Genomic DNA, 576,716 nt, shown 5'->3' on the forward strand with positions numbered 1-576,716 from the left:
TTTTGAAGGTTACAAAAGGATTTTTGGTCTCTGGTTCCAGTTGCAAAGATAGAGGGCAAGTTTTCAGGGTTTGGTTCCCACAGAGGTAGGGTTAGGGTTTCACAATGCACTAATCCAAATCTTTTGTGACTCTATAGCCCAACAGATGCATAAGGTCACTGGTCACACACATAGCTGGCTTGCGTCCCCTTCGAGTTACCAAAAATGTTACCTATTTTGTCCCCTGCCAAAATTTGAATTTAAATACTTAGCCCACCCAATGGCTACTTCCCATATTTTATATTATTTTAATGCTTGGGAAATATCAAAAAATAAACAAGCAAAAAACTTTATGATATTTCCTATTTCCCTAGGTTTATTTCTGCTGGCCAGTCATAATATCGCAAAAGTAAAGATTCGAGTCTACAATCTTATGATAGCGGCGTAAGATTGTAAGGTGATTTTTGAGACCTTGCAATGCTATGACACCCCCCTTTTCCATGAGATCATAAATCAAGTTCCTGAGCTCTTTGATGTTATGATGAGGCCCCTCCTTATCATGAGATCAGGAGGAGAATTTTAAAGGGTTACAATGACACGATTTTGTGTTATCGTAGCATCGCAAAGAGCATAAAGGTGAACAAAGGGATGAGTTGTCAAACACATAGCAGTCTCCTGATTGGACACTGTGTTTGTAGAGGCTAGGTCAGATGATGTTAGAATTTGTGGGCCCAGAAGAATTAAAAGACACGGTGGCATCCTACTTAGCATTTCTAGGCCAGAAGTTTTTACTTTCTCAGAGCTCGCTATGTTGCTATCAAGAAGTTTGTAATTTTTGTTGATAGCGAGATAGCAACATGCTTGAAAATTAAAAAAATAGGGCAGGGTCAAATGATGTCATTAATGTGTGCCAACATGTTAAGCTAGCTCAGCAACAACAGTACCTAGACCCATGTCCCTTTCATAAAATACATGAGGAATTCTGACTGTCGGATCAAGCTAGAATCTACGATCGTTGCTATCTCACTATTGTGAGTTGCATGAAGGTTACGAATAGCAACATAGTGAGTATGGGACCCTTGATTTGATCTCAGATCAATGGCCATCGCTATCTCACCATGAAGAGTTACTAAGAGGATATGCATAGTGAGGTAGCGACCTATTGACACGTATCCTTAATCGCCAGTGGGCCCAAATGGAAATACCATCAAGGAAGGAGTTGTGTAGGTGGGCAGTTTTCATTGGATTGACTGGCCAGCTTGTCAAGAGGAATGCTAGGTTGTTTTCCTCTGTGTCCCATGATCATAGGATTTTTATCAATCAATGATACTCACTAACTCGCTATGGAAAGGTGCTCACTTTTTATGTATAGAGAGATAGTGATTCAATGACACGTGTCCTTGTGGGCTCGAGGAGATAACACTATAGTTAGCGTTGGCAATGAAGACTGGCAGTTATGTGACATCATGGTCAGGGAGTTGTAAGGTGGCTCAGTTAGTTGGTCAATCATGTGGAGACCTGGCGAGGTGGCAAAAAATAAAAGGGTTATTAGCCCACGTGGCCCATTCTGGTTGCAGTGTTCAGTTGACTTGCTGACTTTGCTGATTCACAAGCCAAGAATAAAGGAGAATCAAGTTTTATTGCATGATCTGATCCCTATGATCAATGCCAACCACTCTCGAATGAATGTTGAACTCAGTGAATGAAGGAGAACACTCCACCACCCCAGTTTATCCATCTACTTGGTCAGAATGGTTAATGGCGTCGTTCTTGTTAGGGCCTCGTTCTTGTTAGGGCCCTGTTTCAACAAATATCAAGTTTCATCATATCTTAATCTGTACCTAGATTAGATTTTCTCCAAGTATTTATTAGGACTTAATGATGGTGGTTGTGGAGTAACTTTAGTTAGAAAATATCTCAATTATGCCTGAGCTATAAAGACAATTTTTGTAGATTTTGTACCTGTCGACTCTTCTCTGACTTCTCTGATATTGCTCTATAATTTCATGTGTAAATTCCCTTTGCCTCTGAACTGCATGACATTCTACCTTATCTCCTCCAGCCATTGATGTAAAGTGCAAGAACTATTTGCCTCTCATTGGTGTATTGTAGAGAACTGCAATCTTGCATGATTGTATCTCTTTTTGCCTATGAATGGTAAATAAGTGAATCCTCTCTTTCCTTGTGCCATTCATTTGGGTTTTCTAATCTGCATGCTATTGTTAGACTAAAGCAAGTCTGGATGTGTATATCTCTTAGTGTCGTGATGGTTCAATAGTGCATGTATGGGTAGAGATTGGTTTGAACACTCTATTTTGGTGCATCACCTCCCTAGTTTAGAGTAGGTAGATTTTCTTTCATGCATTCCTTCTCCCTTTTCCTCTCCAGGAGTAGTTAGGTACATCCTAATAGTAAAGGAAGCCAACCTTCTCCAGAGACTCAACCTCACAGTTCAAGTCCCACAGCTTGGAGGTTGTTTCCATGTTTCACAAGGTTGTCCTTAAGTAAAATCTTTGGACAAGGGTGCAAACCGTTGTGACAACAAAAACATAATTTCCATGTGGTAGAGCATGGTAATTGTGGTTTTTATGAAATGTGAGTATGCGAACTTGTATGTGATATTCACTGAACTTGATATTGAATATATTTTAATTAGAGAAGTGTTTAGTGCAATCAAGACAAGATTGAAAAACATGAGAGTGTATTTGGAAAAGAAGTTATTGTGGAAAATTGTATACTTGTATTAATCTAAGATGGATAATACTAAGGCTAGTTGGATAGTGTTTTTGGTGGTCATTCCCTAAAGCTATTTGGACAGTGGGTCCTTCTGTCTTCCACAACTCCTGATAGGGTTGGAATCTCCTAATAGGGATTCAAAGTCTCATAACAAGGAAAAATATGTACTAAATGTATTTTATTGACTCCTAATAGGGTCCATCCTCTTACAAGGAACTTATATATTAGTACATCATTTTGTGGGTACCATCCCCACTGGGGTTTTCCCTTTGATCAAGGGTTTTCTTAGTTAAAAAAATCTAGTGTTATTGTGTCTGTAAATCCTTCTATGGTTGTTCCATAAATTGTTTACATGTTTTGAATTTAATAAGGATTCTAAGAGTTTTTTTAATTTGATAATTGATTCACCCCTCCCCATAGTTATCTTGGTGGACTTTACTTTCTAACAATTGGTATTAGAGAATCAGGTCCTTGAAGGAAAAGCTTAACAACTTACAGATATCTATGGAAAAGAATCAATTTAGGAAAGAAAGACTGAAGTTTGATGGAATTAACTATGACAGTTGAAAGGAGAAAATGAAGATACATTTGCTATGCATGGGTTTGGGATATTGGTTGATCACTAAGAGAAATAAGGATGTGGTTGATTAAGATAAGCTTGAGTTTTATATTGAACCTTAGAGAGACATATTATGTGCAAATGCTTGTTGTAGAATTACTCTTAACAACTCTCCCTGAAAATGAGCATAGTCAGGTAAAATCATTGAAATTAGCTCATGAAATTTGGAGACCTTTGGAATCTACATTTGAAGGTGCTCAGCATGCTAGACAGGTTAGACTATAGAATTGGATATGTTTACTTCAAGATGATAAGATGGCAGATGAATCTATAAGAAGTTATTTTGGAAGAATATCATATATTGTTGCAAGAATTAAGGCTTATTATGGAACAAAGGATGATGATGAAGTTATATGGAAAATATTGAAGACTTTGACACCTAAATACAAATAGACAACACAAATGATTGAGAAAATGATTTCGTACACGCCTAATTTCTCAAGAGAGACTCTTCTTGGGAGATTTGAATCAAATAAGATGTGGATGAGACAAAGTGGTGAAATTCCTAGAGCTGAGACTACTTTCACTATGTTAAGTGTTCAACCTACATTGATAAGAAGTGCTAGTACAAGTGGAGATTATGCTAGTAGTGGTTGAGGAAAAATAGAAGAAGACAAGAAGATTGAAGAAGGTATTTCCTTGCTTATCTAGAGAGAACCTAAAGGAAAAAAATATTTAATTATTAGACATGTAATGAGTATGGTCATTTTTCTTCTAAGTGCCCTAAAAGAGAAAGAAAGTTTAAGAAGAAGCCTTATAAGCCAAGGACATATCTTTTTGCTAATGATGAGGAATTAGATGCTTGTGTGGAAATTTTTATGAGTGAAAGTGGTGATGAAAATGATGAGATAGAAAGTGTTTCTATTAAGGAAGAAAGTCCTGAAAAAGAAGAAGTTAGTGAAGAAACAACATTAGTATCACAAGTTGAAAAGAAGAAATCTGATTGGATTATTGATAGTGATTATTCTCATCACATGACTAGAGATATGACTTTTTTATTGAATTCAACATATATGATGGTTGAATTGTAAGGAAATAATACAACCTTTCATATTAAGGGAAAAGGAACTATTACACTTGATGGAAAGATGAACACTGATAACATTTACATTGTTTATGGTTTGAAACACAATATTATGAGTGTTGGACAACTAGTGGACAAAGAATATTAGTTGCAATTCACAAACAAGACATGCATTATCAAGGGTAAATATGGTAAGTTGATTGGTACTAGTACAAGGACAAGAGGTAACATTTTTTATTTAAATCATATTGAGATGACATGCTTAGTTGGTAAGGTGGATGACAGTTGGTTGTGGCATAAAAGGTTTTTTCATATAAAGTTTGATAACATTGTGAAGGTTAGTATTACATTTGTTTTTAGACATTTTCCTAAAATTGTGAAGCCTACTAACATGGTATGTAAAGAATGTGTTATGGAAAAGCAAAAGAAAAGTTTTATTGGGTGGATATTTTGCAATCGATAGTTTTGGGTAAAAATCCAATCGCAAAATAGGATGACCAACCATAGCATGTGAGACAGAGTCTCTCCTACCTTAAAGGGAAGGCTTCACCTTATCACTATTCCTTGGATCAACTCAAGGTAAGCAAGAAGTTAACAAATTTTATAAAATGGGTGTTCTTAGGATTAACCTCAGACAGAAATAACAATTACATGCAAATATAACCAATACTAGAAAATAATAGATCGCATAAAAGAGAACACAAGACACCAAGATTTAATGTGGTTCACCCAATTCCTGGGCTATGTCCACCAATGGCAAGTCCAATATTATTATGATCCAGTGATTACAACCTAATTACAATATGTAATCCCTTACAACTCAATACTGTCGTAAGAAGCTACAATATCACCATTACATTATGAAATCCCTAACCTTAAGCCTTTTTAAACAAGCTTTTTTCCACTTACAAAATTAGGGCTAGAATAACAGAAAAATACTAGCCGACACCTTTTATAATATAAGAAATTTTTTGCTTCATGAGAACCCCCATAGGGGTGTTGCCCCTCGACCCCACCTTGTACTACGACAGGGAGTGCACCTGGGGTGCTGCCCCTTGACCCTATCTTGGGGGCACTACCCCCAAACCCCCATAGAAATAATATGGGGAGAAAATCACGTTGAATAAACATCCAAGTCAGATTGTGATCCATATCACAACAATATCCCACTTAGAGACTGATCAGACTCCACAATAATAACCTCCCACTTAGAGACTAATCATAGCACTACTAAACCTGTAGCTCCCACTGGAATATCAAACCACCCTGGACTCTGTTATTCTTTTATTCTGTTCAGTCTAGAAGACCAACTGAAGCTAAAGAGGAATTAAACTTCTCCCTTGTTACTACCTTTGTAAATATATCCACTAGATTTTCATCTATATGTATCTTATCTAGCTTTAACTTTCCATCATGCAAAATTGATCGAATGAAATGGCACCACAACTGAATGTATTTTGTGTTTGAATGTAGATCTGAATTTCTTGCAAGATGAATGGTAGTCTAACTATTTGTAAACAAATAATTATCCCTTTGAGGGTGTCCCAATTCTTTCAAGAAGAACTAAAGCCATATCATCTCCTAAGTTGCCTCTATAGTAGCAACATACTCTACCTCTGTAGTGGATAAATCACTAACCTTCTGTAACCTAGAAATCCAACTCATAGCTGCCCCACCAAAAGTAAATACACAACCTATAGTACTCCACCTAGTATCAATATCCCCTTCCAAATCTGAGTCAACATAGCCTTGTAAGTCTGTAGTAGAGCCCCCAAAGTGTAACCACTTACTGGATGTTCCTCTCAAATATTTGAGAATCCATTTGACTGCATTCCAATGCTCGATTCCTAGATGTCTCATATGCCTGCTAACAACTCCCACTACATGTGCAAGATTTGGCCTAGTACATACCATAACATACATCAAGCTTCCTATAGCTAAAGCATAAGGTACGTTAGACATCTTGTCCTCCTCTTCTTGTGTCTTGGGACACATCTCCTTAGTCAACTTCAAATGACCAAGTAAAGGTGTACTGCCAACTTTAGCATTCTCCATAGAGAAATGTTGCAACACCTTCTCCACATAATCAACCTGAGATAATGTCAGTTTCTTATTCTTCCTATCTCTACAAATCGTCATACCAAGGATTTGTTTTGCTGCCCCCAAATCCTTCATAGAAAATGCATGTTCTAACTGGCATTTTAGCCCCTTAATATGAGCCATGTTAGACCCAGCTACAAGCATATCATCAATATATAAACACAAAATAATGTAGTTATCATCATCCAACCTCTTAAAATAAACACAATGATCTGAATGACACCTACTATATCCATTCTCATGCATAAACCTATCAAATTTCAAATACCATTACCGAGGTGTTTGCTTCAAGCCATATAAACTTTTCTTCAATCTACACACTAAGTTCTCCTTACCTTTGACCTCAAATCCCTATGGCTAAGCCATATATATATCTTCATCCAAATCACCATGAAGAAAGGTTGTTTTAACATCAAGCTACTCCAAATTCAAATCTTCAGTAGCCACAATACTTAAAACAGTACTGGTAGAAGTCATTTTAACAACAAGAGAAAATATCTCATCAAAATCAATGCCCTTTTTCTGTGCAAATTCTTTTACAACTAACCTGGCTTTAAATCGTTTCTTACCTCCATCCTCTTCTTTCAACCTGTAAACCCATTTATTCTATAAAGCTTTTTTACCTGCAAGCAACTTGCATAAATCTCATGTCTTATTTTTCAGCAAAGATTCCATTTCTTCTTTCATTGTAGACTCCCACTAAATCTTTGTATCCACCTGCACAACTTCATCATAACATTTAGGTTCACTGGCATTAGTAAGTAAAATAGAATACAAAGAGGGAGAAAATCTTTCTAGAGGTCTAATTTTCCTTGTTGACCATCTAACATTCACTAGTGTGTGTGGTATTTGTTGTTGTGGTTGTTGCACATCATGAGGAATGGCTAGAACATCATCTTTTGGAGTATCATCCAACACTACATAATCATTTTCTTTCTTCTCATGTTGTTGTAACAGATCTTTGTACAATACTTTCTCACTGAATATGACATCCCTACTTCTTACAATTTTAAGATTTTTAAAATCCTAAAGCCTATAACAAATTCATTAATTCCATATCCAAAAAATACACATTTCTTTGAATTAGCTTCCAGTTTGGTTCTATTTTCAGAATCTATATGAGCAAATGCTTCACAACCAATGGTTCTGATAAAAGAATAACTCATCTTCTTACCAGTCCATGCTTCCTCTAGAATACCACAACCCAAAGGAGTAGAGGGACCTCTATTAATCAAATATACAACAATATTAATAGCCTCCACCCACATGTGTAAGTGCAACTCTGCATGCAACCTCATGCTCCTTGCATGCTCCATTATAGTCCTATTCATGCATTCAGCCACTCCATTTTCCTATGGAGTCCTTGGAATAGTTTTTTATCTATGAATACCATTAGTGGAGCAATAATCTTCAAATTCATGACTACAATACTCAACACCATTATTAGATCTAAGACATTTTAATTTCTTACCAATCTCATTTTCAACCAAGCATTTCCATTTCTTAAAAGTTTGAAATACATTAGATTCTTGTTTAAGGAAATAAACCCATACTTTTTTAGTTGCATCATCAATAAATGTAACATAATAATGAGAGCCACCGAAGGAAGATACCTGAGCTAGTCCCCATACATCTGTATGCATAAGCTCTAATTTTTGCCTTTTATTTTCCTTCCCAGTCTTCACAAAACTCACTATCTTTTGTTTTTCATACACACAACTTTCACAGAATAAATATTGACACATTTTAGACTTGGTAAAACTTTCTTTGAATGAATTACTTTCATACCTTTCTCACTCATGTGCCCAAGTCTGTTGTACCACAACGCTGTATCAAAATCTATAGCAACTATTTGTTCTCCCTGCTCAACTACATCAATTGTTCTTGAACATTTATTTTTCTCTGAAACAATTAAAGTAGAAGGAACAATATAATCTGTACAAAGATATAAGGTGCCTACTTTCACACCTTTTGCTACTACAAGGAAACCTTTTGAAACTTTCTATATTTTATCATTAAAAGTAACTACACAACTCTCATCACTAAGCTATCTTGCTAAAATTAAATTCTTACTTAGCCTTGGAACATGTCTTACCTCATGTAGTAGCCAATGATTCTCATTCTACAACTTAATCTTAACTTTTCCTTTTCCAACAATCTAACAGGGTTCATTATCCCCCAAATAAACAAGCCCAAAATCCCCTTGGACATAATCAATGAAATAACCTCTATGAGGTGTGGCATGAAATGAAGCACCAGATCTAAAACCCATGAATCATCAACACTTTCTAAAGATAGAAGAAAAGCATCCTCTTTGGATTTTTTACTTACCACATTTTCCTCCTTGTCTCCATCTTTCTTTTCTCCTTCATTTTTATTTTGAGTCTCGTAATCTTTCTTTTTATGCCCTGGTTTACTACAATACCAGTAATCATTTGGTCCTCTCAATTGAGACCTCCTCCCCTTTGACTTTCCTCTTGATTTCCCATGATTTTTGAAATTATTTCCTCTTTCAGTCATTCTGCCTCTGCTTTGTGCGTTCAAAGCACTTCCTAATGTAGATCCACCTAAGGATTTCCTATGAGTTTCCTTGCTCAAAACAACACTGATCACATCATCAAATTTTAGGGTACTAGATCTAGGAACAAAATTACTCATTGCCATTACCAAGCCATTCCAAATTTCAAGCAAAGAACACAAAATCAAGAGAGCCCTAATTTCTTCATCAAAATTAATACCCACAGAAGATAACTGACTAGTAATAGTATTAAACTCATTTAAAAGATCCACAATAGATCCACCTTCTATCATTTTCATATTAAATAAATGTTTCATGAGAAATACCTTGTTTGAAGTGGAGGGCTTTTCATACAATTTCTTTAGGGTTTGCATCAACTCTTTCGTCGTCTTTTCTTTTGTAATATTAAATTCCACCGATGGTGCTAGGCATAATCGAATATTTTCAAGTGCCTTTCTTTCTAAAAGATCCCAGTCGTCATTTGACATAGATCCCTAATTCTTGGTTTTGCCTTCCAATGGCTTCCATCAATCCTTCTGATAAAGATAGTCTTCCATTTGCATATTCCATAAATGAAAGCTCTGCCCATTAAACTTGTCCACATTTAGCTTACCCTCATTTTCTATTGCTCCCACTCAATCGTGAGACCTTCCTACAAAGGATCGCTAAAAAAAAAAAATGCCAACTGTCTGGCTCTGATACCACTTGTTAGGATTAGCCTCAAGCAAAAATAATAGTTACATACAAATATAACCATTGCTAAAAAAATAATAGATCGCATAAAAGAGAACACAAGACAGCAAGATTTAACGTGGTTCACCCAATCCCTGGGCTACATCCACCAATAGCAAGTCCAATATTATTATGATCCAGTGATTACAACCTAATTACAAACTGTAATCCCTTACAGCTCAATACCATCGCAAGAAGCTACAATATCACCATTACATTATGAAATCCCTAACCCTAAGCCATCATTTTATACAAGTTTTTTGCCACTTACAAAATTATGACTAGAATTATAGAAAAATAGTAGCCGATGTCTTTTACAATATAAGGGCATTTTTGGCTTCAGGGGTGCTGCCCCCAAACCCCTGTAAAAATAATATAGGTAGAAAATCACGTCGAATAAACCTCTAAGTCTGATTAGGCTCCATATTACAATAGGTATTACCAATATCCTTTCTTCTTATCTTTCAAGAAAGAATCCACTTACTCATAGAGTGAGTAATGGGTAGGGTGATTCTCTAACTACACTTCTATCAAGAGCTGGAAATAGTGATACCGATAAACCTTCACTAACTTAAAGGCTAGCTGAAAATATACCAGTTTGGCTCTAATGCAAATCATACTTTAATATGGAAAATCTTTACAATTAGGGCACAAAGACTCTTAAAAACAAAAATAACTTAACTATTTTGTGAATTAAGAAAGAAGTATAAGCTATAGATAAAGCTTCTAGCTATATATTCCACAACCACTCCTAGTCAAAGCTTCAGCTCTAATTGCTTCTTAAATCACTATGCTCTTTTACTGAACAAACATTAATAATATGAATCAAGAAAATAAACACAAATTGTAGTCAAAGCTTCTAATTTTCTCTATCACAATTGCTTCTAGTCAAAGCTTCGAATCCAATTACTTTTTTTATTCACTTTTCTTCCAAATTTGTACTATACAATCAAAGTTATGCTTGCACAAATGTGGCAAAGCTTTCTTTCATGAATTCTCCTTTGTAGATTGACACATTATGATTCTTTGACACTTTGAAAACTTTCTTGACGATTTTCAAATGTAAACTCGAAAAAACTTTCCATTAGCACTTTTAACTCTCTTTTTTGAAGCAAAATGCTTGGCGCATGGGAATGCATGCAAATGAGAAATTTTGATTTTTTAAAAGTGACTTAGGCTTTTAAGATGTCATTGCATGAAAAATGGATTACATGTAAATGTAGCATGTAATGAGGAATGAAAATTGATGATGCTTTCACAAGAAGTGAAACAAGAACAAGTTCTTGGGAAAGAACTTGCAACTTCTCCAAAGTGGAGAAAACTGGAAAGCAAACACAAAACACAAAAACTCAAAAGAAAAATGTACCTTTGGAAAGTGACTCAAACATGTCAAGATGCAAAGCACTTCAACACACAAATTCAAATTTAGATTTTGGGAAAATTCCAAAAGTGTGAAAATGAGAGTTTTCATCATTTTTAAAGGTAAAATGTACTTTTCATGGCATATAAATGGACAAGTGTGCAATTTCAAGCTAAAATATGCATGGAAATAGTAATATAAACATGAATTGATGAAAAAGTTTGAAAATGTCCACTTACTTGGAGGTCAAAGAGCCAAAATAGAAAGTTTTATAGACTTGAAGACCAATTCTCCCTCAAATTCAAATTTTCAAACAACTTTTTGACTTTTCTTGTACTTGCATGTGATGGACATTCAATGGCCGAATTTGACACGAGAAGGACAGAAACATGGCCTCCAAAGACAAGAGAACATATTAAAACTCAAAAATGACCCCTCTTGATCCAAATGTATGGGTTGAAATGCCATTTTTTGAGTTTTTTGAACAAATACATGACTTTTTAATGCAAAAATCTAGGCCATTTTTGCAAAAATGTGGCCAAAAAATGCATGTTTTTGAGTCATTTTTGACTTGTGAATGCGAAAATGACTTCCCCAAATGCATATGCATGGATCCAAATTTTAAAAAATGGCTTCAAAACGCATAAAAGTGGATAAAATCCTCAATTTTCAGGGCATTTTAAGCAAAAATGTGATTCATAAAAGGCATGAAACAAAAATGTTTTGGCTTTTAAACACTAAAACATGAGTCACAATGTAATGTAAAACACTTAAAAATCCAAATTGATTCCTCTTTGGGCCAAAACTTGAGGCAAAAATGATATTTTTTGAAGATTTTTCCAAAAAATGTGCCCTTGGAAGGAGTTTGCAAAAACATTTTTAAGCAAGATAAATTTATTTTCAATGTTAGAAAATCAATTGCCAAGCAAAAACGACCCTAATGGAAAAGATTTTATGCAAACCCACCAAGTAAATCTCTCACAATGAGAAAAATCAAGTTCTTGGAGAGCAAATGCATGTGTTCTTCCAAAATTGGACCTTTTGGAGTGATATGCATGTTTTAAAATATGCTTTTGATTAAAATCGGACCTTTTGGGGTGACATGCATATTTTAAAAACTCTTAACAAAAAAAAAATCACACCTTTTGGAGTGAATAACACATTTTAAAACATGCATATGGTCAAAATCAAACCTTTTGGAGTGCAATGCATATTTTAAGTTGTATCTCACTTTTTTGATGCAATGACACAAAAACCCACCTTTTGATGTAATGACACCAAAAAGGTCCACTTTTGATAGTGTTATGCATGTTAAGTTAAACTTTATATGCAATGACATGTAAACTATTCACTTTTGATGGATTTTACATGTAGTTGCATATAAAATGTCCATTTTATGACTTAAAGTCATTTAATTTCATTAAAATGTTACTTTAATAGGACATAAACAATATTTATATATCATATTAAAAATATAACACATAAATATCGTTTAAAAAGTAACATTTAAATGAACATTTGATTTAAAAATTAAAAATTAAACTGTAACTATATAGTTTATATAGTGACTTTAAGTGAAAAATCAAAAAGTAACTCAACTTAAAATTATAACATAAAGTGCACTATAGTTACTTAAAGTGAAAAATTTAATCATAAAGTAACTTAAAAACATAACATAAAGTAAATTTAAGTTATATTTTTTAAAAAGTGAATATCAAATTGAAAATATAATATGATATTTTTAATTTGTTTTGTTGCACAAAAAAGATCCACTTTTGAGGCACTAAAATGACCATATCTCTTGACGGGCAACTCCGATTGAGCTCTAAGTTAGATCAAATTGAAGGGGAAAGTGAAAGGCATGAAATGAGCAAAACCAAAGGATTAAAAACCAACAAACACACACTCAAAATAAAGAAAAGGACAATGAAGGCCTAAAAAATCAGGCAAAGGTTTGACAATTAGAGAAATGAAAAAGACTTGACAAAAGCCTTAAGTAAAATAATTTGATATATGAATTGGAGTTGATTGATTGATCAATATTAAACAATTGAATATCAAATTCAAACTTAGAGATACACAAAACTAGCTTGAAAAAGTTTCATGTTGTTACCAACAGTTTGTGGTGACAAAATGCAGGACAACAAGTTCATTCCCAAGTAAGAAGTTTACTACATCTATGAAGTTGGAGCTACTACACACATATTTGAGTGGTAATAAAAAGACAAGATCTTTCTATGGTGAAAGGTATTTCAAGATTCTTGTCGATGATTTCACTATAATGACATGGGCAGCATTTCTTAGAGAAAAAATTGAAGCATTTGAGAAGTTTAAGATATTTGAGAATATAGTTGAAAATGAATGTGGATTAAAGATTAAATGTTTGAGATCTAATGGAGGAAAAGAGTTTACTTCAAATGAGTTTAACAAATTTTGTGAAGTAAATGACATTAAGAGACAACTTTCAACCCTTAAGACACCTAGATATAATAGTATAGCAGAAAGGAGAAACAAATATGTGATTGAAGAAGCAAGAGTTATGATGTTTGAGAATAATGTGGCAAAGATATTTTGGAGAGTAGTAAATATAGTAGTATACACTATGAATAGAGTACAAATCAGGCAAGGCATTGGTATAAACTTTGGTTTGGACCAGCACCATTAGTTAAATATTTCAGAATCTTTGGAAATAAGTTTTGGACATTGGAAAGTTTGATTCAAGGAGTGATGAAGGTATGTTTATTGGTTATTCATTGAAAATAAAGGCTTATATATGTCTTAATCAAAGAACTAAGACTATTGTTGAGAGTGCAAATGTTACAGTGGATGAAAACTTTAGAATCCAAGAAAGAATACTTGATTATAATTTTGATGAAGAGATTAATCCAAGAACTAACAAAGAAAATGTTGAAGTGTTTTATGAGATTGATACTAACTTATAAAATGAAGTACAAGTAGTGGAATAGAGAGAGGAACCTAGGAGTGAACCTAGAGAAAAAATCATAGTTAAACTAGTGACACCTAACAAGAATTTGATAAAGAATCACCTTGTTGATCAAATTATTGGAGGAAGAGACAAAGGAGTTATGACAAGGAATAAGGTAAATGAAGAATTACATTTAATTTCTAGAGTTGAACCTAAAAGTGTTGATGAAGCTAGTAAAGATGACTTTTGGATTAAAGCTATGAGAGAAGAACTAGATCATATTGAAAAGAATAAAACATGAGAATTGGTTCCTAAACCTAAGGATAGAAATGTTATAGGAACTAAGTGGCTATTTAGAAATAAGATGAATGAACAAGGTGAGGTTGTGATAAACAAAGCAAGACTGGTCTATAAAGGTTATTCACAATAAGAAGGTATTGATTATCAGGAAATATTTTCACATGTTGCTAAAATAGTAGTTAGAATGTTTTTGGCATATGCAACCAACAATAAATTCAATGTATAACAGATGGATGTCAAATTAGCATTTCTGAATGGTGAACTAGAATAAGAGGTATACATTGAGCAGTCTGAAGGTTTTCCTTTGACTGAAGAAGGAGACATGGTTTGTAAGTTGAAGAAATCATGGTATGGATTGAAATAAGCACCAATAGCATGGTATGCAAGATATGATAAGTATTTTTCAAAATTGGGATTTGCTAAAGGCAATGTTGATAGTAATTTGTATTTGAAGGGGATTGACAATGGCTTACTACTTGTTGAAGTGTTTGTGGATGGCATAATCTTTGGAGGTGACGATGAAGCAAGTGAAACATTTGCAACAGAGATGAAGAAAGAAACTGAGATGAGTACGATTGGTGAGATGAAGTATTTCTTGAGATTGCAGATTGTTCAGAACAAAGATGGTATTTTCATATCAGAAACTAAGTATTTGAAAGATTTGTTGAAAATATTTATTTTAGAAGTTGCAAATTTTTTGGAACACCTATGTAACTGGTCACAAGTTATCTAGCAATGATGAAGCCCTACTATTGAACATAAAAAGTATAGGTCTATGATTGGAGGACTAAAATCCTTGACACACACTAGATCTAATATACTAATGCAGTTGGTATTGTGGTGAGAATTCAAGTTGATCCTATAGAGTTACATTATGCAACAATGAAAAGGATTTTCAAATATTTGAAGGGTATGCTTGATTTTGGATTATGGTATGATAGATCAAATGACTTTACCTTATGTGAATACATTGATGTAGACTGGGAAGGTAGTGTGGATGATAGAAAAAGTGCAAGTGGTGGAGCATTCTTCTTGTGAAGAAGATTGGTTTCTTGGCTAAGTAAGAAAAATGACTTTATTTTACAAAGCACAATAAAAGCAGAGTATGTAGCAACAAAAAATAATTGTAATCAGATCATTTGGATGAAATAAATGTTGGAAGACATTGGAATTGAGGTTATAGAGCCTATTATCATACATTTGTGGTAACACAAGTACAATGAGTATGTCAAAGAATCTTGTTTTACATTCAAAGAAAAAACATATATCTATTAAGTATCATATTTTGAGAGAGAAAGTTGCAGAGAAGGAGATTAGATTAGAGTATGTAAGTACAAAGGAGTAGATAGAAGACATATTTACAAAACCTTTGCCAAAGGATATATTTGAGTACTTGAGAAGTATGCTTGGGGTTATGCCCCAACCTACTTTTGAGTAGTTAATACAGATATCACATCAATCTAGTAGTATTATAGTAGTATTATTTATTTGGACTAGATGCTTAATGCTTCCTTTATGGGGGAGTATTTGTGTTTGAGCTGAGTCATGAAGGATTCTTAGTAACTTGTACTTAACAATGTCTTTGGACACTTGAGCTTATTAAAGATCTTATGCAACAAGTTGACATAATGATGCCTTTGTCATTGATGTCAATGAGGGAGAGTAACACATGAAAAACATCTTTTGGCATGAAATGTTTGTAGATATCTTATGGAGAGATACACATAAAAAATATTTTGATATGTATATTGATGTCAATGGGGAGAAATGTGCATGAAGGAGAGATTTGATTGATGAAGAGTATTTGAAAAGTATTGATGACAAAGATTTGAAAAGATGCAGATGTATGGGGGAGATTAACACCTTTCTTATGAATATTGGTTATAGTACAATGGACATTCATGGTCAACATGAATGGAGGAGCACATGCAATAGGGACATTTGGTATTCATGGAACTTAGATGTTTTTCATCTATGTTGTCATCAATGCTAAAGGAGGAGATTGTTAGCATGAATATTGTTGGTATTCATATGGGGGAGTATCATAGCATTGATGGAGACATGATTTAGAAGGTGTGTGTTGTATTCATGGTAGAGTATGTCATTGATGTCAACATACTGGTTATTTTGTGAAGACTAGTAGAGTAGCATATATAGTTTGGTTTTGCAAGGATCAAGGAATGAAGTTGAGCCTATGTGGACTTGGGATAATGTTCTATAGAGTTTCTTGATTCTATGGTTAATATTGCTTGCAAAAATATGAATATAGTGAAGAGTAATTTGAGATTTATTGAAGACAATGTTCAGAGAAAGTTTTTGTGTAGTGGTTATTATTGTTTGGATTGTATCTCTTAATAGAAATAGAATCTAGTCATTTAGACGTGGATAGAGGTAGAAGACATGCTAAGGATGTTGTGGTCAAACATGTACATCCAATGAGAATCAAGTGAAGAGTTATGAAGACTGTGAACTAACAGTTGTGTCTAATTGTAAAAAGATGTAAAAATGTATTGTAACATGTAAATGTAATATCTTAAGATGGTCCTATATTGTAATTGTAAATTGAGAAAGCCTCAAGGCTGACTCAATAATTTGTTTTAGGACTTGGTATAAAGGAAAAATTATTTCCTTGTGGTAGAGCGTGGTAATTGTGGTTTTTATGAAATGTGAGTATGTGAACTTGTATGTAAGATCCAGTAAACATGATACTGAATATCTTTTGATCAAAAAATTGTTTGTGTAGTTCAAACACAATGAGTGAACAAGAGACTATATTTGGATAAGAAGTTGTTATGGACAGTTGTATACTTATATTATTCTTAGAAGGATAATACTAAGGCTAGTTGGACAATGAGTTCAATGGTCTTTCCCTGAAGCTGTTTGGACAGTGGGTCCTTCTGTCTTCCACAGCTCCTAACAAGGTTGGAATCTCCTAAGAGGGATTAAAAGTCTACTAACAAGGATTGATATGTACTAAATATATTTCATTGATTCCTAATAGGGTCCACCCTCTTATATATATATATATATATATATATATATATATATATATATATATATATATATAGTTAAAATATTCAAATAGGAATAATACTTCTGAGAGGGGGGGTGAATCAGAAGTACTGTGCTTTGAGCATTAAATTTTTTTCTTCACTGAAAGTAAATTGCATGCATATAAACATATCAAACAGTTATGAAAAACACATAAACATCACCACATAACACTTGAGATTTTGGTAACCCAGAAACCCTCCAGGAATAAGAAAGTAAAACTGGGGTGGGGATGATACCCACAAAAATTACTACAGCAATAAGGTTTAACCACTTCTGATGGTCTACCTTGTTAAAGGCCTGCCCTGTTAAAAGCTTTACACTGTATCAGTAGTGACCTGGTTAAAGGATTTCAAACACTTTACAAGAAGTGCTACCCTGCTAAAGAATTTCGTCACCTATTTATAGGATTTACAAAATAGCTGCTAAGCTAACCTGTTACCATAGGATTTTCTTTCTAATACAATTGCTGGAGAGTATTAGGTATAATAAACCTGATAACTTACAATCCTTCGATTGCTGAATACAGGCACTTGATCTGCTTTTTCTGATCTTGATCCTCTGTGATCTGATACTCTTCACTCTGAGAATTAGTTTTCCTTGCACACCCTCATCCATCCACCATAGGGTTCAATGTGATTTTGTCTTCCTTATAAAGACATTCGAAGACTTAGGGTTAGGTATGGATCTACAATCCATATTGAATCTCTACTTCCCGCTTATTCCTTGCACATTTACAATTGGTTGCATGCCTTCTCCATTTTTCTTATTGGCTGCATGTTGATTGCATGGAAAATACAAAAGATTTGATCTTATCTTTTAATCCTTCGAGATTCATCACATGTTGGCCATAAAAATGATTTACATATGAATTTGTAATGTTACAAACTCATATGTGCATTCTATGTTGCTCGGCACTTACTGATCTCTGATGCTCGGCACTTATTGATCTTTGATGCTCGGCACTTATATTAAACTAGCTTACTCGACACTTGTTGTATTTCTATATTGCTCGGCATCGTCTATGACTCATCACTCAAATGTCACTTGGCACTTGTATCATGCTCGGCACCTGATCTTCACTCGACACTTGAAGACTACTCGGCACCTGAAGATCACTCGGCATCTGAAAGCTTCCCTGACTCGGCTCATGTTGTGGCTCGGCATACATGGTGTACTCGGCTCCAATGTAGAAAGTGATTAAGTGTGTTGGCACTCAAGTGTCAAAAACCATTTTGAGACTATATATATATATATATATTTATTTATTTATTTTTAAATTTATTTATTTATTTATTTTTTATTTTTTGTGGGTACCATCCCCTCTAGATTTTTCCCTCTAATCAAGGGTTTCCCTAGTTAACAAATATGGTGTTATTATATATGGTAATCTTTCTATGGTTGTTGCATCTACTATTTACATGTTTTGGATTTAGTATGGATATTGAGAGTTGTTTTAATTTGATAACTTATCCCCCCTCCCTAGTTATCTTGGTGGAATTTTCTTTCTAACATATATTTTGAGAGATAAAGTTGCAGAGAAGGAGATTAGATTGGAGTATGTAAGTACAAAGGAGCAGATAGTAGACATATTTACAAAACCTTTGTCGAAGAATACATTTGAGTACTTGAGAAGTATGCTTGGGGTTATGCCCCAACCTACTTTTGAGTAGTTAATACAAATATTGCATCAGTCTAGTAGTAATATAGTAGTATTATTTATTTGTACTAGATGCTTAATGCTTCCTTTCTGGGGGAGTATTTGTGTTTGAGCTGAGTCATGAAGGATTCTTAGTAACTTGTACTTAACAATGTCTTTGGACACTTGAGCTTATTAAAGATCTTATGCAACAAATTGACATAATGATGCCTTTGTCATTGATGTCAATGAGGGAGAGTAACACATGAAAAACATCTTTTGACATGAATGTTTGTAGATATCTTATGGAGAGATACACATAAAAAATACTTTGATATGAATATTGATGTCAATGGGGAGAAATGTGCATGAAGGAGAGATTTGATTGATGAAGAGTATTTCAAAAGTATTGATGACAAAGATTTGAAAAGATACTAATGTATGCGAGAGATTAACACCTTCCTTATACATATTAGTTATAATACAATGGACATTCATGGTCAACATGAATGGAGGAGCACATGCAGTAGGGACATTTGGTATTCATGGAACTTAAATGTTTTTCATCTATGTTGTCATCAATGCCAAAGGGGGAGATTTTTAGCATGAATATTGTTGGTATTCATATGGGGGAGTATCATAGAATTGATGGAGACATGATTTAGAAGTTGTGTGTTGCATTCATGATAGAGTATGTCATTGATGTCAACATATTGAGTATTCTGTGAAGACTGGTAGAGTAGCATATACAATTTGGTTTTGAGAGGATCAAGGAATGAAGTTGAGCTTATGTGGACTTGGGAGAATGTTCTACAGAGTTTCTTGATTCTATGGTTAAGATTGCATGCAAAAATATGAAGACAGTGAAGAGTAATTTGAGATTTATTGAAGGCAGTGTTCAAACAAAGTTTTTGTGCAGTGGTTACTATTGTTTGGATTGTATCTCTCAATAGAGATAGAATCTGGTCATTTAGATGTGGATAGAGGTAGAAGACATGCTAAGGATTTTGTGGTCAAACATGTACATCCAATGAGCATCAAGTGAAGAGTTATGAAGACTATGAGTTGATAGTTGTGTATAATTGTAAAAAGATGTAAAAATGTATTGTAACATGTAAATGTAATATCTTAAGATAGTCCTATATTTTAATTGTAAATTTAGAAATCCTCAAGGCCAACTTAATAATTTTTCTTAGGACTTGGTATAAAGGAAAAATTATTTCCTTGTGGTTGAGTGTGGTAATTGTGGTTTTTATGAAATGTGAGTATGCAAACTTGTATGTGAGATCCAGTGAACATGATATTGAATATCTGTTGATCAAAAAAGTGTTTGGTGCAGTTTAGACACAAAGAGTGAACAAGAGACTATATTTGGAAAATAAGTTGTTATGGACAGTTGTATACTTATATTATTCTTAGAAGGATAATACTAAGGCTAGTTGGACAATGAGTTCAATGGTCTTTCCCTGAAGCTATTTGGACAATGGGTCCTTCTGTCTTCCACAACTCCTAACAAGGTTGGAATCACCTAATAAGGATTCAAAGTCTCCTAACAAGGATTGATATGTACGAAATGTATTTCATTGACTCCTAATAGGGTCCACCCTCTTATAAGGAGCTTATAAATATATATTAGTGCATCATTTTGTGGGTACCATCCCCTCTAGGGTTTCCCCTCTAATCAAGGGTTTCCCTAGTTAACAAATATGGTGTTATTATGTATGGTAATCCTTCTATGGTTGTTGCATCTACTATTTACATGTTTTGGATTTAATACACATATTGAGGAGTTGTTTTAATCTGATAACTGATCCACCCTCCCCACCCCCCCAGTTATCTTGGTGGACTTTACTTTCTAACATAAACTAGTACAACCCCCCCTTTGCCCCCCCACCCCCCAACCTCTTTCATGATTAAAACATAAGGCAGTAGCTTGATCCCATAGCATTTTCAAAATAGTATGAGCCTGGAATCCAACAACTTTAATCTCTTGAAGCCATAAGAGATCCTTTTGTTTAACTTTATTACACCATCTCCTTACAATGGATTTCCTTTTAGCCATCTCCAGTCCTCTAACATTCCATCTATGGATGTTGATCACGTTCATAGTTTTTAGAGATGTTTTTACCATTATTAAACAATCTATTAAAACAATTAGAGATATCTCCCTATTTATTCGTAAAACAATTAGAGCTAATTAAGCTATGATTATCATTTCCTTTCCTTTTCTTACTTCATTTATTAGTGACTTTAACAAAAGGAGACTCTTTCTTCTTCTTAGGAGATATCTTCATCCCTACAGGCTTTGACCATCCAAATGCATATTCTTCCCAGTCAGTGACTGGTTGGTAATCTTGACCATCTCTACCCTCTCATCCAAAATATTAAGGGCTAGTTGTTGGGCATTAAGTTTGGTAGGGGTTTCAACCAAAGACACTAGTTCAACATTTTCTTTTTAAGAAATGATAGATTGTAATTGGTTAGGAATAGTTGGGATGACCTTAGATCCATGAATGACACTATTGAGAGGAGGAATTAATTCTGAATCATACGTAGGGTTGACAACTTTAACATATTCTTCTTCAAGGGGAGGAGGTACACCCTTATTAGTTCATACACATATGGCTTAGGCACTGTATTAGATTTAGTTAATAGAAAGTGCATCTATAATTTTTTTCTTTTACAAAATAGGTACTTTACTAACATTACCCTTTGAAACATCAAAGTTAGTCGTTAGTATTCTAATTAGATCCATACAATCTTTCCTGACATGCCCATTTCTTTTGCAACGAAAACAAGCACCTAAATTACCAAGTTGAGATATATTCCATGAGAATACTTCAGAATCAATGGTAAGAGATATAACATGTGGAAATAAAATTCCTGGTTCCAGTGCTAACGAAACCCTAGCATTCAAAAAAGGAAGGGTAGTTTTAGACTATTCAATCTACAAAATAAAGTCAACAGGCTTCAACAATTGATGAATAAAAGGCCAAATTCTACATTCAAAATTTTAATTTCAACCTAGTTAGGTGAAGCCCTAGCAAAGTCTTCCTCAACATTCCAATAGGAGACCACGGCAAGGCTCAAAAGAGGGATTTACCCACATTCTAATTTTATTATTATTAAGGATTATTTCCTGCATATTGTAGGTTTTAACAAAATGAACAAAGAAACCTTTTTGAATCATTCTGCAGAATGAACCATAAATTCCAAGTTTCTGTCCCCAAACATTAGCTATCCATTCATTAAAAAATTTATAGGAAGGTAAAAAGTCCTTATCCACATAATTTCTCTGCCAAAATGGCTCTTACCATATCCTCATTCGACGAGAGAGAAAGGGTCTTCAATTCATGGGACGAAGACTTACCTTCCTCCTCTCCTCCATCTTCACCAGTCGCAACATGTCCTCCACCTCTAAGTCCACTTCCATTAGTTGGGAGTCCATCGTTTTAGCTTCCATTTGCGATAAAATTTGCACACTTTCCTAGAAAACCAAGTAGAAGGTAGAAAAGAAGTCGTTAACTCCTCAGTAACAATGACCTTATAGGATCGCTTAACACTTTCAGTCGATGCCTTAATCTATGAAATGTCTTAACCACTGACAGTCTTTAAATTCCCATCCTCATTCATCATTTCAATAGAACTCTCTCCTCTTCTGCTATCATTCATGATTTCAACCATTGAATCTCCCACAAGTGATCTAGGGTGGGAGAATAATGGCAAGGTAAGGGTTTACAAAGATGCAGAAAGGAGACCAAAAATCCAAGAAAGCACACCAATGCACAAAGATAAACAATAAAAATAAGCCCATAATAAATTAAAAAGTTAAACCAAGACCAAAAAAAAGCACTAAAAAAATGATATGGATGTGTTGGTGCTCAAAATTGTAGCCTTGATTTTGAGTACCATTGAAGAAATTAAGCCCATTAAGTGCTTTTAAATGCATGTGTACCTGGCTGTCTGTTTGAGGCCTAAGAGGTGTTTAATGTTTCTAAAACCTTGCATTCAGTACATCTATGTGTTTTATGAAGATAAATTTTCATTTTGAATCATTTTGTGAAGTCCTATTTTGAGCAATTGTCAAATCTGCATTTTCACCTAAGTGTTAAATAGCGACAGGAGACTGTGTTTACAATTGAATATCTCGCACCCAGTAATGTTTCATGACTCACTACTTTGGGAGTGTCTATTTTCCATACCAGAGAGCCTATGTTTCATATTTCAAGTTATTTTGAATATGTTTGACTAGATTTTGAATCCCTCAAAGTTGGTAATTTGTTGATATCATGCGAATGCAATTTGTTCTGAATTCTAGGAAGCCCTGCTTGACTTGTTATAGCATTGACCCAGTTGACCAAAATGAGAAAATTCCTTTTACATTGCATTTTAGAGGTCAGATACATGCTATGTTTCAAGTATGAACTTATGATGAATCTATTTGATTAGTTTTCAAACACACTTCTGAATGCAATTTCTAGCTTTTTATTGGTGTCAGTAAAGTGTAGATTTGTCGGAACCCCTGTTCATGATGTTATAACTTGAAATCTATAATAGGTGAGATCAAATGGATTGTACCACTATGTTGTACTCCAAAAATATTTTTAGTGTGCCAATTTCCAAATTTTGATGAATTTGTCTGCACACTTTCCCAGGTCAATTCCATTTGCAAAAAATGTTTTTCTATCAGTGCTTTCAATCTGCAAATTCTGTGTAGCCCACTTTGATTGCTTGCCAAAAGCATCCTATTATTCGTCATAAGCCCACATCCCAAATTTATACTCTCCTCATGATAGTGAAAAAAACCCTAGTTTTCATTTCCCCAAGTGTCCATTTGCCCAGTTTTCAAAGCCAAGTCTGATTGCGATTTAGTGTTTTTTGACATGTTTATGTGCAGGTGATTTTAAGTAAGCAACTTTGATAGTCAATATCTTTTGACTAAGAATTCATCATGAGATGAGATTTGATGGGGTAAAAGTGTGTGGAACAGAGAATTAGTGTGCCAATTTTTAGAGCTCGATCAAGTGTTTTGGTCAGTTTTTAAGGCCAGTCAAGGGACCTCTTGACACAAAAATCATAGTCACAGAAAGAGGTGAAACAAGTTTTAAAAGGTTAAAAAAGTGATGCAAATTAATTGATTCTTCATCAAATTAGTATCAAATGATTAGTAGTTTACTTTGAGGTGTCAGTTGCCCGAAAATAATTTTTTTTTTAGTCGAACCCACTTTGGGGTCCGACTGACTTCACCAAGCTGATAGGGTATGTCAAGAATTTTGTTGTTTGCTTGCATGTTCTCAAGGCATCCAAATCTCCATCAAAAATAGTTGCCAAAAAGTACTTCAAACGTAAAAAGGGTGATGAAGAATGTCAGGGCAACCATTGACGATTAAAAGACAATTGACTCGAAGTTATGCCAACTTGAAGATGGAGATATTATTTGTTACCAAAAGGTCATTTCAAAGGAAGATAAAGAATGCTATTGGTTTCCAGATGTTCCATCTTTTCTTGAATATGTGCACAACAGACAGATGGTTCATTTTCAAAGCTTGGATAAGCCAAAGGAAGATGACTTTTATCTTGAGCTATCAAAACTCTACACTTATGATGATGTTGTAGATAGGGTTGCACATAAACCTGGTCTAGATGATCCTTCCAAAATCAGACTCACATCGCACAATTGTTACTCTCAACAACAAAAGCCCCAACCTATTAAGTATCATGGCGTGGATCACTTATCTGATATGCTGGTTCATTACAATTAGACTTCTGATATCTTGTACTATGAAGTTCTAGATATACCACTCCCAGAGTTGCAAGGGCAAAAGATCACAATCCACAAACTCAAGAGGAGAAGACACCATAAGAAAATGGAGGAGCTCTATGTGAAAGGGGGATCTTGGAAGAAAACACATGCAAGGAGCCGGCTAGGACAAACCATTGGAGAATTCACGCCAGTCAAAAGAAGTCCCAAGCAACAAAAAATAGAGCCTCCCACCAATGAACAGGATGCAAACCATGTAAAGGAAAAGCCAAAGAGTTTGGGGGAACTGTTTCATGTTTAGGGCAGTTAGTGGTAGTTGGAGAGTAGGGGACAAATGATGAGGAATTCACAGACAATAAAGAGAACACCCAGTGGATTGTTTATGTGACAAATGTGGGCCAATCATTGTATTTTGAGATGGTCTTTAGCACCAAGAAGCGGGCTAGATGGCTTCCTATCACCAATGATGTTCCATATCCAAAGGCAAGACATGTTGGATTTGGCTTGGTTCTTGGTGCAGATGGGAAACATTTCTAGACACGTAGCACTGGAGTTGTTCGTCTTGTTGATTTTCTTGATGAGGCCAAGCACCAAAATGCAAAGGAACTCATCAAGCATAGAAAGGAAGGCATGGCATATGAAATGGAGCACTCATGCCGAACCAAGAATGAAAGCAAGAAGAGGTGACGTAGAAAGATGAAAGCACAGGTGAAAGTCAATTTGTAGGATATATCCCACATTCACTGTGGGTTGAAGTTTTTAATCCTTAAATACTACTCCACTATAATAGCATGGTGTCTTAAGGCAATGCCTTTTGGAAAGGCAGGGCTCGTGTGTGGGGCCCGACCTAGACAACTAATTGGTGTGCAAATTGAGGAACTTTTAGCAAAGAAGATAGACAGTGATTACATGGCACCAAAAACCTAGATGCACCCAGAAGCTGACACGTATCCAAATCAAATGCTAGGCACATTCCCGCTTTGAGAAGTTGCAAGGTAGTTAAATAATGCAGGCAAGTGCCATGTGGCAGTAGGCCTAGCTAGTGATGGTGTGGTGATCAACAATAGATTCATACTAGAGGCTTAAGATCACACCACATGGCAAAACGGATGGTGAGCGCTTCCCAGCAATAAGAAGTTGCTCGACGGATAAGCAAAGTGGGGAAATGGGGAAGCACCACATGGCAGCGGGCCCTCCTAGTGATGATGTGGTGGTGACATGTAGGTGCTGACTAAGGATGAGGTGGCAATTGATTGGATAGATAGACGGGCCAATCAGAGGTTGCCACATGGCAAACAATTCAAGCCACGGTTGACCCAAAGTTGTAGGGTGAGGCCAAAAAATGAAATATTTTAAAATGTCAGTTTCAAATTTTTTTTAAGAAAGGGTATGTGCATATTTTTAAATGCAAAAATGGTCATTTTCTAAAGTTTGAACTTTAGAATTTTTTAAATTTTTGAAAATTCAGTTGTAGACTAGATAGTTATAACAGGGGGGCATATTTTTCAAATTGAGATTCTAGAGGTTCCCGGTAGGCAAATTTAGTCATATTATATATTAGCAAAATCGGGAGAAGACAAACTTTCCGATTATGAGGTTAGTTTTTGCACAGATGCTCACTGGTTCAAGTTATAGGAAGAAATGCAAAATTTGGGGCCTTCTCAGTGGAATTGGTAAAAATTGAAAATCCAATTAGAAGCTTGGTAAAACATGGTAAGAATGTAGTTGGGGTCAAATTTGGTCACTTTCAAACTAATTAAACCTCAATTCCTTCAACATCTCATGAGGATTTTCAGATATTTTGGTTGCAGAATGGTTTTCATCATTGAGCAGAGATATTTACAAGTTAGTTATAGAATAATGATAAAAACCATATTAGATCAAATGGGTAGAAAGAGGAAAGAGGTTTTACAACTACAAAGGATGGAATTCCAAATGGACACATGTCATTCTGAGATCAGATCCAAGAATTCACTCCTTGTCTATATCTTTCTTTCTTTCATCCATTGTAAGGGTTCCAATTTTTGAGAAATTTCTCACTGCTATGGTACCAGGTTGGCAGTTTTCTCTGTAATACCAGCAGGGTTCCAGTTTTCACTGTGAAATCAAGGTTGTTGTTGGTTTTGCTTCATGTCTATTGAGTTGAGCTCTAGCAGTGAAGGCCACACATCCACTCTTGTGCATAATTTCATTTTATTTCATGTATTGTTTTTTAGATAATGGTAATTGATGCTAGATCATGTGAGGTATCTTGAGTTGCATTCAGTATTACCAGTTTAATGTATTTGGTCTTTCCAAAGATAAACACAAAAGGGGATTTACAATGAATCATATGGGTTTTCCTATTCCGTCTCCTGATTTCTTCATATGCTATTGACTTTGTAATTAAATGAATAAGGTTTATTTGATTTAAGGCAGCTTGGATGAGTTGTATGTCAGATCTGTTGTTGCTTTTGATTCAAGTAGTCAAGTAAATGCTTCAATGTTCTGATAGGGTTTTTGGGTGTATGGAGGGGATATTTCATAAGAATGGAATTTAGGGATTTCAGTTGACAAACTTAATTGTAAGGTAATTAAGTTAGGTCATCCTACTGGTAATGACTCTATATTGCAATGGATAAGGCACTGATCACTAAATCAGATGCAAGCTGATATGAAGGTTATTTGCACAAATCATTTTAATCAAATAAATGCAGTATTCCATGTTTTGTAGTGGGCTAAAAAGAATTAACCCTCTCTTAGCTTATGGTTTCATAGGTTATGATCTATCGCTATTTCATTCCTATGTCATTACATAAGTATTAGAAGATAATAAGGTTTTCATCTGTTGTAACTAGGTTTAGATTTATGTTTAATTACACTACTACCATATATTAGAACCTCGAGGTTAACCCGCCTAGGTCTTGTAGAGCCTGAAGTGAAGGAGGAGTTATGCCTTATAGTTGGCCCAAGATTGTAGTTGAGTGTATCCATCATAGGAATTTTCTAGCCTTAGATGCATTGGTCTAGTTTCTTGGTTAATTTCAAAACTGTTAAATCAGGAGCCAACAAAATCATGACTTTGCTAGGGAATTTATGAAGGAATTAATTGATAAGGAGCTAGAAACCTTTGATATATATTTTGCATATTCACTTTTTTATGCAAGGTTTTGTGTCCCCCAATATCCTTATTCATTGACAACAATAGTTTGATTGAATTGAATAATTTGTAATATCAAAGTCATTTGGAATTTTGATAAGTTGTCAGAATTCAGAGTTAATGTCATGTTCTTTCACTTTTTCAAGAGTGTGAAATTCCTATATTGTTGAATAAAGTTTTCGAATAGCTGTTGTAATTTTTGGACCAGCTTGTTATGTTTTGCAAGTTTGGTAAATATTTTCTCACTAAGTGAGTGGCGACTCAAGGTTATATCTCTACACTAGTGCTTCTTGAATGTGAAGGTATTTTGAAGGATGCAACAATCGAAAAGTAGATTTGAAGAATTCATCTCAAGTTCTTGATAATGGGTGAAAGAATTAGGTGAGATGCAGTGCAAATGTTACTAAATCTACATAAGATTTGAATCTACTGTTATTTGCAGTATTGAAGTATTTGCAGGCATCCATATTGAAAGGTATTTTCCACTTTCATGTAATTTCATTTCCATGAAAGTAAGCTTTACAAACAATTCTCCATCAAGTGGTCTTTCTAGCACTAAGTAGGAGATTGGTTTGATTTATCTTGGCATCCTTTATGAAGAATAGATTCAACAAGTGTTTTGTATTTTGAAGTATGTTCGAAGTTGAAATTGGTAGAAAGAATTTCAAATCTACTGCAAGTAATGAATTTTGAAAGTAATTATGGTGAATGAGTTTTAAACTTGTTAGAAATGTCAAATTCCCCTTCACCTAATATGCAGTCCATGGATAAAGATTGTAGATCTATTTCTACCAAGAGATACATGCCATTGAATTTTGATGGAATTCTTGGTTTCCCAAACCCTATGCCATATAATCTCATAAAGTATTTGCCTTAGTTTAGTGGGAACCATGAAAATTCAGCTAATCATCATGTTCAGATATTTAGTGACTTGGTTGGTGATTTTGAAATTGCTCATGAAGATGTTCTTATGAAGTTGTTTATTCAAACTTTAGAAGGTGATGCTAGGGATTGGTTTTCCTTTCTACCAGCATGTTCTATTCCATCTTGGAATGAATTACTTTTAGCCTTTATGAAGCAGTTTGGGGAAAGAGTAAGCATCTTCGATTATTTTGATAAGTTCTTGAAGATCCAAATAAGGAATGGTGAATTAGTTCCTAAATTCAATATCAAATTTGCAAAAGTTGTAAATGAGATTCCTGAAAGTTATAAGCCAGACGATCAAATGTGTTTAGTGGTTTATCTTGATGCATTTGATAAGAAGATGAGTTATCTAATTAGAGCTAAAGAGACTAAGACTTTGCATCAGGCATTCATGATAGTGATAGAGATTGAAAATAACATAAAGTATTGATTGACTAGGAGTCATTTCTCTAGAAATGTTTGCCGACAAGATGAGGTTCAAAGGAAAAATCAATGTCATGGAGAGTGTGTAAGTTCAGATCAGCAAGTAGGTACCCCTACTATGGTTGATGATGTTGTTGAAAATTCAAAATTAAAGATATGTGCAGTGAAGTTTCTTGGTTTCAAGGAAGAGATGACTATTATTGATGAGCAAAGTGCACATGTTTGTGATATCACAACAACAGATGATAAGGTGGATTCATTTGATCAGTTAGATATGCAAGAAATGATTTCTCTTATTGATAGATTGTATTATGTTGAGAATGTTATAAAATTTGAAGTTGCAAAATGTTCATCTCAGTATGAGGATGAAGAAGCTGGAAGTGATGTGTCAAGTGATGAAGGTGAAGTTGCTGATCTGACATATTGTGAAGAAGCATCATGCGAAGATAATGAGAAGAGTTGTTGCTCGAGTCAAGAAGAGGACAATGCTAGTATATGTTTGTCTTCATGTGAATTAGATGCAAATTGGCAAGAAGAAAGCAATGACATAAGTGAGTAATCCTATGCTAGTAAAGGTATGAGTTCTTTTAAATCTGAAAGTGAAGTTCCATTTCAAAATTGCATAAATCAATTTGAGGTTGAAAGTTGTGAAGAAGATTTGTTTACACCATATGAGGAAAAAGGGATTATCTATAAGGATGAATTACCTAATTGTGTAGATGAATGTCTTGAAGATGCAAGTAGTGGTAATTAACAATATCAACTGATTTTGAGGTTAATGCATCAACACTTAAAGATAATTGGTTTGCAAGACATTTGAATCACCTTCATGAAGACAATGCAACTAATATTGATCTATTTTCTACATGCTTTGTTGATGGAGCAGATGGTGTGTCTTCTTGTGATGATTTTGATTTTTCTTCTTCATATGCTGAAGTTGTCCATGAAAATGATGTTAGAAATGGTTTTAAAGTTTTCACCAATCCATTATATGGTGAGGAGTTTGATGTTGATCAACACATTACTTGTCATAATGTTTACAAAGGCGCTTTGCATGAAATTATCAACCCTCTTTTTGAAGAGCACATGGAAGGTTCAGATTTAGTTGAGGATGATCTTAATGATGATACTTTATCCTACTGCTATGAGAGATCAGATTGTTCTTCTTCCGAGTTTGACAGTGACTATGAGGATGATGTTCCATCTTATGAGATTGATAATGAGGTGTTTGACAAAGTTGTTGAAAATCAACATGCACCTTGTAATGAGTTTTATGATGGATATTCTAATATGATGGCTGATCCATTTGCTGATTATGAAGAATCATTAAAGGACTTCAGATTAGTTTTAGATTCTGACATTGATGATTTATGTGAGTACAAATCTGATTGCTCATTTGAGTACCATCCAATTATGCACAAGGATATACAATTTCAAGGTATGTGTGATCTTTTTCCCCTTGTTGAATATGAAGCTTTCATATTCAAGACTGATAGCATGCATGTTTCATTAAATGAAGAAGATTTTCAGTTTGAGTTTGATATTTTTCAGCATGCTGATCATAACTTTCATAATGAGCAAATGGTTGAAAGTGAAGCTAGTTTTTGTATGCTTTATGAAAATGAGCATGTAGATTCAGTTTGGCCAAGAGAGTTGTTTCAAGATGCTAATATGATTGGTGAGACTGATATGAATAATACTTCTAGCTTGCCTCATGAGAGTGTAGATGAAAATCAGATTTATGATAGAGGTAAGAAGTTTTGTTGAAGTTCAATGGGCCGAGGTCATCACTTGTACATAGTAGCAGTAGTTTCCTTGTTTTCAATAAAGCTATTCAAGAGAAATGTTTTTTCTGTCAGAGGTGTGTGGTCTACTTCTTCCAAAGATCTAAATCCTTGCCATGCCCACAAGGGACATGCATCCCCAGACAAAGCCATTATTGGCACTCAAAATTGTAGCCTTGATTTTGAGTACCATTGAAGAAATTAAGCCCTATAAGCGCTTTTAAATGTATATGTACCTAGCTGTCCATTTGAGGCCTAAGAGGAGTTTAATTTGTCATTCTGAATCATTTTGTGAAGTCCTGTTTTGAGCAATTGTCAAATCTGCATTTTCACCCAAGTATCAAATAGTGATAGGAGGTTGTGTTTGCAATTGAATATCTCACACCCAGTAATGTTTCATGACTCACCACTTTGGGAGTGTCTAGTGTCCATACCAGAGAGCCTATGTTTCAGATTTTGAGTTGTTTTGAATTTGTTTGAATAGGTTTTGAATCCCTCAAAGTTGGTCATTTGTTGATGTCATGTTGATGCAATTTGTTCTAAATGCTGGGAAGCCCTGTTTGACTTGTTATAACTTTGACCCAGTTGACCAAAATGAGAAAATTCCTTTTGCATTACATTTTTTAGGTCAAAGACATGCTATGTTTCAAGTCTAAACTTATGAAAAATCCATTTGATTAGTTTTGAAATGCAATTTCAAGCATTTTACTAGTGTCAGTAAAGTATAGATTTGTCAAAACCCCTATTCGTGATATTATAACTTGAAATCCATGATAGGTGAGATTAAATGGATCTTACCACTATGTTGTACTCCAAAAATACTTTAAGTGTGCCAATTTTCAAGTCTTGACGAATTCATCTGCACACTTTCCTAGGTCAATTCTGTTTGAAGAAAATGTTTTTTTGTCAGTGCTTTCAATCTGCAAATTCTAAGTAGCCCACTTTGATTGCTTGCCAAATGCGTCCTATTATTCGTCATAAGCTCAAATCCCAAATTTATACTCTCCTCATGACACTGAACACATGCCCCAATTTTTGTTTCCCCAAGTGTCCATTTGCCCAGTTTTCAAAGCCAAGTCCGATTGTGATATAGTGTTTTCTGACATGCTTATGTGTAGGTGATTTTAAGTAACTTTGACAATCAATATCTTTTGACTAAGAATTCATCATGAGATGAGATTTGACGGGGTAAAAGTGTGTAGAAAAAAGAATCAGTGTGCTAGTTTTCAGAGCCTAATCAGGTGTTCTGGTCAGTTTTTAAGGCCAGCCAAGGGATCTCCTGATGCAAAAATCACAGTTGCAAAAAGAGGTGAAATAAGTTTTAAAAGGTTAAAAAAGTGATGCAAAGTGATTGATTCTTCATCAAATCAACATCAAATGATTAGTAGATCATTTTGAGGTGTCAATTGCCCAAAAATGAATTTTTTTAAAGCCGAACCCACTTTGGGGTCCGACTGACTTCAACAAGCTGAGAGGGTATGTCAAGAATTTTGTTGTTTGCTTGCATGTTCTCAAGGCAACTAGATCTCCATCAAAAATAGTTGCCAAAAAGTACTTCAAATGTAAAAAGTGTGATGAAGAATGTCAGGGCAACCATTGATGATTAAAAGACAATTGACTCAAAGTTATGCCAACTTGAAGATGGAGATATTATTTGTTACCAAAAGGTCATTTCAAAGGAAGATGAAGAATGCTACCGGTTTTTGGATGTTCCATCTTTTCTTGAATATGTGCACAACTGACAAATTTTTCATTTTCAAAGCTTGGATAAGCCAAAGGAAGATGACTTTTGTCTTGAGCTATCAAAACTCTACACTTATGATGATGTTTTAGATAGGGTTGCACATAAACTTGGTCTAGACGATCCTTCCAAAATCAGACTCACATTGCACAATTGTTACTCTCAACAACCAAAGCCCCAACCTATTAAGTATCACAACGTGGATCACTTATTTGATATGTTGGTTCATTACAATTAGACTTCTGATATCTTGTACTATGAAGTTCTGGATATACCAGTTGCAAGGGCAAAATACCACAATCCATAGACTCAAGAGGAGAAGACACCAATAAGAAAATGGAGGAGCTCCATGTGAAAGGGGGATCTTGGAAGAAAATGCATGCAGGAAGCCAGCTAAGGAAAACCATTGGAGAATTCATGCCAATCAAAAGAAGTCCCATGCAACAAAAAATAGAGCCTCCCACGCATGAACATGATGCAAACCATGCAAAGGAAAAGCCAAAGAGTTTGGAGGAATCGTTTCATGTTTAGGGCAGTTAGCGATAGTTGGAGAGTAGGGGGTGAATGATGAGGAATCCATAGACAATGAAGAGAATGCCCAGTGGATTGTTTATGTGACAAATGTGGTCCAAATATTACATTTTGAGATGGTCTTTAGCACTGAGAAGCAGGATGGATGGCTTCCTATTACCAATGATGTTCCATATCCAAAGGCAAGACATGTTGGATTTGGCTTGGTTCTTGGTGTAGATGGGAAATGTTTCTGGACACGTAGTACTAAAGTTGTTCATCTTGTTGATTTGCTTGATGAGGCCAAGCACTAAAACACAAAGGAACTCATCAAGCATAGAAAGGAAGGCATGACACATGAAATGGAGCACTCACACCAAACCAAGAATGAAAGCAAGAAGAGGCGACGTATAAAGATAAAAGCACAGGTGAAAGTCAATTTGTAGGATATATCCCACATTCATTGTGGGTTGAAGTTTTTAATCCTTAAATACCTCTCCACTCTAATAGCATGGTCTCTTAAGGAAACGCCTTTTGGAAAGGTAGGGCTCATGTGTTGGACCCAACTTGGATGGCCTACTGGCGTGCAAATCATGGAACTTTTAGCAAAGAACATAGATAGTGATGACATGGCACCAAAAACCTAGATGCACCCAAAAGTTGACACATGTCCAAATCGAACGATAGGTGCATTCTCGCTTCAAGAAGTTGCAAGGTAGTTAAATAATGTGGGCAAGCAGGGAACCACCACATGGTAGTGGGCCCAACTAGTGATGATGTGGTGATCAAAGAAAGATTCAAAATGGAGGCTTAAGATCGTGCCATGTGGTGAAATGGATGGTGAGCGCTTCCCCGCAATAAGAAGTTGCTTGACAGATAAGCGAAGTGGGGAAATGGGGAAGCACCACGTGGTAGTAGGCCCTCCTAGTGATGACGTGGTGGTGATATGCAGGTGCTGACTGAGGATGAGGTGGCAGTTGACTGGATAGACAGATGAGCCAATCAGAGGCTGACACATGGCAAAAAATTCAAGCCACAATTGACCCAAAGTTGTAGGGTGAGGCCAAAAAATGAAATATTTTAAAATTCCAGTTTCAAATGTTTTTTCAAGAAAGGGTATGTGCATATTTTTAAATGCAAAAATGGTCATTTTAAATTTTTGAAAATTCAGTTGCAGATCAAATAGTTATAACAGGGGGACATATTTTTCAAATTGAGATTCTAGATGTTTCTCGGTAGGCAAATATAGTCATATTATATATCGCTGAAATCAGGAGAAGAAAAACTTTCTGATTATGAGGTTAGTTTTTGCACAAGTCTCACTAGTTCAAGTTATCGGCAGAAATGCAAAATTTGGGGCCTTCTCAGTGGAATTGGTAAAAATTGAAAAACCAGTTAGAAGCTTGGTAAAACATGGTAAGAATGCTGTTGGGGTCAAATTTGGTCACTTTCAAACTTGTTAAACCTCAATTCCTTCAACATCTCTTGAGGATTTTCAGATATTTTGGTTGCAGAATGATTTTCATCATTGAGCTGAGATGTTTACAAGTCAATTACAGAATAATGATGAAAAGCATATCAGATCAAATGGGTAGAAAGAGGAAAGAATTTTTGCAACTACAAAGGATGGAATTCCAAATGGACACATGTCATTCTGAGATCAGATCCAAGAATTCACTCCTTGTCTATATCTTTCTTTCTTTCATCCATTGTAAGGGTTACAATTTTTGAGAAGTTTCTCACTATTGTGGTACCAGGTTGACAGTTTTCTTTGTGATACTAGCAGGGTTCCAATTTTCATTGTGAAACCAAGGTTGTTGTTGGTTTTGCTTCCTGTCTATTGAGCTGAGCTCTAGCAATGAAGGCCACACATCCACTCTTGTGCAAATTTCATTTTATTTCATGTATTGTTTTTGAGATAATGGTAATTGATGCTAGATCATGTGAGGTATCTTGAGTTGCATTCAGTATTACCAGTTTAATGTATTTGGTCTTTCCAAGGATAAATACAAAAGGGAATTTACAATGAATTATCTGGGTTTTCTTATTCTGTCTCCTAATTTCTTCATATGCTATTGACTTTGTAATTAAATGAATAAAGTTCATTTGATTTAAGGCAACTTGGATAAGTTGTATGTCAGATCTGTTGTTTCTTTTGATTCAAGGAGTCAAGTAAATGCTTCAATGTTCTGATAGGGTTTCTGGGTGTATGGAGGGGATATTTCGTAAGAATGGAATTTGGGGATTTCAGTTGACAAACTTAATTGTAAGGTAATTAAGTTAGGTCATCTGGTTGGTAATGACTCTATGTTGCAATGGATAAGGCACTGATCACTAAATCAGATGCAAGCTAATATGAAGGTTATTTGGACAAATCATTTTAATCAAATAAATGCAGTATTCCATGTTTTGTAGTGGGTTGAAAAGAATTAACCCTCTCTTAGCTTATGGGTTCATAGGTTATGATCTGTAGCTATTTCATTCCTATGTCATTACATAAGTATTAGAAGATAAAAGGGTTTTCATCTATTGTAATTAGGTTCATAATTATGTTTAATTGCACTAGTACCATATATCAGAACCTCAAGGTTAACCTGCCTAGGTCTTACAGAGCCTGAAGTGAAGGAGTTATGCCTTATAGTTGGCCCAAGATTGCAATCGAGTGTATCCATCATAGGAATTTGCTAGCCTTAGATGCATTGGTTTGGTTTCTTGGTTAATTTCAAAACTGTTAAATCAGGAGCCAATAGGAGGGACACCAAGTTGCACAGTACGAGAGCCGAGTCACTTAGGTGTCTGACTTTCGTACTTAGTTGTAGAGCGATTTGTTCTCCAAACCTAAATTTTCAACTTTTAAATTCAATTTAGTCATTATAATTCTAGAGATATGAATTTTGTTCACGAATCTACTATCTAAGCTACTAAGTTGATGTGTCATAACTTACCTATCAATTAAAGGAAAAATAAGTATGTTGAATTCATTAGTCATGTAAGCTCACAACTATATATTCAATGATTATTATTGTTATTTTTGCATGGGATGTATCCTAGGTCCATGATAGATTTGAACCTAAGACCACAAGAAACTTTCCACAAAGATAAAAAAAAATATTATTAAAGATATAAATAGACCAAACAATTACTTATTAAACAAGAGACGCAATGCATCATAGTTCCTGCCTAATGCATAATGGTTGTAGAGGTGTAGATGAGTGAGAATCTAAATTAACATTATGAATGCATTAATTTTTGCCTAGAAATACACTTGTGATCTAATGGGATTGCTCATATTTTGTTGTTAAATTCTTGTCTTAGAAATGCGCTTGTGATATGATAGGATGGCTCATATTTTGTTGTTAAGTTCTCATGCTATATTATTATATCTTTGGACATTTAAGCCCAAGAATAAGAGGCCAAAGTCCCCAATATGGCACTAAGTACTTAATATCATACCATGATCAATACATATGCTTTAGACAAATTTGCACCTTCTACATTGACAACTTAAATTATGTGCAATGAGGAAAGATATCCATACCAATATTTGAATTATAGAACTTGAAGAAGTGATGAAGCATTTGGAGTATCACATTATATGTTTAAGCATACCATGCATGCTACTAGACAACCATAAGTAGTTGGAATAACTCCCCCAACTATGTATTATTCTCATCTTGATTATCAAATGGAACTCACACTATTTTTATTTAATCATTAGCATTAGACAAAAACTAGGATATAGATATAGATATAGATAAATAGCAGTATACAACAATAACAACATAAATATATATGCAGAGGAAAAAATGATAGATAATATAGAGGAAGAGGAAGAGAGATAAAATAGTAAGATAGAGTGATACCAACACAAGTTGTGTGTGAGAGAGAAAGAATTAAATATAATTATTTTTCTTAATAAAATAAATAGTCAAAATAAAATCATGGTTATAATAAAAAATTAAAATATATTATATTTTAATTAATAAAATTAAGAATTTAATTTTTATATTAAAACTCACATTTCTATAAGAAAAAATGAAATGTATTGGATTATAAAAATATTTTATAAGTAAAACTAATTGTTTAATTTTAAACAATTAGAGAAGGTTTACTATTTAATGTTTTGTATTTCCAAATTTTTCATAAAATTAAGTAATTTTTAATTATGAAATAATATCTATATAATTTAATATGTACATTTGTAAATAATAAATAGATGTAATACATATAAATTTGATGTTGATGAATAAATATGATATAATAAATAAGAAATAAAATATAACTATTTTATTTTAATACATAGTTTATAAAAAACCCAATAATAATTTATATATATTTTAGAATTGAATTATTTCTATTCTATGGTTATTTCTTTAGTATATTTTTTGATATAAAATATAATTAGTAATTTAATATTAAAATATGTATTTAAATTTTAAATATATTTAGACTAAATGATAAATTGTTTAAATAAAAAATATTAATAATAATAAATAATATAATTAAAAAATTGTAACACTGAACACTATTATAAAATATAATTAAAAAATAATATAGTTTAATTTATTTTTATAAAAGTAAAATAATAGTAATAATTTAACTACTTTTAATAAAAAAGAAAAGTTTTAAAAAAATAAAACATTCAAATACAAAGATATAACATATTGAAAATATATTAAAAATATATATATATATATATATATATATATATATATATATATATATATATATATATATATATATATATATGTAATTTGAACTTATGCATTACATGAAATTTTAGGAACAAGTTATATCAAATAGTCAAAAATAAATATCAATGTAAAACTAATAATAAATATATTAAAAAAAAAAAAAAATTAATAAATTGTGATAATTAATATTGATTAGACATGTTGTGTGAGGTGAAAGATAAAATAATTGAAAAAATAAAATCTTATCAATCTAAAACTAATAATAAATATATTTAAAATAAAAAATAAAAAATATATAATAAATTGTAATAATTAATATTGATTAGACATATTGTGTGAGGTGAAAGATAAAATAATTGAAAAAATAAAATCTTATCAACTTGTGACAAATGTGGAAAAGATAAAGTTATAATTAATACATTCATTCATTAATTTCATTAATTCAATATGAAGTTGTTAAAAAATATTTGTATTTTTTGTTAAAGAAAATTAATAGGAACTAAAATGACCATAAATATATTCCGGTGCTAATGGTTTGATATTTTGGGAGACGTACGGGAAAAAACCAACGGATCCACAAGAATCTGAAAATTAAAACAGTGGGCTACAATGCTCAAAGGAGCACCCTCGACAGACATTCATCCCCTCCTACAACTCTTAAAGGTGACATTTCTAAACGTTCCGCATAGCGTGCACACCAAGCATTTCATTTCCAGTTCATTGAAAGTAGACACACCATCCTACGTGAGATTTTGCCGGTCCTGTGCTCACCTGACGTGCATTGATAGAATAATGGTGACATTGGTGGTAGCAACAACATGTGATCCAGCTTCCATAGGACCTGCTTCAGCTCTTCTCCAAATGTCTTCCGAATGGCGCCCTGGCCCTCTCTTGCAGGTTATTATATCTGAAAAAAGACTAAAATGTTCTTTCTACTTTCGGAATTCTACACTTTTTATTTAACTGTTACTTTAAATTCTAAATTTAATCCATATTTAATTTGGGACTATCCACTAACACTGATACGTGAGTATCTCAATCAAGTTAGGATGTCGTAGTTTACCCAATTTTAACGCTTATCGTAGAATCCATTGGCAATTAGAACTCTTTATCATGTCTCCAAACATCGGAATTGAGGCTTCAAAATGGAAGATTATACCCTTTTAATGCCATGGTAAATTCTTCCCGTGAGGTAGGTGATCTTGGGATTAGTTGCCACATGCAGATGGGTTCTTTCATACCGTGGGGTATACACTGGTTTTGATATTTCACCCAGTAGCATAATTTGTAATGTTTCCTGTTAGATTCTCATAACCCAGCTACAGAATAATCACACTATAAGTTTGCAGAAATAAACTCTATCTGATTTATAACAATTAATATTCTGGGTTAATTAACTGAAACTAAATAGCAGAAGCAAAAAAACAGAAGCCAATCACAGATAAACAATAGCGTAGATATACCCAGGAAATCTCTTCCTTTCAGTATATCAAGAAAATATCTTCCTCAATGTCTCCATGCAACTCATCCTTGCTCCTTGGATATGCACCATGCAAACCCTACACCAGAGGATGATCACCATAGCTACCCTGCAACCTATCCTTACTCGAATACTGGTTGTCATAGCCACAAATGAAACCAGAGACAAATTTTTTCTTCTTCTTCTGTAATCTATGTCATAGATCTTGGCTCTGTATGCAGAGTTCAGTCAACCTCGCTCTGATACAATGTTAATTTCTTATAGCTCTGATACCATTATGATTTCTTATAGTTATAAACCAACTACAAATTAATTGCACAATAAATGAACAGAAGGAAACTCATCTGATTTATTACAATCAATACTCTGGGTTAATTGACTGAAACTAAATAGCGTAAACAAAATAACAGAAGCCAACCACACATAGACAATAACACAGATATACCCAGGAAACTCCAGTTTGGGGAAAACCTGCAATTGTTGGATCTTCTATTCAGCCTAACAACAGACTTCCTTTCAAAGTCTAATAGAATCCAATTACAAGTTTGCTCTTGCAATCTTACATATATAGAGCCCAACTGCTTTACTTAGCTTGCAAGAAAAGAACGTTTTCTTGCTTTCTTTGGCTTTAAATCATATATAAAATCACTTCTTGTTTTTCTTAAACTTAGAAAATTCTCTTAAAGAACAAAAATAAACCTGTTGCTAACTATTCAACTCAAGTTGCTTTAAAGCAACTTAACTCCACCTTTCGAGGTAAACAACAAAAAACTAACATTTCCCAGGGATTTAAATTCAGGATTCCTCTTTGGAATTCCCATGCTTTTACCATTTGAGCTCATTTCATTTGAATGCAATTCAAATTACTTCTACTAGTTCGACTATCAACACGTTTCATTTGAAAATTCATGTTATAGTCAAATAGAATTTAAAACATAAAAACTGTGGGCTATGCAAAATATAAGGATTTTACGAAGCCCATCTTTTTATTAACTTGTTCATCTATAATTGACTCAATTGGAGAAACCATTACAAACTATTTGCAGCTATAAATCTATACATTAAACTAGAAATCAAGGCAATCACTTAATTGCAGAGGATTTATCATGCAGTATAAAGACTTTAGAACCGATTTCCTTTCTAGATTTGAATAGGCGTGAAGGGGTTTAAAAGTGGTGGGGCAGAAACCATCAACCTTTGAGAGAAAATAAAAAAAACTCTAAGTTGCTGGTTCGGGTTCGGTTCCAAGTTTGAAGTTCGAGAACTAGTTCGCAAGTTCGACAAAATTTTGGAAAGGGTTTGGGTTCGTTGTACAAAAACATATAAAAATTATTAAAATACACACACACACACATACATTTTACATGAAGCATGAGTTAAAATAAGAATGTAGCATGAATTAAAATTAGAATGTAGCTTTATTTTGCCATCCAGTTCCCTTTGCCTCTCCTCCTTCATCTTCACTGATCCCTATCCTGCTGCATCCGGTCCCATATATCATATAGTTATTGGAAATGATATATGTAAAATTATACCTTTACAGCAATAGCATTTACACAACCGAGTGACAAGAAAATTCAAACAATCCTGTGAATTGGACTAATAGCAGCATCAAAAGAATGATATATCATGTAAATTAAAAACAAAAACAGAAAAAACAATTCTTAAGATTCAAAGTAGTGTTAGTTAATTATAAAATTTTCTACTAGTGATCTTTGTTCCATAAGCTATTATAAAAATCAAATCTACACTTGCTGCATTACATATAATATTGAAGCAAGCTGTGTACTATGAAGTATAAAACAAATAGCAGAATGTGAAGAAACCCAAGGTGTTAAGCAATAATTGAGAGTCTTGATATACAAATCTCATAAGTAAACCTTCATCACAATAATAATAGAATCTCATAAAAATGATTTAAAATATCTGTTAATATATATTCTGTGCACAGTTTAGAACAGGGTGAAACTTGAGAAAATTTGTTTAAAGCCATCCAAGTTTTAAAAGCCATTTAAGCTTTGTCAACATCGTTGTTTGATTGGATTTTAGGCAAGTTATCTTACCTTCAACTATGTAATATACCTTCCAATTCAAGCTGACCTTATTGGCCAAGGACTTCATATAGCTTATAAAGGTAGAGCCTCCAATTTCTTGATGAATTCATTACATAATTCCACAAGGCCCATGCAACATATCTCTTGAACTACTCAACTAGTGTGCTTGCAAAAAAAAGAAGCCATGTGTCACACAGGAATGCAAGCTTATATTTTGTGGGTTGACTTTGCTTATATGTCAGTTGACAGTCCTGTTTATAACTAGAAGAGATAGCAAATTCAAAGGACAAGATCAGTTTTTGGGAATGCTATAGAATGAGACTTCAAACCTTGGGGTGTCCTTGGATATGGATTACCATGAAATGTGTTTATAATGGAGTATTTAATATTGAAAAAAATGATAAATAGTTGCTTAGCTATAGGTTCAAACTGGGTTCGAAAATTTCAAGGTGGTTCCCTCGAGTTCAAACCCAATTTGAACCAGATCGAATTAGGAGTGCAAAAATCGCACCCTGGTTGAAACAAGTTCAAACCGGACTCGAACTTCAAACTTTCTTGGGTCTAGAGGCGCGGGGGGGAGGTACCCGTGCAACTTAGAAAAAACTTCTGAAATTGAATTCTAGGTATTGTTAAGTGAAAGGATTTTTGCAAATGTACTAAGCACTACCGTTTATTTTTGTGTTCCAAATGCAGATTTGAAGGATATATAAATATCCATTGAAGAGACAATAAACTAATCAATTATTAATTAGACAATATTAATATCAATATATTATATATAATAATAATAATAATAATATATAACGTATATAATAAATATATGAATAGACATAAGAGGGTTTGTCTAATTGATGATTGGCCATTAACCATAAAAGAATTGTCTCTACGTTAATTCAATTCGATTGAAGCTACATCATTAACACTCCCTCTTAGCTAAGGAGGATTGTTATAGAACATATCACACTCTCAAGTATATGAAAAGATATCATCTCAGTATGATATTCCTGGAATGACATATTTAAGGATGTCAACATACATCCATTGTCTTTCAATATAATATGAAGTATGATTCAACAAGAAATATCAATCATATGATATTCATCATACTTATATTCTTTTGGTATATGCACTGCCATCAAAAAATCCTTGATGCCTACCAAAAGAATATATTATATCCTAGTAGGATATGAGTTATCTGATTTTTGGCATTCCGGGACAACTTAATGAAGTCGATCAGATAACTAGTAATCAACATGTCATGAACTCTATCATGACAATTATCATGATCTTTGGCACTCCAAGACAACAAGTTAATGTAGTATGATCATGATACGTTTGTTATCATGACTACTGGCACTCCGGGACAACAACTTAATGTAGTCTGTCATGATAACATGTCAAACTATTGATAAGATCATCACCTTTACAATAGCAACCCTCCATATATATATATATATATATTATCAATGAAAGATCGTCACCTTTCATGACATAATCCACATATGCAAAATAGTAACCACCATGAACCAAGTCGGAGGGTGGAAAAATGGCTTTCACTTCAACTTCTCTCTCACAGAGAAGAATGCATTACAAGGAATTTCACTTAGAACTTATCCCTCATAGAGAAGATATCATTCATAAGGGATTGCACCTTAAAATTCTCCCTCTAAACAATGATCGTGGGAAGTTAGGGCATTTAGTTACTCCCTTAGAGGCTCTCTTCACCCAAGGGTGTTTGTTGGACTCCCTCTGAATCTGATATTGATCTTTCGACTTTTTGCTGATAATTCATTACTTCCTCATTATGTACACAGGAGTGGGCCCATCAAATCATGCAGTCATACACATGTATTTTTGGACTCCTTTTGAGTATCAATCTTCTAAGCTCCTACGTTGGCTTGAAGAAGTGTCAAACTCCCTCTTAATGGAAGAATACTCATAATCTCGATCATCAAGGATATTCGCTTCAAGAGCCTCACTTTATCCAGCCTGATCATCAGATGGCTAATGAATTCTAATCACAACTTCTTTATCATAAGATTGAGTTCTGCACAATATTTAGTAGCATGTATAAGGTGCCAACCTTCTTTTCCTTGAAGAACATCTCCAGACACAAAGGAAAAGATCAAGGCAAATAATTCTTTGGTCATATGTATAGAATTTCAAAATACGAGAGAAACTACAATAAGTGGATAAATGTAATACTTAAGGATAAGAATACTTATCTGCACAAGTTACTCAAATGCAGGTCCATATGCATCAAATAAAGGATGATTTGAACTTGAAACTCTGATGATGTTCTGTCCTTGACATCTCGCCTCACAAGATGGTTCAAATGGGAATGGAACATTGATTATTATTTCTCCCCACATTGTAAAATTCCCATTTATTCATTATTGTTTTAATTGGTCAGCTTTACGCATATATTGCTCACATGATCCCAAACATGGAAGATATTTTGCTTCACAAGGTATAATTTCACATATGATTAAAATGATAGGTTTGAATTTTGACTCCCAATGTTACATGGAGCAGTACCTTGACTGATACATTCCTAGTCACACAACAATACGTATGCACCATAGCATGAATCTATTGTTCTTGTACTTCTGTATAAAAATAAGATTTGGTGATTCTCTTTTCATTTGATAAAAAAACTAGAATTTTTTTATTTAGTAAAATGAGGATTCTTCCTTAGATTGAAGAATGTAGTTATGTATTGCTTTGCCATCATTGAATGTGAAGTATTGGTTGGTGAGTAGGATGAAGGAAATGCTGAAGTGAATGTGATTGTTTAATCCACCACTGCTATTCTTATCAATATCTCTCTATACAGAAATTGTCCAATTAGAAGCACAGATGTTGAATTTGACAAATAATATCATTTTCGAGTAGGTACTGGTTAAATACACTGAATATGCTATGAATATTATCGTATCACTTGTAGTGATAAGAAGATGTTGCTATATCTGATATAGTTGATAAGTTTGTTCAACTAATTATTTTGCTTTCACCAATTGGTTTGTAATATCTGATATGACAAGTTGATTTTGCAAATGTATGTATGTATATGGCTTGAAGCGATATGTTGATGCTTTAGATTATTACTGAAATGCTTGCAACTGATAATGCCAATGACACTTTCTCTTAACGAAGCAGATTCAATATGGATTAATGTATAAAAGAGAAATGGCCAATGGTGTCGGTTGAAGTGATATCAAATGCCTCGATATTTCTTGCCAAAAGAATGAGGAGTTGTGCTCCGAGAGTCCTGACTCATATTTCTTCCTTTACTAATCAATGTTTGCTGATAACTGGTTGATCACAAGATTCATAACATTATATATTATCTGTCCCTCAAACCTCTGGTGCGTAGTGATTAATAGTGTGAATGACAAATCCTTGGGTTGGTCAATTCCTTCTTAAAATTCAATAGTCTTTATAGCTTAATCAACCGATGCCTTTGTTTTTACACATCTTAGCATTATGCACCTGTTAATATCATAGTTGCTACCATAATAGCAATACCCTTATAACCATCAATTTTGATAATAATATTGACATTTATTATGTCAAGACAAATTATCTTAAGGGTTGTCGTTAATGCTTTTGTAATATGTATTTGATATTGATTACTATATAATCCCCGTCAATTTTTCTGGTGTGATGATGCACAATACTCAGCTTGTGTTATATGACCTTCATCCACAGGATTATAGTTTCTCAATGCTCGGTTTGAACAACATATTTAATCTCTCTGAAATATAAAGGTTTGTATATGAGAGATGTATTTCAATCTACAACTGTGGTATTGTGGATTGCATATCTGAGAACTATTGCACGTTTTTCCTATTTGTCTTTACTGTTTCTAGGGAGACATTGTTTGTGCCTTAAGTTGGTATTTGGTGTTCATGCCAGTGATTGCATTTTGCATCTGTGATAGTGGAGAGTGTTATTTCAATAATCCAACGCCAAAACTTCTGTTTTTGGGCGTTAATATATACTGCTGCACATTTTGCTATTGGAAATTCCCAATGCCACAAATTGGTTTGATGTGGCTTTTTCGAGGTTAGTAGAACTTGCCATTACCTTGTAAGGCAACCATTAGCAATTAAAGAGGATGGTGTTTTGATTTGGTGGACTTGTGAATGTTTTGGAAGCCTGCGTTCATCAATCATTACCTGCAATTCATCCCCGGGACCTGCGATCATTGTCTGGTGACCTGTGGACACAAATGTGAGGTTTACGTTTTCACTTTGGAGGCCTGCACATCATTTATAGCAACCTGCGATCTCAAATATAATGATTCATATAAACTTGCGGCCTGTATTTCTGTTCTGTTGCCATCAGTAAGGGTAGGCTTCATGAATTTGGGGACTTGTAGTTACAAACTTACAATTAGCTGCCTGCAATCAATAATTGAAGACTTGCAAGTGGGATAGGAGCTCTGCAATTTCAATTCTGAAGGTTGTGATTAAGTTTGGAACCCCTGCGTCAAGAGCAGCACAATAAATAGGTTCTTTGCATTCAATTTGATTTTGAATTATTTTCCCTTCATTGACTTAGATGTTGACTGAGATTCCTTTTCATGTCTGCCCTGCTTATCGTTTTCTCTTTTCCTACTTTCTTATCATTTCATACATTTACAGCTAAGTTGCACGGGTACCTCCCCCCCCCTCTGGACCACGTACCAGTTTGAACTGGTTTGTGGTTCTGGTCCAGTTCGACCTGGGTTCGTTTTTGGAGGCCCGGTTCGATCTGGTTCGAACCCAAGAGAACCACATGTAAAATTTCGGACCAAGGTTCGAACTCAGGAGAACCACATATAAATTTTCCACATTACAGCATGTTTTAATTTAATTTATGTTGATACATCTTGGGTTTGGGTTGGTAGGCATTACAATGCCACAGTTTTTTAGTGTTGAGTAATCCCTAGCTGTAAAACACTTTCTATTTGAATCAAAATGCTACTAAATTTGAGACACCCACAAGAGAAGATGCTCAACATGTGGTGACCACCATGATCAATTTCGAGGAATTTCAAGGCCTATATGAGTAGCAATATGAATTTTTCAAACACTAAACAATAAACAACGTTTTATTGGGAAATGTTGCCTTGCAAAAGAAAGTTATGGTCACATGAATATGGTCAGGTGGGGCAGCTACTTACCACATTGTCTATCACTGTTTGGCTGATTATTTCTCCTCTAGGTATATTAAAAATTGTATTAAAGAATATTGAATTTGGGACATCAGACTGTGTTATCCAAAGGCCTCCATGAATGGTCTTTTTCCAGTTTACTGTTGTTGATCAGTGCTTGGGAGATTGTGCCCAGAGAGATTGAAGAATATTCAGCTGGTCAAAGGGATTTACCTTCTGCAAGCTAGATCTAATTAGTTTTTAACCATGTTCAATCGATTATGTTAATCATAATAAGAGTTTGGTAAATAAATTTATGAAAAGAAGAAATTTTTATTAAAACTTACTGTTGATCTGCATAAACTAATCAGATATAGTTATGAATTTTTTAAATGAAAGGGAAGAGATCTAGTCGCTAGGGGTTCCAATGATCGCTGTTGTTTGCTACTATATTGTTTATGCTGTTTTAAAGTTTTTTGTTGTTCAAATGTGTTTATGCTACTATGCTACATTCTAATTCTAACTCATGCTTCGTAAAGATGTGTATATATATATATAAAATAAATTTTTTTTTACATGTTTTTGTACTAACGAACCCAAACGAACCCAAACCCCTTTTCAAAATTTTGTCGAACCAGCGAACCGGTTCTCGAACCCGAACCCGGAACCGAACCGCGAACCGGCAACTTAGATTTACAGTATGGCTTTGATACCATGTTAAGTGAAAGGATCTCTACAAATGTACTAAGCACTACCGTTTATTGCTATGTATGTTCCAGATGCAAATTTGAAGGATATATAAATATCCATAGAAGAAACATGTCTCTTTGGTAATAAACTAATCAATCATTAATTAGACAACATCAATATTAATAAATTATATATAATAATGTATAACATATATAATAAATATATAAGTAGACATAAGAGGGTTTGTCTAATTGATAATTGACCATTAACCATAAAAGAATTGTCTCTACTTTAATTCAATCCGACTGAAGCTACAACATTAACAGGTATGAAACTACAAATTTTAAAAAATTGTCAAAAAACTGACCTATGGGCTCAGATACCATGAAATGATAATTGATAGTTTGATATTGATTGATTACAGGGGATATACAAGTTCTTTAAATATGCAATTACAATAAGATCTTTCCATAATGGAAACAATCGAGAACTACATACAAATAGAAAGTTACTAACTAATTGTCAGAGATAAAAAGACAAAATGGAAACTTCCTAAAACTATCTAAAGATGAAAGACATAAAAGAAAGTTGCTAAAAACGATCTAAGATGACCATTATATCAAAATTGTAATATTATATTAATAAAGCCCATATTGAACATGATCCATATATTGACATGGATAGTCCTTTTTAATAGAAAATTCTTCAAACAACTACACAAAATCATTAAAGAGATATAAGACAAAATCACCACTCTAATTTTTCTTGCCTTTGCATTATGTCCCAAATTTTATAGTGCACAACTCCTTTCCCTGGCAGCAAGAGTTGCAGCATATGGAGATGTTGAACTCTACAAGGGTACAAGGCAATTCTTTGTAGACTTTCCAGTGATTGTGAAATATAGGATGCAATGAGGTTGTCGTGAATTTTGAATGCTCAAAAGGACTGCGATCTTGATGCTCTTTGGGACAAGTATATGGTTGATGCTCATAGTTGCTGGTACATCCATAGCCAATCATTACAACTACAACTTCTTGCAATCAAAATTTTTGTCACAAGTTTTATTAATTTTTCTTTTATCTTTTAAATTTTATTTAAATTTATATTTTGTAATTAAAATTTTTAGATCCTCTAACTCTCAACTCTCTAATTCTTTCTAAATGTGTTGCTAGTTCACTTGCACCTGACAGGTAACAGATCATGTACTCCATCCACTCAATAAAGACCAATTGACTATACTCAAAAGGTAGAGGACTTGTTGTATGTGCATTCAAACTTGCATCTTCTTTAATAGAAACAAAGTGGCTATAAAGAAGGGAACACAAGGAAATGGGATACAGAGCCAAAGTATATTAACTTGGATGCTTCAACTGCCCACTTGCTGCAGTTGATGTTGACAAATACTATGAGCCAATTAGTGAGCATGAGAGTGCTACTGTCACTGTCAATGCTTGACAATATTTTTGATGACCCATATGATATTTGATCAATGATGGTTGATTGTTGACACTTGACATTATTACCTTTAACTTCAATATATATCATGTTGTTGTAGTTTGACTAATAGTTGCCTATTAATATGATGGTGTATTTTGCTATGTTATTTGACTATTAATGTGGCAGTGTATTTTGGAGTTGATTACAGCTGCAAATATGCATACTTTTTATTTTTATATGGACAAACCCAAGATGAACTTAACCCCAATTTGTTTTTTGACCGAACCTGCAAAACAAACCTGAAGCAGTACTAGGATGGGTAACTTGGTAAACTGAACTATCATTAATAAAGGCCATCCCTTCAAGCAAGCTATGTTTCCTTTTTGTAAGTATCTCTGCTATTGATATGTAGTAACCCACTTTGAGCATAATACTGTACATCCACTTTGAGCATAATATTGTGCAGTGTCCTCAAAGAAGAGGGATGTAGTTATGGAAATAAATAGAATGGTGTTATAATTTGAATAAAGAAAAGAGCACACCATGACTTTTATGTTGGTTTGAGTTAACATTTTCTTGCAATTCTGGTGCAAGAGCACCTTTGGTGACATTTGATCCTACACAAGGGAATCAAATAGATTAAGTGTCATGTTGTCTTCATTTTTACTCAAGTTGTAATAAGGCCTCATTAGGCCATTTGTGTTTGTAACAAGGTCTTTTGGGTCAGTTTTGGTAAAAGGTCCTGAAAAGGCCATTGTTGGTCAACATTGGTTAAACCTTGCAAAATTGTGTGTTTGGGGATCTTACTGGTCCAATTGTAATGATTGTAAGGTGATTTGATCACCATAATGCAACAAATGCAAAAAATGCCCAAAATGTTGTCATCACAAAGTTGCTTAGCAACATTGACAACATTTTGTCAATTGAAACTCCAACGGCCAAATGGTTTGAATTTCGGTTTGAGCTGGTTGGATGGGAGTTAAACAGTTGGTCTGTGGCCTTTATGGTCGATTTCTGATGTAAGATGAAGTTGTTGTTGGCAATTGGAAAGAAATAGTGTTTGGTCCCTTATATTCTCACAGGTTATTTCTTGTTTCAGAGTTTCATATGTTTGAATCTTGATTGGAAGGCAATTTAAATTGATTGTAGATAGAGCATTGAATCACCTTTCTATTGAACTTGGTCTCGTTGATTTAGTGAACATAGGAGGGAGTTCCAATCAGATTTGTGTTTAGAGGTTTGAAACCTTGATCAACTAGGGTTTTGAGGAAGAATGAGTCATAACTCTTCATTCCACTGTTAGAAAATTCCCATTCTCAGTGGAATGAAGAATCGACATGTACCAATAGTATCGCAGGAGGTTTGCGACCGAACACACTTTGCCATTGTGAGGAGTGAAGCAAATTAAGGCTAGGCATCTCTCATGTGACTAGCCTGGTGACTGTAAACAAGTGAGTGCAGATTGGTAGGGTGATGTGGCAATTAAATCAATTGTAGATTTGTTGTTCATTTAGGTATACAAAACTTTCTATAATGGAATTTGGCCTAGAATCATCAAACTATTAGGGGTTGTTTTGTAAATGTGCTAATCAGGTCTACTAGGGCTTGTAGATGAGGGTTTTGTTGTTCAGAGGTCAGGAGGACGAACCCAGATCCAAAAGTTTGGAATCTGGTAGAACTCTGGAAACAGAATCTGGAAATGACATTTGTTTGGGGGCATGTGTAGGAAGATTTTAAATGAATTGCAAAATACCCAATTTGGAGGCCTAATTCCTATTAGGTCTTCTACTAGGCCAAATAGAAAAAAGTGAGTGTTGAGTTGTTGGGAGTGGATCCAAGGGGCCCAAATGATAAAGTTGGATTGGGGAAAGAGTCCATGGCTTCATGACTTGATGTCATTGGAGAGAACAGATCCTGAAATGCAAGGGTGGAACACTTGGATGAACCTAGGCTTGTGAAGAAGTTTGATTGTGAGCAATGACACTCACTTGTAGAGTTGAATTCTCCTGTTGGAGGATCACAAGGAGGTGGATTAGGACAAGTCCTGTCTACTTGGAAACATGTCGGGAAGGTTTGTTTGGCAGGAGCCATTGGAGGGTTCCTAGGAGGAGACAAAACCTAGGTTTTACAAAGGTGATTGGTTAAGTGTTCAGACCCCTCTGCATCAAATACTAGCTTGGTATAGCCTTTTTGAGTTCTTTTCATTACACAAACAAAGGTCCCAGCCATAAATCAATTTGTTCTTTTAAGTCCCATTGAATCCCAGATGTGATTTCCAGCTTCTCTTCAGGAGGAAAAACTTTGCATTTATCTACGATGTAGAGGTTTCAGTTAGCTTGTAAAGTAGGACCTATTTGTTAGGAATACTAATGCAATATGGTGATGGTGCTTTTTCTGTAGCTAATGTGAAGTTTGTATCTGACATCCAACAGTATATGTCTACATCTTTGATATATCTTTTGGAAAAGAACTTTGGATTCACAAGATTAGTTGAGTGATGGCTTGCATCTCACGATTCTTAATGCTTCAGGATATCCCATCCTTCATCAATGGAAGAGTTCGTCTATTGAAGCATGATCAGAGCATTGTAAAGGAGGATGACTTGGATATGCGTTGGGAGGAGTTGACTGGGGAGACTGTAGATGAAATAATATTCCTCAGCAAACATACAGCTGTTTCAAACCGTCCTGCTCTTACAGTTCATCCAATAGGTAAACAAAGTTATTCATTAGAATTTCCTGCCAATTTACCTCTTTCATATGTTCTGCTGTACAGATTTTATTGAACATATGGTATTGTTCTTTTTCAAATGATTCTTAATATTTGAATGAACTTGCCAGAAATTATTATTTTTTGATTGATACTTGTGGCTACATAATGGTTTTTGCACATTCAAAGTTATAGGCATCATAGTACTAAGTTTGTTTAGTAGGCATTTATTTTCAGTGCATGGGTACTACAGGATATTGATAATTTTAGTAGCTGTGGTATTATATGCTACTATTTGTGAGACAAAACAATTTTTGTACAAGAATGAAGTATTCAACATACATTGTGAAAACTTAGAACTCAAAGAGCTATGTGACAGAAGTGATATACACTGTTTACAAAATTTTAAGTTGTGTCTAACCTGCTATTCTGTTTTGATCACATTTTGTATACTGTGTGTAGGCGTACCACATTTACAATCATATGAAGAGTGTGTTGCTGGAGGAAAGCCTGGTTGGGCGGGTTTGCCTTGTCCTCGAATAGGTGCTTGGTATAGGCTCTTGCAAGCTGTTGCTGAAAAGCAAGCCCTCACACCAGAGTTTGAGGTTCTTTCTCTTCTGGGCTGATACTATAATTTTGTAATGTTGATAATATCTACAGTTTTCTGTAGTGAGAATAATCAAATTTTTTGTAATAAATAATGCAAATGATATCTCCTTTTAACAAAGTTATAGCTTTTATTTAGTTTTGTAAATTTTACCTAGTTTCTTATCCCTAGGTTTGTATTGCTTCACAAGGCTGGTTACTACACATATTTGGCTTTGGAAACACGAAGCTTTTTGTTGAAAGAAGTCCAAATTTAGTGAAGGTCTTTATTGCTTAGGGATTGTTTTATATCCATTGTGTCTCACCCAAGCTGCCTTAGCAGAGTTATTTTTTATCTAATGATTGATAAAAACACTGAAAATGTCACAACAAAGAGGTATTATCAAGTTATCACTTGTTTCATCAAGATGGAAAAAAAAAAACTGTGGTGCCATATTGTAGATAGAGAATAAGAGAGATTTGTTTAGTAGTGTCATTCATGGATTGTAAAAGAGTCTTAACATAGTGATTAGCCTTGCCCATTGATAATCACTCCGATCTGGCATCTGAAGATCATTTGACTCATCACATCCTACAAATGGAGACTATAAAAGATACCATATGATTACAAATGGAGACTAGAAATGGAGACTATAAATGTGAGAGTAAAAAGGTGCATGTGTGTGTGTGTGAGAGAGAGAGAGAGAGAGAGAGAGAGAGAGTCATGACTCCATTCTGAAAGATCCCAAAAGGATCCTTTCACTGAACTTCTGTAAATTTTAATTAAAATAATAGATCTTCCTGTGCTTTCTTTGTGGTCTTAGAGAATTAGACAGAGGATGTAGACAAGATTGTTTTTTTTTTTTTTGTATTTTCCAGATATAAGTAAAACAATAATTAACAACAGCAACAAATAATATAATATTTAGTCAACCAGAATAGCTACAAACCGTACCAGGCAAGATATATAATCAATATGCCAGCAAAGGTGTTTACAAACAAGGAATGAAGATGCCAATTGCAAGAATGGACCAGCCACGCACCAAAAGGGTAGAGATGGCTGACGTAAGCCAACCAACAAATCATGTGCCAGCTGAAAGGCAATTGTACAGCTGCTATAGTCACTCCAAGGCAGCAAGAAGATCCCAACGTGCCAAACAAGACCCTCAACGTGCAATGCACAAGCACCCCCAAATGCTGAACTGAACAATCTTTGTCAACTATTGAAACAATATTGTAGAATGCTGCTGAAACCATCTATTGGGGTTTGCGTCCCAATAGCTAGGCTCTAGGGTTTGTGTCCCAGTCCTTTAGAATTGCTCCTCAGAGAAAAATCGCAAATACCAAGAATGAAGATGTAAAAGATATTGAAAGAATGAGCCAACATCTCCTTTTATCACCCTCTCAAAGCCAATCAAATCCTAAAGGGAGAATATGCCTTTCCCTTTATTATAAAATGACATCGTCTCAATTAAAAGGCCTTTATGTATAGGAAAAACACCGCTTTCCTCAAATAACATAACTCTAGGTGCTCGAAGGTCTCCAGAAGATGAAAATAAGGTATAATAATTCAAGACCTTTCCAACGAGCTATAACACATAGGCCTACTTGACTAAATGAAGCCAAAATCCCCTTATTACTCCAATTAGCTATATAAATAGCTTTATTTTAATTTATTTAAACGCAAACTTAGGAAGTATTAAAAGCCAAACTGAAACACAAACTTAGAAAATATTTCCTTTTATTCAACTGGAAAGCCAAACCAACCAAATAATTAGTGAATGTGTCCTGTCACTTGCCTGTGACTGATGTCGGACAATGTGGGCCAATTGACAGTCTCATCCCTTAAAACTAGGGATGCTCCTAGAAACTAGGGAATATACCCTGTCACCTTGAAATTGAGACTGTATACTGGTCCTAGGGAGCCTCAAATCTGATCACTGCCACAACCTTTTAAATTATAGAAAAATCCCTAAAATTAAGGAACTACCTTGACGGGCTCTCAAATTGACTATATAACCAACTTTGGTCACTAAGTATCTAGTATGAGTCTTTATCAACCACTGCTAGCTTACGAGACTCCAATAATAGGCCAACTCTCATGACTCTGCTAGTCAGACTAGAGAGGAGACATGACACACTCTCTTGGGTTCCATTGCTAATTCATTCTGCTCAAGGGTGTTAAGTTTATGGATCTCTGATAGATAAAACAATTACAATAAATATAAGAACATTATGTACTATTACTTGTACTGTTCTTATATTTATTGTAATTGTTTTATCTATTAGAGATCCATAAACTTAACATGGAATTAGAGCCATTCTGATAAGAAAAACATTACACAAAAATAAAATCTAAAATCTTAGATTTTTAGAAGAAAAAGGGGCTAAAACTTTAATCATTAAAATGGTGAATCATGTGAGACTAGAAGATAGGCTTGAGGGTGCATCTAATTTCTCTTCATGGAAAATTAGAGTAATGATAATATTAAGGGAAATGGAATTAAAAGAATATATTGAATCAAACATGGGCCACCGAAAGTAACATGGAAAAGACATAATAACAAAGCAATGAAGATCATTATAGATTCTGTAAAAGATCATATCCTACCATCCATATCTACTCTCAAGATTGCATTTGAAATGTTCTCCACAGTTCAAGATACATTTGAAATCAACAATACTAGTATATTATTAACTCTAAAACAAGATCTACTATACATAAAGATGAAAAATGGAGAATCTATCACCTCATACTTTTTAAGAATTTTTGAATTAAAGATCAACTTGCAACAATGGAAAGTTGAGTTGATGACAAAGAACTCAGCATTATAGCACTGAGAGGTCTTCCACTATCATGGGAAACATTTATTCAAGGATTAAGCTCTTGACCCGAACTTCCAAAATTTAATATATTAAAAAAATGAATGCACTCAAGAAGAATCTAGACTAGTCTCAAGAGGACTAAGCACAAATCAAGAGGGAGAAATTCAAACACTTCATGTAAAATCAAATAAGAAAAGAAAATTCAAATACAACAAAAATGAATGTAACAAATCTTACAAGCAACGTGATTGGTCAAAAGTTAGATGTTTTAAATGTGACAAAATTGGTCACTCCCACAAATTCTGTCCTGAAAAGAAGAGAATTCAAGCAGCCTTAGCAGAAATCAAAGAAGACGATGAAGAGAAAGAAGAGAAAACTATGCTTTTTACTTAGCCCTTTTAAGTGAATTAAACTCTAATAACAATACTTGGATCATCAACAGTAGAGCATCTCGACACATCACTGGTTTTAAAGACAAATTTGAAACCTTCTGTGAACAAGTCTCAGAAGAAGTTACAATTGGAGATAACTCTACTCATCCTATAAAAGGAATTGGTTCCTGTTCAATTCAACTAAACTCAGAAATTACATTACAACTCAAAAATGTTTTATATGTGCCAGGAATAAAGAGAAATCTAGTATCTATTTCTGGTCTTGTTGATCAAGGTTTCATAATCACATTTCAAGATGACAAAGTTCTATCTTGGCCCAAGAACTCTAATATTAAGAAAGCCATTTCCATCAGATTTAGAAATGGAACTCTTTATAAACTTTGTAATAATCAAAACTTAAACCTAGCTTGTAGTCATGAAACTTCAAATTCCACCAAAATTTGGCATAGGAGGCTAGGTCACCTTCACTACCGGGCATTATCATCCATAGGAAAAATTGTAAAAGGTTTACTTGGCCTAAAAATTGATCATTTAAGTATTTGCAAAGGATGTGCTTTAGGTAAAAATTCTAAACAATCATTTCCTAAAAGTGTTCACAAATCAAAATCCATCCTTGAATTGATCCATACTGATCTTTGCGGTCCTATGTCTGTACCTTCTCTTAATGGATGCTTCTTCTATATAATTTTTATTGATGATTACTCTAGAAGAACCTGGATCTAATTTTTGAAACAAAAGGAATCAACTGAAGTCTTAGCAAAATTCAAAGAATTCAAAGCCTTAGTTGAAAATCAGTTAGGACATAAAATAAAAATTCTAAGATCAGACAATGGAGGTGAATATATCTCTGATATTTTTAAGAATTTTTGTATTGCTATTGGGATTAAGAGGGAGTTTTCTGTACCTTATAATCCTCAACAGAATGGAATTGCGGAACGTAAAAACAGATCAATTGTTGAATCAGCTAGAGCAATGATGTACAATCAAAACCTTCATACTTCCTTCTAGGCCGAAGCATCTAACACTGTGGTCTACATTCAAAATAGATGTCCACACTCAGTTTTAGAGAACACCACTTCAGAAGAAGTATTCATTGGCATTAAACCTAATCTAAGTCATTTAAGAATATTTGGATATCTAGTTTATATTCACATACCTAAAGAGAAAAGAACAAAACTAGAACCTTCTGGGAAGAAGGGAATATTTATTGGATATAATGAAACAACAAAAAGATACAAGATCTTCATTCAAGGTCAAAGAACAATTGAGATTAGTAGAGATGTGAAATTTGAAGAAGATACTGCCTTTAAAGTCTTCAGAAAAAGTGATGAATCTATTACTGAGTCTATTCCTGAAGAAGATGAAAATCAACAAACAGAAATTGAGAGGGAGAGTGATTTTGAACCTTCCTCTTCCACTATGTCTAATCATGAAAATTCTGAAAATATCAATAATAAAAAAGGCCACTCTGGGCTCGGAAAATGATAGAAGAAAATCATGTTGAACCTAATGAAGTAATGCGAGAGAGCAAAAGAACAAGAAATCAATCATGTTATGTTGCATTGTTAACTAAATTTATAAAAACGGAACCTTCTAGTGTTAAAGAAGCACTTTCAAATCAGTCTTGGAAAGAAGCAATGATTGAAGAATATAACTCTATTAAAAAATGATGTATGGGATGTTGTACCAAGACCTAAGAACAAATCAGTTGTTTCTTCCAAATACCTGTTTAAAATTAAACATGCATCTGATGCAAGCATTGAAAAATACAAAGCCAGATTTATAGCACGAGGTTTCTCACAAAAAGAAGGCATCGATTATGAAGAAACAATTGCTCTAGTTGCTAGATATACTTAAGTCAAAACCATCTTGGCTATTGTAGCATCCAAGGGATGGAAGACACATCAAATGGATGTCAAAACAACATTCCTTAATGCCAAGATTGAAGAAGAAGTCTATATCGAGCAACCAGAAAGATTCAGTTCTCATGACAGCAAAACTCATGTCTGTAAGTTAAAGAAAGCACTTTATGGTCTCAAACAGGCTCCCAGAGCTTGGTATGAAAGGATAGACAACTACCTACTGAAGTTAGGACATTCCAAAAATGAAGCTGATCCCAACTTATATTTCAAAATAGATGGTGATGATATGATTATCCTTGTGTTATATGTTGATGATTTTTTGATAACAGCTGAGGAACATCTCATAAAGAAATGCAAACAAGAACTCACAGCAGAGTTTGAAATGAAATACTTAGGTCTACTTCACTACTTTCTTGGATTAGAAGTTTGGCAATAGGATAACTGCATTATTCTGAATCAGGAAAAATATACAATCGACATCTTAACAAAATTTGGAATGATGGAATGTAAACCAACGACTACTATGGAAGTAAATCTACAGAAGTTGAAAGATGATATGATCAAATCAGAACCTACAGATTCTACTTACTACAGACAAATTATTGGATTTTTAATGTATTTGGTTAATACTCGTCTTGACATATGCTATGCTACTCACACTTTGAGTCGATTTATGTGTGCACCAAAGAAGATACATCTACATGTAGCTAAATACATTTTGAGATACTTAAAGGGTACTATTGGAATGAGAATCAAATATGATAAAGTCAACATCGAACTTCATGGATATTCAGATTCTTATTGGGCAGGCAGTCCTATTGAACGTAAAAGTACTTCTAGATATTGCTTCAGTCTAGGATTTGGTATGGTTTCTTGGTGCAACAAAAAATAGACTTTAGTTGCATTAGGTTCCACCGAAGCATAATACATCGCATCTTCTTTGGGTGCTAGAGAAGCGGTATGGCTACGGAAGTTGTTAGCAAATTTGTTTAAAAAACCTTTGAAGCCCACTATGATTCATTGTGATAATCAAAGTTGCATCAAGCTTTCAACCAATCTGGTATTCCACAATCGCTCCAAACATATTGATCCTTTCCATCACATTCGAGATATGGTGAATCGAGGAATCATTCAATTAGAGTATATCTGTACTAATGAGCAAACAACTGATATCTTTACCAAGCCTCTTGCTAAAGTGAAGTTGAAATACTTCAGAGAAAAACTTGGTATGATTAATTTGTAATATTGAATATTTAATTAAATTTTAATTCATGTGAGTTTATGCTTCTATTGTTGGTTAGTAGCATCATGTGTAGTAAAAGGTGACGATCTTTTATGGACATTTATTCAGAAGATAATTATTTACAAGGTGACGATCTTGTAAATAATAGGTCTGTTATCATGGACATCTCTAGACATTGCTTCAGGCAATTAGAGATCATAGATAACAAACTCATGTTATTATCATGGACATCTCTAGACATTGCTTCGAGCAATTAGAGATCATGAGTAACAAATTTTCATGGACATCTCTAGACATTGCTTTGGGCAATTAGAGATCATGAAATCTTATGTTATTACTATGGACATCTCTAGACATTGTTTCGAGCAATTAGAGATCATAGGTAACATTTTCATTGTGTTTATTCTAGATATTGTTTTAGACAATTAGAGATTATAATATACATTATGATAGTGTTCATAACTTGGTGATTTTTGTTATTTGACTTATAATTGTTTCATTGTGTGAAGATCAGATAAAACAATCAGGTATTCTATACTGAAATTCTAATGGTGTTTTACTTCTCCCTTGCTAAAGAGGGAGTGTTAATGTTTTAGCATCAATAGAAGTAAATGATGCTTATTTGATATACTAATTAGTGGTTATGTTTTCAGATAAACTGTTATTGTTGCTTATTAAACATATATATGTGTGTGTGTGTGTGTGTGTGTGTTTGGATTAATATATACTTGCAACACAATGCCTATCGGTAGTATGATCAACTGCATATTAAAGCAGTAAGGCAGTCACTATTTGTATTGGCATATTACTAATGAATGTATCGGTAGCACTACTTATTTGTTAGCCATGCCACCGAAGAGGCATGACTCTATGGTGGTCGTGACTCTCCTTCTCCCTACAAAAGGCAAGGCCGATCGTTTTGGAATGACATCGATATATGACATCTTAGACCCAACTATCTGCAAATAATACATTATTATTATTTTCATTTATCTTCCTCTAAAGTCTAACTTGCAGAAGCATACAGCATACAGTGCATATTCAGCATATAGTTTAGATTATCAGTGAATCACAAAAGGGAGATACTGAATCTGATCAGTTAAAGGTCACCATTATTTGAAGACATACTCTGCACTTCTATAGTACAAGTACGAGTACATTCTGTTTTTATATTTATTGTAATTGTTTTATCTATCAGAGATCCATAAACTTAACAAAGGGAATCCCAACTGATTCTTGCTATTTATCTACACCCATTTCATCAATCTATATGACATCTTTAGGATGAACATCCTAAAGTATGTTAGGTTGCTGTAATTGTTGAAGTTTTTAGCTGTGATAGAGATCTTCATCTCTGATTTTTATGAGATAGAATATGTTTCTTATGACCGTTATGGTTGTCTTCAGCTGAAAGAGATATTTGTGATTATATTTAAGTTAATATTATGCAAAAAAATGTGTCATACATCATGCGAAGAGGCATTCATATGGAAATGTGAAGTGTTTCATATGTGGAAATATAAAAGGTCTTATTTTTGGGACTCAAAGAGACCTTCGTGTGAAAGATGAAGAGTCTTATGCAATCTATTTATATGATTGCTTGGAATATTGTAAATCAATCAAGTGAAAGCCTTATACTATATAGCATAAACATTTCTTGATCAATAAAAGAGACATTTGTTGGTGTGGCTGGGTCTTTCCCTTTAATTGGAAGGTTTTTCCTAGGATAAATGTTTTGTATTCTTTGTGTATTGTTTATGCTTTGTTATTGTTGTTTATCTATTTTTGGGTCAAAAACATTAACATGTTATCAGAGCCAGGTTAGATAACAACATAGAGTTTGTGCATTTGTTTTATATTGCTTTGAATATTTTGTCTGCAATTTTGTTGTTTGGAATGTCACAAGGATTCTTTGTTAAGGCAGTTGTGAAAGGTCATCGAGTAGAGGATTTTTGACTACTGGTGTTTGAGTATATACCAAGAGAGAGTGGTCGATCATTACAACAATTCCATGGATCATGGGCTTTTTCGATTAATCAATCCAGACATAGGCTTAGACTTGGTGGGTATGTCTTGAAATTGTAGATTAAAGTGATAAAAGAAAATTCATCGGTGAAGAATCGGTCAATTGGAGTAAGGAAATCTTTTGAGCATCATGAGTTGGTAGTTTTACTACAAAATGGATTGCAGAGTATTGTTGATGCGAGTTTTGTGTCACTACATAACATATTAGTAATTGGATGCTTGATACAGAATATCAAATACACAATTCCTCTCTTGAAAAGTTATCTCTCATGGGACATGAGTATAACTCCAATGTTCCTTACACCGTTGAATACTCGCTTAGTTTTATCAATGTGATTTGCTGGTAATCACGTAGGCGGCCTTACGTTTTCTTGTTTGAGAAAAATTTGGATCTTGGTGAGAAAATGGAGATGGTGGTTCGGTGTGAATGCTAGATGATGTTGATGGCGCGATGATGGCAATATAGGGTGAATGGCGATGGAAGGTGAGAATGCCGATGTTTTGGTTTACTTCTCTAACTAACCTCTTCTAAGCATGAAATTTGGCTGCTCAACTACTCCTACTCCTAAGAATGGAAGGTTAGCAGATGGACGGGGATCGAATCTAATGAAGGCTAACCAGCGGCCCTACCTCCATAGATGCAACGCTTCAAAGGAAAGTAAACTAGATCACCACACAAAGACTCCCAACCAGCCGCTAGGATGCTAGTGGCCTAGTGTTGACCCCTATCAAACATCTACCTAAGCTACCATGCAACTATCCATTTTATTTTACTCTTACTCTAACAACTTGAAATGAAATTGCTCCAACTTGAAAAGAAAATTTAACTATGTGGAAGTAGAAAACATGCAATAACACCCAATGTTCTTAGTCAACATGCAATGAAAAAGAGAGCACTTTGGTATTATTTTCGCAACAATTTCTCCAACCTCTCCTCCTTTACAAATGAGAGCCAATGGCCTTATATAGAGGTCCAAAATACAATGGACGGTAGAGATCAAAACAAGATCGACGATCCAGATTGGATCCAAAAACCCTAATTAGGGTTGCCACCCCATCGGCCAATGAGAAGATGCCACCTCATCAATGGACCAATGAAAAAAGTGCAAAAGTGGCAACCAATGAGAAGGCACCAAAATGGTGGCCAATCAGAAACAAACACTTGTCCTATTCTAGAAGAAAGAGAAAGTTGCCACTTGGGCTTACATAAGATGATCTTCTAATATAATTCTTCCTTTTTCTTTTGTTCTTTTAGCTAAGGCAATGAACTTAGCTAGCCTTTCGTTAACTTCTTCCATAAGAGGACAAGGTGTATGCTTCGCTCGGAGTTCTGCTGACTTTGCCACGCTGTTTGCTGCTTGTAGTATCTTTTCGTGATCCTTCTCATATTCCTTTGCAAACCCAATAAAAGCATTGAGTGAGGAAAGGGTGTTCAGATGTTTCCTTTTGATGGCAGCCTTTCCTAACTCATCCAATCTCGATCCAAATCCTGTCTCACTGACATCCTCCTCTCTAATACCCTCAAAATCAAGCGCCACCCCAGCGTCGCTCATCATGGTCGAAATGGAAGTGTCGACGCTTGGGCCGTGTTGTGCAATCTCATCATGAATTTCTTCAAGTGTTCTGAATCTGGTAGTCAATGCGACATACCAAGATTCAACTATGCTCAATCCTCTCTCATCAACCAACCGGGCTCTTTCCAAATATGCCTCCGGTAGCCTAATGAACGCCTGCAGCCTAGGAATAACCAAATCCTTGATGGGAAGAAAATTCTTCCATTCCTCTTCAAATAATCTGAATTTGTTTCTAACAGTCACCAATGACTGGAATGTTGAGATGAAGGAGGGCAAGAAATTTCGCCCATCTTGGATTGTATCATAGATCTTACTTCATGTAACTGAGCTGATACCTCTTCTGAATTGCTCCCGCTGTCTTGAGGAAGGGCTGCCTGATGCAGCTGTTGGATTGGCTGGCAATCTCTCCAATATTTGTTTTCGGCCTCCAACTTTACTATCTTTTCGTTTGCCTTCCTCAATCTCTCTCTGGTTGATGCTATGCCTTCCTGAACCTCCTCACATTCCATATCATCTGTATTTCTTCCCAAATTATGTTCTACTATTTCGTACTCCTGGGCTGCAATCTCATCCGCTGCCTTATTGACTGTTGGTATAGCAATCTGAACCCTTCGGTGACCATCACTGTCGCTTCTAATTACCCTTCCCACCGTATTTGCCATCTGTTTTTGGTTCTCGCTATCATCCTTTTCTATTAGTCCTTGGATATCATCAACTGCGTGAGCCATTACCACCTCGCCTCTCGGCATAAGCATTTGCCTTAACCATAGTGGTGCAGTGCATCTCCCCAAATCCGGATTCGGTTCGACCAACAAAGCATCACCAACGGCCTTAGACGCCTGACTTATCTCTTCAATATCAATCGGCCCATCTTCTTCTCTACTAGTTTCTGCCATATTTCCTTGCTGGTTCTCCGAGAGAGGGGAGTACTCCGTACTTTCACTGTAGCCACTTGATTCCGAATCAGAGCTCACCTCCACTGCGGCCCCTTTATCACTCGAATTGACCTCTTGGCTTCTAGCCTTAGTTATACTCTCCCTTGACGGCGCTGCCCGTTGTCTCTTGGCTGGAGGTTCCGAACGTTCTTGGCTTTTGTCTACCTCCAAAGCCCTCTTCTTGCTATTTCTCACTGTCTCCGATTGCCGGCCACTTCCTTCACCCTTCTGTCCGATTGATTCTACTAGACCTTCCTTCGGTTTCATCATCTCATAAGTAAGGAGAACCTTTTGTCTTTGTAGCTTTCTCATCTTGGCATTATACCACGACTCGGTATGCAAATCTACTGTCCTTGTGACTGCCTCCAAGGAAGGATCCTGATGATCGTCCCAATCCACTGGATTCAACTCTGTTCCAACTACTGTCTCATAGTCTTCTCTCAACACACTACGATCATCCTCCAATTGATCGGGAATATCAAGGCCTCTCCATCTGATATCTCTCATCATGTTCACCGACAATCTCGAGAAAGCTAGCTTTCTCACGTGAAAATCATCCTTTGCATTGGCCCAAAAGTCCTCTATAGTGGGAACATGCTTAAATTCGCTTCCATGAGATGCCTTGATAAGACCAACAGGGTCGAATCCTTGCCTTGCTCTGTACCATCTTAGATGATACCACTCCAATTCCTTTTCCGCAGCCTCAAAGGTGGCCCGATTTGGGCAACTATCATTGCCAATTATAATTGAGAAGGAAACGCCTGTTTTCCCCTCATTCCTCATTACTCTATCATAGTGCTCAAGCTGCCTAGCCAATTCCATCAAAACTACCTTGTCGGGTGGGTATCTTGGAAGCCTCTTGGGACAAACTGTACTTCCTGCCACTCTAATGTATGTGAATTGCGGGAATTGGATGAACCAACTCCCAAACTTCTTAATCCTTGCTTCTGCTTCCGATGAAAGTCTCTTAGCAGGCGCCCCTTGTAATACCCTTACTGTCTTCATGGTGAATGCATCGCAAAACATCTTGTAATCCTTGTTATTGTGCAAATGAAGCTACGGATAGCATTCATGCACCAAATATTGCCCCGGCCCATTACCAATCTCTCCTAAGGCCCTAAGTCCCGGACTCTCATACAATCTAGCAATTAAGTAAAACAGATAGGATCCCATGTAGAATTGCCTTTGGTTTTGAACTGTTCTAAGTTGCAACTCTAAATTTTCACTTATGATCCTAGCCCAATCAAATTTTCCTTTTCCCCTTTCAATTTCATCAATGAAGAAGTACATCCAGTTTTCGAATTGCATAGCTTGAGCTAGGCCCATGATCCGGCTGAGAAGAACAATGAGATCGCCATATTCCGGCTTGAAATCTGCCACTGTAAGCCTTGTTGATTTGTTAACTCCTTTCCTTCCTTCGTGTATCCAATTCCGCTTAGATGTGAGAAGTAGGCCTCTTGGTTACCTTGAAATGATTTGGCCGCCTGATCCACCATTACAACTGTCATGCCCTTGCTCTGGGGAATATTAAATGTCTCTTCAATTGCTTGTTCGCCAATGTTGGCCAACACTCTCTTCCCTTCGCCAAAAATGATGGATTTACTGTCTAGATCAAATCTGGATGCACACTCCATAATCAATTCCGGACAAGGCAAAGTAGGAGGAAAAGCTGCTGCATGTACAATTCCGTTCTTGTATATCCTCTTTGCCAAGGGGGATTGTCCCTCCTTTAGTCTGTCCCTCATCCGTATCATGTCCACTGTAGCGATATTAGTATCGGTTATTTTCTTCATTTTCGAGAAGAAGGAAGTTTTGGGCGTCATATACTCTTTGTCTTTCTTAGCGTTTGCCCGCTTGGGATTCTTACTTGCACTATCATCCTCCATGCTCGTCGCCCTATTACGGGATGGTAGAGTGGTGGACCAAAAGGCAAGAAGAACCAAGTAGTGCAATTCTTAGAAAAGAGCGAAAGAATGGATGTCAGCTTAAGCACTCCTTGCAACTCTAGATGATGACTTTCACCTTAACTAATAATCTTACAGCAACTTTTCGGAACCCGGGATATGACATCAAAGAATTACAAATCCCTTTGCAAATTAGAAAACAAAGCCTCTAAGCTTATCCAACACTTGCCTTCTATGCAAAAATCAAACTTTCATATGTATCTCTTCTCCCAACAAAATTGCCCAAATCTGATATAAAAATTGCAGCCCCTCTAGAAAATCAGAATTTTGTCTTCCACAAATTTCGGCCCCCACAAAATTCGGCTCCCACAAAATTCGGCTAAGCATGAAAAAAATCTGCCCTTCCACAAAATTCGCCCAAGCAAAGGAGGAGCAAAATCTGTAAAATCTGCCACCTAGGGCACAAATCGCAGCCCACAAAGTGGAGCAAAAATCCCCAAAAACGCAAAAAATCTGGCCCTTAGACAAATCGCCCAATCAATGGCAATGGAGAAATTACCCAAAAATCGCCAAAAAACTGCCTTCCACCAATTTCGGCCAAGTCTGGAAATCTGCCCTTGCTTCAAATTCGCCCAAGCATGAGGAGCAAATGAATTGATGAAAATGAAATGGGAGGGGACTCCCTTTATAGCAGCTTTCACCTTCCTCACAGGCTGGCCGACTTGGTCCTATAGAGGAAAAAAAAACCAAAATTAAAGCTAAGTTAGTGGCCCACTTTAAATACTTTGCCAAAATTTTAATTTTCTAAAATGAAAACTGCACTTTTAATTTACTAATTAACCACAAATTGCAAAACGAAATTAAATGGTGCCTTGGGGATGCTAAAAATTTCTATTTAATGATGGTTTGCTAATTAATACATCCTTGAAGTTGAATTTTGGCTAACCAAAAGCCATTTCTTAATATTAATTTACCAATTTCATTAAATACCAAAAGCTTTCAAGGCAAATTGAATCTATTAAAGCCAATTTTTGCAATTTTCCTCTAAATCGATTTTGCTAAATAATTAAAATTTTATGACAAAAAAAATAAAATTGCCTCTAGAGTAAAAATCGATTTTGCAATTTAACTTCATCTTACAAAATTAAATTCTATTTCACCAAAAAAAAAAAGATTTTCCAAGAACCTAAGTCTAACGAAAAATTTCCTTATTTGAAAATCATTCAAATTTACAATTAAATCCAAATTTTCAAAAGAAATCGTCTAAGTACAAAATTCACAATCTTATCCTGCCAAGTTGAAATCAATTTTGAACTTATTCGGCCTAAGGATAGAACTGATAGCTCTGGAAAATCAAGTTGAAACCGGGTGAAAAATACATCTAACCTTCTCCACTGGCCCTAAAGGCGATTGAAAAGGGGGTCCCCAAGATTTTGGGGCGATGTGTGAAAACCTCACAACATCTGGCAACTCCACGGGTGAAATGTTCCTGAACATTTCGAGAAACAAGTAACTTAGAACAAAATCTCAGGATGGCCTATCCGCAAATCACTTAAGGACGAGCACTCAACAAGGGAAAGGACTCTCAAGTTGAACCTAAGCACTCTGACCATAAGTTACTCACGTGTGTGCAAATGATTTATTCCCCGCTCGACAAGAAGTTGATAGTCTCTCAGATCCATTAAACTTAGCTATTATAAATATCCTTACTTCAAAAGCAACCCGGATAGAGCTCCGCTGCCAGTCAGGCGTCTATAGCCCCGACGGAGTTATCGCTGTGGCACCACAATCACGGTTCTGCCTTTAGTGATTATCTTTATAGCACCGGCAGAGATGACTGCACACCCTTTAACCAAATTTTATCTTTATTTTCACTTTAATATTGCCTTTTCTCTTTTCTCCTGATATTTTCTCTTTTTCTTCTCTCTTTTCAATCTTTTGTTTGGTTTGCAGGCAATGAAGCTTGCGGAGGGTTTGGAATACCACAGTGGCGCTGAAGCAGGTGTATGATTTTTACCAAGTCCAACTTCACTTTAAAACACCAAGAACTCAGAGCAATTAAGTGTGAGTAGAATGTTGTAACCATGTCAAAAGATAACTTAAGAACCTCTATAGAGTCTAACCCAAATTTAGTACAAGTCCTACCATAGACCAACGACTAAACACATCCTTTAATCTCTGAACCTTGTTAAATGCATTCGAGAAATGAACAAGACAGACTCCGTTTTGTCCCAATATAATATAAAATCTACACACCTCGCCCATGAGTGATAACATGGAACCCTCCTTTGCACTTGCAAAGGTCCAAAACCAAAACTACTCTCCGACTGAGGGAAGCAAAAAGATCTCAAGTCAAATGACTTGATGCAAATCAAAATTCAAGCTCCCTCAAAAGACCTAAACTAAGCAACTAAAAGAAAACTACTCTAAACAATTGAAAGGGAAACTACTCTAACCCTTGGGCCAAATGGTCCAAGATAAACTCTATTCTAAAGAACTGAAAGCAAACCTAAACTAACAACTGAAAGCAAACCTAAACTAACTATGTACAAAGGGCTCCGGACAGAGTCCTAGGCTTGGAAATAATGCTTGAGGAATTGCCCATTGACGGGCAATGGGACACCTCCTCCAGTGAGTGTCTTGAGTCTAAATGCATTATCTCCGATGATCTCAGCAATCTGGAAAGGACCTTTCCAAAGTTTGTCGAATTTATTATGTTGTCCTTTCTTTTCATGGGCTTTGTCCCAATATAAGACCAAGTCAGAAATCCTGAAGGCCTTGTTTTGTGCTTTTCTGTCAAACCAACGTTTTACTACCCCTTGATGTTTTGCAAATTTTTTTAGGGCTTCGTCTCTTTTCTCATCTCACTGCATCAGTTGAGTCAACCTAACTTGGACTCTGTCTTCGTTCTCATCATAGTATTTCTGTATGAACCTTAAAGTTGGAATTTTCAATTGAATTGGGAATACAGGGTCTTGTCCATAAACCATATGAAAAGGAGTGATCCCTATGGACTCTTTAACTCTTGTTCTATCTGCCCACAAAGCGTATCTCAGTTGTGTGTGCCAATCTTTTGGGTTCCTGTCTAAAAGTTTTCCAATCACAGTCAAAAGGTTCTTGTTTGTGGATTCTGCTAGGCCATTTCCCTGGGGATAGTAACCTGATGAAAATTTTAAAATAATCCCGTGATCAAATGCCCATGTATGAAATTTCAAAGAAGTGAAAGCAGAACCATTATCACAAACAAAAGCAGAAGGACACCCAAACCTGGTAGTGATTCTTTCCTCTAAAAATTTGATAACAATCTCAGCAGTGCAATTCTTGAAAGCTTGGGCTTCTGACCACCGAGTACAGTAGTCAGTTGCGGTTAGAATATACCTGTGTTGTGCTGAGGAAGGTGGATTGATAGGACCGATGAAGTCAAGTCCCCACATCGCGAAAGGTCTCACCTCGATGATTGGCCGCAGAGGCATTGCCGGATTCCTTTGTCGTTTTGCCGAAGTTTGGCAAACATGACAAATCTTTACGTGCTCGTGAGTATCCTTGAACAAAGTTGGCCAATAATATCCTGCTCTTAGTATCCAATGTGCTGTGGCCAAGTCTGATCCGTGTCCTGTTCCCCATTTATCATGAAAATGTTCCAAAATATTTCTGGCTTCTTCCTTTCCGACACATCTCAAATATATCCCTTCATGATTTTGCTTGTATAATACTGCTCCTTGTAACATATATCTTCTGCTCTTGAATCTCAATGCTCGCTTCTGTACTGGATTCAAATGTGAAGGGCACACCGATGATTTAACAAATAGTTGGTTATGTCCTGGTACCATTCATCGGGATGTACATCCTCCAATTCATAAACTTGTTGCACAAGTCCAGGCCCCTCTGATGCCATGGTCTGTGCCAATTGTTGTCCTCTAACCAATTTCATTGGTAGGATTTCTATGTCATATTCTTGGATAGTGGCGACCCACTTGCCTCTTCTTTCTCCAAGCTCACTCTGCATCAGTAGCGCCTTCACTGCTATATCAGGTACAATTGCACGTACTTTACTTCTCAAGATGTAGTGCCTGAATTTCTTCATTGCCTTCACCAAGGCATAAGCTTGCTTCTCCACATTTGGATAATTCAATTCAGCTTCTCTGAAAGGTGCACTCATGAAGGCTATCGAGTGCTCTTCATCTTCTTCATTCTTCTGTGTTAAAATAGCTGCGCATGCATGATCAGAGGCGAAAGAATATATATTGAATGGCCTCTCATAATCTGGACTCACTAGAACTGGTGCATTGATGATAGCATGTTTTATCTCTTCAAATGCCTTCTTAGCTACTGGAGTCCAATCCACTTTTGCATCCTTTTTCAACATGTCATTCATTGGCTTCACGATCTTAGCAAATGCAAATATGAACTTTCTCACAAAGTTGATCTTTCCAAAGAACGATTTGAGCTCCTTCTTACTTCCTGGCATGCCAAGTTTGGAAATTGCTTCCACCCTCTCTGGATCTATCATGATACCTCTTTCTGAAATTATATGTCCTAGCAATTTACCCTCGGTGACTCCAAACATACATTTCTTCGGGTTCAGAGAAATTCCATACCTACTACATTTCCTGAAAACTTTCCTCAAATCCAGAATGTGATCTTCTCTGTTCTTTGAAAATACGGTTATGTCATCCATGTAGATTATAATGCACTTGTCTTTTAAGTCCTTGAAAGCATAATCCATGGCTCTTTGAAATGTTGCTCCTGCATTGATCAAGCCAAAAGGCATCCTTCTGTATGCAAATGTTCCCCACTTCGTGGTGAAAGCCGTTTTTAACCTATCTTCTTCTTCGACTATCACTTGATTGTATCCCGAGTATCCATCCATTAATGACATCATTTGGGCTCCATTTACAATTTGCAAAACCTCGTCTAGTGATGGCAATGGATAATTGTCTTTTTCTGAGGCTCTGTTCAAATTTCTGAAATCTACACATAGTCTTATCTCTCCGTTCTTCTTCCTTACTGGGACAAGATTGGCGACCCACGTTGAATGTCTCACTGGGAAAATGATCCGCGCATCTAGCAACTTCTTTACTTCTTGATATATCAATGGTTCTAACAAAGGATTGACTGGCCTCTGCCGCTGCCTGAATGGCTTACTCCCTTCCTTCAGTGGAATTGTATGTGTGATGATAGAAGGATCATATGTTTTCAAATCTCCATATCCCCAAGCAATTACATCTGGGAATTCCTTCATCAAACTCAATATATCTGCCTTCTCCTTAGGTGTGCAAACTTTCCCAATGTGAACTATTTTGGGACAATCTTCTGTCCCCAAATTAACCTTTTCACACTCATCGCCCCCTGTGGGTTGATACTGCATTTTGTGGAACTGGTCCATGTCAAATATCCTTTCTAACTCAATAATCCCCTTTGGAATAGTATTTTCTTTTAAGCTCATAATTCCTTCTGCATCAATCTCTGCTTCTTCATCCACTTCACCATCTATGATTTGCGCTGTGAAAACATCTGAATTGGTCAAGAATTTGAGGATATGTCTATCATCTTCAAACACTTGGAAATTCTTGACATTGTCTGGTACTGATGGAACCGATGCCAACTCAACTCTGAATTTCTTCAAACCATCCAACTTAATTGGTGCCAGCGAGCTTGCAGTCTGTGCGAGGGCATTTGCCACCTGATTGTTCGCTCTATAGCTAAACTTGATATTGAAGGCATCGAAGTCCTCTATCAAATCCCAAACCCTGTTTCTATATCTCTTCAATCTCTTGTCATAGCAGGCGAACTTCTGTTTTATCTGCTCAGTTATCAAATATGAGTCCCCAAGAACATGTAGTATTTTGGCACCTTTCTTGATAGCGCATAACAATCCTAAAATCAAAGCTTCATATTCTGCCACATTGTTAGTGCATGAGAATTGCAATCTATGTGCCTCTAAATATGTTGTCCCTGTTGGGCTGACTAACTCAAATCCGGCTCCAGCTCCTTGTTTGGTTCTGGAACCATCGAATCTTAGAGTCCATACTCCATTTCTTTCTAGATGCTTCTCCTTTTGGAGACTCTCCGACTCGTCTATTTCATCATCTTCTTTTATTTCCGCACTGGGTGGTGTAATTTGGTTCTTTGTTTCACCCATCATGTTGCTTTCTGCTTCATCAACTTGTTGAATCTCAACCTTCTGTTTACCATGTTGATCTTCTCGTTTTAGAGCCCCTGGTATTCTCTTTTCCACTTGTTCTAAGGCTACTGTACACAGAGAGCAAGATAACTCCGAGTGGAATGCATTGTGAATTTTGCACCAATTGGGTAATAATAAGTCTCTTACTGGTGTTCGGTTACCCAACTCCATTCCTTGTTGCACGGTCCTAGTCACGAAATTCTTGAAATTTTCAAACATGCCTTCACCCTCATCGGACGAAGCATCTGGATCTGACTCAATCAGGATCTCAATGGAATCCCTTCCTTTGCTTATGATATTCATTGTCAATACTTCTACTTTCTTTGGTCTGTAGGTGCTCATATTTGTCTCCACAAACAATATTTCGTTTGACTCCCCATTTTCGGTCACTGTCAATCTCAACCTTGGGGTGCTATCAATTCTAATTTGATTCGCCAAACCTTTCCATGGGAGCCACATGTGGGAGAAGTCAGTAGCCATATATCCATTCAATTTTCTAGCCCAATCTCTCCCTAGGATCAATCCGTAGGTATCGGCTACATCCACTACTGAAATGTCTACCATGTGTTCCATCCTCGGATCAGATGCCAACTGCATATGTATATTGTGTAATTCTCCTACCACTGGCACTTCCGTTTTATCCAATTGAGTAACTCTTCTGTTGGAGTCCAAAGGCGTGATTCCTAACCTTCTGCAAATGTTCAAAGGCATGACGTTGCTTGATGCTCCTGAATCTATCAAACAATTGTGAAGCAACTTCTCGAACATCCTTACTGACAACAAGAATGGGGCTGGTTCCTCTTTCCCTTGATAATATACCACAGGTGTCTTATGTGCTTGCTTTGGCTTCACTCCGAAATCTATTGTTTGAGTAATCTCTTCCTTCTTCACCTTTTCTTTATTGTTCACCGGATTTTGACTCTTTTGAGTTTGTTGTTCTATAGGCGTCGATCCTTGAGCCACATAAATTGGTTGAGGCCCTAACTGGCCATTGAAACTGCTAATGTCGCCATATGCAACCTCTTGTGTAGGGTTCTCCCCTTCACCATACGAAATTTCTTGAGATGAATTTGTCATATTCGCTCCTAGAGCGTCTTGGATTACATGCACCGAATTAGGAGACCTCCCTTGAGTATGTGTTACTGTACTTTGAGTTTGAGATCCTTGTGGTTTGTTATCCTTCAAATTGTTAAGGAACGTATCCCTAACCTCTGCTATCTTCAGTAATTCGAACAAAGGGAGACTGATCTTGATCTTCCTCATCTCCTCTGTCACACTTTGTCCCAACTTCTTCAATTCTTCGTTATTGACAGTGTTGTTTCCCGTTCTTCCTCTATTTGTTTCTTGTGTCGACTGGACATTCTGTGATCTTTGAACATCTTGATTGTTCTTTTGTATACCCTGTTGAAAATTCTGTTGTCCATTCCCACTACTATGGTTACTATGTCTGTATTCAGGGGCATCCCTTGAAGCATTTGGTACATTGCTCGCATTGGGGTGTGGAGGTGTATTGAAATTATTCGGGGGAATGGAGGATGTGAAGGGTCCGTCATTCCTCCTGTTGTTTCTCTGATAAAATCTTGCGTTGCTAGCCGGTTGTTGAAATGTTTGATTCCCACCTGTTCCTTGAACTAGAACAGTATCCTCCAAAGGTGGGAAAGAAAAATCCGACTCATTGTTATATTCATTTTGATTTATCACCTCGCTAACTGGCCCATTGGCTGATTCGGGTGGAAATCTTCCTTGGTGCTCTTTATATGCTTCAAATTCTGGCGGGAATGAAAACTCCTCAAAAGTCAAACACTGATCATATCCCGGGGATGGAACAATCTCATACCCCGTGACCTTCACATCTTCCTAACTATTTGACTCATCTGTTATGTTTTGAAACAGGTTAGATGCCCTCTTGAACTCAGCACATCCTAACTCCGAATGTAAATCAGTCTCATGAAATCTGCAATATTTGGACATAGCGGACTCAGCTAGAAATATTCTATCTACCGGTCTACTATCCGTTGAGGCCTGATTATCAAGTTGCGACACCACGTTTCCATTGTTTGGGCCTGTGTTCCAAGTCTTCCTTTGGTTAGACTGATTGCTATATCCTTGGTCTTGTGACTGATTGTTACCTTGATAGTTGTTGTTTTGATAGTTCCTTTGATAACCACCACCTTGATTGTTTCTTTGGTAGTCTCTATCCTGATAATTTCTTTGGTATCCCCCTTCTTGATGGTTTCTTTGATACCCTCCTTGATAACTTCCACCTTGATTCTGGTAATTATTCCCTTGGTTCTGATAATTGCTTCCTTGGTTGTTTCTATGGGAACTTTGGAGTTGATTGTTCTGATTTCTCAAATAGGTGACTTCCGTGGATAGCTTCTTGACTTGGTCAATCAACTCTTTCATCTCATCCTTCTCTTCTTGTGTCCTCGTGGAGGAACCTGCACCTTGTAGATAAACTGGTACTGAGGGTGGTGCTTGAGATAATGGAGGTCCCGGGTGTACCACCAATTGATTTGTAGGAGCTTGGTAAGCAAGTTGTGGAACTGGATTGTTCGGATACCTTACACCTTGAGGTTCTATTCCTTGTTGGCCTAATTGCCTCCCAATCTTAATTGCTTTAGTGTAAGCCTCAGTTAGTGTCGCAGGAGCAGGATTCGCCATCCTTGTGAACATAGCCGTCTGGCTGTCTAAGGCACTGTAGTATGCTTCCAATGCACCCGCCTCTGTTATTGTGTAAGGAGCTTGCAATCTCGTGTAAGCCTTATGGAAACGATCATTGAAGGAACTTATTGACTCTTTATCACGTCTCCTGATGTCCACAAACATTCTATGTAACTCCAGTAGTGTGGTGGGCATACCAAACTTTGCAATAAAGGCTTCCCTGAGTTGAACCCATTCCGTTATTGATGATGCTGGCAAATTGACAAACCAGTAATATGGTTCCTCACTCAATGAATAGGGGAAAAGCCTACATGCAACATCTTCTTCTTGAATTCTTCTGTTGCATAATGCCTCTTGAAACACTTTGATATGCTCTTCTGCTGTGCGGTTAGGGTTATTGACAAAAAACTTGGAGCAAAAAACCTCAGGATTCTTAGGTAGATCATGGTACTGTTGGAATGAAATGGGTGAAGCATTGTTTTGAATCCATGGTGGTTGAGCCATTGTTGGTTGATTGGCTTGAACTTGAACTTGAACTTGAGCTGGCGAATTAACCAAAGCTTGGATTGTTTGACCACTTGAGGAGCTAGCTAAGTTTGAGATATCAGCTACTTGACGATTCCTTGACCTTTTGGGAGATTCTAACACAAGTAAGTCTTCTTCTTGGTGTGGTGTATTTCTCAATATCCTCTATCTCTTATCCGATATCAATCTCTCAAATCTTTCAGGGGAAAAAGATCCAATCTTTCTATCCAGCTTGAATATAGTTCAGACCCGACTCAAGTGATTCTCTAATTCGAGTCTTCTTTGATAATAGCTTGAGCTTGTCTTTGCGCCTTTCTTTCCCTCTCAAGCTTCCTTTCCAATTCTCTTTGGCGTTCCAACTTCCTTTGAATTCTCCTTTCAATAGCTCTTGCTTTCCTTTCTTCTTGATTCAATACTTCAATGGTGTCCAAATACTCTCTGGTGTTTTCACTTTCCTCCCAAGCAATTGAGCCCAAACTGGCTACAAGGTGATCCTGAAGTGTTCTCCAAGTTGCTCTAGGTTGATTTGATCTAGGAAGCACCATTCTTCTTCACACTTATCTTGAAAGTTTCTCAAAAGGGAAAATTTCTTGCCCTCCTTCTAGCGCCAGATAATGTTGATGCGAGTTTTGTGTCACTACATAACATATTAGTAATTGGATGCTTGATACAGAATATCAAATACACAATTCCTCTCTTGAAAAGTTATCTCTCATGGGACATGAGTATAACTCCAATGTTCCTTACACCGTTGGATACTCGCTCAATTTTATCAATGTGATTTGTTGGTAATCACGTAGGCGACCTTACGTTTTCTTGTTTGAGAAAAATTTGGATCTTGGTGAGAAAATGGAGATGGTGGTTCGGTGTGAATGCTAGATGATGTTGATGGCGCGATGATGGCAATGTAGGGTGAATGGCGATGGAAGGTGAGAATGCCGATGTTTTGGTTTACTTCTCTAACTAACCTCTTCTAAGCATGAAATTTGGCTGCTCAACTACTCCTACTCCTAAGAATGGAAGGTTAGCAGATGGACGGGGATCGAATCTAATGAAGGCTAACCAGCGGCCCTACCTCCATAGATGCAACGCTTCAAAGGAAAGTAAACTAGATCACCACACAAAGCCTCCCAACCAGCCGCTAGGATGCTAGTGGCCTAGTGTTGACCCCTATCAAACATCTACCAAAGCTACCATGCAACTATCCATTTTATTTTACTCTTACTCTAACAACTTGAAATGAAATTGCTCCAACTTGAAAAGAAAATTTAACTATGTGGAAGTAGAAAACATGCAATAACACCCAATGTTCTTAGTCAACATGCAATGAAAAAGAGAGCACTTTGGTATTATTTTCGCAACAATTTCTCCAACCCCTCCTCCTTTACAAATGAGAGCCAATGGCCTTATATAGAGGTCCAAAATACAATGGACGGTAGAGATCAAAACAAGATCGACGATCCAGATTGGATCCAAAAACCCTAATTAGGGTTGCCACCCCATCGACCAATGAGAAGATGCCACCTCATCAATGGACCAATGAAAAAAGTGCAAAAGTGGCAACCAATGAGAAGGCACCAAAATGGTGGCCAATCAGAAACAAACACTTGTCCTATTCTAGAAGAAAGAGAAAGTTGCCACTTGGGCTTACATAAGATGATCTTCTAATATAATTCTTCCTTTTTCTTTTGTTCTTTTAGCTAAGGCAATGAACTTAGCTAGCCTTTCGTTAACTTCTTCCATAAGAGAACAAGGTGTATGCTTCGCTCGGAGTTCTGCTGACTTTGCCACGCTGTTTGCTGCTTGTAGTATCCTTTCGTGATCCTTCTCATATTCCTTTGCAAACCCAATAAAAGCATTGAGTGAGGAAAGGGTGTTCAGATGTTTCCTTTTGACGGCAGCCTTTCCTAACTCATCCAATCTCGATCCAAATCCTGTCTCACTGACATCCTCCTCTCTAATACCCTCAAAATCAAGCGCCACCCCAGCGTCGCTCATCATGGTCGAAATGGAAGTGTCGACGCTTGGGCTGTGTTGTGCAATCTCATCATGAATTTCTTCAAGTGTTCTGAATCTGGTAGTCAATGCGACATACCAAGATTCAACTATGCTCAATCCTCTCTCATCAACCAACCGGGCTCTTTCCAAATATGCCTCCGGTAGCCTAATGAACGCCTGCAGCCTAGGAATAACCAAATCCTTGATGGGAAGAAAATTCTTCCATTCCTCTTCAAATAATCTGAATTTGTTTCTAACAGTCACCAATGACTGGAATGTTGAGATGAAGGAGGGCAAGAAATTTCGCCCATCTTGGATTGTATCATAGATCTTACTTCATGTAACTGAGCTGATACCTCTTCTGAATTGCTCCCGCTGTCTTGAGGAAGGGCTGCCTGATGCAGCTGTTGGATTGGCTGGCAATCTCTCCAATATTTGTTTTCGGCCTCCAACTTTACTATCTTTTCGTTTGCCTTCCTCAATCTCTCTCTGATTGATGCTATGCCTTCCTGAACCTCCTCACATTCCATATCATCTGTATTTCTTCCCAAATTATGTTCTACTATTTCGTACTCCTGGGCTGCAATCTCATCCGCTGCCTTATTGACTGTTGGTATAGCAATATGAACCCTTCGGTGACCATCACTGTCGCTTCTAATTACCCTTCCCACCGTATTTGCCATCTGTTTTTGGTTCTCGCTATCATCCTTTTCTATTAGTCCTTGGATATCATCAACTGCGTGAGCCATTACCACCTCGCCTCTCGGCATAAGCATTTGCCTTAACCATAGTGGTGCAGTGCATCTCCCCAAATCCGGATTCGGTTCGACCAACAAAGCATCACCAACAGCCTTAGACGCCTGACTTTTCTCTTCAATATCAATCGGCCCATCTTCTTCTCTACTAGTTTCTGCCATATTTCCTTGCTGGTTCTCCGAGAGAGGGGAGTACTCCGTACTTTCACTGTAGCCACTTGATTCCGAATCAGAGCTCACCTCCACTGCGGCCCCTTTATCACTCGAATTGACCTCTTGGCTTCTAGCCTTAGTTATACTCTCCCTTGACGGCGCTGCCCGTTGTCTCTTGGCTGGAGGTTCCGAACGTTCTTGGCTTTTGTCTACCTCCAAAGCCCTCTTCTTGCTATTTCTCACTGTCTCCAATTGCCGGCCACTTCCTTCACCCTTCTGTCCGATTGATTCTACTAGACCTTCCTTCGGTTTCATCATCTCATAAGTAAGGAGAACCTTTTGTCTTTGTAGCTTTCTCATCTTGGCATTATACCACGACTCGGTATGCAAATCTACTGTCCTTGTGACTGCCTCCAAGGAAGGATCCTGATGATCGTCCCAATCCACTGGATTCAACTCTGTTCCAACTACTGTCTCATAGTCTTCTCTCAACACACTACGATCATCCTCCAATTGATCGGGAATATCAAGGCCTCTCCATCTGATATCTCTCATCATGTTCACCGACAATCTCGAGAAAGCTAGCTTTCTCACGTGAAAATCATCCTTTGCATTGGCCCAAAAGTCCTCTATAGTGGGAACATGCTTAAATTCGCTTCCATGAGATGCCTTGATAAGACCAACAGGGTCGAATCCTTGCCTTGCTCTGTACCATCCTAGATGATACCACTCCAATTCCTTTTCCGCAGCCTCAAAGGTGGCCCGATTTGGGCAACTATCATTGCCAATTATAATTGAGAAGGAAACGCCTGTTTTCCCCTCATTCCTCATTACTCTATCATAGTGCTCAAGCTGCCTAGCCAATTCCATCAAAACTACCTTGTCGGGCGGGTATCTTGGAAGCCTCTTGGGACAAACTGTACTTCCTGCCACTCTAATGTATGTGAATTGCGGGAATTGGATGAACCAACTCCCAAACTTCTTAATCCTTGCTTCTGCTTCCGATGAAAGTCTCTTAGCAGGCGCCCCTTGTAATACCCTTACTGTCTTCATGGCGAATGCATCGCAAAACATCTTGTAATCCTTGTTATTGTGCAAATGAAGCTACGGATAGCATTCATGCACCAAATATTGCCCCGGCCCATTACCAATCTCTCCTAAGGCCCTAAGTCCCGGACTCTCATACAATCTAGCAATTAAGTAAAACAGATAGGATCCCATGTAGAATTGCCTTTGGTTTTGAACTGTTCTAAGTTGCAACTCTAAATTTTCACTTATGATCCTAGCCCAATCAAATTTTCCTTTTCCCCTTTCAATTTCATCAATGAAGAAGTACATCCAGTTTTCGAATTGCATAGCTTGAGCTAGGCCCATGATCCGGCTGAGAAGAACAATGAGATCGCCATATTCCGGCTTGAAATCTGCCACTGTAAGCCTTGTTGATTTGTTAACTCCTTTCCTTCCTTCGTGTATCCAATTCCGCTTTAGATGTGAGAAGTAGGCCTCTTGGTTACCTTGAAATGATTTGGCCGCCTGATCCACCATTACAACTGTCATGCCCTTGCTCTGGGGAATATTAAATGTCTCTTCAATTGCTTGTTCGCCAATGTTGGCCAACACTCTCTTCCCTTCGCCAAAAATGATGGATTTACTGTCTAGATCAAATCTGGATGCACACTCCATAATCAATTCCGGACAAGGCAAAGTAGGAGGAAAAGCTGCTGCATGTACAATTCCGTTCTTGTATATCCTCTTTGCCAAGGGGGATTGTCCTTCCTTTAGTCTGTCCCTCATCCGTATCATGTCCACTGTAGCGATATTAGTATCGGTTACTTTCTTCATTTTCGAGAAGAAGGAAGTTTTAGGCGTCATATCCTCTTTGTCTTTCTTAGCGTTTGCCCGCTTGGGATTTTTACTTGCACTATCATCCTCCATGCTCGTCGCCCTATTACGGGATGGTAGCGTGGTGGACCAAAAGGCAAGAAGAACCAAGTAGTGCAATTCTTAGAAAAGAGCGAAAGAATGGATGTCAGCTTAAGCACTCCTTGCAACTCTAGATGATGACTTTCACCTTAACTAATAATCTTACAGCAACTTTTCGGAACTCGGGATATGACATCAAAGAATTACAAATCCCTTTGCAAATTAGAAAACAAAGCCTCTAAGCTTATCCAACACTTGCCTTCTATGCAAAAATCAAACTTTCATATGTATCTCTTCTCCCAACAAAATTGCCCAAATCTGATATAAAAATTGCAGCCACTCTAGAAAATCAGAATTTTGTCTTCCACAAATTTCGGCCCCCACAAAATTTGGCTCCCACAAAATTCGGCTAAGCATGAAAAAAAATCTGCCCTTCGACAAAATTCGCCCAAGCAAAGGAGGAGCAAAATCTGTAAAATCTGCCACCTAGGGCACAAATCGCAGCCCACAAAGTGGAGCAAAAATCCCCAAAAACGCAAAAAATCTGGCCCTTAGACAAATCGCCCAATCAATGGCAATGGAGAAATTACCCAAAAATCGCCAAAAAACTGCCTTCCACCAATTTCGGCCAAGTCTGGAAATCTGCCCTTGCTTCAAATTCGCCCAAGCATGAGGAGCAAATGAATTGATGAAAATGAAATGGGAGGGGACTCCCTTTATAGCAGCTTTCACCTTCCTCACAGGCTGGCCGACTTGGTCCTATAGAGGAAAAAAAAACCAAAATTAAAGCTAAATTAGTGGCCCACTTTAAATACTTTGCCAAAATTTTAATTTTCTAAAATGAAAACTGCACTTTTAATTTACTAATTAACCACAAATTGCAAAACGAAATTAAATGGTGCCTTGGGGATGCTAAAAATTTCTATTTAATGATGGTTTGCTAATTAATACATCCTTGAAGTTGAATTTTGGCTAACCAAAAGCCATTTCTTAATATGAATTTACCAATTTCATTAAATACCAAAAGCTTTCAAGGCAAATTGAATCTATTAAAGCCAATTTTTGCAATTTTCCTCTAAATCGATTTTGCTAAATAATTAAAATTTTATGACAAAAAAAATAAAATTGCCTCTAGAGTAAAAATCGATTTTGCAATTTAACTTCATCTTACAAAATTAAATTCTATTTCACCAAAAAAAAAAAGATTTTCCAAGAACCTAAGTCTAACGAAAAATTTCCTTATTTGAAAATCATTCAAATTTACAATTAAATCCAAATTTTCAAAAGAAATCGTCTAAGTACAAAATTCACAATCTTATCCTGCCAAGTTGAAATCAATTTTGAACTTATTCGGCCTAAGGATAGAACTGATAGCTCTGGAAAATCAAGTTGAAACCGGGTGAAAAATACATCTAACCTTCTCCATTGGCCCTAAAGGCGATTAAAAAGGGGGTCCCCAAGATTTTGGGGCGATGTGTGAAAACCTCACAACAAGTATTGCATTGTGTTTTACTCACGGTGATGCATATTGGCATGGCCAATATATATATATATATATATATATATATATATATATATATATATATATATATATATATATTCAATGATGATGTTCTAACAGATCTTGGAATAGTTGAAACACCAACATTTTGAAATGTCGTTACAACATCTGCATTTAGTCGAATGAAGAAACTTTTAGACGGTTTCAATTTCTTTCATTTGATGCCTTTACGTTTTATCGAGAGTGAAGGACAATGGGCATTGCAGGCCAACAACGAAGATATATCGTTGAAGAACTTGTACCTCGAGGCAAATCTTAGAGGTTGTATAGGAAAAGGAGGAAGTATATGGTGTGAAATAGGGAATCATTTAAGTGAGCAATTAATGATGGAAGGGTGCAAGGAAAAGGTCGTACTTGTTACTGTACCAGCAAAGGCAGATCATCATTCGGATTTTTTATGGGTTCATTGAGAGGTGGTCACTTGCGTAGAATGCTTTGCTCAGAGTTCATACCAAGATTGCAGAAGCTGAAAAAGATTGCAGAGGCTCTATTCAATGCGATATCTCACATGGAGGTATTTTTGTGGATAAGAATCATCTTCAACATGGAGGTAAGAATGTTCATGCTAGGCTCTTGCTATCTTTTATGCGTTTGCATAGAAAGAATTCAAATTGTCGTTGATTCATATCCTCTTCAAGTTTTCTTTAGTAAGTTTTATTTTCTTTCTCTAGCTTGTGGTTTATTATCCACACTAGCAGTATCTTTCTAGTAGCTTATCCTCCCATAGGCCTAACATTTTTTTGAAAAAAACAAGTATCCATGCTTGGAGTTTTTGGCGAGTAAGAGGATATATGTATCGAATACAACTATCATTTTTCTCTTTTTATTTTTGCGTACTGTTGAGATGCTCTTGTCGCTAAATAAATAAAACTCTCTGCGATCATTAATTCATTCTCTTGTTAAGAGCAGAAAACAACACAGGTATTGGTTTTGACGATAAATTTGAGAGCATTTGGTGATCATGAAAAGTATTCTATGTGTCGAAGTATCTCTTGATGAAAATTAGTTAGGTTGGTGTGAGAGTGTCTTTCCACTATCTTTTAGATATATTGAGGGAAGCAATACTATGCACAGTAAAACATTGATGAGATTTCATAACTTCTTGTCATGTCAATGTCTTTGGTGTCTGGAAACTCAATGGATAGATAAGTTTGTTTTTACACTATTTGAATATTGCAGTGTATTAAAGATTGCAAGGATATGTATTTTGTTTTTTTCTTCATATAAAACGTTTCTTCTTATAATCTTGTGGCTTTATGTTTTGCTAAAAGTTGGGCATTTATCCTCATCCTTGAATGGACAGATAAAAAATCGTAGGCACTTAGTAAAGATTAAATGCAGAGGAAATTCGAAGCATGTCATGTACTAAAAGCATAATTGTAGATCATGCATCATGCGAAGAAGGTCTCCATGGAGCATGTGTACAGGAGTTGATTTTGTTGAAGTATGGGGAAAGCCACACAAGTGGTTGTGATGGTTCACGTCCCTCTCTTTGGAACTGGTAGATGAACAGTCAAATTCACAATGAGAATGTAACAAATTAGATAATGTTGTGTGACTAATATTTCTTATGCATCTCGAGGGACATAGTTCATAATATTATTTTTTATTTTTAGGGTGTGTGCATATTTATGTGTATCTCAACTCTAATGCTTGAGGAGTTCATTGTAGACTTTGTATGCATTGTTTATCTTTTATAGATGCTATTGCTCTACAACTAGTAGAAGCATTTTATCTGTGTGAACATTCTTAAGCTTTTAGTGGAGCAATGCACAATTGCAAGAACATCAAATGTGTAGAAAGATAGATTAGATGACAAAGAAATAAGTATTATGAAGTTTTTTTATATATCTGAGAATAGTGTATGCTATATACCTCTTCATACTTGTTAAAGATAAAGGATTGCTGCAAATGAAATAATACTGCCTGTGATTTCTATATATTTCAAATGCAGCAATCTCTTTTGCATTTAAATTGGGAATAAGGTTATGAAGAGACATGTCTCTTCAAGGGACATGTCTATTCATTAATTACACAATATATATATATATATATATATATATATATATATATATATATATAATAACCCTATATATAATGAACAAATTATATCACATATATAATTATTCATAGGTTTATCCGACTAAAGCTACAAAACATTAAGACTCCCTCTTAGCTAGGTAGGATAAACAAAGGATAAATAGAACACCATTGGTAATATTTAGAAATAATACAACAAAGGAAGTCTTTGATCAGAAGACTTCCAATATATGATATCATATATGTATTGGTCTATGAGAATATCGACATAGGATATTCACCAAGTATGATTTGATATCATGTCAAGTAGCATGAGCAGTGACCTATTAGAACATCAATATAATGATATCCACCAATGACTCTGAGTAATGGCCTATCAGAACATCAAATTAATGATATCCACCAAGTACTCAATACAATAATGGCCTATCAAAATATCAAGGCAAGATATTCGCCAAATACTTATCATATATCTATACAAACAACTTATAGACCGTCAATTTAATGACATCTAACACTTAGTTGTTGATTTACAAGATAAAGCATCACGATCTATTTCAACATTTACATAAAATGTATATCATGATTTAAGTTATTCTAAGATTGTCACCTTTCAATGAATTCTACAAGTACAAGTGATAATCATTTGGAAGTCGTCACTTCCTCATGATGTACACAAGAGGTAGGCCTATACACACATGACGTCACCACAGATACTATGATGTGGTGTTGTCATGACATCCACCTTGGATCATATCAAGGAATAAGGTTTTCACCTCAAACTTATCTCTAATAGACAAGAATGTATTACAAGGGATTTCACTTGGAACTTCTTTATGAAGAAACGCTAACCTTTTAACCTCCTTGTCAAGGTTATTTCCAATAAGGTGTCAAGATTCCCTTTGAATCTGAAACATATCCTTCACGATACACAAAGTGCCCAATCTCATTGGTGTCATTTGTCGTGATTGAGTCGGAGCCGTGTGCTTTCTTCCTGCAACGATCTCAATGTCATCTAAGCATAACATCTCATGTTCTACCACCAAGTCTGACCATCTATGCACGAACTCAAAAGAGAGTAGCTCGGCCAACTTCGAGAGTCTACCTCCCCACGGATCCAAAATTGTTTGACCATCCCAATTTCAACGATCAAATGCCTTAGTACAATTCCTCAAAAGTGTTAAGGCTCTATCGCACTTCTCAATCTGCACATCCATGCTATTTTCGAGTATCATCATGTCCCTCAACGAAACCGTACCCCACCGTTCCCAGTGATCTAAAATGGCATTGTCTGAATAGATGTCAGTTGAATCAGATAGATGATGCCCGATTTTGAAATCAATACACAAATGGACTGAACCTGCTTTCGCCGTCTGAAAGTGATGCAAGTAGAATGGATTCCGGACTCGTATTTACCAAATTATTCTCCATCAAAACTACTCACATTTGATCAGATATCAATTCTGTCCAAGTCTTCCCACTGACTTGTTCCTTCAATCTGCTTGATTAACTTGGTAGCTTCATCAAGGTTCATATCACTTGTCTCCTCATACAATCTACCAATTCTCGACATCGCTGAAACCATTTCCTCAATCAACTTTTCCCTCAAGAAATCAAATGCAATTTGCTGCCTGTTGCCCCATTTCCAACCTCTGTCCTCCTTCAATAAATTGGTCAATGGGCTCGCGATCCTGGAGTAGCCTTCTACGAACTTTTGATAGTAGTTGGCTAAGCCGAGGAATTGCCTCACCTCGTGAACATTGTGCAAGGGTTCCCAGTCTCGAATAGATTTTAACTTTTTTAGATCTGGCTTAATCTACCCACGCCCAACAATGCTTCCCAAAAATGGTACCTCCTCTTATGCAAACATGCACTTCTCCTTTTTCGCATACAGATCATGCATCTTAAGCAACCTAAACACCTCCTGTAGATGTTCCTTGTGCTCGACCAAGTCTTTGCTGTAAATCAAAATGTCATCCAGGTAGGCAACCGCACACTTATCCAACAAACGCCTGAAAACATTGTTCATCAATGTACTGAATGTCGTAGGGGTGTTGGTTAGACCAAAAGGCATCACCAAGAACTCATAACTCCCATACCTAGTTGTTATGGCCGTTTTCTCTTCATCGCCCGGTGCAATCCTGATTTGATAATAACCTTGCCTCAAATCCAACTTGCTAAACACCCTTGCGTCCACTAAGTGGTCGAAACTATCTGCTATCAAGGGGAGTGGATACTTATTCTTTATCGTCAGTTTGTTCAACACTCTGTACTCCACACAAAGTTGAAGTGCCCCTTCTTCCGTTGAAACAAGACTGGTGCTTCATGGGGAGATCTGGACAGGTGGAGATAACTGGGCTCGACAAGATCCATCAAATGCTTCTTTAGCTCGACCATCACTGGTTCTGAAAGGCGTTACGGTGTTTTCGTGGGTGGTCTAGCTCTTTCCTCCAGCTCTATCCCATGATCAACATGTCTCCGAGGTGGCAAAACTGATGGCACAACACTTGGTGAAGGTTTTGCAAATGGGGTTGCAAGCAGAATGGATTTAACCATGGAGGAAACTTCATAGTAAGTGCACTCAAGATGGAGTAGTATTGGGATGGGTGACCTCCCGAGAAGTCTCAATGCTTCACCTCTGTGAGCATCGCCTAGATCCAATGAGTGCTAAGTGTTCCATTTGTTCTCATGAGAGATGGATTCATGTCGAATCACTACTTATGAACTATGGGTCAATGAGTTTTACTCAAAAACTATAGAGTTAAATCCTAATAGCAATATCACAATTTGACCTGCTATGGAAATCATCTCTTACTTATATATACTAACCATGTTTACATGCTCGTAAATTTTAGGTGCCGAAGAAGTTGGATTAGTTTTGCAATTAGAAGAATGAGAAGGAAAATGATTTGTATAAAATTGTAGTTGCCGATTTAGCTTAGAAATCGATTTGCTTGTGTTTTGTTTCTAATTATTGAAAAGGATGGTATTCTTGTCTATGTGGTTTTGGATAACATGCCTAAGATACATACAATGTTTGTTGTCATGACCAAACATAATGATATTGACAAAACTTTTGCGTATCATACTAGCTAGGGTATAGCTTGAAATCGTATTTTTGGAAGGGTGATTAAATTATCTTTTAATTGCAGTTTAAAACATAGTAATAAGTACCATATTACTTAATGAAGTTTTTGGTTAGCTAAGATCTTAATGTATCCCTCTTAGGAGCTTGAGGTGTTGTTCTGATATCTATTTGACAAGGGCTTTATTTTTCTTAGACCTTCAAGAAGAAGATGCAAAACAATGACTATAAGGACGATAGGACAAGGAGGGCCCCCTAGATTGCATCATATTCTATTGATGGTCTTGCAACGTAATTCACAAATGTGTGATAGAGTTGTGCTTCATCAAGGGAATCTTTTCCCACAGTGTTCGCTGCAAATTGTCAATAAACACTTGTTGAATATTAGAATTTGGGAGTATGAGATTGGGAAAAACCATGATTGGTAGCTAAAGATAAAATTAGTGAATTTTTCATGTGGTCCTTGCTAACTATGGAGCAAGTCAGTAAAAGTAAAATCTGCAGTCCAATGTTTGCATTGAAATGTTGAAGAAACTAATCCACCAGTTGGTCGAAAGAAACTATAGAGTTGTCAGGAGGTGAGAAAAACAAATCCAATGCAGTGTCCTTGAGAGATTGTGAGAAAATTTTAGTTGACAAACTACCTTGAAAAAGTAAATTGCTAGAAAGAGAAGTGAAGGTTGTGTGTTTTTGAAGATCTCCTTTTCCACTATCCTTTTCAAAATTTGGTATCTCAAAGCCTTAAAGATGTGTTAGGGATGGTCAAAGACAAAAGGCTGCAACAATAATAAGGCTGCATGACTAGTTGAGAGGGAAAATTTTGAGATTTGCTAATTGAGATTGCATTTGATCCATATTTTGCAACAAGATACTGATTACTTGATTGAGCGAAGGAGGATTAGGCATAGAGGCAGAAGTATAGACCATGGTAGCTAGTATATTGGATATGAGTTGATTAGGGATTTGATTACCTAGAAAGGATTGAGAGACAATAAGAGGAGCATTAGAAACAAGAGCAAAAACACCAATAAAAGGAACAAGGGTTGTAATGTCCCCTTTTTAGCATTCATAGCATGATGTTGTCGTTAGCCTATTTCCGCATGGTCCCGTAGGCTAACCAGGACATTAAAGGGACTTAGAGGCCATTTGGCCTAGATAGTTTCAGTTGTAGGTCTTTCTGAGGGGTTTTGAGGCAACTTTGGGCATACTTACTATTTATAGTAAGTCATCTTGGATATGGTCGGACATCTAGTGGCAGCGGAATGTCGATGGTAATTGTTTAAAATCGGCAAGAAGACTTGTTTATCATTGATAAGATTTGTTATGCATTGATAAAGCTATTTTATAAAGTTAAATTTAAATATTTAACTTTATTAATGCATAGACTATAGTTTGTGGGAAATATTTAAATTAAAAGAGTCCTCTTTATTTTATAACACATTGGAGACATAAGTTACATAAAAGGGAGTGATGTTTTATCCCACACTGAGAAAATGAAGGATGGAGCCCTTCTGAGAACACTATAAAAGAAATTTGGGGAATTTTCTGGAGATTATTTCTCAATAGTTTGAAGGACGAAATCCCTTCAAGCTGAAAATCTTGACGCCATTGAAAGATATGGTCTTGAGATTCAACATAGTAGCAATCCGAAAAAGCAGATACGAAAAAGCAGTCTGAAAAAGCGGAACCGAAAAAGCAGGCTGAAAAAGCGGGTACGAAAAAGTAGTCCGAAAAAGCAGAACCGAAAAAAGTAAGCCGAAAAAGCAGTTCGAAAAAAGCAAAACAGAAGGGGCAACATTGAAGGAAATTATTACAGCCATCTACAACCAGGTTCTTTTGTTAGTATTGCTTTTTAGGGTGTTATAAGCTTTTAGCTGTAGGTGTGCATTATACCAGCATTATCATTTTTTGTAATCCATGTAAATGCCAAAAAAGTCTTGGCCATATTTCATGAGCATTGGAAATTTCATTGCAATTAAGGAGATAATAGTTGCTGGTGTCATTTGAGCAATTCACGATTATTATTTATCAGCTAGTTAGTTTGTATACCAACTATTTGTAGAAATGCCAGTTGGCTGTAGGTGTTCATTTCATTCATGATCAACTTATTAGTTTGCATGCCAATTGTTTGACAAAATGTCAATTGGCTGTAGTTTCTCTTATTGGCATAAATAATGTTATAATTTTACATCCCAAGTGTTCGTCAAAAATACTAGTTGCTGTAGCTGCATATTGCAAGTAGTTTCAGTCACATATATGCATTGAATATTGTCAGAATAAGTTGCACATTCATGTTAGGTCATTGTGTAGTCCATTTTGAGTCTTCTAGCACAAGATTCTCAGTGATGCAAATTAAAAAAAGAGTCATTTAAAGCAAGCTGAAAAACTATATCAGTCATATGTCCCTTGCATGTGAATTGTTTGACAAAATTCTTTGAGCCTTCAATCAGCATTTTTGAGAGTAGATTTGAGGAGGGTTATTACAGTGGTATCAGAGCTTGCTTGCAAAGTGTTTGACGAAATGTCAAACAACCAAAGTATAAAGAATTTGGGTGTTCGAAGATGTTATAACCTGTCGGAGTTATTACAAGGGTTGTTATTGGAGAAGCACCAACTATATGAAGAAAAACTTTTGGCATTGACAAATTTAAATGTTGGTAGTAACATATGAATGAGAATTAGTAGGTTGTGTTAGTACAATTGTATATAAAGGCACATGGCTCTTAACTTAATGTGATAATTCTTGTAAGACTTTCAGGACCTTGTGATCCAAGAATCTCTTAGATTTTCAATAACGTGAGCTTCTTGAGTATAGAAAGATTCTCGTGATAAGAATTCTTGGAAGTCCTTAGTGTTCTTGTCTAAGGTTTGGACTTTCTATAGGGGGACCTTAAGAGTAGCCTTATGATCAACAAGAGGAGAAGATCCACGTGGCTTAGGAGAATTGGGTCTAGAATGTGGCGATCTAGGAACTTGAAGAGGTAGGATCACATGTGAACATAGGTCTTGGTCTAGGAGGATTGGCAGAATGCTTAAATTCTAACACATTAAGTTATGCAAACTCTTTCTACCTATATTCTTAGATGCAATGGATTGGGTTGTCGAGCTCATAAGGAGACTCAAAACATAGTTTAACATACTTAAAGGAAGAAGAAAGTGAGAGGTGGTTGTAGTTCTAATAAAGATATTTTTGGGTTTTGAAATTGTGCACAAAGGAGTATTTCACATTAGGCTCTATAGAATGTAGATTAGGACAAATAAACTTATACAAAGGGATAACAATCCTTTGAGATTTCAATCTTCTACCATACAATGAGGTAAAATAGAGGTCTTAATACCTTCTAGTCTATCTTATTTCGGTAAATTGGAATTTAAAAGGAAGTCTTAGAAAACAATATACAATTGTGCTTACAAAACTAATTAAAAATGACTTTAATGAACAGAATGGACTTCTAATAGAGAACTCTCAAGAACTTGGAAATCTCTTTGCTTGTGCAAACTACAACGTAGTATGTTGTCGTCCCATACGGATAAAAAAATTGTACCTCCAAAAAAAACAATTTATATCTTGCATGATTTTCAAGATAATGACAATGTAGAGGAAGATGAAATGAAGGACAATTACAACTATATTTCCAAAATAACAAGTTAAATGCACAATAGAAAAAGAGTAAAAGCGATTGCCCAAATGTTCAAATACTCACAAGAGTCTTCACAAGAAGGGTTATCACGGAACTTGCACACAAGAAACAAAGGGGAAGGTTGGCAATGTCTATTTAGGGGCTTGACTATATGGAAAAAGAGTAAAAGCGATTGCCCAAATGTTCAAATACTCGCAAGAGTCTTCACAAGAAGGGTTATCACGGAACTTGCACACAAGAAACAAAGGGGAAGGTTAGCAGTGTCTGTTTAGGGGCTTGCCTTAGTCAAGCCCCTATTTTGGTGTTTTTAACTCCAAGGGCAACCGAGACAGATAAATATAATAATTACATGAAAGGATAAAAGAGAGATACATGCTATCAAAGATGATGCGATAAACAGTGTAGAGTGCTCTAAAGACAATATTACCAATCCCCCTTAATAGACGAGGACATTCCAACCAAGGACAAGGTTATCTCCATATTGATATCACTAGAAAGAGGGAGATGTGCTTCAAAGCTTTAAAGATTTATCAAAACTACTCATGGAGATTATCTTGAATACTTCAAGGAAAATACTATTTGTTGTGTATGTATGAGAAAATTGGGAGAGTGAATGAATCACTAGAGACAGGGCTTCCAATCGTTCTTTATTGGCCACAACGAGAATTCAGGGCCAAAACAAAAAGTTTGAATTCACATTGGTGGCACCTGATCTGGTTGACATGGGTGTTACATTGGTGAAAACTAGGAAACATAATGCTCCAATGTTCAACTAAGTCTTGCATTTTTGTGTGACATAGCTTGCATTGTAGACATTCAATATAATGCTATTGTCTAGGAAGAATTGGACTTAGGGATTGGGGACAATCCAATCTTTGCTCAAAAGATTTTGAATTTTTTCTTGGACAAAGGGGAGGTTTATGTAATGTAAAATTGCAAGGTATGCAATTTTTATTACACTTTCAATGTTGGCTTTTGGATCTCACTTTAGGTGTCAATTTGCAAGAATAATCCTTCAAGAATGTTTATTATAAGGTGTTAGCTTCAGTGAGAATATTTAAGTTACCAAATTGGCTAACATAAGTAAATCCAATTTCTGGTCACACCTTACTAATTAGAAGGCTTTTAGTTGCCAAAATCCTTGGAACTCACTATATGAGAAACACTTTTCACCTTATCTCCTAGATACCATTTTGGCTTGCATGGCTTAAACTCATCATACCAACTTGATCTTGAAACCACAACTATTTTGTTTGCTTTTTGGGTCTGATTAGTAGCAGCACTAAAAGAAAATTTATTATTATGCGCACTTGGTTTGTCCAAGAACAGAAGAGAAGAAATCTTGCTGCTAGCATAAATCACCCTTTCTGCTCTTTGTGCACTTACCAAAGACATCTTTAAGCCACTTTAAAAGGCATGAATGGTGAAGTTCTTATCATCTTTCTTTCATGTTTCCTTTCCCTCCTAGAATAGAGTGCATCTGTTAGATACCATACACTTCTAGAGGAACCATATGTGCAATAGCTTCATTAAAAATGTTGACTAAATGAAACTTAAGATTGTATTCTATGGCTATAGGGATGTTGATATGTTTCCAATCCAAGTTTCTCTACTAATTCCTTAGAAAGCAAATTAGCTCAAGGACAATTGTCAAAAAGACCACTTGCCTATGTTTTTTTGATTTTAAACTTTATGGGAAAAAGGTTTGGTGTGTTCACCTTTGTCTTGCCATTCGTTTTCACTCAAGCAAGCCTTTTTATTTTGGGATTTGCAAAAAATTCTCTTGTTTATGTTGGAACTACCTTCGTACTTCGTGTTTTTGAAAGAAGTCATTGTATTTTTGCTTGTTTTCCATGTGTACAGCTCCTAGTGTAGTATCAAACATATTTCATCTGTATGATCTTTTGCATCATAATGTATTCAATGTTTACTGATCTTTCTTTCTCCCTTTCCCTTATCTATTTGCCTTTGAGTCTGCTTTTTCTCCTTGTGTCTTAGAGAACGGGATGGGTTCTTTTCCTTGCATATTTAAATATAATAAGTATCAAAATATGCTCCATCTATATCTTCAAGCTTGAAGACCAATATAGGCCTCCCTAGATGGCTAAGAGGGCCATCAATGTATCTCATTAAGCTTTCATCTTTTGTACATCCTTGTCCATTTGTATAGCCTTTCTACAAAATTCACTAGTGTACTTGTAGATGCAATCTACTGCAATAAAGTTTGAAAGCCTAAGTGAGCACATTTCTTTTAAGATTTAGTCTTTATTCTTTAAAGCCTTTCCGGCTTTATTCTTTTAGGCCTTAATGCCTTGGCAAGCCATGATATTCTTTATTCGTTATCTCTAAAACAAAGTAGATGGCCCCATGTGGTACAATGGTGCAATTTCTCAAAGGTCTGTGGGTCCTGAGGGTAATGTTCCTTAGCATAGTGGGCCCAATTTCTTTTCCTTTAAGTAGTCTACATGCTGGCCACGTGATGGCCTGATGCATATCCGTGGATCGTCCTATACAAAAACTTTATGCTGATGTGCCAATATCTTGTGTCAACTCTTCTTTGATGAGAACAAGACAATGGAGTTTTCATTTTTCAAAGTGGAGGAGACTGCAAAGATGACACATGGTTTCATTGCACATGCCAAAACTCTTTAGAAGCCTAATTGCTTTAAAATGTGTGCATGTGGTTCATTTTAAAGGTGGAGGTATTCTTTGTGCATTACATGTGTCCAACTTAGAAAATAAAGGCAACACAATTACAAGCTTGTTCAAAAGCAATTTCTGTGGAGGGAGTGGATTGTATAAGTGACAACAATGCCTTGTGAGGAGGAACAAAATGATGATGAAGAGATGATTAACCTATAAGTGGATTTAATGACCTCCATCATGGTGATGGTGTGAAAGAGTGTGGAATCTTTTCTAATAGGTCTGCTTCTTCAAGGAAAAGTTGAAAGGCATTGTATATTAGGAAAACTTTTATCTATCTTGAGGGGTTCACCATTTTTCAATTTTCAGAATTACTTAGAAGAATTAACAGTAACAACCCCATTTCAGATCTTAGTGTTGAAATTGAGTTCTTAACAAAAACCAAATATAACAAGAGGTTCATCACACTGTGTGATGGTTAAGTGGTTGCATTGTTAATGGTGCAACCTAGGTTCAAATCCTTGCAAGGCTCGCATGGTGTTCATGCCGTGACTAGTCTCTCTTGGTGGATGTGTCATTGGTGGGGAGAGGAGTGATAAGGAGATAAGTGTTGGGAGGAGGGTTTCCCCGTTTAATCAAGGTGGTGTTAATGCTTTAGTGTGTTCCTAGGGATGAGTCCCCTGTTGTAATCCCACTGGTTCAAAGCTCTAGTCAAAAGCTATCATCTCCAGTCAAAATAAATAAATAAGTAAAATATAACAGATTGTGTTGAGCCCACTTTTACTATTTGATCATTTCTATTGTGTATCTAGATCAAATTGCTTGGCTCTTTATCATTTGATGAATGTGTCTATCTATTGCTTGGATTTCCAGCTTTTGTGGTTTCAACATATGTATATAGGTAAAGGAATCATGTCTCATACTCTTTTCGTTGTTTGTGATGTATATGATATGAAAATGCATTATGTTCCGAAGTACTTGTTGTTTGTAATGCTAATCAAATAGAAAAAACACACTAGTAGTCAAAGTAATGAATCCATTGTAATTAGAGAGTTATTTATTGTCAAAGTCAAGTAATGAATCCTGAAGATGGAAAATTGGAGTTTCGCATGGAACTTGAAGATTGAAAGATTAACCTAGATGTGATCGAATCTGTGTGAATGGCGGAAAAAATGATGAAGCGTAACTGGTAATTATAGAGGATTTTCTAGCAGAGTTCTATGTAATGGCCCCCTTTGTACAAAATTTAATAATAAACAATTATAATAAAATTAAAATATCAAAGAATAAGAATAAAATTAAAATCATAAAAGGATAAAAATCAATTATAACATAATTAAAATTTAGTTTAATGAATGGTCAAGAGGCATGAGATATGCAAGGGAGAAGATAACGTTTTTTGAAGGGAGGAAAGAAGAAGGAACAAAAAGGGGAAGTTGTGGATCAAGAAACAATAAATGAAGGCGAAAATACAGAAGTGATTCCTTCAAAAGGAAAAGGTTATGAAGGTTTGTGCTCTTTCTGATGCAAAAGCATCTTGGTGTCAGGGCAATGTTGCATCACCCAAAAATATTTTTGTTTTGTCTTTTTCAATAAGGCCCATCTCAGTGCAGTGTTGCTATTTTTGGAAGCTTACAATATTTAGTAAGTTGGTCATTTGAGCTTAGAATGTTCCAATTTCTTCCTTGGAGGTTCATTTTAGATATATAAGCCTACCAATAAAGTTTCATTGCAAGAACAAGTCTATTTGTGAAGTTATTGAAAATTTTTGGTATTGGCAGTAGGGTACAAAAACTTTGAACTCGGTTTTGAAGGCTTTAGAGGCTCTGAAAAGGGGTCAAATCTCAACTGATTGGAGTTTGCTCAAATCAGTAGCTAAAGAGCACTTTGCGGCATTTTTGAAATGGGTCATAATAGCCAATCGAAGCGACTGCCGATGAGTTATGGTCTCTAGAAATTGTGCTACCTAAAATCAAAGAAAATGAAATTCCCTCAAAATTTCTTTTGAGTTCTAAAAGTTGTCAGGGCCTATTCTAATGTAATAAAATATAAATAATAATATCTTATGGTTGGTTGGCCTCAAAGTTTAGGGTTAAAATTTCTATAATCTTCTTAGGCAATGGAAAATTGCCTATATAATGAATGCCTGTAGGGTTGTCTAGGACAGTTTTGGATATAGAGATATAGTGGCTTTGGCCTAGAAAATATTGTAAGGAAAATGCCCATGTGGCTTTGCATGTTCCATTTCTAAATATTGTAATTCCATTTTATTGGAGATGATAAAAAGCCCATTTTCTATTCTTGGAAATTGATGTTATTTCTCTATTATGGTGTGTGTGCTTGTGTTAATAAGGGGAGTACCCTTCATTCATCACTTTCAAAGGGTGGTAGTTGTGAATGCCTGTAACTCTTTCAAGGGGCAGACTGATGAATGGTTGTGTTTGGGGCAGACATGATAAAGAGGTGTCACTTCACCCTCACATTGGAAGGTATAAATGGGAGGATTGAAGGGAGATCAATTTGGGGTTATATAATATATTTAAAGACAACAAAAAGGTGGTGACTCAATTCTTATAAAATGTCGTGTTTCATCAATAGAGGAGAAATCATTCCAAGCATTCAAGGATCACTTATCTATTATCATTGACCAATACATCAAGTCAGCACTCAGTCAATCATCACTCATCACTCTATGGAATCCACTTTCATGCAATCATTACTCACTATTCATCAAATCCAAGGAAATCATTCAATTGTCCATCAAATATTAATTAGGAATCAAGAAAACAGACCAGCAATCAATTCTTCCACCAATTCAAACAGTCTATATTAATCATTCAAAAATCAATCAATGAATCGAATCAAATCAGCATCTGCACTTATCAAACAAAGGCAGAAGTCAACATTCAACAAGGGCATCACATCAGATTGGGTCTACTTAATTTACAGCATCAGACTAAATAACCTCAAATAATTTTGTATTCTACAATTGTTGAGGTATGTAATGGAATAATAGAATTTTATAACTCATATATTTTGTACCTGTGATATGAAATGCTATTCTTAATTATCAAACTTCTTATAACTCGACAAGCAATCATGTAGAGAAGTGAAGGGATACAAGAAGGCAGAGCAGATACAAGATTGCTGTCTAAGAAGGTGTGATGTCCTCATTTCTGAGGTTAAGTTTAACGAACATTATTATAATAAGAATAATATTAAAATAAATACAATATTAGAATAATAAGATAATAATAATTAAAATAATAAATAACAAGAAAAGAGAAATAAATAAATAATCAAATATAATATGTAAAGAGGAAAACACCTTAAATATTATTCTCCCTTCAACAATATGGTGTTTCCATAAAAAAGAGGGTACGGAATAGTATGTAATCAACTTCATAAAATATCGACATATGCTGATTTATATATGAGCATATAATAGTAATATAAACAATAACCATAAGCTCTATTTATAAATAGTAACAAGCCAAAACCCTGAGGAATTAAATAATTAATGTAGAATTAATGAAAGAACTAAGGCAAGTTGTATGTGGATATTAGCGAGCCAAATGATTATGGGCATTGATAATAGTCTGAAGCCTTGGTATATCAATTAAAGCGATTAACTCAACGATTTTTGGTGATATTAATGTTAATTCTTTCTGCATTGAAATTTACCAGCGTGGGCCACTTTGGCCTCACTTGGGTGCTGCATTCTTCATTAATATATAAAGATTATCTATGTTAGCTTATTGAAAGATCAATTCCCCAATTAGCTAACTTGTCTGCCCTCTTATTCCCTTCACAATATATATGGTTGATTAAAAGTTTGTCAAAATAATTACAAAGGACCAGGGCTTTGGATAATTGGGCATCTAATCTCCTATTAGTGAGGGAGCCTTTCCTGAGGGCATTGATTATTATGGATGAATTTTAATAAGAGTAAGGATAATTTTTTTTTTTTATCTGTGGATAAAAGTTAGAATTGCACACACACACACACACACACACACATAAATCTTTGAAGGACTTAGTCATATATTGGAAGTATATGTCTAAGTTATCTATAGGAGTGATCCACGAGCAGAAATGAATATATAAAAATTTACATTACTGAGGGGATTGGTTGTAGATCATACGAGGAGTTGTTAAGAGTTTCATAAGCAGATATAAGGGTAGAACCATATACAATATAATATTATCTGTATAAGATTCAAATAATAGACAATTGTGTTTATCCATCTTTCCTTTTCTAATTTATTAAATAATGATATTGATAATATACACGATTTGAAAATTATATTCTGTTTATTCATTGTGACAAATTAAAGAGTTGATTACAAATACAGATTTAGCTTATGCTCCACAGAGTTTCCGGGACATGGATGTGTTTCCAGTATGGGTATGGGTCGAAACCAAAATTTAGGGGACGGGACCTTAGGGGACGATGATTAAAAACATAGGGTATTTTTTATAAATAGAGACATGACTCAAATATGCATAGCATAACATTGATAAACCATTCATCATAGACATTTAAAAAGCTCAATACAATTTACAGGTAACATGACAAATTGAAACTAACAAAATTAAAATACTAAGTACTTTCTTTATTCATTGCAATATATATGGCGTACATGTAGCAAAACTTCCTGAAGGCTCCAAGTATCATGCATGAAATCAAATGACATAAATAGTAGTCCAACTAAAATACTAATAAGATATCTCATGTCCATAAGAATCATGATTCAAAATCAATAATGTATCTACAAATGTCAAATAATATATGCCAAATATATATCTATCCTTTTTCAAATCTAAATCTAAGTCTAAATTTAAATTAGCATCATCATCCTTTGAGTCAGTAATAGCTATAGGCAGAGGGTCCTCATCCAATAGAACCCCAACCGATCTTGGAGGTTTCTCATCCTCCTCAACCTGCATAGCGTGCTCAGGATTAACATCCCTATGTAATGCTAGAGTCTGACGATATTGAGGAGTCTACTGATCCTGTAGGCGCAATATATTGTGGATAGCCACTAACTTCTCCGATCGTTTAGATGTAAGGTTGTTCCTCTTAACTGATTGGATGAAGCTATATGTGGGCCAATTCCTCCCTACATTAGAGGAACTCGCAACCCATGAAAGGAGACGAAAGACAAAAAATCTTAGCTTAGGTTCATCTCTACCATGCCATGTCCACCATCCAATAGGATCTCTTTGAGCTAATGTAGCTCTATCTTTCTTGGCCTCAAGCCTACCAAATGGTGGACCATGAAATTAGCAAAGTCAAGCCATTGCTCCCGAATAATACCAGTATTGCTATCGTTATACATTTTTGTAAGGGCCTGAAAGAATCCCTCCTTCACCTATGTTGAACAAATAAAAAACATATTGAATTCCCAAATGTCAACTAAATTAATAATGAATAATGATTAATGAAGCAATAACATTTAAACATGAAAACCTAAAGCTTGCTGCCATATAACAGCAATAGCATTTAAAAATTAAAATTAAATTTGAAAAGTAAATGCTAAAACTTAAGGTTTTAGAATTGAGACTCACCTCCTCATCCCTAGATGGAGGCACTCTCTAAGGCCTTGATGCATACCATTTAGGATTGATAGCATAGACTGCCATATGAAGTGGAGTATTTTTTTATGTTCCACCTTCGCATTATAATGGGCTTAATATGCTCCTCAGAAAACATCAAGTTGGAGTCTTTGGCATGAATAACATGCTTGATCTGCCCAAGCATGCTATAACAAGTCTCATAAACCTCTCCAAGGCGAGGAGAGTCAATATCAACATTTCTAATGACCGCCACAATAGGCTGAATGAAGGAGCAAATGTAACTAAAAATGCAAGCAATTGGTAATTAGACGTGAGAAACATCACAAATAATAGAATCAGTAAATGCCAAAATCAGAAATAATTTTATCAAATCAGAAATAACAATTATTTAAGCTTCTTATATTATTGTGGTCCACCAATTTTCATCCAAGATTTTATGTTTTACACTTCTTCCATTCGGGGTGCTTGATTCATGCCATCTATTCCACTCTGCATTGACCACCATGGATTGTAAGGTCTCTTGGACCTCAAGCATCCTCTCCAACAAAATGAAGTAGCTAGCATATCTAATCTCCACGGGCTTGAGGAAATCTTTCTTTGAAAATGTCCTAAATAATGCAAGAGATGTGTGATGATTGAAAATAAACATAGGCACATCTCTAGCCTCATACCAGAGCCTTTATCCAATCAAATTTCTCAATGTCCTTCAAGGTGTTATTCAATGCATGTACACAACATGGGCTCCAAAACATTTGCGAATAAGTACTCTCTACCATCATTTTGGCTGACTCACCTGGGTTGAATCAGTGACTACTCACACAACATTTGAAGGTCCAACCTCTTCTATAACATCCTTCAAAATCTGAAATTGGAAAGATGTATCCTTCCTTTTCCCTGTACAATCAATAGCTCTAAGAAAATAAGAGCCCACTATGCTAGTGACAAAAATATTGATGAGTGGCCGATATTTGATATTGGTATACCAATCCATGATGATAGAGCATCTATCAATCATCCATGTTTGTCTCATATCCTCCATTAAAATACTTACTTTTGAAACTCTTTATTAAGGATAGTGGTGCGTTGTTTTGTTTCTCCAGCTGGTACAAATGATGGACCAACAACATATATATCTTTGCACATTTGCCTATAAAATGAGGAATGAGACACATGGAATAGTATACAATGAACAATAAGGAACCCACCAATAGATTCTTCAGCCTTCTCTTTTGCAACCACGTTAAACAAATCAGCAACATTAGTTTCTCTTTTGGTCTTTTTTCCCTTTCCTCTACTAATAGTGGTTGTATTTGTGGGGGTTGTGCTACTCATAGGCATAGAGGATTGCACATTCTCTCTTGGACTCCCCATTTTTGACCCCTCCCCTTCCATTTGCAATCTAGTGGCCTCATTTTTCCCTCTTGTGAGATCGATTTGTATCCTTTGACCCCTTCTCCACCTATCCATAAAAGATGGTAACACAATCTAGTGTAGCTCCCTAAATAATGTTTGAGACATATTGCACTCCCATTCCCTACTACCCCCCGATTTTTTTATTCTTATTCTTGTCCACTTTTGAGGCTAATTGTAGGAGTGATTTCTTTGGGTCGAATGGGCCTTTGGCATATTTTTTGAAGATTTGGGAAAGGCACTCAAATGAATTTGAGGTTGCTGCATCTTCTCTATGTGTATCCACATTGATTGAAGCCCCTATGACTGCCCTTGAAATAGGAGTAGGTCTTTTTCTTTGTGATGTATGATTTTCTTCCATAGCAACTTCCATGCTATGACTACCACTACTTCCCTCATAGTCACTCTCACTACTGTTGCTCATGTTTTCAGATTTTGCAATGTGATATAGTGCTGCAAGTTATTGAAAAAAAATGATATTTTAATGTTTTCTTCACAATGCTCTCTCTATGTGATGAAAGATTTGAAAAATGACAACAAATAGCTACAAATTTTGAAAGAAACAAAAGAAAATGAAATACATATCTGGAATGAAGAAGATATGAATGCAAAACCTCCCTTTGCAACTCCAAAATGCAATCTTAACTCACTATTGTGGCTTCTCTATGCTTCCCTCTTCCTCTTAGCAAGTTTAACAAAACTACAAATGAGAAGAAAAACCTGTAATATTAGTGTTTTGATGCTCAAAATAGGGTTTCACATATTTTTGAAAACACTAGAAGCCCCGTGGGGCCCATGTTGCAAACAAAAAAAAACAAAACAAACATCAATGGACATTTTTAATGCCGTCCTGCCCCTTGGGAAATAGGGGATGGTAATCCATGCCAAGGACGGGAGAGATACGACCACGTCCATAAGACGGATTACCATCCCCAAGTTTCTTGCCCTTCCAAAAATGACATTTCAGGTACTGTCCCTGATTTGACTTGGTTGGGGATGGCAAGGGGGATGGGGAAAATTTGTCCCAGCCTCCCTATTCTATTCTCGGAATTGGTACGAGTAAAAAAAGGCTGGGGATGCATCCTCGTGGAGCATTGAGATTTAGTGCAAAACTTTGAGTGATCGACCAAGGGAACATTATAGTAGGCCACCCCATGATGGATGATTGACGTGTCTACTATATGTGGGCCAAGGGGTATTGCATTTCGCCCTCCGGCTTAGATAGGAGGATACCTGGGCAACTTATTGCAATTTTCACTCTAATGTCTATGATGTTTGATTGTTGGAGAAGTCACAATCATAGGTGGGTGAATAAGGTGACACAAGTGGGAAGGGCAGAGACAAGCATCCCCATTTGGTAGGCCATCCCATGATGGATAATTGACATGTCCTGTACACATGGCCCAAAGGGGTATTAAGTCTGCTCTAGGGCTCTGTGTGCGGGTTTCTTTGGGTGCCCTATCATGCTCCCTTCTTCAACCCGCATTTGCTCCCTTCTTCAACCCTATTATTTTTTAATTCCAAAAATAAATATAGATATTGCATGACATATATCTTTATATATGTACTTGTACTTATATGTTTGATCCTCAACCCTTGAGGAGATAATTGATGTGATAAATTGATAAAAAAGATCTTACATTGATTGATAATAAGCATATTTTAAAATTCTGTAATCTATGCCACCCGTTTTCATATATCTACAGCTACAAAACGACAGTCCAGCCCAGCACAAACTGAGTTGAGATAAACAAAATCTCAGCAAGAATTACAGAACGCCAACCCTACCTAGCAAGATTCGAATCCCTTTACAAATATGTCCAATATTGTATAATGTGATTGCAAGACCAAAATCAGTTTTATCTTGCTTTCATTTCATTTTGTAAAGTTATAACTCTTGACTGTTTTACATTTCATATTTATTGGAATTTATGATTTTAGGTTACGATTTAGGGCAAATTCAAAAGAGGCCATTACATTATAGAAGACTGAAGTCGCTTTGCCATTTTCCCTCTAAAGTTAGGGTCTCCTTTTTCAAGTGTCTTGGTGCTGATTTTTGTGTACCTTTTGGCAATTCCACGGTGCCATTGTCCCATGGGTTTGCACTATAGAATTCTTTTATGAAGTTGTAGAGATCCAAACTTTACCTTTGATTAGAAAAATTAGAGTAGCTTGAAGAAAGTCGTGGCTTTTTCATGTTGGCATTGCAAACCACCATTTGGGTTTTGGAGTTCTTTTTCTCATGTAAATGTAGGCTTCTCAACAACTGGGTCCTTAATTCTGTAATTTTCACATGGAACTTCACATGATGTATTTTTGGGAGGGATCCCAAATTTAATTTTTTTGTGAAACAATTATATGGAATTTTTTGCAAAGATCCTAGGGTTTTCTAATAGCCCCCATTAGTTGTCTCTTCCATTTCCTTTAAGTTGCCTCCAAAAGGTTGATATGTACTTTTTGAGCCTAATTCACTTAGCTGATGAGGTGCTTAATACATAAACATGTTCATGGAATTCAATCTCTTTCTTTTCAGCTTTATAATTGGCCAATGGACAGATCTTTCTTTGGCATCTCTGTGTTATTCTTTGCATTCATCCATGAGCCACTTCCATGCTTTCTTTCCTTGCATGCATTGTGTAATGTTCCCAATTTTGCCAGCATTAGAGTTTGAGAGATTATCCTATTATTGTGATCCTCGTAGGTTAATTATTGTGGATAGAGGGTCTTTTGAGGCAGTGGCTTGGCTTGGGAGGGTCTTGTCTTCTCCACAATTCAATAAGCCACAGGTTGGTTTTCGTTTGGCTCAGATTGGACTTCATTTGGGCTTAGTTTTGTGTACTTACTATTGTGGCAAGTCAGGTGTTGATTGAGATGGACCCTTTCTATTTTTGGAAAGTGCATTTGGTCACATGGAAAAATAATAGGTGTGACCTTGTAATAATGTGACGCTAAATTTTAGTGTCTAGTGCTGATGGATAGCTGAGGTACAAATTTCGTCAAACAGTTGTCTTGAACCAAGTTCATATAAGAGAAATCTGCTGTGGTTAAACTACTGCAAGAACTGATGGAAATGTTTGACGGAACACTCAATAACCATTCAACAAACTGAGTTCTTCATTGCAAATATTCAAATGGACATTATAGGAACAATACAGCAGCAGATGAGTGTTATATACACATGAACAAACCAACGTTTCAGTATTCCTAATCATAACACTATAACACCACTGTACTAATTTGTACTCAACACTTAGCCTGAATTACTGAAGATATACTTTGGCCATTAATTCAAACAGTTCGTAGGCAGTCTAAAACAAGGTCTACACCCCATATGTAAGGAGCTCAAATCTTTAAAAGGATATGTTAATGATTTTCCTGAGGTATTTTAACAAACAGATCATAGACAGTCCAGATGCAGACTGGTTCTTAAGCCAAGTACCCTGAATGTTTATGTTGACTGAACCCAGTACACTGATTACAATATTCGAAAGTGCATTTGTCATCCAACAAGATACTTAAGACAGTGGCAACCAGTAGATTTAAAGACATTAATCAGTTCCTTCATTCATAACTTCAGGTTATAATATGCAATCAAATTTAATGAGTTTCTTGCTGAGAATGACTAGAAAGAGCGGTAACATAGCCAGTCGATTTACTCCAGTCTAAGTAATGCTTGTGATGGCTGGAGATGCCCAGACGGCTGATTCAGCATGAAAACTTGTGGTGACAATCCGTCAATACAAACATTTTCCCCGACTAGTGTTATACTGTACTGTGCATAACCTTCTACAACTGACGTAAATGCCAATAACTAATATTATGTGACAGTCGTGACTCCTTGAATGCCACTGAGAAATGTCAACCAGGTCTTCTAATCAATGCCAACCCATCTTAAATATTACTACTCGACTGGAGATTTAACTCACGTCACTGAGGAAACCTGACTGTTGTTTGGACTCACATCATTGAGGAAACCCGACAAGCAATGACGTTCCTGAATGTAACCTACCGTGAAGAGCCCTTGTCCAACTCAAAATATTAATCACCTGTATTACATGGGTTTGATAGATTTGTCTGTCTTCTGTGCAAAATAAATCACCTTCTGAACGTAAAGGAGAACCTCACCCAAAGAGTTCAGTCCTGTAGAAATTCTAGGAAACTTCCCACTGAATTCTACTCCTGCTGTAATAACGTATCTGGGAACTATTGCAACCAACCCAGCTAGAATGCAAATAAAATCCTGCGTATAATGATCTCTCCCAGAAATATTAATGAATTGAACTTACCCATTTTTCCCATGCCATTGCCGACTTCTGCCCAATTCTATTGCAAGTACTGAAGAAAGGAGGTTGGGGTAACATCTGACTCCTTAGGAAATTTCCAGACCTAGAGGGTTTTCGTCCTCCCAGTCTAAAACCTAGTCACAGATAGTAACTAAAATTCAAGAGCTTTCTTTATAAATTCTTCTTGTGTGATAATCCCAATGCAAACACCTGCATATATAGCCTCGGAATGAGGGAAAGTACCAAGTACAAGGAATGTGGGATTATAAGACATTTTTGTCTTGTAGTTACTTAAAGCTGTTTATAAAGTAAATAACTTTAAAACATTAAAGTGACTTAGCTCTGTACCTTTTAATAAAGTTCTGGAATAAATTAAATTAAATACCCTGTTGTGACTGGAGAGCATCCTGCCTGAAATCAATATTAATCTATCTGGATGTGGAGATAGATTAATTTAGTCGCCCGGAACTAAAATTGAGAAGGGGACATGACAAATCCCTATTTCATACGACATATTTAAATGATGAGTATTTTGGGAGTTATTATATTTAACTTTATAATTTCACTTGAGGATTGAGTCATCATTAGAAGGGGCCATTTATTTAATTCATTATATGCGGAAGCCAAGTATTAACTGTTACTAAGAGTTGTGTTGGAAAGTTTCAAGAGCTGAGTTCTTTTGACAAATTTTGGCAAACTCTCGTAGTTTATGAAGTTGAGTGATGTAACTATGTAATGTTCCCGAATGGTTTTGGTAATGTTCCCGAAAGTTTCGAAAATTTCCCGAACGGTTTCAGAGATGCTCCCGTGTTATGCGGCCTTAGTTGCCCGTGTTGCGCGGCGACTACCCGTGTTGCGCGATCACTTTCCCAAATGGTTTCGGAGATGCTCCCGTGTTGTGCAGCCTCAGTTGCCCATGCTGCGCGACCACTGCCCGTGCTACAGTGGCCTCAGTTGCCCATGCTACACGGCTACTAATCGTGCTACGTGGCCACTTTCCGGAATGGTTTCGGAGACGCTCCCGTTCTACGCGGCCTCAACCCATGTTGCACAACCTTAGTTGCCCATGTTGTGCGGTTACTAGTTGTGTTGCGCGACCACTTTCCCAAACTGTTTTAGAGATGCTCCCAACAGTTTCTACTCTGATACCATTGTTATGTTCCCAAGTATAGAGGACTGGGTAACTGGCAGAGATGAAGCTTGAATAATCCATACGCAAATGAAAAGATCAGCTGTATGATGCAATGGGTCCGTACGGTGGAGGAAAGTGGATAAAGTACAGAGTTGCTGTCAAGAAGTCCGTACGGTGTTGGAGCAAAGCATAGGAGAGGCCGTACGGTATCCACAAGAGGGCCATAAGGTGAAGAAGTAGTAGTACGGTGGGTATGTCAAGTGACTCCCGTACAGTAGAAATCAAAAGGCCGTATAGTGAAGGTGTTTCAGGCTGTACGGTGATGGTATGTTTTAGGCCGTATGGTGGAATTAGCAGGCCGTACGGTGCAAATGAAGGGCAGTATGGAAGTTTGGAGGAGGGACAATTGTCAGTGAGTATTCGTGTTGGAAGTGATACAACTACAACAATGATGGCGATTTTGCTCATACAAAAATAACAACAAATTTAGATGAACTCCAGACAATAATAGAGACTTGAATACAAATAATCCTTCAATCAATATTTGCCAAAGATGATGCTCTGATTTGCCAAATCCAAGTGAAGTCATACATGCAACAACAGAATAGGGTGAGGGTTGAATCCCACCAAAACTGCATGAGCCAAATGGGGAAGATCTTTCACTTCCGAAATGGCGAACGATCCAGAACTCCAACAAGAATTCGCGGTACATAGAAAATAATCCAAAAGCATACCCAAAGACTACCTACAAGTCGTGCTTAAATACCTATCAGGAAACTTTCTGAGGGTGTACAAAGATAGCTGATAGTGACACAAACTACGGAAACAAAATAAAAATGGGTCCGAGATATATTAAATCAATCAGAACCACAAATACAAATATTAACGTGGGCCCCATCTTAATTAATTAAAGTAACTAATTAAAGATCCTTATATTATTTAAATTCTGGGACTAATTAATTAATTAAATTTAATTATTACATTAAAATTTGGGGACATGACAAATCCTCACTGCCCAAAGATTGCTTGCCCTCAAGCAATCCGTCATTTGACAAAACATCAACAGCTCCAGGGTCCCAAATCAAACACATGGGCGAAATGAGTGAATTGTTATCAAACCTCCCTTGCACCACACTGTCATTAAGCATCTATTGCGCCACTCTGATATAAACATTGTCGAAGCCTTCACCAGGATCCCACTGACACAAATTGATGAAATCTTTCTTGTCATTATGTTAAAAAATCTCTTTGGGTATGGTCATGCACACAGACATTGATGCTGGCACAAACTTACTCATTGACACAACCACAATGATCACTATTATATTCCTGACGGATGAAACCTTGACGAAAAGAGCTTCAGTGTTGAGAATGTTGACGAAGGGGGCCTCGACTGTGAGGACCTTGGCGATAGGTGCTTCGGCGAAGGGTGCCACGATGATGGAAGCCTTAGCAAAGAGTACCTCAGTAAAGGGCACCTTCGCAGAAAAAACCTCAACAGAGAGTACCTCAGCAACAAACAAAATTTTAGCTGCAGATAAAACCTCAATGACACACAGAACCTCAGTTGAAGCCTCGATGATGGATAGAGCCTCGACAGCGAGCAATGTCTTAATAGTGGCAAACATAGCTATTGCGATCGATGCAGCCACAATGACAGACACAATGATGTCGTTGATGGATACAACTATAGCGACGAAAACATCCTTGACGATGGATATAGACTTGACGTTGGTGATGGACACAACGACATTGACAGATGCAACAAGGTGACGAACATGATGATGGACTTGGCAATAGACATAGCTACAGTGACGACAATGGACACAGTGAAGATGACATACATGACAACGACGGCGGTGTTGGACATGGCAACAAACAAGGCGGCAGTGATGACAACGGACACAATGATGATGATGGATATGGTGACGGTGACAACAAAGGACACAATGATGGTGACGGACATGAACTCGACGACGAACACGGACTTGGTGTCGGTGATGGACACAACGGTGACAAATACGAACTCGATGTCGGTAATGGACACAGCGGTAATGGGCACGAACTTGACGTTGGTGATGGACATGATGGTGACATACACAACAACGGTGATGAACATGAACTCGATGATGGACACAGACTCGACGTCGGTGATGGACATGATGGCGTCAGACACAAACTCGACGACAAACACAAACTTGGCATCGATGATGGACATGATGGTGACAGACACAACAACGGTGACGGACACCAACTTGATGACGAACACGAACACAGACACGGACTTGGTGTCGGTGATGGACACGACGGTGTCGAACACAAACTCGATGATAGACATGGACGTGGCTTCAGTGATGGACACAACGGTGTCAGACAAACTCGACGATGGACATGGACTCGGCGTCAGTGATGGACACGACGGTGTCAGACACAAACTCGACGATGGACATGGACTCGGCGTCGGTGATGAATACGAACTCGATGACGGACACAAACTCTATGTCGGTGACGGACATAATGGTGATGGACACGATGGTGACAAACACAATGATAGCGACGGACACGAGCTTGACGACGAACACGGACACGGACTTTGCGTCAGTGACAGACATGACGGTGATGGACACGATGGTGATAGACACAATGATGGCGACGGACATGAACTCGACGATGAACACGGACACGGACTCGGTGTCAGTGATGGACACGACGATGTCGGACACAAACTCGATAACGGGCATGGACCTTAGCAACAAACACCGCTTCTATGATGGACACAACTTTGGTAACCCTCAACGGGTAGTGCATTGATGACGGGCACAACCACGGGCACAACATGATCCGTCCATGTCTTCACAAGATCCATGCAAGCAACCTCTTCATTTTTTTGGTGTTCACCCCATGTTGGTGTAGTAGAAAGATTTAGCAAACCCTCCTGGAGGTAATCATGTCTTCATTCTCCTCATGTAAAGCATCACCCTTATCGTTGTCATCCATTTTTTTCCCACTTGTGCAAATGAGATATTAGTTTTTCTTCACAATGCTTGAAGACATTAGTGACCAATCTATATGCTGCTATAGAGGGGATACAATCTAGATTGCGAACAACTCATAACATAGATGTGATGGGTTGGGATATCTCATCCATCTCTTCAATGCACGAAATCATAAGACTCTCCATAACAACTGGAATCTTAGTATCATGATCTTCCTTGATGGTGACCAAGAAGTGATGAAACATATCGTGGACCAAATTTTGCAATTTGAGATCTAAGAGAAGATTACTTTGACATTTGCACAATTCTCCAATATTGTAGATCTCCTACCAAAAGGGTCACTATTGATGTCATCAAGACTTTGAAAGTTGTCAACTATCAATTGCAATATCTCTATTTTGGTGTTATCGTCATACAGTGCTTTAGGAGCCGAAATTCTCAAGACCTCGCTGAGACAAGCTGCAATTGCCAATCTTTTATCCTTGTCATGGGGTCTCAAAAGCTTGGGTTGACTTAAGGCATCCTTAATCGGCGAGAGGATTCTCTGTATAAATCTTGAAGGTAATTGGTCCACCTGACATAAACATACTTCCAATATATCTAATGGAAGATCAACACCCTCATTGAGCTCTTTGCCAATCCTTTGTAGTGCCTTCAACTACCACTCTCCATCGCTGTTTGGGGCCATAGTGTGATCCAAGTACCAAAATCTCTCAATCATCCCAACAAGCTAGCAAGATCACAAGCTCTGCTACCATTGTAATATTACGGTTTTGGCAATGTAACCGAAAGTTTTGAAAAATTTTCAAATGGTTTCGGAGATGCTCTCGTACTGCGCAGTCACAGCCCGTGTTGTGCAGCCTCAGTTGCCCGTGCTGCGCGACCACTTTCCCAAACGGTTTCGGAGATGCTCCCGTGTTGCGTAGCCTCAGTTGCCCATGTTGTGCGGCCACTTTCCCGAACAGTTTCGGAGATGCTCTCGTTCTGCACGGCCTCAATTGCCCATGTTATGCGGCCACTGCCCATGTTGCATGACCATTTTCCAAAATGGTTTCGGAGATGCTCTTGACAGTTTCTGCTCTGATACCACTGTTATGTTCCCAAGTAAAGAGGACTGGGTAACTGGCGGAGATGAAGCTTGAATAATTTGTATGCGAATGAAAAGATTAGCCGCACGATGCAATGGGGTCCATACAGTGGAGGAAAGTGGAGAAAGTATCGAGTTGCTGTCAAGACGTTTGTACGGTGCTGGAGCAAAGCACAGGAGAGGCCGTACAGTATCCACAGGAGGGTCGTACTTTGAAGGGGCTGTACGGTGGGTGTGTCAAGTGACTCCCATACGGTAGAAATCAAAAGGTCTAGTGTAGGTGTTTCAGGCCGTATGATGATGGTATGTTTCAGGTTGTATGGTGGAATTAGCAGGTCGTACGATGCAAATGAAGGCAATACGGAAGTTTGGAGGAGGGACAATCGTCAGTGAGTATTCGTGTTGGAAGTGATACAACTACAAAAATGACGGCAATTTTGCTCATACAAAAATAACAACAAATTTAGATGAACTCCAGACAATAATAGAGACTTGAATACAAATAATCCTTCAATTAATATTTGCCAAAGATGATGCTCCGATTTGCCAGATCCAAGTGAAGTCATACATGCAACAACGGAATAAGGTGAGGGTTGAATCCCACCGAAACCACACGAGCTAAATAGGGAAGATCTTTCACTTCCGAAATGGCGAACTATCCAGAACTCCAATAGGAATTCGCAGTACATAGAAAATAATCCAAAAGCATACCCAAAGACTAACTACAAGCTGTGCTTAAATAACCGTCAGGAAACTTTCTGAGGGTGTACAAAGATAGCTGACGGCAACATAAGGGTCCGAGATATATTAAATCAATCGGAACCACAAATACAAATATTAACTTGGGCCCCATCTTAATTAATTAAAGTAACTAATTAAAGGTCCTTATATTATTTAAATTCTGGGACCAATTAATTAATTAATTAAATTTAATTATCACATTAAAATTTGGGGACATGACAAACTAGGTCCACACTCTTAGGTTAGGTCTACGTTACCCAACCTTCCAAGGCTTCTCCTAAGCCTATAGTGCTATCCAATGTCCCTATTCTCGAGGTGATTCCTCTCTCCTATCCCCTTCTACAAGACCTAATTCATCAATTTGATGTTCCACTTCTACTCCTCAAGTCCAACCGAGTCTTCATGCTAGGTAATTCTTGCCTTGTTTGCAAGAATGGGGTCAACTACCAAGTTAGTACTTCCACACCTCCAATCAGGCTTCTACACACTGGCTATACACTTCTTGAGTGATCTTGGGCTTTGTCCCACAAACCCACTTCACTAATCTATCAATCTCCCTTTCTGGGCTTAGTAGCCCTAGAGCCCCCAATTAGGCCTCCTATCTAGGTTTTTTTGTATGAATTGTGAAAACTTGTAAACAACTCGCAAATATGATTGATGATCCTAATACCCTTTTCAGAGACCTTTAAGATTTTGTAGGTTTTAGGTCTTTAAGTTATCCGTACACCTCTGTAACAAAATACCCTACTTTTAAGGGTTTTGGAGACTTGATTGCAACATTTCGCACTTGGTCTTCAAATACCAAGCAAATGGATTCACCCACTCATCCAAATTGACACAAGGCTACATCATACCTTGCTCCACACGTCCAACACCTGAACTGGCACACACCAATCCAACTCACCTTCTTACAAGTACTACAGCAACATGAATCACCTAGCCGAGTATGGTAAAATTGGCCTAGGGCATGGTTGTAAAAATAGCAAAGCTGATTAGTAGCACTCCAAATTGCATATGTGTAGTATATACAGGATGCTCTTCTTGATTCCAAAGGACCATGACGATTTGACCAGTTGAATTCAAGAAAGAGCCATTCTTTCTACTTCACCTCAAAAGTGGACAGTGACTTACCAAAAACAAAATGAATTTCAAAATCCTATCTACAATGTACTTCAAGAATCCAGATCAACAGTGAACCATAAGCATCCAACTATCTATCCAACCATGAAGAAAACTCAGACAAATCAATCCATTCACATTGGATTGAATGGCGAAGTCAATTGATTGTGAGGAAAATACAACAAAACTTGTTCCTTCTCAACTTGAAATCGTACAATAAGCACACCAACCCTTCTCCTAGGTGTGTGTGGATGTTAAATAGCCATCTTGCACGTTTGTCCACCTTCTAGACGGATCGCATAACTGAAAATGATCAGTTTGTTCAATTAAAGACAAAGTTGCAAAGTTGTCACAATGCAACTTTTGCAAAATGCAAAGTTGATTGAGCAACTTTTGCAACTTTGTATACAAATTTTCATTTCTCCTACTGTATTAATGGTTGCTAAGGAGAAGTTTAATTTTTTCTTGTTGTTGGATTTTGTTCTGGAATTTATGAAGGGATTCATGGGAATTGTTATATCAAATTATGTGCTGGTTAATTTGGGGTTGGCTGAGCACCCATTTATATTTGCTGCTAGGCGTTATTTTCTTCCTGCACTTTGGGAGCAACATTTTCCATATCTGCAGTTGCATTTGTTGGTTGAAGAAATAATTTTCTGCAACTAGTCTTCATTTCAGAGGGTTTCAAGGCATGCCTTACATGTAAGTTCGTGGATTGTAACTTCTAATTTTTTTTTAGTATTGTTGATTTAGATAATAGGGGATATTTTATCAACTGGGTTGTAGGTATTTTGTGAAAATACTCAGAATTTAAGTTGGTATTAAAATCTAGAATTTTCAGCTGTATATTCCCTATGTAATATCCAAATATTTGAGTTGAAATTATTATTGCAATATCTTCTATTTTGCTGCTATATTGTCGTATCAAAAATTGCAAAACTTCAAAAACAAAAAAAAATCAATTCTTCAACACAGATTGTTTGAGAGCCAGTAGGGCTCATTACAATAATGCACTTCTATGTCATAATCATTTTGTCTTCGACTAATTCATCAAGTTTAGTCACACAGGTTGTGATGTAGGAATGTTGTGTATAATTTCAGCTGTATGAGCAACACATTGGCATGGTATGCATCAATCACATGCACAAAGCATTAGCTGGTCATATGACTTGTAAACTTATGCACAAATGTGCTTCAGTCAAATGTTTTTTATAGAAATGTTCAGCATAAGAAATTCAATGATCTTAATTCACTGGAGATGTTTCTTACCCTTTATTTTTTCTTACAATTAATGTTGAATATTTCTTCTTGTAGATCACACTTGAGGCCACTCATCATGGACCTGTAGTCAGTAAGCCAACAATGTTTGTAGAGATTGGTGAGTTTGTCATTTATCATTTGCATATGAATATTGTTCCTGAACATTTACATTGTGTACTATGCAATAATTCTGTGCCTTCGAACCTTGATGATAATGCCGTATTTTTGTTTGGAAAATTTTCTAAATATTTAGGTAGGAAATTACCAGTAATTTGTCTTTGAACTAGGATTGCATATAATTTTAGGAAATATGCCCATTTCCACTTAATTTTATCTAATTTAGGAGCAAAAAAGTAGAGTAAAGATGAATGAAACTATAGGTCACACTCTGTTATTTTATTTTTCTTTTAAAAAAATGAAATCTCTACTTTTCTATGTACTGTGGATCTAACATAGATGTGACTCTTTCTTGGAAATTTTGCATTCCATAAAAGTTTTTTTATATATTTCAGCTGTTTGAGTTTAGTGGAAGAATTCAGTAGTGAAAGAGGAAGATAGGCATTCTTGACAAAGATTGACCTATGAAGATTGTAATCAGTTTTGATGAATGATGCAATCATATCATATGAAACATACAAACATGCAACATGAATAGGAAAAACAGTTAGGATGAATGAAGGTTTATGTTTTACATTATTCCTGTAAGGAATGGAATATATGCTAATGTGATAGGGGAAGTTGGGGTGATAGTTATTGATATACTTAATTCATTGCGATTGGGTCATTGATCATCATTATCAAAAGACATGATCAATCAGCTAGGTGGCATATGTCCTATTTAACTTTCCCTTTGATCAACACATAAATAATTTATTCATTGATTCATTTTTAATTTTAACTATCAGATTATATATTCTATTTTCTTTTAACTATGGTGCAAGTGGTATTAAAGTTAACTACCTTGTGATTTGTGTTTGTAGGACTGTTGTTGGCCAATGGTGCTGGTTTGGATTTGGCAGTTTGCCAATAATTTAATATATAAATATAAGGTTTATTAGCAATACATAAATAATGAATGCTGTGAATACTAAAGAAATAAGAATGAGAAAATTAGCTGCGATTATTGAAGATGGTTTAAGAATATGAAGCAGTTGCACATTTATAAAAGAGTTGATGGTTACAAAAGATTTCAAGTATAACAAATGGTGGTTAAACGCTTATTAAAGAGATCATTTACCATAGCAATAACTAATAATAGCCTAATATACTTCAATATCCTCTTCAATGATATTATCAGAAACAACATCAAGTTTCTCATAATTTGAGAGTATCAAGAGTTGAAGTTGTTAAATTAATAGATTGCTTCTAAGATGCCAAGAATGTAGAGAAATATTTGAACAAGCAACTTTCAAGTCAGTTGTGACTTGAATAAGATTTGAAAAAAGAGAATAAACTGCTTGGCTACTGAATTATTACTTTGTTTTTTTGTCTTTTGAGGCATTAAAATAATATTGTGTGAATACAAAATTCGTATTGTTGTGGAGTTCAAGCTTCTTACTATCGCTTCCTTCTTTTCTTTCTGCAACATTTTATTTTGAAGCAGCATGCTTTGGCCATCTATTGGCACGATGTGTGTTTTGGCTGCAACGTTTCTTTTTGTTCAACATAATCCCCACTTGAGTGCCACATGCCCTTTGCATGCTAACCACTATTTCCTGTTATTGAGGGGCCCAAAAATCTCTTAAGTAGGACACGTGGGTGCTTTGCAGACATTTGAAGGAGTTCAATTTTCTATGGGGAGCAAAGCCCTACTTGAGTGTCATGTGTCCCTTCTTTTGCTAAATAAAGTTCTTCTACCGGTGGGCCCTAATGCTTTTCGAACATAACACTCAGATGTCTTGCAGGCATTTGTGGAGCTCCAATTTTGGTTCGATGGAAGCTTCCGCGCTAGTGTGCCACATGTTCTTGTTGCAACCGCATGCTTCCATGCATCCACCCCCACAGGCTTGTTGCTTCTTTCAATTTAGTGCAGTTCTCTTAAAACTGTTGCATTGTTTGCAGAAGGGTGGTAGTTGAGCATAATGATAGAGGATTCAAATTTGTAACAGAGCAAGGGCTAGTTGCTTTGCAGAGCCAGTCATGGAGATCTCAACTCCTCAAGCCGTGCAGAAATGAACACGTGGCACACTATCTGATTTGTTTTTTGTTAGGGTTTTTAGGTCATTGCTTTCTAGCTGCTATATATTGTTGAGTCTTTTTAATTTGAGAGGATATACTCTGTTGATATAGGATTATTGAAGGACTTTCGGCTCTTATGTAGAGAAATGTTTTTTGCAAGCCTCAAAATTGTAATGGTTATTTGAAACAAAAAAATATATAATCGTGCTACTAGCCCTTTGTTCTTTCAAGATTCATTGCTTCATGAATGTTTTTTGTGCTATTTTCTGACTTCAGCATGCATATTTGATTCTTGCTGGATAGTTTATGCTATGAGCTTCTCCGTTTTGTGATTATCATTGTGTGGTTTCGCTTTATGTCTCATGCCGGAATGGTTATTTGTAGATTTGTGGTTGTTTCCTAGTCCGTATTTGATCTAGGGGTTGCCCTGATATTTTATTTTGTGAAATAGCTTGTGCATTTTAAAGTGTTCCAAAAGCTTGGTGTTTCCCCTTAAGTAGTACATTGGCATACTTCTTTCCCTTTTCCCTCTATCGAATGAAGAGCCAGTTTCTAAAACCCTAAAGGTTGCTTAATGAAAATCCCATAAGGTCTCACATTCATTAAGCTTCCCATAGTCTATTTACCTTAAAGCAATTTCAGGTGTCAACAATAATATTTCGTTATAATGGTCAAATAAGTTGTTCTGACAGGCTTTGGGAATATTTTTAGACTTTAAGTTGCCATATGCTTTTCATAGTTCTTTATCTTATGCTCTTATCGAATAAATTTCTTTATCTTATGCTCTTAGCGAATAAATTGTTTGTAACTCTTTTTTAAGGATGTTTTCATTCCTTTGTCAATATCAAATATGCTATTATTTTTGGTAGCTTCTGTAAAATAAACCTAGGAGTCTAAACAATTGAAGATATATATATATAATTAATATCATGTTAGATATAATAAACAAATATATATGTGTGTGTTGGGAGAAATTAATATAATAATGGTTCATGGAAAATATATATATATATATATAAATTATAATTGCCATTATATTAATTACATTATAATGAATAGACATGTCTTATGAAGGGACATGCCTCTTCTTGGCTCATTTTCAATATAAATACAAGAGATCGCTGCCTTTGGAAAACACATACTTTATAGGCAGTGTTATTACATCAGCAGCAATCCTAAACTAAACATGGTATCAGAGCCAGGGTGCAAATGTAAGAAAATGTTCAAATACATTGTATAAGAAACAACAACTATTGAAGCTTTCATATTTTTGCATTCAATGTTGTGGGAGTTGGTGGTGATGTTTTATCAAATGTGAAGTTGTTGGGTTTCTTGAACGCATAATATCGCACTTGGAGGGGACTACAATTTATGCTATTGGCTGGGATTGAGCAAAGTTTTTATTACATTCAAACTTGGTTGCACTGTGGGAAAGGTAGCCACAATGCTGCAATGTCATATTTTTTTCCATGAGTAGGTACTGCATGGGTATTCTAGATAGTTGGGTTTGAGAGACAATTGTCTTTTCTTAGATGTATCCACATTTGGGAAGCATAAACACTTCCTTGTGCTTGGTGTTGATATTACAGGGAAACATGGGTGAAGTTGTTGGTATCATTCAGTATCAATGTTGCATTCTACTCCAAAGTGGTCGTTGAAGATCCATAGTCAGGTTTGTTGAAGTTGATGAAAGCTCAACCCCACAGCTCCCAAGAATCACCTACATGCAAACACCTGTCACAAAAGAAAAAGATGAGAGGAGGCAAGTGTTTGCTCTGAAAACATGCAAATTGTATTCGCAGATAAAGAAAAGATAATGAATTACAAAGAGATCAATTCTTATAAAAGGAGATCAAAACCCAAAAAGGGTAACCTAATAAGTTACAAAGGGTAACCTAAAAGGTAAAAGCTATTTAATAATTACTAATTAATTATTAAGTAGAGAATGCAAAAAGCTCATAAAGCGAAATCTTAAGAAGGGAGAAAAAGGTAATTTAATTAATGAAATTAAATTAACTTTTTTCTCTAACACTCCCCCTTAAGATGAGCAGCAATGCAGTTACAAACAATGCAGAAGGAGCAAGGAAACTACAATGCAATGCTGAAAGCAAACTTGGGTCTTGGCAACAAGCCTTGATGAGGTATCCAATCACAACAAAATCTCTATGAAATGGAGAAATAGAGAAAACCCAATGGGAAAAACTCTACTCTAAAAAGAGATAGCTGAAAACCTAGAGAAGGACTGCAAGAATTGTTCTAGAAGATAGGAACAAGAGGAATCATGAAGAAAACCACTGAAGCATGTAGAAGCTGCAAACTTTGTCAAAAAGAAACTGTTGATCTGTAGAACTTCCTTTGAAATAGAACCTGACCAGGTAGAGAAGATTGTAATCTGCATCGAATCAGGAGCCAAACAAAGGCAAACAATTGAACTCAAAAATATAGATGACATGAAACACCAAAACTTGAAGAGCTGATCAATCGAACCAAGGAAGCATGAGAAACAACAGAAGAAACACCCTAATGCAGACAAGGGTGAAGTGACAGGCAACTGTGAAAGTGGGCCAATATCTCCTGCAAAATAGAAAGAACTAAGAACATTGAGAGTGAGGAAGAGGTACAGACACCTATAAAGGCACGCGTCATCGACACATTGTGGGGCTAATGTCGTGGAAGGGACAGTCACTTGAAAAAGGAAGAGGGCACTAAAAGGCAAACAACTATCTCCCAATAGCACTTTATAATGTAGTGCGAGTACAATAAGTCACAATGATGAAAAAATCCCAAAAATGCAAGGAGAGACACTTTATCTCAATGCGTTTGCATAAATATGCTTACAAATGATATTAGCAATGATCAGAAAGGGCAAAGAGCTAATACAACAGATAGTACAACCCAAAAGAAGAGATCCCATGCTATGAAAACGATCCCCGGACCTGAAACATCCGACATATCCACCATAGTGCAATAAAGCAAAAAAAAATGATAGAAAGAGCATGGAGCAGAATCTGGAAGAAAAATCAGCATTTCTAAAAAGAGGATTGAACCAGCTTTCCAAAAATATAACGTTTTCGGAAAACGGAGGTGGATCACTCAAGATATGCCCTCCGGAGTGAAAACTAAGCACCCGGCTTTGACTGCCCAAACAAGAAACCAAACTACATCAAAACCAAAAAAAATCCCGATCCATTGTCTTTGTCTTGAAACCAGCTTTCTGATGCTTCTTTTGGATTGAAAAAATACGTCCGTATGCTCAAGTTACGGGAAAAAAACTGACAGGGACCCCGTATGAGCAAGAAAAAGATTTAATTAAAAAAAAGAAAAAAAGTTGAAGTTAATGAAAGCTCAACCCCACAACTCCCAAGAATCACTTGCATGCAAACACTTGTCACAGAAGAAAAAGACGAGAGGAGGCAAGTGTTTGCTCTGAAAACATGCAAATTGTATTCTCATGTAAAGAAAAGATAATGAATTACAAAGAGATCAATCCTTATAAAAGGGGATCGAAACTTGAAAAGGGTAACCTAATAAGTTACAAAGGGTAACCTAAAAGGTAAAATCTATTTAATAATTACTAATTAATTATTAAATAGAGAATGGAAAAAGTGCATAAAGAGAAATCTTAAGAAGCGAGAAAAGGTAATTTAACTAATGAAATTAAATTAACCTTTTTTTCTAACAGGGTTATTACAAATAGTCTCCACATTATATCAACTCCAAATCAGCATAATGATGTGCGACATAATACAATGAAGGACTTTGACTGTGTGGAGGTGGATAGCTATTAGTAGTTGGGAATCTCTACTTTATACTTGTTGATATGTCTTTCTCTATTCCTCCAATATTGGGTGATGAAATGCTGAGTTGACAATAATTTGTTGAGCCCTACTTATTCCTTTGCTATTGAATAGTGTGCACTATGTCTTAATGTGCATGTTGACTGGTCCAAATGGTTTAAGATTAATTGTCTAAAAAAGGTTTTTTTTTGTCATGAATGACTCTTCCGTTTGACAACTGAACAAGGGTTGAAAACCATTATTTTTGTGCTGTGTATGCCACCATGGTTCTATAAAAGATGTGAATGACATCAAATTCTAGGAGAAGAAGCCAAATAGTGCGTTTCAAATGCGTGAGAGGTGGGGGCAAAGAAAATTCTTAGTACAAGGGAAGAAATGTTCATGCTAATGAACATGGACTTATGAAGGAAAATCTATTTGGTTCTATTGCGAGGACAAAGTTAGGAAGTTGTCCTAACTTCAATCCTTATCTAAAATTGTACGTGGATCCACCAGGGTCATTGAAGGATGTCTAGGAGTTGAATATAACAATCTAAGAAGGCATTTTTGATTTAATGTATATGGATCTTCATTGAAGCAATAAGGATGTGCAGATAAGTATTCATTATCTTAGAGTATTTCATTTGTCTACTCGCTCTAGTCTCTCTCTTATTTTCATTTCTATACATACTATAGGAGCTATTTGCCTTGATCTTTCCTTTCTCTCTAAGAATGTTTTGCAGGAAAAGGATTATTGATATAAGATTTAGAGGGAGTTTGACACTTCATCAAATGCAACATTGGACAAGGAGCTCAAAAGATTGATATTTAGAGGGAGTCTGACAATCCATGTGCGTGATTGCATGATTTTTAATGGGCTTGCCCCTTGTGTACATCATGAGGAAGTGGTGACTTCCAAATGATTATCACTTGTATTTGTTAAAGTTATTCGAAGGTGATGATCTTACAATAACTTAATTTTCTATTAATGGATATCTTCTGATGTCTAAGCAGATCATGATAGATTATATCTTGCACGGTCGATTAAGTTCCTTAAACAAACCATGAATGTTTCTATGATAAGTATCATTGAGGATACGTGTACACATACCTTATGAACATTTTTTGAGTACTTGGTGAATGTCATGCAACTTGATGTCCAGGAGGCCATTACTCAAAGTACTTGGTGAATATCATGTGAATTGATATTGAGGAGGCCATTACTTAGAGTACTTGGTGAATATCTTGCAACTTGATGTTCAAAAGGCCATTACTTAGATATTTGGTGAATATCATGCGACTTTATATTCTCAGGTCATTGCTCGAAGTACTTGGTGAACATCATGCGACTTGATATTCTAAGGCCACTACTCCTAATATCATGAGATGATATCTAATTGTATCTTCTGATCAAAGATATTCTTAAACATGCCATACTTGATATTACACTGAGGTAATATCAAATTTATGTGTTTATCCACTCTAGGGAAGAGGGAGTGTTATAGCTTTAGTTGGATAAACCTGTGTCTAAACTATTGAAGATATATATATATATATATATATAATTTATATCATGTGAGATATAATAAACAAATATATATATTGAGAGAAATTAATATAATAATGGTTCATGGAAATTACATATATATATAATTATAAAGTTATAATTGTCATTATATTAATCACATAATAATGAATACGCATGTCCTACAAGGGGACATGTCTGTTGGCTCATTTTCAATATAAATACAAGAGATCGTTGCCTTTGGAAAACAAACTCTTTATAGGTAGTGCTATTACATTTGCAGTGATCCTAAACTCAATATCTTGCTAATCATTCTCTGTGTCATTACTTTTCGAAATTTGTGGTTGTGCTTTTGATTGTGGAAGTTCATCGTTGCATACACCTAAAATGAAATAATATTTCTCGTGTCTTTGATGCACCATAAATGAACGGTGTGAAGTTAAAGTGACTCAACCCCTGGTTGGAGAGACCTCAAAGAGATCAATCCAGTTGTGCAACAAGAGTAAACACAACAAAAACAACAAGTATTTTGGAGGGAACAAAGTGAGATCAACATTCATTCACAAAAAATCAGATGTACAAAGGTTCGGCAATTGGCTTTCTGTAATGTCCCCTTTTTTAGCCATTTACCTCTAATGCGTCATTAGCCTTTTCCATCATGGTCTCATGGGCGAACTATGTCTTGCTGGGGGTAAGTATGAGTTTTGACATGGACATCTTCACTTTTAGGCAGGTTAGAGTCAAGGTAGCAAGGATTTTTGATACTTACTCTTTATAGTAAGTCAACTTGGGTCTGTATTTCTAGGTTTGTAGTAATGGACTTTGAATGTATTGTCGAGGTCTTTCCGGCAAGCTATTATACACGGCTTTCTAAGTTTGACAAGATATTTATTTTAATGTTTGAAGATGAAATTGTTTTAATAAATTCACTTTATCTTAGAAAGTTATATAATTCTATAAGTGGAAAAAGGACAATTAAAAGGGTAAAGAGCATAAAAATGAAGAGACAAGCAAGGGAATATGAAGAGTCATCTTGTTGTGCTTAAATGGAGAATAGGGAGCTCATTTTCAATTGGCTTGGTATATTATTTTGGTTCTGGTTTCTGAGTTTCTCTTGGAGAAACATTGGGAGAGCTTACAAGTTTCTATTCAGACCCGAGGACAAATTTTTTTAGGTCATTTCTAGTGGATTGGATGCATACCCAATTCATCATTGCAGTGGATTTGAAACGAAGTTCACGTTGAGCTTCTTACAGGTTCTTTCTTAGTGTATCCAGTCTGACTGTAATACTGTATTTAAGATTGGATTTTGGATATCTGGTTATTGTATCTATGATTATTATAATAGAATAACTTGGGCATTTAAATCTGGAAATTTTGTGGTTATTTTCTGTTTTAAATCTGAGAATTGTTGCATGAAATCTTTTGTTTAAATATTAGAAATTGTGTTGAAGAATTTGGTTAAATATTCCAGCGGGGAGGGGGGGATATTCTAGTGGTATCAGCAATTAAACCTACTATCCTATTGGGTTGATTCAGTGTTTTGGATTTGTGAACAAATGGGCAAGAGTATTGCAAACTCTGAAATATTCAACATTGTTACTCATACTTTATTTGGGGTTTGATTAATATAACTATTTTGAAATCATCAAACATAGTATTCAGGAGCAGACTATTGCCGTGAATGTTATTGTTTCAGGAGTTTGACATTCTTTGAATATAAACAAAAGACTTTGGCTTTAATATATCGAGCCTTTGTTTGTTTGCACTAGGTTTTAATCAACACAGGGTGAATATTAAGTCTTGATTTTGTTTTGCTGTCGAATTATTGCAGGAATTATATAATTAATTCACTTGCCATGAATAAATATCGGGCTACCAAATATTAATATCACTTGGCTATCGGGCTTTAATAATATTTTGGGGCTTTCATTATTTTTGCCTAGTGACTAAATATATTTTGGGCTTTGTGGAATATAAGATTGCAGATAAATGTTGCAAGGAATATTAATATAGAGGCATTATGGAACTTATGAAGTTTGGAAATAAATAAGCATGTCTATGAAATATTGTCTAAGGCTTAACAATGTCAAAAGGGGCGAGTATTATATTAGCCTAATGTTTGATATATTGTGATGCAAATATTCATTGGTGGACAATATTCTACTTATATTAGCAGATGATTGAATTTTGGCGTGCCTAAAAGTTTATCTGAAAGGCTATATTAAGTGCAGAGGAGATTATCAGAGTTATGCCATGGAAGTGTGTGTTGGCAAAAACATTTAAAAAAAAAAAAATGCAGTCCTTAAGTTTGGTGAGGAAATATTTGTAAAACCAAATATTTGCTGGTAAACATTAAATTTTGATGTATCCCTTGAGTGGAAATTGCCATGGATACTATAGCTGGGAACATATTTGATTTTGTTGTGTGGAGTCAGATGATTGCTGAGCTTTATTAGTTGAAATGAGAATGTTGAGTATATCTTTCAAAGTGCATTCGGGTTGAACAGATGGCCTTCAATTGTAACATGGAAGCTGGAAATAACACATCAACAGTTAAATCGATTCTTTCTAAGCAACACTGTGGGCAGACTTAGGTTCTGGACCAAGTTTGATTACTGTGCATGCTCAATAATAATTGTGGACTGTGTATTCATATTTGCAGAATTACATCCAGGGGGACCTGTTAGTTCTTTGTATTTGCCCAGAATTACTGCCTAATTTTTCTAAGGCTTCAATCTAGTTGTGAATTAATATATGATGATTTGGGCGTTCTATTGGCAAGTATTGTGATTTTTGGTCCATGTGATAAATTTGAACATTTTGTGACAAAAGCTACATGCGATACCTCTTCTTGGAATTATTTTGCAGTTGTCATTTTTGTTACTCAATTGGGAAGAAGTGTTTGTGTCGGGAATATTTCTGACACCTTCCAGGTAGCGGTTAGAGCAAAAAGGATACCCAGTATTGTTGATTTGTGAGGGGGAATAATTCACATGGAAATTATCATGCAGTTGACTAAAGTTAGTATGGAAAACTGATAATGCAAACTGAATTCATCCCTACTAGGTATGCGTGAGTTTAAGGAAGCAATGATTCTTTTGTGTGATTGTTGCATGAAGGGTATTCCTAGCTATGTATGAGAGTCCATGCTGAGGGTTACTGAAGAATAATGCTCTTCTACCTCATTTTCCAAACTAATGATCAATTGATACTATGCACTTTAGACTGTGAATCATTACATGGAATGCTGGAATATGCTAAATCTAAACAATAACCATACAAGTTCAAGAAATTTGTAGCAGTACAAGGGGGGTTTCTGAGTTTAAATGAAGGCTGGAATGTTAACCGGAACTTTATGGTTGGATATCATGAGTCTATATGCTGAAACTTAATTGTCAATAGAAAATTGCATCTTGATTTGAGTATTGTTACTAAATTCTTACATTTGAAAATTTAGTCCTAAAAGATTGCAAAAATGTATTCACACAAGGTACATATTCCTTATTTCTACATTTAGTTATCTACTGCAAATTATGTTTCATTATGTGCAAAAATATAAAACCAAAATATCCTTTGTATTAATCATTAATGAGATGTACAATTGATTTTTACAACTGATGAGGCAAATGAACATGCTGAATGTAGACATTCTCCCACACAAGGCTGTGAAAGTAACCTACTGCTGATACAGCCTAGTTCATGCAAGTGTAAAACAGCATAAAAGAAGAAATAGAATAAGGTTCATAGGTAACCAGTCATTTCGTGGTAATGACTGGTTATGTTGCTTTGGCTCCGTTGTGTCGTCCTGTCAGCTGCTTCCAGTTCTCCAGTTGTGTCTTGCAGGAAGAAAGAGAGATGTATTAGATCCAATGGATCTAAGCAATGTCAGTATTTGCCTCATCTCAAACATACAGGTCTTATTCCATGATCATGTTTCACACTTGCATAAAATGGAAGAAATAACAGCAGGGGAGATTTGTGCTGAAACTACAATGATTAGCATCAATATTGATAAGAAATCAATGCACAAGGGAATGTCTTCAGAACAACAATATTCACCAAATGAGTTTCTTAAGAATAGTAAAATGCATAAAGAAGGCTATTTTGCTGTATAGTAAAGAGATTGGGAATCATGTGAGTACAGATGCAATATATGTAAGCTTTCTGAGCATCAAGGAGAAAAGCATCAAGTAATGCTTTTCCATTTGAAATAAAGAGAATGAAATTATCATCTTTTTCAAGCAGAGGAGCAATTATCAAAGCATGATCTCTTTAGAATTATCTTCATTAGGAGCATTGTGAAAATGGAACAGAGAATGTAAGAAAATGAAGCTTTGGATTCACCTCAAAGTTTGATAAAAGGAGATCCAATGAAGAATGTACAAGCAAACATAGCAGTTCAGCATACACTCAGTTTTGAAATAAAAACTTGCAAAAGGAAAGAATAGAAAACAAATGATCTCCTACCTAGGTTTCATGAACAAATTGATCAATGGTTAAGGAAATGGAAGGCTTTTGAACATGTCAATGACACAGAATGTGATAAGAGTGTTACAGATATGATAGTGGACAAACTAGTAGAGTACATACAATACAGTAATATTTTGACAAGCAATGAAGACATTGAGACTCTACTTTCCAAATTGGTGATGCTAAAGAACATGGATGAGAAATCTATTGAGGAAACTTGAAAGATCCCTGATGGATCTCTGCTGCAAATCTGCTGTAGATTTATTTTATTTTTGTTTTTTCCTGTTTATTAATGTTTTCTTGTAGAACTAGACGGAAATGTAGAAGAGTTTGTTTGTTTTTGTGTTTTTGATGATTATTCCACGTAGAAATGAGAAGTAGCAAATGGCAAGAAAAGAGTCTGAAAATAAATAACAATATGCAGTAAAGTCAGAGTTGATACAAATCGTACTAGGCAGATCTCTGAATTATAGAGCCAAATAAAAGATCCAGTACATTTCCTCTAACAATGACGCCACAACTGGCTGATGAAAATGGGCTGATAAGATGCAAGAATCTGCTGCTGAGTAACCGATTTTTCTATGTATCCAAGTGCTGCAAATGACAGAGTATGACTGCAAGTACGGCTGCAAGAAATGGCAGTGTACGGCTGCTAGAATTCACCTCCCATACGCCAAAGAACATGCCCAACAAAACAAACTGTAGGCCCAAGCTGAAGTGGCGTCTACCTTCCTCCTGAATACTGTTGAAACTACTGACAAACCAATACCCAATGCTGCTGAGGGTTACGTCCCAGCCAGCAATTACCCTGGGGTTTGTGTCCCAGAATGCAAATCGCTCGAGCAGAGAAAATTTGAAAAGAAGTGTTTGAAAAATATGCATAATCATGAGAAACGGCGCCCATCTCCTTATAACCCCTTGCAAAGCAATTCGAACCCTAAAGTGACCCCCAATTAGCGTGGGCTATAAAAATGAATTAAATCTTATTTTAAAGTGACCATGTCACTAGAAAATGAACTTTTCCACCATAGTAATAAATCCGCTCACCGAATTGCCCTGAGACCAAAGAGGAAGATTTAGAGAATTTCAAGACCTTTCCAACGAGCTATCATAACATGGGATACACATCTAGATGAGGCCAAAATTCCCTTATTACTCCAAAATGGCTATTAACTTAGCCTTATTTAAATATTAAACGCTAACTTAGGAAATATTAAAAATATAACCCAAATAGCCACAAACTGCCCAACTGACATCAGAAACCATAAAATCATCCTGTCACCTGTCTGTGACTGAAGTCGGAAATCAAGGATCCACTGGCAGTCTCATCCCTAAAATCTAGGGATGCTCCTAAAATTTAGGAAACAAGCCATATCCCTCTGAAACTGAACCCAAAGGGTCATCTCATGGAAACCTAGCCCCGGGCATGATTATTCCTCCTAAAAAGTAGGAATGAACCCCATAAATGTAGGAACTGCCTCCTAAAAACAAGGAACGTCATCCAACTGATCAATACCCACCAGAAAACCAAGTCCCCAACACTGAATAACCATACTGTGTCTCTATCTAGCCCTGTCAGCCTACAAGACCCCATAATAAGCTGACTCACATGTCTCTGTTAGACTGAGCTAGAGTGGGGACATGACAGTCCTCCCCTCTCGGAGATGCTTGCCCACAAGCAACTGTAATGTAGGATGCTGTAAAATGCTCTCACCCTCCCAGGTGGCATCCTCTATGGGAAGATCTCTCTGTCGAACCAAATACTCTCGAATCACCCGGCTTCTCAGCCGCTGTTCCCTCACCTCAAGAATCTCATCAGGGACCAAAATAAATTTACCTTCCTCATCCATAGGAGGTAATTCGGGTGAAACTATAATATGCTGTCCAAGGGCCTTTTTCAGGCAAGATACATGAAATACATTATGAACTTTGCTGCCATGTGGTAACTCAACCTCATATGCAACCTCTCCCACTCGCCTGAGTATCCTGTATGGACCATAAAAACGTGGTTTGAGCTTCTCAGCTCCCCCCCTTTTTAGGGTGTTCTGCCGATATGGTTGTAAACACAGAAAGACCATATCATCCACCTCAAATGCCCTCTCAATCCTGTGCCTGTCAGCGTACATCTTTTGCTGATTTTGGGCCTACTGCAAATTCTCCTTAAGAGATCTTATGACATCCTGGTTCTCTTGTAACCAATCCTGAGCCAAGGGAACTCTACTGTCACCAAATTCCAAATCAGTGAAAGATAATGCCTCATATCCATAGAGAGCTTTGAAAGGCGTCATGCCAATGGACATATGATGCGTAGTATTATAACAATACTCGCCCAAATGCAGCCAACGCACCCATGCTTTTTGCTGCCCTGACACATAGTTACGCAAATATCCCTCAACCCATTTGTTAACTATTTCTGTTTGCCCATCCGTTTGAGGGTGGTAACTAGTACTAGGTGTTAACAGAGTACCAGCTAGTGTAAAAAGTTCCTGCCAGAAGGAACTCATGAATCTGCTGTCCCTATCACTCACAATGGTCTTGGGAAGACCATGAAGTCTAAACACCTCCCTGAAGAACAACTCAGCCACTTGCGATGCTGTAAAATCTAATGCAATGGGAAAAAAGTGGGCATACTTCGTTAGCCTATCCACAACAACATAGATGCAATCTTTCCCCTGAACCCGAGGAAGACTTGTAATGAAATCTATGGAGATCCCTGTCCACTTCTGTTCCGGTATAGGCAAGGGTTGCAATAATCCCGCTGGGTAGGTATGCTCTGACTTGTTCTGCTGACAAGTCATACACTCACGGACATGGCGTAAAACATCATCTTTGAGACCCTTCCAAGAGAATCTCTCACGTACCGCCCTGTAAGTCTAACCATATCCTGGGTGTCCGGCTGTAGGAATATCATGGAGAGCATGCAAAATTTGTTCCTTCAACTGAGAACCCGGAACAAGGTAAACCCTGTCTTTATAGTAGATAATATCATCTACCACACTGTATCTGTCATCCACTATCAATCCCTCCATAATCTCACAAGCATGTTGATCTTTGGAGTATTCAACTAAAAGTTGAGCCTTCTAATCTGCTGAAATCTCGCTCAATGAACATAGGGCAGCCAATGAAGGTTTCCTAGAGAGTGCATCAGCCACAGTATTATTCTTCCCCTTTATGAATTCGATATCAAAGTTATAAGCCTGAATTTTGCTAACCCATTTTTGTTGTCGATCATTGAGCTCTGTTTGATTGAGGAAATACTTCAGATTGTTATGGTCTGTTCTCACCACAAATTTACTGCCAACAAGATACTGTCTGAACTTGGCTAACGCATGCATAATAGCCAACATTTCCTTATCATAGGTAGAGTACAACTTTTCATTGTTTTGCAACTTCTAGCTCTCATAGGCAATGGGGTGTCTATTCTGCATCAACACCGCTCCTATACCCAAGCCCGACGCATCACACTCCAGGACAAATGGCTGCGAGAAATCAGGTAGTGCCAAAACGAGGCAAGTACTCATAACCTCCTTGAGTCTATCAAAGACCCCCTGTGCTTGTTCTGTCCATCTGAACGATCCTTTCTTTGTGAGATCTATCAAAGGTGCTACCAGTTGTGAGAAACCCTTCACAAATCTTCTATAATAAGCACACAATCCAAGGAACCCTCGTAACTCAGTAATGTTCCGAGGGACAGGCCAATTCTGAATCGTCTGAATCTTCTCTTCATGCACCTTCACCCCCTCAGCACTGATCACATGACCCAAATATAACACCTCCCCCAATCCAAACTCACATTTGGAAAGCTTAGCAAATAGAGACTGACTCTCCATTATGCTAAGTACCTCCCTGGGTCCACCATCTGACGCTGCCCTCAAAATCACCTTCTGCCCGCCAGAAAGAAACTCTAACTACATACAGTGGTGATCAATAATGTAACACCCAATACCCTGTAACCACTACATGCCCAAAACCACATCATAATCTTCTATGGGAAGCACATAGAAGTCATCAGTCAAAGTATAATCTCCCATCTGAATACTAAGCTGTGGAATCCGCTTGGTACAACCCAAAATGGCACCATCAGCCACCTTCACTCCAAAACCACCAAACTCCTCATACTGTAAGCCACGCCTCTCAACTAATTTTTTATCAATAAAGTTATGCGTAGCACCTGTGTCTACCAAACTGGTGATCCGCTTACCCTTAAGTGTACCTTTCAACTGAAAGGCATGAAACTTAGGATAACTGGAGAGGGTAGCCATAGCTACTTTAGCTGATGCCACAGGCTCAGCGGTGTCTAACTCCAACTGTGTCGGAAAATGCTCAACATCCTCTGTATTATCCTCAATATCAGTATCAGGAACCTCCTCATCTCCTAACTCAAAAGTCACCTCAATCAAATGAACCTTTCCTTTACCCATGCAACGGTGTCCTGGTTCCCATGGTTCTTTGCAGGAAAAACACAACTTTTTCCTCCTCAATTCATTCCTCGTCTCCTGATTCATCCAAGGAGTTTAAGATGAGGTTCCTCCTTTGTTCTGTGTTGTATTGGCCTTCTGTGCAGGCCTTGAATCTCTAAATGGTTTCTTATCTGCCTGATAAGAAGTGGGAATAGTATCCAATCTCAATGTCACATCAATAGCCTCCTTAAGAGTAGCTGGTTGGAAAGCACGTACCAATCCTTTTAGTCTATCCTGCAAACGCTCAATGAACAACATCACACTACGTTTCTGGGGCATATCCGGTACCATAACTGCAATATGCTGGAACTCATTAATATAGGCTTCTACATGACCAGTTTGTTTAAGGTGAGCCAACTCCCTGTAATAAAGTTTTGTATCCTTACGGTCAAATCGTGCAATGAGTCGCTCGGTGAACTCAGCATAGGAGTGAACTAAGGCGTGATCCTAGGTGACCAATCCATGGTGCCACCAATCATAGGCAATCCCCTCTAAATGCAATACAACAAACTGAATAGCCTCACGCTCAGGCATGGGCCTCAATGAAAGGTATATGTCCAGCTTGTGGACCCAAGCTCGTGCACTAGTGTCTCTTGAGCCATTATATGGGACCAATGTAATCTTCCCAGTAGCTCTATTGAGGTCATAATTCTGCTGCTGTTGTGGTAGTCTATTACCACGATCTCCCCTGAACCTGGTTGTATCTCTACGCTGTGCACAATACTGGGAAGAGGGAAGACATCCCTAACCTCAGGAGGTAGAGCTCTCCACTCAGCTGTGGCCGTCAAAACTGACTCCTGAAACCCCACTTCTGGTGGTTCCACCTGCGCTGGCCATTCACCTGGTATGAATTGGGGAAGCAATGGCCTATTCGTAGTAGGTGTATAATGCCGATGCCTCCTACTGGAATGAAGGGAGCTCCCAACTGAAGAATGGGACTGATGGCTGCACTGACTACCAGCCACTGAAACTGATCTACTTTGCCTGCCTCTGTGTCCACCCATCTCCAAACACTCCAAGGTATCCTGTAACCTGTCTAGAGCCTGAGCGATCCTGGGCTGAGTAGTGAATAGGGTCTGCACCATCTCTCTTTCTTCTGCCTCTGTAGGCATGCCGTCGCCAGCAACACCCTGTGCCTCACCCATAGCTGGTATCTGTGCGTCTCTGGCGGCCTCTGCTTGCCACTGGTTTCTCCTGCGCTCGTAGAATCTGTGTATTTCTCCACTAGGATGCATAGATTTGTATTCAATCCACCAACTAGTGACTACCCAGATGCGGAAATGATTTATCAAAAACTTTTATCCAATACCCAGATGCCAAAATTTGTTGTGACAATTTCTCACAAACCCTACAGGCTGGCAGGATGTAAGCTCTGATACCACTGAAAGATCCCTGATGGATATCTGCTGCAAATCTGCTGTAGATTTATTTTAATTTTTGTTTTTTCCTGTTTATTAATGTTTTCTTGTAGAACTAGACGGAAATGCAGAAGAGTTTGTTTGTTTTTGTGTTTTTGATGATTATTCCACGTAGAAATGAGAAGTAGCAAATGGCAAGAAAAGAGTCTGAAAATAAATAACAATATGCAGTAAAGTTAGAGTTGATACAAATCATACCAAGCAGATCTCTGAATTATAGAGCCAAATAAAAGATCCAGTACATTTCCTCTAAAAATGATGCCACAAGTGGCTGATGAAAACGGGCTAATAAGATGCAAGAATCTGCTGCTGAGTAACCGATTTTTCTATGTATCCAAGTGCTGCAAATGACAGAGTACGGCTGCAAGAAATGGCAGTGTACGGCTGCTAGAATTCACCTCCCATACACCAAAGAACATGCCCAACAAAACAAACTGTAGGCCCAAGCTGAAGTGGCGTCTACCTTCCTCCTGAATACTGTTGAAACTACTGACAAACCAATACCCAATGCTGCTGAGGGTTACGTCCCAGCCAGCAATTACCCTGGGGTTTGCGTCCCAGAATGCAAATCGCTCAAGCAGAGCAAATCTGAAAAGTAGTGTTTGAAAAATATGCATAATCATGAGAAATGGCGCCCATCTCCTTATAACCCCTTGCAAAGCAATTCGAACCCTAAAGTGACCCCCAATTAGCGTGGGCTATAAAAATGAATTAAATCTTATTTTAAAGTGACCATGTCACTAGAAAATGACCTTTTCCACCATAGTAATAAATCCGCTCACCGAATTGTCCTGAGACCAAAGAGGAAGATTTAGAGAATTTCAAGACCTTTCCAACGAGCTATCATAACATGGGATACGCATCCAAATGAGGCCAAAATTCCCTTATTACTCCAAAATGGCTATTAACTTAGCCTTATTTAAATATTAAACGCTAACTTAGGAAATATTAAAAATATAACCCAAATAGCCACAAACTACCCAATTGACATCACAAACCATAAAATCATCTTGTCACCTGTCTGTGACTCAAGTCGGAAATCAAGGATCCACTTGTAGTCTCATCCCTAAAATCTAGCGATGCTCCTAAAATTTAGGAAACAAGCCCTATCCCTTTAAAACTGAACCGAAAGGGTCATCTCATGGAAACCTAGCCCTGGGCATGATCATACCTCCTAAAAAGTAGGAATGAACCCCATAAATGTAGGAACTGCCTCCTAAAAACAAGGAACGTTACCCAACTGATCAATACCCACCAGAAAACCAAGTCCCCAACATTGAATAACCATACTGGGTCTCTATCTAGCCCTGTCAGCCTACAAGACCCCATAATAAGCTGACTCACATGTCTCTGTTAGACTGAGCTAGAGTGGGGACATGACAAAACTATGAGCATGGTGCAACAACCATTTCAATTGCAAGCTACAGTGTTCCAATTTTAAAAGGTGGAGGGAGGAAGCTTGTATTTTTGTGGAAAATAATGCTTTATTTCTAAAAGACCTAATCTGTAGATCTACTTCGGCATAGAAACCATCTTCATCAAGTGATCATACAGAAAAGCAAAATGATGTTTGAACTGCAGGAATATAATCAAGATTGTAAAGCAACAAACATATTCCAGCTTCAAGATGATAGCAATAGATGCAAGGGAAAGAAAGGTCATTTCTGCAAGAAAGTAACAAATACATAAGATACACATCAGATTTCATGTTCAAACAACAAAAGTTCACCAATGAGGGCATGTGAATAACAAATGAGCAGATTTATTCCACGTAAATGCCAAAAATGCTGTGGAAAAGATTCTAGATTCAAGTAAATCAAATGACCCATTGCATAAAATGAATGATTCATGTATTAAAAGAAAAGGAGCTATGTAATAAATAGAGGAGCACGTTCCATCAGGAGGAAAATAAACCTGTAGGTTCATCAATGAAAGCAACTTACAACTAAAGCTCAAAAACCTATGTCTTTTCCAGATTGGTGGCCAAAATAGCAGTATAAACCCAGTTTGGTTTCACAGGTTTCAGGTTGTGTAGAGAATATGTAATGTGTTCTTTATTGTGAAAGATTCATTTTCCTTTTTTGAACAAATAGGCATTTCAACCTTTCTTCAAAATACTTATGTGAATGCATGTGAAAGGCAAGTTGTATGAGTTTAATCATTGTTTTGTGGTTTTCAAGTGTTAAAAGTCTTTTTGAAAATCGCAGATTCGAACTTTAGGTGCATCACCATAGGTTTACTTTTGTTTTCCGTTATCTTTTTATCCCTTTCCCTCATAGGTTTTCAAGTTTTAAGTGAAACATCTTATAGGAACTGACCTAGAAACTAGAGTTCTCACTTCAATTGCATGTCCCATGTTGAAGTGATTCCCATGTTATACTAGAATTACTTAACCTTTTCAGTTCAGTATTAGGTGCAAATTCTAGTACTTAACAAGTATTAAACAGACTATTGCCTGGGAAGTATGCTAGTGTTAACAATTGCTCATAAAGTTAATTATTGAAGCATCATTCACAGAATGTAGGAATAAGTCAGTCTTAAGGTTCTTGCAGGATAAATATTTTAAAGATATCATTTTCTGCACATCTTACTCTTGGTTTTCACTTTTCTCCATAGGGGTGTTCAATCGAGATAAAATTGGCAAACAATATTTTAGGACAGCAAACATGTTTAAACAACTACCAAAATTTATTGTTGAGGACAAGCAACAAGTCCTTGAAGAAAAGCTCTACAACGTAGAAAGGAAACTTGCAGAATTGCCTTAATCAACGTATGAGTTGCTTCGCAATTTGAGAGCCATAGAGAGTTGTTTGTCCACAATAGAACAACTGGGTTTTGAAAGTAAGCAAGTGAACATTCTTCTTGCTGTAATTCCTTTGGTCAAACCAGTGTTGTTGAGACATCCTAATAGAGAGGTAAGACTTGCAGTTAGTGTATTGTTCATATTATGAGGACGCTACGTGATCCGTACAACTGGGAAGTGATGAAATAGGTATTCTAATTGATTGTAGAAAGTTTTCAAGGATTGAGTGATATCCATAATCCATCATTTGGTAAGGTAGTCCAAATTTTAGAACCAGTTGCAAGACTTAGAGCTGGTGTGATTATGTTAGACCTTGATTTCGAAGACTTAATTTTTGGGATGTTCCATCAGTTTTTGATTGCCATTAAAAGGGAGCACAAGAGGAAAGTTCTAACTTTTATGCAGTCTATTATGTCTTTGATCATTGAAGAAAGTATTGATTCACAACATTTCTTATCCACAATACTGGCTGATTGAAACAAAAACATTTTACCTCTTTTGATGCTTGCAGCTTGGTTACCAATGTCATCAAACAATGTGAGCAAAAATTGAAACCATTTTTAACAAGGGACAAGATTGAGGGAGGAAGGACAGAAGATTTGTTTTATCCTATATAGGGATATGAAAAGAAAGTCAAAACTTGGTCATATGGGCAGCTTAGCAAGGATGAAGCTGATGGTATTCTAAGGAACTACAAGGCTGAAAAATACACAACTATGGATCAACTACTTGGGGATTCAAAGGAGTTTCCATGCATTATGACATCACATCTGTTGGTTGATGACTATAGGATTGATGAAGCATCTTTCTGATCAGCTATTTGTGTAGCAACAATAGACAGTAAGCATAAGGATATTCACTCTTATAATGGTAATACTTTGAGCCAACATAATGTTAATTGGATGAAGCATAATAACTTACTTTTTGAGATGGAAGTTGATTGGATATTTGAGAATCCCATATTTGAGTTGGATGATGGAACACCTCTTAAATTTGATCAAGAGTCCTAGGTTGATACTGATTGCAACCACGAGGTGGTAGCTTTCTTACATTTGATTGAGGGACATAATGATAATTATAAATCAGCCTTGGATAGAGAGTTGGCTAACAATATGTCCAAGGAGCATCTACGGAGAAATGATAGTGCATATGAGTACGCATTGTTTTGTTCTTCTCCTCATTTATTTAGTGCCTATGGCTACTCTACCATCACATATGTTGAGCAAGATGATAGCACTGGGGTGGAGTCTACTCAATGTGGGATGGTTGAGTTTGGTATACGTGATGGCAATATTTTTTCACACAAGTAGGTGCATTGTATGACTCCTTGTGTAGGGAGACAGTTACAAAATCCGAGTGTTGATTCGGGATTCCCAAAGAAGTTGATTAGTGCATCATTTTACAACCGCATTGTATGAGATGCATTTGGTTCTCCATTCATCCCACTTACAAAGTACTTTCTTTTCCGATTATTGCATAGGTGTGGGATGGGTGGTAGGTTTGTCACACTTCCCTTCATGAAGGATGAAGCCACATCCAGTTTGCTTCTTCAATATAGTTATAGGTTCAAGATACAGTATTGTGGTAGTTGGATAGTTTAGACATTCTACCTTTTTTTGAGGTATGAAGTGGCAAGATATTCCAGACAACTGGGAAGGTGGATGACCTATTTGTGTATGGGACCCTAGAGGATCAATCATATTGTTAGTATGTTTTAGGGAGCTAGTTGGCGTAGTATTGAGCTCCCACCTTTATTTGACTCTAGCGGTGCTTGTGATCTTAGTTGGAGTGAGATTCTCAGTTGGATTGAGGAGTTTTCCATATATGATAGCAACACTTGGTAGTTTGAGAGGATAGATTATGCACATGGAATGATCTAAGGATCCTGGTACTAGTATGGTTGGTGCATTGTTGTGGGGAATTACCAAGCAACTTCACAATTCTAGACATGTTATTAGAGTGGTGCAACGGTTTGGTGGAGCAACTTACTTGAGATTGATATGGGATCTAGGCATTTTGGTTACAGTATGCGGATATCGATTGTTTGAGGGCAAGCAATCTTTGGGAAGGGAGGATTGTAATGTCCCCTTTTTCTAGTCATTTACTTCTGGTGCGTCGTTAGCCTTTTCCATCATGGTCTTGTGGGCTAACCAAATATTGTTGGGGGTCAGTATGAGTTTTGACATTGGCATCTTTAACTTCAGGTAACTCGGAGTCGAGATAGCAGGGGTTCTTAATACTTACTCTTTATAGTAAGCCAACTAGGGTATGTATTTCCAAGTTTGCAGGATTGGACTTTGAGCATCTTGCTAAGAGCTTTCCGGCAAGCTATTATACATGACATTCTGAGTTCGGCATGATTTTATTTTAATGTCTAAAGATTAAATTGTTTTTAAAAATTTAATAGAGGAATTCATAAGTCACTTTATCTTATAAAGTTATATTATTCTCTAATGTGAGAAAAGGACAATTAAAAGAGAAAAGACAATAAAAATGAAGAGACAAGCAAGGGAATATGAAAGAGTCATCTTGTTGTACTTAAAAGGAGAATAGGGAGCTCATTTATAGTAGGCTTGGTTTATTATTTTTGTTTTGTTTTTTGAGTTTCTCTTGGAGAAACATTGGGAGAGCTTATAGCTTTCTATTCAAACTTGAGGATGGTAACTTTCAGGCCATTCCTAGTGGATTGGACGTAAACCTGATCCATCATTGAAGTGGACTCAAAATGGAGTTCACGCTGAGCTTCTTGCAGGTTCTTTCTTAGTGTTTCCAATCTGAGTGTAATATTGTATATAAAATTGGATTTTGGATATATGGTTATTGTATTGCTTTTTATTATAAGATAATAACTTGAGCATTTAAATCTGAAAATTTTGGGGTTATTTGCTAATTTACATATTAGAATTGTTGCATGAAATCTTTTGTTTAAATTTTGGAAATTGTGTTGAAGCATTTGATTAAATATTCCCAGTGGGGATATTTTACCTTCTTAAATGCCAGACTCATACATGCCTGCTTTCTTACAATCTTTGGTTGGACAGCTTAGATCCAATTCTAGAAAAATGATTTTTTTTATTCAGGAATCGGTCACCCTCAAGATACATTACTTTACAATATATAGGCACTACAACATGCAAGTCAGCCTCAAGATCCAAAACATTCCCCAAGAACAAGAAACGTGTTACAACGAATAGGCCTGGTTTCAAATAATAAGGAACACGTTACATAAACCGTTTGAAAGCTTGTGGTTCTAGATTTAGGTCCTCACATAATCCAAGAATATTGTTGAATGTGTCATTGAAGATCATTGATTGTAGATTTCCATTGCAAGTTCAAAATCCACCAATGGTTTTGAAAACTAGCAAGAACACGCTATCCGAGAGAGAATGAACCATAACTCGAACAACAAAGATCCAAACAAGTTGTGAACTTTGGAATAGGAACCAGGCTAGGTCTAGATCATACGTCAAACATCGCAAGTGCTAACTCAAACAAAACAATGATCACTGAAACGATGAATAGACTGAAATAAATTGTCAAACTAGAAACAAAATATTTTTGGTTCATGCAATATTGCTCTGAACCCAAGATGGTCTTGCACCAGACACCTGGGGTTATTGAGAAAGTGAGTCTCTTACTTCCATGTCTGAGAAGAGTTAAGATGATCCAACTCACCCTGAGAAATCCAAGAAGAATCTGTAATTGGTCTATCCTTCCACTTGATCAGGTACTCTTTATATTCCTTACCTCTTGTATTCCTTCCAACTCTGCTCTTTAATACCTTCTCTATACTATCCAACTTCGTCTTAGGATACTGCTGCTTCATATCTGCTTCATCATCTGAGCTTCCTTTAGCCTCATGATACTCATACAAGATGCAATGTTGAATATAGGTGAAATATCCATGTCCTCAAGTAACTCTATAAGCATTTCTGGAATCAATTTCTTTAAAATCTTACAAGTTCCAAACTTCCTCATCTTCAGTTTGTTATAAGCCCCAACTAGAAATCTTCCTTTCTTCAAATGAACCATTACTTCATCTCCTTATGAGAAATTTTTATGTCTTCTAGTTCTATTCCCCTTCTCCTTATACTTCTGATTCATACCTTCCAAATGATGTTGAACTTCTTATACTTGAACATTACTGCTGCTTCATATCTGCTTCATCATTTGAGCTTCCTTTAGCCTCATGATACTCATACAAGATGCAATGTTGAATATAGGTGAAATATCCATGTCCTCAAGTAACTCTATAAGCATTTCTGCAATCAATTTCTTTAAAATCTTACAAGGTCCAAACTTCCTCATCTTCAGTTTGTTATAAGCCCCAACTAGAAATCTTCCTTTCTTCAAATGAACCATTACTTCATCTCCTTATGAGAAATCTTTATGTCCTCTAGTTCTATTCCCCTTCTCCTTATACTTCTGATTCATACCTTCCAAATGATGTTGAACCTCTTCATGCAATGACTTGATGTAGTTCACAAATTCTTATACTTGAACACTTTTTTTATCCTCTTGCTTAAGATCCCTTAACTTTGGAATTCCCTTAGGACTCGTGCCAATAACTACTTCAATGTTGTTTTCCTCATGCTCCTATGCAAACTCTGCTTGTGCCAAAACCAAATCCCAATTACCAGGATTATCTGCAATCAAACTCCTCTACAAATTATCTAAACTTCTGTTAAGCACCTCTGTTTGTCCATTAGTTTGTGGATGAAAAGTAAAACTAAACTTCAAACCAGATATCCAGCTTCCTCCAAAGTGTCCTCCAAGAATACATAAAAATTTAAAATGTCTTCTTGAAAAGAATGAAATGTGACATTTTTGAAAATTTATCCACCACCACAAATATAGAATCATAACCTCTTTGTGTCTTCAGTAATCCCCAAACAAAATCCATGCTAATATCCTCCCAAGGTCTACTAGGTACAGGAAAAGGTGTATGCAATGCCACATTCTGACTGTTACCCTTAGCAACTTGACAAATTGCGCAACTCTGAACAAATTTCTTGACATCCTTATAAATTTGCGGCCAAAAATACCTTTCACTTACCAAACTTACTGTCTTGTCAATACCAAAGTGTTCAACAAGTCCTCCACTATGCTTCTCCTTAATTGGATTATCCTCATTGATCCTCTAGGTATGTATAACTGAATTCCTTTAGACAATATATCATCTTGAATAAAATAATCCAACCATTTGCTTCGGTGAACTGTTACTGGTTCCTTACTGTGAATGTAAATTAAACTTCTAAACAGACTGGTATAGTTTTATTATTTTTGGATTCGAATGCACTGATTTTCTTTGTTGCAGGTAAATGATCAGACTTTATACTCTTGAAGGAATCGATTTAGTATATTATATGAAACACTGATGCAAATGAGAGAAAGCAATTTTATCTGCAGGTCTGTAGATACCGAACTTCCAATGAGAGAGTATTGATTGATTTCTATATCTCTCTTGGTCTAATTGACTAGGTATAAGTAATGCCTTCAAGAGACATGTGGTCAAAGGACATGTCTCATGTCTGCTCATGACATGACTGTCCACATTAACAAATATGACATTATACCGATCTGATTTGTTAGTGTTTAAACAAACAATATTTATATCAAGTCGCCGATCTGTACTTGCATTAATGGATATCCTCAAACAGGTTTATTATTTACATGTTAGATCATTCCTTGACCTGTCTAATAAGACCATTTCTCGATCTTTATTAAGAGAGAATAATTATGATTAGAATCTGATAATATAGATTTCAGTATACTTGTTTCTGCATAGAGTTTTGAATTAGATATAGGGTTGATTGTTTTATCTTTTAAGGTTTAAGCATAGCAATTGTGTATATATGTCAGTTCACTATGTGAACTGTCATACATGCATGCACATATCTGTGTAACCAATTCATCACCCTAATATCCAATGGAAGCTACTATGAATCAACACTCCCTCTTAGCTAGGTAAGATAACAAGTATATATCAATTTTGATATCACCTAGCTTGTGATATCAAGGAGCATAGAGAACATCAAGTCACATAACATTCTTATATCCCAGTTCAGTTATGTGCACTGACATCATGTCTCATGCTGTCTACCATAACGTATCATGGCATTTCCATAGATATTACGTCACATAATATCCACCATGATTATCTCATAAAGAACATAATGATAAAACATATGTCATGTCTCATGATATATATCAAAATGTCCAAGAGATACTATCATGACATGTATACAAATATCAAGCCACGTGATATTCATCATGATAGTGAACATCGTAAAGTCATCACCTTACAATGTTAGATACAATTGTATATCATCAGAAAGATCATCAACTTTGAGTAATGTACGCAGGGGGCCCATAAAGTCATATATATATATTAGTACAAAAACAGTTATTAGACTTAGTCTCAATAACTTACATTTCAACCCTACCAAGTTTCTTTTTGAAGTGTTCAACTTTAACTCTGGAGAGAAGCTTGGTGAGAATGTCTATTTTTTTATTACTTGTACTAATATACTCCAACTAGATCGCATTACTTTCTCCCATATCTCTCACATAGTGGTAAGGAATTTCCATGTGCTTAGATCGATCATGGAACGTTGAATTCACTGAGAGCTTAATACAACTTTGATTATCACAATGGATGGTAGTAGGTTTCAGGGGCTCACCAAATAGTCCCACAATCAACTTCCGAAGCCATATTGCTTCTCTGGAACCCATAGACGCTGTAATGTATTCGGCTTTTATAGAACTTTGTGTTACCGAAGACATGTTTCCTATTTATATCGGTGATTTTCTTGAGCATGCCTTCATAGCTAAATCATCTTCTATCAGTAGTTTTTGGCATCAGTGATATGGTCACTTGAACATTCACTATCTTGCTTAGCTTGTTCGGGATGATCTAGTACTTGGCCTACCTCAAGTTCAAACTCAAAATCAATGAGTTTGTTGAGCTTGTCAAGCTGGAAAGCAACACAAGATGCCATTCAAGGATGGTGACTCATGGCGAGCCTCTAAGGTACTACAGTTGGTCCATGCTGATGAATGTGGTCCTATGACTACTCTTACTGGGTGTAGGTATTTCTTACTTCTTGTTGATAATTTCAGTAAAAAATGGGTGTACTTTCTTAAACAGAAATTAGAAGTGTCTAGTGTATTTTAAAAATTTAAGGCCTTAATAGATAAAGAGTATGGTTGTTCCATTATATCTCATAGGTCTGATAATGGGGTGGACATTTTTTTTTACAACTTTCTCTAATTTCTATGATACACATGACATAAAACGTCAATTAACCACACCATACACCCTCAACAAAATGATGTTGTAGAGCGTCGTAACCACACCATTACAAAAATGGCTTGTCTATGATGGAATAGAGGAATGCTCCTAAGAAATATTGGACAGAAGCAATGTTTATTGCGGTGTATCTCCTTAATAGGTCTTCCACACTTGCTGTTAAGGAGAAGACTCCTGAGGAAGCTTGGACTGGTTGCAAACCTAGGATCAACCATCTCATAGTTTTGGCTCTTTAGCATATGTTTGGATTCCAAATGCCAATGCTCCAAGTTGGATTGCAAGAGTTAGAAGCTCATGTTTATAGGTTACAGTGACAACCATAAGGCTTACCGACTAATTGATGTAGACAACGATTGTCTTATTTTCAGTCGTGATGTTGTCGTTGATAAAGAACAAGAACCATTTCTTTCTTCCTCATCTGAGTAGAATTCTGAGGATCAGCTTTTGGAGGCCTCTGATTTGGGTGCCCATCTTCCATTAGGTCCCCCTGATGGGAGGGATGATGCAAAACCTGAATTTGATGATGCACTACTTGACTTTCCTTCAGATGATGCTTATCTTCCACCTATTGCAAAACCTATTCCACCTCCAATTACTCTAGCTCCAGTTATTCCCCCTCCTGATGTTGGCACATCTATACTCTGGCCTAAATGATGGGCTAAAACTATTAGTGATCTTCGTAATGATGAGCTCATTGAGGGTAGATCTTCTAGAAATAAGACAAGCAACTAGATATAGTTAACTTTGCTCATGGCCAACCTTCATAGTATTTATGAGCCTTGGACATTTAAAGAGGCCAAAGGGATTCTAGAGTGGGGACAAGCTATGGGTGCGGTATATCAAAGTATTTTGAAGAAAAAACTTGGGTTCTCTTTCACCTTCCTCCAGGGAATAAACCCATTAGCTACAAATGGGTCTATAAGGTCAAGTATTATATAGATCATTATATAAATACAAGGCTAGATTAGTTTCTCGGGGATTCACACAATGGGAGGGCATTGATTATGAATAGACTTTTGATCTTACTACCAAGATGAGTACAATTTGTCTTCTTCTCGTCATTGCAGCTCAATTTAGATGGAAAGATCAATCAAATAGATGTTAAGAGTGCCTTCCTCATTTGTGAGTTGTAGGAAGAAAACTAAATGACATAGCCTTCTGGTTTCAGGGTTGCCAGTAAAGAGCACTAGGTTTGTAAACTCAAGAAAGCACTTGATGGACTCAAACAGGCCCCTTGAGTGTGGTACATCAAAATTGATTAGTATTTGGTTGCTTGTGGTTTTCAGGGTTGCCCTTCAGACAACAATTTGTATATCAAAGACTCTAGTGATGATATTCTCTTTCTTGGTGTCTATGTGGATGACTTTATCATTACTAGTAGTTTAACACATTTGATTGCAAAAATCAAACAAGATTTGTGCAAGGATTTTGATTTGATAGATTTGGGGCTTCTCCATAATTATCAAGGTATTGAGGCTTTGTAGACTAATGGTAGTATGTATCTTTTTCAGTCTAAGTATATCATGAACTTGCTTGATAGGTTTCATATGCAGGATTGAAAACTTGCTTCCACACCTATGGAGAAAGGACTAATGTTGTTAGCCAATTCTGATTCTCCTCTTGTTGATGAAACCACTTACAAGCAACTAGTGAGCAGTCTCATCTACCTCACTACCACTAGACTTAATCTCAGTTTTGCAGTGAGCTACATTCCACGCTTAGTAAAATCCCCCAAGGCTGATCATTGGGTAGTAGCAAAGTGTGGGGTGCGTAATGTGAAGGGTGCATTTGATTACGGACTTCTTTGCACTTGGACTCATGATAGCAGATTCAGTGGGTTCATAGATTCAAATTGGGCAGGTTCGGTTGCTAATAAGACATCAACTTCTAGATATTTGTTTAGTTTGGGATATGGTGCAGTCACTTGGACTAGTAAGAAACAACATGCAACCTTACTTTCCTCCAAAAAAGAAGAGTACCAAGGGAGTTGCTAAGGTAGCTTGTGAGGCAGTTTGGCATTTGTCAAATTCTTGCGGATATGCATTTATCTCAAGTAGCCTGACTCCTTTTCTCTGTGATAATCAGTGAGTGCTCAAACATGTCAAGAACTTGGTCCTTCATGAAAGAACCAAACATGTGGACATTTATTATCATTACATATGGTAGTTGGTTGAAGATGGGACTGTTCACTTGTATGTTCCAATAGCGGATTAGATTGCAGACATTCTCACCAAGCCTCTTGGTCTAGATAAGTTTGTTTGAGTCAGGAGACAACTTGGTGTCGTGGAGAGATTGACCATTAAGGGAGGGTATTAGAATATTATTATGTTATTACTTTAATGGACAATTATGTATTATATTTAATTAATTGTAGATAAAATCGTCCTTACGATCTTCCGAAGTTTCTTATTAAAAACTTTCTATTTTGTACATTTGGAAATTCTTTATAATGATCTCTTTGATCATTTGTTAATACGTCAAATATTTTACCAATTGCTTTGTGTAACATATCTAGTTTCTTTCATTGTTAGTTAATGCTTGATATAGAAGGTTGAAGATGGTCTAAGATCATCGAACACGATTCCTCCCCTTGCGAAGAAATAAAGCCAAAAATGTATGCTAGATAACTTGCCATTCCTCAAAAGGAAAATGAGGGAAGAAAACTCAAAATATATGGTGTCCTTTAAAGTTGCTCAAAGGTTGCCATTGTTGGAAATATAAGAGGAGTAACTGAGAGGGGAGGGGTGAATCAGTTACTACAAAAATATTTCTCAGATCCCTTAGATGTCAATCAAAACTGAATTGTCATTGTTGTAACTCGGTAAGCACACAAAAAAATCTTGTAACTCGGTAAATGCTTAACATGACAATCTTGAGATATTATCTGTGATTGATCTTACTTTAACTTAGTTGCAAACACATAAAAGAAATAACATGAACACAAGATTTTAACGTAGAAACCCAATTTGGGAAAAACCACCAATTGCAACTAGTTACTAATTTTCACTCTTCTGAAGTGAGCCCTGTTAGGAGCCAACCCTGTTAAAAGTTACAAAACTCACTGTTAGGTGTGACCCTGTTAGAGAATTTAATCATGCTGTTAGGAGTGGCTTTGTTAGAGGTCTTTAGACAATTCAATAGAAATGCTACCTTGTTAGAGGATTTACAAATAGATGTTAAGCCAACTCTGTTAAGAGATTTAAATCACTGCTATAATGGCTAGAGAATAACAATGAGATGACCTGATTTAATGATGCAACTGATTTGCTAATTACAAATCTCAATTCTGGCTTGTATACTTGATCCTTCTTAATCGAATGTATCTTTGCATCTCATCAAGGTATTTTGCTTATCCTTCTAGTTCGCTTCCTCTAAGCATCATTAAATCTTCAGTTATGTTCCACTTATGCTTCTTATTCTAATCCTCTACTTGACCTTATATTTATATTTTACACATTGCCATGTCAGCTTGAATACAACTTAGAATAATTAATATTCATCTTCTCAATCGGCTAGAACCAACAAACAATTTAATTGAACTCAATATGCTGAAACAAGAAAATCCTTCGTTAGCTGGCCCTGCTCGGTAGATACTAACTCAAAGCGATTTTTCTATGTTAACCAAACGAACTCGGTTAACACTGCATATTCACAAAGTTCCTTTGGTAACCAAGAGAGCTCAGTTAACACTGGTTCCATCCAACATTTCCTTCATTAACTGAGTGAGCTCAGTTAACACTCAACTTCTGCAAACTTTTCTTTGTCGCCCGAGTGAACTCGGTAGACACTGTCTTCTGAACTAGGCAAACTCTGGAATGCTCGGCAGACACACGAAACTATCTTCAATGCTCGAGTGAACTCGACATACATTGACTAGCAATGATATGACATTTTGTGTAACATCAGAGACAATACACAATTAATCAATTGTTTCCAACAATCTCCCTCTTTGACATTGATGGCAACACATGTCATAACACAATGAAATTTTAGAGCAAGAATAAAATAAGGAACATATCCTTAGCTTCATTCTAATTCTCATCCATGAGAACTCCCTCTATCAATGTGAACTCCTTTTGCCTTCAGTTTCTCCCTCTGTCAGTAAAACTCTGTCTTTGATATCAGACCAAGTTCATTCTCTCTTTTTGACATCTCTTTTTCTTTATCTTTATAAAATTTCTATGAGATATGACAGTAAACTTCTCCCTCTTTGACATCTCATGCCAAAGATAATAGTCAGTGAATATCAATTTACCTCATGTACTGATTCATTTGCAATGTGCCCTTGTCTATACTGCGTCAACTGATTGATCTTTAACATGCTCTAGTTGATGCATCACTAAACTTCATTTAGTGAGCTTCAGATAGGGGAATGACACCTAACTTATCTCTTAGATACAAAAATGCATCCTTAGGTAATGTCTTAGTGAATATGTCGGCAATTTGTTCTTTACTATTCACATATTCCAATTTTACGTGTTTATCTTGTACCAATTCTCTCAAAAAATGATATTTTATAGCAATGTGTTTTGTTTTGGTATGCATCACTGGATTCTTTGATATATTAATTGCACTAGTGTTATCACAATATATAACCATTGGATCCTTGATCTCTATCTTCATACTTGCCAACAGTTTTTTGAACCAAACAATATTAGAACAATTAACTGCTGCTGCCACATATTCTGCCTCTGTTGTGGACTGAGAAATACAATTTTGTTTCTTGCTTGTCCAGAACACTAGTCTTTTACCAAGAAAGAATGCTCCTCCACTGGTGCTCCTTTTGTCATCATCACTTTCTGCCCAATCAACATCTGTGAATGCTTTCAAATCCAAAGTGCCTCATTTTTTGTATCATAAACCATAGTCTTAAGTACCTTTCAAATATTTCATGATTCTTTTGATTGCTATCATGTGATTTTCTTTGGGATTTGCTGAGAATCTTGCCACCATACCAACTGCTAATGCAATGTTAGGCTTTGCATGCACTGCATACTCCAATCATTGATTTGTATGTGGTCTGATCTACCTCCTCGGAATCATAATTTTTGGAAAGTTTATGTCCAATAGACATATGAGTTCCAACTAGTCTTGAATCTTCCATTCCAAATTTCTTTAGTATCTCCTTGATATATTTAGATTGAGTAATGTAGATACCATCTTTCTTCTATTGGATCTGCAATCCAACAAAGAATTTTATCTTTCCAAACATAGACATCTCAAATTCTTTACTCATTTCTTCTGAATTTTTTTTTGGACAAGTCGTCATTTCCTGTAAATAGCGTGTCATCCACAAATATTTCTGCCAACACAATCTTCTTGTCTGGTCCTTTGATATACAGATTGCTGTTATCATTTGTTCTTTGAAAACCAATCTTTATCAAGTAGTTATGATGTCTTTCATACTAAGCTCTAGGAGCTTGCTTGAGACAATACAATGCTTTGTGTAATTTGCAGACTATATCTCTTTTGCTGGGATCTACAAAACCTTCAAGTTGTTTTATGTAGACTTCCTCATCAAGGATTCCATTCAAGAATGCAGATTTTACATCCATTTGATAAACTTTAAATCCTCTGTGAGATGCATATGCTAGTAAAGTTCTAACACTTTCTAATCTTGCAACAAGAGCAAAAGTTTCACCATAATCAATACCTTCTTCTTGAGAATAACCTTTACATACTAACCTTGCTTTGTTTCTGAAAACTTCTCCATCTTCATTTAATTTATTTCTAAATACCCACTTTGTGCCAATTACATTTTTATCTTTGGGTCTAGGAACAAGAGTCCAAGTCTTATTCTTCTCTATCTGTTCCATTTTGTCATTCATAGCTTCAATCCAACTTTCATTATCCAAAGCATCTTTAACGTTTCTAGATTCAAATTCAGAAAGCAAACATGTACCTTTCAGTTTGTTTCTTATCATTGTTCCATCTGACTTGTCTCCAATGATCTGATCAGGTGCATTTTGCCTTCTGACATATCTTGCTAACACAGGTACTTTGGATTTGGAGTTTGTTTCATTGAGTTCTTCATGATCTTCTGCATTAAGCTCGGGTCTCACTATTTGTGACTTAGGTCCATCATACTTGGTTTGCTCTAGCAATAGCTCGGTAGCGTCTAACTGCGACTCAAGTCCTTTAGATTGTGACTCGGTTTGCACTAGATGCAACTCGGTAGCTTTTGGAGATTTTGGGAACTCGAGAGGTGAAGCTTTTTGACTTCCAGATAGATTTGACAATGTATCAGGTTCATAGTGAACAAATTTTCTGTAATCCTCAGGTTCTTTGTTGCTTTCTTCTTCACTCTTTTATGCAAACTCATCAATTCTCACATGTGCACTTTCTATGATAATATGAGTAGACAAATTCAAATATTTGTATGCTTTACTTCTACAGGAGTATCCTAGGAATATGCCTTCATCACCTTTGACATCAAATTTACCTTTCTTGGATTCTTTCAAGATATAACATTTGCTACCAAATACTTTCAAGTAACTTACATTAGGTTTGTAGCCATACCATAGTTCATAAAGAGTTTGATTTGAGTCTTACTTCAGCTGTACGGTGTTCAAGGTATGCACTGCAGTAATGATTGCTTTCTTCCAGTATTTGATTGCAATATTCTTGTTTATCATCAATGTTCTTGCACAATCCATGAGGATCTATGCCTTCTTTCAGTTATACCATTCTGCTGAGGTATACTAGGGGCTGATTCTTGTCTCTTAATTCTTTTTTTAATGCAAAATTCATTGAACTCATTGGAAATGAATTCACCACCTTTGTCTGATCTCAAACATTTCATTTTCTTTCTAGTTTCTTTTTCTACTCTTGCTAGATACCACTTAATTTTTGAAATGCTTCAGATTTTTCTTTTAGATACATAATAGTCATCATTCTAGAATAATCATCAACAGAAAGAATGAAAAACTTATCTCCACTATAACTCTCTATTCCAATAGCTCCACATAAGTCTGTATGTACAAGCTCTAAGACTTTTTTAGAATGATAGTTCTTGCTTTTGAAACTAGTTTTTCTCATCTTACCAATTTGACAATTTATGCATAGACCCATATCAGGTTTTCTCAAGCTAAGAATACTGCTTACTTTTATGTTTTTGCTTATCTTAATTAGATTGTCGAAGTTTACATGACATAATCTTTTGTGCCATAACCAGTTTTCTTCTACTTGAGCAATAAAACAAGAACTTTCACTGAGATCTAGATAGAATAGATTACTTTTTATTTGTTTGCCAGATCTAAACAGATTTTGTTTTCCATCCAGTAGTTTGGCCATCCCATTCATAAATTCTACTTGGAATCCAATCTTATTCAACTGTGCCACACTTAGTAGATTATGTTTTAGTCTTTCAACCCAATAAGCATTGTCACATCTAAGTTCATTGGTTAATGAATACATCATTTTCCCTTTATTCAACAAGGTTCATTGTTTCCAAATTTCACATTACCACCATCATAATGTTCCATGTGTTCAAACTTTGTTTTGTCTCCAATCATATGATGTGAGCAACCATTATCAATAATCCATGTATCATTTTTGCTAATATGAGAGATAACTGCCATTTTATCTCCTTCATCATCAGATTCATCTTTTGCAACAATATATACTATTTCATCTTCATTGTTATTCGAATCTTTAGCTATAAAACAAGATTTCTTACCTTTGTCCTTGTAGTCTTTGAAGTTTTTGAATTACTTCTTGCCTTTGAACTTATTGTTGTTCTTTTCATCCTTGTCTTCTCCATTTGGGCATCTTGCAGCAATGTGACCAACTTTTTCACAAGAAAAATAGATTAGAGGAATCTTACCTTTGTACTTTCCTCTGCCTTTGGAATATGTCCTTGCAAGTAGGGCTTCAACAACTTCAAGATCACTGTTTGGACTTCCTTCTTCTTCTTCATTTTTTAATTGATTGGCTTTTGATTTCTTACCCTTTTTCTTGAGTGAAAGCTTGGTTTCAAATGCAAACTCAATACCTTTGGAACTAGGGACGTAGTTATCATAGTTATCCAACTCAAAAGCTGTCAATCTTCCAACTAGAGCATCCAAACTTATATTTTTATTTGGATTACATCTCATTTCCTGAATAACAAACACTCTAATTGCATAGATAGGAAGAAGGGTTCTGAGTACCTTGCTTCCAACTATTTTGTTATCAATGTCTCCTCCAGATGCTTTAATTCGCTCAACATATTTTGCAATGTTTTCATCTTCTCTCATCTTCATTTGATCAAATTGTTCTCTGAGACTTTCGGCTTTAGCTCTTCTAACATTGTCATCTCCTCCATAGATGGCTTTTAGTTTGATCCACATATCATAAGCTGTAGTGCAACTTTTGGCTTCATCAAATCCAACATAATTAAGAGCAGAAGCAATGTCAATCATCATGATGTTATGATTTTTATTTTTTAGCAATTTGTTCTACTGATAATGTTCCAGTAGGAGTGTTTTTATGTCCTTGGTTCCTCCATTTAGGAAATAGGAACATTATTCCCAAAACCTTAATAATATTCATCATTTCCCAGAGTTGCTATATATTTTCCATTATATTTCCTGATGCCCTTCCCTTTTAAAATCGAATCTCCTTATATACCAAGTCCATATTATGCTCAAAAGACATGACCGATCATGAGTAATTAATAAGATTAGTTTAATGATTATTCAACTATAATTATATTTATAATTATTAATATTTATAATCATATTTTACCTTTGATTAATAAGGTTAAACATTATCTTATATCACCTTTTTAATTTTATTATAATCATCTTTTATTAAGATATTCTTTGTTATATTGTAATATTATTATAATATATTTAATAATAATATTATTATCATATTATGTTTTCTTGTTAATTATTTCTTCTTGTTACTATCATATTATAATATTATGTCCTCTTTTAAGATTATAAAATTATTTATTTATTTAACTCATTATATTATTGAATTTTATTAGAAAAATAGGGGACATGACAGTCCACCCTTCCCAAAATTGCTTATCCTCAAGCAATTCACTATTCTCTACTTGTGATTTGATCGATGCAACCTGAAACAGTAATTTCACTTTGATTAGAACGATAATATTTCCAAAAACTTATTAGAATAAATTTATAACTATAAACATGTCAAAGCTATAAGAAAATAAAAAATTGAATACTAAATTAAAATACTCGAAACAATTCAATGACACTTATTTGGATGGGTTGCAACATATTTGTACTCCCAATTGTATATTAACTTGATCCATGATGAGTGTTGATAATCCTTAGGAGAGACTTTATCTTGTCCTAAGCCCTTGTGGATATTCCTTTAGAATTATCCCTCTTTATAGTCCATAGGAGAGACTTTATCTCTTCTTAAGTCCTTATGGATATCCGTTTAGGAGTATCCATCTCTATTTAATCCTTAGGAGAGACTTTATCTCGTCTTAGGCCTCTACGAGTATCCCTTTAGGATGTACTCATCTCTATGATCCTTGGGAGAGACTTTATTCCATCCTAGGCGTATATGGATGTCCCTTTAGGACTATCCCTCTTTATTTAATCCTTAGGAGAGACTTTATCTCACCCTAAGGCCTCTAAGGATCTCTGATTAATCACTCGGTAATGATCCCTCCTTTACCAAGGCCCTATGACATATGCATATATTTAATCCTTACAATATATATTGTCTCCTATAGTTTCTCTCTAAAGAAACTACTCTAAAGAAACTAGTAGTTTCTCTCTAAAGAAACCTACCAAAGAATTTAGTCATATTGTATTCTGAGTTTCTCTCTAAAGAAACCAGATATTTCATAAGTTCTTGTTCAAACTCTCAATGGATATTTGACCTTGAGTTTCTTTCTAAAGAAACCAAGCATTCAAATATTGTCACAATATCGAGTGCCTCTGTTTCATTTGTCCTAGTCGGTTGGTACATTAAGTGTCTCTACAATATACTTGTCTTCCCCCAAGTCAGCCTCTATTCTTGCAAACATTTGTATTTCTATTCTTTATTCACATCACATTCTCCCAAGAGATTTTGAACTATATATATATATATCCTTCTTTTTCCCTCCTTTCACACTCCTCTTATCACTGACTTATTTTCTTCTTACTATTTATTCTCCACAAAGCTTCTTTACATTTATACAATATGCTTTGTTTACTTCCCGCACCTTCATACCCTCTTTGATAAATATATATAAATCAGATTAAAAACTGATTATACGTTTCCTTGTTTTGCTCTGCACTCACTCTATATTCCGTTTCATATATTCTTCTTCACATCACCACTCTTTTCAAATGAAACATCCCTTATTTATATTGGATAGTATAAAAGAACGTAACCTTTCAAGATATAGAGTTATGCCCCTTTTTAAGCAATACTTCATCCTTTACTCAAATGCACTTCTTGACTTCTTAACAAATAAACTATAATCTCTTACTTTATTATTTTATGGTTTTACTTTAATCTTTATACTTATTGAATATATAACATTTTAATCCATTATATATTGCTGAAGATGCAAATATTAACATCATTGTGGTTGCCATAACTCTATCATTCTCTTAAATAATTCTGTGTCTTTAGTGATTTAAATCAGTCATCGTATATGATATATTTTGCCAATATTGAATCTCCTGATGACATTATTTCGTCTCATAAACATTGCTTCTAGTGACAGCATCTCTGCATGGCTGCTGAAATTGATTTGTATTTGTTTGCACAATGATATTCTTGTATTGCCAGTGATGTGGCACATGAGCTATTTTGTTTTAACCATAGATTCTTCATCGATAGTCCAGGTCTCTTTCCTTGCTATTCATTGATAGAATACCATCACATCATTATAGTTTACTATTCCATTATTATTTCTTTGAACGCTGTCATAGATTTGTTCGTCCATATTTTTAATGATGTTTTTTTGTACACTTATCGCTGCTAGGTCTATAATGCTGCATATTATTTTGGACCACATGGCAAGCAACTAATTTATTCCTTCATTATCGGCATCCTTTAATGAGCTAATAATTTAGTTGCCATCTTCTCCAATTTCCACTAACTCAGTAATTTGTTAATGGTCTTTACTCTGACATATCTCCTGCATTTTTTGACGACTTGTTCTTATTGTGTGGCTTTGTATTCTTCTTCATATGTATAAGGAATGTACGTGTTCGATATATATATGTTTGATAGCTTGTCATCTTCCCATTCTCTGACTTCAATCGCTGCGTTGGCATATTCTATTTTTGTCCACACTTCAGCGTAATAGTCTTTCTTTGATATGCGAAGGCTTTTCAATAAACTCCAGTGGCATATAATCTTCTTGCAGCATATGAAATATAATTCCTTTGTTAATCTTTAGATATTGCAGCTGTATTTAAAAATATGTTTCTTATAAAAGTTCAGCTTTATTTCTTGAGTCCTTATCATGGTGGTTCTTCTAGATCAGGTCTGTGATCGCGAACTTCTCTACTTTCCACCAACCAGGTTTCCTACCTTCTCGCAACCAAATTGTTTATGTTAGGATTGCAAATAATTTTGTAATTCATGAAATCTCTGACTAGACCCAACAGGATGACAGGGTCAATGCTTTGATACCACTATAATGTCCCTGGTTCCTCCATTTAGGAAATAGGAACATTATTCTCAAAACCTTAATAATATTCATCATTTCCCAGAGTTGCTATATATTTTCTATTATATTTTCTGATGCCCTTCCCTTTTAAAATTGAATCTCCTTATATACCAAGTCCATATTATGCTCAAAAGACATGACCAATCATGAGTAATTAATAAGATTAGTTTAATGATTATTCAACTATAATTATATTTATAATTATTAATATTTATAATCATATTTTACCTTTGATTAATAAGGTTTAACATTATCTTATATCACCTTTTTAATTTTATTATAATCATCTTTTATTAAGATATTCCTTCTTGTTATATTATAATATTATTATAATATATTTAATAATAACAATATTATTATCATATTATGTTTTCTTGTTAATTATTCCTTCTTGTTACTATCATATTATAATATTATGATCAACATAATTATTATAATATTATGTTCTCTTTTAAGATTATAAAATTAATTATTTCTTTAACTAATTATATTATTGAATTTTATTAGAAAAATAGGGGACATGACAAGTATTGTATTCATTATCAAGATATTTACAACCTGAATCATTGATAGTTGCCAAATGTAACCTCATAAGTCCTTGCCACGCTACCAAGTTGTCTCGGTTCAACTTGGGAATCTCTCTTCTATAAGAGATCCTAATATTTAGGTTTGGTCCTTAAAACCTTCTCTGCAAGTACCAAACGCTCTGATACCAATTGTTGGAAATATAAGAGGAGTAACTGAGAGGGGAGGGGTGAATCAATTACCACAAAAAATATTTCCTAGATCCCTTAGATGTCAATAAAAACTGAATTGTCTCTGTTGCAACTCTGTAAGCACACAAAAAAATTTGTAACTCGGTAAATGCTTAATATGAAAATCTTAAGATATTATCTGTGATTGATCTTATATTAACTTAGTTGCAAACACATAAAAGAAATAACATGAACACAACATTTTAATGTGGAAACCCAATTTAGGAAAAACTACCAATTGCAACTAGTTACTGATTTTCACTCTTCTGATGTGAGCCCTGTTAGGAGCCAACCCTGTTAAAGGTTACAAAACTCACTGTTAGGTGTGACTCTGTTAGAGGATTTAATCACCCTACTAGGAGTGGCCTTGTTAGAGGTCTTTAGACAATTTGATAGAAATGCCACCTTGTTAGAGGATTTACAAATAGCTGTTAAGCCAACTTTGTTAACAGATTTAGATCATTGCTACAATGGTTAGAAAGTAACAATGAGATGATCTGATTTTTGATGCAACTGAATTGCTGATTATAGATCTCAATTCTGGCTTGTATACTTGATTCTTCCTGATTGAATGTATCTTTGCATCTCATCAAAGATATTATGCTTATCCTTCTAGTTCGCTTCCTCTAAGCATCATTAAATCTTCAATTATGTTCCACTTATGCTTCTTATTCTAATCCTCAACTTGACTTTATATTTATATCTTACACATTGTCAAGTCGGCTTGAATACAACTTAGAATAATTAATATTCATCTTCTCAGTCGGCTAGAACCAACAAACAATTTAATTGAACTCAATATGCCGAAACAAGAAAATCCTTCGATAGCTGACCCTGCTCGGTAGATACTAACTCAAAGCAATTTTCTTGTGTTAACCAAGTGAACTCGGTTAACACTGTATATTAACAAAGTTCCTTTGGTAACCGAGAGAGCTCGATTAACACTCAACTTCTGCAAACTTTCCTTCATTGCTTGAGTGAACTCAGTAGACACTGTCTTCTAAACTAGGCAAACTCTGGAATGCTCGGCAGACACAGGAAACTATCTTCAATGCTCGAGTGAGCTCGGCATACATTGACTAGCAATGACATGACATTTTGTGTAACATCAAAGACAATACACAATTAATCAACTGTTTCCAATAGCGATGTGGGTGCCAAGAGGTGTCAAAGAGTCCCATGCCTAACTAAAAAATGTGTCAGATTAGAGCATTGTGAAAATAGATGTAGAACAAGATCCATAGATGAAGTTGATTTCTTTGTTTGTTGCTCAATTATCTCTAAGCAATGCTATGCTATTAAAGATACCAAAAAGAAGAAGCATGCACGATATAATATTTAGGTACAATATCCATAAACATGCGGTGCTCACCATAGGCAAGACAATTGGATTTATGAGAATCTAATTCTCATGTGTAATAACCTCAACAGGTTATAACTTCTTCAAACACCAAAAATCTTTATATTTCAGTTATTTGACATTTCGTCAAACACTTTGCAAGCAAGCTCTGATACCACTGTCATAACCCTGCTCAAATCTGACCTTAAAATGCTGATTGAAGGCTCGAAGAATTTTTTCAAACACTTTGCATACAAGAGGTCATATGACTGATATAACTTTTCAGATTGCTGCAATGACTCTTGTTTTGATTTGCATCAAAGAGAATGCTTACAAAAAGACTCCAGATTGTCTAAATAATGACCTAACATGAATGTGCAACTAATTTTGGCAATATGCAATACAAATATGTGACTTAAACAACTTGCAATATGCAGCTACAACAACTAGTGATTATGACAAATACTTTGGATGCAACCTAAGATGGCATTAATGCACTTACAACCAAGTGTCATTAATTTAAACACTTAGTATGCAAAATTATAACATTATTTATGCCAAAAAAAGAGCTTACAGCCAATTGATATTTTGTCAAACAATTGAAATGCAAACTAATAAGCTGATCATCAACTCTAGGGTTGCAATATAGATAGTCTAAAAATTACAACGCTCTTTCAATTGCAAAATCCTAGCCTTCCTTTGATACCAATAATGCCAAATGGCAAACAAAGACAAGTACAAGGTGAAATAATGAAGTGCTGAAGCTATATTTTGTACTCAGCTGAAAACCTACATTTCTCAGAAAATATGCCAAATGAGAAGTGAAGAACCTGATTGTGGATGGCTGTAATATTTTCCTTCAATGCTGCCTCTTCTGCTTGCTTTTTTTCCAATCTGCTTTTTCCACTTGCTTTTTTCCAAATTTGCTTTTTTTGTTTTGCTTTTTCGAACTGCTTTTTTGGATTGCTTTTGTCGGCTTGCTTTTTTTTCGGTTTTGCTTTTTCGGCTTGCTTTTTTCGGACTGCTTTTTTTCGGTTTTGCTTTTTCGGCCTGCTTTTTTTCGGACTTCTTTTTCAGCCTGCAGACTTGCTAGAAATGACCTCCAATAAGTTTGGCTCTGCTAAAAAAAACCTCCTGAAATGCTGAAAATGGCCTTAGGCCCAATGATGCCCTAGCTGAAGTGACTGAAGTATCACCTCCAAATGTGCAACCCTTCAGAAGATATTTCACTTCCTTAGTTATGCTAATCCAAGGGAGTTTTCGTTCCCAAAGATCAACTGACTATCTGAAACCACTTGGCTCCACAATAGACTATGTGACTGAATCACAATTTGATGTCAAGAGAGAAATAAACCAACTGGATGATTAGAATGAAGCCCGGGGTGCCTATTTATTCTTTTTTTTCCACTTTCTCCAGAAGCTTCTAGAACATTATTTTATTTTATCTATTAAGTGACTTTATAAAATATTTTATAATTCAAGTCACTTTATTAAATTAATTAAATATAAAATTACCTTTTAATATTTATTTATTTGATAACTTTATAAATAATTAACTTAATATCACTTATTTATTTAATTAAAATAATTAATTAGTCATCCTCATAAAATATTCATTATTTTGGACAACCCAATTAATTAAATTAATTAAATCAAATTGCCTCCCAAATGGGGACATGACATCATGGAAAAGGTGTCATCATTAGTGATTATGAGTTTGGAGGCTGGTTTTATGATTATGAGTTTTTGTCTCAGGTTGTATTGGTGCCATTCTTCTTTGTGCTTGTTCCTTTTGTTCTTCTTCACATTCTTTTATAATATTGTATTCCTGTTTTGTTTCTTAGGTGTACATGCTGAAACTCTTTTGAAATTTAATTAGATTTTGAAAACTTGTAATGCTCTCCTCATAGGATTAAGTAGGAAATTGTTGCCTATTTTTCTAATTAGTTATCTTATCTTTGTGTTCACTTAGAAATTGTTTTTTGTATAACATATAATTTACTATCTGATATTTTAATATGATTTTTTTTTTGTCCAAGAGGTTGAGATTAATTTGTTACCATTGGGTTTTAATTGTAAAGACAAGTTCAGCTCCCTATAGGAATATCCAAGTGAAATTCTAAGTTGTGACTTTTGATCTTCCATAGTTGGCTTCTAAGGTGTTCTCTTGTAAGGACTATGCATTAGGCGGATGTTGATGATCATATGTTCAAGATATTTGTAATTAATAGTTAATTCAAAACATATGAAATTATTTTACTAAATATATGTTTTGACGCATGCCGTGTTTTTTAACTAGAAATTTTTGCTATTGCTTAATAAATTATGTTATTGTTAACTTTTTGTTGACCTATTTTTGTATTTTACATCTGTAATCAATAACAGGCAGCACTGAAGAATATTGGAAGAGGCAAGATGCTGCACATGCTATTGCAATGGTAAACTACTTTTCAAACCTCATCTTATGGTGCTCATTATACAGTTCATTTTACAAGTTTCTGTTGACTATAATATTGTTGATTGTCAATTGAGGAAATTTTTTTCTGCAGCTCTCCATCCCGTGGTGAATCATTAAGTATGATTCAAATTGTTGATATAAATAAGAATACACAATTAAACCAGAAGCTCAAATTACATAATTAGGAATTGTAGAAACCTTATTGTCTTTGAAGGAAATCTTCTCTTTTTAATATATTCAATTCTAAAGTTAATTAGGATTCATGATTATTAATCAACCATTAGTTTAAAAAATTGACGAGGACACAATTATACTAGGGGTTGGTTGGGGAGTGAATTGGTATAATTCAATCTATTACTTTTTTGCTTAGCAATCACAATGACATCAATTGCACAATACCATTTACAAAAGATCTATCAATTATGCAATAGAAGCTGAACACATGATTTATGTGGAGACCCAATTGTAATGTAATAATTAATTAATTAATCGGTTCTAGGAATTGAATAAAATAATAAAGGACATTTAATTAATTAATAAATATGGGGCCCAAATTAATAAAATAGTGAAATAATTAATATTTTCGGCCAATATTTTTAAATCTCTAGACGCTTCTTGGAGGCCTTTATAAGGAGATGTCTCATAATAGATCATGGATTTGATTTGATTTCTCTTTGTATTTCTAGAGGCTAGAAACTGAAGGTAGTTTGTGCATAGTTTTAGATTTGAAAGACCCGCCCTATTCTGTAATCGCAATTTCAGTGGTGTAGTGCCACCCTATTTTGCCATTGGAGTTATCAAACAGATATCTCACTGTGTGCACTAGATCTCCTAATCATTGTCATTTGGCGACTGTTTGCATCTTCTTGGATCTTGCTTGATGCACATGTAATTGAAGTATTGGATCTAAAAGTAATGTATTTTGAGTCGTTGGCATTTGGTGACTATGGTGACTATCTCTAGCTTTTCTCTTCTCTATAAATCATGTTGTGGTGAATATATCCAACAATTATCTCTGGCATCTATTCATTACAATCTCGTATCTAAATCACTAATCCAATGTTGTGCATACCATTCCCATTCTCCTGTCGTACCTAGTTATTTCCCGTTCCATACATTGTGTGGTGATTCTTGTCCAACACCATACATTGTTGTACAACCTTTTTTTTTTACGACCCCTTCTCATCCGTACAATCTTGAACCCATATGGTTTGCTCATCCCTACCGTACAAACAAACAGGTGTAGTCGTACGATCTTCTTTTGCTGCTGCATACGCCCAGAGTTTCCATAGTACAACATTGCCATATGAAGTCATATATCACTTGGCTCTTTTGAGCATAAAATTAAGGGTTCTGAAAGTTCGCAAGAGTACCCTCCAGGAACAGAACATTACAAATACCATCTCATTGAAATGCTCCACTGGCTATATATATTACATTATGCAATCACTCTATTTCAATCACAAAGTATCATCTTTGTTTCTATTAGTAGCATCCAATGATGTTTCATCACATAAAGATTCAAAGGCAGAGGTTTAAGTACATCATATTGAATTATAAATATGGCAATAGGAGATTCTTCAACACAATTGATATTCCGACATGACCTTCTCCACCATAACATAATATTTCGACACACAAGGCCACTGTTTCTTGTGCTGGCAATTTAAAACTTCTCAACCTAGTTCCAACGAGCTATGATACTGAGGTGACCAACATACTACACCAACAAAAATAACAACCTTAGTATATTTAAATGAATAATAATAATAATTCACACATCTTGCGAAAAAAAATTGAAGAAGCGTCAAAATCGAAATTTGACAACACGAGAGTGATCCTGATGAAGAAAGACGATGAATGAACCTAATGGGGTGACTTACTATAAATAGACACTCCCTCCAAGATTCTTGGAGCCCAACTGAGAAGCTCGAAATTAAAACTGAGAGTATCACTCAATGCCACTAACTCAACTAAGCTCATCGGAACCAACATTTTGACTTACTATAAATAGTAAGCCCCTCAAATGAAGCCAAAACACACCATAGGTTGTTGGAAAGCCTATAACCCCAAAATTGAGACCCTCAAATCCCACTGTCAGCTCACGAGGGTCACGATGGTGAACTGACCAACCCAATTGCTAGAACCTGCTAAAAATGGGGACATTATAGTCTCCAATCCCTAAGATTGCTTGTCCCCAAGCAATCTTAGAGAAAAATGAACATCACAATCCACCTGAATCCCAAGGGTAGAATTGCATACTAGCCCTGTTGTGTACAAGCAACCCTTGTAGCACCAACACCCAAGTAACTACTATCAATGACAAAATCATCTAGAAACTGACTACAGGCATTGATGGCAGTAACAACTCATTGGGACTCAATCTAATTGAAATACCAACTTTGTCAACATCTGAGTCCCTGTCAAATTGACACTCACACCCAACTGCACTATGAAGATGATAACGACCATAAGTACTTGAATCACTATCACCGACGCCAATCTCTCATAAACTATCCTAAGTGTGTAGATAATGCAAGTGATCTAACTTGCAGCTGTCGATCCCATCTTCAAAAGATGGTGTTAACGCATCCCATAATGGATGGTATGAAAATGGAGCCAACCCACACTGATGTGAAACCAAATGCTCTGCCTGTGGGTCATTAGAAAGGTGATGAGCACTCCTTATAGTGTAATGCTGATAAAAACTCTCAATCTCTGTCAAGGGCTCATCAGTATCAAATTGGGAATCAGGAGACGGCTCCAATCTTTGATTCCGAACTACTGGCTGGGCAAGATCCTGGGAAACACTCTCAAAAAACCCAACCACAAAATCCTTGTTGGGAAGCATTGCAACCAAGGTCTCTACAATCTTCCCCACCAATCATTGTATAGCACGAGAGCCTCAAGTAAGAGTACTGTCAGATACTATGTATGAATCCTCCCACAAATCTGAACTCTCAAGCAAATACTCCATGAATGACTCAATATAGTAGAAATTATAGGTGGAAGCATCAACCTGCTCCCCTGCAATCAACAATTGATTCCTTTGAAAACATGGCACAACAAGAATTACACTATAGTCCTCAATTGATGCTCTCACCTCTTCCATACCTACTACACCCATATACTAGGCAGATGTGCCGCCACATCATCATGCCCCTTATCCCCAATCATGTAAGCAAACTCACCACCAACCACAATATGCAACTGACAGGATACGTAGCTAGTGTAGATTGAACATGCTCCAACTTCATGATCACCTCATCTAGATGTGGCTGTGACTCATAGAGAGCCAACTGAGTACACTGAAGAGAGTCCAAAGTCACCTCAAGCTAATGGGTGAGCTTAAACACCTCTTTCTCTAACAATGTCTCATAATAGGTGCTACCCCACTCCAGAAGATAATCCCTGTCAGCAACTAACTGTGAATAATTATGCTTCAAGATTCTGACAGCCTTTTTGAAGCACATGAACCTCTGCTAGGGAAAGACTAATATCATTGTACTCATCTGACATAGGAGCACCCCAACCATATGTGGTTAACATCTGACGAATCGCATCAAAATGCTCAAAAGCTGAAGAGATGTCACCATCACCCAGCTTTAGCTAACTAGCCACATGATGCCTTCGTAACCCCTGCCTCCTATGCAAGCTTTCCGCCTCACTAACTACATTGTGATAGGAGACTGAATCTAAATTGGTCACCACATGTCTGCTATTGTCCTCGCACACAATTGCAACTAAGATACAACTACTTGGTACCTCCACCGACACCACCTCTGAAGAAGCAAAAGCCCACGCAGTTTCACTTGACTCTACTTCCCCCTCAACAGAAAGCCCTTGTAAATCCTGATCTTGGGACCCATCCAAACCTCCTCATAGTCATCACCTAATATTTGACAAGGGATAACATACCCAATGCAACTCATAACATCCTCAAATGGATCATCAGACGTGTCCATACTATTTACATCCACATCTCCTAATAAAGCCTCAATTGCTAACACCTGACTCTGTACACATGACTCTATGTCATGTTGTGAATCAACAATGCTAGAGCCTAAACCAACATCTGTTGACTCTGCTGTAACACTCAGATCACTAATATCATAGTTGGATAGCTCCATCCTCTCATCTATCCCACCCGAGAAAGGTGTTGATTCCTGCTCTGGAGCAACACTGGGACAATCGATATATAAATATCCAATAACAATCCCCTCCTCGAGAGAACTTGAATAATTTGTGGTAACTACTGCATAAATTGCCTTTGCACTAATTGCAACAACTCTGGAAGCCTCAACCTATTGAAGCTCGGTCCTGTTGTCCACCGAGAGCCATGACACATCCACATATCTCTGTGTAGAATGTCCATCATGAACATTGCAGATAGGACTAGTAGATGTTGTATTGAACACAGGTACATCTGCTTGCTAAATGCCAATGGGAAAGAACTAAAGCCTTCTTCCCTGCATACTCGATGTCGGTCTCCTAAAAGAGGAAACCATATACCTCGCTACCCTATCTACCATTGCCGGATCTAATAGTCTCTCCACCATCCTTTGTTGATGAAGCTTAAGTTTCTCCATTCTCAAGGCATTTATTTTCCTACTATCTTCCTCATTGCGCTGCCTGCTCCAAGAACTACTAGGCCTCCTATATCCGTCCATAGCTAGAAAAGGCGAGAGTGCCATTCACTCCAATTATAACAACAGATCTGAAATAATAATGAATTTCCTACCCCACAGGATGACAAGAAACCACTCTAATACCATTGTAATGAGCCAAGTACGACATGCCTTGAAACCCTCTAAAATGAAGACTAGTAGCAGCAAAAGACTTCTTCAACAAACAAATGTGAGTGCAGCTATGAAAACCCTGCTCCTAAAGTGCAGATAGAAACTTATGCCCAACAACAGATATAAATGGGCGCTCAACCAGCTCCAAATTAACTAGCACACAACTGCTTGCCAAAATTCAATTTCCCAACACCATAGTATCTCGCAACCACAGTGTATACAACAATGGAGATAAAGAACAATTCTCAGAAAACTAATTCACAATACCTCATCTATGAATTACTATGAACTTCTCAAGAACAAACCCTTATACTTCAGCACGGGCACATAATTCATCAAACTTAGAAACTCTTCACAGACAACAAAAGTCAATAATTAATTGGATGCTTTTCTTATCAAATGGGCTCATATTCATAATCTCTAAATGACACAAGTTTCCCAAATGAACTCCACTTCAGAAACTTCTTCAACACAACATTAAAGTATAATAAAGTGCCATTACAATATAATTTATTAATTGCTTTTGGCTCCCAAAAATGACCTTTTCGACCATAACATAATAGTCTAACACACAAGGCCACTATTTCTTGTGCTCACGATTTAAGACTTTTCAACCCGGTTCCAATGAGCTATGATATTGAGGTGACCAACATACTACACCAACAAAAATAACAACCTCAACATATCTAGATGAATAATAATAATAACTCACTTGTCTTGCAAAAACAACTGAAGAAGCATCATAATCAAAATTTGGCAACACCAGAGTGATCTTGATGAAGAAAGACAATGAATGAACTTGACGGGGTGACTTAATAGAAATAGATGCTCCCTCCAAGATTCTTGGAGTCCAAACCAAAAGCCCGAAATAAAAACTAAGAGCATCACTCAACTCCTTTAACTCATCTGAGCTCATCGGAACTAACAATTTGACTTACTACAAGTAGTATGTCCCTCAAACATAGCCAAAACACACCATAGGCTGCTAGAAAGCCTATTACCCCATAACTAAAACTCTCAAATCCCAGTGTTAGCTTACAAGGGTTGCGATGGCTAACTGACCAAGCCAACTGCAAGAACCTGGTAAAAATGGGGACATTACAGTCCTACTCAAGTTTAGACAAGTTAGGATAAATGGGATGAATGTATTTGGGAAGTGGTCATGCTTCCCAAACTTTCAGTCAAAGATGGTGAACTCCTTCAAGTGCCTTCCTATAAAACAACTAAAGAGATATGGGACATCTTGAAGCTTTATGAGACGTCCGAGAAGAGTCGTGCTTTCTTTTTGAAGAATTTGTTATTTTCAATCATGATGAATGAGAAGACAAATTTTTAAGCACATCTTACAAAAATTATGGACATACGTGACTAGTTAGAGGCTACTGGTTGCAAGACGGAGGAAGAAGATATGGTAGTGATCATGATGAAAATCCTGGCTCGATACTTCGAGCTCTTCATAGAGATGCTCAATGTCACGTCTACTAATGTTGCTTTGACATTCTTCGGTCTCTACAACAAGCTTCTATAGTAGGATAGATGGAAGCAACCATTTGGAACTCATGCCAGTTCCTCCTCTTTTGAATAGATGGCCTTCACAATTAGAGCCTTAGATAACAATAAAAGATAAGCCTTAGTCCACCCGGCAAAAAGGTTTAGGTGAACCTTGAGTCTCTTCCAAGAAGAAGAGTGTTCAGTACAATTTCTGTCACAAATTTGGTCAAATGAAGATAGATTGCAAGAAATGGTTGGCAACTGCACAATCTTTATAGGGAGGGTCTCAACAAAAGGCCCAAGCTGCTATGCATCTTGATCAGAAGGAGCCTAACTCCTATGTGTTCATGGCCACATGCCCATCATCTCATGGCAACTGCCCAACTTATTAGATGGATGTGAAGAGTGTTTTTCTTAATGGTGATTTGCAGGAAGAGGTTTACATAACATAACCTCTAGTTTTTCAGGCTGCATGTAAAGAATATCAGGCTTGCAAATTGGTGAAAGCTCTTTATTGCCACAAATAGACATACCCTAGCATGGTACATTAAGACTGATAAGTATTTGATTGATGAAGAGTTTCAACAAAGACTCTTTGATTCTAATCTATATGTCAAGCATGCTGGTTGTGAGATTCTTATTCTTGTCATCTATCTTGATGATCTAAACATTACTAGTAGTGCAACACATTTGATTGAGCGGGCTAAACATAATTTGTGCCAGACATTTGACATGACTGTTGTGGGACTTCCTTTTATTTTCTTGTTGTACAAGTTTGGCACACACATCATTTTTATTTGTCAGATAAAAGTATGTTGAAGGTTGTTGGATAAATTTTGTATGCAAAATTGCAAACTTGCATCTACACCTATGGAGAAAAGGCTGAAATTTTCAGCTAAATTAGATTCACTGGTGGAAAATGAGTCAAGATTCAGGCAACTAGTGGATAGCCTTATCTATCTCACTACAAGTAGACTTGACACCAACTATGTTGTGAGTTCCATTTCTCACTTCATGACAATCCATAAGGATGAAGATTAGCTTATCACGAAGCATGTGCTGTGATATGTGAAGGGTACTCTTGATTTTGGCATTCTATATGGCAGAAGTCAAGATACTTAACTCATTGGTTACACAGACTTAGATTGGGGCAGTTTTGTGGACGATTGGGAATCTACTTTTGGGTATGTTCTCAGCTTGCGCATAGGTGCAGTCATATAGACCAACAAAATGCACCGTGTAGTATCATTCTTCAATATTGAAGCTAAATATAGAGGAACAATTAAGGTGCTTGCAAGGCAGATTGGCTTAGATAGATGCTTGCTGACTTGCACTTGTGTAATGTTCCAACTAATTGTTGATAGCAAGTCGGACCGTCAATTGAACCCTAGGAGGAATGAAATGAAGAATTTCCAATAGCTTGAGTGTCTGTCGTGGCGTACTAGTTTAGAATTTACTATCCATACAGTGGTGGTAGAGTGTTGTATGGTGATGGCACCCAGACTGTACAGTGTGTCTGTGAAGGTAAGTCCGTATGGTAAGGTGAGAATAGGTGGTTCCATACGGAATGGAGTGGAGTGCGACGAGGTGGAGTGGAGCCCATATGGTATGCACAGTTAGAGGGAAAGATGTCGTATGGTAGTAGAATGTGTTTGTATGGTGATACAAGGTGTTTGAATAGGGGTCCCTACAAGTCATACAAAAGGATGGACTAAACAATTCGGGGGAAAGACTTAGTGAATCAATGTATTTTTCTATTAACCATAGAAAAAATATAAATAGTGAATGCACAAAATGTACGCCAAGCACAAGGATCCAAAGCAGGCTAAGTAAATTAATGAAATGTAACTTCTACCAAATACATAGAATGTATTCGGATATAGATAATTGCAATTTCAATCATAAATATACTCCAATAAAGATGTCGCTTTAGATGTATTAGATCCAAAGAAAAGTAGAACACAACGAAATTGGGTGAGGGTTAAATCCCACCAAAATCGGAAGCCAAATAGGGAAGATCTCTCACTTATGAAATGGCGAGCAATACTAAACTCCAATAGGAATTCACAGTACAAAGAAAATAATCCAAAATTACATACCTAAACAACTCAACCCCACGGACCTAAATACTACGTCGAGGGAGAAACTAAGTGTTGACAGAAGACACAACAAACTCCTACGAAATAATTAAAATAAAAATGGGTCTGAGATATGCTAAATCAATTGGTCCCTAAACAAAGGTTTTAATAATTTATTTATTTTGATGACAGCATTACTATCCTCCTATCTCAATGTTTGCTTGTTCTCAAGAAAATGCAACGTTGGATGTTGATAAGATAAGATAAGATTATTAATGTCCAACAAAAGACCACAAAGGGTCTATGGGACTGAGAGTTACAACCATGAAGCTGACAACAGCAAGAGCACCAAACAGTGTCTGAGAAAAGTCAAATAATAAACAAGAAAAGAGAGACAGGCCAAGGCAAAGACTAGGAGTCCTTCCTTGGCAAAAAGAAATCAGTCCTTCCTTGGCGTACCAGGACTGAGCCTCAATGATTGCGAGGACTTCATCCAAATGCTTCAAGTGTTCTTCCTATGTTTTACTGTAAATAAGGATGTAATCAAAGAACACCACCAAGAACTTATGCAATTGTTTGTTGAAGATGCATTTCATGTAGGACTGAAAAGTAGCTAGTGTGTTCGTCAATACAAATGGCATGACCAGGAACTCATAATGTCTGTAGTTACAATGGAAAGCTGTCTTTTCCACATCTTCCTTGTACATGCGGATTTGATGGTATCTAGAATGGAGATCTATTTTAGAGAAATAAATTGCACCATGCAACTCATCCACCAATTGATCGATCCGGAGAATAGGGTATCTATTTTTTATTGTCTTCTTGTTTAACACATGACGGTCCACACACGAGTAACGTCCCGCCCTTTTTCACCAACACCACTGATGATGCAAAAGGGCTATGTTGGGACAAATCCATCCCTTCTTGAGCAACTTCTGAATCATCTTCTCAATTTCATCTTTAAATTTTTAGGATGGAGGTATGACGCAGTGATAACCGATTTAGTGTTAGCTTACAATTCGTGCTCAAAACCATGATGGGGAGGTATGCTAGGAGGAATGTCTGCGAAAGCTTTATTATGTTGTACACAGAATAGTCCAATTGATGCATATGAAGTAAAACCTAAAACATATTATTCATACCACAATACCAGTAGGCGAGGAAATGATTTTTTATCAGTGTTACCCCAGCGCGGGGGTGCGGGGGGACGTCGGGACGAGTTTTGGGTGCGGGAAAAAAATAGCCTCAATTTGGGGACGGCAAGGGTGCGGCGGCGGGGGAGCGGAGGGGGGGTTCAAGGGAGGGGGGGAGGAGAGAGAGTGGGGGGAGGGGGTTGCATAGTATATATATAATATTATTAATATATATGATTGAAAATGCTAATTATGAAATGATACTTCAATATATTATATAACAATGTAACATTAACATATCAAATATAGTTGACTACAATGAATAGAGAAAATTAAAATGTGATTCACAAACCATAAGTTCAAACTTGAAACTTGAAATTTCATAACCATTACTATTACTAATGACCATTTGACAAATTAACTTAGTTCAAGATGCAAGATTCAAAATTAATTGTTCAAATATGATTTTATGAATATCATATATCATAAAGATGCTCATGATGACAATGAGCTGAATAGCATGAAATAGTGAAATAATAATAATGTATCATAGCCATATCAAAGTGAGTATAATCAACAAAATGACAAAATGCTAATAATGAGAATGGATGATTCTCAAGTGCTCTCTAATCATCCCTTATGCCAAAGTCCTCATCACTGGAACTACTAGACTCCTCCTGGGTAAGATCCTGATCCTCTAAAGGAAGACCAACTAGCCCTACATTGGCTTCTGCATCGGCATCCTCATCAATCTGAGCTGGATCCTCTGGCTCCACATCCCATTGCAGGGCTCTCCTTGTACTCGCGTGTCTTGCGATCTTTGAGCCGCAAGTGACCATGTACAGCAACCAGCTTCTCCGCTCTCTTAGAGGTAAGTCTATTCCTCTTAACAGAGTGAATGAAGCTATAGGTGGACCAATTCCTCTCTGCAGCTGAGGAGCTAGACACCTGAGATAACAAAGTTGAAAGTTACAATTTACAAGTTACAAACAAATGTTCATACAATTTGTAACAAATGATAAATGGTAAATCGATGATTAATAATTATTGAATCAATGAATCATAAATTAAAATCAGCACGGTAAAACTCTTCAAGTTAAGATTGTAAAGGGCTGGAATTAGTTATTAGTATTACAAACCTGAGAAAGCAGTCGAATGGCTAGTGAGGTGATCTTTAACTTTTGTGACCCATGACATTTCCACCACAAAATGGGATTCTTTTGTGCCATGGTTTTGAGATCCACCTTTGCAATATCCGAGTATCCTACAAGTTACAAGTTTTAAAGTTTACAACATAATATTAAAATTATAAATAACTTAAATAAAGTTATAACTTATAAGTAACAATTAATTATTAAAAGAACTTATAATTATAAAGAGTTTAGAGCACTGAATCAAGATTTAAGGATTACCTGAAAGACTAGCAAATTCGGACCACTCGGTACGGATCTCACTAGCAGTCTCAATATCATACATTTTGGCAATGCATCGAAAGAACCCATTCTTCACCTCATCATCCTAAAGTGGTGTGACTCTACCAGGCCTAGGTATGTACCACTTCGGGTTCAATGCATAGGCAGCCATGTGTAAAGGAGTGTTCAACTTCTCCCACCTGCGGTGAATGATAGGCTCAATGTGCTCCATATAGAATGCTAGAGTGGGGTCTCTCTCACGCACAATAGCCCTCATCTGCCCAAGCATGGAATCAATGCACTCATAAACCTCTCCAAGGCTAGGTGAATCTGCATCTCCATATCTAATCACCTGAAACACTGGAGTAATGATGGAGACTATGTATTTTGCATCACTCCAAAACTGATCACTCTTCACTGTCTCCTTTACCCTCTTCCCCTGCTCTGTTCTGGACTCAGGCCATCGATTCCATTCTTGTGTCATAACCATGAGTTGCAATGGCTCTTGCAACTCAATCATTCTCTCCAAGAGAATATAATATGATGCATACCTGGTCTCAACTGGTTTCAGGAATTGCTTCTTTGCGAAGCTCCTGAAAAGTGCATGTGATGTATGGTGATTGCAGATAAACATCTGCACCTCTCTCCCATCATTAACCACCTTTCTAATCCACTCTATTTTCCCCATGTCTTTGAGTGCATTGTTCATGGCATGCACACAACATGGAGTCTAACAAATATGCCTATAAGCTGCCTCAACAAGCCTCCCTGCAGCTTTGCACACATGTGCTGCATCTGTCACAACTTGGACCACATTTTGTGGTCCAACCTCCTCAATGGATTCCCTAAGCACATGAAACTGAAAATCAGCATCTTTACAATGCCCTGAACAATCAACTGCCTTCAAAAAATATGGGCCCTCCGTGCATGTAACCATAATGTTGATGAGTGGACGATGACTAATGTCCGTCCACCCATCCATGATAATGCTGCAACCTGAGTCCATCCAACATGCTTTCATCTGCTCCATCAAGATCCCAACCTTGTCATAGGCTCTATCCAACACTGTAGTCCTCAGCTTGTGGTCACCTGGTGGCACATATGATGGCTCTCCCTCATTCACTGCCATGGTAATCATCCTCACAAAATAGGGAGATCGAGCGACATGTGTAGAGATGCCATTGGCAAAGAAGAAATCACCAACAGCATCATCTAACCGGTCCCTTGCATGCATGTTAAATAAATGAGCAATGGGGTTACTATCAGTACCACTTGAAGTTGCTTTTCGTTTCCCCCTATTGCTGTCCCTAGCTGAACTGTGTGTAGGTGAGGAGAATGATGGTGTAGGTGACATAGTCCCTGCACTCTGATGCAAGATACGAGTAGATGTATCTCGCTGCCCCTGTAACTGCTTTATATGCTGTACCTGTTGCCTAGCAGACAAAGATCTAGGCACTGGAACAACACTATCATCAGGAATGCCCCATAGTTTATTTACTTCAATTCTGTATCTGACATTCTCAGGATTTGATAAGAACATGCATGGGTTCACACCATAGCCACTCCAAAAAAGGAGGTGTGAATTAACTCTTGTAATGCTGCCAAACCATTCTGCTCCACATATATTGCACTTCCATTTGCGTGTGCCACCCCCTGAAGGTGTAGGGCGTGTAATTTTTGTAGCAAATTGTTTAAGAGGGGACTTTGGGTCATAAGGACCCCTAGCATACTTCCTCAAAATCTCTGAAGGGCAATCAGTAGAAGGCACCCTTGGTGCAACATAAGGAGGCTCTTCCGCAGGCTCAGATTGACCACCTACATCAGCCCCATGATCACTTCCTTCAGGCTCAAGTTCAGGCTCATAATCAGATGCACTTGGCTCATTAATTTCCATGTCTTCTGCACTTTGACTGGATCTAGAAGCCATTTATAAAACTGCATTTCACAAAATGAAAGTAAAATTATAAAAATGATCATGATACATTTCAGCCCAAGTAAAAATAATTTAAAACTTAAAACTTTACTATTTAATTTTAGCATTTACTATTTAAAAATTTAAAGTATTAAAAAATAAAACTAAATAGTAAAATACTAAAAGAAAATATTAAATAAAAATATGGCAATATGGCATATGCTGAAACGTTTTACTAAGTAAGTTACTCTCAAGTTTCAAGTTTTATTTTTTATTCTTGAATCTTGTTAATAGTTGAATCTTCTTAGTTCTATGATTTTTTATTTTATTATTTAATATTTATATTAATTTTTAGTTTTTAAATTTTTTCATTGTTCTTAAAATAAAAATATGGCAATATGGCATATGCTGAAATGTATTTTACTAAATACATTTCAGCATATGCCATATTGCCATATTTTTATTTTAAGAACAATGAAAAAAACTAAAAATTAATATAAATAATAAAATAAAAAATTATAGAACTAAGAAGATTCAACTATCAACAAGATTCAAGAATGAAATTTGAAACTTGAAAGTAACTTAGTAAAACTAAATACTAAATACTAAATTTAAAAATTATAAATTGATTTTTAAAACCAAAAAAACAAAGTAAAACAAAAAAAACCCTACCTTGAAGGCTCGAACTTGAGGAGACACTTGCCAAATCAAACTTTCTTGCTCCTCTTGCTCTTCTTGATTTTGCAATCCCTTGCAAAACCACCCACTAATCTCTCACAAGCTCCTCCAAACACTCTTTCTCACTTAGCTCCTTGCTGCTCCAAAATGGTGAAATGAAATGATGAAATGAATAAGAGATCTATTGGTCTTATTAAGCTTTCAAATAGACTACATGGGACCCACACCAAATTAGGGTTAGCATACTTCAAAAACAAAAACAAAAAAAAAAGCAAAAAGTATTGTTTTTTATTTAAAATTGGGCCTCTTCTCGACGCACCCTGCGCGCACTCGGGAAGCACCCCGCGAGCACCCGTGGCGCACCCTCGCACCCGGGGAGTACCCAAGCACCCGGTGCTTGACCGGTGCGGCGGGGGTGCGGCAGCGAAAAAGCCGCGGGCGGGGGTGCTTGGGTTACAATGTTTTTTATTAATACCAAAAGCCAACATGAGTACGTTACCAATGTTCCAAGTATTTATAGACAGGTCAGTTCGTTGGAAACCAACTGACGCATTTCCTCACCACCTAACTACCCAACCTGACTAGCTTTAACAAGTACTAAACATAACAAGTACTTTATTCCGACTACATCTATCCCCCCCAAAAAAGAAGTCATCTTCTAGACGACTTTAGAACATGAAACAAAAACAACTGTAATTTCAAGAAGAAGGATGGGAGGACATCCCTATGCTAGGAGTTCCCCTTAGCTGTTGCAAGGCTCACTCCGTTGTCTTATGCTTTGTCCGAATGCCCTATAATACTCGTAGCGCGTCCATCTTTTTAGCTTCTGCCGCGGCAACCTTGCTTTCCAATTCAGCTATTTCTTTGTTCCAGGCTTCCTGCATAGCAACTTTTTCCATTGCCCATTGTTGTTAAAGACTGTTTCTTTCTAGCCCTTAAACTTTAGCTAGGTTTTCTCCTTCAGAAGTTTCAAAAAGGTTCCCCAAAAGGCAACCTCCATTGCTGTCAACACTTCTAGGAGAGGCAATGGTACTTGTCCCACGGGAATGATAGAGCTACCCATCCATGTGATAGCCTTGTCTTCTGCTGAATAGCCACCTTGTTCCCATAGTTTCCAATTTGTGTGGCAATTAGTTTGCATAAAGGCAGCCAACACCTCTGCTGTAGTGATGATGGTCTCCAAATTTTGAGCCCTGGCCTGCTGCATGATCCTCCTAGTAGAATGCTCCATGGCATGAAGCTCAGTGAGGAATAGTTCGGCCTTGGCTGCAAAAGATGTTGTCTGGTGATTCTCCGCGCTCACTTTGTATCTCAACTTGCTCCTCGGCAGCTGCCGCTAGGGGTGAAGACATCATGCCTTCCTCTTTGAGTAGCCTATCCGCTTCCTCCAGGACTATGTTTGTCGTGGCCCCATCGGTACCAGCTAATGTCGTCATGCTACCCTGGGTGAATTTTCCCAATTTTCTTCTCCTACTACTGACTGTACCACAAGAGCAACCAAATGGACTACTTCTGGATCCCGGGGTGTTTGTACGCTTACTTTATGAGCACATTTTTGTTGGCACCTCCAACCTATGACTTTAGTATGGGAGGGTTGTTCCAAAAAGATAAGTGGCACCACCTTCGGAACTGAGACTCTGGAAGCCCCCCATGTCGGGATCTGTTGCTTGCCACCTGTTCCTTGACTTCTGCTTGATTTGGCTTGGAAGTATTTGCTGCCTCAATCCTGTCGGGATCACTAGGTGGTTTTTGGTAAAGTTTTGGAGGTTCTGCTACCCCTGCTGGAAGTGGTCCTTTTGTAGGTGGTAAAAACGCCACTGCCTGTAGAGTCCCCTGGAGATGACTGAGACGGATCTCTGCCTCCTGTGATTCGGAGGAGGATGAATCCATATCGCTGCCTTCTTCTAAATTTTCATCATTCTCTTCCTCTTCTGCTTCTTTAATCACTACTGTTTGTTTTGGTTTCTTTTTCTTGTGTTCACCATCATTATGAGAGCCTACATCCAAGGTATCCAAATGGAACCAGTAGATCATAGTTGGTTTATATGGTTCTACTCTACTAGCCAATACCAATGTTCCCCGGTGTTCGCTGCTCACCTGTGTGTGTATTACCTCTAAGAACAAGGCCACTATATGATGAGGCATTTAAAAGGCTTTATGTTTCAACTCCATAAATTCTTGAAGTTTATCGGAAAGAAATTTAGCCCAATTATATATTTGCCCTTTGTACAATCCATCCATTGTAAGTAACATCCATAGGGCAATGTCAGATGTGCGGTCGCCCGCAATGAGCTTGCTTTTAACTAGATCTAACACGCAGCGCCATTCCTCATTTGTGATAAAAAAGTTCTTCAAACTCGGACTGTTGTTCAGGATTCCTTCCCATTCCATACTTGTAAGGTCCTTCCAGCACATTACTTGCAGCCATTTTTTCTTGTTTGCTACTGCCATAAAAAAAAATTCCACTTCTTGCCCTCTGTTAGGAATATCAAAAACCTTACTTATTTCTTTTGCTGCATAAGAAATTGTCACCTATTGCTAGAAATGTTGTATTACAAATTTATGACCTGATTTCTCATACCCTGTGATTAAATTCCGTAATACAGACTCAAACTCTTTTAATTCAAAAATCAACATAAAAATGATTTTATCTACCTCTGTTGTACATAATGCTTTCTTCAGTGGATGGTCTGCCTCTGCTTTTTCCCACCAAGTCTTGCATTCACTTCCCATCACACTTTCAAATGTAATATTTTCAGCAGTGGTGGTATTTTTTGTGCCACTTTCCCTTTACTTGTCGTCATCTTCCTTACCTCCTTTGCTTGCAATGCAATAGATTTCTTCTTTTTGGAATTGATAATGTTTCCCTTGTTGGGATTTCCAATGCTTAGTTTCACCATTGTGTGTTGCTATGTTAGCGCCTAGGTCTTTTTAACTGGTTGTAAATGCCACCTGTACCAACTGTAATATAACTGTTTGCCACAAAGCTGCTATACAACCTGTTGCTCTAGTATGGATTCTTTGAGTATGAAAATCTGTAGTACAGGAATCTGAAGTACTAGTACGGAATTATGCTGTACACCAGGCTGAAAGTGATGTCTCCGTACGGGGATCTAAAGTAATAGTACATAATTATGTTGTATGCCAGGACGCTGAAAGTGATGTCTCCGTACAATTTTCTTTCTCCCAATGAGCTACCGTATGGAATAATGCCACAAGATGGAATGACTTGGCTGTACGAGGGGTAGGGTAAGATGTTGTCGTACGGAATTATTGGGCCGTATGAGGGGCAATTGCCGTACGTGAGGACCTTGGCGTACAGAAGTTTTCTTTGCACAACCCTGCTGTACAGGATGGTTTCATATGGAATTCTACTATACTTGGTGCTTCTGTAAGGAAATCTGTTCTAAAATCTATCGTACTTGATGCTTTTGTACAAAAATCTGCCGTACCCCTTCACTGCTTCTGTGCTTCCGTACGGAAATTTTTTGTACCCCTTCATTGCTTTTCTCCTGTAGTACGAGCATCTTCATAGTTGTTACTTTCTCCACTTGTGCTCTCTCCATTGTTATGGCAAGTATGTTCTGAACTTCCTCTTTATATAGGCCTTGTTTAAATTGTTCTCCTTCAATACTCATGCTCCTTGTTTTGCGTACTTCTTCTTTTTCCTTTTTGTGTACTTATAATATGGTTGCTTGCTAACTCATTCCTATCTTTATACGCTTTTAACTTAGACCCATTTATTAATTCTTTGATAGGTTTGTTATCCAAAGTAGATAACCTTATTGCTCCATTCTCCCTCATGTCTGATATTTTAAATGGTCCTAGCCATCGGACTTTAAATTTTCATTTTTTCCATTATATCTAAGTACTAGTTGTCCTGGTTTGAAATCTATTTTCTTCAAATGTCTATCATGCCAAAAAAAATCGTCTTTTCTGGGCCACTTCAGTACTCCATTGAGCAAATGGCCTTCTTTCATCTAGTTTGAGTAAAGTACATAGTCGCTCCTTGAGGCTCTCTTCATCCCCCAACCTGTTTTTGACTGCCATCTGTAAGCTTGGTACAACATGTTCCATTGGCACCATAGCCTCCTGTCCGTACATGAGGTAAAAGGGGGTATGTCCAATAATAGCCTTATATGTAGTTCTGTACGCCCAGACTACTGCTGGGATTTGTTCTTCCCAATCCTGCCCTTCGACTCCACAAGTTTTATATAGAATTGCCACTATTACTTTGTTGGTAGCCTCTACTTGGCCATTTGCTCTTGGATAATGAGGACTGGATAAATAATGAAAATTTTTGTATTCACTTGTCATCCTCCTGATGGTATGATTAACGAAATGTACTCCTCGGTCACTTGTTAGCTGGAGTGGGATCCTGAATCTGGTGACCACTTGTTCATACAAAAGTTTGGCTGTGCTGAGAGCAATATTGTCTGGAAGAGCCCGTACTTTGGCCCATTTCGTTAAGTACTTTGTTGCCACCACTATGTACTTGCATTGATGACTTTTGCTTACCGGTAAGGGTCCCACAAAATCTATTCCCCATCATTCAAATAATTCTTGCAGTTTGGACGGAAATAATGGGATGAAGTCTCTTTTGAGTGGCCTTCCTACTCTTTGACAAGTGTGACAACTCAATACCTATTCCCTCGCATCTGCGAACAATGTCGGCCACCATAATCCTCCCAAAAGTACCTTTCTTGCGATAGCATCTAGCCCCATATGACCTCCCACCAGTCCTTCATGGCCCTCGCTCAGGACCCCTGGAATTTCCTCCTCCATTAAACATCTCAGTATTCCTTTCGGTCCCATTTTGTATAACAACCCTTCAATCAGTTGGAATGTGCTACTTCTTAAGGCAATTTTTCTCCTTTCTGCTATAGGCATTTCCTTGGGAAAGGTTGCTGTTGATAAGTAGTGTCCAATTTTTTCGTACCATTGAGGTAATACTGCAATCTGAAATAGGTGTGCATCTGGAAAATCCTCACACACCCCACTACCTGAAGCTTCCCTGAACTTAATCCTTGACAACTAATCAGCAATCACATGAGATTTTCCCGGCCTTACTATAATTTTAAATCTAAATTCTTGCAGTAGCATTAGCCATCTACTTACTCTCCCTTGGATCACCGGTTTATTCACTAAATACATTAGTGCTTGGTGGTCAACAAAAAATGTAAAGGGTGTAGCTAGTAAGTAATTTCTGAATTTCTGCACTGCATACACCATACCTAATGCTTCCCTCTCCGTGGTACTGTAGTTACGCTTTGCTTTAGATAGGAGCCTGCTTGCAAAATACACAGGATGGTCCAGCCCTTCCTTCCATGTTTGTGCCAAAGTGGCACCTATTGCATAATTGGAGGCGTCTACATGGACTTGAAATTCTTTGTCCCAGTCGGGATATATGAGAATAGGGGCCCCCACTAATCTTTTCTTCAGTTCTTGGAAGGCCTCCTCGTGCTCTTCCTTCCACTCAAACTGCTCGTCTTTCCTAGTTAATCTTTCTAACGGCATTGATACTTCGGCAAATCCTTTTATAAATCTTTTATAGTACCCTACATGACCTAGAAATGACTTCATACCTGTTACATTGGATGGCGCTTCCATTTCTAAAATTACCTTGATCTTATCAGGATCTTTCTTTAATCCTTCTTTGCACACAATATGGCCAAGCAATCTCCCATGGGGAACCATGAACCTGCATTTTTTTGGATTGAGAGCTAATCTTGCTCTTCAACATTTCTCCATGCATTCTCCCAGAATTTTGAGGTGTTGCTCCTGCCCACTGTAAACTGACTAGTCATCTAGGAATACTTTAAAATTTCCCACAGACATTCCATCAAAGACATGTAGTATTATCCTTTGGAACGTGGTTGTTGCATTGCATAGATCAAAGGGCATCCTATTGTAGGCATATACCTCGCCTTCAACCACGAATATAGTTTGTAGCTTATCTTCTTCCGCAATGCTAATTTGATTATATCCTGAAAATCTGTCCATGAAAGAATATATCTCATGAACAGCTACCTCCTCCAAAATGCTATCCATAAACAGAATGGGAAATGGGTCTTTTATCATTACCGTGTTCAAACATCTGAAATCTACACATCCGAATTTGAGCGCCATCCTTCTTGAGTGATATGACTATAGGAGATACCCATTCACTTGTTTATACTTTGAATATTATCCCTGCTTCTAACATCTTTGTGATCTCTTCCCCAACCTTTTTTGCATAGTTTTTATTCATTCTATAAGGTCTTTTCCGTACTGGTCTTGCTCCAAGTACCAATGGGATCTGATGGACACATAGTTCTGGAGGTACTCCCTTCAAATCTTTGTACGTCCAGGCAAAAACATCCTTATACTCCAAGAAGATTCTAAGGGCTGCTATTTTCAATATTATGTCCTAATTATCTCCTATCCATATTTCCTTGGGTTGGTCTCCGTCTCTAAGGTTCAAAGCCTGGAGCTCGGCCTCTTCGTATTCCACCTTCTGTTCAAAAACATGTGGAGGTATCTTGCCGAGGTTTGTCGTCCCTTCCTTATACTCTGTGTATTCTTCGGGGTATTGTTCCTCCAATTTAGATTCTCTTACCTCTAGCATATTACATTCTGTATGGAAAACTTCATAGTCTCCCATCTACCAATGAAATAATCCATTAAGGAAACTTGTGTCGTCTTCTAAGCATTCCCCTAATCTTAGTATTCCTTCCTCATCTAGTTCTATTCCTCCATAGGCTTCTTCTTTGGAGTCGAAAGTCAAGTCCTCACTTACTGACTAGTCTTTGAGGTCTATGATGTACTTTCTTCCTTTTGACTCAATCGATAGAGTGTTCTGTTTCCAGTTATGGGTAGCTTTTGCTGCAACCAGCCATCTGCTCCCTAATAGAGCATCGTATCCTTTCTTCTCTAAAGTGATAACCATGAAATCAATAAGGAAATATTGCGTACTAACTATGACTTTTTGTATCATTAGCGTCCCTATACTCTTGATTTCATGTTGGTCCGCTCCCACTTGTTGAAATGTCGGAGGCCAGAGTGTAGGTTTCCCTATTTCCTTCCATGCTTCCTCTGATAAGACATTTACACTGGAACCTCCATCCACAATAGTATTTGAGAGTTTACACCCTAGTATCTCCATCTCTACTATGGCAGGGGTCCTCCCCCATCCCTATCGTGAATAATGTATTGTCTTCTGTGCATACTTCTCCCTCCTTTTCTTTCTTTGGGGTTACCCCTTTCGGGTTTACCCCCTATGTTAGTGCTACCTGCAGTTGGGGTAGTGTTTCTAATAGATCACCTATTTTCATTGGAATAGCAATTTCCAGGACTTGTCGCACAATCTTCGTTACACCTCTATTTGAAACAGGCTTCTCCGGCTTTACCTTTCCTTCCTCTCTCATGCTATCCTGAATGTGTTTCTTCATTTCTTGAAATCTTTCGATTTCTGTAGTAGCATCCGGATAGGTTAACTTTTTAGCTTGCATCCTAGAGACTGCAAGAATCTTGCCTTCTGGATCATCAACGTCTAGCATATTTACTCCCTTTTGTCTCGGGCAAGTTGCATCCTCATGGTTGCCTAGCCCACACCATTTAGAGAGCATCCCTTTATTTTGTCCTTCGCTTTGACAATCTCAGGCAAAGTGTCCCCATTCATTACATCTCCTACATTGAATCATTGGCCTACCCTTAGAATCATACTGGAGTGGTCATCACAGTGTGTTGTTGCTATTATTGTTACTATTATTGTTGCTTCCTCTCCTGTTGTTTCTATATCCCCCTAGGGGGGCTTCTGTATTTGTGTTCTTTGGTGGAGTGGAAGGAGGTGTAGATTGCCCCCCTTGGGTCAAGAATACTTGGGCACTCCTTGTTTTCAAATTATAGGGGCAATCTTTAATTTCGTGCCCCAATACCTGACAGATCTCACAAAATGCTTTCTTTGGGCACGCTCCCTTAGTATGGCCTTCTTTTTCACACTTCGTACACCAAAGTTCTCTCCCTTATTTCTTTTCTTCCTTGCTCCCTACCACCTCTTTCATCAACCGCCTCAAGTCTTTCCTAAGGGCTTGAATGGTTTTAGATTCTTCTACGCTCTCCTCTGAGCTTTCACTTGAACTTCCATGCCTTCTTGTCTTGGAGGTTTTACTCTTGCTTTCTATGTCCATGGCATGGGTACATGCATCTGCAAAAGTGGATGGTGGGACTATCTTCATCTTTCTCCTGAGAGGTGGTGTTAATCCTTCGATGAACCATCATTTTTTTAATCCATCTGCTGGCTTGTTATCTAGTTTTCCTATCAGCTCTTTCATTCTTCTGCTATAGGCATTGGCAGATTCACTCTTCCCTTGTCTTGTGTTATAGATCTCCGTTACTATTTCATCGTCATCTCTCAGGAGTCTGAATTCTTCCTCGAAGGCTGTGCGGATGTTATTCCATGTGTTTTTCTTTCCTGCCTCCAAGTCTGTATACCAATCAATGGCAATACCCCTTAATGTGACCGGAAAGGCTTTTAGCCATTCTGTCGTGTCATTTTGTCCATTCGCCTACCATATTGTTATACATGTTTTACAATGGCGAGCAGGGTCCTCCGAGCCATCCCCTGTGAACCTTGGTAGTTTTTGTTTGTCTATTGCCATTATTTGAACACCTCCCAGTGGAATGCGTCCCAATGGAACACTTCCTCCCGGTTGGAAGTTCGTTCTCGAGGAGGAACTACTGAAAGTATCCCCTTCTTCTTGACTTCGCTCTTGTCGGAAGTCTCTTTCTATCGGTGTCTCTGGGTTTTTGTATCCCAACTTCCTTGTTGGTGTCTCAAAGATAGGTTTGCTATACCTTCAATTGTATTCTCAATCAATCCTTCCTGGATTCTCGTAGAATCCCCTTGTCCTCCTTTCCAATTACGACGCCTCTCCTGCTGCTGCTCGAGACGTAGTATCCTCAAGGAAACTTCTTCCTCAATTTCTTCTCCTTGTGCCCGCCTGGGATATATATTAGGAATCAGGGGCATGGATTGTTTTATGTTTGTTTCCCTTTTTAGAATTTTCACGTTCTTCGTGCTCCCTTGTCTTCCTCTCCACAAATTGTTGTAGTACTTGTCTCCTTTCCCTTTGTGTCTCTGCTCTTTCCTCTTCCCTTCGTAACAAATTTCGTGCTAACAGGCGAGGGATCTCTCCCAGGAGATCATACACTGCTGGTGGCACTGCAAGTTCATTGCATACCGTACCCTTAGGGACCGTTCTCTCACAGGCTTCCCTTTGTACCATCTGGAAGTTTTCCATGGATAGCCTTTCTCAAAACCGAATCGTCATCGTGACCATTTTGTTTGCCAAATATTTTATTTGCAACTAGTTTCTGGGGAGTTTCTTCCATAAGTTGTTGAGTGTCGTTGATTTGTGCTTGATTCCTTGAAAGATCCCTATATAGCGCAATGACTTCAGCAGGAGTGGGCCCTTGTGAGTTTGTCATTCTATCAACCGAGTGAGATCTCCTTCATTTCCGACTATAAACTTTGATCACTGCCTCCAAGCTGGCAAGATCACTTGCTTTGATACCATTGTAATGTTCAAACTTAGTGTTGACAACAAGTCGAACCGTCAGTTCAACTTTAGGTGGAATGAAATGAAAAATTTCCAATACCCTGAGTGTTTGTCGTGGCGCACGGTAACAGTTCATAATTTACTGTCTGTACAATAGTTGTAGAGTGTTGTATGGTGATGGTACAGTGTTGTACAATGATGGCATTTAGTTTGTATGGTGTCTCTGTGAAGTTAAGCCCGTATGGTAAGGAGAGAGCAAGTAGTACCATATGGAATGGAGTGGAGTAAGACGAGGTGATGGAGTAGGGTTCATATGGTATGCACAATTAGAGGGAAAGATGTATAGTAGCAAAATGTGTTTGTATAGTGATACAAGGTATTTGAATAGGAGTCCCTACAGGTCATATGATAGGATGGATTGAGCAATTTAGGGGAAAGGTTCAGTGAATCAATGTATTTGTCTATTAACCATGAAAAAAAAAATATAAATAGAGAATGCATAGAATGTATGCCAAGCACTAGGACGCAAAACAGGCTAAGTAAATGAATGGAATGTAACTTTTGCCAAATACACAGAATGTATCCAGACATAGATAATCGCAATTTCAATCACAAATATACTCCAACAAAGATGGCACTCCAAATGTTTTAGATCTAATGAAAAGTAGAAAACAACGAAATAGGGTGAGGGTTGAATCCTACTGAAACCGGAAGCCAAATAGGGAAGATCTCTCACTTCCTAAATGACGAACAATACTGAACTCCAACAGGAATTTGTAGTACAAAGAAAACAATCCAAAATCACATACCTAAACAACCCAACCCCACGGACATAAATACCTCGTTGGGGAAGAAGCTAAGTGCTGACAGAAGAGAGGACAAACTCCTATGGAATTATTAAAATAATAATTGGTCTAAGATATGCTAAATCAATCGGCCCCCAAACAAAGGTTTTAATAATTTATTTATTTTATGATGGGAACATGTAATAACCCTCCTCAAATCTGCCCTCAAAAATGCTGATGAAAGCTCAAGGAATTTCATCGAACAATTCACATGCAAGGGACGTTTGACTGATATAGTATTTCAGCTAGCTTCAAATGACCTTTTTACAATTTGCATCAATGAAAATCTTGTGCTAGAAGACTACAATGGACTACACAAATGACCTAACATGAGTGTGCTACTAAATTTGACAATATTCAGTGCATATATATGATCTAAGCATGAGAAATGAACACCTACAGCCAACTGGGATTTCTACAAACAGTTGGTATGCAAACTAACTAGCTGATAAATAATGATATTAAATTACTTAAATGACACCAGCAACTATTATCTTCTTAATTGCAATGAAAATTACAATGCTCATGAAATATGGCCAAGACTTTGGCATTTACATGGATTACAAAATGATAATGCTGGTATAATGCACACTTATAGCTGAAAGCTTATAACACCCAAAAAACAATACTAACAAAGAACCTGGTTGTAGATGGCTGAAATAATTTCCTTCTATGCTGCCCCTTCTGCTTTGCTTTTTTCGAACTGCTTTTTCGGCCTCCTTTTTCGTACTCGCTTTTTCAGCTTGCTTTTTCGGTTCCGCTTTTTGAACTGCTTTTACAGATTGCTTTTTCCGCCTGCTTTTTCGGTTCCGCTTTTTTCGGGCTGCTTTTTCGTATCTACTTTTTTCAGACTACTTCCATGTTGAATCTCAAGACCATATCTTTCAATGGCGTCAAGATTTCCAGCTTGAAGGGATTTCGTCCTTCAAACTATTGAGATATAAGCTCCAGAAAATTCTCCAATTTCTTTGATATTTCCAAGCCTGAATAAATGAGAGCTATCCTCTTTCTTTTAATCCCTTCCTCACTTGCTCCACGCTTCCGTCTTTCCAATGTGGGATAATACATGACTTTTAATATTACTTCTTTTTTTCATTTTACAAAGTCCATGTATGTACTCAAAAGGGGGACTCTTGATTTTTATAAAGTGACTTTATGAAACATTATAATATTTAATTTAAATAGTCACTTTACCGTTGTAACTTCAAACATTAAAATAATATACCAAATAAACTCGAAATCCCACATATAATAGCTCATTAGAAAGAGCCCAACAAAACGCATCTCATCCTGTCACTGAAAATTGAAGGCACTGCATCCCCCTATTGGCTTACTAAAAATAGTAAGTCTTCCTGACAACCCAACAAACGAACTCCATTTGGCCTGTAATTAAATTTGACTAGGCCAAATAACCTCAGGATCTCTTTTGAAGTCCTGGTTAGCCCTCGGGACCATACAAGAATGGGCTAATGACAACATACCTCCAAACTGGCTAAGTGGGGGACATTACAGTCCGCCCCTCTTGAGATTGCTTGTCCCCAAGCAATCTCAACTCAGGATGCTGAATAATCTCCTCTGCCTCCCATGTCGCATCCTCAACTGGCAGGTTCCTCCACTTTACTAGGTACTCCCTGATAGTCCGCCTGCGAAGCACCCTCTCCCTGGAGTCAAGTATAGCCTCAGGAATCAAGATAAGTTTTCCCTCATCATCGAGAGGTGGCAATACTACTGAAGGCACCACATTATGCCCCAATGCCTTCTTAAGGCGTGACACATGGAACACGTTATGTACTTTACTATCTGTAGGCAGCTCCAACTCATAAGCTACCTCACCCACTCTCCTGATTACTTTGAATGGTCCATAGTAGCGTGGTTTCAATTTCTCTGCTCCATTCCTCTTGAGAGAGGACTGTCTATACGGCTGTAACATGAGGTACACCATGTCTCCTACCTCGAAAGATCTCTCAACCCTGTGCTGATCAACATATTGCTTCTACTGATTTTGTGCCCTTTGCAAATTTTCCTTCAAGGATCGCATAATGTCCTGACACTCCTGCAATATATCCCTGGCCTTAGGCACCCTACTGTCCCCAAATAACAAATCCAGAAAATTAGGAGCATCATACCCGTACAGTGCCATGAAAGGGGACATTTGAATAGACATATGGAAAGAGGTATTATAGCAGTACTCCCCTAGATGCAGCCACTTCACCCAAGCCTTCTGCTCTCTTGCAATGTAGTTTCGAAGGTACCCCTCAACCCATTTATTCACTAGCTCTGTCTGCCCATCAGTTTGGGGGTGGTAACTGGTACTCGGAGTTAGCTCTGTTCCACACAACCTGAACAACTCCTGCCAAAAGTGGCTCATAAACCTACTATCCCTGTCGCTGACTATGTTCCGTGGCATCCCATGTAATCTAAATACCTCTCAAAAGAATAGCTCTGCTGTCTGTACTGCTGAATATGTGGACAAAATCACAAAGAAATGTGCAAATTTTGTCAATCTGTCTACCACAACAAAAATACAATCCCGACCCTGTACCTTGGGGAGGCCTGTAATGAAATCCATAGAAATGCTATCCCACTTCTTCTCTAGTATGGGTAGGGGCTGTAGTAAACCACCTGGAAAAGAATGTTCCTATTTGTTCTGCTGACATACTAGGCACTCCCTAACAAACTGAAGCACCTCTGTTTTGAGTCCTTTCCAAGTGAAGCGCTCTCTCACCTGCAGATATGTCTTAAAGAATCCGAGATGTCCTGCCAATGGTGAATCATGAAATGCCCTCAGAATCTTTTGCTTCATAGCAGACCCAGGTACTAAATAAATCCTTTCCTTGTAGATGATCAAATCATTTACAACAGTGTATCAACTATCCTGAATAGTTCCTTTGATAACACTAGATGCCCAACTATCCTTGGCATACTCTGCCAAGATCAACTCTCTCCAATTGTCCACGACTATCCCAACAGCAAGCAAATGAGGCCTTCTGGATAAAGCGTCTGCGACGATATTTTTCTTCCCTTTGACATAGACTATGTCAAAATCATAAGCCTGTAACTTACTCACCCATTTCTGTTGCCTATCATTGAGATCCTTCTGTCCAAGGAAATGTTTCAAGCTGTTATGATCTGTTTTTATTGTGAATCGGCTCCCTGCTAAGTATTGCCTGAACTTAGCTAGTGCGTGCATGATTGCTAGCATTTCTTTGTCATAGATGCTGTAAGTTCTCTCAACACCTCGTAATTTCCTGCTCTCATATGCGATGGGATGTTTGTCCTGCATGAGGACAGCTCCTACGCCCTCTCCTGAGGCATCACACTGCAGCTCAAAAGGCCTAGTGGAATCTGGAATGGCTAAAACAGGGCATGTACTCATCAGCTCCTTGAACCTGTCAAAACAATCCTGAGCCTTCTTTGACCACTTGAAACTGTCTCTCCATGTCAAATCTGTAAGTGGTGCTGCTATTTGTGAAAATCCCTTCACAAATCTGTGGTAGAACCTGCAAAGCCCAAGAAATCCCTTGAGTTGCGAAATGTTCCTCGGCAGTGGCCAATCCAGAATGGCCCTGATCTTGTCTGGGTCAACCCGAACACTTCCTGCACTAATAATATGCCCTAGATAGAGCAACTCTGTCATCCCAAACTCGCATTTACTCATCTTGGCATATAATGACTCCCTCTCTAGAATGTTGAGCACTGCATCAATATGCTTCAAATGTTCCTCCCAAGTACGGCTGTATATCAGTATATCATCAAAAAAAATCAACACAAACTTCCTCAACTGATCTCTGAATACTCTATTCATACAGGACTGGAAAGTGGCAGGGGCATTAGTCAACCCAAAGGGCATGACTAAGAACTCAAAATGTCCATAGTGGCATCTGAAAGTTGTCTTCTCCACATCCACCTCTCTAATTCGTATTTGGTGGTAGCCAGATCTCAAATCAATCTTAGAGAAGTAGCAGGCACCGTGCAATTCATCAATAAGCTCATCAATGCGCGGAATAGGGTATCGGTTCTTGATTGTCTTCTTGTTTAGTTCCCTATAATCAATGCACATCCTCATTGTACCATCCTTCTTCTTCACCAATACTACTGAAGAAGCGAAAGGACTCTTGCTTGGTCGTATGTGCCCCATGTCAATCAACTCCTTGATTGCCTTTTCTATTTCATCTTTATATCTCTTTGGATGGCGGTAGGGTGTGATGATGACTGGCTTAGCCCCTTCCTCTAACTCAATAACATGCTCGATTCCCCTATCCGGGGGTCTCCCTGGAGTTATCTCACCAAACACCTTAGTATGTTTGGTTATCATTTTTTGTACATCAAGGGGATACTCCTGTTTATGTTGCTCTGTCACCTCAAGCATTACTCTGAACTCTGTTGTCCACTGCACTTGGTTGTGTCTGAAGAAACTTTGCATCCGCTTGAGTGACACCACTCGTAGTCTCCCATCTGACAAACCTCTGAGTACTATCTTCTTACCATTTGCCTCAAACCTAATTTCCATTTTTTGGAGGTTAAATGTAAACTCTTCCAGAGATTTCATCCAATTCATCCCAAGCACCATATCCTAATCACCAATGTTGCCAACAAAGAAATCTCCCACCATGTCATAATCTCCCAAACGAAGCTGCAAGTTGGAGATTTTCTTGGTACAGTCGATTTTGAAGCCGTCGGCAACCATCACCTTAAATCCCCTATGCTCTTCTATATGTAGCCCTCTACGTGTCACAAACTTTTCATCAATGAAGTTGTGTTGCCCCTGTATCAATGAGTGCCACAAATCTTTGTCCATCCAAAGTTCCCCTAACTCTGAAAGTGACGGCCTCCTGTATACTGGACAACTGAGCTATCGTGCTATCACTGTGTGCTTCCTCATGTGAAGAATTATCATCTCCATCTGATTCTGATGACTGCTCTGAATCTCCATCCACTGACTCTTCGGCTGAAAAGTACTCAATCTGCTTGGCTTTTGTTTTCAATGGACACTTATATGACAAATCCCAAGGCTCCCTGCAATGAAAACAAAGCTTCTTCTTCCTGAGATCATTAAGTGTCTCATTGTCCAACCTCTTACTTTCCTCCTTAGGTGGCTGACCCTCTCTATGAAAAGGTTTACTGTCCTTATCTTTCCTCAAAGGGAAACTGTTTGCCTGGAATTTATTTTTAGAAGCTGAAGAGGAATCCATTTCACGAGCTTTCTTAATGGCTTCCTGCAAAGTGGGAGGGTTGAGAGCTTTAATCCACTCTCTCAACGGATCAGCTAACCCATCCATAAATAGAACCAGTATCCTCCGTTCAGATACATCCGTTTCTAACACTGCAAGTTTCTGAAATTTTGAAATGTATGTTTCCAATGATCCCCATTGTTTAAGTTGAGCTAACTCCTTGAAATGTAGTTCTGGATCCTTCCTATCAAAACGTTCAATCAGTCTCTCCGTAAACTCCACATATGAGGTAATGTGTGCATGAACCCTAGTGACCATACCATGATGCCACCACTCGTGTGCTAACCCATCCAGATGAATTGCTGCATACTTAATAGCTTCTTCCTCAGGCATAGGGTTCAATTGAAAGTATGTATCAAGCTTTTGAACCCAAGGTCTTGCTGTAGACTTCCCCGAGTCATCATAATATGGTAACTGAAGTTTTCCTACTTTCTTTCGTAGCTCATAGCTCTGGTTCTTGTCATGTCCATGTGCAATATGTTTCATCCGCACATCCATATACTCCCTAAAGGTAATTGCAGCAGTAAAATCTGGACCTCCGGCTTCCCAATCTCTCCTCAATTGGTCCTGTATATCAGTGATCTGGGGCTCTGGTACGGGCTGCTCTGGAGCTCTAAGAGGAAATGTGGGAATCATGGGCCTCGAACTCACTGTCCTAGCTTGCTGGGGTGCATGACCGAAATTGTTCCCGACTTGTTCACCTCCATTATGTGTCCCATCCTGATTATTCCCATTTTGATTGTTACCATTCTGATTATTTCCTCCACCTATGTTAGCGTTCAACCCCATTTGACGAGCCATTATCTGCATCATAACCTCCATTCTCTGATTTTGTTCCTGTGCCCTCTGTTCTGCTAATCGTTGTCCTTGTGCCAAGGTCTCTAATAACTGTAAGAATCTTTCCTCTCCAGGATCCCGAGCATTCTTGTCATCTCGGTCACCCATATTGATGTCTTGATGAAAGAATACCTCCTCTATGTCTGTATGACTGGATTCTATGTCCACTTGCACGGATGAACTAGACTGTTTGCTCTGCAGGTCTGAAGTCCTATTTTGTCATGCTCTGGTATTGTGGAAATTATAAAGCCCCTGTCGCATGCTCAAACAAAAAATGCTCTGATTTTAGTGTTTTGACATTTCGTCAAACACTTTCCCCTCTATCTGGCTGTTCCAAATTCCCTATAAGACCTCCACAAGATGGTAGGACTTATAGCTCTGATACCACTGTAATAACCCTCCTCAAATCTGCCCTCAAAAACGCTGATGAAAGCTCAAGGAATTTCATCAAACAATTCACATGCAAGGGACGTTTGACTGATATAGTATTTCAGCTAGCTTCAAATGACCTTTTTACAATTTGCATCAATGAAAATCTTGTGCTAGAATGTCATATCCCCATTTTGGAGGCAATTTGATTTAATTAATTTAATTAATTAAGTTGTCCAAAATAATGAATATTTTATGAGGATGACTAATTAATTATTTTAATTAAATAAATAAGTGATATTAAGTTAATTATTTATAAAGTTATCAAATAAATAAATATTAAAAGGTAACTTTATATTTAATTAATTTAATAAAGTGACTTGAATTATAAAATATTTTTTATAAAGTCACTAATAGATAAAATAAAATAATGTTCTAGAAGTTTCTGGAGAAAGTGGAGAAAAAGAATAAATAGGCACCCCGGTCTTCATTCTAGTCATCCAGATTTGTTGTTGTTGATGTTGATGTTTGTTGATGTGCATTGTGGAGCCTAGGGTTTCTACAATAGTCACAACTGGCCATTGAGAACGAAAACTCTCAATTGGTACGCAGTTCTGAGGGTGTGAAATATCACTTGAATTATTGCAGTTGGGAGGAAGATACTTCAGTCTTCTATTTGTGCTACATTGAGAAAAAATATTTGTGGCCATTGAGAACGAAAACTCTCAATTGGTATGCGATTTTGAGGGTGTGAAATATCACTTGAATTATTGCAGCTGGGAGGAAGATACTTCAGTCTTCTATTTGTGCTACATTGAGAAAAAATATTTGAGTACAAAAAGAAGGCCGAAAAAGCAGTTCGAAAAAGTAGGCCGAAAAAGCAGTTCGAAAAAGCAGGCCGAAAAAGCAGTTCGAAAAAAGCAGGCTGAAAAAAGCAGGCTGAAAAAGCAGAACCAAAAAAGCAAGCCGAAAACGCAGGTCTGGAAAAGCAATCCAAAAAAAAAAAAAAGCAATCCGAAAAAGAAAATTCGAAAAAGCAAAGAAAATTATTACAGCCATCTACAATCAGGGGCGGCAGCTAGAGAGGCACGACTTGGGCACTTGAGGAGGTTATTTTCTGTTTAGTGTTATTGAAATACATCTATTCTCTAAGGTGACTTCATATGCCAGGTCGGATGTGTATTTTCATAGTTGCCTTTCACTATAGAGTGCTGTTGTAATTGTCATTTCATATCAAACCTATCATTCATTAATAGATATATCATTCATTTTTACATTCCTCACAATGGTGTCAGCAATCCATGGCTTTAGTTGTATTTAATCATGCATGTGATTAGCGTACTGCTGTAGGGGAGCATTGAAGTTAGATATTTAGTGTTGCATTAGTTTTCATTGGCAGCTGTAGGTGCATATTACTTTACCAGCAATCATCATATTTTGATATCTTTGTAAATGCCAAGAGTCTTGGCTAACTTAGTATGAATATTGTATTGGACACTCATTCTCAATTAAGGAGATACAATTGCTGGTCATTAATAGTTGTCTTTGAGCGTTAATATATCATTTCTTGTCAGCCAGTTAGCTTGCATACCAACTGTTTGTTAAAATACCAGTTGGCTGTAGGTGATCATTTTCATGATTAGAACTCATATATGCATTCACTATTGCCAAAATTAGTTGCATATTTATGTTAGGTCATTGTTTAGACAATTTGGAGTCTTTTGTAAGCATTCTCTTTGAGGCAAATCCAAACAAGAATCACTGCAGCAATCTAAAAAGTTATATCAGTCAGAGGACCCTTGCTTGCAAAGTGTTTGACGAAATGTCAAACAACTGAAGTATAAAGATTTTTGGTGTTGGAAGAAGTTATAACCTATTGGAGTTATTACATAGAAGACTACAATGGACTACACAAATGACCTAACATGAGTGTGCTACTAAATTTGACAATATTCAGTGCATATATATGATCTAAGCATGAGAAATGAACACCTACAGCCAACTAGCATTTTTACAAACAGTTGGTATGCATACTAACTAGCTGATAAATAATGATATTAAATTGCTTAAATGACACCAGCAACTATTATCTTCTTAATTGTAATGAAAATTACAATGCTCATGAAATATGGCCAAGACTTTGGCATTTACATGGATTACAAAATGATAATGCTGGTATAATGCACACTTACAGCTGAAAACTTATAACACCCTAAAAACAGTACTAACAAAAAAACTTGGTTGTAGATGGCTGAAATAATTTCCTTCTATGCTGCCCCTTCTGCTTTGCTTTTTTCGAACTGCTTTTTCGTACCTGCTTTTTCAACCTGCTTTTTTGGTTCCGCTTTTTGAACTGCTTTTACAGATTGCTTTTTCCGCCTACTTTTTCGGTTCCGCTTTTTTTGGGCTGCTTTTTCGTATCTGCTTTTTTCAGATTGCTACCATGTTGAATCTCAAGACCATATCTTTCAATGGCGTCAAGATTTCCAGCTTGAAGGGATTTCGTCCTTCAAACTATTGAGATATAATCTCCAGAAAATTCTCCAATTCCTTTGATATTTCCAAGCCTGAATAAATGAGAGCTATCCTCTTCCTTTTAATCCCTTCCTCACTTGCTCCACGCTTCCGTCTTGCCAATGTGGGATAATACATGACTTTTAATATTACTTCTTTTTTTCATTTTACAAAGTCCATGTATGTACTCAAAAGGGGGACTCTTGATTTTTATAAAGTGACTTTATGAAACATTATAATATTTAATTTAAATAGTCACTTTACCGTTGTAACTTCAAACATTAAAATAATATACCAAATAAACTCGAAATCCCACATATAATAGCTCATTAGAAAGAGCCCAACAAAACGCATCTTATCCTGTCACTGAAAATTGAAGGCACTGCATCCCCCTATTGGCTTACTAAAAATAGTAAGTCTTCCTGACAACCCAACAAACGAACTCCTTTTGGCCTGTAATTAAATTTGACTAGGCCAAATAACCTCAGGATCCCTTTTGAAGTCCTGATTAGCCCTCGGGACCATACAAGAATGGGCTAACGACAACATACCTCCAAACTGGCTAAGTGGGGGACATTACAGAACATTACAACTTGCCTCAAGCAAGTCCTACTCCCTTGTTACGTGATAGTTACAAAGTCCTAAAGTTAGCTAAAAATCCAATCTTCCACGAACAAACAAAGCATGTAGACCTTCATTGTCACTACATCCATCAACTTGTCAAAAATGAATTCGTGATGTTGTAGTATGTACGCAATGAAAACAACACTATAGACATCTTCACCAAGTCTCATAGTCTGGAAAAATTTGTCAAGTTTAGGGGGCAACTTGGTGTTATTGATAGAATGATCATTAAGGGAGGGTATTAGAATTTTTTAAATCTCCTGGGTTCTTGCTATATTTAGCTAGCTGTTCTAAAATCTTAGTTAATGGTCATTTAGATTTTCTTTTTTAATTGTCTCAATTCAGTCCATTTTTAGATGTTTCCAGCTTGGGCACAGGTGCAGTCACATGGACCAACAAATGCAGCATGCAGTATCATTCTCCTCTATTGAAGCTAAAAATAGAGGAACTATTAAGGCCGCTTGTGAGGCAGTTTGGCTTAGATGCTTGCTGACTTGCACTTGCCTCAAGTGGGTCCTACTCCCTTGTGTTTTGAAAATCATAGATTTCTGAAGTTAGCCAAGAATCCTGTCTTCCATGAATGGAAAAAGCATGTAGACCTTCATTGTCACTACATCCATCGACTTTTTGAAAATGGATTCGTGATGTTGCAGTATGTCTGCATTGATTACAAGTTGACAACATTGTAGACACCCTCACCAAGTCTCTTAGTCTGGAAAAGTTTGTCAAGTTTAGGGGGTAACTTGGCATCATAGATAGAATGATCATTAAGGGAGGGTATTAGAATATTTTGAATCTCCTGGGTTCTTGCTATATTAAGCTAGGTGTTCTAGAATCTTAGTTAATAGTCATTTAGGTTTTCTTTTTTAATTGTCTCAATTTGGTCTACTTTTAGATGTCTTTATTTTAGACAACTTGCTTTTTGGTTCACACTATCTTAGGGTTTGTAAATCTCTATTTATTTGTGGATCGTTAATACAATTTCTCACTTTATTTTTAATAATTTTACCTTACCCCTGTAGATTGTCGTTACAAATTCTCATTTCATAAGCTGTGAAAATACCATGTAAAGCATCAAGACTAAGTTTTTTAACATCCCTTTCTTCTGCAACAAAATCTTGGAATGATATTTAGAGGTCATAACCTTTTCACAACAACAGTTTTCTCTAGTTCCTCTCCCAGACAATGGATTGAGTTCACAATAACTTGAACTCTTAGAAAATAATCAGCTATTAGTATTTGCTCATCATTAGTCATTTTAAGACATTCAAACCTAGTTGTATAAGCTTGTAATTTAGTTTTATTAACCTCTTCATCTCCCTTGTAGATATTTGACAATTTGTCCCAAATGGATTTGTATCCTAGTAATCCATAATTTTCACAAGTATATCTTTAGAAAGACCAAAGCTAATGGCTTTTGAGGCCTTTGGATCACTATTATAGGTCTTCTTCTCATCAGGAGTAGGAGATGGTGTGGTACTTGTATATCCACTATCTATGGCTGACCACACTTCATATCCTAAAGACTTCAAATGATGTTTCATTGTAAATTTCCAGAAGACATCCAGTACCATCAAACAAAGGTGTTCTAAAACAAGATAGACCTTCTTGGGTAGCCATAGTTTGCACTCCACTACTAGGACTCCCTTTAAGTTGACTAGAGTTGTTAAAGGTGTGGCTCTGATACCACTTGTCAGAGTACAATGAGCATTGGGGAAGGGGGGTGAATCAGTGCTCCACAGTTCAATTTTTTTTTGTCAACTTGAAAACAACTTCATTAACTTGCTTCTGAAATTGAATGAAGCATAAGATTGAAATGGAATAGTAACAAGAGAATCAAACACTCACATAATTTGACACATGCAATTTCACGAGCAGAAAATCCTCTTGGGAAATAAAAACCACTTACAAATTTGTCACTGGCTTATTTGAAATCCTTTAGGTTTACAATGCCTCATTGGCTGATGTGCGTCACTGGCAATATCACTGATAGATTTGTAATGCCTCACTGGCTATATATCATTACTTTTTACAATCACTTCATTTCAATCCCAGAACATTATCTTTGTTTTTCGTAGCAGCATCCTCTGATCTTGTGTCCCTTGAAGATTTAGAGGCAGAAGTCATTCGTACAAATATTTTTGTATATATAGAAATATGAGATGCTTCAACACAATTGATTGATCTTACAAAGCACTGTGCTGTTCAAGCAACTTTAAAAAGTGCAGGATGTAATCAACGAAATGCATTTTACGATTCTCAGAATAATATATCTATTCTGTTGAACATCCACTTGAATGATTTCATTATAATGTCTTCCATTTTCAAACTGAAATAAAACTTCCATCTTATAACTGTTCCTTACCAAGTATCAGTTACAACTCCCTTTTCAAAAGCTACCTTGATTTTCTTCAACAAATGAACAAAGATAATTCTGAAATTTGCTTCAACTGAAATAGTGTATCATATGTATGATCTCCTTAATAAATGAGAGATAATCTATAAATGCAGTGTACTTTGACCAAATCAAGCACCAACCCCAAACCAGGGTTATTAAGAATGAACTTTGATCATATAACCATAAACCCCCAAAGAAAAATGACTTTGAACAGAGGATTCAGGCTAAAATGATAACTAGCACAATGCATGACAAACATTTTGAAACCAGACTACACAAGACTATTTGACACCTGGATTACTACAACCAAACTGTGAACTGATATCAAGAACTATACCAAATAAACAAAACCCAAATTAGGGTTTATACAACTATAACTTTTTTTCATTTTACATATTCTTAACAAAGGATCATAGGAGTACTTAGCAAAAAAACTGTTACTCCATGGAAGAAACCCGTACTAGGGTCTACTAAACAAAAATAAAAAATAGTTAGTCGAGCCATACAAGAGTTCAATCTTAAACTATAACAAAGCCAAGCAATAGTTCCCAAAAGAATTTTGAACACTGAAATATACAAGATGACTGAAGTATAATTCAAGTATAGAAAACTTCATTGAAAGTAATCATCATGATAAACTGAATATGTGCCAAATGATGCTACTAATGTGATGAAATGGAGAAACCATAAAGCACTGTGTATTTTGCAAATTGAGAATACCTAAGCTTTGTTTCCAAACCAAAGAAGAGTTGCAAAGAGAAGCAGCTTATCATCTTGTTTGCCATAAATTCCAACACATGCCAGAGGGGACAACATGGGTGACAAGAAGTACTCAACGAAGATTTTTGCATTCTTTTCTGATATATATGTATACTCATCATCAATATGTTTTGATAATTTTCTAAATTGATTTCACTGTGCAAAATCTTTTCTTTATTCCTTAGTTTTGTTGGTATAGGCTTCCTTATCATCATTTATTATCAAGAACATCTCATTATCACTCTCATCGAAGTCACATTGAACCAGTGTAACACGGGGACTTGCACCCTCGAAGTACTCGTCGGTGAGACATCCCCGCACCATGTACTTGCATACCCAAGTACCCCCAACTCTGCGATTCTACAAACATGCTGCCTCTGGGATGGGTACTTAAATTTCTATTTGAATTTTGATTTTTTTATGTTACTATTGGGTATGTAAGATGTTACTAGTTGAATGTTCAATGGTTCTAGTTCATGTTGCAATTTCGCTATGTTCAAGTATTTTAATTTTGTATGTTCTACTGAAACATCATTTCATAACAAGCATTTCCAGTTCTATATGTGTACCATACAACATTCTTCCCTGCCCTATCCTCCCCTTGCCACCGTCCCCTGACCATCCCACTGCCATCCCAAAACATGAGGCCCATTTTTCCCCCGTCCCAGAAACTTGTCCAGGCGCCTCGCTGTCCTAATGTACCCCAGTACTCGTGTTACATTGCATTGAACTCTAGAATAGGAACGATCAGTTGTTGCTTTTGAAAAGCCATTACATCATATTGGCCATTATGATTCTTTGTTTCCAATCTGTCTGTGGTTATGTTTCTCTTAATAAAGAAAAAACAAAAATCCTGGTGGCTGCTATTCGCAATAATCTAATAATGCACAAAAATGTAGAACATATGCTTGATTTACTATTATGTGAGTTTATTTCAATGCTTGTGCTATTATTCTCTTTGCTGCATCATAGTTTAAATCTCTTCAGTGTTTCTCCTCTTAAGTTGTTATATTTTCTATTACCCTCTTGTTTATCTCCCTTATCTGCTTCTCATATTGAAGACTATTTTGACATCAATGACAATATGCTTGCCATCAATCTAGGACAATAAATTCTTTCTTGATGTCAATGACAACATTATTTGCACCACAGATAATGGTTTATTAGATAAAATGGAGTCTATTGGTATAAGGTGAAAATAAATTTATCCTTTAATTTTGTAGAAAGGGAATTTCATAATATATCATCAAATTTTTCATTATGATTATTTATGTTTGAATTGTTTAGCTAACAATTTTCTGTCCTTAATCGTATCCTGTTTCTTGTAACTTACCAGAATGAACAATTCAGTCAGTGGTATCAAAGCTAGTTTTCCCATTTTTGGCCATGGCTTAGTTTTCTTTTTTGATTTCCATTCATTTTTGCTTTTGGATATGTCTATCTATCCTAAACCCCTCCCTTCTACAAGTTAATATCTGTTCCAAAAATGTCTTCCAAGCATTTCATGCAGAGCATTAGATAGCCTTTGAGTGTGGAGAAGAATGATATAGATCTTCATGGAATATGAAGATACCAGTTTAGCTTAATGGTCTTCCAGAATCTATTGGCATTGTTTCATGTATGCAAATGTGTTTTACCTTAGATCATTTGACATGACCACTATAGAATCCAGAAAAGATTTGTACAAGCTTTCTATTCAGTTATTTAAGGACCATAATTTTTAAAAGCTCTGTAATTGTGTATTGATCTTTGATGCAACTACTTTTTGAAGTTTTCTTTGTAAAGATACTTCTAATTGTAAGCTTCTATAACCATAATATTGAATGGGTAATGATATAAAGCCATTTGAGCTTTTCAAGAAGTATTGTTTTTTAGAATGTATAGTCATGCAAAAATACCCTCTTTATTTTGCAATTTTTTTGAATAAGTCTTTTTCAAACTTTCAAATGATCGTGCCATTTTTATTTTTTTATAAATTTTCTGACTAAAGGATCTTCTAATTGAATTGTTAAGGCCACTATTTATTGTAATAAAATATAAAAAATGGAGTATAATTAAGAAGACATTCTTACAAATTGAGTTATGTAAAGAAAATTTCTGGCTGTAGATTTTTACAGCTCAAGCACAAGAGAGCATTGTGCTATTCGAAGAAACTTGTTGGCTTAAGCTACTGAATATGATGTGCTACTTGAAGAAACTTGAGCAGTACAGTATTCCATCTATATACACCAAAACTATAGTAAATACAAGTTTTTATAAAGCACACTATTTGTCTAATAGATTTGTGTATCTTAGTCTTATTGGTATGTGTGTTATAATGATAAACAAAGTAGACGAAAAAATCACCTTAAGGCATTTATTTACTAATTCTGTTCTAGAGGCTGTTATAGATGGGGATGCATATATCAATAAACAATTGAGTTACATGTGAATCTGAGATACATTTTGTCCTCAGTCTTTAATATCATTGAATTCAACAACAAAGGTAGGAAACAACCTGAATATTGTCAAATCTCTCCACCACAGGAGCTTCATGGGGAGGATGCATGCTATTCTTCAGAGCAAGTCCAATCATTGAAACTTCAAGGATGAAATCTGAACTGGGTTGTTCTCAAAATTTGTGTGAGGTCAATCCTATGTTGTGTTTTGACCTTTGTCTTTGCGCATTTGAACTTCTATTGCAAATTCAACCCTGATGCAGCAGATTTCTTATGTTTTCAAATGTTGACTCACGTGATATTTATACTTGCAGTGGGAAAACTAGGGCAGTATTGGTGCACCTATTGGAGCTTGCTATGAGATTTTTTTCTTAGTCAGTCTTGGTGGATCATTTCAATGATTTTGATTGATTTAGGAAGATGCTAGCAGTGAATGAAAGTGACATTGTAATGATGTGCGTAGCTTGGAACTTGAAACTTGAACAAAAATGTAAAGGGCGATGCACTGACTAAGGCAAGATAAGTGTTTAAATAGGGTCTTGGAACTTGTCAAAATAAGAAGGTTCGTGCAATTAAAAATGTTGATACGAAATACTATATGGCAGAGTAAGATAAGATAAATCTATTAATTTTTAACAAGGGACCAAAAATGGATCTATGGGATTGAAGAGTACAATAGGGCCACAACCAGTAGTGGGAGTACCAAACAATGTCTGCAGAAAGAACAAAACAAGAAGACAAAGAGCAAAGAGAAGATCCTAAGTACTTCCCACTGGCGAGAAGTACCCAAGAACTGAAGGATAAGGCCTGAGGTGAGTGAGTACTGATCCTATGCTATCTCAAGAAACCATTGGAGGTAGGGTGGGGTTGTTGAGTGTAACCATAGCGAGGCTTCACAAATCTGGAGGTGATAGTAAGAAGCAGAGGGGAGAGTGAGTGACCTCTTTGTCCATCGAGTAGGAAACACCAGAGTGAAGGAGGTGATGAGTTGGTCAAAAACCTATCACAGAGGGAACTGAGACTTGAGAATGTGAACGCGGAGTTGCAAGGCATCTTGCAGATAAAGAGAAAGACATCACTAGTTGGTGTATCTAAAAAGAGAGGATATGCTTTTACACCCTCTAAACAATTAGTAAAATCTCCCCTTGATCTCATAATAAAAAAAAGAGTGAAAAACAAAATGAATCTCAAACTCCACTTCCCCTAGAGAGAAGAGGCAACAAATCCTATCATCCCTGGCAATTTGATGGTCCGTCTAAATGTGAAGCTGGTGTGAGCCCACCCTGAAGGAACCCAAAGAGATGTGAAGAGCATGGGACCAGCGACGAGTAAGGTACTAAGAGCGAACAATGTTTCCATCCTTAATATCCATGTAGTGCTCAGTGTAGAAGGATATCCTTGGCCGGAGACCGCAGGGAGATTGGTCCAAGTTGTGATAATGTACTGTCTATAGATATCAGCCCTGACGAACCTGTTCACGGAGGTGACCTGGGACATCCAAAGAGAACTGAAAAGAAGGCGCTCAATCGAGATCCCAATCGAACCAAGAAGGGTAGAAGCTTGAGCGAACAAGTAACGGGCCCTGCCATCAAGGTCAGATTTGGCGACTGCCTTAGAGGAGTAGTAAGCTAAGTAAGAGAATCTGTTGCAGCCCTCCAAGGAGTCAGTGAAGCCCTGTAACCGATGAATAAACCAGACTAGATCAAAGATGGTCCCCAACCTGAAGGGATGAACATCGAACTCAACCAAAATGATATTGTGGGGAGTGGATCTATGACATCTGAGCATGCACCGAAGCATGTGGATCTTGTCTCTCTGTTGAGGCCCAATCAGACTCCAAGAGAGAGGACCCCCAAATAGTAGAGCCATGGAGAACATTTGGCATAACCAAGGAGTCAAGGAGGGACATCTTGGTCGTGGTGTCTAAAACATTGTTGTTCAAGCATAGAAAGCAAACCCATGCCCTTGTTAAATCAAGGTTGCATGGCAAGTCTCAAGTTGAAATGGGGCCCAAAAAACTTGACTCCCAAGTAAGCATTGGAAGAGGTTATCTCAATCTCTTGCCGCTGAAAATAAAAGTAGAGGTGAAAGATCTCCAAACAGTTGAAAACCATCACTCAGGTCTTGTCCAAATTCACAACTAATTGTCTTGCATCACAAATGGAAGCCAGACCATGAAGAGTTCGCTGGAGCCCCACAGGGGAAGAAGCTAGAAGAACCACATTGTCGACAAAGAGAAGAATGAATATCAAGGCCTAGTGTAAGTAGCAACTGTCCCCGGGAGGTAAGATATCTTGAAGCAAGGACTCCAACTCATCAATGCAGATGCCAAAGAGAGTGGAGGAGAGAGGGATGCCCTGTTTCACCCCGATCATGTTGTGATTAGGATCCGAGAAGCCCTGTTGAGTCTTAAATCTGCCAATGATATGCTCGTAGAGCCTCATGTAGCTATCAGAAGGGTCTTCGAAAGCTCGATGTCTCTGTCTTTGCAAGAGAGCCGTCTGGGGAATAAAGTCAAAAGATTTATGAAAGTCTACAAAACAACAATAGACCTTTATCGAGCGATACCGAACCTCCTCGATGACAACCCACAAAGTGAAAATAGGGTTAGTGGTTTGGAAATTTGTACGGAAAACCCCTTGCCCCTTGGCCCAATAGTGTCGAAGATCAATCTCCCTAGAAACAATAGTGTTCAACACTGTGGCATAGAGTTTGGCAAAAGTATGTCCAATCATGATAGTCCTGTAGTTGTTGGGGTCCAAAACCGACCTGATCTTATGAACCAAATGGATGATGTGCCACAACCAAGAGTCCAAAAAGCCAGTGCAAACGACCTTGTTAAAGAGTACCATGAGAAAGGAACCTACAACAATGAAATCAAGCTTGAAGAGCTCAACTTGAAACCTTTCATCATCCACTTACCTGCTATTGCTCATATGTTTGACGACCCCTTGAGGTTGGAGAAGGTGAAGTGGGAGGAGGGTTGAGGTGGAGTGAGGGTTGGCTAGGAATCTCGTAAAGAGTGGAGATGTGGGAGATCGGAGTGCTATAATCTAGAGTGGGAGGGGAGGTGGACGACGAGGGAAAAGGGTATGCTAGAAGTGTAGTGGAGATCGAAGAAGAGAGGTACAAAGAGACCTACACTGAGTACCGATAAAAATCCACTTCTTATGGTGAAGAAGGTGGGGGTAGTTGAGCTTCAGTTGGGCGAGCATGGGGGAGGAACAGGAGAAGGCCAATCAAATTGAGTAGTGAAAAGACTTGCATTTCTCATCGAACCACTAATTCAAGGGACAGGTACTATTGTGCTGGGGGTGGCGGGAAAGGGGGGAGGTACAGCAGGGGATGAAGAGGAGTGATTGTCTAACTTTGAGAAGTACAATGTTACTAGGGAGTGATTGTTTGAGACTAACCAATAATAGTGTGTGATAATGAGTAATCATTGATGATGGATTGTGCCCACGGTTGATGTCTTTATAAATGATCTATGCACACAATCTGATGTAGCAATTATTTATTGAGTGACGAGTCAGCTCGGCTCAAGGTGAAATTTAGATTTGGAAAGTGTGGTTTGAATTCACAATTCACAAAATGTGAAGTTTTGTTATGAAAGCCATTTGTTATGAAAGCCAAATGGAAGTTTGAGTCAAGGAAGTGCCAAATCTATGAAAATCATTACTATGGAGATGTTCCTCGGATTCTGATGCAAACTGTGGTGAACAAAAGAGTGAATATGTAGATTATGCATTTTTTACGTCATCTTTAATCAAGCAAATATTATAGAGGGCCTCATGGTTTTACTTTTGATGAGTATATAAAAAACTAATTAATAAGGGTGGGAAAAATAATTGTGGTTGCATATACTGTCTAGAATGCATGCCATATATTGTCTTGGTGGAAGTGCCTTTAAGGAGTACATGAAAAAGATGACGGTTTCCAAGTAGGATTTTAGTAGAGCAGGTTGTTAATTTGTTGACTATAAAATAGAGTATAATCTGTGATAGCATAGTGGTGCAATAAGGATTCCAACTGTGGTCAAATTGATTATGATGTAGTTGCTTCTAGAGGTGGGCATAAGTATAGTTTTATAACATATTTGTGCAGTCTGCTCACTTGCGATTTTTCCTAGGCACCATTTGTTTTTGTTACATGCAACATTTTTATACCTCAATTTTACCCCTTCATTGTTTTGGTTCTATTGTTAGTTTTTTCTCAACATCAGCTTGTTATAAATATATTTAGTGATCATTTGTAGTTTGGTAACCTTTTTCTTGTTGATTAGGCACCTTGTTTGATGATTTATTCCCTTAATTTATGTTGAATGGACAATCCTTAACCTGCATTTGGCTTGTGGCCTTGTTCGTTCTTTCTTCAACAATTTTGAGGCTTATTATCCCTTACTTGACTTAGTTTTATTTCACTTCAATTCATTAATTTAAAACTCTGCTATTCAAACATATGTTCCTTTTTCAGTCTAATTTTCAAGCTGTAAACAAATTCTTTGTTGCCATTCATTTTTTTAAATCAATTATGTTCAAATAAAAGTTGGTATTGTGTTGTTACTAATTTTTCTTATGTTGACCAATATATATATTTGTAGGTTGTTTGGCAAGGGCTAGGGCTGGATGGAGGTAGTGGTGTGGGAAATTGGACTGAGTATGTTATTTATAAATACATTTTTTCTTTCTGTTTCAGGTGCTTATTGTGGTACATAGAAAATGATAGAACTATTATTTTTGTCATGGCTGTTGTCAATGTGTATTTGGTCTGTCGGAGTTGAACCCTAAAAGATCATGTTTAATCTGTTGACTTGTTTATTACGACAACAGCTCATGGGTGTAACAATAAATGCACATCCTGATTATTTCCACACTTATTTTTATTTTTATTTTGTTACTTTTTTCCTGTACCTAAGCTTTTCAACTGTGGCAATAATGTAATCAGCTGAAGTTTAGAGTGCTTATAGAAAAGGAAAGAAAAGAAAACAAATTGCCCACCAATGATATATACTAGCTTGAAGTTAATGCCTATCATGTGAAGTGTGTAGATTCAAGATAAATGTGTGGTGAAACTGCTTTATGAATTAGAAGAGGAAGTGTCCTATAAACAAAAATTAAACTAGAAAGCCTTATTTAAACAATACGTATTGGTATTTTTTGGTGGCAATTTATGCATCATGGATGAAAAGTGGGGTCCTTTTGGATTCACCCAAGGATAATGATTGACATACACTTGAACACAAGGCAAAAAGTTATATTTTTTGATTGGAAGTAAACCCTATGATGATTACTACAATTTTCAACTAAAAGCAAAAACTGAATTATGCATGCATGTATAAGGATAAGATTAGTTTGAAAAATACAGACTTACTAAATAAGAAGATGGAAATAACATACAAAGCTTCGAAATTCACTTGATTGAAACTTTCAATACAAACCCTACAATCGACAGTAAAATTACTTCAATTTACATCATCAACATGAGTCATACCTTACAAGCTAACCAACTTACAGTTACTGTAATGCAAAATTTCCAACAACTTTTAAGCGGGATTCAGCTCATAAAAACAAAAGAACACATTAGACAGAGAACACTTCAATGCCGACTTGAGTAGTAAACTAGGTATACTAAATTCTATTGTATAATACTCATATAATAAATAAGTGTGAAGAACATTTATTATTAATCTTTACAGAACTATCACATAAAAATTAGTTAAGCTTCACCCTGACAATAGTTGCTTGCATGTAAAGCAAGTTTAAATACAAAATTTAATCCACTGAGTACTAAATCCGCTCAGGCAATCTTCAACTAGACATTTTGTAGGGATATCCACAAACTAACAATGGACATCCTTGAAGCTCATGTAGAAATGTCAGTCAATAAATAGATGGTAAAAATGGCCTTCTCAGAATACGGTTGTTTTCTCATCAGCTTAGACAGCCAAAAAGCTAAGTTGCTGAATTGTGGGAATTTTCTGGGCTATTCTGGGCTAAGTCACAAGATTCGAATTCGAATTTGAGTTTGTCAATCATAAAATTTGGATAAAATTCGAGTAGGGTAAAACTTCGGAAAAATCGAAATTAAATATAACTTATAGAATTTTTTTAATTTTTAAATATAAGTAATATATCCACAAAATTGTCAAAATAGTTTGACTTTGCTAAATAATTAAATTAAATAGCTCAATATTATTTAAAAATAAAATGATATTATTATAAATAACAATATTATATTAAATATCATTAATATTTGGATGAAGCTTGGAAGGGGTAAAAATTCACTGAAATTCGAACTTCATGGATGGAATTCAGCGTATCCTATGACTTAGATTATAGGTATGCAATGTACTGAATCGGATTCTGAAATGAATCTTCTGTGGGTACTGGGTACACATCTGAGGTTCGTGTTTTTAAAAGGCGAAATGTCTAGTGATTTTAGTTTAACCTTTTAGATATTTTCAAGACCTAGACTGCTGATTAGAAAACTCTGAACTTATCTATCATGAGATTCTGACTCGATCTTTTTCATACAGAAACCTGAAATTTAAATTAGAAAGATGTGTTTCAAATTTTCCAATTTGTAATGGTTTTGTTTAGCATATGTATTGGTATATGACATCCTATACTTAATTCTATTTTTCAGCTGCATATATATATATATATATATATATATATATATATATATATATATATATATATATATATATATATATATATATATATATATATATATATATATATATATATATATATATATATATATCTTTGTATATATCTGTATGTACATATGTATCAAAAATGTACCCACGACCCCAAAAAAATTCTGCTGTACTGGTGTTTTGTAACAATGTACCCGTACCTGTTCCCATTCTCAATTTGGCAACTTAGCTAAAAAATCATGTAGGCTAAAAATAGGTTTTAGAACAAGTGGTTCTAGAGGCAATTCTGCTGAAGCTTATCTGTTCAAAAGATGGAAAGCCCTTTGAAGAAGCTCTGAAATTCTGACAGTTTCCCTATCTTATCTGATCTCACCTCTTTCTTGATGATTCTACTCTTCAGAAAATACCAGCCAAAATATACAACTTTGACTCTGAAACCATAAGGTACATGAAAACCCGCCCTTTTGTAAGCATAAATGAATCTTTGAGACTGCACATTGCCTCAGAGTCCAGACACACACTATATGATTTTTACGTCCTTTTCAACAACTGTGTTGAGAAGTTTAACTTAAAAGAATGGAGAATCTGATTATCCTGTTCCATTTCCACAAAATTTTTCTCTAATTCTGTAAGGCAATAGGTGGACTTGTGTTCCTCAAGTAGTATCTGATATTTACATTCAAGTGCCAGTATTCGCTGACTGAATTTGTCTAGGACTGTAAATGCCAAATTTTTGTATTTAAACCTCCCTTACTCTCTATTCCAGATAATAATCCTTTATTTTTGGGTCTGCTTATTAGCTGTAAAGTGTGAACTGAACCTTGTTGATGTTCATTAGAAATCAAGGACATAAAAAATGTCCTTTAGCCTCCTAAAATCATGAATTTCATTCTGCTTTTCTCTGTAATTCACAATAACTTTCTAAACAATGATAGTTATCTTCAGTGTAATTGATTTGCAGATTTCTGTAAGGAAAACTGATGTTGTAGGTTGCTAAGGAATAGCTGCTACTCGCTAAAATCCTTCTGATATAAGAGTGGATTTGCTGGTACATTTTCTGTTTTCAATTGTTATTTGAAATAACTGATTTATCTTTTGCAACTCTATATTTAGTAGACCTGCACCATGACTACTGGAAAAACCAATATAGAGTTCGAAACTTCTTGCAAAACCCTGCATGCTTTAGCAAAGGTGCTCTGCTATCAATGTACTGTGGTCGGTCCAATTAATTATCTCTGTCAATTCTTCCATTGATAACTAGTACACTCTTCAAATGGGCTTGTACTTTCACTAACACCAACCAATATACATTTTGTACATATTTGAAATAGATCTTAGCTGGCCTTTCGACCATTAATATCACTCTGCCAGTTTTAACTTCACGAAATCCCTGTTTACTCTACATTGTGTGACTAGGTATCTTTGAGGATGCTTATATCAAACTGACTCATTCTTCTTCTCTTTTGAGTGCACAACTAGGACATATTGAATCAATATCTATTTTGAGTGCCCCGGACCTTATCCTTTGGTGCTGGACGTTTATCCACCCAGGAAGTACCTTTAGTCTTCTTCGTGGGACATTTGTTTTCTTGTTTGTTCCTTTTCCGGTCACCGTTTGATGTTCCTACTGTTGGCTGTTGCCTTTGTTGTATGCTTTCAGTCCCTTAGCCCCCTTTGTGGTCTCTTGTTGGACATTAATAAATTTATCTTTTCTTATTATCTAATAGCATGCCAGTCTATATGCTTGATTTTTTACTTTTGAAAGATTCATCTGTTATATCTTTAAAGTTAAGTACTCAGCCATGAAAATGCGTGTTTTCGGTATAGACTTTAAAATGTACACTCAAAACCATCAAATTGCCTTTCAACTTGAAAATTTTAAGTTTTTTGACGTCAAGCCATCGTTGAAGTTGAACACTTCTAAGTGTGTGCCCGGCCATCTGCATGTTTCTTTGACTGTTTGGTTTGACTTATGTACTTGCAAGGGTGCACCATAAACTGTTCATGCAATTTTTTTGACTTGTTGACTAGATGGCTTAACCTAAGAATTAATGAGGGACTTTTCCATAAATTGTCATATTGGTGTCCAGTTTCAAATCCAATACTTGCTGCTATAAATATTATGTTTGCTGATCATTTATTGCATCTCATTACTTTCTGCTATAAATCAGATGTATTAGGTATTATGAACTCAAGGGTTTTTAAGTTTATTTTTCATTTTAGTTTCCAGATCTGCAATCTATGAGAGCTTATAATTAATTCCAAATTTTAATTTTCTGAGCAGCATCCGGGTAGGATTTAGTTTTCTATTTCTATTAGTATATTACCTATTTTCAGTTCTCCATAATCAGAAAATACAAAAAATTGAATATATTCACAATGTTCCTGATTGTGGATAGTACAAAAACCTTGATGGTGCTACCTAAAATATTATGTTGTCTCCGAGGGTTGTTCCCATAATCACAGTCTAATATTTCCAAACATCCCATGCTACTTAAATTGAATTTTAAAACTGGTATATAACAAGATCTACATTTTGGTTTAAATATTTGCTGAATTTATATGGATTGTTTTCTGACAGAGCCCAAAAAGGGAAGAAAGTACTTGTTGGGATAGGGGGTGGACATTATGTTCCTCGGCATATGGATATTGTGCGGTGAGTAATAAGTTGTTTAGGGCTGTACACTGTTCTGAATTATGTTTTAGATGATCAAGCAACATGAAATTTAAACTCATAGAAGTTGGAAATGTATATGGATATTGTGCGGTGAGTAATAAGTTGTTTAGGGCTGTACATTGTTCTTAATTATATTTTAGATCATCAAGCAACATGAAATTTAAACTCATAGAAGTTGGAAACGTTCCCGAAGATATTATTTGCATAAACTACTCCAAGAGAGCACACATGCAATTGTGTATGACCTGTGATAGAGAAAAAATAGATAAAGTGTGATGATAGACTAATTTTCACAGTAGCATTAAGTAGTTTACGGATTGACTTACACCAAACTTATCAGAATTAAGCATTATGTATAATGTTAAAGAGCAATGGAGGACATAGAAGTTTACACTTCGATATGTATAGACATAGGGAGTAGATTTGCAAAAGTTATGAAGATGCGAAATTCAGTGATATATGAAGCTCGGGTTGAATGTACAAGATTGAATAACATAACATAAGCTAAACTGTTCTATATCTTTTATGGTTTTACTGTTTCTGCAAAACTAGATTGGGCTCATGGTGGAAGCTGTATGTCATCTTTTTGTGGACTGTAATTTTAATCAAATAATGTTTCCTTCAAAAACTTTTATTGTAAGAAAAAGACCTTCACAAGTACATTACTCTAGAAATCTCGAGTAAAACTGAAACCAAGCTCCCATAAGTGAAATATGTTTGTCATAGCTCCTAGAGCTAAAGAACAAAAACAATGGTTTGTGGAGAAAGTTCTGCCTTATTCATAAATGCAGCAAGAGTTACAAAAATCTTAAGCCCAGGAATTGGATTCAGGAATGCTTGATAAATGAAAGAGAATCAGCTTGTTACTCAAGAAAAACTCCAGATTTAAAAATTTATGTTGATTATTTTAAATTCTGAATGTTCTCGATTTTCTTTTTCATATTTGGAAACTTATCTAGTTTTGTCTTTAAGTTTTTGTTGTGTCCTAAGTTTTAGCAGTTCGTTTTAAAAAGTTTTAGGGCAGGGTATGCATTTTCAAGGAGTGTAAAATGGTTGTCATATTTTGAGCATGGCTTATATATATGAAAATTATAAATAAATCAAATTAAAATAATAAATAAAGAAACTGGAATTAAATAACATTCACAAACCTGTTAGCATGAATGTTGATGATATTCCTATGGGGGAGTATCCTAGCATTTGGGAGATTGTTAGTATGATCATATGTTACATTCATGGCAGCGTTTGTCATTGATGTCAACATACTGGTTATTTTGAAGACTGACAGAGCAACATGCAGAGATTGAGATTGTGAGGTTCGAGGATTAAAGATGAGGTCAAGCACAATTGAGGATATGTTCAATAGAGTGTCCTGATAACGTGGCTAAGTGCACATTGGAGAAAGTCAAAGATTGGTGAGATTTATGGAAGACAATAAACAAACAGAGTTCTTGAGAAGTGGTTTCTAATAATTTTCTTATATCTCTTAACATGGATAGAATCTGGTTGAGCACAGTTAGACAGAGGTAGAAGACATCACGTTGATGACATGGTTGAGTGCATGAAGTCCGAGGTTGCACATGTGAAGATTGTGAGCCAACAGTATTATGTAATTGTGAAAAGATGTAATGTAACGTATATTGTTTTATCTTAATGAGGTCCTATTGTAAGTGTAAATTGAGAAAGCCTCAAGGTCGACTCAATAAATTAATTTGAGGACCTGGTATAAAGGAAAGTTGTTTTCCTTGTGATTATGGAAGTAATAAAATGAGAAAGTGAAAGAAATCGAATTGTAAGTATGAATTACAAGCGAGTAAGTGATCTAAGGGATTTGAGTGATGCAAGTTTGCGGATTTGGTATTGAGATCTAAGAAGTGTTTGGTGTAGTGGAGTCACAGTGAAAGAGCGAAGTGATTATATTTGGCAGAGAGTGCTAGTGGACAGTTGATCATTTGGCATAATACAGAGGCCAATTGGATAGTGATTTCGGTGGTCTTGCGCTTGAAGCTGTTTGGGTAGTATGGGTCCTTCTGCCTTCCACAACTCCTAACAAGATTGACACAACTTCTAACAAGGTCGGAATCTCATCATAGGGATTCAAAGTCTCCTAACAGGGATTGAGATGTACTAAATATTTTTCATTGACTCCTAATAGGGTCAATCCCTTTGCAAGCAACTTATATATTAGTACATCATTTTGTGGGTACCATCTCTACCGGGGTTTTCCCTCTAATCAAGGGTTTCCTTAGTTAACAAATCTATTGTTATTGTGTATGGTTATCTTCTTGTGGTTATTGCACTTGCTGATTACATGTTTTAGATTTAATAAGGTTAATAAAAGTCACTTTAGTTGGATAATTGATTCACCCCCCCCCTCCCCCCTCTCAATTATCTTGGTGGACTTTACTTTCTAACTAAACCAACATTGAATAGTGTTACAAAGAACTGTAAATCAAATATCATTATAGCATCATACCAATGACTATCCATGATATCGAATTGTAGAAATCATGACTAGATGTGATGTCTTGGACTCGGATAATGCTTCCAATCTGATTTGGGATCCGATTATTTCTCATGTTTTGTTTCATCATAATGTATATGTAATGTCCCCTATTTTGCCAATAGAATTTATAATAAATAAATGAATCAATTTAATAATAAATTATAATATTCTAGTGTTAATATAATAAACAAGATAACATAATATGGATAAAGTAATATAATAATAAAATATATTAGAATCTAAATTATTATAACACAAAAGGAGATATTATAATAACAATAAAGAACAAACATCGTAAATAAATGATATTAAGAGAAAATAATAAAATATTATTAAAATTATGTTACAAATATAGATATATTATTATAATATTTATTTTACAAACAATATAAAAATAATATGATTATAAACGATAGGTTTTCCTTGCCGGCGACTACCATGGGATTGCAACCTTCTAAGTCATGCCTCTCCATTACCATATAAGAGGATCATACAACATGTAAAAATAAACACCACTGGTACAGGAATAAGCAGGGATATAGAGGAATATGAAGCATTTGGGAGGAGGAACAAGTCACAGACTATACAACGGTGGTGAACAAACAGCAACTGGAGATATACAGTCACATGGTAATCACGTATAAGAGATAAATCAAAGGGAACAACAAACAAACTCTCAAGGACTGACATCTTTATCTAATAGTAACCTTTTGTTTTTGAAACAGTGGAGATGAGAAGAATAACACCTTGGAAGATGTTGATGAACCATGTAAGAGAGCACCATAGTCTACGAAAGGAAACACCAAAATGCATGAATGGTAATGACAATTTTATGGCATGAAAGTAGAAAAAGACTTCAAGAGAATTGTATGACACTAAGTCACTATGAGACTTGGGAAGAGATAAAGTCTCTCCCAACAATTATAGAGATGCATAATCCTAAAGGGTTATCCATAGAGACCTTAGGATGAGATAAAGTCTCTCCTTGGATTACAAAGAGGGATAATCCTAAAGGGATATCCATAGAGGCCTTAGGGAGAGATAAAGTCTCTCTCAAGGATTATAGAGATGGGTAATCCTAAAGGGATACCCACAGAGGTCTTAGGACAAGATAAAGTCTCTCCTAAGGATTAAATAGAGAGGGATAATCCTCAATGGATATCCCTAGTGACCTAGGATGAGATAAAGTCTCTCCTAAGGATCACAGAGATGAGTACTTCCCAAAAGGATAACCATAGAGGCCTTAGGGTGAGATAAATTCTTTCCTAAGGATTATAGTGATGGATAAATCCCAAAGGGATAGCCATAGAGGCCTAGGGTGGGATAAAGTCTCCCCTAAGGTTTAAAAATGCATAGCAAAAGAGGGTATCCATAAGGATTTGGAAGCGATAAAGTCTCTACCAATACTTATGAGGATTACTAATCAAGACTTGTCATGGGTCAAAGAAAGGAAAATGAAGGATTGGGAAGTACATAGTATATAAAGAAAAGTTCCTCTTTTAAAATTGATCTTAGTAATTTAAAATCTAATCTTGTGATATTTAAATTTATATTTTCAACTATCTAATCCCAAATTAAAAATTGTTGTTGCAGGATTGTCGACTAGATCATAAGGAGATAGTATTGAATTGCTTGAGGACAAAGCAATTTTGGGAAGGGCGGACTGTAATGTCCCCTATTTTGCCAGTAGAATTTAATAATAAATAAATGAATCAATTTTATAATAAATTATAATATATTGTAGTTTTAATACAATAAACAAGATAACATAATATGGATAAAGTAATATAATAATAAAATATATTAGAATCTAAATTATTATAACACAAAAGGAGATATTATAATAACAATAAAGAAGAAACATCCTAAATAAATGATTTTAAGAGAACACAATAAAATATTATTAAAATGATATTATAAATATAGATATATTATTATAATATTATTTTACAAACAATATAAAAATAATATGATTATAAACCATAGGTTTTCCTTGCCGGCAACTACCATGGGATTGCAACCTTCTAAGTCGTGCCTCTCCATTACCATATAAGAGGATCATACAACATGTAAAAATAAACACCAGGGGTACGGGAATAAGCAGGGATATAGAGGAATATGAAGCATTTGGGAGGAGGAACAAGTCACAGACTATACAACGGTGGTGAACAGACAGCAACTGGAGATATACAGTCACACAGTAATCACGTATAAGAGATAAACCGAAGGGAACAACAAACAAACTATCAAGGACCGGCATCTTTATCTAATAGTAACCTTTTGTTTTTGAAACAGTGTAGATGAGAAGAATAACCACCCATAGACGCAATCATCTGACAATCAATATATAATAATCGTATATCTGATGCCTGGGGAGGAACCATTGAAGAAGGAAATATATGTTTCGGTGATTCATTGTTTGGGGAATCAGTGAAAAGACTAGCGACATATGTGCTGTTTATCGAGGATAGAGAACAAGATATATCTGCACACATTATCAGTACAGTAATTATTATAAAAGGTAGACATTATATCAGCATACGAGACTAGAATGAAGGGTTGCAACAGACTGCAGGGTCATCAACACAGTCCTTGGAATCATTACTTTGTAGAGTTGACCTACCATATAAGAGGACATCCTTAATATTTGCAAATGAGGAAGCACTCGGAGGGCTTATACCTACTAGTAGCACAATCTGAAAACAAAAGGGGAAGAGAACCTACAGTGGTAGAAATTAATAGACCTATAAAATCATAGCAGCATCTTCAGAAGGGTACATCAACACATTTATAAGCTCGCCAGGGTGATCAGTCATTCAAATAGAAGGACTGTCTTGGAACTAGAATAAATATTATATCATTGTTGGGATCATAAATCATATAAAAGCATTCCTCCTTTGTCAAATTAGAGAATGTTATCAAATCTCTTTATTCAACTCGTTCATATCAAATATAGTAACGATAATTGTAGAAGACAATTATCCTATAAGTAAATCTGATAAAAAAAACTTATTATCTTTATCGTCAACTTACAATCTCCAAAGCAATATCAAATTTCATAATTCATAATTCATAAGGAGAATAGAGAAGTGAAGGTGATTATATTGGAATTCCAAGAAAATATAAATAGGGACATCACAGTATATTCTAACATGCAAATATGCAGATTGAACATGCAAGATGCATGATTTAGATTTCCAAGAAAATGAATCAATGAGATAGAAAAAATCTAAATTAGCCAATGGTTATTCTTTTGATTATTGATATAGAAATGTATTGCTGTTTACAAACACTTGCTGCTGTCACAAATCAGAAAATGCATAATACCATCATGTAAAACACACCAGGAATGTCTCTGTATAAAAGATATCAAACCCTATAAAGATCTACTAGATGGATCGTCAAATCTCCATGAAAACTGGATGATGCACAGTTAGGAATCATGAGATGAATTTTCCAAGGCAGCTGACTTGGGTTTCGTCCGAAAAGGTTTTATGTCCCAGGCTTTATTGAACCTACAAACTGTATCTCTCAAGGAAAAATTTCTTTCAAAGTAATAGGTCAAGAATGGATCCTCATTGCACTTTTTCTCCTGTTATATTTTTTTTCTTTTGCATAAGTAAATTTTTTAATTTACTTTTCCTATAAAAGAAACTTTACTGCATTAACGTTATTATAAAGTCACTTTATAAAATAAATTATGAGCAACTGCTAATTAGTAAAATATGAATAATCCCAAAGACTTAGGGCTATTAATATTTAATTAATTTATTTATTTCCTTGCATCAATTGAATTATCCAAAGGGAATAAAATAGACTAATAGTCTCTCTAGGTGATGACTCAAAGGAAGGGGACATTATAGTCCTCCCTTCTTGGGTTGCTTGCCCTTAAGCAACTACAAAGTTGGATGTTGAAGCATCATCTCATCCTCCCATGCGGCATCCTCCAAAGGCAATTCTCTCCAACACGTCAAATACTCTCTGATCACCTTGTTCCTCAACCTCCTCTCCCTCATATCCAGGATCTCAGCAAGAATCAAAATCAATCTAGCCTCCTCATCCATAGGTGGCGACTTTGGGGAAGCAACAACATGCTGGCCAATAGCCTTCTTCAAGCAAGACACATGAAAGATATTGTGCACCTTTCTTTTAGAAGGTAGCTCTATCTCATATGCTACTTTTCCATTCTTCCTTAGAACTCAATAGGAACCTAAAATTGAGGTTTGAGTTTCTTTGTGCCACTCTTGCCAAGTGAACTTTGGAAGATTGTAAGTGCAAAAACACAATTTCACCGACCTAAGAAGACGTCTTGTCCCTGTGTCAGTCTGTGTTTACCGCATAGATTAATCAAGAAACGCACACAGGTAATGAACACGAACACGAACAGCAAAACTCTTCTTATTATTCGCATATGCCAAACAGTACATTATGCTTGCATGATATTATTACAATGCTTTCCGAAGGGGTTATAAATACTTTCTGAAGAACTTTCCCGAAGGAGTTCATCGGCCAGATACATTATGTCTGCTACAAACTATTTTCCTGTCAGCTACATAACAAGACTTTTTCCGAAGGGACCCGTCGGCCGATGCACAATTTCTACTGACGACATCATCCCCCCCAAAAAGAAAATTCGTCTCCTGATGACTAGCAAAATTAGGAGACAACCCACAATCAAGAAAAAGAAATACTAGAGAGAAGGAGGTGTCCCAGAAGAGTGTTGTTGACGACGTAACTCATACACCTGGTCAGTCCGAATGCGCAGATCTGTCTGAATTTGTGAATTAACCTCTACGGCCTCCTTCAGTAGAAGCGCAGCATCCATAGCCTGCCTCTTGGCCAACTGCAACTCATGTTCTGCCGCATCTTTATCCCGGATAGCCGCATCCCTCTCCTATACCACGGCTGCCATATCCTTTAATAGTGTTGCCCGCTCTGCTGCCCAAGCTGCCTGCTTGTCGGCCAAATCAGTGGCTAACGTTTCTTTTGCCTCTTTTTCAACCGCGAGAGATCTCTGGGCTGCAACACTATCTGCTGCCCTATCCGCCTCTGCGCGCTGCCGCGCATAGTAAACCTCTTTGTACAGTCCCACGATCTCATGTGCCAACTTCATCATCAGAGTATCACTTGGTCCCAATTCTGGCTCAGTGGCCCAATCTGCCAACATTTCTGGTGTCTCAACTGCCGGCCAACCTCTATCCACAAAACAAGTTTGAAATTGCTTAGGACAAATTCCACGAATATACGCTCGGGTCAAATGCCACTCCCTTTGCCGAGTGAGAGCCTGAATCGCCACATCATGCCCCTTCTTCAATGCAAACTTCATAGTCCTGAGGTAGTCCCTGCACCTATGCTCATCCGACCCGTAATCCTCCTTGGCGAAATCGTCCAATGACCATTCTGCATCACTATTGTCCTCATCAGCGAGAATCATGCCCACATCCGGTGCCGCCTTCTCTGCTGTCGGCGCAATCACGGCATGTGGCATTCCCTCCTCCTGAGACTGAGGCTCTGGTACAGGTGCTACTTCGGAATAGCTAGGGGACTAAATGAACGGGCCACGCCTGTCAGGAACGAGTCGAAACTGCTGCCTTAGAAAAACACTGGCTCTATCCATGACCTCTAGTTGTTCGGGCTGCGCTGGGTCCGTACACTCTTGCACTCCTCCGTTTGGTACGTTCTATATTGGAAGTACCTGAGCTTCTGTTGACTGTGCTATGGTAACAACTGTTGCTGGCTGACTTATGGCAGGCACCACGGGTGTTGCTATCGGAAGTGCTTCAGGGGCTGAAGAAGTCTCTCGGTTGACGGGTGCTGACAGGTGGGCAAAGCCGACCGCAAATCCTGCTCTCGGCCGGACAGGAGAAGGCCGTACCCTGTGTTGCCATGGTGCGGCTAGTGTGACTGCCTAGTGGGATCCTCCAGTCATCAATATCGGTTGCCGAGTCTATCCAAACCCTGAAATGTGAGCCATGTGTAGACCTCGGGGTATCAACTCGGAAGTCATAGGAACTGTAGTACACGGAAATAGCAAGGGGGTAGCCGTGACAATCTGAACCTCCTCATCATCCTCGCCCTCCCCTTCTTATTCCTCCACACTGTCCTGCTCAGAAGATGTCTCCTGTCGGTCGCTGTCAGTATCACCTGCCATGTCCATCCGGGGCCTCTTTTGACCTGCTGAACCCTTCTGCCTAGAGATTGAGTCCAAGTGCTTCCATTGCATGATAGGAGGTTCTCCTGAAGCCAGTGGTCCAGGCTTTGCCTCTAACTCCTCCGTTGGAATCATCCGTGCTACGGCGTCAAGGAATAGACCAATGGCGTAATGGGGCATATAGAAGGTCTTGTGCTGGAGAGTCATGAATTCATGCATCCGTTCCGCCAGCACAGACGCCCAATCGTACACTTTCCCAATCATTATGCCGTTTATCATGGATACCTGCGGAAATGTCATATCCGATGCCCTAGAGGATCCCGTGAGCCTGCTCTTGACCAAGTCCATCAGACACCGCCATGGCCCCTCCTGAATGTCGGTTTTCTTTAAACCCCTTTCCCTCGATGTCTCAGCTAATGCCGCCTGTTCTGCTTCAGTCAAATCTCCACATACTAATCTAATTAAAAATAGCTTCCCATCCTTTGGAATTTTCTTCGGCTGAATCTTTATGCCCTGCTGCCCTGGAATGCCAAAAACACGTGTGAAATCTGCTGCCTTAAATGATACCACTAAGTTCCGTCCCAGATACTGAAATGTGCTCCTCCGAGAAACTCTGCCATATGTCTCAATCATGGTACGCAAATACCCTTCATAATCTCGAATGCAAAAAACAGGCATCTGAATGGCCCATTCAACTTGCGCTCTTCTGATGCTTGCTTTAATTGGATGGTCATCAGGGGTTTCTTGCCACCATTTTCGGCAATCCGTTCCATTTAATCCCTCAAATTGTATAGTCTGTGGTGTGACTTCAGCTGCTGTAGTCTTACGCTTCTCCTTGCTGCTACTCGAGCCTTCATTCAGATTACCTGTACCTGCCATGCTCCTGCCTTCCACAACTTTAGACTGTGCTAATTGTTTTTTCCACTGCCATTTACCTGCAGACTCCATTAATTATATTTGTCTTTTCCTAACAGTCTTCCAAATTCGTACGGTGGTGAAGTTGAGAAATCCCTACAGCAGCAAGAGCACAAGTCTATAGAGTGGTTGCCCCAAAAATCCGTATGGTGAGTTATAAGAATGGTGTGGTTACCGTACGGCCATGTAATGAGATCAGTTTGGAATCCGTACGTTACAAGCTTACAGATTGTATATTCAATTGTAAATACCTGCCGTCATGGAAAGAGCAAGAAAACCTTGTGGATATTTCAACTGAAGACGATCCGTCAATACTATAGTCCTCCTCTGTTGCATAGCAAGATCAGTACAGGCTCAACGTCGAAGAGGGCTCATCAATTTTACCTGCAACTCTGTCTTTGGTATCCACACAATTCCATACCATAATTCTGTACGGTATTCAAAGCTCATAAAATCTGGTGAAATCCTTACTGTCCAAATTTTGATGACTAAAAAACCTATATAAAGAAACCGTATAGTCCAACTTTATCATATACAAAGCCGTACAGTGCACAGCCAAGAATCCGTATGGTAAGTAGTGAAATCCATACCATGAAAAAAGTTCGTACAATTTCAGCCCATGAAAATCCGTACGGTGGTCTCAGTGTTATAATATACAACTCTTAAAAAAAACCATACCTGCCAGAAAACTATACTACAATTTTGAGAACCGTACTACATATTAGATTGTTTGGAAACCGTACCTCTTTAAAAAACCGTACACTGCCACAAAAACCGTACTACCATCTTTCAGATATTAAAAACCGTATGGTGCTCCTTCCTTCAAATATTAAAAACCGTACGGTACTCCTTCCTACAGATATTATAAATACTTTTCGAAGAACTTTCCCGAAGGAGTCCGTCGGCCACATACATGTTGTTACATAAAAACCTTTCCAAAGGGATCCGTCAGCTGATACACAATTTCCTTTCCGAAGGGACCCGTCGGCTAATACACAATTTCTACCGACGACATCATCCCCCCCAAAAAGAAAAGTCGTCTCCTGACGACTATTACAAAATCTCTAAGACAAATCAACAACCAAAATACATTGACTGACTAACTGGTCTTCAACACTGTCACCTTAGCCAATCTAACATCTGACCCTGATAGCCACCTGTGCCGCTTTCTGCCTTCCAATTCCTCGGTACCTTGAGCCAAGTGTCACTGCACTGTCTCCAACTGGATGATCAGCTCCTCTCGAGCTCTCTACGCATCCACCAAGACAGCCTCACAGCCAACACCTACTCCCAGTGCCTCTGGTACACAGTGTAATGTCCCCTTTTTAGCATTCATAGCATGATGTTGTTGTTAGCCTATTTCCCCATGGTCCAGTAGGCTAAACAGGACATTAAAGGGACTTAGAGGCCATTTGGCCTAGATAATTTCAATTGTAGGTCTTCCGGAGGGGTTTTGAGGCAACTTTGGGCATACTTACTATTTATAGTAAGTCATCTTGGACATGGTCGGACATCCAGGGGCAGCGGTATGTCGATGGTAATTGTTTAAAATCGACGAGAAGACTTGTTTATCACTGATAAGATTTGTTATGCATTGATAAAGCTATTTTATAAAGTTAAATTTAAATATTTAACTTTATTAATGCATAGACTATAGTTTGTGAGAAATATTTAAATTAAAAAGAGTCCCCTTTATTTTATAACACATTGGAGACATAAGTTACATAAAGAAAGTTATGTTTTATCCCACATTGAGAAAACGAAGGATGGAGCTCTTGTGAGAACACTATAAAAGAAATAGAAGAGCTTCTTTTAAGCATGGTTGGAAATATCAAAGAAATTGGGAAATTTTCTGGAGATTATGTCTCAATAGTTTGAAGGACGAAATCCTTTCAAGCTGGAAATCTTAACGCCATTGAAAGATATGGTCTTGAGATTCAACATAGTAGCAATCCGAAAAAGCAGATACGAAAAAGCAGTCCGAAAAAGCGGAACCGAAAAAGCAGTTCGAAAAAAGCAAAGCAGAAGGGGCAGCATCGAAGGAAATTATTACAGCCATCTACAACCAAGTTCTTTTGTTAGTATTGCTTTTTAGGGTGTTATGAGCTTTCAGCTGTAAGTGTGCATTATACCAGCATTATCATTTTGTAATCCATGTAAATGCCAAAGTCTTGGCCATATTTCATGAGCATTGTAATTTTCATTGCAATTAAGAAGATAATAGTTGCTGGCGTCATTTAAGCAATTTAATATCATTATTTATCAGCTAGCTAGTTTGCATACCAACTATTTGTAAAAATGTCAGTTGGTTGTAGGTGTTTATTTCTCATGCTTAGATCATATATATGCACTGAATATTGTCAAAATTAGTAGCACACTCATGTTAGGTCATTGTGTAGTCCATTGTAGTCTTCTAGCACAAGATTCTCATTGATGCAAATTGAAGAAAAAGTCATTTGAAGCTAGCTGAAATACTATATCAGTCATATGTCCCTTGCATGTGAATTGTTTGATGAAATTCCTTGAGCTTTCATCAGCATTTTTTGAGGGCTGATTTGAGGAGGGTTATTACAGTTGTATCAGAGCTTGCTTGCAAAGTGTTTGACGAAATGTCAAACAACTGAAGTATAAAGATTTTTGGTATTTGAAGAAGTTATAACCTATTGGGGTTATTACAGTGGTATCAGAGCGGTTTCCTGCCATCCTGTGGAGGTCTTATTGGGAATTTGGATTAGCCAAATAGAGAGAAAAATGTTTGACAAAATGAATGCCAGTCCAGATCAGGGAAAGGAAAGATTCTTACAGTTATTAGACACTTTAGCACAGGGACAATGATCAGCAGAGCAAAGAGCACAGGAATAGAGTCAGAGATTGGAGCTTATGATGCAGATGTTGGCTCGTCAAATGGAGTTGAATGCTAACGTAGGTGGAGGAAATAATCAGAATGGTAATAATCAGAATGGTAACAATCAGAATGGGAATAATCAAGATGGGACACATAATGGAGGTGAACAAGTTGGGAACAATTTCGGTCATGCACCTCAGCAATCGAGGACAGTGAGTTCGAGGCCCATTATTCCCACATTTCCTCCTAGAGCTCCAGAGCAGCTTGTACCAGAGCCCCAGATCATTGATATACAGGACCAGCTGAGGAGAGATTGGGAAGCCGGAGGTCTAGATTTTATTGCTGCAATTACCTTTAGGGAGTATATAGATGTGCGGATGAAGCATATGCCACGTGGACATGACAGGAACCAGAGCTATGAGCTACGAAAGAAAGTAGGGAAACTTCAGTTACCATATTATGACGGCTCGGGGAAGTCTACAGCAAGAGCTTGGGTTCAAAGGTTTGACACATACTTTCAAATGAACCCTATGCCTGAGGAAGAAGCTATTAAGTATGCAGCAATTCACCTGGATGGGTTAGCACACGAGTGGTGGCGTCATGGTATGGTCACTATGGGTCATGCACACATTACCTCATAGGTGGAGTTTAAGGACAGACTGATTGAACGTTTTGATAGGCCTAAGGATCATATCTTCCCTATGACAGGCAGAAACTTGTACGAGGAGTTTAACAGACATGCTAATTCGATACAGGGAGACATTAACACATCTTCAGGTAATGGTTTATCTGCATCATCTTCACAAGTAGAAGGGGTTACAGACGTTGTGCAGGATGAGCCAGAAGGTGATATCACAGGCACATCGGATTGTGCGATTGACACAGATACTGATTCCAGTACAGTTGGGCTGGATGAAGTTACAGCAGTTGAGGATACTGTCATGTTTGAGGATAGTACAATTGATCCGAAAGTGAGCATTCAGGACTTTGTAAAAAGTGAGTATCAGGCACAGTTGGATGCTTCTTCACATGAGATAGAGGCTAGTAGCTCTTTACTTGGTTTGGCACGCCAGCTGAAGACAAGGGACAAGAATATTGTCACGGCTTTATCTCATCATGACAAGATACATGGATTGATTGAGAATCACATTTGGATGATTCAACTGCAAGAGAGACAAAAAGGAGTCACAACAGGTTCTTCTTGTGACGACTTACAACAGATCAAGGAAGGCATGGAGGCAATGAAGTTAAGTTACATACACCTACTTTTAGATCGCAATCATATCCTTAATCTTGCAAGGATCTATTTAGATGCAGTGAAGAAGGAGGAGAAGGAGGTTGACCGGTTTTTTCATGAGCTGGAGGATACTCGGAATTCCTTGGTGTGTACTCAGTTGGCTCTCCAGGATTCTAAGAGACATGTGGACGAGCGTTGTCTTGAGGTGAGTTTAGTTTGGGAGTTAGCGCATATAGTAGGGACTCAGTTTCCTTTTACAGTCGGGTCACATATTGATGATGATATGAGTACGTCTAGCATTCACACTCCGGATTCAAAGACTGTAGACAGGTGCATGAAGTCAGTTGGTATTGTTCACATTACTCAGGTGAGAAGTTTACTTGAATTGCCAGTTGGTTTCCGTTCATGGATTAGATGTTGGGATCCTTATCTTAGTACTTGGGATCGTTTTGACCGGAGATATTTATCATTCTTTGGTAGTAGTATCTATTGCACCATCATGGACTTGATTAGTAGCTTGCCAGGTGTAGTTCTCATCCATGCCAGCAGCTTGTTTGATGCTGGATTTAGTTTTTACACACCTGTGTTGGGCATTGTTCATATATCCAGTCGACCATTCTTGTTGGAATGGGTTAATGATCTCTCAGATATGACAGAGTTTACAGAAGAGTCCCAGGATCTGAGTATTACAGATGATAGCTATTCTAAGGTTACTCCTTTGGACAGTGTACCAGGGATAGAGTATAGGAGTGCGACCAGTTGGCACAATCATGTGTCTAGTCAACTGAGAGTTTGCGAGCGAGACATTTCTATCGCTTGCGAGCATTTCGATGCTGCTCGTCAGTTGTTAGCAGTTTATGGATGGGGTTCTCCTGCTAGTAATGAGCAGGGAGGTAGTTATCTTTCCTTGACAGAGATCCACTCTTTATGGGAGGCTATCCAGATTCTGAGACAGAATTATATGCAGTTGGTAGCCGATAGAGATTATCTTATGGAGTGGGGCAGTACAGCATATGATGCATTATTGGTCAAGGAAGATGAGGTGAGTAAGCTTACTCAACAGCTTGAGGTGACTTCTGAGTTTCTTGAGAGTACACAGTTGGCTTTCGAGGAGTCACAGTTTCATTTAGCTGAGGTGACCGTGGAGTTGGAACGACTTCAGTCTTTACCAGATTCTGTACAGTCACTGACCGTGGTGTCTGGTGATCCGAGGATGTCCATGGTCGAGGTTGATAGAGGCAGTGGAGATGAGGATATATCTATCCATGACACTAGTATTGGCATATTTGGTCCGTTTCCACTGGAGGCAGGTTTAGTTGAGTTGGGCGCTGCAACTGAGCATTGTGGTATGTTTGACTTGGAGGGCACAAAGACTAGTGATGTTGTTGATTCTGCACTCTTGGCTATATCATCCTCTGACTTAGCTGATGATCAGTCATAGTTGGTTGTATCACGTCTGCAGGATGAGTCTTTGACTGGGATTGGTTCTTTTTACCGGCATTATACTGTAGGATATGCTCATCGATTTGCTTTTGATCCATGTGTTGAGGAGTTGATGGCAGACAGGTTTGGTCTGGGCTCTCATTTTTGCTATCTACCGTGTAATGACTATTCACCATCAGCAGTGCATGGGTGTTATGGTTATGAAACAGTGACCGGTGATCTGCAGAGTTGTGATAATTGCAGTAGGTGTGCAGTGTGTGGATTCTCTGTATTTGGTGCAGTTTCATGCGGGAGTATTCATAGTTGTTGCAGAATTGTATTGTACATTCCACATAGGCTAGTGGGATGTGTTGATGGTATTTACTATGTTGGCAGTTTGGGTTATCTATTCTACTTGGGTTCTGATATTTCGAGAGCTTGTTTCTCATGGGTTCCTGACTTTGGAGTTTGGGTGAGTTGTATTCGCCAATTTGTTTATGGATTCCTCTTGGTTAATTTTCAGAGGTTGTTGCAGGAGCCTATGTTGACTGACAGCAGTATAGTTCATGACTACCTTTGGGATCCAGGTGGATTGATTGGGTTGTTGTTCAACCATTGCTTGGGGACAAGCAATTTTGGGAAGGGCAGACTGTAATGTCCCCTTTTTAGCATTCATAGCATAATGTTGTCATTAGCCTATTTCCCCACGGTCCCGTAGGCTAAATAGGACATTAAAGGGACTTAGAGGCCATTTGGCCTAGATAGTTTCAGTTGCAGGTCTTCCTGAGGGGTTTTGAGGCAACTTTGGGCATACTTACTATTTATAGTAAGTCATCTTGGACATGGTCGGACATCCAGGGGCAGCGGTATGTCGATAGTAATTGTTTAAAATCGACGAGAAGACTTGTTTATCACTGATAAGATTTGTTATGCATTGATAAAGCTATTTTATAAAGTTAAATTTAAATATTTAACTTTATTAATGCATAGACTATAGTTTGTGAGAAATATTTAAATTAAAAAGAGTCCCCTTTATTTTATAACACATTGGAGACATAAGTTACATAAAGGGAGTTATGTTTTATCCCACATTGAGAAAACGAAGGATGGAGCTCTTGTGAGAACACTATAAAAGAAATAGAAGAGCTTTTAAGCATGGTTGGAAATATCAAAGAAATTGGGAAATTTTCTGGAGATTATGTCTCAATAGTTTGAAGGACGAAATCCCTTCAAGCTGGAAATCTTGACGCCATTGAAAGATATGGTCTTGAGATTCAACATAGTAGCAATCCGAAAAAGCAGTCCGAAAAAGCGAAACCGAAAAAGCAAGCTGAAAAAGCGGGTACGAAAAAGCAGTTCGAAAAAAGCAAAGCAAAAGGGGCAGCATTGAAGGAAATTATTAGAACCATCTACAACCAGGTTCTTTTTTTAGTATTGCTTTTTAGGGTGTTATAAGCTTTCAGTTGTAAGTGTGCATTATACCAGCATTATCATTTTGTAATCCATGTAAATGCCAAAGTCTTGGCCATATTTCATGAGCATTGTAATTTTCATTGCAATTAAGAAGATAATAGTTGCTGGTGTCATTTAAGCAATTTAATATCATTATTTATCAGCTAGTTAGTTTGCATACCAACTATTTGTAAAAATGTCAGTTGGCTGTAGGTGTTCATTTCTCATGCTTAGATCATATATATGCACTGAATATTGTCAAAATTAGTAGCACACTCATGTTAGGTCATTGTGTAGTCCATTGTAATCTTCTAGCACAAGATTCTCATTGATGCAAATTGAAGAAAAAATCATTTGAAGCTAGCTGAAATACTATATCAGTCATACGTCCCTTGCATGTGAATTGTTTGATGAAATTCCTTGAGCTTTCATCGGCATTTTTTGAGGGCTGATTTGAGGAGGGTTATTACAGTGGTATCAGAGCTTGCTTGCAAAGTGTTTGACGAAATGTCAAACAACTGAAGTATAAAGATTTTTGGTGTTTGAAGAAGTTATGACCTATTGGGGTTATTACACACAGACACTCCATGCCTACAACAGCTCTAAGTCTTCTCAACTGGTCAGACTCCCACGACTGATATCCGCAACGACTGGGGGTCCAGGGTGCAACGCCCCTTGCCACCAAGACCAAATTAGCACTTCAAAACTGCACGGAACACACCCTTTCTGTCATTTTCTGCCGATTCTACACTCTTTCTGGCAATCGCTGATGCTGCCCCTTCCCTTTGGTATCCTCCGTTACTCATTCTAAGCATGCTTGATTTGTTGACGTTTTGTTTTTTTTTTTTTTAGAAAACCTCCTGCCACCCTCTACCATGTTACGCCAATTCCTTATGCAATAACCTGGAATGCCATTCTGAATGCAATAATAGGTAGAAGCCGTATGCCATATCTATCATTTATGCAAAACCCGTACACCATACTATACTGAAAATCCATACATTGGCCGCTTCAGAAAATCCGTACGGTGACCATGTTGGAAAATCCGTACGATGGCTATTTTTAAAAAAATCCGCACTGAGACTCCCGAATTTCGTACAAAAATGAGAAAATCCGTATGGCAAGCTTTTAACAAAACCGTATGGTAACCTCAACCTCCAAAATCCGTACGGTAATTAGCTTCCGAAATCCGTACAATGACTAGCTCACCGTACTGTATTCTTCCTTTCAACTATAAAATCTGTACGGTGCATATGGAAACCGTACGGTACTTTTCTCTGAAAACCATATGGTACTTTTTTCTCTTTTTTTTTTTTATTATTTATTTTATTTTATTTTTTAAAAATAAAATTTCTTACTTTTTTGTTTTGGTTTTCTCAATAGGAAAGTAAATTTTCCCCTCGCTCGTCAGCATCGTCGGTCTACAACGATGAAGGGGTCGCCCGAAGGCCATTCTCTGATGCAGAAGTCTTCCGGCCGTGGTATACCTTCAGCTTCGAGCCATTCACCACCTGAGGCACTTCCTATCCATCCAAAGTCCATAATTCTATTGCTCCATTGTCCCCTACTTCCCAGATCTGATACGGCCCAACCCACTTAACTTTGAACTTGTCTGGTTTGATCTCATTCCGGTCGTCGTACTTCAACACCCACTGTCCGAGTTGAAACCTGCTATGCCTGTTCTATGTCATCTCCATATTGCCCAGTTTGTTCCCGAAGCTCGCTACCATGGACTCCGTCAGCTGCCCCTTCTGTCCGTCAATAACACATTCACTCTGTACTGCTACAACTTTTATTGAACCCTTCCTCTTTGTTGCCTGTGCAGACCGTATCGTGAGTCTTCCTTGCTGCTGGTACCTTTCTGCTATATTTGTGGTTTGACGTAATACTTTCTTCCGATGCAGTCGTACAGTAGAATCTTTCCTTCTTTTGGGTTCGTACTGTATGTTCTGTCCTTCAGCTTCAGTCATACTCGCGTTTCCTTCTTCGGCTTTTCTGTGTTGCTTCGAACATTCATTTCCTCCGTCGGCTTCTCTGTGTTCCTTCAGACATTCATTTCCTTCGTCGGCTTCTCTGTGTTCCTTCGGACATTCATTTCCTCCTTCGGCTTCTATGTGTTCCTTCGGACATTCATTTCCTCCTTCGGGTTCTCTGTGTTCCTTCGGACATTCATTTCCTTCTTTCTTACCTTCGTCGATCCTTAGCATATTACAACTTGGAAAGAGCTCGTAATCCTCTATCTACCAGTGGTAAAGACCATTTATTGAATCCAGATCATCATCTCCTTCCAATCGTAGGACTCCCTCCTGATCGGGTTCCATACTCTGCCTCCTCTCATCATCTTCTCCTTCGGAATCCGACGATAGAGCTTCTTCTCCAACCATTTGAGTGTGTAGATCAATGACATACTTCCGGCCTTTGCTTTCAAGTGATAAAGTATTTTTCTTCCAATCGTGTTTTGCCTTGGCTTGTATCAACCACCACCGACCCAGAATGGCATCATATCCTCTCCGCTTCAGTGGGATCACGACAAAGTCCAACAGGAACGGTTGTGTTCCAATCGTCACTGGTTGCGCTGTGAGTACTCCCAATGGCTTGATTCCATGTTGATCGGCTGTTAACAACTGGAAGGTAGGTGGCCACAATGTTGGTTGTCCCAACTTTTTCCAGGTATCCTCTGGTAGCACATTGACACCGGACCCTCCGTCCACGATCATTTCCGTTAGCACAGTCCCGAGAATGCCCATTTCAACAACCGCCAGATAGCGTCCGGATGAAAGGGCTAACAGCATCGGATCTTCTGCACTTGCGCCACTTTCCTTCTTTTTGTCCACTGTACTTGCTCCACTTTCCTGCTTCCTTCCATGTTCTCCTGGTAGTTGAGCAATGGGAAGGATGTTTGTGAGTGCCAATCGGAGCTGAGGCATAGTGAGCAACAGATCACTTATCCTGACTAGTATCTCAGCTTGCAATATTTGCCGTATAATGTTCTGTTCTGCGCAGTTCCGTACGGAGGTACTCGGCGTGTCCTTCAGGTGTGCCGTTTCTATCTGCGTTGCTCTCTGGATCTCTACCCGTGCTTCCTCCAGTCTCTTCTTTTACTCCGTCGGATCAGGGTATAGCTTTGCCTGCTTCCGAGTGATTGCCAAAACTTCTTCCTCGTCTATCCCAACGGTAATCAAGTTTACTCCAGACTTCGGGCACTTAGCATCGTCATGATTGCCAGGTCCACACCATCGGCATAGCAACTTCGGTGTGTTCGCCATTGTGCACTCTCGGGCAAAGTGACCCCACAGATTGCATGCGCGGCATTGAACTATCGGCCGACCATTCGTATCATATTGAATTCGACTCCTTCCGCCTGTATTGTTGTTGCTGCTATTGTTGTTGTTTTGACCATGCAGGTTATTTCTGTATCCGCCCAATGTGGCACCTTCCGTACTGGTGTTCCCATTCCCTCCTAACGGGGATGCCTCCTGCGTGAGGAACTCTTGCTGTGGTGTTCTTGATTTCAAGTTGAAAGGACATTCCTTTACCGAGTGTCCTAGAATCTAGCAAATCCCACAAAATTGATCTTTCGGGCATGATCCCTTTGTATGGCCTTCTTTCTTGCACTCTGTACACCATAGGTCATTGCCCTTAGTCTCCTTGCTCATGTTTTTGAACTCTTTCATCATCCAAAGCATGTCCTTCTGGAGGGCACAGACCTTCTTGTTGCTTCCCTCGTCATCGTCGCTGCTATCTTCTCCTGAAGGCTCATCGTCATCTGAATCCGATGAGCTGGTCTTCTTCTTCTTTGTCTTCTGATCACTTTCAAAGTTCATTGCCCGATTGTACGCTTCAATGTATGTCGATGGTGGCACGATTTTCATCTTTTTCTGCAGTTTCGGGTGAAGGCCTGCAATGAACCATCTTTTCTGGAGCCCATTTGCCGGTTTATTCTCCATTTTACTGATTAAGTCCTTCAACCTCCTGGCGAAGACCCGTACTGTTTCATTCTTCTTTTGCTTGGTATTGAATATCTCTGCTACAATTTCATTATCATCACGCAAAAGTTGAAATTTTGCGATGAACTCCTTAATGTTATCCCAACTGTTTAATTTTTGTGGATCAGCATCAGTAAACCAATCAATCGCAACACCCCGTAGGGTAGCGGAAAATTGTCGGATCCATTCGTTTGTATCTGTTATGCCATTTGCCCTCCAGATTGTTTCACATGTTTTACAATGTCGAATGGGATCAGCTGCTTCACCATCAAATTTAGGCAACTTTTCCTTCGGACGTGCCATTATCACTGTATGTTGAGGGTTTTGTTGTGTACCTGCACTGTTTTGCACTCCCGTGCTGTTTTGAGCACCCGCGCTGTTTTGCACACCCGCGCTGTTCTCTACACCCGCGCTGTTTTCTGCTTCTGCGCTATTTTCAATACCCGCGCTATTTTCTGCTTCCGCGTTGTTTTCAACACCCGCGCTATTTTCGACTTCCGCGCTGTTTGGTGAAGAAGAGGGTTCGTCAACCGAAGCTGTTCGTTCCGGAAGTATATCTCGAACGAAGAGGTCACTTCACGCTCGTGCTCCCTCGGCACTCTGAGTCGTGTGAGTCGATCTCCTTCCGTCAGGATTCTCTTCCCGTGGCATATGCAGGTTCAAAAATTCCTCCCTCACTTCTTCCACCAACTCAAGCCGTTGTCGAGTCTCCTTCAACAATCCTTCCGCGCTCTTGTTTCCGTCGGCAATTTTCTGAAATCTCCTTCAACGCTCTGTCTGCTGAGCTAGAATTAAATTTTCCTGCGCAACACGTATGTCATCTTTTTCTTTCAGCTTATTCTTATCTTTGTTCAACTGATTCGGCATTTAATTCATATCCGCCTGCTTGCGTACCAGGTCCATCGAGCAACGGCGCCAAATGTTTACCGCATAGATTAATTAAGAAACGCACACAGGTAATGAACACAAACACGAACAGCAAAACTCTTCTTATTATTCGCATATGCTAAACAGTACATTATGCTTGCATGATATCATTACAATGCTTTCCGAAGGGGTTATAAATACTTTCCGAAGAACTTTCTCGAAGGAGTCTGTCAGCCAAATACATTATGTCCGCTACAAACTATTTTCCCATCGGCTACATAACAAGACTTTTTCCGAAGGGACCCGTCGGCCGATGCACAATTTCTACTGACGACAGTCTGCATACATTATTTGTTGGTTTTGAGCATGCTGAATATTATCCTTAAGTGTCTTAAGGATATCTTGATTATTCTGTAGCCAATCACTAGCTCCAAACAATCATCAAACACCAAATAATGAATTATGAAGCATCATACCCATATAATATCCCCCAATCCTCATATTTACAATCTCATTCTAACCAACCATCCGTCTAAGTGTGGTAACTAGTACTTGGAGTTAACTCTATACCTACTAATTGGAACAAGTCCTGCTAGAATCTGCAATTCCAATCACTGGTAATGGTCTTTTAGAGTCCCTGTAATTTGGAACCCTCATGACAAAAACAAGTTTGGTACCTGAGATGCTTTAAATTCAGTTGAGATGGTGAGGAAATGAGAATTCTTCATCTGCCTATCAACCAACACATAGATAAAATCAGGCCTTTGAACTCTTGGAAGACTAGTAATAAAGTCCATCGAAATGCTCTCCTGCTTCTAATCTGGAATCGACAAAGGTTGTAACAAATGTGCTAGGAAAGTCTACTCTGACATGTTTTGTTGACAAGTCAAACACTTCCTCACATGGCACACAACATCATCCTTGAGACCAAAAGATTGTTTTCTTGATGTGCTTGTATGTCTTGAAATATAGCGAATGCTCTGCAAGTAGAGTATCATGTTTGGCATGAAAGATCTTATACTTGAGCTTAGGCTCAGGTGCCAAATAAATCATGTTCTTATAATAGATTACATCATCAATCACTGTATATCACTAGTCTTGAATCTTATTATCCAAAAGTTCGGATGCAAAGGGATTTTTGGAATGCTCAAATCGAATTTGAGACTTCCCATTAGTTGAAATTGCTGCCATAGAGCACAAAGGGGCAACAAACGGTCTCTTGGAGAGTGTATCAACAACCACATTCTTCCATCGTTTAACAATTTCAATGTAAAAGTTGTATACCTGGATCTTAGTGACCCACTTTTGTTGTCTCCTATTCAAATCCTACTCCAAGAAATATCTCAGGCTGTTGTGGTTAGTTTTCACTACAAATTTACCACCTAGCAAATATAGCCTGAACTTCACAAATGCATGCATAATGGAAAGCATCTTCTTATCATAGGTGGAATAGAGTTGTTCATTGTTTCTCAACTTCCTACTCTCGTAGTTAATGGGATGACGTTTTTGCATGAGAATCACCCCAATACCCTCTCTTGAAGCATCACACTCTACCACAAAGGGCTGAGAGAAATTTGGAAGAGCTAAGACTAGACACATGCTCATGACCTTAAGCTGGTCAAATACAACGTGTCTCATTTGCCCACGTGAATGTGCCCTTTCAAGTCAAATCTGTTAACATAGCTGCAAGTTTTGAATACCCTTTTACAAATCTCCTACAGTATCCACAAAGTCCTAGGAAACCTTACAAATCTGAAATGTTTCAAGGTGGCAACCAATCTGATATTGCCTGTATTTTCTCTTGGTGAACCTTCAAACCATCTACACCAATGACATGCCCCATGTATAATATCTTAGCAAGTCCAAACTAACATTTGGTCATCTTGGGAAACAAAGATTGACCCTCCATGATGACAAGAACCTATTCAATATTCCACAAGTGCTCCTCCCATGCCTAGCTAAATATTAGAATATCATCAAAGGGCACTAACACAAAATTTTGCAACTGTTTATTAAAATGTGTGGTACATGCTGGACTGAAATGTAGCAGGTGCATTGATAAGAATCACCAGGAACTCATAGTGCCTGTACTGACATCTGAAAGCTGTCTTGTGGATGTCTTCATGAACACGTATGTGATAGCACCTGATTGACAATAAATATTTGAGAGGCACACTGCCCCGTGCAACTCATCAAATAACTCTTCTATGCATGGAATTGGGTATCTGTTTCTTATGGTTTTCATATTCAATGCCTTGTAGTCAATACACATGAGCACAGTACCATCCTTCTTCATCACTAACACAATAGAAGAAGCGAAGGGGCTAGAGGTAGGCTGAATATGCCCCATATCTAATAACTCCTGAATCATCTTCTCTATCACATCCTTGAACTTTTTAGAATAATGACAGTTAGTGGTAATCACAGGCTTGGTACCCTCCTCCAACTCTATCACATGCTTGAATCCACGATTTGGTGGTCTCCTAGGGGGAATATCTTCAAATACCACACTATGATTATCCAGTACTGACTGGATATCCACATTATGAGACTGTGCACCATCTAAAGAAGGCTTGGAAGAAACAAAGCACTGCGCTGCTGTAATGTCCCTAAGTTAATCTCTTTGAATTCTGGGACTGTCTTCGATTGCAAGGGATTACTTTCTGATTTTAAACTCTTTTCTTATCAGACAAAATACAATATCTTGATGCCTTGCAAGAATTATATGGTTGACAACTCTAATGTAATATTGATAATCCTTAACTCACCAGTCTTCTTTAGCTTATCAACTGCTATGCATAGAATGCTCTATAAGATGAATCTGAATTTCTCTAACCCTGTATTATATAATATTCAAAGGTTATATTGATACAATAGATTGATGCATATCTTTGATATTCTGATCCTCAATGGGTGAAACTTTTCGACCAAATACCCTCACTGTTTCGAATAACACATTGCGAATTATGCTAAAGATCTTATTGCTTATGGCAATGAAATAATAATTGTGGTTCCTTATAGCACTATGGAAGTATGCAATGATGGTGCAGTTTTCTTTGTATCAGGCCTTCTACTTCGAGGTGATCGTTTGTCTGTGACTGATTATAATGGTGATCCTGTTACCATGCAGGTCCCTCTACTGGGGATTCTGATTACCTTCTTGTCTCTCACCCATAGTGTCACCTACACTTGTAGTCTCCTCCAGATGAGTCTCAGTGAGCTGATCTGATATATCAAAAAGCCATTGCTCCCACTATTAAGCTTCTTTTTTCCTCACTCTCTCTTGGTGTCTTCTTTTTCTGTCACTGGCTCTCATAGAAAATGCTCAAACTTGACATGCAACAGATGTCCAATTGCAAGGCTCCAAAATAGCATGCAATATCAACCCACTTCATAAAACCGCTTTAAACTGTTATGCAAATATCTAGGTATTTGAATAGAAGACGTACTGATAGAAAGAAACATGCATGAGCTTGGGTCACCTCCAAACTGACATGCAAGAGCCTGTGTCATCTCCAATTGACATGCAAGAGTTGTTAACTCACATGTAACTGATCAATTGAACAGGCTGGTAGGAGTATCAGCACTGATACCAGTATAGTATCCCAGACTTGGATAATGCTTTAAATCTGATTTGGGTTCTGATTTTTGCTTTGTTTAGTTTCATCATAATGTTATATTGCAAAATGCAAATGTGCAGATTAATCATGCAAGATGTACGATATAGATTTCCGAGGAAATGAATCAATGAGGTACAAAGACTCTAAATGAGCCAATGGGTATTCTTTCAATATAGAAATGTATTGCTGTTTACAGACACATACTGCTATCACAAATCAGAAAATGCATAATTCCATTATGTAAAACATACCCACCGTACGACCCTCTGAACACTATTACTGTACGGACATAAGGGAGGAGACAAACCATATGACCAAATCTGGAGAGTATCACACAACAACAGGAGGCAATATCGTACGGATTGGGGAGGAAGTCATTGTATGGTTGCAACACTCAAAAAATATGGAGAAGAATGTTACCACACGGCCTTGAACAGCCAGCAAAGACAACAGCTACCATAGGACCATTTGAAAAAAAATCATTCTAAAGAGAAGAACGTACAGCCAAAGAAGGGATAGAGGTCTATACGGCATCAGAAAGCATCATAGGGAACAAATTCCAAGAGCACGCTATACAGCATTTGTACACACCATACGACCTTCATACAGTAGGCTAAGGAGACTCATGCAAGTAGGGACCGTACTGATGGTAAAATAAGCTCTTCCCAAGCATAATTGTTGTATCATTTCAGCCATAAAGAGTTGTACGGAGTTGTGAGGTGTTATTCCGAGGTTGAAAAAAAAAACCTAACTGTTTTCTTACAAACAAAAAGACAAAAGAGGAGACAGTTATGGAATCAGCTGGGAAAAGAGCTTGGAAGAAGCAGTTGGAAGAGGATGAATAAGAATGTGAAGACATTACCCTCAGGCGTCCGTGTTGCAGAAGGCACAAGCTTGAGCAAAAAGAAGGGTAAACAGCAAGCACAAGCACAGATGGCTGTAACAGTGCATCTCACACCTCAGAACATACCTTTTGAAGGTCTGAATGGGTTGGAGTGCAAGAAACCACTGATGATCACACAATAAAGAACAGCATAAGAAAGGCACGGGTGGAATGGGCAACCCGAATGTTTGTCTTTTGCATTCAAAAGTATGAGGGCTTTTTGCGCACAATGATAGACACTTATGAAAGGTTTTCTAGAACCAGCTCATTTTCCTACCTAGGGTGGGACTTGGTAATTTCCTTCAAGGCAGCAGACTTTACTAGGGTATTTGGTATACCCGGCCACACACAGGGAGGTAGGAAGATTGATGAAAAACCTAAGAAATTGAGTCACGAGGCAAAGGCATGCTTGATAGAGCTCGTGTGCGGAAAACTATCTCAGCCAAAAAAGGAAGCATTGGACACTTCTAAAGGCAGAGGACTGAAAAAATTCAACATTCAAGAGGGAGAGTGGCACTGCCTGATGGACTTGGTTAAGAGCAAGCTCACGGGATTGAGTAGTGTGTCAGATATTTCTTTTCCACACGTAGCGATGATGAACAAAATTATGAATATGAAGGTGCACAATTGGGCAACAGTACTTGTGGAACGCATGTATGAATTCATGACGTTGTAGCACAGGGCATTTTATATGCCCCATTATGCCACTGGAGTGTTCCTCGATGCTACAGCACGATTGATCCCTGTTGATAGGTTGGAGGTCAAGCCTGGCCCACTCGCTCCAGGTGAGCCCCCTATTATGCAATGGAAGCATTTAGACACACCAAGCGGGCAGAAGGCCACAGTCTGGCAAAAGTGACTCAAGCAAGAGTTAGACGTAGGCTCGGAACACGGGAATACAAATAGCGGCCGACAGGAGACGTCATCTGACGATACAAGTGAGACAAACGAAGAGGAAGAGGATATGGAGGATGACAAGGAGGTTGAACTAATCATAGCGACATTGCTACATTCCCACGGTCTGCCCTCTCAGCAACATCTCATTTGGCCCCTATAGGTACACATATTCCTAGTTTTGGATAGTTCAGACAGCCCATAGTCATGACTCGTTATTGTAGCAGCTCAGCCACTGCCTGCTTGGATCTCGGAGCCTACAGTCGTTCCGAAAGCAACAGTTACATTACAGATAGAGGTTCATCCATTTCCACCTACAACTTTAGCGGAAGTGGTGATGGAGATATTGGTGCAAGAGAAGGTACCTGAGGATTTGAGGGGACCACATGTTCGTTTGGATGTAGTTGGTTTAGATGATGTGGTCACTATAGATGTGTTATTGGCCACCAGTGAGGGCACTAGTAGGGCGAGTACAGCGCAGGACTTGAGTGTGTATCTAAGTCGGAGGTTTAGCATCAAAACAATAGCACAAGCAATCCAGTGTTCTCTCGCCTATGAGAGAAGTGTCCCAAGAGGTGGATCCCATAGCTCCGTAAAAGGAGAATCACCCCATTGGTACAATTGAGCTACCAGCTCCGACAGATAACACTGCTGAGAGGATGTTAGAGGTAGTTGAGATAACGATGGGCACACAGGATTAGCCGACATCAAGCCCATCCACAGCCATGGGGGAGGAGGTAGAGGCACACTTGGCTAACATGGTGACTCGAGGTCGCCAAATGGTGATTTGTGCTTAGGCACACGCACTAGAGACAGTGGTGTAGGAGTTGGAACAGGTTCTATCCTTCATGCAAGTCGCTTGTCTAGCTGCCTTTATAGTATGCTTCGAGGCACGAGGGTAGCCTAACACGAACATTCCGAAGATGAGGCAGGAGTGAACTGCTAGAGAGCCTGTAGTAGAGAGCCAAATGGAAAACCTTACCTGGGAGATAGTAGAGGTGTATCGAGATGCCTATTATGCTCTATGGAAGAGTTAAGCAGATCAGATAATAGCAAAGAGGGCTCGGGAGGAGACAACTACTCGATTCGTGGTTGTAGAAGCCAGTTTGGCTATGTAGCAATCAACTTGGGAGTCAGAGCAAGCAACACTCATTTCCCAGTTGGAGGTAGTTAAATGGGAAAGGGATGTTTTCCCTCGTGGGTTAACATAGATTATTTCTCTTCTAGCCCCTTTTCTGCCTGCTTCTTATCCTGTAAGAGTGTTGCTTGCTTTGCTGCCCAAGCTTCCTGTTGGCTAGCTAAATGAGTAGCTAGCTCCTCTCAAACCTTCACCTTGACCTCTCTGGACCTCTTAGCCACCACTTTGTTTGCCTCCGCACCCTACTAAGTATGGTAGGAGTCTTTATACAGCACTACTATCTCATGTGCAAGCCTCTCCATGATGTTGGTGACTAGTCCCAACTCGAATTTTGTAGCCCAGTCTACCAGCATCTCTGACGACTCTACTTCTAGCTACCCTCTTGCCTCAAAGCAAGAGTGGAACTGCTTAGGGCATGTTCGCCTTATGTAGGCCCATTTCAATTGCAGTTTTCATGTTCTAGTCAAGGCATGTTGTCCAATCACCCGACCTCTTTCCAACACATTCTCTAGAGCTCTAATGTATACCCTAGATCTCTCCTCATTCGACCCATAGGAAAAACTCTCCTCGTCCTCCTCCTGCCCAATCTGCTGGTCTAAATCAATCTCCATGCCTCTCGTGGCAGCAACTTCCACTTCCAGTGCAACCTCCTCATTTGGTGCATCCTTGGATAGTTGACTCTCTTCCTGTGGTGCGGCTATTGGTGCTCTACTCAAACCCTCTTCCCGTCGTGGGGACTAAAGTCAGGGACCGACGTCAGCAAGAGTGAGTCAAAATTGTCATCTCAAGAACATACTGGCCCGCTCCATCACCTGGACATCTGCCATCTCTGGTTGGGTCGATTGTGCCACTCTCTCTAGTTCTGCTAATAGGGTAGAAGCAATTGTTACGACTGCCTCAATGCCAATGACCTCTAATTTGACGTGGGGCTTGGGAAGGCCGCTCTCTTCTGCCTCTACCTGGTGTATTTCCATCACAACATCTAGGCTAGACTGGTCACAGACAACGTCAACTATCTGACTCTCAGCTACCTGGGAGGGCATATCAACTATCTCTGTTCCCATCACCTTCTCAATCTTTGTGTCGGTCGGAGTAGGTGTCATAACAATATGTAGCCTCCTTTGCCAAATGGTGGAATGGAAGAAGTGGCAGTGGTGGGTGTCAAGTGTGTTGTCATGGATAATAGAAGTGATGCGGACAATGACTTAGGCAGAGACACAGTCTAGGTCACCTCTATCTCATCCTTGGCTTGAGAGCTATCACTCTCTGAAGTAGTCTCCTCACTCTCCGTAGTATCTTCATGGCCACTATTAGTGTCACCTGTGCTCAGTCTTGTTGTTGCGAGTTTTGTATCACTTACATAACATATTAACAATTGAACATTTGATATGGAGTATCAAACATACAATTCCTCTCTTGAAAAGTTATTGCTCATGGGATATGAGAATAACTCCAATGTTCCTTACTCTTGTGGATACTTGCTCAGTTTTATCGATGTGATTTGTTGGTAATCACATAGGTGGCCTTACACTATTCATTCAAGGATGACTTGGACTTTGGTGGAATGATGGTGATGGTGATGGGTTTGTGAAAGCTAAATGATGTTGATGGAAAGTGATGGTGGTGGAGGGTGAATGGTTCTTTCTACTGGTGTTTTCCTAACTTTCTTCTCCTAAATTCCAAGTCCTAAATTACTTGCTATCCTATTCTTACTCCTATGGATGGAAGACTAGCAAATGGACTGGGATCGAACCTAATGAGAGCTGACCAACGGCCTCACTTCCACAGGTGCAATGAATCAAAGGAATAATAAACTAGTTTACCACACAAAGCTTCCCAACCAGCCGCTAGGATGCTAGTGGTCTAGTATTGATCCCTATCAAACATTTACCAATGCTACCATACAACTATCCATCTACTTTACTCACTTAAACAACTTGAAATGAAATTTGCTTCAACAACTTGAAAGGAAATCTAACTAAGTGGAAGTAGAAAACATGCAATAATACCCAATGTTCTTAATCACCATGCAAATCACAACAATGAAAAAGAGAGCAATTTTGGTATTATCTTTGCAACAATTTCTCCAACACTTTACAGATGAGAGCAAATGGCCTTATATAGGGGCCAGAAATACAACGGATGGTGGAGATCAAAACAAGATCAACGATCTAGATTGGATCCTAAAAACCCTAATTAGGTTTGCCACCCCATCGACCAATGAGAAGCTGCCACCTCATTAATGGACCAATGAAAAAGTGCAAAAAGTGGCAACCAATGAGAAGGCACCAAAATGGTGGCCAATCAGAAATAGACACTTGTCCTATTCTAGAAGAAAGAGAAATTGCCACTTGGGCTTACATCAAATGATCTTCTAATATAAATCTTCCCTTTTCTTTCATTTTCTTAGCTAAGGCAATGAACTTAGCTAGCCTTTCATTAACTTCTTCCATAGGAGGACAAGGTGTGTGCTTCGCCCTGAGTTCCGCTGACTTCACCACCCTGCTTGCTGCTTGTAGTATCTTTTCATGGTCCTCATATTCTTTCACAAATCTAAAAAAAAGCATTGGGAGAGGAAAGGGTGCCCAAATGCTTCTTCTTGATAGAAACCTTTCCTAACTCATCCAACCTCAATCCAAAATCTGTCTTATTGATATCCTCTTTGCCAAGGGGGATTGTCCTTCCTTTAGTCTGTCCTTCATCCGTATCATGTCCACTGTATCGATATTGATGTCTGTTATTCGCTTCATTTTCGAGAAGGGTGTTTTGGGCATCAAATCCTCTTTGTCTTTCTTAGTGTTTGTCCGCTTGGAATTCTTACTTGCACTAACATCCTCCATACTCGTCGCCCTATTACGGGATGGTAGAGTGGTGGACCAGAAGGCAAGTAGAACCAAGCGAAGCAATCCTTAGACTAGAACAAAAGAAGGATGTCAGCTTAAGGACCCCTTTCAACTCTAAATGATTAAAATTCACCTTAACCAATAATTGTACAGCGACTTTTCAGAATTAGGACTAGACCTCAAGAACTTCAAATCCACTTGCAAATCAGAAATTTACCATGTAATTCACCTCCAAATAAAATTGCGCAACCTAGGGCCAAAAATCGCAGCTTCTTGCAAAAATCAGAAATTTTATCTTCCACAAATTTCGGCCCCCACAAAATTCAGCTCCCACAAATTTCGCCAAGCAAGAAGAGTGCAAATCTGCTCTTGCAAAATCGCCAACACCTTGAGAAGGAGAAGTGAGGAGGAAATGGGAGAGAGGCCTCCTCTTATACCCAACTTTCTTACTCCCCCCAAGCTAGCCGACTTGGACCCTGGGAGAAAGAAAAACAAATAATTAATGCAAAATTATGACCCACAATTAAATATTTAGCTAAATATTAATTTTGCCAAAATGAAATTTGCTTTTTTTAATTGCCAATTAGTTTCAATTTGCAAAAAAAAATTAAACAATGGCTTGGAGATGTGAAATGCTTCCATTTAATGAGGATTTAGTAATTAATACGTCATTAAAATCGGATTTTGGCTAATCAAAAGCCATTTTTTCAATATTAAATTACTAATTTTATTAAATGGCAAAAAAGTTTTCAAGGCAATTTAATCCATTTAAAGCCAAACTTTGCAGTTTTAATTCAAATCGATTTTGCTAAACAATTTTAGCATTTTAACACAATTATTTCTCTAGAGCCTAAAAATCGATTTTGCAATTTGACTTCACCATCACAAAAAATAATTTTCTTCACCAAAACATAATTAAGATTTTCCAAAAGACCAAATTTAACAAAAATTTCATTTTTTGAAAATTATCCAAATTTTCAAAAGAAAATGTCTAAGTACAAAATTCACAATTTTCTCCTGCCAAGTTGGAATTAACTTTGAAATTTGTTCGGCCTAAGGACATAATTGATGGCTCTAGAAAATCAAGTTAAAAAAAATCAGATGAAAATAAGCTAAGTCTCTCCCATTGGCCTGAAAGTGTCCAAGGCTCAAAATTCTTGAAAAATCAAAATTGTTGGACAATCCAAAAATTTGCTGAGGCAATCAAAAAAGGGGGGTCCCCAAAATTTTGGGGCGATGGTGTGAAAACCTCACAACAAATCCTTGCATCACTCTCTTATGGCTAGCTATTGCGCTCCCAATGTCCAAGTGTCGCCAATAAAATACTAGGGGTTCTCCCTGCGCTAACTTGCCTTTCGGCAGGACCTCGAATACATTAGTTGGAATTTGATGAAGTGCAGCTTCTAAAAATAGCCCAATGGCATGGTGGGGCATGTAAAATGTACAATACTGTAGTCATAAATTCCTCCATTCAATTGGAACCATGAATTCTGCAGGAACCACTAACTCTTGTCTGTATATCAATTGAAAGGGTATCTGTCCCGTGGTCACCTTGTAAGAAGTCCAATAGGCCCACAACATCGAAGGTAATTTCTCTTCCCAGTCTTCACCTTCAACCCCACAAGACTTATAGATGACGCTCACTATGATTTTATTAGTCGCCTCTACTTGACCATTCACCCGAGGATAATATGGGCTCGACAATGTATGAATTTTTTTTAATTTTGTGGTCAATAGCTTAATGACATGATTCACGAAATGACCACCTTTGTCGCATGTCAATTGAATTGGGATGCCATATCTTGTTATGATCTTTTCGTAAATGAACTTCACAGTACTTAGTGTCGAGTTATCTGTCAATGCACGTGCTTCGACCCATTTCGTTACATATTCTGTGGCAACTACAATATATTGACATCATCGAGTACGACTAGCCTTTAAAGGTTCGACGAAGTTGAGTTCCCATCTCTCAAATAACTCCTAGGCATGAGAAGGGTTGAGAGGCATAAAATCCTATTTGAGGGGCTTCCCCACCCGTTGGCATGTATCACATCCGACCATCCATTCTCTCGCATCATTGTACAAAGTTGGCCACCATAGGCCTACTAAGAGCACTTTTCTTGTCGTTGTATCGGAACCCATGTGTCCTCTTGCAGGTCCTTTGTGGATTTCCTGAAGCACATTCAGTACTTCCTCCATCACGCATCGCCTTAGGACTTGGCTTGGCCCATTTTATACAACGGTCCATTAATTAGTTGGAAAGTCTGACTCCTGAGGACCAACTTCCTTCGCTTGCTTGGGGGCATGTCCAGAGGGAACTAAGCTGTGGACTGGTACTCCCCTATACTCGTATACCATTTCGGGAGTATGGCAATATGGAATAGATGGGAATCTACAAAGTCCTCATTTACCCCAATCGGAGGTTCACCAAACTTGATCTATGACAATTGGTCTACAATAACATGGCTACGGCCTGGCCACACAACAATCGTGAACATAAACTCCTAGAGTAAGAAGAGCCATCGGCTCACCCTACCTTGAATAATCGGTTTGTTAACTAGGTGCATAAGGGCCTGGTGGTCCACAGAAGTAAATGACGTTGCCAGTAAATAGTGTTTGAACTTCTGGACCGAATAAACCATTCTGAGGGCCTCCCATTCCATGGTGCTATAGTTCTTCTCAGCATTCGACAACAACCTACTTGTAAAGTATATTGGGTGATCAAGTCATGTGCCCCTTCCTGAGCCAAGGTGGCTTTGATGGTATAATTTGATGTGTCGACATGTACATGGAATTCTTTGTTCCAATTTGGAAATGCAAGAATAGAGGCTGCTAACAACCTTGTTTTCAAATCCCTGAAGGCCTTCTCTTGTTCTCCCTTCCAAGTGTACAGTTCCCCCTTCCTTGTGAGCCTATCCATTGGATATGAAATTTGTGCGAAGTTTTTGATGAACCGTCGGTAAGATCCGATGTGGCCAAGGAAAGATTTGACGCTAATTACGTCTATGGGAGCTTTCATTTCCACTATCGCTTGTACCTTATTAGGTGCCTTATTAGGATTCCTTTTTAATCCTTCTTTGCACACTATGTGCTCGAGCAACTTCCCTTGTCGAACCATAAACTGACTTTTCTTGGGGTTAAGTGTTAAACAAGCTCGCCGACACCTTTCCATGCACTCCCCCAAGGCTGCAATGAGCTTGTCTTGACCGCTGAATATGGACTAGTCATCCAAGAATGCTTTAAAGTTCCCCGTAGACATCTTATCAAAGACGTGTAAGATAATCCACTAGAAAGTCGCCGATGCATTACAAAAGCCAAAGGGCATTCGATTGTAAACATATACTTAGTCCTCCACTATGAAGGTGGTTTTCAGTTTGTCTTCTTCCGCAATGGATATCTAGTTATATCCGGAGAACCCATCCATGAACGAGTAAATTTTGTATCCGACTACCTCCTCCAATATGCTATGAACGGAATGTGAAACGGGTCTTTAATGGCTACTGCGTTAAGATATCGAAAATCCACACAAGTGCGGATTTGGTTTGCTTCCTTCTTTAGAGAGATCACAATGGGTGAGACCCATTCACTCGCGTCGACCTAAAAGATAATACCCGCGTCCAACATTCGTTCAATCTTGACTTCTACCCTTGTGGCGTAATTCTTATTCATCCTATACAGCCTTTTTCGTACAGGTTGGGCTCTGGGGATCAAGGAAATTCGGTGTACGCATAGCTCCAGAGGTATACCCTTCAGGTCCTTGTATGTCCAAGCAAAGACATCATACTCCTTAAAGATTTTGGATGCTATCATTTTTAACATCAGGTCCCAATCATCCCCCATTAGGATGGTCTTTGGGTTCTCATCTCTGAGGTTTATCTCCTTCAGCTTTGCCTCCTTGTATTGGATTCGCTCATCCCTAGGAAATTGGTGGGTAGGACTGTCCTCGACCTGTGCTTTGCCTTCTTTATACTCTTTGTATTCCTGAGGGAACTCATTGGTATCTTCTTCGATTTCAACCACATTACATAACGAAGGGAATAGTTTATAATCATTCATTTGCCAATGAAATAAGCCATCCATGGAATCTGTGTCCTCTTCCAACTTGAATACCCTTTCGTCATTAGGCTCCATGCTCCTCTTCCCTTCGTCTCCCCTGTTGTCAGATTCAGAATCTGATGAGGATGTCATTTCTTCGCCAACCATCTGGGTTTTGAGATCTATTACAAATTTTCTTCCCCCCTTCTCGAATGACAAGGTATTATTTTTCCAGTTTTGGTTTGCCTTGGCGGTCACCAACCACCCTCTTCCTAGGATGGCATCGTATCCTTTCTAAGTGAGGGAAATCACCATGAGGTCCAAAATGAATGGTTGTGTACTGATGGTTACCTATTGCACCAACAAGGTTCCTAGGGTTTTGATGCCATGTTGATCAGCCCTGAGTAAGTTGAAGGTCGACGACCACAACGTCAGCTTTTCTCAACTCTTCTTGGTGTCCTCGGGTAGAACATTCACCCCTGACCTACCATCCACGATCGTGTTGGTGAGGATGGCGCCGAGGATACCCATCTCCACTACTATAGGGTTTCGCTTGTTGTTTATAGCCAACGTCATCGAGTCTTCCGCAAAGCCACCAAGAACCTTTGTTCGTTCCATTGTACTTGTTGGGACCATTGAGCTACTAAACAAGCTACTAAAAAGGGCTGCTTTTAAATGTGGCATCGTTTCCATGGGATCCTGAACCTTCACAGGTACTTCTAACTGCAACATTTGCCTTAAAATGTTTTGCTTTGCTATGGCTCGAGTAGAAGTGCTAGAGGTGTCTCCTAGGTCCCTTCAAACATGTAATTCTTTCTCAATCTCGGCCTTCGCCTCGAGTAGACTTTTCTTTTCCGTACGAGGGTCTGGGTAGGTGGCCTTTTTCACTTGTGCCCTTGTAATCGTCAGAATGTTCTCCTCTGTGTCTCCTTTCTCCACATCAAGGAGGTTGTAGGGAGGCTTGGGATAGTTGGCCTCATGGTCTTTTGGTCCGCACCACCTACACAACTTTTGTGAAGTCTCCTCCTTTTGGCAGTACCTGTCGAAGTGTCCCCACTGATTGCAATTCCTGCATTGAACCATCGGCCTCCCCTTCGCATCATACTAGATCCGAGGGTGGTTGTTATTATTGTTTCCTTTGCCTCCTCGTCAATGGTTCTGGAGCCGCTGAATGATGCAGTATTGTTATTGTTTTGTTGGCCTCCCGTTTCAAATGTGGAAGGTTGTTTTTGCATGAACAACACTTGTTGATTCCTGGCCCTCAGATTATAGGGGCATTCTTTCGCGGAATGTCCCACAATTTGACAGATGTCGCAGAAGGATTTCTTCAAACACGAACCCTTAGTATGCCTGGCTTCCTTGCAATCCATACACCACACCTCGTCCTCCTCAATTTTACTCGGTGCTCCCTTCGATGTCTTAAGTAACGTCATCATTCTCTAGAGATCTATCTGTAAAGCATGGACTTTCCTGGTGGATTCATCATTGCTACTTCCCTCGAAGGATGAGTCCTTCGAGGACTTACTCTTCTTGGAGGTTTTGCATTCGCTTTCCAGGTATATTGCACAATTATACACATTATCGTACGATGTCGAAGGTACGATCTTCATCTTCTTTCGGATGGAGGCCTTTAGTCCTTCGATGAACCACTGCTTCTTCAGTTTGTCAGCTGGGGCAGATGCCATCTTTCCAATCAACTCCTTCAGATGTCACCAGTAGGCCCTAACAGATTCATTCTTTGCTTGCTTCATGCTATAGATTTCAGAAAGGATCTCATTATCATCTCTCAGTAATTTGAACTCAACTTGAAATTCTTTCTTTACATTTGTCCATGTTGTCATGTGAGTATTGTCTATATCGGAGTACCAATCAATGGCTCCTTCTCTCAATATGACAGGGAACTACTTGACCCACTCGTCCTCATTGGTGACTTTGCTAGCCGTCCATTTGGTTTCGCAAGTCTGGCAATGCTGGATAGAATCCTCGTTTGCCTAACCCGTGAATTTGGGCAATTTTTGCTTATTTGTGGCCATCACCACTGGTTGTACCCTTTGTGGGGTTTGTGTCTGGCCACCCACATTGCCTATATTGTTCAAGGGTGTAATAGGGATGAATCCCAAATTTCAACTACCAAACTGACTTCTCACGTTTGGCGTTCAAGAGTCAAACTGTGAGTCTTGGTGAGGACTAAACAAGGGTTGTCGTGTGCTTGTGTTGCCTCAACACCTTCAATCGTGTCGGTTCCTTCTTCCCTTCTGCTCCTTGTTTTTTCGTCCGTGGCATGATGGACAAGTTGAGAAACTATTCCCTCATTTTTTCAATCAAATTTAGCCTTTGCCTCGCTTCCACAAGTGACTCCCTACTTCTTACTCTCCTAGATTCTGGCGAACAGTAGTCTTCCCCTTCTGTTGTTGCCTCTTCCGTAACACCCCCACGGTTATCTTCAGTACCACCTTCGTGATCTCCTTGGGTTAACCCATCGGCTGGCTGTCCTTTGGCGAGTTGCCTAAACCTTCGTCGGCATACTACTTCCTAGGCAAAAATTAAAGCATCATGTGTGGCTTCTAAGGCATTCAGCTATTGCTTCTTATTCTTATCTTTGTTTAATTGATTTGGCATCAATCTAATCAAATATTATAATCATCTTAAAACAAAACATAGAACACTTTTATTGATTCATATTTGTATACAACAGATCAACTTTGTGATCTCATTATTATGAACTTTTCAGTGTTCTTTATTCTTATCCCTGAGGCCTAAAGCTCATGGGTTTGTTCTTCGTTGAGCGCCATCGCTCTCTTCCTCCTCGCGGCGGTTACGTTTGGCAATGTTTCGGAGGACTTGTCGGTGCTACTCATGCTCTACTTCCTCCCTTCAGTTCCTTTGTGCTATGGTTGCTTGCACCAATAGACGAGGTAGTTGATGCAACATCTATTCGCCATAGGGCTAATGTTGAGCACATCCCACACAAGGTTTTTGTCAACTTCTCCTCGTATGGCTTCCCTTTGTACAAAAGTTTCGATCACTGTGTGAAGTGAAACAAGGAAGTCAATTGTCAGAGCATGTTCCCCTTCAAAGAGTTTTGTAATGCCTTCGACATTGGTCCTCAAATTCCCATTCTCCTCAAGTGGTAATCCCATTTATCCACTCATTTCATCACTTCCTAGATTCGATGGGCAACAACACCAAATGTTTTCCCTCATGGGTTAACAAAGATAATTGCACACCTAAGTGAAGAACTCAACAATGGATATAAAGAGAATATAACAACATTGTATTCATCAACTGATTGCTACATTCAAGTTTTCTCCATACAAGCGTGTCCTATTCCAAGAGAGAAATGCATACATATAGTGTCCGAGGGGAAGCTAAGCGAACCGTCGCATCTGTCTAACTTTCTCAGATGAACCAATCGTCTAACTACTTGTTTTCCTGACAACAAGGGAATTAGAGAAGGCAACATTTTTATCTCAGCTTGACGAAGCAAAGCAAGCAAACAGTCAGCTACAGATGGAGTTAGATGCAAAAGAGGTGGAGCTCGGGAATATAGCAGAGATGATGAAGAGAGCTTTAGAGATTTAGATGCAAGCTGAGGCGAATCTGAACACTTGGACCCAGCAGGTGCATGAGTTACGAGCACAGTTGAAGGCTACTACACCCGCACCACCAGGGATGCACCTTTCTTCTTCTTAGTCTTGTTTTGATGTACGTAGTTGTCTCTATTTTGTCGTCCAAAGACTACTTTTATTTTGGGGGGGATGATGTTATTGGCAAAGTATAACACAGCCGACAGGATTAGTTAGTATCCGAAAGGTTGCGTGACGATTGAGTCACCCCTTCAGGATATATATGTATATCATTCGATTGAACTATGGATCATCATTATTGTACTCGTGATTGTATATTCTGCTTATATGAATAAAGTACTATCATGTTCTGTGTCATATTCTAGTCTCTGAATGCAATAACTATCCGTTCACCCTTTACGATAAATATATGATATAGATTTCCAAGGAAATTAATCAATGAGGTACAAACAATCTAAAAAAGCCAATGGGTATTCTTTCAATATAGAAACGTATTGCTGTTTACACACACATACTGCTATCACAAATCAGAAAATGCATAATTCCATAATGTAAAACATAACTAGAATGTCTCTATACAAACAATATCAAACCCTTGAAAGACTTGCAAGATGGATCATCGAATCTCCATGAAAACTGATCATTAATGTGCAATTGTGAACCCTGAGATAAATTTTCAAAGGGAGTTGATCTGGGTTTTTATTCAAATAGCCAAAACCTCTAGGGTTTATTGAACCTGCAAATTGTAGCTTTCAAACTCTCAAGGAGAAGTTTCTTTCAAAATAACAAGTCAAGTATGAATCTTCATTGCACTTTTCCTCTTTTTATATTTCTTTTCCTTTTCGAAAGTAATCGTTTGTCTACCGTTCCCTCCAAAATTGACTTTACCATATATTCAATGACATCATTAAAGAGTCACTTTATTTATAAAACACGAGCATTTTCTAATTAAATAAATATAAATATCCCAAGGCCCTAGGACTATTTAAAATTTAATTAATTTATTTATTCCGTTGCATCTATCTAATTAGCCCAGGGGGGTGAAATAGGCTAATAATCTCCTCTAGGTGATCACTCGGCAGAAGGGGACATTACATTATAGCTTTAATATGATCATTGATCTATGATAACTTATTGTCTCAGAAGTCACAATTATAAGCTCAAAAGCTTGGAGTTTTCATCAAATAAATATCCTCCCGAAAGCTCCTTATCATACAAACCCTTGGACTAATTCTGGAAGGGGGCCTCAACCAATCCTCGATGCATCTCTTGGTTCTTCTCAACCTGCCTTGGGTCCTTGAGCTCTCTGCATTTTATCAATTAACTTCTTCACTCTTATAAAGCCCAAACTTTACCTATTCCTCTTAGAAGAGTAGATAAAGCTATATGTAAACTAATTTCCTGAGCAATAGAAGCTCTATTCACCTGTGCAACGAGAGAAATGACAATGAATTTAGCAAAATCGAATTCCCATATAACTGCCACCACATTGGTGGGTTTTCCCATGTCATGGCAAGTGTACGTGTGTATCCATCCAAGCCAAAACCTTCCAACCATAGAGAAGCGAACTTGGTATAGTGATCCTTAATTATTGCAGCATCCTTGTAATAAGAAAGACTGGTAAAATGAAATGGAATACAAAAGATCTACCTCTTCTTCTGTTACACATTATCCATATAAAAAATTTGGATCCATGACCTTTATTGTTGCCTTGGGTTCCATTACACCAACCTCAAAAGTTGGAACTGTAGGAACATGAGAATATGGTCTTAAGGACCTAGAGCAAGTAACATCACACAACTTCAACATTCCAGCGCTCTCCTCAAATGTAGTGAATGCTGAAATTGTGCATTAGCCTTTTTATTGTTGCCCTTTCAATTATTGTCGGATATATGCATTTTTTATGCCAACTCTCTCTTTTATTACTTTTCTTGTTTGTGTCAAGAACTGTTGCAAACTGTATGTTTTGGACTCTTTTCTTGAATGGTTACCTGGCCAACATTGCTGGTGGTTTGATTAAATATAAATGCACTTTCAGTTTGAGTGCCAAGAACTTAGTCCCCATGATGACTTTCATTTTATATTTCTTGAATTTGTTCCATCACTCTTGAAACTCATCTTGTGTTCGAAAATGAAAATGAAACAAAAACAGAACTTAAGCAATTCACAAAATGAATGTTCAACACATTTCAAGTGGAAAAAAATTGAATTGATACATAGAATTATTATGCAACATTCAAACAATGAATAACTAAAAATAAACAAATCAGTATCATTTTCATTTGCAGTTCTAGAAAAACACAACTTATAAGTAATAAAAATTAAAATCAAGCGAAAGAAATGAAGCATGCAATCAAAGAATCAAAATGTGGAAAGATAGCTTGGCTGCAAATCTTTCTTCCTTGTAATCTTAGGGTTCAGCCCTTGGTGGATTTGGGTTTCAGGTCCTCCTCCACTTTTCATGAAACTTAAACAAGATACATGCACCTGTTGTTATGGCTGTTCTTTTGTTTGTAGGATGGTTCAAGATGTCTCAACATGAAGGCGATGTCAGATATGTGTAGTGACAGTTGTTATAGTTGTTATGCTTTTTTTTTTTAGGGTGTTGCCTGAAGTGGGAGGCAAGGTGATCTGAGAAGTGGGAAGGGCCTAACCCAGAGACATTTTGAGCATCTAGAATACGTTAATTACCTCATGTTTTGGGGACTTTGTCAAGTAATTGCAAGGTTGTCCAGTCTTGGCAAATTTAACTAAATCTCACAAGCTCAACTATTTTAAGGCTAATGGAGCTTGACAAGACAAGCACATGTGAATCATGGTGAATCCCTTTATCAGGCTCCTAAAAACATTAAGTCTGAAATGTAGCCTTGTTGCTCAAATTAAAATCATTGATTGTTTCGTACCAAATAAGTGAAAATTAATGTTGAAAATAGAAAATATGACCTCAAGGGCCAGTAGTGGGTGGTTTATTGCTTGCATTGGAATAAATGTCTGTCTTAGAAATATAATGTGCAACACTTTTAAAGAAAACTCATTTAACTATGATTAATTCTTTAACCTTTAAATCCAAGCCGTAGAAGTTTTCTAGCTCCCCTTGTCATTTGATACCATAAAATAGTTTGGTTCTCTTGCACATGTTGTGAGTAATTTCACTTTGTGTTTTGTGATTTCCATAAAAAGGATTATAAAGTATTTGTTTTCTGGATATACTGCAGGAAAGGAGATGTTTGGGTAGGCCATCTGTTATCAGGATATTCCTTACCTATGGAAGAACCAAGTTTGAAAAAAAAGGAATATGATGTGAATGAAATAGGCGGATCATGGAAACAAGCAATTAGGGTCGCAGTTACAACAACGCAAGAAGCGTTTTCGGGAGGAAAGATCCTTGTACATCTTGATAATAAGTGAGTGTGTCTCTTTTTCTGTTGTATTCTTTTGATGCGAAGGAATAGGAGCATAGAAGAATTTTTATTTTCTTTCGAAATAAGTTTTCATAATTCAACAAAATGGCTTTAAAGTTTATACATTTTGTTGTTTGGTAACTATTTTTTCCCATATTTGTTTTCCATGGGATGCATCCCCAATCCTCAAGCCCTTGTTCCCATTTCAATGGCATTTCAGGTACAGGGGGATGGATGTCTCCTGGCATTCCTAAAATTTCTCAAAAATCTAAAATATTTAGAAACATGTTGCAAGAACAAGAAATGCTTTGCAGGAACAGGAAATCCTGTTGGGACATCTGACCATCCCCAGTGAGCAAGGGAAATCTGAGATGCTCCTCAACCATACAAGGGATGGGTAGATGTCCCCAATAGGACGACAAATTTTTATTGACTTTTTTTAGTAAAAAAATCTGTTATGAAATAGAAAAAATACTGTTTTAAGATTTCTTCATGAATCTGAAGAACTTTATAACCATTAAATGTTTTTTTACTGAGTTACCAGATTCTCTCCTGGACTTGGGAACTCTTGGTTCAATTCTCTCAGAAGTGTGGTCCTTGTCAGATTCTGTCAAAAGACTGCCACGGAGATTGAGTTTTGCTGGGATTTCTCTCAGAGGAACCCTGGGAGAATTCAGATGACTTTTGGGTGACTTTGGTTTCCAGCATCCAGACAGAATTTTGGAGAATTTGGTCGAAAAATACCCTTTTGTTTACTTTTTCAAAAAATTGTTAATGCCAAATTGGAGTTAGAATTAGACTCAAGCACATGATTGGACTCTAATTACTAATCATATCTAATTTGAATTAAACGTGTTGAATAAATAGTAGCTTGGCTCAGATATAGGAATAATGATTGATTTGATGATATATGCATGTGTGTATGTATATCAGCCCTCTGTAAATTTTGACTTACATACACACATGCATATTTAATTCGTATTCAGTTAAATCATTTTTTCATATGCATATATGCATTTGTGTATGTATATCAGCCCTCTGTAAATTTTGACTTACATACACATGCATATTTAATTCGTATTCAGTCAAATCATTTTTTCATATGTTTTTGGAAAACAATCATTACTTTTCTATCTGATTGAAACTCTATATATGATCTTATTGGAGATAGATTATCATCTATATCAGATCATATTGGATCCAAGTATTTTGTGAATCTGCAATTGCAGATATTCTGATCGAGTCATGATCAAATGTTTGACTGAATGCAATCAGATTGAATTCTGATTATTCTTTGTTTCAGATCAGCGATATGACATATATATTGGTTAAATGCAAGCTAGTACTAATCCCAATTAGTGATCAGGGTTTTCTTTGGTAAACAAATACTTACATTTGAAGAGGCAGCTCCACTCATGGACATATCTTTCCACCACATACATATACTCAAACCAATCGGCCAAGAAGTGCATTGAAATCAATTAATGCTATGCCCTTTGGAGTTCGGTGACTACAAATATCAGATTCAGATTTACTATTTAATATTCAGTATTTATCAATATTGAATTGTCACTTGCATTCACATTTGCCAAAGATCAAATTCTGATTACATTCTGCAAAGTAGAATCTGAGATTAATAATAATCAAATTTTGAAAAATAAAAGACATTCATAGCTCAAACCTGTAAGAAATCTAATCATTTTAACAAAACACTACTTGAGAAGAATGAGGATGTATAAAAGTGCCACATATCTATTATGAATGTATATAATACACCATAATTCGTGCTTATAGGCTAACATGTATAGAGAACTATGGATTAAACAAAATCTAAAGAGATCTTTGCTGTGGTTAAATCTGGATCCAATGCTTGCTTTCTTGGTTTCATCCAGTCTGATCTGAAGCTGCTTTCTTTGAGTCATCTGGTATGATAATTCGTGGGTGAAGCTTATATTATGGCAACAATCACAACCTTGGCCTTAAAGGGGCCTATAGCATTACTTTTTGTAATTCTAGTTTGCAACAGCAAAATGATGATGATTTGCTGGATAGTTTTTTATGATATTTGATAGTGATGGCTGATTATTAATGTTGCCATTATTATTTTTGAACTGAAGTATTGATATGGTGGTGCATTTTACTATGTTGCTTTAATATTAGAATAGTGGTGCATGAACTTATTTGCTGCTGCATATATGTATGTATATGTATGTGTGTGTGTGTGTGTATTTAAAAACATAAATTCTTGTATAGACAAACCCAAAATAAATTCAAGTCCAACTCCATTTTTTTTGAATGAATCTCAAACCCGAAGCTGAACCAGCAACTTAGTGTTTTTAAGATTCCTTCATGAATCTGAATTCTTTCATGACATTATAAAAAATGTACTTAACTGGATATAGCTTATATTGTTAGCTACGAATCTAAATTATAATTTATTTATTGCTGTTATGCTACTATCTCTGCTATTACTGCTACCATGATCAATCTTATTACTAGTATAATGCTACAACTGGCTGTCATGGGGGGATTCTCCCAAAACACAGCTTCTTGAATTCCTTATATGGTACCAATTATTTTTGAAATAGGAGACGCGTCTCCAACATGTTTTATCCTTATCTTTTGATGAAATTATCTATTGGGTGGCAATTTGAGCTCCATACTATGGTTATCCCATACAGACTAAATATTATCATGATAAAGTATCTCACCTAAGGATGAAGTTGTGGTTGTCACCAACTGATGTTCAATCTAAGATACTTGTGCCATTCTCTTAGCTAAGATGACACTTGGAGCTTCATCTTCAATGCTTTGAAGTATTAACTCATTTGCTTTTGATTTGAATTTCAACTCGATGATTTGGTAGTTTAGAACTTTAGAGTGAACTCTCAAATCGAGTGTAGTCATTGTGCACCCAACATTAGTCTATCTCTCCAAGACCCACAACATAGAATCTGTTGCATTCCTTGAATCTTTGCAAAGTATCAAAAATTGTGGTACCTTGGTGTGAGAAATTAATTGAAAAGAGAAATCAAACCCTTCCCAATATGTGTTCATATGTGCATATTTGGTCTTCTCCTGGATATACATAATGACCTCCAACCTTGTTGCAACCATTGAAGTTACCCAACCATTATCACCTTGTAGTATCTCATTTTTCCTTCTTGACCACAATCTACCTAGCCATAAAATGTTAACAAAGCTTCTTATTGCCTTCCAAAATAAGTATCTTATTGTCCCAACAATTGTGACTATCTCCATTAGACCATAGCATATGTTGCACATTGTGTTCATATGTGCATATTTGGTCTTCTCCTGGATATACATAATGACCTCCAACCTTGTTGCAACCATTGAAGTTACCCAACCATTATCACCTTGTAGTATCTCATTTTTCCTTCTTGACCACAATCTACCTAGCCATAAAATGTTAACAAAGCTTCTTATTGCCTTCCAAAATAAGTATCTTATTGTCCCAGCAATTGTGACTATCTCCATTAGACCATAGCATATGTGTCTTTAAGTGTAGAATTAAATTACAAGTAGTGATAGATGAAATGCAAGCATTGAACTTGGATAACTCTATTGTAATTTACAACATCTTGATTATGATTCTCCATGGTATTCTTTTTATCTAAATTTGTGGAATGAAGAACTCATTATAAATAATGATATTGATATTATCAAAATCTTTATCCTTCACGTGCCTCAAAATATTACCCAAATCCCATAGACATAAATAGTTTTGAATCAAAATAATTAATCTGATTAAAAAAGTCACCAAATAATTTTGAAATAGACAAACTAACCATGCATAGATAAACTAACCATGCTAGGGTGTAATTGATGCTGAGGCACCAAGTCAGTGCCAAAATGATTGAAAACTAAATTATGTGATCGTATTGAATCTTGATGAATAAACAAGGTATAAATAGCAATTTACAAGACGGTTTATTAACCATGAACAAAAGCTTCAAATTGAAGCAAACCTTGTCATCAGTAGAAATTGTGTATCGGTTGACGGGTCCCTTCGGAAAGGAAATTGTGTATCAGCCGACGGGTCTCTTCGGGAAAGTTCTTGTTATGTAGCCGACGAGTAAATAGTTTGTAGCGGACATAATGTATGTGGCCGAACTATTTACCCGTCGGCTACATAACAAGAACTTTCCCGAAGGGACCCGTCGGCTGATACACAATTTCTACCGACGACAAACCTAGCAACCACATCTTCTAAAACTAGAAGCCTAAAAACATAATAAATAAATACAATAAATGACCATCAATAGAACAACTAAGAATGACTGACTTTATATAATTATATATTCTACCCTCCCTTAATGGTCTTTTTATCAACTACACCAAGTTGCCCCCTAAACTTGTCAAACTTTTTCAGACTAAGAGACTCAGTTAGGATATCTACCGTTTGGTCCTTAGTTGGACCATCTTGCAACATCACTGGTGTATTGTTGACAAACTTGCAGATGAAATGACAATGAAAGTCAACATGTTTGGTCCATTTATGGAAGACTAGATTTTTGGCAAGTTTCAACACCCCATAATTATCACAGATCAAGGAAGTAAGTTTTTCTTTAGACATGTGAATGTTAGCAAGCATTCATTGAAGCCAAATTGACTTACAAGCTTCCTGAAAACAATACTGCTTGCTACTTGTTGTTGCTCCATGCGATTGCACATGTGCCCAAATTGAAAACATACCCATAAGGAGATACACAAGTTGCACAATTTGAATCTATAAAATCAATGAGCGTAGGATCTTTGCTTCTGCTATATTGTAATGTCCCCTTTTTAGCATTCATAGCATGATGTTGTCGTTAGCCTATTTCCCCACGGTCCCGTAGGCTAACTAGGACATTAAAGGGACTTAGAGGCCATTTGGCCTAGATAGTTTCAGTTGCAGGTCTTTCTGAGGGGTTTTGAGGCAACTTTGGGTATACTTACTATTTATAATAAGTCATCTTAGATATGGTCAGACATCCAGTGGCAACGGTATGTCGATGCTAATTGTTTAAAATCGGCAAGAAGACTTGTTTATCATTGATAAGATTTGTTATGCATTGATAAAGCTATTTTATAAAGTTAAATTTAAATATTTAACTTTATTAATGCATAGACTATAGTTTGTGGGAAATATTTAAATTAAAAGAATCCCTTTTATTTTATAACACATTGGAGACATAAGTTCATAAAAGGGAGTGATGTTTTATCCTACATTGAGAAAACAAAGGATGGAGCCCTTGTGAGAACACTATAAAAAAAATGGAAGAGCTTCTTTTAGGCATGCTTGGAAATATTAAAAAAAAAATTGGGGAATTTTCTGGAGATTATGTCTCAATAGTTTGAAGGACGAAATCCCTTCAAGCTGAAAATCTTGACGCCATTGAAAGATATGGTCTTGAGATTCAACATAGTAGCAATCCGAAAAAGCAGTCCGAAAAAGCGGAATCGAAAAAGCAGGCTGAAAAAGCAAGTACGAAAAAGAAGTCCGAAAAAGCGGAACCAAATAAGCAGGCCGAAAAAGCAGTTCGAAAAAAGCAAAGCAGAAGGGGCAGCATTGAAGGAAATTATTACAGCTATCTACAACCAGGTTCTTTTGGTAGTATTGCTTTTTAGGGTGTTATAAGCTTTCAGCTGTAAGTGTGCATTGTACCAGCATTATCATTTTGTAATCCATGTAAATGCCAAAGTCTTGGCCATATTTCATGAGCATTGTATTTTTTCATTGCAATTAGGAAGATAATAGTTGCTGGCGTCATTTAAGCAATTTAATATCATTATTTATCAGCTAGTTAGTTTGCATACCAACTGTTTGTAAAAATGCCAGTTGGCTGTAGGTGTTCATTTCTCATGCTTAGAGCATAGATATACACTGAATATTGTCAAAATTAGTAGCACACTCATGTTAGGTCATTGCGTAGTCCATTTTAGTCTTCTAGCACAAGATTCTCATTGATGCAAATTGAAGAAAAAGTCAATTGAAGCTAGCTGAAATACTATATCAGTCATACGTCCCTTGCATGTGAATTGTTTGATGAAATTCCTTGAGCTTTCATCAGCATTTTGTGAGGGCAGATTTGAGGAGGGTTATTACATATATATACCGCTGAAGTTAGGAGTCCCCTTCACATGTCTTAGCAAATGATTCTTTGCAACCCAATGTTTAGCTTTTGGGTCTAACATGAAGCCAAAGATGTACCGTGCAACATAACTGATATCAGGTCTAGTGGCAGTGAGATAATTGAGGCTGCCCACTAGTTTCCTAAATGTCGACTCATCTACCACTAGTGAATCTAATTTGGTTGATAATTTCAACCCTTTCTCCATAGGTGTAGATGTGGGTTTGCAATCCTACAATCAAATTTATCCAATAGACCAAGCATACTTTAACTGAGAATTGAATATGTTCCTATTCCTCTGCCAAACTTCTACACTAAAACAATAATGGAGAAGTTCCAAATATGTTATATCAAAATTCTAGCACCAATTTTGTTTGACCTACTCAACCAAATATGTTTCACTATCAGTAATGATGAAACCATTAACATAGATGACAAGAAGAATAATCTCACCACTAGCATGCTTAACATATAGATTAGGATCAAAAGGACTCCACTAGAAGTCTTGATCAATCAAATGCTTATCAGTCTTGATGCACATGGTGAGGCCATAAAGTGCTTTCACTAGTTTGCATACTTGGCGTTCTTTATGGACAACCTTGAAACTTGGGTTGTGCCATATAGACATCTTCCTACAAGTCACTATTGAGGAAAGCACTTCTAACGTCCATGTGATGGACTTTCCATCCAAATTGAGCTTGAATGGCGAGGACAAGCCGAATGGTGCTCATTTTGGCAATGGGAACAAATGTCTCCTCCTTAATTCATGCCCTCCTTCTATAAAAACCCTTTAGCTACTAATTGTGCCTTGTACTCATCAAGAGTTTCATCATCCTTATACTTGACTTTATACACTTATTTGCAACCAATAGGCTTCTTATTTGGTGGAAGATCGGACAGGAGCCAAGTGTTGTTCTTCTAGTTTTCACTTGCAATATTTTCCAATTGTCCACTCAACCAAATTCGATTCCACTCCCACCAAACATCTCATTCCTCTTCGTTTTACCCTTGTCCATCCATTGGTCATGCAAAATTCCTCCTTGGACTCCATATTTGCACTACTAATCCCTCCCACAAACTAGGCTATTTCTTTTTTGACAGTGTCCTTCCATATCCCGCATGCTCTTGAAGTTGAAGGAGAGAAAGTTGAAGGGGGTCCAACCTCAGTTTGTTGGTTGTCCCCCTTACTTGTGTAAAGGCTTCCAACTCCAAGCCCCCTCACATAAGGCCACGTCCTAAAACAATAGTAAATAATAAACCCCCCATGCCATTTGTGTTGGGCTAACTATAGTTGGAGTGAGCGATAATTATTAAGTTTATAATGACCCCCTGTCAAGGTGCATGAACCACAAGCCCCTCCTATGGGTTTAGCTGGACCATTATTGTGTCAATAACCTCCTTTGATTTTTGGATTCCATTTTTCATCCCAACTCATCCTTGGGTAACACTCCACAAGCATGTGGAGTTAGACCTATTGGGAAACGAAAGACTCAAATGCAAATGATTCACCTCCTTAAAGGAATAAAGCCAAAATTAGCTAGAGACATCGAATAGTAACGTTTCTAAATGCGAGGCCATTACTGCAAGAAAATGCAAGCATTAAGGAACATACTCTAATCATTATCATTATATAAGGTGGTCAAATGACTCTTAGATAACAAGTACGAATATAACATAAAACATAACATTTACTAATTAGTAAAAAGTATCTTAATAATAATAATATATCAATATTTAGTATAGGAGGACATTTAATGTCGTAACATAATCAGTTAAGTCAATATCAATTATTATCAACTAAATAATGACAGCAATAACCAATAACAACATCAAGAAGAAACTAATTGCAACCAAAGCTTATCCACAACATCATAGTAATGTTTTACATGTCGAGGTATACATATGGACCGAACTATATATGTTCTCATCAATAATGTTTCTGGTCTCGATTGTGTATTATTTTGTAATCAATGTTTCAGATCACACTTAGTGACCCATCATCAAGATAGCATTAGAAAGCTCTAGAAGATGTAAAATACTATACACAAACTCCATATCTGAAGTCTCTTGATAAAAGTAAATGATTTTAATTAGAGCTATCAAGAAGTGATACATAACTTATACTGAATTAACTTAATAATAGTAATGATAGTAATCCATAACATGAAGAGTATTATTGGTGGTGCCAATGCCATCTCACCACCTTAAACCATAGAACTAATCCATAATGAATAATATGAATAATAATGCTAATCAATTGCATTTGTCGTAAGTACACTATATGGTGGTGATAATAAATAGTCAATACCAATATTTCCACATACACAGGCGTAAATAAAACTCACTAACAAACACAATGTCATAGCTAAACAACAAATCATACATCACCAAAGGACATCATGCACAACTATGAATAATTAAAACTATGTTCAAAAGAGAAAATTAGGTCCTTCACACCAACATAGACACTTGTGTCTATCAACAATGCTGAGCATGAACAGTAACATAGTATATAAATGATAGGGTACTACGGTAAAAGGAAGTAGATCACCATATGTAATGCCACTTATACCAAAAAATTTAGGCAAATTAGAATTATTCAAATAATGTGGTGTAACAGTTAAGTTTAAAATTCTAATAATCAAATGCTCTAGAGGTTTATTACACCTAATATTATTAAATTTGAAATATATCAATTCTGGTCGCCTTGAAGCCTCTATAATTCACCAAATTTTGATTCAATGATCCCAACTATTCACCAATTGACAATTTTTAGTTTACTAAAACATCTCTTAATGAATTACCATAGCTTGAAGCTTTTGCCCGCATAACATTATAAGACTATTAAAATCAATGGCTTCAACAAGCCTTTATGGTTGGACTAGATGGTTTCTTCTTGATAGAGAACATCCTTTAGACTCTCCAAGAACCTAGTAATGCCCCTTTTTGAAATCAAATTGAATAATAAAATAATAAATAATAATAATTTAAAAATATGAAAATAAATAAATAATCATATTATAGTAATAAATATTTGAATAATAGTATTAAGTCTAAAGTGAATGGTATCATGGAATATTTACTAAGTAAATACTAATAAACAAATTAAAAAACATTACACTCTTAATAGGCCCTCAACCATATGAAATCTTCAAGGAGAAAAAAAAATATTGGTTTCAGACAACACGTGTCTCTAAAGAGATATCATTACACTTAACAGAATACTATACTTGTGGCTTATGGAATCAATGGAAGATCATATAGCTACCATTAAGAGCCATATGACAAGTTGATTTCTAGAAGGATAATACAACCTTTAGTCGGCAGCAAATATATAATTACAAACTGCACAACAATTGCCAGATAGCCTAGTACATACAGATAAGAATATGTTTGGTAACTAGTGGTTATGAAATAATTAGCATTTAGTAGATTACAATCGAAAACGAGGAAGAGGCAATAGACATGTTTCTTGGAGATGTCCTATCAAATCACAAATATAAAAGAGTAATCAATCCTTCTCAAACAAGCACCAAGTTTGGGGGATTGAATATAGAAGAAAAGATATTGAGACTGATTAAAGAATCAGAATAAACGGCCAATATATATGCCGAGACCAATCAACTAAACGAGAAGCAGCATTTTCTGAGAAAGGATGAATTTTATATGTTAGGAATTTCTAAGAAAAGAGTGGCATCTATCAGGTAAATATATAATGTATTTGGTATTATCCATTACCCAAGGATTCAGGAACCTACTTGTAGATTGGTGTCAACCAATCTATGACAAGTAAATCTACATCTTCAGCAGGATTGAGTTTAAGAGAGAGTAAAGAAATAGGCTTGAATATGTTATTTACCAAATGTATTATGAACTATTCTTTCCTTGAAATGAATTGATTTGGATACATAGTAATTTATGTTAACCTTAAAAAATTGACAGCATCCAAGTTGGGGACATTACAACCTTACTGCAATTCATTTCAAGCTATTTGCTTTCCTGGGGAGGGAGTGTCATTCAAAGGATGTTCAATGTAGAAACACATTCCACACTTAGCATGTAATTCGACTTGGATATCTGATGTTGCAGCCAGAAACTTCAACTCTCATTCAACTTAGCTGCCGCAAAAGGAAACACTATTCAGTTAAGTTCAGCTGAAGTTTTGTACCTTGCACAAACAACAGGAGTGGGATTTGTACTTGGGCACATGGTTTGATAATGTTTGAAGGCCGCGTTAGGCACTGCTAAGACTGTGATGGAATGATTTTAATTGTAGCTTGGATATTTACTTTGCACAAGAACAATTGCAAATGAAGCTACATGGTTATGTTTTGAACTCTGGAGACTTTAATTAATATATAGATCTTTTAGTTAGCCAAAAACAACAGTAGAGTCAAAGATGTTGCCTACACAAGATATGTTTTTGAGGTACCCGAAAGGTGATATGTAACATTAACTTCAAAGATGACTTGAAGATGAGAAAAGAGTTTTCTTAATGAATTGTAAGGATCAAGAAATCTTACAAAGCCATAATTTTTTTTATAAATACTAATTATGATTGGAAGTTAAAACAAAACGTCTCTTTTTTCATGCTATGTATTGCCATCATCAAGTCCATATTTGAGTTGCGTCTAAGTTAGGTCTATAAAATGCATTACAAATTTGCAGAATGCATGAAACTGTATGTGTGTGTATATATATACACACCAGTGCAGCCTCCTCGAGACTGGAGGTGGAAGCAGATATGGATGTGCGTTGGATGCGACTGGAAGCCCTGTGGATGCTTCCCTGAAGCCATCCACAGGTCCCTGGATGCGTCCGGAAGCTAGATACCGGAATCCATCCACAGGGCTTCCGATCGCATCTAGAGGCACCCATGGGCCCAATGCCCAGAAAAGTAAAAAAATGGCAAACAACTTAAAGTTTTTAATTTGCATGTGCTGTAAAGCGTTTTTTTAGTTCTGTTTTTTGCAAGGAAACCCTTAAATGACTCTGAAGGTGAATGTTGAAGCATTCAGAAGTCATTTTGTAACTTTGTTAAAGGGTGAGGTATCATAGTCGTACTATCATATGATTTGTTTTTGTATATTTCTTGCGATTCTTTGCATATATACACAAACACACACACACACACACACACACTTCCTCCTGCATCCACATCCAAAGAATAGTTCTTTTATCGCATCCGCTTCACAAATCCGCATCTGAATCAGTAACTTAGTATATCTATACACACACACAACAAATATATTCATTGTTACAACTGTTGGTATATTTCCTTGATGACTGATTGACTGTTTGGTCATGGTTCAAGTGATGGCATGTGTTTCTCTGTATGGACAATGTTTGTGTGATGATGTGGAGCTGTTTATTTACTGACTGCTATGTTGTGCGTACACTAAGTGAGCTGGTACATTTGGCGAAGTATGCCTGTTTGAGCAATTGTACAAATCTATATGTGGTTACTAGCTGTTCTATAGACTGTGGAAGAACATGCTAAATATATCCATGCAAAAGCAGGGTTGTCAGAATCGTTTAAGTAGAGCAGAGAGAATCTTAGCTGTTGCCAACTTCATCCAAGGTAATTGCTGATGGCAGAAATACCAGTAAAAATGTGCATTTTTCTCTGATATGTTATGACAAGTCTGCATGTCTTTATCAAACTGTGCAAACGCCAGAAAATAATCTGCAGCGAAATGTCCATGCATGCATAGCTAATAAAATGAAAGGTGTTGTAATAAATGGACAGGTATGAAGAACCAAAGGCCAATAAAAAATGGATGTTGCTGCATTAAAAATGTTATGATTATTTCTGCGATAACTGATAAAGCCAGAAACTTCAGTCTTCTAAGTCTGAAAAATCATGAGTTTGTGAAAGCATTGAAAAGGAATACATCAACAATATTTGGGTGTTTTAAAAGCGGTGAAAAATACTGAAGCTGGGTCTGAGTCAAGTGAGTGGGCTGTGAATGTTCATCGAGTGCAGTGAGTATAAAAATTGGTGCAACTGCTGAAGACAAGTAACACTGTCTATATAAGAAAATCTACAGTATAGTGATCGATAAGGTTACTGGTATTGGAGTAAAATTATACACCAAATCCTTTAGATCAGATTCTTTTAGTCTGTTATCTCTGTTGAAGCATATCCAGGAGCTATTGATTAAACTTCCTATTTTTGACTAGGGTTGTCTCAGTAATTTGTTTGTATCTCATAATCTGATAATGGTATTGATGCTCCAAGGGAAGAAATGGTTGTAGCCATTTGAAAGTTAGAGTGTGAGGCTCTTTGATAGGTTGAAGCGTAAGTTTGCTTGCTGATGTGAAAAGAGTTGTGACTCTGTTTTACTTTTTTGTAGCCCATTTTTCAGATTATTAGTGGATTGTGGTTTTTAACCCAAAAGGGTTTTCCATGAGATATATCCTTGTGTTACTGTCTTCTTATGTTCATGCAATTCGTTTGTGTTTGTGAACTTTAAAGTTGTGCTAATTTTTTAAAATACTAACTCGCCCCCTCCACCTCTCAGCAGTTTCTTGTTTTCTCAATTGGTATCAGAGTAGGTTCTCTCTTTATTTGCTTAAGATATTGAGGGTCAGTCTATACTGAGTCATCATGAGTGTCTTAGAAGGTCTTCCCACAAACCGTGCTCCTCTTTTTGATGGAACAAACTATGCCTTTTGGAGTATTCGTATGAAAACCTACATTACATCTCTTGGTTTTGATGTTTACATGAGCATCATAGATGGATATACTGTTCCAGCTCGGCCTCCTACCGATGCTGACGCGAAGAAGGATTTTGAGAACAATGCAAAAGTCGTGAATGCACTTCTATGTGGTCTCCCCGAATCTGAATTTATCAAAGTTATGCATTGTAATTCTGCCAAAGAGGTATGGCATAAGTTATTTAATGCTTGTCATGGTGATGATAAGGTTAGAAAGGCAAAAGTTCAAACTCATACAATGATTTTTGAAGGCATTCGTATGAAAGTGTTGCTGCTTGCATCCTTAGAGTTGACAAGGTTGTTAATGTGTTGAAAGGACTTTGTGAAACAATTGATGAAAAGACCATTGTTCAAAAGGTAGTTCACACTTTTCCCATGAGATTTAATGCTAAGGTCTCTTCTGTTGAAGAAATGACAGATTTGGATACACTTATTGTGGGTAAGTTGCATGGCATCTTGACTGCATATGAAATGAGGACAAATGTAGAAGGTTCTCTAAAAAGAGAACTGCTTTCAAAGCTTCAAAAGGTGGAAAAGAGAAGGAGCTGAAGCCAGGTGAGAATTTGGAAGAAGATTCAAATGATGAAATTGCTGATCTTGTGAGAAAGTTAAAGAAGAGACTTGGCAAATACAAAGCTAAGCTAACTTTAAAATGTTTTAACTGTGGTAAAATTGGTCATTTTGCTTCAAAATTTCCTTTTGAGAAAGAAGTTGACTATTCTGATGAAAGAAGCTCAAGGTTTAGAAGAACTAGAAAATTTGTAAGAGCGAATAGGAAATCTGATAAATCTAAGAAAAGTCTTTATTCTAAAGATGACAGCGATACTTTTTCTAACAGTGAGGATGACAATCAAAATGAGGAAATTTTGTTTATGGCTATTGATGATTTGAATTTTAAAAAGCATGTAAAATGTGGGGTTACTAAGTTTGATGGCACCAACTTTACCCTTTGGAGCTATGGGATGTTGACCTATATTATATCTTTTGGCTATGATGTTTGGAATTGCATTAGAGCTGATTATGTACCTCCTATGTAGTCCTTAAATGTTGCAAATGAGAAGATAGCTTTTGACAATAATGCAAAGGCAATGAGCGCAATTCTAAGTTGTTTAGCTGATTCTCAGCTTGAGAAATATTTGCATTTTGATATAGCTAAGGTAATTTGGGAACAACTACATGCTACATATGTTATTAATCTTGAAGGTGACATTGCTTGTATGACCAGGGAAGATACTCAAGCTGATGACCAAAAAGATGAAGAGTTAACTAATCAAGAACATGATCATATGGAAGAGATAAAGTGGATTTAGAACTTGAACTAGTGGCAACTCTTTTCTGAAATAAAGAAACTTAAGAAGAAAAATCAGAATCTCATTGAACTGCTGCAAGTGAAAAGCCAAGAAAAGATGAAGACAACTATGGCCCTTTGTGATGTTGAGAAATTTTTTAATGATTCAAAAATCCAGAATGAGGAAGCCAAAAAGATCCAAGAGGATTTGGGAAATCAGATTAAGATGAAAGAAAAGAACATTTGGGAGTTAGAAGCTGAAGTTGCCTCACTTAGAAACATTGGAAAGTCCACAACCTTGTTGAGTCAAGGTGACAAATCAAAACAGCAGCATGTCATTGCACAATCTCCTTGCTTCTCAAAAGTCACCATTAGACAAAAGAGGAATTGGATTTGAAGAGGGTTAATGGTCTATTTCACAAGGAAAGGAACAACAAATTTCGAATGATGAGGAACCTCTTACCTTCAAACAAGATCACATGAACAGGTTTAATAAATCTTTCTTTTATGGATATTATTTTGCTTGTAATTACTTTGGACACAAAGCCACTAATTGCAGATTTCTTGCTAGATAAGATAAGATAAGATAAGATAATGATATTAATGTCCAACAAAAGACCAAAAACAGATCTATGGGACTGTAAGATTACAATAGTGAGGCTGACACCAGCAGGAACACACAAAGGTGTCCGAAAATAAATGACAAAACCAAAACAACAACAAACAAAGAGTAGAAGAAAGTTTCATTTCACTAATAGAAGCTCTTTGGGGTCTTTTGGACACTACAATGTTATCTGTTATAATGTAACAACTTTGGTTATGCTGCAAAATTTTGTAAGAGTAACATTGCAGGACTTTCTAACAATGATGAAGCTAAGGGTAAACCAAAAGTTACTAAAGTTTTCTGAAGAAAAGATCAGGTATCTCTTAAAACTCTAATTGTGCAAACTGCCCTTCTTGTAAGAAATGACACCAGCAGGAACACACAAAGGTGTAGAAGAAAGTTTCATTTTACTAATAGAAGCTCTTTGGGGTCTTTTGGACACCACAATGTTATATGTTATAAATGTAACAACTTTGGTTATGCTGCAAAATTTTGTAAGAGTAACATTGCAGGACTTTCTAACAATGATGAAGCTAAGGGTAAACCAAAAGTTACTAAAGTTTGCAGAAGAAAAGATCAGGTATCTCTTAAATCTCTAATTGTGCAAACTGCCCTTCTTGTAAGAAATGAAAAGGATATTTGGTATTTTGATATTGGTTGTTCTAAACATATGAGTGGTGACTTACGTAAATTTCATACACTTAAGAAAATGAATGAAAGAAAAGTTAGATTTGGAGGGAGTTCTTTAGCTGAATTTGCTGGTATTGGTACTCTTATGTTGAATAATGGTGAAATTTAAGTTGAGAATGTGCTATGTGTCAAAGGTATGAAACATAATTTATTAAGTGGGAATCAACTGTGTGATCAAGGGTATGATCTTTGCTTTAATTCAAATTGTTGCACCATTGGTAAAGGAGATGAACAAGTTGCTAATGCCACAAGGGAAGCGAACAATCTTTATATTCTTGATGGTACTAACAATGAAACCTGCTGCTTTAGTCAAGTGAATGGAGCATGGATTTGTAATAAAAGGCTTGGGCACATTAATTTTGAAAATCTTGTCAAGATCAACAAGGAGGCTGTGAGAGACATTCCATTGCTGGGAAAACCAGAAAACATCATTTGCAAAAATTGCCAAATGGAAAAGCAAACAAGAACATCTTTCAACTCAAAAGAACTTTACAGCTCTAAACCTCCTGAGCTGGTTCATACAGATTTATGTGGGCCAACTAGAATAGCAAGCCTATAAGGTGAGAAATATTTTATGTTATTGATTAATGATTTTCGTGTATGAATTGGGCTGCATTTCTTAAAGAAAAATTAGAAGCTCTAGATAAGCTTAAAGTTTTTAAAGCCTTAGCTGAAAATGAAATAGATTCAAGATTAAGTGTTTATGCTCAGATAATGGTGGTGAATTCGCCTCTGATGAGTTTGTAAGTTTTCATGAAGAACATAGGATAAAGAGGCAAGTTTCAACCGCTAGAACTCCACAACAAGATGGTGTTGTGGAAAGAAAGAATAGAAAAGTTCAAGAAATGGCTCATTGCATGATGAATGAAGGAAAGTAAGTGACACTTTTTGTAGGGAAGTTGTCCATACAACTGTATACATTCAAAACTGGACTTTGTTAAGAGTAAGTAATAATAAGACACCTTATGAGCTATGGAAAGGTAAATCAACTACTGTTAAATGCTTCAAATTTTTTTGTAGCCCTTGTTACATTAGAAGAGATAATGATAATTTGGGTAAGTTTGATGCAAGATCAGATGAAGGTATTTTTCTTGGTTACTCTTCTAATTGTAAAGCATTCAAGTGTTATAACAAAAGGCTGCACAAATAGTTGAAAGTGTGAATGTTAAGATTCATGAAGTTACTAATGAGTCTTGTGGGAATGTGAATGGTAGTAAGAAATGGGCAAAAGAGACTAGCACTGTGTAATGTCCCCTCTTTAGTTCGACATGGCATTGTTCATGGATTTGCCTATTCCAGACTCTCGTAGGCAAATGGTGTGGAAAGAGAGTCAATTCTGCGGATCAGATAGTCATATCTTGCTCTTGAAGAAGTGTTAAGAGGTTATATTTTATCATTATGTGATATTGGGGCCCACATGTTATAATTTTAATTTGAGTTGCACTTTTTATTTTATAAAATTACTTTATTATAAAAAAGTGCATTATAATGAGAAATTATAAAGGATGTTTCTAGAAGTTCTAGCAACTTCTTAGAAAAGTGAATAAATAGAGGGCTGGGCCTCTCATTTGGACATGCTTGGATTGGAGAACTCTTCTACTTCTTCATTGTGAAGACATTTGTGGACTTTGGATCTGCAAATTATTCGATCTTTGGGAACGAATCACTCCCTTGGATTGGCGACTTTGAGGGTGTGAAATATCATCTGAATTGTTGCATAATTGGAGTTGGTATTCAGCCATCTCATTGGAGCTTATTGAGAATTCGTTGTTAGGGTTTGTTTTTGGTTGGAATAAGGATTCCAGATTTGCCCTATCATTGGAGAAGCATTTGACAAGAGTTTGAAGAGAGAATAAGTGCATTTTCAGAATTGGCAAAGCAGGGTTCGGAACCACATAATTGCTCATATCTCCTCAACCCCTTGGAGTTATTTTTTATGGTTTTACAGGGTTACTACCTAATCCTAGGCGCCCATTTTCCTTGCATTTGGGGGTCCCAAAACCCTAATATTATTTTATTTCAGCAGCCGTACAGGTACGGCCTGGTACGGCCCTGCTAGTTTGGGCAGCAGCAGCAAATTAAGGATAGTTTGGGGGTGCGGTTGGAGGTCTTCATCAACGATCTGCAGCAAAACGTGGTGTTCTTCCATAGTTCTTCAAACCAGGTTCTTGCATTCTGAAATATATGTCAATTCTTGGGTAAATTTGCTGTCATACAGTCATTGTAATAATCAGACCAGAATTGGTAATAAAATAATTTCAGAATTTATGGCATTGTAATTGAAATATAGTTCAATGGCTTTATATATATTGTAATTCTGTGATTATCAAATCTGAAATTACCATATTCTGAATATTGTTACTGTTACACGCCAAGTGTTTGACAAAATTCCTAAGTTCAGTTTGAGGGTTTAGTGGCCTTAATAGTAAGGGTCCTTACACACTGCTATGCACCCTTTTCCTCCATCATCAAAAGCTGGGACAATGAACAAAGATGAGGAAAATACAAAAGAAAAGGCACACTCACAAAATGGCAATAGTTCCTCTTCCAATGATGAAGCTGAAGCTACACATAAGCCATTCAAGTATGAGCCACAAAATGATTTTAGTACATCTTTTAAGACTCCCTCTAAATTTGTGCAAACAAATCATCCTAGAGATCAAGTGTTACTGGGAAATAGAACTAGAGCTATTAGAAAGAACATTAATTACTATGAAGATGAGGATGCTTCCTTACTTTGTTTGAGCCAAAATGTATTGAAGAGGCGGCCAGAGATAAACATTGGATTTCTGCTATGGAAGAAGAATTGGAGCAGATTTATAAGAGTAACACATGGGAGCTTGTGATTAAACCCAAGGATAAAAACGTCATTGGTACTAAATGGATATACCACAACAAAATAAATGAAGAAGGTAGAGTGGTAAGGAATGAGCGCTTAGTTTGTAAAGGTTATGCTCAAATTGAAGGAGTAGATTATGCTGAAACATTTTCTCCCGTAGCAGAGTTAGAAGCAATTAGAATTTTCCTTGCTTTTGGTTCTTTTAGAGGTTTCAAAGTTTATCAAATGGATTTTAAATTAACAGTCTTGAATGGTGATCGGTCATGTGTGCAAGCTGAAGAAGGCTTTGTATCAGCTTAAAAAAGCTCCAAGAGTTTGGTATGACAGGCTGGATAAATATCTATAGAAGCAAGTCTTCAAAAAGGGCTATCATGTGTGCAAGCTGAAGAAGGCTTTGTATCGGCTTTAAAAAGCTCCAAGAGTTTGGTATGACAGGCTGGATAAATATCTATAGAAGCAAGTCTTCAAAAAGGGCTATGTTGATAGCAACTTATATGTAAAATCAGAAGGTAACAACATTCTCATTGTTGGTGTTTATGTTGATAATTTGATTTTTGGAAGTGATTTCTCTACAATGATAAAGGAGTTTGTTGCTAGCATGAAGAAAGAATTTGAAATATCCATGTTGGGCGAGGTATCCTATTTTATTGGGCTGCAAGTTAATGAATTAGCAGATGAAATTTTTGTTTCTCAATCTAAATATGTTGGAGAGCTGTTGAAAATTTTGAAGATGGAAGAAATGGAAACTGGTTGCAAATTAAGTAAAGATGATGAATCCGCTAGTGTTGGTCAAACATGTTTATTGTAGGAAGCTTTGTTACAGCTACTAGACCTGGCATTATGCAGGTGGTTTGTTTATGTTGCATGATTTCAAGCTATGATTAAGGGGACTTATGTACAAGCAGCCAAAGGGATTTTTAAGTATTTAAAAGGAACAGTCAATCTTGGTTTGTGGTATCCAAAATGTTTTGATTTTACTTTAACAACTTACACTGATTCAGATTGGGGTAGTTCAGTTGATGATAAGAAAAGTACAAGTGGTGGCACTTTTTTCCTTGGTGGCTGTCTTGTTTCATGGTTAAGTAAAAAAATAGTCTTGCACATCATTATCCATAGCTAAAGCTGAGTATATTTCAGCCGTGGCATGTTGCACGCAAGTAATATGGATAAAACATACATTGCTTGATTTTAAAGTTGAATTTGCTGATCCGATCTCTATCTATTCTGACAACATCAACACTATTGATATTTCCAAGAACCTTGTTATGCACTCACGAACTAAATATGTTCCAATCAGATTTCATTTTTTGAAAAGAAAGTTGCTAACCATGTTGTCAAGCTGGAATATGTTTGTACTAAAGAACAGGTGGATGATATCTTTACCAAACCATTACCTCGAGAATGCTTTGAATACTTCAGGAGAAAACTTGGTGTCCTCTTACCCTACTAAATGGCTTACTTTCAGGGGAAGTGTTTCATTAATTTATCTTTCACCCAATGTTTCAGATTTGTATCAATTTGATGGTCATTAATGGCAAAGGGGGAGTAGTAACATTCATGGGGAGTCGTATCTTTGCAGAGCATTCTGATTAATGGGATCGCCATCAATGAAAAATAGGAGGAGATTGTTAGTATTTTTCCTTGATGACGGATTGACTATTTGGTCATGGTTCAAGTGGTGGCATGTGTTTCTGTGTTTGGACAATATTTGTGTGATGATGTGGAGTTGTTTATGTGCTGATTGGGATGTTGTGTGTAAACTAAGTGAGCTGGTACGTTTGGCAAAGTATGCTTGTTTGAGTAATTGCACAAATCGATTTGTGGTTGCCAGTTGGTCCGTGGAGGAACATGATAAATATATCCATGCAAAAGAAGGGTTGTCAGAATTGTTTAGGTAGAACAAAAAGAATCTTAGCTATTACCAAATTTATCCAAGGTAACCACTGATGACATAAATGCCAGTAAAATGTGCATTTTTTTCTAATATGTTATGACAAGTCTGCCAGTCTTTATCAAAGTGTGCAAACGCCAGAAAAGAATCTATGGTGAAACGTCCATGCATGCATAGCTAATAAAACGAAAGGTTTTGTAATAAATGGATAGTTAAAAAGAACAAGAAGCCAATTAAAAACCAACATTTGTGCATAAAACAATGTCATGAATATTTCTGTGATAATTGATTAAGCCAGCATCATCAGTTTTCTAAGTCTAAAAGATCACTAATTTGTGAAAGCATGAAAAAGGAATATCGTTTCGCCCCCAGGGGTAACAAGAACTAATGCATAAAGACAAAATAAGATATTGAACTCATGACTTATAAAGAAGTCAGAAGCAACATATGTATTTATTCATCATCGAATGCAAGATTACATTTCCAATGCAAAATGCACCTTTGCTTGTGACGGAGACTAGTGCACATAGTAGCCGAGGGATGCGAGGTCAACCGCCGCGTTCGTAACTTCCCCTGGTTACACAAAACTATCTAACTACTTGATTACCCGACACCATCATCTCCTCCAAAATGAAAGTCGTCTCCGGATGATAATATGCAAAATGTTCAGGACTAAATACAACAAAATAGGGTTAATAATACTACATAATACTAAGAAGGGGGAGGGGGCTTAGAAGATGTCCCTATAGAGTCCAATATCTGTTGCAGCTAGTAGACTTGCTCACTGCGAGCGAATCTGCAAATCTGCTTGTGCTTGAGAATTTAGCTCTACAACTCCTTTCAACATAATTGCAACCTCCAAAGCCTCAACTTCCTTCTTTGCATATGTTGCTTGACTCGCATTCACCTCAGCTCGTACCTCCTCTAACTATTTTTCAACCATGCTTTTGTCTTGTAGGAGCACTACTCGCTCTACTGCCCATTTTGCCTGTTGTGTAGCTAATTGGATGGCTAACTTCTCTCTAGACGTCTCTGCCATCTCTCTAGACCTCTCAACCGCCATTCTCTTGGCCTCGGCATGTCACTGAGCATATTAGACGCCTTTATACACCTCTACTACCTCACAACCAAGCCATAGTGTTGCTGCTTGGTCCCAACTCCGGTTGCGTGGTCCAATCGGCCATCATATTTGACATCTTAATTGTCAACCACCCTCTTGTCTCAAAGCAAGATCAAAAGCATACAAAGCATCTCTTCCGTATGAAGGCTAAAACAAGATGCAACTCCTTTGTTTTGGTCATTGCATTATGACCAATCACACGACCCATATCCAATACATCGCCTAGGGTCTCAAGGTATGCCATCTTTTGCTCATTATCCGAATCATAGTCTATCTTTGCCTCTTCTGCCTGCTCCACCTATAGTGCAACCTCTGCCTCCATTCCTTAGGAACCTCTTCCTCTTGTTGCAGCTATTTCCACATCTGGTGCGACCTCCTCATCATATGGCACATCCTCAAACTGTGGTATCACAATGTCTCCTAGTGCTGTAATCATTGATACCCTAGCCAAGATATCTTCCCTTCTCGGGGACTGAATGGAGGGTCCCCTTGCCATAGGGGCAAACCCAAACTATTGTCTCAAGAACTCACTGGCATGACCCATCAATGGTGTAGGTAGTGTCATCTCCGTACAACCAATTGCTCCTGGCTGAACTAGTAGTGTTGTGTCTATAGTCACCATTGCCTCCAATCCGGTCACCTCAAGGCAAACCTGAGGCTTTTGCGACTCCTATGATATACTGTCTCCAATCTCCACAATCTCCATTGCTCCAATATCTTGGGCTACATCTATAGATGGTTGTGATGCAAGATCCCCTTCTTTTGCCAGGATGGCATTACGCTCATGAGGTTTAGCACTCTCTATCCTAGGTGCCACATGTGCCTCGCTCTCCATCTGTTGAATTGCTACTATGACGTCCTCTCTTGTAATTGTTGTCTCAACTAACTCTTTAGGAATGCCCTCCTCCATTGGCACAATTGTTGTCGTCTTAGGTATCATGGGCACTGCAAGTACTTCCTCTATGGAGACTCTCTCCATAGTGATAGCTAGTGGGGTCATCACAATAGGTGTCCTAACTTGCCCGAAATCAAGGACAGGGGTGGTGCTAGTACTAGTACTTGATGTCAAGTGCATTGTCATGGGAAACATCGATGGTGTAAATAATACCTGAGGTTCGGAAGTAGCTTCCCCTTCATCCTCGTTAGCCTAGCTACTCTCATCATCTACACATGTACTCTTTGACGTTACCTGACGTCCACTATCGGTGTCTCCATGGTCTAAGCTTGCATCACGCCTTATGCGTTTCGTGCTTGTCGTTGCTCCTCCAATATCCAGATATTGCCAGTAGAATACTGAAGGCTCCCCTGGTGCCAACTTTCCATTGAGAGGTAGCTCTAAAATGTCTCCGGGAATCTGATGTAGTGTGGCTTCCAAGAACAAGTTGATGGCATGGTTGTAATGTCCCCATTTTTGCCGACATCAACGTTCGAGAGATTAGCCTATTATTGTAATCCTCATAGGCTAATTATTGTGAATAGAGGGTCTTCTGAGGCAGTGGCTTGGCTTGGGAGGGTCTTATCTTCTCCACAATTCAGTAACTTACAGGTTGGTCTTCATTTGGCTCAGATTGGACTTCGTTTGGACTTAGTTTTGTGTGCTTACTATTTGTGGTAAGTTGGGTGTTGATTGAGATGAACCCTTTTTGTTTTTGGAAAGTGCATTTGGTCACATGGAGAAATAATGACTCTTATTTTAGACGACATATCTAAATGATGAGTATTTTGGGAGTTATTATATTTTTAGTGGCCAAATTATTATTAAATCATTAAATGGCTTATTATAAAGTTATAATTTATCTTTATAATATTACTTGAGCATTGAGTCATCATTGGAGCAGGCTATTTATTAATTAATTATAAGCCTAAGTCATGTAGTAAATATAAATGCACAAGGAGTTGTTATATTTAGAAGTTGAAGCCTCTTAAGTGAAAAGTGTCTTCATGAAACCATGTTCTAGAAAAGATTTTAATAAAAAAATTTAATGAAAGCTTCTAATTAATGGTGTGTTGGTGAAGCCAAGTGCATTATAAAAGGTGGCTTCATGAAGCAAATAGATGATGCAATTGTCTATTTGATAGTATTTGTCTTTGAAGGGATTTCTGAATTTTAAATTATCAACTCCATTGCTGAAGTATAATGGTTTTGATCTGAGATTGTGACTTCGGTATATGGAACTCCTTAAATTCAGCCTGCGGTCTCTTATAGGGCAATCTTAATTCCTACCTTGGGATGCATTATATGGTTCTTACTCTTGGTGTGGAGTTTTCCTTATCTCAGCTACAACAAATCCAACGCCAAGGGCAATCCAAGTTCTTCATTTAATAAGTCAGATTGCATGCTAAGCATTTGTAAAAATGTCTATTGGCTGTAGATGCACATTTAACATGTAAAAATCATATTTATGCATTCAAATGGTTAAAAAAGATTGTATTTGTGTTCCAATTCTTTACCTAGATTTCTTAGTAATCTTTTGTAAGCATTTAAACTTCATTTAAAATCATATCAAGCTAGCAAATACAATCTGAAAATAAAAGACAGCGAGATAGAGGGTTCATGTAAAGGGTTATGGGATGGGTAACCTCCCGGGAAGTCTCAGTGCTTCACCTCTATGAGCATCACCTAGATCCAATTAGTGTTATGTGTTCCATTCATTCTCATGAGAGATGGGTTCTATGAATCACTAAACCTGAAAATGAGTCAATGAGTTTGACTCAAAAAACTACACAGTTAAATCCTAATAGCAATATCATAATTTGACTTGCTGTGGAAAATGTCTCCTACTTATCAATTGATGAGCTTAAGGAGCTTTCTAATGAATGGTTCATACGGCATGACACTTGGTGAAGGTATTGCAAATGGGGTTGCAAGCAGAGTGAGCTTCACAACGGAGAAAACTCTGTACTTAAGCATGCTTGAGCTAGAGTAGTACTGGGATGGGTGATCTCATGGGAAGTCCTAGTGCTTCACCTCTGAGAGCATCACCTAGATTCAATGAGTGTTATGTGTTCCATTCATTCTCATGAAAGATGGGTTCTATGAACCACTAGTCATGAAGACAAGTCAATGAGTTTGACTCAAAAAACTACACAATCAAATCTTGATAGCAATATCATAATTTGACTTGTGGAAAATATCTCCCACTTATCAATTGATGAGCTTAAGGGGCTTTCTAATGAATGGTTTTGTAATGTCCCCGTTTTAGAGGTAGTTTGATTTAATTAATCTAATTAATTAAGTTGTCCAAAATATTGATTATTTTATGAGGATGACTAATTGATTATTTTAATTAAATTAAAAAGTGGTATTAAGTTAATTATTTATAAAGTTATCAAATAAATAAATATTAAAAGGTAACTTCATATTTAATTAATTTAATAAAATGACTTAAATAAAATAATATATCATAAAGTCACTTAATAAAATAATAAACTAATATTCCTTCTAGAAGGTGACCTGGGAAAGTTCTAAAAGGAGGCCGACCTCTTGAGGAAAAAGTATAAATGGACATCATGGGCTTCATTCTCATCAGGCAGATTTGATGTTGTTGTTATTGTTTCATCTTGTGGAGCCTAGGGTTTTTGCAGATTACTTCTTTGTCATAGGAAACGAAAACTTCCTATTGATAGCAATTTTGAGGGTGTGAAATATCACTTGAATTATTGCAGCTAGGAGGAAGATACTTCAGTCTTCTATTTGTGCTACATTGAGAAAAATAATTGAGTACAATAGCTGATGTATTATTGTACTTTCTAAATAAAGGGTTTAAAGGTTATTATTTGCAGATCAGATTCAGTGTTGGCTGCTACAGTACCTGTGAATAGTGTCGCGCTATAGTGATCCGCTACTGTAACTTGGTGCATCATTCAAAGCATTCTCAGCCTAGGCACAATTTTGGAGAAGCATTACACTCTTCTTTGGCATCAAATATTGAAAGGAGAAGGTCTGATATTATTTTAGATTCTGAAAATAAAAACTCAGTCACATTAGGGATGCTTGTGGAGACCACGATTTTGTTCGTTACTCCCTCATCTTGGTTTGATTTCCTTTCTTACCTTGGGCGCACTATATAGGAGGATTATTGGATGAAGCTGGTTGCATTCTGGAGCCCATAACAGCTGGGAATTATTTTATAATAATCTTTTATATCAGAACAGGGGTGGCTGCTTCAAACATTTACATTGGGCATTTGAGGCCATCACTCTTTGGGACATTGCTTGCATCTTCATTGGAGAATCAAGGCAACTTCAAGAAGCAGGTTCCTTTGTTTAATTCATGCTATTATATGTCATCTAGTTGCATTTTAGGAGGTACTGCTGTAAGTGAAAGCTCATATCAGATTTAAGCATATGTATGTAAGCCAAGAGTCTTGGCGTCTCATCTCATTACCATTGTAGAATTGTTGCATTGTCAATAATATATCTGAAGTTGGGAATTCTCTATTTGAGTTATTATCTATTTGAAAGTTTAAGAGGGATGTATGCCAACTATTTGATATAATGACTATAGGCTGTAGCTGCACATTTAGGTCATGATACTTCATCTATTGCATTTCAAAATACAAAAAGAAATCTGCATTGCATCTAGGACCTTGTCTAAACATCATAGAACTCTTTTGCAAGTAGTATATACATTGGATATCATTGGGAAAACATTTATGCACTCAGACCAGCAAGTTACAAGGTTGCACATGAATTGTTTGACAAAATTACTAGCAGCAAATTAGGGCAAATTGTGGTCAGATTGAGCAAGGCTCATTACAAGTTCATGAGGCACAACATGGTGACGGTTTTGCAAATGGGGCTGCAAGCAAAGTGGGCTTAACCATGGAGAAAACTTCATAGTTAAGCATGCTCGAGCTGGAGTAGTACTAGGATGGGTGACCTCTCAGGAAGTCCCGGTGCTTCACCTCTATGAGCATCAGCTAGACCCAATGAGTTTTATGTGTTCCATTCATTCTCATGAGAGGTGGGTTCTATGAACCACTAATGAAAATGAGTCAATGAGTTTGACTCAAAAAACCACACAATCAAATCTTGATAGCAATATCATAATTTGGCTTGCTATGAAATATATTCTCTACTTATCAGTCAGCGGCTTGATAACACAATTCACAAAGTGCCCACCCCTATCACTTGTCAGCTAGATTGGGATTCCACATCGTGCTATGATTTGTTCGTAAATGAACTTAGTCATGCTTAATGCAGAGTTGTCTGGCAATGCTCGCGCTTCTACTTATTTTGTTAAGTATTACTTGGCCACCACAATATACTGTCACCTTCTGGCTTGACTAACCCCCACCTTTCAAACAATTCTTGGGCGTATGATGGATTGAGCGGCATGAAGTCTCATTTGAGAGGCTTCCCTGCTCGCTAATAAGTGTCGCACCCAACTACCCATACTCATTCATCGTTGTGCAATGTCAGCCACCAAAAGCCTGCCAGGAGCACTTTCCTTGTTATAGTGTTAGGACCCACGTGTTCACTTGTTGGTCCTTCGTGGGCTTCTCGAAGTACTCCTAGTATCTCTTCTTCCATGACACATCGTCTTAATACTTGGTCTACCCCCATTTTGTAGAGTAATCCGTTAATTAATTGAAAGGTTCTACTCCTCAGAACCAACTTCCTTCGTTCTTTTGGAGGCATGTCTTGGGGGAATTAAGCCCTAGACAGGTACTCCCTGAAACTGGTGTATCACAAGGGAAGTATGGCAATCCGAAACAAATGTGCGTCGAGGAAGTCATTGTTTACTCCCACAAGTGGCTCTCCCGACTTGATCCATGAAAACTGATCCACAATCACGTGGCTACGCCCTGGCCATACCATGATGTTGAACGTAAACTCCTAAAGTAGCAGAAGCCAACAACTGACTCTCACTAGATGATGGGCTTATTGACCAAGTACACGAGGGCTTGGTGGTCTATGTAGAAGGTGAATGAGTTGGCCAACAAGTGTAAAAACCAAGGTTGCATGGTACTAGTACCCACACCCCTGGTACTCATACCCACGTACCCAAGTACCGGGTACACATATCCCACGTATTGGGTACTCGGTGGAGAGCATCATAGCTAAGGACCTTGATTAAGATTCTGATTTTTTTTTTGGTTTTTGGTTTTTGTATTAGCTTCTTGTTTATCAAACTTAATTCAATACCAAATCAGTTTGAAACTTTGATACTCATTAACAATAAACTTTATCACTGTTCAAATCATAAGTTTATCATTTGCAATATGTCATTGTCATATGGTTTAGGATCTTCTTGTTCATGTTTAAAGTCTGCCTTTGTTGTTATGCATCTAAGCATTTATCATGTATTATTATTCCAAACATATAGCAAATCTGAAACTGAAAACAGTACATTACATTTGCAAACTCTGTTCTTATTTTGAAAAACCATTATCATGACTCATAATTTCAGATTTTTTATAAATATAAAAGTATAATTTTTAAATAAGTTTGACATACCCAAGTACCTCCGTCCCCTATTATGAAAAATACTTTAAACATTCAGCAATAGCATATATATATATATATATATGACTTATGGCTCATATTTTCAAATTTCTTGTTTTGAATGCTCAATGTCATGTGTATATATATATATATATATATATATATATATATTTGACGTATGGCTCATATTTTCAAATTTCTTGTTTTGAATGCTCAATATCATGACTCATGACAGATATTTTGATTTTTATATTTTCTATAAAATATTAATAATATAGAAAAAATTAGGCATACACATGTACCCCCGTCCCCTATTTTGAAAAATATGCATACCCGTACCCGTTCCCGTTCCCATACCCACGTACCCATGCAACCTTGGTAAAAACCCTATGTATGCCCCAACAGTACTATGTATGCCAGTGAACAATGTTTTGTTGTTTCTCTTTGATTTTCAAATATATTCTTTTTGAATATTTCTAGAGTATATAATGAACACAAAGGAAGGAGCTATAACTATGCAACAATTCCAAAATTTGCCTTTGATAATAATGGAAAGACAAAGTTTTATATAATCAAATTCCAAAACAATTCATATAACTCAAAACCTGGCTGCTATGCGTGGCACTTGCTTGCCTATTAAAATATCTAAAATGCAGTTACAGACACCAATATATTTGACCACATACCAACTGAATTTTGAATTCCTGATGAAGCTCCCACAATAGATAATCAGCTGGCAATTGATGTATGACTTTGGCGGCTCCCTAGGAAAAACATCTGCAAGTAGTGCAGGTTTGAGAGATGCATCCATAATGTGGGAATTTGTGGCTTCAGCATACAACACCAGCTAATTCCAACTTCAAACTTAATTACTAAGCTCCAACATTTAATGCCAAAGAACCAAACTCCGACTCCAAATAATACTGGCAAGCAGATTGATTGACATCTGATGTCAATCTTATTCCACAGACTGTTGATTGCAGGGTGTGGATGCTGAAACTTGCTAGCTAATTGCCCTTACAGCGATTGCTAACTCCACACCAAGCCCCTCAAGTGCCATTCTTATTCCAAGATAAATAACTCAAGTCTAGTGCAAACCTCACATGGCATCAGAAAACTTAAACGCATGCCATTAATTCTGCTCTCCCAGGATGAAGGTGAAGTATCAACACGGCTAGCCACTAAGTCATATCTCCAGTGCTAATGCTGTCTAACTCCTTGGCTGCTGAATTCGACTCATAACTCTGCTCAAACACTTGCAATGTAAAACGCTGCCTCCAAATGCAATTTGGCACACCTCTATTATCAAACTCGTCTTTCCTCAGCTTGCAGTCACCAAAAGTAAGGCAATTTCATTCACTTCACTAATCTAGTCAATAACCAAACATTCAATCTCCAAGCTATAGAATACACAGTAGGAGATAGTGCAAACATTATACCTTAGTAACATATTGCAATACTTCTCAAAACAATTCTCAGAGAACTTCTCAGAAACCCTCTGTCGGATAATCAATAAGAAATATTTTTTCAATATTATTCTCCTTAGCCACAGGCATACAGTAGAAGAATGTTGGCCAACTGTATACTACAGCACAATTGCCAGGAACTTCTCAGACGAATCCCTTATACTTAAGCAAGGGCTCACAAGACAAAAAATAGGAGAAAGCCACAAAGGCACAAAAAGCATATAAATATTCAAGCATGTCTTTCCCAATGAAATGAGCTCTCATTTATAAGCATTCGTTGGCAGCAGTTTCCATAAAACTCCACTTCAAAAATCGTGGAAGTTTCCCAAAATAACTCAAACACTAGAAACTTTTCCGACTTGCTTTTTAGAAATATCTCTTTAAGTCATTATTATAATAATATAAACATTATTATAATAATGCAACTCAATGAATAATAATTAAATAAGAGCTCATGCAATTCTTAACCTGATTAACTACAAGTGACGACCAACTGCCGAGCCACCCACTGCACTGCCAAAAAATAGCAACTACTAAAAATAGTAAATTCATAATTGAGACCCCCAAAACGCTCTGTCAGCTCACGAAGGTTGCTATGGTGAACTAACTCGGCCGACTGCATGAACCTGCTAAAAAAAGGGGACATTACAACAGGTATTGTTGGAACTTTTGTACCGAATACGCCATTCCAAGGGCTTCCCTCTTAGTAGTGCTATAATTCTTCAAAAGCATCTCCTTGTTCTTGTCCCCATACGTATGGCTCCCCTTTCCTTGTGAGTTTGTCCAATGGGTGGGATATTTGTGCGAAGTTCTTAACGGATCTCCTATAATATCCAATATGACCGAGGAATGATTTGACTTCGGTTATATCGGTAGGGGCCCCCATCTCAACGATCACCCTACTTTGTCTAGGTCAGTCTTCAGTCCAACTTTACAAATTGTGCCTACTAACTTTCCCTGCAGCACCATGAAGTGACACTTTTTCAAGTTAAGGGCAAGGCGAGCTCACCGACACCGCTCCATGCACTCCCCTAGAGCTGCAATACGTGTGTCCTACCTACTGAATACTGACCAGTCGTTCAAGAATGTTGTAAAGTTTCCTACTGACATCTTATCAAAGATGTATAGGATGATCGAGCAAAAAATTGATGGTGCATTGCAGACGTCGAAGGGCATGCTATTGTATGAGTATACACCATCTTCAACTACAAAAGTTGCTTTCAATTTGTCCTCTGCAATGGAAATCTAGTTGTACCAAGAAAACCCATACATAAATGAGTAAATTTCATGACCCGCCACTTGTTCTAGAATGTTGTCAATGAACAAAATAGGAAATGGGTCTTTAATGGTAACCACGTTGAGGCATCGGAAATCCACGCAAATGCAGATCTAGTTCGCTTCCTTCTTTAGAGAAATGACAATGGGAGAAACTTACTCGCCTGTCTCGACTCAAAAGATGATGTCTGCCTCCACCATCCTTTCGATCTTCGTTTTCACTCTTGCAGCATAGTTTATGTTCATCCTCTACGGCCTCTTGTGCATAGGTTGGGCTCTGGGTACAAGAGGGATTCAGTGTACGCATAACTCGAGAGGTGCATCTGTCAAATCTTTATATGTCCAAGGGAACACATCCTTGTACTTCGTGAATATTTTAAACCTAGCAATCTTTAGTACAAGATCCCAATCATCCCCTATCAAAATAGTCTTTGGATTGTGCTCATCTCCCAAATTTAATTCCTGCAACTTGGCCTGTTGATAGTTAATAGTTTCTCCCTTATGGAATTGGTGGGCAGGGTTGTCTCTAACTTTCATCTCTCCTTTGTATTCCATGTACTCAAGAGGGAATTCTTTCTCCGTGATCTCCAAAACATTGCACAATGACTTAAGTAGTTCATAATCGCCCATTTGCCAATGAAATAGCCCATCCAAAGAATCTGCATCATCTCCAAAGAACTCCCTCAATTCCAAAACTCCTTTACCGTTAGGTTCCATGCCTTTTCTCCCTTCATCTACTCTGTCATCAGATTCCAAGTCCGAGGAGGATGTCATCTCTTCGCCAACCATCTGGGTTCTCAAGTTGATTACATACTTCCTTCCACTGTTCTTAAATGATAGTGTTCTTTTTCTAGTTTTGATTGACTATAGCCATTACCAACCATCCTCTTCCTAAGATGGTGTTGTATCCCTTCCGCTGGAGGGAATCACTACGAAGTCTAGAGTGAACGGCTATGTGCCTTTTGTTACCTTCTGTGCCATTAGAGTCTGGAGGGGCTTGATACTGTGTTGGTCAGCCCCTAAGAGGTTGAAGGTTGATGGCCATAATGTTGGCTTCCCGAGACTCTTCCAAGTCTCTTCCGACAAGACATTCACTCCTGACCCGCCATCCACAATCGTGTCTATGAGGATGGTGCCTAAGATACCCATCTCCACCATAGTCAGGTGTCTTCCACTGTTCACCACGAGTATCATTGGACCCACTTCCGAACTGTCGAGAGCCTCGATTCATTGTAGAGTACTTGTTGTGGCCATAAGAGTGTTCAGGAGGGCTATACAGAGGTGGGGCATTGTTTCCAGTAGGTCCTTGACCTTCACCGAAACTTCCAGCTACATCACCTACCTTAGAATGTTTTGTTCTGCGGTTGCTCGAGTAAAGGTTTCGGCGGTATCTACTGACTTTGCGAGTTTGTAATTGTTTTTCAATCTCCACTTTGGCTTCCAAGGCCCTTTTCTTTTCCGTATGAGGGTCCAGATATACAACCTTCTTCACTTTGTCATGTCCCCATTTTGGAGGCAATTTGATTTAATTAATTTAATTAATTAAGTTGTCCAAAATAATGAATATTTTATGAGGATGACTAATTAATTATTTTAATTAAATAAATAAGTGATATTAAGTTAATTATTTATAAAGTTATCAAATAAATAAATATTAAAAGGTAACTTTATATTTAATTAATTTAATAAAGTGACTTGAATTATAAAATATTTTATAAAGTCACTTAATAGATAAAATAAAATAATGTTCTAGAAGCTTCTAGAGAAAGTGGAGGAAAAAGAATAAATAGGCACCCCGAGCTTCATTCTAATCATCCAGATGATTTGTTGTTAATATTGATGTTTGTTGATGTGCATTGTGGAGCCTAGGGTTTCTACAATAGTCACAACTGGCCATTGAGAACGAAAACTCTCGATTGGTACGCAATTTTGAGGGTGTGAAATATCACTTGAATTATTGCAGCTAGGAGGAAGATACTTCAGTCTTCTATTTGTGCTACATTGAGAAAAAATATTTGAGTACAAAAAAGCAGGCCGAAAAAGCAGTTCGAAAAAGCAGGCCAAAAAAGCAATTCGAAAAAGCAGGCCGAAAAAGCAGTTCGAAAAAGCAATCCGAAAAAAGCAGGCCGAAAAAGCAGTCCGAAAAAAGCAGGCCGAAAAAGCAGAACCGAAAAAGCAGGCCGAAAAAGCAATCCAAAAAAAAAGAAAAAAAAGAGGGCAATTCGAAAAAGCAAAGAAAATTATTACAGCCATCTACAATCAGGGGCGGCAGCTAGAGAGGCATGACTTGGGCACTTGAGGAGGTTATTTTCTGTTCAGTGGTATTGCAATACATCTATTCTCTAAGGCGACTTCATATGCCAAGTCTGATGTGTATTTTCATAGTTGCCTTTCACTATAGAGTGCTGTTGTAATTGTCATTTCGCATCAGACCTATCATTCATTTTTACATTCCTCACAATGGTATCAACAATCCATGGCTTTAGTTGTATTTAATCATGCATGTGATTAGCGTACTGCTGTAGGGGAGTATTGAAGTTAGATATTTAGTGTTGCATTAATTTTCATTGGCAGCTGTAGGTGCATATTACTTTACCAACAATCATCATATTTTGATATCTTTGTAAATGCCAAGAGTCTTGGCTAACTTAGTATGAATATTGTATTGGATACTCATTCTCAATCAAGGAGATACAATTGCTGGTCATTAATAGTTGTCTTTGAGCGTTAATATATCATTTCTTATTAGCCAGTTAGCTTGCATACCAACTGTTTGTTAAAATACCAGTTGGCTGTAGGTGTTCATTTTCATGATTAGAACTCATATATGCATTCACTATTGCCAAAATTAGTTGCATATTTATGTTAGGTTATTGTTTAGACAATTTGGAGTCTTTTGTAAGCATTCTCTTTGAGGCAAATCCAAACAGGAATCATAGCGGCAATCTGAAAAATTATATCAGTCATATGACCCCTTGCTTGCAAAGTGTTTGACGAAATGTCAAACTACTAAACTATAAAGATTTTTGGTGTTTGAAGAAGTTATAACCTGTTGGGGTTATTTCACACTTGTGCATGTGTAATCGCCAAAACTTCCTCCTTACTCCTCCCTTTGACATCAAGGAGGTTAACACCTGGTTTCGGACAATTGGTGTCTTCGTGATTGCTAGGCCCACACCATCTACACAACTTCTGTGGGGTCTATCACGAGCGAAATGCCCCCATTGGTTGCAGTTCCTACACTATACCATGGGCCTCCCATTTGCATCGTATTGGATACGGGGATGGGCATTGTTATTGTCATTGTTCCCTCGGCCTCCCCACGGATTGTTTATGTATTTGCCAAAACTGGCATTATTGTTATTCTATTGGTTGCCCGATCCAGAGATAGAGGGTTGTTCTTGTGTGAACAATACTTGTTGGTTTTTGGTCCTCATGTTATAGGGACATTCTTTAGTGGAATGTTAAGGAATGTCCCATAACCTAGCGGATGTCATAGAACGATTTCTTCGGAAATGAACCTTTTGTGTGTCCAGCCTCTTTGCAGTCCGTCATACTTCGTCGTCCTCATTTTTGCTTGACCCTCCTTCGATTGACTTCAGTTTCTTCATCATCCGCTAAAGGTCTTTCTGCAGAGCGTGCACTTTCTTACTTCCTTCTCCTCGCTGCTTCCATTGGAGGAGTCATTATTTGATGATGATAACTTAGTAGCCTTCTTAGACATCTTGTATTTGCTTTCTAAGTCCATGGCCCAGTTATAGACATCATACGAACTCAGAGGTACGATCTTCATCTTCCTCTAGAGGGATGTCTTTAGTCCCTTGACGAACCATCACTTTTTTAGTTTGTCTACTAGTGCACACTCCATCTTGCCAAGGAATTCTTTTAGTTGTCGTCTGTATGCTCTGATAGACTCACTTTTCCCTTGCTAGGTACTATAAATTTTTGCACGTATCTCATTGTCGTCTCGTAGCAATTTGAATTCCTTCTAAAATTCCTTTTTCAATTTAGCCCAAGTTGTCAGATTGGTCTTGTCTACGCCTAAGTACCAATTGATGGTTGCTTCCCTCAATGTAGCCGGGAATTGTGTCACCCATTCGTCCTGGTCAGTGACCCTGTTGGTAGTCCAAATAGTTTCACATGTCCAATAGTGGTGTACTGGGTCTTCTTTTGCTTGACCCATGAATTTGGGCAACTTTTGTTTGTTCACAGCCATGGCTAGTGGCTACTAATTGTACCACCGGCTGAACTACCAGTTTTGTCGATTGCGCCCTGTGCGGGAGCTATGTTTGCAATTGCACTAGTGTTGCATTGTGGTGTGGTAGGTTCTGAAAATAGGGTTTGGTTACCACACTGTACTCGTTCATTCGATGTGAGGGGAAAGAACGAAGTGTGGTTACCCCGTGCTCGTGTTGCTTCGACGCCTCTGGCCACGTTGTTTCCCTCTTCACTTCTGCACCAACTCTCCACCCATGGTGTGCGAAACAAGTTGATGAACTACTCCCTCGTTTCCTTAGTCCAACTTAATCTTTGTCGCATCTCTTCTATCAAGTCCTCACTGCTTCTCACCCGTCGATGGTGAGGCGAACCGTGTTCTCCATCGGTCAATGCACCTAGCACCATGGTCACCCTCTATGACACCATCGTGGTACCCTTTGGCGAGTTGCTTGAGCCTTTGCCTTCGTTCAGCTGCCTGTGCGAGGATTAAAGCCTCTTGTGTGGAGTGTACAACATCATTTTGCCCTTTTCTATTTCTACCCTTATTTAATTGGTTTGGCATCAATTAAAAACATCATACATAACAAAGAACACTTTTTTTTAATTTATAATCTCCGTACATCATGGGTCATCTATGCGACCGTTACAGAGTTACAAATGCTATTTTCCTTCAACATTCCCAAGGCCTAAGGCTCATGGGTTGGACCTCCGTTGGGTCTCATCTTGTTCCTCTTCTTCCCTACGGTTACGTTCGGTAAAGTTTCTCAAAGTTTGTTTCTGATGTTTCTCCCTCTCTGTTTCCTCCCTTCACCTCGCTTGTGCGAACAGTCAAGGAAACTGATGTAGAAGCCAGTTTTCCGCTGGACTCATGTTCAAGGCGTCCCAAACGGTGTACTCTGAACCTTCTGCATGTACAACTTCTCTCTTTACGAATGTTTCAATTATTGCTTGAAACAATATTTGGAAGTTTTTTTGTGTTTTCCATCGAACAACTTAGTCACTCCATCTTCCTTCATTCTGATATTCTCCGGTAAAGGTATTCCCATTTATTCTGCATTTTCCATTCACTGTGTTGCTCTTCCTAGATTCGGTTGGCAACGGCGTCAAATGTTTTCTCCTTAGGGGTAACAAGAACTAATGCATAAAGACAGAATAAGACACTGAACACAGGAATTATAAAGAACTCAGAAGCAACTTATGTATTCATTCATCATCGAATGCAAGATTACATTTCCAATGCATAACACACCTTTGCTTGTGATGGAGACTAGTACATATAGAAGCCAAGGGATGCAAGGTGAACCATCGCGTCCGTAGCTTCCCTCAGTTACACAAAACTGTCTAACTACCCAATTACCTGACAACAAATAGATCAACAGTATGTGGGAGTTGTAAAAGCGGTGAAAAATACTGAAGCTGGGTCTGAACCAAGTGAGTGGCCTGTGACTATTCATTGAGTGTAGTGAGTATAAAAGTTGGTGCAACTGCTGAAGACAAGTAGCACTGGTTAGATAAGAAAATCTACAGTATAGTGATCAATAAGGTTACTGAGTATTGGAATAAAATTGTCTGCCAAATCCTCTAGATTGTATTCTTTTAGTCTGATATATCTGCTGAAGCATACCCAGGAGCTGTTGATTAAACTTCTTCCCATTTTTTACTAGGGTTGTCTAAGTAATTTGTTTGTATCTCATAATCTGATAACTGTATCCAAGAAAAGAAATGGTTGTAGCCATTTGAAAGTAGAGTTGAGGCTCTTTGATAGGTTGAAGCCTAAGTTCGATTGCTGGTGTCAAAAGGGTTGTGGCTCTGTTATATTGTGTTGCAGCCCATTTTTCAGATTATTAGTGGAGAGTGATTTTTAATCCAAAAGGGTTTTCCACGAAATAAATCCTTGTGTCACTGTCTTCTTATGTTCATGCAATTTGCTTGTGTTTGTGAACTTTCAAGTTGTGCTAATTCTTTAAAATATTGATTCACCCCCTCCCCCTCTTAGTATTTTCTTGTTTTTTCAACCTGTCTGTATCAAAAAAATTAAAATCTCGATGGATAAATAATAATAAATGTCTTTTTAAAATTGCCATATGGTACACATCTGTATTGAGGGGTCTTGAAAATTGGGCCTTATCTGATACCCATCCATCTCCATGCAACTTTACAATGATGCCATGAGATTGTTGCATCGAATATGTAGAAACATCATTTATTGGGTTCATCTCCCTAGAGTGCAAAACTCTATTGGTTACTGTTCAACGTGAGGTTTAGTGATCATTAGGACTTTTCTTTCAAATTGAATAACTAACCAGTCATCTTAAACCTTTGTATTGTTTAAGATTGCATTGTATTTTAACAATTGAGAAAAATAAAAATTGTATGTGTGCCTGCAAATAAACAATTTACTGATCCATGCTTGTTGAAGCATCGTCCATTAATTGATGAAATGGATTTTGTTTTGCCTTATATAGTATATGTATTTGTTAAGGATTTGTGCATATTTTTGCATTTGATTTATGTTTAGTGAAAAACAATACATATCGTTTAGAAAGATAATTTGATATATTATTGTGGCAATAAACCAGTAATTTGTGTTGATGATAGGAGCTTCAAAGGTTGGCAGCGGAGTGCTCTCTCACAATTTTTGTCACAAGAAGGCATAGAAATTGGCAAGCCTGATGATTTTATCTAATTCTTGGCTCATCAGCGGTCAATGCATGGTCACTAGATTTATTTGCTGAATCTTGATGAAGAAATTTGTCGACAGGTGACAACTTCCGTTCAGAGTACTATACCAGGGTCTTCTGATAGCAAATATCTACAGCAATGCATTTATTCCATTCAGATTTTGGATTGTTAAAGATAGTGTAATTTATTATTGACTTAAATTGTATTCTATCAAGTCTGATATCCGACTCTATGTAAGTGCCCCGCGAAAATCTATTCATTGTAATGTGTGCCCTTTACTTGTAAATTCATATCTCTTGAAGGAAGGTGCACCTCATTTTTCATGGATATTTTATAGCCTGAAATTATATCATGACATTTTTATAATAATTATATTCTACAAATGTATGAAAACTTTAAAATTTAATTTGAAGTATCACGGCACATTTGTTGGATGTCTTGAAGCTCCGTCCATGGTAATGTAATGATATTCACATTATTTTTACAATTTCTTTGACGATGAAAAATGAAGATGAATTTTGGCATCTCAAATATCTCATTAAAACTATTAAAAAATCTATGGTGTAAACTTTTGGAAGAGCATCCCTTAATTCTTCTTATCTTTGTAAATGGATATGCTTGGTTAAGATAAAAACAAGATGTGTTATGTGTAGTTGATCATAGGAAATAGGTGTGTACTTGTTTGTTTGCTTACTAGTGCATTCTCTGTGTTCACAGGGTATTCCAAGTAAGAAACAATCTCATTTAATTATTTAAGATTGAAGAAAAAAAGAACAAAGTTTTTTTATGGTACAGAAATCTTAAATTATTAGAATAATTTCCTAATTCCAAAGTTAACTTTAAATTTGAAATACATTTGCCAATCTTGTCAAGTGTCACTATTCTGAGATAATAAAATTTAAATGCTGCTTCGTTCACAAAAAAAACATCATATTAATGATATCTACAAGAGTTTGGCATTATGAAGGCCTATGCACACATCTTATGGTAAATCTTAACTCAAACTATAAATTATAAACCATGCATATTAGATATCTCTAAATTGAACTAGTGCATTCTCTGTGTTCACAGGGTATTCCAAGTAAGAAACAATCTCATTTAATTATTTAAGATTGAAGAAAAAAAGAACAAAGTTTTTTTATGGTACTGAAATCTTAAATTATTAGAATAATTTCCTAATTCCAAAGTTAACTTTAAATTTGAAATACATTTGCCAATCTTGTCAAGTGTCACTATTCTGAGATAATAAAATTTAAATGCTGCTTCGTTCACAAAAAAAACATCATATTAATGATATCTACAAGAGTTTGGCATTATGAGGGCCTATGCACACATCTTATGGTAAATCTTAACTCAAACTATAAATTATAAACCATGCATATTAGATATCTCTAAATTGAAAAATGGGAGTATCTTATACATGAAGTACATCTAAGTATTGAAAAGAATTCAAGTCTTTAAATATATTGTCTAAAATTAAGTTTGACAAAATTTATTACATTGAGATTTGGAAGAACTATTACAATGAGGGCCTCAACACACACAAGAAAAGAACAATTTTTTTTTTATGGTACTGAAATCTTAAATTATTGGAATAATTTCCTAATTCTAAAGTCAACTTTAAATTTGTGGAGGCTAATGGAAAGCACAAGATCTATTTGATAATGTTCCAATGAATTGTATGTAGAAAATAGCATATAATTAAAAATAATAGTAATAATCCTAAAGAATTGTAATCATATCGATGAAATGGTTTCGAGTGTATTCTATGGGAAGACACCTATCTCTGGCTCTCTCTTAAAAAAATTAGAGAGATTAAATGATTCTTGAATTGATATGTAAAGTTCAAGAATCTTGCTTATAAAGGCAAGAAGAAGAGTAGGTAGGTAATTTCCCAAACAAAAAACCAAAAAGTTACATTTGTTAAAAAAAAAAAAAAATTTGCCTAATAAAACATAGCAAGCAAATAAGAACCTATTTTCTCTCACAACCTTTCTTAATTACAAGCTCGCAGTGAACAATTATCATGTAAAATGAGCAATATGCAATATGGGCCTTGGTTACACAACCATTTTAGGTACCCATGTGTAGTGCAAATGCAATGAATCTTTCATAGCATGAAAAGAAGAAATTCAAATGAGAAACCTTTTCTCCAAATGTGAGAAAGAAAGAAACCAAATGGGATGGAAGGTGGGGGGAGGAAGTATACTGCATCCAAGTACGAAGATTGGCATAGCGACGTGGAGGGGTTGTATCACAATCTCCGGGGAGTATGAGTAGTGCAAAGACCAATTATATCGCAGGGTGATGTGGATAAGAACCATTGGAGCTGGAGTTATTAATTGAAGGCACCTTATATCCAAACGAATGAGCCAATTGGAGGACATTGTAGCAGGTAAAGCAGGGGTGCACAGATCCAAATACTCCAGAAGAACATACAGCAAATCGAAGGACAGATCAGACGAGCGAAAGGATCAGACCTTCAACGAAGGAATGCCCATTAGCATAACGTCGGGGGAAGGACAACATAGCAATCTCCGCAAAAGTGCGAACAATGCAAGTACAAATTATATCGTAGGGTTGACGTGGGTAAGGGCAACTGGCTACTGGACAACATATTTGTACCCCGTCAAGCTGTCCGAACCAAACGGCGACGTCTATACAGCACAAAAATTTGCACCCGATTTGATAGTTTATGTAATTTATTAATTAATTTTAAAACCACAAAAACCACTTATTTCTGACTTTAAAATTAATTAATAAATTATATAAACTGTCAAATTAGATGCATATATTCGACTGTTTAGCCAAGAGCGAACCGAACACTCTGTCGTATATTACGTTATATCCATCATATCGTAATTGTACCTGTACAGTATTCTCAGTATCGGTTAATGTTTCCTACCTTATTTTTCATATAACTAAACAATGAGAATAATATTACTTATTAATGGTGAGTAGATAATAATTGTAATTAATAATTAATAATAAAGATAATGATGAGTAACATTTAGGCTTTTTAAATTATTAATAAAAATATATGAATAGGAAGATTATTAAATATTTATTAATATATATTAAATTTTCTAAATTATTGATATAAATATGTGAATAGGAAGATTATTAATTTTTTATTATTGTATATTAAAAAAATTTAATTATAAAGATTAAAACTAAAATTATATTAGATGAAATTATATTATAATATCAGTTATAATATTTATTTTTATTAAAGGCAAGAGCCTACATCACATTGGTAAATTGTGAGACTCTCATCGAGGAGGTCTTGGGTTCGAATCTACTTGAGAGATAAACAAATCTACTTCAGATAAACAAATAATAATTAATCTTGACAATAATAACAAATAATCTAGGTTTCTTTATTGATATTTAAAATTTGATATCAATCAAAGATATCATATTTTCAAGTCTATAGTTAAATATGATGAATTGACAATATTATAATAATATAATAAAGGTAATTTGGAAATATATTTTGAAGTAATTATAAATGCATGTTAATATAGACACAAACTTATATTTCTATTTTTCTAAAAATATATAATTATTTTTCCTATTTAAATTGTTCTAATAAACATTATTAAATGATAGGCAAGAGCCTACAAGACACTAGTAAATTGTGTGTCTCATTTTCAGGTGGTCTTTAAATGGTGTTTATACTAAATATTTAAATAATTCTTATATCTCATAATAAAATGATAATCTATATATCCTATAATAATATGACTAGTTAAAAAGTATTATATTAAAATAAAATCAATGGAGAAACCTCAATTTGTTCAACCAACTAAATCATAGATTATTAATATGTAAACATTGAAAAGTTGGAAGATTGCTTTTAGAAATATGATATTTATATTTAAAAATAGGTTAGTTAATAACTCATTAATGTCAAGAATTATAAAATGTCACAATAGTACTTAACCTACTAATAAGATAAAGATTATGCAAAGCATAATAATTTTGACAAAAAGAAAGGGGAGATTTTGACTTCCATTACTGGCCCCCTCATGCATTCTTCATCATGAAGTGCATTTCTTGGAACATAAGAGGCCTCGAGTCTCCTGATAGGAAGCATATTATCAAGAGATTTTTATTGGGGCATAAGAATATAGACTTTCTCATGATGCAAGAGCTTAAGGCTGTTAATTTTCTTCTTAGCTCTTCTCTGGACTTTATCTGGAGGGATGCTATTAAAATTTGCACCAATCATTCCAAGGGGAAAAGTGGTGTTGCTCTATTAATCAATCCTTATTGGGGAAAGTATATTAATTCCTTTGGTAGCTCCCCTTGCAATCGTGTGGCTTGGGCCATAATTGATTTCAATGGCTCCTCTTTTGGGGTGTGCTCTGTCTACGCTCCTAATGAGGTTAAAGATAGAATTATTCTTTGGAATTGGCTTTGTAACTTATCCAACATTCCTTGGATCTTGGCTGGAGATTTTAACATGGTCGAGAATCAAGAGGATAAACTTGGTGGTCTTCCCTTTGCCTGGAAGCATCAAGAGAAAATTTACTGGGACCAATGTAAACATAAACTTAATTTGTTTGATCCTTTGGAGGGACAAAGAAATGTTACCCTGGCCTCTGGTTTACCTGGTGCAACTTTCAGCAAGGGCATAATAGGATTTATTCCAGGCTTGATAGGTTCTATGTTAATTCTAATTTTTTCTCATTTTCTCCCAATCATCAGCAATCCCCTATTTTTGCTTCATCTTCTACCCTTTCTAATCATCTTCATATTATTGCCCTCATCAATATTAGGAATGCTCTTCCTCCTAGCACCCATCATAATGATAAATTTATTCTTAACACTTCCTTACTTAATGATCAGGACACCATTATTGCTGTTAAGATGGTTAGAATGTTCGATCTTGTTAATAACTTCTCTTCCCATGTGGACCGTTGGAATAGGAATGTCTCCTCTTTGAGAGTTATATTCCAAACTTTAGGCCAACGAAAGGCTAAAAATTATAGGAGAGTTGAAAATGATTTGAATGCCTGCCTGCAATCTGCTAAATTGGATGCTCAAGCTAATCCCACTTCAATCCCTATTGTTAAACGTGTCTCAACTATCAGGGACTCCCTGAGGAGACATCAACATGTTGAAACCATTGGAGCTGCTATTAGAGGGCGTCAACAATGGTTAAAATTTGGGGACAAGGGCTCTAAATTCTTTTTTAATTATCTCAAACTTAAACAGAGTAAGGAGAAAATTGATAGAATTGTCATTGATAATCAGGAACTCAATGACATCAATGACATTGTTGCTGCCTTTGATAACTTCTATAAAAATTTATTTAGGTCTGAGGACAGTAGCATTGCCAAGGAGCTTAGGAATAAATGCAAGGCGCTTATTCCTAAAAATAATTCTGAAAATGATGTTGCCACTCTTAGGGCTAGGATTTCTCTCCAGGAGATTATTGATGCTATATCTGCTCTTAAGAAGGATAAGGCTCCTGGGCCAGATGGTTTGCCTGCTGAATTTTATAAATCTAATATTGAGTGGATTGCTAAGGATTTGCTTGAGCTTTACTCTGAGGCTTATGATCGCGGCACTCTTGGTAGCTCTATTAATATGGGGATTATTAAACTCATCCCCAAAGATGGAGATAAATCTCTCATCAAGAATTGGAGGCCTATAACTCTGCTCAATGTTTCTTACAAAATTCTTGCCAAAGCCTTGGCCTCTAGGCTTGTCAGTGTTCTTCCTAATTTTATCTGCCCCACCCAAACTGGCTTCATCAAGGGGAGATATATTCTTGAAAATCTTGTTACTACTTGGGAATCTATGGAGTGGGCTAAGTCATCTAATCAAAATGCTGCTATGTTTCTCCTTGATTTTGAGAAAGCTTATGATTGTATTGAGTGGGATTTCATCCTTTCTATTCTTCAGGCCTTTGGCTTTCCTGCTGAATTTGTTAGATTTGTTCAAGTTCTCCTTAAGGACTCCTCTGCTAGAATTGAAATCAATGGTCTTTTATCCAACCCCATTCCCCTGTCTCGATCTATCAGGCAAGGCTGTCCTCTTGCTCCTGCTCTCTTTGTTATTGCCTCTGATCCTTTGTTCTATATTCTTAGAGATAATACTATTTCCCCCAAGGTTAATGGGATTTTGCTTCCTGAAAATTCTGAGATTCTTAACATCCAATTCGCGGATGATACCTCTCTTTTCCTTGAGTTATCTTGTATTAACATTCAACATCTTAATCAGAAGCTTGAACTCTTTGAGGCCATTTCCGGTGCTCGCATATCTAAATCCAAATCTGTTATGCTTGGTTGGAAAGAGAAACCTCCTGATTGGCTCCTTCAGTTTGGATATTCTTGGGGGGGACCTAGCAAGATTGTTAGATATTTGGGGGTTCCCTTTTCCATCTCCCCTTCACTCAAAGACATGTGGATTTGGGTTAAGGACAAAATTTTCAAAAAGCTGTACAAATGGGATAACAGGGTTCTTTCCCTCGCCGGTAGAGTGCAAGTTTGTCAAAAAATTCTATCTTCTTATAGTATTTATTATTCCTCATTTTGGATGTTTAGCAATTATCAAATTTTTGAAATTCAAAAGGCCATTAGGAGGTTCTTATGGTCTAATGGTAAAGGAAATAAGAAAAAACATGTTGTTAGATGGAGCTGGTGTCACATTGATAAGAGGTTAGGAGGGCTAGGCCTCAAAAACCTTAGGATTCAAGGGGTCTCTCTTGCGGCTAAATGGATATTTCAGGCTCTTCATGGGCAAGAGCCTTGGAAAATTCTTTTGAGACATAATATTCAATCTGGTTTTCCTAAGCAGGCCAAGTATTGGAAGAATCTTCCTTTTGTTGATCTCGTTGTTGGGACGTTCTCTGTCTCTGTTCAAGGTTCTCTAGTTTTTAAGTCTATCTAGAAGGCTTGGGAACTAGTTAGAGGTTTCATTTATAATTCTAACTCTAACAATAATAATACCATTCATGGTGAACGTTCCATCTGGTGGAATTTGAAGCACAAAGACAAGCCTCTCGCCCTGACTCAAGGGTGTTCTGCTAAGCTATGGAATAGCCTTGGTATTAAATGTTTCATTGATATCCTTGAGAATGATAATCTTGCTAGTTGGCAGGATATCAAGCTTAAGTTTAATCTTCCCGATTCCCACAAACATACTTATAATCTGATTTCTAATGCTTGCAATTCATTCAATCTTCCTTGTAGGTGTGATGTAGACTCTCACAGATTCTTATCCTTTCGTTGGGATGATGGTTCTCTCTTGCATAAACTCAAGGCTAAGGATATTTATAAAGTCCTTAATAAAGATAATTCCATTCTCTCACATCTAAATTCTATTTGGTATATGAATCTTGATTTTTTTGAATGGCAAAAAATTCTTGATAGGTTCTAGAAATCTCATATTCCTCCCAAAATATTGCATTTCAAGTGGCAGCTTCTTCTTGATAGACTTTCTATTAAAGATCAATTTGGCATTACTAACTCTTGCTCTATTTGCAGGACTCCTGAGAACTTAAGACATATTTTTCTTACTTGTCAGTTTGCTAAGATTATATGAAAATTTTTTGGAATTATTATTACTGATCATGTGTCTGTTATGGATATTATTCTTGGCAATATTACTGGTCTCAGAAAGGATGCTAATTTCTTTTGGAATATTCTATCCTCTCATATTCTTTGGTTTATCTGGAAATTTAGAAATGAGGACAAGTTCCAAGACATTGGAAGATCCCTTACTTTGTTTCAATTGAAACTCATACGATTTAAGATTGTTTCACAGGTGTGTTGTATCATGAAGCTTGAGGAAAATAAATTGAAAAGATTCCTACATGATGACCATGGGCTGGAACGAGCTAGCATTGTAGATGATCAGGCAACTTTCGAGACTGCCCTTAAGCGTCTGCTGAAGGAAATTAGAGACACCAGAGGCCCTTCTGTTGATAGGCTGGATTTCTTTGCGCATATCCGTGAGAGCAAGAAAATAGCTTGGATGGAAGGAGAGCAAGGTTGGACTGCTTGGATTGAAGACCATGATCACATTCTGGATTAATTATCATCTTTTTCTTTTGTATTCTCGAAAAAACTGATTCATATTGTGCGAGTTAGCTATTTTTTGGATCTCAGTTGAACTAGATGGTTGAGCTTGGTGGTTGAGGCTTGCCTCCCCTGCTCTGATTTTGTACTCATTTCTTTTTGGATGTTCGATTATTTAATTTAAAAAAAAAAAAATTTCTAATCATGAAATATAGTGGACTATTTAAATTTTAAATATAAACATCATCATAAAATTCAAGCTAAAAATATTTTTAAACTAGTTTCTAAAGACGCCATATGCTTTCAATCTGACCTGGAAATAAATGAAGTAAATAATATAGTTATTTTCTTAATGAATTAAATCAATCTATATAATATAGTTGATATATCTTAATTTATTATTTTTATAATACATTTTTAACGAATTAAATCAATCTATGTAATTGTAAAAATATTCAATGAATAATAAATAGAAAAATAATAATATTAATATAAAATAATAACAAATTATTAATATCAGGGATAAAAATAAATAAGTTAGTAGGTAACTAATTTACAAATTTAAAATTATTGAAATCATATTCATTAACATCGAAATAATTATCATCTTAATATTTGATGCTATATTCAGATTGTTTAGTTATATTAAAAATTAAGTCAGAGGTACTTACATTTACGGATGTTGCAGATGACTGCACAGATACAATATATGATATGATGGATGTAACATAATATACGACAAGCATTTGGTTTGGGTAGCTTGACCAGGTGCAAATATGTTGCCTGGTAGCTAGTGCCCGTGGGTAAGTAATCTCAATGCACCAAGGATGGGATAGGTAGTTAGAAAGGTCAACGACCTACATATGGTACATACAACATAGTATTAATTAATTCAGAGCCAACACATCAGGACATCGAGGCCCACTGGTAAGTAGGTATAACGAAAATGTAAGAATATTTATTTAGTTACATGTAGTAATGTTTTACTTAGGAAATAAGGAATATTGTATTTATATATTGTGTAGTGGTACTATTACTATTACATAATAATAACTAGTATATTTGGTAGTTAGTTATATTCAAATTATTTTATACTAGAACTATTTATAATATATGGTAATAGTGTAATTATTAATAATTTGTTATACAATTTCAATAGGAGTTAGAATTAGGATTCATAATTTGAATAAGTAGATATAATAATAAATGTAAATCATTTTAATATGAATCTATTGAAGAGAAATGAAGTACTTGTAGTCTCTAGGTCTTTGAAGGATGATGGTTAACTAATCGAGGATCATTCTGAGGAACCCAAAGGATCTTTCCAGAGGACTATGAAGCCCAACTTGAAAGGTAGTTTCAAGGAAGAAGACCAAATAACCGAAGGTCGTTCCTCATGAACACAAGGAATCCTCCTAGAGGGTTAGGAAGCCAACTTAAGGATCCTCAAGAATGTGTAGAAATGTTGGAATCCCTAGTTATCAATCACTAGAATTAAATTTAATAGTCTATACTTCTCATAATTTATATAGGTAAATTTGTCTCTAGTAATGAATTGATCTATTAGGAGAATTATAAGACTCGAAGCATGGGGGTAGCAAGATATTAACACCTTGAACCAACCACCATGGCCGAGAATTCTTTGTGTTGCCAGAATATTCTGATGTTGCCAAACATATGCATATGTTGTTGGCCCTAGATAGAGGGTGCCTGTCCAAGAAGAATATTAAGGAGTGCGCTCTTGGGATGACGATGAGGTAGTTATGAGCTAAGAAACACAATTTGGAGACATCCTTAAGATTGGGGTTAACTTAGAGGGTAGAATAATATAGTTAGTTTTATTATTATTGTGGTGTTAACATTATTTTGTAGGTATTACTTATCCCTAACTAACCCTATTAGTGGGAACATTACAGTTTCAAAAAAAAACACAACATTAGGTATCAATTTTTAATTATATTTTTCTCAAAAATATATCAATTGCACAATGTTTCTCTAGACTTGATAAACAACTATGAAAATGAAGACAAGCATTGTGCAATTGATATATTTTTTAGAAAAATATAATAAAAAGTTGATAAAATTGCACAAATGATTAATAGAGCTAAATAATTGATATAAGTTTGCAAATACAAGTTGGATATACACAATTGATTGTACGAATAATAGAAATAACTACTTAGTTAATACACAACTATGCAAATGATAAGCAATATTGCACAATTGATTTATGACCACATAAGTGATAAGAAATGATGCACACTTATTATAATAATTGAAATGCATAAGGTTTTTATGCACTTGATGTAAAAGGTCAAAATGAATTTTACACTAAGGTTGATATTGTGATTATGATAGTTGAAATGGTATTAAAAATAATCATCTCATCGAAGTGCCATCCAATGAAGATGGTACTAAGATATCAATTGAGCAAGGCAAACAATGTGTCCCTAGGTGCATTGGGATTATGGTACATTCCACACATGCACAAGATTAGGGCTAATATCACAATCATTATAGAACTAGCAGAGAGATGGTATAGTAAGCATATTTTCTTATTTTTTAATGCTACAGATGTGATGATCACTCTAGAGGACATCATGAGGATCTTATTGTACCTTTTTGTAGGGAGAAAGTCTTCTAAGATGTAAATTCAATAAAAAGCACACTAAGCATAGTTTTCCTCAATGAGGAAAAATGATTAAGGATGTAGACATGGGCACACAATTTCCTATGGTTAGGTTCAATGCTTTCAATATTACTAGTGACAATGATCAATGGGATACCGGTCCAAAATTAGAGGTTAAGTGTTTTTTTTTGTTTTAGATAGGGTTTTGGAAAGGATGTTGAATGAGGGAATAGAAATTGTATAACTTGATGGTTTGGCAGACTTATAGAGAAAGGAGTTTATAAAAACCTCTCAAATGAGTTCTTAGGTATCATGTGACCTTTTTTGATGAGATAGCTCTTGGTAGGATATGCAAATTGTTATCAAAGGACTTGTATGTTGAGAGGAGTTATCGTTGGAAGTTTATATTTATAGTGAGTTTGTTTTAGCAAGTAGCTTTATCCATATTGTATGCCTAAAAATAGGTTTGGCAAGTTTCCATGTGACATGTTTTGAAGTATTTGGAAAGTTACCATTTTTGGAATGAAAAATGTTGGTGTATTAGAAAGTTCTATTTACAACTTGTCAAGAATATGGAAAATTGTTGTGTTGGATAGCAGTTGTCTACTTGTGCATTTAAGATGGTTTTGAAAACCATTCGCACCTACTTTTCATACTTTAGCTCTAAATAAATGTTGGTGCCTCGGTTATTTTTTGAGAGACATTTTACTTATTTTATAAGACATTATTATGCTATTGAAATTACTTGAAGAATCTTTGTTGTTGTAACCAAACCTACAGTATGATATATCCTAATACTCTATGGTAGTCCTATTGCTGGTAATATAATTGATTTATGCTTTTTGTGTGTAGATATCTTCCTAAATTGGATTTATCACATAAGTTTGGTCCTAAGAGTTGTATGTCTTTATTTATCTATTTTAACTCCTTGTTGTTTGTTTTGACTTCTAAGTCATGTTAGGATTAACCACAGACATAAATAATAGTTGCATGCAAATATAACTAATATCATAAAATAATAGATCACACTGAAGAGAACACAAGACACCATGATTTAATGTGGTTCACCCAATCCCTAGGCTACGTCCACCAACAAGTCCAATATTATTATTATCCAGTGATTACAATCGACAATCCCTTATAGCTCAATACCACCTCAAGAAGCTACAATATCACCATACATTATGAAATCCCTAACCCTAGGCCATTTTATACAAGCTTTTCTCTCTTACAAAATTAGGGCTAGAATAAGTCACCCAATAGAAAAATAGCATTCGATGTCTTTTACAATATAAGGTCATTTTTGGCTTTGGGGCCACTCTCCACGAAAACCCCCATAGGGGTGTTGCCCCTTGACCCCACCCTGTACTATGACAGGGAGCACACCTAGGGCGATGCCCCTTGACCCCATCCTTGGGGGGCTACCCCCAAACCTTTGTAGAAATAATTTGGGGGGAAACCGCACCAAATAAACCTCTGAATCTTATTAGGCTCCACATCACAAAATCATCTCACTTGGAGACTGATCAGACTCCACAATAATAACCTCCCACTTGGAGACTAATCATAGCACCGCTAAACCTGTAGCTTCCACTAGAATATCAGACCACCCTAGACTTTGTTGTTCTTTTATTTTGTTTAGTCTAGAAGACCAACCAAATTTGAAGAGGAATTCAACTTCTCCTTGTTACTTCCTTGGTAAACTTATATGTTGGATTATCATCTGTATGTATCTTCTCTAGCTTTAATTGTCCATCATCCAAAACTGACCGAATGAAATAGTATCGCAACTGTATGTGTTTTGTCTTAAAATGTAGAGCAAAATTCTTTGCAAGATGAATGGCACTCTGGATATCTATAAACAATAATTATCCCTCTATGGGTGTCTCAATTCTTCCATGAGGAACTGAAGCCATATCATCTCCTTGGTTGCCTTTGTAGTAGCAACATACTCTACGTCTATAGTGGATAAAGCTTTAACCTTCTGCAACCGAGAAATCCAACTCATTGTTGTTCCACCAATACTAAATACATAACTTGTAGTACTCCACCTGGTATCAACATCCCCTGCCAAATCTGAGTCAACATAGCCCTATAAATCAATAGTAGAGCCCCCAAAACGTAAACTCTTACTAGATGATCCTCTCAATATCTGAGAATCCATTTGATTGCATTCCAATACTCAATCCCTGGATAACTCATATAACTACTAAAAACTCCCATTGCATGTGCAATATTTAGCCTAGTACATACCATAACATATATCAAGCTTCCTACAGCTGAAGCATAGGGTACCTTGGACATTTTACCGTCTACTTCCTATGTTTTGGGACACATCTCCTTAGTCAACTTCAAATGACTAGGTAAAGGTGTGCTAACAACTTTGGCATTCTCCATAGAGAAACATTGAAAAACCTTCTCAATATAATCAACCTGAAATAATGTCAATTTTCTATTCTTTCAATCTCTGCAAATCTTCATACCAAGGACCCCCAAATCCTTTATAGAAAATGAATGTGCTAACTATTCTTTTAACCCCTTCATGTGATCCATGTCAGACCCAGCTACAAGCATATCATCAACATATAAACATGAATTAATATAGTTATCATCATCCAACCTCTTAAAATAAACACAATGATCTGAATGACACCTACTATATTCATGCTCAAGCATAAAACTATCAAATTTCAAATACCATTGTCAAGGTGTTTGCTTTAAGCCATATAAACTTTTATGCAATCTGTACACTAAGTTCTCCTTACCTTTGACCTCAAATCATTGTGGTTGTGCCATATATATCTCTTCATCTAGATTACCATGAAGAAAAGTTATTTTAACATCAAGTTACTCCAAATGCAAATCTTCGGTAGACACAATACTTAAAACAATACGAATAGAAGTCATTTTAATGATAGGAGAAAACATCTCATCAAAATCAATGCTCTTTTTCTATGCAAATCCTTTTACCACTAATCTGGCTTTAAATTGTTTCTTACCTCCATCCTCTTCTTTCAACCTGTAAACCCATTTATTCTATAAAGCCCTTATACCTACATGCAACCTGCATAAATCTCATGTCTGATTTTTCAGCAAAGAGTCCATTTCTTCTTTTATTGCAAACTCCCATTGAATCTTTGTATCCACCTGCACAACTTCATCATAACATTTAGGTTCACTAGCATCAGTAAGTAAAATAGAATTCAAAGAAGGATAAAATATTTCTAGAGGTCTACTTAGCCTTGTTGACCATCTAACATTCACTGGGGTGTGTGGTATTTGTTGTTGTGGTTATTGTAGATCATGAGGAATTGTTGGAACATCATCTTTTGGAGTATCATCCAGCACTACATTATCATTTTATTTATTCTCGTGTTTTAGACTGGGGAAACTTTATTTATTTTTATTCTTCACATCATCTAGTATTTTAAACATCTTCAAAATATTATTATTCTAACAATCTGTTGAAGAGGGACAAAGTGTAGACAATTAAATTTGATTATACAATTTAGTAATCTTATTTAGTTGATGCAGAAGCATCTAGTGATGTAAGGGAAATCTTGTATCACCTAAAGAAATATGCTTAGTGGTGGTTTTTGTTTGGTGTATTTTTATTTCTTGATACCCATTTGGGCCAAATAGAAATTCCAACTCATAATTCCACTATTACTTTTCTAGGTTAGTGTTTTTGTGCACCACAGGATACATTTAAGTGTAGAAGTTGGATTTTTTACCATAGAGAAAAATTTATGAAGAGTTGGAGGGAAGGTTGAAATTAAAATTTAAAGCACTCCAAAAAAAGAAGCAGGTCTAAAGGTTCACAGTTTGAAACCTATTACAGTTTTATGTTGCCTAGAGACCTCCTAAGAATGCTTTGGAGCCCAATTTGAGGCACTAAATGGCATTGTACAACCCCAAAAATGGGGGGCAGCCAAAGGCATCCCATAGGCATATAGAGAACTCATAGAGATTTCTAGAAATGTAAACAATTCATCAATTGGAGTCCCACATCAAAATTTATGCCTCCTTAAAGTTGGATTACCATTTATGGAATCTTCTAATTTTGTATCAACTTATAATGTGACTTCTGAAACCTTATGTATTGGATGAGGCTACCAAATGGAATAATGTAAAATTTATTCCTAACCCTAACCCTAATTTGGGTTACTTAAGGCCAATTCTTGCGATATAAATGTAGTTTGTGGTGGAGTTTGGGAGAAGGTACTATGAGAAGGGTTCTTTCTCCATAATCTGATAATGTTAAAATCCCATAGGGCATGTAGTTGAGTCTATTTTTTTTGGAATGCATGTAATAGATTCTTAGTTCAAATAATAAAATTTTCCTTTCCTATGTGTTCATCTTGTCTTGTGTTGTGCCCCCATCAAGTGATATCAGAGGAGTTCCTAAGTGTGTAGACAGATTCTCGATTGTGAGACAATTTGCACCAAGACTATGTGGTTTTGTTCTGAGAGAGAGAGAGAGAGAGAGAGAGAGAGAGAGAGAGAGAGAGAGAGAGAGAGAGAGATTTTGGTAGAAGGGATGAAGGTGTTCCCCTTGAGGTTAGAGCCCTCCAAAGAAAAGTTCAAACATTGTAAGAGGAGATATGTAGAGGGACAAATCTTTTCGTAAGGGATGAAAGTGAGGAGAGAAATGAAGAAGAAATAAATTTTGTAAATGAAGGAGAAGAATAAGTTGAAGTCATGAATTGAGAGGAGGAAAATCTTTATAGGGCCCCTGCTAGGATGGAAAAAATGCCTAAACTTGAGGTGCCCATGTTTTTGGGAGATATTAACTCGGTGAGTTGATTGATTGGATCACTGAACTAGAGGAATATTTTGAGTATGAGGATATTGAGGACCTTGATAGGGTTAAGTTTGAGAAGGCATGACTGAATAACCATGCCAAAATCTAGAGGAAAGAGATTAAATTATAGAGGAATAGAAGAGTAAAGGAGAAAATCACAAGGTGGGATCGTATAGTGGAAAAAATAAGGAAGCAATTCATTCTAGTTGACTATGAGCTTGATTTGTTCAAGAAGATGCAAGGGTTAAAGTAAGCAAGAAAATATGTCCAAGAATATATAAAGGATTTTTACTGATTCCTTAGAAGGATAGGGCATGCAGAAGCTAACAAGGAGAAGGTTTCTGAATATCTTAATGGGTTAATACCTAGTATTCAAGAGGAGCTAAGTCTAGTTAGAATGACCAACATTGAAGAGGCATATCAATTTTCCTTTCAAGTTAAGGAGAAGCTAAACAAAAATTTTGATGGGAAGAAAAGAGGGCAAATTCAAGGAGCAAAGGGCAGTGGTAGGTAATTTGGAGGCCAAAATAAGGACCAAAAGAAAAATAAAGATATGGGTACCAACCAAAAGAAAAAGGAACAAGGGTTTCAACCACTCCCTTGATCAAAATTTTGGAAACCAAAGAGGAAGAGGTAGAGGAAGAGGGAAAGGGTTGGGAAGAGAATGCTTATGTGGTACATGTTTTCATTGTAGAGAAGAAGGTCATCAAGCCTATGAGTTCCCTTGACATCAAGGAAGGAAAGATAGGAGAGGTGAAGGCCCAGAAAGGGTAGCTCATGTGGATGATGATTCCAAGTCATCACATTTAGAGAATGTGAAAAGAGGAGAGGTTCTTGTTAATAAAAGAGTCTTGTTGAGTGGTGAGAGTGAACCTTGAAAAAGGAGTATGTTTCTTGCCAAGTGTAAGTGCTAGGGTAAATGTTGTGATGTGATTACTGATGGTGGAAGCACTAACAATTTGGTGTCAGAGGATATGGTCACAAATTTAAAACTCAAGAGAGAAAACATTCACACCCTTATCGAATGGATTAGGTGGAGGATGACCATAGTCTTGGTCAGTAAACAGTGTTTGGTGAAGTTCAAAATGATCATGCAAACACCTATTGTCTGATGAAAAATGGAGTTCGTCATGTAATGTCCCTTTTCCGAACAAAGAAGCAGTGGATACAAGATCATACGTCAAACTTTTGTGAATACAGAGGGATATATGAATTGTGGTGTACGTACGGTGAAGAGGACCCTAGTACGGTGGTTGATAGTGGAAGATCAAAATTAAAGTATGAAGGGAATAGAAATGTATGGAATATGAAATGTGGAATATGGAAGTGTATGGAGGAATACGAAGGGGGGTAGTACAAATGACGGATGGAGGGAGAAGTACAAATGGAGGGGGTAGTATGGTGGATGGAGGGGGAGGTACGAACGAATGGAGGAGTATGGATGGAAGGAGGTAGTATGGAAGATTTTGGGGGAAGTATGGATGGATGGAGGAGTACGAATGGAGGAAGGTAGTATGGCAGATAGAGGGAGGAGTATGGATGGAGGGAGGTAGTACAACAGATGGAGGGAGGAGTACGGATGGAGGGAGGAGTATAGATGGAGGAGTACATTAGGTATTGTATAGAAATTGAAAAGAGCATACAAACTCATATGAAAATAATATTAGAACACAACTCCATCAAATAAATGCCAAGCATGAATAGATATTGAGTATCGATATTCTCTAGTTAACACTCACAAAAAAAGATGGTGCTCTGATTTGTCAAATTCGAGTGAAGTATTACAAGCAACGGAATAGGCTGAGGGTTGAATCTGATCGAAACTAGAAAGCCAAGTAGGGAAGATCTTTCACTTCCGAAATGGTGAACAATAGAGAACTCCAACAAGAATTCACAGTACAAAGAAAATAATCTAAATCGCATGCTTAAAAAAACTCACAAGAAGGCCTTATAAAGGGCTTCGGGGAAACTTCCTAAAGGATTACAAAATGGAAATAAGCCAACAAGTACTAAAAATAAAGAGTGGGCCTGAGAGATTAAAAATATTGTTTCTTGGTCACATAACAAAATATTATTATTTAATAATATTGGGGATATTACAGTCCTCCATGCCCAAATATTGCTTGCCCTCAAACAATTACAAACTTGGATGCTCTTGAATTTGCTCACCTTCCCAATTGGCATCCTTGATAGGAAGATCCTTCCATCACACAAGAAACTCCTTAATGGTATGGGACCTGAGCTTCTTCTCCTAGACATCTATGATCTCTGCTAGCTCTAAAATTATTTTTCCTTCTTCATTAATGGGAGGCAATTCCTTCGACACTGTGACACATTGTCCAATAGCCTTCTTCAATGATGAAACATGAAAAACATTATGGATTCTACTCCCTTCAGGAAGCTCCAATTCATAGGCAACTTCTCCTACCTTTCGAACCACTCTATATGGTCCATAGAAGAATGGTTTTAGTTTCTCCTTACAAAATGACTTTAGGAAGGATTGTTTATATGATTGAATTCAAAGGTATACCAAATCACCCACCTCAAAACTTCTCTCAATTTGATGTTGGTCTGCAAATATCTTCTATTGATTTTGAGCCCTTTGTAGATTTTCCTTGAGAGATCTCATGATATCTAAACTCTCTTGTAGCCAATCTTTAGCCCTCGATGCACGACTGTCTCTCAATGCCAAATCCATGAATGATGAAGGTTCATAGCCATACAATGCTTTAAAGAGTGGCATGCCTATTGACATGTGATAGGTAGTGTTGCAACAATGCTCACCTAGATGCAACTAACACACCCATGCCTTTTGTTGTGCTGAAACATAATTCCTCAAATAGCCCCCAACTATTTGTTCACAATCTCTTTCTGTCCATCTAACTATGGATGGTAGCTCATACTTGGTGACAACTCCATTCCTGCCAGCCTAAATAAATCCATCCAAAACATGTTAAGGAAATGACTATCTCTGTCACTTACTATATTTTGTGGGAAACCATGTAAATGGAAAATCTCATGGAAGAACAAGTCGGCCACTTGTGATGCTTGGTACCTGGTGGAAATGGAAAAGAAATGGGCATACTTGGTCAAAAAATCAACCATAACAAAAATGCAATCCTTCCCCTAAACTTTGGGTAGCCCAGTGATGAAATCCATTGAAATACTTTCCCACTTTTGATCAGGGATTGGCAATGGTTGGAGAAATCTCGCAGGTAGGGTGTGCTCAAATTTGTTTTGTTGACAAGTAGAGCATTCCCATACATACTGTAAGACATCATTCTTGAGGTCCTTCCATGCAAAAAATTCTTAGATGCCTATAGGTTTTTAAGTATCTTGGGTGTCCAGCCAACGGTGAATCATGTATCTCCTTCAAAATTCTTTCCTTCATTTTGGACTTGGGCACTAGATAAATCTTGCCATTTTAGTAGATAATATCATCTACCACCTTATACCTATCATCTTGTACTTGACCATCCATCAACTAGTAGGCAAATATGTTCTTGGAGTATTCAGCCAATAGGTGTTCCTTCCAATTTGCTAAAATTTTAGACAACGAGCATATTGTAGGCCTTCTTGATAGAGCATCAGCCACTACATTATGTTTTCCCTTTACATACTCAATATCAAAGTCAAAAGCTTGGATTTTGCTCACCCATTTCTATTGTCGTTCATTTAAATCTTTATGTTCTAAAAATTATCTTAGGTTGTTGTGATCTATCCGCACCACAAATTTTGTTCCAATAATATACTACCAAAACTTTGTTAGTGCATGCATGATTGCAAGCATCTCTTTATCATAGATGGAGTACAATCATTCTTATTTTGAGATTTTTTGACTCTCAAATGCAATGGGGTGTGATTTTGCATCAACACTGCCTCAATACCTTCTCCTGAAGCATCACACTCCAAGATGAAGGGCAGATTGAAATCAAGTAGTGCTAGCACCAAGCATGAACTCATGACTTCCTTCAACTTGTCAAAAGTGTGTTGTGCCTTCATATCCCAATGAAAAGATCCTTTTTTTGTCAGGTCTATAGTGGTGCACTAAGTTGTGAGAACCCCTTCATGAACCTTCTATAATAACTATATAATCCAAGGAATCCACGTAGATCAGAGAGAGTCTTGGGAGGTGGCCAATCCAAGATGGCTTGAATCTGTTCCTAGTGTGCCTAAACCCCTTGAGCACTGATTATATGCCCCAAATACAAAATTTGTGTCATTCCAAACTCGCATTTAGACCTCTTGGAAAATAGTGATTATGACTCCATAATTCTGAGTACTTCATCCAAATGCCTCAAATGTTCCTCCCATGTCTTACTATAAATAAGTATGTCATCAAAAAATACCAATAGGTACTTTTACAGTTGCTTGTTGAACATGTGGTTCATGCATGACTGGAAAGTACCTGGAGCATTGGTTAGACTAAATGGTATAACTAGGAACTCATAATGTATGTAGTGGCAACAAAAGGTGGTCTTCTTCATATCTTCATCCCTCATGTAGATCTAATGGTATCTCGAATGAAGATCTATTTTGGAAAAATAGAGTGCACCATGTAACTCATCTAATAGTTCATCAATCCTGGAAATGGGGTACCTATTTTTTATGGTTTTCTTGTTCAATGCATGATAGTCCACACACATTCAAAGGGTTCCATCCTTATTCTTAACCAAAACTATTGATGATGCAAAGGGATTGGAACTAGGCCTAATCCATCCTTTCTCTAGGAATTCTTGGATCCTTTTTTCTATCTCATCCTGAAACCTTTTAGGATAGTGGTAGGTCACAGTGATGATGGGTTTGGCTCCTTCCTCCAACTCAATGGTGTGCTCAAATCCTCTATGTTGAGGGATGGCCAGAGGGATGTTGATGAATATTGTACTATTCCTATCCAACACTGTGTGAAGCTCATCATCTCAGTAGTCAGTTTGTTGCCCTTTCATCAGTTTTGTTGATATCAAACATTGTGTTGCCCAAACAATGTCATTATGTCAAAGAATGGCTTCCATCTGTTGTGTTGTGATTTCCTTCGACCCTCCATTTGACATTCCCTTGAGGACCACCTTCTTTCCATCCACTATGAATGAAAACTCCATTCATTTGAAGCTTTGTGTGTACTCGTCCAAAGTTTCCATTCACTGGATGCCAAGAATGACTTCCATGTCATCTAGATCTACTACAAAGAAATCTTCAGTCACCGTATGGTTTCCCATGATAATGCTAATGTCTAGGACCAAATGGGTACATGATAGGAGGTTTCCTCCTGCTATCTTGACTTGGAACCCTTCATGTGTCTCCATAGTTAAACCTCTTCATTTCACAAGTGATGAATTAATGAAATTAAGTGTGGCCCCACTGTCCAACATGACTATGACCCATTGTCCTTGGAGAGTTCCTCATACTCAAAAAATAGTATGCCCCAAAATGCTCGCAAGAGCAATGGTTCCTCCTTGATGTACTAGTGCAGCAATCCTCTTTGCATGGTTTATGTTACCCTCTTTCACAATTTGTTGATCATCTTCCTTGACTTCTAGTTCCTCATCCTCTTCACTATCTGACATCACATCTATGTAATGGATCTTCCCCTTCCCTAAGCATCAGTGTCTTGGTTCTCATGATTCATTACAATTAAAACATAGCTTCCTCCTCTTCAAATCTTGTCTCGTAGCTTCATCTATTGACTACTTCTTTGGAGGGGGCTTGTTGTCTTTCTCCTTCAAGGTGATGGATGGTCTCGAATGTGAATAACTTTTAGAAGAAGAAGTGGATGTTGCCATGTCCCATGCCTTCTTGATTGTTGTCATAAGTGTGTCAAGATTAAAACCCTTCACCCAACCCTTTAAGGGTTCAGTCAACTCATCCATGAATAAAACAACAAGTCTTCTCTTTGAAATATATGTCACTAGTACTGATAGCCTCTGAAATTCTATAATGTAGCTCTCTACTGCTCCAATTTTCTTTAGTTGTGCCAACTCCTTGAAGTTGAGCTCTGAATCCTTTCTATCAAAGTGGTCAATAAGTCTCTCCATGAAATCAATATATCAAGTGATTCAATCATGACCTAGGGTGACCATCCCATGCTGCCACCATTCATGGGCGATTCCCTCCAAGTGAAGTGCTACAAACTCGATTGCCTCTTCTTCAGGCATGGGGTTGAGCTAGAAGTATGTATCAGCCTTTTGAACCCATGCTCGTGTTGATGTATACCCAGATCCATCAAAGCATGATAAGTTTATCTTTCCAATCTTTCATCTAATTTTATCATTGTAATTGCCCTACCTCCTAAAATATTTCATCCACAAATCCACATAATCCTTGAAGGACAATTCTACACCAAATCCAACATCAAACTAGTCTTGACAAAATTGATCTTGTATCTCAAGGAAAGTAGACTCTTGTTCCCTAGGTTGTTCCAACCCTTGGGGAAATGTCAACATCATTGGTCATGTATGGAATCACTCTATGTGAAGTCTTTCATTGATAGAATTATCACCATGCCTATGGTGTCCTCCATTTGACCTTACTTGTGTCAAAAGTTGGAGGGTCTCACCAATTTGATCTTTGCCCCTTTGCCAAGGTCTCACTTAGCTATCTTTTTCCATTTAACAAGATTTCACTAAGTTGTTGTTGTCCTCTTGTTAGCTCCCTTAGAAGTTGCATCATCTCAGTGCTTGATTCAACCATTCTTTCTACTAATCGGGATCTTGGTGATATCCAATGTCACCGACAGGCTAGAAAGATCACCAGCTCTGATACCAATGCAATGTCCCTTGTCTGGACAAAGAGATGGTGGATACAAGACTGTATGTTAAACTTTTGTGAATACGGAGGGATATATGAACTGTGGTGTATGTACGATGAAGAGGACCCTAGTACAATGGTTGATAATGGAAGATCAAAATTGAAGTATGAAGGGAATGGAAAAGTATGGAATATGAAATGTGGAATATGGAAGTGTATGGAGGAGTATAGAGGGGGGTAGTATGAATGATGTATGGAGGGATGAGTACAAATGGAGGGGGTAGTACAGTGGATGGAGGGGGAGGTACGGATGGAGGAAGGAGTGCAGATGAAAGGAGGTAGTATGGAAAATGTTGGGGGAAGTATGGATGGATGGAGGATGAAATGTCCCTTTCTCTGATTTTATATGATATTTCAAGCCTCAAATTAGATCTTTAAAATCAAACAACCAATATTTCAAAGATCCACCAATTTCTCAATAAACCCCAAATCGGGTATGCCAGAAATAGTACCAAAAGCTTCACAGCTTCACCTATTATTAATAAATCTGAAAGTGGAAATTTTTACAAAAATTTGAGTAGCATAAAAGCCTATAAAATGAAATTTTCAGATCTGTATAACATGCACACAATAGCTCCCAAACGGAGGACAAAAATAATGCTCATTGGGCTCTCGAAAATAGCACAAAATAGTCTGGAATCACCACAAAAACTTAGTAATATATCACAGAAGTATAATCATATCCAAATACATATATTCAACTCTATTTTAACATGTAAAAGTCTGATATACAGCAGCAACCCAAACTGATATGAAATACTCAACCAGAAATACCAAACTCTTACAAAAAATAGACCCGAAAACTCACAAATCTGCATTGTTCAGCACAAAGGAAAACTCTGCATGAGCATGCACATGGAATGGCTTCAAACTGCCATCCTTAGCCTTCTTGGAAACTTGCAAACTCTCATTCTTGGGTCTCCTTCTTTACAGGTTTGGCAGCCTCTGAAGAACAACAAAGCAATGCGTAAAAATCAAGTTCTGGAATGAGCCCAAAATGCCTCCAAACTCCTTAAAAGAGGGCATAACCCTAACTCACATCCAAGAGGGGTTAATAAAACATATTTTAATAATAATTTTCATTTATTAGTCCATTAGCTTCCAAAGATTATCCCCTTTTTTCGAAACTTCACCTTTTTGGGCCTGCCTACCTTAGAAAAGATTATTATTTTTAATTATTTGAAAAGGGGACATGACAAGTCCTCCCCTTCCAAATATTGCTTGTCCTCAAGCAATGGCTGAACAATAAACCAATCAATCCACTTGGATCCCAAATGTAGTCATGAACTATACTATTGTCAATTAACACAGGCTCTTGCAATATCCTTTGCAATATAACCAAGAGGAATCCATAATCAAACTGACAATTACTGCTCAACCAAACTCCAAAGTCACAACTTCCACAATTAGAAACCCATGAGACACAAACTCTTAGAACATCAAATCCCAAGTAAAGTGGACAAATCAAACTACCAACACAATAAATACCATCAACGCATTCCACTGGCCTATACGAATTGTACAATCCAACTCTGCAACAATGGTGAATGCTCTCAAATGAAACTGTACCAAGTATGGAGAATCCACACACTATACAACTCCTGCACTCAACACAACTCTGTAGATCACTAACCACTATCTCATAACCATAACTCCCATGCACCCCTGATGGTGAAAAGCCATCACAAGATAAACAGCAAGAATTGGAACCCAAACCAAATTTTCCTGCCATCAACTCCTCAACACAAGGATCAAATGCTAACTGATGTACATACCTTGCAATATAATGTTGATAAAAAAAACCAACCTCAGTCAACAGCTCACCATGAACAAGTGATACAACCCACTGTGACTGATCACCAGCTAAGTCAGGAGATGTCATAGCCAAAGGAGTAGAATCAATAACAACACCCACTGAACCATCACTCCGAAACTCCTGCTCTAAGTCATGTATTATCAAGCTGTCAACTGCAGAACCTATCGCCATGTCGTGCCCATCACAACTCTCATCCCGAGGCGTTAAACTATCCCATAACTAATGATAAGCACTAGGAACCAAAGTACATCTTTGTATCATCATCTCATCACCATGGTCATCAAAGGTAAATTGATGAGCATACCTCACAATGTAATGCTGATAGAATGCACCAATCTCAGCTAGTGGCTCAGACTGTAATCCAGATGTAACTAGCTGCAATCAATCACTAACCAAGTTGGAACTGACTACTACCTTTAAAGACATCGCCAAGGGAGTAGTATTATTAGCAGGAACCATGCCAACTATCGGCTCACCAACATCACACATGGTCTTTGATACAGCATCTCTAGTCTTCATGCCATTAGTGCTAGAGGTCACCACCATGTCAGGCATACCACAACAATCTGCTGCAGCACCCAACTCAACTGAACCTGACTCTAGTGGGGATGAACCCGATATTCCAATGTTAGTATCAAGGATGGATGCATCCCCATCTCCACTATCTTTGACAATATTGACCATGGACATCCTCGGATCATCAGACACCACAGCTTGTGACTATACAGAATCTAGTAAAGACTGTAGTTGCTCTAACTCCATGGTCACCTTAGCCAAATAAAACTGTGACTCCTTGAAATCCAACTGTGTACTCTCAAGAATCTCAGAAGTCACCTCAAGCTGCTCAGTAAGCTCACTCACCTCATCTTCCTTGGCCAACAATGCATCATATGCTATACTGCCCCATTCCATAAGATAATCTCTGTCGGCTACTAACTGCATATAATCCTGTCTCAGAATCTAGATAGCCTCCCATAAAGAGTGGAACTCTGTCAAGGAAAGATAACTGCCTCCCTGCTCATCACTAGTAGGAGAACCCCATCCATAAACTGCTAACAATTGATGAGCAGCATCGAAATGTTGGCAAGCGATAGCAATGTCTTGCTCGCTAACTCTCAACTGATTAGACACATGATGGCACTGGCTTGACTGTCTCCTACAAACCTCCTCTGATGCACTGTCTAAAGGAGTATCCTCAAAGTTAATAGTCTCTAGATTATTACCATCCATATCCTGTGAATCAACTCTAAAGCTCATATCAACAAATGGAGTATCAAAAATTGTAGCACTGCTATCCAACTCCTTTGTACCCAAGGAAACTAAGTCTTCAAAACTTCCCACTGCATCCTCCTGGATGTCATCAATGCCAATATGATCCTGGGACTCATCTATACACACTGCCAACTATGAAAGATCATCAACACATTCCAGTAAGTATGGTCGACTGGATATATGAACAAAGCCCAACACTGGTGTATAAAAACTAATACCAACATCGGACAAGCTGCTAGCACAAGAAAAGACAACACCATGCAATCTGCTAATCAAATCCATGATAGCACCCAAACAAACACTGCTACCAAAAATTGTTAAAGATCTCCAGTCAACTGAATCCCAAATGCCAATATAACAATCTCGAGTCCATATCTGTAAACTAGAATCAGCTGATAACTCAAGCAAAATCCTCACTTGAGTAATATGACCAATACCAACTAACTCCACATACCTGTCATGATGAGATAATGAAGTCACAATATTGTCTTTGTTCACTTTCAGCTGGCTGGACAAATCATGTGAAGTACTACCAGCCTCAACCTCATGTGACGAAGCATCTAACGGTGCCTGGTACTCTTTCTCAGCAAATTCATGAATGCTCAATGTCTGCTCATCTCTACTAGGTATCTCACCATCACGCACAACAACATCCTCATAATCATCATCTAAACCCACTACACTATAGTCACTACCTGTTGTAACTATACCATCCTGAATACCTGTGATATCACCCTTTAATGACCTGTATACAATTGTCTCAATTTGAGTATCAAGTTGACCATTACTATCAATCTGTGTAATATCCTTTCTCACTACCTCCTGTGGCGGAGTAGAATCTGACACCTCAGCCTAGCTATAAGCTAGTTTCTCAAACTCCTCATGCAAGTTCTTGGTAATTGTGTCATCTGCCTTGTGAGAAAATCAGCCAAATAGAAATTTGGTCAACTTATCCACCTTAGCTGGGTCAGACAACATGTCATTCATCATACGGTGGTGCTCAACCAACTGTTCAGACATGTCATGGCTTATTTTCCTAAGTTTATCTCGAATGTCTAAATAACCATCCTTTCTACTATTCTAACTCTGGATATCAATTGTCCAAGATCGTGTCCTCTAAGACTCTGTACTATACCTATCCATTCTGGATAAAGTAGAGTGTAACCCCAATAGGTTATAACTTCTTCAAACACCAAGAACTAACATGCAAATGATTAGAAGTAGCATGCAACCATCGATTTTGATATGCAACTGACTAGAAGCAACATGCAACCACCAAATTCACCAAGAACTAACATGCAAATGATTAGAAGTAGCATGCAACCATAAATTTTGACATGTAGCTAATTAGAAGCAACATGCAACCATAAATTATGACATGCAAGATTTAGGTAGTTGTCAAAACTGACAAGCAAACTTTTACAAACCCTCAGGTTGGCAAGATCATAGCTCTGATACCACTGAAATGTCCCTTTCTCTGATTTTATATGATATTTCAAGCCTCAAATTAGATCTTTAAAATCAAACAACCAATATTTCAAAGATCCACCAATTTGTCAATAAACCCCAAATTGGGTATGCCAGAAATAGTGCCAAAAGCTTCACAGCTTCACCTATTATTAATAAATTTGAAAGTGTACATTTTTATAGAAACTTGAGCAGCATAATAGCCTATAAAATGACATTTTCAGATCTGTATAACATGCACACAATAGCTCCCAAATGGAGGACAAAAATAATGCTCATTGGGCTCTCGAAAATAGCACAAAATAGCTTGGAATCACCACAAAAACTTAGTTATCTATCACAGAAGTATAATCGTATCCAAATACATATATTCAGGTCTATTTTAACATTTAAAAGTCTGGTAGACAGCAGCAACCCAAACTGATATGAAATACTCAACCGGAAATACCAAACTCTCACAAAAAATACACCCAAAAACTCACAAATTTGCACTGTTCAACACAAAGGAAAACTCTGCATGAGCATGCACATGAAATGGCTTCAAACTCCTGTCCTTAGCCTTCCTAAAAACTTGAAAACTCCCATTCTTGGGTCTCCTTCTTCACAAGTTTGGGAGCCTCTGAAGAACAACAAAGCAATGCGCAAAAATCAAGTTCTGGAATGAGCCCAAAATGCCTCCAACCTCCTTAAAAGAGGGCATAACCCTAACTCACATCCAAGAGGGGTTAATAAAACATATTTGAATAATAATTTTCATTTATTAGTCCATTAGCTTCCAAATATTATCCCCTTTTTCTGAAACTTCACCTTTTTGGGCCTGCCTGCCTTAGAAAAGATTATTATTTTTAATTATTTGAAAAGGGGACATGACAGAGGAGTACAGATGGAGGGAGGTAGTACTATTAGTATGTGGTGACTAATCAGGGAAGTACTATACATCATAAATTCTTTGGGATAAATTTTTTTTGGTACTATTCAACAATTTGCCACTAAAGTTTGGGCTATTATTCACCAATTTATGGCCGATATATTGTAACCCTAAAGCAGCAAAAATACTTATATAAAAGGGCTTAGGATTAGGGATTTTTTCATAGTGAGTGATGTGAAAATTGGTTCTTGCGGCGGTATTGAGCTGTAAGGGATTATGGATTGTAATCAGGTTGTAATCACTAGATCATAATAATATTGGACTTGTTTTTTGGTGGACGTAGCCCAGTGATTGGGTGAACCACGTTAAATCTTGGTGTCTTGTGTTCTTTTTTGTGTGATCTATTATTTTCTAATATTTGTTTATATTTGCATGTAATTGTTATTTCTATCTGAGGTTTAATACTAACAAGTGGTATCAAAGCGAGGTTGTTTTTAGTTATCCTCTGTAGGAGAGTCTCACGGTTGAGTGGGAGAGATGGCAAACAAGGGTAAGCTAAGGGTTCACAGGTTTAATGGGCAAAACTTTTAGTTATGGAAGATGCAAATGGAAGACTATGAAGGCAAAACAAAGAATTAGGGATCTATGTCAAATGACGACTAGGATCTTTTAGATAGAAAGGCACTTGGAAGCATTCAATTATGCCTGGCACCATCAATGGAATTTAATATTACAAAAGCAAAGACAATGGAAGAGTTGATACAAACCCTAGCAAAACTAGTATGAAAAGCCCTCCGCTTCAAACAAGGTATTTCTCATGAAGTGTTTATTTAATATGAAAATGGCAGAAGGTGGATCTATTGCAGATCATTTAAATGAGTTTAATACTATTACTAGTCAGTTATCTTATGTGGGTATAATTTTGATGAAGAAATTAGGGATCTCTTGATTTTGTATTCTTTGCCTAAAAGTTGGAATGGCTTGGTAATGGCTATGAGTAATTATGTTCCTGGATCTAGTACCCTAAATATGATGATGTGATCGATGTTTTTTTTAGTGAGGAAACTTGTAGGAAAATCTTAGGTGGATCTATATCAAGACGTGCTTTGAATGCACAAAGCAAAGGTAGAACAACTGAGAGAGGAAGTAATTTTGAAAATCATGGGAAATAAAGAGGAAAGTCAAAGGGGAGGAGGTCTCAATTGAGAGAACCAAACAATTGTTGGTACTGTGAGAAACCAGAGCATAAAAAGAAAGATTGTTGGACTCGAAAGAAAAATGAAGGAGATAACTAGATGGAGACAAGGAGGAAAATGTGGTAAGTAAAAAATCCGAAGAGTATGCTTTGCTTCTATCTTTAGAAAGTGTTGATGATTCATGGGTTTTAGATTATGGTGCTTCATTTCATGCTACACCTCATAGAGTTTATTTCATTGATTATGTCCAAGGGGATTTTGGGCTTGTTTATTTGGGGGATAATGAACCCTGTCAAATTTTTGGAAAGGGAAAAGTTAAAATTAAGTTGCAGAATGGGAATCATTGGCTCCTACATGAGGTAAGGCATGTTCTGAGGCTGAGTAGGAATTTAATTTTAGTAGGAAAACTCGGTGATGAGGGTTGTGTAGTTACTTTTAATGATAAAAATTAGAAGGTTTCAAAAGGTTCCCTTGTAGTAGCAAAAGGTGTGAAAGTAGGCACCTTATATCTTTGTATAGGTCATATTGTTCCTTCTACTTTAATTGTTTTAGAGAAAAATGAATGTTCAGAAGTATTTGTTGTAGTTGAGTAGGGAGAACAAATAGTTGTTGTAAATTATGATACAATGCTATGGCACAACAGACTTGGGCACATGAGTGAGAAAGGTATGAAAGTACTTCATTCAACGAATGTTTTACCAAGTCTAAAATGTGTTAATATGGATTTCTGTGAAAGTTGTGTATGGAAAGTAAAAGAGAGTGAGTTTTGTGAAGACTGGGAAGGAAAATAAAAAGGAGAAATTAGAGCTTGTGCATACCAATGTATGGGGATCGGCTCAAGTATCTTCCCTTGGTGGCTCTCATTATTATGTTATATTTATTGGTGATGCAACTAGAAAAGTATGGATTTATTTCCTTAGACACAAATCTGATGTATTTCAAACTTTTAAGAAATGAAATGCTTGGTTGAAAATGAGACTGGTAAGAAACTAAAATGTCTTAGATCTGATAATGGTGGTGAGTATTTCATTTTTGAATTTGAAGATTACTACTCCACTAATGGTATTCATAGACAAAAAATTGTTCCAAGGACTCCACAGGAAAATGGAGTGGCTGAACGCATGAACAGGACTATAATGGAGCATGCAAGGAGCATGAGGTTGCATGTTGGATTGCCCTTACACATGTGGGTAGAGGCTATCAATACTATTGTATATTTGATTAATAGAGGTCCCTCTACTCCTTTGAGTTGTGGTATTCTAGAGGAAGCATGGACTGGTAAGAAGTTGAGTTATTCTTTTCTTAAGACCTTCGATTGTGGAGCATTTGCTCATATAGATTCTAAAAATAGAACCAAGCTGGAAGCTAAGTCAAAGAAATGTGTATTTGTTGGATATGGCATTAATGAATTTGGTTATAGGCTTTGGGATTTTGAAAATCATAAAATTGTAAAAAGCAAGGATGTCATATTCAATGAGAAAGTGTTGTACAAAGATCTGTTGCAGCAACATGAGAAGAAAGAAAATGATTATGTAGTGTTGGATGATATTCCAAAAGATGATGTTCCAACCATTCTTCATGATGTGCAATAACTGCAACAATAAATACCACACACACCAGTAAATGTTGGACGATCAACAAGGCTAATTAGACCTCTAGAAATTTTTTTCCCTCTTTGTATTCTATTTTACTAACATATGTTGATGAACCTAAATGTTATGATGAAGTTGTGCAGGTGGATACTAAGATTCAATGGGAGTCTATAGTAAAAGATGAAATGGACTCTTTGTTGAAGAAAAAGACATGGGATTTATGCAAGTTGCCTATGAGTAAAAGAGCTTTACAGAATGAGTGGGTTTACAAGTTAAAAGAAGAGGATGGAGGTAAGAAAAGATTTAAAGTTAGGTTAGTTGTAAAAGGATTTGCATAGAAAAAGGGCATTGATTTTGATGAGATATTTTCTCTTGTTGTTAAAATGACTTCTATCCATACTATTTTAAGTATTGTGGCTACTAAAGATTTGCATTTAGAGCAGCTTGATGTTAAAACAACCTTCCTTCATGGTGATTTGGATGAAGAGATATATATGGCTTAGCCATAGGGATTTGAGGTCAAAGGTAAGGAGAACTTAGTGTGCAAATTGAAGAAAAATTTATATGGCTTGAAGCAAGCACCTCAGCAATGGTATCTAAAATTTGATAGATTTATGCATGAGCATGGATATAGTAGGTGTCATTCATATCATTGTGTTTATTTTAAGAGGTTGGATGATGACAGCTACATTATTTTATGTTTTTATGTTGATGATATGCTTGTAGCTGGGTCTAACATGGATCACACAAGGGGTTGAAACATCAATTAGCACATGCATTTGCTATAAAGGATTTGGCGCAGAAAAACAAATCCTTGGTATGAAGATTTGCAGAGATAGGAAGAATAGAAAATTGATGCTATCTCAAGTTGATTATGTTGAGAAGGTGTTGCAACGATTCTCTACGGAGAATGCTAAATCTGTCAGAACACCTTTACCTGGTCATTTGAAGTTGACTAAGGAGATGTGTCCCAAGACACAACAAGAGGAGGATAAGATGTCCAAGGTACCCTATGCTTTAGCTATAGGAAGATTGATGTATGATATGGTATGTACAAGGCCAAATATTGCACACGTAGTGGGAGTCATTAGTAGATATATGAGTCATCCAGGAATTGAGCATAGGAATGTAGTCAAATGGATTCTTAGATATTTGAGAGGCACATCCAATTAGTGTTTACACTTTGGGGGCTCTACTACTAATTTATAGGGCTATGTTGACTCAAATTTGGTAGGGGATATTGATACCAGGCGAAGCACTACAAGTTATGTCTTTATTGTTGGTGGGGCAGCCATGAGCTGGGTTTCTAGGTTACAGAAAGTTAGTGCTTTATCCACTACATAGGCAAAGTATGTTGTTGCTATAGTGGCAGCCAAGGAGATGATATGGCTTTAGTTCTTCTTGAAAGAATTGGGACACCCTTAGAGGGATAATTTTTTGTTTACAAATAGTTAGAGTGCCATTCATCTTGCAAAGAATTCAACTTTGCATTCAAAGACTAAACACATTCAGTTGTAGTACCATTTCATTTGGTCAGTTTTAGATGATGGACGGTTAAAGCTAGATAAGATACATATAGATGACAATCCAACGGATATGTTTACAAAGGTAGTGACAAGGGAGAAGTTGAATTCCTCTTCAGCTTCGGTTGGTCTTCTAGACTGAACAGGAATACAAGAACAACAGAGTCAAGGGGGTTTGATCCAGTGGGAGCCTCATGGCATAGCAGCATAGCTACAAGATTAGTCTCCAAGTGGGAGATTGTTGTCTAGTGAGGAGTCTGATCAATCCCCAAGTGGGAGATTGATAGTTTGTGGTGACCGATCAAGGAAGTACTGTACATAGTTCATAAAAAAAATTGGTACTATTCACCGATTTGCCACTAAATTTTGGGCTAATATTTGCCAATTTATGGTCGATACGGTGTAACCCTAAAGTGGAAAAAATACTTGTATAAAAGGGCTTACGGTTAGGGATTGTTTCATAGTGAGTGATGTGAAAATTGGTTCTTACAGTGGTATTAAGTTGTAAGGGATTATGGATTGTAATCAAGTTGTAATCACTGGATCATAACAATATCAGACTTGCTATTTGTTGGACGTAGCCCAGGGATTGGGTGAACCACATTAAATCTTGGTGTCTTGTGTTCTTTTCTATGTGATCTATTATTTTTTGATATTTTGATATTTGTGTGTAATTGTTATTTTTGTCTGAGGTTTAATCCTAACAAGTATGACAGATGGAGGGAGGAGTACAAATGGAGTAGTCAATTAGAGGGAGAGGTACAAAGGGAGGTGGATGGAGGAGTACATTGAGTATTGTACAAAAATTGGAAAGAGCATACAAACTCATATGCAAATAATATTAGAACACAACTCCATTAAATAAATGTCAAGCATGAATAGATATTGAGTACCAATATTCTCCAACTAATACTCACAAACAAAGATGGTGCTTTGATTTGTCAAATTTGAGCGAAGTATTACAGGCAACGGAATAGGGTGAAGGTTGAATCCCACCGAAATTGGAAAGCCAAGTAGGGAAGATCTTTCACTTCCAAAATGGCGAACAATAGAGAACTCTAACAGGAATTCACAGAACAAAGAAAATAATCCAAAATTGCATGCTTAAAACAACTTACAAGAAGGCCTTATAAAGGGCTTCAGGGAAACTTTTTGAAGGATTACAAAATGGCAATAAGCCGACAAGTACTAAAAATAAAGAGTGGGCACGAGAGATTAAAAACATTGATTCTCGGCCACATAACAAAATATTATTATTTAATAATATTGGGGACATTACACATCACAAACTCAAGCCCTTAATAAAGGAAGATGAAAAGGTATACAATAGTTCTAGGGTATCTTGTTGATGGAAGAAAAATTCTAGATCGCATGAAACATCAACATGTGTGTTAATCTATAATTGCTAGAGTGATAAGGAAGGTGGTAGAGAAGTTCTAGTAGAAGACTCAAGACTATTGAATGAGTATGGGGATATGATATATGATAATGTCCCAAAAGGGTTGCCTCTAGTAAGGCAATTAGTCATCAAATATATTTAATCCCTAGAGCCAATTTACCCAACAAGGTTTCTCATAGGATGACTCCCCCTGAGACTAAGGAGTTGAACATACAAGTTCAGCAGTTGTTGAGGAAAGTTCTAATTTAGGAAAGCCTAATTCCATGTGTAGTACTTGCAGTACTTGCACCAAATAAAGATGGAGAGTGGAGGATGTGTACAAACTCTAAGATTACAAATGAGATAACCATCAAGTACTAGTTTCCCTTGCTAAGGATGGATGATCTTATGGATTTCTTGAGTGGAGCTCAATATTTCACTAAGATGGACCTCAAGAGTGGCTATCACTAGATATGGATTAGAGAAGGAGATGAGTGGAAGACTGCATTCAAGACCAAAGAGGGTTTATATGAATGGTTAGATATGCCCTTTGCACTGGTCAATGCACTAAGCACCTTCATCTAGCTTATGTATAAGGTAATGAAGAAATCTCTAGGAAAATTTGTTATTATCTATATGGATGATATTTTTATTTTTAATAAGTCTTTGGATGAACATTTATTACATATTTATAGTTTCTTTGAGAGGTTGAGGGAAGAAAAAATGTTGATTAATTTGAAGAAGTGTAGCTTTGTAAAAATGAGTTAGTCTATTTGGGATTTGCTATATCATCTGATGGTTTCAAAATGGACCCAGAGAAGGTGAAGGTCATCTTGGAATGGCCTACCCCAAGGTCTGTCACTAAGGTGAGGTTATTCCATGGTTTGGCTAGTAATTTTTATAGGAAGTTCATAGGAATTTCAGCGCTATCTATGCACCCCTAACTGAAACAATGAGAGGGAATATAAAGGAGTTCAAGTGGATTGCAAGAGATGCAAGGAGTTTGGAATTACTAAAGAAGAAGGTGACAAAGAAACCTATAATAACACTCTTTGATTTTAACAAGGTGTTTCAGGTGGATTATGATGCTAGTGGTAGTACCATTAGAGCTATATTGAGCCAAAAAGGTTAGCCCATTGCATATTTTAGTGAGAATTGAACGATGTAGAGAAGTATTATGTTTATGAACAAAATTTCTATGCAATAGTTGAGGCTTTAAAGAAATGGAGGCATTATTTGTTGCCAAAATCATTTGTTTTGTATACTAATCATCAAGCATACAGTACCTAAATAGCCAAGGTAAATTGAATCAAAGACATTTATAATGGGTAGAGTTCTTGTAGAGCTATAAATTTGTATTGAAACACAAAAGTGGAATATCTAATAGGGTTGCAGATGCATTAAGTAGCAGACAATTATTATTGATAGGAATGTAGGTTTAAGTGGATGGGTTTAATGAACATAAGACTCTGTACCAAGAGGGTCTTGATTTTGTAGAAGCTTGGAAGGCTTGCAAGGAACTTGTTACCCTAGATATGACAAGATGGTTGGAATACATGATCCAAGATGGTATGTTGCTCAAAGGAATTCAATTATGCATTCCAAGCAGTTCCATGAGGGAGAGCTTGATCAAGGAGAAACATAGTGGAGGAATGACAGGACACTTTGATCAGGACAAGAGAATTACCATTGTTAGTAAACACTATTCCTAGCCGCAGTTGTCATAAGATGTGAAGAAGTTTTTGCAGAGTTGTTCAGTGTGTCAGACTACTAGGGGAGTCAGTCAGAATACCAGACTCTATCAGTCTTTTCCTATTTCATCAAGGCCCTGGGAAGACATAAGTATGGATTTTTTTCTTGGGTTTCTGAGGATACAATAGGGTAATGATTCAGTATTTGTGGTGGTTGACAAGTTTTCAAAGATGAATAATTTCTCTCCTTGTCACAAGACCCATAATGCAGTTCATATTGTAGATTTGTTTTTTATAGAGGTGGTTAGGCTACATGGTCTCCCAAAGAGTATTATTTTAGACAAAGATACAAATTTTGTTGGGTATTTCTGGAGGACTTTGTGGAAGAATTTGAAGACAAAGTTGAAGTTCAATTTTGCACATCACCTATAAACTGATGGAAAAACTAAAGTGGTGAATAAAAGCCTAGGTAATTTGTTGAGGTGTTTAGTAGGGGATAAGTCCAAGGGATGGGATTTTATTTTACCATAGGTAAAATTTCCTTACATTAATTCTATAAATAAGAGTACTGGTATGTTACCATTCTAAATTATGTATTTGTGTAGTCCAAGGACTGCACTATAATTAAGGAATATGGAGCAAGGAGGAAGGAATATTGTTGAGGTAGAAGACTTTAGTGAACATGTCAAGAACCTTCATGAGGAAGTACGTGAGAATATTACCTAGATGAACTTGTAGTATAAGGCTAGAGAAGATAAAAAGAGGAGACATAAGGAGTTCTATTTTGGGGATTTGGTTAAGGTGTGCTTGAGAAATGAAAGATTTCTAGTTGGTTCCTACAACAAGTTGAAGATGAAGAAATTTGGTCACTACAAGATTTTGAAGAAACATGACTCAAAGAATGTGTATGAGGTGGAGTTGGTAGATGGAATCCATATTTGCCCTATTTTCAAAATTGCAGACTAAAAAGAGTATCATGAAGATGGTGTACATGAGGAGCCAATACTAGAACAATGTCCAATTCCTACTTCTATGAAGTAGGAGATTGAAGAAATCATGGATAGTCGTGTGGGAAGTAGTACTAGAAACATGCACTATGAGGAGTATCTTGTGAAGTGGAAGGGAAAACTTGTGGAAGAATCAACCTAGATATCCAAGGTGAATGTTGACCATTTGGATTTTTCTCAACCAATTGAGAAGTGATAGGGTCACTTTTCAAATTACCCTAGGTGTTTAATGTAGGAGCATCTAGTCGTGTAAAGGCAATCTTGCATCACCCCAAAAAATGCTTAGTGGTGGTTTTTGTTTAATGTGTTTATATTTCTAGATACCCATTTTGGCCAAATAGAGATTCCAACTCTCATAGTTTCACTATTACTTTTATGGGTTAGTATTTATGTGCATCTCAAGATACGTGTAAATGCAAAAGAAAAAACTATAAAGAGTTAGAGGGTTTAAGTTATAGGGAGGGTTGTAATTGAAATTTCAAGCACTCCAAAAAAAATTAGGTCAAAAGGCTTCACAATTTGAAAGTTATTATAGTTCTATGTTACCTGGAGACCTCCTAAAAATGCTTTGGAGTCCAGTTTGTCCAGTTTGAGGCATTAAATGACCTTGTATGATCCCAAAAAATGGGGGAGACCAAAGGTGACCCATAGGCATATAGAATGCTTAGAAATATTTCTAGAATCTTCTAATTTTGCATTGACTTCTAATGTGACTTCTAGAACCTTCTTTTTTTGCAGTGGCCACCAAATGGTACAATATAAAATGTATTCCTAACTCTAAACCTAGTTTGGGTTACTTAAGGTTAATTCTTGCGATGTAAAGGAATTTTATGGTGGATTTTAGGAGGTGTTGTGAGAAGGGTTTTTTTCCTCCAAAATCTGATAACGTTGCAAGCCCATTGGGCATGTAGTTGAGTTTATTTTTGTTGGAATGCATGTAATGGATCCTTATTTCAAATAATACAAGTTTCCTTTCCTGTGGTGTTCATCTTGTCTTGTCTTGTGCCCTAATCATTAGTCCTCTCCTAGGATGTTCAATTAATTAACTATAGCCCAATTAATTTAATTAATTAATTATAGCCCAATTGATTATATAATTGAGAATCATTAGCAAGATAATTAATAAAATCCCCATTCTTCTATTTATTTAAATAAAGACATGATCTATTTAAATTAATCCCCAAATTCCCCTTTTGAATAAGTAATTCCTCATTTAATAAATTAGAGCACATGGCTACTAACTTTAACCCCAACCTAAGCCTTGACCTTGGTGTAGACACAACCCAACCCCTTCACATATACCAATTCATCTTAATTGATTAATTAAACCCAATTAATTATGCTACCCACTTGTATTTTCTATAAATTTCCAATTGCATCATATTGCAATCCTAATCCAACCCTAAAAATGTGCACAACCTTAATAATTAAAATTAAGAAATCTTAAGCCAACCCAAAGCAATCCTGATGTCACATCCTCCCACTCTCTAACCAAATGCATTTATTTCAACCTTAAATGCACTTATATACATCTCTTACATCTTTGTCTTCTCTCACATTCCCCAAAATGGTCACATCCCCCCATCTTCCCATGCCTATCTCATTGTGACACTTTTCACAATAAGACCCATTTGAGATAGTATAATCCATGTGCTCCCCTTCCTTTTAATCTTGACCCTTCTTTAAGTTTGCATCCTGACTTTTTGTTTCCTCACCATTTTCCTATAAATTGAGCCTCTTCCTCCTTCATTTCTATCCACCATTCAAGTATTGTTATATTGCCATTTTTCCTCCAAGATTCATTGAGAAGCAACATCATAATGCTACAATATCTCCACAACCATCCCTCATCCACTGAATCTTGATAAAAATTATTAAGCACGCATCCATTAGCCTAGATGAATCTACAAAGTAGTAAACGAGCTTCATATTGGGATCAAGGAAGATTTGGAATTTGCTAGGCTCTCTTTTGGTTATTTAGCTTCATGTTTTCTTGTATAATATTAACTGTAGTAATATGCTTTTTGTTGAATGTTTATCTTTCTTTGTATTCCTAACAACTAGATTTCATTGCTTACACTTACATGTATACAATGTCTTTCTTTTTAGGGTATTCAACCATTTTCTCACCACACATTTCCTATCAGGCATCTCTAAGTCTCTTACATTCCAACTGTGGATGTTCTTCATCATAAAATTATTTGAGAGAGGGTTTTCTATTCTTGTAGATCCTATTAGAAAAATTAAGAATCTCATTATTCTTTTGTTTATTATTATTGGATAAGGATTTCCTATACATGGTCTTTCTTTCTTTCTTAGCAGTTTTCTTGAGAACCTCGATAAACTATTTTGTATTATCATCAATGATCCCTAATTCTACACTAGATGGAGCCATTTGAGTTTTTGGAGATAGCTCCATCATGGAACTCGCAACACCAGGTAGGAATTACTCTTTGTCTAGATTTTTGTACTTTCTTAGCTCTACCATTAATGATAGATAATGTTAATTTTGAGGATTCAATCTAATGTGAATATTTTCAGCTTCCCCCTTATTTATATCATTATATTTAAAAGAATTGTGTTCTGATTGAGACCTAACTAGGGTTGAGCGATACCCACAATCACTATTGAATTTATTATTATATGCAAGAATTACATTAAAATATTCCTCAAAGAGAGGATTAGAAAGAGTAATGAATTTACCACCATTGTTATTTATTTCCCCACTTTTCATTCTCTAACCAATTAGTAAAGTGGGAATTTGTGTTCTAGTAAGGTCCAAGGTGTGTTCAAGTCTAATTCTAAGCCACCTTAGGTGGAAAGAGTTTTCATCAGATTTTTCATTTTCCCCTTCACCACATTTCATAGTCGGGTGAGTTTTCCTTTATGTTGAGGGATTTTGTGCATAGCTTAGTGCCTAATCTAGTGGAGATTCACATTGCTCGTGCAAAGATCATCCATGAAGTTATTCCTGCTTGTGGTCTATTATTTTCTCACAAAATAGAGTTATGTAAAAATTTGTGTTTTTGTCTTCTCCTTGGTGGGTTTTCAACCCATGGAGATGATTTTCTGCGAAGAGTTCCAAATGATACATACTAGTCAAAATAAGAAAATAATAAGGTACCCTATGGAAAATTTAGGTTCCTTTTACGATTATCTACCTCAAGAAATTTTCATGATCCATCATAACTCTTATAGTCATTCTAGGCGGAAAACTAAAAATTCTCTTCTCTTGGGCGGGTTTTCAACCCATGAAGTCAGTTTCCTGCAAAAGGTATTTATGAAGGAAAAGAAACAAAAGGTGGGCCCTTAATGTTTTTGCACACTACTTTTCAACATTTTTGAACTCAAAGGAAAATATAATCAAAAGGTAAAGTTGAAAGGGAAGCCTGGGTGGAGAAATCGAAATTGTCTTCTCCTCAGCGGGTTTCCAACCCATGACAACAATTTTTTGGATTTTAAGGAAAATCAAGTTCGTAAGCAGATTGAACTCACTTTTCATGGGCAAAACATCTTAAGATGATAATGGAAATGATCTAACCATTGCGGGAAAGAGCTATTAAGAATAATTTGACTTAGTGGATGTTTTCTTATGGAGTACTCTATTCATAACTTCCCGAAACTTAATGGGAAACAGGAAAGTAAGTTTAGGAAGATAGAAAGTTACCATTGGGCCCATAGAATAGTGAAAAGACACCTAGATACCCATTAAAACCATGCATTTACTATTTCAATGGATCTCTCATTCAATTCATTCGTGTGGCATGAATTGTGAAGATCAACAGATGAATTAAAGCTACTATATAGATGGAAACATGAATAGTTAAAAAAACTACCACTCTTTCTTGAATTGTTATTCTGTTAAAATTGCACAACTTTTTCAAAACGCTAGCATTTGTGTAGTTTCTATTCTTTTTGTTTTCTAGATCCAAAATTCATTTCCAAATAGAATGGCAACTAGGTTTGTAGGTTTTGATGGATTGAATGGAATCAAGTCTTCACTGTAGAATTTCACAGATACTTCTCTTTGTTTCTATGACATACAATATTTTTAGAAGAGAGTGAGATCAAAACCTATTCATCCCATTATTGAGAAGCTCTGAGGATGCAGGCTAGTCGAAGTAGTAGGTTTTCTAGTTGCAGTCTAAGCTCTAGAGTTGATATATGAATGTATAAATCATTATAACCCAGACACCAGATAGATTGTATTGCTAGATGAAACAATGTTGATCTCCATCGATAGGAAAATTGTGTTGAATTGCCTTCGAGTTTCAGAGCAAGAGGAATTTTTAGATTTGACATTTGGAGGAGCCATCTCTGAGTTTTCCACGAAGAAAATGGTTTGGAGAAAGGAAATCATGCAATCATGGTTTCAAAAACCATGAGGCACCAAGAGTAAAGTCCCTAAGACTCTGTTTGGTACTAACCTCAAGCCTAAGATTGTCAACATCTTGGTCCTTTTGCACAGATTGAAAGGTTAGGTAGAACCTTTAAACTTCATTGAGCAATATTTCTTTTTGGTGCAAGTTATCTACTTTTACACCTAATATATTGATTGGGCTTATGAGGTAAGCAAGATTATGTCCAATGCTCTTTGTGCTACAAAATTATACATAACATTCTATATGTCCTCCTTTCTCATTTACATGTTAGCTTCTCTACAATTGTGGCCAAGCCTCCCAAGGGTAGAAAATTTCCCTGATGATGTGAAGTCTTATGAGTTCTACCCATGTTTACAATTGGAAAATAGTTTTGTAGAGTATATAAGAGTTAATGATGCATTTACCATGGTAATTTGTAGGGAGCTCCAAGGATGCCCAGAGAGGAGATTTAGCCCTAAAGCTATGGTAGCCATTAGTTAGTTTGGGAGTTATTTCATCTAGTTCTCATCCTTTTCATATTTTTGTCTTGTAGCTTTTGATGGATCACCTTTGAAGCTACCGAGATATCCAAGTGACATGATCGTGTTGATCGAGATCATGAGGCAAGCAATTCAAGTAAACGTGTTGAGCGGGAGTTTAAAGAAGAAAGGTTACAAGTTTCCTATGAAGGTGGGAGCTTTTAGTTGTGAGTCTCATTCTGATGCAAAGAACATGCTAAGGGTGTTTGAAATGAAATACAAATTGGATATGTATGAGATCTTGAGGCCTATTTTTGATCCAAATGGATCTGCAAGGGAAGTGTTTCAAATTGGAAGTGTAATCAAACATATTACTACTATTGAAGACTATTGTGCAAATTGCAAAGACGAGTTTAAGAGTTGGGATTATGTTTTTGCCAGATTTATAGTGAGCCAAGTGAAGATGTATCAAATTAATATTGATGTTGAGGGAACAGAAGATGATGGACAGAATATGTACAGTAACACCTATCTAACAAAGATAAGAAATACTCCTATCAACTTAGAACCTTATGAAGATGTTGGAGAAAAGCTAGAGATCATGATGGCTTGGATTATTAAGAGAACTAGGAAATGGGTCAAATGGGCCATAGCTAGGAAGAGTCAAAGTAAAGGTACATCCTCTCAAGCTTCTCCAACAATTGCATCGACATCTTCCTCTCAAGGTGGCACATCAAGTGTAACTATTGACATAAAGCTTGCACCCTAGCCTAAGGGAATGCGTCTCAAGCAGCCTTGTGTAACATAAAAATGACCTCCAAGTGTGGGACTTGAACTCTGAGGTCAAATCTTTGAAGAAAGTTGGCTTCCTTACTATCAAGATGCACCTAAACTACTTCTTGAGAAAAAAAGGGAGAAGGAATGCAAAAACTAAATTGTTGAAAGGGAAAGGAGGGGTGATGTAGCAAGATGGAAATGTGGTTACAACTTTGCCTATAACTAAACTACACATCAATGAAAGCACAAGAATACACTAGTCTTGGCTCTATTCTATCTCTAAGAAACAACATGCAAGTTTGGAATTGGTTGAAGTGTTGAAAGGAAATGAATTTCACTATACAACAACTGCTAACAAACTTAACACAACATGTGAATCAAGAAAATGGAAAAGAAACATTCACTGCAAGGCAAATACATGTACTAGTTAACAAAATGGCAAGAAAAGGTAAGTAGCAGAGATTTCATTAATGGAAGGCAAAAGTTGCAGAGCATAATGCTGCTGCAAAATACAAATGGAGAAGAACCTAGAAAAAGTATTTACAATTTCTTTTTAAAGAGTTTAGGCATAACTCAGATCTAACTCGAAGTTCAAACCCAACGAGAGGTGGAGTCAAGTTGCAGAGAGCAACAATAATGAATATCAGAACTAAATATGATCAAGAAATACAATCTTATATAGAAGTGACAGGAAGGGCAAAACAAATGCACCCAGCTGTAAGAAATCAAATCCATGAGATTTGATCATTACAATCATTAATGAGGCATGAAGATGCAGAGATGTCATGCAAACAAGGCCAAAAGGATGTCGTTCAACATTAAAGATCAATCCTTGTAATGTGTCATGGTTGCAACAAATAAATCCACACCGCTGTCAAAGAAAATGCAGGATGGGATAACATGCAAGTTAACCCACTGCGAAAATACAGAATTGACCCACGTGGAATACATTTGATTTGCCTAGAAAATATGTGAGCCATCGATGTAGATCTTCATTCAAATATGGACGGCCAAGATATTGCATAAATCTCCTCAACAAGTGAATAAAACACAACCATAGATCAAGATCTTCCTTCATAACCACAGATGACTAATATGCACTCAAAATATACCAAAGTGCTTCTAGATCCAATGGCTATCATATCTTCACAAGAGCAAAGAGAAGCAATGTGAAAATATGACCATCGTTCGATGTGAAAATGGTTCACGCAAAATGCTAACCCGATGCAAAAATGTGCATTAACCTGCAACTCAGAATATGAAGAAAAAATGAGCCAACTCGGCATATGAAGGAACCGTGTTAACACCAGATGTTAACCTGTAACTCAGTATATGAAGGAATTGTGCTAGCTCAGCATATGAAGAACCTGAGTTAACACAAGATGTTAACCTGCAACTTGACACATGAAGGAATTGTGCTAGCTCAACATATGAAGAACTTGAGTTAACATGAGATGTTAACCCGACCGAGAAGCATGTTAATCCACCTCAAAGAATCTAGCCCATTGAAGATCTCTCAGATCAGTTATCAATGATGAGCTGAATGGGAGCAAAAATGGCCAACATTCTTGGTGACTCAGAGGGGATGCTTGCCTGCTAAGCATAGACTAGTATCCTTAAGCAATCCATTGGACGTAGAGTCACTACCAAGAATTGATGTGTTATCCCACCTACAACTAGCAAAAAATCTACAACCAACAAAAAAATAAAAACTTCAAGGAGCTCTGGAAAGCTCAAGAAAACTCTAGAAAATGAGCAAATGTGCACGTGCACTTCTTCGAAAGCACATAACTCCTACTCTACTATGTACAAGTATACATAATGCAAAAAATTAAACAAAGCCATTGATTGGCTTGTTGAAGTAGCTACCCTTCCTCACAAGTTGGTTTCTTGTTCCATGCACATGGGCAGCTAAAAATAGTAGCTAGCATGACAAGCACATTGCTACATGGAATACCTTCCTCCAGATGCTGAAAACAATGAAGCTTTCCAGCATTGTTGCATTACCTTATGGAGCAAAACATACTTGCTCCTCTTTGTGATATTCTTCCTCATGCTCTGGAATGAGCATGACCAGAGGCAACTTGTTGATTTGTTGTAGAGCTAGATGTCTTATGGGTGGCATTGGGTCAAAGCAATCAACCTTGACCGTATTGTGCTCCACAACCTTGGTATCCTACTGGTTTAGAAGCAGCTCCTCCTCTTCTTGTAAAGAACTAATCTCCACACCGTGCTCATGATGCTCATGAACCACTTCCTTCGGAGCTACCAGTATGGTGTGACTCTCTACTTTTTGTTGTCACAACTCATGATTATCTAATAGAGGAGCGAACTGCTTCATGTCCAAGGATGAACAAAACATCTCTAGCTCATCCCAAAAAGTCTCCTCATCAAAATCCTTTTGCTTTGCTGCAATAAAATGCATAGGTTGAAAGGAAACGTCATGCAAATCAACATGTTCCTCCTCAAGAATATCTCACTCTCTTCTCCATCCTCCACATCATGGAGGACTGCCTATTGCAACAATTGATCTTCTTCCTCCTCCAGTAGCAAATCCTCATCTTCTTGTAAAGGCTCAAAAGCCATGATTTGTTCCTCAAGAGAAGGAACAACCTTTTCTTCTTTTTCTTCCTCAACAAAAGAGGGAAGCTCTTCAAATAAGAAGATCGGATCCTCCTCCTTCGGCTCAATAGCTTCCTCCTTGTCATCCTCGGCAAGTTGTAACTCCTCCCATGGTAGCTTTGTGGGCTTGGTTTTACTCTCCCAAAACTCCTTGTTTGGGCCATCAAGAGTCCACACAACTGATCCACCCTTAAAGAGTGAAATGGTGAGAGGTGTGGAAGGCTCATAACCCAACCATTTTTCTCGCACAGGGAGTGGAGAAGTTACGACAGTAGGCTCTTGTGATGGAGGGGGCTTCTTAAAGCTTGGAATGACATATTTTGGAGAAGGGGTTGCCTCTGCTTCCTTGGATTGAAAATGAGCTAACTGGAGCCTCATTTCCTCCTCTCTTGCTGCATCAACTTGCTTTGCAAGGTTCTCCTCAATGTGTCTCTGTCTCTCCCTCTCTTCTTCTTCTTGTTGGAGATAGGCCTGGTATGCCATCTCCTCCTACTGTCTTTCTAACTCTTGTTGTCTTGCAACCTCATCAAGATGCCTATCATAGGCCAACAACTGCTCATCATTTTCATCAAATATCCAATCAATCTTCTTTTGGAATTCCAACATCATATCTTTAAGCTCCTTATATGGGAATTTTGGGACTTGGTGGAGAAGGGGTTGGAGGAGAGTAAAATTTGAGCATACTAGCTATAACCATCTTGGGGCCAAGGTTGGATTTGCCAATATGAGGGATGAGGACTAAAACTTTCATGATATCGAGGGGGAATAGTAGTCATTTCTATGAAACGAGTCCATGGTTAGAGCTTCATAAAAGCTACAATTTCATAGAAATATTTGAAAATGACAAAAGATCAAGAATGATCTTTACATACCAACATTGTTTCATCTTGAAACTTGTAGATGTACACTAGAGTCACCATGGTGTTTGATTGAATGCCTCCACAAGTTGATTTCACTGACAATAACACCCAAATTCTCAATGCATGAAGATTGGATTGGCTTCCAGTAGACTTATGTAGCTGAAATTATTTGTCCCACCAGGCGTGCCAAAAATTGTTGACACAAAAGCTTGCACCCTAGCCTAAGGGAATGCATCTCAGGTAGCCTTGTGTAACGTAGAAATGACCTCCAAATGTGGGACTTGAACTCTAAGGTTGAATCTCTGGAGAAGGTCAGCTTCCTTACTATCAAGGTGCACCTAAACTACTTTTTGAGAGGAAAAAGGAGAAGGAATGCAAAAACTAAATTGCTAAAAGGGAAAGTGGGGATGATGCACCAAGATAGAAATGTGGTTACAACTCTACCTATAACTTTACTACACATCAATGAAGGCACAAGAATACACTAGTCTTGGCTCTATTATATCTCCATGAAACAACATGCAGGTTTGGAACTGGTTGAAGTGCTGAAAGGAAATGAATTTCACTATACAACAACTGCTAACAAACTTAACACAACATGTGAATCAAGAAAATGGAAAAGAAACATTCACTACAAGGAAAATACATGCAGTGGTAAATAAAATGGCAAGAAAAAGTAAGGAGTGTAGATTTCATTAATGGAAGGCAAAAGTAGAGTTTAGGCATAACTCATATCTAACTTGAAGTTCAAACCCAACCAGAGGTGGAGTCAAATTGCAAAGAGCAGCAATAATGAATATCAGAACTAAATCTGATCAAGAAATACAATCTGTTGTAGAAGTGATAGCCATAAGAAATCAAATCCATGAGATTTGATCATTACAATCATTAATGAGGCATGGAGATGCAAAGATGTCATGTAAACAAGGCCAAAGGATGTTGTTCAACATTAAAGATCAATCCTTGTAATGTGTCATGGCAGCAACAAATAAATTTGCGCTGCTATCAAAGAAAATGTAGGATGGGATAACATGCAAGTTAACCCGCCGTGAAAATACAGAATTGACCTATGTGGAATAAATTTGATCTGCCCAAAAAAAATGTAAGCTATCGATGTAGATCTTCATTCAAATATGAACTGCCAAGATGCTGCAAAAATCTCCTCAATGAGTGAATAAAACACAACCGTAGATCAAGATCTTCCTTCATAACCGCAGATGGCTGAGATGCACTTAGAATATACCAAAGATGCTTCTAGATCCAATGGCCATTGTATCTTCTTAAGAGCAAAGAGAAGCAATGTAAAAATATGACCACCATCCAAAACAAAAAAGGTTCACGCAGAATGTTAACCAGGCATGAAAATGCACATTAACTCGCAACTCGGCATATGAAGAAAAAATGAGCCAACTTGGCATATAAAGGAATCGTATTAACATGAGATGTTAACCTGCAACTTGGCACATGAAGGAATTGTGCTAGCTTAGCATATGAAGAACCCAAGTTAATACGAGATGTTAACCCACAACTCGACATGTGAAGGAATTGTGCTAGCTTGGTATATAAAGAACCTAAGTTAACACAAGTTGTTAACTCGACCGAGAAGCATGTTAACTCACCTCAAAGAATCTAGCCCATTGAAGATCTCTCAGATTGGTTATCAATGATGGGTTGAATGGGGGAAAAAATGGCCAATAGTAACCTTGGCCATCACTCAAGGACTAGCTCAACCATCAGGTGGAGGTGATCAACCTCTAGACAAAAATATTCCTATGGCTAAGACTTGCCAAGATAGTTCTCCTCTAGTGATTGGTACCCAACCAAAAGCTAAGAAGAAGAAGGTGGAGGAACCAAAAGATAGCGTAGTTACTTTGATCTCCTCACCTCATTATAGCCCAATTCCATCTATGAGTGCTCCACTTCTCCTACCAAGTAGCCCTCAAGTGCAAGTAGTGGATTTAGGAGATTGGGGAAGCAATGATAGTGAATCCACTAAATTAGACGAGGCCACAAAGAAGACCTCAAAGGCAGAGAAAGGCCAAGATTCCTCAAAGCTCATTTTGCAAGCCCCAAAGAACCCTTTCTCTTCAACTGTGAAAGTAATCACTCTGATCAAGAGGAAAATGTTTAGCATAGATTCTCTCAAGATGGCTTCTAAAGTGATAGGCACACATTCATGGTTGGAAGATACTCTGGATAGGAAGAGAAAGAGGAAAAATGAAGGTGCTCCCAACAAAGATACCTCATCTCTCGTTGTCTGCTCTAGATCTACATTGACTAAGGTTAAGAAACAAAAGACCTTGTCTATCCTAGGCCAAGACCCTGAAATAGGGCATCTGACAATGGAAATAGCAAAGCCTACTAAAGAGGGAAGGATTGAGGACATGACTATAGATGATTTCACCATGCATTTGGTGGATTTCAAGGAAGACAAGCACGACACCAAGATTGTCTTGTGGAACTCAACAAATGAAGTGATTGAAGGACAACTAGAGAGCCTTAAGTTGTCAAAAGTTCAAATGAAGGCAAAAATTCAAGAATTGAACAACATCATTAGACAATTGGTTACCCAATTGGCAAGCATCTCTGGAATGCCTATCACTAGTGATCCTTCTGTCGTAGATGTTTAAGCACTCATTTCTTAGCTACAAGAGGATAAACATTTTGGGTCGATTGGTAGAGAGTGGAGTGGGAAACTTAAGTTAGAGGGGCTTGCTATTATAGAGAAAATTGGCAATGCTATATTGAGGCTAGAAATAGAGAAAGATAATATTTTATCTAATAGAGCCACTTTAGCCATAGAGAGAAGGAAGACTGAAGATTTTGTCTCTATGTTGAAGATGATCACTCATATGAAGACTAAGGAGGTTGTGGAAGAAAAGATCCTACCCAAAGGGGACAAGCCTTTATTTGAATGACTCTAGAGCATGCAGTTTAAGTCTGAGATGATCTTGACAGTAGAAGAAGGGCTCAAAGAAACTAGAGCTAAAGTGAAGAAAGATCAAGACAGAGATTATGAGCTCCTGAGAGGTTTGCATACAGACTCGAAAACTATGGTCAAGGAAAGGGAATAATTAGAATATTTATCATGTAATCAAATTTCTCCAATTTCATAGACAATTTGACAGAGATATCTTCCGTCCATCAGAATAGAGTTTCTGAACTCTAGAAACTTGCAGGTGGCTATATACATGTGGCCATGGAGGAAATACAAGATCGTCTGAATGTTGTCAAGGATTTGTCCAGAGAGCATTCTAAATGGCTCTTGAGATATACTAATGTACATGTTCATAGGCATGAAGAATTAATTCCAATCATTGTAGCCGCTAAAGCCTATAGGGCAAAAGTAGAAAAAGGAAAGAAGGCAAAGTGATTCATATTTTGCCCCTTTCCATTCTTTTGATGTGATCATTGTAATAGAAAAATTGGCTCCTTGCCATTTGTCATTTTTGAGGAAATGAACTGATTAAACTTCTTTTGTAATGGTTAGCTCAAAATCCTATATGTATTGGAATGAAATATTAATAAAAAGGTTGGCTAATTTTTGGTGTGGAATACTGGCTGTTGCAGAGTCAATTGAATGGTATTTTGTGTCAATTATTTTATGTCCCAATCTGTTAATTATTAATTTTATGTCTTCTCTTTTATCTAAATTGAAACAAGGAAATGAACAGAGCTTCATTCCCCTAATTTGAGATAGTGAGTTGATTATGATAAGTACTATCATCTTAGTTTGGAAAGAGATCTTTCAGGCATTTTCCTTCAAATTAATTTTTCTTTCTCTACATTTAGTTTCTAGAGAGATTAGTTTAGATTTAGTAAATATGTACTATTGAAGCATTAAGCCTTATGAGTTCATAAGATGTGTGAGTTCATAAACTTAATCTACCCTCAAATACTATTCCTTGCTTGAGTTAGATCTTGTTTAAGTCTGGCTCAGGTTACCTCTTTTATTCTTGGGTTAAGAACATCCCCCATTTTAGATTTAGAGAGTAAACATAATTCATTGAAAATCCACAATAGGGAGTTGTACCTAATAATTCATAGGAAAGTTAGTCTTTTCAGAAGCAACTTTCCAACTATTGTAATCAGATATTGTTCACAAATTAGGGTGTGGAAGAGTTAAAATCAAAAAGAACAATCTATTTGCCAACATTATCACAAGTGTGTCTATCATTATTTTGATCACATTCATTCCCTCCAGGATTTCCAGTAGTGGTCATAGTGAAATTATCACTTTGAGTGGTTTTGAGAGATGAATAGTCACCTCTCATGTGTCCTTTTAATTTATAGTGGAAGCATGCCCCTACATTCCCAAGAATGGATAATTCCTATGAGAGATCATATTCCTTAGAATTTAAAATAAATTAATGGAGAAAGAGATATAATGATTCTAGCATTAAAGTAGGGAACAAATACTCTTGATTCCTCTAACTTCAAAACTAAACACAATGGTTTTTAAAATTGTGGATTAAAGGGCCAAAATTTTGGTTGCAAGTTCTTAGTTTCAACCCAATTAGTGGAGGAATGAACAATAACATGCTTGAAATTGCATTTGGGTGACCATGTAAATTATTTAAATAAAGAGTGTCCTAGATTCCAAAAACTCTTTCTTAAAACTCTATCTCATATAATATGTGATTTAAAAAACAACGTAGATAATCCTTTTTGAACCATTCTGCAAAAAATTCCTAGATCCCTAATTTATTTCCCTAACATTTAAAATCCAATCATCAAAAACTTTTGTGAAGGAAAAGAATCTATATCCATACAAACCAAAATATATAATTATTTTTCAGCCAAGATTTCTCAGAACCACTAACTTTTACCATATCTTCATTAGGAGAAAGGGAGAATGTTTTCAAACCAAAAGGAAGAGGCTTATCATTTCTTCCTCCTTTGATTTGTCCAATCTTATCAATTCCTCTATCTCCGTATCTACATCCATTGGCTATGAACCCTCACATAAGTCATCTAGATTCCATGTCTGACTACCTAAGAACTCTTCCATCAAAACTAGCAAAGGGAATGCAACCTAGGGCATAATGATCTAACACCATTACTTTATAATATGGGTTGTTTCATTTGCAAAGGGATTGATTTTTTATTATTTAAAATTTCCACGTTCTCATTCTTGTCAATAATTTCCATACAATCCTCCCTACAACTGCATATGCCTTCATCATTATTACCCATCAATTGCGACACAAATGAAACCAGATTGGGGCGATTAGAATCCAAACCCAAGCCACACAAGAAATTCAATAAAAGAACACAATAAAATTATCAAAAGGAAAGGAAAAAAAGACATGAAACAAAGTACAAAGTCAAACACAAAACCAATAAAGCTAGATCAAGATACACAATGACAAAAGGGACACTAATTGCACAAGGGTTGTGTCAGCAACCACAACAAGCATTCCAAGGAAGGTGAAGTGGAAACCTTCTTTGGATCATGTACAAGTTATAGATTCAAATTCTCAAAAACCAACGTTACCTTTATAGAATTAAGAAGTTTAAAAGATAATTAAATATTTATTATAAGATTGGAGACTAAGCTACAAGATTTAAGAACTATTATTATAGGAAAAATTAAGACTTTCTTTTATAGGAAAATTGTATTTTACCTAACATTTTGGGTTGTTTCATCTTCACATTTTGTGCCCTCATAAGATTAACTTATTGGTTAGAACGTAATCTTGTCATAGAATTTGTTGAATGTACCGTAGGTATTCATAGAAAGATTTTTTCTTAAATTTCTCAACTTCTAGTAATTAATGCATATTTGAATTATTATTACTTAGATTATAACACATATAAATTTTTAGGTATTTATTAAAAGCTTGACCTTCTAAGGCTACCAAAAGAACATATGGTTCACTTTGGAAATTAACCCCTGCTATTTTAATTTGGGAAATACAAAAGGAATGCAACCAAAGAATCTTCCAAGATTCGGGAATGAGTCCCTCTTCTTTATGTAATAAAATTGAAGCAAGTATTGTCAAGAGCACCAACAACAAAATGTTCTTTGGCATGCTCCACAAAGGTTTCTTCTTAGTTTGGGACTCCCATATGAATAAGGAATGGTTCAAGTTGATCACCCTCCAATGTGTTGGACAGGGGGGATCCAAGACCAATAAAAGAAGACAAGAATGTGTATGGTCTCCTCTCCCATTTGGCACAAACTTAATTTTGATGGAGCATCAAGAGGAAACCTAGGACAAACAAGGATTGGATTTATTATTCATAACTAGAATGTGGATGTATGCGAGAAACTGGCAAAGCCAATTGGCTCTTCTTTTTAGCAATGTGACAAAAATAGAAGCCTTGGTAGAAGGTTTGTTATTATGTAAACAACTTAACATTAACAATTTGATCATTTAAATGGATTCTCAAATTATTTTTAAAAAAATTAGAAATAAAAATTCCCTAAATTGGACTTTAAATTCTAGATTACATAGAGTCATGGCCCTTCTCAATTATTTCTCCCTTTATAAAATCACCCACATATATAGGAAAGGTAATACCTTTGTAGACTCATTAGAAAATAAAGGTGTTGATGGCACCCACATATTTCATCCACCCTAAGTTCATGTTTTAATTTATCCCCTTCCCCAATCATTTTTTATTCTTCTCTTACATTATATTTTCCCAAACACCTAACCTTGTAATTGTCCTTTCATTTATTATCCCCACTTAGTACACTATTATTCTCTGCAACTAGCATTTTTTTGGCACATTTTCATTTATGAAACTGTAATATTGGCACATTGAAGTGTACGGTCTCTCAAATTAACATCGACATCATTATTTTTTGGACTCACTCTCACATTTTGTACCTCTTCTTTCAAGACTATCTAGTCATCCCTCATGTATTGTGGGCATTTTCTCTCCTTATTAAACCCTTTGCTACTTCTAATTTGACATCCTCTCAACAAGATGGGTACTAACATCCAAATGAATATTAGCAATAGGTTCCTACAATTTTGGGGTCACGTCTCTAAGAGAAGGTTGAGGTTAATGTTAAATAGTTTAATCATTGATGATAATCAAGAATGTTACAAAGTTCAATGAGAAGCTCCCCTCTATCAGGATGAATTGGTGGTTCCTACTTAGCATAATGCACATTTGTAATCCTCTTGAATGACATACCTTGGAATACTTTCCTAATGTGAATCATGTGGATGATAGTGATTATGACATAGACTCCTCTTTTGTGGATGATTAAATTAGTATTTTATAGAGACTCAATAAAGTTTCAAGCCTCTAGACTTTTCAAATATTTTGTGGGTTATATTGATGATATCATGTTGTTAAATTATCAATATCTATTAAATTTCTTGATTAAATCACTTTGAAACTCTTAATATATGTAGACTCTGGTTACCCTATTAATTTTCATCTCAACTCAGTTTTGCTTCTCTTAGTTTGTTATTTTGTAATGTCCTTACAAAGAGATTCTATGTCCAAGTATTGTTGTGGAGGATATTTTGATATGATTTTAAATAACCACTTTTATTAGCTGAAGGAATTTTAACTAGCCATTTGGTGGGTGTTTCCAATATGGGTAATCAAATATATTGTATAGTTCCTCCTTTTTCAAGGAGTTTCTATTGTCTTTCCTTCCTTTTGAAATTTTAGGGATCTCAAGAAAGGAGATGTGAAGGAGCTTTGATAATTAACCAATTCTATTGATAATAGTAATTTCTCTTTTTTCTCATCAAGAATGTCTCATCTATGGATCTGGAAATTTCAACCTCCATAGCTTTTGCTTCTCTCTTTTTGTGATAGGCATTTGCATGCAGGTCATTCTTGGGAGCTATGGGGTTGATCTTTCATCAAATTCAATAGTAACACTTCTTTAAAAGTTTATGGACTCCCTCTGAGTAATCACTCCCTCTTACTTTGTCTCTACTGAATTCCAATTTCTCCATTTGGGATATTCTCTCCCACTGGATTCATATTTCTATTAGCATTCATGAATAATCTCTACCCTTTTAATATCTATAATATTTTATGTAATTCTCTCTCTAGCTCTTTGACAACAATGGCAAAGACATTATCTCTTTCTCATACATCTTGATTATGTAGATAATTGCATGTCAGTTTTGAAGTCTTCATCTGTCATCTTCATATGATTGATTTGTTATACTATCCTTCTTCTTCACTACTACCTTAGGCAACTCCTAAAGTAGAATTGTCTGCATCACTGCGTAAGATAGTCTAATCAACACATTTGATGCAAGGCTTCTGTATAGCTTAAGTAGCTTTTTCTATGGGAACCACCCCCAGTTTACCTCTAAGATATTCATGAGCATCCTTCTCTTTTGTGTTCACATATTTCAATTTCAATTCTTTGTCTTGAACTAGCTCTCTCAAGTAATGATACTTGATAGCAATGTGCTTTGTCTTTGTGTGCATAATAGGGTTCTTTGATATATTAATAGCACTTGTGTTATCAAAATAGATAACCACTAGATCAGTAATTTGTTCCTCTGTACTTTTCAACAATTGTTTGATCCAGATGATATTTTAACAATTTACTATTGCTACCACATACTCGGCTTCAGTTGTTGGTTGGGACATGCAGTTATGCTTCTTGCTTGTCCATAAAAATAGTCTCTTTCCTAGAAAGAATGCACCACCACTTGTGCCCTTTCTGTCATCAACATCTCCTGCCCAATCGAAGTTAGTGAATACCATTAGTTCAAACTTATCATTCTTCTTGTAATATAATCCATAGTTGTTTGTTCCTTTTAGATATCTTAGTATTCTCTTTATTGTCATCATGTGATTGTCCTTGGGACTTGCTGAAAATCTATAAACTATCCCAATAGCTAAAGCAATATCTAGTCTACTATGAACAACATATTATAGTTTACCAATCATTGATATGTATTGTGTCTAGTTCACGTCAATAGAATTATCATTCTTAGATAGCTTGTGTCCAGTAACCATATGTGTACCCATTGGTTTAAAATCTTCCATCCCAAAAGTTTTCAGTATCTCCTTGATATATTTGGATTGAGTAATGAAGATACCTTGCTTCATTTGATATACTTGTAAACCAACAAAGAATTTGATCTCACCAAACATTGAAATTTCAAATTCCTTCTTCATTTCATTAGCAAAAGTTTTGCATAATGCTTTCTTTCCTCCAAATATGATATCATCAACAAAATTTTTAGATAAAAATACCTCATTGTTCTTTCTGGTCTTCAAATATAGATTGTTGTTATCATTTGTCTTTGCAAAACCAATCTTCACCAAATAATTATGCAATCTTTCATACCATGCTCTAGGGGCTTGTTTCAAACCATATAAAGCTTTATGAAACTTGCATACCATATTCTTCTTGTTAGGATCCACAAATCCTTTGGACTGATCTATGTATACTTCTTCCTCGAGTATCCCATTCAGAAATACATATTTGACATCCATTTGATATACCTCAAATCCTTTATAAGTAGAATATGCAAGCAATGTTCTTACTCATAATCTTACTATAGGGGAAAATATTTCCCCATGGTAAACACCTCCCTCTTGTGCATATACTTTGCATACCAATCTAGCTTTATTCCTTGTGAGTTTACCTTTCTCATTCAGCTTGTTCCTGAATACCCACTTTGTTCCAATAACATTTTTGTCTTTAGATATGGGTACTAGAGACCATGTTTTTTTCTTTTCAATTTGTTCAATTTCTTCATTCATAGCTTGTATTCAATCTTCATTCTCCAAAGCATCTTTCACAGATTTGGACTCAAACTCTCAAAGTAAGCTTGCATCACTTATGAGTCTTGTTCTTGTCATAACACCAGCCTTTTTATCTCCAAGGATTTGTTCAGGTGTGTGATGTCTTCTCACATATTTTTCTAACAAAAGCTCTTTCTTTCTTTTTTCTTCAATAGGTTCATCTTGAAAAATAATTTCAACCTCATTATCTTGTTCTTGTTCAAGTTCTACATGCTCGACATTCCCTTCCCATTGTTTGGCTTCCTCTATCTATGACTCAACATTATTTTTTCTGTTTCTCGGCACCCACAATCTATTGCTCAACAACTGGTTATTGCAACTTGGTGTTCCTAGTATGTTGAGGATCTACAACTTTCATTTCTTATTCAGGTGGAGTTCCTAGAGAACTATCATTCACATATAGGAATGAGTTGTAATCTTTTGGTTTTATCTTACATTCAACTTCATGTTTCTCTATATATGCATCAACTTTTATATTTTTACTTTCCACAACTTTTTTAGTGTTAGAGTTCAAACACTTATAAGCTTTTCTCTTGGTGGAATAACCTAAGAATATACCTTCATCACTTTAAGCATCAAGATTTCCATTCCTAATCTCTTTAAGAATGTAACATTTTCTTCTAAAAACTTTGAAATATTTCACATTAGGTGCATAATCATACCATAATTCAAAAACTGTAGCATTTGTACTTTTCTTGACTTGCACTATGTTCAAAGTATAAACAATTGTACTTACATCTTCTCTCCAGTATTTATGTGACACAATTTTCTCCATCATAAGTGTTCTAGCACAATCCATAATTGATCTATTTCTCCTTTCAACTATTCCATTATGAGGAGGGATCCTAGGTGCAAACATCTATCTTTTGATTCCTCTATCATTGCAAAATATATTGAATTCATTGGAAATGAATTCATCACCTCTATCAGATCCCAAACACTTCAGACTCTTCCCTAACTCCTTTTCAACTTTGGCCAAATACCACTTAAATAACTAAAATGCATCAAATTTTTCTTTAAGAAACATCACAACCATCATTCTAGAGTAGTCATCAACAAATAGAATGAAATATTTGTCTCAACAATAGCTTTAAACTCCAATAGGTCCACATAAGTCAGTATGAACCAATTCCATTAGATGAATATGGTTTGTTCTTGAAACTAGACTTTGACATTTTTTCCAATTGACATTGTTTACACATAGCATTGTCAAGTTTCTTTAGTTTAAACAAACCTCTTACCCTTTTCATTTTAGTTGAGCTTTAAAAGTAGATTCAACACTAGCAAGTGAATAATTATCAAAATTTAAAAATTCAAATGCAATGAGTCTACCAACTAGACTATCCAAGATCAGATCATTACAAGGTGTACATCACAACTCTTGTATTGCAGAAACTCTAATAGTATAAATAGGAAGGAAAGTTCTCAATACATTTCTTATCATAGTCTCTTCAGTTATGTTTCCTCCAGCACCTCTGATAGCATTCACCACCTCTTTGATTCGGCAACAATATTGTGCAATGGTCTCACCTTCTTTCACTCTCATATCATCAAACTTATACCTCAAGCTTTATGCTTTAGCCCTCAATAAATTTTTATCTCCTCCATGGATTTATGCTAGCTTGTCCCACACTTTTTTTGTAGTAGTGCAATCCTTCACATCATCAAATTCAACATAACTTAGGTCTAATGCCAATTCAATCATCATTTGGTTGTGCTCCTACTTCTCTTTCATTTGCTCAATTGTCATAGGTCTAGGTTCCTCAATGTATTCATCATCCAGGTAGTATGATGTAGAATCTCTAATACTAGATAAGTGTAATCTCATCAAGGGTTTCCATTTTGGGAAGTTCTCCTTGTTTAGCTTGGGTACCTCTCTCTTGTACATCCTAATCTTTAGCTTTGATTCCCTTCAAACTTTCCTTACAAGAACCACAACTCAGATACTAATTATTGGAATGATTTGAATATTTGAGGGGGGGGGGGGGGGGGGGGGGGGTGAACTAGTTATCCTCAAGTTCATATGTACTAATTCACCTTTTAACAACTTCAAACAACTTAATCCAATTCATTAAACAACTCGGTCTATATAGTAACTTATCACCAATTTAACAATCTTTAACTCTTTGTTATGTATTTGTGTGCCAACTAATAGTAAAATAAACAACTGTAAAAAATAACATGCATAAAGTAACATTCACACAAGTAAATGACACCAGGATTTAATGTGGACATCCAATTTGGGAAAAAAACACCAAGTAACATGCTACCACTTTTCACTCTTCTGAAGTGAGCTCAGTTAAGAGCCAACCCTATTAAAGGATACAAAACACACTCTTAGGTGTGACCCTATTAATGGATTTAATCACCCTATTAGGAGTGGCCTTATTTGAATGCTTTAGATCATTCCATTAGAATGTCACCTTGAGTAAAAGATATACAAAATGACTGTTAGGTCAACCTTGATTAAAGGATTTTGACTACCATAATGGTTAGAATGTAACAGTAGGTTTGATCTGTAAAATAAAACTCAATTTGCAAATTTAGATCTTTATTCATTCATCTGTTGGTTCATTGATTGGCCTCCATTATCATCTCCATCGATGATCTTCTTGGCATCCCTTCTGGAAATCACACTTCATTAATATCCTCATTTCTTCTCTACTACTTTGTTATTCATAGTTTCTCCTTAAGATCGTCAATCAATAATGAACCAATCTTATAAAACATCCCTTATGCCTCATTAAATAGGTAATTTTCAACTTTTATCATTTAAACACCATCGTAGATCTTAGAGTTAGGTCAAATTCATCGAATCCTTCTATCATTGTGTTCTCCTTCTCCTTTCTAGAAACTTCTCATTGGATCCTTGTCATTGATTAGTTAAAAAACTCTCAGCATGCATTAAATATACCAGCTTAGTAATCCTTATCATACACATGTTTTGACTAATCGGAGATTTCAATTGTTTCAACCTCAAACTTAATTCTTTCACAAACTATAACTTTTGATGTCACTCGATAATCACTAAGTTCTTCTACTCAATCATTACTAATGTTTGGTCAATACTAATATTACCTTCATCAACTTTCTTGGCCATAACTATCACTCAACTTATACTGTTTGTTCAACTTCTTCTTAAGTTCCTTGATCTTCTGCTTCACTTGCTTCATTGATAGACCAACACTGGTATTTGGTCAAGCTTATGGTTTTAATCAACTTGTTGTCATTTCACTCATGCATCAATACACTTATCTTGTCAATGACTAACTTATCAAGTGCACATTGTAATTCCATGATACTTAACTTATCTTCTCAACAAACTAACTAGCTCACCTTGCTATCTCCTCTTTTCAAATCCTCTTCATCAATCAAATGATATGGCACTCTACATTGTTTTTGAAATTAAAAGTGACCAAAAGCAAGGGGGTTGGCCCTTAATATTCAAAAGGCTGGTAACCAACACATTACCAACCAGTAACAAAAATAGACAAAAAGAACAGGAGAACTAGCAGTCAGAGACAAGAACCTAACACCAGAGAGCTAGAACTAGAAAGGAACCCTAGCAACTAACCAAAGTCCAACGAGGCACTCTACATTGTTAGTAAATGTCTCACCAGGGTTTGACATCAATGATAACATAACAGTTATTCCAATTGTGATTTCTAAAATATATGACATGATATATTACCATATGCAAATGTTAATGTGGTATAGTTATCCTCGCCATCTAAAAATTTCAATATAGCTTAATAGAGCTTCCTTGATGAGTGAATTAATACTCAAATATACATGATCCATCATCTTCCATGTGATGAAACTCCTTCTCTCGAGTCTCCTCACTCAACTTTCATTAGTATTAAGTAGTGGCCCTGATGTTCTTTGAGTGTGATTGGCATTCACCTTGGACATTAGTCCACATTTTGAGTTTTCTCTTATTTTTATTATATTTTGCATTTCTATATATTGCATTGGGGTCATAGAACCTCTATTTTAATTTATGCATTTTCTTGGTGTGTGTGTGTGTTTGTGTGTGTTAGTCACTCCTTTCTTGCATGTTTTCCTTCTATTTATGGTTGATTTACTATATTTGTAAGCACAAATGGGTGGTCTTGAGGGTACCACATGTTTGGGAGGCATTGCTATATTCTAGCACTACTTGGGATTGATGTACAAGTGGATGGATTCCTCCAAATTCGAAGTATTCAAGATTTGAGAGTTCCACGTGGAGCTTTACTTGACTCGTGATGCATGTTCTTATGCTCATTCATCTATTGTACTCAAAGTAGGTTCTTGATGTTCATGCATTGATTTTATATGAATTTGTACACATTCAATTCTTAAAGTAGTTTTACTAATGTATATACATCTTATTTCATGCATCTATTCGATCTTAGTATAGTTTCCAATCATGATTTTGATTGAAATTGAGTGGGTAATGCCTCAACCTGAATGTGTTTGTTACTCTCTAGTGTAGAGAACACCTACATTTTGAGCAGTGCATTAGTATCAGCAAGCCTATTATGTTGTCAGACTAAGTACTTTTGTTGCATGTTATAGGAATCAATGATTATCTATAATTAGACTATACTTGATTCAAGAGGATGGTGACCAAAATGATGATGTCATAGATTGCTTTTAGCTCTCTTATGTTGTAGGGAATGTCAAGAGATTTGTGACAAGATTTGAGATATCATGTTGTTTTTAGTAATTCTTATGTCATTTTTGGGACATACTATCATTTTGAGTCATTCTTGTGTCATTTTGGGTAAATGTTATGTCAGTTTGGAATAATGGTTATTTCTTTACATCTCTTGGAAAACCTTAATACGATTCCAAACAACTTTGAGTATAGACCATTTCATTCACAATAGCTCAATTTTGTATTCATTGGTGAAGTTTTCCATTTCATGCTCATTGTAAGCTTCTCACTTGTTTGCCACAAGGGTGTTGTAGTCCCCTCGATGGTTGACCATTGAAGATGACCTAGTTATGATTTGTGGAGTTTGTTGAATTGATTTAAATTCTCACAAGCTGAGGTGAATGTGCCTAGTATATTCACACTTTAGTATAGGCTACTTGGGAACCTTTGGAAGAATTGTTGAGTCTTCCTCTTGCGTATGATTATGTTGCAATTTTTAGGACTTCTTTAGCATGTATTTGTATGCTTATGTGTGCAACTATATAATGAACTTGATATGTTTAAATGTATTATATAATAAATATGCACATTTAACCCTTGTTTCCATGGGTTCCTCAATGAGGCATCACAATCTTCTTTCCCTTTTGGCACAACACATAATATCCTAATCCATGTTCTCTATAACATCCTTAAGCTCATCGGGAAAAGGTTGTTTGATGAGCTTTTGAAATAAGAGTCTTGCCATGCTTCCAACTAGGGGTAAAATTCTGTCAAATGACATTGACTATTACCACAGAGTCAACTTCAAGATGCAAGCACTTTTCCTTCCATTTTAGACCACATATTTGTTAATCTCCTATTGGTTTTGATATATGAGTGACAATATAATTAAGTCATTTACTTAGTTCATGTCAAACAAGTAATACATGTTAAGCATAAGTTGTCAAATAATATATGTTGAGTGATAGATATTTAGTATGAGTCAAGTAACTAGTAAGTGTCGAGCAGATGGTATGTGCCAAGCTATTTAGATGTCAAGTGATCAGTGGATGCAAAGTCATTTAGAGGCTGAGTTATAGCATTGTAGTTGTAGTTAATGCCAAGCATCAGGGACTTCAAGTGTCGAGTTACACAATTTTGACATAGATGTCTGTAATGGCACAAACTTCAATGTAAACCATTTTTGGGCCAACTTAAGGATTGTTTTACAATCTTTGATGATAAGAATGAATCTTAATTGTGAATCCATATGCATTACATGCATCTAATTGGAAAAAGGGAAGGTTTAAGTGGCAATATGGCTGAATCACTAGTGTTGATTCATACCTAACCCTAAGTCACCTAGGTCTTCTTAAGGAGGAAAAACCCTAAACATTTTAATAAATGTTTTAAGGAGAATTGAAGAGAGTTTGCATGCACAAATAGAGCATTCATGGTGATTAAGGTGTTATGATTTGAGTTACATTGCATAATCAATTAAAGGAGAATAGAGGAAAGGAATTAGAGGACAACAGAGATACATCTAATTAGAAAGGATCAAGTACATATCAATATAGAGGTGATTTAAAATCAAGCAACAGAGTGCTAACTAAAGGATCATTGTTGAGACATTCTAACAGGTGAATTAGTTAAATCTCTTAACAAAGTAGTCTTAACAGGTTGTTGTAAATCCTTTAATAGGGTTCTTACTTCATTATAAGTTAAAGTCCTTTTACCAGGAACACTTTTAGGAGGATGTTTAAATCATTTAACAGGGTAAGATCTAACAATCTTGTAAGCCTTTAATAGGGCAGACCTTTCATAGGGTGGATCATGTTTCATGATCAAATATTATAAGCTTCATTGGATACACTTTATTACTGTAGTAGTGAAGATTTTTCGGTATCATCCCCATGCTAATTTTACCTTCTCCTTGGAGGGTTTATGGATAACCAAATATCTTGTGTCATACATGTGTTGAATATTTTATTTTCATGCTATGGATGTATATGTTTAATTTAGTATTTCAGTTTATATGCATAGATGGTGAGATGGATGTGTGGTGAATGATTTTAAAGTTGAAAATTTTAATTGTTGATTCACCCCCCCTCCTCTTAGAGTTTACTTTCCTATTTTATTTTGAACAATTGGTATCAGAGCAGAGTTCTCTAGAAAATAAAGATTTGTAGCTTTGAGGAATGATCTTGGAGATGGAAGTCTACAAGTTGGGAAAGATTATTGAGAACTAGAAGATTGAAATACAACTTGCCCTACATCAGCTGAAAGAAGCAAGAGATGAGTTAAAGCAATCATTGAAAAGAAGGAAGGAAATAGCTATTGAAGAGAATGACACACAATACCAAGAGATTGATACTACTAAATTGTTTGTAGATGGAAACACCAATGAATTTGGTGCAACAGCTATAGATCTAATGAACAAGAATGAAACCCTAATTGAAGAGGTCAAAAACCTCAAAAGAGGACAAGTCCAATTAGTATTACTATGTGAAGTGATCGAGCAGAAAAAGAAAGTTGAAGAAGATAGAATCATGAGTGAAGATGACAAAAGGATTTTGACTAATATACTAGAAGAGAAAACATTAGAGGTAACGAGGATCTCTAACATGCAATTGGAAACTTTGGGTCAAATGATGATTCTAAATCATGAACTGAATGCAAAGGATATTGAGATCACAACACTAAAGTTGTAGAATGAACAACTGAGAAATGATCTGAAAAGAGAAAAGGAGTTTGTTGATAGTTTCAACAAACCTAGTGAAGCCATCAAGTACTTTGAACAATTGATGAGATCCCCGAGATCCAACAATGACACTTCTAGATTGGGTTACACTAGTATTGAAGAAGGAGAAACATCCAAAAGTGGTGAAGAAAGAAGTAACAAAGGTAAGAACTCCAAACCTACTTGTCATAATTGTCATAAGATAGGTCATACTGCTAATCTTTGCAAGAGCAAGACTACAAATTAGAATCCTAAGCAGAAGTTCATGGGTCATTGCCACAAATGCAAAAAACAAGGACATCAAGCACATGAATGCAGAACCAAGACCATAAGCACACAAAGATTTGACAGATACTATTATAACTATTAGAAGTATGGACATAGAGCATATGAGTGCACATCCAAGCCTAAATGGTCATCAAACAAGAAAACAAAGGTAAAGCACAATGGAAACTCTTATAAATGGGATAATAATACTAGGTATAGTTCTCACTAATGTCAAGAGCATGGACATGCTGCTGAAAATTGCATAAGAACACATTTCAAAAGTGACTACAATAGATGGTTGAGTCAAACCATGTGTTTTAGTTGTTTGAAGACTGGTCACATAAGCAGAGATTGCCCAACAAGGTCAAAGGCACCAAGCAGTGAGTTTAACAAAGGCAAAGGAAAGGTAGATGTTGAGAATGTTAGAGATGAAATGAACAAAACATGGAAGAGAAAGGAAGATTGAAACACATCAAGTTCAGATGGGATCACTTCAGTTAATGGGTCAGGTGATCACACCTCCTCCAATTAAGCAATTAAGAGGCACGTGGGACTGATATTTAAAAGGATATACTATACATCAGTTCCAAGGATTTTAGTTGTAAAAATATTACATATGCATGAGTAAAGATGCAAGGAGTTGATTATAACCTGGAAGAAATCTTTAAGTTTTGTTAGTTTTCATGTTACTACCAAGCATGAAGAGTTTCACTATGGTTTCCAAGTGAAATGTTAGTTGATATCAAGCTATCAAAGGTGATAGTGTTGACCAAGCTTGTAGTGGTTTCTACGTAAAAAGGGAACTTCATTGAAGCCAAGTGAGTCAAAATCTTTATTAAAGCCAAGCTTATAGTTGTGTAAGCACTAAGCATTAAATGCAAGGTTTTAAGGTCTATTTGATTGATTTCTACTCATTTGACATCATTCAAATTTGAAGGAGAGCACAAAGAGCGAAAGACAAATTGAAGAAATCATTTCAAGTGTTTGCAAGAAGGATTCAACAATTGCTTAACACTATCACAACAGATTTACAAAGGTATTTATCATGTGCCAAGCTACACATTTTGAATTTTTGCAAACCCAAGTTTACAAATGGCATCTAGTTCTTCAGTTCCTAAGGTTAAAGAGGGTAAAAAAGTTTTGAATATGCAATTGATAAGCAATGAGATCAAACAACCTAATTTTAGAGTCATTCATGATATTTCTTATAAGCAAGATCTATCTGGTGCATTGTTGATGATACCACCTCAAGTTTTGATGATTCAATACGTAAGATGTTATTGCACATGCAAGGTGGGTAGCATAGTCCAAACTTGGAGATTAGGGGAACCTTTGGGAAATTGTGTGAAAATGGAGTGTTGAAAGATGAATTCAAAATTGTAGAATAAAAAAGGTTAACCCATGCCCTAGTTTTTCCAAATGTTTTCAAGATTGAATGGATTAAGATACTCCTGAGTAGAATTCATGATAACTCTATATGGTTGGATAATGGATCGGTGAAAATCACAAAGAAAATTGTACATAGAGTAACAAGGTATCCAACACTTGACCAACCTAAAATCATGAGAAGTGAATCTAAAGATGTCATTGAGAAGAATATAGGGGCAGTGTGGAACAAACGAGGCATGATAGTTGATACTATCTCAAATCCTCTAGTTGCATTTGCAGTGAGGATAATAGCACATAAATTCTACCAATCTAGCAGGCTCAATAGTGTACCATGTATTATTGTTGACATGGGTTATAAGATAGTCAAGAAGGATCACACTTATGACCTTGTCGAGTTGTAGATGCAATAGTTGTTAGAAAATTTGGGAGCTATAGGGAAGACCAAAAGTGCACAATGTAAATTTGGTCCAATTCTTATATGTATGTTCTTTTATGTACATAATACATTCCCCACATTTGGTAAAGTTGCATGGAAAACAAACAAATCTATTATAGTGCAGATAGGTGAATTTATTGAGCAACTAGGAAATAATTTTGAGTTAGATATGACTAGCTATTTTGAGGACTTCAAGCAATCAATGAAGAAGAGAATGAGGATACTAGTTTCACTAGTTGAGAAACATTTCAATGATGTTTGCTTTCTAGTTGACACTGATATTACTTATGTTCAAGTTATTGTTCCAAGGGTAAGGTGGATAAGGCCACTAGGCTATGAAATCAATGTTGATGAAGCCTTTGCAACAATAACAACATTACTTGCAAAAGATGTAGATGCTAAAGCTACTACTTTTGGGAACTATGACGTAGCTAAATCTAAGATAGCAATGGATTGGAAGACTACCTCAGTCATTAGAAAGAAGAACAAAATTATCAAAAAGCTTAAGAAGAAATTTGGTGAAGGAGCCAAATAAAATGAAGAAGATAATGATGAAGATGATGAAAAATAAGATATACCCGCTTAAGCACCATTGGCCTTAACTCAAGGTCAAGGAGAAGATCAAGCAGGAGAAGTGGAAATTAAAGAAGGTATTGAGGGAGAAGAAGCTAGTGAAGCACCTGAGCAAAAGAAGAGGAAAGCTAAGACAATAGCTACTAACAAACCAAAGAAGGTTGCAAAACCTAAGCCTACAGTTCCCTCCACAAGAGCAAGCACAAGGGCTACTACCAAGAAGGCTCAAGAAGTAGATAAACCAAAAGAGAAGAGGACTAGACTAGCTAGCAATAAAGTGAGCTTGAGAGGAGATCAAGGAGAAAATACATAGCTCCAGCTAAATTGATGAAGAGAGGACATAATCTGATGATAACAACCAATTTCAAGTGGTAAGTCATAGTCCTTCTTTAGATTTAGACAATATATGTGAGAACATAAGGAATAATGTTGATTTATCTAATCTCACACATATTAAATTTGATAAACTTGGAAAAATTGAGATGAATTTCATGTCCCCATTTTAACAAGACCTTAATAAATATTAATAATATAATTGTAATTATAATCAATTATAGATAATTACTATATACTATTCTATATAAGTCCCATAATACATATGATATAATATATGTAATGTATAATTAAACTTATATAATATAATATATATATTGATATAATATATATTATTGTTATATTAATTTATTAATATAATTTTTTATATTATGAAAATACATGACTCTTGCTATCGAATATATATAGAGAGAATAAAAACTTGATAAGGGGCTATCTGAGAAAAAAGGGAAAAAATATATACAAAGTTAGGTTTATAAACTAATGTATAGATAAGTGACATTACAATGAACCAAGTAGATGAGTCAATATATGCCATGATGGAAACTTTCAAACAAACTCCAACTGAGCTTGTCAACTATCTACCAAAGGAATTATTTGATAGAGTTGAGCAGAAGTGGTAATATAGTCTCCCAACAAAAAGACAAACCAAAGAGACTATACTTGCCCAAGTGATGCCAGAATTGGATAGGGTGGCCCAATAAAGAAACATGCAGGAAAATTTGCACTAAAATACAGGGCATTCAACATATTGCAGAACAATGTTAAGGATGGTGTGCAAAATACCACTTTGATTTGGAAATCATTATATGGTTTAACAACACCCAAGGCAATAATACAGGCACCTATTGAGGTAGGTGAGGACAAAGAAGAGAAACAATAGGTAACTGAGGTAATCATAGTTGACACTAAGAAAGTTACACAAGAGGAACGTACTAAAATACATGAAGATACATAGGCACCAGCTAAGGATGAGTAGCAGACAAAATAGAGTGTACTAGATACACTAGTGTCGAGTGATAGTCCTCAACATGAGGAAAATATAGAAAGTGATACTATGAAGATTAAGGATGTTTCTAATATTTTCACTAGAACATCAATCCCCTTACAGAGGATGACTTGAAGAAGATACTGGTAGAATCCACTACCTAGGACAAACTATGTGAAAATCCTGTATTGATGAGTGTTTATGAGATTGAGAAGGTGAATAAGGTATCAGTAGGGGAGGAAGTATAGAAGCAAGTGACATATTTAGCCCCTCCTCAATTCACCTTGATACAACCTACATTACCCCTTGTGGTATATCAAAGGAAGGAGACAACTACTTCCACCATCACTACATTGGCACAAAGTACTCCAGTCTCAGTCAATGAAAAGGAAACAAAAAATGACAAGGGTGAGATAGTTGAATATCATAAAGAGGAGACATAAAAGACTAAAGGAACACAATTTCTAATAGGTTAGGTAGATACTCCTGCACCTACAACACAAGATCAAGGTGCATTTGTGAATGAAGAGAAAGAAAAGGACAAGACTGAAGAGCTAGGTATGACTATCAAACCTGAGGAGCAAATTGCAATACACACACTAGTAACTTTACTAGAAACTACTACTCCTCCTGGTCAAGCTCTTCATAGGCCGAGTATAGAAGCTACACCCTTACAATGATCACAGTCAAGTCCAAGCACATATAAGGTAGATAAAATTACATCATATGTTGATGTGAACTTGGATGAAGTGATTGAGTTGCCCAAGTTTGATTTTGCAACCATCACTATTGAACAGATGAGCATACTCTGGGATGCTCTTGCAATAAAGAAGAATCAATAACTGCTTAGATAGGAGCATAGGTAGAAGAAAGCTTTGATAGATATCGAGGATATTTTTTCTTGATGCATTTAGCCTGCCAACACCAAAAGAAACCAAGCCAATCATAGAGCAATTAACCAACCTTATTGAGAAGGTAAATGATGCAGACCTAGATTTAAATGGCAAGTTACTTGAATGGTCTAAAAGAAAGTTTCAAAATAAGGTTGATGAAAAGATATCAAGTGTTATTGCACTATCACAGGTTGAGTTAGCAACCAAAATTGACAGAGTGAAGAAGGTACTAGAGAACATTTTCTCTTTGTACACCAAATTGTGTAATCCCACCCTCTTCACACAAGAAATAAGGAGTCATATTCTGAGTTTGAAGAGTAATATATAGTTATCTGGTATAAATTTTCCAAGGTCTCTAACTCATAGTGAGAAACATTTCAGGACTATCCTCAACTCCCAAAGTCGGTTAGCAGTATTACACATAGATGAAGCAAACATCAATGCTAAATTAATCATCATCCAGTTCATTCTGACTCCACATATGGAGATATTGCACAAGGAACTAGCCTTTGCTGAAACACTCATGAAGAAAGAGCTACATCTTTCTACTCATTACGACTTAGTTCACCTTGCTTCCAAGCTGGCCATCTAGATCAAATTATTGGAGGTAGGTCCTGATAATTGGGATGCTGCATTGAAAATAATGTTTGAGGTCCACAAAACATTTTTGGATAAACCAACTCTAAGTGTATAACCCTTTGACATAAGTATCAAAATGGGGGAGAAATAAGAATGGGAGAAATAAGAAGTATGGGGGAGATAACATTTTTAAGGGAGATAAAAAAATTTTTTTGGGAGCAGTCAATGACAGAAATAGAATAAATAGATTTGTCAATACAAATCTACTCAACAAGAGAAATAATTTTGATTCAAATACATAAAAGTACAATCAACTCAGGGGGAGTTATTGAATTTTGATGTATGATTGATGAGTCGTAAGCTTTTGTAAATTTTTGAAGTTTTTGAAGTTTTGTATGTATGTGGATATTATTTGAGTTATGCTTGAAAGGATAAAGGACATTCATACATGATCAAGTATTTTTCCACTCATGTCAAAGGGGGATATTGTTAATCTTAGATTGGTTTTTACATATGAATGAAAAATAATTAAGTCATTTATTTAGTTCATGCTAAACAAGTAATACATGTCGAGCATAAGTTGTCAGATAGTATATGTCAAGAGACATATATTTAGTACAAGTTGAGGAACTAGTAAGTTTCGAGTCACACAAGTTTTGAGCTATTTAGATGCCAAGTGATTAGTGGATGTCGAGTCATTTAGAGGCCAAGTTACAACATTGAAGTTGTAGTTGATGCTGAGCATCAGGGACTTCAAGTTTCGGGTTACATAGTTTTGACATAGATGTTTGTAATGACACAAACTTATATGTAAACCATTTTTTAGCCAACGTAAGGATTATTTTATGATCTTTGATGATAAGAATGAATATGAATTGTGAATCCCCGTGCATAACCTGCATCCAATCAAAAAAAGGGAAGGTTTAAGCGGTAATATGGGTGAATCACTACTATTGATTCATACCCAACCCTAAGTCACCTAGTTCTTCTTAAGGAGGACAAACCCTTAACTTTTTAATAAATATTTTAAGGAGGATTGAAGAGAGTTTGCATGCGCAAATAGAACATTCATGGTGATTAAGGTGTTATGATTTGAGTTACATTATAGAATCAATTAAAGGAGAACAGAGGAAAGGAATTAGAGGACAACAGAGATACATTTGATCAGAAAGGATCAAGCACATAATAGTATAGAGGTTATTTGACATCAAGCAACAAAGTGCTAACCGAAGAATCATTGTTGAGACATTCTAACAGGTGAATCAGTTAAATCTCTTAATAGAGTAGTCTTAACAGGTTGTTGTAAATCTTTGAACAGAGTGCTTACTTCATTGTAAGTTAAAGTCCTTTTACCAAGCACACTTTTAGTAGGGTGTTTAAATCCTTTAATAGGGTAAGATCTAATAATCTCGCAAGTCTTTAACATGATAGACCTTTCACAAGGTAGATCATGTTTCATGATCAAACATTGTAACCTTCATTGGATACACTTTATTATTGCAGTAGCGAAGATTTGTGGGTGTCATGCCCACCCTAGTTTTATCTTCTCCTTGGAGGGAATCTGGGTTACCAAATATCTTGTGTCATACATGTGTTGAATATTTTACTTTCATGCTATGGATGTATATGTTTAATTTGGTATTTTAGTTTATATGCATAGATGGTGAGATGGATGTGTGGTGAATGATTTTAAAGTTGAAAATTTTAATTGTTGATTCATCCCCCTATCATATTTTACTTCCCTATTGTATTTCCAACAATGTTATCCTCAATACAAATAATTATGAATTCAACTATGTTTTTTATTAAGGAAAACAGGTTTTACAAGGACCTAAAACTCAAAAGTATTACAACATAAAAGTTAAGACAATAAAGTCCAGCAAAACACGAAACAACAACCAACAACCAAAAAGAAACAAAAGGTCAGAGGCCAGGAGACAAAAGCCAACCGCTAGACCGATAAGGAAAACCAAACCTAATGGTTCTCCTTATCCAGATCCTATAGAGTTTCTGCAGCTTCATTATCCTTCTAGTTGTCTGGTCCTTCCTGGTTGATGTTCTGGGCTTCCTCCTGGTCCAAATGATCCACCTGGTCCCTGCCAACATTCAAATCGACCTCTTACTTACCAATGTTCTGGCTAGTCAACTTCCCCGTGTTCCCTCCGATGCCAATTCTCATAAGAGTATCCCCCAATTGACAATGTTATAGTTCAAAGTGTGTAGAGTGTCCACAATTTGATTAGTTAGAATCTGGATAATGTTGTCTAACCTCTGGACTTTTTGTTCAACTCGGGAAAATCTATCCTCCTGATCATTTCTGGAGTCCTGGCCGCTGCAATGCTTCTGGCTGTCATCCTGGTCATTCATCCTTCTGGTGTTCTCCTGGACTCTGGCTGCTATCCTGGATAATCTTTTCCTTTAGAGCCTTGATTTCCTAAAACAACCATTTGATAGATCAGAAGTTATCTATCAAGTCGTTCTTCGCATTGTTTAGAAGGTCAAAGCTAGATTCCTACGTGTTATCAAACAAGACCAGAAGAGCAGGGTCGAGGAGCTCATCATAATGGGTTATGTCATCGAGGTCCTCCATCACCTGGATGTTCATTGGCTCTCTGAAAATTCCCAACCTATCATTATCCATGTTAAAATTCCTCCAACCCCTCCTCCTATTCTTTGTTATCACCTCCCCACTTTTTTCCACAATCTTCTCCTCAGGTAGGGAAGAGGGCGAGATGGGACTAGGGGTCTTGAAGCTCATGGCAATGGGGTCTTCCTGAAGCAAGGTTTGTTCCTCTTTTCTTTTTTGGGGGTTATCCGAGGGAGCATCGAGGGTATCAAGGGTTTCCTCCCTGTCTCTCTCCCACCCCTTATCCTCATCCTTCACAGTTTCCTTCCCCTTCACCTTGTCCTCATCCTTAGACTCAGTCTTAATCTCCTCTTCTTCTTCACTATCATCTTTCACCTCCTAGGGTTTAGGGTTGGGAAGAATGGGGGGAAACCTCTACGACTCTTTCTGCTAGGAAAGTGGGGGTTGAGGGCAGCAGAGATGGCTTTGGTGGAATAATCCCCATCCTTTGATTTAACAACTTGAACATTCACAGAGTTCGAATTGGCAGTGTCCTTTGAAGCATTCCTAGGGTCACCGAGGGTTTTTCCCCTAGTTTGAGCTTTCAGAAACTCATAAACCAAGAGGAGAAGGCCTTTGTGGAGGGTAGGATTAGTGATGGGTTTTCTCTTGAAACCCTCAGTATTCTTAGACATGGAGGTGAAAAGAAAGAAAGGAAAGGAAATTTTAACAGCATGCCTAAAGTGCTTAAGCAACACAAAATGGTGCATTCTTATCCTATCGAACCTGGAGTCAAGAGTGATATACTCAATGAGAATCCTGAGAACATACCTCCATAATTTTTTGATGGATTCCATCTAATAGTAAGTGTCTATCTTGATAAGTTTGTTCCTCTCAACATCATCCTTGACAAATTCACTAACAGCATTGGCCGACATCTTTTTATCCCTGAAGAAGTTTATACCAACCTGAGGGATTTTTGTCACCTCTGCTATCAATCCCTCAGTGGTTTGGTGGGTGACACCATCTATTTTAACTTTCTTGTTGTTCCATGTTTCCACCATCCCCTTGGTAACCCCAGCGTCAAAGTCATGAAGCTTCTCCATGAATCTGGTTATACCCCCTTTTTCGAGCTTGTGACAAACCTTCCCCTTCCCCTTCCACTTCTCCATTTCCCCCCAAGGCTCTCTTATGATCCTTTCCCCAACCATGGCTAACTTCAGCTCTGTAAACCCTATTCCTTTAACAGAAATGCTGAGCTCGATTTTCCTTGAGACGCTAAAAACAAAAACATAATTACAATTTGTGGTGGTTCTGCTCACGTCAGCCCTCAAAGCGTGCCATCCGTACATGTGATTATGACTTGAAAAGAGCTTCGCATGACTTGTAATTACTCCCCTTTTGACATGCGATTTGGTGTATCTTTCCATAATTAAAAAGGGGTGATATTAGTACCCTGGATTTGATCCTTCCAGAGTAACTCAATTGCCACTGCCAAGATTTTGTCTCCATTCATCCATGTCATCATCAAGTTTATGGTAACAACATCATTGGTGAACCAGTCAACAACCGAGTTGGCTTCTTGGTAAGTGTGGCTGATGAAAATCCTTTTGAACTTTCCCAAGTTAGATCTAAGGTCCTCAATGATGTTAGCAATCATCCAAGAGGGTGGGGCATGTCCTTTAATACAATTGATAATGTTTAGGGAGTCACCCTGAAGCCATAGGCTCTCGATCCCTGATGCTAGGGCCAGCTTTACAATCTGTCTGGCCGCACTGGCTTTAGCAAAGTGATTGGTTTGGTGACCAAGAGGGAAAGAAATAGTCGCAATTCCTCCTCTCGAATAATTTCTAATGATGCCACCAGTACCAGCCGGTCCAGGATTCCCCTTAGCCACCCCATCAAAGTTGGCTTTGTGCCAGTCCTTAGGGGGGGAGGACCATCTTGCTTCCTGTCTTCTCTTGTCCCTGTCTTTCTTCCTAGATTTACTTTTCCCTCCTTCCTTGATGTTTCCTCCCTTTGTGATGGAAAAGTTCTCCATAGTTAGACCTTCAATTTTCTCTGTAATTATGAACTCAGGAGCCTCTCTGTCTCTAAAGATTCGGTTGTTGTGCTCTTTCCAGATTCCCCAGCAAAAGTGTGGGAGAATCCAAGAGCTGAAAAGCTGAGTATCCAAAATAGAGTGGTGGCTTCTCCACAGGCAGACGAAGTCCTGGATGTTGTCAAGGGGACACTAGCTAAAACCAAGATCCCTGGTTAGAAGATTCCATGCCTTAGAGGAATAGGAGTAGAGGATGAATAGGTGATTTACCGATTCCAGGTTAAGCTTGCAAAGGCTGCACCTATTGGGGATGAATTCAACTATGTTATTTGTGATTTCTCCCAAGTATTTTGATTTCTTGCTAATAACTTTACAATTGTGCCTACTTTCCACACACCCTACTATTATTAGCTTAGGATTATCTGTAGTGCCTCTCATGTTTGTAGTCTATACCTTTTAATATTTTGATCTGAAAGATACTTGTTACTCATGTTTTTACATTTGAGATGACTTGAGGATCAAATGTTATACTTTGATTTCTAGCATCACAATTGCTAGATTACTATGTTGTTTAGTTGATCATATTTGCATGATAATGCCATTTTGAGATGACAATATGTTTTATGATGATATTTGGTTATCCGATATTTGGACATATCTCTTATTATGTTATATGTTGGATTTAATACTATGGTGATTTACTTCATTCTTGTTTTTTTATGCTTTATGCAAATTTGAGAGATGTAAATGGATTAATTCAAATAATTAAATAAATGGTTAAATTAGGTTATTTAATGCATTTATTGCTTCAACTATGTTATTATATGCAATTGCACTTGATCATGTGTTTTAGTGTGTAGGATTTATATCCCTAGCAGTGGCACATGGAGTTAGTGATTTAGTCATTCATATTTTACCAATGTTGTCCCTATATGGTCAATGTGTCATTTTGATTGTCTAAATTAAACCTTTTGGTGATTTGATTAAATTCAGACTCATTTGCATTATGTGATTAGATTCGTAAGCATGTTTGTGCATTTAGAGGATCGCCTTTATCGCGAAAGTTTGTAAGGTTTTTTGTGATTTTGGTTTAAGGGTTTTCAGGCTTTATTTTAATCATTTTAATTTATGGTAGCTTTGCTATGGATGAATTCCAATTACTTGGAATAGTCTATTTTCGTTTGGGTTGATTTAGGGTTTAACTAGGTTACCTGGTTATTTACCTTAATCGATTATTTTCTTGAAAAGTGAATAAGTGTCCAAAGAGGAAATTTATTCCTCACTTGTCACTTTTGGAAATTTCAAATTTGAGATCTTTTTCCAAAATCCTCTTTTGGAGGATTATGTTTCTATTCGTTGTGAGAACTATGTGTGTGGGATCTTCACAAGATCAGTCTCATTGGATTCAGCTCGGGGTGACCTTGGTTTGTCATGACTTTCGGCAACTTTTGCTGGATATTTATTTTATTTGGCTAATTCCCATTTTAGCCCTTTTGGCTATCAGGTAAGGCTCTCCCATTTTCATTTTTTAGCTCTATTTCTACTTTTGTTTATGGTAGCTTTATGTTAGAAGGCTAAGAACTAGTGTTCCCCTCCATTTTTTATTGTTACTTCTACTCGGTTGTATGGGTATGAATGTTTCCCCAAATTTTGGGATGATGGTTTGGGGTTTTGCACTGTTATGCTGATCATTTTTTCATACAGTGTCCAAACCTAAATTTTAATGGATTTTCATGGCTTTTATGCCCTAAGACCAAATGGGTTTTAATTTCAAAGTTTTTAAGTTTTAAGTTTTTTACCTCAATTTGTGTGTTGCCCAATTTTCTCAAGTTTTCTTGGCATGATGTTGGTCGTGGACTTGGATCATCCATAGGATGTCAGTCAAACCATTGTTGCACTTTTATGTTGCATTGGGATGTGTGTTGCATTCATCCTCCTAAGCTTATTTTCAAGTTATTTTGTTTGTGTTTTCATCCAACTCTTGTGTTATGATCTTTGTGATGGTGGTGAGCCACGCATGAGCACATGCGTGTGCATTTGACAGGTGACTTAAAAGGCCTGAACTCTCGATTATTTTCTAGTTGAGTTATGTTCATTTGGGGTTGGGTTGGGAACATGCATGCTTTCAGGTGCTCATCGTGGGATGAGTGTGGGTAAGGTAGGGTAGCATGGAGGGGGCTTCTCTCTCGCAGCCTGGTGACCATTGTGCCTAGAGGGTTGGCATGAAAAAGTTCTAACAAGTGATGACTAAAGAAATTACTGGGTAATAAAATTAAGATAATAAAAGGACACAGTGTGAGAACCTTCTATTGGGGAGTTGAATCTGCACAATATTTAGCTTGGGCTACTTGATGCCAAGTGATTTAGCCTCCAGCAAGTCCCTACATAGTTACCCATTGAGTGTCTAACCAAGACCTGTTGCACTTGCATTGTCTCATGATCTTAGTTTCAATCATCTTTACTATCTGGTGTGAATGTTAGCCATGGACATTTGATTTATGTGTGTTTTTGGTTGGATCATTATCTCCATCAGCATGGTGGGAGTGGACCTATGGGTTCCACATGGTTGGGAGTCGTAACTACTTATACCACTGCTCAGGACCAGTGTACAGAGATGATTTATTATTCCAGTGTGACCAGTGCTTGATGTTTCACTTGGTATATTTGAGATTCTAGAGTGTGCTTCCTTGTGATTTTTGCTTTCATTGGAATGCTTGGATGTCATGTTCTGATGATGTTAGTTTATTTGACACATTCCTACATTATGATGTTTAGCATATGATTAGATGATGTGTTTTACTTAGTTGGAGCATCTATTGCTTTACTAGATTAGCATGTAAGATTTCCTTGTTCTTACAATGTTATTACATTTTAGTAGTGATGCCCTCATAAGATAGCTCCAACTATCTAGTTGGTAGTTTGGGATGTTACGTGCAGGGGATGGCTAGGACCTTCAAGGTCTCATGATGTTATTATGGTTGGGAGGAACCACACAAGAGTTTAGTTATTTTTTGTACATTGTGATGTTACTTTTGGTACATTTCCTTTACTACTATGGTTTAGTTGGCTTTATGCTTTTCCACCTCACTGTTATTGTGTTCAATCGTCCAAGCCTTGATTCATGGATCCGATACTCCCCAGTGTAGAGGAATTGTTTTTCCTACTTGTTCATCCTTCATTTTCCTTGTTTGTTGTTATACTTCCTAGTGTCAAAGAAGTATTTTCTCGAGCAAGAATATGATCTCTCACACCAAAAGGCATTCTCTCACATGAAGTGCAGAGGAAGCTCACACGAAATTGTACTCTCTCCTGCACAAGACTTGACATTTCCTTGCGCACATGTTTGCATTCTCTCACATGAACCTCGACACCAGAGCGGAGAGACTTGTTGGTTGTTCCAAAGCATTTCCTCACACAAGAGGGTAGTTCCTCGCATAGTGTAGCACACTTCCTCACATGATACTTTCGTTGTCTTTCCTTGCTTGGAAAATAAGGGGTATCTCCATTTTTTTTTGGATAACACATTTTGGTGTTTCGAGTACCCTTTAGGATTGCTTGCTTTTCCAGGCTTCGAAAGATCATAGATTTTACGTTCTATTGTTGTCTTTGGTTCTTGTCTTTAAGTTTGAGCATGTTAGTTTGCTGGTGGTGCTTGGAGATTCATTGGTTGTCGGGATTGTTGGCTAAATCTTCCATTGTGATCTTTGTGATCCTTGTATGTTGATTCTCGTGTGCATCTATACTTGTTTTAAAAATATATATATATCTTGGATTTTATTTATCCTTGTTCCAAGGATCTCCAGGTGGGGCATTACATTATCCCTAAAAGCTTTTAAAAATTTATCTTGACTCACCCTCTCTTAGATTCCTTCTATTTTACTCTAAACTATTGATTTAAAAATAAATAAATTAGTATATTATTTGATTATGATGTTATATAATAGTAATAACTTAATTATTTATATTAGTATGATATTTATACTCATATTATCATATATTTATGCCAAAGGCATTCCTTTTATGAGAACATAAATTAACTTTAAATATCTACAGTGCACAACTTCCCATACCCATGCAAGATGATTGAAATCTTGTCATTTGTTAATTTTTTTAAAAACTTTTTTGTGATCATTTTCCTTTTTACACCAATTTTTTTGTTGGCTTATTTTATTCATTGCTTTATTACAATAGTTATCTTGTACTTTATGGGTTGTTTTATTATTGGAAGCTTGACCCATCTACTACAAACATGAGCTTCATTTTTTGCCTTGCCACCATTTTAATACCAACACCATCAAGCCTTTGAATGTGGAGCAATGTTGAGTGTGTCATCTGATTTGGCTAGTTTCTTCAGTTGGTCTAATTCCTCTAGGTTGAAACAAAGTAATTTTTACTCCATTTCCTTTATTTATTAGCTCCCCTTTGAACTGGTGATTCCCTCTAGCTATGTAAATTCTATGTGGGGAAGTCCATTTTGATGGGGATCAGGATTATAGTAAGGATATGTTCGTGTATGAGGGTACTAATAGACATAACTCTGGTTCTATTTCTCTCCACAAGTTCTCGAATTCCATTGCCCTGATTCCACTAAACATGTCATAGTTCATGCCCAACCCTAGTATAAATCCTCAACACCTGAACATTGTGACCTGCAAATAATGTCTTAACCATCATAGAATTTGATTTAGTTTATGCTTACGGTGAATAATATTAGCTTAATTTAGAATGTTGGACAAATAGAGAAGATAAGTTAAAACTACACAGAGTTAAAAAGATGTGAATGAGAAAAGACTAAAATCAATTGGTTGCGATGGTGTTCATCATCTTGCAACCCCTTTGGAAGATTTTATGTTGTTGATATTGATTGTTTCATCTACATATTATGTCAAGCCTCTTATCTTATGTTGATGCTTCTTACTTCTTCAATACCATCATATCTTTCTCATCTCAAATAGAGGCAACTCTCTCCACTTCTCCTTCTTGCACGAGCCTTTATGAGATGGCAGAAGAAGAATGATTCACCACTTGTTCAAGTAGTAGTGGATCATTTCACTAGAAGATTATGCAAGAGTTTGTCACATATATATGGTACTCGTCCAATACTCTCCACTATGTACTTCTAGAGCAAATCAAAATTCTTATAAATGATGTGTTTGGAGATATACCCTAAAAGATTCAACATGTCAATTTGATTGATGTATTAACAAGCCGATCTATTATTATCTCTTGCTTCAAGACTTCAATGTACGATGAAATATGTCAAACACAAGTTCTAACCTTTCGACATGATGAAAATGCTACACAAAAATCCTATGCAATTTTTTGCATCTGAAAAGCCTTATATTGATTGAAAGCTACAATGCATTTGAAATGCATTTCATTTTTCAAAATAGAGAATCAATTTTTTTTTAATTAAAAAAAGCCAAATTCCCAATAGTTAACAAGGAAAATCAACTTAAATTTTAAGAAACATGAAGGCATGAAATTCAAAATAAAAGAGACATTTGAGTTGGCTCAAGTTATAATGAAGAAAAACATGTTAAAGAAGTCCATGCCCTATTTGAATCCTCTTTAGATATAGACACTTACTACTTCACAACTTGTATAATATATTACCATTTCAATTTTTCCTTCATGTTGCAAAATATTACTACTACACCCATCACGATTTACATATAAAATATATTTAAATTTACTTTAATACATTTTGTTTACATTCTGTGTATTGAAATAATACAAAGTTTAATTTGTATACATATTTTATTTAAAAAATGCATACGAATATAGTAAATAAAGAAGGAGATGATATATACACACACACACACACACACACATATATGTATGCATATATATATGTGTATATATATACATATACATTACATGTATATGTATATACATATACATGTACATGTATATGTATATATACATATACATGTACATGTATATGTATATACATACACACACACACACACACACACACACACACACACACACATATATATATGCATACATACATATGTGTGTGTGTATACACACACACACATGTATGTATGCATATATACACATATATATGTGTATATATACATATATACACATATATATGTGTATATATACATATATACACATATATATGTGTATATATACATATATACACATATATATGTGTATATATACATATATACACACATATATGTATGTATGTATATAAGTAAATTATTATTGTCTAAAATTATTTTATTTTTATATCTTATTAACATTTAGATTTTTTATACTTTGATCTTGTATTTTTGTGTATTCCATTTTACAAGTTTACTTTTAACACATCTTGTTTATCTTTATTTTCTAATAAACTTAAAAACTAGCACTATTTTTAATCAATCATCTATTCACTTAATAAACTTAGTAAATTTATTCTTATTTATTTAAATTTGAAAAAAGTGAAGAAAAATATGTGAAATTTATTTATTTAATTTTATTAATGAAGAAAAAAATGTGAAATATGTCCATGCCCTGTCTGAATCCGCTTTAGATATAGACTCTTACTACTTCACAACTTGTATAATATATTACCATTTCAATTTTTTCTTCATGTTGCAAAATATTTACTACTACACCATCACGAATTACATATAAGATATATTTAAATTTACTTTAATACATTTTGTTTACATTATGTGTATTGAAATAATACAAAGTTTAATTTTTATACATATTTTATTTTAAAAATGTATACGAATATAGTAAATAAATAGGGAGATGATATATATATATACAAACACACACACACACACACACACATGTATATGTAGATATATACATATACATACATACATAAATATATGTGTTACACACACACACATAGATATACATACACACATATGTATGTATGCAGATATATACACATATATATGTGTATATACACACACACACACACACACACACACACACACACACACACACACATATGTGTGTGTGTGTGTGTGTGTGTATACATATATACACACATATATTATGTGTATATATACATATATACACATATATATGTGTATATATACATATATACACATATATACACATATATATGTGTATATATACATATATACACACATATATATATGTGTATATATACATATATACACACATATATTATGTGTATATATACATATATACACACATATATTATGTGTATATATACATATATACACACATATATTATGTGTATATATACATATATACACATATATATGTGTATATATACATTTATACACACATATATGTATGTATGCACACACACACACACACACGCACACACACACACACACACACACAGTGTGTGTGTGTGTGTGTATGTGTGTGTGTGTGTGTGTGTGTGCGTGTGTGTGTGTGTGTGTGCATACATACATATATGTGTGTATGCATATAAGTAAATTATTATTGTTTAGAATTATTTTACTTTTATATCTTATTAACATTTAGATTTTTTATGCTTTGATCTTGTATTTTTGTGTATTTCATTTTACAAGTTTACTTTTAACACATCTTGTTTATCTTTATTTTCTAATAAACTTAAAAACTAGCACTATTTTTAATCAATCATCTATTCACTTAATAAACTTAGTAAATTTATTCTTATTTATTATTAATTTTATTTATTTAAATTTTAAGAATGGAGAATATAATGTGAAGGATAGATATGACTATATAATTAGCAAGAAGAAGAGACAAAAATCAGAGCTCCCCCTTCAACTGTGCTAGGAAAAAAACTCTCCTGAAAGCAGAAACATTTTTATGGTTAGCCCTACATAATAAAATCCTTACCATAGAAAAAAACTAAGAAAATGGGTTTTGAAGGTCCTAGTTGGTGCCCCATGTAAGAAAAAGAGGAAGAGGATGTTGATCATTTGTTCTTGAATTACAAATTCTCTCAACAATGTTGGAATTGGCTGAGGGAGAAACTGTGGTGAGTCTTAGATTTTCCAAGGAGTATCTTACGAATGTTCCAAGGATGGCCTATTGTAAAAAGAAAAATATTTTATGAAGGACTTTGGGTAATGAACCCATTAATGGTATTGTGAGAGTTATGGAACTAGAGAAACTAACACATTTTAAAGGAATGCAAGATGAACTGGAAACAATTTGTGAATAAAATGGAAGGAGCCACTATAGAAACCATGAATAATAGGATCATGAACCTTCCTTGAAAAAACATGGAGATGACCTACTTGAATGAAAAAATGAGAGCATGTTGGGTAGGGCTCCTTATCCCACCATATGTTGGATTAGGAGTGAAGAATAATGAGCAAAATAGAGTAGATTATAGATGGATTCTACCCAAGGAAGGGTGGTTTGAATTAAATTTTGATGTTTCCTCTAGGGGTCACCAAACCTAGGCCCTATGGGGATTGGTTATATTATTATATTATTCACAATTTGAAAGACAAAGAAGTAGTTAGCATGGCCAAACCTATAAGCATAGAAATGAATAATTGGGCTAAACTCACAGGAGTAGTGGAAGGACTAAAGAATTGAAAGAACTTGGGCGTAGACAAGATGAAAATTGAGGGAATTCGACAATCATCATTAATGCTATGCAAAAGAGATCCATGTCAAACTGGAGGCTAAATGTTATTTTCTCTCAAGCTTTTGTCTCGTGCAAATCATTTAGGAAAATTTCAATCAATCACATTTTCAGGGTAGGTAATAAAAGAGTACATCAACTGGCTGATTTAGGAGTGGACAATGTGACAAATGCATAAGATCATGTTGTGAGTAGGAGAGTTGTATTGGGTCCGCTTCTTAATGTGAATATACCCTATGGCTAGCTTAGCATTGTCCCTGCCCACATTGTTAAAAGTTCAAATTACAAAATTGTATTCACTCTTTGACTATGTTGTAGTCATCCCTAGAAACACTTTTTAACCAAAAGGCTCAAATCATTTGTCTTTAGTTCTAGTTTCTCCTTATTGCATCATAGTTTTACTCATAAAACAACATATATAAGATGTTGGAACTTTGCAAGAAGTGATATATTGCTACTAATAATGAACAAGGCTAGTGGAAGTTTGTGAGTTGCAGTGTGTAGGTTTCATGCAACATGAGGGGTGATCCATTTGATTATGATCAATAATGAAGAGATAAAGCATCCTTTACAGATACTAAAAGATCAATATGATGAACATAAAGTGATTGGTGGAAGGAGCAATTTCCTTCATGTAATATACACATATATTTTGTATAAATATCCAAAGAACAATGAGTGATTCAACATGTAATTGCTTTTAATTTTTGAGGGCAAGACTAAAGTTTTTCTCCACCCGACCCTTTCCTACCAATGTCCCTAGTGAGTTGGATTGTACTTGGGTAAATTATTAATAAAAAAAATTGACCTAGGTTTTTTATTGGATAGGTAATGTGTCAAAGCCTAGATTATTTATTATTCTATTATTATTTGTTGAAATTAAATATTATTATTATATGTTAAGCTCAGGTACATTCAAACCCAAGACCTTCCAGATGAGATGCTCACAATTTCCCATTGTGTTGTAGGCTCTTGCTTTTTGACTTAGGCCTTTTACAAATGGCTTAAACATCACACAATAAGGCTTGATTGTTAGGCTAAATGTGTTAAATAGTCAAAGTTGACTTATTTTTCCAAGCTTAATTTATTCCTTTGTGCGTGATGTTTAAAGCTGACCGACCTTTTACCTATTAAAAAAATCTATTTATTTATGTTTTGTAATATACATTTAAATTTAATAATATGAGATAATATAACAATATATGAAATGAGTATATAATATTACAAATGTATATAATTATATTATATATTATATGCTATATATATTATAGAATACTATATTTTATACATAAAATATTAAAAATAAATATAGTGAAATATAGAATTGACTTTAATATTATTATATTTATTACTATAATAAAAATAGTTAAAATATAAGTATACAATTATAAATGATAGTCAATAAACTTTTATATAGATCAAAATAATTCATGTAATGTTACTTCTCTTATACTTTGTATATAGATGTTGGTTACTACACCGTACATAGTTATGATATATATTTTTGATAGGTAAAAGGTCGTGAGGCCCAAGATTGTGTTTTGATTAAAAAACATTTCAATTGGGCACCAAAGGTCAGAGATTGATAGGCATCCTTGGTGTATCCCTTACATAATATCTCATAGTAATTTAACCAAATTTAGCACCTATTTTTAATTTCCGAATTTATAACTTGGCTCTTGATAATTCCTTATGAATATAACCTAAAAATTAAACTTCGTTATGATCCAATTGTTAGAAGGAAAAGAAGTTTACTTCATAATAAAAACTAAAACTTAACTCCTATTGAATTTAATGTTAAATTCAAATAGTATTGTTTATTTTGATAGTAAAGGTTCTAAACAAATTTTGATTCAAGAACAAGTGTCTAATGTATACTTATCATATTAGCTTGTCTTATTAGAATCTCTTCTCCATATGTTCCTTTGTTAGTGAGATTATTTGCTTCTCTATTACCTTACCTATAAATATGTTTTATGATTTTTTTCTTCCAATTGATCAATGATGGCTAGGGCATATTCAAGTTCAGAATTAAGGATCCAGTTTGGGGTTTCTCTTTTTCTTAACACATTTAGGATAATTTGCAAGTCTCCTTCAAAAACTAATTTGTTAATAACTATTTATCTACTTAGTGCTAAGCCCTCTATTAGGGCCTCTAATTCGACTAAGTTATTTGACATCACTCCTAAATGTTTGGTATGTTTAGTTAGGCATGATCCAATATTTGAACAAATAATACATTCTAAGCTTGATGGTCCTGGATTACCTCTAGAGGTCCCATCAAAATTATCTTTGACCATCCTACAGGTGGAGGTTCCCATTTACATTCTTTCCTACCGATATTGTTGGATTTTGTATATATAATTGGTGAATTAATTAGTTTAAACCAATTTTTACGCATATCTGCATCCTAGTCTAAAAAGGAACCTTCCTCCTTATATGCATTTTTGAGATTATTATTAGCTACCTCAATAATACAAGCCTCTGATTTATTAAAAAAGAGATGTTAGATCTATCTTTTCATTACAAAAAATTCTTATATTCATTTCTTCCCATAATCCCCATAGGAGTATAGAAGGGGATATTTTCCATAAATTACTACGTTAATTGTGTGAATTTATGATAGAGAAATGTCAATTTTATCCCATTGTTGAGAATTTATTGTTATTTCATACCTTGGTTTGACTTTATAATTTATGTCTTTCGAGGCTCCCCAAATTAATTCATCTTTCCTATCTTTATGATTTGCTTTTCTACTTTTTAAAAATTGATTAAAAATGTACTTTTCCTAAGATGAAAGTGGATTTTTGTATGGGGCTTTCCATTGCCATCCTCCATACTGTTTATTGTTAATTTTAATTTTATAAACACTCACATTCTTACCCCACAAAGTTGAAAGAGTATTTTTGATGTTTATAGGTAGATTTACACTATTTAGAGAAGGAAGCTCATCCCATGAGTCTTCCCAAAGTAAAGCATCTTGCCCTAAACCGATATCCCAAGTTAAGTTATTAGCTATTAATGGGTGACAACTCAACTTAAAGTTCCAAATTCTTGAAACTTTAGGAAGATTTATAGTTATGTTAAAGACAATAGATTATTATTGTTTAAATATTTATGCTATAAAATCTTGGCCCATTTACTATCATTTTCTTTAAACATTATCCAAATAAGTTTTGCCCCTAGCGCCTCATTTTGCTGGCTCACATTTTTTATGCCTAGGCCTCCAAACTCTTTAGGTCTACATATTTTTTCCCATTTTATCAAAGCTTTTTGTTTTTTCCAATATCTTTCTAGAAGAAGCTTTTAAGTTTATTATCTAATCTCATTTTTACACATTTGGGTAGGGAAAGACATGACATATGATATGTGGGGATGGCCAAAAGTACTGCTTTGATCATAGTCATTCTACCAGCTTTAGTTAATCATTTCTCTTTCCAACTTTCTATTTTTCTATCCAATTTTTCTAAAACCATATCCTAAGCTTTACTTTCTCTAATGCCTTTTTTCAAGTTGAAGACCAAGGTATTTTCACGTAAAGATTCCTTTTCTGAACTCCATTATTCTACAAATTTCTCTGATTTGTTATCATTTACTTTTTGGTCCAATGCTTCCATATAATTATTTATTATTTGCTTAAATTTTTGAGCTTCTTCCAAAGTACTTTCTCCTGGTAGAATTGTATCATCTACAAATTGTTGATGTGTTATTTTAGGGACCCCCTCAATTATTGTGATTCCTCTAATTTCCCTTTTAGTTTGAGCCTTTATTATATCTTTACCAAAAGCTCCTGCCATAATAATGAAAAGAAAAGGTATTATAGGATCCCCTTGTCTTATTCTTCTAGATATGCTAAAAAAACCCTTAGGGGTACCATTTATGAGAAGGGAGATTTTTGGTGTCGAAATGCAGTTATATATTAAGTTGATCAACTGGCGAGAGAATCCAACAACTTCAAGTGTTTTACATAAGAACAATACATTTGTATTGCTATTAATATATATTTTTAAATAATTCTATTAAAAAATGACACAAACATCTCTCCCTACCCATTGATCTCTCGCTTCCCATCCATCTCTCCCTTAAACATATTATGAGGGTCACTATCTTCTTGATTTGAAAGTTTCATTTTAATTGTACTTTTAAAATATTTTAAAGATAAATTAAATAGTTAAAAGAAACCATTATCTATTTAATTTCACATGTTATTATTATTTAATAAGTAAGTTTATTAAATAATAAATAATATATAATGATTAGAGCTTTCATGATGGTAGTATCATGGTTATAGTCAAGGTTTTGATAAGGTGAAAATTATATTTAGGATTATAGTTCCTTGATCATGGTTAGACTTAACATATACATTGTTGTTAGTGTTATCATTAGGGTTAGGATAATGTTTAGGATTATAATTGTCATTACATTTAAGATTTATATTATGGCTAAGGTTAGGGTTTCATTTTGGTTAAGTTTTAGGGTTAGAATTATGATCAATATTTATGGATATGGTTAGTATTAGAGATATAGTTGATATGTAGGACTAAGGTTTACACCATGGTTAGGGCTAGGATTGAGTTTAGAGTTTCAATTATGATTTTGTTTAAGATTAGTTTAATGTTTGGTTAGGGTTAACCTAAGGGTTAGAGTAATGAGTGTGAATTAGTTTTATGGTTATAATTATGGTTAGGGTAAGTGGTTACATTAGTTAGGGTTAAAATTTTGATTAAACTTATGGTTAATATTTGGATTGGAGTCAAATTTATTTATTTTAGTTCTATAATTAACTTTAACATTTATTAAGATTAATATTAGAACAATAGTTTAGATTTATGACATGATTGAAAATATAATTAAATTTATAATTTAAATTATGATTAGAATTACAATTATGATGATAGGATTTAAAATTAAATTGCACGAATATTGAAAAGAAAAATGTTTTCCCCTCTATTTTAAGTTTTATAGATTAGATTGTGACCCTTTAGTGATTTACCCAGTATCGTGGAAATTAATTTTACTATTGTTAACTGTTATCGTGAGAATTATTATTTTACTACCGTTTTGTTTCGACCGTCAAACTCGCACAAAGGAAAACCCCATCCAAACCCTAAACTCATTTCCTTCATAGCCATATCATTCAAGAGAGAGCTTGGATTATACGAGAGGTAGCGCACGTCACAGCCGTCTCCGAGTTCTGAGCGAATCAACTCAGCGAAGATGAAGGTTTTTTTCTGGCTTGAATATGTTTCTTTTAAGTTGTTTAGTCATATTTTGCTGCAACTGATCTATTTGTTTTGTCTGGTTTAATGGGGTTGAATGCAGTTCAATATAGCAAATCCCACCACTGGATGCCAGAAGAAGCTCGAGATCGATGACGACCAAAAGCTGTGAGTACCCGATATTTTCAAGTTGTGGTATTTAAAAATCTTGATTAGGATCACAGATGGCTTGCAATGCATTGGTATAGTTTAAAGTCAAATAGATGAATGATTAAGTGTTTTATACTGGAATGTTCCTAGGGTTTTACATTCTGCCCTAACCGCGCGCGCACACACACTTGAGCCAAATCTGATTGTGATTGACCGACCTGCAAATTCGATTATTTGTGATCTGTTCTACATTCAAACAGGACGCTACATAGTGAATAACAAGTGATTTCACATTTCTGACCTGCTACACCTCAGGGGGGTGGCAAGGGCTTACAATGATGAATGGAAAGAAATCTGACACAAAATGCAATAAGCGAATGATATATCTCTTTTTGTGTACACGTGCGTGAGCGTGTGCACATACATACATAATTATATATAAATACACACAGTTGAGCTAAATCCGATTGCAATTAACAGACATGTAAATTTTTATTATTTCTGATTTGTAATCTATTCAAACAGGGATATTCGCTATATATTCTACATAGCGAATAACAAGTAATTTCACAATTTTGACATGCTACACCTTCTAGGGGTGTTAATGATTCAAATTTCACAATGATGAATGTAAGGAAATGTGATACAAATATGCAATCAGTGAACTGCACTTAATGCAGATTTAATTCTACTACAAACATAACTACATTTTCCCACAAATGATTTGTTGCACCTTGAGGAAGGACTGGATAGCCAAAAGTGGGAAGATCGGTGCTAATTGCTCTCCATGGAGTGCCAGATCTGTTCAAGTCTTCTAATGCCAGTAGGATCTGGGTGCTTGTTAATATACTATTCTTGGCTTGTGTTCACCGTTGACTGCATCTGGTGCGTCTTTTATGATTCCTTCGAGCAGACTGGTTGTGTTATGCTCCTTTTTATGATTCCTTCCTTCTATTTGAATTCAGATAAGTGATTGGTTCTCTTGATGAAACATAATGGAAAGTTTCTCTTGAAATGATTAGTTTGGTTTCCCGTATATCATCAGAGTTGGTCTTTAGAGAATTGACCACAAATAGGTGGTCTAAACGAAAGAGCCAATTATCTTTCTTTTTAGACTTTATGCATGTTGAAGATAAATTGAGACACATCTATGCAAGGTTTTTTAAAATGCTGATGAAATGAGCCCAAGTGGTAACTACTATGGTTTTTATACTGGAGACCTTTGTTCAGAATGTGAGGAAACATTATGCCTTCATAAATAAGAGTTTGCAGATTTCCACAATCCATGAATTCATCTTAATGTAGCTTCTGGATTCAATTTTGTGTATTTTTCTTTTGCACCAATGCCTTGGATCACTCTGTGTGATCCATCTCAAATGTTAATGCAAAAGAATATACACACTTGAATTGAGAAGCTACATTAAGATAGCCTTCATAAACATTTAAAATATTTAGTGTTGAATAAATCCAATTTTTGCTGTGGCACACACAAACAGATGAAGGCAGCTGCAAGTCCTGGGTGAATTTAAACCAATGCAACTAGGTTGTGGTATCTAAGGTGAAGAACAGTCTGCAAGGATAATGGATTGTTAAAAGGATTTTTAAACATACTTTACTTTGGCTTATGGGATGCTTGTTTTTGCTTATCATGTTTCTCTCCCCAAGTGCCAAAAACTTTAAATTCAATCAAAACAGCGTGATTGTCTGGCATTAATCTAATCAATTGTTTTAGGGCAGTGCAATAGGTGAAGGTCCTTGAATGCATGAAGTTCTTGAACTTGATGCCATAATCCATAGGTGAGAGAAGTGAACGATAGTAGCAACCTAGAATAGTGGGTGCGGGCATTTCTATTTGTATCCTTCTCAGTAAGCAGAACGGAGGACCATATCATAAAAGAAATGGCTTGTGTTTTCCATGATAATGGAGCTCTAGTTGGTTTGACAACTGCTATTCTCATTCATTTTGTGCTCAATTCCGTACAGAAATTAATTATAGGAACTGATTATGCTTGTTATAGAAGATTTTGAAGATGTGTCATAGTGCACATGCATCAAGGCATGATTTGATGCATGGTAGTTTTTAAACACTAACGAAAGCATTAATCCTTTAAGAGTAATGAATTCAAAAAACTGGAAGATTGGCAATGTTATGATGTGTGTATTTTTTTGTCATTAAGGTATTTCATGATTTCAAGGCCAGCCATGCTCCAACTTGTCCCACGTGATGAAAGTCAGAAGGGTCAAAGGGTGGCGAAATATCTACCTTTTGCTAGATATCTACAATTTGGCTCATTTTCTTTTCAATTAGTACAGACATAGGATTGCCTAGGCTCCCTGGATAGATTTGATAGTACTCACCTGATTAGTAAGATGCTAATTGTTGGTGTTATGGTTTGGAGCTTCTTTCAATTGTTTTGCTGTGAATGCCTCAAAATTTAAGTCTTGGGAGGTTCAATTTGATTCTACTGGTTTGGCTGCATTGCATTGAGAATCCCAAAGATCATGCATCATACTTGTTGTGGCCACCACTTTTGCTCCTGTCTAAGATGGACTTGATAGCATGAATTAGATTAGCAAGACGGCATTGTTATGGTTTAGAGCTTGTTTCCTTTGTTGTACTGTGAATGCCTCAAAATTTCAGTTTTGCGAGGTTCAATTTCAGTCTTTTGGCTTTGGCTGCATCCATTTGAGAATCCCAAGGATCATGCTGTCACACTTAATGATAATGTCTCTTTTGTTATCACCACTCACTTCCGATCTGGTTTATGGTATTATCATCTATGTTATCAATGATCTATTCCTAGAGGGTATATGAGGTCTCCTAAGGACTTCATTTTGATCCCCATAATCCGGACTTAGTAATAAGTTATAAATTATCGATGACTTATTCCTACGGGGTTTATGAGGTCTCCTACTGATTTATTTTGATCCTTATAATCTGGATTTAATAGTAATTTATAGAACATATTTCTTATTGTACTGTCGATCAGCTAGGGGCAATTATATGTTTCAGTGTGTAATGGTGAATGTATGAATGTCACTGCGTTATAAGAAATATGATGATGAAGTTAGGATATTTATACATATTCATCATTTGGTAGTTTTTTATGTGTTGTGTCTAAGAACTATGGTTTATGGGATTGGGTTTGTTGCAAATCTGTTTTTAGTATTATTTCTAGTTTCTGCTATAAATGCAACTACACTGTAACGTAGTTTCATGGATAGCTGTTTTTTGGTATTATTTCTAGTTTCTGCTATAAATGCAACTACACTGTAATGTACTTTCATGGATAGCTGTTTTTAGTATTATTTCTAGATTCTGCTATAAATGTAACTACACTGTAACGTAGTTTCATGGATAGCTGTGGTTGAAAGCTTGTAGGTTTTCACCATTCGCATAATGCATGAGCTGCAAGAGGCGTAGATAATGTCTACAATAATGGTTACTGGAATGTTTTTCTTCTTTATGTAGCATTGAGCTTAGCATTGTTGTTTGGGGCTTGGATGGATGTGTATGTAACATGCTATTTTGCTCAATCAATTTCTATAAAATTTCCTTCACCAATTTTGTTAAGTGTGTTAGTTTAGCTTTTACTTGTTAGTTATACAGATTTAGAGTCATGAAAAAAATTGCTCTTGTGATATGGTGATTTGTTTCCATTCTGTTTATTAATGCCTTTTTCCGTATAGATTTGAAATTAGACTTCAGATGTCATTTACATTTGACATGGGTGTGGATAACTTAAGTGTGTCGTATATTATTTATGTATGCTATGGGTTTGGACATTTTCAGAGGATGGCAAACTAAATGGGTATCATAGATATTATCTGAAGCTTGATCTAAGTCTCATTCTTTCCGTTTTGTGTATCAACAGGCGTGCCTTTTTTGACAAGAGACTTTCACAGGAGGTCATTGGTGATTCCCTGGGAGATGTATGTACCAGTCATTTACCTATTGTTACAAGCAACAAATATTTGACTTCTATTAGTGTTACAATTTCTCATGCCTGTTTGTTACAATTTTCAGGAGTTCAAGGGATATGTCTTCAAGATCATGGGAGGGTGCGATAAACAGGGGTTTCCAATGAAACAGGGTGTTCTTACGCCAGGCCGTGTTCGGCTCCTCATGCACCGAGGTGAATCTTTGTTTACCAATTTTTGCATTTAGGTAGAGTATACTTTTTTCAATCCATACCAGCACTGTGATGGTCTTGTTTACAGGCACACCCTGCTTTCGTGGATTCGGAAGGCGTGATGGAGAACGCAGGCGGAAGTCTGTTCGAGGATGCATTGTTAGCCCTGACCTCTCTGTCTTGAACTTGGTCATTGTGAAAAAGGGTAAATATTTGATTGTTTTTGTATTAAATTGTTAAATTATTGAGTTTTCAAAGATATTTATATTTATGGAAGTTCTATTTTCATCTAAATCCTTCTGTAGGAGAAAATGATCTCCCTGGTCTGACTGACACTGAAAAGCCAAGGATGCGAGGACCCAAGAGGGCTTCAAAGATTAGAAAATTGTTTAATCTTTCCAAGGAGGATGATGTCAGAAAGTATGTTAATACATACCGTCGGACTTTTACATCTAAATCAGGTTAATATTCTTTGCCTATTCTCAGTATAATTTTCTTTTCTAACTTTGTTTTCTGTGCAGCAAAGAGTGATGTTATCTGTGTAGCAAAAATATTTATCATTTTGTTTTCCTTACCTATTTTTATATCAGGTAAGAAACGTAGCAAGGCTCCAAAGATTCAAAGGCTTGTAACACCATTGACTTTGCAAAGGAAGCGCCACAGAATAGCTGAGAAGAAACAGCGAATTGTCAAGGCCAAGGCTGAGGCAGCTGAATATCAAAAGCTGCTTGCTTCAAGGTTGAAAGAACAGCGTGAACGCAGAAGTGAGAGCTTGGCCAAGAAGAGGGCAACATCCCGCCTTTCTGCTGGATCTAAACCATCAATTGCTGCATAATTTTTTGTTGTTTTCTTAACGATGTTGAGGCTATTGTTACAATTGGTGGCACTGCAGACTAAATGGAATGGCAAATTTAGGACAGAGGCAAGCAGTAATGCTTTAATTGTTGGGTATTTTTAATAACATTTGTTTTGGTGTGATGACAAAAGTTCTGTGCTCAGAGTATTTATATATTTTATAAGAATAGTTCTTATGAAAAGTACATTTTCTTGCAATTTTGTGCTGGCATTTTTAGAAACATTCTTTAGTTTTCTAGCCATTAGGGCTACATATTGTGTTAGATTTTCATTAGAAACAAGTCTCATGCCTGGAAGCTGTTCACCTACAAGACTCAGGCATGGAAACTGTTGAACTTTATTACTAAACAGGCAAATGCAAAACTTTACCATATTAACTTGGCAAAGCTGATCTATGCAAGGAAGGAATCAAATCGATTGTTGTTCAAGTAAATGTAGAATAGCATCTTAATAGATTTTCTCTTAAAAATTGGATTTGTTTTGAATGCGTGTTTTCCAACTGGTAAATACATTTACACATTTTACTATAAATACAATGAATGATGCAGAGTTAATTCAATAGTTTGCAGTTTACTATTTACTTATGTAGATATTTTGCTCTTTACTTTTACTTAGTAGATAGTTTGACACAGTATTGAACTCATTGTGACCAAATTAATTGGTTACCTCCTTTACTTGTGATATGATTAAGGGTATACCTGCTGTTTGTTTGATTGGAGAACACATTTCTATTTACTAATGGTTGGTTTATAGATAGCAGATTATATTCCTTTTTTTCAATTCCTCCCGTTTAAACTCATATTTCCCTGATTCTCTTTTGAATCTCTTTGTGCCTACTTTCTAACCTGAATAAAGTAGTCTTCTCTTCATACCATACTCCCATAGTTCAATGTTGTGAAAACATGATAAACGAAAATGTCACAATATGTATCTAATTTCTTAGCACTTCCTGTAAACACTGTTTGACAATGGAATAAGTTCTACAAGTTTTAACTCATTTGTATCAATTTAAGATTGACTGCTAGCAGTTTGATGCACCGATATTCCTATCCTCAGTGTATATAATTCACCATATCATCATTTGCCAATAGGCCATATATTAAATATAGAGTGAGCTATATAAGCCTGTAAGAAGACTCACACGTCAAACAACTTGGTTTCTGATAAACTGCAAAATATTTTGGGGTTTTCAGTTGCCATCAAATGAAATTGGATCTTCCTGAATTATATTGAGTTTTCTTTATTCATGTGTGAAAACACGCTTTGATGGGGTTTTCTAAAAGTTTTCCTGCAAGCTCTACCCATTTTTTTTCTTGTGTAACAATTTTTGCAGAATCTTGAGGTAAGTCAATTGCCATGGTTTCAGTTAGTGTTTGCTTTTGGTTCTGTCGGCACCAGATCTTTTTTTTTGTGTTTAGATGACAGCAGATTACTTGTTTGTGGTAATGCTTGCTACGCAAGATTCAGTTACATGCAAACCCCTTGAACTGAATTTGTGCTTTTGTTACATAAAATAGGGTTGCTTTCAGCATGATTTGTGAATTTTGATTTAATTGTTCCTTGATTTAAGAAATATGTTTCATTGCTGCTTCTTTTATAGGCTGTATCTTTAGTAGTTCTTTTTCTTTTAGGATTAATTTCTAGAAGTGGTACAGAAACTAAGATCAGATTAAGGAGTACTAACAGAGAATTAGAGTTGTACTCTCCTGAGGACTTCACGGGCACTATGTTGCATGAACTTGCTTACAATGAACACGGTCCTCCATATGATGTTGAGTTTTACAAACTGTTTCATGAGATTACCAAGGTAAAATTATGTACTTGAGTTTGATAAGGATCATTTTTTAGGTTTTACTTCATGAAATAAATACTCTGATTTGAAGTGAATTATGCTACAATGTCTTTCAGAGGGTGAACTTTTTTTTGGGAAGGTGTTTGGTCAATGAGAATTAAATCAGAGAATGCTAGTTATCTAACTGTTGTATTGCAAACCAAACGAAATGGGTAGAGGAATTCCCCTAGCTGTAAGTGCGGTGGTGTAACTATTTTTAATTTTTCAAATTATTGTGATTTTTTCATTCACGGGGCTTGGCAATTCCTTTTTCTCATTGATAGTTCAATCCGGTCCATCTGTGAGAGGCCCTTCTACACTGGTTACTATGGATTAGTTCATATTGCTAATTGAAATAGTAACAAGTGTGCATCATGAAGCTTATCTTCAGATTTTGATGACCACATGATAATTTTTTCGAAAATTATGTAGAAGCATAGAGTTGCTTTGAATTATAAGCACATCAAAGGCCCTTTCACGGCACTGACAAGACTGACGGTCAAATTAACTGCAAATAAATACTCTGATATTTACTTGTGTAATACTAAAAGCAGCAGCAATATATCCACTGTGAATTTAGTTCTGGGCTCTAAGGAAATGATAAGCAGTGGTTGTCTTGATGGAAAGGATATGGTCAATAAGTATAAATATCTTCCATAGACTCCTGAACGATTTCTTTTGGCAAGTGATCTGAATAGCATCCTGATACAGCTCAAGTTCTCCTTCCTCCATTCAATGAGAACTTATATTGCCTTAGAGCCCAAGTACAAAATTTTCCCCGAATGTTCAGGACGCTGTTCGGTGTGGCCCAAATATGGGCTGGGTGCAGTCAGCTCTGGGTCCAGATAGTGTCCCACAATACCTTTGTGGGTTCACTCTGCTAGACAAGCAAATTTTAGCAAATCTGGAGCCAATTTGAAGATTGGTGGTCAGAACGGAGAAGAATTTGATGGGTTTTGACACTTATTTGATTTTTCAAAAAAAGGTTTTTTTTTGTCCATTCTCCCCCCAAACCTGAAATAAAGGCTGAAAAAGGTGAAACATATCTCAGTTGTATATTTGCGAACAAAAAACTTAAATCTTTTGCCTCAGTTGTGAAACATTTTTGTATGCATCAAGAAAATGTTGAAAGGGGGAATGTTGCATGTTCTAAGCTGGTTTGTGAGCTATACCTATGTGGTCTCAAGTGTTGGGAGCTCCTCAAAGACAGTGAAGAGGAAGTTTCTGAGAACAGGCAGTACTTTTGCTGATCTTGTTCTTAATTTTTGATTTTGCAATTTTGCATTTTTTTAACAAAATAAAATGAAGTGTCTAGTTTTATTTAATTTTGTCATTTTAGTTTGTGGTTTTGTGTGTTGCCTGAGCTCTCCACTATGGAAATATATAAATGGTTCAGAAGCTACTAGGTGGAGGAGGTTACCTTAGGATTTGTAACCATTGCAAAGAGGAATACAATTTTTATTATAGTGAAGCGTTAGGCACATTTGTCCTTTATCCTTTAAAAACTTTAAGTTTTATTTATATAGACAAGCAAGCCCATGAGTACTGTGAAAAACTTTATTGCAAATTTTATTGTACTAAGATGTATCGAAGAGCAAAGACAAGCAAAAGAAGCTACTGAAAATGCAACATTTTTGGTGAAGTCTAGGAGTACAAAGGCCTTTGTGACTTCCGTTTCCAATTGTCAACTTGTAGAGGACCATCTATTCTTGTGTGTTCTTGATTAGTTGATGCCATGTAAGAGAGAGAAGGGGTCCTTGGAAATGAGATATTACAATTAGGTTAGAGACATTGCTGAACAAGATATAACAAGATGTATCTATGAAAATGTATTGACATTAAATGTTGTTTGCTCATCATTTTGGGAAAAAATGTTGAGATCATTAATGAGTATCCAAAGGGATTCAAAGGTCAAGATTAGTAAAGGGTGTGTACCATTTTATCGATCAAAGAGGTGAAATGTGTAGAGGATTCCTTATAGTGCATCAAGGATTCATGAATGAAAATAGTTGTGCCCATAGTATACTATGGTTGGGAAGATTTAAGAAATCAGTTTTTGGTCAATGTCACTAGGCTCATGAGAGGTGCAGTGTTTTTGAGGACATTGGAATGTGAAGGGCTACTAGAGGATGATGCATATATCCAAGCCATTGAGCACATTGGCTCTCAAAATGTTGTTTAGGGTATAACATTTTCAAAAATTGGAAGGGTTTTTAGTTATTGTTTAGGTGTTATGACCACATTTTTTGAACACCTTTGTAATGTCCCTTGTTAGATTACTTGATAATTTTGGGACACTATTCATATAACTCCAATTTTGATGAGTCCCTGATCCTGAAGATTGGTATGTTTGGTACTTATTTGGATTCTATGAAACCTTGTTTGAATATATTATCGAGATTATTATAATATTAATATATTACTCGAAAAGCCATACAATTCATATTGGTGTGTTGATTGTATAAATACCAATTCAATGTTCTATTGATTTCTAACACCAATTTGATATAATATTTTTCTATCTTGCTTTGTGGCGTCTCTCATAATAAAGAATTTCTTTGAGCATTATTTCGATTCTCCTCTTTACTGAGCTAAGAACCCAAATTGATGTAACGGAATTTAATATTCTTCTCTCTTTTTATCTTTATTTTTATTTTGGGATCTACAGTGTAGTCTGCAGAGTATATCAATTATAATTGTATTTGATATCTCCTTACTAGAATGATTAGTTTATCATTTCTCACGTGTTGAGGTGTCCTTGTGATTTTTACCATACTTCTGAATCTCCTCCCATCATGTATTCTGTGATCATATGGAAAGGAACTGTTATCTTCTCCATAAAAGGTGATCTCTTGAATGGTCTATAATTTATGTAGAATCCTCCATCTATCATTCTTTTTTTCCAGCATGCCCATAACAATATGTTCTTTATGGCGATTCCCCTCTATGTTGTGTGTGTTCCTTTCTCTTACTTGTGTGTGTTCCTTACTATAATGGCCCTTCTTCCTTGGATTCCGGTTCGGATGCTATACTCTTTGTTATAGTTAGTATTACTCTCAGAGGCCATTTTACTTTCATTATCTGATATCACAGACTAGTTGCAAATTGCGGATGTCTTCGTCTATCATCGGTATGATAATTTACATCTTCCCTCTTTGGTGGTCTCCCATCGTGGGCATGTCTACAGAGATGGCGATGGATTAGGTATTGTATTGTGTATCCTCACTAGAGAAGTTGTGTGGTCTGTCTTCTTGGTTTAATCTGAATAGCAAGGCAAGTAACGTGGACTCCTCATGTGAAATCTTTCTTTGTTATTGGGATCTTAACTTCGGTCTTGAACAAATATGAAGGCATATTTGAAGGCACAATGCAATTACCCCTCTCTCTCTCTCTCTCTCTCTCTCTCCAACGATGGTATAATTCTGGGTTTGATGTTTATCTATCCACATATTGGCTCCGTCAAAGTATTATGTGACTCATGTTTGGTGGCTCACACACAATGTTTGTTTGGTGACCGACGTTGATGTAGATAACAACCAGTAGACGACAAGCTTCTTCCATTGAATATATAAAAACTTTATTCAATGCTTTTCCTCCCCTACTTTAGTCATCTTCCTCTCTAATAGATGAGTATGAGGTAGAGGTAGTGACTATTCATAGGCATATTGGTTTGTTTATATTAAAATGTTTGATTAGTATATATGTATAATAATCATATTATAATAACGGATTTATCATTATCATTCATAATATATTTATCTAAGTATTTATCTACGTTATTTTATCAATAGAGTTCGTTATATTATACTATTTTCATAGTACTATTATATATCAATTGATATAATATTATACTATATCAATTTAATAAAAAATAATATTTTTAATAATATTAATTTTTTTTAAAAAATCGGTAACGGCCGAGGCCATGAATATTTTTATTAATAAAATAAAGATTACATCAGTTTTTGCTCTGTTCAAATGGGCATTGGTAGGAAAGAACGGAGAAGAAAACCTCCAGTCTTGCCCGGGACATAACGTCCTTTATTATTACATTGTAAAAGGGGCATACCCCAGTCAAAATACAAATGATGAATGTAGACAAATACGGGGCATACCCCTATAAGATTACAATAGCTTACAAAACACGTATAGTCCATATTACATCATCCTTCTTGGACTTTACATAAATTCTTAGCCACTGTGATGCCAAAGTGTCTGTACCAATACAGATTTTTGCCATCTTATCTTAACATAAAACATGGTTAGAGCTCCTAAAGAAAAAAACACATGCCCAACCATAATCTAATAAAGGGACATGAATCTTGACTAGATTAGAGAAGGTTCAAAATTGCCTACGCACCAATATAAGCTTTATACTAATATAACTCAAAGGAATTAACTAAGGCTAACCAAAAGCCTCACAAGAACGAGAGATACGAAGACATAATTAGCTAATGCTCCCAACTATTAATCCTAACATTAAGCAGCACCATAAAACATGACAAGATTACAATATCCTGAAAGCAGAGAGACAATTCTATCTCTTACCAATCCTGCAACCCAACATGTTAGTAGGCTAAAGTCCAAAGATACAAAACCTAAAACATCGACAATATAGTATATCTTGAATCAAAAAGAGCCTAAAAGTAATACGCCAATCAACAGAACTATCTACAAACCCACGCAACAAAGCCCAGGGAGATTAATTAAAACTTATACCTCCATAGGCATGTTTTCGAGATGAATTTGTATGTCCAAAGTAGCCAAATCAACTCTAAATCCCTATTCATAGATAATAAGTCTATCATAGAATTAGTTGCTCCTGAATACCATGGCAAAACCACCCTCTTTAACTAGCTTGCAATCCATAACCACGACAAAGCCCATAAAACAGGGCATTTGAAATAGGGGTCCCAACCCACCTCAAAGAGAATACACAGTGCTAATTCAACTAAACCATCCCAAACCAAGTCAATCCTCTTAATACCCTCAGTGAACTCACTTACTGTCAAATCCTTCATAAATTATACCCAATTAAGCTTAATTTATGTTGCAGAAAATAAAGGAGCATTCAATAGTAGTGATTTTTAGGGTTATAGCCTTTGGGGCTTACCTTTATAGAAAAAATGAGTTTCAAAAAAGGGGCTCCTCAGTTAAATATATATAGCAAACAAATAATCACCCAACATGTGAAATATTAAACTAAACCTCAGCGCATAACACACAGAGCCTCAATCACTTCATCAAAATAAGAAGCCCTACCTGTATTTAGGAAATAATGAGGCAAACATATGTAGCTGAAACTAATATATATCTAAGAATCATTCGAATACAAATAATAATCATAACAAAAAGGAGATGAATGTAAAAGACAATCCTGCAAACATTCATGGCCATGATACAACTAGCGAGATATAAAGGCTAATTTCATTATATATTAATAGCTGAATTTTTACAATACGTTTCGACAAAATTTAGATTACATCCTAATACGATTAGAAGCTAATTAGCTCTCAGCTAGAGAAAATGAGAGAGAATACTAGCTATTTGTAGAAGCCCTAATGGGTACAAGAGTTAATAGATACAAAAATTGCCTACTGGCTAATATAATGTAACCCTAATAATCATCGAGGCTCCCCCAAACATTAGCCAGCAACTAAATTACATCCAGTACACCATGAGAAAATGAGGAGAAGGATGTTGATGAAAAAGAGGGGGACCCACTACTGAGCCCGATTAGGAGATAAGGAAGATATATTAATTAGCTTAGTAACCTATGAATAAAATTAAAAAGAATAAGGCTGAAATAAAACTAACTCTAACCATGACATACTATACCAAGGATAAGGAGAAGGGTTAAAATCAAAGGCAAAGGGGCCAAAAGCAAAGCCAAAAGGCTAAGGCTCTCTTGATGATGAACTGTCATTGTTAAAAAGTAATGTGTTAGCACCATCCACCCCTATATTTGCTAAAAGATCCGCTTCTTGGTTCCCCTCGCTAAAAATATGACAAATTCTATACTCTACCAATTTATCCATATATACGAAGACTTCTTCTAATTGGGAGTTGAGAACCCAATTAGGAGTAGAGCATTTTTTGATAGCATTTAATATAATCTGTGAGTCTCCTTCTATGATGACCTTGGGGAAATTTAACCTATGGCACAAAATGAGACCCTACTTTAAAGCTACTAGTTCTGCTAGATTATTTGAGGTGGGTTTGATCGACAATGCTTTTTTAGCAATCCATTGCCCCGACTCATCTTTGATAATGCATCCAATCCCTGCTATTCCTGGGTTACCCCGAGCTGCACCATCAAAATTTAACTTGACCCACCCTGCTGGTGGCAGTTCCCATTTGTAGTTTTCCCTCGCCTTTTTTATTAGATTTGATATAGCTCATCGGGGGGTTCAACAACTTAGACCAAAGCTTCTTCATTTGTGCGTCCCAATTAGAGAAGGATCCTTCTTCTATTCGCACCTTTTTGAGGTGAGAGTTCGTAGACTCAACAATACTTGCTTCCATTTTTAACATTAACTCCTCCGGCTCCAATTCTAGATTGCTGAAAATTTGTTGATTCCTCTCTTTCCAAATCTCCCAAGCCATGATGGAGGGGGATATGTTCCATAGTTTGTGATATACACCTTTGACCAAATGTGTGGGCCAACCTTTTAGTAGGGCTGACAAAGTATTAGGGAAGGGGGTTGACCAGCCCAGCCTTTGCCTAAGCCATTCCCAACATTTTATGGAATAAGAACAATTAAACATAATATGATCCGCATCTTCTTCCTTTGGCTTACATAAAACACAACAGGATGGACCCTGAATACTGAATTTGTGTAGCTTGTCCATTGTCAGAATCCTTTTTTGGGAGACATGCAAGGTCCCAACATAAATTTAGTGGGACTTCCACCTTTTCCAGAAATTGAGATTCTACTAAAGCCTTACAGCCATTCTTTACACTATATTTGCCATCATTCAAGGCAGCCCAGATAAGAGCATCTTGCTTTTCCGAATACTTAATCCTCCTATCTTCTAATAGCTTTTCATAATCTTTGATGGTCTTGGGATCAACATCCAAACCCTCCAGAGATTTCCAAAGTACTTTAGGGGTGCCATCAATGAAGGTCATAGTCTTGTAGTCACTAACTTTGCAACCCCACAGGTTAATAAGCTTATATTTAAGCTCTGATGATATGAGGCTCTAATTGAGGGGTGGGGGGGTGTGTCCATCTTAAGAGTCTTCCCAAAACAAAGCCTCATCTCCTTTACCAATGTCCCAAGTTAAATATTTGCAGATCAATGGATGACATTTTAACATAAAGTTCCAACTTTCTGACCCTTTAGGCGGGTTTCTAGTTTGAAAATTGAAATGGGATCATCTATATTAAGGTACTTGTACATAATCTTTGCCCATTTATGATTTCTTTCCTTAAAAAGCCGCCAAATAAGTTTTGCCCCCAAGGCGATATTTTGCCATTGTAAATTCTTGATTCCTAGCCCCCCCAAATCCTTGGGTTTGCAAATGTTCTCCCATTTGACCAACACCATTTTTTTTTCCTCTTCATTGTCATTCCACAAAAAGTTTCACATTTTGGATTCAAATTTAAGAAGGTTGTGCCTAGATAAAGAAAGACATGATAGCAGGAAAATGGGAATGGCTGAAATAACTGATCTGATCTTAGTGGTTTTACCTGCCTTAGTTAACCATTTATCTTTCCAATCGCCAAGCTTAGTATCTAATTTTCCCATTGTGTTATTCCAAACCTTGCTAGATTTCCTACCTTTCTCCAGGGTGATACCAAGAGATTTTCAAGGAAAAGCTCCTTTTTTGTAACCCATGATTTTACAAATTTGCTGTTCTATATCTGGCTTTGTATTAATAAAGAAAATTTCAGATTTTAGTTTGTTGACTTTTTGTCTAGAGGCTTCCATTTATGAATTGATAATGTCTTTAAGACCAAGAGCTTCTTCGACCGTGCTTTTGCTTGGCAAAATGGTATCATCTGTGTACTGCTGGTGAGTAATGTTGGGCACATTTTTTGTTACCCTAATCCCTGAAATCTTTTGTTTCCTATGTGCATCAACCACTGCTCTCCCGAATGCTTCCGCCATTATGATGAATAGAGAGGGAGAATAAGGATCTCCTTGTCTAATACCCTTTGATATTTCGAACAAACCCTCCGACATGCCATTGATAAGCACTGAGATTTTGGGTGTTGAGATAAATTTAAAGTTAAGGTTAATCCACTGATGGGAAAACCCAAATGCTTCTAATACCTTACATAGGAATCTCCAATCAACCATATCATACGCTTTCTGAATGTCTAGTTTCATAAACATATAGGCTTCTTTGTTTGAACACACTGAATGGATTGTCTCTTGAATAGTGATAATTCCATCAAGAATAGATCTGGCTGGCATAAAACTAGCTTGTTCTTTTGAGACAATTTTGGGAAGAATATCTTTGAGCTTGTTGGCTAGGACCTTGGCAAATACTTTGTAAATCGTGTTACAAAGTGCTATAGGTCTATAATCCCCTAGGGACCGAGGTTCCTCCTTTTTAGGGATCAAAGTGAGCAAAGAATGATTAATTTCGAATAGTAGAGTGCCCCCGTTCCTGGAGGCTTCCATAGCTTTCCATAGATCTATGCCAATGGTATCCCAATATTTTTGGAAGAAGAAAGCCTGAAAGCCATCAGGCCCTGGAGATTTGTTTGGGTTCATATCAAATACTACTTTTTAAACTTCTTCCAGGGTAATTGGTTTGTTTAGAGCGTTATTGTCTTCAGGTGTGACAATATTAGGTATAACCTTGAGAAGATTTACTTGTGCTATTCTATTTGAACCTTCATAATTATTTAGGGTGTTCTGAAAGTAATCAACAAAAGTTTCAGCGATTTCACTTGGGTTGTTCGTTAGAGTGCCCAAGTGATTTTTGACACATGTAATTATGCTTTTCATTCTATTGTATAAGGTAGAGTTGTGGAAATATTTAGTGTTTCTATCCCCTTTAGTGAGCCACCATTCTCTTGATTTTTGATGCCAAAATATTTCTTCTTTTGTTAAAATATCTTCTTGCTTTGCTAATAGATATTTTTCTAAAAGATAGCTTTCATTGTTCATACCATTTTAAATTACTTTTGTATTTAAGTCTTTTAGCTGCTTTTCTATGTTTAATTTAGCTTCGAAAATGTTATTGAATTGTTCTTTATTCCATCTAAGTATTCGCTCTTTGAGCATTTTCATTTTGGCGACAAATACAAACATCTTCGATCCTTCAAAATTGTCCTGAGCCCATCATTCTTTAATGTTATTAATGAAGTTTGGGTCTACGAACCACATTTTCTCACATTTAAAAGGGTTCCTGGCAAGCTTATGAGGCTCAATGAATTCAAATCTAACTGGAAAGTGATCCGATCCTACCATAGGTAAAATTGAGGATGTAACATTTAAATTGTTAATGTCTAAATCTCCTTTGATCAGGAACCTATCAAGTTTTTCTACAATATATGCAAAGTCTTTGCGTCTATTGTTCCAAGTGTAAATTCCATTACTTATTGGGATATCTATTAGATTATACCAACGACACCAATGTTGGAAATCTTTGGATGATTGTGATAATTGTTGAATACCACCTATCTTTTCATTAATGTTTAAAATTGTATTAAAATATCCTCCTAAAACAAACAGATTTTCCTTGCAATTATTCATGAATAGGCTAATTTCTTTCCATATTGACTTCTTATCGGTGTACCTAATTGGACCATATATGTTAATAAGGATAAATTTAAGATCAGATTTTAAACTTTGCACACTATCTTTAATCTAGTGATTACTAATATTTAGTGTGGTCATACAAACCTTTCTAGGATCCCATAGAATCCCTAGGCCCCCTGAAACCTCTATTGATTCTTGAAACATAGATTTCCATAACCCAAGCATCTTATCTAGTTTTCCTAATTCAACAGTATCTAATTTAGATTCCTGAATTAAAACAATATCATATTCAAAAGATTTGAGGTTATGTTTTAATAACCTCTTTTTTCTAGGGGCATTGAGGCCCCTAGCATTCCAAGTAGTAATCTTCATACCTGATCGGGAAGGCACTTCCCCTTCCCATTGTTAAAAAGCTAGTCTATCTTTTGCTACTCTCTGCTATGTCCATCTGCTTCCCTGAGTTCTTTTAATGTTTTTCTTCCCCTTTTGCCTATTTCTTTGCCATAGATAGGTGACTTGAGACCTTCTTGATTCATGTGAATACCTAGCTGATCTATATTAGATTCTTCCTTCTGCATAGTGGAAATTTTGTCGAACATATTCCCTTCAATACCTTCATTTTTACATTCTTTTAGGAATTGATTCAAAAGGCTTGCCTATTTTTCTCTATCTGAATCTGCTTCCTTCTTGTTGCCATTGTAGATTTCACTCCCTTTTAGTATCATGTTTGAACCTATCATTGTCATTTGATTATGTTTCAGATCATTGTCCTCATATTCAATCTTTAGTAAGTCTCTTCTTAGGTCGTCACAAGTGTAATTATTACCTCCTAGGTTGAGGATTCTTTGAATTAGTTCTTCCTTTTGTGAGTCAAAGCTCTTATCTATATTTCCAGAGTTGAATACTTGTATTAAATCATCCGTTAAATGGTTTATGATACTTTCTTTTGTTTTTGATATGTCCTTATTCAAGAATTCCTGAAATTCTTTGACCGGTATCTTTTCCGTTCTCTCTTTCTCCCTGCTTTGATGCATGTTGATTGGTGTGAATGGTGAACTGACTGTGATAGCTGGCGTTTGCCAGAATTTATTTTTAATGACCAAAGATTCTATAATGGATTTTGACTCTTGAGGCTGGCCCTGTGCTTTCTAATCTGTACCTTACTATGTATAGGTTGCCTCATTGATTACCTCAGGGGCATAGAATAACATAAAGTTCTCCATTTCTTCAATTTGGCTCTCTTTGTTATCCTTTCTATTTTCTGTTTGCTAAATATCTGAAATCTCTTTGTCTTCTTCGCATATGAGGTTTAGAGAAACCTCTATGTCTTTGTCAATGAGGGTGACCTCTATTTCCTTGAGATTGATTCTGTTGCAACTGAGTGGTTCCTTTCCCTAATCCTTATCTATCTATTGATCCTTTTTGCATTGCTCCTTTCTATTACCATCAATGGTTGAGCCCTTATTATTTTCCAAAGATTTTCCTCTGCCTTTTGATTTTCTCTCCTTGCTGGGTTGTCTATCCTTTGCCGAGTCTGTGACCTCCTTTTGATTAACCACAATAATTGATTTCAACTTTCTTTTGTTTGCTGAGTTAACCTCGAGCCCACTATTTATTATTTTTCTTGTGCAAAATGACTCTGTCTAAAATTCCAGCTCCTTCTGAGTGAGTTCCTCCTCATGCTATTCTAATAATTTCTGTTTACTTCTTTTCTTCAGAATTCTTAACCATGGGAATTTGCTATCAAAATTTGATGTGAGTGGAAGAGTCTTGAATCTGATCCTTCTATTATCATCTAATCTTAAAATTTCTGATATTCTACCTTCATATATATGCATTGCTAGATCATAAGTGGCTTTGTTAATGATGAATTTCTTGTGAAACTGTGAAGCTTATTTGAAGTTTGTTTTGATAAGCAGTTTCACATTGTTATAGCATGAGAATGAAGAGTCGATGCCCATAAGATCTCCCATAGTAGAGCCTATACACCTAAGAGTTTCAATATGAAGAATTTCTGGTGGTAGGGATGGGATGTTGAACCATGTTGGGATCATGAAATCTAGCTTATCGATCTTAAAATTATGCAACCATTCTATGAATTTGACTACATGACCCTTAAAGAAACATTCTGAAACTGAAATGAAATCTTTTTTTATAGATTCTTCTATGCATTGTAAAAAAAAATCCTATTTGAATGGTGAGAAATACTTACTTGATCGCCATAGTTCGCTTCAAGCCACTCAGAGAGGAGCAGGAAGTCTTTCAGAGGGCCATTCCATATTGCAAATAGTCCACCCTTTAGGCATTCACTCCAAGTTTCTTTTGCCTCTTTGTTAGTAACAAATATCAGGGTGTCTTCAATAGACTCCTTCAGTTTTTAGGATACCCTAGGTTTGGGGGGAGATGGGGGGATTGCTGAGGGATGCTTGTGTGGTGGGATATACAATGACACTTTCTTACATAAAGAAGGCAGCAACTTAGAATGGTTTGCAGCTACCGGCAAAGATGTTTCTCCTTCTATTGGTTTTCTAGGATGAATCCCAAAATTAGGTTGAGCATATTTTGTTAGATTAAAAACTCTAAATTGATTGTTTAGGCTTTCAATGGTGGAAATTGATCGAGGTTTTAGAAAATTGGATTAATATGAGTTAGGGTTTGAGCAAATGTATGGCCCTTAACTCCCCTGATGGCATTGTTGCTTATCTTTAGGAATCTCTAGAACAGAGAACCTATTTGCAGTGCCAATGATGAATTTTGAATCTTTTTGATTGCGAATGGATGCATGTAGATTGTTCTACTCAGTGACAACAAAGGAGTTGTAGTGGGAGTGCTTCTTATAATTTTTCTTTTTGTTTCTTTGATTATTCTGCCTTGCTTTCATCGAGAGTTTGTAAAAATTTGTCATTTTTGCTTTTTTGATCGACTTGGAGCTCCACTAGTATCTTGAAACTATTTTTGTATTGTATTAGATTTGTGTTCTTCAACTGGCTGATGGTTGAGGATCTTGTTTTCCACATACCAACAAGATCTCTGCAATTCAGAGTTAAGGGTTTCTTCTCTGCTCTTCCAGTATCGAGTTCATTGATATTTTAATTTTTTTAATAATATTAAATTATGCTAAAATTATTTTATTAATATTATTTATTAAATCCAACCTTATAAATATGGTATTATCATTTATTTAACTTTATCAAATGCAATTATAATTACATTATATTATATTTATTCCTTATATTAATTCTATTATTAAAATTGATCTTGAAAATGGGGACATTACAGTCCACCCTTCCCAAAATTGCTTGTTCTCAAGCAATTCAATACTATCTCCTAATGATTTGGTCGACAATCCTGCAACAACAATTTTTATTTGGAATTAGTTAGTTGGAAATATAAATTAAATATCACAAGATTAGATTTAAATTACTAAGAATAATTTTAGTGAAGGAACTTATCTCAATTTGTTGTAGCACTTGTGATTCGCCTCTTGCTAACTGTTTCTTTCTTTTAGGATGAGTAACCCTTCACAGATGTAGAGTCTTTGTCTTAATTCATTTCTAAGAATTCCAACATTCATTAGTGTCAAAAGTTTAGCTTCAGTTGAGTAATATTGAGCATCTGAATATGTTATGCTCTCTTTATATATATGTACATATATACACATATGATTTAGATAGATGTGATTAGTCATATATATATTACTACTGTTAATGATTCACATTGGCTTCTATCATTCTTGGTTTACGACTACCAACAATACACATTGGATTGCTTTCAATTTTATCTATCATCTCTGATAAGGGATTGGGTCTTATTTGTATTGCCTTCGATAAACATTGAGATCATTATCGAACATGTTGTCGAGCATGATTAAACCGTTGTATGTTTATGGTTAACAAACTTAATTTATGACCATGTAGGGTCATGACCCTACGTGGCCTTTGGCCATGTAGAGTCATGCCCCTACATGGACATAACTCTTCACACTTATATATATGGTTACTCTCATCGGTGGACAAGGCAATATGAAAGACATAACATACTTGAGGTCCCAAGATTAATAAGGAAACATTGCAGATTACAAAATACATTCCTGTCAGCATTTGACATTCCAGTCATAGCATATCAGAAGCATTCTAAAGGTATCTACCTATTGCATTCAAGTAATTCAAGTAAGTAAAGTTTGATATAAAACTGTTATTATTTCTATTAGAGATCCTATAAAATTAACATGGTATCAAAGCCATATTGATAAGAAATTTTATTCAGAACTTATACATTTAAAATTTTAGACTTTACCATTTTTTTTTTCAAAATGGTTAACCACGTAAGGTTAGAGGATAGATTGGAGGGGGCTTCAAAATTTTCTTCATGGAAAATTCATGTCATGATAATCCTAAGAGAAATGGAATTAGAAGAATATGTAGAAACAAATAAAACTATTCTAGGAAATGATCTGGACAAACAACATGGAAAAGGCACAACAATAAAGCCATAAAAGTAATTAAAGACTTTATTAAGGATCATAGTCTCTCGTCTATTTCTAGCCTTTCTACATCATTTGAAATTTTCTCCACTATCAAGAACACATTTGAAATCAATAATACTAGCAGGTTGCTGACATTAAAGCAAGATTTATTATACATAAAAATGAACAGTGGGGAAACTATCACTTCCTATTTTCTAAGAATCTCTGAACTAAAAGATTAGCTTGCCACAATTGGAAGTCAAGTTGATGATAGAGACCTTACCATGATTGCCCTAAGAGGACTTCCTCTATCTTGGGAAACTTTTATTTGAGGACTAAGCTCTCAACCTGAGCTTCCAAAATTTGAATTACTTAAGAATGAATGCACTCAAGAGGAATCAAGATTAGTCTCAAGGGGCATAAGCCTAAATCAAGAGGGAGACATTCATGCACTTCAAGCAAGTTTCAATAGGAAAGGAAAATTCAATCGAAATAGGAGAGAATCCAACAAACCTTATAAGAAAAGAGATTCCTCAAAAGTGAGATGTTTTAAATGCAACAAAATTGGTCACTCTCATAATGTTTTCCCTAAACATAAAAGAATTCAAGCTGCTCTAGCAGAAATAAAAGAAGAAATGAAGAAAGTATAAGAAAATCATGCATTTTATCTAGTGCTCTCCAGTGAGTTAAACTCAAACAAAAACACTTTGGATCATAGATAGTGGAGCATCTTGACATATAATAGGTTTTAGAGACAAAATAAAAAACTTTTTAGAATGTAACTTAGAAGAGGTAACCATTGGGGATAACTCCACACATCCAATTAAAGGTATTGAGTCTTGCTCTATTCAACTAAATTTTGGCATTACTCTTCAACTCAACAATGTTTTATATGTACTTGGAATCAAAAGAAATCTAATCTCTATATTTGGCCTTTCTAATCAAGGATACATAATTGCTTTTCAAGAAGATAAAGTTCTGTCTTGGCCTAAAAATACTAACATCAAGAAAGCTATCACTATTGTTGTTAGAGACGGGATTTTATATAAACTTTGTAATCAAGAAAATTTTGTACTATCATGAAATCTCAGAGTCTACAAAAATATGGCATAGGAGACCAGGTCACCTACATTTCCAAGCATTATCAACTATAGGGAAAATTGTCAAAGGGTTACCTAATCTAAAATCAGATCACTTAGGTGTTTGCAAAGGCTGTGCCCTAGGTAAAAATGTCAAGAAATTTTTTCCCAAAAGTGTTCATAAATCTAAAAAAATACTTGAACTCATTCACTCTGACCTATGTGGTCCTATGTCTGTACCCTCTCTATTGTGTAATCTTTATTGATGATTATTCTAGGCGAACTTGGATCTATTTTCTAAAACAAAAGGAATCTAGTGAAGTACTTTCAAAATTCAAAGAATTCAAAGCTCTAGTAGAAAATTAGTCAGGAAAGAAAATCAAAACTTTAAGATCAAATAATGGAGGAGAGTACATCTCTAATTTTTAAAAAATATTTTTGCATCAATGTTGGGATTAAGAGGGAGTTTTCTGTACCTTATAATCCTCAATGGAATGGAGTTGCAGAATGCAAGAATAGATCAATTGTTGAATTAGCTAAAGCTATGATGCATGATCAAAAATTTCATATTGCATTCTAGGCTGAAGCATCTAACACTGCTATTTACATTCAAAATCAATATCTACACTCAGTCTTGGATAATACCACTCCAGAAGAAGTATTTACAAGCATCAAATCAAATCTAAGTCACCTAAGGATATTTGGGTGTCCAGTCTATGTACACATTCCTAAAGAAAAGAGAACAAAGCTAGAACCATCCAAAAATAAAGGAATTCTCATCGGGTATAGTGAAAACTCCAAAGGCTATAGGGTCTATATCCCAGGTCAGAGAACGATTGAAATCAATAGGGATGTTAAATTTGAAGAAGATGTTGCCTTCAACCTTTCTAAAAATAATGATGAGATATTCATAGAACCTACCACTGAGACAAATGAAGATAATCTGATAGAGAATGAGAGGGAGAACGACACTTCATCTCCTATACCTACTTCAGATGATGTTGAAAATACAAACCAATAAAAAGAGATCACTTTGGGCCAATAAATTCATACAAGAAAATCATGTTGAACCTGATGAAGTATTAAAAGAAAACAAGAAAAAAAGAACTCAGTCTTGTTACGTTGTATTAGTAACAAAATTTATCAAATTAGAACCTTTTAACACTAAAGAACCTTTATCAAGTCAACCTTGGAAGGAAGCTATGATTGAAGAATACAATTCAATATCAAAAAATGATGTATGGGACATTGTACTTAGACCGAAAAAAAATTCAACAGTTTCTTCCAAATGGCTATACAAAATCAAGCATGCACCTGATGGGAGAAATACAAAGCTAGATTCATAGCACGAAGTTTCTCACAGAAAGAAGGTATCAATTATGAGGAAACTTTTTCTCTAGTTTCTAGGTATACATCAATTAGAACTATCTTAGCCATTGCAACATCTAAAGGATGGAAAGTCCATCAAATGGATGTTAAGACAACTTTTCTAAATGGAAAAATTGAAGAAGAAGTGTACATTGAACAAATTGGAGGCTTTATTGCTCACAACAAGAATACTCATGTAAGTTAACAAAAACACTATATGGGCTCAAACAAGCTCCAAGAGTGTGGTATGAAAGAATAAACAATTATCTTACAAAGCTAGGGTATTCTAAAAATGAAACTGATCCTAATCTATATTTCAAAGTAGATGGAAATGATATGATTATTCTGGTGTTATATGTTGAGAATTTATAATTACAGGTGAAGAACATTTAATAAGAAAATGCAAACAAGAATTGACAACTGAATTTGACGTGAAAGACTTAGGTCTTCTCTAGTACTTCCTAGGACTGGAAGTTTGGCAAAAGGGAAACTACATCTTTCTAAACCAAGGAAAATATAATATTGATATTCTAATGAAGTTTGGAATCATGGACTGCAGACCAACTTCTACTCCTATGGAACTTAATCTACATAAATTGAAGGATGACATGGGTAAATCCAAACTTGTTGATCCTACTCTTTATAGAAAAATCATTGGCTGATTGATGCATTTAACGAATAGTCATCTTGACATATGCTATGCTACTAACACCTTGAGTCAGTTCATGGTTAAACAAAAGAAGATTCACTTGATGATAGCTAAACATATTCTAAGATATTTAAGAGAAATTATTGGCATGGGAATCATATATGATCAAGTTGAGATAAATCTTCATAGTTTTTTAGATTCAGATTGGGCAGATAGTTCTATTAAGTGTAAGAGTACTTTAGGATGTTGCTTTAGTCTTGGGCCTAGGATGATTTCCTGGTTCAACAAGAAATAGTCCTCAGTTGCACTAAGTTCTATAGAAGTAGAATACATAGCCACCTCCTTTGGAGCCAGAGAAGTCGTATGGCTACGAAAGCTTTTATTTGATCTGTTCAAAGAAACCTTGAAGCCTACCATCATTCATTGTGATAACCAGAGTTGTATTAAACTGTCAACTAATCCAGTGTTTCACAATCGGTCAAAGCATATTGAAATTCCCTATCACTACATTAGAGATATGGTAGACTGAGATATCATTAAACTTTAGTACATCAATATAAATGAATAGACAACTGACGTCTTTACCAAACTTCTTGCTAAAGTGAAGTTGGTATACTTCAGAGAAAAACTTGGTATGATTAAATTGTAATTTCGAACATTGAATTTAATTTCAATTCATATGTGTTTATGCTTTTATGATTGTTGCTTTAGATATGTAATGAAAGGTGACAATCTTTCATGAACATATATATTCAAAAGGTAATCTTTGTAAGGTGATGATCTTACAAATGATAGGCCTGTTATTATGACTGTTGGTATGGATATTCCATAAGTCATGAATAAATAATACATTATGATTACTCTAGATATTGTTTCAGACAATTAGAGATCATAATTTATGTTATGATATTGTTCATAGCATTTTGATTTATGTTATTTGACGGGTCTCTATTTCTTAGAGTGGTAGTGTCAAATAATGTATTATGTGTAGACATTTTAATATTTGGATTCTTTATTACTTCTCCCTTGCTAAAGAGGGAGTGTTGAAAGTGTTGAGTAATACTAAGCATCTGAATATGTTATGTTCTATCTTTTATATATATATATATATATATATATATATATATATGTATGTATGTATGTATGTATGTATGTATGCATGCATATAATAATATGCATACATATATACGAACAAATATGTATACATATGATTTAGACAGATGTGATAAGGCATATATATCTATATTATTGCTATTACCAACTCACATTGGGTTCTATCATTCTTGGTATTACAATTGCCACCAATACACATTGGATTACTTTTAATTTTATCTATCATCTCTGATTAGGGATTGGGTCTTATTTGTATTGCCTTCAATAAACATTGAGATCATTATCAAACATGATTAAACCATTATATGTTTATGGTTAACAAACTTAGTTAATGACCACATATGATCATGACCGTACGTGGCCTTTGGCCACGTAGAGTTATGCCCCTATAGGGGCATAACTCTTCACACTTATATACATGGTTACTCTAATTGGTGGACAAGGCAATATGAAAGACATAACATACTTCCAGTCCCAAGATTAATAAGGAAACATTGTAGATGACAAAATACATTCCTGTTAGCATTTGACACTCCAGTCACAGCATATCATAAGCATTCTGAAGGTATCTACCTGTTGCATTCAAGTAACTCAAGTAAGTAAAGTTTGATATAAAACTATTATTATTTCTATCAGAGATCCTATAAAATTAACAATTAGAATTTCCTCTTGACTTCAACATTCATAGAGAACACCCTTGATCCAACCTTGAAAAAATGTCCTTAATCTTAAGGATTGCTCGATAATCTTTATGATTGTCCTTACTTTTAACATTCATTGGAAATGTCCCTAATTCTTGGTACTCACTAAGAACATTTACTAGGATATGTGCAAACATAAAGTATGCTCAAAATATATATACATTAGTGTATGAAGACACAATTTAGACACAAAGTATACAAATTAATACATCAAGACACGATGCAAACACAATGCATATGCATGTTAAAAGCTTTGGTAGATTCCTTCCTCTAATTACAGTTTTTATACTATCAAAGCTAGTGGGGACTACCTCCTTGACATATATTCCTACATAATATGTTAGTACTCCAAGGAAACATGTATAGAGTTATTCATGATTCAATTCTCATATGTCTAGAAAATATAAAATCCTACTTCCCAATTTGAACCCTTCTTAAGGAGAAGTTGTGACCAGATGCTTAGCTCCTAGGAGAGTGCTTCCTAGGGATCTAATTAATAGAACACCTCTCCACTAAGCACCATCTTCTCATGAAACTTCTCTTTAAGACCTTATGGATAATCAATCTTGATATATCCATCCTTCCTAGGATGGATTTGTTCCTCATTCTAGGCCTTATGGATAGCTACTCTAGGTGTATCCATCCTTACATATACATATGATTTTCCTTAATAGTATGTATTGTCCTTCAAAGAATACTCAATTCTTTGCCTCACTTCCTTAAGAGTATTCAATTGTAGAATATCTTGTGAATTCATTCAGAGAGGTTAGCTCTTTGCCTTAATTCCATACTAGGAATTATAACGTTCAATTTAGAATGTCATTGCTTTAATCTTTATTTCCAATTTGATGCAAATGAGGATTCTTTTACTTAGTTACTCATAGCCAAGTCTTGATTTGATCTGATGTTTTCTATTGTCTATACCTTGCTTGATCCATCATAGATAATATATCTTGGTCACTTAATACCATTGAATTAGAAGCATTTGCAAATTATATTTGTTATGTCCAAAGACCCAAGCTGCATAGATATGTCATTGGTTCCAAGATGTTACTTGGGCTACTTTGATAGGGATTATACCTCCATTTGATAGGGTTTGAATATAGTCTTCAATCTTTATGTGTTCTCAATGGATGAGGTCTCTTGTCATTTTTTCAATTATATAAACTTTTTGTTAATCTGAATGATGATTATCCACAATCATGTCACTAATTCTTTCCATTGTTTTAAGCTTTCTACTTCATATATTTGCCTTCTAAAATAGTTGGTTCCCCTTATTATCGCTTACTGTTTGGTCTATCTATATAACACTGTTGTATATTCTTCTTCTTGTTCATTGATTGTACATATCTTTTTTTAAAATTCTTCTTCCATATATCATTGATGAAATTTTTTTGTTCTATATACGGATCCGTATTTAAGATTCGCCCTACAGGATGTCAAGATCATGCTCTGATACCACTATAATGTCCCCTGCTAGATTACTTGATAATTTTGGGACAATGTTCATATAACTCTAATTTTGATGAGTCTGTTTGATACTTATTTGGATTCTATGAACCTTGTTTTCATATATTATTGGGTTTATTATAATATTAATATATTACTCGAATAGCCATACAATTCATATTGGTGTGTTGATTGCTTATATACCAATTCAATGTTCTACTGATTTCTAACACCAATATGATATAATATTTTTCTATCCGGCTTTGTGGTGTCTCTCATAATAATGAATTTTTTTGAGCATTATTTTGATTCCCCTCTTTACTTAGTTAAGAACCCAAATTAATATTCTTCTCTCTTTTTATTTATTTATTTATTCTGGGATCTATAGTGTATGTAGAGTATATCTATTATAAATGTATATGATATCTCCTTGGTAGAATGATTAATTTATCATTTCTCACATGTTGAGGTGTCCATGTGATTTTTACCATACTTTTGAATCTCCTTCCATCATGTATTCTGCGATCATATGCAAAGGAACTGTTTTCTTCTCCATAAAAGGTGATCTCTTGAATGGTCTATAATTTATGTAGAATCCTCCATTTATCATTCTTTTTATTTTGGTATGCCCACAACAATATGTTCCTTATGGAAATTCCCTTCTATGTTGCATGTGTTCCTTACTCTTACTTATGTTGTGTGTGTTCCTTACTATAATGGCCTTTCTTCCTTGGATTTTGGTTTGGATGCTATACTCTTTGATATAGTTTTGATTAAATAAAAATAGGTTTTGAAAGGGCTCGAAACCTTTTATAAAGGACAAGAAAGATACATCAACGAGGATCTTAAAACAACTGTGGAAAACCACCCAACAAAAAAGAGGGACACACCAAAGTTCCTAACAAGAGGGCAAAAAACCCAAGAAGCCACAAACCATCAAGATTTACATTTTGGTTCAATCTTTTGAGAACGTAAAAACATATCAAATGAAGGTTTGGAGGATTTGCCTTTTTTTCCTTTAAATGATGTCCAACCATCCTCCACCTTCCTAGAAGCCTTCTGCCAATCCCCACTAACCCCCAAAACCCCTGCAACAGGAGAAGCACTAGTAATAGTGTTCTAGACAGAGTCAACAACAAAAAAAGGGACATCACCAACATTATGACCCAAAACCGTCAAAGGGACAACAATCAAATCAATAGAGACATCAATAGGTGATGAGTCAAAAACAAAATTTTGATTCAAATCCGTTGTAGGGACAACATTCAAATTATCAAAAACAATAACAGAATCCTCAACCAGAGTGAGATCAATATGAGAAGAGCTCTCCGATCCATCCACCTCTGTGGATATTTTCTGAACCATATAATGATCATCCAAAACCTCCAACCACCAAGAAGGTGATTTCTTTGATCTAACCTTGTTAGAGGAGCATTGTGCAACGAGATGGCTGATCTTATGGCATTTCCTACATCTAAAAGGAATATCCTCATAATTAAGAAGCTGAATCCAAGAACCATTTGGAGAAGCCAACTTCAACATTGCTAGGAGCCCCTTGGAGGTATCCATCTCCACCAAGATGCGAGCATATGTTGTCCTATAGACATTGGAAGAAACTAAATCAACCAATATGAAATCCCCAAGGGCATCCCCTATAGCCTCCAGGATTGAATCTTGCCAAAAGTGAAGGGGAAGATTTGACAACCACACCCAAAGAGGAATCTTATTAAAGGTTTTAGTAGTTGTATTAAATGCTAGATACCAAGGTTTGGCCATCAGGGGAAACCTTTCCTCCCAAGAGAAACCATGACACAAGATGGCATTTCTCTCATCAACATTAGCAAATTTCACAATAAAAAAACCCCTTGCCATAGGGTAAATCTGCACTACATCTGAAATGATTGGTTCCCAATATTTGGAAATCCAAGTATGCAAACCTGAAAGAAAGGGCAAAAAACTCCTGAAACAAAAAATAGCAGCCGTAGAGGAGTAATCCACCACATATGAATGTAGAAGAGTTAAGTTCCAAAGATCTCAACAACAATATCTTGTTCAAGATGAAGCATAAGTGGATTACATACTGAAATAGGCTCAGTTGAATGACTAATAGAAGGTGCAACCGAACAGAGCCCCTTCCGCATACGAGCAAAAATACCTACCTCATAAGTGGCCACATCCGCATAAGAGAGGGCAGATCGATCAAGAGAAACCTCCACAACATGAAAAAATGGAACACCGAGTGTAGGATCAACAACTTGAGCTGCAACAACCGTCATAGCAGGAGGGAAAAGGGCACTAAGGGTGGAAGCCTGAGTAGCATGAGTTGAAGTAGCTAGGACAGTAGCCTTAGCAGAAGCTAAAGTCGTCGCAGAAGCCATCGCGATAGACCCAAAAGCCTGAGTGGGAGAAATCACAAGAGTGGGAGTTTTCATCGCAAAATCTTACGGATCAACAAAAACCATGGTTTTAACTTAACTAGTAACTCAAAGGCTACTCTTTGTTATCGTTAGTATTACTCTCAAAGGCTATTTTAATTTCATTATATGATATCATAGACTAGTTGCAAATTGCAGGTGTCTTCCTCTATCACTAGTATGATAATTTACATCTTCCCTCTTGGTGGTCTCCCATCCTGGGCATGTCTATAGAGATGGAGATGTATTATGTATTGTATTGAGTATCCTCACTAGAGAAGTTGTGTGGTTAGTCTTCTCGGTTTAATCTGAACAACAAGGCAAGTAACATGGACTCCTCAAATGAAATCTTTCTTTGTTATTGGGATCTTAACTTTGGTCTTAAACAAATATGAAGGCACAATGCAATTACATCTTCTCTATCTCTCCAACGATGGTATAATTCTTGGTTTGATGTTTATTTATCCACATATTGGCTCCATCAGAGTATTATGTGATTACGTGTGGTGGCTCACACACAATGTTTGTTTGGTGACCAACGTTGATGTAGATAGCAACCAGTAGACGACAAGATTCTTCCATTGAATATATAAAATCTTCATTGATGCTTTTCCTCCCCTACTTTAGCCATCTTCCTCTCTAATATATGAGTATGAGGTAGAGGTCATGACTATTCATAGGCATATTGGTTTGTTTATATCAAAATGTTTGATTAGTATATATGTATAAGAATCATATGTATAATAATAGATTTTTTATTATCATACATAATATATTTATTTAAGAATTTATGTACATTATTTTATCAATAGAGTTAGTTATATTATACTATTTTCATAGTACTATTATATATCAATTGATATAATATTATGCTATATCAATTTAATAAAAATAATATATTTAATAATATTAAATTATGCTATAATACTTTTATTATTATTTTTATTAATATTATTTATTAAATTCAACCTTATAAATGTGGTATTATTATTATTTATTTAACTTTATCAAATGCAATTATAATTATATTATATTATATTTATTTATTTATTCCTTATATTAACTCTATTATTAAAATTGATCTTAGAAATAGGGACATTAGAACCTTGTGCTCACTCAATCTATTGCTACAAAAAATGACAAGAGAGTTGAGTGGATTATACAAATGTATGCTAATGCCTAAGAGATCTAAATGTTCATCACAATTCATTATGTCCAAGCAAAATTTAGACCATTAATAACATTTGAGTTCTTGAAGCTAAGTTAAATTATTTAAATCTAAATATGTTTGAGACTTAGTTAACTTTTTGACTTTTTGATTTTTAATTTATGATTTTTGTGATTTTGAAATAGGGTGCCTAGTCTTGTTTTACTTCCAACATAAATGTTTTGAGACATTTTGTGAAGGTTAAAGAGGCATTGTTTTAAATGATAATCAATGATAATTTGAACATATGGAGGCATTCTAGTAGAACACAAACACTTGACATTAAAACACTGATACATTAAGCATGATTCAATACATGAAAATGTTTAGGATTTTCTTAGATGATGCATATGATAGCATCGAGTCCATTATTGAGGATTTTAAATAAATAAAAAATGAGACAACAAGATTGTGGAAATTTTTTTTAAAGGAACTTCAGAAAATCATGGTGGAGAGATGAAACAAAATGACAGCCCCTTTAGATCTCCTTGCGTTTGCATTGAGACCTAAGTACTATAGTTAGATGATCCTTAATGAGAGTAGCACTAGAGTTGTCCCATATGGAGATCTTGAAGTTACTTATGGGCATTTTAGGGTGAAATTGCAGTTCAATTTGACTCTTATTCTGATTGAGATTGCTTTGTTTGATTGTCCAGTTTACTCTTATTAATTGTCAATCTGGGATCATAGATTGATGAAAGATACTGTGGTAGTTTGTTGAAGGGATGAAGGTAGAAAATCAAGTTGGGATGATATGCACGGTAGAAAAGATTAAACCTTAAACTATACTTTTAACTAACCTAAGAATATATTTCCATTCCGATCCTTTGAATACCACAAATGAAGTTACAAGTCTAATTTCAAATGAAATCACACATATAAACAAGATCTCACATGAAACCATGAATCTACTTTTAAATGAAATCACACATTCACTCTGATAAATGAAATCTCCAACTGAAGTAATGCAAGTGATATAGGATGCGGTTTGCGACATGAAGATGTACTGTGACTAGAGTTTCAATTTAATAGATGATAATGAAGAGTGGAACACAACAAGAAGTTTGGTTGTACTATGAAGAAAGTTAGAAGGAAAGTGATATGATGAGAAAATGAATGAAGATGGAGTACCTGAGTTTCAACAATGTAAAGATTGTCCCTACAAAACCAATGCCACATCAACAATCTCCGTAAAATGCAAAAATTCAACGAGAGTCAAAGTCATTTGCATATTGATCAGTTAATATTAGTTGATTAACTATCATTAATTTTAACAAAACAGTACATATACATATATGCTCAAATCTAAAAGAAACCATAATTCCATTACTAGAATACCAAGATGTACCGATTATGTTGACCATTTTGATCGAAGCTCCAAAACCTGTCTAAGAACACAAGGGAAAGAATATTTTAGGAGTGCTTTACCACCCTACCATGAATCTGTTAAGCTTCCCCAAAATCTTTCCTGATATGAAAGATACCCAACCTGACATCAAGGAAGACTAACCAAGAAAAACTATAAGCAGTAATGGAATTTGTGCAATACATAACATATCCTCCAAACACTACGAGGTGAGATCATGTCATATTACTGAATACTTCCATTCAATAAGTAACCAAAACTCTTTAAAAAGAAAAAATAACTTTCTCTCAAATAATTAGATAGTTCAAACACCCTCACAATGACCCATAAATTCAATTTAATCATGTCACATTAAGGCTAAATATTGACCATACTATCAAAAATTAGTAACACGATGCATGCTAAGACTAAATTTCATGTGCATTATTTCTAGTTATCTTATACCAAGTAGACAACACCTTTTTATACAAGCATCTCAAACATGACACTTATACGATAAACTGAATTCTTACATTTCATTCTATGTCACTTAAGCTTGTGTTACTTCCAACATATTGTTACAATGCATTTTACTATAATATGAGCAAGCAAGGATATAGATAAAGAAGTTAAGCACTATCTTAATTCACAAGAATATTATCCAAGAATCATTAAAGTATTTTTCAAACTTCAATGCTTTCCATTTAAAAATCCATATATATATATATATATATATATATATATATATATATATATATATATAGACACACACATATACATACATACATACATATATACATATACATACATATACATACAATATATATGTATATATATGTATCTATGTGTGTGTGTGTGTGTAAGAAAATATAAAAACTCATTTTTCCATACTTCCTAACACAAAAAAACAAGGAACTTCACTTTGTACAAATAATCTCTTTCCAACTAACTTGACAAAAATTACAACTCTAGACATTTACTCAGAGTGTACCAACTTTAGATTTTATCTTTATTTTTCTAAGATCAAACACTTAATATTCGTAAATGTGCTATATCTTTCTAGTTGCTATGAGCTCCCTTACTATAACACCAGCAAGTTAGTTATACGGTGCATTAAGCAAGAAGAGATGCAAGAAAAATGAAATTGTTCTAGTGGACCCATTGAGAGCATATTCTTAGGCCAGGCTAAATGAGTGTCGCATAGATAAGTCATGTATAGAGAAGACCCAAAATGTGAATTTGCCTAATGCTCAATAATAGATTGGACATAAAAACAAATGATATGTTTGATAGCACAAGATTACTATTGTGTTGCCCCCAGTTGGGTGGAAAAAGAGTAAGTTTGCAACTATGAATATTTGTATTAGTATGGTTGCGTCTTTAGTTTTGTTGTCAAAAACCCATGAGATCTTCAACAATGACAATGTTCCTAAATGGTTCTCTCCACGAGCATAATGAGTAAGGAAGATTTTGGGTCAAACAAATGGTCAAATCTTAGTAAGGATATAGTTTTCTCAATGAAGAATTATTTTAAATAGCAACAAGGGTTACGATGCCCATTAGCAATGCAAGATATGAGAAAGAGAGGGAGAGTTTGATATAGATTACAACTGCACAATTAAAAGATAACTAGAAGGTACCATGTTGTTTTAATAATGTAGAATGTAACACTTAGTATCGTTTGTTAGCATTCAATTCATATTTAATACCTATTACCATGAAACATCATACGTAGTTTTCATACGTAGTTTAGTGGTGCTCCCTAACGGATTTAATTAGGCATTTAGAATGGATACACAAACTTGAGGAATTTCAAGCTATCCTCAGATATACCAACAAAGTATAACAACACAAAAAAGTCAAGATTTCCACTTCTAAAGGAAGCAACGAGTTTAGAGGTTATTGACCATTCTAATTGATTATAATATAGAGAGTAATTCCACACAATGATTGCAAGCATTTCACCTCTGTTCTGAAAGAAAAATAACAAATAACCAAAACTTGTTCATATTGTTTAAGGCTTGAGCGCAGACATAAACTTCAGGGATTATGAAATAAAAAGGGAACCTGGTATTGTTTGCTGATGTCTAACCTCCTCCTATATGTAATGACTTCCCTGCGATGCTATTCTGTAGTTGTTCTTGCCTTTAATTCAATTGGCTCATAGTTATCGTGTATACTTCAAGCAGAGTGCCACCAATTGGTATTTGAATTGTTTGTTTTCTTTGGGCAGAGAAGGAGAAGACGAAGATGAAGAACACAAGTTAAAGTTCTCCAATGAAGAAATAACATTGAACATGTACGAGCTCTTTCTTATCGCAGTAGACAACACCTCCACAACTCTAGAATGGTCTCTTGCTTATAATTAGTTGTGAAGGAGATGCTGAGAAAAGAGTCGATAGCACCACTTGAAATAGTGCACCAAACTGTGGAGGAGCGTAAGGTGATGGGCATCACCATAACAATGAAACCAACATTGCTTTTCAATCTGAACAGTGTCTGCAACGATCACTCAATAAGAAGTCGGAGACATTCTTCGTTTGATCATCCTGAAGCTGAATAACCTTACCAAGCTCTTTATCCAACACAACAAAGCCATTACAACATAAATCCTTCTTAAAATCCTTAATAATCTTATTATAATTATAGTGGACTCCAAGGCCCTGAACATTGGTTCTGCACTTCCTATCGTTGCGCTGCTGAACACGGACATAGACATCCTCTTCCCTGCTCGAATCTTCAACCGCCGTCTCCTTGAATGGATCAAAAGGACTGAGACCATCAGTAATCAAATGTGATATCAAGTAGTTTTCGAACACTGCTTCTGTCTCCTGACTAAAAATCTCAAACCCACAATCGATCTGCCTCAACCTTGCTTTCTGTAAGTTATGAAAATGGGCCAAAGATAGCCAGAAAAGAGCAACAAGCTTGAAGAATGCGAGTGGGAAAATGGGAAAGATGGAATGCAACCGCTGTGTTTTTTGTTTTTTTTTTTCGGCTTCGGAAACCCCAATTAGTGATGAAGTAAGGAACTTGGAAGATATATTTTTCGCTTTCTTTTTCCCCCTTTCCCCTTTTTTTTGGCAGAATGAATTAAAAAGTGTTAAAGAGTAGTTATTAGTCCCTGCCTATCTTTAGGCAGGGTACTAATGTTTTTTTTAACCCTCTTCTATTAATTGTTTGGAGAACAATTACTATATTTCTAAATTTATTTCTAAAGTTCAACAAACTTTCTATTTTAAAATTAATTTATATTAATTTATTACCTTTTTCTAATTGATCCGTTATATTTTTGGTGGGGTTTATTTTATTTTTTCACTTCAAAAAATACAATATTTTCTAACATGCATTAATGAATTCATTAATTACAACTCTCTTTTCCATATTTGTGACAAGTTCATTATTAATTACAACTTTATCTTTTGCATATTTATCACAAGTTCATTAGATTTATAAAATAATTAAAACTTTATCTTTTGGATATTTGTCACAAGTTCATTAGATTTATTAATTACAACTTTATCTTTTGCATATTTGTCACAAGTTCATTAGATTTATTAAATAATTACAACTTTATCTTTTGGATATTTGTCACAAGTTCATTAGATTTATTAAAAAGTCATGTTTTTATCTTCCACAACAAAAATAATGTCTTATCAATATTAATATCACAATTTTTAGTTTTGAATATAGTATTTAAAAATGTTAATGTATTTTATATTATTTTAAAAATTAGTTTTATATAAATCAATAATTACTAAATTTGATTTTCTATTAAAATATATTATTGCTATTAAGAGTTGTATTGCTTTATATATATATATAAACTTTAGTATATATTAATTAAAAAAAAAAACAATTAATATCCAAATTTAACTTATGTAATAAAATTCTAAAAATCTTAAGTTTCTTAGTTAAAACTCTATTCATTCAAATCTCGCGATTTTACAATGTAGTCGCCACATTATTCTATAAAACTAAAATTTAAAATATTAACTAAAAATCTAAATTAAATTTGCTAAAATTTATAACTTCTCTTTTCAAAATCATAATTTTAACAAATATTACATCCAATTTGTTTCCCTAGAGGCAGGGACTCCAGCTCTCAAAGAGCTCTTGTTATTTGTAACTACCACATACCCCACTCTTCTATCGGCATATACTTAGATATTCACATATTCTTTTATTCTCAACTAACTAGAATTAAATTTGGTTTAATAAGTGCTAGGTGGAAGCATAATCATCCATGCATTTGGGTATGGAAAGAACAAGTTGTGACCAACAATGTGTAAAATGATTAAACTTGAAGTGAAACTAAATGATCGAAATTCAAACAAAATCATAAAACAAGAATTACGTGAACTCTATTTTTCCCACACAAACATTGATATCAAAATTAACTGTTTAACTTCCGCAATTCAGCATTAGAATCATTTTTCACAATTCAGACTTAATCCTAATATTGAAACAAAAACAAAGTAACAATGCACTACTCATTTACACCAAAACAAAACCACACAAATAATAAATAAAAATATTCTTACCAAGATTTCCAAGAGGGAGCCCTTCCTCTAGTGGTGAGTAAGAGAATTGGTTTGGAACTACTACAACTGAATTAGACTCACCAAATTGATGCATTCATAGATAGAGAAAGCAATCTAATAAAGTTAAGGTATGTCCTTACATATTGTTTTACAAATACACACACATATAGGTTCAATAACTATAACTAACATGAAATTGAGTTGTTATGGCTGCAGACCACTATACTAAACTTAGATGAGAGTATGTTCTATTTTGGTTGCACACCATAACATTCAATAGTAAAAGAAACATGACAAAATATTAGCATAAGGTCTTGATCGTAAGCCATAGTTTCAAAATTACATTTATCTTCTTGTAACAACAAACACTTCTGAGCCTGTGACTTGAGATACATTGCTTCTCATGATCCCAAAGGTTGTGTAACTTGCCGAATGATTCCTTTATCACCCCTACTCCTATAGAAAATAATCAAATTATTGCTTAACTAAGTGATTTTGATATACAATGAGGATTTTCTTTACCCTTTTCAAACTTATTAAATATTATTCATTTCTCTCGCAATTAATGACAAAAAAGGCTTTAGAAAGAGGAATAAAATGACAATGAAATGGAATGGAAAGAATATATAAAACATAGTTGCCACTCATCATCTTCCCCACAACTCAAGGATTTTGAATGTCTTCATGCAAGAAGATGAGCTACTAAGAAGATGCACTGTACTCGAATTAAGTTTTCCATGCTATTGTTGTGTGGAAAATCCTTCCAATTGTGATCACAACTGTTGGTTTACTTGTTGGAGCAGAACACTTATTTGACATATTTGTGCATAAGTGGTGCAGGAGCACCTAGGTAGGCTAAGTGTGAAACCTAGGTATTTCTTTATTTTTGGCTTGTAGTGATGCTAGCCACATCACTATTCTAATAATAGGTCCTATGTGGTCCTTAGGTGTGTTTAGGAGACTTGGCAAGACCCAAAGTGACCAAGTTGCTAGAAGTTGCCAACTATTGTCAACTAGGTGACTTAGGTCCGGTAAAGGCTAAAATGGTCTAGAAAGGTTCCAATGGCTTTGAATAGTTTATTTGAAGTCATTTTATGCATATTATATGTATACTTTATTTTTGTGCCAAATTTGGAGGTCTAACTCCATGTAGAACAAAAGTTGCTGAAATGTTGTCATGTTGTCATGACAACATTTTCTTGCAAAAAGCAACTTTTTGGCATTTGTGTGTTTAGAACGTCATAACTGTTTAGAACAGTTATGGAACTAATGGAGGAGCCTTTAAAAATGTGAGGACAGCCATTTTCAGGGGGTTGGACAAGTTGGTTTTGCATTTTGTACGAATTGAGCAAGTATTTTGTTGCCGATTTTATGCATTTGAAGGCATTTTTAATAGAGGGGGATTGAATGGCCTGATTTTCATGTTGGAAAAGTTCTGAAATATTGTTTTTAATCTTTTTGTAGTGTTTGTTTGATCATTTTAATTCGTTTGCATTAGTGTAGAAAAATCTTTTTGTTCTTGGCAAGTTGCTGATCTAAACAGGGCTGCACTTAGAAAATGGGATCTTAGGGCCACTTCCCACCATTGGAAACCTCTGGTATTTTGGGATTTGGAACTAGGATCCATGTACATTATGTATCAAGAAGGAGGGCCCTTGAAAGCATCAGCAAGCATTTTTAAGGTGATGCCCTAGGCAAGCCAAATGCAACTTGGCTAGGAATCACAGTTGGAAAATGAGTTATGGAGAGGATTGAGTGTACAAATACCTTAATCTGGCTGCACAGTGAGTAATGAGAAGGTATAACCTTGCTCCAGTCCAAAGGAGAGGTCTTGGAAAGGTGTCTAAGGCGGTTTTCCATCACAACAACGATAAAGCACTTGAAATCCTCATTTTTGGCCTAAAACTGTACTTTCATTGTACGGAAAGTTTGGAGGCTAGAAAATTACAGAATCTTGAAGTACTCTAAAAAGGGTATCCAAAAATATAATTTTTTTGTAGGGTTGTTAAGAAGTTTTTCAAGAAATCTTGTTTCCAGCTATTTAGGAGGGCTAATTCCTAGTAGCCTTTTTGGAGCAATTTGGTGTATCTTCCCTAGTAGATTGAATGCGCCTATGAAATCAGCATTGTTTAGGGTCATGGATGTTAGAAGGAGTCTAAAAAAAACCCTAGATGAAGAACTGGTACCCTTGGAGCTATAGATGGACTTGAGGGTTAATAGCGGACTGGAGCCGGCTAGTAAGAAATTTGATGTTACTTTGTTGGTGTACCCCCAACTGAAGGATTAGGATCTCTTGAGCAAGGTCCTAGTAATTATAGGGTGTGAAGAAGCCCTAGTGGGTCTAGTGAATGACCTAAGGTAGCCCTGAGAGAGAGCTTGGGGTTGGGAAGCAAGGTTGGGGTGTTACATCAGAGTGGTATCAGAGCAAGTTAAAGATTTGGGAAAGGTAGTTAATGTTGGAAGCCGCTGAAGAATCAGTAGGAGAATCCATGATGGTGACAAATGTGGAGTTAGCTAAAGAAGTTGATGAGCAAAGGCAAAGAAATCAGCTTCTTGAAGAAGCACTAGAAGAGGTGAAGCAAAAACTAGATGCAGTTGTAGAGGCAGCCAAGAAAAGAGATGAAGAAGAAGATGGGAATGGTAAAAAGGTAGCAGAGGAAGATATTGTACTTGAACCTGATCCTATCTTGCAAGAAGAGCCCTTCTTAAAGGCAATCAAAGCCTTAGGAGGTAAAGCTTTGGAAGGAGTGCCACTTTTCAGTGGTAAGATGGATATTGATGCAGTTATGGATTGGTTAGAGGGTATGGAGAACCACTTTGAGTGTGAGGGTATCTCAGAGGCACAGAAGGTTAAGGTTGCTAAGTCAAGGCTTAGAGGCTCAGCCTTAACATGGTGGAAGTATGTACAGGATGAAAGAGTCAGCATGGGCAAGAATCCAATTGCAAATTGGAGTGCTATGGCAAACAAAATCAAGGAGAACTTCCTACCTGAAGACTTTGAGATCCAACTCCATAAAAAGAGGCAAGGACTGAAGCAAAAAGATCTTGATGTGACCTCCTACACTGAAGAATTTCAGAGGTTGTGTTTGAGATCCAAGAAGCAAGAAGAGGAGTCACTCAAGGTGGCAAGGTATCTTGGTGGCTTGAAGTGGAACATTCAAGAGGAGCTTAGCTTATGGGCCCCTACCACTATCCAAAGATGTCATCAGCTAGCTTTGAAGGTAGAAGAAAAGAACAAGAGGAAAGGAGATTCTAACTTCAAAGATAGAGGCAAAGGCAGAAATTAGAAAAATCAAAGAGGAGGCTACCAAGGCAAAGGTAGTGATCAAAAGAGCCAAAGTGAAAGCAAACCCATGGAGAAAACTATTGAACACTCTTCAAGAGGTGGTTATAATAGAGGGAGAGGCAATCAAGGAGGATCAAGTAGGGGTAGAGGAGGTAGGAGCAACTCTTACTTTGCAACAATGAAGTGTTACAATTGTGGTCAACTAGGCCATCCTGCCTATAGGTGCCCGGACAAACCCTCTTCCTCAAGCCAAGATAAAAGGCTAGCATATGCACAAGAAGATAATAGAAGTTGCAAGGATGTTGACATAGACCATATTGAGTCTAAAAAAGGTGAGAATCTCATGTTTAGGAGGGTGCTGATCAAGCAACCAGCTTCTAATGAGCCTAGACATAGAAGGGCATTGTTTAGGATCAAGTGCAAGATCCTAGGAAAAGTATGCAAGGTGGTGGTTGATTCTGGATCAACTGATAATGTAATATCAGAGGAGGCTGTTACAAAGCTCAAACTGAAGAAGATACCTCATGACAACCCTTACAAAGTCACATGGCTTAACAAAGGGCAAAGCATCCTAGTGAATGAACAAGCATGGGTGGACTTCTCAATTGCAGGATATAAAGACCGCTTATTATGTGATATTTTGCCAATGGATGCTTGTCATCTTTTGCTAGGGAGACCTTGGCAATTTGATAGGGAAGTGGTCTATGATGGCAAGGAAAATACCATAACATTTAAGAAAGGAAGCAAGACCTTCAAAATTCAGTCATTGTTAGAAGGGGATGAACCACAGTCCAAGGTGCCTAATGTGCTGCTATGTGGAGAGAAAGAGTTTATTAGAGACCTCAAGCATGAGGAGAGCCAAGGATTTGCAGTCATACTAAAGGCTGCAAGTGAAGAAAAGCCAGTCCAAGAACCTTTACCAGCAGAGGTACAAGAGTTTCTTGTAAAGTATAAGGAGATTGTTAGTGATGGTACACCAGCTACCCTACCACCAAGAAGAGTTATCAGCCATCAAATTGACTTTGTTCCAGGTGCCTCACTACCTAATAAGGCAGCCTACAAGTTAACCCCAGATCAGAACCTTGAAGTGGCAAGACAAGTCCAAGAGTTGATGGACCAAGGTTTGATCCAAAAGAGCATAAGCCCTTGTGTAGTCCCGGTGGTTTTGGCATCCAAGAAGGGAGGAAAATGGAGGTTGTGTACTGACTCAAGGGCCATTAACCGCATTACAATCAGGGATAGGTTTCCTATTCCAAGAATTGAAGACCTTATGGATTGTCTAGGAGGTGCTATGTATTTCACTAAGCTGGACTTGAAAAGTGGGTATCACCAAATTAGAATAAAGGAGGGAGATGAATGGAAGACAGCATTTAAGACTACTGATGGTCTTTATGAATGGCTTGTGATGCCATTTGGTCTTTCCAATGCCCCTAGCACCTTTATGAGGCTCATGAATGAAGTGCTCAAAGACTTCACAGGCAGATTTGTGGTGGTGTATTTGGATGATATCCTCATCTACAGCAAGACCAAAGAGGAACATGTCAAGCATGTAGAAGCGGTTTTGAAGAGGCTTCATGAGGAGAAGCTATCTATCAACCTTGAGAAGTGTGACTTCTTCAAGCAAGAGTTGGTGTATCTAGGCTTTGTGGTGTCTAAAGGAACTTTGAAGATGGACAAGGAGAAAGTTGCTGCTATCCTAAGTTGGCCTACACCTACCACATCTAGTGAGGTAAGAAGTTTCCACGGTTTGTCTCAATTTTATAGGAAGTTCATTAGGAACTTTAGTGGTATTTGTGCGCCATTTCTTGATACCATAAAGGGGGGAGTCAAGTCCAAGTTTAGGTGGACTTTAGAGGCTGAAAAGTCATTTGATATGTTAAAAAAACAAGTAGCTACTCAACCCATCCTAAAATTGCCTAGCTTTGAAAAGTTGTTCACCTTAGAATGTGATGCAAGTGGCCTAGCAGTGGGTGGGGTGTTGAGTCAAGAAGGTAGACCAGTAGCCTTCTATAGTGAAAAGATAAATGAGGCCAAGAAGAAATACTCATCCTATGATCTAGAATTGTATGCCTTAGTCCAATGTCTTAGGAAGTGGAGACACTATTTGTTGCCAAAAGAATTTGTTGTGTTTACAGATAATCAAGCTCTTAGCTACATCAACACACAGGAGAAGTTGAGCAACAGGCACTTGAAGTGGATGGAATATTTGCAGGCCTTCACCTTTACAATCAAGCATAAGAAAGGACAAATGAACAAGTTTGCTGATGCATTAAGTAGAAGGGTTTTAACAGTCCAAGAGATTCAGCTCCATAGCATTGGAGTGGAGAGTTTTCAGAATCTTTACAAGAATGATGAGGACTTTGCTGAAGCCTATAAGGTATGCATGGATTTTGGAAACCACTTTCATAGCAGATTTTCAGAATACACTTTGCAAAATGGGTTTCTATTTAAGGGTCACCAGTTGCGTGTACCAAGAGGTTCCATGAGAGAGAACCTAATACAAGAGAAGCATAATGGCAGCTTGAGTGGGCATTTTGGTATCAGCAAGACAATAGAAATAGTGCAAAGGTTCTATTATTGGCCTAAATTGGTCAAAGATGTAACCAAGTATGTGGAGCAATGTATGGTGTGTATGAAGGCAAAAGGAGGAATGAGCAATGTAGGTCTTTACCAGCCCTTACCAATTCCTAGCAGACCATGGGATTGTGTAAGTATGGATTTCATTGTTGGTTTGCCTAAAACTAAGCAAGGGTATGATAGCATTTATGTTGTTGTTGATAGATTCAGTAGAATGGGACATTTCATTCCATGTAAGACAACTAATGATGCAAGTCATATAGCTCATTTGTTTTTCAAAGAGGTTGTAAGGATTCATGGACTTCCATTAAGCATTGTGTCGGATCGAGATGTGAAATTCATGAGTCACTTTTGGAAGACTTTATGGAAGAAGCTTGGCACTAACATGTCTTTTGGTTCAGCTTACCATCCTCAAACTGATGGTCAAACTGAGGTGGTTAATAGAACTTTAGGTAACCTTCTTAGGTGCCTAACTAAGGAGTATGGTCAGACTTGGGATGTTATCATCTCACAAGCAGAATATGCCTACAATGATAGCAAGAATAGGACTACCGGAAAGAGTCCTTTTGAAATTGTTTATGGCATGCACCCAAGAGGTGTGTGTGAACTAAGGTGTCTTGGAAACATGGATCAGATTAGTGGTCAAGCTGAAGACTTTGTACAAACCATGAAGGAGATTCAGGAGCAAGTCAAGAAGACTATTCAAGACAACACTCTAAAACTCAAAGCCAAGGTGGATGAAAAGAAGAAGGATGTTCAGTTTGCTGTTGGGGACTATGTGATGGTCCATTTGAACAAAGCAAGGCTTCAAAAAGGCATTCCTACTAAGTTACAGATGAAGAGGGTAGGGCCTTGCAAAATATTGGCTAAATATGGAGCAAATGCCTATAAGGTAGATTTACCTTCCGATTTGGGCATATCCCCTATTTTTAATGTGCAAGACTTGGTGGCATACAAAGGTGACCCATCTCAGCTCAGTCCCGATGTTCATGAAGATCTTGAACTTGCTTCAACACCTACAAACAACAAGTTGGAGGTAGAAAAGGTGTTAGATTCAAGGGTAAAGAAGACTACAAGGCACAAGGTTTACATGGAACACCTCATCAAATGGAAGGAGAAACTGGTTTCAGAGGCTACATGGGTTGCTGAGACAGAGTTCAAGAAGGTTGGCATACCTCTAGATTTGTTGCAAACTGATCCACCTTGAGTTCTTTGTTGGAGGGGGGAGTATGGTGCAGGAGCACCTAGGTAGGCTAAGTGTGAAACCTAGGTATTTCTTTATTTTTGGCTTGTAGTGATGCTAGCCACATCACTATTCTAATAATAGGTCCTATGTGGTCCTTAGGTGTGTTTAGGAGACTTGGCAAGACCCAAAGTGACCAAGTTGCTAGAAGTTGCCGACTATTGTCAACTAGGTGACTTAGGTCCGGTAAAGGCTAAAATGGTCTAAAAAGGTTCCAATGGCTTTGAATAGTTTATTTGAAGTCATTTTATGCATATTATATGTATACTTTGTTTTTGTGCCAAATTTGGAGGTCTAACTCCATGTAGAACAAAAGTTGCTGAAATGTTGTCATGTTGTCATGACAACATTTTCTTGCAAAAAGCAACTTTTTGGCATTTGTGTGTTTAGAACGTCCTAACTGTTTAGAACAGTTATGGAACTAATGGAGGAGCCTTTAAAAATGTGAGGACAACCATTTTCAGGGGGTTGGACAAGTTGGTTTTGCATTTTGTACGAATTGAGCAAGTATTTTGTTGTGATGTGAATATCAGGATTTAACTGTGTGATTTTTGAGTCAAACTCGATGACCCATGTTTCATGAGTAGTGATTCAACATGAATCCATCTCTCATGATAATAAATGGAACACTTAGCACTCATTGGATCTAGGTGATGCTCACAGGGGTGAAGCACCGGGACTTCCCGGGAGGTCACCCATCCCAGTACTACTCCAGCCTGAGCGCGCTTAACTACGGAGTTTCCTCCACAGTTAAACCCAAAGCTTGCAACCCCATTTGCAAAACCTTCACCAAGTGTTGTGCCTTATGAACCATTCATTAGAAAGCCCCTTAAGCTCATCAATTGATAAGTAGGAGATGATTTCCACAGCTAGTCAAATTGTGATGTGAATATCAGGATTTAACTGTGTGATTTTTGAGTCAAACTCGATGACCCATGTTTCATGAGTAGTGATTCAACATGAATCCATCTCTCATGATAATAAATGGAACACTTAGCACTCATTGGATCTAGGTGATGCTCACAGGGGTGAAGCACCGGGACTTCCCGGGAGGTCACCCATCCCAGTACTACTCCAGCCTGAGCGCGCTTAACTACGGAGTTTCCTCCACAGTTAAACCCAAAGCTTTACCCCTGTGAGCATCACCTAGATCCAATGAGTGCTAAGTGTTCCATTTATTATCATGAGAGATGGATTCATGTTGAATCACTACTCATGAAACATGGGTCATCGAGTTTGACTCAAAAATCACACAGTTAAATCCTGATATTCACATCACAATTTGACTAGCTGTGGAAATCATCTCCTACTTATCAATTGATGAGCTTAAGGGGCTTTCTAATGAATGGTTCATAAGGCACAACACTTGGTGAAGGTTTTGCAAATGGGGTTGCAAGCTTTGGGTTTAACTGTGGAGGAAACTCCGTAGTTAAGCGCGCTCAGGCTGGAGTAGTACTGGGATGGGTGACCTCCCGGGAAGTCCCGGTGCTTCACCCCTGTGAGCATCACCTAGATCCAATGAGTGCTAAGTGTTCCATTTATTATCATGAGAGATGGATTCATGTTGAATCACTACTCATGAAACATGGGTCATCGAGTTTGACTCAAAAATCACACAGTTAAATCCTGATATTCACATCACAATTTGACTAGCTGTGGAAATCATCTCCTACTTATCAATTGATGAGCTTAAGGGGCTTTCTAATGAATGGTTCATAAGGCACAACACTTGGTGAAGGTTTTGCAAATGGGGTTGCAAGCTTTGGGTTTAACTGTGGAGGAAACTCCGTAGTTAAGCGCGCTCAGGCTGGAGTAGTACTGGGATGGGTGACCTCCCGGGAAGTCCCGGTGCTTCACCCCTGTGAGCATCACCTAGATCCAATGAGTGCTAAGTGTTCCATTTATTATCATGAGAGATGGATTCATGTTGAATCACTACTCATGAAACATGGGTCATCGAGTTTGACTCAAAAATCACACAGTTAAATCCTGATATTCACATCACAATTTGACTAGCTGTGGAAATCATCTCCTACTTATCAATTGATGAGCTTAAGGGGTTTTCTAATGAATGGTTCATAAGGCACAACACTTGGTGAAGGTTTTGCAAATGGGGTTGCAAGCTTTGGGTTTAACTGTGGAGGAAACTCCGTAGTTAAGCGCGCTCAGGCTGGAGTAGTACTGGGATGGGTGACCTCCCGGGAAGTCCCGGTGCTTCACCCCTGTGAGCATCACCTAGATCCAATGAGTGCTAAGTGTTCCATTTATTATCATGAGAGATGGATTCATGTTGAATCACTACTCATGAAACATGGGTCATCGAGTTTGACTCAAAAATCACACAGTTAAATCCTGATATTCACATCACAATTTGACTAGCTGTGGAAATCATCTCCTACTTATCAATTGATGAGCTTAAGGGGCTTTCTAATGAATGGTTCATAAGGCACAACACTTGGTGAAGGTTTTGCAAATGGGGTTGCAAGCTTTGGGTTTAACTGTGGAGGAAACTCCGTAGTTAAGCGCGCTCAGGCTGGAGTAGTACTGGGATGGGTGACCTCCCGGGAAGTCCCGGTGCTTCACCCCTGTGAGCATCACCTAGATCCAATGAGTGCTAAGTGTTCCATTTATTATCATGAGAGATGGATTCATGTTGAATCACTACTCATGAAACATGGGTCATCGAGTTTGACTCAAAAATCACACAGTTAAATCCTGATATTCACATCACAATTTGACTAGCTGTGGAAATCATCTCCTACTTATCAATTGATGAGCTTAAGGGGCTTTCTAATGAATGGTTCATAAGGCACAACACTTGGTGAAGGTTTTGCAAATGGGGTTGCAAGCTTTGGGTTTAACTGTGGAGGAAACTCCGTAGTTAAGCGCGCTCAGGCTGGAGTAGTACTGGGATGGGTGACCTCCCGGGAAGTCCCGGTGCTTCACCCCTGTGAGCATCACCTAGATCCAATGAGTGCTAAGTGTTCCATTTATTATCATGAGAGATGGATTCATGTTGAATCACTACTCATGAAACATGGGTCATCGAGTTTGACTCAAAAATCACACAGTTAAATCCTGATATTCACATCACAATTTGACTAGCTGTGGAAATCATCTCCTACTTATCAATTGATGAGCTTAAGGGGCTTTCTAATGAATGGTTCATAAGGCACAACACTTGGTGAAGGTTTTGCAAATGGGGTTGCAAGCTTTGGGTTTAACTGTGGAGGAAACTCCGTAGTTAAGCGCGCTCAGGCTGGAGTAGTACTGGGATGGGTGACCTCCCGGGAAGTCCCGGTGCTTCACCCCTGTGAGCATCACCTAGATCCAATGAGTGCTAAGTGTTCCATTTATTATCATGAGAGATGGATTCATGTTGAATCACTACTCATGAAACATGGGTCATCGAGTTTGACTCAAAAATCACACAGTTAAATCCTGATATTCACATCACAATTTGACTAGCTGTGGAAATCATCTCCTACTTATCAATTGATGAGCTTAAGGGGCTTTCTAATGAATGGTTCATAAGGCACAACACTTGGTGAAGGTTTTGCAAATGGGGTTGCAAGCTTTGGGTTTAACTGTGGAGGAAACTCCGTAGTTAAGCGCGCTCAGGCTGGAGTAGTACTGGGATGGGTGACCTCCCGGGAAGTCCCGGTGCTTCACCCCTGTGAGCATCACCTAGATCCAATGAGTGCTAAGTGTTCCATTTATTATCATGAGAGATGGATTCATGTTGAATCACTACTCATGAAACATGGGTCATCGAGTTTGACTCAAAAATCACACAGTTAAATCCTGATATTCACATCACAATTTGACTAGCTGTGGAAATCATCTCCTACTTATCAATTGATGAGCTTAAGGGGCTTTCTAATGAATGGTTCATAAGGCACAACACTTGGTGAAGGTTTTGCAAATGGGGTTGCAAGCTTTGGGTTTAACTGTGGAGGAAACTCCGTAGTTAAGCGCGCTCAGGCTGGAGTAGTACTGGGATGGGTGACCTCCCGGGAAGTCCCGGTGCTTCACCCCTGTGAGCATCACCTAGATCCAATGAGTGCTAAGTGTTCCATTTATTATCATGAGAGATGGATTCATGTTGAATCACTACTCATGAAACATGGGTCATCGAGTTTGACTCAAAAATCACACAGTTAAATCCTGATATTCACATCACAATTTGACTAGCTGTGGAAATCATCTCCTACTTATCAATTGATGAGCTTAAGGGGCTTTCTAATGAATGGTTCATAAGGCACAACACTTGGTGAAGGTTTTGCAAATGGGGTTGCAAGCTTTGGGTTTAACTGTGGAGGAAACTCCGTAGTTAAGCGCGCTCAGGCTGGAGTAGTACTGGGATGGGTGACCTCCCGGGAAGTCCCGGTGCTTCACCCCTGTGAGCATCACCTAGATCCAATGAGTGCTAAGTGTTCCATTTATTATCATGAGAGATGGATTCATGTTGAATCACTACTCATGAAACATGGGTCATCGAGTTTGACTCAAAAATCACACAGTTAAATCCTGATATTCACATCACAATTTGACTAGCTGTGGAAATCATCTCCTACTTATCAAGTATTTTGTTGCCGGTTTTATGCATTTGAAGGCATTTTTAATAGAGGAGGATTGAATGGCCTGATTTTCGTGTTGGAAAAGTTCTAAAATATTGTTTTAAATCTTTTTGTAGTGTTGGTTTGATCATTTTAATTCATTTGCATTAGTGTAGAAAAATCTTTTTGTTCTTGGCAAGTTGCTGATCTGAACAGGGCTGCACTTAGAAAATGGGATCTTAGGGCCACTTCCCACCATTGGAAACCTCTGTTATTTTGGGATTTGGAACTAGGATCCATGTACATTATGTATCAAGAAGGAGGGCCCTTGAAAGCATCAGCAATCATTTTTAAGGTGATGCCCTAGGCAAGCCAAATGCAACTTGGCTAGGAATCACAGTTGGAAAATGAGTTATGGAGAGGATTGAGTGTACAAATACCTTAATCCAGCTGCACAGTGAGTAATGAGAAGGTATAACCTTGCTCCAGTCCAAAGGAGAGGTCTTGGAAAGGTGTCTAAGGTGGTTTTCCATCACAACAGCGATAAAGCACTTGAAATCCTCATTTTTGGCCTAAAATTGTACTTTCATTGTACGAAAAGTTTGGAGGCTATAAAATTATAGAATCTTGAAGTACTCTAAAAAGGGTATCCGAAAATATAATTTTTTTGTAGGGTTGTTAAGAAGTTTTTCAAGAAATCTTGTTTCCAGCTATTTAGGAGGGCTAATTCCTAGTAGCCTTTTTGGAGCAATTTGGTGTATCTTCCCTAGTAGATTGAATGCGACTATGAAATCAGCATTGTTTAGGGTCATGGATGTTAGAAGGAGTCTAAAAAAAACCCTAGATGAAGAACTGGTACCCTTGGAGCTATAGATGGACTTGAGGGTTAATAGTGGACTGGAGCCGGCTAGTAAGAAATTTGATGTTACTTTGTTGGTGTACCCCCAATTGAAGGATTAGGATCTCTTGAGCAAGGTCCTAGTAATTATAGGGTGTGAAGAAGCCCTAGTGGGTCTAGTGAATGACCTAAGGTAGCCCTGAGAGAGAGCTTGGGGTTTGGAAGCAAGGTTGGGGTGTTACATCAATAAGGAAAAAGGAGTGGATCACTGTGAAACGATGACGTGACATGAAGTTTTAGTGACTTTTGGAACAACTTCCATTACAAAAAGGAGCGACTTCAGAGACCTCATCATCAGTGGCGTGAACAATGTGAGATTTAGATGTAACCATTTCCTAAGGAGTTGCAATGTTTGCCTGTGGTTAGTAGGGAAATTTGGAAGTTCCTCATTCCAAAGAATTTCTTCTATAGAGCCATTCTTATCAGGATAACACTTTCTTTTGTTTGTACAAGAGGAACTCTTATATTTTCTTTGTAGACCTCCTCAATTTTCTCCATCAGTGATTTGTTTTTCCAAATATTTTCTACTTCTGTCTCATTCCTTGTTTCATTATTCCCCATTTCTACATCTGAAATATGCTTCAATCCAATATCATCTCCTACTTCAATGTTATTACCTAGCCCCTGTTCATCATCTTTTCTTGTTTTAGTTACTATTATTTCCACTTTTAGTTCATTACCTTGCTTAGGTTCATTACTCATTAATGGGTCACTAAGTTCTTTCTCTTCATGAGATAGAGTAGTTTCTTGTGGTTTCTTCTTGTTTGTTGTTTCTTATGCCATCTTTGTTGACTCCTTAATTCTCTAAGAAACCTATCATTCTTCCTATTAAATTTTTTGGTTGCTACCACCTCTATATCAGGCATGGCATTAGCTATTGCAACCAACTCATCCAAGCAAGAAGATGTGCATTTACCATGTCGAGTAATCTTAGGGTGTGGATTAGAAGTGTTGAGATATCAATTCTTGGCCTTTTTGAACTTCTGGCAACTAGGCTTTAGTGAGCATTTTCTTTTTGAAAGACATCTTGGTTGGTGTAAAGTGGATTTTAGCTTCCTAGGGTTTTTGGTAGTAGGTAAGGGTTTTACACATTTCTTTGTAGGAGGTTATGTAACTGGTGATTCATCTCTTTCTAGGGAGGTAGAGGTTTCTTCATATTTTTCATTTAGGGTTACAAAATGATCTCATTCTAGGGCAGATTGAGCATATTGAAGGCCATGCATAACAATTAATTTAATTAATCCATAGTGAGCAAGAGAGTTTTCATGCCCTTTATAGTATTGCTTACTTGCAAGTAGTATGAAATATTAACAAAGACAAAATTTCACAAATGTAGCATAAGGCGAAACCGATGAGAACATACATACTTATACTAACCTTCACAAGTGACATAGAAGATTAAAAATTTGGCAACTTCCATCCATGGTGGTGGCAAAGACTTACTATCCACTTCTTGCCCTTGAACAATTTTTATAGGTTCTCCCCATTGAAGAAATTTTATGTGATGGTACTTTAGGTCTGTGACCTTTGAAGATGCAAATGGAAAGAAGTCATCACCAATATGGGGAAGACCAATCACCACAACTATTGTCTGTACTGTGCTCAGAAAAATTAATCCCCTTAAAGTGATATGACTGTTGTGAAACCCTTTAGCAAACTCTGTAACAATACCCTCATCATACCCACACATGCATTCATAATAACATGTCCAAGAGGCCTTATAGAATTTTTCATATGCCTCCTCCTTGGCTAGAAGCTTCTGCATAAAGGTGGGCTCATGTCTCACATGTTTTCCATGGTGATAGGGACCCAATTCACATAAGTCACAATACATGTGATAAGAAAGACAAAAAACATAGAGAAAGAAGGAAATAGTAAGATGGATTCAAATAGGGTTTCAAGGATAAATGACAAACCAAAAATACACATGGTGTCATCCCCAAAATATTAGGGCAAAAACACATGATTATTTTTAATTATAAAAGAAAGTTAATTAATCTACTATGTTAAAATAGTCACCTAAAAAGGTAATGAGAAGGTTAGAAAAGAATTTTAGTTGTGATTCAACATGATACAAAGTCGACATCTTAGTTAGAGAGTGACGTCATAATTTAGGCAAGGCATTAGGTTCCTTGGTGCTTGGGTCATAGATGAATTGATATGCTCGACTAATTACCTAAGTCACATTCGATTTTGACATGATTCAATAGATTCATTTTACAAGTTAAAACTAAAGGTGTGTTGAAATGCATACGTAGGTTTCCCTAGCAATACTTTGACACTTTGTCCCGGTTTATAACTAATCATGTAGGATTAAATCATTATATTTAAACATTTGTTATTTAATCATTTTTGACATCTATTTGTATTACATTAAACCCTATACCGCTACCACTAATAAAATGTGACCCTTCAATACATTATTAATCTACCACTTTCATTTAAAAAATAAATAATTACAATATTTAAAACTAAAGTAAACATTTACAACTTAATTAAATAAATTTAAATAACTAAAACAAAACAAAAATAGTTAAATCTACAACCAAAACTAATCTTAAACATATCTAAACATTAATATGAAACAAAAATAATATTACTTTTCCTGAACACCTAACCAATTTAATACTTACATGACATAAACATATATTAACTAAATTAAATTAAACTAAAATATTACTAATCAAATTTAATTTAAACTACAATTAATTAAATTTCAGCTAAACTGATTTATCTAATTCCTACTCACCTTAATATTAAAAATAATAATATTAACTTATATTACTACAAACTAATCTAACTAACAACTAACTCTACCTAACTAACCCTACCCCTACCACCTAACATTACTCAACCCCTAACTCCCTAAGCCACTTGGCAAGTGGCTTTTGCCTTCCCTAGGTCCACGAGCCCTTCCCAAGAGTGCTGCCCAAGGAGGATGTGCACCTTCAAGTCTTTCTACACATGCGTGGAAAGTCAATTTCCTACACAAGGAAAGGTGGGTGATTTGGTTTTTTTTTTTTTAATAACACCAAAACTTTATTGACAAAATTTATTACAACACCTCTCCTTCACCCCCAAACCCCTAGGTCAACTTGCCAATCATGTCTCACATGGGGAGTGAGGTGCACTATTTCCAATGTGGGAAATAGAAGGTTTGCAATGGAGGATGGGAGCCAATAGGGTATGTCATAGAGGTATGTGCAGAGGTAAGTGCATCGAATGTTTTTGATTTCTCATTAATTGTAGTGATGACTATGGATTGTGAAAACCATGTTGTCCAATGCTAAGGGTGCGTACTCCTCTTGGGGAAAGGAGTATTGCCAAGTGGGTGGATGATGTCACCCTACCTTCATCTGCCTAATCACATGGAGGGAAATAATTTTGAAAAGTTATGTAGCAAAGTTTATTAGGTGAGGGATAGGATAAGGTATAGATATATATTTTTAATTATTTATCTATTTTATTTATTTCTATTTCTATTTTTATTGCAATTTATATTTACAAGTCTATTATTTGAGTTTGGACAAGGATTCAAAAGGGGATCTTTTAAAGAATATTCTTTGTTCCAAAAGATGATTAAAAACTCTCTCATACAAAATCCAAAGAGCTTGTGCTCCAAAATAGATGATTTTTTTAAGGTCTATTTTTTTTTCTCATACAATTTTAACATGGCATATATTACTAATATATATATTTTTTCATTTTCTAGGATGAATTATAGCATAAATTTTTGATTTTATATTTATGCATTTGAGTAGGAGTATTTTTTTTCAATAGATACTAAAATGCAAAATGAAGTAACATCCATATAAATCAATTTTCTTCCAACATCTAATCATAATCCAATTGCATAACTTCATGTACTGTCATTGTATCTAATCACAATTGATCATATGCATATAAAATGAATTATAAAGAATATCATAAGAAATAAATTACTCTTTTTTTTCAACATATGTGGGCTAGCCACTTCATATTTATTTTATTTAAAAACCTAATTCAAAGATTCAATCGAGAAAGAATCAGAGAAGAAAACCCTATATCATTGTCGTTACAAAAATAAGGTTAACAATGAATTTTACACTAGGATAATTATCCCGAGGAGAAGTCTCCATAACATTTGAATCAAGAACACCAAAACTCTAAATCTAGTTTGGCTCCATATCAAGGTATCAATGATGCAATCTACAAATTTACATCAAGGTAACCATGGAAAATTGAAACTAACCAGGTGAAAATCAGATTCAACACATCGACACATTCAAGCAACTAATCCCATCCTAGGTTTGCACAACAGGTTCCTTATCAAACCAAGAGTAGGGAGAAGGTGAATTTTTTCAGGGTAGGAGATGCCAATCACAACACCAAAATACATGCCTCTTCTGAGGCTAATAATCACAAGAACTTCCGTTCTTTCACTCCTTATCTCCCCAAACACAAAATGATTTGTATTGACAAGTAGGGGCCCATAACACCCTACTTTCTCCCTCTCCTCATCATGAGGAGAGACTCTGCACTAACCCAGAGTCCAATTGAGGCCCTCCTCGCATACATGGCCATTTCTACCCTATCTGAGGGTGACTAATGCCAACACAACCCTTATAGTTTTTCCCACAAAACAAAATGAAAAACATGGAAGGAAAAACAAATAAGAACCCACAATAACCCATCCCTCACATGTTTCATTACACATACAAAATACACAAACATGCAATAGGTCTGCTTAAGAAAGTAATAAATAAAACACAACATAAAGAAAAAGACCACGAAAGGATTCCTACCTTCATAAATGGTTATGGCAAATGAAATTTCTAAGAGCTAATCCTTATTCCTCCTTCAATCCTAGCTTTACTCTCTGTAAATGTAGAGAATGGGTCAACACCCTTCAACCCTCAAATTTGCAACTAAAAAGGCTTCTAAACTCACCCACCTAAAATTACAATAGCTCCAAACTTGACTAAGGCATTCTAGGGTCTTCCAACTTGATCCTACCATTAAGACAACCTTTTTGGTGGAGTGTAAACTTGGAAAACTCATGGAGAAGTTCATTTTTCACACTAAAGGGAAAATGAGATATTTAGGTCATAGAAGTCAATAGAAGGATCTAGAAGGGTGGAAAATGTCCCCAGCCCATACACATACCCCCTAGGCACTTGGTTTGCATTAATTTAGGCCTCTAGGATCATTTTAGGACCTATTAATTTGACTTGAAATATTTGAAATTTCTAAAAACCCTATGAATGCAACTTACCACTAAACCCTAATTAGGATAATTAATCTAGGTTACCAACTAATTAGTCTTAGGTTACTAACTTAATCCATCTCAGATTATCATGTTACTTGGCTAACCCTAATTATCATGTTGACACACATATACAAATTACAAGTGTCAAGTGATACCATAAGATTCACTGCTACATAACTTTAAACACCTTACAATTACATAATGATACACACATTCAAATTATGATACAAATAAAATATGAAACAATGTAGTCTACATCTCTTCATTAGACTTGACCTTAGTTTTACAGATTGAACATAGGGTTGATTATCAATTCTCCATTAGATCCCATGGTTAATAATCCTACACTCTCAATTCACACATCAGTAGCTCAAGAAAAATAACATGCATATATTTAAAAATTATTTAAATAATCACCTAAATCAAAACATCAAACTTCCATTTAAATAACCTTTATCTCTTTTCTACTCACATATTTAACCATTAACAATTGCATAATTAAAGTATTAATCATATTCCTAATCCTAAATTCATTTATTGTACTACACCATCATTATGCATGCTTATAAAAAATCAAATAACATGAATAAGAATTTTAAAGTAAAGCATCACATGACATAAAATAATATAATAATGTCCAGTCCATCAGACAATGTCTTGGCATATCAAGTCATAATGTATCCAAACAAAAATGAATCAGATGTGCTATGATGGATTGGGGTGAGGCCTCACACATGGTAAAAAAAGTGTTAAGAAAATAATGCTATAGAGAAAGAAATCATAAGCCAATGTGGAAGGCTAACCCATAGTAAACCCCTGATAGCCCCCAGCTAAAGGAAAAGTTGTTTTGACATTGCCATAGTTATGAAGAAATATACATCATTTGAGAAGAAAGAAAAAAAGAAAGAGTACTCCCTTGGATCAAGAACCAATGATGAAAAAATAAGCGAGCACTGAGAGGTGTACAGAGGAGCATCATGACATCACCATATATGTGCAATCGAGATATGTTGAGATTTACAAGCACACAAAATGAACACCTATAGATCATGAAGCCAATGGGCACAACCTACAATGAGAGGGAAAATAGAGAGGTCATATAGGCCAACAACCACTAACATGCTACAAGGAACTACTAAATCAGTAAAGAATATGGTGACAGAATGGGCGAAGGCTCACAAGCAGAACAAAAGATTACAAAACTTACACAAGGTGTTGGTGGTTATATATATATATATATATATATATATATATATATATATATATATATATAGATAGATATATATATATATATATATTTCTTTTTTCTTTTTTGATCAATTTTATTTTGATAATGACATTAGGATGTTGATAACTTCATTTTTAACCAAATGACACCTTGTTGTATTGGAAACCTAGCTTTCACAACAAAGAATTTTTACAACTACAAGCTACTAGTAAAATGGTTTTCAGCTAGTAGTTGATCAACAATGCTAGAAAATTGCTTTTCATTGTTGAATATTTTATTTCATTTTTAAAATATTGATCAATTTTGAAGGAGACCAAAGGGAACCACATTGAGTTCCTTATCAACATTAAGAAAGAAGGCTTCTTTTTAGAGAGGTTTTTGGTACAACTTTAGGCAGTGACCATTAAGGAGGAGCTTCTGATGTTTAGAATCCACAATGTGGAGTTAAAAAAAATTGTTTTCATAGACACACTCAACTTCATAAGGTGCCAACCATCTTGTATGAAACTTGCCCTTGAAATCCTAGAATTGGGAGTCATACAGGAGTGCCAATCCTTGGATTGAAAAAAGCATTGGTGAATATGTTTATCATGCCATAGAGTGTGTTTCTTTTGGACAATCTTGATGTGGAGAAGTGCATCCTGACGAAGTTCATCAATAAAATGCAGTTGAGCAATGAGCACCCGTTATGCATCAAAGAGAATTAAACTGAGTTTTAATGTGATTCATAGAGTCTCAAACTCAATGGGGAGAACCACCTTCTTACTATAGACAATCTTATAAGGGGTCAACCCAACAATAGTCTTCCACATGGTGCGATAGGCCCATATGACTTTAGGAAGCTGTATGACCCAATCACACATATGTAGTATAGTAGTCTTGGTAAGGATGCTCTCAAGTTCTTTGTTAGTTACCTCAACTTGTCCATTGGCTTAGGGATGGCAAGGAGTGGACATCTTGTGACAAACATCATAGCTCTTTAACTAAAGTAACAATGAATTTTTAAGTAAATTGTGGTCCTTTATTTGTAGTGATTTCTTGAGGCATACCAAAGTGAGTGAAGATCTTAGAATACAATAAGCTAACCATGTCAGTGTCTCATGCATGTTTGAGTGTGACAAATTTAACCCACTTGGTAACATAATCGATACAAATCAGAATGTATTCCTTGTTTTTAGAAGGTGGATTGATGGGTCTCACAAAATCAAGACCCTACCTCTTGAAGGGTTCTATGGAGAGTTGAGGGTAAATTGACATCTCATCAGAGTGTGTAGGATGACCCATACATTGACTGCTCATAATGATGAAAATACTACTTAAAATCTTTATGGATTGTAGGTCAATAATATCCGATAGTAAGAATCTTTTGAACAATCCTCTGAGTGACAAAGTATCATCCACATGGTTTAGTATGGAAAGCCCGAAGAATGTCAAAGACATCCTCCTTAGGTGCACATCAATACCGATCTGGAAGAGGAGACCATTGATCTAGGTGTATTGTTTAAGCTCACCAAATTTTGACGTTCTCAAGGAGAAAAGTGAGGAGGTAACTTACACATAACTAGGTAGTTGGAAATATCGACATACCAGAGACTCTTTGCGAAGACAACAAAGAGGTGTTCATCTGCAAATATGTCTTCAACAAGTACATGTTCATTGTTTGGCAGTTGCAAGCTACATAATAAATATGCAACCACATTTTCTCGACTAGGATTATCAAGTATATTGACATCAAATTCTTGTAATAAAATAAATTGCGTAACAACTTTACCAATTACTACAAGTTTATTTGTTAGAAAGGCAGTTTCTAAGTGATCTGTATGAAAAAACACTTTATATCCAATAGTACAATGCCAAAAATTATTAATAGCATAAACAACAACTAAAAAATCTATTTCAGTTATCATATAGATTCCCTCTACTCTTGTGAACTTCTTGCTCATTTAATAGAGTAAAAGAGACTGTCTTCTATCTATCCAAGCATTGCACCAATAGAAGAGTCAGAGGCATCATTATGGATTGGAAAAGGAAATTTCCAATTTAGACCTCTAAGATCTAGAGTGGTCACAAGCTTGGTATTAATAGTCCCAAAGGCTTCTTGTCACTCAAGTGTCCAAGAGAAGACAACATCTTTCTCTAAGAGGGAAAATATAGCATAGACAATCTTACTAAAGTTTTGAATAAATTGTCGATAATATCCAACATGACCAAGGAAACTCCTAACATCTTTTTGAGTGGAAGGTGTAGACAGGTCTTTTATTATCTGATTTTTTTTGGGATAAAATTGAATTGCTTTAGAAGAAATGAAATGACCTAACACAATTTCCTCAATCACTAGCACATGACAATTTTCATGAGTCAAAGACAAGTTAGTGCCTATACATGTTTAAGCACCTTTTCTAAATTATCCTTAGCCTCTTCAAATATATTTCCATGTACAGTAAAATCATCCATATAAACCTTGACATAGTCATTAACTATATCAATAAAAATACTTAATACTTCTCTTTGAAATGTGGTTGGGGCATTACATAACCAAAAAGGAAGAACATTGAAAGAAAAAATTCCCCATGGATATGTGAAGGCGATTTTGTCTTGATCCTCTAGTGCAATGCAGGTTTGATTATATCCACTAAACCTATTCAAGAAAGATAAGAATCGTTTCCTTGCAAGCATGTCCAAAGCTTGGTTAATAAATGGTAATGGAAAAAGATCATTTTGAGTTGCCATATTTAATGATCTATAATCTACACAAATACACCACTTACCATTTTTATTTGGCACCACTACTAAAGGAGATATCCACTTGCTATTTGAGATAGGATAGATGAATCCAACATTTACCAATTTTTGTAGCTCTTCTTTGACTATATCTCAAAAAGTGTGGTTAAAGTCTTTCTTGCATATGTCAAACATGAAGATTCCCCTCTTTTATATAGATATGATGGGTGTAGGTGTTTGGGTGAATACCACACATATCTTGGTATTCACAAGAAAATGAGACCTTGTGTTCCTTAAGCATGGCAATGAGGTCTTTTTATTTGAGTAGGAGTTAATAGTGGGTTAATATTAAGGGCACAACTTGGTAATACGTCCATGCATCTAATGGTGTGGGAGCATCAAGAGTGATCCCTTGTGATAAGTCCAATTTCTATAAGGATAACAAGGGACTATATAAACATTGGTGAGGCAATAGTGGATGTAATATGAGGAAGTGTTGGATTGAACGAGAACCACCTACCAATAGATAACTTCCAAAAAGACAATTAACAATGACATGTGAGGGAAAGATTATGGTTTTCAAAACATGATTGGATCCATACCTATTTTGGAGGAAATTAACAAGAATGTGATCCTTAGCGGGGTCTTCAAGATATTGTGCTTGTTCAATGATAAGGGCCACAAATAAAGAGTCTTCTAATTCACTATCAACCCAAACAAGATCTTTTTCCTCTAATAGGGGTTGAGTAGGGGGATATAATGTCAATTGTTTAGTATATTTTCCATTGGAAATAACCATGTTACATGATCAACTATGGATAAAAGTATTGGAAACAACTAACCAAGGTCTTCCTAAGATTAAAGGATACCACCCCAACTTAACTTTGAGATACAAGATCGTTAAGTTAGTTGGATAGTCCTAAGTATTAATATAAAAATCTTCTATTACTCCCTCAAGCTTGACTAGTGATTATTCATCCATCTAGAGTATAGTAGGGGTAGGCCTGTGTCCTTTGAGAGATAACTTTATTTTTGTCTCATTAGTCATTACATTAATAACAATACCCAATCCAAAAGTGTATTAGGGATAGTAATCTTACCTATACTTTCCTGTATGATTAGGCTACCAGGATCTATGTATTTGGGAATAATTAAAGTCTCCAACATCAACTCTACAAATTGTCCAATAATTTGAATAGTCTTTGGGTCCTCCTTCTATCAACATGTGCATAATTCATGGACTACATTATATAATGGAATGTCCTTGATAGGCTGCAAGAAAGGAATCTTAATATTAACATTATGCAATTCATTCACAAGATCAAAATCTATTTGTGTTGTCTCTTTTGGCATTAGTTTGGAAAATAAGTGATTAGGGAACGAGAGCTCTTTTTTGGGCTCCTCTTCGAATTCATCATCAACCTTTGTGATGGTAGGTCCCTGGAGAGCTTTCTCATTGTCAATTGCATTCCATACAATTATACCATATTTATAGGATAAATAAGATAACTTGCCACCTCATTATTAAATACAAAGGCTTATTATTGGGGTTTGGATTTGATTGAGTGCACATAGATGTAGGTTTTTGTGGTTGAGGTGGATTTCTGGGTGGATTAGATGAAGATGATGGTATAGGGGGAATGAACCATTGTGGTTTTTTGTAAGGACTTACTATAGGTAGTGATGGAAATTAATTTTGTGGAGGATAAGGTTGTGGAGGTGAATATGGAGAAGGTTGTGGCACACATGGTCTCCATTCTTGATGCCATAGTTGTACACCAAACTGCTAATTTTGGGGCCATTGTGATTAAGGATGAGGTTCTTTCCAACCCCCATACCATGCACCTTGATTTGGAAAGTTTTGGGTTGGACATGTGAAATGTTCATTTGGGAAGTTTCATGGTTAGAATGGGCATCTAGGAGCCATAAAGTAGATTGGTTCCTCTATGTACTCCATAGGAGCCATCCCTTTAGTAAAAGGTCTAAATGTATAGCTCTTTCTAACCTCCTCTAGGGATGCTACATTAGTATCGGTAAAAGGACAATCCTCAGGCCCATGCTTCTTACAACAAGTTGGACAATATATTGCTAAAGTTTTTTTTGGCCTCGTCTTGTTTCTTGTGAGTATACAAAGTATCAATTTGCTTCCCCATATGATTTAATAAATCAATTTTAATATCTTCAGGAAAGTTACCAATTTCATGTTTTAAAATACCTAATGTATTACTAATGGAAGAAAACTTACCTAAATTTCTACGGATAGATATGTGAGACCGGGAATAGTTCCTGCAAATATCAAAAATATCTTCAAAAGATAATTTAGAAATATCACCCTTACCAATCAAATTTAAGGTGTCCATGGTCTCGTCTCAAATTTCTCCATAGAAGAGAACCTTTATAGTGTTAGGGGTTAGACCAGGGTGTCTTGAGCATTGTAAATTAATTGTAAACCATTCTAAGAAATCTTCCATAGTTTTTTCTTCTTGTTGAGTCATGAAGATTCATCCCACACTTCCTTGATTTTAAAATATTCCTCGTATTTCATCAAAAATACTTCTTTCATTTGTCCCCATGTCCCAATGTCTCTAAGAATCATGAACCATCACAATGCTACATCATTTACTGTAGCTGGGAACAATTCCAACTTTTGTGCATCATTTTGATAGTCATATCTATTACATAGAGCATCATATTCAAACAAGAATATATCAGGGTCTTCAGTTGTTAGCCTCTAAAAAAGGAAGTACTAAGTGGGGGTATATTTTTCATAGGGGCATCATCAATGGGAGGTGTGATAGAAAATCCAAAGTTCATAAGATTATTGTTGTGTTGGATCAATGTACCTTGTGCATTACTCCCGCCTAAGTTCCCACTAAGGTTACCTCCACTCATTTTTTCTCCATTTTCTCCCATGATTTCTTGTAAGACTTCCATCACCCAAGGTGTATAAATTTTTTTAAAGGGTTTTTCTAGAGGTTTACTACACCTGCTTTCAAAGGAGTCTTTAAACTATTGGAATACTTCAAGAGGTATGGTAGGTGAAGCTAGTTGGGTCGGACTTGACTTACCCTTTTCTAACTTGTTTTTTACCTTTGTGTTCAATGTCCATTTTCTCATTTTGTGTTTTTTAAATTTTGGAACAACCAACTCTTTAATAAAAAATCTTCCTTGACTATCTCTAAATATATTAATGCATGTAAATGGATTACTTCAACACAACATTAAGGTACTAGCTCAAGTAAGGTCGACAACTGTTGAAGATTTCACTAAGGCATACTATTTCTAACTTAGCTTACTATGGTTTCACATCTTTAATGTCTTTCCCCAACAACGACACCCAAAATGTAGGGTTAAAATATGGTTTAGTTTGACTATTATCTTGATTAAGATTGGGCTTTATTTGATTTTCAAGTTTAATCCTTTCAATTGTTAATATGGGATCATAGACTGATGGCATATATTGTTGTAGTTTGCCAAAGGGATGAAGCTAGAAAATTAAGTGGGGATGATATGCATGGTAAAAAAGAGTAACCCCTAAAGTATGCTTCTAACTTACCTAATAACATATGTCCAATCCAATCCTATGATATTACAAATGAAGTTACAAGTCTACTTTCTAATGAAATCACACACCTAAACAAGATCACCCATGAAATTACAAATCTACTTTTACAAATGAAATTATGAGTCTACTTTTAAATGAAATCACACATTTACTTATGAACAAAATCACACATTCATTCTGATAAATGAAATCATGTCCTTACAAAACTAGGATAATTTAGCCAAAAAAAAGAAATTGTATCATTTACACATTTAATCTAAGGTTCCAATTAATCTAAGCACACTTTGTAATTAAGGATAGAATCAATTATTCTCAATCAAATAGAAACATTCTTAATATACTAAAACACACTCTTACAAATTTTAAGAAAATAACTGTGAAGCTAGAACCACACCCTTAACATTCTTAGGTATTCTCCAATTGAAGCAATGGACGTGATGCAAGATATAGTTTGCGACAAGAGGTTGAACGACGACAAGAGGTTCAATTTAACAATTGATAGTGAAGAGTAGAAGTTTGGTCTCATTGTGAAAGAAAGTAAGAGGATGAGTGATATGATGGGTCAAAAGTGAATGAAGATGGAGCGCCCAAGGTTCAATAATCTTTATAATGATTAAACTTGAAGTGAAACTAAATGATCAAAACTCAATCAAATTTACAAAACAAGAATTACAAGAACTCTATTTTTCCCATCACAAACATTGAGATTGAAATGAATTGTTTAGCCTCCACAATTTAGAATTAGAATTGAGACTTAATCTGATATTGAAATAAAAACAAACTAACAAAGCAGTACTCATTTACACCAAAACAAAACCACACAAATAATAATTTAAAAAAGTCTCACCAAGATTCCCAAGAGGGGGCCCTTTGTCTGGTTCTTGTGTTGAGTAGAGAATCGAAATGCAACTACTACAACCAAATCAGGCTTACTAAATTAATGCATTTATATACAAAGAAAAATAATCTAATAAAGTTTTGTTATATCCATATATCCATATGTGTGTGTGTGTGTGTGTGTAGGTATACATATATATGTATATATATGTATATGTATATGTATATATGTATATACATATACATAGATATACATATACATATATACATATGTATGTATATGTATATGTATATATATGTATATACATATACATAGATACACACACACACACACACACACACACACACACATATATATATATATATACATATGTATGTATATGTATATGTATATATATATATATATACATATATATATGTATGTGTATATGTATATACATATACATATACATATACATATACATATATACATATATGTATATATATATATATGTGTGTGTGTGTGTGTATATGTGTGTGTGTATACATACATGTATATATACATACATACATACATATACATACATACATACATACATACATACATATACACACACACACACACACACACACACATATACACACACACACATACACACACACACACACATATATGTATACACACACACACACACACACACATATACACACAAACACATATATATATATATATATACATATATGTATATGTATGTATATATATAGTCTTGCAAATACACATATATAGGTTAAGGAACTTTAACTAACATGAAACTGATTTATTATGGCCACTATCCACTATACTAAACTTAGATGAGCATATGTTCTATTTTAGTTGCATGTCAAACAAATTTAACAATAAAACAAGCACGATAATGTTAGTATAAGGGGTTGGCTATAAGCCATAGCTTCAAAATAACATTTATCTTCTTGTAATAGAAAACACTTCTACACCTCTGACTTGTGACACACTACTTCTCACAATCATCAAGATTGTGTACCTTGCTAATTGATTCCTTTATCACCTTGTGTTCTTGTAGCAAATAATCAAATTATTGCATTAATTCAATGATTCCGATACACAGTGAGGAATGTTCTTTATCTTTTTTCAAAATAATATAATATTATTAATTTCCTTCAAAATTAATGGAAAAAAGGCTTAGGAAGAGGAATTAAATGGCAATGAAATGGAATGGAAATAATTAAAATATAAAACACAGTTTGCACCCATTAGATACAAGGCAACCCTTCATAGACTCTTTCTCAATCGTGTGTATTTTTTCATTTCCTTATATTATTTGAACTAAAACATTAATTTAGTTGATATGCTAATTCTGGGAATTTTGTTCCCCAAAATTGAATTTTTGACGAAAAAGTTGTCAGTTAGTTGAAAAAATTGTAAGTTTGGCCATAAAATTGTAAATCCTTCCCATTAATTATTTACTCATTAATTTTTATCTCACTCCACTTTTAACTCTTGTTTTGATATTTATTAGTTGTTATCTCCACTTCTAACTATTATTTTTCTTTTTTCTTTATTTAAAAAAAATTAATTTGTGATCTCCACATTGCGATCTCTATTTATTTAACTTTTGATTTTTAGAATTGATTTAGATGTTAATTTTTAAATTATTTAAATTATTTTAATATTAGTTTAGTTTTTCTCTAAATAACATTTTTTAGTTTGTCTAATTTATTTAGTCAATAGTATATTTGTTAGTGTTGGAAATAATAATTGGGAGGTAAGTTTTGAGAGGGGGGTGGTGAATAAGTTCTTAAAATTTTTGCCTTTTAAAACATATCACCAACATCTATATCATAACTTAACATGTAAAATGAAATTAATTAACATGCATCACATCCATAGCATAAAGTACATAACACATAACACAGTAAAATTTTTTACCCAGAAACCCTCCAATGAGAAGGTAAAACTGGGGTGGGGATGACACCCACAAATCTTCACTACTGCAGTTGTAAAGTGTGGCCAATTATGGCTACAATGTGTTTGATCATAATATATGATCTACCTTGTGAGAGGTATGCCTTGTTAAAGGCTTACAAAGACTGTTAGGTGTCACCTTGTTCGAGGATTTAAACTTACAATAAAGAAAGCACCAGGTTAAGAGATTTATAACAGCTTGTTAGGACTACTTGGTTTTAAAGATTTACTCTATATGACCTATTAGAATGATTCACACTGTGATCCTTTGGTTAACACCTTTTTTCTTGATGTTAGATCTTCTCCTTACTATTAAAAACTTGATCCTCCTGATCAGATATGTCTCCCTTGTCCTTTCACTTCTTTACTCCGTTCTTCTCAAACTAATTCTGCAATACATAACTTTGTTATAGCTATCTAAGCCACCATGAATGTCTCCTCAACTCTTAGCATTCATCTCCTTGCACACTCATAAACCTTCTTAGGATTTACCTTCTTTTATAAACATTAGTGGTGATGGATTAGGTAAGAATCAATAGCTGTGGTTGATCCTTATTGCCACCTAATGCTTCCCTCAATTTGATTGTTTGCATGTATTGCATATGGATTCATACTATGACTCCATACTTATCTTTTACAATTGTAAAATATGATTATGTCACCCCAAAAATGGTTTACATAGAAGTTTGTTCCATTACAAACATCTATGTCTTAAATTATTCACTCGACATCCAAAGGCTCTGATTCTCGACCTTCACTGTGCTCTTAATGCTGTAACTTAGCTTCTGAATAGCTTGGTACACTCTATTTGCTTGACAATAAAATCACTTGACACATGCTTTTTACTTAGCTTCCTTCATTGGCTCAGCACCTAAATGACTCAACACACAGACTGCTCAACACCTATGGCACTAACTATCATATTGCTCGACATGTACTATCTAAACAATTATGCTTAACAATCGTTGATCTTTTTTGAATACTGACTTAGTGTTTTGTCACTACTTTGTCAAAACCAATCTAAGATTAACAATCTCCCCCTTTGACATGAGTGGCAAAAACACTTTGTCATGGCATATACGTTCTGATCTAATGCATAAGTTAGATAATGTTTCTTCTTTGTTCGACTTCAATACAAAACGTCAAAAATTCAAAATTTACAAAATTGTTGCATATCCTTTATACCTTATTACTCCATTACCCCCCCTGAGTAAATGCTTCATTTCTATTTCAGTAATTCATTACTCCTGATAAGTAGATGTTCTCCTTGATAATATCCCAAAAAATTCATTATCCCCCTTTTTTGACACTTGTGTCATTTGGGTTGTACACTTATAGTGTGTTTATCCAAGAATGCTTTGTGTAGCTCAATGATAATCTTCAATGCTGCATTCCAGTTATCCCATGCTACATCTAATGAATGAATCTAAATTCAAAGATTAGCAACTAGGTCAACTAAGCCTTCATGAGTAGAAAGTTGAGAATCTTTCTTCATCAAAATATCTGCAAATGCTAGTTCCTTGTGTAACATGTCCATGTGAGGTGTTAACATTGATTGTATACTGATCAAAGTAGATATGATATTAGCATCTGTTGCTTGCAACTCGGCAAGCCTACTCTAAGTTGTCAGTAACCTCTGAAAGTGTATCTGACTATTACCAGGAGATAGTTTTAAAGTACTATCAAGAAACCAAAAACAAGGGGATAACCAACCTATTATTCCCAAGTAACTCTTTGTAAGAAGGACCAAATCACTCGATCAATACAGGAGCTAATCGAAAAAGGCACAAACCAAGAGTAAGCTGAGTAAGTGTTAACACCTAACAAAGTAGTATGTTAACCCATGTGAAAATCATAAAAAATGCTCTAGAAAAAATGCACAAGCAAGAGCATAAATGCTACTTTGTTTTGCCAAGCAACTTAAATGTACAATGGAAAAATAAATGGAGACACTACAAATGCAATCTAGGCTAGAGATATGCAAGTTATCTTGCTTGCATTCTTTCTATTAAATTGAACCAAACTATTACATAAAAAATAAAATTGCACCAAAGACGACTGCATCCAATAATAGGCTTGGAGCAATCACCGCTTCAACATGATAGAACTACATAAAATAAACTTGCAGCTCTAGATGGTTGTATACAATAAGCCTGGAGAAATCACTACTTCAATAGGACAAAACTACATAAAATAAAATTGTAGCTCTAGATGTTTGTATACAATAAGTCTGGAGCAATCACTGCTTCAACAAGAAAAACTCTCACATGTGCTACTGCACATTTCAATAGAAAACTCTCTACTACTTCTGCTCAACATTAACAACTCTACCGAGCTAGACTCTATTGCTAAGAACTAGAGTCAAAGTAACTACCCAAAAATACAAACATACAATATATAAAATAGAGAGGAGATAGGTGAAGACTTGTCATGAACCCAAATTAAAAGGATATATGAATATTCAAATAACATATTATACAATGATAATTATTAAGAATAATAATATTATAGTCTATTATAATAGTGATATATTTGACAATATAAAATAAAACAATATATAAGATTATATCATAATTGTAATGTAAAATATGATATTATCATTATAATATTAATGAGTTAAATAAATTAAATAAAAAATAAATAATTTGATTATAAATGATATCAAATACTAATAATAATTTTATAATGTACCCACGTGGGATAATATTATAATATAATTGAGAATTAAATATTATTATAAATAATATATAAGGAAAATATACTACGTAATAGTATTGAGAATAATGATATTACTAATATTATTATTAATATAATATAAAATATGTTATAATTACATTATAAATCAATAAGATGATAATATATCTAACTATTATCACATTTGAATATAAATGCTATTGATAACTAAAGGTAATGAATTGGTTAATTAATCAATATAATATTATATCTATTAATAAATATGGTACAACCATTAATCTAAAATGATAGTACAATATAAATATAAAAGTAAATAATCTAATATTATGTAATAATAATAATAATTGAGATAATATATATTATAACATAACTATACTGAACTAATTAAGAGATGTGACTATTGACCACCCTCCAATCAACATATATAAGATGGAGTTATCAAAGGACAGGGGGAAATCATCAGAAGTCATTGGATATATGTATATATGTATGAAGGTTGCCACCACAAATATATTTTATGGGAACGATAGAAAACTAGGTCAGAGAATAATATGCGATGACTAAGGAGCAAAGAAGGGAAGCAATGACTATGAAGAATTAGGGAGAAGCTGGTAGACACACACAAAATTACTTACAGTAAAAAAAACAACCAATGCTAGAGATTATTTATTTATAGCTATCTACGTATTGAAGAAGAAACTTGTGGTTGATACACAATCTTATAGCTGCTGTCTTTGAATTGCTCATACTCTTCACAACTATATTGGATGATTGTAGGCCCAAACAGATATTTGTGTGATGATGGAAAAAGAATCTGTTAATCACTTAGAGAGGGCTCATATGAACGTGAAAGGGGCATGAAACTTTCATGGAGGGAATAAGAATGAAGAGCGATGTAAGTAATGCAACCACACAAGATGCACAACGAGGAATGGAATATGGGTTTTGGAATATGTGCAACATCCATTTTTATTGGAATCTTAAGTATTACTGTTGGTATTTCAACTCATAGGATCAATGTTCTTGAAGGCAGCCCTTTAACTCGCATTGCCTAGGTGATGATTATGAAAATCTCTACAAATTGTTTATTCAATCAAATAGTGATGGTTTATGTTATTAATCTTGGTTTATTCATCAATTAGTAGATTCTAACATATTTCAATAGCTTTTGAGATTTGAATCAAAAACATATTTTCCTAGAGCAATTATTGGAGTAATTATTTAACATATTAGTCCTGATAAATTGCTACAATTGTTACTATGAATGCATCTCATCGACACATGTAAAGAAAAAGCTGTAAATAAATGAATGACCTAAAAAGGGTCATTACAAGTGGTATCTGAGCTAGCGTCCTGCTAGCATATGAATCATTTATTAGAAGAAATTTCACCAGATAATCAATAGGTTTCTGGAGAAGATATTGAAGGAGCACCTGTTTGCCGTATCCAGTGGTCAATCCATCAGAGACTTTAAACATGCTTGAGATCTACGGTCTGCCTACCCCTATTGACACTCAGAATAATTTGTTACAAGAGCATTCCTATAGGTTATGTTTGCCAAATTCTTTTATACAGTGCCATAGAATTTTGTGTCCAATAAATTGCAGTTTAAAAATAAGAGTTGATAGAGAAAGCCCTAGAATTCTATCAAACTTGCATCAGTGGCACAGTTGCAACAAATAATTTAATTCAAGTCAATCAAACAAATGATGATACGACTTCCCACCTAAATATAAATTCTCCATCGATTTCTAATGTCAATCAATGATCTAATCACTTCAGCACGTTGATATGTTTCCAAAAGAAAGTGGATGACAAATAAACAACTATACTATATAAAACCATAATAAATATACTAAGAATATTGAACTATCCATATGATATGATTTACGGTCACTTTTATCCACCCAATTGTCAACGTTGGTTTCATGAAATACAACTCTTTAAATGATATGGATATGTAAATGCTTATGCAATAATTGAAATAAGTGTCCTACAAATTTGCACAGACGTGAGCCCATCCACTTTACTCATGCACACAAGAGTTAGAAGCCGTGAAGTTTAGCGACGTTGATCTATCCCGTCTTCAAACCTGATTGGAATGTGAGAGACATTGGGTGACATCATACATTAACCAATGATCTAACTATTAAATGTGAGAAAGTAATGAAAGGTGCTCATATAGAGTTTGGAAATTTATATAGACTAGTCTAAACTCAAAAATACTGCGAAGCAAAGACATTGAGATATAATATATATTGAAGGAGAATCATAATTCTTACCTTAGCAATACTACAGTCAATAATAAGGAAGGTTAAAATTCAATATCTATAGAGCCCAAATCCTTTGAAGCTCGTATTTGTGTTCAGTGCAATCAATGTTTAAATATTATTATGTAGCGACGTAATTTAATTTGTGGCGCGATAGCTAAATGTTTGTTACCATGACATAATCGATAATCTTGCATACTACAATAATAAATCCATCATCAGACTACCAATATTTAGCATTAGGACCTCATCTCGTTTCATGTTCAATAGGTTTTGCGTGATGATCTATTGCATGCAAAGTATTAATACAAACTTTATATTTCAGCAACAAGAAAATGATTACATATTTATAGTAAATAGTTGTAAACTATGATTAGCTAAAAATCAGGGAAAACTCAGACCAGTCACATTCATTTCCCCGCTTTGTAATCCCTTTCTCCCTCTAATGAGTATCTCACTATTTAAAATTAAACACAGATGAGGAATTGCAAAATCTTGATCAATACTAAGAATGGAAACAAATCATGATCAAGCCTGCAGAAGCTTGTAATCCATATGATCAAGCTTAATATATTTTGCTGTACAATAAGAACTATATCTGTTCTTTGAATTTCATGATTAGAATGAATCTAAGTTGCATCATTCTATCTTTTGATAAGATGGCATTAGAGGACATGAATCTCATTTAATATGAAGCAAATATGATAAAGAATCTTCACATTTATATAATCCCCACAAATTTATCCCTAACAAAATTATAAACATAAGCAACAAATGACTTTATCGAATCATTACTGGCAGCAAATGTCTTCTGCAATGCCAACACACAGGCATTTCACTCCCTCAAACTTTTCATGATTGGGAGATGCAACAACAAGAAAATCTCTTACAAACTACTCTGTATAAGCATGGTTATAATCAACATTTCTGTAAAACACAATATATCCACCAATTTCCCAGACTGAAGGATTGACCTTTGCCTAAAGGAATTTATCATCAATCATCCCATGTGTACGCTTCTCTACAAAGAACTGAAGAGAGAAAAGGCTATGCTAAATGAGCACATTTAAAAATGCATTAACCTAATTGTTTAGTTTTTGAATCAAACTCATTGACCCATATTTCAAGAGTAGTGATTTACACAAATCCATCTCTCATATAAATAAATGGAACACTTAGAACTCATTTGATTTGCGGGATGCAATATTAAATGTTGAGAGATGCAATAATTATCAAAAGGTAGTTACCTGGGGAAAAATAAATATCCGAGTTCCACAATCAGATATCAGAATATTGAAAGACATGTTTTTGTTTTGTAATGAACAACACAAAGTTGCAACTACTTCACCCATTTCTCCCAAGTTTTGGCCTACTTCAAACAATAGTCCCTTGATAGGGTAATCAACAAGCTCAAATATCTTCCTCCCACTTCTCTGCCAATCACCAAGAATAAGTTGGGTACAAGCAACCTCAACTGGAAGGGGGTTTGCCAAATAATATGCCTATGATTGATTCTCCAATAGCAACATTGGAAAACTTTTAACATGTTCAATAAAATGACAAGTGTATTAAAACATAGCACTTTAGCAAATAAATAAAATTTAGCATATCTTAATTCCACCATATCTCAACCTAGAAATTATCATCTGCTCATCCACATTATGATATCATAAGGTAGGGAGTTGGTGGAGGGAGAGGCGGAGTAATTTCAGGCACATGACGGATATCCTCCAAGGAACCGCTTGTAGCTTGTTTCATGCTCCCTTTTGTACCGTAAATCTACCATCTGAAGATGATCAGAATGAGGAGAGAGAAAGATTCCTATACAAAATGATTATGTTCATTAGATTAACCCTCATATTCTCATCCACATTATGATATCCTAAGGTAGGGACTTGGTGGAAGGAGAGGCAGAATAATTTCGGGCACATGACGGATATCCTCTAGGGAATTGCTTATAGCCTGTTTCACGTGCCCTTTGCATCGTAAATCTACAATCTCAAGATGATCGTAATAAGGAAAGATAATTTTTTTTGTGTACTATAAGAAGAAATCTTCCAAATGAACTAAGTAAATTAAATTAAACACTCATCTCCTCAAACACCTTAATAATAATGATGGCCGTAGATTGCTTAAATTGGATGATTCCCTAACATATGCCTAAAATTTGAATTTTAGGTCAAGGAGATAAAAAGGGTTCACCACAAGTGGTAGAAAGATTCCTTCCAAAGGATTATGTAAAGGAGAAAAGGGATCACCACAAAACTCATCTTTTCTTTGGAGCTATTATATGCTAATAATTATTTGTGTTGTAGGTCTATGATCAAAAGGTGTATTAGGGAAGTATATATTATAAATCATTCCCTTTACTCTACTTCATTGTGAAAATTAAATTATAGAGAATCAACAAAGAATGTATGATGTGTCTGCACTGTGTATGCTTTGTGCCTTCGTGCATCGTCTATCTTCATTGTGTATGCTTTGCGTTTTCATGCATTTATGTGTCTACTTCATGCTTGCTTCATGTCTTCTTGCATTAATGTGTATACTTCGTGTCTACTTTGTGTCTTCATGCATTAATGTCTATATATTGTATATATTTATATTTCATAATTTTGTTAGCATAATCATTATTTTAATAATCTAAAGTAAAATGATCAAGAAATAGGCCATTGATTTTAAGATTAGAAGTTGAGTGGAAATTAGGAATTGCTTGAGGGCAAGTAATTTGTGGAAGGGCGGACTTGTCATGAGCCCAAGTTAAAAGGATATATGAATATTCAAATAACATATTATACAATGATAATAATTAAGAATAATAATATTATAATCTATTATAATAGTGATATATTTGACAATATAAAATAAAATAATATATAAGATTATAGCATAATTGTAATGTAAAATATTATATTATAATTATAATATTAATGAGTTAAATAAATTAAATAACAAATAAATAATTTGATTATAAATGATATCAAATACTAATAATAATTTTATAACGTACCCATGTGGGATAATATTATAATAGAATTGAGAATTAAATATTATTATAAATAATATATAAGGAAAATATACTACGTAATATTATTAAGAATAATGATATTACTAATATTATTATTAATATAATATATAATATGTTATAATTACATTATAAATCAATAAGATGATAATATATCTAACTATTATCACATTTGAATATAAATACTATTGATAACTAAAGGTAATGAATTGATTAATTAATCAATATAATATTATATCTATTAATAAATATGGTATAACCATTAATATAAAATGATAGTACAATATAAATATATAAATATAAAAGTAAATAATCTAATATAATGTAATAATAATAATAATCGAGATAATATATATTATAACATAACTATACTGAACTAATTAAGAGATGTGACTATTGACCACCCTCCAATCAACATATCTAAGATGGAGTTATCAAAGGATAGGGGAAAATCATTAGAAGTCATTGGATATATGTATATATGTATGAAGGTTGCCACCACAAATATATTTTATGGGAACAATAGAAAACAAGGTCAGAGAATAATATGCGATGACTAAGGAGCAAAGAAGAGAAGCGGCTACTATGAAGAATTAGGGAGAAGCTAGTAGACACACACAAAATTACTTATAGTCAAAACAAAAATCAATGCTAGAGATTATTTATTTGGAGCTGTCTATGTATTGAAGAAGAAACTTGTGGTTGATACACAAGCTTATAGCCGTTGCCTTTGAATTGCTCATACTCTTCACAACTATATTGGATGATTGTAGACCCAAACAAATATTTGTGTGATGACGGAAAAAAAATATTTGTTAACTGCCTAGAGAGGGCTCATGTAAAAGTGAAAGGGGCATGAAACTTTCATGGAGGGAATAAGAATGAAGAGCGGTGTAAGTAATGCAGCCACATAGGATGAATAACGAGGAATGGAATGTGGGTTTTGGAATATGTGCAACATCCATTTTCATTGGAATATTAAGTATTACTATTGGTATTTCAACTCATAGGATCAATGTTCTTGAAGGCAGCCCTCTAACTCGCATTGCCCAGGTGATGATTATGAAAATCTCTACAAATTGTTTATTCAATCAAATAGTGATGGTTTATGTTATCAATCTTGGTTTATTCATCAATTAGTAGATTCTAACATATTTCAATAGCTTTTAAGCTTTGAATCAAAAACATATTTTCCTAGAGCAATTATTGTAGTAATTATTTAACATATTAGTTCAGATAAATTGCTACAATTGTTACTATGAATGCATCTCATTAGCACATGTAAAGAAAAAGCTGTAAATAAATGAATGACCTAAAAAGGGTCATTACAAGACTAAGCACCAAACTTTCCCCCTCAAAATTTGAATTCAAACTCACCTACCACAATGAATGTCTTTGACTATTGGAGCTTTTTCCAGGTAGGTGAATGGGAGGCTCCAAGGAAAAATAAATTATTTCATAATTCCAACAAGTACTATTTGTGAGTTGCAGATCTCCTTGTAGCTAGTCAATAGCCTATTGATTTTCCTTAGTGAATAGATCAACATTGCATAGCTTTGTGTAGAGAGTGAAAATGTTCTCTAACACCTTCTTCACATTTTCCATTTTGGTTGCAAGGTCAACCTGTCTTAGTGCAATATCACTATATATCTTCTCTAAAACCTTTGTATGAAAATTTCTTTCTAACCGTTCTAATAATTTGACATTAGAATTTAGGTCTTCATTTTTATCTTGTCCACAATAGTGACAAGTTTCTCTATTATAGGCTTATCTTCATTCATTTCTGGGAGAATAAAAGCATCAAAGAATATGTCTTTAATTTCATGCAAAACTTGCTTTTGCTTATGTTCTCTCCTTAATATTTCTTGCCTATTTTTCCTTTGTAGAGCTTCTTGAAGAATGCTCATCTCCTCAATAGTGATTGTATTCAGATCAAAATTTGGTAACTCAATCACTTGATCTAAATTTACATCCACATATGATGTAACTTCAGAACTCTTGGGTGTGCTAGAACTTGACCTTGAGATTTGTAATGGTGAGAAATTTGTACTTGGCCTCTGAAGAGTATGATTGCTGAGAGGAGATGGAGACATTTTCATTGTTACCAAAGTCTGTATTGCAATTTGTTCCTCAAGTTCAGTAGTTAGCTTCAACTCTTCATTCTTGTATCCTTCCTTCTAGACTTCACTCTGTGAAGGTGGAATAGGTACAAGACTTGCTTCCTGACCCTTATGCACTTTAGTTCTATCCTTACGAATATTCACTATAGCTTGTAAACCTAAACTATTTAGGCTTGGCACTTATGTAGCTATTGTTTGTGCTTCTACCTCTTTCATCTGAATGACAACTTTTGGCATCATAGATAGTGCCTTAGTTGTAACAACTTGATGCTCAAGATTTACACTTTGATCCCTCTAAAGATCCTGTGATTCCTTATCCTTTATCTTTGTAGGTGGGGGTACATTTTTTGTATCTTGTTGTTTCTCCCCTGTAGATACAATTTCTTCATGTTGAATTTCATCTACTCTCACCAATATAGGATTACTGCATATAAGTGCTACATTGATAGAGTCTTGTAGAATTTGCTTCAAGTCATCTTTAATCAAAGGATTGACATTCTATGCTGTGTTATCAAGAACATCCTTGATGCTCACCGAGTCCTATTGAGTCTTGACTCTCTTGGTCATCATGTGAGAGACTGACACTCGACATTTGTGTAGAGACTAACACTCGACACTTGACACTCGACACTCAATACCAAGAAGAAGGCACTATTGGATTGTTTGAGGATGGAAACTCAAATGAATTTGATGCAATAGTTGTAGATCTGATGGAAAAGAACAATGCCCTAACCAAAGAAGTCAAAAATCTCAAAAGAGAACAAGAAGTACAATCAGTATTGTTATGTGAGACAACTAAAATGAAAAATAAATCTGAGGAAGACTAAGTCATGATTGAAGAAGGCAAAGGAATATTGACTAATAGACTTGAACAGAAGACATCAGATGTGCAAAAGCTTGCCAACATGCAATTGGAAATATTGAATCAATTGATGCTTGCAAAGCATGAATTGAATGGAAGGGACATTGAGATCACAGCCCTAAAGTCACAAAATGATCTACTGCAAAATGAACTAAGAGGAGAAAAGGAATTCATTGAAAGATTCAACAAACCGAGTGAATCCATAGAACTCTTTGAGAAATTGATGGAATCACCTGTCTTCTTCTTGGTATTGAGTGTCATTTTTTATGACACTCAATACCAAGAAGAAGACACTACTAGATTGTTTGAGGACGAAAACTCAAACAAATTTGATGCAATAGTTGTAGATCTGATGGAAAAGAGCAATGTCCTAACCAAAGAAGTCAAAAATATACAAAAATATTGGACATGTTGTACTTAGTGTTTATAGCCAATTCCTTTCTTCTCTTCAATGAACATTGCAATTCATCACTTGCCTCCTTTAGTTGATGTAGGGCAAGCCATATTTCAATCTTCTGGTTCTCAACAGTCTTTCCCAACTTGTAAAATTCCATCTTTAAGATCTTACCTCCAAAGCTATAAAACTTTCCTTTCTAGAGAACAAATCTTTGATACCAATTGTTGGAAATAACAATGGGAAAGTAAGTTTTGAGGGGGGGGGGGGGGGGGGGTGGGGGTGGGTGAAGCAGAACTTAAAACTTTTTCCTCTTAAAACATATCACCAACATCCATCTCATAACTTAACATGGAAACTGAAATAACTTAACATGCATCCCATCCATAACATAAAATAAATAACACATAACACAATAATTTTTTTTACCCAGAAACCCTCTAATGAGAAGGTAAAATTGGGGTGGGAATGAAACCCACAAATCTTTACTACTGTAGTTGTAAAGTGTGGCCAATTATGGTTACAATGTGTTTGATCATAATCTATGATATACCTCGTGAGAGGTCTGCCCTGTTAAAGGCTTACAAAGACTGTTAGGTCTCACCTCGTTAGAGGATTTAAACTTACAATAAATCTAGCACTTGGTTAAGAGATTTACAATAGCCTATTAGGACTACTATGTTAAGAGATTTTCTCTATATCACTTGTTAGAATGATTCAACATTGTGATCCTTCAGTTAGCACCTTTCTGCTTGATGTCAAATCTACTCCTTACTGTTAAAACCTTTATCCTCCTAATCAGATATGTCTCCTCTGTCCTTTCACTTCTTTACTCCATTCTTCTCAAATTGATTTTGCAATGCATAACTCTATTATAGCCATCTAAGCCACCATGAATGCCTCCTCAACTCTTAGCATTCGTCTACTCACACACTCATATAACTTCTTAGGTTTTTCTTTCTTTTATAAACATTGGTGGTGATGAATTAGGTAAGAATCAATAGTTGTGGTTGATCCTTATTGCCACTAATGCTTCCCTCAATTTGATTGGTTGCATGTATTGCATAGGGATTCGTACTATGACTTCATACTTATCTTTTACAACTGTAAAATATGATTATGTTGGCCCAAAAAAGGTTTACATAGAAGTTTGTGCTAGTATAGATATTTATGTCATAAACTGTTCACTCGACATCTAAAGGCTCTGATGCTCAACTTTCATTGTGCTCTTAATGCTGTAACTCGGCTTTTGAATAGCTCGACACACTTTGTTTGCTAGGCACCAAAATCACTCGGCACATACTATTTACTCGTCTCCCTCCATTGGCTCGACACCTAAATGACTCAGCGTGCACTTACTGCTCGACATTAACTGCCATATTGCTCGACATGTATGGTCAACAATCTTTGATCTTTGCTGAATAATGACTAAGTGTTTTATCACTACTTTGTCAAAACCAATCAGAGATTAATAGTGAGAGACGTTGCTATTTTTTCATATTATTTTTTTGTATCTCTTATTAATTTTTCATAATAGATTTTTTGATGATTTTTTTTTTAAATGATTAGTTTTTTCATATTTGATAAATTGAATTTTAATAATTAATATTTATTAATCTATTTAAAATATTTTAGTAAATATTATGTTATTTAAATTAAAAATTATTAATAATCTATTTTTTTCACATAAGATTATATTAATTTTTAAAAAAAATTATCGAGCAACTATCGACTTATCGTTGGAAGCACAAAAGCGTGCAATTGCTACTTTATATATGGTGTTACATTTTTCTATGTTATTTAATTATTATTAGAATAGTAATGCATTATGAACTTATTGTTGCTACATATATGTATACATTTTTGACTTATTATTTTTTATATGTTTTTGTATGGACAAACTTAAAGCGAACTTGAACCCACCTTAAATTATTTTCGACCAAATTCGTGAACCCGAATTTGAACCAATAGTGACAACTTAGCTTACAACATCAACCAAATTGACTATATAGTGATTATTTGAACATTATAATAAAATCTAGTAAACTCAATAAATTCCAAATTTTAACATTTACCATCTATTGCTATTTCAAACAACCCTCTAATGACATATCTTAAGCTTTTAGTACCTTTGCATATGACAAAATATTACTTTTTAAGCATTGATATGTGTAAAATATCTAGTATAGAAAAGTCATGGAATATTAGGGACAATCTTTTTGAGATCAAAGAGGTCTTGCTAACCCCATTTTTTCACCCTAGAGTAAACTAGGAAGATTAAATGGGATAAACCCAGAACCAAGAATGATCAAGGAACTCTAAAGTCCTTAAAATTGTCTGGTTTTCTTCGAATAGTCTTTTTTCTTCATTCCAAACACTATTTTTCAACTTAGTGCATTCAATTCCATAATTATATAGTTATCATGTACATTGAAAAAAAGGATATTTTTTATGCTAAAAAATAGTAATCAAATATTGTTACAACTCAACCAAAATTCAAGTTGTCTGAGATGATCTTTAGTCTAAAATTATAGAGTCCTTGTTAGTATCCTTGCATGCATAGTCCAATATTATAAATTTGCATTTATATATGTTTTTGAGACTAGAAGAATTTTTCTTTACAAAATCCATAGGTTCCACCATAGCAACATCACTACTGGTACACTACTATTATTGTAACACATGACAACTTTGCCTCCTATCTACAAAATTGCAGTGCACTCCATATCTCCCTTTGAAAAGATCAAGTTATGTATTTCATCCTATGAGTACACATGATGTAGTGTGAAGATCCACACAAAATACATGCAAAACAAATAAAGATCTTGACATAAAATCTAAAACAAATCTAGCCAAGATCAATCCACACACATACATGAACACTTAATAAAATTTGTCCTTCCTCTTAGGTTTCTATTACAATCTAGATTTCCAATTACATAGTTATTGGACATTATCATTACATGACCATACATGCCTTAAATAAATATCTACAATATAATATAAATTAAAAAATAAGAGAGGAATATACACATACAAGGGTCCTCACTTGAGCTATAGTACCATGACAATTTTTGTACTTCAATTTGTAAATATCAAAACTACATCCTCCAATTGAAGTGTAATGCTGTAAAGAACTTCCTTTTTTACATTGAACATTGTCATGATGTTTCACAAGCCCACTTCAATTTCCACCAATTAAAATTACATAAGTTATTAATTACAAAACTAAATTTACTCCAAATAGCGACTACAACATTTGTAGAGTGATTTGTTTGTGATTTTTATGTTTTTTTTGTAAGTATCCCCAACATTTTCATTACACCAATGTTGAAATCGTAATTGTGATGTCCATGTGATTACAACCAAAAAAAGAAAACACAACATTAATCATTTCCCATTTGATTGATTGTGGAGAGTTGCGCACAAAAGAGTGTGGAGAGCTTCGAACAAGGGTGGATAGCTATGAACTGAGTGTGGAGATCAGTTGTGAAAGAGTGTGGATCTATGATTTCATTTCCATGTCATGCCCTTGATCTGCATTTCCTTTCATTTCTGTGCCCTTTCTTTGTAATTTCATTGCCGTGTTGTGCCCTTGTAATCTTCGTGCCCTTGCTCTACATTCTCCCTACACAAAAGATTGCAGAGTGAAAGAGGAGTAAGTTTTTCATTCCCCATTTCTTCTATTTTTGTGACTATAAATGCCAATGAGCTAGTAGATGAAACATAAAACTTCCAATGTAAAACTAGCCTCTGTGGATGATATCTTATTGGTATGGATTTTGAAATCACCCTTAGTTGATGATTTTGCGCTAAATAATTGTGGCATTTAATATATTTGTACATCATGTTATCTATACCTCAATAAAACAAGTAAGAAAGTGTATATCTACAATAACAAAATGTTTGTATTTACATCATCTCTAACAACTGTAATAGAAAAAGGTGTGACCAATTTCATTTTCTTGTATATTAATTTACTAAGCTTCATCAAACACTACCTATTTGAATCATATAAAATAAAATACCTTAATGGAGAAAAAGACAATTATCTATCAAAAATGTTGTTACTCGAGCCAACATATGATCTGCTTCATCAAAGACAAGTATAGTGATGTATCTCATGCTCAAAACTTTTGCTGTCATCCACTTTTTAAGTGTACCAGGTGTACCAATTATAACAAGCTCAATAAAAGGTTCATGTCTTTTGATGTAATTTGCAGCATCAATAGGCACAACACATGTTGGAGTTATGGATGTATGCTTGCCCATTTTAAAAATGACTTCTTGATTCTGTATAAAATTTATTTGAAATGAGGATTGTATGACAAAAAAAGTCATTCACAGGATGATATTTCAAATTACTGCAAAACAAAATCTAGACAGAAACAATAACAACCTGCATTGCCAACTCTCTTGTTGGGCATACACAAAGTGCCTATGGTGCATTAATATTCGGAATAACTTTTCTCTCCATACACAAAAAAAAAACAAGTAGTCTTTCTAGACCCATTATGAGCCTGAGCAATTACATTTTGATGAGGTGATCTCATTGGAAGAGTCATTGCTTGGATTTTTCTCGACTTCTCAAATCCCATCTCTGAATAAAGACCCTTGAGTAGTTTAGATGAAAGGTTCAATTCCTCAAATGTTTTTTCTGAAGTATAAGGAGTGTCCCTAGCAATAATCTACATTAAAATTTCATCTAGCAAAAATCATTTATACTTTCAGATAAAAGTTGTCAAGATGCATGCATTTGAAAGAACTCAATGACCATCTTCTCAATGAATAGAAGATAGCCATTGCTGTTTTGATAAAGGAAGCTTAATAGCTCATAGTATGTATTACTATTTATCAATGATATGAAGGCTTTGTACGTAACCCATCCGATATGCACGTCTTCCCATCTAGTCTATCACATGTTCTTCATTATTTTGATAAAGCTTTGGAATAGATCAAAAATTTAATAATCTGAAATTTTAAAGCAAGCTTGAACCTTGGCTAAGATGTAATCACTTGTAAAGGAAAAAGGCAAAATACCATCTTCACAATGACTTGTAATGACTGACAGTCTAAGCATATAAGATTTTGATTTATAAAAAGCCTTGATTTCAAATTGATAATAATTTTTATTTTCTCCTAACCATGAAGTAGCCAATCAAAATAATAATAGCAAGAGCATGAGCTGGTCACCCCACCACTATCTAGAATACAATCAATTGAATGCACTTGAAACCTCTGAAGATGATACTTAGGATTTGGCAAAGAAAACATTGCTTCTGCTTGAGCCAAGTTTGATTATATAGACTCATAATTCCATAGAAGATAAAGAAATCAATTTAGTCTTGATGATACTATTGAGTTAAAAATTTCATGTCTTAGTCTTGAAACTCATTCAAGAATCCTTTGGTTCTTGCTTACAAAGAAGAGACTCCAAAAATAACTACTAGATAAGTAAATTCATTAAGATGTAATTTCGATTTGGGAAAAATGAACCATGTTTTTAATGATGTATTTACACTATTTGAATAAATCCTTTCCCTTATTGTATTTTAATATTTTGTGTTGTATTTGGTATTTGGTTTAATATATTTCCCTTACTGTATGGTTAAAATTGAATAAAGATTGGTGAGTTTAAATCCTCTCTGTAATCTCTTTTAGTGGGACTTTATAGTAGCTATATACCCTTATTAGTTTTTGTCACCGAAGGCCTATGATCCATATTATTTAACTGTGAGGCATGAGTTTGACTGCTATAAAAATCAGTTTGTAATTTATTTTTTATTCATTTGCAAGCCTAGCACATTATCATTAGAATATGTTTACAATTCATGTTAGCATAATTAATGTTGTCACAAATCAATATAGACATACGCATACAACATCTTATTTTTTTTTCAAAACATTCATAAGGAGCTCTATCGAGAGAGAGAGAGAGAGAGAGAGAGAGAGAGAGAGAGAGAGAGAGTAGTTGCCATGAATGTAGCAACAAAGCTACCATGATATGAATGAATGATAGTCTCCCTACACAAAAGATGGAGGAGTGGAAGAGGAGTGTTCCATAAGTTGGGATCTTCTCTCCTTGAAGAACTCCATCTGTGTAGTTAATTCAACTAAGGTAGAAGAAGCAATTGGTTGGCATTGATATGTAGCAGAATCTGTCCCCTGATCAAAGAAAAGGGAAAGAAATAAAAATACTTCAAAAAACATTTTACTTGTAAATAAACCAATCTTCACCTTGCTCGATTGAATTGAATGGTTTAATCAACATCTTCAGAGATTCCAACCTCTCGATTCTCTTCTCTTTGTGTATGCATGTAGCCTCAAATTAGGGAACTCTTTAAATATAGAGAAATAAGAAATTATCACAAGGACAATCATGCAATCCATGCCCAATGATACTCCTCCATCTCATGGAATCACCCCATGCTCATACAGGATTGAATGAAAAATTGTACATAAATAGTTTTTGTACCCCTTGACATTCGATGTCTATCATTTGAGAAGCAACCTTGCTTGCTGCATATATTCATTTACTATATCATCTAACCTTGAGCCACATGCCCTCTACCCCTTCTCTTGGATCAATTTCAATTCCACTTATTATTTTCTATCCATTCTCTCAACACATTGTACAATAGTTTTCCATACAAGTAGAATATAAACCATTTTGATTAACAAGTATCCTGAAATTTTGCTTTATCAATTTGCAAAAGAATCAAAACTTCCAAAATTTCAATGGTATTTTTTGACATTTGTTTAGCTCCTAAAAGGAGGGACTAGTAGTTTATATGAATCATTATGGTAGGCTGATTTAAAGAAGAGGAACTAAGTATTTAAAGAAGATACAAAGGCTCACATTACTGAAAGCAAGGAATTAATAAGAATAAAGAATGACATCATGGTGATGAAAATAAAACTAAATATGCTAATGTTAATAGATACTTGTTGTTCATATTGAAACAAAATAAATAAAAAAACAAATTCCATTGCAAAAACTTTGGAGGAGATCTCACTGAGTCAATGTAGGCCAAGACAAGGATAGGCACCAATGTGAGAGAGATTTGGGTGGTCATGTTGGGCATGTTGAAACTTTTTTTTTTGCGCAAAAGTCAAATATAAACTAATTATTATTATTATTTCTCTACTTAACCTCTATGAATGTATAATAAATTGGATTTTTAATATTGATATATATATATATATATATATATATATATATATATATAATTCATAAATTCCCTTTTCCACCACTTTTATACTTGATTGAAATTAATTAATTCACTAAATTTTTTTCTTATATATTCTTAATCTTAGTCAAATCAATCATATCATATAAATTTTCTTATTTACAAAATTAATGCCTTTGTAAACAAGACATTGATGCTTAGTGGATGTGGAATGCATCTTACAAATCTTCGATGACATATTTATTAGTACAAAAGTGATTGTATTAGAAAGTGAAAATATATTTGCTTGATATTTTAATATACTAAACAAATTATAATAAAATCCATAAAATTTTAGAATATTGTGACATGCTATACATTATTCAAATAATTCCAATCTTAAAATGTTAATATATATATTTTTAAAAATTATAAAATTTATTGAAGGTTCAAGTAAAAACATTAATTTTGTTGAACAATTGTAAACTCTTAGAAAGTGCATTGTTGTTTTCTATTAGCATTGATGGGCTTCCCTTTAAAAAAATCAAAATGAAGAGGGATAAATGAAACACAAATTATGACATTTACTTCATTGCACCCATATCTTCTCTTTATATCCCTAAGCTAGACACTATTCTCTATTGGTTCTCATCAACAACTAAGATAATTAGTTCTTTGCCACCATCAAAACTTATCAATGGGAGATTGATAGTCTAAATAAGTAATCAATATGAAATGAGAGTTGTGTTGATGCAGTAGATGGAGATATAAATGGAGCATATTTATAGGGGCGAGATGGGTCAATCATTGGGTGAAAAATGTGATGAACAGGGATGAAATGTAAAGGTGGGATGTTGAAAAGGAATAATGGTGAATTTGAGTGAGATGAGGTGAAATGCATTTTCCCAAAATTGTTTTAAGTTTTCCAACCACTTATGAGTTTAATCAAACACCATATTTAAGTCTACCACTTATGAGTTTTGAGTAGGTTCTAAAAGACTAACTTGTTCAATAATTCTACCATCTTCAAAACCATATGTGTAGATATAAACATTAAGTACAACATGTCCAATATTTTTGTAGATATACACATTAATTACACCAAATTTTTCTTTCAAAACCATTCGTGTAGATATAAACATTAAGCACAACATGTCCAATATTTTTGCAGATATACACATTAGTTACACAAAATTTTTCTTTCAAAACCATCTGTGTAGATATAAAAATTAAGTATAATATGTCCATTTTTTTTGTAGATATACATATTTAAGTACACGAAATTTTTTCTTTCAAAACCATATGTGCAAATATAAACATTAAGAACACCATGTCCAATTTTATTTTCAAGGTTTTCTCTCTAATATCAATGTGTATGTTGAAATGGTTATCAATGATAGATCTGGCAACTACAACCAATTCAATAAGGGTACAAGAATAAGTTATGCCTACGAAGAAGGATCATGTCAGATAATACAAGGGAATTTGATCAAAATAGGGAGACAATCGCTAGATTTTTGTCTAACTTTCAAAGAGAGGTGATGACAAATGTTATTGTCCATGAAAGAGTTGTAATGACTTAAAGACAAGAAGAATCAAATCAAAACATCTAAGAGACATTGTAGGGAAAATGGTCACATTGAAGGGGGGTTTGATTATCATCCATTCATAAGTTATTTGTTATATTTTTTGCACAATTAATATACATATGAACCACAAAATGAGGGTTTGATTATCACATTCAAGGTGGGTTTGATTATCATAATTTTCATATAGGTCAATCTCCCCAGGGTAGTATGTGATATGGACCACCACATCTCGGAGGAACATGGAAGTGTGAATATGGAGGAACATGGAGGTGTGAGTATTGAAGGAGAATATCATGATCTCATGGAAGATGATGATCATGTGCCAGAAAACACATTTGAAGATGATGGTACAAATGCATTAATCCATGACACATTTGGTACTAGTGGTGGTGGTGCTAATGATGATTATGATGAGGATGACATTGAGGTCGTCCATGATATACCTCTACTTGAGAAGGAAAACATGACCCTTTACGAAGGATCCCAATCAACTCTTCTCTTTTTTGTATTGTTGGTGAATTTGAAGGTTATGGATGGTTTATCCAACCTAAAAATGTCATATATGCTAAGGTTTGTCATATACGTCATTATAGTCTATAAAAGGTGAAACATGTACCATTAATATTATTTATACTAGTGACTTATATTTTTTTCTTTAGATTGATAGGTGACCTTTTGTTACCTATATCAAATGTTCTCCCTCACTCGTACTGAGAATTATGTGCCACTATGAAACATATTGGAATGGAGTATCAAGAAATAGATGCTTGTCTTGAAGATCATGTTATTTATCATTAAGAACACAAAAATGCAATAGAATGCTCCAAATGCCATACAAGTAGATATCAAGATGATCAAGTGACCAAAAAGTGGCCTTGAAAGGTTCTTCATTTCATCCCCATTATTCCATGTCTTAAACAATTATTCAAATGTAGTAGCTTGACACAATTTATGGATTACCATGCATGCAATAAAAGTTCAGACAACAGTATTCAAATGCATGTAGATGGTTCAACATTTATGGATATAGAGGAAAAGTGACCACACTAAAAAGAAGAACCTCAAAATCTTAGGCTTTCTCTGGCAGCTGATGATGTCAATTCATTTGGAGAGATAAGATCTATTTACTTAGTGTGGCCTATTTTTGTTATCAACAATAACCTTCCTCCATGGATATCAATAAAGAGGGAGCACATTATGTTGGCAATGATTGTTCTAGGTATTTTATTTTATTGTTATCTAAATGTAATTATAAGTCTTGGAGTGAAATGACCACAATAATTATCTAATGTTGTTGATTCAACCAAGTAAGTACCAAGTGAAAGATATGAATGTATATATTGCACCTCTTATCGACGAGTTGTTGGTGTTATGGAATTGTTTCACTATGTATGATATCTCTAGACCAATTGGAATTATTTTTTTCAATTCCATGTAATGCTTGTGTGGATAATTCATGATGCCCTAGGGTTGACACATTTCTATGGTATATTATGTTAAAATCTAGTTGTATGTGATAATACTAATTCTAAAAATTAACATATTTAATCTATTGGCCTAGTTTTTCACATTTAATGAACTTGTTACATTTCATGATGAAAACCCAATGGATTCAAGAATTTAGGGGTAGTGTGTGTTAAAATCCCTAGATAAAAACCTCAAGTTTTTATCTAACCCTTATTGTTTATGCCCTAGTTTTTAAAAAATAGGAGAGTATTGGTTTACTTTGAAAATATGCGGGAAGCTTTTCGCTTTAGAAATCCTTTTTATTTTCTCTGTGTTTATTTTTAAAATACTTTCACGAAAAATCATTTTGCTATTAACCTTTGTTTTAAATTGTGATTTTAACCTCTTGTTGACTCACTAGTGTTCTTTAAAAGTGTTTTAACTGCGGTATGGTCTACTTTTACAAACTATTGATCAAAGAAAGATCAACGATGAGCACTTTCCCACACTATGAAAGTGTTCAAGTTTTAGAAAATGTAGGGAAGCACCTTGGTGACATGTAACCCTTGATGATGTTAGTTCCCTAATGAGCTACAAAAGTTGGACTTGTCAGAATAATTCAGGGTTGTCAGATTGCTATTAGGACATGCTGGAAAGCTTGAGCCATTTCATTGGATGAACTAGGTTATTGGGACTATTTAAAAAAATGTAACATTGCACCATAGATCATTTGAGGATCGACGATTGGCACTTTCTTGCAATTTGAAGATGTGCAAACTTTATGGAGTGTGGGGAAGCACCTACATGACATGTGTATTTGATGAAGTCATTTTTTGTTATGGGCCACCAGGTTGGAAAAGTGTCTAAACAGTTGAAAAATGTCAGAACACATGGTAGGTTAATTCAATTTCATTGGATGTTGTTAATGACTAGGTTTAGACAAAGTTAATCTTGTGGAATCATCAATCATTTGAGGATCGACGGTGAGCACTTTCTTGCTTTATGAAGATGTTCAAGTTTTAAAGAAAGTGGGAAGTGCCTTGATGACATGTGGCTAGGTGGGGTCAGTTATTCCAAAAGTTGCCTAGTAATGCTGAGTTGGGACACATGCTAAATGTCTTATGCTAATTTATTGAGAACTCTATGTGTTTAATGAGTTGGAGGGTGACTATGTAAGTGGGCCCAAAATATTAAAGACAAATGTAGTAATTCCAAAGGTTTTTCATGATCATCAATCTTGCGAAGATCAATGATTGATTCTTTCTCATAATTTGAAATTGCTCTAACTTTAGCAAATGCGGGGTAGTACCTTGTTGATGCATGGCCAGTTTCACAAAATGGTGACACAAGCATTTGGTTTTAAAGCTAAGTCATCTGATTTGTGAAGATTGACAGTTGAATTTTAAATTCCACAACACAACATGAAATATGACTATTGGAACATTAATTATGATCAATGCTATTTTGTGTGAGGTTAATTTTGCAATAAGAATTTTGATTTTCCATTATTGAACACTAAAGTTGTAGAATTCTCACAAAGCAAAGATTTTTAGAGTTAAGGGCACATTTTTATGAGGATTTCGATTTGCTGCTAACAATTTTTAGAAGAGATAAATAGGAAAATTGGGCAAGTATCTAGATTTCTAGAAAATTAAGAAAGAAATTTCACAGTAAGATAATTATTCAAAATGCCTCCATAAAGGGATTTCTCATGGAAAGAAGATTACTTTAAAAGGGCTATGCATGATGATTTTTTAGAGTAAATGCCACAGTCCATGAATGAACTTTCTAGGGGAAAAGAATTCATACCAAATAACCCTAGGTTATTGGTCAATGAAGGTTTTTATGACAAAGAAAGTTGGTTGAGAGATGCTGAAGATTTTTTGGGGGGTTTAGATCTTTTTCGTAAATGGTTTGCAGAAAGAAGACTTGATACTCCTCTGAATAATGTATGGGAATTTGACATTGGCAAATTAATTATCCCAAGAGTTTTCTTTGATGATGATTTTCTTGCAATAATGTCAAAAAATATGATGCAATGATTAGGATAGTAAAGAATCATGCCAATGATAATATTTTTAGGGTTTCACCAAAATTGATAAGAGAAGTTTTCAAATTAAACCCTAACCATGTAGTTCATGAGAAGATAGATATAGAAGACCTCCATGCTAGGTATGATACACAAAGGGTATATTTAAAGGGAGGACCACTACAAGAACGCTTTGTCAAGATAGGAAAATTACCCTTGGTTACTTCAAATACTCTAGAACCATTGTTGAAAAAGTATTTCAACCCAAGAGCACAGGCACTGTATTTCTCTCTTTGCAAGATTTTTGGTATAGATGAACAAGACCACATACCAAGTTCTATTGTCTTCATCATTGCTCAAACCATTCAGTATGGTATGAGTTCTATTTTTGACTTTGCTACTCTCTTGGTAGAAGAGATTCATACCGGGTTAATGGGTATTGCAAAGGCTAAAGTGGATAAGCCTTTTTGCTAGTACTCCATGTTAATGTACATATGTTTGTATAAGGGAGTTACCTTTTTTTCTAAAGAAATGAAATTAGAATTGGAAAGAGATGGAGAAAAAATTCCTGTCCAATTATGGAGTGAAGAAATGACATGGGAGTTGACTAATGCAAGTTTTGTTAGATGTTAGATTTGACAGGTACTTTCCTCTAGGCTTAGAATGTTGTTAGTAGGGGAAAGCCCTACAATACCTCAATCTCTATCAGAATTGATTAGACCAAAAGATCATGCCAAAGGGTTGATGGTAAGTCACAATTGGGGAGACATCATCCCATATGTAATGTCTACTGTGTTCAGAGTTTATGGATTTCTTGGAAAACCACATATGCTATCCTATCAAGTGCCTTTGAAAGTAGGAATTGCTGAGCTCTTGTGGCAAATAGGATCAATAGAAGAAAGAGAATTTTTGGAAAAATCCAAAGGTACTTTCTTTCCCCAGGTTACTATTGTGCACAATTTTGACTTTGTCAAAAAGGGATGGAGGCACTTGGAGAAGTTTTTAGATAAATATCAAATGGCTCAATCCCATACTCACTTTATAGACCCAAAGGGATTTTATGAATTATTTAGAGAAAGAAATAAAGCCAAAGCTCATAAACACATGGTGTACTTCCCAAAAGATATAGTTAGGAACAAGTTCTCATTACAAGAGCATGAAGTTAGGAAAGATAACTGGAAAGTATATAGCAAGGTTTTGGATTTTATAAATGATTTTGAGCCAGACTATGATCCCCTTACTGATAGAAAATACTGGGGTGTGAAAATAGATATGCTAATGGATAACTTTTCTGGGTTTATGCAAACTTTGAATGAGAAGAAGGATATTCTGACCCAAGCATACCTTGATAAGGCCATTGAGGTAGACAAAAGATTAGCAAGTAAGATGATTTTAAACCCAGGGAAATACACATTGTAGAGGAAAACTGGGTATATAGTGGCCAAGAATGTACAACTCGTTCCTCAATACAAATGACCATGCTCTAAAAGCCCATCTGCTGCACCTACACCTAAGAAACATAAATTATAGTAGGGATCATCTTCTAAGGTTGAAGAATACTTCCATACTCAAACCCCACTCCAGATAGATGATGAAGTATCCTTGAGAGAGAAGTTGAGATAAATGGGAGGGGAGAGGAATATTGTAGTCACAAAAACATATATAGAAGGAGTGCTTGAGGAATATCCTATACCAACATTAGCTCTCACTGTGGTAGATTATAGGGGTTAGGAAATAGATCATGTACTAGCACATGCATCTAAGAAATTTATTAATGATGAGAGTTTTGTCAAGTTGAGAGAATTTTCTCAATTTTTGTGGAGCAGAAATATTGACAATTTTAAGGCCAAGTGTAAAATGATTAAAGCGGAGCAACTTGGAAAAAGGGACTTTGAAATTGAAGAAGAAGTTAAAGCTAGTGTCATGGAGGAGTCTGCACAAATAGCCCCTGAAGGGGGAAGTCAATTTTTAAAGGATTCAAGAATTTTGATAGTACCTGAATGGGATATTGCAAGCACTATGGTTTTTAACACTGTGAGAAAAGTTAAAGACACTTAGTTCAAAACTAAAGAAGAAGTCTTGTAGGCCCATTGGGGATTGAAGTACAATAATGATCATCAAGCCTTAGTGATATGGTTCATTCAGAAAAGGGATAAAACTAGGATGCAAGAAGCCTCAAATGATGAACATATAGGTAGCCTCATGGTTTACAAGCCAAAGGAGGTAGATAGTGAAAAGGTGTCCCAAATGACCAAAGAAATGGTGGATTTGGAGTTGTTTTTGCTGCAAAGGATAAGAACAAGTTCTTGGAACTTAATGCTAGATTTGAAGAGGTGTTAAAGGCTTATGAGGAAAGAGGAAAGTCTGAGAATCTAGCTAGCACAAGATTACTTATCCTAGTCCTCTACTTGAACCTTTCAAGTCAACTACCCTTGTAGAAATACCAGATACACCACAAAAACCTCAATTCTATACAACTGAAGAATTTGAAGAAGAGAAGGGAAAACTATGGGCACTAAATGTGGAATTGGATGTCCAATATGAGGACAAAATAAGAAAAACAATTATGTATCTGGTAGACAAGATTTTTTGGCCTACATTTTATGAACAATTGGCACAGTTAATGAATATAAGGAATGAGCTAAAAGGTAGCGAGGCAACTTTGAAGCCAATTGTGAATAAATGAAATAATAGGGACATGGATGCCACTCTTTTATGCTTCTTAGTCATTAGTTTGTCTTGTGAACAAATAGAAAAAACCTTTGACATAACTAATGGCCTCTTTGATTTGATGATAAATGAATTGCATTATAGAAGAGAATCATAAACTATTTCTTTAAGTATCTTGATAAAAACTTTGAGATTTTCCTTGGTGCCCTCAAGAAAATAGATAAATTAAAAGACAAGGAAGAATGGCCCAAAGAATTGGATGATTTATTATGCCTTAGATTCAATTGGATCATTAATGAAAAGGGGCATGCATGGTTGGTAAAAACAACCAAGGAAGTTGTTAAAGCTTTAATATTCTTTGATTCTTTTAATTAGGAGTTTGTTGAAATAAATAAACTAGGAGAGTATATTATAAAGAAGCAATAAAAAATATTGAATTTTAATTGGCCATATGACACACTTTACAACAAGTGGATGGAAGATCTTGTACATTCAAAATAGTTAGTATTCGATGAAACTGATGAAGATAAGGTTGACCAATATGAACTTCAAATTATTGACGCATCAGTTAGAGCAAAAGAGGAAAAAGATAAATAACCAACTATAGTGACAAGTATAAAAGTTCAAACTGATGACTTGGCAGCAAAAGAATCAAGTGTAACTATTGGTTTATTAGTACATGATGACTTGGATGGAGAGCCATGAGTTAGACTTAGCTTTCAAATATCAGAACTTGGTCCATCAAAAGTAAATCCAATGGTCACACAATTTGAGGAATGTCAATTGCATCAAGGCCAACCATCAATTAAAGCTCCTCAACAAAAAGAAGCCACAAGAGAAGTGGTCCCATAAAAAGAATATTCATAATGTAAACATTCTGTTGCAACAATTTTGTCTTTTACGATAGTAACCTTTTTGTAATATCTTTCTGTCTTTAGGACAACTATCATTTTTCTCTAAGCTTGAAGCTTGTTGCATCTCATGCTATATAAATGAGATCCCAAGGCTAGAGAAAGGATCCAAACTCTTATTTAATTTTTAGTTTTTGCTAGGCTTATAATCGGCCCAATATTCTTGATGTTAATTTTGTGATATATTTTTCTCTGCAAATCTGAGAGTACATTAGCATTGAAGGATCATGTTGTCTTATCCTAAGTTATTTTTAGTTTTAAATCAGTGTTGTATTATTTTCAAAGAAAATTAATACAAAGGAGAGTTACCACCATATCTATTTTCTCTAAATTTTGTCTCCATTGTTATTGACTGGTTATCTCGAGGTTGTGTGAGAAAAGCTTATTCAATTTAGTGCAACTAGGATAGGTTGTATATCAGTTTTCTATTGCTTTTAATTCAATGAATTAAGTAAATGCTTTAGTGAGGTGATAGGATTTCTAGTCAATAAGAAGGATATGTATAAGAATGTGGTTTGGGGTAAAATTGTTAATGATATTGATTGTAATGCAATTGATAAGATCAAAAAATTGCTGGGTAGACTCTGATCCTCAATGGATGAGGCACTAATCATTTTGGTTAGTTTGCACGAGAAGGGATCATAGAATTGCATGAAGCATAGATTCAAAAGTCACAAAATCAAATCTTCTTTTCATGTATGAAGAATTTAATTGCTGGTCAGAACTTGGTTGCATTTAATTTTTTTGTTATGGTTAGCTACTGTTACTCAAAATTATCTATAAATCTGAGAAGATTTGTGATAAAATATCTACTATAGGGGATAAGTTTTGTAAAAGAATATCAGTAAATGAATGAAGTGTGAAGATAATATCTAGTTGCAAATCCTTTTATCCCCCAGGTGCACCCGCCTTGGTTTTGCAGAACCTAAAGAATAAAAAATCCTTGTGGTTTTGTTGAAGTTGGGTCCAGATTTGAGGACTTCTTAGTCGAACATAGGAAATAGACAACCCTTAGACTAAGTTGTTCTTCACCATCTTGGTATCAAGTATTTTATTGCTTGTTAGTTTAAAACACCAACATAATCCAATTGTATCATTATCTTGCAGGTCTGCAAACAAAGGGAAAATTTGCATGTCCAATGTGTGGTCCAAAGATGAAATCTCATCATTCCAAAATTTTAAGAAAGAAGGTGTTTGATGAGTATATGCATTTACTCCATAGAAACCATAAGTATCAAGGTTCCTAAAAATATATTTTCAATGCAAAAGAAGAGACTACATCAAAGCCACAAAAAATGACACCTCACCTATGGCAGTTGGAATATAATAGAATTGGAGGTAGTATCACTCCACCTAATGGTTTATGTTTGGAAATTATATATTTTGATTGTGTTTTGTTGACTAATTATGTAATTGATGATTGTGAAGGTTGTCAAGGCATCACTGACCACCTTCGAAAGGGACTAAAATGTTATCCTAGAGAATTTAGTAGTCTACCCTACTACGAGAAGCTACAAATTGTGCATTTGTTTGATACTATGCATATTAGAAAGAATGTAATAGAGATACTGTGGAAAATATTGGATGAAAGGCATGACAAAGAAAAAATTGCCAAAATTTGTAGTGACATACATGATTCCAATCATGCAATGAAAAATATCATTGAATCAAATAGCAACAGAGACCAGATTAATGCAAGTTCCCTTGGTTATTAATGGAGCAACAAAGTAATGCCATAAAATAAGTCATATGAAAAATTCATTTTCCTACAAGATTTTCTGTGAATATAAGAAATCTCATATCAAAGAAATGTGAATTTGGGCTAGGGCTGAAAACACATGATTGGCATACCTTCATCAAGGTAAGTCATAGTCTTTTGTATTTATAATATATCTGTAAAACTACATTCAATTTTCATTGTATTATGTTAGAAATGAATGAAATGATCAATTGAAAATTGTTGTATTATGTGCTACCCCTATCACTCCTAGACAACTTTGACAATAATATCAAACAAGTGAAATATGATCTTGGAAAATACATGAGTTAAGAAATGATATTTGTTCAATATATCAAACAATAATATCAAACATGTAATATATTGTAAAGTCTCGTATTTATACATTTTTGTGTCTTGAATCCCTTATAGGTGGTTGTCATCTAAAGAAATCCATAAAGAGGATATAAAATATTGAAAGAAAAGAATTTGTCGACTAATATGTGAAATGAAAAAGTATTTACCTTCAACATTTTTCAATACACAAGAACACTACCTCATACACCAAGTTGAGGAGATTGAATTGTGTGGACTTGTACAACCTAGGTCAATGTGGATGGTTGAGAGACACTTGAAAATTTTCAAGGGTTTGGTTTGATAAAGAGCATGTCTCAAGGGTTTTATGGTTGAGGGATATATGGTATACTAGATGATGGTGTACATTACTTAATATCTTCCTAATCTTGCAACAAAGAGCCATATAGATTGCATTTGGGATCTCAACTCCATTAAAAAATTTGAAGCAGAGTACTTGGTGGGAAACAATAGATTTAGGAAAGTGAAAGGTAATAAATTATGAGATGTTATTTTAGTTAATTAATTCTTAATCTTCAAAATAAATCTTTTGTAAGTCATCTATTTACTTTTGTACAATTTCTAAAGAGTGGGATGCAATACACCCGTTTATTGTAAATAATCAAGATTGGATGATGGTATGGATTGAATGATGTCAACATTCTAGTCATAGATTAAAATGGGAATCCGTGTCTACATTGGTTATACAAGATCATTGTAATGGAGATCCCAATGTTACACAAAAGGAAATAGATTTAGCATATGATTTAAGAGATCTCTAGATACTTATAAGTTTTTTAATCAATTATATGTTTTTGAACACATGATGCAATAATTTATACATGTTTGAAATTATTGTAGGTGAAATACCACAAGAATATGTTATGCAATGATCATAAATTTTGTATCAAAAAGTTTGATGACATGAAGAGAACCTATGATTCTGAGATAAGTGTAGTCTTCTAGGTGACCAATATTTCATCTAAAAATGACTTACATCCTCAAGAGTCTCAAAATTGATAACTATTGCAATTTTGTTGATATACTTGACTGTGACTTTAATTCCTTCAAAGTAGTTCTCTTTGTTGTCAAATGGTATAGACTATGACACAATCAAAATGATCTTGATAGAACTATTATTGAGCATGAGAATGAATTTCCAATGATTAATACAAGGTTTTTTGAGCAAGTTGGGGATGATCCCTATGTTCTTCCAAGCCAATGTGAGTAGGTATTTTACTCAGAGGTTTCACATAAATTGGGTTGGTCATTTTTTGTTAGATATGATCCAAGAGGAAGGCCGACAAAGTATAATGCGATGGAAGAAGAAGATATCGAGGAAGAGGAAAAAGTGGATCACGATCAAGAGTTAGTCAATGATGCTCCCGATGCAAATGATGCTACTACTAATCACGATGACGAGGAGGTGGATGATGATGATGACAACGATGATGACAATGATAGAGACAAACATGATAGTGGTGGTGATGATGTCAATGAAGATGATGATCCTAATGATGAGATGGATGAAGAATAATATCAATGACAATGGGAGGGGGTTGATTAGCTAATATTGAAGGGGGGTTTTCTTATCAATGAAAATAATGAAATGTATAGTTATGTGATCAATGACTATGATATTCAATATTGAGTTCTTGATAGATCAATGATTAATTTGATTAAATTTTCATGTTTTTAATGTTTAAAATTAATATGTGATGCTAATATTCAATGTAATTTTAAGTATATGTATCATGAATTTTTTATCTAATAGAAGAAAATAGATTTACATATGTAGAAATTTGATGCCCTTTCATGAGCATCCCACATAGTCTCATGGATCATTAGGTATAAGTCATTACACCCCATAGAGATTAATGTCTTTTACCATTTGTAAAATATCTCTCTCATTGCCACCTATCTCTCTTATTTTGTGGAGTGCAACTAATAGTGAATAGGTTTTTGTCAGATTTGTCTTCCTTGAGCGAGGAAAATGTAGGAATAGAAGAAGAGAGTGAGACATTTAGTATGTTTAAATCAAGGAGATTGACTTGAGGTCAAAATACCAGAAATAAATTCATTAAGTGCATGAAAGTTTTCCTTGCTCAAGGGGGGTCATGTTCTTATGATGATGAGAGAGAAGGAGACTTTGATGTGCCCTTTAGGTACAAACATCTACTAAAAAAATGGTTCCTTGATGAACTTCCTTTGATAAACATTGATTTTTGTGTTGGAGAGAGGATATATCTCATAGCATCATCCTCATTATATGGTTTGGGCCTATTTTCCATGGATTAAATAAAGGTCTATTACAACAAGGTTGTTTAATTGATGGAGTATGTCAGACCTTGCTATGATTACAGTAGTTGGATGCGAATTGTTAGATATAAAAAAGGTATGTGTAGGTACGCACTCGTGACAAATTATATATAGCAAAAAGTTAGTGAATAAAGTAAAACAATAGCTATATACATTGATAGAAGGCCAAAAGAATTACAAAATATTGTAGGTTTTATAAATAGTACATGAATTGCGTCAACTAAGTCTGAACCAATTGCATATTTGAGGCGCACGAGGGAAATCATGTATTTGTACATGTGATAAAATCAATACATGGAGGTGAAGAGATTCTTATTGATTACAATTTGAATCACATAGATACAAATAAAGCCACTAATATGGGTGAGGTGGTATGTACTATGCACATTTAAAATCAACTTCAATCAATGAATCCAAAACAGCATTAACTTTTTGTTGTTGTTCCTAACTTAGAATAATAACACCTATTTTAACATGTCTCAATGATTTTTTTTTTGAAATACAAGGCTATAGTATGGATTAAAAACCAGATGACTCTCATGAGACTTCTTCTTCCTGATAGGTAAAGTTACTCATTGTTTTTGTACAAATTAGATACAAGAAATACGTTGATGTGTATTTTTTATTATGTTTTATTCTTCACTACTATTTTGGATTGATTTTAAATATAGAACTAATAATATTGTTCTCACAAACGAGTGCTGATCAGGAAAAAGGAAAGGAATAGGTAGTCCATGAGGAGCTACATGATGAGAAAGATCCATTCATTATTAATTTTGCATCAGTTGCTGATTCTGTGGCTTCATTGCAAAAGGTCCTTTTTGCACTATCAAGAGTGTTAATTCAATTGGCATCAATTTGACTTCAGACTCCTCAAATACAATAGAGAGAGGATGAGTTCATGCACCTAGTTCAGACTTATATAGTAAGTATTAATGTAGTTTTTAATTATAAGAAAAGTTTAATAATGATTTTTATAGTATACTCTTTTATTTATGTCATTAAATAAAATGCATGTGTTATTTTTATAGAGGATGCTAAATAGTTTAAAGGGCCATGCCCCAGATGATGATACTTTAGGTGGTTCAAGTACATCACATGTTCTATCCTACTCTTGTGTTTTTCTCAAACAATAATTTTTTTAATAGCTCTAACAATCTTGTTTTTTTAATGCTCTAACAATCTTATTTTTCAGCTCCTAGCATTGATCCTATATTCACTGTGCTACTTGCTATGAGGAGCAGAATTGAAGAGGCAATACCAATTGCAATGTTGACAACATTTAGCATGGCCACAGATGCGATGACAACGCATATTGGTAAGTGGATTCCTCTTTTTCTCTCTCATTTTTCATGTGTTTATTTCACTTGAACTATTATGTCTTAGGGGGCAATTTGTAATATTGGATTCATTTTATGTAGGAGGCAATGAAGACATTCCTGGATGTACCCATGTTAGACGTAGGGGAACACCAAAGAATTGTGATCAATTGATCATGAGAAATAAAGATGGACTTCCTCTGAGAGTACCCCAACTTCCAGGTACTTTGAAGATTGATCCTTTGTTTTACTATACAATCTTATACTCATAATCATATGCACTAACATCCTGTGCACTCCCTTACAGTAACTACTAATCCCATTATTATTTTGTAGGGAATAATCTATTTTATGAAAAACTTAATGATGAATGTTTGTGCATATTTGGGCCGACCGTACACATAGTGTATCATATTTGGATTTCATTGATAGATTAGGTTTCCTTTGATCAATTTCTTCAAGTAAATTAAAAGATAGATTAAATTCATTTATGAATCTAATAGTTTTTTTTTTCTTTTCTTAAAAGGTGGAATTTACAAACTAAAGAGTTAAAGGATAAACTCATTGATGCCATGACAACACTTTTTGGACCCAACCTCTTTCAAAAAATTAGGTTCCTTGAGAAAGTGGGCCAAGCTTTGAAGTATATTAGAAATAAATATAGGACCCAAATGCAACACAACCCTTATTATGAGCGCCCTCCCCTATATTCCTATTTTTGAGTGGGGGAATTTTGAAAAGGATGCCATTGAGAAAAGTGCAAGACATGGTGGAGAAATAGTACCACCTGGGGAAAGAAAGTATGTCATAATATTAAGAACAAAATTATGTACTAAGTACTCTTAATACTTATGTGATCTAACATATTTCAAACTTCAAAAAGGTTTCCTAAGACATTAAAAGCAATCAAATCAAGAAAGCAAAAACACGGGCAACACAAGCTTGACTCGGGTAGATATTCAAAACTTACTGCATGAATTGTATATAAGTAAATGAAAAATTATATAAAAGTATTTATAAATTGTAAAAAAATTGGTCTTGATGAAATTGATTATAAAAAAAATTATAATGCCAAGAAAAAAATGTAGGCCTTGGAGTTTAAAATAATAACTTATGAAGAGGGCATGAAGAAAATAACCTACAAACAAGGATATACAATCATGGTTGAACCACTCTGAGAAATGAGTGCACAAGGTTCTTCTACTGGATCTATTGATGAGGTAAATAAGCCAATTGATTTTAATTATAAATTGAATAGTTTAACAATTACAGTATTTGATATTAGGTTCCAAAAATATAAGTCGTTATATTTGTTTTAAGTAAGGAAAATTTGATTATATTAAAACTTTAAAGTGAATATATTTATATGTATTCAAATGAATGATTAACATTTCTTAGTATTTGTCTTGTATTTATATGTATATATTGTTGTTAAATGCACTAATTATTTACATTGACCAATCATGATACACCATCTGAGCACCATGAAGTCATCGATTCAAAAGTGCATTGTAGTACTGAAGGTATATATTTTATATTCGAATTTTGATTTTTGAATTATTAATACAAGTAAACATTTTAATTTTAATTTGGTGTAGTAATACAAATTTAACTATAATATGTGTTGGGATTGAGAAAACATCTTGTATTGCAGTTGTAGGGGATGTAGAGGTTGTTCCTAATGAGCATGTTGAGGCTCAATCTATCGAGCAAGATGATGATGTAGTTTTAATTATGTTCAATTGAATGTTCATGTGAATCATATGTTTTAATGTTAATGTGAATTTTCTAATGAAACTTATGTGTTAATGAATGTTATCATGTGATAATTCATGAATGCTACATTTTATTAATAGAATGAATGAATTTTAGATGTTAATGAGGAATCTAGATGTTAGGCAGGGGGGGGGGGGAATGAGCTTCCACCTTCACGTGGTTGGCCCTGATTAGTAGAGAATATTAAACTATTATCAAAACCAAGTGAAGCTCAATATTAACCTATGATTTCATGACAACTAAATGTGTCAATCTCTTGGTTTTAGACAATGCAGAAGGAGGTCTTAGTTCAATATGCAATCTCAATTCATATGCATACGACATCAGGTGGAGCTGAAAAATGCAATAGGTTTTCATTTTTTCTAGAGGTCTTTAATTAAGTATTTTAAGTTATAGGCCATCACAAACATTATAACTTTGACTCTTATAGGCAACAGTAATGTCCTCAACATGCAAGCAAGTTGAGACTTTCTATGTGTTGGCTTGTTGAGGGCATTGTCTCAACCATAGTAGTTAGATTTCTAACATTCATGATGGTCTATATATTTAAAAACTTAATCGACCTATTCAATAAATGTAAACATGGTGTATTTTTTTAGCTTCAGCTATTGTCCATACATATAGAATGCAACTACATGTGCATTCTTGATTCAAAGTGGCATAATCTTATTTTGGATGTGACGAAAAAATGACATGCAACAGAAGATGGAAAAATTATGTCACTTTTGTAAGTCTGGAACTTTTTTTTGTTATATTTTGTCACATGTATCCACATGAATATGAATATTTTTTCACACATATCATTTAAGAACATTGTTTTCTTCATATTTCATGTTGAAATAGGTGTATTTTTTCCATTGATAATCTTGTAGTCCCTAGATAGCTAAGATAGCCCACTTCACCAAAGGACATGTGTTACAAGGTACATGTTCTAGAGTATATTTGTTTCATGGATGATCTAGGAATTCTTAGAGATGTTGTGTTACTAACATTACAATAATAATCTTAATAACTCTCAACAAAATATCATTGAATATAGACCTGGAAGTCTTTTCATAATTCCATCAAAATGCTTCTTCCTCTAAGAATATCCAAGAAACATTATCAAAATATCTTAAATATATAATAGTCACATCTCTGAATATATTTGGTTAGATTTTTTTTCACAAAATAGTAACCACAAAATGTTCATATTAGAAATTGTTGCAATTATTGTCATGCTATTCTAAATCCATGTGTCATATTTATATTTTGCTCCTGTACTACTGTAAGTATAAGCTTTTATAGCTCCTACATAATTATTATTTGATATACATATCAAATTTAGTACTAGTTTGGGCATATCACATTTCATAACATTTAACCTAAAAAGAGATGCTACTTGAGATCCTGGTACAACTCTTGCCCCATTGTATGGTTAATAATTTTAAAGCTAATGTAGAAAAAAAAGGAATAAAATACTACAACCCGTTCGGGGAAAGGTGGTTAGGTCCAACCCTCCAAGTGCTTTAGTGGTCAGCCTTTACTCCTAATGATGAACGCTGTCAAGATTCATAAGGAAAGTTTTAGTAAAAATAACTAGAGAGCATGTTTGAATTTCTTTTGTGGCCTCTTCATTCACTTACCCGAAAATGAGACCATTCTACTAATAATATTGAAGGCAATAAAAATAAAAATAATAACAATATATATCAATGTTTCCATGGAATATGATTATTATCATCATTAAAATTTAAGAACATATATTATGTTAAGATTAACTTGAATATAAAACCTCCTTCATGACAGTCCATCCCATCTTCTTAAGTTCAAATTATCAACACACATATTTCCAAGCAACTAGAACATTAAAGCATACATCTAAAAAGAAACTACTAAAAAGAATTCCAATGAATATTATGAGTATCAATAATTTATAACAATGGTATTTTTCAGGACTTTTGGTAAGCAAAATTTAGCAAGAAAAATGAAATTTAGTGCAACTGTGCAATAATATTACAGGTACTAGTTACAATCAAAATTTCTTACTACAATTCTCCATAATCATAGTAAAACCTCCACGGCCACTACTAATATTCTCAATGGACAAGTCACATTGGCATCAATCAATGCTTGCCCTTCAAACCATGTCATCAGTGCTACCTAGGTGGGTAATATTAAAATAAGCAAGAGTACTACTATTGATCTTGTATAAAACTACTTTAGATAAGAAGCTTCTTGATGGAATCCTACAAAAGGGGAATAATTTTTTAGAAGATAGAATAAAAAGAAACTAAACTAATTTCCACAATCAAAACATCAATTGCAAAAGTTCTAAACATGGTATTATTAGTTGTTATTATTAGTCCCTGCCTTTAAAAAGGCAGAGACTATTGTTTTCGTATGAATTATAAACTTTTCTCGCTCGATCCAAATTTCGGAAAAGAATAACATATCCTATAGTCGATAGTATTTGATATGTCTAATTTTGAAATTTATAAGATTTTTTGATTTTTCCTATTGGTCGGCTGCATTTTCCTAGTGGTTTAATTTGTTTTCTATATTAAAAATTAATAATGAAAATGGAAAGGACAAGCAGCCACGTTTTGAGAGCAAAACAACTGTCTTCATAATGACAAGCAGCCACGTTTCGAGAGAAAAATAGCTGTCTTCATAATGAATATCTACTATCTTCATAATGACTATTAATTCCCACCTTAAATCCTCAGGCTTCCATAGATGTAGCGTTCAAAGCCAGGGTTAAATATTAGAACTGGATTTAAGTTTGCCATTTCTAACCATTCCTTAGTGATTGGCAAGGTTTTGGCTGCTCTCTGCTTCTGTCAAAGCTTTTGTGGGGGTCGGAAGGTGAGAAATTGGTGAGTGTAATTTATGTTTTTCTTCCATAAGAAGAGAGGATTTTCCCAAGGATTTCTTGTTTGGGATTGCTTCTTCTGCTTACCAAGTATTCATTTCTATTCTTCGCAGCTAAGCTTTCTATGTTTTGAACTTGAACATATGTATAAAATGGGCTTTTTCTTTCTCAAAACTATCTACAGATCGAATGATTTAAGCATGTTCTTGGAAGTTAAGCTTATGTATGTTTGAATATAAACATATTTATAAATTGGGCTTTTTCTTTCTTCAGAAGTATATATATGAATTAAGGTCTAACATATTAAATGATTTAAGTGGGTTTCTGCTCTTTGAGTTGTATATTAATAAATGTAGGTCTAGCAGATTTAATGATTTAAGTGGGTTTCATTTTGTTTAAAGTATATATGAATACAGGTGCAATAGATTGAATGTTTAAGTGGGTTTTTGTTTTCTTGAAAATGTTTGTCTATATATAAAGGGCCAACAGATTGAATGATTTCAGTGGATATTTGTTTTCTTCACAGTACATATGAATGCAGGTTTAGTCGTTTGAATGAATTCAGTGGTTTTTTTGTTTTCTTCATGCTTATCACAGATTGAATGAAAGGTTTAACGATTTAAGGGGGTTTTTGTTTTCTTCAAATTATATATGAATTTAGGTCTAGTAGCTTGAATGATTTGAGTGGTTTTTTTGTTTTCTTGAGGCTTATCACAGATTGAGTGAAAGGTTTAACGGTTTAAGTGGGTTTTATGTTTCTTCAAAGTACATATGAATGGAGGTCTAGTAGCTTGAATGATTTGAGTGGAATTTTGTTTTCTTGAGGCTTAGCACAGATTGAAATGATAGATTTAATTATTTAAGTGGGTTTTTGTTTTCTTCACGGTATATATGAAAGGATTTAGTCAATTTTTGTTTTCTTCGGGGATAGCATAGATTAAATGATAGAAATATGTTCTAAATTTTTCTTCACAGTATGAAGGAGCAGTTGCAGAGGGTGGGCGTCGACCAAGCATATGGGATGCATACAGCCATAAACCAGGTATTCTGATTTGGTGACAAGGAATTTAAAGGGCGGCCGTTTATCAGAACTCTTTGAAAGAATTGTTTAAGTTTATAATTAGTGTATCATGGACTGAACAGGAAATACTTATGATGGTAGCAATGGAGATGTGGCAATGGACCAGTATCAGCGTTACTTGGAGGATGTAAAACTGATGGCAGATATGGAAATGAATGCTTATCGCTTCTCTGTCGCTTGGTCTAGGCTTATCCCAAGTAAAGATTACTGATTCGTTTAAAGATTACATCATTTGGGTATCAAGAAAAGCAGTTTTAGTCCTTGGGTAGTATGAAAAATCAAATCATAGTATTTTTTGTGGAATTGTGAAAACTTATTATGGTATTGATATTTGGTGACAGATGGAAGCAGTGAAGTTAATAGAGAGGGAGTGGATTACTACAACAAACAGATTGATGAGCTCCTCAAACATGGTAACTACTGGCATGTTTTGAGTACGATGCATCAATTAGTGTTTAGAATTTTATAAAGTTATAGCAATCATAAGCATGTCAATATTAGAGCTATTAGATTTTCACAATCTATTAGAGATATTAGCTTGCTTTCTGGGTTCAATTATAGGGATTCAGCCCCTGGTGACACTTTACCATTTTGATCTGCTTCAGGCTCTCGAGGACTTTTATGATGGATGGTTAGACTCAAGGATTGTGTAAGTTCAGTTCAAACTTCATATTATCTTATCTTATCTCTCTTCTTGATTATTGGCTCTGTTTGTTAGTATACAATCAATCTCAGAAAGAATATATACAGTAAAATTTTTATATATAAGGTCAATCTGAGTATACAATTCACAAATATAAATGAAATTTCTGAGGCCCTTGATTTTGTCTCTCAAACTTTAACAAATAGACGTGATGGTGTTCCCATTGGACCAGAGGTAAATTTCTGAAACCCCAATATCATGCCCTGTTTAATCCTCTGTTTCCATGCAGTAATTTGTCTCTAATCTTGTATTTTGCAGGCTGCAATGAAGCTATTTTTTGTGATGCCCTATGGAATGCAAAAAGTACTTGACTACATCAGAGTAACTTACAACAATCCACCAGTTATTGTGGTAGACTGAATTGTGCCAGTGGGCAATTGTCAATTTGAGTACATAAATGATGCTGAAAGTCCATAAGGTAGTTAAAGTCCAGACTGTTTAAACATCATATAAGAACGTTTGATTCTTAAATTAAAAGTATTAAACAATCAAAGTTGACTTACCTTTTTGAAGCCTTTTTTTTTTTTTTTAATACTATGCGAATATTTGATCTTACATTATTTAATATAAAACCTCTAAAATAATAAAGATTGATTTATTTAAATACTTTGTACATAATTGGAATATAATTCTCTTACCCAAATCATTATATTTTTAATGGCTGGCTTCATGAATTATCAAACAATTTTCCATCGAATAAAGTAAAATTAATAACAAACTTCGGTTGACTTGTTGATTCAATGATGAAAACATAGATATTAGTAATGTAGTATTAAAAAAGTGCAGAGTGACTAGAAAAGGTAGATTGATTTTAGATATGCAAAGAATAGTTTTTTAAGCTTATAATTTGGATTGATTTTTTATTCATCTACATTAACTTTGATTAGAAATTTAAATTTTTTTTTAATTTTATCTAGCTATATCTTCAATGCGTTGGCAATTGCTACTTATTAAATACAAAAGTAAAGCAATTTCCATTGATTTGAGCAGGATTTTTTGAACCCAGAATCGATTCTCTGTCTATCAACCAAGTACTCGGAGACAAACACCATCTTGATTATCATCAAGAATACATGAAGTCTTTGTTAAAGGGTATTATTAGGTATGCAATTCTCTGCATTAGATTGCTAAATTTACGATTCACAAGAATACGTCCTTTTAATTTTTTATAAAAAGAAATAACCGATTGATCACCCATTTTAGTACAATTCAAATTCTGCTCAATCAATTAAATTAAATTTGAATTCAATTGTAGGAATGGAGCTGATGTAAGTGTTAATTATTGTTAGTTGGACAACTGTTATTTTTGACCCGGAAATAGCAACACTATTTATGGGTAGCTTGGACAGCTGTTTGTCCTTATTTATGAATAGCGGTTGTATTTATGGGTGGTTTGGACAGCTGTTTGTCCACTTGCCAAAAATTAGTAAATAGTTATTATTTACTAATTTTAGAGATTCCCTTTTGGACACCTTGCAACCAATTCTATTATTGGCTGTTGAGTTGTCTTAATCTCAGCCATTGGTTAGATTTAATCTCGGTCGTTGGTTTACCAACAGGAGTAGTATAAAAAGGGGTCTAGGGGACATTTGGAGAGTAAGGCAGGAAGCTTTTGGAGAAGCAGTTTGCAGTGTTAGCAAATAGTCTTGCAGTATTAGCAAGGAAGCTTTTGGAGAAGCCGTTTGCAGTGTTAGCAAACAGTCTTGCAGTGTTAGCAAGGGAGAAGCTTTCGTGAAGCAGTTTGTAGTGTTAGCAAATAGTCTTGCAGTGTTAGCAAGGGCACAGCGAGAAGCTTTGGTGAAGCAGTTTGCAGTGTTAGCGAACAGTCTTGCAGTGTTAGCAAGGGCGCAATGTTAGCGCAGGGATAGCAGTGAGAAATATCAACGGGAGAAATTAGGAGGTTGTCGGAGTTCTGCCAGTGTGAGGCAAGGAATTTTTGTATCTCTTGATTTGCTGAAGTTTAATATAATTTCTCATCTGTAGAATTGGTTTTCCCTTAGGGGTTTTTTCAGGGACAATTTGTCCGAAAATATTGTGTTGATTCTGTTGCGCATTTCTTTCCGTATTTTAAGTGAAGTTGCAGTTGTGTTATTTTTCGATATTAGCTGGGAATTTATTTTCAGCAGTTAAATAATCATTTGTGATAGGAGATTAATAATCAGTGACTGCAATAGTTTGATTTTTCACATGGTATCAGAGCATTGTTAAGGGTAGAAGAGTTTTGCCCTAGGAAATTTTTTTTGATCTCTTTAGATTTATTATTGCTTTAAACCCTTGAGATGGCTTCAGCTGGTTTGAGAGATCAGGATAGATTGGATGGTGCCTCAAATTTTGGTGTCTGGAAGGCCAGAATTTCTTTATTGTTGGAAGAGAATGGTATCAAGGATTATGCTACCAGTGGTGTACCTGTACCAACGGATGCAACACAACTTGCAGCATATAGGAAGGACGATGCCAAAGCGAGGAGGATTATCCTTGATGGTGTCAAGGATCATATTGTTCCACATATCTCGGAGTTGGATACAGCAAAGAAGATGTGGGACGCCATTCTAAATCTGTACCAGAATGCTACCACTAACAGGAAGTTGATTCTCAGAGAGAAGCTAAAGAATACTCGGATGAATCAGGGAGAAGACGTCACAAGTTACCTCACCAGGCTCAGACTTGTCAAGGATGAGTTAGCAGCTGTTGGAGATAGCCCTAGTGATGATGAGCTAGTGAGAATAGCCCTAAATGGGTTTACTAAACAATGGAGTGTCTTTGTTCAAGTTGTCAGTGGACGAGATACTTTACCGAGTTGGGATCGACTATGGACTGATTTCACTCAGGAGGAGTTTAGACTAAGTCTTGTCAATGGGGCCAACAAGAGTCAAAAAAATGAGGTGGAACAAGAGAACGTTGCCCTAGCGGGTAAAGGGAAAGCAAAGAAGGGATCTAGCAAAGGATCAAATTCACAGAGTGAAAAGAAGAAGAAGGACCTTTCTAAGGTTAAGTGCTTTGGATGTCACGAGTTTGGCCACTATGTCAGTGATTGCCCAGAGAGGAAAAAGGGTAAGAAGCAGGTGGCAGCTTCAGCAAGTGCAGAAGAACTCTCCAGCAGAATGGAAGATGAGTTTGCACTCATAGCTTGTATGGTTAGCTCAACCTCACTGTGTGTTTGGTATATAGATAGTGGGGCGTCATTTCATATGACAGGAGTTGGAGAGTACTTCTCCAGTTACAAGGAGGACACCAACATTCAGATTTCTATGGGAAACTTGTCCAAACTCAACCCTGTTGGGAAAGGGACTGTTCAATTTCAGAGGGAGAATGGAAAGATAATTCCTTTTCATGATGTGTTATATGTGCCAGGCTTAGGTATGAATTTGATTTCTGTATCTGTTCTTCAGGATAGGATAGGGGGTATAATGTACTCTTTAGAGGGACACGTGTTGATTAAGCACAAGGATTGGAAATCACCCATAACTATTGGAGTTAGGAGTGGTCGCCTTTATAGATTGCAGTTTGATACTCCTAAGGCACTTATGAGCAACAATAATCCTAGAGATCTTGGAGAGCTATGGCATAGGAGGTTGGGCCATATTCATCATGGAGCACTTAGATTGCTTCGTGAGACCGTGACAGGTGTTTCGGAGGTGAACACAGAGCATGACGATACATCTAAGGAGAAGGATGTAGATCCCACTTTATATAGACAGTTGATTGGTTCGCTTATGTATTTGGTCAACACTAGACCAGATATAACATTTGCAGTAAACTCTCTTAGTCAGTTCATGGTTGAACCAAAGAGAATGCATTGGATAGCGGTTAAGCATGTGCTACGTTACTTGAGTGGTACAGTCGAGTATGGGATCAGATATGTTCGAGGTGAAGGTATCAGGTTGATAGGCTATACTGACGCAGATTGGGCAGGAAGTACAACAGACAAAAGGAGCACTTCAGGGTGTTGTTTCAGCTTGGGATCAGGAGTTGTATCTTGGTTTAGCAGGAAGCAGAGGTCTGTGGCTCTAAGTTCAGCAGAAGCAGAATACATAGTAGCTAGCATGGCGACATGTGAAGCTATATGGCTTCGGAAGTTGTTACTAGCCTTGTTTGGTCAGAAGGTTGAGACTACTGTGATACATTGTGACAATCAGAGTTGCATCAAGTTGTCTGAGAATCCAGTGTTTCATGATAGGTCTAAACATATAGATATCAGATATCACTTCATCAGAGATTGTGTACAAAGGAGAGTTGTTCGACTACAATACATACCTACAGATGAGCAGGTAGCAGACATTCTAACGAAGGCTTTGGGAAAGGCCAAATTTATCTTCTTCAGAGATAAGATGGGTGTCATGCAGAACAGCTTCCTCGCTAAGAGGGAGTGTTAATTATTGTTAGTTGGACAGCTATTATTTCTGACCCGGAAATAGCAGCACTATTTATGGGTAGCTTGGACAGCTGTTCGTCCTTATCTATGAATAGCGGTTATATTTATGGGTGGTTTGGATAGCTGTTTGTCCACTTGCCAAAAATTAGTAAATAGTTATTATTTACTAATTTTAGAGATTCCCTTTTGGACACCTTGCAACCAATTCTATTATTGGCTGTTGAGTTGTCTTAATCTCAGCCATTGGTTAGATTTAACCTCGGTCGTTGGTTTACCAACAGGAGTAGTATAAAAAGGGGTCTAGGGGGCATTTGGAGAGTAAGGCAGGAAGCTTTTGGAGAAGCAGTTTGCAGTGTTAGCAAACAGTCTTGCAGTATTAGTAAGGAAGCTTTTGGAGAAGCAGTTTGCAGTGTTAGCAAACAGTCTTGCAGTGTTAGCAAGGGAGAAGCTTTCGTGAAGCAGTTTGCAGTGTTAGCAAATAGTCTTGCAGTGTTAGCAAGGGCACAGCGAGAAGCTTTGGTGAAGCAGTTTGCAGTGTTAGCAAACAGTCTTGCAGTGTTAGCAAGGGCGCAGTGTTAGCGCAGGGATAGCAGTGAGAAATATTAGCGGGAGAAATTAGGAGGTTGTCGGAGTTCTGCCAGTGTGAGGCAAGGAATTTTTGTATCTCTTGATTTGCTGAAGTTTAATATAATTTCTCATCTGTAGAACTGGTTTTCCCTTAGGGGTTTTTCCAGGGACAATTTGTCCGAAAATATTGTGTTGATTCTGTTGCGCATTTCTTTCCGTATTTTAAGTGAAGTTGCAGTTGTGTTATTTTTCGATATTAGCTGGGAATTTATTTTCAGCAGTTAAATAATCATTTGTGATAGGAGATTAATAATCAGTGACTGCAATAGTTTGATTTTTCACAGTAAGAGGTTACATGGTGTGGTCTCTGCTGGATGACTTCGAACTCAATTATGGAAACACTATCAGATTTGGCTTATTTTATGTGGACTATAAAAGACAATTTGAAAAAATATCCGAAGATGTCTGCTCAGTGGTTCAAAAAATTTCTGAGGAGCAATTCAATTTTGTCTCTATCAAAGAAAAGTGATGAGGGCAGCTTAAGTAGCATTTAAATGGACAAAGATTTTGATATACATTGTTGCCATTGCATAGTTTGTGCGGCTTGCATATGAGCTATTTTCACTTGTGGGCTGGCATTTTTTTTTTTTCCAAATCCGCATATTCTATGGGCATTTTAGTAGGATTGGATTTTTTTCAATGCACATTATATGGGCACTCTTGTAGGATTAGTTTTAAACGCCCCATGTAACCTTTTTAATTTGTAACCATGCATAACTGGTGTAATGTCACCAGTTCGATTATTTTTATAGATACGGAAAACGTTTTATAATGAAAGAAAAGGGAATTATTTTTTAATTTTTTCGCATATTATCACTTTTGACTTGTTTGAGGCAACAAAGGCATTGTCAATGTAAATTCTAGACATTAGGCATTGCTGTGATGTCATTTGTTAGTCAGTGGCATCCACTTTGATTCCTGAACCTAGAATCTATATTAATGTTTTATAATAGAACCATTTTTTAAGATAATTTTTATATTTAATTGTATGGTTTTAAAGTTGTATATTAAAAAGATGTTTTAAAGTAAAAAGTCAAACTTTGTTTTGCAATATCACATAAATTAATTAATTAATTTTTTATAATATTCTTAACAATAAAATAGTAATATTTTTAAAGAATATTGTAGAAGTATGCTTTGGACAATTAATTCCTTCTTTAAGACATGTTAGAAATGAAAAACAAATTAAATGTGAAAAACTAAATTTTTCTTTGGATAAGTCCTCTATAGTTTGCACATAAATGAATATTGTAGAAGTATGCTTTGGACAATTAATTCTTTCTTTAAGACATGTTAGAAATGAAAAACGAATTAAATGTGAAAAACTAAATTTTTCTTTGGATAAGTCCTCTATAGTTTGCACATAAACAAATTTTATGTACTTCAATTCCACAAAAATATTGGTTTTCAAATATATTTATTGAATATTATAAAAAATTAATTAATTAATTTATGTTATATGTTGATTTTTTAGTGATTAAAAATGTTTTAATTGTAACACAAAGTTTGGCTTTTTTACTTTAAAACATATTTTTATTATAGAACTTTAAACTATACAATTAAATATAAAAATTATCTTCTATTATAAAACATTAAATATTTGCAATTTCCTTATTCTCTCTCTCTATATATATATATTTCAAATGATTAAATATAAATATTTGAAACTATTAAATCATTTTTATTTTACATTTTCTTATGAATTTTTTGATTTGTTGGTAGTATTGTCAGTTCAAACTCTCCACCACATAAACACTTCCAATTTATGAAATTAACATTTACAATTTATGAAATTAGATGCTTGTGCAAGTTTAAAATTCAAAATACAAGTATTACATTATTTAAAATTTTAAAATCATAATTTTTTTTAATAAAGTAATGGTTAGATTTTATCTAAAAATAAGGTTAAGACAAAATTAAAAGCTTAACTAAAAAAATTCTTGTGATATTACTATCATTATTCAATTCTGTAATTTTTTAGTCAAACTCCATGTTTCATGAGTAGTGGTTCCTTCTCTTCCAAAAGGCAGGGACTATTGCTCGTCAAGAGCTCTTGTTTCTTAAAGATTCTCTCCCCAATATTCATATGTTATAACATCATTGAAATATGTCAAATAAAAAATCAGCCTTACCTTAAGCTGTTGGATTCGTGACTTTAATTGCCTTATCTCATTAGTTGTCATAGAACACGTAATGGCAGGGTGATTAACTCCACATGCACAACCCAATGCCTATTTTGATGGTACAAACACATATGACACATTTTGCAAGATGTATAGAACACATTACGAGCAAAAAATATATCCAGTCAAAAAATTGTTTCCACATAGGTAAAGTTCAAAATGACCAAAATTTTAGATGGATGTCTCCATAACCAACAATAGAATTCAAATAACATAACCATAAAATATACTAAAATAATTCTTTTATAATAAGTTAGGTACCTTGCCAATAGTGGCATGTTGTGATGGTTAAGTTGTTGCGTTGTTATCCTTGCCATCAAGGTTCAAATCTCATGGGGATGAGGTCCCCCGTTTGTGGCCTCACTGGTTCATAGCTCCAGGTCAAAGCGTTTGTGGTACCGGTGGGCGTGTCACGCCAGCGCTACCGGTCACGTTAAAAAGTTTACGAGGCGCATTTAAAAAAAAAAAGAAGTTAGGTACCTTATCCTCATCCAACAATGGTAGATGAAGAAGGATCTCAAGAGGCTCAATATCAACTTACATAACAATTAACTCTGCAATTCCTCTATTTAGAGTCTTGGTAATTGTAGTATGAAAACAAACAATTTAGAAGCATATAAATTATACATTCATCATCATACTTGTTACCTTCATCATCATACTCCCAAAATATTCAAATTACCCAAATATTCACATATAAGTAGGGTTTGAAAGATATTAAAACCCATTTTAGAAGGTTTTCTGAATGGACATTTCCAAGTGTAGTTTTACCAGGCTGATTTTTCAAACCTTGGTAGGATACATATTTGACTTAGTTACCAATGCACTCCCTAGAAGTAGGATGCCGAGGAAAATGTGGAGGAAGATGCCCCCTAGATGCACCCAAGAAGTGCATTACAGGGTGCACATCCAAGCTCATCTAGGGCCCAAAAAAAGGAAAAATGACATGTCTCTAAATCTCACAAAGATAGCTCACACCCTGTATACATTTTTCTACTTTCTAAGTTTCAAGCCAAACTACTGAGAATGAGAAATCAATAACATTCCCATCCAAATTACCATCAAAAAATTGTTACTATTGCAAATAGACTTACTAATAGTTAACACATATCCTTTTCACTATTTCCAGTACCTCCAAGTATGGAAATAATTTGATTTTTTTATATTTCTTCCATTTCTTTGCACATAGAATCTAGTTTCAAAAGAGATATTCAAGCCACAACTTGTCTTGATGAAAATAAATCTGAAATAGGTTATTGAATTTGATATTGGAAATTGGAAGGTTTACTTTGATGGAATTGATAACTATTTTTCTTAATCCCTTGAGATAGTTATGTCTGGATCTTATGGAGCCCTTATGCAATCTTATGAAATTAATACTGTGTGTGTCCCCCCTCACCCCATTGATGTATTTTTGCAACTCTGAAATTACACGAGGCTATTTGAAAGTGACTCAAATTTATATAATCAAACTTTTTGAATTGTCCAATCATGATCTTACTCATGCTACAATCTGAATTGCCATGAATAAATTCTTTACCATTTTCATTGCAAAATCCAGCCTCGATAAATTCTAGTTATGAACTTAAATCCATACCAAATGAGGATGAACTTGTGTAGGTATTGAAGCTTGTATCCCTAGGAACATCTTTAGAATGTATAAGGCATGTTTAGATGTCTAAAGTGTTCTTTAATTAATCTTTTTGATGATTTTAGCTATATGTACATATATATTAATAAATATGATTATCATAGCATACAAATTTTCAAACAAAGTCTCACTTTTTGGTTTAAATTGTGTTGCGTTGATATATTTCATGTTTTAGTTAGAGTATGATGTTAGTAGATGTCAAAGGATTCTATATATCATTTTTTATGAAATTGTTTTCCATTGAAGATGTGTTATAAAATTATGTACATTTACTTGATGGATATGGAGTACATATTTGTAGGAATGCTCTTCATTAATTACTTTGTATTTAGTTTCTTTAAGGTAGTATTTTCTTGATATGGTTATTGTGATGTTATTTTGGGAAGCATATATAGGAGTTTTAGAGGTCCAAACTTTTATTCAATTTCACTTGGTTGGCAAGCATCAAGATTATTATCTCTTGGGTCCAACTCAAATTGTTTAAGTACTTGAGATTATGTGTGATGATTGTGGAAATGATTTTAGATCTAGAGGAAGTTGTTTTCACATGGTTTCATGCTTCAAATGCATTACTTTCCTTCCAAATCCTTAGGAGATTTTTTTAAGAGCCAAGACTTTTTGTTGCATTGTACATCCCATTAGGCTAGCCAAATAGATCTATGTTATTTTGACTTGTGGTGGATAAATATTGGTAGATATCAATAAAAGATAAATGTATTAATTCAGTATGATAGTGCATAGTATACTGTGAAGTGTGAAAGTATAAGCACAGACAATTCCATTACTTTCTAGAATATTGATGATATTATTCACATCACCAATGTATTCTTCGAAGATGTGGTATGACTATATGGTTTAACATAGAGTATAGTGATAGGATTAAACATCAAACACCGAGGCACTCGACCAAGCCATTATCAGACTTCAACAGTACTATGAGCACCCAACCAAGCCATTCTCAGACTTCAACAATACTATTTGATGCAATGATATTAACGTGAGTTACACCTATCTATGCTAGTGGACAAAATACATAATTTTTTTAATAATTCAAATATCTGTCGCAATTGCGATGACAAGATCCGACAGGTAACCATTAATTGTATAACACAATTATCAAAACTACAACAAAAAGATCCAATGGTTAATAATTGCTTGTACAACATAGTTGTTGCAATAGCATCATAATTAAAATGACAAGATCTGATAGGTAATTGTTTCTCGAACAATGCAACTGTTGCATAAACATTGTAATTGTGATGGAGGAGTAAAAGTTTGGACTATTATAATTATGATAGTGTACTATTGCAATTGCAATGTAGTGAACATGAAGTCATGTCCCTCCCTTCTCCCAAGTTATGATAGTTTTTACTTTCACAATTATGAAAAATTCCCTTGCCGTTGTAATTTACGACAAAAAAAGTTTGATGGGAGCCAACAAGCGAGTCTGTCGGTAGGGTGATGATTGGACATCACAATTGTGATGGTTTGCCATCACAAAACAACTCCAAATGTTGTAGTGAGCACGTCCAAATAAGGAGACCATCATAAAATAATAAATAAAATGCAAGATATTGCATAAATATTGTCATAAGAAAACTCTTGTAACAACAAATCAATTATGATAGCTCCATAAGTACATAATAATTTGTAGTAAGAGATATTTCAGCTTGTCATATGGATACCCTTTTATGGAGAGATGATATTTAAACACAACAAATATAATATTTTGACATATTTATTATCTAGTAACCACCACTACCAATAGCCAAAGTGGAAAGTTTTAAGAATATGCCAAGAAGATGTTGTCACATCCTCTTTTCAAATTCTTTAAGAACATCATTCAAATTATTGGTAAATATTTCACCTAAAAAATCCATATCCATTAGAGAAAACTAATTAGCCTTTGCATCACTTTTTTGTTTTTAAATTTGTAAGAATTTGCCTAAGGGCAAAATTCACCCAGGAACTAAGAACTCAAACACAAGCACACAGTAGACCAAAAATGGATATGATCAATTAATCAAAGTATGTCCTAATACATTGCTCTATTTAGAATGTGATGTGATGTACAAACACACTAGGAGTACCTGTATATAAAGGCCTCTCAGGAAGCACCCAAAATGTCTCTAGAAAGAACCAGGAGATAAGATAAGCATTGACAACTAAGCACACACCTTATCCAACATTCTAGATGAGTGGATAAGAATGAGAAGGTTGTAGACACCATGTGCTTAATTAGTGTGCTAACTCCTGTGTTGTAGACACCATGTGCATAAAAGAGTTGCGGATCTCTGTGTTGCCAACATGACAACTCACAAGAGTGCACAAACTCCTAGGTGACAAATAAATAAATAATAAATATGCATTAACCTAAGTAAACTTAAGTAAGTGTAAATAGTAAATAATTATTTACACCAACACCCCCCCTTAAGTGCAACTTAGGAGAATTTTGTTAAGCTTACAAAAACTAGGATGAAATACATAATGGGTCCTAGCTACTAGGCCATGTTAGGTACCCATGTACATAATGAAAATGCAATGCAAATCTCTCATAAAGCGGGGAAAGAGGGAAAACCTCATGGGAAAAATCCTCCCCCAAAAAGAGAGATAAATAGGGATGCATGGATGGATGGAGTAATCAAGACCCCCCATTATGACATACATCTAGTATATACAAAAGAAAAATAGGAGAAGGACAAAACACCCTAAGAGGAAAAAGTTCCCCCCAAAAAGGAGAAGAAGGAGATGAGGTAGTCCTCCCCCCCTAAAAGTAGTGTGCCGATCAGTAAGAAATGCTCTGATGTAGAAGCTGATCCATGACCGTAGAATGATGTTCCTCCCCTTTGGAAGAAACAAAGGCAAGGGTACTTGTGAGATATGTGCCCTAGATGGAGAAGGAATCTCTATGATGACTGGTGTCTTTGAAACCTGTTCAAGTGTCCCTGTGTCGATGCTAATGATGGCTTCCTCCAATACCACTGAAGTGAAGTACAAATCGAACAAGGAAGGATGTATAACCTACTTTAGGAAACCAATAGTCTTCTCAAATGTGAAAGAGACCTCCTGTAGATGCTGGAAATGAGAATCCACAATCACGCCAACCTGGAAGGATTGATCATGTAGAGAATGGACTTGAGGGCTAGAGTGGGCCCTTCAACAATTGTAGAAGAATCCTCAACAAAGAGAAGCAATAACTCATCATAAAAGTCTCCCATATCTACTGTGTGTGACTCTAAGAATAGATTTGAAATGTCTATCAAGAAACCATCACCTGGAAGACTATGTGTACCTTGTAGTGTTGAAGTACATGAATATGTCATTATGGAAAAGGATGGAGTATCCACCTCAAAAAGAAAATATATATCATCAAGAATGTCTCCCACATCTTCAATGTGAGATTCCATGAACATGCTTGCAAGGGCGGGAAGGAATTCATCACATGAAGGTAGAGTAGGAAGACATAAAGTATCTTGCTGCACTGAATCTGAAGCATATGTGGCTAGAACAAGATCAATAGGAGCAATAGGAGTTGAAGGTGTGATCTCATCTAAAGAGGAGTTAGCAACAATTGGAGGTAGGATATCTTCTAGAAATGGAGGAACATTTGGATTTCCATACTTCTTCCAAAGATATATCCAATAATCATGTGGTGGCCATATCTTGACAATCAACTTACGACGATCAAAATGAGAGAGACTATTAAGAATGATTATGATCAATCTACCTTGAGGTTCTAGACATTTATCAGTGATCAAGTCATTGGAACATAAATAAGGAAATACTTCCTTATGCTCTCTTCTAAGATGATCAAGAAGTGTATCACACCGCGTGTAATAATTGCACTTTGTCAACTTGGGTCTAATGCCATACTTACAAGTGGGACAATATTCCTCTTCCATGATGGACCAATCAATGTAACCTCCAAAGAATCAAAGAATAATGAATCAAAGAACCCCCCCTAATGTATGATTTAAGCACTTGATAGCCACTTGCCAATTTAGGGCCTATTTTTGAAAGTAGTATTTCTATCTATAGAACCTATAATATGATTACAGATCTAGAAAGTAGACCAAAAAAATGCACTTTCAAAAAAAATGGAACCTAATTTGGAGTCCAGATGAGCCCACACTAAGCATTTTAAGTGGCAAAAATTGAGATTTTGGAGTTGTAGAAAAATTCAGAAATAGCGATCTCAAACCACCTACACCAATGTGTAGATCATGCAATTCTACCCCAAAACAAAAAAAATTGTTCGCAAAAAGGAGTCCATATGAGGGAGATATCGCTGTTTGAAAATTGTTGCTGCTGTTATTTTTTCTGAATCGTTGCCGCACCTCCAGAATACAAATGGCTCTAGATTTTGCCTCAGATGTCCGATTTGGATGAAACAAAATCTGATTTGGTAGTTTTTAGACCTTTAAAATGTGATGCAAATATAAGATTTGCACCAACAAGCTTCAATTTTCACTTGCAAAAAATCTCTCCTATGGCCCTATGGCCGAAAAAATTCTGGAAAATAATGCAGATCTGAAAAATAGTAGAGATGTAGATGAAAAAAATGTAGATCCGCACAAAGCCATCTCAAATTGGTAGAAGAAAAAGAAAAAAGGTCACTATCACATTGTCATACTTGCAATAGTTGACCGTCACAAGTAAGACATCTAGCAATTTCTCTAGGCTGTTTTAATTGTGATAGTGTGTGACAACAATGCCAAGGGTGTAACATAAATTCATCAAATTGTGCTATCACAAATGTGACAACTGTGCAATGGATATGTTGTTCACCCAACTCCTTTCCATCATGCGCTCCATTGCAATTGCAATGACTTGCCGATAAATTTTAAAAAAAATTGTTGCTATGGACCACAACCCTATAATGTAAATGCCCACATTCAAGGTGAGCCCCACAGGGTTTAGATTCTTTTTCATTGTGGATCCAACAAACATTAGGTATATCTTCAATACTAAAATTGATAACTATTTGAAGGTTAGTGTTATGAATTGGATTTATGGACTTATAGTTCTGTACACGAGAATCAATGCCAATTTCTGGTTGATGGTATTTTTAAAACATACGACCAAGTGTAGAGACTTCAAAACAAATCTACAATTTTCACTTGGCTTGTTTCATCAATTTGGCTAGTCTTGTAACCAAATTGTGGGGCTTAAATTAAAGAGAATGTGATGAATGTACATTCATGAAGATGATCAATTGAAGTGTGGGAAATACATTCTTTTATTTGAAATTATTCACAACTGACATAGAATATGAAAATATCTAATCAAGAAAATCCAATCAAAATTTTTGAGAATGAAATTTTTTACAAAAGTGTTAAGAAGGAGATTGTTGAAAATAGATTGATTCAATTATGATAAATGTGTTTCAATCATTGATGTCAAACCTACTAGTTTCCTAGTAAGACAACTGCTTATATGATTTAAGTACTTTCACTTTTTTGATTAATGAAGAGGATTTGATCAAAAGATGTAATATTAACACCTAGAGGAAAGCTTCAGTTATGATATGAAAAAGAAGTACAAGAATTAGCTAAGATAGTGGTAACATAATGCATTGATAATATACTTAAGGTTGCAAATGTTGGTTACACTAAAAAAGTTCAGAAGAACAAGTTAAACAAAGTTTGTCTACCAAGCTTGACTGAATGAATAGTAGGTACTGAGAAAAGTTAGTGCAAGCCAAGTAGAAAATTAGTTTGAGCCAAGTAAAAGTCTATTCTAGTGTATGCTGAGAAAAATAGTGGATGCCAAGTGAAGTTTAGTTGATGCCAAGCACCATCAAACTTTATTTCGTGTTGAATGATTTTTCAGAGGATGTTGAGCAACACAGTTTGTGCCAAGCATCATAAGCAAGTTAATGTCGAGTGCCAACATTATTAGAAAGATCGTGAATTTGATGGATTTGAGATGACAAGTTTGTTTTCTTGGATTGTGTGAACCAGATGAAAGATAAGATTGATGAGTTGGTGGAACAAAATTTGTGATAAACTATTTTGAGGTGAATTCAAAGAGGATTGAAGGAGAAGTTTCTAGAAATGATATGGAATGAGGGGTAGATTCATTGAATCCTACCTAATCTGTCTTAACCCTAAATTGGACGATGGAGAATGAATGAAAAAAGATCTTAATTCTCTATTTATAGGGATGGCTAGTCAAAAGCAAGGGCTGCCATGTGTGAGAACCTAAGGAAGACAAGGAGTCAAGGGTATTGCTTCATTTAGTAACCTAATTAAGCGTCTGCATTGGCATGTTAAGCAAGAAGGCTTAAGGGTATGAATGTTTGAAGGGTGAACAAGCTATTAGAGCTAAAATGTGTGAAAGCCAAGTAGAATGGAGGATTGAAACAAAGATTTATAATTTGCAAATGGAGTTATAAGTTGTTATCAGATCAAGCCTTACTATTACTCTCTAATACTTATATTAGTCTAAGGTAAATCTTTTGGATTAAGGTTGACCTAATAGTTATTTGTAAATCCTTTAACTAGGTAACATTACAAGTGAATGGTCTAAAGTCCTCTAACAAGGCTTACTCCAAATAGGGTGATTGAAATCCTTTAACAGAGTCACATTTAACAGTGTGTATTGTAACCTTTAATAGGGTTAGTCTTTCACAAGGCATCACTTTAGAAGAGTGAAAAAAAGTAGCATGTTACTAGTGGTTTTTCCCAAATTGGGTTTCCACATAAATCATTGTGTCAAGTGTGTTGCTAGATCTATTATGTCTCATGCTTACATTTCTACAAATAGATTTGACTATAACCTACAAGTTTTAAGTGATTGCATAATCTTATGAATGCATGCATGATGATAAATATTTATGGGTTCACTAAGCTATGAAAAGTTTAATTTATATATCTGGACCTTGGATAATTGATTCACCCCACCCTCTTAATTATTCTAAAGAATTCCAACAATTGGTATTAGAGCCATCTGCTTAAGAGAACTAGTTTGAAGGTACTAGAAGCATGAAGATTAGGATGTTAAAAAGAGATGTACCCAAACTTAATAGAGATAATTTTCCTACATGGAAAATTTTGATGAAGCTACACCTTGGAAGACTTGGAGATCATGCACAATATACCATTACTACTGAGCATGTTGATCCTACTGGAGCCCTAACTGTTGAGGATCTAAAAAAGAAGAAAGAACACAACTAGGCAATGTTGGAGATTGCCTCTTCCCTAAGCTATGCTGAATTTAATGATATCAAAATTCTTGATAGTGGAAAGAAAATGTGGGCTGATTTACACACCATCTATGGAGGAGACAATAATGTTCTAAGAGCTAAATTTAAGAGTCTCAGAGGTAAGTTTGATGATATGAGAATGCAAGAAGGTGAACATATTGCTCAATTTTTCTCAAGGATAAAATATGTTAATGCAATAAGAGTAGCTACTGGAATAATAGATGATGATATTGTACTAAGTAAAGTTTTAAGAACAATGCTGCCTATATATGCTATTAGACTTTATGTAATACAAGAACTAAGATGTATACCAGGGAATACTCTGTTTCTTGAAGGTCTGGTAGGTAGACTCACTGCTTTTGAGCTATCTAACTTTGATAATTACAAACTTAAAAAATATTGAATTTTCTTTCAAAGCCAAGATGTCACTGAAAGAATTTAATGCAAAGAAGAAAATGACAAAATATGTGTCTAGTGATAGTGATATAGATGAGGAGGATGTAGAACAACTTGAAATACTACTAGCAAGGAGATTTCATAGAGGTAAAGGAAAGTTTAAAGGTAAATTACCCATTGTTTGTTTCAATTGCAATGAGGTTGGTCGTATTGCTTCTGGATGTCCAAAGAAGAAGAACTAAAGAGATGGTGACAAGTACAAAAGTAGAAGAGATGAAGACAACAAAGATTACAAAGAAAAAGGCAAGAAGTCTTGCTACATTGCTGAAGAGAAAACAAAAGATGAATCTAATGAACATGATGATGAAGTGGTGTATGTTGCAATGAAGGATGAATTTGATGAAGATGAGGCAATTACACTTGTGTCTTGTGTGAACAAGAATGACAAATGGATCATTGACGGTGGGTGTTCACATCACATGACTGGAGATAAAAGTAAGTTCATTACCTTGAAGTGTTATGATGGAAATAGTGTAAGATTTGGTAATGATGCACCATGTTTGATAAAAGGAAAAGGTTCTATCAAACTCACAGGAATTTTTTACGTGACAATGCATACTATTTGAAGGAGTTAACTATAATCTCTTGAGTGTGTCACAATCAAATAATTTAGGATGTAAGATTGAGTTTGAAAATAAGATTGCTAAGATATATGACATTGATGGAAAACTGATTGGAAAATGTGATCAAACTAGGAGTAATATATGCTACCTTGATATAGAGGATGCTACTTGTCTAATTTTAAAATTTGATGAGGTGTAGCTATGGCACAAGAGGTTATGTCATGTTAATTTTGATAACTTGGTTAGTATCAATAACATGAGAAATGTTAGAGGTTTTCTGAAGTTGAAGAACCCTAATAATATAATGTGCAAACAATGTCAATTAGGTAAAATGACAAAGTCAAGTTTTAAGAGTAAAACTCATACCTCTAAAGGAATACTAGAGAGTGTTCATACTGACTTGTGTTGATCAATTGATGTGCAAAGATACGAAGAAGATAAGTACATTATGTTGCTTGTTGATGATTATTCTAGAATGATGACAATTATGTTTTTAAAATAGAAATCTAATGCTTTCAAAATGTTTAAGTGGTACTTAGCAAGAGTTAAGAAGGAAACAGGTAAGAGTCTAAAATGTTTGAGATCTGACAGAGGAGGAGAATTTACATCAAATGAGTTTGAGATGTTCTATAATTACAGAGGAATCAAAAGAAAAACATCTGCTCCTAGAACCCCTCCATAAAATGGAATTTCTGAAAGGAGAAACATGTGTGTAATGGACCATGCTAGGACACTCATGATGGAGAAAAATGTTCATTTGGAATAGTAGAGAGAAGCTATAGGTATAAATGTCTATACCTTGAACTATGTACAAGTCAAGAAAGGTACTCGTTCAAAACCTTTTGAACACCCAATGAAAAATATTTTAAGGTATTTAGAAGAAAATTCTTTATTCTTAAAGATTTTAGGAATGGTAAACTAGATGTAAAAAGTGAAGAAGGTATATTCCTAGGTTATTCCACAAGAAGTAAAGCTCATAAGTGTTTAAATAGTAACACTAACAAAGTTGTGAAAAGTGAAAATGTGAAATTTGATGAATATACATAAGTCCATTATGTTGAACCTATGAAGGAACCAAAAGAGTACAAATCATTTGTATACTTTTATGAAGGTATAACTGTTGAAGAAGATTGTGCAAATCAAGTTCCAAACCAACAACATGTTGGATACAATTGATTAATTGTGTGTCATCTTTGATGTTACACAAATGTCATATCAATTGATAGATAGTTCTTACCGAGCTCACTTGGTCAGTGAAGATAGTTTTCCTTGTCTATCGAGCATTCACAAGTTTACTCTGAATAAATGACAGTGCTTACCAAGCTCACTCGGGCGTTGAAGGAATTTAGGTAGAAAAGAGTGTTAACTAAGCTCACTTGGTTAATGAAGGGAATGTTGGACATGTTAGTATTCATCGAGTTCACTCGGTTGCCAAAATATTTCTAAAAATTTGCAGTGTTAACTGAGCTTCTATTGATTAACATAGCAAATCATTCCAAAGTTAGTTTCTATCGAGTAGGGTCGGCTTACAAAGGATTTTTCTTATTTTGACATATGAAGCTTAATTACTTTATGCATTGATTCTAGCCGGCTATGATGATGAATATTGGTTATTGTAATTTGAATTTGGGCCGACTTGACAATCTGGAAGGTATAAATAAAAGGTCAAGTTGAGATTTCTAGTGTGTGCAAGTGTGTTGATTGAATTGAAAAGAAAAGAGAGGGAGAAAAATTGAAAGATAAGCATGTATCCTTGTGGAGCAAAAAAGTAATATTTGATTAGGAAGGATCAAGTTTAAGTAGAAAAGAGATCTAGATTCAACAATTTAGTTGCATCACAATCAAGTCATTTCATTGTTACTCTCTAACCATTGTAGCAGTGATCTAAAATCTCTTAATAGAGTTGGTTTAATAGCCAGTTTTAAATCCTCTAGCAAGGTGGCAATTCCATTGAATTGTTTTAAGACCTCTGGCAAGGCCATTGCTAGTAAGGTGATTAAATCCTCTAAAAGGGTCACACCTAATAGTGTGTTTTGTAACTTTTAACATGGTTGGCTCCTAATAGGGCTCAATTCAAAAGAGTGAAAAATAATAATTAGTTACATTGGTGGTTTTTTCCAAATTGGGTTTTCATGTTAAATCCTAGTGTCTCGTGTTCATGTTATTTCTCTTAAGCTTGCAAGTTAATTACTGATAATGTTTTAAGATTTGATAAAAGTAATTCACTTTGCATTTACCAAGTTACAACAAATTTTGTTTGTTTACTGAGCATTAGAAACAATCAAATTTCTCAATGTAAATTTTATTGTTGACATCTAAGGGATTTGGAATTTATTTTAGCCGTAATCGATTCACCCCCCCCTCTTAGTTACTCCTTTTGTATTTGCAACAATTGGTATCAGAGCTTTTGGTGCTTGTAGGAAAAGTTTCAAGGACCTAAGCTAAAGATCAAGATGTCTTACAAGAGAGAGATTTCAAAGCTAAACATAGACAACTTTTTAGCATGGTAGGGACTCATGAGACTTCATCTAGCCACCGTTAATGATTCAAGTTGCAAATACCTTGATGAAGAATACAAAACTCCTACTGGTATATTATCTGTTGGAGATCTTGCAGAGAAAAAGAACCATAACATCATGATGATTGATATTGCATCTGCTCTCCGCTGTGATGAATTTAATGAAATCAAAGACCATAAAACTATTTTTGATATGTGGAACAAGCTAAAGAATATCTATAATGGTGATGACAATGTAAGGAGAGCCAAAGTAGAAAGCCTTAGAGGACAATTTGATTAGATGAGAATGAGAAAAGATGAAAATGTTGCCAAATATGTGGAAATAATCAAAGCTAGTGTTAGTGCAATTAGAACCTCTAGAGGAGAAATCAAGGAAGAAACTATTCTAAGTTAAGTTCTTAGAAATTTTCTTCCCATCTATGCAATTAGAGTGTCTTCTATTCAAGAAAAGAGATGTGATTCAAATAACAAGCTAGGCTTGGATGCCCTAGTAGGAAGATTGACAACTTTTGAGCTAGACAACTTTGACAATTATGTCCTAGCTTCCAAAAATGTTGAGTCTACATTTGAAACTAAACTTTCACTCAAAGAAAAAGGCAAGAAAACAAAGGAAAATCAGTCAAAAAGTGAAGACGAAACAGAGGAAAGTTTTGATAGTGATCTTGAAGTTGTTGAAGCTTTACTTGCAAAGAAATATTCTAGAGGTAGAGGAAAGTACAAAGGTAAATTTCTTTTAATCTTATTTTCATGTGAAAAAATTGGTGATATTATCGCCAGGTGCCCAAATAGAGAAAGAAAGGATGAGAAGAAGAGACACAAGTACAAAGGAAAGAAGGATTCCAAAAGTCATAAATCCTTCAAAGACAAAGGTAAGAAGACTTGTTTTATGGCACATCTTATTAACCAATGAACTTGTATTTGACAATGCCTATTGGTTTGAAGGATTGAAACATAACCTACTAAGTGTGGCATAACTAATCAACTTTGGATTAAAGGTAGAATTCATGCATGGCAAGGCAATACTATTGGATGACAAAGGAAATCTGATTGGATTAGGCAAACAAACAAGAGGTAACCTATTTTATCTTGATCTTGGTGATTGCTCATGTTTTATTGCTCAAATGGAAGAAAGTTGGTTATGAAATAGAAGACTATGTCACATTATGGTCAAGATAAGCAAATTCAAAAAAGTAAGAAGTATCCCTAGTTTGAAGAAACCATATGTTGGTTTATGCAAAAATTGTCAGATTGGCAAAATGGGAAAGACTAGTTTTAAGAGCAAAAATTATTAATTTGAAGATGTCTTGAAAATTGTGCATACTAACTTATGTGGACCTTATAGTGGAGAAATTATTTTTTTTTGTTGATGAATACTCTAGAATGATGACTGTTATGTATCTTAGAGAAAAATCAGAAGCATTTAAGAAATTCAGATGGTATCTGGAAAGAGTAGAAAAGGAAGCATGAAAAAGATTGAAATGCTTAAGATCAGATAGAGGTGGTGAATTCATCTCCAATGAATTCAATAATTTTTGCATTGAAAGAGGAATCAAAAGCCAAGTATCAGCCCCCGACACTCCTGAGTAGAATGGAATAGTTGAAAGAAGAAAAAAATCCATCATGGATTGTGCAAGAACTCTAATGATTGAAAAGAATATTGCTATAAATTACTGGAAGGAAGCCATCAACACTGTAGTTCATACTTTGAACTGAGTACAGTTGAAGAAGGACTTAGATAAAACTCCCTATGAATTATAGTATGGCTATAAACCCAATGTAAGCTACCTAAAAGTATTTGGAAGTAAATGTTATATCTTGAAAGGGTCTAGAAAAGGAAAATTTGATGTGAAAGGTGATGAAGGCATATTCTTAGGATATTCCTACAAAAGTAAGGCATATAAGTGTTTGAATTTGTCTACTCATAAAATCATTGAAAGTGCACATGTGAGAATTGATGAGTTTGCAGAAAATATTGAAGAAGAAAGAAAAAGGAAACCAAAAGATTACAAAAAATTTATTTACTTCTAACCTGATACATTGCCAGGCATATCTAACAATAAGGAGATTTCACCTCCCGAGTCTTCCATAATTATCGAGTTGCAAGAAGTACAAACCAAGTCACAGGGACCTAAGTTACATTCTAAAGCTACTGAGTCAATACCTATCGAGTCTGAATGACCCAAACTTGAAGTTGAAATTCAAAGTGAAGACAATGCAACTCATTCAAAAGGCAAAGAACCTATATTGGCCAAGTATGTCAGAAGGCATCATGCACCTGACCAGATTATTAGAGATAAATTAGAAGGTATTGTGACAAGAAGAAAATTAAAAGGTACATGTTTACTTATTGATTTTGAACCTAGAAGTATTAAGGATGCTCTAGAAAAAAAAAGTTGGATTGAAGCAATGAACAAAGAAATAAAATAGATAGAAAATAATAAAACTTGGACTCTTGTTCCTAGGCCTAAAGATAAAAATGTGATTAGAAAAAAATGAGTATTCAGAAACAAGCTAAATGAAGATGGATAAGTATCAAAAAACAAAGCTAGATTAGTGTGTAAAGGCTATTCTCAAGAAGAAGGAATTGATTATGGTGAGACTTTTTCCCCTATTGCAAGATTAGAAGGTGTTAGGACCCTACTTGCATATGTAGCTCACAGAGGATTCAAAGTATATCAAATGGATGTTAAATTTGCATTCCTGAATGAAATTCTTGATGAAGAAGTCTACATTGAAAAACTAGAAGGTTTTATTGATCCTAACAAAAAGGACATGGTTTATAAATTACATAAAGCACTGTATGGTCTCAAACAAGCTCCTAGAGCCTAGTATAAAAGACTATATAACTACTTGATACAGATTGGTTTTTAGAGAACAAATGATAAAAATAGTTTGTACATCAAGGAAGTATCAGATAACAAAATTTTGTTGGCAAAGATATTTGTGGATGATACTCTATTTACAGGAAATGATGACCTATGCAAATTATTTTTACAACAAATGAAAAAAAGTTTAAGATGTCCATGTTTGGTGAAATAAAATTCTTTGTTGGATTGCAGATACAACAAAATAAAAATGGTATCTATATCACTCAATCCAAGTATATAAAAGAGATACTCAAGAAGTTTGGAATAGAAGATTCAAAACTAGTTGGTACCCCCATATTAACTGGACTCAAGCTTACCAAAGATGATGACTCCAAAGAAGTAGATCAGACCTTATATAGATCAATGATTTGAAAATTATAGTATGTAGTTCACACAAGGCCTAATATTGCCTTAGTAGTTGGGATAGTGGCAAGATTGTCAGCTAAAACTAGAGAAAATCACATGATGGAAATCAAAAGAATCTTGAGAAATTAGAAAGGTACTAAAGACTATATTTTATGGTACAAACTTGGAAGAAACCTAGACCTAAAGGTATTCACTGATGCTAATTGGGCAGGAAATTTGGATGATAGAAAAAGCACTAGTGGTGGAGCTTTCTTTCTTGGTAAAAGGCTGGTATCTTGGACAAGCAAGAAGTAGAACTACACATCCCAATCCAAAACTAAAGCAAAGTATGTGGTAACAACAGGAAATTGTTCTAACATTGTTTGGTTTCAAACAATTGCTGAAAGGAATGAAGGTTGAAATCAAAGAGCCAATAGTCATGTATTGTGATAACACCAGTGCAATTAACATATCAAAGAACCCAATGATGTATTCCAAAACAAAGCACATTGTTATAAAATATCACTTTGTTAGAGGATTGGTGTAGGAAAGAGAAATTAGATTGGAATATGTCCATAAAAAAGAACAAATTGTAGACATATTCACCAAGCCATTACTTAAAGATGCATTCTTGTATCTAAGAGGTAAGCTAGGGGTCATTCCCCTATCTGAAGCTCACAAAATAAAGTTTAGTGATGCATCAACAAGAACCAAGTTAAAGATCAATTAGTTGATGCAACATAATCAAGAGAATATTGCATATGAATTAGTGAAGATAGTTTTCCTTGTCTACCGAGCATTCATAGGTTTACTTTGAACATATGATAGTGTCTACCAAGCTCAGTCAGGCGCTGAAGGAATTTGGGTAGAAAAGAGTGTTAACCAAGCTCACTTGGTTAATGAAGGGAAAGTTGGACATGTTAGTATTCACCAAGTTCAATCAATTCCCACATAATTTTTTCAAGTTTCCAGTGTTAACCGAGCTTCTATTGGTTAACATAGGAAATTGCTCCAACTTTAGTTTCTACCAAGCAGGGTCGACTTACGAAGGATTTTTCTTATTTTGGAATATGAAGCTTAATTACTTTATGTATTGATTCTAGCTGACTATGATGATGAATATTGGTTATTGTAATTTGAATTGGGTCGACTTGACAATCTAGAAATTATAAATAAAAGGTCAAATTGAGATTTCTAGTGTGTGGAAGTGTGTTGATTGAATTGAAAAGAAAAAAGAGGGAGTGAACTTGAAGGATAAGCAAGTATCCTTGTGGAGCAGAAAAGTAATATTTGATCAGGAAGGATCGAGTTTAAGCAAAAAAGAGATTTGGATTCAACATTTCAGTTGCATCAAAATCAGGTCATTTTATTGTTGAGATTTGGATTCAACATTTCAGTTGCATCACAATTAGGTCATTTTATTGTTACTCTCTAACCATAGTAGTAGTGATCTAAAATCTCTTAATAGAGTTGGTTTAATAGCCAGTTGTAAATCCTCTAACAAGGTGGCAATTCCATTGAATTGTTTTAAGACATCTTGCAAGGCCACTCCTAGCAGGGTGATTAAATCCTCTAAAAAGGTCACACCTAATAGTGTGTTTTATAACTTTTAACAGGGTTGTCTCCTAATAGGGCTCACTTTAGAAGAGTGAAACATAATAACTAGCTACATTGGTAGTTTTTTTGAAATTAGGTTTCGACATTAAATCCTGGTGTCTCATGTGTTCATGTTATTTCTCTTATGCTTGCAAGTTAATTACTGATAATGTTTTAAGATATGCTAAAAAAAATTCACTTTGCATTTACCGAGTTACAACAATTTTTGTTTGTTTATCGAGCATTAGTAGCAATCAATTTTTTCAGTGTAAATTTTATTGTTGACATTTAAGGGATTTGAGATTTATTTTAGTGGTAACTGATTCACCCCCCCTCTCAATTACTCCTTCTGTATTTCTAATAGAACAAGTTTTAGTGACTACTGAGTCACATACTATGAATGCCGAGTTTTATTTAGGAACCAAGCTACATTCAGATGCCGAGTTACAACATGAAGTTGAGGCATATTCTAATTTTGAGATTAGTGTACATGAGAGAGATGTTGAAATACCTAACAGAGATGTACATAGTGAGTCTAAAATTGAGAGACCAAATGAAGAAAGCAAACCTGAACCAAGATTGTCCAAATATGTCAAGAGACATCATACGGCCACACAAATCATCAAAGATAAAGATGCTAGACCAATGATAAGGAACAAATTGAGAAATGATACATGTTTTTTGAGCATGAAATAACCCAAAATAGTGAGAGATACCTTAGAAGTTGTGGACTGGAGAAAGCCATGAAAGAAGAGATTGAACAAATTGAGAAAAATAAGACATGGACTCTAGTTCCTAGACTAGAAGAAAAAAATGTGATTAGAACCAAGTGGGTATATAGAAACAAGCTAGGTGGAAATAGTGAAGTCACAAGGAACAAGGAAAGATTAGTCTATAAAGGAGTAAGAACTCTGCTTTCTTATTTTGCATACAAAGGTTTCAAAGTTTTTCAAATGGATGTTAAATCTGTATTTCTGAATGACATATTAGAGGAAGAAGTTTACATAGAATAATTAGAAGTATTAGTTGATGTTAACAATGAGAACATGGCATGTAGATTACACAAAGCTTTATATGGTTTGAAGCAATCACCAAGAGCATGGTATGAGAGACTTCATATTATCTTGTGAAGATTAGATTTGAAAGGACTGATGATAACAAAAATCCATAATTGAAGGCAGAGAAAGGAAAAGGTATTTTGTTATCTAAAAATTTTGTTGATGATATCATATTTGGAGGTCAAGATGCTTTAAGGCTTTTACAAATGAAATGTCTATGTTTGGAGAGATCAAGTTCTTTGTGGGTTTGCAAGTACATAAGATGAAATATGGTATATGCATCACTTAGTCAAAGTATATCAAGGAGATATTGAAAACTTTTGGATTGGAAGATTCCAAACTAGTAAGTACACCTATGGTGATGGGACATAAATTGTCAAAGAATGATGGTTTAGCTAAGTTGAATCAAACATTATACAGGTCTATGATTGGAAAATTACAAAATGTAGTACATAACATATCTAATATTACATTATCTATAGGGATAGTTGCAAGATTCTTTGCTAATCCCTGAGAGAATCATTTGATGGTTGTAAAAATAATAATGAGATATCTGAAAGGAATAGAGGAATATGGTCTATACTACAAGAAAAATGAAAATTTTGAATTGAGAGCCTATACTAATGCTGATTGGGCTAGAAAAATTGAATAAAAAAGGAGCACTAGTGGAGGAGAATTTTTCTTAGGCAAGAGGCTGGTTACATGGACTAGCAAGAAACAAAACTGCACTTCACAATCTACTTCTGAAGATGAATATGTTGCTACTACTATAAATTGTACAAACATTGTATGGATCAAATAGCTACTCAAAGGCATGAAGGAAAAGATCACTAAATCAATGATACTTTATTATGATAATACAAGTGCTATAAATATATCAAAGAATCCTATGATGCACACAAAGACTAAGCACATTGCAATCAAGTATCATTACTTCAGAGAATTAGTTCAAGATAAAGAGGTGAAGATGGAATATGTTAACACAAAATAGAAAATTGCTGATATCTTCACAAAAGCATTACCTAAAGATGCTCATGAGTATCTAAGAGGTAAACTAGGGGTGATAACCCTTTCAAAGGCTATCTACGAAACAAGAGGAGTACCTTGCATCAAACAAGTTGATTGACATATGTTACACATTGATGCATAGGATCTTACTTTAGGAGCTGCCTAAAGTAATCAAAGAGTTGAAAGTAAAAATTAGTCACAAGCAAGGTGACTAAAGAGAAACTAAAGAAGTTCATATCTGGATATTACGATGAAAAGTCTTTGGCATTGTTGTCAAAGAGGGAGAAATACAGAGATTGGAACTAATGGAACTGATCAGAAGAAGACATACAATTGAAGGGAGAAATAAATGCGATTGGGAGATATGATTAAGATAGACATTGAACAAAGAGGGAGAAATCCTAACATACAAGATATGAGTATGAGGGAGAAATATTGACTTCCTAGTAAGAGGGAGATACTATAGATGGGAGATATAAGAAGTAATTCATTTAGAGGGAGTCATAAGGATGAGTTGATTATCTATTGATCAGAACAAAACAAAATTTTGTAACCTATTCAAAAGATGAAAGTTGCTGATAGAGGGAGAGATTTTAATACAAGGAATTATTTTCTTTTTGGTATTTTGTTGGTCTTACTATTTTAATTGATTCAGTTTGGTCAATCAGTTTGGTTTGCCATCAATGCTAAAGAGGTAGATTGTTAAGAAGGAGATTGTTGAAAATAGATTGATTCAAGTATGATAAATGTGTTTCAATCATTGTTTTGTCACTGATGTCAAACCTACTATTTTTCTAGTAAGACAACTTCTTATATGATTTAAGTACTTTCACTTATTTGATTGATGAAGAGGATTTGATCAAAAGATATAACAATAGCACCTAGAGGAAAGGTTGAGTTATGAAATGAAAAAGAAGTACAAGAATCAACTAACACAATTGTAACATAATGCATTGATAATCTACTTAAGGTTGCAAAGGTTGGTTACACTAAGAAAGTTCAGAAGAACAAGTTAAAAAAAGTTTGTCTACCAAGATTGACTGAATGGATAGTAGGTGTTAAACAAAGTTAGTGCAAGTTGATTAAAAAATTAGTTGGAGCTGAGTAAAAGTCTATTCTAGTTTATGTTGAGCAAAATAATGGATGTTGAGTGAAGTTTAGTTGATGTTGAGCACAATAAACTTAGATCATGCAGAGTGATTTTTGAGAGGATGCTGAGCAATGCAGTTTGTGCCAAGCATCAGAAGAAAGTTAATTCTGAGTGCCAACATTATTAGAAAGATCGTGAATTTAATGGATTTGAGCCAACAAGTTTATTTTTTTGGATTGTGTGAACCAAATAGAAGATAAGATTGATGAGTTGGTGGCACAGAATTCATGGTAAACCATTTTGAGGCAAATTCAAAGAGGATTGAAGGATAAGTTTTTAGAAATGATATGGAATGAGGGGTAGATTCGTTGAATCCTATCTAATCTATCTTGACCCTAAATTGGACAATGGAGAATTAATGAAAAAAGATCCAAATTCTCTATTTATAGGGATGGCTAGTCAGAAGCAAGGGTTGTCATGTGCAAGAACCAAAGGAAGACAAAGAGTCAAGGGTATTGCTTCATTCAATGACCTAATTGAGAGTCTGCATTAGCATGTTAAGCAAGAAGGCTTAAGAGTATGAATGCTTGAAGGGTGAACAAGCTATCAGAGCTGAAATGTGTAAACGTCAAGTAGAATGGAGGACTAAAATAGAGATCTATGATTTGCAAATGAAGTTGTAAGTTGTTATCATATCAATCTTTACTATTACTCTCTAATAATTATATCAGTGTAGGGTAAATCCTTTGGATTAAGGTTGACCTAATAGTCATTTGTAAATCTTTTAAATGGGTGACATTCCAAGTGAATGGTCTAAAGTCCTCTAATAAGGCTCACTCCTAATAGAGTGATTGAAATCCTTTAATAAGGTTACATTTAATAGTGTGTATTGTAACCTTTAATAGGGTTGGCCTTTCACAGGGCATCACTTCAAAAATGTGAAAAAGAGTAGCATGTTACTAATGGTTTTTACCAAATTGGGTTTCCATGTAAATCATTGTGTCAAGTGTGTTGCTGAATCTGTTATATTTCATGTTTACATTTTTGCAAATTGATTTGACTATAACCTACAAGTTTTAAATAATTGCATAATATTATGGATGCATGCATGATGATAAATGTTTTATGGGTTCAATAAGCTGTGAAAAGTTTTATTTATACATCTAGACCTTGGATAACTGATTCACCCCCCCTCTCAGTTAGTTGAATTCCAACAAAAAATTCAACAACCAACTCAAAGATCATAGTAGAAACATATAAGCAGTCATAAATTTTTACAAGTAACATATTCAATATATTTAATCTCATTGTTTTAACCTCACAAAAATGCCATCTGTAAGTCACTTTGACTTCATACAGATGCTTATGTGAAACAACTCAAAATTTCTAAAATCGATCTAACAAATCCATTTTGTGCAAATGTTGAAGTCAGTTCTTGTCATTTCTCAAGATGACTACTCTTTATGGAATTATGTCAAATGGAATGAATGTGTTTCTATATATGCTACCACATTTCTACTAGGCATTTTATCATATAGTTGACATACAATTGATGTGCAAGTTTCAGATCTCCATATCTTTGGACTTTCTACTAAATGGCTTGCACATTACCTATCTTTCAACATTTAATCAAGAATATTTTAGGAAATTAAAAGATCCTAAGGCCTTCTCAAAAAAAAATTTATGCAAAGGTTGCAATCATTTCATTCTATGGGCAGTTGTTACTCCTAGGAATTTAGGATTTATAGGATAAAAATCTCAAATACCTCATTAGGTGGGCTAATTTTATCATCACTCTTTTAGCCCTTACTACAACAAATTGGATTGTGGGTTTTTTTGTGGACAAGAACCAAAGTATTTATGGTTACATGTTTGGTCTAAGTAACCTATAAAGACATTCATTCTCTATGAGAAATTCTAATTTGATTATATCCTAGTTTGTTTGGTTGGAGAGTTTGTAACTCTACCAAGAATTGTTGGATTGTCTTGTTAGATACCTTAGGAAGGCCACTAATGAGTAGACTATTGGATGGTCATAAGACCGTGTTAAAAAAAAAAAGTGTTTGGTTAGTTAAACCACAATCCCCTTTGCATCATATTGGTATCAAATCCATTATTGTTGTGATCGGTTTGGTATATGTTAGTCACCAAAGAATCATTATTTCTAGAAATATCAAAGGCTAGGACAATGACTAAATATCAGAATGCAATACTCTTCTTCTATGAATATCAACAACTTGAACTTATAATAATATTGGTTAAAGTTAACTAATCTGATATGGGCCATTGTTATGATTGGATTAGTTAATGGTGAAGCCATGCCATGAATGGACATGGCTCCACATTGTGGAGACATGTCCTTTCATGACATGTCTCCTTCATAACATACTTATACCAATTTCTCAAAGCTAAGAGATATCCTTTCATGACATGTTTGGTGATTTCATACTTGATGAATAATCAGAACTCTGATCTTAAATGGGATCTTTAACATTGTATCAGAGCCTAGTTAAGAGAAAGATCAAATTTATTCAGAGAGATGCCTCTTCTATGATGCCAGGTTCTGTGGAGTTTGAAATTATGTCTATTGATGTTTTTTGATACAAGCTTGACTATCTCAAGAGATTTCTGCTCTTTCTTGAGACAACGACTATACTCCAACATCAGACAATATTATGCAAGATCATAGAGTAACCTAGGCGCAAGATAGATAACCATTTTAAACAACAATTAAATTGGTGCAATTATTAACTGGGTTGATTACTTCATTATTAAATGATCCAGTGATAATGTTAGTTATTATTTTGAAATACATGAAAACAACAATGCACTTTCTAAGAGTTTACAATTGTTCAACAAAATTAATGTTTTACAAGAAAATGCACCTAAACAACTGTTAGCTCAAAAGCAAGAATATGGTGTTGAAATAGTACAAAAAGTGCTTGACATGAGAAGTCTCCAAATAAGGGTATTGATCAATCTTGAAAAATTGAATGCTGAAATGAAAGCTATTAATGATCAAACACCTATGCTAGAGTTACAACACAATGTAAGTTGATTTTAGATAAGGTAGAGACAGATGTTCAGAAGTTTGATAATCAAAATTTAAGGCATGAGAGTGAAGGAGGAGCGGCTTTAGAAAGAGGAGAAAAAGTGGCTTTAGAAAGAGATTGCACGATAGAAACAAAAACTAGAAAACATAGAGGATATTATGGGAGCCACTAGATAGAATCTAGGAAAGTATTGTGGTAGGTACTATGACATTGGAATCACTTGCAAGTGTCTTTGAGAATTTAAAGTCCAAATGTCAAATGCTTATAAGAGTGTTTCAAGGTTGGGAACCACTTCAACATTCTTTGCATGGTTTAGAGGTAATTTCATTATGGCAGAGGCTTTTGCAAGGGAATGAGCCTCATGATTATGGCATTTATATGGAAGCAAAACTTACTTCTTCAACTCCTTACACTCAACTCTTCACTGAAGTTATTCTTCAATTCGTTGCATATGCAATTTTATCACCTTGAAAATTTGTATTTTATCTTGCTAGCTGGGAACAACTAATTGTTCATTTTATTATACCTAATTTTATGACAGCTCTATAGAAATTTGTAATCAACCCAACTAATTAGCAATTAGATCTATTTAATTGGTTATGGCTAGTTTTTTTCTAAAAATATCTGCTATGATATATTTTTGTAAAATTTCATGCAAACTTTGCCCATTTTTCCTGGTTAGCTTATCTTTGTGGATTATCTTGAGGTAAGTCACTTAGCCTGGGTTGAGTGAGGTTTATTATTTTTGTAAGAATTTTTATTAGGGTATAATTCACCCAAGACCAAGGAACTCAAAAAAAAACACAATCATAGACTAGAAAGAGTATGATTAGAATGACGATATATTCATTCAATATTCCATATGTGTGAGTACACTAGGAGTGCCTATATATAAAGGCCTCTGGATAGCTTCTAGAATGCATAGAAGTCAGCAACATGATAAGTCATACAACTAGGAACATGTCCACCAAATATGAGTTATAATCCATTAAGCACGGAAGTAAGTATGATGATGTGAGGATAAGCCTATAATGGTGTAGCATGCAAATTAATGTTTTAGACAAAATGTGCTAAATTGAGAGTGCGAATAACTTTGTTGTCTACATGAAAACTCAATGAATGATGCAAACTCCAGTGTTGTAGACACCATGTGCTGAATTAAAGTTACATACTTCTATGTTGTCAACATGACAACTCATGAGAATACACAAACTCCTAAGTGTCTCACCCAAATAAATAATAAAATAATGCATTAACCTAAGTAAATTTAAGTAAAGTGTAAATATTAAATACTTATTTACACCAACAGTTTTATTATTTAGATTTTGGAATATGTATGCAGATGGATAAATTTTGTTGTTGTGTTAAGATGTAACAAGCACCTTAAAAAATATCTCTAAATATACATATTCAAAAGGAGATATAAAGAGATACCTATTTCAAAGGAAAATAAACCAACATTTACATAGCCCTTGAAGAAAATTGCAGAACTAGGGCATGGCAACAAAATCATAGAGAAAGGGCACAACACAAAAACAAACTCATAGAGCAAGGGCATGACATGGAAAAAAAATTGTAGAGCAAAGGTATGACATAACCAAAAAATCTTAGAGCAAGGGCACGACATCAAAATCATAGAGCAATGGAATGGTACCAAAATCACAAGCAAGGGCATTGCACCAAAATCGTAGAGCAAGGGCATGCCACAAAAATTAGTAGATATCATATATAAACCTAGCTAGAGATGTAGCCAATGAATTTTGACTTTTGCATATTGTAATTTTCAACAAGGATTATAAATTGTGAAATTATAAATGTTAATTGCTTTCTCCATTAAGCGTTGCATGTCATATAGAACACATAGTGCAAGTCAATTCTGAAGGGACTGGTGTTTCCCACTATCAAAAAAATGAGACATAGGTTCAAGTACATGGCCTATTTTGGTGGCCTCCTTCGCTAATTTGTCCATATTTTGAAAACAAATCTTTGACCAAACTTTAGGGTCCTCTGCTTCCTCCCTATAATATTATTCAACATATCACCACACAAAAGAAATAATGAGAATAGTTCATGAATCAATCTATAGTTTCAAATGATCTAATATCATTTATTTTCACTATTCAAATTCTTCTTCATGTCTCCCAATTTACAACAAAATTTATCAAATGAAGCTAAACATTAGAGATGAATAATTTGAGGCAATCCCATAGTAAGCCATTCTTTCAAATACTTCATACACTGTAACTAAATTTCATAAATAAATGAGTTTGACTATGGCGTCCTTTTGTATTGTCTAAAACCAAGAGATTCACACAATTAGTTGTAATGCAATCATAGGTTAATGTTGAGCTTCACTTGGTTTCAAGAATAGTTTAATATTCTCTACTAATCAGGGCCAACCATGTGAAGGTGGAAGCTCATTTGCCTCCCCACCAACATCTAAATTCCCCATTAACATCTAAAATTAATTAATTCTATCAATAAAATGTAACATTCATGAATTATCACATGATAACATTCATTAAAACATTAGTTTCATTAAAATATTCACATTAACATTGAAACATAAGATTCATTGAAACATTCACATGAACATTCAATAGAACATAAATAGAACATCCATACATAAACATAAATCATTATCCAATAAGTTAGATAAGTTACATGAATCATTTTTTTCTTTTTTTGTCCTACCCTATATTGTTGTAGAGGCATATCCATGTCATCATCGATATTTCTTCTCACTTGTGAATGTGTACTCATTGTCCTTCGCAAAGGAAAGTCCTTTGCAATAATGAATAAAAGGGTTACATTTACAAAATTGAGACTTTAAAGATTTTAAAGAATATTGTAGCGCCCTTGACCTTGTCTAACCACATCATCTTGCCCACCGGCTTGGACCTCATCACGCTCATCAGGAACAACCTCTACATTTCCTACAACTCTAATACACGATATTTTTTTAATCCCAACACATATTATAGTCAAATTTGTATTACTACACCAAATTCAATTAAAATTTTTTACTTGCATTAATAATTCAGAAATAAAAAATTGAATAGAAAATATATACCTTAAGTACTAGGATCCACATTCGAATCGCCACATCTATAGTGCCCGAAAGATGTATAAGAATTGGCAGGCTACAATCCAATGTAAATAATTAGTGCATTTATCAACAATATACACATATAAATACAAGACAAATAAAAATATTTGTTAATCATTCATTTAATACGTATTAATATATTTACTTTAAAGTTTTAAACAAATATATAATCATTGTTTCCTCAAAACAAATATAACAACTTATATTTTTGGAACTTAATATCATATATAGTAATTGCTAAAGTATTCAATTTGAAATAAAAATCAATTGGCTCATTTACTTCATCAATAGATCCAATAGAAGAAACTTGCACACTCATTGCTTGGAGTTGTTCAACCATGACTGTATAGCCTTGTTTGTAGGCTAATTTCTTGTCCTCTTCAGAGATTTAGAAAAAAAATCCATGGCTTACATTTTTTCTTGGTATGATGATTTTTTTTTGTAATCAATTTCATCAATTATAAATATTTTCATATAAATTTTCATTTACTTATACATACAACTCATGCAGTAAGTTTTGAATATCCACTCGAGCTGAGCTTGTGCTGCCCGTGCTTCTATTTTCTTTCTTTAGTTGCCTTTGATGTGTCAGGCAACCTATGTGAAGTTTGGAATATGTTAGATCACATAAGTATTAAGAGTAATTATTACATAATTTTATTCTTAATATTATGACATAGTATTAGTTCTCCATCATCTCTTGCTTTTATCTCAGTGGCTTGGTCCACTTTCTCAAGGAGCCTAAGTCTTTGAAAGATGTTGGGTCCAAAAAGTGATGTCATGGCATCAATGAATTGATCCTTTAACTTTTTCCCTTGCGAATTCCACCTTTTATGAAAAGAAAAAAATTGTTAGATTCATAAATCAATTGGAGTCAACTTTTAATTTACTTGAAGAAATTGATCAAATTAAGGAAACATGATCTAGTAATGAAATTAAAATATGATACCCTGTGTGCATAGTTAGCCCAAATATACACAAACATTCATCATTAAGTTTTTCATAAAATATATTATTCCCTGCAAAATAATAATGTGATTAGTAGTTATTACAAGGGATTGCACGAGAGGTTAGTGCATTTGATTATGAGTATAAGATTGTATAGTAAAAGAAAGGATCAATCTTTAAATTACTTAGAAGTTGGGGTACTTTCAAGGGAAGACCATCTTCATTGCTAACAAATAATTGATCACAATTCTTTAATGTACATGTACATCTAACACGGGAACACCCAGGAACGTCCTCATTGCCTCTTGCATAAAATAAATCCAATATTACAAAATTCCCCCTAAGAAATAATAGTTCGAGTGAAATAAACACATGAAAAATTAGAGAGAAAAAGAGGAATCAACTTACCAATAGGTGGTGCCACCGCATCTATTATTGAGCTACATGTTGCCAAATTTGCAGTCGGCAATGCCTCTCTAGTTTTGTTCCTTGTAGAAGGAAACATGGTGAATAGAGGGTCAATGGTAGAAGCTGAAAAATGAGATTGTTAGAGAACAATAAAACAAGATTGTTAGAGCTATTAAAAAAAATATTGTTCAAGAAAAACACAAGTGTAGGATAGAACATGCAATGTACTTGAACCACCTGAAGTATCATCCTCTAGGGGATTGCCCCTTAACATCCTTACCATCCTCTAAAAAAAAAACACATGTATTCTATTTAATAACATAAATAAAAGAGTATACTATAAAACCTATTATTGAACTTTTTTTATAATTAAAAACTGCATTTATACTTACTATATATGTGTGAACTAGGGTCACCAACCTATCAATCATATCTTGTGTTGCAAGAGTCTAAGGTTGGGTTAATGCCACTTGTCATATTTTTTTCCTGTATTATTAATCCACTTTTTCAATGCAACCATAGGATCAAGGGCTGCATTAAAATCAATAGTAAATTCAACCAGCTCATCATGGCATGGCTCCTTGTCCTCGTGGATTAATTTTTCCTTTCCCTTGTCCTAATCAACACTCATTTGTGAGAGAAATATTATTAGCTCTATATTTAAAATTAGTTCAAAATAGTAGTGAAGAATAAAACATAATAAAAAATAAGCATTAACATATTTCTTCTATCTAATTTGTACAACAACAATGACTTTTACCTATTGGGAAGAAGAACCATTGCCGATGTGTGTATTTTGTAGCTGTTGATTCATATTGTAGCCCTGCATTTAAAAAAAAAAAAATCATTGAGACATGTTAAACCACATGTGTTATTATTCTAAGTTAGCAAAAAATAAATAAAAATTTAATGGTGTGTTTATCTTCATTGCTTGGAGTTGATTTTAAATGTGCATAGTATGTACCACCTCACCCATGATAGTGGCTTTTTTTGTATCTATGTGATTCAAATTATAATAAATAAGAATCTCTTTGCCTCCACGTATTGATTTTATCGCACATACAAATACACGATTTCTCTTGCATGCCTCAAATATGCAATTGGGTCGCTTCTTAGTTGATGTAGGTCATGTATTATTTATAAAACCTACAATATTCCCTGATGCTTTTGGCCTTTTGTGAACGTATATAGCTATTTTTTTACTTTAGTCACTAAATTTTTGTTGTATATTATTTTTCGTGAGTGCATATCTACACGTTCTTTTTTTATATCTAATAATCTGCATCCAACTACAATAATCATAGCAAGCTCTAACATACTCCATCAATTCAACAACCTATTTGTAAGATACCTTTATACCATCCACGGAAAATAGGCCCAAACCATGTAATGAGGATGGTGCTAGGCGATATATCCTCTCTTCAACACAAATATCAATGTTTATTGGAGGAAGTTCATTGGGGACCTATTTTTTCTATAGATGTTTGTACCTAAAGGGCACATCCGAGTCATCTTTATTCTCATCAGCATAAGAACATGACCCCCCTTGAGAAAGGAAAAAATTCATGCACTTATTGAATTTCTTTCTAATATTTTGACCTTGAGTTGATCTCCTTGATTTAAACATACTAAATGTCTCACTTTTTTCTTCCATTCCTACATTTTCCTCCTTTGAGGAAGACAAATCTAACAAATACCTATTCGTTGGTACCTAGACTCCACAAAATAAGAGAGATAGGTGGTAATAAGAGAGATATTTTACAAATGGTAAAAAACATTAATCTCTATGGGGCGTACTACCTTATACCTAATGATCCATGAGAGTGTGTGGGATGCTTGTGAAAGGGCTTCACATTTTTGTAATCGTAAATCAATTGTCTTATGTTAGCTAAAAAAATCATGATACATATACTCAAAATTACATTGAATATTAGAATCACATATGAATTATAAACATTAAAAGGTTATAATCATCATCATCATTCTTCTTTTCCTCCTCCTCATTGTGATCAGTAGAAGAATCATCATCATGATTAGTAGCAACATCATTTGCATCAGGAGCATCACCTGCTTAATGATTATATCTGCACATATGGTTTTAAAATAAAAAATTGGTGTAATTAATGTGTCTATTTACAAAAATATCAGACATGTTGTACTTAATGTTTATATCTACACATTTCAGATTTTTTTGTGTAATTAATGTGTATATCTACAAAAATATTGGATATGTTGTACTTAATGTTTATATTTGCACATATGGTTTTGAAAGAAAAAATTGGTGTATTTATGCCTCTTCATTTTAATTTTGTTCAAGGGAAGTCCATCAATGGTAATAGAAAACAAGAATGCATTTTCTAAGAGTTTACAATTGTTCAAAAACATTATTTTTTTACAAGAAAATGCACCTAAATTAATTTTTTTACAAGAAAATGCACCTAAAGAACTGTTAGCTCGGAAGCAAGAACATGGTGTTGATATTAGATCTACCTTGCTAACTCCTAATGGGTTTGGCTATTATTATTTGTCCCCATCACATTCACTTTGATAGCCATGTTAGGGAGGTGATCTCATCTAGTTCATCCTCATGAATTTGAAGTCCTTAATCACGATCTTATGTGCTCAAATTAATGTCCAAGACATTTTCACCTTAGGGCCCTATTTGATCATTATTTGAAAGGGCCTCAATGTCAAGCAAAAAATGTCTCTCAATAATGTCAAGCACAAAATGTCTCTCAATATGTTTAGATGTTTAGAGGTAATGTCACTTAACTCTTCATTGAAGTTATTCTTCAACATCCTTGGCTTCCATTATTGGGCCAATGTATGGAGCCTTTATATCCAACCATTCATTATAAGTTGGGGAATGCACTTCATGCTTGGCATGCAAGTGATGCATTTGCATATGCAATTTTATCACCTTGAAAAATTGTATTTGATTCTGCTAGTTGGGAATAGTTGGTTGTTCAAATTATTTTCACTGAAAAATTATTTGTCCATCTTCAACTAACCTAAATCATTTTTTTTCTTAGCTGTATTGTTTCTCTATTGTTATACATTGTAGAATAGATTTTCAAATTCTTTCTCCATGTTTTTATGATGCATAGAAAAACTCATATCATCTTAGGATAACACTAAGGAAAGTGGTTGCAAATATATGAATAAAAAATGAAAAAAGGAGTTCAATTAAATAAATAAATTATGTTTGATGCTATTTAATAAAATACTAAACCAGTTAATCATCATATACTTATAACGATCAAAGTATGCACAAAGTAAGATCTTGGTACACAAAATTTTAGCAAAAAATAGAGGGAACACAATTCAAATAGAGAGTCATATTCCTAAAAAAATGTCATAATATGTAATATGAATTACAATGAAGAGATAACTCAAACTAAATTTATAGTATAATAGAGCTAGATATGCAAGTTAGAAGTGCATCACATGCATAATGTATAAACTAGAGCCCAACTAGACTAGAATATTATAAATTTAGGCTTGATTAAGTGAACTTAAGTTAGAGCATGAATGTACAAACATGTTCTTGATTATATATAAAAATTTCTATAATGATATTCTTGAATATTGTTGAGCTGTCATTTTGCATGATGCTTAATGGTAGGAATCTTTTCGAACTCCTCTCTTATAAAGCTGATCTGGGATCAACTCCAAGGTTTAGGGCAATCTTGCGACCTACTGGAATCTACTCAGTAGAAGATAAATGTGTCTTCATGAGGAGGCCTTTTTTGGTTCAAACTAGTTTCAGATAAGATGACCAATCTACTTGCTATTTCAAAATTAACCACAAAAAGAGATATATTTTTGGTATTTTCTATTTTTAAATGAATGTAGTTTAACAATACAACTATATGAATTCCTAATTTAACCAAGGGTTAGTAAAGAAAATAACGAAGATAAGGTAACAAGAAGTTTAAGCAAATGACTTGAAATGTAAATTCTTAATAGACATAAGCCACAAAAAACAACATGTCTGTGAGTTAAGCCTTTGAAAAGATTGGATGCAATCATTGATGGAAATTCAGTTTCATTAAATTGCAAGGCCACAAAAAGTGCAATCATGTGAGACAAAAAGCTATGCAGGAACAATATAGATGATCTCTTCTCGAACTAAGTACATCAACAGAATTTGTAGACCTATAGTAAACACTAGAATTAAAAGATTACACAATCAAAATAAAGCAATAAAAATGTTGGCTCAATTACACTTCATGAACATACATTCACAAAATATAACACACTTAGGCAAGAATCACTATACTCCAAATGAAAGCACCAAAATATATTATTGCATCAAAATAATGATAATCCTTAATACATATTACATTACTGAATTTATAAAAAATTCTCTCCTCAATTTGTGTTGAGAGTGAGAGAACTCTTTATGCAAACATATGCTTCTAAACTAATAAAACAAATCTATTTATATCAAACTAACTCTCTAAATGGTGCTAAGTAAGACTCCACCCTTTTTAATACCAATTAATGGGTGAATGAGCCTTTCTATGAATTAGAAATAAAGAAAGCATGAGAAAATATGAAGAAGAAACCCATTAGATGATGTAGGAGTCTCCAAAGATGCTAAAAATAGAAGCTGCATCTTCACTAGGTTTTTGTAGGAGTTAAACTGCCATGGGAATATGTTTTTGATGCATGGAAAGCTCTAAATTTGGAACTAGTAGTTTATTGTTGGTGGACCATCGCACCTAGGGAGAAATTTGTGCAAGGTGCCTAATTCACCAAAAAATCAAATTTCTCAGTTTTGACAACAATTTTTGGGTTTTTCTCAAATGGGGTTTTAGATCACTTTTGTGTACTTTGATGTTTTTGTTGATTTATACCCTCTTTATAGCCAAAAAAATTCATAGACTTGAACTCCTTCTACTTCTAAAATCCCAAGGCAACTGTGTTGAATCTTGTCATTAATAGTTTCATAAGATGAAGAACCTATTCCGGTTCATGTGTCCAACCTCTGTATCTTTGATCTTTGGTGTAAATTGCTTGATTCTTTATTCTCTTTGACTACTTGATCCTTCTTAGTCAGAGGCTAAGTGATCCAGATGATCAAATGTTTCAACCTTTTCCATATTTTTCACAAGTTTTTTCTAGGTCCTCTTAATTGGTTTTTTCGGAGCTCTTTTGCTCAAAATTTCAAGTTGAAACCTTCATCAATCCCTAAAATTGGATAGCCAAAGGCTCACTATTTTAGGAACTGAAATTAGATTTTTAATTCTTCTTTCCAATGGTGTAAACGATTTTGAATTCTGAGCTCTAGGTCAAAAGTTATGACCCCGACATGTTAAGGATGCCTTTTTATTTGCACCAAGAAGCAAACATTAGTCTAGAAAGTCAAAAAAATTAATTAACATAAACCCTAATTATGACAAAAAACCAATCCAAAAACCCTAACTATTAAAAAAACTAAAAAACCCTATTAAACACTTTTGGAAAACAAAAATGGCACACCTTGTGCAACTCAGAGATGTGCTAGGTGTGCCTCCTACACCTAGAGCCTTAATACTAAGGGTGTGCACCTAGCACACCTCATGAGATGTGCTAGGTGTGCACCCTTATGATACAAAGGGGATATTTAACTTTAGTATAAGGTGCACATCTACGCACCTTAGATAGGTGTGCAGTTGCGCACCTTATATTAGGTGAAGGCTTAGCTTAGGTTTTTTATGAATTTTTTTAATGTTAATAAAAACCAAGGTGCACACCTTTTGGGGGTTCTTAGGTGCACTAATGCACAGTTTCCAAGGGGAATGTACTCTTTTCCCTAAATGACCAGTGCACTAGCACACCTGGTGAGGTGCACTAGGTGCGCTGGTGTGCCTCTTAGCATGCAAACTTGATTTTTACCTTAGAAACAAGGTTTCTCACATCTAGATTTTCAGAAAAAGACCTAAATGAGATAAAAACACCATAAAAAACCCTAAAAAAGACTAAGGCCCTAGACTAGGGACTCAAAAAGCTAAAAAATTAAAGTAGGGGTCCCCATTTCTTAGCAAAGAGGGCATGTGTTGTGAAACCACAAAAAATATGTAGGCAATTAGTTAATGCAAGATTGCAAACTCTCTAAGCATGAAATGCACGAATAGGTCCTAAAAAAAAAAACCTTATTAAGTACCCTTGCATAATGAAAGCCTCTCAAAGTGAAGAAAAATGAGCAAAACCATAAGGTCAAAAAGCCTTCTCTGAAAGTGAGAGATGTAACCATATGAAATGTAAAATAAAGGGAGGCCTCAAGAGGAATCCTCAAAGACAAATTCCTTCATTTAAATAATCAAACACAATTAAAGATATCATGGAGATGCCAAAGGCTTTACAAATATGCTTACAACTTGTTCCTCTATCAATTGTGCACTCCAAGTGGATAATATCATCTTGAATCAATTTTTAAATATAGTGAACATGTGGATTTCAATACACTTAATCCTCTGATGCTCCACTAGATTGCATAAAATGTGAATAGCACTCTAATTATCACACAAAAGAATAATGAGACCATTAGGAGGAAAGTGAAACTCTATGCTTAACTAATTAAGCCATAAAACCTTTTGACTATTAAGAATTATTGCTTTGTACTTAGCCTTTGTAGATGATAATGCAATTAAAGATTAGTTCTTGTAAAAGTATGTAATGAGGCCTAAACCAAGATAAATAAATAAAACAAAGCTAGAAGTAGACTTCCAATCATTAGAATCATAAACCCAATCTAAATCTTTGAAGCCAATGATGCAAGAGTCACTTGATGAATAGAATGTACCTCAAAATGCATTTGATAGTCTACCACTGACTCATGTGGATCATGAAAAAAGTGAGCACATAAAGGTCAGAAATAAAAGAAATATTAGGACAAGTATGCATTAGGTAGAAATTATTGCTAAACAAAATATCAACTAATAAAGAAGTGCTATTGGTATTCAAAATAATACCTAGTTGAAAGAGTATGGTGGTAGGCTTGGAATCAAGCATGCCAAACCTTTGAAAGTACGCCACTTTTGTTGAAAAATAAAAATCACATGGAAATATTGAATAACCTCAATCACAAGAAATGGTGTAGACGCCCAAGATCTCTCATGTCAAAAATCTCCATCAATGTTCACTTAACACTTTGAATCATAGAGAAAGATCTATTTGTAAGGACCAAATCATCTACATATAATACCAAGATAAAATTATACCCCACTTGTTTTTTCCCTCTTGCTATTGAGTGTAAACTATGGGATTGTAATGACAATGAGTGAAACTAGAAGAGAGAGAAAAATAGTTCAGCTTCTCCTACTAAGCCCCACAGACTTGCTTAAAGCCATATAATGAATGTTGGGTACTACAAGAAACATAGAATTCCTAAAAAAATCCCTATAGTTGATCCATATAGATCTACAACAATGAAATCTCTACATCTATTTGAAAAATTCACCATCCCTATGATGTTATTGTACAATAAGTAAAATAATGTGGAGGCCAATGTTATGGAATATGTATGTAGCTAGATCATTTTTGGCAAAGTTGATTGTTCATTTGATTATACCTAATCTGATGAAAGTTCTATAGGAATTTGTAATCAACCCAACTAATTAGCAACTAGACCAATTTAACTGGGTTATGGCTTGTTTCTTTCTAAAAATATCTATTGTGATATGTTTTGTAAAATTTATTGTGAACTCAACCCATTTTTTGTGGTCGGCATTATTTTTGTGCAGGATCTTGAGGTAAGTCATTTAGCATGGGTTGAGTGAGTTTTATTGTTTTATTATTTAGATTTTGGAATATGTATGTAGCTGGATCATTTTTGGTAAAGCCGATTGTTCATTTTATTGTACCTAATCTAATGACGGTTCTACAAGAATTTGTAATCAGCCGAGCTAATCAACAACTATAATATTTTAACTAGGTTATGGCTTGTTTCTTTCTAAAAATATTTTCTATGATATGTTTTTGAAAAATTTCTTGCAAACTCTGTCCATTTTTTGTGGTTTGCATTATTTTTTGTGCAGGATCTTGAGGTAAGTCACTTAGCATGGGTTGAGCGAGTTTTATTGTTTTATTATTTGGATTATGGAATATAAATGCAATTGGATCATTTTTGGTAAAGCCAAGTGTTCATTTTATTGTACCTAATCTAATGGTAGTTCTACATGAATTTGTAATCAACCCAACTAATCAACAACTAGACCAATTTAACTGGGTTATGGCTTGTTTCTTTCTAAAAATATCTTCTATGATATGGTTTTGTAAAATTTCTAGTGAACTGAGCCCATTTTTCATGGTTTGCATTATTTTTGTGTAGGATTTTGAGGTAAGTCACCTAGCATGGGTTGAGTGACTTTTATTGTTTTATTATTTGGATTTTGGGATATGTATGTAGCTGGATCATATATGTAATAAGCGCCTTGAAAAAAGATCTCTCTAAATATATAAAGAGATACATGTTTAGAAGGAAATATAAAGACATACATGTTTATAAAGAAAAGAAAAAAAAATTTACATACGCACCTCTTCTCGCCCTTGAAGAAAATTGCAGATCAAGGGCACATAGATCACAAGGGCATGACACAACAATGAAATCGTAGAGCAAGGGCACGACACAACAATGAAATCATAAAGAAAGGGCATGGAAATGAAATGCAGAGATCATGAGGGAACATCAACCAAATTCATCAATCACAAGGGCCATGACAACATTCACATTTCTCCACCCTTATTCAAAGCTCTCCACCTCTTTCGCGTACAACTCTCTAAAATAAAAAAAATGGAAAATGATTGTCGTGTTTTTTATTTTTTTATTTTTTAAAGCTCACGAGGGCATCACAATTATGATGTTAACATCAATATTGTGATGACATCAAGAACAATTACCAAAAAAAAACATTGAAAATGACCACAAATCACACTGCTATCACAATTTGACCTCAAATGTTTTAGTGAGCTCATTCAAGTTCCCATTGAATACCATACTTAAAAACTCTATCATGATCAACATACTTTCTTCAAATCCTCTTCATCAATAAAATCCTCATTATCAATAAAATAATATGGCACTCTACTAAATTAGGATAATGTCTAATCAACTAAGATTTGACATCAATGAAAATACAATAGTTGATATTACTCTTTTACATACATTCATAGCATTCTCAGTTACATCATCAGTCGGGGCTAAAATTTATAATCCTATTAACTCAGAATAAAAAATGACAAGCATATACATTATCCAACACAAGATAACTAAACCATTTTATGTAATTTATTAATAAAATAAAATAAATGGATATTCAATAGGGAAAGATGGTACTTTATCTAAAGATTTATAAAGTTAAACTTGGCCTCATCACACTTTTGTTAGGACTAAACCATAGATAGAAATAATAATTACATGCAAATATAACCAATAACAAAAAATAATAGATCACATAGAAAAGCACACAAGACACCAAGATTTAATGTGGTTCACCCAATCCCTGGGCTACGTCCACCAAACAACAAGTCTGATATTATTATGATCTAGTGATTACAACCTGATTACAATCAGTAATCCCTTGCAACTCAATACCACCACAAGAACCAATTTTGCATCACCATAATGAAACAATTCCTAACCCTAAGCTCTTTTATACATGTATTTTTATGCCACTTTAGAGTTACAACATGTCACCCATATATCAACCACAATGCAAAATTTTTTCCAGCCCAAACAATTTATGAAGTATGTACAGTACTTTCTTGATCAATCACCACAAACTAACAATATTCCACTTGGGGAATGATAAGACTCCACACCAGAAAATAATCTCCCACTTGGAGATTGATCCTGTAGTAATACTACTACCTCATGGGGCTCCCACTGAATCAAACCACCTTGGACTCTACTGTTCTTTTCTTCATGTTCAGTCTAGAAGACCAACCAAAGCTAAAGAGGAATTCAACTTCTCCCTTTTCACAACCTTTATATATATATATATATATATATATATATATATATATATATATATATATATCTGCTAGATTGTCATCTATATGTATCTTGTTTAACTTTAACTATCCATCCTCCAAAACTGACCAAATGAAATGGTCTCGCAATTGAATGTGTTTTATCTTTGAATGCAGAGCTAAATTCTTTGCAAGATGAAAAAAATAATTATCCTTTTAAGGGTGTCCCAAATCTTCCAAGAAAAACTAAAGTCATATCATCTCCTTCACTACTTTTGAAGTAGCAACACACTCTGCCTCTGTAGTGGATAAAGCACTAACCTTTTGTAACATAGAAACCCAACTCATGACTGCCCCACCAATAGTGAAGACATAACATATAGTACTCCACTTGGTATCAATATCCCTTGCCAAATTTGAGTCAACATAGCCCTATAAATTAGCAGTAGAGCCCCCAAAGTGTAAACACTTATTAGATGTTCCTCTCAAATATCTGAGAATCCATTTGACTGCATTCCAATGCTCAATTCCTGAATGACTCATATACCTTCTAATGACTCCCACTGCATGTACAATATCTAGCCTAGTACATACCATAGCATACATCAAGCTTCCTACAGCTGAAGCATAGGGTACCATTGACATCTTATCCTCCTCGCCTTATGTCTTGAGACACATCTCGTTCGTCAACTTCAAATGAATAGGTAAAGGTGTGCTGACAACTTTAGCATTCTCCATAGAGAAATGTTGCAACACCTTCTCAACATAATAAGCCTGAGATAGCGTCAATTTCTTATTCTTCCTATCTCTGTAAATCTTCATACCAAGGATTTGTTTTGCTGCCCCCAAATCCTTCATAGCAAATGCATGTGCTAATTGGTATTTCAGCACCTTAATATGATCTATGTTAGACCCAACTACAATCATATCATCAACATATACACATAAAATAATGTAGCTATTATCATCCAACTTCTTAAAGTAAACATAATGATTTGAATGACACCTATTATATCCATGCTCATGCATAAACCTATCAAATTTCATATACCATTGCCAAGGTGCTTGTTTCAAGCCATATAAACTCTTCTTCAATCTACATACTAAGTTCTCCTTATCCTTGACCTCAAATCCCCATGGATGAGCCATATATATCTCTTCATCCAAATCACCATGAACGAAAGTTGTTTTAACATCAAGTTGCTCCAAATGCAAATCTTTAGTAGCCACAATACTTAAAATAGTATGGATAGAAGTCATTTTAACAACAAGAGAAAATATCTCATCAAAATCAATATCTTTTTTCTGTGCAAGTCCTTTTACAACTAACCTAGCTTTAAATATTTTATTACCTCCATCCTCTTCTTTTAACCTATAAACCCACTTATTCTGTAAAACTATTTTACCTATAGCAAATTTGCATAAATCCCATGTCTTATTCTTCAACAAAGAATCTATTTCATTTTTCAGTGCAGAATCCCACTAAATCTTAGTAGTTAGCTGCACAACCTTATCATAACATTCAGGTTCACCAACATTTGTTAATAAAATAGAATACAAAGAGGGAGAAATTTTTTTTGGAGGTCTAATTTGCCTTATTGACCATCTAATATTCATTGCTGTGTGTGGTATTTGTTGTCGCAATTGTTTCACATCATGAGGAATGGCTGAAATATCATCCAACACTACATAATCATATTCTTTCTTCTCATGTTGCTGCAACAGATCTTTGTACAACACTTTCTCATTGAATATGAAATCTCTGCTTCTTACAATTTTATGATTTTCAAAATCCCAAAGCTTATAACCAAATTTATCAATGCCATATCCAAAAAATACAAATTTCTTTGACTTAGCTTCTAGCTTGGTTCTATTTTCAGAATCTATGTGAGCATATGCTTCACAACCAAAAGTTTTGAGAAAAGAATAACTCACCTTCTTACCAGTCCATGCTTCCTCTAGAATACCACAACCCAAAGGAGTAGAGGGACCTCTATTAATCAAATATACATCAATATTGATAGCCTCTACCCACATGTGTAAGGGCAACCCAACATGCAACCTCATGCTCCTTGCACGCTCCATTATAGTCCTATTCATGCATTCAACCACTCCATTTTCCTATGGAGTTCGAGAAATAGTTTTATGTCTATGAATACCATTAGTGGAGAAATAATCTTCAAATTCATGACTACAATAATCACCACCATTATCAGATCTGAGACATTTAAATTTCTTACCAGTCTCATTTTCAACCAAGCATTTCCATTTCATAAAAGTTTGAAATACATCAGATTTTTGTCGAAGGAAATAAATCCATAACTTTCTAGTTGCATCATCAATTAAATTAACATAATAATAAGAGCCACCAAGGGAAGATACCTGAACTGGTCCCCATACATCTATATGCATAAGCTCTAATTCCTCCTTTTTATTTGCCTTCCTAGTCTTCGCAAAACTCACTCTCTTTTGTTTTCTATACACACAACTTTCACAAAAATCCATATTAACACATTTCAAATGTGGTAGAACATTCATTGAATGAAGTAATTTCATACCTTTCTCACTCATGTGCCACAACACTATATCAAAATTTACAATAGTTATTTGTTCTCCTTGCTCAACTATAGCAACTATTTTTGAACATTCAATTCTCTCTGAAACAATTAAGGTAGAAGGAACAATACGACCTATACAAAGATATAAGGTGCCTACTTTCACACCTTTTTCTACTACAAGGGAACCTTTTGTAACCTTCCAATTTTTATCATTAAAAGTAACTGCATAACTCTCATCACGAAGTTGCCTTACTAAAATTCAATTCCTGCTCAACCTTGGAACATGTCTTACCTCATGTAGTAGCCAATGATTCCCATTCTGCAACTTAATCTTAATTTTTCCCTATCCAACAATCTCATAGGGTTCATTATCCCCCAAATAAACATGTCCAAAATCCCCTTGGACATAATCAATGAAATAACCTCTATGAGGTGTAGCATGAAATGAAGCACCATAATCTAAAACCCATGAATCACCAACACTTTCTAAAGATAGAAGGAAAGAATACTCTTTGGATTTGTTACTTACCACATTTGCCTCCTTGTCTCCATCTAGTTTATCTCCTTCATTTTTCTTTCAAGTCAAACAATCTTTCTTTTTATGCCCTGGTTTCCCACAGTACTAGTAGTCATTCGATCCTCTCGATTGAGACCTCCTCCCCTTTGTCTTTCCTCTTGATTTCCCATATTTTTGAAATTATTTCCTCTCTCAGTCATTCTGCCTCAACTTTTTGCATTCAAAGAACTTCCTGATGTAGATCCACCTGAGGTTTTCCTACGAGTTTCCTCACTCAAAAAACACCGATCACATCATCATATTTTAGGGTACTAGATCTAGGAACAAAATTACTCACAACCATTACCAAGCCATTCCAACTTTTAGGCAAAGAACATAAAATCAAGAGAGCCCTAATTTCTTCATCAAAATTGATACCCACAGAATATAATTGACTAGTAATAGTATTAAACTCATTTAAATGATCCGCAATAGATCCACCTTCTGCCATTTTCATATTAAATAAACACTTCATGAGAAATACCTTATTTGAAGTGGAGGGCTTTTCATAGAGTTTCGCTAGGGTTTGCATCAACTCTTCTATTGTCTTCACTTTTGTAACATTAAATTCCACTAATGGTGCTAGGCATAATCAAATTCTTGCAAGTGCCTTTTTGTCTAAAAATCCTAGTCATCATTTGACATAGATCCTTGATTCTCAATTTTTCCTTCCAACAACTTCCATAAATCCTTCTGATAAAGATAGTCTTCCATTTGCATTTTCCATAACTAAAAGTTCTACCCATTGAACCTATCAACCCTCAGCTTACACTCATCTGCCATTATTCCCACTCAACTGTGAGAGTCCTACTTAAACATGAGACTTTCCTATAGAGGATAACTAAAAAACACAACCTTACTCTAATACCACTTGTTAGGATTAAACCACATAAAGAAATAATAATTACACACAAATATAACCAATAAAAAAAAAAAGATTGCACAAAAAAGAACACAAGACATCAAGATTTAACGTGGTTCACCCAATCCTTGGGCTATGTCCACCAAACAGTAAGTCTGATATTATTACAATCCAGTGATTACAACCTGATTACAATCCATAATCCCTTACAAATCAATACCACCACAAGAACCAGTTTTGCATCACCACAATGAAACAATCCCTAACCCTAAGCCCATTTATACAAGTATTTTTTATGCCACTTTAGAGTTACAACATGTTAGCCATATATCAGCCATACGTTGGCCACAATGTCGGTCATGACCCAAAGAATTTATGAAGTATGTACAATACTTTCCTAATCAGTCACCTCAAACTAACAAATTTCCCATGCTTAATGTTTTTAGCTCATCAAGTACATGTTCTTGTTTCTATGCATCATTTTCTCTACATTCTTCAAAATTATTGCTATTTTAACATACTACATGTAAATTGTTGTCCACTTATCTAGTTTCACTAATGTATTTTCTAATTATTTGTACAACACTATATTAATTCATAACTCCTAATCAAGCTATATTATGAAAACATTGTTTAATGTTAAGTTAGTTTAAGATAGAGGTAACTAGCACCTTGTTCCTATCTACTCTTTTTAAAATTTGAATATCATGTTGACTGCTAGAGATTACAAAAGATTGTGTAGTAACATGGATTATTTTCTCTTAAATTTAAAAAAGTATAATATCATAAATTTCTTGACATGCTTCAAAGGTCAATATGGATAAATTTTAAATGTTTATGTTAGAAAAACAATATTACAAATTCAAACTTTAATATATTTTCCTCTCATGATAGTATATTGAATCATTCTCTTTGTTGGCATAACTGTCTCAAAGCTCGAGGATTGACCGCTAGAATGACCAGAGCATCTAGTTATGACTATGTTGTCATTTATGTCAAGGTATATAAAGGAACCAAGAATGGTATAAAGTCATGAATGAAAAGCCACATTGATCTTGTGTGACTCTAGATCACAAAGGTAGTTAGAGAAAGGTGAAGGTCGACAAACCCAACAATGACGATGAAAAAAGATATCCATTTAGATGTAGTTATGTTAAGTGAAGTAAGAATGTGTAGAAGGATGTCAAGTAGGAAAGGAAGTTGGAAAGACTAGTGATCATACATGATGTTTTGGCTGAGTCAGCAAGGGAAACATGAAGGATGATACCCTATACTACAACATCACAAAGTAGGTAGAAGTGTAGTCATCATTGCACTCAATGGTGATGAACTTTTCATATTGAGTAGTTGTCAAAAGAATTAAAATTTGAATTCTTTCAAATAATGCAAGTCATTAAGGTAATAAAAAATCTGTAACTCCTATACAAACACACTACATCAAAGAATGATGCACGATAGCAAAGGAAGTCAAGCTAGGAGTAGGCTTGAAAATTAAAATTTTGAATTCAAAGATTAGGGTTTCAAAGATGAATGAGTAGAGACTATAAAAGGAAATAAAGTCCAAAGATAAAAGGTTAAACTATCGATTAATTAGTTAGAGAGCCAAGAGAGCCAAGATAAGTGTAATCTCAAAGTGTGGAAGAGTGACAAAGACAATTCACATTTGACGAGATAGTTTATTAAGGAGAAGCTAGTGATACCAAACAACACAAGTGTGATTGCATGAAAGAGAAATAAGTGCCAAGCATGTAAGTGATCATGTCTAAAGTTACAAAGCTAAGAGAAGGTAGAGCACAATTGAAAATAGGTCAAAGAAGCATTAAAGGGATATATATTCAAGCTAAGTGTAGTAGCTATTTCATTAGATCATTCCTTTATTGTTTACTAATATCTACAATAGTAAACCCCATCAAGGGTGAACCCTAATGAGTTCGTTGTACTAAATCCCTTAATAGGGAAATGCATTAAATTCTGTTTTGAAGTCCTTTAACTAGGCTTCTCTTGAGAGGGTAAGAATTTTATAGGTCTAATTCAAATCCTTTAACTGAGTGACACTTAACAATGTCAATGTAATATTTTAATAGAGATAAGCTCTTGACCAAACACACTTAAGGAGAGTTCAAGCTTTGTGAGGATCGACTCATGCACCATGGTTTTTATCCTATCCGAGTTTCATGTTATGTGTGACATGTTCATCTTCATTTTAAAAATTTAATCCTTACCAATTAAGTTGTAGCTAGCACAAAAGTATAGACTAGTATGGAGTGTGATAAAAGTAGAAATGTAGAAACTACTAGAGTATATTGATTTACCCACCTCTTAGTTCACCAACCTTTGATTGGACTGAAAATTGGCATTAGAGTATAGGTCCTCTAAATTAAGGAGTATAATAGCTTGAGGAAAAGATCAATGTGTTTAAAAGAGAAGCACCAAAGTTTTCTAAGGAGAACTACAACTCATGATGTAGAAAGATGCAACTACATCTGAGAATTCTTGGTGATGCTTACTTGACAGATGTAGAGGTTTGTTGAAGAAGATTTTTGAAGTACATAAATGAGGAGATTGATGAAACCTATCATGGAATAATTATTATTTTTTCACTGATGTCAAACATACTACTTTCTAGTGAGATAATTGCTAATTTGGTATGAATCCTATCATTTGATTGATTGATGAAGAGGATTTGAAAAGAATGGATAAAAAGAGTACCTAGAGAAAGGTTGAGTTATATAGTGTATAAAAGAAGCACTAAGACCAAGTGAGACTTTGATGATATAGTGTATTGTTTATCTACTTAAGGCTACAATGAAAAGATACTTGAGAAAATAGAAGAATTAGACTAAGAAAAGAAACGTGTCTGCAAAGCCTGACCGAGCAAATAGTGGAAGCCGAGAAAGTCAGTGTAGGCCTAGTAGAAAGTTAGTTACGATTGAAAAAATTTAGTACATTGCAATTAAAGAGAAATCTAGTAGGTTTCGAGAAAAGGAAGTTTAGTATGTGCCGATCACTAGTAAGACTTAGTGTATGCCGAGAAACCTAGTGTTGACCAAGCATCATAAGACAATTATTGTCGAGAAAACAACATGTTATTGCTGAGTGCTAGTAAGATGAGTTTGATCAAATATTTGACAAATTTGAGCCAACAACATTGATTTCTTGAATTATGTGAAGCATGTGCAAGATAAGTATGATGAGATGGTGGAACAAAATTCAAGATAAACCATTTGAATATGAATTGGAAGAGGATTGTAAGAGAAGTTTCTAGAGGGACCAAAATGGAAAATAGGGTAGATTCAATGAATTTGACCAATGTTAGATTGTGGTGAATAATCAGGAAAGTACTCTACATACTTTATAATTTTTTTTGGGTCATGGCCGACATTGTAGCTAACATATGGGCCGACATATGGCCAACATGTTGTAACCCTAAAATGACATAAAATACTTGTATGAAAGGGCTTAGTGTTAGGTATTTTTCATTAAGTTGTGATGTGAAATTGGTTCTTGCAGTGGTACTGAGCTGTAAGGGATTACAGATTGTGATCAAGTTATAATCAATGGATCATAATAATATCAGACTTGCTATTTGGTGGACGTATCCTAGGGATTGGGTGAACAACATTAAATCTTGGTGCCTTGTGTTCTTTTTTGTGTGATCTATTATTTTTTATTATTGGTTATATTTGCATGTAATTTTTATTTCTGTCTGTGGTTGAATCCTAACAAGTGGTATCAGAGCAAGGTTGTCTTTCAGTTATCCTCTATAGGAAAGTCTTAAAGTTAAGTGGGAGTCTCACAGTTGAGTGGGAGCGATGGTAGATGAGGGTAAGTTGAGGGTTGATAGGTTTAATGGACAAAACTTTTAGTCACGGAAGATGCAAATGGAAGACTATTTTATCAGAAGGATTTATGGAAGCCATTGGAAGGCAAAGCCAAGAATCAGGGATCTATGTCAAATGATGAATGAGATCTTTTGGATAGAAAGGTACTTGGAAGCATTTGGTTATACCTGGCACCATTAGTGGCATTTAATATTATAAAAGCAAACATGATAGAAGAGTTGATGAAAACCCTAGTGACACTATATGAAAAGCCCTTCGCTTCAAACAAGGTATTTCTCATGAAGCATTTATTTAATATGAAAATGGCAGAAGGATGATCTGTTGCAAATAATTTAAATGAGCTTAATACTATTACTAGTCAGTTATCTTTTGTGGGTATCAATTTTGATGAAGAAATTAGGGCTCTCTTGATTTTGTGTTCTTTGCCTGAAAGCTGGAATGGCTTGGTAATGGCTATAAGTAATTTTGTTCCTGGATCTAGTACCCTAAAATGTAAAGATGTGTTTGGTGTTGTTTTGAGTGAGGAAACTCATAGGAAAACTTAGGTGGATCTACATTAGGAAGTGCTTTGAATGCACAAAGTAGGGGTAGAACAACTGAGAGAGGAAGTAACTCTGGAAATCGTGGGAAATCAAGAGGAAAGTCAAAGGGGAAGAGGTCTCAATTGAGAGGAATGAATTATTGCTGGTATTGTGGGAAACCAGGTCATAAAAAGAAAGATTACTAGAATCAAAAGAAAAATGAAGGAGATAAATTAGATGGAGACAAGGAGGCAAATGTGGTAAGTAACAAATCTAAAGAGGATGCTTTGCTTCTATCTTTAGAAAGTGTTGATAATTCATAGGTTTTAGATTCTGGTGCTTCATTTCATGCTACACCTCATAGAAGTTATTCATTGATTATGTCCAAGGGGATTGTGGGCTTGTTTATTTGGGGGATAATGAACTCTTTCAGATTGTTGGAAAGGAAAAATTTAAGATTAAGTTGCAGAATGAGAATCATTGGCTACTACATGAGGTAAGACATGTTCCAAGGCTGAGTAGGAATTGAATTTTAGCAGGTGAACTCGGTGATGAGGGTTGTGTAGTTACTTTTAATGATAAAAATTGGAAGGTTTCAAAAGGTTCCCTTGTAGTAGCAAAAGGTGTGAAAATAGGCACCTTATATCTTTGTACAAGTCATATTGTTCCTTCTACTTTAATTATTTCAAAGAAAAATTAATGTTTAGGAACAATTGTTGCAGTTGACCAGGGAGAAAAAATAGATGCTGTAGATTCTAATATAGCACTATGGCACAATAGACTTGGGCACATGAGTGAGAAAGGTATAAAAGTACTTCATTCAAAGAAAGTTTTACTAGGTCTAAAATGTGTTAATATGGATTTCTGAAAAAGTTGTGTGTATGGAAAACAAAAGAGAGTGAGTTTTGTGAAGACTGGGAAGGAAAAAAACAAGGAGAAATTAGAGCTTGTGCATATAGATGTATGGGGACCAGCTCAGGTATCTTCCCTTGGAGGCTTTCATTATTATGTTACATTTATTGATGATGCAACCAGAAAAGTATGGGTTTATTTTCTTAGATAGAAATTTGATATATTTCAAACTTTTAAGAAATGGAAATGCTTGGTTGAAAATGAGACTGGTAAGAAATTAAAATGTCTCAAATTTAATAATAGTGGTGAGTATTGTAGTCATGAATTTGAATATTATTACTCCACTAATGGTATTCATAGATAGAAAATTGTTCCAAGGACTCCATAGGAAAATGGAGTGGCTAAATGCATGAACAAGACTATAATGGAGCTGCAAGGAGCATGAGGTTGCATGCTAGGTTGTCCTTACACATGTGGATAGAGGTTGTCAATACTACTGTATATTTGATTAATAGAGGTCCCTCTACTCGTTTGGGCTGTGGTATTCCAGAGGAAGCATGGACTGGTAAGAAGGTAAGTTATTCTTTTCTCAAGAACTTTGGTTGTGAAGCATTTTCTCACATAGATTCTAAAAATAGAATCAAGCTAGAAGCTAAGTCAAAGAAATGTGTATTTGTTAGATATGGCATTAATGAATTTGGTTATAGGCTTTGAGATTTTGAAAATCATAAAATTTTAAGAAGCAACGATGTTGTATTCAATGAGAAAGTGTTGTACAAAGATCTTTTGCAACAACATAAGAAGAAAGCAGATGATTATGTAGTGCTAGATGATACTCCAAAAGTTGATGTTCCAGTCATTCCTCATGATGTGCAACAACCACAATAAAAAATACCACATACACCGATGAATGTTAGATGATCAACAAGGAAAATTAGACCTCCAAAAAGATTCTCTCCCTCTTTGTATTCTATTTTACTTACTGATGCTAGTGAACCTGAAAGTTATGATGAAGCTATGTAGGTGGATACTAAGATTCAGTGGGATTATGCAATGAAAGACAAAATGGACTCTCTGCTAAAGACTAAGAGATGGGATTTGTGCAAGTTTTCTACAGGTAAAAGAGCTTTATAGAATACGTGGGTTTACAGGTTGAAAGAAGAGGAAGGGGGCCAGAAAAGATTTAAAGCTAGGTTTGTTGTAAAAGGATTTGCACAGAAAAAGGTAATTAATTTTGATGAGATATTTTTTCCTATTGTTAAAATGACTTCTATTTGTACTGTTTTAAGTCTTGTGGCTACTGAAGATTTGCATTTATAGCAGCTGAATGTTAAAACAACCTTCCTTCATGGTGATTTGGATGAAGAGATATATATGGCTTAGCCATAAGGATTTGTAGTCAAAGGTAAGGAGAGCTTAGTGTGCAAATTGAAGAAAAGTTTATATGGCTTGAAGCAAGCGCCTCGCCAATGGTATCTGAAATTTGATAGTTTTATGCATGAGCATCGTTACAGTTGGTGTCATTAAGATCATTGTGTCTACTTTAAGAGGTTGGATGATGATAGCTACATTATTTTATGTTTATATGTTGATGATATGCTTGTAGCTAGGTCTAACATGGATCACATTATGGGGCTAAAAAGCCAATTAGCACATGCATTTGCTATGAAGGATTTGAGGGTAGCAAAACAAATCCTTGGTATGAAGATTTGTAGAGATAGGAAGAACAGAACATTGACGCTATCTTAGGCTAATTATGTGGAGAAGGTGTTGTAAATTTTCTCTATGGAGAATGTGTCATGTCCCTTTTCAAATAATTAAAAATAATAATTTTTGCCAAGGCAGGCAGGCCAAAAAAAGTGAAGTTTCAAAAAAAGGGGATAATCTTTGGAAGTTAATGGACTAATAAATGAAAATTATTATTAAAATATGTTTTATAAACCCCTCTTAGACATGAGTTAGGGTTATGCCATCTTTTAAGGGGTTTGGAGGCATTTTAGGCTGATTCCAGAACTTGATTTTTGCGCATTGCTTTGTTGTTCTTCAGAGGCTGCCAAACCTGTGGAGAAGGAGACCCAAGAATGGGAGTTTGCAGGTTTCTATGAAGGCTAAGGATGGAAGTTTGAAGCCATTCCATGTGCATGCTCATGCAGAGTTTGCCTTTGTGCTGAACAGTGCAGATTTGTGGCTTTTTAGGTGTGTTTTTTTGTAAGAGTTTGGTGTTTCCGGTTGAGTATTTCATATCAGTTTGGGTTGCTGCTGTATATTAGACATTTAGATGTTAAAATAGAGTTGAATATATGTATTTGGATATGATTATACTTCTGTGATATATTATTAGTATTTTTGTGGTGTTTCTGGGCTATTCTGTGTTGTTTTCGAGAGTTCGATGAGCATTGCTTTTATCCTCCGTTTGGGAGCTGTTGTGTAAATGTTATACAGATCTAGAAATTTCATTTTGTAGGCTGTTATACTGCTGAAATTTTTATAAAAAATGTCCACTTTCAGATTTATCAATAATATGTGAAGTTGTGAAGTTTTTGACACTATTTTCGGCATACCCAATTTGGAGTTTATTGAGAAATTGGTGGATCTTTGAAATATTGGTTGTTTGATATTAAAGATCTGATTAGAGGCTTGAAATGTCATATAAAATCAGTAAAGGGACATTTCAGTGGTATCAGAGCTATGATCTTGCCAGCCTAAGGGTTTGTAGAAGTTTGCATGTCAGTTTTGACAATTACCCAAATCTTGCATGGCAAAATTTATGGTTGCATGCTAATTCTAATCATTTGCATGTTAGTTCTTGGTGAATTTGGTGATTGCATGTTGCTTCTAATTAGCTGCATGTCAAAATTTATGGTTGCATGCTACTTCTAATCATTTGCATGTTAGTTCTTGGTGAATTTGGTGGTTGCATGTTGCTTCTAATCAGCTGCATGTCAAAATCTATGGTTGCATGCTACTTCTAATCATTTGCATGTTAGTTCTTGGTGTTTGAAGAAGTTATAACCTATTGAGGTTACACTCTACACTATCTAGAATGGACAGGTATAGTATAGAGTCTCAGAGGACATGATCTTGGACAATTGATATCCAGAGTCAGAACAGTAAGAAGGATGGTTATTTAGACATTCGAGATAAACTTAGGAAAATAAGCCATGACATGTTTGAATAGTTGGTTGAGCACCACCGTATGATGAATGACATGTTGTCTGACCTAGCTAAGGTGGATAAGTTGACTGGATTTCTATTTGGCAGATTTTCTCATAGGGCAGATGACACAATTACTAAGAATTTGCATAAGGAGTTTGAGAAACTAGCTTATAGCCAGGCAGAGGTCTCAGATTCTACTCTACCACAGGAGGTAGTGGGTTTAGATGATGATTATGAGGATGTTGTTGTGCATGATGGTGAGATACCTGGTAGAGATGAGCAGACATTAAGCATTCATGACTTTGCTGAGAAAGAGTACTAGGCACAATTAGATGCTTCATCACATGAGGTTAAGGCAGGTAGTACTTGACATGATTTGTCTAGCCAGCTGAAGCTGAACAAAGATAGTATTGTGACTTCATTATCTCATCATGACAGGATGTCGGATATGATAGAGGATCACATTCGAATGATTCAGTTACAGGGTAGACATAAGGGAGTTCAAGAAAAGTCTTCTTGTGTTGACTTACAAGCAATTAGGGAAGCCATGGGAACGATGAAGTTGAGTTATTTACATCTTCTATTAGATCGTGACCATCTTCTTAGCCTTGTTGGAGACTATTCAGATGCCTTGAGGAGGAAGGAGGAGGAAGTTGACAGGCTTTCTCATGAACTTGAGGACACTCGAGCTTCTTTGGTGAATAATCCATTGGCATTACAAGACTGGAAGAGACATGGGGATAAGCATGGCATAGAGTTGAGTTTAGTTTCATCTTGCACTCCTGATACTCAACTTTCTACAAATGGTAGATCATATGTGGTCATTAATAATGTTGTGAGTTCATCTTGCATTCACATCCAGGATACAGGGACAATGTCAGATAGGTATGTGGAGTTCGTTGGTATTGGTCATATTACTTAGGTGAGAGTTTGCTTGAGTTATCAGCTGATTATAGTTTACGAATATGGACTCGAGATTGTTATATTGGCATTTGGGATTCAGTTGACTGGAAATATTTAACACTTTTTGGTAGCAGTGATTGTTTGGGTGCTATCATGGATTTGATTAGTAGATTGCATGGTGTTGTCTTTTCTTGTGCCTGGAGCTTATCTGATATTGGTATTAGTTTTTATAAACCAGTGTTGGGCTTTGTTCATATATCCAGTCGACCATTTTTGCTGGAATGTGTTGATGATCTTTCATATTTGGCAGTGTGTACAGATGAGTCTTAGGATCATATTGGCATTGATGACATCCAGGAGGATGCAGTGGGTAGTTTTGAAGACTTAGTTTCCTTGATGGTTTCTTTTGGTACGGAGGAGTTGGATAGTAGTGCTACATTTTTTGATACTCCGTATGTTGATATGAGCTTTGGAGTCGATTCACATGATATGGATGGTAATACTCTAGAGACCAGAAACCTTGAGGATGCTCCTTTAGACAGTGTGTCAGAGGAGGTTTGTAGGATATAGTCTAGCCAGTGCCATCATTTGTCTAGTTAGTTGAGAGTTAGTGAATGAGACATTGCTATCGCTTGCCAACATTTTGATTCTGCTCGTCAATTATTAGCAGTTTATGGATGGGGTTCTCCTACTAGTGATGAGCAGGGAGGCAGTTATCTTTTCTTGACAGAGTTCCACTCTTTATGGGAGGCTATCCAAATTTTGAGACAGGATTATATGCAGTTGGTAGCCGATAGAGATTATCTTATGGAGTGGGGCAGTACATCATACGATGCATTGTTGGCCAAGGAAGATGAGGTGAGTGAGCTTACTCAGCAGCTTGAGGTGACTTTTGAGATTCTTGAGAGTACACAGTTGGCTTTCAAGGAGTCATAAATTCATTTGGCTAAGGTGACCATAGAGTTAGAGCAACTACAGTCTTTACTAGATTCTGTACAGTCACAAGCTATGGTGTCTGGTGATTCGAGGATGTCCATGGTCGAGATTGTCAAAGATAGTGGAGATGGGGATGCATCCATCCTTGATACTAACATTGGCATATTGGGTTCATCCACACTATAGTCAGGTTTAGTTGAGTTGGGTGCTGCAGCAAATTGTTCTGGTATGCCTGACATGGTGGTGACCTCTAGTACTAAAGGCACGAAGACTAGAGATGTTGTATCAAAGACCATGTGTGATGTTGGTGAGCTGACAGTTGGCATGGTTCCTGCTAGTAATACTACTCCCTTGGTGATGTCTTTAGAGGTAGTAGTTAGTTCCAACTTGGTTAGTGATTGATTGCAGTTAGTTACATCTGGATTGTAGTTCGAGCCACTGACTGAGATTGGCACATTCTATTGGCATTACATTGTGAGGTATGCTCATCAATTTACCTTTGATGACCATGTTGATGAGATGATGATACCGAGATGTACTTTGGTTCCTTGTGCTTATCATCAGTTATGGGATAGTTTGACACCTCAGGATGAGAGTCGTGATGGGCACGACATAGCGATAGGTTCTGTAGTTGACAGCTTGATAATACATGACTTAGAGAAAATTTTTTGGAGTGATGCTTTAGCAGGTGTTGTTATTGATTCTACTCCTTTGGCTATGACATCCCTTGAGTTAGCTGGTGATCAGTCACAGTGGGTTGTATCACTTGTTCATGGGGTGCATGGGAGTTATGGGTATGAGACAGTGGCCGGTGATCTGCAGAGTTGTGTTGAATGCAGGAGTTGTACAGTGTGTGGATTCTCCATACTTGGTACAGTTTCATTCAGGAGCGTTCACCATTATTGCAGAGTTGGATTGCACATTTCGTATAGGCCAGTAGGATGCGTTGATAGTATTTACTATGTTGGTAGTTTGATTTGTTCACTTTACTTGGGTTTTTATGTTCTAAGAGTTTGTGTCTCGTGGGTTTTTGATTGTGGAAGTTGTGATTTTGGAGTTTGGTTGAGCTGTAATTGTCAGTTTGATTATGGATTCCTCTTGGTTATATTGCAGAGGATATTGCAGGAGCTTGTGTTAATTGATAGTAGTATAGTTCATGACTACATTTGGGATCCAGGTGGATTGATTGGTTTATTGTTCAGCCATTGCTTGAGGACAAACAATATTTGGGAGGGGAGGACTTGTCATGTTCCTTTTCAAATAATTAAAAATAATAATTTTTGCCAAGGCAGGCAGGCCCAAAAAGGTGAAGTTTCAGAAAGAAGGGATAATATTTGGAAGCTAATGGACTAATAAATAAAAATTATTATTAAAATATATTTTATTAACCCCTCTTGGACTTGAGTTAGGGTTATGCCCTCTTTTAAGGGGTTTGGAGGCATTTTGGGCTGATTTCAGAACTTGATTTTTGCGCATTGCTTTGTTGTTCTTCAGATGCTGCCAAACCTGTGGAGAAGGAGACCCAAAAATGGGAGTTTGTAGGTTTATAGGAAGGATAAGGATGGGAGTTTGAAGCCATTCCATGTGCATACTCATGCAGAGTTTTCCTTTGGGCTGAATAGTGCAGATTTGTGACTTTTCGGGTGTGTTTTTTGTAAGAGTTTGGTGTTTTCGGTTGAGTACTTCATATCAGTTTGGGTTGCTACTGTATATCAGACATTTAGATGTTAAAATAGATTTGAATATATTTATTTTGATATAATTATACTTCTGTGATAGATTATTAGTGTTTTTGTGGTGTTTCTGGGCTATTCTGTGTTGTTTTCGGGAGCCCGATGAGCATTGTTTTTATCCTCCATTTGGGAGCTGTTGTGTAAATGTTATACAGATCTAAAAATGTCATTTTTAAAGCTATTATGCTGCTGAAATATCTATAAAAAATTTCCACTTTCAAATTTATCAATAATATGTGAAGCTGTGAAGTTTTTGGCACTATTTCCAGCATACCCGGTTTGGGGTTTATTAAGAAATTGGTGGATCTTAGAAATATTGGTTTTTTGATATTAAAGATCTGATTAGAGGCTTGAAATATCATATAAAATCAATAAAGGGACATTTCAAAATGCTAAAGCTGTGAACACACCTTTACCTGGTCATTTAAAGTTGACTAAGGAGATGTGTCCTAAGACACATGAAGAAGAGGATACGATGTCCAAGGTACTCTATGCTTCAGTTGTAGGAAGATTGATGTATGCTATGGTATGTACTAGGCTAGATATTGCACATGCAATGGGAGTTGTTAGCAAGTATATGAGTCATCCAAAAATTGAGCATTGGAATGTAGTCAAATGGATTCTCAAAAATTTGAGAGGAACATCTAATAAGTCTTTACACTTTGGGGGCTCTACTACTAATTTACAAGGCCATGTTGACTCAGATTTGGTAGGGAATATTGATACCAGGCAGAGTGCTATAGGTTATGTCTTTATTGTTGGTGGGGCAGCTGTGAGCTGAGTTTCTCAGTTACAGAAGGTTAATGCTTTATCCACTATAGAGGTAGAGTACATTGCTACTACAGAGGCAGCCATGGAGATGATATGGCTTCAGTTCTTCTTGGAAGAATTGGGACACCCTTAGAGGGATAATTATTTTTTTATAGATAGTCAAAGTGCCATTCATCTTGCAAAGAATTTAGCTCTGTAGTCAAAGAAAAAACACATTCAATTGTGGTACCATTTCATTTGGTCAGTTTTGGAGGATGGATAGTTAAAGTTGGACAAGATACATATAGATGACAATCCAGCAAATATATATACAAAGGTTGTGAAAAGGGAGAAGCTAAACTCCTCTTCAGCGTCAGTTGGTCTTCTAGACTGACCATGCATCAAAGAATAGAAGAGTCTAGGGTGGTTTGGTCTAGTGGGAGCCCCATGTGGTTACACTATAGCTACAATATCAGTCTTCAAGTGGGAGATTGTTGTTTAGTGTGGAGCCTGATCAGTCCCCAAGTGGGAGATTGTTGATCGAGAAAGTAGTGTACATACTTCATAGTTCATAAATTTTTTGGGTCGTGGCCAACATTGTAGCTGGCATATGGGCGACATGTTGTAACCCTAAAATGGCATAAAATAATTGTATAATAGGGCTTAAGGTTAGGTATTTTTTGTTAAGTTGTGATGCAAAATTGGTTCTTGTGGCAGTACTAAGCTATAAGGGATTATAGATTGTAATCAGGTTATAATCACTGGATCATACTACTATTTGACTTGTTGTTTGGTAGACTTAGCCCAAGGATTGGGTGAACCACATTAAATCTTGGTCCCTTGTGTTATTTTCTATGTGATCTATTATTTTTTGTTATTGATTATATTTGCATGTAATTATTATTTTTGTCTGTGGTTTAATCCTTACAACCTAACCCTAAAATGGATGATTGTGGTTGAGCAAAAAAAGATAAATTCTCTATATAAGGAGATAACATACTAGAAGAAAAGTGTCATAGTGCAAACTAGAGAGAGACAAGGAGTCTTAAGGTGTTGCTTCATTGGATGGTGAAAGGAATGAACCTATAGTTGTCATACTAAGCTTGAAGGCTTAAGGAGGTGAAGGCTTGAAGGGTGAACAAGCTATTAAAGACAAAAGAGAACGGATGCAAAGTAGAATGGAGGACTGACTAAGAGATTTGTAATCTGCAAGTGAGTTGTTTTGTTATTAGATCAAGTCCTATTATTACTTTCTAAAAACTATATCAGACTAGATAAATCCTTTGGATTGATTAAGGTTGAATTAAAAATTATGAGCAAATACTTTAACAAAATGACATTCTAATGGAATTTTCTAAAGTCCTGTAACAAAGCTCACTCCTAATAGGGTGATTGAAATCCTTTAATCAAGATCACATTAAATAGTGTGTATTGTAACCTTTAACAAGGTTGGATCCTCATAGAGCTCACTTTAGAAGAGTGAAAATTGGTAGCATGTTACTGGTGGTTTTTCCCAAATTGGATTTCCACATAAAATCCTTGAATCAAATTGTGTGAATGATTTTGTGGTATTTCATGTTTACACTTTTACAAAGTTCATTTGACCTAGGATAGTAATATACTATGGTTTGAGATATTGGATGATCAATGCATGCACATGTATTGGTTAAGTTCTAAAATTTTTTATTTGTACATTTGGACCTTGGATAATTGATTCACCCCCCTCTTAGTTATTCTAAAGCATTCCAACAATTGGTATCGAAGCATTTAGTTCTTGTGAAGGAAATAGTTTGAAGGTACTTGAAGCTAAAGATCAGGATGTATAGAAATGAGGTTCCCAAGTTAAACAAGGAAATTTTTTTTGGATTGAAAAGTTTGATGAAGCTGCATCTAGGAGGACTTGGAGATTATGAACAAGCAACTATCACCACTGAATATGTTGTAGTGGTTGGAGCCCCAATTGTTGAACAACTCAAATAAAAGAAAGAGCACAATCAAATAATGTTGGAGATTGCATTTTCCCTAAGCTATTCAAAGTTTGAAGACATCAAAAAATGTACCACTTCTATAGGAATGTGGGATGCCCTACAAAATATCTATGGAGGAGACAAGAATGTGCTAAAAGCCAAAGTAGAAAGTCTAAGAGGAAAATTTGATAAAATGAGAATGCAAGAAGGTGAGACTATAGTCCAGCATTGTGAAAGAATCAAAGATGTTGTAAACAAAATTAGAGGAGAAAATGGAGTTATTGAAGATGAGACTATGATCAAAAAAGTGTTAGGAACCCTGGTTCCTATCTATGTTATTAAAGTCTCTAATATAAAAGAACTGAGTTGTACTCCTGGTAGTGATCTAACCCTTGAAGGACTGGTTGGTAGACTCACTGCTTTTGAACTTCCAAATTTTGATAATTTCAAATCTAAGAATATTGATTCTTCTTTCAAAGCTAAGTTGACACTAAAAGAAACTAAAGGAAAGAGAAAGGTCAAGCATGTTGTTAGTGACATCTGACACAGACAATGAAGATCTAGAAGAACTGAAAGCACTGTTGACTAGGAGATTTCATAGAGGAAAAGGAAAATAGAAAGGTAAGTTACCCATCATATGTTTTAATTGTAATGAAGCTGGCCATATTGTAGCAAGGTGCCATGAGAAGAAAAACAACAAAAATGAAGACAAATTCAGAGGTAGAAAAGATGAGAGTAACAAAGGTTATAAAGACAAGGGAAAGAAAGCTTGTTACATTGCTAAAGAAGAATCTAATGATGAATCAAATGATCATGATGATGAAGTTGTGTATGTTTCTATGAAAGATTATTAATATGAAAATGAGGCAACTACATTAGTATCGTATGTAACTAAAGGTGAAAGATGGATCATTGACAGTGGATGTTCTCATCACATGACTTGCGACAAAAGTAACTTCATTACCCTTGAGCATTACAATGAAAATAGTGTTAGATTTGGTAATGATGCACCCTATCTAATGAAAGGTAAAAGATCAATAAGATTAATGAACAAGATCATGTGTGACAATGCTTACTATGTTGAAGGACTTAACTATAATTTGTTGAGTGTATAACAATTGAATAGTTTAGGATACAAAGTTGAATTTGAACAAAAGAAAGCTAAGATCTATGATGTTGATGGAGAACTCATTGAAGGTGGAGATTAGACAAGAGGTAATCTATTTTATCTTGACATGAATGAGGCTACTTGTCTTGTTGTAAAATTTTATGATGTGTGGCTATGACACAAAAGATTATTTCATTTAAATTTTGACAACTTGGATAGTAATAGTAAGATGAAAAGAGTTAGAGGTTTTCCAAAATTGAAGAAACTTGATAATGTGATTTGCAAACAATGTCAGTTAGGAAATATGAAAAAGTCTAGTTTTAAGAGTAAGAATCATACTTCAAAAGAAATTTTGGAATTGGTTCATACTAATCTATGTGGACCAATTGATGTGCAAAGCTACAAAGGTGATAAGTATTTTATTCTATTTATTGATGATTACTCAAGAATGATGAAACTTATATTTTTGAGAAAAAAATCTAATGCTTTTCAAATGTTTAAGTGGTATTTGGATAAAGTTGAAAAGGAAACTAGTAAAATCTTGAAATCTGTGATGTCTAATAGAGGTGGCGAGTTTACATCAAATGAATTCAATAACTTCTACAATGATGGAGGAATCAAGAGATAAATTTTTGCACCTAGGACCCCTCCATAAAATGGGATAGCTAAAAGGAGGAATAAATCTATGATGATTTGTACTAGAACACTAATGATGGAGAATATTGTTTCTTTAAAATACTGGACAGAAGCTATCAGTATAATTGTCTATACTTTGAATTGAGTACAATCAAGAAAGGTTAAAATTTCACACCTTATGAATTATGGTATGGATACTCACCAAAAAGTGAAGAAGGTGTATTCCTAGGTTATTCCATAAGAAGTAAAGCTTATAAGTCTTTAAATACTAACACTAAAAAAGTTTTGGAAAATGCAAATGTAAATTTGATGAGTATACAAAAATAAATGAAGATGAACAAAAGAAAGAACCTGAGAATTACAAAACCTTTATGTTCTACTATGAAGGCATGTTTGCTAATGTCAATGATACAGTAGCTATTAATCAACCAGAATCAGTGACTATCAAGTCACGTACAATGGATGCCAAGTTTTATTCAGGAGCCAAGTTACAATAAGAAGCTGAGATACATTCTGATGCTAAGATCAATTTACAAGAGAGGAATGTCAAGTTACTTGATAGAGAAGTACACAATGAACTTGAGATTGAACCTCATGAATGACCTATTGTTGAGGAAAGAATAACACAACCAAGATGATCAAAATATGTTAGAAGACATCATCATGCTAAAGAAATATTTGGAGAAAAAGAGGTTGGAACAATGACAAGGAATATATTAAGGAATGAGACATGTTTTTAAAGCATATATGAACCTAAATCAGTGAAGGATGCATTAGAGAATGAAGACTAGAGTCAAGCCATGAAAGAAGAAATTGATCAGATTGAGAAGAATAAAACATGGACATTAGTACCAAGACCAAAGGAAAATAATGTTATTGGAACCAAGTGGGTGTACTAAAACAAATTGGATGAGAATGGTGAAGTGACAAGGAATAAGACAAGGTTAGTCTGCAAAGGTTATGCACAAGAATAGGGAATTGACTATGGAGAGACATTTTCCCCAGTTGCAAGATTGGAAGGAGTAAGAACTCTACTTGCTTTTTTTTCCTATAACGGATTCAAAGTTTATCAAAAGGATTCTAAGTCAACATTTCTAAATGGTATATTGGAAGAGGAGGTTTAAATTAAACAACCCAGAGGATTTGTTGATCAAAACAATAATAACATGGTGTGTAGACTACACAAAACTTTATATGGTTTAAAGCAAGAAACCAGAGCATGGTATGAAAGATTACATAATTATCTTGTGAAGATTGGTTTTGATAAGACTGATGAAAACAACAATCTGTACTTGAAGATAGAAGGAGGTAAAGGAATTTTACTAGCTGAAATAATTGTTGGTGATATCATATTTGGTAGACAAAATGCATTGTGTAAGACATTTGCAAATGAAATGATGAAATAATTTGAGATGTTTATGTTTGGAGAAATAAATTTCTTTGTTCAATTACAAGTTTATCAAATGAACTATGGTATTTATATTACTAATTCCAACTATGTAAAGGAAATCTTAAAAAAATTTGGTATGGAGGATTCAAGACCAGATAGTACTCCCATGGTGATAGGACATAAACTATCCAAAAACTGTTGATTTTGTTAAAGTAAATCAAACATTGTATATGTCTATGATTGGAAAATTGCAATATGTCATTCATAGTGTTGGCGCTCAAAATTGAAGGCCCGATTTTGAGCACCATTGAAAAAATCAAGCCCCATAAACGCTTTTGATGAGTTTGTACCCAGTTGTACCTTTGAGCCCCATGAGGTGTTTAATGTTTCTAACACCTTTCATTCAGTGCATCTACTTGTTCCATGAAGTTAAATTGACATTTTGGGCCATTTTGTGAAGTCTCATTTTGAGCATTTTCCAATTCTGCATTTTCACCTAAGTGTCAAACAACGATGGGAGGCCATGTTTGCAACTGAATATCTCGCACCCAGTAAAGTTTCATGACTCACCACTTTGGGAGTGTTTAGTTTCCATATTAGAAAGCCATATTATAGATTTCAAGTTGTTTTGAATCTGTTTGACTAGGTTTTGAATCCCTCAAAGTTGGTCTTTTAATGTTGTCCTGCTAATGCATATTGCTCATAATTCTAGAAGGCCTTGTTTGACACGTTATAACTTTGACCTAGTTGACCAAAATATTAAAATTCCTATTGTGTTGCATTTTAGAGGTTAGAGACTTGTTATGTTTCAAGTTTCAGCTCATGATGAATCCGTTTGATTAGTTTTCAAATGTGATTCCAAATGCAATTTCTAAAGTTTTACTAGTGTCAGCATTTGCAGATTTGTCAGTACCCTTATTCGAGATGTTATAACTTGAGATTCATGATAGGTGAGATCAATTGGATTGTACCACTGTGTCATCCTCCAAAAATACTTTAAATGCACCAATTTTCACATCTTGATGAATCCATCTACACACTTTCCCAAGTCAATTCAACTTGCAAAAATTGCATATTTATAATGTCCTCATGATAGTGAACCAACACCCCAATTTTTGTTTCCCCAAGTGTCAGTTTACCCAATTTTTGAAGCTAATTCCGAACCCAATTTAGTGTTTTCTGACATGTTTTCTTGCAGGCAGTTCTAAGAGGGAAACTTTGACAGTCAATATCTTTTGACGTCGGATTCATCATGAGATGAGATTTGATAGGGTGCAAGTGTGCAGAACAAAGGATTAGTGTGCCAATTTTCAAAGCTTGATCAGGTGTTCTAGTTAGTTTTTAAGGCCGGTCAAAGGACCTCCTAGCATTAAATTGGTAGTTTGCAAATAAGTGATAAAATGACCTTTAATTGATGGTTCAACGATTGAATTGGATTCCAGTCAATCCGAGAAGGTTGATAGATCAATTTAGCATTCTAGTTGTTCAAAAATGATTGTTTTTTTAGTCAGACCCACTTTGGGGCCCGACTAGTATCAGACTAATAAAGACATTGGGGTTTTAAAATTTCCATAAAGGGATTATATGCTTGTCATCTTTATGTTTTTTGGTGCGAACATGTATTTTCCTCAAGATTAAATGGCGTACTGGATCACATATACACCAGAGGTGAAAGAAGATTGCTACCTACATCCATAATCCATAATAAATAGATGGACCTTTATCTTAGAGATGACCATTTCAATGGGGGTTGTTTATGAAGGTAAGTGGTTTTTAAGAGGCCTAAGTTCTGAATGGCAGGCCATGTGTGAGATGTATGTACCACCAGCAAAACCAATGGACCTCAGTTGAACATGGCATGGTTAATGGTTGACAAACTTTTTCAGTAGAAGAGAATTTACTTGATGATAACTGATCCACCATTTTTTAGGGGCACTGTTATGAAGAAATTTCAAAAGGTACTTGTGGTAAAAGGTACTAGACATGATATGCATAAAAATATAGATTACCTTTATCTAATGGGAAAGATGAGAAAGTCAAATGAAAGAAGTCAGACAGTTTGACACCATCTAGCATATGCTTACCAACATGAAAAATCAAGGTTTTCCAATTCCATGCAAAAATTTTACCATTGTTGTAAAGCGATATGCAAGAGCCCAACTTGCAAAAGAGGCCATATAGGTGTTTAGAAGAATGAGGGATTTTGGATGTGAACCTATGATAGAAAAATTCAATGCTTTGCTCAACATACTCTACAAAAACAAGCTTGTAAGTCATGCCCATGAAATATATAATGAAGTTGGGGATAAATTTCCTTCTGATAGGACAACTTACAGTATTTTGATAAATTCATGGGGCAAAATTAGAGAAGCTGCATAGGCTCTGAGGGTCTTTCATAAAATGGTGGAGCAAAATTGTGAACTAGACATTTCTATTTATAATACTCTCTTGGGATCACTTTTTCAGGGAAGGCAGCTTGTAAAAGGAGACTCTCATGACAGCTAAATAAAAAGAGGAATTCATGCCAATAGACATGTTAGAGAATGTTGAAAGAAGAAATATCATGCATGATAAAACACTCGCATGAAGATAAACACGCCAGTCTAAAACACAAGGTAGAGCTAGTCTTAAAAAGGAAGAATTGTAACTTGCATTCATAGTAGTAGGCCTAGGCAAAAAGGGAGCCTCATGTTTAAAAAAGAAAACCACACGCAATCAGGCAATACCCGCCATGGAATGATGAGCACCCAAAACTGGTGTGCAGTTAGATTTGGGGCTAAGTCCATGCGGTGGGGAGGTGGCATTATAAAAATTTCCACTCCCATCTACTCCCAGTGCACACATAGTAAGAAATCAAGGAGCCGTCCATACATAAAAAGCTACATGCCAAAGAAGACATAGTCAATGCACAAGAAGCCGCTTTAGATGCAATGAAATCACTCAATTGGAGGAATTCATCAAGAAAATGAAGATGAATGTCCACGTAATCAAAGATAGAGGAAGGCTAACACTTTAAAATGAAGCTCGCAGCCATGAAAAATGAAGATGCTCATATCAAAGGAGAAGATCCACACCAAATAAAAAAGAATCCCTCTTGTGAAGAAGTTTGAACAAGGGATGTCTAGCTCCATTTTCCAAGCAACAAAAAAAAAAAAGGAAGCTGCAAGTAGCAAAGGATGCCATAGTCTGCTAGAAAAAGGGTATGAAAGAAGACAGAGGAGGTCCCATGCAAAGGGCAGAGAAGAGATTCACAAGAGAGACATGAGGAAACTCACGACCAAAGGTTAAACAAAACATAGCTTTTTCCCGCATTAGCTAGGGAATAGGATTTTTAAGTTTTTGAATACTACTCATTACAAAAAGTACCGTGTCATAAGAAGAAATGGCTTTTAGAAGCTGCTTGATGCAAGGTGGGGCCCGATGAGGATAGTTGGAAGATGATGTCAGCATAATTTTGAACAAGGATACATGCATGATGATGTGGTGAGATGTGCTAGGATTCTGCCATGTGTCCTGATCGTAGGGCTAGTGCATGCCTGCAAAATGGACATGCACAATAGTTAAATATTGCGAGCATGCGGGCACTTGACAAGTGGTAGTAGGTCCTATGTGTGGTGATGTGGAAATTGACAGTAGTCTTAGGCAGGAAGTACTCAAATCGTGACACATGTCATGATCCAACGGTCTACGCAATCTTGCAAAATAAAGATGCAGGGTGGTTAAGGAATGTGGGATTGCAGGAGAATGCCACATGTCAGCTGGCCTCGCTTAGATGCTGATGTAGGTTTTGACCAACAATGGAGTGCCACATGGTGATGAGGTGGTAGTGTGCATAAATGAACCAATCACAAAGTGCCACATGTCACAGAGGTCAAACCAAGTTTGACCCAAATTTAGAGGGTAGGGGAAAAAGTGAAAGCAATAAAAAATAATCATTAAATTATTTTTTGACAAAATATGCACAATCAGAGTTTTAAATTCAATGGGCCTTTTTCTAAAGTTTGAACTTTAGATAATTTTAATTTTTTTGGAAATTTAAAATTTAAAAGATGTGCAAACTTAAGCCATGTACCAGGGGTGATTTTCAAACTGAGATTTTGGAGGTTTTTGAGAGGCTAACATAACGATATTATATATCTTCGAAATCATGAGAAGATGAACTTTTTGATTATGGAGTTCATTTCTACACATGAATTCATGGGTTTGAGTTATAGCCAAAAAAGTAAAATTTGGGGCCTTCTCAGTGAAATGAGCTAAAATTGGAAATGTAGTTGTAGGATCAATAACATATGGTAAAAATATAGTTGGGGTCAATTTTGATCACATTCAATCAATAAAAACTCAAATTCTACTAGCATTTTCAATATGCTTTCAGATTTTTTATGACTCAAAAGGTTTTCATCATTCAAAAGTAGATATTTTTCAGATTAGTAATAGGAAAGTGCTGAAAACTAGATCAAATCAAAGGGGAGAGAGATTAGAGAGAGTCTTTTCAGTGCAAGGGATTGAATTCCAAGTGGACACATGTCATTTTGAAATTAGCTCCGAGAATTCATCTTGTCTATATCTTTCTTTCTTTCATTCATTGTAAGGGTTCCAGTTTTTTGGAGAAAAACCACTCACTACTGTGTTACTAAGTCTTGGTTCTAGTTTTGATGTGTTCCCAATATTGTGACACCATTCTTTTAGCATAATTCTCTTGTATGAACAATAGTAGTGCAGATTATAGATAGTTTGGATCTATTAGGTTCTTCCTATGTTTTCATTTCATGCATATGAATGTATTGTTTCAAGAATATATTTTACAAAGAATAATAGATGATTGAGTTTCATTTTGATTTTTGTCTCCTTTCTCAGTGACCTTCAATGTTTTATGATCTTTGAACAAAGAGCCTAGGTCATAGTTGCAGTCCCTTAAAGTTGTATGTTATTTCATTGTTTCTTATAACTCAAGGGGTTATGTAAAGGCTTCAGGGAAATCAACAGGGTTGCAAGTTTACTAATGGGGATATCATGTAAGAATGAGATCTAGATTGAACATGGATGTCTATTTACAAGGTGAATAGATAAATCATATATTTGAATATATAAATAAGTATTAGATATCCATATGTATGCATTTGATTCATAGAATTTCCCAATGGATTAGGCATTGGTCAGCTATAGGATCATTAGTTCTTATTGCTGCATATTTTAGGTTTTGTTGAATCAACATTATTAATCAAACATTTTTTCCCTTTCATGTTGAAGAACCTAAATGTGATGCCCTCACTTAGCTTGTGATGTCATAGATTTGGATTTTGCTACTATAGATTTATGTCATTTCATTAGTCATTAGGAGAAATAAGGGCTTTTATCTACTTTAATAGATTCTTGAATATGTTTTTGCACTAGTACCATATCGATTGAATTTGAGGTCCACCCGCCTAGGTTTTGCAAAGCCTAAAGTAGAAGAAGGATCATGCCTTATAATTGGCCCAGTGTCTGAAAAGATATGTCAAAAATGGGAGTTAGCTGCCCCTAGATATGTTGTGTTCTCATCGGGGTAATTTGAAACCTACAACATTTTCAAACATCAACACATAGCAAACTTGTAATTGCACTAACTATTGGGATTGTAGCAAGATTTTCTATGAATCCTAAGGAGAATCACTTAACAATAATTAAAAGAATAATGAGATACTTGAAAGGTAAATAAGACTATGGTCTATACTACAAGAAAAATGACAAGTTTGAATTGAGAGCCTATATAGATGTTGATTGGGCTGGAAACATTGATGATAAAAAAAGTACAAGTGGTGGAGAATTTTTCTTAGGAAAAATATTTATTACATGGACTAGAAAGAAATATAATTGTATTTCACTATCTACTATTGAAGCTGAATATGTGGCTACTGCAATGAATTGTACAAATGTGGTGTGGATCAAATAGTTATTCAAAGGAATGAAAGAAGAAATTACTAAACCTGTGGTAACTTACCATGACAATACAAGTGCTATAAACATATCTATAAGAACCCTATGATGCATAGAAAGAAAAAGCACCTTGTAATCAAGTCGCATTACTTGACAGAGTTGGTTCAAGACAAAGAAGTAAATAGAATATGTGAATACAAAGAAAAAAATAGTTGATATATTTATAAAGGCTTTACCTAAGGATGTATATGAATATCTTAGAGGTAAACTAGGGGTGATACCCCTATCCAAAGATACTTAAGAAGAAAGAGTAGTGCCCTGCATCAACTGAGTTGAATAACATATTTTACAACTTGATGTAGTGGATCTTACTTTAGGAACTACTTGAAGTAAGGAAGGAGCTAAAACAAAAGATTTATAGTTTCATGCAAGGTGATAGAGGGAGAACCTAAATTACTGATATCTACATGCGAAGATGTCATGTCTTTGGCATTGTTGTGAAAGAGGGAGAAATTAGATAGAGTTGGTACTAGAAAAGAGAGAGATCAGAAAGAGGAAGAGTTACATTGAATATTTGAAGAAGAAGAGAGATTGTAACTTATACAAAAGGATAGATACTGATAGAGGGAGAGATTTTAATACAAGGTATTAAGTTTCTTTTTGATATTGTTGTTGGTATTGGTTTTCCATCAATGCCAAAGAGGGAGATTATTGAAGAAGATTGTTGAAGTATAGAAATGAGGAGATTGATGAAACATATCATGGAATGATCATTATTTTGTCACTGATGTCAAACTTTCTATTTACTAGGGAGACAATTGCTATTTTGGTCTGAATGCTATCATTTGATTGATTGACGAAGAGGATTTGAAAAGAAAGGATAACAAGAGTACCTTGAGAAAGGTTGAGTTATATGGTGTATAAAAAAAGCACTAAGACCAAGTAAGACTTTGATGATATAGTGTATTGTTTATCTACTTAAGGATATAATCTAAGGACACTTAAGAAAAGAAAAGAAGAAGACTAAGCAAAGAAATGTGTCATCCAAGCCCGACTGAGAAAGTCAGTGCAGGGCAAGTAGAAAGTTAGTTGTGATTGAGAAAATTCAATATGTTCTACGAAAGGAGAAATCTAGCAGGTGCCAAGCAAAGGAAGTTTAGTGTGTGCCAAGCATCAGTAAGACTTAGTATATGTCGAGAAACCTAGTGTTGATTGAGCATAAGAAGAAAGTTACTGCCAAAAAAAAATAAAATCTTATTGTCAAGTGCCACTAAGATGAGTTTGATCTAAGATTTGACGAATCTGAGTCAACAAAGTTGATTTCTTGAGTTGTGTGAAGCGTGTGGAAGATAAGTATGATGAGCTAGTGGCACAAAATTCAAGATAAACTATTTGAAGATGAATTTGAAGAGGAGTGTAAGAGATGTTTCTAGAGGGAACAAAATGAAAAAGAGGGTAGATTCAATGAATTTGACCTAATCATAAAATGGACGATTGTGGTTAAGCAAAAAAAGACCTAAATTATCTATATAAAGAAATAATAGTCCCTAAGAAACTTCTCATGTACAAGAACCTGAGAAAGACAAGAAGTCTTGGTTGTTGCTTCATATGGTGGCCAAAGGGAAGAGTATGCAATTTGCATACTAATAAATAAGGCTTAATGAGATGAAGGCTTGAAGAGTGAACCATAGAGAGACAAGGAGTCTTGAGGTGTTTCTTCATTTGGTGGCCAAAGGAATGAACCTATAGTTGGCATACTAGGCATGAAGACTTAAGAAGGTGAAGTCTTGAAGGGTGAACACGCTATCCGAGATGAAGGAAACTAAATGCCAAGCAGAATGGAGGATGGAATAAGAGATCTATAATCTACAAGTGAGTTGTTTTGTTATCAAATGAAGTCCTACTGTTACTTTCTAACAACTATATTAGTCTAGATAAATCCTTTGGATTAAGGTTGACCTAATAGCCATGAGTAAATCTTTTAACATGGTGACATTCTAATGGAATGTTCTAAATTCCTCTAACAAGGCTCACTTCTAATAGGGTGATTGAAATCCTTTAATCAAAGTCATATTTAACAGTGTGTATTGTAGCTATAGACACTTAAAATTGTCCTAAACACTATATTAATTTATTTAATATTTCCCTTGACATTATAATTAATTATATTTTTCATATTCTTCTACCTATTTAATTAAATTTATTTAATTAAGTAGGTTCACTTTTCTAAGGTATTTAAATTTAATTTAAATACCTCTAGCCTTATTGTGTTAAATTTATTTAATACATGATCCTACATAAAGCCCCTTTTAAATAAATTCTATTTATTTAAATCCTTCCATCTCATTAATTCCTCTAATCCTATGATTAAATTAAATCTTATTTAACTTAATCTTAAACCTAGCCTAAAACCTAGTCTACACCTATCACTTTCATCCTCCTAAGCCTATGCACCAGTTAATCCCACTTAATTACCTTAATCATCTTGCTAAACCCTTCTTAAGCCTAAGTGTGTGCTCACACATGTGTGAGACCACTCCCACTTCTCACACCTCTTGCAAGCTTTGTACCCCACTCCTCTCTCCAAGTTTGCTCACACATATGTGAGCAAACTTTGAATATTGACCACTTGCATGGCTTGCTTATGTGCCTCCTTGTGGCACCTATGTGGATGCCACATAGATGCCACCTCACTAGGGCCTCTCTCAAGCCTATAAATAGAGCCCTTGTCTCAAGAATTTTCATCTCCTCCATTTGCATTGTTATCATGCTAGTTTGAGTTTAGAGCTTCATAGTGATTTTCATGTTGCATACTAACCCTTGGTAGCTGATTTTATATTGCATTTGCATTGCTAGATTTAACTTATTCATGCATTTAGATCTTCATTTCACTTGCATACTAGCTTTGTTTGCACATTAGCTTAGTTTTCTTTATTTGTTTCCATCTCCACATACTTGAATGCTTTCAAATATGGCTTCCTCCATAGCCATTGTTTGAGGTGTTCTTCATCTCATATATCATAGTTTCATAGTTTCATCAATCACACTTGCACCTTCACATCAAGAGATTCAAACATAGTTGTGTTTTGGAGAGCACACCAACATCCCTCCAATCTAACACACCAACAAAGCCTCTCATGGGTGCCTCTGTTGAGCTGTTTGAGGTTGCTTGAGGATTTGATTTCTTGGTTGTTTTGAGTTGAAAAACTCAAACAAATGTTAGTTAGTTTCTTTCCATTGTTTAACATTTGAAATATGCATATCAACTAATGTTTTTTTGTTAACTCTTGCTTCTAATAGGTCACTTTCTTTAGCATACAATAACCTTTAATAGGGTTGGCTCCTCACAGAGCTCACCTCATAAGAGTGAAAATTGGTAGCATATAGTTGGTAGTTTTTCCCAAATTGGGTTTCCCCGTAAATCCTTGTGTCAAATTGTGTGAATGATTTTTTGGTATTTCATGTTTACATTTCTACAAAGTTCATTTGACCTAGGAAAATAATACAATATGGTTTGAGATATTGGATGATCAATGCATGCACATGTATTTGTTAAGTACTAAAATTTTTTATCTATACATTTGGACCTTGGATAATTGATTCACCCCCCTCTCAGTTACTCTAAAGCATTCCAAGAGAGGTCAAATATGTGGAACCTACTAATCAACTCAGTCTGGGATGGATAAAGGAGAAATAGTTTCACACAACCACAATGGATTCCCAAGCTAGCACCCTGTCCTACTTTGAATACAAGATTGTAGAAGATCCAAAAAAATATATGAGATGTGGGAAAAGCTCAAAATCATCTACGGGGGTGTTAAACATGGCTAAAATGCTATAGCTGAAAGATTGAGAGGAAATTTCAATGACATGAGGACACAAGAAGGAGAGAACATGAAGACCTATGGAAAATGGATGAAAGATGTGATGCTACTTATCAGAGTGTCTAGAAACACACCATAAGAAGATGAATGTGTACGAAAGATATTGAGAATCTTGCTACCCAAATGTGTCATAAGGGTGTCATTCATTTAGGAGCTAAGAAAAATAGACAAAATGAAAGTATTTTTTAATTCCTTGGTAGGTAAATCTCACTACATTAGAGCTAAGAAACTATGATAATAGTTAACAAGGTTGAAACTATTAGAAATTAAAGTCTAGAAAGATAACTAAGAGGGGGTGAATTAGTTATCCTACTATTAAAACATGTATCAACCATATTAAGCCTTAACCATGTGAACAATATAATCAACAACAATAATAAGATACACATACACAATAACACTAGATATGCTAACTAGGGAAACCCTTGATCAGAGGGAAAACTAGGCATGGGGATGGTACCCAAAAAATGATGTACTAATATAAAAGTTCCTTGTAAGAGGATGGAATCTGTTAGGAGCCAATAAAATATATTCAGTACATATTAGTACCACTTAGGAGACTTTGAATCCCTATTAGGAGTTGTAGAAGGAAAATGGACCCATTTTACAAACAACTTCAGGGGCAAGACCACTGAACTCACCATCCATTGATCTCCATATTATTCCTTGCAAAATAATAGAAATGAAGTAACTCAAAATCCTCTATCCTCTTAATCAGACCAAAACCTCTTCTAATCTCAACACTAGATCACCAACTTCACATCCAAATAATCCCTTGGATTTCTTACATGCATTTATCAACTTCACATATCACTTGTACAATTCACACTTCATACTTTTTTCACACACATTAAAACAAGGAAAATAACCTTCTTTTATACCATATCCTCAAAATTATTCCTTGAGTTAGCCTCGAGGATTTCCCAATTAAATATAATAGGACCTCATAAAGATACTACAAATTATTACATATTTTTGTAATTATAAATCATTGTTGACTCACAATCTTAACTTTTTTTCACGCATGCAACTTCTAACCTTGCACACTTACTCACATTATCATCAGACTATCTAATTTCATTGTCTAACTCCACTCATCTTGATTCTATCCTAGTTAAGAGATACAATCCAATCATCAGAAACCACTTATCAGGTACTTTGTCTTCTTACTATCTTCTATAATTAATGAATAACTTCTACATGTCTTTGATTCCCTATACGTGTAGTTGTCCACTTAATTAGGATATAATCTAGAACACATCCTCAATTATTCTTGACCTTATTATCAATACAAAGTCCATACGACCTCATTCTCTATATGTTACTTTGCCAATCTTCACAAAAATAATACTATGTTGGCATCAATGACAAACACAATCATGAATGGAACATGTCAATCATGTACACAATCTCTCCAGTGCTTAGGATACTCCCATAAAGGAATACCATTAGGATTCATGCTAACATAGATTGCATTGAAGGCCTCAGTTGCACTGGCCACAACTCCAAAAGGAAAGGAGGAGATAAGCACATCCAAATATAGGAGAGAAATGGAGAGTCTCTATGATGAAGAAGTCAAACAAGAAGAGCTAGAGAATCTTTTCGCAAAAAGAATGGTTAGAGGGAAAGAGAAGTAAAAAGGTAAAATTTCATTCAAATGATTTAATTGAAAAAAGGTAGGACACTATGATGCTAGATGACCAAAAAAAGTGAAGAAGAAGACCGACAAAAGGTGGCAAAACTCCGAAGGGAAGGAGAAGCAGTGCTACATTGTCAAACAGGGTGTGTATGATGAAGATTCAACCAATGATGATGATGACAAGGATAAAATATCCTTTGTTGCTATCACACAAGAAAGGGTGTAAAGACCTTGATAACTAGTACCAATATCTATAAGAACTAGATAACTGATAGCAATTACTCACATCACATGTCTGGTGACAAGTGAAATTTAGATGAGGTGGAAGCCTATGATGGAGGAATGGTGGAGTTTGGAAACAAATCACCATGTACATTAATAGATAAGGGCATTTTATCCCTAAATGAATCCACTAATTGTGAAGATGTGTAGTTTTTGGAAGGTCCAACATATAACCTCTTGAATGTAGTCCAATTGATTAAAAAAAGGTTATAGGTATGAATTTAACAAAGAATTTGCAGAATATTTGTCAAGACATGTGAATTTTTAGCTACATGAGAACAAAGAAGAGGTAATCTATTCTACCTCATTATTAATGAAAATAAATTCTTGGTAACTAAGAATGAAAATAGTTGGTTGTGGCATAGAAGGTTATGCAATGTAAACTTTGAAAACATTGTCAAAGTAGGAAGGAAAAACTATGTAAGGGGTCTACCTCCTATTACTAAACAAGACTATGTTATGTGTACAGACTATCAAATAGAAAAATTAGAAAGCTATATTTTCTCTATTAGGTCATTTACTTTTGAACAAGTTTTAGATCTAGTTCATAATGACTTGTGTGGTCCCATGAGGATGAAGAGTGTATATGGAGACGATTACTTTATGTTATCTATTAATAATTTTTCTAGAATCATGTGGACTATCTATTTGAAGGAAAAGTCAAAAGCCTTCCACATGTTCAAAGCCTACAAGGAAAAGGTAGAAAGGCAGAGTAATAGAGCATTGAAATTCTTGAGATCAAACTAGGGAGGTGAGTTCACCTCACATGAATTTGAGAGTTACTATTAGGAGCATAGAATAAGAAGACATGTGTCATCTCCTTGGACACCACATTAGAATGTTGCTACTGAAAGAAGTTTAGAATTGGGATGGGTGGCCTCCTGGGAAGTCCCCGTGCTTCACCTTGGTGAGCATCACCTAGATCCAATGAGTTCTAAGTTTTCCATTTATTCGCATGAGATATAGACTCATGTTCAATCACTACTCATGAAGCATGGATCAATGAGTTTGACCCAAAATCACACAACTAAATCCTAATTGCAATATCACAATTTGACTTGCTATGGAAATTATCTCCTAGTTATCTATTGATGAGCTTAAGGGACTTTCTAATAAATGGTTTATAAGGCACAACACTTGGTGAATGTTATGTAGATGTGGTTGCAAGAAAAATCCATGGAGGAAACTCCATAGTTAAGCATGCTCAAGCTAGAGTAGTACTAGGGTGGGTGACCTCTCGAGAAGTCCTAATGCTCCACCTTTGTGAGAATCACCTAGATTCAATGAGTGCTAAGTGTGTTATTTATTCTCATGAAATATGGATTCATGTTGAATCACTACTCATGAAGCATTAATGATTTTGACTCAAAATCACACAGCTAAATCCTGATAGCAATATCACAATTTGACTTGCTATGAATCCATATCACCCGCTGTTCTTTATCCTCAGTTTCCCTTTGGGATTGATCCCATCAAAGTAGTTTAGTTGGATTAGTGATAGATTTTAAGGTTTTTCTGTAAACTTAATCGATTATTTCTAATTACGTATAATTAATAAATCAAACTGCACTCAAAGGTAGGGAATTTCTCATTGATATGGGGGCTCTTGCACTGGAAATAATAGTATCTCCAATCATAATCCCTCTCGGATGCAAAATATATGTTAAGCACAATCAAACTGGAGTAGTACTGGGACGGGTAACCTCCCAAGAAGTCTCAGTGCTTCACATCTATGAGAATCACCTGTATCCGATGAGAGATAAGTGTTACATTTATCCTCATGAAAGATGGATTCATGTTGAATCAATACTCATGAATCATGGATCAATGAGTTTGACTCAAAAACATACAACTAAATCCTGATAGCAATATCACAATTTGATGTTGCTGAAATTATCTCCTACTTATCAATTGATGAGCTTAAGGGGCTTTCTAATGAATGGTTCATAAGGAATAAAACTTGGTGAAGGTTTTTCATATGGGGTTGCAAGAAAAGTGGGTTTAACCATAGATGAAACTCCATAGTTAAGCACAATCAAGCTGGAGTAGTACTGGGACAAGTGACCTCCTAGGAAGTCCTTATGCTTCACCTCTATGAGCATCACCTAGATCTAATGAGTGCTAAGTGTTCCATTTATTCTCATGAGATATGGATTCATGTTGAATCACTACTCATGAAGCATGGATCAATGAGTGTATGCTCTTGAAAGATGTATCTATGTGTAACAAGCTTAAACAATGCAAATATTAGTGGATTAACACATATATATCAAAGTAAAAGCATATTCATGAAACATTAACTTGATCTATTCAATTTGAATGAAATATCTAACATGTTTTTCTAAATCAAAATGAAATCTCAAAACCGTCTCATGTCTCCCTAACTACGATGGCCAAAACTACTCTCAGATCAAGCATTCCAGTGACATCCTAGAATGGGATATTGTAGTATTATGATGAATGAAACTAATGCAAAACTAATGCTTATGATGAATGAAACTAAATGATGTAAACAAAACAAAACATGAAAAAAATAAATATAGATCCATAAATAATGAACTATAATAAAAATGCATAAACTTAGATCAAATTGCTATGATAATAATGCATAACTTGGATCAAATGCTCTATAATAACAATGAAAAACTTAGGATGCAAATTTCTTTGTGAATAACCATAATAAAAAATGCATGAACTTAGAATTTGACAAAAAGGATCTCAATAAACCTTTTACAAAAGAACAAATAAAATTAGCTCCTTTTAAGCTTAGCCCAAATAAATCTCCAGGGCCTAATGGTTTCCAAGATTTTTTCTTCCAAAAATGCTGGGAAATCTTAGGGGAAGAACTATGGAAAGAAATAGAGGTAGCTAGAAATGGGGGATCAATATTAACTGAAATTAATCATACCTTTTTAGCATTAATACCAAAAAAAGCTGCAGCAGAGTCACCAACAAATTTTTGCCCCATAGCATTATGTAATACAATATATAAAATTTATTCTAAAGCAATAGCAAATAGGATTATAACTTTTCTTCCAAAAATTATCTCAGAAGAACAAACTAGGTTTGTACTTGGTAGATCAATTCTCGATGGAATATTCATCATTTAGGAAACTATACATTCAACAGTTAAAAACAAAGAAGCCTGTATGTTTATGAAGTTAGATATACAATAAGCATATGATGCAGTAGATTGGAGGTTTTTATGTAAATGACTAGAAAAGTTTGGATTTTCTAAACAATGGATAAATATAATTTTTAACTGTATATCTACTCCAAAAATCTCATTAATTATTAATGGTACTCTTGAAGGCTTCTTCAAGATTTTAGGGGGTATCCGACAAGGAGACCCCATGTCACCTTTTCTTTTTATAATTATGGTAGAAGCAGATGGTAGAGCTATTCAAAAGGTACAAGGTGTAGGATCAATTGAAGGCATTACTGTCACTGAGAATGTTCCAAACATTAGCCATTAGAAGTTTGATGATGATACCATTCTTCTAGGAAGTAGTACAAAGGAAGAAATCAAAGCTTTTAAACAAACTATATTAGATTATTCAACAACATCGGGACAAAAGGTTGATGAAGAAAAATTGGAAATTTTCTTTTTAAACACACCAAGGAACATGGAGGAATATATATGCAATTATATGGGATACAAAAAGAGTAACTTTCCATGTAAATATTTAGGGATATACTTAAAAAAAGGAGTTAGGGGTAAAAAAGGTTGGGACAATATATTAGAAAGAGTAGAAAAAAAAATAGAATCTTGGAAAGGAAAATGGCTAACTAAAGCTCGGAGAGTAAAAAACATTAAAGCTATTCCTACTTATCCTCTATCTTGCCTTCCACTACCGAATAATGTTAATAAGAAACTAGAAGGAAAACTTAGAATTTTTTTTTGGAGTGGAACAAAAGAGAAAAAGAAGCAAGCACTAATAAAATGGGATAAGATATGTAGGCCTAAGAATAAAGGAGGATTGAGAATAAAAAATCTCCATTGGTAGAATGAGGCATTAGGAGCAAAGCTATTATCGCACTTGTATAAGGAAAAAGATAAAAAATGGGCAAAAATACTTTATAATAAATATCTTAATCCATTAGATCCTTCCTCTCTCTTTAAAATTAGAAATCCCCCAAGAGGTTCAAAAAATTGGAATTTTATGATGAAACCCTCTGGTTAGTAAATATCTTACTTGGAATTTAGGTAGAGGTGATGAGGCATTATTCTAGGATGATTCATGGGATGGTCAACCCTTGATTATTAATTCTGGAATATCCAAAAATAATATCAATGTCATTATTGATATTTGGGGACCCAAGGTTTTTGATGCCAAAACACTTATTAGGATTGATGAGACCGAGACTTGGGTATGGAAATCTTGATAATATTAATATTCCAAGTATAGATAAAACTATCCTTAAGGGTAGATCTATGACTCACAATAATCAAGAAGATAAAATCATCTAGGGAGCATCTAATGATGGAACATACAAAGTTAAGCTAGGATATGATCTCATAATTAACTCACAAAGATGGGATAATATTGCTATACCCTTGGAACTATGTTGGGATTCAACATACCTACCTAAGGTTGGTATCTTTGTTTGGATGGCTATTCAGAATCAAATTCTTACAGTCGATAGATTCTCTAAAATGGGATTTGAAGGACCATCTAGATGCAGTCTATGCAAAAATGATTTTGAAGATATGGAGCATATTTTATTTAAGTGCCCCTTTGCACAAGACTATTGGTATTGGGTCAAGTATAAATTGAATTGGACTTCCCCTTTACCTCAGGATATCGAGTGATTTCTTGGGGGTTGGCCAATTAAGAATAAGATAAGCATCTATGAGAAATTATGGAATATTACATCTACAATCCTTATGTGGGAAACATGGAAGGAAAGAAATAGATGAATATTTCAAAATTTATAACTTAGCAAGATAAAAATTTTCAATAAAATTGAGGCAATGATCATATAAGTTATGAATTACCATTTTAGGAACACACCCAAGGCAAAACGTACATTTTTAGCATAGGATGAGAATATGAGGAAAAATTGGCTTCATTTAATTAATCCTCCCTTAGTTTATCCTAAAAAGGATAATATAGCCAAGAAAGAATATAAATGGGTAGCACCTTTGATAGGATGGAAGAAATTAAACTTTGATGGAGCTTCTAGAGGGAATCCTGGGAAAGTGAGATTGGGTTGTATAGTTAGATCAGAAAATGGAGATTAGATTTTAAAATGAGCTAAACCATTAGGTAATGTAACTAATAATATAGTTGAATTGGAAGCATTAAAAGAAGGATTAAAATTAAGCATAACAAATAATATTAAAAAGTTAATTATTGAAGGTGATTCACAAATTATCCTAAATACAATTAGAAAGCGACAAACATCGAATTGGATATTAAATGCTAAACTAGAAAGTGTACTTAATATTATAGATCAATTTGAGGAGATTAGAATACAACATATATATTGTGAAGGAAATTTAGAAGCTAATAAATTCGCAAATAAAGGAGTGGAGGGAGAAGACTTATTTATTTAGCAAAACAAAATTAAGTTAAATAGAATACTAAGATTAGAGCAAAGGACAATTTAGTAGAAATATGATGCACCTTTATTAGAAGTAATTATTAGACAAACATTCATAGCAAGAAAATCTACTTACATTTATAAGACATCTAAGAAACAATCATGAAACATTAAGTATAGTCTCTTTTAGTGTATCTCAATAATTCCATAGATATATGAGTAGGCATCAAGCAATGCTTAACAACCTGTGAGTTGCCATCTGTTATTTAAGGCTCAGAATACTAAATCTTTTTATGGCTCTTCTTTCTTTTAAAATCCCATTCTTTCTCTATGAGCATGGAGTTTGCTATTGCCCTCTTTCACTCTCTAGAAGTGAGGATAATGGCATTCAGAGGGTTGTCAAACATGAGAGGTGGAATAGGATCCTTAACTTGGTAGAGGATGTTTCTAGGTTTGCAATCTCTTGGGCAATTGGGAAGAGGTTGTTTAATTATTCTCCTCTTGAACTCATAAGTATACAATAAGAATAAGAAGAATCAATCAAAATCTAAAATTATTGAATTTAGTTAATTTAATTTTGATTAATCTATTCATTTGAACTAGATAAGGACCTTGAATATCTAATCCACTCTAAGTATAAACTATAAACTGATTAGGTAACATGATAAGATTCTAGATAAAGATTCACATAAAGCATATTATAAAATCTTCTGATTAACTCTATTGGTACAATGTAGGATTCTTATTTTATGAAGAGTCTCTCAGTATGTTGATTGGTCTCTTTACTCCTCCCATTTTTATGATCTCATTGAATTGGTACTATTCCCACATTGGAAGATAGTTGTATTTTTTCATGTAGATGGTAGATGGATTAATTCTTCATGGCAGGTGCCTTGCCAAATTTTTTTTGGTCTCCACTTTTATGTCCCCTTTTCAAAGGATGTCTATATGTTATTATTTTCTTCATCAAATTTTGCATTAACCTGTATGAAGCTTCATATAAATTGGGTTATGTCCCTTTTATACTATATAATATAAGACTTTGATCCTAGGCAAGACTAGAGGTTTTCTTGCTTCGTTCTTTCCTACCAGTGCTTGCTTGAATGAAGAATTGTGTAAATTAAATTAAATTTATTCAATATAATACAAGGCTTCAGTCGTTTACTGATAAAAAAATAAAAATGCATGAACTTTTGGGGTCCTTCAACTCTCAAAATGTCTTGTATTTATAGTTTTTTCAAGGGGTTGGGGTAAAGTTATAGATTATTACCATTTAATCATTAGGTTAAGGTTGAATGAATAAAATAGCAATATCTATAAGACCCACTTTGAATAAAATATTCAAAATAGAGATTCCCATTCAAAAATAAAATAAAATAACAATATCCATGAGACCCACTTTGAATAAGAAATTTATAATGGAGAATCCTACTCAATTATTAAATTATTATTTTTGGACCCCTTTTGATTAAAATGTGATTTTCATGATCCCAATTTGAATAAAATATGATTTTGGAAATATTTGGATATAAAATTGATTTGTGAGGATAAATGCCCATTTTGATTTCTTTAAAATTGATTTTGATGTACAAATTCCAAATGGGTTCAAATTGATTTATTTGAATTATTGATTTAATTCAAATTTGGTTTGATATTTAAATTTTTTATTTAATTCAAATTTGATTGATTTGTCATCAATTTTCCAAAATAGACATGATTTTAACTTTAAAACCTTTCTAATTCACAAAATTCTTGATTAAAATGATGTGCCCAATTTTGGGTGTCTACAAATGCCCCTCTTTGAACTAATATGTATAGTGTATTGGTTCAAAGAATTCTCTTGAATCATTTGGTTTCAACCCAAGTTGAAAAACCTGATTGGTTGATGACCTGAAAAACAAATTTTGATGCCCCGGTTTGATTGGCTAAAGTAGAATGGATTGAATGGTTGAAGAACTTTGGATGAGAAACGTAGATAAATGATGCTCGTTATTGATATGTTTCCCCCTTAGAAATGAAATTGGAAAAGGCCAATTGTATTTCTAAAAAATGATGATGAAAAGATTATGGAACATGATAAGAGTGGTTGTGCCAAAGAACTGGATCACACAAAAGACTGAAATAACATAACATTGTAATCACCAAGTGATATGGAAGATCAATAAAATAGGTCAAATAGATGAATAATTCCCATCCAAGGACTTAGAGTTGGGAAAACTAACTGGTTCTATCTCAAGATGTAGAGTTGGACAAATAATTGGTTCAGAATAGAACCATTAGCTGGATAACTAGATGTGGTTGACTTAGATTGATGTAGGATAATCACTTGTAATGAAAAATGGATGCAATTTTTTTGGAATTTTGTGTAAACAAGAGGGTGGAGGAAAACTCAGGTGCTCTAGCACAAATATTGCACATAAAAAAGATTAAATCTAATTTAGCTGATTTTAATGAATCCGGTTCAGATAATGGTTTCATCAATGTAACTAGAGAAAACCCAATTCTTTATCAAATAAAAAGAGATGGGATGTATGCAATTGTTCAGAGATTGGTGTGGAAGAAATAGGAGAGAATTCCAATGCATCAGGTGGCACCAATTATATGAGGTATATAATCAAATGATGAAGGCATGGGTGCCTTTAATGAGAAAGAATCTATAGATCAAATAGAGATTGTTTTGGTGCCCCTAGTGGTAGGATCCAACAATGATAGTGGATATCATGGATGCACTATAGGGTTTTTTGATGAATCGAGGATATGAGACTTTAATTGGACACATTGGTAGACTGATGGTGTTGATGTTGATCAAGATAGTTTATTTGATATCAAGTGTCCTTGGTGTCATGAATAGAGGGTAAACCTCAAACTTTATACCAACCCTTTGAAAATAAATTTTTGGATGAGGCAAAATGAGAAATGAAGGAATGAAATGAAAACATATGCAACATGAAATGCTATGCAAACCTAAGTTATGAAATACAACTAGTTGTCACTTTTTAAGGAGGTACCAACTAGTTATCATCATTGAGCACTATAAAAATGATATAGTACAATCACTATTGGTTCAACCATGGCAATATGAATACTTTATCATTCTAATCAAACAAAAATAAAACTATGTACAGGAAATAAATTATTTACAATATGTACAATAATCTCAAAAATTGACACAGTAATAACAAACACCACAGACATAAAACAAAGGAAGGATAATGTTTTCATCCTAACTTCTCTAGTCTCAGGCATCATCAAGTGGATAGAAAATAATGGCATAAGAGAAATTTAAGCATGTTGCAATTTGTATGTTTGTGATTGTGTGCAAAATAAGTGTAATAGACAATAGTTGTAATTTTGTTCCCACATGGTAAGATAAAGCTATTGATAGAATAATTGGAGGCATTTGCAAGTTACCTACAGTTTGTAATTTTTCTATTATCATCATTGTAAGACATCTTAAGTTTTTTATTACATGCAATGTTTTTCTAAGCATGCTAGTTCGGTCTTATTTGGATAAAAAGTCTTAGCATAGATGGGAAGCATCTTTTGGAAGAAACAATATTGTAGTGCAGTTGTCCAAATGTATTGTGTTCAATGCACTGGTAAGATAAAGTTGGTTGTTGTGCAATGTGGGGTATCATAGCCATGCAATAAATGAGTCAATTGTTATGATGATGCATCATTGTGAATGATAGTGAGTATCAAATGAAATAAATTGAGATTTGGCCATAAATAGGGGAGATAAATCTCCTTAACACTTAGTACATTTGGGTGATTAACAAGCACAAGAGAAGCCTGTTTGTAAAGAAATTTTTTGTGAGAAAAATATTCATGGCTAATTCACAAGAGCAGTTGCAACAAAAGCCTAAGAGAATAGAGGGAGGAATGGGAGGATGGGTTGAAGATGAAAGTGATAACATGGTGGATAAGAAATGGTTGCGGCAAAAGAGGAGAGCTAAGCATAGGCGACAGGAGTCAAGAGACACTTCATCACATCGAAATGTGTGGAGGCACACTCAGGAAGTGATGAAGGCTAGCCAAGTCAATCCAAACCAGGATCAAGTAGAGGGAAACACGAAGGATCTTACCTTGTTAAAATTCTATAAAAGAGTATGGGGTAGATCATAGAACCTGAGGGTCTTGTGAAAAAGATGAGAACACCAAGTGGAGGAGTGAAATTAGAGGGGGTTGATGCATGCCTCTGTGTTATATATAGCATGACAGAAGATCAAGTATCTATAGAAGAGGTCATTCAGATGTGGAGAGAGGGTCAGTGGTGAATCACGTAGCATCATTATGGAAGTGAGAAAAAACCCTTTTTTTGGGGGGGAGGGGGGGATAAGTGAGATCTCTAAAGGGTAGATGGGTGGTTCTATCCTATCTGCATTCCATCCTTTTTAAGGAGTGCAACCTAATGCTACCCTACAATCAATGCCTAATGAAACAATGGTAATGAGAGGGGATTTGAAGAAAGCGTTGTTAGTTGAAAAAGAGTAGGCTGATAATGTAGAGAAAGATGTTGAGTTCTTTCAAGGCCTAATTAAAAGGGCTTGACAAGATGATGTATACATGAAAGCTAAGCACCTGGAAACAATGTTGCTAGCCAAGCAAGCACAAGTGGAGACTACAGAGGAAATTGTGGCTATTGAGAGAGTTGCTATGAAGAGAATACAAAATGAATTGGTTCTGTTGCAGCCCCAAGTTGAAGCATTCATGGAGACAATGGCACAGACCAACAATATAGCATATAGGTCGCAAGAATAGCTGAATGAGAGTAATGCCCAGATTACTTGGTACCAAAATTAGTTAAGCATGGTGAAACATGAGAGGGAGTCCATGAAGATATTAGAGAATATGTACAAAAGGGAATGTTACATTGCACAAAGGACAAAAAATCTTCTAGGGGCAGAAAGATTGAAAATGAATATGGAGGATGTTATGGAGGATTTTGTTAAGGTAGCACGAGAGGCAACATATTATATGGGGTTATATCATCAGGAAGTCCCTTTGTAGAAAAGGCGAGAAGTCATATACTAGGAGAAGCAATTCATGTAGAAGATGAGCATTCTATTGAGGCATGGAAACATCCCGATTCTAATTGATACGGTCTAGGTAGGTACAAGGATGACTCTAGGGGGGTCATCATCTGGGACTATATGAGAGGGAATGCCCCCAATTGGAAACCCAAATGTCCCACCTCCATAAGGAGGTGGTCAATGACCATTTTCTTACTTTGTTTGCTATGTTGTGTAAACAAATGTTTTTAATGTTAGTGTTTTGCATGGTGTGTAAGTAATGCTTATTATGAAATACATAAAAATGTAGTGGATTTGTTTTGCTAAACATTGTTGCATAAAGCTATTATGTATGGAAAATGATGTGTTGTTTTAAAAAGTATTTTGAGAATATTATCTTTGGACCTCACCAATGTTCTCATATGAACCTGATTGAGGTATGCAAACCTGTCTCGAAGGAGCAACAATTATAGACAAACTCTAGATGGATACGAAAACATTGGATCATTGGAAAGAAAAACACTCATGAATATTTAAATGATAGCAAATGAAAACAATGTTTGGATTTTTTGGAATAAATGGATGTTTTTGGTTTTTGAAGTTTTATGGTTTTTTTGAAATTTTGCATTTGTTTTTTTAATGTTTTTGGCATTTTTGGAATTATTTTTGGATGTTTTTGACTTTTTGAGGCTATTTGGATGTTTTTGATAGTTTTTTTGAATTTTGGCCATTTACAAACAAGTTAAGGCCAGAATAGCATAGGTGTGTGAGCCAAAAAATAATTTGAAGACCCAAAAAGGCACTTAGGAGCCTAAAAAAGGTGCTTGGGCCTAGAAAAAGGTGATTAAGAGCCTAAAAAGGGTGCTTTGGCCTTGAAAAAGGTGCTTGCGAGCCTTAAAAGGGCAATTTGGCTTTGAAAAAGGCGTTGAGGGCCTATAAAGACAATTTGGCTTTGAAAAAGGAGATCAGGGTCTAGAAAAGGTATTTGGGCTTTGAAAAAGGGTGCTTGGGCCTAAAAAGGCACTAGATGGCCTAAAAGGCATTAGATGCCTGATGTGATCTCTCAAATGGTTAGTTTTTCTGAGCCATGTGTGGCTCTATTGGGTCAAGGGTTCAACTCCATTTGCAATCTTCCTCTTGTTCATGGTACTGTGATTAACAAATCATCCTTTTTCTCATTTGTGGATTTTTATTTAAATCTCCTCTACATCAATTTCCTTGTTTTGCTTCGTGTGATCAAGAATCAGTCTAGCCTTTTAGATTGCTAACAACATCTCATTATTCATTCCTCTTCTTGCTTGCTATTGGATTTTCTCCTCTACTGTGTACTGTTGGAATAATTTAACAGAGAGATGTCCCATTTCCATTATTCAATTTGTAGGGGATTGACAAATGTTATTTTTAGGAGGCACAAGGAATACTACTTCACATAGGTTAATTGTTGTGGTGAATGAAAATTGATAGCCTACTTGATTAATGATGAAAGAGTGTGATAGATACTTGTGACAATCCGAGTGGTGCCTGATTTTCCAAAGCTTGGAATTATGTGTCAGGCATAAGCATTGAGTTTGAGGGAACAAGGCCTTTCATGACCACTGTAGCATAAATAAGCCTCAAAATCCATCTTCATTTACATTAATTGAGGCAAAAGGTATGGTGAGGAGTGTAGGTCCTCCTTTCCATTGTCTTCATTGTGCTAGATTTTCCCAAATGTGGAATTATGTTTCAAGTCATAACGACGTTGCTTCTTAATCCCTTGATTTATAGAGCATTATTGACATCTTTATTGAGAGATATTAGGTTAAGGCTTTGTGAGGTGTGACAAATAGAGCATAGAAGCCTTTTAGGAAAGCATTTATATATTTGTTGAAAAATACCACAATATTTACAAAATATTTAAATATTTTCATTATAGTGCCTCACCATTGATATCATTAAAACTGGTCAAGGTACACAAATCTGTCCCAAAGGAGAAACAATTATAGATAGATTCTAGCTCGACATGAAATCAATGGATCATCGGATTCAAATATATAAAAATAATTTATGCAAAATTAATAAAAATGTTTGTGATGTTTGTTTGATTTTTGATTTTTTTTAAAAATAGTTTTTGATGATTTTTTACTATTTTTGATGATTTTTGATCCATTTATTATTATTATTTTTGATGTTTTTTGACTGTTTTTTATGAAAAGGGGAACGAAGTGAGATTTGTTGGAATATGGAGACCATAGGGTAGGCATGAAGGCCAAAAGGGGTGTTTGGGACCACACATGGATTTATGGAGGCTTAAAATAGATTTTTGGGACCACATATGGATTTGTGGAGGCTTAAAATGGATTTTTGAGACCACATATGGATTTATGGAGGCTTAAAATAGATTTTTGGGATCATAGATGGATTTATGGAGGCTTAAAATAGATTTTTGGGACCACATATGGATTTATGGAGGCTTAAAATGGATTTTTAGGACCACATGGATTTATGGAGGCTTAAAACAAATTTTTGGGACCACATATGGATTTATGGAGGCTTAAAATGGATTATGGAGGCTTAAAATAGATTTTTGAGATTGCATGAGTATTTATGGAGGCATAAAATAAATTTTTGGGACCACATGGGTATTTATGGGGGCTTAAAATAGCTTTTTCTTTGGGGAGACCATAAAGTGGTAGGAGGTATATGATAAGTTTGGGATGTGCACTGATTTTCCTATAATTCATGCATGTGGTATCTTAAAACATAATCAAACTCCATGTTTCCTTCGAGCCGCTCCCCTCCATTTTTTTCTCTTTCTTTTGGATTGTCTCTATTGCAAGCTATTTCTAATGTTGAGAAACCACTAACCTACAATCTACAAGTTTTTTTCAATTGGCTATGTGTAAAATTGACTCAAATGCGGCATCATGTATCCCCTTTACCTATTTTCTATTACTTGTGCTAGGTAGTATTGTGGTAAGCAATGGAAAAGGGTACCAACAAGCAAAATTGGCATGGACAGTTTTATCGTAGCCATATTTTGTTCTATTTGTCACATTAAAGGACTTGTGTTGTTGAGGAAACCCAAAGGTGTTATCTCTCACTTCTTTTATACCATATCCTCTTTTTTCTTTTTCTTTTTTTTTTGATTTTTTTTTTTTTTTTTTGGTGTAGTTTTTTTGAATTTTTGAATTTTTGAATTTTTTATACTGATTGTAGTTGCAAATTATAACCAGGTAGATATTGTGACCAAATCATTGGGGAATTCGTTAAACCAGAGCCAACATAAACTAAGACTCCTTAAAAAGGAACACAAAAATTCATCTGGATGGATTTTGAAGATAAAAAATACCAATCATCCCAAAACTGATTTCTTGTAAAGACTAGAAAGTTCGAGGATGATAAAATCACCCACTGGGTAGTACAACTTTCCTTTTCTTGTATTATTTTTGGATTTTTTTTATTTTTAAATTTGTGATACAAAGTAAACTTCAAATTGTGACTAGATAGATGAGGAATTGAATAAACCAAAGCCAACACAAACCAAGACTCCTTGAAAAAGGAATACAAAAACTTAGTCGGATGGATTTTTGAGAAAAGAAAATGACAGTCATCCCAAATTGGCAATTGCTTGTGAAGACTAGAAGATGGTTTAGTTCCATGTTTTTTATTTTAAACCAACCTCTTTGCAAACTAACTATGGGCTTATAAATCCCCTGCACCATATCTCCATGGTCGAATTAGGAACAAATTGATATGGCAAAACTATGAGATTTGTTGGAACAAAAAAATGGATTGGTGGGGATCCTTCAAATAGGTGGAACTTGCTAGGAAATAGCAAAGGATTTTTGGAAAGACCTGGATTTTTTATTTTTATTTATTTTTATTTTTTAAAAAAAAATTTCAAGGTCTATATAGTATATAGGCTATACAAGTGAAAATATTTCTGCAAGCTTGAAGTGTAAAACCATTTCAAATGGATGCTAGTGAGGGGCTCATGTAGCCCTGCACCATCACAATTGACTAACTTATAAGTTCTAGTCCAAATGACTTAACGATTATGTAAGGGCCTATCAAATTACATTCTCACTTTCCTTTCTTTTCTCTCTCTGCTTATTTTTTGGATTCTCTCTGGAACTAGATCTCCAACTTGAAAGACATATGTTTTGACCTTCTTGTTATAATGTTTGGATAATCTGTTCTGATACACTTTGAGGTGTTCATAAGCCATATTTTGGTGTTCTATAAGTTCTAACTGTTTGAGGTGAGCTACCCTATAGTCTTCATTAGTCATTACATCATGTAAGGTGACTCTAAGGGAGAGAATTTTAACCTCTAGCGATAAGATTGCTTCACTTCCATAAACCAAGGAAAATGGTGTTGCTCACGTAGGAGTTCTCACACTTGTATGATAATCCCACAATGTAGGATTTAGTTGAATATGCCAGTTTCTACTAGAATTTTTGATGGTCCTTTTCAGGATCTTGATTATATTTTTGTTTGTAGCTTCTGCTTGACCATTTCCTTGAGGGTGGTAAATGGAAGACGAGTGATGAATGAAATGGAATTTTTCACATAGTTCATCAACGAGTTGGTTTTTGAAATGCAAGGAATTATCCATGAAAATTTTATGGGGTACATCGAACATATAGATGATATGGTTGAGGAGAGAAAAAAAAATCTGCTTTCCTATAACATTGGTGAGTGGTACTGCCTCTACCCATTTGGTGAAGTATTTTGTTGCTATAATGATATATTTATGTCCATTGGAGGAATGGAGATGTATCATGCCAATCAAATCAAAACCCCATTGATAAAAAGGCCAAGGTGTTGACAAAGAATGAAGTTCTTGAGCTAGCACATGAATTACATTACCATGAATTTGGCATTTCTTAGAGATTTTGACAAAGTTCACAAAATCTTTTTCCATAGTTGGCCAAAAATACCCCATTCAAAGTACCTTTTTGGATAGAGTAATTACACTAGAATGTGACCCACAAATTCCCTCATGTACTTCTCACATAGCGGTTTTAGACTCCTCACTATCTAGACACCTAAGCAAAGTCCTGTCAAGACCTTTACGATATAATGTTTCAGCTATAAGAGTATAACAAGAGGTTTATCATATAAAGTTTCATTTTTGGTTTCAAGATTGATGGTTTTGTAAAATGTTGTCTCTGAGATAGGTATAAATGTGACCACACTAGGGTGATTCTATAGCATCAATAAGGAAAACAAAGTGAGATTTGGGTAGGGAAAATGCAGGTTGAACCATCTCTTCAACCAGGAATTCATAATGTTGATTCTGATCTATTAACTAAAGTAATGAAGCCAAGGTAGCCATAGCATATACAACTTCGTTTTTCTCTCTGGGAATTTTCTTTGTTTGTGTAAATAAGCATTTACTATTTACACTTTATTAAAGTTTACTTAGGTTAATGCATTATTTTATTATATTGCATTATCTTATTATTTATTTAGGTGAGACACTTAGGAGTTTGTGTACTCTCATGAGTTGTCATGTTGAGAACACAAAAGTACGCAACTCTAATTCAACACATGGTGTCTACAACATTGGAGTTTGCATCATTCATTGAGTTGTCATGTAGACAACACAGTTATTTGCACTCCCATTTTAGCACATGTTGTCTACAACATTATTTTGTGTGCTACATCATTGTAGGCTTATCCTCTCCTCATTGCACTTACTCCTGTGCTTAATGGAGGATAACCCATATCTGGTGGACATGTGCCTGGTTGTATGACTTAGCATGGTGCTGACTTCTATGCATTCTAGAAGCTTTCTAGAGGCCTTTATATACAGGAACTCCTAATGTACTTTTGCATTGAATATTGAATAAATATATCATCATTCTGATCATGCTCTCTTTGGTCTACTATTGTGCTTGTGTTTGAGTTCCTTGGTCTTGGGTGAATTCTACCCTAAGGAAAATTCTTACATGGTATCAGAGCAAGGGGAGATTCTCTACACATAACCGTTCAAGATCGTTCATGCTTTAGCACCTCGACTTGAATCTGGAGAATCTATAGAAATTGGGAGCATCTAGAGCAAAATTGAACCTTGACATTGTATCTGGAACATCAATTTGGTGAAGATCGACTATAAATTTGCCTATGCTGGGATATAGTCAATCATGAGGAATTTTTTTTTGCAAATTGACACTAATTTGCAACTTGGGTATGGTCATTTTAATCGAACTACACATTTATTTTCATATCTGAATTTAATTCATTTTCTGTATTTTTTCAAATTTCTATTTTCAGAAAAAAATTGCCCAGTTGGGCTAGTAGAGATTTTTTTTTTGTAGAACTAGACAGTGACACCCTGACCCTGCAATTTGGAAGGAATATTTTGTGGCATTTATTTATTTGACTAATAGAGCATTTATCAATTTGTGGGTCGTACCACACAAATATTTGACTTTGCAATCCAAATCAGGCAGGCTTTAATCTAAATCTAGGTGGTCTGCATAATAGGGTGGCCAAATTGCCTACATATCTAGCTGGTCACTTCATTCTCTAACAAATCCTACCACCCCGTGACCACAATACAATTCAGGCGGGGTGGCTTGTTTATTTAAAATCTACAGCCCTTGTCTTTTATTCATTATTTGCACCTCCTTTTTGGTCGATGTGGGATAAATAGCAAGACTTTAATGCTTTTTTGTGTGTTTCTCGACGTGGAAGACTTCTCGGTGGCAGTGTTAAAAGTTTATGGTGATCGCAAAAAAAGTACTAGCCACCGCTGCAACAACTGACATGTAATAACTCCTACACTCTCACCTACCATACAGACCTACAACCACGTACTCTACCATGGTGGATACCTATTGTACTCCATGTGGACACCATACATCAAAATAATTAGCACCCATGATTAGCCAAGTTAGTGCCACCTAGCGGTCCACGTCACCCACTAGTGTCACATCATTGTACAGTTAGCGCTCCACATTCGTAGCCCAATCAGTCGATGATCATACTAGACATGTCATTTTTTTGTCATACCCATTTGTACAATCTGTACTACTAACATCATCATCTGTATGGTGTTGATGTCATGTTGACATCATTAGAGGGCTCGAGTATTCTGACATCATCAAGTTCATAAGCCTAAATTTGACGATCATCTGATCGTCATCCAGGGGCAAAATAGAACTTCTGTGATGGTCGTATGACTATCAAATTTAACCTTATCTTTTGCTGATACAACCCCACTCTAGATTTTTTTTTGATTTTGTAGTCTGACTTTGGGAGGCCATATCTCAATCATCCAGACTCCAAATTAGGTGTGATTTTTTTTGAAATTTGGTAGAATTTCTTAAAAAATGTAGCAGTGTAGCTTTTTTCTAGTTTTGGTATATAGATTTTTCATAAATTGCATCTTTTTGTGACTGTACCTATCCAATCCTGCATTTTGCAACTTCAAATGCTCCGTATGGGCTCATCTGAACACGAAAAATAGGTTCCATTTTTTTTGAAAGTGCTTTATTTTTTATCTACTTTTTAGATCTACAATGAGATTATAGGGTTGTGTGGACAAAAGTGTCACTTTTAGAATTAGGTCCTTTTCTACATTATAATGCTTTGATATATCTTCAAAATTATTGTATATCTGAGATACATTGTAGTGTTCCAGTTTTAAACTCCATAAGGAGGTTGTAAAAAGGCAAAATTAGAAGTCCACAATGGCCAAAATTGGCAAGTGGCCATTGTAATCGCACTACATATAAAGTGCCCAAAGCATCTTTTTTGGGGGGGGGTTCTTGATTTAGTGAAAAGGGGTAGTGTTCTTGGTGTTGTATTCCTCTTTTTTCTGTAGTTTTATTTCATTTTCTACATCATGAGAAATTTTAAGTTTCCAAAATTAACTCCACATAACTATGCTACATGGTCCATTAAAATGTGGTGTCACTTAATGCATAAAGGAGTTTCTCAATATGTAGATGGTACCCTTCCTAAACCAATAGATGATCAAGTATCTACCAGTAAAATCAATGATTAGCAAGAAATGGATATGAAAGCCCTAGGTGATATTTGTTTGGGGGTTGAAGATAGGATCATATATCAGATTCAAAAGTCTAATACATCCAAGGAAGCTTGGGATACCCTCAAAAGCCTATATGATAAAGCATCTGAAGAGGATTTTTTCAAAATTGAAAATGAGCTTGTCTCCTTAGATCCTAAGACATTTGATTCTATATAGGATTTCATCATTAAGGTGAATGAACTAAGGATGAAGCCTACTGATTATGGGAGTCCTATTAAAGATGACAGATTAATCTATCTCATTCATAACAAGCTGCCATCTAAGTACTCCACATTTGTTTCTACTTATAATACCTCAAAGACTACATTAGGGTTTGCCTATTAGAAAGTCTCTTTTGATGATTATGTTGATTTGTTGGATAAAGAAGAAAATAAGTTGAAATCAATGGAAATTTTCAATTTTCCAAAGTTCAAGGCATTGGTGACCAATAATGAGGGTTCTCAACATTCAACTAAATAATCTTCAAATAAAGGAAAGGGAAAGAATAAGAAATGGAAGAATAAATCAGAGGATGCAGAAAAGACAACACCATGATCAAATCAACAAGGCAAGTCTTCAAATTCAAATAAGAAGGGGGACAATAATAAGGACAAGAAAAAGTGTGCTTATTGCAAGAAATTGGGTCGTGAAGAACATGAGTGTTATCATAAAAAGATTGATGAGTTGACCTCTATCATGAAGAAACATAATGTTCCACCACCTAATGCTTACAAGGGGAAATGATCTTCTTTAGATTCAAAGGGTTGTCATGCCCTAAATTTAATAGGACAAATACACAACCACAATTTTTATTTTTATTTTTGGATTTGTTACAACCCTACATGTCTTAAGATTCATACTCTTAACCAAATATACTCCCTGTGGTGGAATTAGAATGAGGAACATTACTTCTTTAGTACATAATTTTATGATTTTTCAACTTGTCAATTAGAGAGTCAATTTCCAACATAGTCCAAATCACAATTTTACTTCCTACTGACAGTACATACATATATTCTATTGTAACACTAGACATTTTATTTATTATATGTTTATTTGAGATCATTAATAGTTATCCAATTTATGCATCTATAATTTAAATACACCTCATTCGTTGTCTGTATTAAGTGCCTACAATACATTACTATTAGCAACTAATCTCTTATCACATTTTAAGACCTTACCAATACCATTCCTTAGTAACATAAGAAAAGTTACACTAATTGAATTACTCATATCAAATTTATTTCTATAAACTATTGTAAATCAAATTACACTAGTTAAATTTGTCATTTCAGTTTTATCTCTATAACTCAAATTACACTAATTACCAACTACTACTTCCCTCTCAAATTAAGATAATAAGATAAAATGTTAATTAACCATCTAATACTAAAGTATCCACTAAGCTACACTCCACTAACTTAATCACACTCACTTCTAACATCTACACTAATCACATTTAACCTCCAACTAACCACCCACTAACCATTTTTTTATAAACATTTTATTAACATTACTTTTAACTACTTTATTACCTACATGAAACATGTTCCCCTCCTCCAACCACCCTATAATTTTCTCCCCCCCCCCATTTTCCAAATCAACTTCCTACTTATGGGGCCATGTGCCCTAAAATTTCTTAAGCTAACTCAAGTGATAACTTAATCTAACCACTTCCTGCCACCATCTTTTACTCCCTAGGTGGGCGTGCATGAAATATTCACTAGATGGGACACTTAGGAAGGTCCTCTTCTAATTTTATATTATTTTCTTTTAACAACCAAACATCATCAATCACCCACTTGGCACCTTGGAATCGGGTTTAGGTAGGTGGACGTGGGTTCTTAATCCAAGGTGATTGCAATGAATAGTTTTTAAACATTACTTGAGATTTCTCCCAAATACACCCACCTTTTCTTAGGCATGGGTAGATGAACTGGTTGCCCTTTTTTCATGGCTTTTAAATTTAAACATTTCCCATGCTAGGCATCTAGGAAGGTAGTCTACCCATGTCATAAATTAAATGCAATACTTGTTCTTTTTCCAAGGTCATCCACTTGTATGGCCGCCTAGGCATTACCATCATCTATAGATATTTACTTTTTTTTTTCTAAAAATTTGGATTGCTTGTTATATATTATGGAATGTGGTATGCTTAGGTAGAGGGAATGACTAGGTTAATATATGTATACTTCCTTATTTAATATGTTAGGTTAGTTTAAGATTGTAAAAGATTTACTTCCTTATCTTATTATATATATATATATATATATAAGGTCATGTCATAGATCAAGGTCTTCTTAACTCAAGTCTGACATTAATAATGGGGAAGATTTTTTTGAAATGATTTCTTCCTATCTCATCAATTTCCAAGATATTAATATTTTACTCAAGATCTATTATTTTAATGAACTATAATAAAGTGAGACAATATTTGGTTTTGCTCATACATTTGCTAGCAATATTTTCAAGCACCTACAGGCCTTATGTGAGCTTAACTTATTGGTCTACCTCTCTCCATGAATTCTCTATATTTGTTAAGATTGAATTGGTGGTAGTCTATCATTGCATTATGCATTAAATTTCTAATACAAATAAGCAGACTTAACAATAATCAACTATCACATTTCTATTGAAATCTACTTGCAATCTACACTAGCATGGAGCACAAATGAAATTCTTGAAACTATAATTTCATGTACATCAGTTATTCAATATGCTTTATTGGCATCCAATTCCATAATTCATCTATCTAAAAACCCATTGTTATCAATTGCAAATATTACAACTACTTCAAATTCAATACTGAACATCAAGCAACTAAATTATTTTCATGAAATTTGAGGAGATAAAGATATCAATGATAATGTTTAGTCCATTCTTTTAAGGTATAACATGATACAAATTCTTTTCTTCAACACATTCCAAATTTTAAGTAATGATAAGACAACATCAACACACTATCAAACAAGAATAGGGTGGTGGAATCATTAATCAAGATACACAATGGAAATTCCCTCAAACAAGATACCACACAATCTCTCTATTCGGCATATATATGTGACCAATAGAAATACCCTACAATACAATGAATTCACATAATAAGAAGGAATTGTCCCCCATTTCAATACAAAACATTGGTATTCATTTCTCCCATACAAGAATGAAACTTCACAATTTTCCAAATGTCCAAGGTCCCAAGCAAGAACTTGCAGCAAAAGAAAAATGTGGAACCATGGAGGCTCACCTCCCAACCTAGGCCTCAAGGAGGCCACCCCCACGCTAGGGGAAACAAGGCTCAACTGGGATACATTCAAAACAACATCACAATAACAAGAACCAACATGAATACCACCGTTTAACATCACATTTACAATCCCCAACCAAGGCTTGCACAATGATTCATAGATGGAATAATGAAAATTGGTGAAGGTGAGCTCTTCAAGGAGGAGAATGCCATATCCTTGTGAAACAATAAATCTTGCAATTGTGATATTTCAAAAGGCTTCCAAGAAGCATGCCACAACAAGGCTATCAATAACACATGCCTCAACAAGATTGTCAACACTTACTCCTCTTCACATATCCTCACTTATACTTCCCATAGAACAATAGAAAGACATATGGCTTCAATGGAGCCCATACTCCATAAAAAAAATATCCCCTCTCCAAGAGAAAGATTTCTCAACTTTAATGTTGAGCCCAACTAACCCCTTCACCCCAAGGCTTCTCTTCCCTCCCAAGGGTGAGTGAAGCCTTCACACCCAACAAAAAATTCAATCCTCAACCACAATCCAAGGAAACAAAACCAAATACAAATAGATTCAACATACTCACTCACACACAAACATTTACAACATGCACCCTATACAAATACTTAGATTCTACAAGAAACACTCTTACAATTTCCATCATCAACTTCCATGAAATGAAAGAAACATGGCATGAAGCACTAACCTCCTTCCAAGCTATGGATATGAAAATGGTGATGAAGATATTTTATCCCTTGGCTTTCAAGCTTCCTCTTCCAAACCTTATCTGTCTCTACAATTAGAGAGTGGGTGAACAACCACTAAGTTTGGCACAAGCTCCCTAAAAAGGCCTCCACTTCCATCCCCACCTACCTCTCTTACACACTTGTACCTTTCTACCAATAGGAACTTAACCAAGTGGTGGGATGAGGGTAGAAGTCATGTGATACTCTAATTTTCGAATTGGCTTGAAAATGACTAGTTTAGAGGATCTCCTAAGTCCCCTAGGCCAACTTATGGTTATTTTTAGATCCCCAACATATATTACTACCATGTGGGTGACTTATTTTGAACAAAATAACACTTGGGAACCACTTTTAGACTCTCTAAGGTTACTATCAAATTTAATTTGAATCCCATCAAGAAGGTGACTCATCCTAACACTCTCCAAGGTGGGTTAATTTAATTTCATAATGGAATTAAGTTTAGGTTAAGTGACTTCATGCCCAAAAATCCTATATGACATGTCATTTGCACATAGACAACACAAGTGTCAAATGACACACACACACATTAAATACTTTACACATCACAATGACATGTCGCTAATTAATCATGATCTTTAAACTTATAACACCCATGCACAATCACATTATGAAATAAATACAATACAACGAGGTTTTGAATCTTCCAAAGATTCACCTTGGGTTTACCATGTTCACATAGGTTTGAACCTTGTTTCCCTGAATAATCTCCATGGTTCAACTTTCCTGCATACTCAACTTAATGTCAATAGCCCAATGAAATAATATAGAAATACATGCAGATAAGTGTAGAATAATCCAATATCACTTAATTACATTAACATATTTAGTTAACTTCCATCCAAACATTTCCATAAAATATTCAAAACATTGAAATATCAAGATATGTATAACTATAATCTTTCTAATCATAACAAAATTACCATTCTAAATACCATCACAATCCTTATCTATCATAGCAATGAAACACTGAAGTCAAATCTATTAAATCATTAAAACATGTAAAATGGATCTTAGTAGATATGTCATAAGTGAAAATCACTATTGTGCTAACTTGTTAACTAGTATCCTTTCAAATAGGTTAAAAATAATGACATTCCTAGCAATATCCCTTTATCACATTACGAGGGGTTTGTGTGTGAGTTTCTAGGGTTAATTCCTCAAACTATTAGAATGTTTCCTTAATTATGTCATCATAATATAAATCCAATTTCTGAATGTAACAATATGTCTTGTAGTCCTCATTATCAAATTACATTTATCTGCATATCATAATCCTTCATCTTGAATTAATGTTTATCTACAAATCATAAATCATCATAATCAAATTAACATTTCACATCACATAAAAAATCTAATAGTATTAGGTCATAAAAATGTATCCATATGTGCTCAATCATTTCATACACAATAACAGATTCTTATGTAACATGATCAGATTAACATTCCAAACAACCTCATAATCTATTCTCTATCATAATGTTGAAATACTAAATTCATGACTATTAAGTTACAAGGCATATGAGTTGGGTTCGTTTGCATATCTAAATCTATCCTTAGGTGCTAATTTTCATTTGAACATTACAATTTGACATTCAAGTGTTTATGCAATTCAGTTTCCATTAAAGCAATTGAAATAATTTAGAACATGAAATGAAACCATTAAATATATCAAATAGGTTCTAATAAGTGCAAATCATCAAAATTCTGATATTGAAG

General features: G+C 35.7%; 3 protein-coding genes and 1 pseudogene across 3 annotated transcripts; 3 read left to right on the top strand and 1 right to left on the bottom strand.

Annotated features, from left to right (window-relative positions):
* Positions 1 to 38,496: 38,496 nt before the first annotated feature.
* On the top strand, positions 38,497 to 283,719 carry GEK1 (D-aminoacyl-tRNA deacylase). The gene is made up of 9 exons (XM_089822632.1): positions 38,497 to 38,857; positions 51,292 to 51,472; positions 51,933 to 52,075; positions 111,651 to 111,714; positions 155,659 to 155,711; positions 199,389 to 199,444; positions 204,031 to 204,105; positions 245,723 to 245,911; positions 283,202 to 283,719. The coding sequence occupies exons 1-9, from the start codon at positions 38,570 to 38,572 to the stop codon at positions 283,287 to 283,289; spliced, it is 1,137 nt and encodes a 378-aa protein (XP_089678758.1). The 5' UTR covers positions 38,497 to 38,569; the 3' UTR covers positions 283,290 to 283,719.
* An 85,658-nt stretch (positions 283,720 to 369,377) lies between these two features.
* LOC149569972 (small ribosomal subunit protein eS6-like) lies at positions 369,378 to 374,776 on the top strand. Its single transcript, XM_089822633.1, has 7 exons — positions 369,378 to 369,444; positions 369,544 to 369,608; positions 373,466 to 373,523; positions 373,618 to 373,726; positions 373,812 to 373,928; positions 374,029 to 374,184; positions 374,314 to 374,776. The coding sequence occupies exons 1-7, from the start codon at positions 369,439 to 369,441 to the stop codon at positions 374,556 to 374,558; spliced, it is 756 nt and encodes a 251-aa protein (XP_089678759.1). The 5' UTR covers positions 369,378 to 369,438; the 3' UTR covers positions 374,559 to 374,776.
* A 29,626-nt stretch (positions 374,777 to 404,402) lies between these two features.
* On the bottom strand, positions 404,403 to 423,589 carry LOC149569973 (protein translation factor SUI1 homolog pseudogene; annotated as a pseudogene).
* A 41,564-nt stretch (positions 423,590 to 465,153) lies between these two features.
* LOC149569974 (uncharacterized) lies at positions 465,154 to 475,160 on the top strand. The gene is made up of 13 exons (XM_089817058.1): positions 465,154 to 465,327; positions 467,186 to 467,243; positions 467,350 to 467,472; positions 471,185 to 471,192; positions 471,974 to 472,096; positions 473,079 to 473,145; positions 473,247 to 473,381; positions 473,526 to 473,597; positions 473,746 to 473,831; positions 473,903 to 474,061; positions 474,146 to 474,305; positions 474,878 to 474,989; positions 475,143 to 475,160. Exons 1-11 carry the CDS (start codon positions 465,154 to 465,156, stop codon positions 474,245 to 474,247), a joined length of 1,107 nt encoding a protein of 368 aa, XP_089673184.1. The 3' UTR covers positions 474,248 to 474,305; positions 474,878 to 474,989; positions 475,143 to 475,160.
* Positions 475,161 to 576,716: the final 101,556 nt, after the last annotated feature.

Source organism: Cupressus sempervirens, chromosome 3 (assembly GCF_028749045.1).
Source record: "Cupressus sempervirens isolate cs-2001-9-10 chromosome 3, ASM2874904v1, whole genome shotgun sequence".
Taxonomy (NCBI): domain Eukaryota; kingdom Viridiplantae; phylum Streptophyta; class Pinopsida; order Cupressales; family Cupressaceae; genus Cupressus; species Cupressus sempervirens.

Bases quoted from the DNA above. Each gene is read 5' to 3' on its own strand.
- GEK1 (XM_089822632.1), top strand. From the start codon at position 38,570: ATGCTCAAAGGAGCACCCTCGACAGACATTCATCCCCTCCTACAACTC. The intron at 155,712-199,388 runs GTAAACTACTTT...ATATATTTGTAG, and splicing joins CTGCACATGCTATTGCAATG to GTTGTTTGGCAAGGGCTAGG. The intron at 204,106-245,722 runs GTGAGTAATAAG...GATATACTGCAG, and splicing joins CGGCATATGGATATTGTGCG to GAAAGGAGATGTTTGGGTAG.
- LOC149569972 (XM_089822633.1), top strand. The intron at 373,727-373,811 runs GTGAATCTTTGT...TCTTGTTTACAG, and splicing joins TCGGCTCCTCATGCACCGAG to GCACACCCTGCTTTCGTGGA. The intron at 373,929-374,028 runs GTAAATATTTGA...ATCCTTCTGTAG, and splicing joins CTTGGTCATTGTGAAAAAGG to GAGAAAATGATCTCCCTGGT.
- LOC149569974 (XM_089817058.1), top strand. From the start codon at position 465,154: ATGGAAGAAGAAGATATCGAGGAAGAGGAAAAAGTGGATCACGATCAA. The intron at 472,097-473,078 runs GTGAGAAATTGG...TTTTCTTCACAG, and splicing joins GCTTTTGTGGGGGTCGGAAG to TATGAAGGAGCAGTTGCAGA. The intron at 473,832-473,902 runs GTGTAAGTTCAG...TCTGTTTGTTAG, and splicing joins GATGGTTAGACTCAAGGATT to TATACAATCAATCTCAGAAA.